Raw genomic sequence first — 543,683 nt, 5'->3', positions numbered from 1 at the left:
ACTTGTGACTCACGAAATACACACACCATCACACCGATACAAATACTCTGACACTTAACGCAGTTTTGAAGTCGCTGGGCAACAGGCAGCTCACTAGCCACCTCTTTCAGCAAAGTAGAGGGCCCCCGCTGGGCCACTAGAGCATGCTGGGAGATTAAGCTGGCTCTCCAGAAGAGTCAGAGCAGAAAATGGCCACCACCCACCCATTGCTATAAGGGGCCATTCAAACTTTTTCTTTGTTTTTTTTTCAAACTTTCACAGAGTGCAGTAACACAAAAGATAGAAGTGGTTGACTCAACCACACGACACACTGATATTCTGTTAAACACGTTTCAGTTGATGCTGTGTAACAGTCTGTATGACTGTTCTGTGCAAATTCTTTCCTGTGAGGAGTACTATTGTTAATGCAGCAAAGTCTTACAGCATTTACAGCAGTCAAGTAGTGAATATCTTTCTCCTGGATAACAGTTTTAATTATACAAAGACGCATCTAAAATATTTGTATGTGTGCTTGGAGCAGAAATAAGACACCCTCTTAAAAGTACCTGGACATAATGCATTATATTTTTATCTTTCAAGTGCATGCAATGGAAGCTCATTTAACCTGTTGTTTCTTGTGCATTTTTGTTGAAACAATCTGAAGTATTGCAAGGAAAAACTGTCTGTTTTACAGATAAGCAGCTTGCAACAAAGCCAGATTCTCAACAAAGATGACAATGACTGAGAGTATTCTTTTAGTGCATTTGTTAAATGAGAGGCTCATTTGAGGGTGTTTTAACCATTTTCATAGTTCATTGAAACAACTAAATAAAACTAAAATGTTGAAGCAAGAACTCTTTTCAAGGCAGCACTTTTCCTTCTTTACATCATACAAGTGGACACACTGGCAGTGATCTACTGCTGTGAAGTCACATTTTTTCACACACAACCATGTATCCCTGCACTCTTGTTTCTTCACGATCATGGTGGTCCCTGTGAAGCCTTGACTCGTCTGGAATGATTCACTTGTGCGACACAGTGGGGTTCACTGGTCCATTTTCCAGCTCACAAAGCAGGTGTGGCAGAGCAGCAAGCACATCTGCTCGCTTTACAGCTACAGTGTGTTACTATGTGACACTACATTTTATGGGCCCAATAAAATAAAAATTATAAGCAATAAAGAGGCCCATCATCTTATAAAATCTGCCAAGAATTCAGGAAAACATGTTGCATGAGGGCTTGTAAACATGAAAACGCAGAATGCTCATTCATATTTACCAGCATTGGGTCACGTGCTCACTTATTTCGGATTTTTGTGTATTTATTGTCAGTTCCTCCACTTCCTTTTTTTTGGGTTTTGCACTGACATCTCAAACCTCGGCACTCCTCCCTCCTGCTCCTCTCTTCTCCTATTCTAGCAACCCCCAACCCTCTAGATATAGGGACTATGGCTAATGACAGATAGAGGTAATCAATGCACTGCACGGCTCCTGCTAAGCCGCCCTATCCTATTCTCATGCATTACTGGCCTGTCTCCTTCATTACCTATTCAACCTCTCCAGTTCGCTGCATGGCTAATCCTTTCTTTAGCTTTCCATCCCTCTCTCCCTCTGTCCACAACTCACTTTATCTCACTATCCATTCCCCAACTCCACTTCACCCCGCCTCTTTCTTACTGTAATACCCCTCTTCAGTTACTGCTCTTTGCAGAGTATCTCCCACTGCACAGTTGCCCTGCAACCTCAAGCTACCTGTCTTTTCTTTTAAATTACAAACAGGACACATTAAGGGCATTTTTAATGCCAAAGCTTTCCTAATTGCTGGAGAAAATGAAATATATAGCTCTAAAATTTGGTGTGCTTGCACTGTAAATGCAAAGAGGCGCTGATGCAGTAATGGATCCATGAAGGGAAGTTCACCCTTGGTATCTGTTCAAGGCTGAATCTGTATATCTTATCTCCTAAATAGTAGTCTAATGAAGTCCTGCACAAGGCTGGAGAAAGCAAAGATGCATAATCATTTTGTCTTACTGTGCCTCATTAGATCCTTGTCTCAATGTCATGCCTGTCATCTGTGTGTGCACACGTGTCTCTGTGTGTATGGTATATAAACCTATGCATGGCCATACACTGTATACTGTGTGGGTATTTTATGAGCTTATTATGCAATATGTAATGTTATATTCTCTAATGATAATAATGTGATATTATCCCCACAGGAGTGGTGAGTCATTGTGTTTTATTATGCACTTCACTCCAAACCATTACAACAATTGATATAGTAATTGGATTGCATTCATTTTCATTTGCAGTTTTTATGACTACTCTATGATTTTATTACCATTTTATTCAAGTGATCATTATCATTGTCATCATCATCAGTTCCTTCTGGGACATTCTACAGCTGTTGAGACAAACATTGGTAAGCAGTGTTTATTTTAGTTTGTTTTTATCAAGGTCAGCTTATTGCTAATTCTGTCCGCTCATGTCTGCACCTCTCTCTCTCTCTCTCTCTCTCTCTCTCTCTCTCTCTCTCTCTCTCTCTTTCTCTTTCTCTCTCTCTGTCTCTCTCTTTGGGACACACACAGGTTAGCAGAAACACTGGTACAGCGTCAGAGCCTATGATAATGACAGCTTTCCCTTCTGCTGTGCCATCACCATCTGGTATATCTTGAGAGGGAACTATGACAAATACACACACACAGTAAAAAAACACCCACCTTGCGACATTGGTCTCTGCAGGTTCAAGGCAAGCATGCTGTTCATCAGTGTTCACAATCTGTTTGCTGGTTTAGGCCTCCTACCCAACTGTTACCCAACAGTAAGCAAACAGCCCACACGCAAGGACCACAGACCTGAGGAAATATGCAACCAAAGCACATGCATCAAACCAAGATGTTTGGATAGGAGTCAAGCCAGCAGAACCACAAAGCATCACACCGTAATGAACACATCCTTCATGCAGGAAAAAAGGAAACTCGTCACGACGCAGATTTCTCCAGTTATAATCTAAATAAAGATTCCCCCAACTTTCTTTTTCTTTGTTTACAATATTTAGCCATTATGAAAGCTCAGTATAATTCTGTACATATTTTCTATAGTAAACACTAAAGAGAAAAGATTTAAGACAACCTTCTTAATGTATAATTACAAATTGGATGCTCAACTTGGCTCATGTCATGTCTTAATTTTCAAGCAGACAGAACTGCTAAGGCAGACAAAACTTTCTTAAAGCCGAAGCTCTGTATCTCCATCTCTCCAGCTGCTAAACCCACTACCTTCTGGACTGGGGCTAATTGTGTAAGTCTGCATGCTGAAAGAGATAGGGACGAATTCAGGGAATGAGGGGTAGAGGAGAGAAGGGCACACAACTGTCAAATTGAAGTGGTTTTAATTATTCCGTCCGGGAAAGGATTGCCTAAGACAATGTTGTTAAATTTCAATATATATTTTTACAGATTTATTTTATTTGCCTCATGTTGCCTTAATTAAGAGTAGACACTGGGCTATTGAGAAAGCTGTGTGTCCCAGGATCAGGAGTCAATTTAATGCATGAGTAGATTAAATCCTGTTTGCAATAAATTGCGCTCATGGCTTTCATTCTTGTCTGAGAGATTTGTGCTGATTTAAACCTCAGCCATAAAAATGAGAGCTTTGCAAATCGGTGAGGATAAATTTACATCTCTCTATGATGCTCACATGCTCACATTTAGATGCACTGGCTTGGAAAGCACAACAAAATAAACATGGCAAGAAGATTATCCAAAACATGGACCTTTGTGGAGGGGACACAGATAAACTATTGTTCAATCTGTAGCTGTCTTTTGATGGAGTAATCGAAACATTGCAGCATGAATTACCATCAGTAGCAAGGTACTGGGAAATTGAGAACATCGACAGCATTATGTATCCCACCAATTCAACAACACTAACCTCGACAGTACATTGTAAAACGGTGAACTGTTCTTGAACATTGAACATAGAAGTTTCAAATTTTTTAACAAGAATGTGAGATGTGTGTCTAAATCATGAGCTAAAATAAAGCATGTCATCATACATTTTACACCTCACTCCTATATTGAAGATCAATGCGCATAAGGTACTCTGTAAATAGTTGCAGTATGGAAATAGTTTTACAATTAGTACAAAAGTACAAAAATAACTGCACAAAGCATTAACATGAGATTATTTAGCTGTTGCTTTAGTTTTCCACAAGTGTATTTAATGCAGAAATGGGCTTGTAATGTTCAATATCATAGCATGAAATAAACATCAACTTAACAATTCAGCAAGGAAAATGCCAACTTTCTGTAGTCCCTCGTGTTGGCTGTTCTTGTTGTTGACAAAGGCCAATGTGAATATTTAGCTCAACAAAGCTAAACTCAAGAAGACAATTCTAACAGCTATTAAACTTCTGGCGCACAGGTTTGTCACCCCTCCCTCCTAAGTCTAGTCAGACAGTGTTACGATCGTCTAAAATGAGTTTCAAGCAGCACTTGCCAGCTTGTATTTTATTTTATAAATTTTTTTGCATTATATTACATTGCACTGGTGGACTTCCATAAGTGAGGGGTGGGACTCAACCATAGACTGTATAAAATATGGACGTAGTATCCGTGACGTCACCCATCTGTTTCTGAATGCTGTTTTGAAGCCAATCGGCAGCAGCAGCCATATTGCTTCTGTCGAGCCAGTGTGACGTAAAGAGGCGGGCTTTGAGCCTCCTAGCCAACAGCTGCAGTGTTCCTGCAGGCAGCTGTGCCTCTCATTGGAAGACTAGTAATCTCAATATCTTCAAAATTGCCACGTTAGAAAAAAATTCACCCCCCTCACAGTGAGAGGACATAGAGAAATTAGCTATTCAGACTACACTCGTCTTTTGTACCAGGCTGTAAACATGTTTATTTCTGCTGCAAAGATCGTCTTTTTCCCATTCATGTGTATGTGACTTCCGGTACTTCCGGAGCCAGCCTCAAGTGGATCCTCGATGAATTGCAGTTTTTAACACTTCCGCATTGACTCATATTTTAAGACCGGAGGTTGCTGCTTGGACTCAACCTCCCATAGCTGTTCAGAAGTTGGTACTTCCTGACATATATTATAAGAACATATTGTTAAACATAAAATAAATATTATTGAAAACAAACAATATAACAGAGTCCAATATTCTAATGGGATTTATTCCTGTCCCTCATAAAAAAATTTTTTTTAAATGATGCTCTGATAACGGCTCAAGGGCGACCTCATCAGTGATATATGATATGGATAAAAACAACTCTGCTTCGGCTTACAGTCTATGTCGAAGAGGATGCCAAAACAACAACGTCATAATGCCTCATTAACGAGTGCTGAGCATTGAGTCATCTGTAGTAGTCTGTTTTGACATTACTGTTTTGACAGATAACCCACTCCTTCTATAATGTAATTTTATAAAACGTTCTGCCATAGCTTATTAAAGACTTTGGACACAGAGTTTAGTTTTTTTTAAATGACAGCTTCAACACAAGAACATGAAGGTGTCTCAGGTATAACAAATTTAAGCAGGTATGAAACAAGCAGTCAAATGTTGGCTCTCATCTTTTTGGGCAGCACTAGCCAAAACTGCATAAATCCAGCACATCTCATGGACTGATTTTGGGAATCAGACACTGATGATGCAGCTTTGTATTTTATCTACTCACAGGCCACCCAGCACACTGCAGTTTCACTTACCATAAACCAAATGCAAAACCAAGATCTATATAAAAAAAACCCAAAAAACAGGTCTTATATACTGCCACACCGCTCAGGCATGGTCAGACTCTGCCTCTAAATGTCAACATTTATCACACATTTGATCACTGAAGATGGAATAAAGAATATTAACAAGCTAATATTTCTGGTTGATATATGCCCCATGTCCTAAAACAGCAATGAAGACAGTGCTGTATTTATCACCATTAAATATAAAGCAGTGTATGGTAGACATGCCACCCTTAATGAAGACTCACTAAGATAGATGTGCTATTGCTGTCTTTATGAATCCATGTGATTGAATGTTTGTGTGTGTGTGTGTGTGTGTGTGTGTGTGTGTGTGTGTGTGTGTGTGTGTGTGTGTGTGTGTGCGTGCGTGCGTTTATGTGTGTAGGTGTGTGTGTGTGTGTGTGTGTGTGTGTGTGCCATATTAACCATTGTCACATAAAGAGTGGCATACTTACTAGATAACAGGGATTATGGCGGGTATTTATAAATAATTTAACAAACATGGCTGGAGACATTCCCTTTATGTTAGAAGAATGAAAATTTTTTAGTTTTGATTTATACTAAATGAACTATATTTATTTGATGCTTTCTGAACACTAAAAGCACTTTTACAGCATTTCACATTCATCCATCCACATCATATTCACAGCACCAGGGGCAGTTTAGGGTTAAGTGTCTTGCCCAAGGACCGTTCAGCATGTGGACAGCAGGACCTAGGATTGAACTCCTGACCTTTTGATAGACAAACGACTCCACCACTGAGATTTGATTTGTTAATGGTAACCATACGTACAAAGAGAAGAAAATGCATAAAACAGTATGATATAAACATTATTAGTGAAAAGTTATGAGATGAGATACAAAGCACTGATACTTAAGGTAATAGACACATATGATAAGAACATACTGATAATTTGGTTTCTCTTGCCGAACATATATTGTGTCTGAAATAAATACAGAATTTAGGCCCCACACAAAAAATACAGTTCATTTACAGCAAGTGTTATGATGTAATAGCAGTGTACTGACAACTGTGACAGGATGTGGGTGCATGCTTCACAGTGTTAGGATGATATACCGAAGCTGACATGAGGCATGGTGTCACATCTTGTCTTTATTAGTCTGCAGAATTATGAGGTGACAGACCTGCTCTAATCATGTAACACAGTTTAGGGACACTCAGATAAATGCTCTCATAACTCATTCAGGAATGTCAAAAATGCTGAAGGTAAAAGCACAGACACTTAGGCAGCTTGTTTACTTAAGAGCTTAAATTAATTAAAATGTTAAATAGTGTCGCTTGGTGAGTGAAAGGAGTTTTCTTTTGCACATGCAATTTTTTTAGTCAATGCAGTTGATGTAAGTGATTGCTGTTGAAGACTCAGATAACAGTCTGTATTTCAAGGTGAAAGAATCCATGGATGCTAAACCGCACGGTATTTACTAGCTTCATGCATTTCTGGAACTGAAAAACAAACTCCTGTCACTGTGACCATGAACTGAAAAATGTGGGGAAATGAATAACTGAATGAATCAAAATGTTGTTTGGTATACTCAGGCTGTTGGCACAATTTACCATGTAACGCATTCAAAATATCAGTATATGCAAGGTTTCCCTGGATCTTTTTGTCTGCCTTGTTATTTTGAACTGCGATCCACAATAAAACAACTATAAGAAGAGAAGATTATTTGACATACCTGAATACAACTTTTTAAATCACACATGTTCTCATAGAGGAACTATCCAATCCTGGCTTATCGATTTACTCAACTGACCGACAAAAGTAGGACACAGCTTTAATACAAACCAGCAGAGCAAAGAGAGGACAAGAGCAGGAAATGAGTGGGCAGAGTTGAACAAGTACCCCAGTAGAATATCAGTGACTTCAAAGCTGTAGAGGAACAAATATACTAAAATGAACTGACCATTACCATTACATTATGTCTGTCTGTCTGTCTGTCTGTCTGTCTGTCTGTCTCCTCCATGCACAAACAGACACACAAACACACACCAAAACTGCTGTCTCAGAAAGAGATCTTTTGAGTCTCAATTACATCTCTGCCCATACATTCAATGGAAGCTCTTGTCTGCTTTACCATTGTGCTCCCAGCCAATCAATGGTTTTGAAAAGTCTGCATTGTGTTAGCAAGACCTATATGTGTCTGTTGTGTGGGCAGTTTAACAGCCAGTTTCCTTTTCTATTGGTGTGTGTATATGGTACTTAAATGCAGCATCCATCACACTCACAGAGCAGCTTTCCAGCTCTACTTATTTGTCCTTTGACCTCAATTTGAAACTACAACAATGTCCAACAGCAAAATCAATAATGATGAAAGATTTGATCATCACATATTTGCCCTTTGGTGACCATATTATTATCTCCCTCCATTATTTATTTTCCGTTTCCAGTTTTCTTATTTACCTCCCCCCCCCCTCATGTTCTCCTTCAGTCAACCACCATGGAGCAGGCTACGGAAATGCTTCCTCTACCAGGCCATAATATATATATATATATATATATATATATATATATATATATATATATATATATATATACACTACCGTTCAAACGTTTGGGGTCACCGAGACAGTTTTGTGTTTTCCATGAAAACTCACACTTTATTTTATCAAATGAGTTGCAAAATGAATAGAAAATAGAGTCAAGACATTGACAATGCTAGAAATAATGATTTTTATTTGAAATAATAATTTTGTCCTTCAAACTTTGCTTTCATCAAAGAATGATCCCTTTGCATCAATTACATCATTGCAGACCTTTGGCATTCTAGCTGTTAATTTGTTGAGGGAATCTGAAGAAATTTCATCCCACGCTTCCTGAAGCACCTCCCACAAGTTGGATTGGGTTGATGGGCACTTCTTGCATACCATATGGTCAAGCTGCTCCCACAACAGTTCAATGGGGTTGAGATCTGGTGACTACGCTGGCCACCCAATTACAGACAGAATACCAGCTGCCTGCCTCTTCCCTAAGTAGTTCTTGCATAATTTGGAAGTGTGCTTTGGGTCATTGTCCTGTTGTAGGAGGAAATTGGCTCCAATCAAGCGCTGTCCACAGGGTATGGCATGGCATTGCAAAATTGAGTGATAGCCTTCCTTATTCAAAATCCCTTTTATCTTGTACAAATCTGCCACTTTACCTGCACCAAAGCAGCCCCAGACCGTCACATTACCTCTACCATGCTTGACAGATGGCGTCAGGAACTCTTCCAGCATCTTTTCACTTGTTCTGTATCTCACTAATCTTCTTCTGTGTGATCCAAACACCTCAAACTTTGATTCGTCCATCCATAACACTGTTTTCCAATCTTCCTCTGACCAATGTCTGTTCTTTTGCCCATATTAATCTTTTCCTTTCATTGGCCAGATATGGCTTTTTCTTTGCCACTCTGCCTAGAAGGCCAGCATCCCATAGTCACCTCTTCACTGTAGACGTTGACACTGGCGTTTTGCTGGTACCATTTAATGAAGCTGCCAGTTCAGGACCTATGTGGCGTCTATTTCTCAAACTAGAGACTCTACTGTACTTGTCTTCTTGCTCAGTTGTGCACCGGGGTCTCCCACTTCTCTTTCTACTCTGGTTAGAGCCTGTTTGTGGTGTTCTCTGAAAGGAGTAGTACACATCGTTGCAGGAAATGTTCAGTTTCTTGGCAATTTCTTGAATGGAATAGCCTTCATTTCTAAGAACAAGAATAGACTGTCGAGTTTCATATGAAAGTTCTCTTTTTCTGGCCATTTTAAGAGTATAATCAAACCCACACGTGATGCTCCAGATACTCAACTAGCTTAAAGAAAGTTTTATAGCTTCTCTAACCAGCAAAACCATTATCAGCTGTGCTAACGTAATTGCACAAGGGTTTTCAAGGTGTTTCTAATCATCCATTAGCTTTCTAACGCGATAAGCAAACACAATGTACCATTAGAACACTGGAGTGATGGTTGCTGGAAATGGGCCTCTATACACCTATGTAGATATTCCATTAAAAAACAGACGTTTGCAGCTAGAATAGTCATTTACCACATTAACAATGTATGGAGTGTATTTCTGATTAGTTTAATGTTATCTTCATTGAAAAAAACAGTGCTTTTCTTTCAAAAATAAGGACATTTCTAAGTGACCCCAAACTTTTGAACGGTAGTGTATATATTTTTTTTATTTTATTTTATTATTGTTAATTTAAAAAAAAAAAAAATTAATCTATATGAACACAAACAAGGGCAATCCAAAACCCTACTTGCAATACTTACCTCTGTGTATTTATATAGCTGAAACTTTTTTATATTTTCTGAATTTTTGCTGCTATTGTATTTCAATCTTTATTACTGCTTCCTTTCTAACAATTTATGTTCACTAATTGTGTTGATTATAATTTGACTTTAATTATATTTTGGTATATTTAATGTTTTATATTTAATATTGACCCTTTCAAATATAGAAGAACCACAACAGGTCTTTCACATCACTGTAGCAAGATTTGGAGTGACATTATAACTTGTTGAATCTCGAGTCTCCAATCATGTTTTATTTTTCCAGTCTCTCCTATTTTTTTATACCTCTCAATAAAACACAAAAACCAAAGTACTGGTGGTGTTTGGATGCTGAAGATACCTTTAGTTTTTCAGTCTGTTTTCTTGTTATCCTCCTACTTATTGATCAGACTCTTGCTGATTATTTTTCTACTTTTTTTTTGACTGTAGTATTTTCTAAAGTGATCATCAACTCTGATTGGCCAGGCCCAGAGTGGCCAATCCAGAGAACCAGGAAAATTCCTAGTGGGCCTGCAAGGGCTGGTTTACAGTGACAGTAAATAGATCATACCAGCTGCATTCGCTAGGGAGAAGTTGTGGTTTTCATTATTGGGTAACACAAGCTTAGCCATGGCTCTGTAATTATGTTTGTTCCTTGACATGGATTGATCCCTCCACCCCAAGGAAGTTCAGAGGCAATGTGATGGATAGGCCAAATAAAAAGAGCAAAGGTGGCGTTACAAAAGCCAGATTGATACAGAAAGAAAAGCTTCAGAAGCTGATGTTGCCAAATGTGCCAAAGTTAATGAGTTTTTTATTAAAACAAGCAGCTTGCTGCCAGATGGAGATGACACTGGTCAGCTAGCAGTGCGAAAACACAATGCCAGATTTGCAGCAAAAAACAAGACATATAACTTGCAAACTACAGTACAGTGTAAGTCTATGTATCAAGCCAATGAATTGTATGGTTTTATATAGACTAATGTATTCAATACAGATACATTATTTGCCAATAGTATGTTACAACAGGAACTGTATGTGAAACCCTGCCATGTAGCCCCTGAGCAGCAGAAGCAGCCCTTAACCAATTTGCTGCTGACAGTGAGAGTCAAGAAGAGCCACCACTACCAAGCACAAAACCATGAGCCTAAAGGCTGATTTATACTTCTGCGTTGAATCAACAGCGTAGCTTACCCCGGGGGTCCGCGTAGCTCCCGTACCTACACCGAGGCCTACGCACGTAGCTGACGTGCACCTCCTCCAAAATGTAACTCCCCGTAGAGCCGACGCGGACCGCAAGCTCTGTGATTGGTCCGCTCGGCGGCTTTGTCTTTCCCGCATTTACAGCACTTCCGGGATCCCGGACATCGGCTGCACATCAGCCGTGTATTTCATCTCCTTCTCTCTATTCTTCATGTAATCATGTCTGTATGATAAACAGCAACATGTATCATCTGTACATTAACATAACATGCTCTAGATCGCTGTGGAAAAGTAAACAGAGATCGTAGCGGGACCAGAAGCAGGCGGCCGGCTATCAGAGAGACCGCACTGCCCTCAGGCGTTTCGGCGGAGAATTGCTGCGCGACACGGACATATCGACGCACAAGTATGTGGTGCTCATGTCTGCGTCAGCCCCTGCTGCGTAGGGGAGACGCAGAAGTATAAATCAGCCTTAAAACTCATGTGTGGGCAGGTAGGATTCAGTCAATGTTAATATTCCAATTAGGACAGAGCCCAACAGGGTAAAAATTGGTACAGTTTTAGAGAGGTACAATTTATTAAGAATGGAGTACAATTCAATTTTGTGTGTGTTTGTTCAGTGTTTCTTTACCCTCAGCCCTTTTATTTCAGGGGATGCTAAAACCATCTTACACAGATTGTCTTTTATATAGCAGATTTCCCCTGTGTGTTTGGATGTTAGAGTCAAAGCCTGTAGCCAAAATGTTCAACGCATGCTACATTGGGATTTTCTTGGCTTTTAAACTTTATATCTGTCTATGATTTCAAAGCAGAGTGTAGATATTCATTTAGTTTAAGAAATGTTATTGATTTAGGGCTGAGAAATAATGTCTTTAATATTTCATGCCATTTCTTGGACCATGAACTTAGTTCAGAATTAAAAACAATAAACTAACTAAGCGAACTAGCTCATTTCAGTCTGTGTGAACTGACCTTTAAGGTAGCTCATGTTTAGTTTGAACTTGCACAGCACTGGTTGGAATGACATTGTCATGGCATGTCTTGACGCTGAAATTCCTTCCACATATTTGTAATCAGTAGTTGCCAAAGGATTGATTCACAAAATTTGACTTCATTTTAGATTACTTTGTTCTCTTTGAATACTGTTCCATCTCCATCGATACTGTTATCAGAGACATTTTTAGCTTCTGTTTGGAGCCAGAGCAGTTGGATTTGACTTGGATATGGTTGTATGTTAAAAACACCCTATTTGAACAACATTACAACATCTACTGTTATTCAATCCCAAAACTTAAAGGTTGTTACCTGATAACTTTAAACTTGTATCAATCTGTATAGAACATATATTTTTGAAAAAGGGGTCTTACGTTCCAAACCCTTGTGTCTCAAGTTGAAAATTGGACTGTAAAAAAATTACCAGTGCATGGAGGAGGAAGCCCTGGCATAAATACCGTTTATCACTTAATGCAGTATCTCATTGCTACACTGTAAGTTGTGAAAACTATCCCCATAAGCTGTATTATTATCAGACAATCTAATTGGTTATGGGATTGTTAATTGTGAAGCAACCGACAAAACACTAACTGCAGTATGGTAGAATATAACTGAAGCTTGTAATAAATAAAGACAAAGTACCAAGACAAAAAGTAAAATACAAGAACCCAGGTAATTCCCTCCAACCCTCTAGAGTAGGTTTAGCATAAAGTAATGAAGAATTGAAACACAATGTGCTTTCAATTTTGGTGTTGTAGACTGAGAGAGAGTAACCCTGTTGTACTTGAGCACATACATAAAGCATGGCACAATGTTCTAGAGAATTATCTGTCCAGGTAGATATGTTTATCTTCTCAATTTTAGTGTAGTTATCTTTTTATGCATCTTTCTCACACACTGTCACCTCTGACTTGATGCAGAAGGATGATTGACAAATTGCTATCCTTACAAAACACAACCCACAGAACCCTATAATGCAGACATAACATGGTTTTGTTTTGTGTTGCCCCTTGGGTGAGAAATACTGCTGTTTACTATTTGTGCTCTGAGTGTATACAACATGGAAACATTATATAGTATATAAGGTATTGTTTGTGTCTTTAGGGCTCTGGAAATGTATATGTCCTTTCTTCGTAATAATTCTTTTAAGTCTCTACATCTCCTTTTTGCCCACATTCAGGAACAACATGGCTATGCAGTTTTATGTTCATCCCCATGGCCACAACACAGAGCGCTCCTTTCTCTTCAAAGCTCAAAAATTATATTGCATAATATCCCTGCCTGCTTCGCTTCTCCTCATGAAACACAGCAGAAGTCCAGTATACAGTCTCATGGAAATCCCTATAGGGATGCAATAACACAGTCTGTACCTCCACTCCATCAGCCTAATGTCATATTATTATTGACCATCTGAGAGATGATTGCTGCTGGATAATTATCTGCATGTATCACAAGCATGACTATTGCACAAGCCAGGAGACAGCTCATAAAACTATCCCATATAATGAACCACCAAATGATCTACCAACAAAGGCATTTAATGACGCCACAAATGTAAAGGCAATTCTGAGGCACAAGGGATACACTCAATATGTCCTCCTTCGAGAGATTACGAAGGAAGGGGATGGTAGTTCGAAGCAGCAGATGGATAGATCATGTGAATGAGTCACATTGGCCAGAGAACTGCATATTGCATGCATTATTGGGGTAGGTAATTGATGGCAAAGGCAAGAGAATTGCTTTGTACTGCTTCAGCTTCTGACAGGCATAAATACTGAGACACAAAATAACACAGGGGCAACTGAAAGACAAACTGACTCACAATAAAACAGATAGATAGGCCGACAGAAAACACTGTCCACTATAGCAGGCAAGTGAACATGTCAGCCGGACAGGCAGAGAGAGAATCATCTCAGGGACGGAGCAAGATGGACAAACAAAACGCATCATGGGCAGTAAAACAGCGTTTGTTGTCATGTCTATAACTCAGCTTCCCCTGAGTTTTTCCTCTGAAATGAAAATCGGACATTGTAGTTCCTCTGCTTAGGTGTCAGGGGGTAAAAAATCCATCCCTCTTGCCGCCTCTTCTCAGATCCCTCTCTAAATCTCATCTGGTTTCATCATAAAAAACGACAGGCTGTCTTGGTAAAGCATAGGGCTTATATCAGTATGGGGTCTGGATTGGGCAAAGACAAAGGCAGGACAAACAGGGCCAGCATGGAGCTTTCCAATCTTGCATTTTGCTAGTGAAGTAAACAGAAATTCCTCACAAAGTCAAAACTGTAGGTAAAAAGTAGGTTGGACAATTCGTTGCATGAATTTGAATTTGAAATAAGACCCAAGGCAGTGAGATTTAAAACACGATAGAATAAAAAAAAAGGCTGTGCTGTGGAGGCTATACTCTTTGGAAGAGAAGGTTTCATTACTTAAGTCTTTTGGGTTTTGACAATAGGTATATAGCAAATCATTGGCAAGTCCCCTGGTAGATAGCTTGGTATCAGCTTGTTCTACTATTCATGCAAGACATATTTACTTTTGTTTTGAGTCCAGTTAATCTCTATTTACAAGATCAAAATAAGAAAGTAGAATCTGTTCTCATGGGTCTTGGATCTTTCAGCATTGGAAGTGTTCTGGTTTCCATTTGTATTAGGGTTGTAGCCAAGTAATCCAAAGCAGCCTTTGGTGTATTTATGAAAACCATCCATGTGGAGAGCAAAAGCAGGTGGAACATATGCCTTTGTGATGACATTCTAGTCCCCATCAGTGGTCATCTGGTGAAGATTTATTTATCCATGAAAACAAATACCTGCATCCAAGTGTTACAAACAATCTGGTCTCTGTCAAAATTCCAACTTAAGCAATAGATCTGCTAAACAGTGTGTTGCAAAAGCCAATAGGCTGTTAGATTTCCCAACTACCTGGAATGCATCAGAAATAATCAATCCAACCTCCATACCTCAAACAATCTTATGAAGATGTTTCTTCTACTCTTGAGGATAGGCATCATCACACGAGTATTTGTTTCTTAGAGTGAAGCCTGAAACAAATGTACAGGCACTACTCCGGGAATGTAATGGACCAAATGGAAAAGCAAGTCTTGGCTGGTAGTCGTTGAACGCTAACTGAATGCTACACCAGAATTATTTAAAAGTTGGCATCCATTCTCAGATGATTACATCACATAGCGTAGGCAGATCATGATATGTGACTGGATGGGTTCTGAGATTGGGACCAATCAAACAATCATATGCAGGAACTGTGAAATGAATACAATGGATTGAAAGGGTTCTGTGCAGCCTGTTTACTATTATTATTATTATTATTATTATTATTATTATTATTATTATTATTATTTTATATTATATTGGGGTATTTCACTACATTTCCAAAGCTTGATTGAGTGGCTACCTCCAATGCCCCCAATACTTCTTGGTATTAAGTACATTGCAATGTGACATGCAGCTCCCTGATTGAGTGGGTATAGTCCCTAAGCATGCTAGGTGATCAGTGTCCTGCCTACTAGGCTTAGTAGCACTGAGTAGGTGGTGATTTGTCTGTAAGTGGTTTATTAATGGACGCCTCATACCGACATGGTGTTCCAAATGAACAATTGAATCTGTCAATTACTCTAAAGGAATGTGGTTGCATTATCACAAAGTCACCCTGGTTTAATGAGCCATAAAGCTCATTGTTGCCATGGTGCACACAGAGCAATAGTTACTGCCATTTAAGGTTGGTGCATAATCACACTGCAATCAACAAGTCCATGGTTATTATTTCAAATAATAAGTTGTAGCCAAAAGGCTTTACCAATCTTCTTTATGTATTGCTTAGTCCTCTCCACACCACTGTTGGGTTTTAATAGAGACTCCATTGAGAGATGCATCACAATGTAATGGGCCTTAATTTACAACCACATGATCTTGCACTAATGACTTACCATAAAAATCCAGTTTTCTGCCTTCCCCTTTGGGAGACTAATTACACAATTAGATACTGAAAAACAATCCAAAACCAACTGGGCCATAGATGCACACACAAAAAACATTGGACCGCTGTAATTACCTTTGACACAACACCAAAAGCTATCTCAACATGTTCACACTCTGAATTGTCCATTACCAAAACTAGACACAAAGTATCCTTTCCTCTCAATGAGACAAGGCTGGTCTGTTGCATTGCAATGGCAGGAAGTGGTTGCTTTTTTCATGCTAACACACGGCCAATGGTGAAAACTCCTAAACTTAGGTTTAAGCCAAAAAAACAACATAGTCAGGGTCAGGAAAAATATACAAGGACATTGGAATGATAATGCAACATCGGACTTGCATCCCAGTGTCTTTGGTGAAGGTCTTGGGTTGTGTGGGCCATCCATGGCCTCTCAAAAGAAGCACATGTGGACTTTCTCAGTGTGTTTAATACATCATTAAAAAATAAATATTTCTTTATTGCGCTTTTTCAACCTATTCTTTTGTCAAGGAACTGTTGATTTATGTTATTTTGTAATAATCTTACTTTTTACCTTTCCCCCACAAACTATCAAACTAAGGCTGTAAGGCTGTCACAATATCAGAATGCCATTATCTTGGCCAATACTTTGAACAAAAGCATAGGGAGGTGAAGAGAGAGTTTATAACCATAATTGTACAAAGAACAAGTGTACCATATACTTTTTTTTTACATGAAAAGGTGGATGTATAGTTTTTGTACTTTGTTTTAAATGCTCTCTCTGTCTTGTCACTGCTCTACTGACTATCTTGTACTTACTTCGCCTCTCTGTCTTCGTCTTATAGTTCTCACCTTCTCTCTTTCCCATTTCCTTATCTCCCCAGCAACCTTTTTGACTTCTGTTTTCAAACAGTGGTGACGGCAGTCTGAGACTGGCTGGCAGGACTATGGCTTTTGATCTCCTTCTACTTTGCATTTTAAACCAAGAACAGTGAGGAAGGAACTGTACAAAGATGTTTCTTGTTTGTGATTGTATGTGAGTGTGTGTGAGTGTGTGTGTGTGTGTGTATGTGTGTGTGTGTGTGTGTGTGTGCGTGTGTGTGTGTGTGTGTGTGTGTGTGTGTTTGTGTGTGTGTGTGTGTGTGTGTGTGTCAGACAGAAAAGAAAATGACAGAGATTTACCCTTGACCTCTATGACCAGACATAGAGTATTTACTAATCCCCTTCTCCAGTTGCCAAGGAAACATAGACAATCCATAAAATCTGAACAAATGACAGTTTCCTCCAGTGGTTAGCTACGCGCACTGCGTGCCACACAGGTTTTCTCAACACACACTCACTTGACAAAAACACAACTGTCAGTACTGTAAATGTGCTGAGGTACATTGTATGTTAAGGCTGTACCATTACCTTCCTGCCTCTGATGCCAATTCCATGTTTCCTGCTCCATATGATTTAATTCAATGGGTGTGTACTGGTGTTCAATATAAATACAGCATCCACCTCATAGTCAATTTGATTATCCTCTATAATATGTAGTTTCCTTAACAGAAATGTGACCAAAGTAACTGTGTTTGTATCATTATGTTCACTTTTGGTCAGACCTAAAAGACAAGCCTTTAAAATATTTCATGTTGAAAGTCCTAGACAGGTCAGTGCCAAGTTAGCATGACCCATTAGGCCAAATTGAAACAGAATATCCCTCAATCATCAATATAGAAAATAGGGAAATTTAAGTATTCGGTTCTTCAAACAGAAACATTACATAAAGACACAAATTCAGTCTTTAATGAACTCTATAGTCAGCATAGTGAGAACTAAACAGGAAGAACCACTTAGCTTCAGTCTTTCTTGGCTAGGAAGAAGCCAGTTTAAGAGGCAACATTTAATATAACAGGAACTGGGTTGAAGTATGATAAATGTATCCAAAATCAGGTTGGTGGGATTGTTCTGATAAGCACACATTGGATGGCTCCACTTCACTATTTAAACAATGGACAGGACGTATAAAAAGCCACCTTAGCGGTTGGTGACTTAGCTCGCTTAAATGGGTTATGTCCATACTTGTTCCTCACAACCACTTATGTTCCTTTCATTCATGTGACATGCATCTTTACATATACAATTGTGCTCATAACTTTACATACCCTGGCAGAATTTGTGATTGTTTTGGCCATTTTTCAGAGAATATGAAAGATAAGAGAGAAACTTTTTTTTCACTTATGGTTAGTGGTTGGGTGAAGCAAAAATTGTATCAAACAACTGCGTTTACTCTTTTTATATCATAAAGACAACAGAAACTACCCACGAAACCATAAATTCTGCCAGGGTATGTAAGCTTATGAGCACAACTGTACGTAGTATACATTTGAAAAGCCTTTTAACTGGTTTAAGATTATTAATAGAATTTACTCTTTTATTATTGTGACAGAAAATATGTTTTGGCTCAACACTTGCTTCCTTGTTAAAGGAAGTGTGAGGAGTTTTTAAATGATATAAAATAGTGTCATTTCACAGGATATGATATGATATGATATATGATATGATATGATATGATATATGATGTGATATGATATGATATGATATATGATATATGATATGGTATGATATGATATGATATGATATGATATGATATGATATGATATGATACGATACGATACGATACGATACGATACGATTCAATATGGTACAGTTCATAGTATGGTATGAAATAGTGTGGTACAACACAGTACATTAGGACATGATACAATACGATACAAAACAAATAATACGATACAATATATTATGCGACACGATGGTGCGATGCAAAGCAACATGACGCAATACAATACGATACACTTTATTGTTCCCCTGGGGAAGTTTGTCTTGGACTCAAATGCTGTACGTGCACAACTGCCTCCACCACAGTACCAATAAATAAAACAAATCAATAAAACTAAAATAAAAACAAGAAGCTCCATGCAAACATAAAAACACATACAAAGGAAACCACAAACAACATATATTGTACAATACTCATATTGCACAAGAAAACAGCATAATGAGATAAATCTAAAAAAGAACATCATGATGCTATTGCACAAGCCACACAGCCTCAAATAATAGTATTTAACATTTTGATTGAGGTGGGCAGAAATGAGCTTTTAAAGTAGTTCAGTTTACTTTGGGGAACTCTGTATCCTCTGCTGAAGGTACAAGAGAGTGAAGATGGGTCAAGAAACACTCTCTGAGCTTGCCTAAGAACAGAATGCTCATTTATTGACTGAAGGGAGAGGTTTTCAGTCCTCCCCATAACCTTTATGGGAGTCTGAATTATAAACATGTAAGTTTACACTTTAACTTTGCAAAGAGGTTGCCATGCCATGCTGACATTCAATCCCTGATTTTGCTCTCCAACAGAGCCTGATTAAATAAAAACATGATCCTGCCATGAGGTGTCACTGATATACTATAGTAGACCCACATAGTATAATAAGATTATCGGCAACAAGAATTGTAATTTCTTTCTACTGAACTTTTGTGCCTATTTTTAAGATTGAGGAAAAAACCCAGTTGGTTTCCAGCACTGTGGCTATGTTTGGAACTCTGCTGGCAAACTTATATATTCATGTTATTCTGACATGTATTAGGACACTTGAGTTCACATTGTGACACCAGGTCTGTGACAGATATCATTAAAGTGCTATGTCTGGTCACCATTAGTGACCATTACTTACTAATGGTAGTAATCAAAGTTGACAAAGTTGTCTTCTTGTTAGGTTACATACATTATCTGATCACCCTGCATCCTGCTAAAAGTTGTCTTTAACAAAGAAAAGTAGTGTTAAAAAAGGTCTGTATTTCATTTATTTATTTCCACAACAAATGCATGCTTTGGCAAGAGATGCATGTGTACTAGAGAGGGTGATGGTTCTCATGGGAAAAGCAGTCTTCATACTGGGAAAAGCACTACCTATTTCATCCAAAGGTGTAACCAGAACCAACACAATATAAAAACTCATTACAGTGCTTTTTAAAAAACTAACAAAATAATCTGTCAGTTTTTTCTAAATGAAACGAAAGGAACAAACTATCAGTACTACAATTAAACAACCATTACAGTAAGTCTTTGTCAGCGCACCAAAACATTTAACGATTGTGAACAGACATTTCATTGCACAAAGGTGTGCTTGATTCTTCTTAATAATACCAGAGAAAATGGGATTCATTCGTAACTTCTCTCGTTTGCATAATTTACTCAACAACATAATAACTGGAAACTACTGAAAAGTAAGGTTTAAGTTCTCATTTTGAAAACAAGGGCTACAAAACAAAGATGACAGCAGTGTTGCTTATTAGAGAACTTTATGCCACAGAAACTTTTCATCCATTGCTGAGGATAGATTGTTTATGGCACAGTGAGCTGTCTGCCCCCTGTGGAAAGGCAAATTGACATAAAAGTTCAGTGCTTTGGACAAGTGTTCAGCTTTGGTCAACCCGGGAGACTTAGCAAACAGTGGAGACACTAAAGAATTGGTTTGGTGCATGTGTGTAAGTACATGTATTTGGGTGTCAGTTGCTGTGACTGTACACCTGTCTGTTCACTAAATCCTGTTAAACATCATCACACACATTTAGAATCACAAAGCAACTACACACGTTAATTTATGAACTCTTATCTTGATTATTCCATATCAAACCAAGGCTTGGACTATGGATCAGTTCTACACACACTCTCACGCACACACATAGCAGGCTTCTGCTCATCATGGCAGCCTCATCTAGCTTCTCAGTATTTCTTATTATTTGGTCTGTGGGTCACAGACCCTGCAGATTTCACGGGTCTCTGCTCCTTATCAAGATCAATTCCATTCAACTTCATAGGAGCTAAGGCCTCTTATTACATAATTGAATTTGGGTTGATAATGAGAGCGGAGCAGAGTCCCAGCACCTGTGATCTGTTGAGATGAAGGGCGGCCCACCTGCTGCTGCTGCTACCATTTGACATATAGTAGTACAGATTTACTCCCTCATAAACTTCAGTCACGAGGACTCAAAAAAGAGCACCTGGGTAAAAACTGAATGCAGCTCTACATAATCTTAACTAAAAACAAGCTAGTTAAAATCCTTTATTTTGAAACTCATCATATTCACATGAGACCTACAGGTAATTTTATCAGTGTAATAATTTGGTGTTAAAGCAGCTAAAGTTTCCTATATTGCAGAGAAAATCAAGTTGAAAATACAAAGCATTGCACTGGGTTTCCCACCACTGGGAAATGGCTTTGAGTTGGTTTCTTCAAAAGATTCTAGCTGTGCAAGAGTGCGGTGTGAGTGCATAGAGAGTTAACATATTGAAATAGTTATAATATTGAAAACAGGATATGCTCTTGGGGCAGTCTTCAGAAAGAGCTGAGATTTTAAATGCCTTATATTTACAAGCAGAATGTCATCAACAGGGGTTCAGAGCGGAACTTTCATTATGCAGATTGATGATCTGTCTACTGTTGAAAAGGCAACTATCAAAGCGAGGGGACTTTATACATATGTTTTCTCTCCGCCAAGTGCTGCCCTTAGCTGACACCACAGTCATGCTGTTAATACAAATGAGCTGCCAGTGCATTCTTCTGTGTGGATGAACTTCATGCCCCCACTTATGAACCAACCTGCTTCACACTAATTAAAAAAAATAAAATAAACATACAAGTTGGAGCAAACGTTGTAACAGGTTTTTCAAAGCACAATATAATAATTATCTTTATTTAGACTTGAAAATAATGCAGCCACCAATGCAGATGCTTGTTTAATTTTAAAGAAACATTGAAGATATCTTTCGTATCATCAAACGTTTTATTGTTGCAGATGACTGTGACAGCTGAGGGCAAGTCATGTTTGGCTCAGTGACTCAACCACAAGATGGTAGTGAAATCATTCCAGTAATTCAAAAGAAAACTTGAGCAGACTCTGATTTATCTTAAACCTTGAAAGTGATGAAATCATCTGTATGCAGTGTGAGACTGCTCAAGTTACAGCTAGTTGAACCAAACACCTCACAAGAAATCCTTTGAAATAATTTTGTTCATCCTTTAAGCCTGATTTCTCATTCTGTCATTTGCTAACTCTCTTTCCATCTTACTAACCTTTGAATTCCTTCTCCGTTTTCATCACCTCTCACTCTCACTCCTTTTGGAGTACTTACTGGACCTTGACTGTGCACCACTTGTTTGACATTTTGGTTCCCTCACTGCAGGTGGCCTGGCTTTCTTCTACATGAACTGGGTCAGGATGTTGCTTTGGGCTCGTGTGCTTTCAAGTGAAAGGTAACACATCACAGGTGAGAAAAAGTTCATCCTGCCAAATACTCCCATGTGGGTGCAGCAGCGCTGTTTAACAGCAGAAAATGCATTTCTCACTTGCACTCATTGTCTGTCTCTGCATCCACACACATCATCATCATCAACTTTCCTCTGGTGGGTGAGATGCCCACAGGTACTCTATTATTCAGAGGATACACTTTATGAACCTTTCTCTGTGCGTGGTAAAAGAGACACCTAGACATGGAAATGAGATGTCTTAAGTCTCTAAGCACTGAATGTGGCTGAATGTGGATAGTAAAGGTTTGCATATTTGAAAGCAAATACTCACATAATTTTACTTGTGAATGGCAATGTGTAGTGTGAGAAATGCACAAAGTGCTCTCACAGTAGAATAAGCACTTTGTTTTGATCAGGATGATATAGACAGAAAGTAGAAAGCATGTTAGACAGTATGTCCTCACAAATGTTCTTGGAAAAACAAACTGTGCAATAAATTAGTTAAAGTAGTAGTTTCTTACCAAGCGGCAACCTCCAGTCTTAAAATATGTACCCCATGCGTAAGTGCTAAAAACGGCAGTTCATGGAGCGTCCACTTGAGGCTGGCTGTAGAAACACCGGAAACCACATACACACCCATTCAATTAAGACAATCTTTGCAGCAATGATTAAAATATTTACAGCCTGGTTCAAAACATGGTTTAGGTCTGAGTAGCTAATTTATCCATCAGCACACACTGTGTGGGGATTAATTTTTTTATAACTCGTTATTTTCGAAGATATTAAACTTACAAGTTTTGCCCAAATAAGGACATGGCTAACTTGATTGACAGACAGGCACCCTGTAGCTGTTAATGAAAAGGCTAAAGGCCCGCCTCTTTACCTCACACTAGCTCTGATGAAGTTAGGTTGTGTTCAGCATTTCCCATGTTGCACCCACTTACGATTGGCTTCAAAACACGCAGGAACAGATGGGTGACATCACAGAAACTACCTCCATTTTTTAAGATAAGATAAGATACTCCTTTGTCGTATCTTAACAGTCCGTGATGTGCAGATGCAGAATTAACCTCGTGGCACTGGCCAGCTTGGATAGTAATTAGATTTATTACAATCAAACAGCACAAATATCAAACAAGCAACGCGACTGCTAGGAGGACAACCGAGCCAGATGAAGTTGCCTCTCCTCTATCTCCATGTTCTGACTTAAATTCCATGAAGGTGCTCTCAAAATAGAATGAGGGTGTCCTCAAAACATACACATGGACTCTTCAACACAAGTTTAACGTTAGCTGCTATTTGACTCCATTTCTGAAAACCTTGGTTTGAACATGTCAGAGATGTCAGCTGTCACTGTCAATCACATTTATTGTCTAGGTTAAAGGTGATCTTCTTTTAGACCTTCCTAGAGACTTCTGGAGCCATTCTACAATAACACATTATTTTGGGCTATAATAGGTTAAACATGATACTTCACCTTTATTCATCAACTGGGACATTCACAATGCACACTTTTTAAAAGAGTGACAACACAGGGGATTTTCTCTTAACTTAAAATATTATATTTAGCAGGATGAGGAAGCGATTTGAACTGGGAAAAAAAGAAAGAAAACACAGAATTGCTATTTTCAAAGGATTCACTTTGCTATATTTCCTGCCAAGCTTTTCTAACTATGCTAAATAGCAGAACCCATGGCTCAAAATTATAAACAACAAAATGTTATCCTGCCAAAACCAATCCTAATGCGATACAATGTTGATGCTGGGAAGAATGATTGAACTCAGGATGACAGTCTTGTTTTTATTTTCTCAAAGGCAGAAAAGAAAATTATATTATAATAACACAATAATTTAACAGCTTTCCAACCTATTTTTTTTCCAATCTTGACAAACATTATCTTGTCCCTACAATCCCACCACCTATACAGATGGCTGGAGCAGAGAGGTTGCAAGGTAGGGGCACAAAAATTCAGCAGCAATTTAGTGCAATTCAACACAGATGCTTTTCAATTCAGATTTTTGATTTGTTACTCTACAACAACTTGTGCTAAAGCAATGCTGTTGGATAAAAAATGTCAGAACAGACAACATTTTTGTGTTTAAATTCTAAGAGATTTTTTTTTCAAAAAAGAGAGCAACTGGAGAGATTTAAAATGTCAGATGCATACTGGACAACAATGTAGTAGGAGGATGATGCTGTCGGTTAGGCAAAGAACATTTGTGTTGAAAAGATCCAGGATAGAATTACAGATAATGGATAATGTAACTTCCGTTCAGCAAATTAAAGTATGCCATCTCTTATGCTCCAGAGCAAAGTATTAAGGTTGGTTTGATCGCTCCAAACTACTGTTTGTATCTGTGTGTATGCATTTGCATTTAATGTATACATCTATTTGAGCTCTCGTGTTCATTTTTGAGTGGCATGCACAGCAAAAGCAGAGAAATCTGTGAAGGCTATATGGAGAATGGAAGACAGCATGAAGACAATTTTCCTCTAAGAAAACACACAGATTGAAAAAGAATTCAATATGAAGAAAGGTCCACAGACGGAGTTCATGTCTAAGTAATTTCTACGGCCTTGTTGAAACACCAAGACATGCTGCTCTGTATGGAAAGAAGCAAGGATACATAATGCAAAGTCTACATTTTCAACAGTTCAACATTATGGAAAGGTCTGTATGTGTGTGAGTGCAGTTAGTGTGTCTCTTGCAGTAGCTCTTAACATCCTGGGGTTTATGAAGCAGTGGAAATCACAGCTTAAGTATGTATGGTTCCTCCTGTGGGAGCCCCTGTTTAATTTTGCATGCCTGCAGAGAGTGTCATAACAAATTCACATCACACAGCTCAACAAGCTCGCAGGGTCACACTGGAGAAGAAAAGTGTTTCTGTGTGTGCATTTGCGGATTCAGTTACACTTGCTCTACACAGATGCATGATTATGTGGACAGTATATGATTGCACGCGTACAACACATGTTTACCTACTTGTTCATATGCATGATTATTTATGTTTATTCATGTGCAAACACTCGGGCATCTCCTTGTTAAGCCTGCAGTTATGTTGGCTGACATAATTTGTACTGTAGTGCAAGGCTGAGCAGACTACTTAACCTTAATTAACAGCTCATCTATACATGGTGTCTATGATAATAGAGTAAGTAAATGAGACCCGAAACATTTAAAGGTCCAATCCATAGTCTAAAGGCCAATCAAAGGTCAACCCCACTGATAGGAGAAGAAATATGGAGTTGACAAGCCTTTTTTTCTTTAAAATTTATAGGCCAATTGATATGAGAACTTATTAGGTCCCTAAATGTTAAGGCTTATTGATTTATTGTGAATCTGCTAAATGTGTGCATAAATTGCAGCATGTGAGTAATTATTGGAGCCAATAAGATCCTTAGTTTGACTTTTTATGTCATGGCCCAGGCCTAGGCTGCAAGTTTGCCCCTTTTTCCTGCACACCACCCCATGTTTCTTGTTGTCTCTCTCTTTTTGTCTCTGAGCATGAACCTCCTCAGGCATGATTTTTCACCTGCTCCCCTAACTACATCTCCTGATTACATCAGCCTACTCACCTATAGTCATCAGATTATCAGCCTACAGTGCATTTCCTGGTTCCTCAGTCAACTGTCGTTTGATCTCTCAGTCTGCCAAAGCGGTTCAACATCAAGGTGTTGCCATCCTGCTAACCTAATTCTTCTGTGCTTCAGGGTCCACCTCAGTGACCTGCAGGTGTGGCTCATACGTCGGGAGCAATGGACATTTCCCGGTGGGGTCTATTTGGCCTGCTGTAATTTGTCAGAATGAAGAGGACAAGTGAGTTAATAGACCTATCTGAATGCATGCATCATCATCATACAAGTGCAGTTCTTGCAGTTGATTTCTTATGCTCAGCCAGATGCTGTAGTGTCCCAGCCACCGTCTGCAAAATATAATGTCACAGTGTCCCATGCAACACGTCTAGAAACCTTCTTATTGTCTCAATTGACATAAGACAAAATTACCATCAGTTGATATGGAAAAGTGGAGCAGAGAGAATAAGAAAGAGGACGGACATTACGGCAGATGCAGCAAAATGCAACACAATAAGTGACATGTTCGCTAGTAAGGGACCAGATTAGTCTACACATACCCAGCATGGCTAGCTAAGTAGCTGTGTTGATAACAGTGTGACAGAATGACTGCTATGCTACACAGTGAGTATGTCTCCCTGTGGAGCAATTAAATCTTAGCAATAATGAGCGCAACAGAGCGATGGTATAACACTGTGTTTCAACTAGTCAAAAATAGTTATCAAATGCATACATACTTAAGAAGTAGGGAAACAGGTAGCCTCGGATACAGGAAACGACTTGGTTTTTGACAAGGGTGAAACCCATGCAAAAGTTTTGTATACTGTGGCGAACACATTGTGTTTTTATTTATTTATTTATTAATGCCACATTTATTATTGCTGGTTATAAAACAAGTTTAAATATGAAAGTATTCAAAAGTTGAATAGAAAATCAAGTAGGCCTATGTTTTTGTTTCTTTTCATGCCAGAAGACAGTTCAGCCAATGGTTTTGTTTGTTTACGACTCTTAGATGTAAAACATAAAACCCTACCGCTGTCACATTATTGACCCAGTAAGGTTTGAAGGGCTATTCATTTTGAAAGAACCACTCTACGTCACTGTACTGCTTTTCTTCTTACTGCTTTTGTAGTGTCTTTTAAATTTACAGTGGTCCACAGTGGGTGAATGGATAATGAACAGAGCCTACCGGAGGCATGCAGATCATGTCTGTGTCCACACCACTGTATGTCAAGCTGTTCAGCAAAGATAAAGATAAGATAGCCTTCCTCCATGCAGAGGAGAGCTGCTCGCACACACAAGAACACACGTTCGAAGTTACAAAAGTACACACATACAAAGAGAGAAGACACGGAGCGGTAAAATGCACACTCCAAGCACTTAACACATCACCAATACACTCCCACAGAAGCCCTGTTTAATTTAGTATCTGTTCGTGCAACATGACCATCTCCTCACCGTCACACACACATACACACACGCGCAGTCAGACGCATTCACACATATATAGCACGTACATGCATTTTCACATACAAGCTGAGGACAGAATGAGGCCAGTCTGCACTAAAGGACTGTCAGGGGATGATTAACATGTCCCATTTTGTTCTTCTTATATCTGACTGGTCTATGGTCCTAGCGTCATCTACAGTAGACAGACTGATATGGGAAATTATCCCATCTTTTGTCAGTTCCCTATTTTCTTTTATTTACTTACTGTCCACTCTCTGGTCCTCTCATGTTAGGAATTGTGTTTGTGTCATCTTGTGTGACACCACAGGCCTGTTCTCCAGTTGGCTGTAGAAAGTCCACGGGGGGCTTATTTAAGGTCTTGTTCTTATTTTCTGTCTCCAGCTCAATTGCCTCCTGATATTCCCCACTCCCACACAATGACAAGGTTAAGACCTGTGTTAGTCTGGCCCTGAATACCACAGCAATACACACGTGTGGAAACAAGAGCACACGACATACACATGCGCAAACAGCAAATACTCACTTATAAACACTTTTCCACTGTGGATGTTCACCCCAAAGAAAATAACTAATTTACTCCTGCACAGGGTTCAGAGGGTGTCACTGTGTGTTTATGTTTTAGTTCACAGGTTTGGGCGCTTCTGTTTGAGAGAGAGAGAGAGTGTGTGTGTGTGTGTGTGTGTGTGTGTGTGTGTGTGTGTGTGTGTGTGTGTGTGTGTGTGTGTGTGTGTGTGTGTCCTTGCATGTATGTGAGTGAAAGTGACAATACATAGATACTTGTGAAAACAGCAAAAAGGTGGTGCAACCTTGGGATGTCACAGCTTTATTTTGAGGATGGGCAGTTTTATTATTTTATCAACAACCTTCTTCAGTTTTTTTCCCCACACCTCCTCCTCTCATTCTCATTCTATGCTTTGTCCTGCTGACTGAGTGTCTGGCGTTAGAAATACATTCCTATGTGTCAGTCAGCAAAAGGAAAATAGATTAGTCTGAGCATGGCTTTGGCCCCAAACACACATACTGTAACCACAAGGCAGAGGGAAAATTTAATTAATTTAGATAAATAGACCAGCATGGTCTTCTTGGTTCCGGTGAGGGGAATACAGACAGGCTAAGGTGAGTATAAGCCGATAAAATTCAAAGTGAGGGCAATTGGTCAGTTAGAAGCAGCCAATAGCAATGAGCATTACCTCCACAGGTTTAGCAAAGGTGTTATTGATCTTCTGTGTTGTTAAAGATGGCTGTAAAGCAGCAAATTCATCCTGAAGTATGGCAGCCAGACTCAGACAAAAGGGCCCTTATCTCTGTAATAACTTCTTGAAGACCCTAAGATGTTGAATACTTAATTCTAAGTGATTTTCAGCTTGACACAAGGTCAATAGCCCAATCCTGCCACCTGTAAGGCCATTTGGATTAGCAGCCAAATTGATTATCTCTTTCAAATCTTTTCCTCATCCTCAAATCCCTCCCTCAAACTAAATATGTTAAGAAAAGGGTGCTTGAGACATGGGATGAGTAGCATCTGCCCCTCCTGTTTACCAAGAAGGCCACTGACCCTGACACAGAAGGGATGAAGTGATATCTCTTTAATCACGGCTATCATGTTGTATCAGGTCAGAGGCATCTCATAGAAGACAAGAAGGCTCTTAAATGAAGAGTGCTCACAAGGGAAGGAATTAAATGTGACACAAGCTATGGCTGTGGCTGACATGTGCCGTCGCAATGATTTACTCATAAGCTGAATCCATTAGGGGATGTCACATCTTTTTCTCACAATACGTAAACACTAACACACTAACACTGAATATGAACCCGTCCCTCAGATGTTACTGTATGATTCAGAGCAGAGAGGTTAAAGAATTTAGCACACATGCAGAAACAGAGAAAGTACTATTTGTACTTGTTCCTGTGGGAATGCCTGAACTGTAAATGAACAAAGCATCTGAAATCCAATCGAACCTCATAAGCGTGTATCACACTGTCACAGATGTATTATTTTTACAGCATGCATTATCAGAAACAACACAGAGACCCACATACCAACACGTTCATCTTCAAAGTGTTCCTCGCAATCTTCCAGGTCAGGGCGGATTATTTACAATCACTTTGTTTCTTGTCATGGTTTAAGATATGTCACATCAGCATGACCTGAATGTTTCACAAGTGTGAGGTTTGCACTTCATCAACAAAAACACACACAGTCAGGCAGGAGAAAATATCTCAGAGGCACAAAGGCCCGTTATTAAATTAGATGGAGAAACATGCGCCCAGTGCCTCTAAGACAAGAGCCTTTCTCTTTTCACCTAATCCCAACAAAGGGATGCTTACTGCTTTGTTCTACGCTCTCTCTCGTCTCCGTCCGGACAACGAATGAGGGATTCAGGGAAGGGAGGAGTGCTTGCCAAGTCCAGGCGGAGAAGAAAAATCTTTCCCTTTCTTTGTTTGTTTGGTTTGCTGTGGAGTTAATCTCAGCACTGCTGATTAGCGGGTGGTACAGTACCCGGTCGTCTTCTCTGAGAGGAAAGGAACGAGAAAGGGAGAAAACAGAAGAAGAAAATAAAAACAAACAACTTCTTCCATCTCCAACCATCTCAGGAGAGATAGGCTTTTGCCACACGTAAGAACACTTTTGTACAAACACAGTTTTTCAGCGCCAGAGAGAATAGATAAAAGAAACAAATTTGACAACAAGAATATGTTCAAACAAACTCCGGCACCCCAAGACTGCCTCTCACCTCACTACAACAGATAGATACTATGAATCTTTTTTTATGGGTCAACACTGTGATAAAGTGTTAGTCACAAAACCAGCATGGAACACTGTCCAAAGTAAGGGACAGCCCCAAATATATAGATGAACCACTGGACTTTGCAACAACAAAAAAGGTGCTCAAGAGACAACACTACAAGAGGTAGAGGGGAGAGGAGAGATAAATTGGGTATTTTGAAGAATTAATGAAGGCTGGTAATAAACATTGGTAAGGACATGTGGGAAAACAAATTGCCAGAATTCAGGGGGAGAGACAACTCCTCTCCCAGAGCTAATCAATATTCATAAATCAGTTGCAGAAATGACCAATTTAAATGGGACATGCTGTATTTATCTTAATTAAGCTGAGATGTTCTAGCTTTGACCTTGTCATCCAAAGGACCCAATCAACCATCATTCAGGATGACATACCTGACGTATTGGAAGGTTGACAGTGCTAGAATAAATAATCACTAGATGCCCATGGAGCGCTTGGCCATTGATCAGAGCTCAATAAAGATTATTGGCATTTGTAAGACTCATTAACCAGAGCCTGGGATGGCTGTGTTTATTACATCAGATTGTGCTTTACTCTCTGCTCATTAAAGTACAGGTGGGTAAGGTTAAACTTGAAGATTTTGAAGTTCAAACTGAGCGTGTCTGTGAAGGTTCTTAGTCATCCAGGTCATGGTAATTCGAAGCTGATCTGAAAAGGCATCTGGACCTGGTAAAAATTCTTGAAGACGTGTCACTTCTCCTTCGTAAGTCAGCTACAGTTCAGTTATGTTTAACCCAAGCAGCAACCTTTGGTGTTGATAGACTAAAATTAATGTGGAGGTGTATAAAACTGCAGTTCTTTCAGCATCCACTTGAGGCTGGCTCCAAAACCCATGGAGAGCCCATGAAAAGCCATATCGAAAAAATAATATTGACAGCAAAGATAAATATGTGTACAACCTGTACAAACAATTGCTGTGGTATCCATACTCCATTTTTCAACCATGACAAGAGTGGATGTATGTTTTGGTTGGAGTCAGCATTTCTAACATGGTGAGTGAGATCAGTGTGATGTTTGGGCCTCTGAAAGATTCTTCTCACACAATGATTTCACTGAAACTAAGTCCATGTGTAAAGGGATAGTGTAGTTATTTTTTAAGTGGGGTTGTGTGAGGTACTTGTCAATAGCAAGAGTATTACCTATAAGAGAGCCTGGTCAGTTCGACCACAATGTTGTAAAACTGGGCATAGAACCGTAACGGTAACTATGCCATCAACCGCTACAGATGGTCAGCTCTACCACAAATTTTAGCTAATTTTAAGAAACTATAACCCAAACATCAATGCCAATGTAAGTGTATGCTCAACTTATAATTTATTCACTGCTCTGCCACCAGAAAGTACACTTATTTGTTCGGTACTTCAAAAAAGAAAATAGTAAAACCAAACTACATTACATTAAGTTTACAGAGTAGGAATTAGACTTAACTTACCATAAAGAGAGAGGGGAAAAGTGTCCGTGCCAACTGGAGAGCAGGACTGTTACCTTGTGGTGCAGTTGTGTAAACTGTGAGCCAGTGCCCAGGAACTGAGAGAGCTCCTGCTACCACGAATGAGACTTTTTAACAACCAGAGGATACCAGGGATATACAGTTGTGCTCATAAGTTTACATACCCTGGCAGAATTTATGGTTTCTTAGGTTGTTTCTGTTGTCATTATAATATAAAAAGAGTAAACGCAGTTTTTTGATAAAAAATTTGCTTCACCCAACCACTAAGCTTGAGTGATTTTTTTTTTCTCTTATCATTCATATTCTCTGAAAATGGCCAAAAAAATCACAAATTCTGCCAGGGTATGTAAACTTATGAGCACAACTGTACATACCTTTGCAGTCTTCACAATTCACCAACCAGAGTTCCCTGCTTTACTGAATGCTATTGTTTAACTGACTTCTTTGCTTTTCAGAAGTTTATTCAGAAAACCAGCAAGTGGAACCAAAAGTGCATCTTCATCTAGCCAATTTACGTTTTGGTACTGCATCCGTTTTCCCAACAAATTGGCGGAGCTGGCCAGCATTCCTTGAAGGTAATACACTTACGATTGACAAGAACCTCCCACAACTACTTAAAACAAACAAATACAATATATAACTTCAATAAAGTATTTGGTTTAACCTTGAAACTTAAGATTAAAAAAGGTACTTTTATTTCCTTTGGACACAAAGCAGGCAAAGACTTGCCTGAGGGTAAAAGTGATCATGCACACTCTAAATCACTTTATGCAAACAAGCTTAAGGTAAGGTAAGGTAATACGCTTAAGTTTCTTTTTTGACACGTTTTGCAAGAGCTGAAAATTCTGTGCCTTAGGAAGAAATGGAATGCATAGATTAAAGGGAGTATATCTCATACAGCACAGTCATGTTCCTGAAACTCCTCCTGTCAGCTGGTTACCTCACAGCCATGTCAAGACTTTACAACTACTGTATATGAGCACAGATTGCAAGAAGTAAGATATGCAAATTGGTGTGTTGTTGTGTTGATTGTGTACAAATTATGTAACCTTTGGATTGAAATATGCTTGCAATTCCATATTCTCTAAACTGAGCTAGCCAGGAACCTGCTTAAGCCTCATTTGTCACATTAAATTAGTTAATTATTAGTTATATCAATCTCTAATGAAGGTTGACAAAAACAGAAAAAGAAGTTTACTGTTTTGCTCAAAATCCCATCATTAAATCCAGTTACCACAGGTCCATTGGCACAATATGCTTTAATCAAACCGAGATTGAAATAATGACATAAAAAGAAATACTCACTTGTTCCTAGTTTGCTTCTTTAACATTCATATTGTTTTCTTTAGTTATCAGTTTCTTGTCAGATGAGTTTTTAGCTCTGTTCTTCCTCTCATTTTTCTATCGGGACTGTTGATTATTTCTTTCACAGCTGACAAATGCTGCTAATTGCCATTCATCCAAAATTGACCCATGCCCTATTGTGTCTGCAACTGAGCTCAACTCATTTTTCACTCAAGTATTTTGGACTGTACCTTGTGTTTCCCATCTAGCACAGCAGGTACAGTGCACATGCTTGTGAATCTTCAGGGCTGCAGCCTTGAACAGGAGTAGATAAAGTCAATCATGTGGGGAAATACTATCAGTCTCTGTTACCTATCTCCTTGTAAAGAACATCTGGTGTGTGTCTATGTGCATGTGCCTGTATGTGGCCAATCATGGCACACTCTAGAGTCTGCCAAGGTTGCTGCTACATGGCCCTTTTCTCTGTCTGATAGAATCAAACCTCTCAGGGGGAGCAGGCATGGCTTTTCCTGATTGGTTAGGGGCACCAGAGGGTTGGGACTCAGGGGGAAACCACTTCAGACCAAATCTCACACATCCCATCCCTATGGTGAGTGGTATCTCGGAGATCAAGAGTGTGAAGAGGGCTCTCGCTTCGTGCACACTTGTCCCTTTTTTTATCTCTTGAGCAGACATCTGGCAAGGGAGCTGACGTCACAGCGGTAAAAGCCTCAGCAACAAAGTCTCTGAGTTTGCAGAGTAGTGCAGTTTGAGGACAATGCACTGCCTTTATATAATGGCCTCCTTAACCCTAGAACACTATCACTTAAATTAGTAACACCATCAATAATGCCGGGTGTTTTTTACCCGATATAATATACCCAATAAAAAGTACTTATCATCAATATATGACAAATTAGAGTAGTGTTCTTTTATTTTCAACTGTGCCATGTTTAACAAAATGAAAAAAATGTATCATTGGGGGACACTATAAAATGCTTGAAAATTAATGAAAAATTTGGAAATAAAAAAAAAAAAAGAAGATGAAACTGGAAAGTTTGTGGTCGGTCCACCCATTCTTGGGACATTTCTCAGTCTCTTTGACACACAAACAGCAGCAGGATAGAGAAACAAAAAATCAATATTGCTGGGTGAAAATCACCTGAACACGGGCCTGTAGGAAAAAGCTGGTTTTGGAGTAGGGAAACACCCACGCCTTCAAAGACGTCAAAGATGATGCTGAAGCTACCCAGGGACCCATGATACTCAGACAAATGCAACATAATGAAAATCAAGTAAATGTGTTTGCTTGAGTGAAAATCACCAGGCGATAGTGTTAATCTGTCTTTTACACTGCATTGAAAGGTTGGTAAGTACAGTGCAGCATGCCAGTATTGATCAATACATTTTCCCATTTCCCATTTCCTCAAACATGCCTTAGTGTAGTACGATATAATGCACAAACCAGAGCCTTGACCTTGCTAATACTAGAACTAGTCTTTTAGAATAGAAGTGTAGCATGGATAACCAGCTTCCTGTTCTTACAGCATTTAAGGTAATACATACATTTGAATGACATTCCCATAACAAACATGTGATTAACTTTGAATAAAAACTCTAAATGTTATCTTCACCTTTAGGCATGCTCTCCAGAAATGGATTCCCTTTGTAAAAGCAGAAATTCAAATTCCAACCATCCAAGTATAGTCCGAAGGTAAAGCAGCACTATATAAAAACATTCAAATTTGCTTGCATTATTTATTAAACATGGCTATAAAGAAGGGTCACTGAGTCTGAGGTCAAACTGGTTTGCTGAGTTTTGCCAAGGTTAGCAGAGCTAGCACCAGAGCCTACAGTCCCCCTTGTAAGTTAGCATCCACATGCCTTTGCTGGTTTCACATTGCTCCAATCAAGCGGTTACATGTCAGTTTAACCAGATATTTTATTGTCTTATTTTATTCACTGTGTTTTTAATCTCTCTGTAAAGTGTCCTTGAGTGCAGAGAAAGGTGCTTTTAAATAAAACGTATTATTATTATTGTATTAAATGTGGACTAAATGAAACAACTCCACTTTCCACTTGGGCTTTTTTAAGTGAAGGAAATGTATACATCTAACTACAACAACAGTTTCTTAGCTTTAATTAGATGTATGTTACAGAGGTTAGACTGAAATAAGCCACAGTCTCAGTGAATGAGGCTAGCGTGGAGGGGCAGTAGAATATGACTGCAGCTGCAGGGCCTCAGGTGGTGCATGCTGCGTTAATGAAGCACCTTTTCCAATTCAGATTCAGGCCCCTCCACTCACCTTTATCCCCATTTAAGACTGTATATCAAAATATGACTTACCTGTCTTAGCTTGTTTGCATTCAGTTAGAGCAGCTTTATAACATTTTATAGCTTGTTAAAGGTACTAGTAAATCTGGTGTTGACTAGAAACAGAGATATTTACTTGTTGTAGCAGACAAGACGCTAACAACTCATTCCACATCTACAGTATTTCTCATGTCCACTTCTAGTAGCCAATAAAAACTTTTCATCTTTTCAGTTCTTTCATATCCACAAAATATAGGAAGGTTAGCAGAATAGCAGCTTCAGCTAAAATATGAGTTTAAATGTTTAGATTCATTGCTTTTACCCAAAGATAAGGAGCTTCATGAAAGGAAGACATATACAATAATATAGGATTACCCATTAAGGGATCACAATGGCAACATCCATGGGGATGCTGTGTAAACAGAATACAGGAGCAAACCTTGCTTTGTTGTAGCTGTTTCTGTTATTCAAGGACACATTTATCATGGGGGGCTTAGCTACTCTGTGAGGGAGAACAGACTAAGTCACCTGACGCTTCTTTGATCCCTTTTGTCATGGGAGGAAGATCAGATGGACAACTGTTATCCTTTCTTTAAAGCTGCTCCTTTGGGGAATAATGCTCAGTCACACGCACGCTAACACACAGACCTTCACCCCTTGCCGCACACACGACACACACACACACACACACACACAAACACACACACACTATCAAAAGCATTAGCAGAAAAGGATGCAATTATGTAGTGATTCAGACACAAACTTCACACACAAACACACAGAGCAGAGCGTTAGGGCCTGCAGTCAGTTACACTTCAAAGGCCCAATGCTTGATTGGGCCACCTGAGGTTTGGGGGTAAAGACAGGACAAAGCTTCTCCACAGAGGAAAGATCTGCTCACTGTTCTGCCTCACTCATTATAGTCACCATGTTTAGGAAACCAAGCTTTAGGAAAAATAACAAAAATAATATGTGAATTTTAAAAAGCTATGAGTGTAAACATTGTTGTTTATCTCCAAATTTTAGTACATGAACCTTAAACGCTTGGCTGAAATTCCCAACTTTCTTATTACGTCAACATGTTTTTCTATTAATTTCTGGAAGGCAAACATGTCTTACTATTTTAATAACTTGAGAAATATACAAAGATTTAAATATTTCCAACACTGCTGTCCAAACACTGTCAGTTCAAAACAGTTTGAGTCATTCTGATCATCACTGTCATCATGAATTTGTTAAGAGCTTCTCCAAATGTCTCGTGTGTAGGCACAAACATGCATATATGTTTATGTGTGCCATACAGGTAGACTGAATAATTGATCATGTGAAGCTGAATCTTTGACAAGGCGAGTCAAAGAAAAAAAATGTGCAATAGGTCAATAATACTCTGCTGCTTCTCAAGTACTTTGTTATTCACAGAAGCAGCAAACATTGGAACTGAAGCTCTTCACTAACCTTGTTTCTGTACAGTTTTTGTTCTTGTGCTATTGATTACCATTCAGCCATAGTTTCCAGTGCCAAGTCCATTAAATAACTTCTGTCAAAACCATTTTGGGTTATATTTGATCTATTCCGTCAAAGACATTGCAAGACATATCTTGGCACCAGAATAGTGTCTCTAAAACATTGTTTCGTTTTGATTGGGAACTTAGTTTGGTAATTGCTTTAGCTGGTCAGTAGGCTTGGACACTCGACTCAGGGTGAAAATGATTTCACATGCTCAGTTAAATTGGTGAAAAAAGAGGCAATGCCAACAGCTGACTGCAATTCACTTATTTTTCTTTTTTTTTAAAGCTTCATCCACAATATGTCAATTTACAGTTACTGGGTATTTTTACTAAATCATGCAAAAAGCTTATAAGTAAGATATTCTTAGTATCATTTGTATTATATTTTCAAGTGTTATTCAAAAACACTCAACAAAGACTTCAACTGAACAAGCTCTGATCTTTGGGATAGGAAGGAAGAAGTTAGTTGGTAAGAGAAACTGCTTGAAGTTGTTTTTGGAAGCTAGCTATTGTCAGGTGCTGATTAGGCTGAGCACGTTAGTTTCACTCTCGTTACAACAACAATAGGAGAGGCAGCTGACGCGTGTCGCACCCTCTATTGTTTGCTACAGTGATAACAACTGGGGCGGAGTTTCACTGAAATCTTGGCTTGTCGTTACAACAACAATAGGAGAGGCAGCTGACGCGTGCACACCCTCTATTGATTGCTACAGTGATAACAACTGGGGCGGAGTTTCACTGAAATCTTGGCTTTAAGAGAGCTTGATACGAATATGCCAGCAGAACAAGCTCTGATCTGCGAGTCTACCTGTGCGAGTCCACTGAACAAGGCCACTGTCTCACCAGCAGTGTCACCTTTTCAAACGCATCATGTGCTATGAACATATCAAAGTCCTAAATCAGAGCAGAAAAAAACGCTACAATGGCAGAAAACACAACCCTCAAAATCTATCCTCTCTACAGTTTGCTTCCTTTCCGCAACCTTGCGTCACAGTTGGCCTCTGGAACTGCCAGTCTGCAGTTAACAAAGCAGAATTCATTAACTCTCTGATTAACTGTCCGACATTCAGGTACTAGCCCTGACAGAAACTTGGATCCGCCCAGAAAACACTGTAACACCAACTGCCCTTTCAGTCGATGCAATCTTCTCTCATACACCTCACTCTACGGGCCGAGGAGGTGGTACAGGCATTATCCTACCTGATGACTGGAACTTCAACCAGCTTAAACCAATGAGCAATAACACATCCCTTGAGTACCATGCAATAAAGGTCACTGCACCTATAAAGGCTTACATGGTTGTGGTGTACCGCCCACCAGGGGGACACTTGGACAGCTTCATTGTGGAACTGGACATGCTACTCTCAGACATACCTGATGATGGCTCACCACTGGTAGTTATGGGAGACTTGAACATCCACATGGATAAAGCACAGGCAACTGATTTCATCTCTCTATTATCCTCCTTTGGCTTAAAACAGATTGCAACGCCTCCAACACACAAAGCTGGCAATACACTGGATCTGATACTGATACGTAACTGCTCCACAGCTGATCTGAGTGTGACTCCTCTTCACCTCTCTGACCTTTACTTTATTCAGTTTTCGCTTGGATTACCAGAATCTCAACAATCCACTACTCATTTCATATCATACCGCAGAAACATTCGGTCACTTGACCCAACTAAGCTGTCTGATGAGGTATCAGCGGCTATGGCTTCATGTAACGAGTCCTTCACACTCTCTACTAATGAGGCTACAGACACATTCTGCTCCTTACTGAACTCCTCTCTGGACAAACTCTGCCCACTGGTGTCCAAGCCTGCCCGAAACACTCCACCCTGTCCCTGGCTCACGGAGGTGATCAGAGAGCAAAGGGCAGGGCTAAGAGCGGCTGAGAGAAAGTGGCGTAAATCCAAACAACCCACTGACTTGACAGACTATCAGCAAAAACCCGCCTCATTCACCTCTGCTTTAAAATCTGCTAAGAAGGCGTTTTATCATGCAAAAATCTGTGGTGCCACCGATGCACGCAAACTCTTCTCCGCTTTTACTTCTCTGCTTTCTCCCTCAAACCCACAACCCTCCACTATGTTGACCCCGGACATGTTTGCCTTGTACTTTACTGACAAGGTTGCTACCATCAGTAATAAATTATCTGAGCCTGACCAACTCAGCTCTCGGCCACCAGCTAGTGATTCCTCACTCAGCTCATTCTCTCCACTGAGTGAGAGCAAAGTCACCAGGCTTCTGCTTGCCGCTAAACCCACAACCTGTCCGCTTGATCCGTTACCCTCACATCTCCTGCAGGCGATTGAGCCCACAATCAGCCCGGCAATAACAAACATCATTAACTCCTCTCTGTCCACTGGTGTTTTCCCTACTATATTCAAGCAAGCGAGGGTCAGACCATTGCTCAAAAAACCCACTCTCAACCCAGCCCAGGTTGAAAATTACAGGCCGGTCTCACTTCTTCCATTCCTTTCAAAAATACTGGAGCGCACAGTCTTCAACCAGCTCTCAGAATACTTACAGAACCGTGATCTACTTGATCAGTATCAGTCTGGCTTTAGGCAGGGCCACTCTACTGAAACTGCACTGTTGACGGTAACAGAATCGTTGCGTATGGCTAAAGCAGCGGGTCAGTCCTCAGTTCTCTTGCTGCTGGATCTGTTTGCTGCTTTTGACACAGTAAACCACCAAATCCTCCTCTCTACACTCTCCTCACTTGGTATCTCAGGGTCTGCCCTCCAGTGGTTCAAGTCCTACCTCACAGGGAGATCTTTTAGAGTATCATGGAGAGGAGAAGTGTCCAATATGCATGGCTTATCAACAGGGGTACCTCAAGGGTCAGTGCTTGGTCCCCTCCTGTTCTCAATTTACACCACATCACTTGGTGCAGTGATCCGCTCCCATGGCTTTTCCTATCACTGCTATGCAGATGATACACAGCTTTTCCTATCTTTCCCACCTGACGACACAACTGTCTCAGCCCGGATCTCATCCTGCCTTGTTGACATTTCTAAATGGATGAGGGAACTTCACCTACAACTCAACCTGTCCAAGACTGAGCTTATTATCATTCCAGCCAGTCCCACTATGGACCCACAGATCAATATACAGTTTGGATCACAAAACCTCATGCCCACTAAGTCTGCCCGAAATCTGGGTGTCATTAACGATGACCAGCTAACCTTCAAGGTTCTTGTTGCCTCGATTGCTCGGTCCTGCCGTTTTTCCCTCTATAACATCAAGAGGATCAGACCCTACCTGACTGAACACGCAACACAGCTCCTGGTTCAAGCTCTTGTAATGTCACGCATTGACTACTGCAACTCTCTACTGGCAGGCCTCCCTGCATGCACAGTTAAACCTCTGCAAATGATCCAGAACGCAGCAGCACGTCTGGTCTTCAACCAGCCTAAGACAGCTCATGTCACTCCCCTGCTCATCTCACTACACTGGCTTCCAGTTGCAGCTTGCATCAGATACAAAACTCTTATCATGACTTACAAAGCAGTAACCAAAACCACTCCAGTTTACCTGGAACCCCTCATCCAGGTCTACTGCCCTTCTCGCCCGCTACGCTCAGCCTCTGAAAAGCGCCTAGTGCTTCCAGCACACAAGGCCTCAAAATCACTAGCTCGACTCTTCTCTTCTGTTGCCCCTAAATGGTGGAATGAATTGGCCAACTCCATTCGATCTGCAGAGTCCCTCTCTACTTTCAAAAGACAGCTAAAGACCAAGCTCTTTAGGAAGCACTATGCACTTATCTAGACTGTTCTCCACTGTTGTCCCCAGTGGCAGATCATGTCTTCCAGCTACAATTGACTCGCACTGTCCTGCTCTACTCTGGGAATCTGTGTTCAGGTCTGGAGTGACCCAGCACTTGGTACTTTGGTCATTATTGTGGTGATGTTAATTGTTGATGATGATAATGGAAGGTCTTAAATTGGTTGGTTGCTTCATTGTAGATGTTCCTTATTTTGAAAAAATAATAATAATAATAATAATTCCTTATTTACTTTTGTGCATTGCCTTTACACTGCTTGGCAGTACCTGCACCCAAATTGACTTGAAGCACTTTGTTACTCTTACTGATCTTGTTTCCTCTTGTCTAGATCTTTGCTTGTGTTGTTCTTGTTCTCGTATGTACGTCGCTTTGGGTAAAAGCGTCTGCTAAATGACATTGTAACATTGTAACATTGTAACTGGGGATTGTTTCTCAACGCTTATATATGGCATGAAATAAACTATTTTCAACTGGATTATACCCGGCTACAGTTTTGCCAGTTCAGGAAAACACATTCTAAAATGAGGACCCAAAGGTTGTGAAAACAAATGGTCTCATGGGATTGTAGGGAGTCAATGGCCTTGGGTGGCCGATGAAAGGTAAAGAGTTGAATGAATGTGCAAATCCCTCATATTTCTCAGGGCATGTGTCTTACTGAAATGCAAATGATGGTTGGGTTTCAATGCAAATGGTGTATTGCAGAATCATCCAAGACACAACTGTTAATAATGCAGGATTGTAATGAAATAACAGCAAATGGATAAAAGGATAAAATTGTGAAGATATTTCATCAGCCTGTTCAGACATTAGTGGGTCGCACTTATTCTCACACGTCCTATGCATATACGTATGTGAACAGAATACATAAAACAATGATAACGTAACCTTTCAACTGTGGGCATATGGCTTAATAAGCAGTGTTGGGAGTAACATGTTACAATGTATTAAGTTATTGTAAATCCACTTGTATTGGTAGTGTATCTAGTACTTTTCAAATTCAGTAAGCCACATAAAGTTCTTGGTAATAACCCTCTACAGTTTTTCTGGTTGTGCATAATGAGGTGGTACCTATATATCCAGCAACAGCTGTCTTCCTTATTTGACTGAAATAACCAACAGAGCCAGACAGTTAGGTTATAGCCTATCTCTTCGATCTCTTCCCTCTAAGGTCACAACAACTACGGTTACTCTACACTGTCACAGCTATACCTGTCATACAAACATAAATAGTACTTCAAGTGCTGCGATTGTAAGTGGTTACAATTGTAAACTTAATCTACAACCCAGAAATGATACAGTGGAATTATTCCTGCTCAAATATATCAAAACCAACACAGTGTACTTTACATCTTTATGAGCAACATAAATAGGCATAATAAACTCAAGTGATAGACTCTGTGCAGTTATTAGGGCTACAAAATGATTACAAAGCTGTTTTGAGTCGTTTCTTTGTCACTTGCCGTTGTTCTTTTTCTTAGAAGGAAAAGAGGAATCAATTAAAATTGTGAATTAAGTTAGATGTGGAACAAATCTGAGATTTCATTGTTAAGCCATATTGCCCAGCCCTACACAGTGACTTTCTTCAGAAGGTCTTTCAATAATGCTAGAACTACAATTGGAAATACATGTCATTAATGGCTTCAATCAACACACTAGACTTTTACACATTGTAATAGTCTAACATGTTACAAAATACAAGCATAAAACTCTTTACTGGAGAAGATTGAAGGATTTCCTCTGATTTCCTGATTTTAGGAATATCTTAAAAAACAGGTAGAATCAGCTCCAGTGTGAATGTATTGCAGCACTGCTACCCATTAACTGTTCTGGGTCATAGGTCACTACAAGGCTCACCAGATTACAATGACAATCCAACAGCTGAGCAGGGAATTAAATACAGATTAGAGCACTTTGTCTTTTTAATGGAACACTTTCATTTACCTACCTCATCTGTTTTACGCCCCCTCCTTTCCTTCCGCCTTCCTTACCTCCCCCTTAATCTTTGTCTGACAGAGAAATCACTTGTGTAACATGTCTAAGCTTGTATGTGTGTTTGTGTGTTTGTGTGTTTGTGTGTATGCAGCACAAAGAGTCAATATTCCTTATACAGAACTTGAAGCACTACAACATGTCTGCATTAAGGGAGCAAACGATCGAATGGGAAATTACAGAAAATTACAGGGAGTGTTCAAAAATCAATGCGTTTGAGGCCAAATGGGAAAAAAATGTACACAGGAAAAACACAACCTATACAATAGCTCAGACATAAAGGGAATCTGCAGGAGAAAACTTTAGTCTGACAGCATAAAGAGTTGTATCTATAATGATAAGTGGAATTATCTTCAGAAGGTTTTCACCGTTGTTTGCTCACAGCAAAGTCAGTGACGTTTACTCACTCTTTACATCTGAAAGAAAATGAGCAGTCAGTGTATTTTCCCTGATTTTTTTTTGTAGGATGAGATTGTCTATTCATTGATTTATTTCATTCCACAAAGAAAATTAAGAAACGTGAGTAAGAATCACAAAAATCAGAATCTCTCTCTCTCTCTTTTAAAATCCAATATCAACTTCAAGGCATTGTGCAAGTCTTTGTTTATTGTGTGTGCATGTACATGTGGAAGTGTGTTGGGACCTTCTTAAACATTTTCCAAATGAGTCTTTGGTCCTTTGTGGCTTTTATGCAATCTCAAAAGGCACCATTCCTTTGCAACATTTATGATTAAGTATCCACTTTACTGCCCAATGCAGCTGCAGAAATGACCACTCTGTATCTAACTTACACAGTTTTCTATATACTCTGTGTCCCCCACAGGGAAAATGTTTATGCACTGTGATATATGACCCTTTAGAGACCTATGGAGTCATTGCAGCCATAAGTCAGCCAGTGTTCATTTCCAGGGTGTTATTTGCCAATGTTATAAGTCCTCAGGAATTGTTCTAAATGACTTTTAAAGCTGATGTATCCACACTGCTATGTATGCATTTAAGCCACTGTCCAACTAAATGCAAAAAGTGTCCTTGCATTAGTGTGTGTGAGTGTGTGTTTTCTGCCTTTCTGTCTACTTGGGTTGTGAAGTTTTTAATGGGTCCAATATCTGCCTGCATGTTAATTGGCAAATTATGAAAAATGGCTGGACTATAACTCACCCAAAGCCACCCCTACACAGTCACAGTCTGGCCAAGCCACAGTTGCATACAAATGCGTCAGTTCTATTTTCTAGTTAAAAAGTAGAGAAAAATAATAATGCTCAGACTACACAAAACAATTTAAATTCAGCCCAAACTACTGTAGACCCCAAACAATTTCTTGCTTCTTCTTCTTTTTTTTTTTTTTTTTTTGTACTTTATACTAGTTTCCTTCTCTACTTTTCTTTCTCTCTCTTACAATCAGTCTCTCCAATTTACACTGCGACAGTCTGCAGGGTTGAAGCAGCCGAGCTGTCACAATGAATTTGTGTGGCCTAAACAAGATTAACTACTGCTATTTGTATCCCCATATCTCTGAAAGGGTAATCAAGCCAGGCGGTTTGGCTTGCTAATTTTCACCATGGTAACCACTTACAAAAGCCCATCACAACAAATAGGTTGGTCTCACCAGCAAAGTACTGTATGTGTGTCTTAAGCACACATAACAGTGCTCTCCAGGCAGGGCTCAGATTGCAAGTTATTCTGGATGATTTACCCCAGATTTGCTTCTCATGAGAACCATGGGGAAAATCCCAAGCTTATACTGATACTCAGCACAGAATATCTGGTGATACAAGCACTTCAGAAATATTTTCACTTCTTAAATTGCCTTCAGACATGATAAGGAATGGGGATAGCTGTGATTGCTATTTGCAAGAACTTACCAACAGACATACAAAACAAGCATGTAATTTCTCTGTTGGTTTCCACATCCATTGTACACCCACAGGGAACAATAACAAACCAGTTAAGCATGAAAAGGAGCAATTATAAAACTCTGAATCCACGCAAACGCTTGCACATGTGATCTTCTAAACAGAGATATGAATAATTAGAATATTATATAAAGAAGAATTTGTTAAAAAAAAATACATATTTTCTGCATTTGCGGCACATTAGCTTAATATCATGCAGCGTGATGGTATGTATATTTATTTTGCATTTACTGTTCATAAGCAGACAACCTGTGACATTTCATTGTGACTATGTGAGGCAACCCTGGGCCAATCTTTTAAGACTTAAAGACTTGAAATTGGGTAGCATCAGCATAGTAAGTTACTTTGAGTGGTTGGAATATTATCAAAGTTCCATAAAAAAGCAGTCCATTTACCATTAAAAAACATTAAACAGGAATGTAAGTCCAGTATATCTGCCTTTCCAACAAGCAGGCTGGTACAGTATGGTACATTAAGGTAACACAATCGTTAGCGTTTTCACTATTGGTGCATTTTCAGCTTGTGGTTTATTTTGGTACCTTTCCAAAAATGAAAATCAAGCTGTCCCGGTGCCGTCAGGTATCCAAAATGCTTCCTATGTGAAGCACCCAAGGGGATAGTTGGCTGGGGACACACAAGGGAAATCAGGGATGTATCAAACAGTACCAAACTGAACCAAACTGTAGTAATTGGTGGAACAATAACAATAAAGCGAATTGATAAAATTAACACATAATGAAAAGTTACAGCCCATGTAGAGAGGAGCACCTGAGAGATAGACAGTGCTATAAAAGTGCACAGTGTCTAACTCTTAAATTATTTTAAATTGTCAAGTATGTGTGAGTATGAGATTAGGTACACATGACCATGAACCTTTGTTAGACCTACACCTGCACACGCAAATTAGCGCTCGTTATTTGGGATCTTAGTAGATCAGGCCCTTAGTGGGCATGAGGCTTGTGATTCATTGTGCGTTACACACAATCCTGAAAAACAGGCAGTAAAACAGACTTCTTTTAAGACATAAACATGTCAGTCATTTGGGCTGTTCTTTGGCTGGAACTTGCTGCTTTAGTTTGGCTGCTCCTCAACATGCCAAACCAAGACCGCATGGTCACAGATGATGTGATGTTTTTGCTTGTATAAACCCGTCACTCTGCTCTCACCATTAAATAAGGTCATGTACAATTAGTCCTGTCTGGTACATTAGAGTTTACTTTGGTGTCTGCAAGACTGCTGCCACAGTGTTTTGATAGCACACTGAAATTATTGTGAAAGATGGCATGAAACATTAAATTTACATGGTACAGTTGCCAAATATGGACCTCGAGAAAGGCTACTTTGGAAGAGTCAGTGAGCAGTGAGTTTTCATGATTCTTTGAGCATAATGTTATGTGACAAAGAAAGATAGAGAAGATGAAGTTGCTTTGATTTGGCCACACCAAAAGTCCTAATGTGTGTGTGCTCCTCATACTGTGTTTTCATCTTTATCTTTTGTTTTGTAACTACTTTTATTTTCAGTCAGCAGGATGGGGGCATTTTAGAGACATGTTAGATAGAGCAAATCCAAACAGAAGTGGAAAAGAGCTGGCAGCTATGGTGGACCCAGATATCTTTCTTTTACCTTGGTTTGATCACTCTGTTGAATTGCACAGCTTTGATAATAGTAAGAGGTGTAGAGGTAAAACAAAAAAATTGTGAAACGGAGATAAAGCCAGGCCTGACCCTGTTAGGCATAACACTTTGTAAGGCTTGTTACAGGAATCCATCCATTGCCATCCAGCTGGGCTTTTTTGGGGGGAGAGACTGTTGACTGATTACCTGATGAGAGACAGAGTGAAGTGCCACTGAAAACTCCAGTCAGTGACACAGCCAGTCGACTTTCAGAAGTCCAATGATTTCCATGCTAGTTGCTCGTTGCTGATTAGATGTTCAGTGTAAAATATGACAGATTTTCTATGTGATAAAAATATCCTGTTTAACAGGTGTGAGCTCAGCTAATTATACAGAGGACAGAACATGGGCTCTGCTAAAAGGAAGTGATACATAGTCTCCCTGTGCTAATGTACACTTTACACAGAGAAGTACAAAAGTTTTGGCATCCAATTCTATGGTTAGGTGGGAAATTAAAGAATCTATACTTTGTTCTCCAGGGGCAGAGTGGAGTGGACTTAAGTAGTGCGTCTTCTGAAAGCCCAGAGCTCTTACATGCCACATATCACATACAGCCATTAACACACTGATAGCAGAGGATGCTAAGTGAAGTACCCATCGGTATTATCAAATCCCATTCATATGCATTCATACACTGCTGGTTATGCAACTCATGAGCAATTTGGCATCCAGTGTCTTGCCAAAATAACACTTCAATATGTGGACCGCAGAAGCTGGGCTCACACCATTTGATTGACATATGACTAAGTCTACCACTGAGTCACAGCCGATTGTTTTACATTAGTTGTTTTATCTCTCCAGGACACCACCTTAATTAAAGAACCAACATAATTTTTTTTATATCACTCATTTGATCATTTTCATATTTATTGACAAGACATTTAAAGGAAGAAGGTAAATATTAAAAGGAGAGAGAGAGTGGGAGATGCATTTTTAAATTAAAGCTGCAATAAGCATTTAACGTGCCCTTGCACTTTCTCACACATTGGGGTGTGACGCCTTTCGGGGTGTGACTGACCAGCTGTTTGTGATGTACATCTCTCACTCACACTAAAGAGCAGAAGGGTTTGAGGTGGGTTACATGATTGCTTGTTTTATGAATTACAGGGCACATCTGTGCTGACACATTCTCCTGTTAAAACTGACTGACAGCTGATCTATCAGTGATCAGCGAACACTCTCATCACCTTCATCAGATATTCACATGACGCAAACAGGAAAAAATTGTATCCCTTCTCTCCCTCTTTTCATTTACTTCAACCTCCTCATTCGTCTCTGGGGTAGAGGATAATATGGAGGTGAAGACACGATTGAAAGAAGCATAGATGCAACTGAAGAGACATATGATGTACCCAGTTTAAATAATTTTTCATCCTCCTAAATTATGTAAACTAAGGCTTCTAGCTTTTCATAAACTGGTGGGACTTTAAAAACTGTGCAGAAATTGGCATAAAGATGTTTTTAGGAAGGTATTCTAATCTTACATGTAAAGTTTGATGCAATTTGGACCGTAGAATGTTCAACTCGCAATAACTTCCTGTTAAATGGAATGACATTCAGATGTCAAACTTTGACAAAAGAGAAGAGATGCTAAGTATCTTTGTTCGCAATTTGGCCACCCCCACCAACCAAGCCAACATAAAATGTATTACTGCTCCACTGGGATCCTGTGTACATCATTTGGTGACTCTACAAATATGTTAAGCCCTTCAAAAAACAACTCTTTTTTTGATGGCGAACAAAAATTTGCGATGCCAACAGTGTTTGACATAGGCTTATGTGCTTCACAAGAGGATGTGGGGAAAGTCTTGGGATGTACCCAAAACTTTTTTGAGGGGATTTTGGCCAACCATGTAGGATTTGACATTAGTTATGTGGAAGTAGTAACTTCCTGTGACCAGTTGGTGGCGCTATTGATTATGAAAAAATGTTCAAAGATGGGTGGGCTCAGGCTGGGTTCTAGCATTAGTCAGTGCTCGGGCCCTAAGAACACACTGAAAGGTTACACAAGCCAAACCAATCACATCAGGGCTTTCCTGAATGTGTTCCACTTCCCCATGTCATTGTAGTATGAGTGCTTTTAATACCTAAAACGTATCTAAGTATGATTTCCAATGCTGGACATTTGCTTTATAATAAGTATTTAACATTGGTTATTGGTGCTTGTACTCAAGAAAATCATCTAAATATGTCTTGCACCAGTTTAAGGACTCCAATCAGAATACTCAAATTTGATAAGCCTACTCATAAGAGCGTGTGCCTAAGGCAAGTTTGAACAACTTAATTAATCTGCTGGGACAGGACCATGAATTAAAAAATGTAACTTGACCTCTTTCACTGGTGTCCATGGCATCAATCAAAGTGTGGCACTTAATTTCCATTAAGGTGCACATTTCATCAGTTGTTGAAAATATATAATATAATATTTCAATACACTTCATGTTGGTGTTTCTTTTCAAGACGGACAGGACAGCATGTATGAGGTTTGTTGACCACTCTGTCCAAGTTTAGGGAATGGCACATAATTGGAGATGAAGCTGTACCTCTCAACAAATGCACTGAGGTAATCAAAAATATTGGACAATTCTAAGATCAAGGAATGAGTTGAACTGAGAACAGTTTCCTTACAACAACAGCTAAATTCCCTCAAACCTCTGACCTTGACTTCAATCTTTCCCGCAATGTCTGCCTGTGTATCCTGATGATTTGGCCTGTGATTTCCCGCTCTGATTAAAGCTTGTCAGGAGTGGCCACCACAAATTAACTTGCACTCCTTCATTTATTCCTCCTTTCATCAGTTGCATAGAGAGAGAAAGCAAAGGGCCTTGGGGACGTTGGAAAGGGTTAGTGAAAGAGGCATGTAAGAGCAGAGTGGGAACGAGGGGTGTAAGAAGCAAACAGAGCAAAGCAGAGAGCTCCCAGTGGCCTTAAGGGAAACAGAAGATGGGGCTGTGGTTGGAGGAGGTGTGAAAAGAAGATGCTGGCATGAGGAACAGGGAAAGATGATAAGAGCCCATGGGGCAAAGAGAATTGAGGCATAAGAGAGCTTGGAGGGGCGGAGGGGGGACTTTTGTTTGAAGCAAACTTCATATCCACTTGATCCACTTCAGAATTTTGATCAGAACTTGTTAGATGTCTGCAACTGCCTCCCTTCCCTTTTTTCTTGTTTGGCTCTACTCTCCTTTTCTCCTTGTCATTTCTTCTCCCATGCTCCTTTGTTTCTCCTGCGACACAATAGGACTTTTCTGAGACAGAATGAAAGAGAAAGAATGGGACAAAGAAACATAAAAGGAGATGCTTAAATTTGAAGCACGGCTCAAACGAAAAAAGTATAATTCAACTTACCTCAGAATACCTGGGTGAATATTAGCCAGTTACTGCACTAACTTTGTTTTCTCTTGTTTTTAAATAATGTATGTATCTCTATATTAAGAAATCAAAGACACACGTTATTTTCCCATGTTAAACATGACAAATCAAGTATCCTGTTTTTTAACTGATTGTTTACGATTTCAAAGACTTTAAAATTAATAGACAATATAGACAATATAATATATCAAAATGTAATGTGTTATTAACCATCAACAGAAATATGAGTGAAAACAAACACCCATAACTATGAAATAACAGTTCAAAAACTGCTTTTCGACCCCAAATCTAAAGACAAAAAAACTCCTGCATCTGAAAATTATTCATTTCAATTGGTCTCTTAGTGCAGAATTACAAAATACTTATATCATTTATAACTTTTATTAATATGTAGTCGTCACGTTCAGGGCATCAGGAACATGGGATGCTCGGAGCAGTTGAGGCTGAACTACAGGAAAGCAGGGCACAGCTCTGGGTGCCAGGCCAAATCATTTGGCTGAACTCTAAGCTGTTTGGGGATAGTTAGTTAACTGGTCCTGGGGAAATGAGCATATGCGGGACTGCTTCAGGTACTGGACTGCGGCTCATCAAAACCGCGACCCGCTGCTTCTTCAAATCCCCCGCAGTTGCAAAATAGAAGAATGACAAGCTGCCTGGTGGATGTAGCCAGCCAGGGCCACACAGACATACTGGGTGCAAAGAGCAGGGAGACAGGTATACAGACATGTTACAGGCAGTGCAGGATTAGCAAACAAGCTAACAGCAAAGGCAACAAAGAGAGAAGTTTGGAGACACACTAAAGGCTGATTTATACTTCTGCGTCGCCCCTACGCAGCAGGGGCTGACTCGGACATGAGCCCCACACACTTGTGCGTCGATGTGTCCGTGTCGCGCAGCAATTCTCCTCCGAAACGCCTGAGGGCAGTGTGGTCTCTCTGATAGCCGGTCGCCTGCTTCCGGTCCTGCTACGATCTCTGTTTACTTTTCCACAGCGATTCAGAGCGTGTCATGTTAATCTACAGCTGATACATGTTGCTGTTTATCATACAGACATGATTACATGAAGAATAGAGAGGAGGAGATGAAATACACGGCCGATGTGTGGCCGATGTCCGGGATCCCGGAAGTGCTGTGAATGCGGGAAAGACAAAGCCGTCGAGCGGACCAATCACAGAGCTTGTCGATTCGACGCAGAAGTATAAATCAGCCTTAAGCAGGAGCAGTTTTGTTGAACATGTGTGGATGTGACTTAGTGTTTCATTTATAATTGGTGAGATATTTATTTTGTCATAAACTTTCAAGTAAACCCAGCCCACTTCTGTCAGAACGCTATCAAAAACTTGACTGATATTTCAAAAATGGAATAAAGTTCAGTAATAGTATGTATATATGACTATAAATATTATTGCTAGAAAGTTTTTGTAGATTAGGGTTACCAGAGGCTTTACAATTATGACAACGTTTTCACGTTTATATAAAGGACAAGATATGAACATCAATCAATGTCTGCTTTAGGGGCAGAAGTTAGGGTATCAACTGCTGGAGATGGGGTTGGCTCTACCACATTATTTAGCTAATTTGAAGAAACTCTGGTCAAAACACTTGTGTTGATGAATGCCAATCCTCCATTTGGACATGTTTCAGTACTTAACTTCAGAAAGCCTGTTTGTTCTTCGCACTATTCTCAGATGTGACATATACAAGTTCTTCCCCTTGGGTCGGGTCTATGATGTACAAGTCAACTTGACTTCAGCCCAGTAAAATAATATATTGTTAACCTTACCGTAACACTTTTATTAATGCATTGGGAAATCACATATCTGCAACAGTAAGTTACTTTAAAGACCTTGCTGATAGACAAAGAGGAGATACAGTGGGCACAAGTCCAGTAGCCTTTGAGTGAACACGTGGCTCCTCAGACACCAGACCCATTGTTTTTTTTAGTGCTAAGAGACTGACTCATGAATCACATCAAAAGAGGTGAAAATTTAAAATCAACTTTCAGCAAAACGCACTACATGTGCCACTTCACAATACATGCAAGTGTTCTTGCCCTGACCCTAGTGGCATGTCAACTTCTTGAAACATGAAATAGAGTGTATCAATAAACAGACATGTTTTTTGTGGTACTTGTCAATATAATACAAGTGACGGTTTTGATCTCTTCTTTGAGACAACAAGGACATTTCCAAACCCAACACTAACAAGTCACTACATTTTTTCTGAAGAGACGTACGCAACTGGCTTTCATTGTGTGTCCTTCAAGTATTTTGCCTTCCGTGTTTAGAAGTTATTGAAAAGTTAGTTTGGAAAGAGATAGTGGAAGCTGAAAGTCTTCCCCTCTTCGTTTCTTTCTCTCTTTTCTACTTTCATACATTAAGAATCAAGGACATCCTGGAGTCGAGAAATGAATGGCAAATAAAGCTCAGATAGTTACGTGATTAGTCTTCCATGCCAGAAGAGTTTACGTTTGACTAAAGCCACTCTTCTTTCTTTCTTTCTTTCTTTCTTTCTCTTCTGGCTCCTTCACTCCTGCTTTTCATTTCTCTCCCCCCATCATACTTAACAACTTGGCTGTCCCCTGTCTGAACCACTTCTGTTTAATATGAATGAATGTATGTGTGTGTGAGCGTGTGTGCACATGCTAAGCCATCAATCGATTCTCAGAGTGTAACTCAGGCTACTGCTTTAGCTCAGCGGTATTAGAAAGTTGCTTTACTTCAAACATCACACACTCACTGACTGAGAAATGCCAGTATTTTGCAGGGGTTTCTTAATGTATTTTCTTGGGATGGTCAGAGAGACACCTTGACAGTGAGGAATGGTGAAAAAGATTATTCTGTCTGTTGAATGTAAAACAAGCCAAACCCACTTTTAAGCAAATACATATTCTTTAGCCTTGACTTAAAATGTGCATACCTCTAAATATGAAGAATGCTGCCCAAGCTATTTGGCTGTTAGTTTGAAATATGTGTAAAGGTCTTACAACCTTTTTCTGCTATTGCAACAAAAAAGTGATTCAAAGTCTTACCAGATGATGGCTGCTATCACGTTCATGTAGCATATAGGTACAGTCGCATTACTTGGCACATACCACTAATCCCCACCTGCAAATTATTGTGGAACACCACCAACATAGACAATAGAGCAGAGTGGAGTTAAGCTAGCTACAACTTAAGATCCTAACTGATCTTAAAACCATTGGAGGCCACTGATTTTTTTACCGCACAATTCTCTGAACACAGACTAGATGATACTTTAAATCCGCTAGATTACACATTCATCATTTGTGGTAATAACTGCACGGACATGAGATCTCACAGAAGCTGGTGATCAAATGCAACTTGAGAAGATAAAAAAACACAAAGGGCGATTGGCGTCATCAGCCGTCCGTCCTGGGGTGTGTTCTATCATGCAACAACAAAAACGAGGAAAATAATATAGGTAAATAAAGTCACTAACTGGTCTTCTGTTTCGATATCCCCTTAGCTTGGGTAATACTTGTGTTTACGTTTACTGCCAGTCTGATCTTCAATTGTAAATATTAAGTATGTTTGATATTAACAATTGCAGATTGTAAAATAGTCATATTGACCTGATGATTATGTGGGCCTGATGATTATGTGGGCAAATATTGGGCTACGATAAGCAACAAATCAGGTAACGCTCTCTCCCACTTGCTAAATCTGGCTTAAAAATATCTAGTATGTGGCTTGCCATAGATAGGGAGAGAAAGCCTATGAGCCCTTTTCCTAAATCATGTGCAAAGCTGCTATTGTCAGTGCTGCATGCTAATGCTTTTTTTCTGTCCTGAGTCCTCTTGCACCAATTAGTGCAGGTATGGGTGGTTTAATCTCGAAATCAGTTGGGATGGTGTGCATTGGAGGGGTATCACTTTCTACATGTACCAACGTTAATATGGTGCACTATCTTACACCAAAGGCAAAACAGAGCACAGTTGAGCCCATTGTTATTTTCATCATTTTTGAATCTTTTTTTTTTTCAAGCCAGAGCAGTTTAAATTTTCATGCCCTGCGCCCATGATGTTTTAGTAGCAAAAATTATTTGCCCATCTGTGTGCCAGGGCAACTTATTACTAAAATGGCCCATGTTCAGATGCATTGGTCGGACACTGCTGCTTTGGGACACGGAGAAGGCCACTGCAACACTATCAAATGAAAATGGTCTAGAATCAATCGTGCAGTATTTCCCAGCTTTACAAGGGCACTATATTTGGATGGTGAGATGTGGCTTCCAGGCAGATTCACAGCACACTTACACTCCACTTGTTACACGCAGAGGGACATTCAGCAAGGGCAGTTTATGGGACATGCCTGGCTCCTAAAGGGAAGGGGAAATGACGATCTGATTGTTTTGATTCATAGTCTGCCAAAAACACACTTATGTATAATCAAGAGAGTAATACTACCTCTTTGCACCATGCACTCTTCTTGCTGCCCAGATTGTGGGTCTTTTAACAAGCACCATGTGGTTTCTAAATGAGCTGGGGTCATGCACTTTAAACAGCTGCAATCAGATTTTTTTCACTCTTTTGCTATTTGTTTATTTATTTTTTTATGCTCAATTCTTTTTTACATGCTGACATGGTATTACCTAATGTCTGGGTCTGGAGTTGTCCTTATCACTCATCACCAGAATCAGAATCAGAAATACTTTATTTATCCTAAGAGGAAAATTCGATCATTACAGAGCTCTTACAAACAGTATGTAAAAAAGTCAAAATATTAATAGAAGAAGGAATACAATAAGATATAAATATGAATACAATAAAATGAAGATCAAATAAAACAGAATAGTTTCATTAGCTTCACCATTTCCTCCTATTAACATTTGAATATTGACTCCATGGGGAGGTTTAATCTCATTGCTGCACATAGACTACTAACAAGACCTTTTTTCATAAAGAATATAATTATCACTTTTAATTGAATGACATCATCATTCATCATCATCATCGTCATATTTTAAATTGCTAATGTTTTGTTTTAAATAAAAATGATGTAGTATTGCATGTAATATAAGAAAGCATGCCAGAGAAACATTTTGCAAATACAATGGAAACATTGATTCTGATGTCCACATTGTTAAGCTACAATTTAACCACTAAACAACTTAAGACAGGTGAATTAACAACAATGTTGTAAGATGAGCAGATGTATTTTAAGGCACTGCACCTGCAACAATGGTCCGGATTATAAGCTAGTTATAACAATCATAATAGTGTGTGATCTAGTGATAATAATGATGTCAAACTAGGTCACATTAAGAACTGACACTATTTCTACTAAGTATTTTTTTTCATTATGTAATTAAGTTTAATTAAAATACACACAACCTTGGTCTTCATTTGGCCTAATATTCTTTGGTGTAAGTCCTGTTGCCTTTTCCACATATCTGTAAATAAGACTTTGTTTTTATTAAGAACTTCAATTACATAATGATTAAGTTTAATTGGAACTGCAAATATGTCCTGTGAGCTTAATAATTAATGTGTGTCTCAGACATTCTTAATCTCAGTGGAAATAACTTATCTAGAATTTAAAAAAAGAGCACACACACTCACAGATGCCACTTTGTTTGTGGCGGAACAATACTTTATATTGCTATCTCAGATGACTGGCCTAATTTAGCCAATTTGTCTACCAATACACCTACAAATGAAAAAAGAAAAGACCTTTGTGAGTCAGAGAGAGAGAGAGAAATTGTGTAATGTGGCTACAGTGCTGGCTATAGTGTTCTGAGTGACATGTAGTCTATATCTTACAGCAGGGAAACTGGAATCAATGTGTTCTTATTCATAATTAAAGAGTTCAGGCACGTACACTCAGTACAGTGCATGTGCCAAAACCCTTGAGTATAATGTAGAATGCAATGTTGCATCCCTGTCAATATGCATTTATGTGTTTCTTGATTCTATTGGATATAATTTGCTACATTATTAGAAACATAAAATATTGATAACTTCATGGCTAGCCTCAGGGACTTTCAGTAGTTTAGACCAAATTACTTTTTCAATGGTATAATGTGTCTTTTTTATGGATTCAATAAATTCTAACATTTCAGTGATTGATATTAAACTGTTTTATGTCCCAAAGGAGTTGATTGGTTTGAATTGTTTCCCCCAGACTCCTGGAGGACAGTACATCTCATTTAAAACAGGCCATGTGATGCACCTGATTTATTTTGTCTGTTTCTAATAATTGTGCCTTGTCCTGAAAAAAACTGTTATCTCTTTTTATGCCACTTTTTAGGTTTATTCACTCTGCCCTGCTCTGAGTCTGCAATTTAATTATATTAAGTCTCATGCACATGGATACAATGTCACAAGGTCTACAAAAGCAACAGAAAATAGTCTAGAAAAGTTTTTTAACAAATAACATGCAGCATGACTACTTTGTTTTCTACTTTCAGTCTGTACGTGGTGATCCAACATGTTCTTTCTCATGATAAGAGAACTTTGAAGCCTGATCTGAAAAATCCTTTCGCTCATAAGTTTAGAGCCCCAAGATCTTGTCTCGTAGACATCAACTGCAATTGTGTGTAATAAGGCTGGATTGTTTGTAGGCAGTGTGTTGGCATGTGAGTGTGACTTTGTGGCTGTACATTGTTGAAAATGTCAGGATGCAGTTTGTTTTTTGAAAATACCCCAATCCATCATGGATAACACTTTTCTCGTTTGGAAGTCTCTTCAGGTAAGAATTCTGACAGCTAAGATGAATATCTATCCTAAACTGTTGATGTCCTTTCAGCCACTCTTGACATCAAAAAATGTGTAACTTGAATTTATATGAGATAATCATTTGAAACTCTCAGATTCCTAACATTTCTTAAATGTTGACATCACAAAAATAACTTATGGGAAAAACTTTACGGACTCAAATTAGTCAGGCATTTATCAGTTAAATCAAAGAAGAATGGTGAGCAGAACTAGTTCTTTGTGCTCAAAGTTTTACCCATCTACTTAATAATTTGACATGACATGCGATAGGACACCTCTTATCTTTTCAACTTAGTTTTCTCTTGGTGTATCAGACATTGCGTGACAGTGATGGATTGTGTTTGTTTAAGGATCTAACTTACAGGGATAGCTACAGTTTTATTTGTGTGTGCTTAAGATCTGTCTAGCTTGAAAAGCTTTTAATATCCCTAGAGTTTTCTCAGAACCCAGTTGTAGGACTGAGTTTAACCTTTATAAGAGTGTTATATCACCTTTGTGTCAGCTACAGGTCACCTATCATGCCCTCAAACATATTTCCCTTTGGTACTACATCTAAGCTATTCTCAATAACAGGCCATGAAAAACCAACTCTGAGTCATGCTCAGATATCCAGTTTCATAAGGTACCTTTTAACATCAGTTTTCTGCCTCTTTCTGAAAGAAAGCCTTTCTAGCATGAGCAACATTGTGAAACAGTCACAGTTTGGTTGGGGTGAGGCACCAATACTATTTAATAAGGTTTAGAAAGATATAATTTACCTAAGAGTACAAGTTTGAATTTTACTTACAGTTTAATATAATTTGGTTTATCTGTATCTCAACAACAACTCAGGATTAAGAACAGTTAATGAGTTAAAGTCAACAGTACAATAAGACATAATGTCCCAATAACAGGTAAGAGATCAGCACTTTTTGTGCCTTACACTCCTGACCACAGCATAGATGAATGGGGAAACACTGCAGTCCCTTTTAAAAGGAACCCCTTTTGGCCTCAAAGGCTATCATCAACACCATCAATAAAAGAATACCAATATGAGTGACCAGAACTAAACCAACTCAAATCAGAGGGACAACATGACAAAACTCTTAACTGGAACCAGGAGCTATGGTCGTCATCAAAACTGTTTGAGCCAGAAGAAGATGCTAAAGGCAAAGTTACAGGGAAGAGGGTCTTATATAGATGCTGCTATATTAAAAAAAAACCTGCGGTAAAAAGGTATTGGCTTCATCAGGAATTAAAGTGTTGAGCTAGGATTTAAGTTTTCTGTAACTACAACGGATTTCCATCAATTTCATAATAAAAATGTATATGCTATAGGCCTATTAGCCTAACAAGCTAGCAGCAGCTTAATTTTTTGTTATGTTTCCTAACTGAGTAGTCAGGTTGACTCCTACCCACTTTAAAGATTCATAGTAATTGTGCAAAATACAATAAATTATGATATATCTTCATGTACAGCAAAACATTTAGCAGGAACAGCCTCAACTTTTCTCACTTTGTTCAACTTCTGTTTTTTTAATTATAGTTTATTTTCATTAAACTCCCCTCTGTCTCTCCGATCTTTCTGGTATCACAGCATTTATCTTCCAGTAAAGGTATCCTGTCTGCCATCTTATGATGGTGTAACGTCCAAGCAGATTTCCAACAATGAGTAAACAGGTGTTGAGGCACTTGCATTTTCAAGGACTGGCATTCCACATCTTGAATAACCCTGTCATGCCAACTTTGCCTCCACACGCCCAGACTGTCTCACTCCTTGTACCATGGCTCCTGATTTCGCACGTCAGATGATGTAGCTCAGAGGGTCTCGTATTGTTACCATTCGATTTACATTGGAGTAGGTTGAGTTTCATACAGATGCCTGCATGAGGGATGTGACCAGACATCAGTTCTGGCAAACAGTTTATTTAAGATTTTCATTATGTATTTTAGCAATATGTATCTGTTATATAGAAGTATGTAAACAGTTGTTAAGTGGGATATGCCATTATTTATTTAGTAAATTTCCCAAGTTTTGCTGTGCAAACATAATTTGTAATGTGTGTTTTAAATCTTTTAAATCTAGCAACCTCCCCTTAAGTTGTTCCCGCCTGCCCCTGTATAAAACAGAAAAATTATAAAATGTTCTCAGGTATAAAAAAAAGTAATCGCATTCACCTGTTTCACTTACAGAGGATGAAGAACAAAATGGAACGACAGAAGAGCACATTTTCAGGTACACAGCACTGTGTATTATGAATAAGCTGTTTCATTGGGGAGCACAGTGAAATCCATCAGACTGTAGAAGATTAGATTATGAATATACCTGCATGCAAAAGGACAGGGAACTAGAGTCCTAACACACACACACACACATATAAACACACAAAGGGACACCTCACACCAACTGCACACAAGCACTTACACAGGGAAATGTTCCCTCTTAAACTGTCTCCGGTTAAATGCCTTTCACACACACATATACACAGCCAGATGGGTTTTTAGGTCATGGCAAGCCCTGCAGCAGAGCGAGGGAATGATGTCACCCCAACCTGTTGAGATGTTGTCTCCCGGCATTCCCTTAAAAACCTGTTGACCGACCTGTTTTCTGAATGTCCTCTGAAGTTTACAGAAAGGATGACCGTCAACTGATTTAAAAGGGAGATGCGTGTCAGCACTTCATAATTCTAGACATAGAAGATTAGACTATTTAAAAATGAATCCAAACATTCTCACATTTCTGACTTTCTTACAGTTACTGTGTCTGTGAAATATTACAAGATTAATTAATTGCAAAACAATTAAATTGGTATGATCATCCGTATTAGACTGCTTGACCAGCCACAGCAATAACTGAATATTTTGTGGGAGCTGAAGTCAAGTCATGCCACAATCCCTGACAACAAAGTCATGGGGTGCCTCCAATGGGGACAAAAAAGTAGTATTCTATCTCAGTGTTTATTAGAAGTATGACATGACATGATTCACAGGAACACTTTGCATTATTGTCTGTAGCGCTTTCATACTATTGTGGTTTTTATTGACATCAACCTTGACAAAGTAAATGATTGCTTTGTCAGAGCCAATTTCCTTTACACAGTGGGATATTACTCACTATTGTGCTAAATGCTCAATGGTCCACTCAGACAGAAAATACTGTAACGGCCATGGGGGCCTGTGTGAGGTATTCTGTCATGTTTAGGAGCTTGCAGTTTAAGCGCTTCTGATTGGTTACTGGGTTTATGTTAGAGTGCTGGGGAGCAAGGGCTGCTGGGAAAGTGTTGTGTTGCACCATGACTCAGAGTGTGAGTGTCTCTATGCTTCCCATGACTTCTGTCTGTTGAGTTGACGTTAATAAACAGTACCACCTGGAGGCGAGCGGTGTATGGGTCACAGGTGTAATTTAAATCTGCAATTACTGTCTCACTGCCTCTTACTTTGGTGAAGCTCGCCACATTGGTGTCAGAAGTGGGATTTGTAAAGCTACTGATAAAGAGTAATGGAGAGAGACATTGCAGACCTGGAGAGAGCCATTGAGCAAACAACCCGAGAAATGGACCAGCTTGGAGTGAAGCTTTTTCGGGATGACAGAGTGGCTACTCGCCCAGATGGTGCCAGTGCAGCGCGACCCTATCGCCCCCTGGAGGAGGAAGGTGGATCTGCGAGAGAGGAGCAGAGGGCTGCTGAACCTGATCTCTCCTCATTTATCTTCAGAGGTCACAATGCTGGTGAGCCATTTCTACCCTACGCTGCTGTTGTGGGTGGCGCACCAGCAACACAGACTTCTACACCTGGGTTGGTGCGACCTGCTGCTGGTCCTAAAACCCCAGCCAAGTTGCCAAAGTACAACGGGATGATACCGCTGGAGCCATACCTCTCCCAAGTTCAGCTAGCAGCATGGCACAGTGGCTGGAACAATGAAGAAACTGCTGTCCACTTGGCTCTGGCCCTGGAGGGTGCTGCGCTACAGGTGCTCCTCGACCTGACCCCAGCGGAGCAACGGGACTTCAGCAACCTGACCACGGCACTGGAACGGCGGTTTGGACAGCGACTCTTCACACAGCAGAGCAGGGAGCGCCTGGCTGGCCGTTACCGCAGAGAGGGAGAGAGCTTGGGAACCTTCGCCGCTGATGTTAAACTGCACGCCCAGCATGGTTACCCAAGGTTCGACACCGACGCCCAGGAGGAGCTGGCTCTCCACGCCTTCCTGCAGGGACTTACACCTGAGCAGCTGCGCCAGCATGTCCGCCTTGCCATGCCACAGACTCTTCGTGCGGCTCTCGAGGAGGCTGAGAGGGCTGAGGTAGTGCTCTCATCTCGGCCCGCACAGCAGAAAGCCCTTGCCTCACGACAACCTGTCCGGCTGGCTGCCTTTCAAGAGGAGGGGGAAGTGGAGGAGGTCTGCCAGCTTCGGCCCCCACCACCCAAGCGACAACCACCCCGGCGACACGACCGCTGCTACCGATGTGATGAACCGGGACACTTTGCTCGAGACTGCCCAGCCCCAACCCCGAAAGCCAGGGTCCCCCGGCCGGGGGGAAACGACGACGGGGTGGTGTAGCGAGGGGCCCATCACTCCAGCCTCCTGTTCCCCTCGAAGATCAGCATTGCAAAGTTGGCCGTGTAGGCCGCACCACTGGACTGTACCTGAACTGCCAACTCGACGGCCAGCCCTGCCGAGCCCTGATAGATTCTGGGTCCACAATTTCCCTGGTGCGTCCTGGGGTCCTCCCCGGCACGACTGGCCCCCTTTCCGGAGCATGGGTGCAAACTTCAACTCAGATGACTACAGTGACAGGACAAAGAGCTGACATGAGAGCGACTAAGACATTGTGTGTCCGGGTTGGAGCCCAGGATTCGACACAGGTGTTCTGGCTTGCTGATATCCAGGACCCCTGCATCATTGGCCTGGACCTGCTGACCTGCTGGGGAGCCGTAGTCAACGTGCCAAAGAGAACCATCACGGTTGGTGGGGAGGTCCTGTCACTAGAGCCTGACCAGAGGAAGGGTCCCAGGCCTAAATACCAGCGAGCCAGCTGCCAGGCTGCCCCTGCTACACACGCACCTGGACTCGCCGCCAAACCCCAGCAGCCCAAGCCAAGCTGTCAGACCAAGTTACCGGTCAGCATGGCCACCAACACCTGCAACGCAGAGGCTGGCAGCCCGCCCAAGCCAGTGCAAGTCACGATGCCTCAACCTGTCGCTCCTCCATCCAACGAAACAGCTGAAGCTATAGAGGACTTATGGCAACGCAGCAGTGATGGCCTTGACTCCCACCAACAGCAGCAGCTGAAAAACATCCTCAGCGACTTTGCCGACATCTTTGCTGCCAGGGATAAAGATTGCACGCAGACTGGACTGGTACAGCATTCAATCGAGACCGGTTCAGCACAACCCATCCGGCTGCGTCCCCATCGGATGGCACTCTCGAAGCGGCAGGCAGCGGAGGAACTAATCCGGGAGATGGCTGCTGCCGGTGTGATCGAGCCCTCCAACAGCCCGTGGGCAGCACCGGCGGTCTTGGTGAGGAGGAAGGATAGTCGCTGGCGCTTCTGTGTGGATTATCGTCGCCTTAATGCTGTCACCAAAAAGGACTCCTACCCGCTCCCTCGCATTGACGACGCCCTGGACTACATCGCAGGATCCTGCTGGTTCAGTTCTCTCGATCTGCGCAGTGGCTACTGGCAGGTAGAACTGGCACCTGAAGCAAGACCAAAGACCGCCTTCACAATCGGGCAGGGGCTGTGGCAGTTCCGCGTCATGCCATTTGGGCTCTGCAATGCACCAGCCACCTTTGAAAGGTTGATGGAGAGGGTTCTGGCAGACGTACCCCGAAGTCGCTGTGTTGTGTACCTCGACGACCTTCTGGTGCACGCTGACGATTTCAGCAGAGCCCTAAACAACCTGGTCGAAGTCTTCACTGCCATACGCCAAGCTGGACTGAGACTAAACCCTACCAAGTGTCGTCTGTTGTCCAGGGAGACTACATTTCTGGGCCATGTGGTCAGTGCTGACGGTGTGGCTACTGACCCAGCGAAGGTGGTTTCTGTCAGAGACTGGCCAACACCTGCAAACGTCAGGGAGCTGCGCAGCTTTCTTGGCCTGGCCTCGTACTATCGTCGCTTCGTCCGCAACTTTGCCACCATCGCCAGCCCACTTCACCGTCTGACCAACAAGGGCCAACCTTTCCACTGGGACGACACCTGTGCCGCAGCCTTTTCCGAGCTCCAAGCAATCCTCACCATGGCCCCGGTGTTGGCTTACCCCGATCCCCAGCAGGCCTTCATCGTGGACACCGATGCCAGTAACGTTGGGGTCGGGGCCGTCCTCTCACAGAAGGGAGAAGAGGGTGAGCGGGCTGTGGCCTACTTCAGTCGTGCCCTGAACCGAGCAGAAAAGAACTACTGTGTCACTCGACGTGAACTGCTGGCTGTGGTTCTGGCACTGCGGCACTTCCGGCCGTACCTGCTTGGCAGCCACTTCCTGATCCGCACTGATCATGCTTCCCTTGCCTGGCTCCTGAACTTTAAGAACCCAGAAGGACAAGTCGCACGGTGGCTGGAGGCCCTTCAAGGATACGACTTTGACATCGAGCACCGTGCGGGGCGGCAACACAGCAACGCTGACGCGCTTTCCAGGCGCCCATGTGCAGCAATGGAGTGTCGTTACTGCCGTCGACAGGAGGAGCGGGAGACAGGGACACTGATGGTAGCCGCAGCCCAGTTGAACAGTCAAACAAAGGAGCTGCTTCCACTGACCGGCCAGCAGCTTCAGCAGCAGCAGGAGGCCGACACAACGCTCGCACTGGTGAGGAGCTGGCTGGAGGCGGGCCAGCGCCCGGAGTGGACAGTCGTGTCATCATTGGGGCCTGAGGTAAAGGCCTATTACTCACAGTGGGGCAACTTCGAGCTCTGTGATGGACTGGCCTATCGGAGATGGCAGGCTCCCAACCGGGGGCACAACATCCTGCAACTCTTGGTTCCCAGGGCGCTCCGTCCCCAAGTTCTGCAGAGTGTCCATGGCTTGGTGGGGGCGGGACACTATGGGAATGCAAAGACACTCCACCGTCTCAGGGGTCGGTTCTACTGGCCTGGCTGTCGACAAGATGTGGAGTTGCATGTGCATTGTTGCGACACCTGCACAGCCCAGAAGGGGCCTACTCGTCGCTCACGAGCCCCACTGCAGCAGTACCTGGTGGGAGCCCCGATGGAACGCATTGGGGTGGACATCCTGGGACCTTTTCCTGTCACTGACTCTGGTAACCGCTATGTCCTTGTGGCTATGGATTATTTCACTAAGTGGCCCGAGGCATATGCGGTGCCTGACCAGAGTGCCATTACGACGGCGGAGCGGTTGGTGGAAGAGATGTTTGCCCGCTTCGGGGTCCCAGCTGAGTTACACAGCGACCAGGGCCGTAACTTCGAGTCCCAGGTCTTCGCAGAGGTGTGTCGGCGATTGGGAGTTAGCAAGACCAGGACCACTCCACTCCACCCTCAGAGCGACGGACTGGTGGAGCGCTTCAACCGCACCCTTGCCACCCAGCTTGCTATTCTCACCAGCCAGCATCAGCGGGACTGGGACCGCCATCTGCCCCTTGTTCTATGGTCCTACCGCACGGCTGTCCAGGAGTCCAGCCACTGCACGCCTGCTGCTCTCATGTTTGGGCGGGAGCTACGGACACCAGTTGACTTGGTGTTTGGGGCCCCGCCTGAGCCTGAGGTTGCCGGGAGGAGCGAGGTTGATTACTTCTGTAAGCTGAAGGAGCGTCTTCGAGTGGTCCACGACTACACCCGCCAGGCACAAGTCGACTCCGGAGTGCGACAGAAGAGGGCCTACGACACTCGGTGCCGGGGGCAGCCTTTCGTGCCTGGGGACAAGGTCTGGGTCTACTGTCCTAGTCGAAAAAGAGGGGTTTGTCCCAAGCTCTGCAGCCACTGGAAAGGGCCTGGTGAGGTTCTGGACAAGCTGTCTGATGTGGTCTACCAGGTGCGGATGCCAGACAAAGGACGTCAGGTGGTTCTGCATCGTGACCGGCTGGCGCCATACCGCCCCAATGCCCCTGGGGCCTCTCAAGAGGAGGATGACACCGGTGCGCCGCCTACCAGCCAGAATGACTCTCCCCCTGTTGCCTCTCCTGTGGACCTGAGGCGGCCTGTTCGCAGGCGGCGTCAGCCAGGTCACCTGCGGGACTATTTGTTGGGAGATGGGGTTGTCGGGGACGACTGACCCCTCCGGTGGGAGCTATGTAACGGCCATGGGGGCCTGTGTGAGGTATTCTGTCATGCTTAGGAGCTTGCAGTTTAAGCGCTTCTGATTGGTTACTGGGTTCATGTTAGAGTGCTGGGGAGCAAGGGCTGCTGGGAAAGTGTTGTGTTGCACCATGACTCAGAGTGTGAGTGTCTCTATGCTTCCCATGACTTCTGTCTGTTGAGTTGACGTTAATAAACAGTACCACCTGGAGGCGAGCGGTGTATGGGTCACAGGTGTAATTTAAATCTGCAATTACTGTCTCACTGCCTCTTACTTTGGTGAAGCTCGCCACAATACTGTGTGAAAACTTTCAACTGTTGTAAAGTTGTCAAGGCTGGTTTTGGATTTTAAAAGAAGCCATTGAAAACTAAACACTGCAAGCCTCAGAGAGGAGAGGAAAGAAATCTCAAAGAATATTTTCACTTCATTATTTTTAGTTTACCTTCATAAAAGTCCCACATGGTCATTTTTACAGTGAAAGGGTTACAGGTCTCCCCAGTTATTTATAGCGTTCAGATGGACAGTAAATAAATCACTTCAATCCAATGTAAGAGATGGGGACAACATCTACAGTCCTCCTTCTCTGTTAGGCTGCAGGGAGACTGATAAATAAGGTATATTCCAAAGTTCTTGTGCTTCCCTGTTTGTGCTTTCACAAAGTGTATTTGCTTGCTGAGTCATGCCAGAGGGATTTCTCACTAAAAAAAAGTGCACTGACTAAGGAGGACAGTGTTAGGACTGTAAAAGTCTGATCTATTCTGGGGTAATCTTTTGCATACAAGATGTATTTTACACGACTATGATCAAATTATATATGAGTGTATTTGTGACAGGTATGGACATGGAACCCTTCCATAAGGAATCTATGGAATCTGTTACGCCTGTACTATAACCTTTAATCTTCTTGCCTTGACTGACCTTCTCTAACTTGTTAATCTTCTCATGTTGGCATGGTAACAGGCTCCGTTGGTGAGGCAGACACTTTTTTTGTGATCAATCTTTGACTGGGAAGGAACAATAGTAATTACAGTCAATGCATTACGTCAAATGGAATCTGAACACATTAAATACTAATAAAAACTTCAGATGAAATTAAATCCCAAAATAATGAGTCATTGGAAAAGAAAATGGCTTGATTTTCCCTTTAACAATATATTCTAGAGGTGATTAAAATAAAAAATTAAATAAAGTATTTCTGATTCTGATCAAGTAAAAAACGCTTCTGTTACTTGTTTGAGGCATTTATCCTCAACACCTCTATTTTACCATTGTATGACTTCGACGCTCTACATAAATGAAGTTTATGACCCCCTTCCCTTCAGTTGATGAGAAGCTATAACTTAAGCACTGAGTTGTCAGCCTGAACTGTAGCACAGTGAGCTGGAGGTGAACTGGCATGACTCACTCAGGCTGTACCTGCTGACCCTGAGATGGAGAGAATGAGCCTACAGGCAGTGACCTTTGAGCTTTCATTGATTCCATCACATGTCACTTGGAACACATTGATTGCTCACAAATTGCATTTCTGCCACTTCCACGATGGATGGATAGAGATTGAAGAGCTTTCAGAGATGTGGGATAACTGACAGTCTTGACTGCAAACACTATGAAGAGAAATAACACACAGTTAATAGGGTTTTACATCACAAATCAAGGACACAGCTTGCTGGGAGGAACAATCTGTTTATTTTCACACTATTTGTAAGAGGTTATGGATTTTGAAAGGACATAAAGACACAAGGTACACCACTCAAAAGAGGAGAGCATTTTTGAAACATATGTTCTGATTACTTCAAGCTGCATTTTGAATCATGTAACAATCAACCCTGAACAATCACCAATCACAGTATCAAAATGTCTGATGTGATGTTTGCCGCCTTAAGTTCGAAGATGTTTCTTTTGTATTTCTTATTTAAAATATACTATTTATTTTAGCACAAAAAAATACAATTTTATTCTAATAAAGAGAGAAAGGGAGCTGATAAAGAAACATGGCCAACCCCCAAACACCTACACACACACGCACATACAAACTCACAGTCATCAAACATGCAGACATCTCCCACTAGTGTCCCCTGAGTTCAATTTTGTTCAGAGGTTTCATGGACACTGGCTATGCTGTGGGTGGCACTAAAAGAGGAGTAGGGAGGAGGTGTATGCACAGGAAAAGGGAGATCAGAAAAGTGAATTTGACAAAGAGACTGATGCACATAAAATGGAGGAGGAACATGGGAAGGTTGACAGAGGAGGTGGTGGAGGAGGAGGAGATGATGACAAAGGGTGCTGAATGTGAGGCCCAGTCCTGGTGAGGTGAAGAGCAGGACAGCAGCAGTGAAGGAGATGGGAAAGTGAGATAGAGAAAGAGGGGGAGTGAGGGAGGGATGTGGAGGAGCAAGAAAGGTTGAGATGATTTTTGCAGCGTCTGCATTGCAGAGCCAAGGTCAGAAATATATAATGAAGTAGGTGAACAAAAGGAGGAAATAAATGAATTAAGTGATAAATAAAGGATTCAGGGAGGTTAAGATTACCTGCAGAATCTGCATTATTGTTCTTCAGCAGGAATAAGAAATAGCTACCAAACATGACCAAATTGTAGAAATCCACTTAAACATTCAATTTTTTTTCTTACTTTAGTAATGACTTAAGGCTGGTTAATTTAGAGATGCAATTTGTTTTTCTGCTGAAGACAGATTCTCAAAAAATGTTCAACAACAAATGTAATCAAAATCTTCTGCACTCCTGTTGGGACTGTGAGAAGTTTAAATGTAGTGGTTGACAGTTGTTCATTCCTGTGTCTTGTTCTTTAAGTTTGCTCATCCAATTTGGTAATTACATTTTATTATTGTGTTTCAGCAGCACCTTGTGCATGTATACTGTTGCACTGATTCGTAATCAAAGCACAATGATCAAAACCTTGTAACCTTAACTTTGAACTTGATCAACTTTAAACATTCAAATCTTGAAATTTTAACACTAATCTGACTGGCACTTTTTTAAATGAAATACCAGACTCATCAATATATTACATTTTTAATTTCAGACATGGTTCTGTATTTTATACCTTCAGCTTACTGGTGTACAAGGTTTCACCATAATGATGGCTGCGTAAGCTCTCAAATTGCAATGGGATCAAGACACATTAATCATGTGCTATTGCAGAATACTTTTAAAATCTTAATTATCAATATTAAATCAATCAAAACCAAATGAATTCTAGCAGTTAATACATATCCTTTCTCAATTTAATTATAATTATCATCATTGTTAAACGTTAAAGTCTGAACAGTAATACATCCTTCATGCCATTCAACATCTTTACATTTTTTTTTGCAGTCCTTTGTCAAGGACGAACTGTTTTCATACTTTCTCAGTGGAAGTGAAGCAGCTACTCTCTTTTTAATGGCCAATAAACACACAGGTCCCTACTTTGACAGTCTAAAGTACATGGTCCAAATCACATGGTGTGAAGTGACTAAGGGGATGTCACTTCTTTTTGTTGGGCTCAGTCTGGATGCTAAGTGAGGCGCCAGGCAACAGGAGGATAGATTTAGTCCTTTGGTTATTCCCAGGTGTGTTTTTGGTGTAACATGAATCAAACCAACCAGAAAGTTTTCAATCATTCATTTTAAGAGTCAGGTGCATACAAGCAGGCAGACTGATATTTACACCTTGAATTTCCACATTTCTGTTTAAATGGAATTGGCTTTAACTGGTACATTTAACTTCTCATCTTCCATTGTGTCCATAAAAAGCAGAAAACTTAATGTCCGTGTATAAATTAAGACAGTGCGTGGATTTGCACATCAACTGAAACAATCCCTCTGAACAGTGGAAACAAAAGTGAATTTCTTAATTTCGAGAGGCATGTACTGTATGTTCTACAGACACATCAACAGCACTGGACAAGATCCATTGATAATTACTGTCCTGTGTGCTTGACATCATGGAAAGTTTTTTAGTGGGCTCTTGAAAGTGTGTTTTAAATTCAGTGGGCATGATAATCAATGGCCATGCTGGTCAGTGGCACTGGCCGTATGAGGATTATAAAAATAACACCCCTTAGTTGTGTCTGAGCATGTGTGTGTGTAAGAGTGTGTGTCCGTTTTTGCACGAGTACGCTAATGATGGAGAGCTTGGCAATGGTCTTGGGCTGGAGTTTTGACCTGACCAGGATTGAGATAATACAGGCTTGTGAAACAGCGATGGAGCTGTCCTTGTCTTCTGACATTCTTGTATCAGGCTCATACCAAGGGCAGTACAATCATATAAGAAGAATCATGGAGTAATTCAATTTAACATTCTCAGGAAATACACTGATTTTCCATTTTGAGTAGGTATGCATCTCTGTATGCGTGTGTCATAAGCAGAAGAACAGGGGTTGTGAACAAACCATGCCTGCTGTTTCTCTCGTGTGCCAAACAGCAGGAAAATAACGCAATAAGAACTTTTAACTGAAGACCAGGTTTTTGTCAGTTGTCACACATGCTTTGCCCTTTGGGTGTGCCTTGAAGCCCACAGTCATCACAAGGTTTACTTAGACTATGAACAGCAGCACTGGTGTTTAACAGGGTGACCTTGAATCCTCATTTACTCTTCTGGACTTTGTAGCCCAATAACAGTGTCTGTTAGAGGTTGAGGTTTTATAAATTCTCTTTAAACTCTGCAAATATTTTGCAGAGAGTCAGAGCAGATGCTGAGCTAATAGAAGCCTTTAACTGCAGCTGTCCATGGTGCTGAAATGGTTGATTAAAGAACTGATTTGACTTGTCTTCAAGCCATGTCCCTGCGGAAAATAAATGACATCAATGAAAAAATAGACAAACATGGATTTTTTACTTACTACAGTTTTTGGTGATGGATTGAACGCTATTCTGAATTAATCATGTATATCTCTGTCAATATGAATTTATTCATAAATCTTCACATCACATATAATGAATTGCATGTATTGTATATATCATACTTTAGAGACTCTATGGACATAGAGAAATAGACATGGAAGTCTATTTCAGTGTTTTATTCAAATTCATTTTACAACATGTAAGATTTTTGTTCAATGTTACTATAGGTGCTTTTCAACCAGAAGTTCCAGGAACTAAAAGTTCCTGTGCCCCATTGTTGTCTGGGTTTCCACCAAAGCCTGAAGTGGTGGATTATGCAAATCAGACCAGTGACATATGGAGAAAAACAAAACAAATTGCTCTACACCGCCAGATCAGTAGAGGGCAGTAAGACTAAGACGGAGGCCGTTCATCTAAGATGACACCATATAAGAAGCTAGGCATGTCATGTGTGACACAGCAGTTAGTCTGTTTGCATGGAGGACATTCAGCTTGTGCTGTTTTTCATTGTGCTTTATTTTATTGCAAATTGATTCACTGAACACTTGGAAGGAGACAAGTGTGAGTATCAAAGCTGTTTAACAGGGCTTCAGAATTTCTTTAAATTGAGCTTGACCTAAAACAATTCTAAAAGCCACAGCAGAGATTGACCGGTGTTTTGGTTTTAAGAGCAACCCTGTTAACTGGCGACTTCCAGCCGGATGCATCCCTCACAAACCACCTGAGATTATTATTAAATACTTATCTGATGAGAATATTTTCACATTTTAATAAAAAGCTAAACTAGGATGTATTACCAAGGACTCCTTTCCTGTTTCAACAGCTGTTGTAAACTCGAGAATCACTGAAATGTTCAGCTGAAGGTCGCCAGTTTACAGGGTCACTCTTAGTACTGTAACACCGGGAGCTGACAATGATGCATTTGTGGCAGGCTCAGAGAAAACAACTGTTAAACTGCTGTTAAACCAAAGTGAGTCGCAGTTGTGTGTACTGTTATTGGGGACAGCGGATTAAATAAAAATGCTGCCGTTACTCTACCAATCAGAAACGTGCAGCATTGCAGGCCCTGCCCCCCATAGTTCCTGGACCTTTGGAAAGTGCTACCCCCGAAGCAGGGGCTTTTCAGGCGGAGATTAAGGACCCCCATTAACTCAATTAAGACACTGGTTCCTGCTGTTGAAATGTGCATAGTTTCTCAAAAGGTCCCTAGTTCCTGGGGAAAGTTCCTGCAGCCGAAATGCACCTTGAGTTGCCATACTAATTGGATTAAGACCAGCAGTGTCACAATATTCTATGTGCTTTACCAAAAAGGCCTAATAACTGGTAGCTTCTTTAGCTGCTTAAGCTCAATGTCAAGTGTCAGTATAATGGTCAAGAGTCTAAAATGACCAGGAGGATAAAGCAATTGGAAAATAAAATGTACAGATTCAATAATATTGAAAAATAGGTATCTACTGTCTCATTTTGGAAGCTAAGTGGCTTTAAATCAACAATGCTATACTATATTGATTTATCAAAGTTTCTTTTTAACTGGCTGGCTCTCAATACAACAGCAGCTTTCATTCTAGTGCAGAGACAATGGAGTTCAAATAAGGCAATACTATTGTTTTGTGATTTCAAAGGTTACATGTTTTAAATGCATGTCAACAGAGTTATACAGAACAGACTAGGTTATTCAAGGCTTGTTGTGCTTTTTTAAAATTTTCCCAAAAGGATTAAGTTTCTTCTTGAGTGAACTGAGCTGAGAAGCTTCAAGCAGTTTCTTGATCATTCATGGTGTTGGTTTGAAACAAAAAAAAATTTGAACACAAATGCAATCACACGAGTGTTCTTAAACAGGGAATCACAAGGGTAAACAGGATTGGGCTGTATTTTGAATTAAATATGATATCAAAATAATGAGGTGGATGTGCAGTGAATTCTAAAATATCTAAAGCTTCACTTAAATTAACTTTGTCTGTGTGTCACTCCCACTTTATGGTTTTTATTTTTCACCCCGAATATAATTAACATAAGTTTTCTTGGAATCAAATGGGGATTTTAGGAATTTTGCATACAATTCTATAGCCAGAAAAATATTACCATGTAATATGACATGGAGATATACTCGATGAAAGCACCAACTTTTACCATTACGAACCTCTCCAAAGATATCCTAAAACCAAACACCCCCAACCAAATGTTAATCAGGTATATAAATAAATCAGTTTCAATTCACAAACTAACAATGGAACCAAGTTTTTAAAAACCAAATGTTCAGCGACCATATCTTTATTTGACACTATTGCATTATGTTAAGGCACACTTTAAATGTAAACACTTATTTGAATTGTGTATTCACAGTGTGCCTTTTGGTGTTCAAAAATACCTTTCCTTTTGCAAGTAAGGGGTAGACATGCATAAAAGGGTTGTGATCAGGAGTCAAACCAGCGACTGATGCACCCAGGACTATGGCCTCCATATTTATGGAACCTGCTCCACCAACTGAGCTGTACTACATGTGTTCATCTCTAGTTATAGCTGATCATTGTTTATGCTTGTTTACTACTAGGAGATTGCCGTTAAAGCATCAAACTCAGACATACCCACTTACAATCCTTTCCTTTTCACTCTACTTTTTTGACGCCTGAAAGGAACACCTATCTATTATTCAACAGGAATTGAACCTTCAGCAAAGCAAGTGATACCAAACAACAACCTCTGCTATTTTGCAGTCTAACTAGCAACCTAAATAAAAAGCCAGGGTCATCGACAAAAAATGGTACCTATACTGATATTTAAACACAAATACTGCAGTACAAACATCATTAAAACTTTCAAAGCCTGGTACAGGTGAATGGGAGATGGTAACCAATGACAGAAATCACTTTAGAATGCACACAACAGACAGCCCACTTCAGAGCACATTCATGAATGCAGTGAATCAGGCTCTTGGCAAAGCCTTTCATGGTGTTTACTACATTCTTAAAAACAAAGAGCCCTGTTCAGCCTTTCCTCAATTACTGCATCTGTAGATACAACAGCTCAGCAGGAGGTTTTCATTCAGTCTACTGTAATTACTCCACCAATGCCTTACCTTGCAAATGCACAATCTGTTTGCCTGTCACTGTTTATTTTGTGTAATTAGAGAAGCTTAGCTGCTAGTTTAAACTCATATCCATTTAAATAGAAGGCATTATTTCACATGAATTAACTATGGGGTATACCATGAATACCCTCGGAACTAACAAAATCATTACAACCATTAATTACCTTCAGTGACCACACATGGCTGGAGTAGAAAACGTAGTTACCAGACTTCTGTTAAAGCTTTGAAGAATTCACCTGCTTTGATATCTGGCTATTGAATGTATTCAAATTTCAGGGGGGAAGAGCACAGACCTTTATCCTGACTCTGCTTTTCTCACGTGTCACTTCACCTTTCTATTAGCATAGCACCAGTGCCACCTTCTGTTGCCCCTTACTTTCCATTTTTGGCATCCTGTTCATCTTTCTCACAGACAAGTATGCAGAAACAAGCATGTTAGTGAGATGTTGTGTGTCATTGATGTTATTTGTCTTTCTGTTCCTGCTATTCCAACATGCATCTTTGTCACGTCATGCACCCAAACACCTGTTCTCCTAAACACTTTTCCCTCCTGTGGAGACCTTTAAAATACTTTTTCACTAACCATCTCAGCTACGAATAAGGAATTAGGGTTCAAGAAAATAATAGCTTTGCCTTTTTGTTCTTTCGATTATTTGTTTGTTTTTTTATTTTTAGTTTAGATTTTTGGGGTCATTTTTGACTATATTCATTGATAGAACAGCATGGGATGGAACCACTGACTGCTGCAGCAAGGACTATTACCTCTGAATATGAGGAAAGTGCCTTAACCACTAGGCTAAATCAGTGGCCTGCCTGTGCAGCTCTTTATGGCAATCATTTGTGATGGCTCAAAGTTTCTCTGTTCAAACAGCCTTAGAATTTATTTCAGAGGAAAAAGAGGCCTGACAGTGAGTTTAAAGCAGAGGATTAGATTGACCATCTCCTAACTCCAAAAACAAGCCAGTTAGTGGCAAGCCACAGGCCCAACCCCTAAGTGTCTAACGACAGAACCAGCCTATTAGCAGCCAGCCAGTTGCACAACAGTGGCCAGCTACAGGCCCTGCACCCCTCAGAGTCCAGCAAGAGGACCATCCTGTCACAAAACTTGGCAGTAGCCAGCAAGGGGAGAAATATGTCCGACAAAGATGAAATACAATTATTCTTGACACCCTGCAATAAGCCACCATAGATGGCAACCAACGTGAAAAAGATGCAACCAAGGCCAACATGGATGGCGGTTACTCGTTTGTAAGATATTAAGTCTGCTTTTAACTTTCTTCCTTAAAGCCGTTCAGAAAATCATTGTGGTCTGAACTTATTGAGAGGAAAGGGGTTTTTTTGGAGAGAGGTGACAATTTTGGTACAAACTTTGGGGTTCTCCTCCTTGCTCGAGTTTCCAGGTCTGTCGGTTACAAGAACTGAGAGAAAACTTTTTTCCATGCTGCAGTTACTTTTGAAACATCCACGTTATGTCTCGGTTGAACTGCTTTGAGAAATAAATTGATAGGAAAACTGCATTAAAGACAACCTAGCTGCAACCAGAACCCCTACCCATCCCCAATATTATTTTTCCACAGCCCCTTGGCCTAATGTCAACGTTGATGAGACCAATTGGGCTTCTACTGTGTAGACTGACTAAAATGTGTTCAATTTGTAAAAAGTGCTTGGTTAGAAAAAAACATTCAAAATAAACATGTATTTTTACACCCATGTCTGTTTTTTCACACTTTATCTCAAAACAAGCAGCACTTTTATTCATTCTAAGTAAATAGCTTCTTTTTTGTTTACCATGTTGTCTATATTGCGTGTAATTTAGATAAACTAAACATCCCCAAAGTATTTTCTCATACATTTTTATGATTGTGCTATTTTACAAACCCAATAATGTGGCTGTTCAGAATGGGCTGTGCAGTATGTATACTTCAAGTGTAGCCTGAAACTGCAGTGCTACAGCAGTGAAACTCAATCTAATCACTATGTCCTCTTTTTTTTTTACATAAAAAACAGACGGATATTTGATCCTGGTGTAATATAAATACAAATAAATAGGCTAATGTAAACAAAGAGGAGTCACCTTACAAAGGAAAAAGCCAAGTAATACATTGGAGAAAAGAGGATGTGATGACCAATCAAACATAAATAGGCACAAGAGGTATGGAGAGGTCAAATGGTTGGCAGTAGCGGTACATTAAATGAATGGAAACTGATATAAAAGATGTGAGGGAAGTGAATAGAGGTTCATGTTAGGCCTCTGGGGATGCAGAAGATATCTTTTCTCCATAATGAATATGTCCACATGAGAGCACACACACACACACACACTCACACACACACACACACACACACACACACACACACACACACACACACACACACACACACACACACACACACACACACACAGAATTGGATTTTAGAAAGATGGCAGCTAAATGAAGCTGTGGAGTGTACTGCGGATGGAGAATGGCTTCAGACACAAGGTAATTATTTCCTGGCTGGTGAAAGGGAAAGAGCAAGGACTCCTTCATTAACTGGATGTTCATTACTGATGGAAAGAGGGGATGAGCACACAAACACTTGCAAACATGCAGTTGTCCACATGACCATTGCACAAACAATGTTATGCAAATGTCTAAAAAAAATGTATTCACCACTATTTAATCAGTCTTGTATTTTTGTCTAAAATGAGTATTGAGTCTAGAATGTGATTAGCTGTTGTGGACATGAAAACAATGAGGAATGCGTTCTACAACTGACATAGATGGAAATATTTCAAGGACTTCCAAACATAAATTATACTTTCAATTAGGTGCAAGTAAGGTAAGGATTAATTTCAGCATTTACTGAAGCAGCTTTTTTTATTTCAAGGGAACATGTTGGTAAATATTATTTGCTAAATGCCGATGGTTGCCAAGAGGAAGCATAAAGCATGGCCAAACAGCTGGGTAAATTGGAAAAGCATTAGGACTGGAAAGTGGGGGAAACAGCAAGCCTTATTATGTCCAAAGGAAATGTCTGCTGTTTTTTAAAAATGATGGTTGTCAGATTTCTCTACACAGAGCTTTTTAAAGTGTTCAGTCTTGTGCTGTGCTAGGTTTGACAAATGCTGAGGTGTTAGCAGTTTTCTTCTGAAATCCTCTCCAAAAAAATTAAATATGCATGATTCCCCCAAATTTAGACTAATTTTATGTACACATTCACAAATACAATTCTCCCTTACTTCTAGACCTGTCTATTAGTTGTGTCAAATACCAATAACATAATTTAAGATCAGTAAGGATACTCAACCACCAATAAGAAATACTGTGTAGGGAGATGGTCATTAAGTGAAATTGGATCCTGCACAAGGTCACCTTGACAGGGTCCTATTTTCCATAACGAGCCACTCTCTGTACATTATCCAGATAATTACCAGTCTATCAACTAAAGATACAAACAAGTTGACAAAAAAGTTTCACCTATAATGCGTTTTTAAAAAGTCCTTCAGATTTGATGATTGGTAGCGCTGCCATGGAAATAGTTTTTGTATGAGACTGCCAAGACTGCCAGCACCACAGCAAGGTCCTCTTCCTTGTAACTTTTGTGTTGGCATTGCCCTTTCTCTCAGCCAGTCCCATCCCTTGCTAGTCTTTGCACTTTTACTCATCTCGTCTTCTTTTCTCTGATGACTGATCAGCCAACGTTATGTCCTCTCCAGATGAATTGAGAGTAATATTGAAAACATCTTCAGTTTTGTTCATAGATGCTATCCAAAATATTTTGCCACATGGTCAACAGGAAGATGTGATATCATACACTGTATTAAAGTGTCAAAGTATTTTCTGCAGATTGATTTGCTGTGGAGAGTGTGATCAGGTTGACCCCAGTGTCGCTCTTACTACTTAGAGATGCTTTCCAATGTTATGGGGTTTTGACCAACCAGAATTAAGCATTTAACACAGCAAGGGATTAGAAAGCAGGGTAATAGAATGATTTAAATGTCTACATATAATCACATCAAGTGCAGGTGTTAGAGTGGTAACACCAAAAACAAGGTAAGAGTGTTATCTGAATGGTTTGAAGTATGAGTCATACAGATAAGCAGGTACTTAGAAAAGAGTAACATTCAGTTCATCAGTTAAAAAGGAGATCTGAAGCCTTATGCTGAAAGGATGGAGGGAGAGTCGAGGGCTGGGGTGTTGGGGTTGTGGGGGAGGCAAAGCAGCCTTGTTTATTCCTCTCATAAAGGGCTTGTCAGCTCTGTCAGCCTAGAGGAGAGAAACCAATTTGCAAGCTGACACCTTGTGACGTGTTCATGTGCGGGTGTGTGCATGACAATGCACAACCAGGCTCCCCACTCCACTCTCACCTGTTGGCACTTGACAAACCATACACCAAAGACACATTATATGTGAACATACACAGCTGAGGAAACATGCATGCCATATACATTGTCCAATGCACAAGACATTGAAACAGAAGCTGCTCAAGCATTCACACAGGTACACAAGCACACTTAGACAAACAGGTTATGAATTTGAATGCAGATGAGTGTCTGTATGGAAGTTGCTGCAGGCTGTCCATTCTGCAGAGTCTTCACCCCCGTTTCCATCTATGACACCTGGGGATAGCAGTCACTTTTCATCTATCTAAGTCACCTGAGGACTGGAAAACGAGACAGGGTGTGTGTGAGTGTGGAGGAGGATTCAGATAAAAAGTTTTCTATTATGCCTTAGCATACATTCACATTATGAATGTACATTTAACACTTTCTTTATGTTTTCTTTTTCATTTCAGCAGTTGCTTTGACAGGAAACTGTGGAAACATGATAGGGGGTATTATATTTAAATGTTATCAGTTTGAAGGTTAATCTCATTACTATGCATAATGGGATTAGTTATTCATTTGTGTAAATTTCTTGGGAAGTTGATTTGGATTCTTAATAATAGTATGTGTCCAATATCACAGCTCAATTTTTGGTTCTATGCCATCAAGTTTGACTTGTACTTCCTCTTTTCCTTTCTTATCTGTAATACTTTTGAATTTATATTCATACCAGAAGAACAAAATAGGGTTTTGTGTTTATGTATATTTGCAATGTAGTTTTAGTTCCAGTTTACATTTTCAAATGTAATGACCAACACAACACACAGTGAATTAAAGTTAAGAATTTGCTCCATCCAAAAGGCTCCTACTTCTTTTATTCTGTTTATTTTTGTATTTCCCTAGTTTTGTGGCTTTAGTAATTCCTGTTTTATTTTGTTGATCATGCCTTATGTTGTCTTAGTCATTGTCACTATACTTTCATGTTTTGTATTCTTTTGTTTCTTAGTTCAGTCTCCTGTGTTTCCTTATATCGTTTTGGATTATTTGTTCTTTGTGTGTCTGGTTCAGTCTTACTTCCTGCCCGTGTGTGGTTCCCTCCTGTTTGATTACTCCAATAAGTTACACCTGCATATTTTACCACACTTGTGTTGATTACCCTGGTGTGTATTAAGTTAGTCTTCCAGTGTTCCCTGTACTCTCTAATTTTTCTTGTGGATTTTGTTGTAAGTACGTTTGTGAATACTTCCATTTTCCCCTTCATCTTTGTTTTTAACACCATATGACACCTCATTTGATATCAAACATCCTATACAACATAAACTTTTGCAGAACGATAGCAGTTTATCTATTTTATAGACACATTCAAAGTCCCTTCTATAAGTACAACATTGAAGTAAGTGAACATTCCTCCAGCATCTAAGCTGTAAACTGATAGATAACTCATTTAATGAAAAACTGAAACAGATCAGGTAATAGATCAGGGTTTGGTGTGGGTAGCTGGAAATCAAGAGATGTTTTTGAAACACAAAAGAGATTTTTTTTCAGTAAGAGCTATAAAATGTGAGTGTAAATGAGCTCTGACTCTGAGATCATGATCACTCCATCAATGGGGGCGCAGGAGGTCAGAGCATAAGATGTAAACAGCAGTGTAGGCTGAGAATCGTGGTTTGAAGGCACATTGATGCTGCATCCTCATGAAGAGGATTTTATTAATGTCAAGAGTTGGAGAGCAGCAGTATCTGTAACAGAAAGACGGACAGAAAGTTTGTGTCCGAGAATCTGGACATATTAAAGATAAACTGTTAAAGCTTACATAATGAGGTGTTGCTCCAAAAAGGCAAAGTGTAGGAAAGAAAGCCTGCAGGAAGTTGTAAAGGATAGTTTTCATTTGAGCCTGGATCTGATCTGATGGATGTTAAAATTAATTGAGCACAGTCTGTCAGTGACTTTTAGAGCATGAAAGGAGAAAGTCTTGCAGGTTACAACTCAGCTTTCGGCAGATTGGGCAGGTGTTCCATGGATGTGCTCAGGCTTGTTGGAGGAAAAGATGCTGAGGAGCAGCTGTGCCTTGCCTCATTCAGGTAAGGTGTGATATATTTTGCTTCACCCTGTGAGGGTCAAAGGAGGAGACAGTGAGGTACAATTTGGGAGGCATTATAAGGAGCCAGTGGAGGTTTTGTGAGACGAAATAGAAAGGGCCTTAAATCCAAACGACCAAAGAGGGGAGTGCTGCCGTTAAGCTGTCGTTAGTCATGTTTGACTCCACTCTTCCATGTGTGTGAACATATTAAACAGGGTCAAGGGGTTTAAACTGTCAAAAGACTATAATTTGACCTCTGCTGTGCAGCTGACTGAATGCCACCTGCCGATAAACTATGACCATGAATGCTCAGAAAGAAGAGGTGGCAGACAGCTAAGCAACAGAAATCGTCCTATTTTAATTTAAACTATCTTGAATCATGTATTTTCACAAGCCTTGAGGAAGAAAAAAAGGATAGAACTGTTGTTTAAAAAGGATAAAGATGAGATTTCCATATAACATGGCTTGTGTGAGACCACAGAGGCATTAAGTGTTTTCAGTTTATGAAGAATACATAAGATTTGGAGGAGCACAGAAAACAAAATTTGACTCAGATCCCTTCTTTTGACTTTTGAGCTTCTTGATTTGCATTTTTTGGCTGCGTCCACCCACTAAAGCCTGGCCCACGTTGAAAGGTTTTTAAGATCTGAAGAGATTTTGAAAATGTGTGAGACCCCACACTTGTAGATATATAATGATTTCACAGGTTTGTTCTTATAGTGTGTGGAGTGCAACAAGAAGGCCAACACAGCACATCACACACTAACAACCAAATTCCCCACACAAAACTGTGAATCTTGCAAAACGTCTCACAGATAAACATGAGTTTAAAGTAAACAAAAAGGGCAGAGGACAGGTTGTGAAATGGTCAAGCTTAACACTTCCTGGTATGTTTATTAGGATGGCAGTTTTAATTAAATTCCTCTCTTTGTCTTATTTAGGGCCTTCCCCCAACGATCAGGGGAATATCAAACAAGTTTAATAATTACGATTCCAGGTTGGACTGCCTTTGACGGAATACCCTCAATAACCAACGAACGGATCAAAATGGGGAGCATTATCAACTTCATAAGAAAATCAAAAGAAAAGGAAGAAACTCTATTAAAGGATAGATTTAAAAATGAGTTTGGCCAAAAACAAAATTTAAATGCGAGTCATTTATCAGGAGAAAAGAAAATCATCAATACATTTCATTCAATCATTCATCCATGCATCCAAACTCATTAATTAATTAATTCATGCATCCAAACTCATTCATCCATCCATGCATCCAAACTCATTCATCCATTCATTTATTCATGAATCCAAACTCATTCATTCCCTTGTTCATGCATCCATCCATTCATCCAAATTCATTCATTCATCCAAATTCATTCATTCATCCAAACTCATTAATCCATGCCTCCATACGCATTCATTTATCCAATCATTCATGCATTCAAACTCATTAATCAATGCATCCAACCTCATTCATTCATCAAAGGAAGCCCTCTTGTGAGAAAAACCAACTGAACAAAGAGATCCAGCCTCCTTATAAGGCCTCTCTCAGCTGATTGACACAAGCTAAGGGAGATCCCAATAACGACTGATTAGAGAGGCAACCAGTGGATCAGATATTTTCTTTGTCAAGTCTCAATAACCAATACACTGTATTTAGAAAGGAAACTTTAGAAATGGCGGCCCACAGTCATGGAAAGGCCACATGTAGATCAAAGGCTTCTATGATCTGTTATTGTCTCTGTGGATCAAGTAGATTGACAGATAATGCATATCTACAAACAGCCCTCAAGGCATCAGCACACACTTATCATTCTTTCTCAGGTGTTTCTTAATGTCTCTCAAAAAATACACACACACTTACACATGCATTTGATTTCCCCTCCAGGCTTCAGAGAAAGACCAAGAGTGACGAGGAAGCCAGGGTTTAATCTGAGAAAGCATCATAAAGATGTGTTATCCACCCAGATTACCACTCATGCTGCTCCAGGGGCAAAGGGATGAGACTTTCTGTGTTCATATATGAGAGAGCTTTCAGGTAAATATTCCTATGTGTGTCAGAGTAGGTGGAAGTACAGATTTCTGCGTTGAAAGCTATGGAGCAAACCCAGTGATCTAGGACAGAGCTGCGACAAATGTTGAAAGTAAACAAAGCAACATGGAAAGTAAAAAGCTGTAACAAACTTATTTTTTGCCAAGGAAAGTTTGATAGAGTCGGATAATTTTAAAAAGTCATGAAAAAAAACTTTTGATTCAAGGTGGAGGAAGTAGAGAACTTCAATAGCAGTGACAGAGCCTGTGTTTCCAGTTTGAGAGATGGAGAGGTGTTATGTAAAAACAGGATAGGTTGAAGTATTCTGATCTTTATAAAAAAGTGGAAACATGAGTCAGTGCAGCACAGCAGGCAGCTTAGCTTATAGGTGTTTCAATATATTGGGTATCAATGCAAAAATAATATCATACGTTAATTGAGTGGTTACAGATAAAGAAGCCACACATTCACAATTACGTAACATGAAGGATTGAAAAAGCAATTAATTTTAGTGAGGGATTTAAGGTAGAGGATGTGTGTGCATGTGTGTGTGTGTTTGTAAGTATAATTTGACTTTGCTTTGTCTTTTTAAAGATGATACAATACACGCCTGTTGTCACATCATAATGATCAAATCCTTCACACACAAATCTTGTCTTTCAGAGCTGTTGATTCTGACCACATGGGAATGTTTAATGAGCAGTAAATGTACTGTGTGTGTATTCATTTAATACTAATAATGGATGGAGACAATTAAACATCCTTGTCTGAAAGAGAGAGAGATCAATGATAGACATGTGAATGATGATGAGAACAATGACACGGAACCTAATTAATATGATGGATGATGGGGAGGATGATTTTGACAAATAACACCAGATAAAGAATGAGGTGAGGGATGGAGGGGGAAAAACAGGGTTATGAAAGCGGAGGTGTTGGCAGGATGGAGGGATGAATGAATATTAAGGTCAGAGATAGACCTAGAGTGATTGTGAGGTTAAAGACAAAGACAAGCTCAAACTTTGACAGACGTCTGTTAAGGATGCACCAAGAAAAGTACGTTATTTGCTCTATCATTTCATTGATAAGCATAGACTCAGGACATGCCAACAGGATCTACCAGAATCTGCTGTCAGTAGAAGAAAGGTGTTTCATAAACATTGGAAATCTCCCACACATACAGTCTAGGTTTATACAGTTAACATGTGAATATGAGAGAAACATAAATTCTCAGGTAAAAGGTACTTGACTCAGAATCTTTGCTAGCGACTTGGACTCGACTAAGAACACTGGGAACTCAAGACTCGACTAAAACTATAGGTTTGGTGACTCAACTACGACACTGAAAACATACTTGAAGGAAGTGAGGAAGTGTCTGACACTTGTAGCTCAGACTGACAGTATGTTTTATATTTTCAAGCAGATAATGCTAAGTTGGCAAACATCTTGTTTCTCCACTCATGTTGGAAACTGAAACTTAAACTGAAACTATGTACTTTCTTATAGGCAGCAACGACAGATGCCTCCACTTCCACAAACAGTAATCACAGAATGTTCCCTTATTTCTGTCTTTTGTTGAAATCAGAGCAACAAAAGATTCTGCAATGCTGTGTCACTGGAAAACTGAGGAGGGGAATAGACTTCTATTAAAGCAGGCACTGTTTGTAGGCTGTTCAAAAACTCAGCTGTTGTTCTTTTATTGTTCCCTGTTCCTTACTTTGTTTTCAGGGATGATATTTTACCAATCCTACTGTTGTGATCTGCATGGCTCAACAGTACAATACATTAAACAGTGAAAACTATCTCTCTGCTATGAAAGTCAGGTCCCTCCAATTTTGCTAATATATTTTGTTTTCTGTTACACAAAGTATTTAGGGAATATGATCCTTCCAGTTGAGCTTATGAAACACGTAGAAACTCATTGGGTAAACTGAAAAATGTTACATGGAGGGATGACAAAAATACAAAGTTATTTGAAGCAATCAGTAACTTAAAATGTACTCACCAGCTCTCCTGCCATTGACTAGATTGCAGGTCCCAGTTTGATATACAATGTTAAAATATCCATGTCGTTTAGCCCACCAATTTTGCATGCTAACGTAGACTTACATTTCTGCCACAGTGTTTACCAATTTGATGCAAATGTAAACTTATATTTTTGCCACAGTGTCAACAAGCACAGGTGGAATATGGCGGAACTCCTTTCTGCGGATGGATTTGATATGATGTGTGTAATGTAGTTGTCCTTGGATTAGCTTGTTCTATTCAGAATGTTGTTGTTATGGGGTTTGTAAAAATAAAAAAAAATGTATCACTCAATCAATCAATTTTATTTGTATAGCGCATAATCCCAACAAACGTTATCTCAAGACACTTTTAAAAACATAGCAGGTCTAGACTATACTCTATGTTAAATTATTAACAAAGACCCAAAGTCAAGACAGGATAAGATCCAGTCCCCTTTTACTGACGGGACTCGATCTTATCTCATCTTAATCCACCATCAGCATTGCACCTCGCAGTATTAAGCTAGTTACAGTGGCAAGGACAAACTTCGTTTTAACAGGCAGAAACCTCGGGCAGAACCAGACTCATGTTAGACAGCTGTCTGCCTCGACTGAGTTGGGGTTGAAAAGAGGGATAGAGGAGATTAAGAGAGAGAGAGAGAGAGAGAGAGAGAGAGAGAGAGAGAGAGAGAGAGAGTTGTTAGCTGGGTCTTTGGGATCATGCTAGGGTTCAGTGTGCTGATCAATGATACATCAATACATTGTTAACTGCAGGAGCCAAGTATCAAAACCCTGGGCTTATGACTGTGGATGACACACTCTAAGAAACAGCACCTCAAAAGAGAACATCCATAACTCTTTATTTTACTACTTTGTTCTTTTTTTTTCCTTTCTAAAGGGCCAGTGATGAAATATGTGACATGTATTTGTGCCCTTTTATCATTTGAATCTGTGTTGTGCTATTTTGTTTGAGCCTTTAATAAATATCATGGTTCCAGGAGTCCTGTACTTGATGATACTGAACACTAAAAAGGACTTGCGACCCAAACATTTTAATAGGGTCAACATTTCTGAGGACCAAAAGATGCATTCTCTAAATCAAAATATTGTTTATTGAGAGTAGGCCAATACCTATTTTCCTAATACAGGTTAGTCAATGTGGTTTGTGTGTGTGTGTGTGTGTGGGGGGGGGGGGGGGGGGGGGGTAATTTGCTGGCTGACTCAAGCTATGTTCTAGCAGAGGAAAAAGAACCAGTGGTATTGAAACTTCTTCAAGCACTCAGCCTTTACAGAGCAGAGTCAAGTGGTTCTCAGAGCTTCATTCGTTATTAAGGGCCGCTCACACATCCCTTTTTAATGTGCAATGCTTTATTGATCCGTGTACGATTTGTTTCTTACACTACACACTCTACGTTTCACTTAAAACATGGCCTGTATGTTGCTTAAGAACGCTTCTGTGGCTGACTGAACTTAAACCCAGAGTCGTCACCAGACCACTCTGCCACTTCTAATGATAAAACTCCCCCACTCCTCTGCTTTGTGTATGATGACTCACAGCAAGAATCCAGCACTGGTGCTGAGAAAACAGAAGCTGGAGTTAAAGCAAGGCCAGCAATAAGTGTTCTCATATCTCAGCTTCCTGTCCCAAGATGCCCTCTGTCTGCTTCACTCCCTTATTTTATTTTTCAGAGGCAGTCATATCTCTCTGCCTTCTCAGCGCCCTTTTCTGTTTAACTCATTTTGTGATGAGCACCAGAGCCCTACAGTGAGACAAACAATGTGTGTATGCCTGCTCGTACCGTGTGTGGGATGCTCTGAGTGTCTACGCTTTCTAACCCAGGCTTGAGCAATTCTTCATATTATTGCAACGTGTGCTGAAGTCGCTGCATCTGTGCAATCACGAGTGCAAAGTAATCAGTCAGAATAAAGCAGACTCAGTGAATGCTCCCCTTAACAACATGTCATCTTTATTTTATCTACTTTTTGCTTTAATATTCACAACTGAATCATTACATCCATGTGTCCTTGTTGAGTGAATGAGATTTGTTTGTGCCTGGTGAGTGGCTCAGTGATTCATCCACTCAAGTGTGCTGAGAATGAGAACATTATATGCCACACTGTGGAGATCTTATTTTTCATTTGGATCTCTTCCTTTCTACGTGTTTTACAAAGTTCAAACAAGGTAACATGAGGGGGAGAATAGTGCCTTGTGTCGTGGGAAATGTAATGTAATGATAAGCAGGGAGGATGTTTTGACACCAAAGAATAACATAAATGGATTAATGGGAAGTGTCCGTGTGGACAGTGGCTCGTTTCCATCCTTTCATCTGCTATTCTCAGAGTTTCTCCTGCTTTCCCCTGTTTTCTATCACAGCTCTCACTATCTCCCTTCCTAGCCTAAAATTGTGTCTCTCCCCCTCTGGATAGTGTTCATTAGTATGATAAATCTCTCGGGCCTTCCTAAATATTCTGCTCAGTTTCTAATGAGACACATACCCGCACACACACAAACACAAACACAAACACACAAAAATACCAAAACAAATCTTGCGGCAATGCTGCAAAGATCAAACCTTGTTTGGAATCGGGTAGAAAATGCATTCTTTCAGAGTTACCACAAGGCAGGCCCCAAAGATTTTGTACACAAAACCTAATCTGCTCACATGCTGTGAATGCAACAAGACCAATGTCAAAACTGCACAGGAACAAGATCAGCAGAAATTTCCTGCATCATCACACAGGGATTCATGTTCTCTTTAGTGCACTGCTTCAGCTGAGTGCAACATCCACTTCCTCTCCAAGTCTCAAAAACTTCATAAATGTTTCTGGTCTGAGTTGCATTTGCGCTGATTGCCTGCCACCCTTCATAGTCTTGAGATGCTTTTCACACAGTCTAAAGTTAACCTATCCCTTGTGTTTCCCTTCAACAGATTAGCTGATGTCAGAACACATGTTTCCATAAAAAAGTCTCCCGGAGCAACCACACTGCTAAAAGCTGAAGCCCCAGAGTCATGTAGACTTTGTCGTTCTGTCAAAATCAACTCCCCTTTGTGATGTACAATACCTTCTGTGACCCTGTTACATTGCAGCGAATCTAACTTGCATGCAAACTTTGTGACAGCTAAGGGCCTGGGCGGATGGGGCATTATGAAAGCTGGGAAAGCAAGGCCCAGGTATGGGGTCTTACATAAAGGGAACTAGCCTGCCTGTCTGTCTACTTACTCTTTTTAAAACAAAATCAGCATCAAATGAATAAAGTTGTTCGACTGGTTTCATTTGATAAAAAGAGCACTGGATCTTTGACCTTGCCTGTTGTGAGAAAATCGTAAGTCGAGGTAGTTAGTGATTGTAGGTGTGTGCAAAGTTTCCTCCTTATTGTCACCAGCGCTGCAGTCTTTGGAGAGGCGCTTCTTCAGGGTCACCTCCTTATAAATGACTGAGCAGAATATTAGTTTCTGTATCTCTTCCCCTCACTTCTTCCCTCTTGCCATTCACTAATACTGCAACTGCAGAAGGAGCATGACCCCTTAGCTGCCACACACGCTCACACAAATCTTATAGGCACTCACTCTGTCCTGCACACAGGCTGCACCATTCCTCCTGACTTACCCTGGGCTGTCCAGGGACAGATTAGCTGTGACACAGTGCTGCCCTGCCACCTCTGACCTTCTAGAAAGTTCTGAGAGCGCGGACCCCTGGCCTACCACTGAAATCCAATTACCCAACCAAGCAGGGAGGCAAGAGGGGGAAAAGAGGGCGTGGTAGCAGGGGATGGTGGGCAGAGAGGACAAAATGAGACAAAGTTTGCCATACTGTATGCTCATCAAACTTGCTCCATTGTGATCCAGGTTTACCTTGTTGTTACCTTGATTACTGCCATTTGTTGTGCTGCTTTGTGCCTTATACTATCATATACATCACATATCACACGGTTATGCTATTTTTCGAAATCGCTGTTTCATGAGGCCTACATGAAAAGAAAGGGAGAAAAGTAGAGGCAGCATAGCTAGATACAGTGAGTGCAACAGAACAAGAGGATCAGCTAAATATTATTAGATTCAAGCCACAGATAGTTTCAAGGTAATCGGAGATTGCTAATGGATTGCACCAAACAAGAGGGGGATGAAACACTACTCAACTTTGCATAAGCTTTAAAAAACTTTCTGTTCGATTTACATATTCATGAGTATCTTCTGCAATCTCTAAGATCAGTGTTCTGAAGGTTATAAAAATATTTTATTTATCTTATCTTTCCTTGTATCGATCATTGAATCAGAGTTCAGGTAGCTTTTCTCAAAGGTGTGCAGTGGGCCTTTGATATAAGACTTGATGCAAGGGCCGAAAATATTTCCCAAAGGCTGCAGAGAAGCCTGATAACAGGATTATCTGCAGTAAGATCTGTTTGCCTGGGATACAATATCACCTCTTATCCTGGTAATGCTGATGAGGGATCCACTGGTTCTACTTTTAAATTCATACAAGGCAGCTCACAGCAGGTGAACAGATCCAGATATGAAGCAGGCAGCAAATGAATGGGCCACAGGGTGTACAGTGATTCTGAACATGTGGGTATGCAAACTGTAGTAGGTTTGATACCTGAGGCTAAAAAAGGCACGGTTGGGAGGATGAGAAGGAGGGAAGAAAACAGAATATACACTTTTTTAACCTTCAGTCTCCTCCAACAAGAAGTATTGAGTGTTTGAAACTGTCTTTTAGAGCCCCTATTATATAATATTATTATGATTCTTAAGTCAAGGTACCATATTATTTCAATTATTAACATCTTGAGATAAACTGAGGATTGCAATAACAATTATTGCTTCATGTCATAACTTGTGACCTTAGTACACATTTCATCCACACTGAAAAACTTGACAAAATATTTTTCATCTGATAAGAAAAAGTCTGTCTCTTTATCTGACTTCAGTCATTTTAGTTTCCACACAATGGGTGTCAAGCAGTCTGTACAAGCAGAACATTGTAGTCCAACCTAACTGAACGCAAACATGTATAGATGATTGCACTATTACAGGAATAGTTAATAGCCCTGATGTGATAATAATACAGCTGCCAGTCATTTGTCACATAATGGACTGTTGGAGTCAAGTTAGGATCAAGTCAAGGATAAGTGCAACTCTTTGCACAACAAGTAGATGACAGATTGTGTCTTTTTTCTTGCTCTGAATAGGGAGGTAAGTTTTAACACGCTCATTTGGTCCAGTGTTTGCTGGTTCTCCAGCAGAGCTAATAAAGCAGTAGCTTTGCCCTCATTGGCCAATGCTATCTGGATGGTGTCAAGTAAGGTGAAACCTTGTGTCCCTCAGTATACTATTTCCATGCAGGTTAAAAACAAAATTCTAACTAAGTCCACTTGTTTGAATTAAAAATGAATAGTGCTTCCTTATATCTTTGCTGTACTGTAGACTTTGCAATTAATTTATTTAAAAAATAATTAATTTATTAAAAAAATAATTAATTTATTTAAAAAATCAATATGGACTTCATACAATATTGCCATGAATCCAACAGGTTACTTTATTGTACTGTTTTCGTCCCCAACCCCTAATGTCTGTCTGTCTGTCTGTCTATAATCATCTATCTGTCCTTCAACCCTATAGACTGTATACTTAATGGATGCCATATGAGCAGCACTGTTGCTTTGAGGCCAAAATATTGATATCCCCTTGCTGACTGGCGGCAGTAAAGATCATAACATCTGCCTTCGTAATGTGAAAAGAGGGAAAAGAGGTCAAACTACAAAATTAAGATACTTGTCAAATATGGTTTCTGTCTTTATACTGAGTTGTTATTATGCTGATTTATGTCTAAGTGTGCATTTTTCTGACAATAGTTTCAATTGGTTATTCAATTTAAAAAAGAGTGACATCATGATTGACAGCTCTGTTGACAAATGCTATCCTGCAGCATTCTGGATTAGCAGAGTGGAGAAGGAATGGCGAGAGAAAACGTAGTTAACACTAACACAAGAGTCTTGAACTTTCCAAAGCCATAAGTGTCTGCTTCAGATCAACCCATTAACCTGTTGCTGCAGACCATAGCTTCTTGAGGCTGATGTTTTATTGGTAAGTTCAATGTGTGTTTTGGTTAGCATTAGCGGGTGTGACGTAAATCTATTGATGTTCACTTATTATTATGCCTTGGTTGCACTAACGAAATATGTCAGCGATATATTAACAGGGGATAAAAAACCAACAACTAATCACTCTGTTTCTGAGGGAGTGAGGTTATACATAAATGAATAACTACATAAATAAAGCAATAAATGAATACAGACTATTCAATAAATCTTTTTCTCTTTGTTCAAATACTACCCAAGGTAAAATGCTAGTTCTTCATTTAAAAAAGCGCAACCTTGCCGACATTTATAACATCATTAATTCTTTACAAAAATTAGCAACAGTAATGAGATAAACATGCCAGGCAGAGCTCTCGAGCGCTCCTTATACTTACATCTTCAGCTTACTTTCAGAAAACCATTGTTACCAAAACATCCTCAGTTGAAGATATAGGTGTATTTAAGGCTCCACTTATTCTAACCCACAATTAAATATCTAAATTACAGTATTTTAAGACAGACACTATTCTTTTTTCAAATTCTCTTTTTTCGCTCTTCTAATATTCTATTAGACAACTTATTTTTCTTTTGAATCTTGTCCATAGTTCTTCTGGTGTGCATGCTCCTTGCACATGCACATACTATGCAGACACAGGTCACTGAACCTGGACAGCTTTTTCATCCTAAATTCATAATCTGACTTTCATTTCAATCACTTGCATGGCTTGCTAAATGAAGTGCTTCCCTTCAGGACAATCATCACTCTCTCTCTCTCTCTCTCACACACACACACACACACACACACACACACACACACACACACACACACACACACACACACACACACACACACACACACACACACACACACACACACACACACACACACACACACACACAGCCCTTAAGTTTGGAGTGCTTTCCCCATTCCCCTTTCCATATGTCATTATTATGTGCTTTAACAACATGTTCCCCAATTATCTTGTGCCATTGTTCCATTGTAACTCAAATCGGTTTCTCATTCTTTTTTTATAAATGTACTTTTGTCCTGAGGTTTGCTGGTCAACTGAAACACTTTAGCTTAAATTTCTTTAGCTACCTTTGATGTTTAGCATAAATGTGTCATACTGATAGTTACTGAAAAATGAAATCAAATGGCAGAAGGACAGTTGCAGCTTTGAATTACAAAAGTTAGACCAGGTTTATGATATCAGACTTAGAATATGATTATCACTCATCAAAAGAGTAAAGAACAAAGATTGTATTTTCAAGATAATTAATCGGGGCATCTCGTCAAAGACAATGACAGGGATGAAGAGAGATGAAAGCAGAATAGAAGAAAGTTTCAATGTGCGGATCATATCCATGAAAAGACTCAATATAAATCAAAGCACTAAGAGGATTAAAGATGCATATGGAGAAGTATCGCGAGTGCCTGTGAAGCTGAATTTGTTGTGTAATTGCAGAAAATATCAACATATGTCATAAATACAAAACCACTCTCAAACAGCTGGCACACAGGACTGTGTTTTTTTTTAATGAGATAATACTCTTATGATAATTTGAATAATATAGTAAAAGTGGAACAAAGCCAGTCCCATTTGATCATGTATATAATTAGAGACTTGGGAGTCACACCCAGGGAGGGATGTTTCCCTCTCTTTCACTGTGGAGGTTGAGTGATGAGATTGAGATGTGAGGTGTGGGATTGCTTGTGACACCTCCTAGAAACAACACCTGCTACCTCGCTAACACGTTTAGCATAAAGTAATCAAACTTTTCTCATTATCTCAGCAATGCAAGCCAATTAGACATGATACATCAACAACTCTGCAATTATCTACAATTACAACTCATTAAGCTCTGATTTACTTATGTTTTAATTAGCTGGCGCCGCACTTTGTGTCGCAGACAATGTCCTTGCGCTGGTGTTGGTGGTTGTTGCCGCCGCCGTTGCAGCTGATGGTGTTTGTTGGATTGTTGCACTTGGCTGAGCATGGTGTACTCAAGAGGCCATCATTCCCCTCTTCATTGCCTCACTGTTGACTCTCAATTCTTCAATACACGCACTCTAACTGTAGCCAGGCTTTTGAATGGCTGGGCATGTTAAGTATCTGTTAGTAAGCTTTAATTAATGGTACTTTGTCTGAAGTAAATATCTCAAAGCTCTCTTGCTTTTGAATTATGGCAGCACACACAGCAGAGGTGACTAAAGGGTCAGTAAATAAATGTGTGCTGGAAGAATCACGTTTTTTATTCATCCCACCCAGGTTCACTGACATCTATTTCTGAGAATGAAAAATAAACCCACAAAGGGAAATATATCTTATTTTAAAGTACATGCTGTGTCCAATGCAGTAAATAGAGCAGAGCATATCCCGGTGGTCAACGTGTCTTGGAGGCAAACCTATTATGTGGTGGCTTTCCCTTTTCTGGGCCTTTAGAATCTTTGCATGAATAAAGAGGTGACAGAAAGAGTTGAAGGCAGAGAGAAGGGGGGAGAGGGATGGATTTAGAAAAGCTCTATAATTGTCAGAGGGAGGGAAGGGACTGCAGGAAGAGGCAAGAAAAGGGAATGGGATTGACGCCACAGATTTTCCATTTCCCGTTCCCCCATTCTGGTCTGTGAACAAGTAATTTAGCTATTTCACTTAAAGCTCCTTTCATTTCTCCCTGGCAACATTTTAACCATTTTTAGTATCAATTGTCCCTCGCCTTCATGACAGAAACAAACCAAACCAATTTGCGCCCTCTTGTTTTTTGAAGAGGCAATCAGCAAAGTGTCCTTGGTTTGATTAGATTCCAAGCGGCTGTCTTACTTACATCCATTTACACACTTTCTTTCTTTTGTTGTCTTTTTTTTCCTTTCTGAAAAAAAGGCTTCAATAAGGTTTCTTCTTAAACTCCATGGAGATTACATGAAGTTGAGAATCCTCAATAAATGCTTGACCCAAATAGCATACTCTATCCCTCAATCTAATATCCTTCCACTTATCTGTTGTCTACCTTCCACCCTCACTCTTTCAGAAATCAAATTACAATCAAGTGACCGCCTCTCCCTATGTGGCCACTTCCAAGTGGCTGCAGTAGTTATTTGAGAGCTGAATCCTGTTGCTGCACAGTCTCTCTTCTGATTTGGCAATGATATTTCTTGTTCTTTCAACCACAAGTGTGCATTTTTAAACCATTTCAAAGTCCAATTCTGGACTGTGTTTTTTCATTTTTGTCTATTTTCCTTGGACGCTACGAAAAAATTGAAAGAGAGAAAAGGCAGTCTACACTCAATAAAGGTACTTTGGTGAAATACAAGAACATGTCAAATCATTTTCTCTATTGCAGCCCTGGAGCAATATTTCCTTTCAATATAGAACATGTGTTTGAATCTGCCAAGACACATTTTGAAGGATCCTGTCTCTCACTGATGTCAATCTAAAAGAAAAACTTTATATTACTTTTTTTCTTCTGTAAATAGTTATATTTTAATATAACTGGGAGGAAAGGAAATAGACTAGGATACTGAAGAACAAACAGGTGCTTGTTGCAAGACAGGGGTGTGATTTCACATTTTCAGGAACCCTACAATAACCTAAGAGGGGATAAGATTATATCCACACATGCACACATGGTTTAGTCATTTATGTATAGTTACTTTTGATTGATAGCTCAAGTTCCTGTTTGATCCTGTTTGATCAAAAACAAAAACAAAACTATAAGGCTATCAAGTTTGAAAAGGTAAAGATGAGAAAGTGTCCAGCAACCATAATTAAACTCACTTACAGAATTAAGGTTCACATGAAAAACAAAAACCCTCATATGAGTTATATATATATATACATACTGTAAATGTGGGTGTGTCATCTGGCTGTCAAAGAGCAGTCTTGGTCATATACATTCAAAACAGCTGTTGTATGTCCTGTTTGAACTGATATGGAACCTAAATGTTTAGTTGACTTGTCCATTTATGCAATCTCTGTAAGTAAACCGTCTGACTTCCTTTGCTCTACAGTAAGGCTGTTAGGGGGCATTTGGTGAAACAACAACAATTTAATAACAGTAACATCCACTATGCTATGTGCATTACTAACTAATAAGCATGGTTGATTTAGCTTGTAACATGTTAAAAATGTAATTTACCTGAATAAATGAAATTAAAAAAAGATATTGGGCTATGCAATAGATTGCAGGACATGGCCAATATACACAGTATGTCAGAAGCAATACTAAACTGCACTAACACTGTAACAGTAACTGTTTTAGATGTAATACGCTGTCATTTGGGATGGGAAAAACATTTTAGCATTTAGGGAGAAGTTGACATTGTTTGACAGCAGCCTGACAAGGTTTCTTGTACTTTCAGCAAACTTTATGTGTTAATTTTTTAAAAACTGTCTTTTGAGAGTAGGTATCGGCCGATGCCTATTATTTACAAATGCCCTTAATCGGCCCTATTATTCTGCCTGACCAATCAATAGAAAACCCAGGCTGCTACGAGTCAGAGTTGATATTGACACCAATATTGCAATGTGCCATGGAGAAGAGCTGTGGTTAAGAAACTATTGTGACCTTTTACATATTTATTTCTGTTTGATGCATTTGTGAATACACGTGATTTGAGTGATTGGTGGGAAGGTGAAAAAGGCAACTTGTCAGTCAGCTCCATCTCTGTATGTCTCAAGGTTAATCTCATTAACTGTCATAGGATGAGAGCACTGATTGCAGAGAATCATCAAGCAAAATTACGAAGAGAGAGCCTGATTGGAGAGAGAGCGTGTGAGAGGCAGAGAGAGGGAGAGAAGGGGAAAAGCATGAACTGCTTAATTACAGCACCCTCATTACTGTATTATTGTCCTATTCTTATCTGCCTCACCTTGGTCTTTTTTCTTTCCGTCTTCTCGTCCTTTTATTTGCTCTCATCCCTTTCTCCTGCAAATGAGACAAAGCAGTCAAAGTGATGCGAGGGACAGAGAGAAAGGGATAAACCAAGGATACAGGAAAACTACAAAGCTAGAGTTGACAGGCAGATGCACAACAGTTTTTCAGTGAAGGAGACAAAAGCATTGAGAATAGAAGAGAAGCCGGCAAAAGGTAATACGACTCCAAAGACAGAAACTTGAAGGGAAGGAGAGAGTTGATTATCTAAATTAATTGGCAGCGGTACCCCTGCGGATGTTCTAAAATTGCAAAAAATAAGATTATCCTCAATTTATTCTGACAAAGGCAGAAAAACTGTCGAACATCTCATCAGTCTGAACAGTGGGGGAGTGTTGAATGGCACAATGGAAAAATTACATCTTATTAGGTATTAATAAAGCAGAGGAGAGCTGAAGATGACAGTGAGTGACCCTGGACTAACCTGGTTTAAGCAATTACTGAAACACTATACTCACACCAGAGGGATAGGCTCAAATATCAACTCTGTGTGCTTTTTCAAGTGAGCGTCGATTTTAAGTGTAAAAGTTTCCTCATCTGGATTAGGGATGAATTAGTTGATGTGTGCTGATGTAAACTCACTTAAATTTACAGTTAACACTTTCCATGTATTTAAGCTTCTGTTTTTCTTCCCATGATTGACACAAATCTAAAATTGGCAGAAGAATATACGCAGTATGAATTAATTAGGTGTGGAGGCGCAAGCATCCTTAAGTGAATTATCAGTGGGAAGGATGAATAGAGGAATGGGATTGACAAGTGAGTACAGCCAACAATCGACATCAGAAAGAGCAAAGACAAAGCTTGATTGGACCTACGCTTGATGGATTTAACTCATACTAATCGACTCAACAGAAAATTGCTTCATTAAAAAAACATCATATACTGCAAAGGCACGTTTCTGATTGTTTTTGCAGAGACTCCCCATGTCTGCTTCTGTTTAAAAGTTACTTATTTTCTGCAGGGAAAGGTTTTTCTCCAATGTCAAACTTTGTCCGATTTCTTTGGTTCCTTATGAATAAGTCATTGTTTCCATTTTTCTGTCTTCAAATGGAGTTTTTATAGCATAAAAGTGAAAAGTAGTGAAAGGTCCTTCAGTTTCAGGAGTCCAGTTCCCAGAGAGTTCTAAGAAAGTGTGAATAAGTTTTGTTTTCTGATGGTCAAACTGTATACATTACGAAGTCCAAATTAGTGTTATTAAACTGAAATAGATCCCTAACAGCGCTGCAGCATTAAAGGTTGTTACTAATGATGGATGTCCTGTCAGGGTGAGTTACAGCCATAGACAGCTTCACATGCAGTACAATGTGCCTGGATGATGGCCCAGTGTGGGAGGAAAGATAGAGACGTGGTGTAGACATTGAAGGAGAGAAGATGATGGGTTGGAGGAGGGGCAGAAAAAGCTAGGGGTAAGGTTAAAATATACTTTTGAAAAGGAAGGGTTGAGGAGAAAAAAAACACAATGGAATAAGTAGAAAGATGACAAAAAAAAACAGTTTGTGCTCTCAACTCAAACTTTGCAAGTACAACTGAAATCCACAGAAAACAATAGGCTTCTGATCAAGTCAACAGACTGTGCATAAAAAAGATAATTGAGTTATCTTATAAAATTATAAGTCAAGTATAATCATAACAATCCTTTATATAATTTCTGAGAGATTGGAATTGTTGGTACAGTATGTTCATGACCACTTCTGATTCCCTTGTTTTTGCTTCAGACATAATGAATGGGGGTGCAACGATACACAAAATTCTCGGTTCAGTTCGGTTCAATACGTTTTTGTCATGGTTTGATACTTTTTTGATACAAAAAAGAAGACATTTCCATGCCTTTTTTTACTTGTAGTTTTGAAATTACCAGCATTTGTTTCAACTCAAAAGTACAGTTTTTAAAAGAAATTAAATGTATCAGGTGCAGCTATATCTGACACATGTTCTGCTGTGCGTACTTACTGCATACTGCGGTCACTGCTGTCTCTAACTGGACTTTTGTCTTGTTGTACAAAGCAGGATCCGCAGTATCGGTTTAGGGTTTAGTTTTATTTCCAATGTGGCTGCTGCCATGGATTGGCTTCAAAACAGCGCTCAGGAACAGATTGGTGACGTCACGGATACTACGGCCATTATTTATACAGTCTATGGTTTATACCTGTACTGTCATTTTAAGAGATCCCTGCTTTCATGACGTTAATAATGCACGTCTCTCAATTTGCGCTAGGCTCACTGAGAGGAGATAAGGAAAGTTTTCTGTGTTCATTGTTAGCATTTATACTGTATCTAAAGCACTGAAAAATGCAGCAACAAGCAGTTAAATTGTCTGTGACACTGTGAACATGCAGCAGAGTTTTGTTGGTTGTATGTTCCCTTTGGAAATGTATTTTAAGAAGTTGATAAGTAGACACATGCCACAGAGAGCTACAGGGTTTCCATGTGTCTGTTAACAGGGGACTGTAGAACCGCGAATGTGAGAGACTGTATGTTACAGAGACTGCATGTTACAGAGACCGTTTTCTTTTGCCTTGTACAGGAAGTCACATCCAAATTAAAGAAGCATCAGCCGCAGTCGCAGTCTGTGTCCTTCCTTCCATCAGCGCAACCCCAGACCACAACGCAGAGAACTGTAGTAGCGGATGTGCACACAGCAAGGTTTAGAACCCCAGCAGTACAGGCACACTTGTTTCATATACTACAGAGTTATGTCTGTTTTTAATACAGAGCTGCCAGGCGACCTGACTATCTTGGCCATCTAGTCATTTTCCTTCTTAACAGATATGGCCTGATTCTCTGAATCTTAAATTATGTACTGTAGATGATGAAATGTTTGAATTGATGTGGTGTTGTTATATCCCATTATGGCAGAAGAGACACAGCCGTGTGGGCCGAAAGTGAAATAAAGTATCTGAGGTCCCTTGGCAGGTCACAATTCCTTTGGCATTACTGATAAGAGCTCCTGCTCTTTTGTTCCTCCTTTTTGATGGATTCATATCAACTGTTTGACAGGTTGATCCACAGTATGCTTTCATCTTAGTACATAACTTTTGCCAAGTTGAAATTGTGCTGACTGTTTGTGTTAGAGTATCTTTTTGGGGCCTGCACTTTGCTACAAACATTATTTGATTTGGTATTTGCAGGGGCTGTCAAACTTCTGATGTGTCAGTGAGCAAACCTGCAACTTCAGATCTATTTAATGATATTCCTACTGGATGGAGAATCTTTCAAGGAAATAAAGTAAACAGGACACTCAAAGAGAAACAGTACACTGGATATAAGTGTTCCAAAAGAAATTACGACTGCTGGCACTGAAGCAGTTATGATGATAGCCCAAATGACAAAATCAACCTCAGTGCAGCATCCAGACCGCCTCTGTAGATTTATTTAATCCTTAGAACAGGTGTTGTGCTTTTAAGGCTCTCACGTTTACCTATGAAGGCTTTACTACTTAAAAGTCCATTAGCCTCACAGTCTTGCAGCCTCTACTAATAACAAGATTGTGTCTGTTTCCATTTCTGAAATATCAACACTAATTACTTATGTCTCTCAGACTTTTAATCTTTAAAAGGCTTATTGAATTGACACACAAAGTATCACTTTGAGCTTAATATAGTGCATAATATCTTAGTTTTGTGATGCATAAATTTAATTAGCAGGGTAAGCTTGGTCTTTTATCCTTCAAGCTCATCTGCAGTCGAGGCTGAATATATATAATGAGTAAGCCAGTGACAACATGTTTAAATACTAATTATCATATTCAGAAACTTTGAATACACAGTTGTAACTGATCATTTACCTACATCATATACCATTTTTAACGAGTTAAATCTGTGATCTCTGAGGTAATTTATGTGTACATAAATGTGCCAGGATGGAGATCATGGATCACGCATCAGTTAATAGTGGTTTGGTTGGATGAGACGATTTTCAGGTCATATGCTTCTTTCAACTACATGAATGGACTTGTGAAAAATGTGGAATAAACACAACAGAGAGAAGCTGATTTAAGCTGCACATTAAGACACTGGGTCATTGATCATGCTTCTGCCTGTGTAAGTGACCAAATGTGTTTGCAAGTAAAACCTTTAGGAGGCATGATCCAGTCTGGTGGAGCATTCTTAAATAGCTGTAGATATAAAAGGACAAGCTTCAGGAAGCTGAAAACTAATGGTGGCATTAATATTTTCCTTTTTTCAGTTAGAAGAAAAAGTGTACATCATCTTGTGTGTATGGGGTTAATAAACCCAACACTGCCTAAATACACACTATGGGACTTTATGCCCTTCTTCAGCACTTCTTTCAAAAATGTAAAAGGCTCTTTTCATAAGCTCTGTTTGGCATTGATGAGCCTCCTGGATTTAGGGATCTCAAGACATGGAAGATAGCTATAATATTTTATGGTGTGTGTATATTTGTGTGTGTGTGTGTGTGTGTGTGTGTGTGTGTGTGTGAGAGAGAGAGAGAGAGAGAGAGAGAGAGAGAGGAAGAGAGAGAGGAAGAGAGAGAGAAAGTGTGTGTCTGATGGGCTCAGCAGTTGTTGATTCAGCTAAATGTTTGATCTGAAGAACTCTCACTTCAGACTCAATCATTAATGAGGAACATACACGCGCAAACGCACGCATGCATGCACGCACGCACACACACACACAGACACACACACACACACACACACACACACACACACACACACACACAAAGGCCCATGTGATGTGCTGTGAAATCAGATGCTGAATTGCACCCTGCTTCCCCGCCTGTCAATCACACCATGGAAACAGTTACACCATCTTTTACAGCCCAATCTGCTCGGTTACTTTCAGCCAGTTGTGTACACGCACGTACACACACATTCACACCCATCACACCCTTCTCTCAAGAAAGCTTCTTACAGTATCAAATAAAAGGTCAGGGCTATCAGAGTTCAACAGACAGCCGTCTTGTTTCTAACAGGACCTTGTTAGCCCCTTGCCACTTGACTCACCTCACAGCCAGTGTATCAGTGGAAGCAGTCCACTGCAGCTCACTTTCTACTGCTCCGTCAGCTCGATACATAAGTGCAGAAGAAGTATGTGGTGGGAAGCTGAAGTTGGCCTTGATACAAAGTAGTATTTATTCATTCTCACTTCTAAGTAATGTATATTGATTTATGGCCAAGGTTTCATAACCAACATTTGAAAAAGTAGTGTAATTTTGGAAATGTTTTTTAAATAAAAAAAAGTTGAACTCTAATCCATTTATGGATTGAAACAATCCCTCTGTAAAGCATAACTTTCCAAATGAACAAACATGTACATAAAGTGTAGTGATGTGCAGATGTAGAAGGAACCTCATGACACTGGCTTGCTTAACATGCTGACCATATTGGAAAGAATCTAATACCTTTATGGGGCGAGGAACCATATTTGGTAACTTCCGCACACACCCAAAATGGCAGACTTTTGCCGGAGCATCTGCCACGAGCACGTCCACGTCTATTGTGACCCCTCTTACGGGGAAGGAAGACCGGCTCGCGGCGGCGTAACTCCTCCCGTACAGATGCCAGGAAAGGAGGTAGGCAAGAGAAATGCCCTCAGCACTCTTCATAGGATAACTTTCCAACAAAGTTCCAGATATCATGAAGTGCCTGGCGCTCGTAATTAAAAACAACGGAGACAAGGCAGAAACAGGGACAGAGAGACGGTGTGCCGTGACGGTCGGCGCCATATTGCTCCTTCGCGAAAACAAATAAATTATTCATTACCAGAAGAAAACTTTTCTGCTAATACTTGATCACATGGCCATACTCTGTGTTGAGTACATAAGGCATGCTGGTGGCACTGATACTTATGTTTGAGGGTTGAAAATCCCTATGAGAGTGTGTGTTTGTTTTTGCATGTATTCAAGAGTGTTTATGATGGACCGGGGACTAGAGTTTTTGGCCTGTGAAGAGATGATGTAAGGCATCCCGTGAATGGCCCCATGCCGAAAGCAGTACAGTATCTATACCTATATCTGATGTTAACAGTTACATGTTGATAGCTTTTGTATATTTGGTCTTAAAAGAATGTTGTTGTTTTTCTTTGATATCAATAACATAGGTCAGAAGTATATTCAGTGACAAAAAACTAAAGAGCTATATGTTTGTATGTCATTGCATAATATCAATTTTAACATCGGACTAACTTAGAAGTTTCCCAGAGGGAGCTTGTATGATTTAAAGACCATAGTGCCCAGACCATTTAGAACAGCATATTTGATATAAAATAACCAACAGGTAAGAGATTCCCGAGTTTGACATGATAAGAATCAACAAGCTCCAATTCCCAGTTTCACACTATATAGTTTATCCAGATGCACAAGGAACTGTTTAGTTTCTGCATTCTGACCATTCTGCCAGAACTCCTTCATAAAAAATTGATAACCTAAACCCAGCACAGTCAAGTTAGGATGAGGCTTCAAAACTGGTCAAGTTGAAGAAAATATCATGTTTTTGGGTGCATTACAAAGAACAAGCTGACTTTTTTCCCCACTAGACATTGCATCCCTAGCTACACAGATGTATATCTCTTGACACTGCTTTAGCTGACATCAAACATAGTGGATTTGCACCAAAGCACATAACAGGTGCTGAGAAGAACTTAAACTACTGTCCCTCTCCTTATTTTGTGATCCCAAGTGAATAGCCATGAACACATTTTTATCAAATAAACCATAGTTCCCTGCTGCTGTTGCAGCATTAGTGGTGAAATATTGAGGTTTTCTTTAAACATTTGAAGACATTAGAATGATAATTAGAATTATCACATTTTTTTCATAAGTTTGTGCCATGGTTTCTGTGAAAATGCAATCAACTGTAGAAACTAATTTTCAAAGTTCCACACAGTTTGATTAGGCATGGGTGAGATCATTTAGAGTTTCAATTTTGATACATTGTAAAGTGGCAATCAATTAGATAGCAATATATTCATGTGCATTACTTTGTTAATTCATAAATAACCAAGTGCTAACAATGGTTTATATTCTCTTTGGAGAGTAGAGAGAGGACAATTTGTGAGTTAATGGGAAGATAGAAATGAACCGAATAAATAAGAAGAGTACAATAAAGCGTATGTCAGCTGGAAGAACTGTCTAATTGAAGAATTTCATTCCATATCCACCAGTTCTCAAATGTGTCACCTACTCTGACAATGAAATTGCAAAACATAAATCTCCAAACAAATTACCTATTAATTCACTTTATTATGCATAACTCTTGAAGAGCATGGAGGCTGATTAGCTATGTGGATCCTTTTTGTCACAGGAAACTAAGTTTTAAGGAGTCTAAGAATCAAGAATGTTTCATTTATGAACATTTTGTTCATTGATTTTAACTGCTCATGTATATATGTTAGTCACAATATAGCTGTGGTCACCAGAACTTAAAACTTGGGTCTTGTTCTCTTGTTTGCATACATTAGGCTCTTAGTTTAGCTTATGGGGATATCTTAGTCTCCAAGCAATGTCAGAAGGCTTTGGGGGATTTTCCCTTCAATAATGAAGGCCTCTTGCAAGATTGCTGGGATATATTGGGTTAAGTTAAGATACAACCTCAACTAAATTATCAGCTTATTGGGCAGTCTAAAGCAGTTTTGACTTAGCCAAAAAACTGACCTGAATGTAAGCATTTGACTGGAGTGAAATAGTGTCTCTAAATTCATGGTGGAGCACCGGTTTGGCCTTATGGTTAACATTGTGAACCTCATGTTCAGAGACTGATGTCCTTGAAGTGGCCCAGGTTTGATTCCAACCTGCTCCCCTTTGCTGCTTGTCTTCCCAATTTATCTCCACTGTCTTATCCTATCGAATAAAGGCTTGCATATTGTAAACAAAATGTTGTTATGGGTGGAAGGAATAAAATTATGTCCTATCCACATCGCTTTTGATCTCATCTCTGTAACAGCTCTTTGATTTCCTATGCCTGCTAGGATTAAGTGAGTTCTTGTTTATCCTGTGTGTTTTAACTTCCATGCATAGCCATGTTTTTACCCCTTGTGAAAATGCACCTGTCATGTAGCAGTCAGCTAAACTGTACACACTGTGATTTTGGATTGCTTCAAGTACGTAGGTCCCAGTTATCCCAAAAAATGTACTTGCAAGTTTCTGTTCATTGTAACTATCAAATTCTTGTACTGTCATAATATAAATAAAACGCATTAAACCCCCATTTTTTAAAAGGTAAAACCAACCCTGAGTAAAAGTATAGATGAGGTCACATTCAAATAAATCTGTCCAACCAGTCAAACACCAAAAGGGGGGCAATCTCAGCATGTAATATTTGATATGAGGGTTATATTGCTTCAAAGGATACTTATCCCAAGATACTTCAACTCCCTCACTTGGGAGTATGGACTCACTTCCCTCCCAGAGAGAGCAATCCATAGTTTGTCAGCATAGAACCATGGCCTCAGACCAAAGGGTGCTGATCCTCATCCCAGCTGCTTCACACTTGGATGCAAACTACCCCAGTACCGCTGGAGGTCCAAGCCATAGCAAGCCAACAGAGCTACATCATGCACAAAAAGCAAAGATGACATTCTGAGGCCCTCAAATCTGAAACCCTCCTCCCTGTCGCTGCCCCCTGGGATCCTGTCCATGAAGATCACAAACAGAATCAGTGACATGGGGCAACCCTGGCAAAGGCCAGGCCAAAGCTCTCATTTTTATCAAACAAGAAGTGAATGGCTCGTACCAATGGCCTCAAAACCGAATATTACTGTAGAACTCCCCAGAAGACTCCCCAAGGGATACACTTGTCAGACTACTGCATTTCCACTAAAAAACATGTAGAATGGATTAGCAACTCCCAAGTTTGCTCCAGAAGCTCTGCAAGGGTAAAAAGCTGGTTCATGTCCAAAGACCATTTTCAAATGTTTAATAATTGGTTAGGTTTCTTTTCAAGCATTCTGATATTTTTTTCACTGGAGTAAAAGTAAGTTGGAGAAAAAGAAAGGTCAATAACGCCCAGAGCTTTCAGCAACCAAGAGCAGTTCTAGATGAGATACCTGGCACCTTGCCACTTAACTACTTCCATAATAGATATAGGCAAGTCTTCCTCTGCCTCCTTCTCAAAGGTCCTGCTGACTGGCATCAGGAGTTCCTAAAAGTGTTGCCCTCACTGCCCAACAATATCCAAAAACAACTCAAGTTTTATATCAGGCAGGCCGTTCTTCCCAATAATCCCACTCCAGATTCCTCACTATTGCTTGTGTTAGCATTTAAGTCCTCCGGTAGACCTACGGAGTCCCTAGATGGAACCCCACCCAGAGACTTTTAAGAAGGCTGCAGGTCAGGTAGGTCAGGTGAGTTAGCTGGCAATTTAGACACAGTAGAATCACAGTCAAACCATGTGAGTAGTTTTGGCACTGTTGGCAGGTGCTTAATCCTTCTGGAGAAGGAATTCAACATCTCCATACAGCTTATCAGCAGATGGAGGCATGACATGCTCTAAAATCCCCTGGTAAACAGCTGCATTAACTTTGGACTTGATCTAACATAGTGGACCAACATCAGAAGATGACATAGTACCCCAAATCTTCACAGACTACAGAAACTTCACACTGGACTTCAAACACCTTGGGTGGCTCCAGAAAAGGTGAGATAATATACCTACAGTACTTATCCACCTTTGGCTTTGACAACCAACAGTGGACACGGGACCAATGTGTTCGTGTGAGCAGAACCAACAAGACGGTTCTACCGAGATAAACCGGGGTGGACAAGACCAGCTTGATTTCATCGTCATCTCTGCATCCTGTGACCGGCAACAGTACTGATCTCATCAGGTGAAGATCCATACAGATGAGCATCCTAACTAAGACGGAGTGAGTTTGCTGGACCCAATGGAGACCCTCTGACTGCAACAAAGTAGGGTTAAAATCCCCTCACTGCTGTGGTCAAAAGTCTGTTATATGATCATGTTAAAACCTATTACATATCATTTTACTATAAATAAAGGTTTGTATTTATTCAAAAGTTGTTGTCTGTATATAATTTTCAGAGCAGAACAGGTCAATGTGTTTACATCTTACCCCAAAGCTAAAGAGCCTAATTTTAATTATTCCTGTAATTGTATTTGACTACTTTTCTTTTAATTGGAGGTGGTGGCCCTTTCAATGAGTGCAAATCACTTCTCATAAGCAGCGATCGCTATACGGATCTGCCAAAAACACAAGAATATCCTGTAATGATCTACCTTGCAAGCAAAGTTCAAGTTAAAATGTTCCATACAAGTTTTTCATCATCAAATATGATTTAAGGCTCTGCAAGGGCTGTGCTAACTTTTTATACTTTTCTGCATAATATGCCTCTACAGAGACTTTTTGCAGCAGTGCGTGGGTTCCTTTTGTCCTCTGATATGAATATGAGCTCATAACATTCTGTCAAAGTCATCTCTTCACACACACTCCTGCTCATAGTCACTCTATAGTCTATATCAAAGAACTAATGGGATTACATAAGGACAGTGGAAAGCCAACATTCCATTTAAGAGAGATAGGGAAACCATTCTCCATTCAAAGATTATTCATTATTTCTTGTGTGCCATTCAGTCTCTAGTCTGCAAGAAAAGAATACATTCAAAAAGAACCAGAAAGTACTCAGTCGGATAAGGCTAATAAAAAAGAAAAAGAAGAGTACAAAGACTGATTTCTGTGCCAGAGGTTTTTAAAGTTCAAAATAATTGTCAGTCCAATGGCACTCAAGGAGAAAATAAATGTTATTGTCGTTTGTATCCTGTTATTTTCAGGAAGGTCTCAACTTACTTTATTCTGAACAACTTGCATATCCTCAAACTGTATTATCTCCCTCTTCACAACAATACAATGCTACCTTCACATCTTAATCTTTCTCAGTTTGTCTTTTATTCATAGTACTCATACAGATTGCCTTGAGAGATACGATCAGATTTCATATGATGTGTTTGTGTGCTTTTGAGTGTCTGATTTCAATATTAGAATTTTGACATCCCAGTCAGAATTTGAGGTTGTAAGTCAGAAATTTGAGGGTAACGTAACAATTAACTCACAAAAGTGAAATTACTCAAACCTTAATCAAGAATTTCAAAACTATGACACTAATGTTATCATTTTGTTATTAGGGTTATAATTGGAAGATCATTGAGTTTCAATCCATGCAGTGATCTATTATTTTAGAAATCAAATATTATATTGATTCTGGCAAATAATTAAGTAATCAAATAAGTATTAATGAGAGTTTTGCAATTTTTTTATTGAATCACTTCTGCTTCATTTCAGAGAAATAGTTGCATACAAAAGAGAAAATGAGACAGGTGTGTGTAATGAACAATCACTTGTCTCAATCGTTTTGAAAACAGTAATATTATTGTCTGCAGCAGAGTGCACTGAAACAGTTACAACAAATAAAATTATTCCTATTAAGCTGAAAAAACAGGTCTAAAATTAACTTTCCAGATTCCTTAAGATTCCATATCTAATCGTATTACTAGGCCAGTGTTTTTAGACTGCCAAATGTATGTTTATTCATAGTTATGGAACAAATCACAGTTTGTTTGGCAAGAAACAGGATATTTACAACTCTTCTACTCCTCACTTAGCCATGGCCCTGAATTTGCATTTCAAGGCACAGCAAATCAAAATACATCTCTGTGCATCTCAATAACAGGACTTTCAACATTATTCAACAAAAGTCTTAAAAGGCTTTCTTCAACAAAGATAAGGACATTGGATGAGGACTATTTCAATATTGATTTTACATTAAATTATTTAAAGCCTGTGCAGTAACCCAAATAGATAAAAAAAAAAAACCACATTGTGCATTGAAATGAACATCACCTGTATAAAAGGGAATTACGAGAGAGAGCTTGGGTTGAGTCACTTTGCTTCTGCTAAATCAGAAGTCTTCCTCATGATAGTAGTTGTGTGTATTGAACTAGAATGAGAGATGCATATATATTCTATACTGTTTGAATAGTGATGTATTCAAACTTTAAATGAAGTATTGCAAATTTTAAGACATACTTTTTATTTTTTAAAGCTGAAGGCCATAATTATCCAAAATAAAATAGAAAATGCCTCAAACATTTAAATGTATGTGTATTAATATCACATTTTCAATTTCTTAAACAAATTACAGACTTGTTTAACTGTTAACAATATTCTTATTTTTGAGTTGCATAGTAACATATAATTTATCTGAAATTGTAATTTGCTGTCCTACTGTGATTTTTTTTTCTCCTTTGTTTTTATTATTCTGATCAAGAAAAGAAAACTAAAAAGGAAAGTGACCTAGGAATTACAGAGCTTAACATGGTTGACACCAGTTGGATTAAGAAATGAAATGTCCCATTTGTATGTTTGGACTGTTCTGTTTCTTTATGTTTCTAGGCATATACCCTGCTATAGTACCCTTGAACACTGTTTGTGATGAGCACTAACCATGGGTGGGAATGATTGGCATGTACCCCTAGACACTGACAGCCTGCAGGAGAGATAAGCTAAATGGCAGGGGTCCATGAAGTGTAACACACACTGTATGGTAATTACCATCAACATTAGAATGGGATTACTGTTTCATCACAATTTCATTGCCGTCTTCATGCTTCTTAATCTATATTTATCTTCACCTTTATCATCATCAGCATAATCAGCTGATGTCATCGTTAATACTGGAGCCAACTCCATCACCATGGTAACTTCTAGTTGCCAAGATGCAGAGGCGCATGGTGTCAGACATCATGAGGTGATTTTCAAACACCTTATTATGTCTCTATCACACAGCATGAGTCATTTTCTCAACCTAACCTTTCCTTGTTATAGCCCACATACAATGGAACAACGTGATCACAAAAGTTATGTACCCAGTGTGATTTGGTTATTAAAGGGGACATATCATGCTTGTTTCATCAATATATATTGGTCTAAGAGGTCCCCAAAACATGTCTTTAAAGTTTATGCTCAAAGAAACACTTTGAAATCAGATTTTGGCATGCCTGAAAAGTCCTCTTCTTCATTCCTCATCAGAACACTCTGTTTTCCCTCTGACCACGCCCCCTCCGGAAGTGGATGTGCCTCGGCTCTCCAGCACGTTGATCTAATGTTTACATGTTGGCTGAATATACACGGCTGCTCAAAGATCACGTTACTTCAACCCTCTGAATCTGATCCTGACGGAGAGGCGCCTGTAGCAGGACCTTTCTGAACGATTGGTCATAGATTTAGTGTTTCTTGTTGTTTTATTTATCAGTATGTAGACGTGTGTCTTGGTACACAGCTACAAACATGTAGCTATGTGGCTATGCTAACTAGCGCTAGCACTTATCCATGATAAATAAAAATCATCCACTAGATCTCCAAATCTGCAGACATGGGGAGTAAAACCGACCTCTGCCAGAAAGGCAGCAGGACCTTTTATGAAGGATTGGTCACAGATTTAGTGTTTCTTGTTTTATTTGTCAGTATGTCGACGTGTGTCTTGGTACACAGCTACAGCTACAGCTATGAACATGTAGCTATGTGGCTATGCTAATTAGCGCTAGCACTTATCCATGATAAATAAAAATCATCCACTAGATCTTCAAATCTGCAGACGTGGGGAGTAAAACCGACCTTTGTGTTTATTAAGACAGCCTACAACTAGCATGCCTCCCTCCTAAGCTCCTTGTTAGCACACATTTGTGCAGGTAATGAAAAACGGGGGAGGGATTCAGTATTATTTTATACAGTCTATGGGCTGAACAAGCTCCGAGCTCTGACTCCGTGACAGACCGGATATTGTTGTTACGTAACAAAAACACGGAAGTCTGAAACGGCTCGTTTCACACACATTTACAGAAAGGTGTAGAAATCAAAACAGGGGCAGAATGGATTTTTTTCATTCTCGGGGGGTTTGTAGACATGCCAGGGACACATATTTCAGGTAAAGAACCATTAAAAAGTCAATTTTGCATGATATGTCACCTTTAAAAATTACACTTTGATACCAGGTATGAACTTTTTTCACCGAGTACTGAAAAGAAATGAGAATGGATCATGTCTTACCCATGTTGGTTTATGTTCTCCCCTATTATGTGAGATGTTTTTTTTGTCATTAAATGTCATGTACTTGCTTGATGTTTTTTAATAAACCCTCTAATCCCAGTTTAAAAAAAACTCAAATTGTATATCTGTAGGCCATACTCATGTGCAAAGTTAATAATATAAAATTGAATGTTTGTTTGTTTGTTTGTCGGTAGATGTATGTGTCCATCGTAGCCAATAGCTTCCTCAGCTGTCAGGGAAGGAAGCAGTCGGCTAAAAACCATGACAAACTCTCAACAGGAGTTTCTGCAGCAGAGCAATCAATACTGCTGGTTCAAACTGCTGAAGTATGACAGTGATATGTTTGTGTATGTGTGTGCACACGGTGAGACACAACTGACTCTGGATTTGTCATTGTTATTGACTCAGTTCACTGCATAACAGCAAGAAACTGAGTGGTGGAATCATTATTTTGACAGTTACAAACTATCTCCACGCAAGTTCACAATCACACACACACATTCTTGCACAACACACACATTCTTGCACAGACACGGATACGTAGACAAAATCACATACTTCAGTATAACAGGTCTTGTGGTTTCCTAACAGCCAAGTTGACACCAGATGAGTTTGTTCCAGTGTAATATACAGTATGCACATGCAACACACCCTCACAAATGAGTGCACACCCACACAATCAACAGTTGAGTTCATCACACACACACTCCCCCAGAGGCCAGAGTTCTTAACCTCGTCACAGTCTGCTAGAGCAACACATCGATCACTGTCCCCTATAAAGACAATGAGGTTGGGAAGGAAAGAAGAGCACAATATGAAAGGGAGGACAGGAGAGGTTTACAAACTACCATGGAAACGCTATGTGTCTGACCTCCTGCATAATCAGACAGCAGTTTGACAGAGACTTTTAAGGTGGCTGAGAAGGGCAGACGATCTACAATAGCCTGAACAGTGTTCATGAGAGAATCATACAGCAAATGCAGAAACAATGCGAATCCAAAAACAAATAGGTGTGCATAAGATTAAAACAAATGTGACTGCTGAAACACACTGTATATTAAAACAATGTGCTGCAATAAGCCGAAGCAACTGCATTACCAGCACTTGTGCTGCAAATCCACAACAAATCCACACTAAACCAGAAAAACAGCTGCAAGAAAGCGCTCCAAATCAAGACTTTTTAACAGAAGTGTTGCAGGCCTGCAGGGGCGCTAAATGACAGAGCTTTATTCTAATTGATGAGATTCTTAGATTTATTATACAACCTCTGGGTATCTTGGAAATGTACCACATGCTACTGTGCGAATAAAGAAATAAGTAGAGAAAATAGAGCTGTTGCGATATACCAGTATTAAAGATAACCATCCTTAAAAAGGATAGAAAAGGTTACATTGCGCCAAAAAAGCAGCGTAAAGTAGTACTGTGTAACAAACATTGGGGTGGTGGTGGTTCTTCACATTAGTCGCCGCCTGCAAAATACAAAGGGAAGACAAAGAAGCGCAGCAGCAGCAGAAGACTCAGTTACCAGCTAGCTAGCTTTTCTTTACCACGGTGTGTTGCTTCTACTGCAGTGCAAATCATGTTAGAGAAGATGACTCTACCTGGACCAAAATAAGTTTCCTCACCAGCTTGGCAGTTTTTTGGATTTCATAAAAATGGCCTGGTGTTTTAGGACACTGTTTAATGCGGATTCACTCGCTGAATAAGATAGCAAGTCATTGTCTAATTAGAAGTTTCTGTCGCAGGGCTGGTGACGCGGATGAAGCATAACTTTGATCATCATTGAAAAAGGATAAATCAACCAATCAATATTTATTTATATAGCAACAATTCATTACAAATGTTATTTCAAGACACTTTACAAAAATGGCATGTGAGATATTCAATCACATTTATTAGTTAAGTTAATGAATGATATGTCAGTCTTGTCTTGTCTTTCCTTAATTTGACTGCATGACTTTTCCATGCATATCTCAATAATATCATTCTTATTTTATTCTGGCCACTGTAAATGTGAGGAGAAGATCTGACATCTTGACAGCCCTAATTACAAACATTGACTACAGAAACTAAAAAAATATTGCTCTGAATTTCTTTATGTAGAAGGACAAATTATATTTCAAGACCGATTGAAATTGTGATTTAGTAAACCCTACTGTGGCATTGACCTAAATTTCACATTTATCCTCTTCCTTTCAGTCACCAGGGCATGACTGAGCATTTTGTCATAAATATATAGTGGTGTGGCGGGTAAAGAGATCAACTTTAGAGTGATCACATTATGTTACAAAATGAAGACGAGTATAGAAAAGGATAGCAATGTTATCATGAGTAAATGGCAAAAGAGTAAAACAGCAAGAACAAAAGATAAATAAAGGAAAAGTTGAGCCACAAAAGTACTAAAAAAAAAATCAGCTGGTTTCTCAGGGTCTGGAACTGGAGTATTTAAGCTCAGGGCAAGAGGGGAAAAAAACAGAGTGCAGGTAAAAGCACATGGTCCTTCAATAAGTAGGTGTTCCCAAACTTAGAATTTTTGGGTCAAAAGAGCTGCCACCTGAATAAATGGTGTTCGAACACTTCCTTGCTGCCACCCTTTGCTCATTCTCTGACTAAGAATGTACTAAAAGACCTATTTGCTAAAGTTCTGTAACACAGAAATTGGACTTTGAAGTGGTCAGTAGGTAGTGAGAAAATGTAAGTCAGAGGTTTTGTGGAGAATGGAGGGTTAAAGAAGTAGAGTGAAAATCGTGGTAGAGAGAGTGGAGTGACGAAAAGAAATCAGGTGGGTCCACAGGGTTCACAGGGTTCATTGGCCAACTGTTGGAGAACAGAATGAGAGTGCACGGAAACGAGGAGAATGAATCAAATGTTGAAAGAGAACAGATTGGTCGTGAATGCAGAGAAGAAAACTAGATGAAGAAAAGTCCAGTTGGGTGCTTTAAAAGAGAATGAAGTATAAGAAGAAACAACATGGGAAACACGTGCACATGTATAGAGCAGCAGTTTAAAATGCAACAACATGGCTAGGGCAAAAGGAGAGGAAAAAATAAAAGAATATGTCCCTGCAGTCACAAGTGAACGCAACATCAAATTAGATTATGATTATCACACTCATTAAACTCTCATTATTAGTCTCACAAACACAGATGCCACTTTATTTGTCTCACTCATGTTCTCTCTGTATTACATTGTCTCCTGATGATGTTGTTTATGTAAGGGACCCAATCAGATGACCTCCCAGATACATTTATCCAAGAACTCTGAAACAATTAAAGGAGAACTGTCTACTTGGAAACTCTCCAAGACAATAAAGTGGCTTTAGCATAAAATGAGGACTGGTAAATAACCAGTTCAAAACTTCTAATTGTAGAACAGTTTCCTGTTAGTGTTGAACTGATAAGAAAACTACTATGACAACATTGTTTCGAAATTTAAACAGAAGATATGTTTGCTATATTGGAAATTTGATGTCTTGGGGGGCATTGGTTATGGTTCAGTGGGCATATCACACATCCCATATACAGAGGCTATAGCCCTCAAAGAGGGCAGCCCAGGTTCACTTCCAATCAGCGACCCTTTGCTGCATTTCTTCCTCCACTCTCTCTTCCCAGTATCCTACTCTATCCAATGTCCTGTCTTCTCAGTAAAGGCACAAAAAGCCCAAAACTATTCTTTAGGAAAATGACTGTCTTGTAACCATTTTGACTAAAGAGCCAAATAGCTGGACTGTAGGGCAAATTTACAATCATTTAGTTGCGTGAGTAATGCAAATAAAAACAATCAGTGATTTAGGATATGATCCATGCGTGACTGCTTTTCATATCCTGAGCAAACAACAAGTGGGCTTTATCGAGCAACAAATTAAAGTGGCATACAATGGAATTTAAGCAGGTTTACAAGCTCTGGCTACACTAGAAGATGTCCGTCTATCCAGTACAAGAAGTGAACTGGAAGACATTAGACAGAGGAAAACAATCAGGGACTCCATCTGTCAGTGTGCACATCTTCTCCACCTCCCTCTTTCCAGCTCCACTTACAGTCCTCGAACACTAGCAAACATACTAAGTGATCGTGACAGCACTTATGCCCAGCAGGAATATGCTTTCTCGCTCCACTGCTTTGGCTATATTGTAGATGATGAGCTTGAGTCACTTCAGATTTTTAGGAAGGAGCCCAGGGGGAGCGGCAGTGTAAAACGATCTCTCTCCCCACCGGCAGTGGAAGATTAGTTCCTACCCCCTGCCTGAGCGATGGGCCCAGGTTTAGCTCACTCTGCTTTTCTAAATCAATTATACTACCTGCTAAATCAGGCTCTTACGCAAATGCATACAGGTTCCTTTGCCTCTCTTGTTCTTTCCTGCTTATTCCTGCCCCTTATACCATCTCTTGCGTGTCAGTTTCTCCATCACTTGGCTTCAACACTTGATTCTCCTCTGTTTGCCCCCACTTTCACTCTGGTTAAATAGTGAAAGGCAAAGGTGTAGAGGTGTGGTTCTAGTGCCATCTTTTGACTAAACAGAGGCTGTGATGGAGTCAGAGTGGCACCCTTCTGCCCATACCCAGAGGGGACATAAGAGGAACTTCATATCAGAGGTTGCCTGCATGTGTGTTGTCCTTACATTTATTTATTTTCCTTTGAGTTAGACTAATCTCTAGCGTAACGGTGGCAAACTTTTCACCCTGGTTTCTCTATCAAGAACCACAAGGATTAGACTCAATAGGATGGGTGCCCATTCTCTTTCTTTGTGTCTATTCTCCCTCTCTTTGACTCCCTTCCTATTTTTACTTTCCCTCACATCCATTTTTTTTCTGATTCCTTCTAGGTGTCTTGTTTGCTCTGATGAAGAAAATCTTGCCATCCTTTGTTTTGATGTGACATTGAATTTCTCCTTAGAACATTTAGTGGTCTGCTCAGCTGCACTTTAAGGGAGACTAGATACTTTAAAAAAAATAATTTACCCACCAAGCAGAAATCATTGTAAGTCAACCCTGATGCAAGAAAAAAAAGGAATTTCCCCCAAACTTAAAAAGCATAAGCCTTGGCACAGAAGCAGATGCATGCACATACACACCTTCGCTAGAGAAGCGGTGGTGGTGATGGCAATGCTAATAGTGCATTAAAAATGTTTGCATAAATTCTGTGTTCATATTATGCCCACTGGTGCAGGTAATTGAGATTGTGTTGCGATGTATGAGAAGAAATAGAACCACTGTTGTCCCTGTTTAGTTTTGTGATCTATATTCAGAGAAAATGCTGAGATAACACTCATTTGCTTTAACAAATGCAAACTAGAAAGCACGCTCTCACACACACACAAACACTCTTACACAAACCCAAATTTGTTTTACTTTGCTTACCAGGGTTTTCCACCCATGTAAAGTTGCTCTCAAACCTCAAGCTTAAGATAAAAAAGAATATTAAAACTGAAACAGTGTAACTCTCAATACATAAATCAATCATGTGACACATGCACACAAACCATATTTAATTTTAATACGTCCTTCACAGTCTATCCAGTGTGTTGGCAGGAAGCCTGACACAGAAGACAGCAGCTCATTACAGTGACAAAAATAAGAGAACTCATGGGTAGATTCAAGAATAGTTATTAACTGTTAGTGCAGGTACACAACCACACACACAAATGCATCATAATATGAAATGTGATCTTGCCTCTCGAAGTATTCCATATGAGAATTATGAATGAAAAAAAACTGAGAAGGATTAAGATATGAAGGTGTTGTATTTTTGTAAAGAGATAATACCATTTGAGGTGATACCAGTTTCTCCAATTAAAGTGAATATGAAAAGAGATGAGACCCACTGGCTACAGTGTTGCCAGATTGGGCGGTTTTCTGCCCAATTGTGCAGTTTTGAATTTGGATTGTGTGGGTTAAAATGGGCTTGGGCGGGTTAACATAATTTGGGCTGGGTTTCCATGAGTTGGGAGGGTTTCTAATTGTGTTAAATACACTTAAGTATCTTAAAGATAAGTGTAAAAAACATTTATTGAACTAAATAATGTCACATCTAGTCACTAAGCACAACATTCAGGTGGGAGGAGATACTAATATTATTATGACGCAAACTCAACAGCAGCGTACATCAGTGTTGTAAAGAAACACACAATCTTTTTTGCAACATCGTCATCTCGCAGCGCCTTCACTGGACGAAGTTGCAGCGTTGAAAAAGCGATAGTTCTCTGCTGTTATTTTGTCAGCTCTGTCAGACTTGCTGCTTGTTAAGGAATGGAGATGTGCAGCAGATTTTGGTAAAGCTACTTGATGACTCTAGATTAATATGTGGAGGGTAACATTTAGTCCAGGAGGTGACTGTAACGGACCGTAAATTTGTTTGCAGCTATTGCTGTAAGCAGCTGTTTGTTATTAAAGAGTTATTTTATGTTTGATTTGGATGTCAGTACGAATTTATGTTGTATTTTATGGCAGTTAAAATAGCATAACATAATGTAATATTGAATATATATTTTGGGCATTTTTTTTGTGCACTTCAACGGTTTTTGGACAACTTTTGGGCTGGAAACTGTCAGCTCTATCTTGCAACCCTGACTGGCTTAGTCACTTAAGTTTTCTAACATTAACAGTAATGTAATCAACAGTCCAAGTAACCATATTTTTCTTACTTTTCTGGGTGCATCTCATACAGACATCTGTTAAAGTTTGAGCTTTCCCAGAGGTTCTTATACAAAGCAAACATGTGGCACTGCTTTTCTTAGCATCTTCTGTAAAATCTTTGAAAGCAAAACCCATGACTCAACACCTCCTGAGGCATCCTGACTGGAGCTGAAACTGACCAAGACTGCTTGTGAACATGCAGGTGAACACACATGCCAGCTCCGGCTCAAAACTGAAAAATGATTAGGGGTCTTAGACCCCAACAAAAACTTTACAAGTGTCATGAGTTGATCTTTAGTTTTTTTTCCTTTGTGTTTCCTCCCTGTCTGTTGTCTGTATTATATGTTAGACTTTGTCTTCCTTGTGTTTAGTGATCCACATCTTCTGTTGTAGTCCTCTGTGTATTTTTTTGTGTTTTAGTCTGGTTTATTTTGTTTCCTGTTTCTATTTTGTAGTTTTTTATCACTGTGTGTCCAGTTTAGTGTTACTTCCTGCCCTTGTGTGTTTCCCTCCTTTTTTGATCAACCTGATTAGTTTCACCTGTGTCCTGTGTTCCACACCTGTGTTGATTACTGTGTATTTAGTTCCTCTGTTTCCCCTGTCCCGTGATGGATCATTGTACGTCTTCCTTGTGTCCCCTGTGTTTCTTTATCCCCAGTGTTTCCAGTGTTTTCGTTTTGGATTTAGTTATTAGATATTTTAGTAAGTTTTGTTTGTATCTTTTTGTTATCTTATTATTAAAAATCTTATTTTTCTGCACATGGGTCCTCCCTCCATTGTTCTCATCTTGAAAAAAAGTCTTTATCAATAAGCCAGTGTCCTTCTTTCAATCTCCCAAGTCCTAATGCAGTAGATGTTTGAGTGCAAGTACAACTCTGTGTATTTGAGTCCAAGTAGAATCACAAGTACTAAAAATCACTGTTTTAGTATATTTTTATAGAGAAATATTTCAGTATGAAGTCAGTGGAACTCTAAAGTAGTGATGGGAAGTTCAGCTCTTTTCAGAGAGCCGGCTCTTTTGACTCGGCTCCCAAAGAAGAACTTTTTTATTGTACAAATAACCAAAAAACTGCAAACATATCCACAGAACAGAACTAGGGGTTGTGATTAGGGTTAAGGTTAGGATTAGGGTTAGGGTTTAGATTGGGGTTAGGGTTAGGATTAGGGTTAGGGTTTGGATTAGGGTAAGGGTTTGGATAAGGGTTAGGATTAGGGTTGGGATTAGGGTTAGGATTAGGGTTAGGGTTAGTGTTTGGATTAGGGTAAGGGTTATGATTAGGGTTATGATTAGGGTTAGGGTTAGGATTAGAGATAGGATTAGGGTTAGGGTTTGGATTAGGGTTACGGTTAGGGTTTGGATTAGGGTAAGGGTTTGGATAAGGGTTAGGATTTGGATTAGGGTTGGGATTAGGGTTAGGGTTGGGTTTGGATTAGGGTTGGGATTAGGGTTAGGGTTTGGATTAGGGTTGGGATTAGGGTTGGGTTTGGATTAGGGTTAGGATTAGGGTTACGAGGGTTAGGGGTTAGGGTTAGTGTTTGGATTAGGGTTTGGGTTAGGGTTAGGGTTAGTGTTTGGATTAGGGTTTGGGTTAGTGTTTGGATTAGGGTTAGGGTTATGATTAGGGTTAGGGTTATGATTAGGGTTAGGGTTTGGGTTAGTGTTAGGATTAGGGTTAGGATTACGGTTTGGATTAGGTTTACGGTAAGGGTATAGATTAGGGTTAGGATTAGGGTTAGTGTTGGGATTAGGGTTAGGGTTTGGATTAGGGTTAGGGTTAGAGTTGGAACCAGAGCTAAATTTAAGCACACAGAACCAGAACGAAACTCAAGCAAACAAATCCAGAACCAAATTCAAGCAAACAGAAACAGAACTGAACCAGAACCAAACCGAACCAGAACCAAACCGGACCAGAACCAGAACCGATCCAGAATGGAACTCAAGCAAACAGAACCAGAACCAAACCCAAGCAAACAGAACCAAAACCAAATTCAGGCAAACAGAAACAGAACCGAACCAGAACCAGAACCAGAACCGGAACCAAACCGGACCAGAACCAGAACCGAACCAGAACCAGAACCGAACCAGAACCAAACTCTAGCTAACAGAACAAGAAGCAAATTCAAGCAAACAGAACCAGAACCAAACCAGAACCAAACCAGAACCGAACCAGAAACGAACAAGAACCAAACTCAAGCAAACAGAACCAGAACCAAATTCAAGCAAACAGTACCAGAACCGAAACAAAACCAGAACCTGACCAGAACCGAACCCAAGCAAACAGAACAAGAACCAAACTCAAGCAAACAGAACCAGAACCAGACTCAAGCAAACAGGACCAGAACCAAACTCAAGCAAACAGAACCTGTTTAGGGTTAGGGTTAGGGTTAGGGTTACAATTAGGGTTAGGGTTATGATTAGGGTTAGGGTTATGATTAGGGTTTTGATTAGGGTCAGGGTTTGGGTTTGGATTAGGGTTAAGATTAGGGTTAGGGTTTGGGTTAGGATTAGGATAAGCGTTACGGTTAGGGTTTGGATTAGGGTTAGGATTAGAGTTAGGGTTAGGATTAGGGTTAGGACTAGGGTTGGGATTAAGGTTAGGGTTTGGATTAGGGTTACGGTTAGGTTTTGGATTAGGGTTAGGATTAGGGTTTAGGGTTAGGATTAGGGTTAGGATTAGGGTTAGGGTTTGGATTAGGGTTAGGGTTAGGGTTTGGATTATGATTAGGGTTAGGGTTAGGATTAGGGTTAGGGTTTGGATTAGGGTTAGGATTAGGGTTAGGGTTATGATTAGGGTTAGGGTTAGGGTTAAGGTTTGGATTAGGGTTACGGTTAGGGTTTGCATTAGGGTTAGGTTTATGATTAGAAACTCAAGCAAACAGAACCAGAACCAAACTCTAGCAAACGGAACCAGAACCAAACTCAAGCAAACAGAACCAGAACCAAACTCAAGCAAACAGAACCAGAACCAAACACAAGCAGATGCCTCAGCTTGGATGGGCTGATCCGATTTCTCCTCTCTGTGAGAATTTGCCCTGTCTTTGAGAAGAACCCTTACCCTCTCAGAAGGAACAGATGAAGCACCAATACACAGCCTCCCCTCCACCACCTGTATCCTATATCCTCACATGTGATTGGCCGCATGGCCGCCATGCTGACCAATCAAAACAAAGTTCTGCTGTGAGCAGAGCTGGGGCTGAGCACTGTGGGAGCTAAGCAGCGAAAGGAAATAACTGGGTGCCAGCTCTCTCCCGATGGGAGCCGGCTCCTCTGATTCACTATAAAGCATCGGCTCTCAGAGACGCAGCTTTTGATCATGACACATCACTACACTAAAGTGAATAAATCTTGCAGGCAATGTAAATGTCCCTTACTCGACATGGAAATCCATCCTGTAAACAAACCATCGGTTTAGTTTGAATCTCAAGGTTTTGGGGTTCATGGAAAATTTGGCTGCTGTATTAAAATTACCTGAGCCAGTTTAGCTAATTGCACACACCTCCATGCATAAGGACGTGCCCATTATGCAACATTAAGGATACAAGCACAACCACTCAGGCTACTATGTTCGCACTTTGTACAGTTTTAGCCAGATGTACATGCCCATGCCCATGTACTCCCAACTTGAGCACATGGGCATGTGTTTAGCATATTTCTCCTGCTGGCATTGATCATCAATATCTTTAGATTGCCCCATTATAATGCATATAATACCTCTCTACATGCTGAGAAAGACTAAATCAGGAGACTGTCACATCACTTCATCATTGTTTATAAATGCAAAGGGGAGGATGTTTCATAACTGAAATTTGTGTCTTCATAAAACTGAGTTGAGTATGCACCACAGTTATTGTATTTCACAGATGACCAACAGAGTTAAAGATGCTCATCAGATCTCATAATCAAACAAAGTTTTTTATCACTTTAGTTCTTAATGACACACTCCTCACTGATACTCTTTCATGTGATGCAAGCAGTCTGTCTGATGGTTTGTTGTCCTCCTTTGATACTTTTTAATGGCTAATGGAGGTGTATTGGCCTGTTGGTTAATTTGCACGTGAAGGAAGGAAGTAAGATATGATCGCATGTGGTCACCAAAGATGCATTAGGAGAAGCATGAACTGGTCAGGTGTGAAGAAATGTGACATCATCCATTAGGTGGTTAAGTGAAGCCCCTGACCTTTCACCCAAAGGCTACCTACTACACAAACCGTTGACTGAAAACAACTGATTTGTTGTATCTCTTTAAAAAAGTAAAGATCGACAGAGGAAATTAAGGTTTCTGCATTTTTTATGACGGTTTTCAGAATTGAAGAAGTTGAGCATCTTTGTTTTTTACTCTATACCCCACCAAAAACACTGGGGCAATTTATTGGCTGTGATAACAAACTTCTGAAAGTTGTTATCAGCTTATCTGCAGAAAGGATGATTAGGAAGTACTGCAGCTTGTATGCTTCCTTTACTGCCTCCAGTAAAGGAAACATACAAGCTGCTATGCATCTATAAAGTTTAAAGCCAATGTACTTGTCGCAGTACAACATTGCGGATAGTACCCCTCTGGCTAGCAGCATGTTGTTAAATGTTCTAATGCATCCATTGTCTCTGACTCTTTTGTCATAGATATGTCCTCCAGGATGCCTTCAAAATAATTATTGCTGCTATTTATGTAAAACATTCACTGTCCAGTTTGTCCTTGAACAACAGTTGGTCAAGAAACAGATGAGAAGAAACCACTTCTCCTTGATGAAAATCTGATGACACATCAGTCCAAGAGCCATATGAGCCTTTCTCTTCTCTGTATGATAAAGCTAGCTGTGCAGCCAGTCAGTCAGCTGAGGGCACAGTTCACTATCCAGGATATGCTGCATTAATTTAACATCATCTATCGGAAGCCTTGGACATGTCAGATGAATAAAACATCACCAGTGTCGACTTGATTCAGTGTTACTAAGACAGGTGTGGATTGCTATGGTCAATGTGGATGTCCTGCTTTAAAAAGGCAAACAGATTTTTTTAAACTCTGAGTGATGGTACAGTGAACGACCCAGTCTGTTGACTTTACTTCATGAACCAAGATATAAAACTTTTGGTCAGTGGACAATATTTTCTGTTTTCACACCGTCCAACGGTATGCTGTTTATTAGATGTCTCAAGAGCGATCCCATCTCCATTCACCCACATTGCTGTGACTACTACCCACTAAACTCGCCCAAAAAACACAGACTTTTTCACAAAGCAAACACAAAGGTTTAAATGCATCACAAATTGCGCTGCAGAGGAAATTAAATCACTGTGTGCTGGTGTTGTTTGCATCCACTCCAATTTGCCATTATGCATTCATTGGTGTAAAATAGGCCCCTTTCAATGACAAACACTGAAGCCCACACCCACAAACAGTCAGAGTGAAGTTTCTATAGTCTGTTGAAAGTTGCTAACTATGCTGCAGCATTTACAAGCCTTGTCACACTCAAACTTTTCAGTAATTGAGTCAACAATTCCAACTCTTGGTGACTGTGATGGCTGGAGCCACACAGTGAGTTACCTTGCTGTGGGAGCATGGCACTTCCTGGAATGAACAAAAGGCGTGGCCAAGGGTGAAACAGACTTTTATGCTGAAGCCAGCTGAGTGGAGCAAACCATCGGCTCTGATGTCACGGGGGGGTTTGGGCTTAGTTAGTATTACATTGAATTCAGTTTGATTAAGCGTCCATTTTGTTTACCCCTAAGAAGAAGAAGGTGATTAGGTCTGTTTGTTTAGCTCACACTTCACCTTTTGTTGTGTTAAATTGAGTTATGTTAAGTTGACCTCTTTTATAGGCCTAGTTCTTACAATTTTGGTTTGCCTAACTTTTGGGTGAAATAAAAATCCACTTCTCTTTAAAACTTACACCTGTGTCTTGTGCTTTACTGCTTGGCCCCTAACAGTGACCTAAAAATAATTAACCTGTACATTTAGTCAATTATTATTACTCTGACATTACAGTTTTATAATGATAAGGAGATACATCAGATTGGGACTATAAGGGGCTAAACACCCACACAAAATGACTGTGTAATTACACATGATGGAGTATTTATTTATTTATTTATTTTCTTATTTATTTATGTATTTATTTTGAGCAGATTTTTGCCAGCTAGCCTCAATAAACTAGATAGAAACTGGGAAATTAGTGTCACATAAGACATTGATCAACTCAACAATAATCTCTATGTGGAGAGAATTGAGTGCTGTAAGGATGACATCACACAGTGTAACTCTATATAGTAAAAGGTGGAGATGCCGACAGCTCATCTCCAAAATCAGATGCAAAACAAGAGCAAATAACACAAAGCTGCAAAACTTTGTGAGTCTTGTAACAGATCAATATCACTAGTTCAAAAGGCTTTGTGAATTACACCTTGAGACAGAGCAGATAGCTGGGGCAAATGCTGCACAATACTTGGTTTGACAACAATTCACCCTTAGAGAATTCCCCACTCAGTATTCCAAATGAAAGTTTGTTTTATTTTTGATTGATATAATGACAGAAAACAAGTTGCTGATGGGGAACTAACAAGTAAGCAATCGTGTGTGGGTTTTTTTTTCCCCCTTCACAATCAACAATCATTGGAGTATGTGAGATTCTGGCCAAAATAGAACTGTCCTTATCAGTCTCAAATGCATAAATAAATTACATAAATTATAAATGTTTTTTAAGGCCAATCTGATAAGTCATCAAATCTTTATAACATGTGAAAGTCAGCCTGGTGAGAAACAGAACGGAATGAAATATATAGCATGTGGGGGTTTTTCTTTTTTTTTTATTAAAAAAGGCTTCTGCAGTTATTTTGCCATGCCAAGTGATTGAGTTGGTTTCTTAATGGGAGGTCTGACCCTGAAAGCATGCAAACACAAACACAAACACAACCACACACTTCACACCACACAAACAAAAGCAGAGACTAAGCCCGTGTGTCAAGAGAGAAGCAATCGATCTTTCAACTCAGCAGCACTTCCCCATTTAGATCCACTTCACCCTCGGGGTCAGCGAAGGCAATGAACAGGCTACCGACACATGCTGTCACACACATACGTAAACATGTGCAACTTAACTATGTAAACACCTGCAGGAACACAAACAGGGGAATACACACACCCACTCAAACACTTCGTTAGACTAACATGACGGGGCCATTACAGGTTTCCTGGTGACAATTGGATTCCTGGGAAGGTTGTGGGTGGACTAATCAATTACACCTTAGTGAGATGTCAGAGTTGGGGCAACTGATTACACTTTGGTTGATTGAAAAAAGAACAGATGGGAGTTTTAAAAAAGCACCATGTGGTGTACACATGTGCATCTGTGTGCATCAATGGAAAAAAACATCAGTGTTACTTTGTTCTTATTTGCACCCTTTCCACTACTGTAGACATACTGTACTTTTTTCATGCATTTAATGAATCTACGGACATTAGCTGAGTTTATAACCCGGCTGTGGTTTGCCTGTTAAAAAATAAAGAGTGGCAAATGACACTCATTAAAAGAACTCAAACTATGCTCTAAAAGCTAACAGGGTGCTTCACTCTCTGCTCATTCAGTCCCCGGCTGGTGACAACATTGGTCAGCTTGACAGAAATGGGCAGCAGGCATCACTGAAGTCCTGTTTCTCCTTGGTCGGCAGCTGAGATTGTGAAGGTATTTCATGATGTGTCCTTCCCAAAAATGTCTAGTAGCGCGGCCCTGGAGGATGTTTGTTCAAAGTTGTCTTGGTCAAGAGCTGTTTGAGGAATCTTCTATTACAGTTAAATGGACCCTCAGAAGAGATCCCTTTTGCGATGCCATTTCAAGCTGGATGTAAGTCGTGACTTTTCAACTTGAGGTTTGATAGCTGTGTGTCTGTGCTTTCAGGTGTACCTTTAAAAAGAAAATGGGCCTTTATGAAGTCTTCTGAAAGTGTCAGTTTCCCAGTTTCATATGTGCAGTGAAAGCATTTTCAAACTTCTGATTTTCTTTGAAAATAAAGGTTGAAGTATACCTTTATGATTTGAAAAAAAAATTCAATTTCTTTAACCAAGCAGATAAGACTTTTTGCACACTGTATATTTACAATATAGCATCTTCACAGGGTTGAACTAAAAGAAGGTAAAGTTTCTGTTGACTTCCTCCTTCACTGATCATTGCAATTGCAACTTTTATCACAATGACTTCAGTTTATAGTCAGTTCCATTAGTGATCATCCCTTTCTTATCTGCCTCTCCACTGTTACATCACTACTTTTGTGTTCATCGTAACATCATGTTGTGGTTTTACATAACCACCATGACTAACTGTGTGCCCGTATCTCTGTCTGTATCTTCAGATTTCTCTCTTAAACTTTTGCCTCTGTCGATAAATGATGTTTTTCCAGGAACAAGACATGTGTTTCTGACAGCAGACATGTTCCAGACTGAGGCTAAATCTGGCAACATCACTACAGATTGTAGCCTTTTTTTCTTTTTAAATCTGTTTCGTTTGTTATGCAACCAAAGAACTCCTTTGAAACCACTACAGTGAAATAAAAAATCCTACAAGGATTTCAGTTTCCTGCAACAAAACAGCAACTAGCCAGTTTATGTTGTTACATGCAAAAAAGGCCTCAGTTTGACCCACATCTGAGGATGCTTTGGGAGCCTGATTATGTGTGCAGAGGAGTGTTTGGAGAATGGAACTTTAATGCAGTGGTGCAGTCTGCGGCTATTGATCAACATAGAAATGTAATCAAGAGTATACTTCCTAACAGGTAGTGTGTGGGGTATTTTGACAGAAAAGTGAACAATCTCTCAAAGGGATACTTTTTTTTTATTTTGGAGTATGGTTGAATGAGGTACTTGTCAATAATAAATGGGTATCCTGGTCACCTTGACCTCACTGTAAAGAAACCGGGCAGAGATCTGACACGAAAACTTGATGATCAACTGCAGACGAGGTCAAATTTATCACAAAATGTAGGAAGTTTCAAGAAATTCTGACCTAAACATCAAAGTCGTTGTAAAAATACACTATATTTATATTTACACTTTGATTCATAGAGGTCCTGTCGTACTATCGTTACCAAATCTAACTTGTGACAACAGTAGCTCTCTGAATTTGTGAGCTTGCGCTGAAAGTTGACTTGTCTGCACTGTTAACTTGGGTTGTCTCCTGCTCCTCAAATAGCACATTAGTTTATCCCCTCTTATTTGTTATTCTAGTCTTGTCCTTCCGCTATAGACTCTAATTAATAAAGGTGCCCCCTTGAATTGGCACGCATCATCGCCATCATAACTTAGTTGCAATTTTTCAGTTTCTTAGTTTGGTTTTATTTCTTGTCTCATTCCAAGTCAGCTAACAAAAACAACTGATTTGTTCTCTAGCGGTGTAATTAGCTTACTGGTAATTACATGGTAAATTTGACCCCACCTCTAGCAGTTGATAGCCTAGCTTCACTGGTTGGTTTGTCAGTAATGAGGCTGAGTTAACTGAGATCCCCTGTGGGTAATACACTAACAACTGAAAAGTACCTCAAAGTCCACTTCTAAAAATCTGACCTATCCCTTCAGAGTAACAAATGAGTGGAGACACATGTTTGTGCAGGTTAAGCGATATAAATAAGAGGTCTAGTTTCACTGCTGTCGGGCTGAAACCTTATATATATCCAAAACCACAGCTATTCAGGGAAGAAAAAGAAATAAATAAATAAAAGATATACATATATATATATATATATATATATATATATATATATATATATATATATATATATATGTATGTATATAGGTTTTTCAGATTGTTAAACACTGAACCGGATTCAGTCACAAGCATTTTTTAATGCTTTTCATTGGGAAAAATGTTGTAATACCCTCTCAAAGGCACTAAGGGTGACCACAAACATCAATATTTGGAAAAATACATGAATAATGAAATGTGGAGATACAGGGTTTCTGTCTGACAGCAGCACTGTAGATCAATGCACAAATGAGTGGTGTGTGAACAAGAAATACAATGAAGGTCAAAGATGAGGATCGTTGCCATCACACAGTGGGCACGACATTATTTAAGTTGTATGATTGCACAACTTTTTTCTTTTTTCTTGTTTTATTTTGTTATTTTCTATCTTTGTTTGGACAATCTTTACCTATTTGAGTCAAAAGGGGGCCTATGTTAGAGATGGCACTCACATTTTTCTTCATTGTCAATTGTTGGCCATTAACTTGCTGTTGTATGGATTCTCAGCCTTACTTCGAAGACTTATTGCTGCTGTTTCTTTGTTGTCCTCCTTCACACTGTCTCTGGTGTCATCCATCCATTTGGAAATGTATGGCTCTCTGTCTCTCCTCTGTCTCTCCTCTCTTTCACAGACATCCACACACACGCACTGATAAGCAAACTGGGAACATAGAATTGGAACAGTTCCGGAGGGGGCAAAGTTCCCCCTGTCTAAGTGCCGGGAAAACAAAAACAACACAGACCCTGAGAAAACAGAACAAGGCGCGTTAACATGAAAATAGTACTTCAACAGAGAAATGGATCATCAGGACATGTTGCTGAAGAAACACCCCTGCAGACTGAGAGCTTCAGGATCTAGTAACCATGGATAAACCGCTTAATTGAGGAGAAGAAATATACATCCCATTTGGCGCTTTTTTCTTCCTCTTTGTCTGCACCTCTCTATCAGTCATTATCTCCCTGACCTGTGGGGGTGTATATGTACAGATGCAGATGCATTACTTGTCTGCTTTCTGTCCATTCTGTGTTTTTCTTCCTCTCCTGAACTCTCATGCACAGTTAAAGCTCACAATTCCCTTATTACACATTTATTTTTTTTTACTCTTCCCTCTCTAAAAGTCATGAACCGTCGGAGAGTTCTTTGTTCTTGAGAAGAAGATCATGTAACACCTTCTCTAACAGCCTGTTAGCTCAGGTGCAACTGAGGCACAGCAGGCCCAATTCATCAGCTCCTATCATGTCTGCACATGAAGGTAAACAATGAAGGAGGTTGAATAAGATCAAAAAATAGTTCAAGAGAAATTGAGTTTGTTGTAAAGCACAGACGGAAAAAAAAGCGTGAGAGAAAAAAAAAAGATGAAACTGAAAAAATAGTGTATTTATCTGTTTCAGTGTCTCGTTTATTGACTTGAATTTTCCAGCCTCTTCCTCATTCACTGTCAGTCCCGAGGCTCAACAATGAGTGATGTGCCCTTCCCACTCTCTATCTCCACACACACACATAGACACACAAGTGACTGCGTTATTCCATTAGTGCTCTTGGACCTCAGTCATTGTCCCTTCCCTGTCCTCTGAGGCAGCAGCCAGAACCGCTGGAGGGGAGCAGCCGCCCGCACAACATGTCTCAGACAGATTGTTAATCAGGCGGTGCTGCATGATATTCTGTAGCCGGTTACATTTCGCTCCCTCTGCGAGTAATCACCTAACAGTGTTATGCTGATGTTAGACAGGGTCAGATGGAAGGAGAGCTGTTTGTCGATGTAAAAAAAGACAGAGAGTGAGAGACGGAGAGTGCAAAGTGAAGGAGAGAAGAGACGAGGAAGCTGGGGAGGGAAGGAGTTCAAACGAGAAGAGAGGAGACGAACATAAGAGAGATGTACTATGTTTTTTAATAGGACTTGATCACGTATAATGCTTCTTATTTAGTATTATTATGCTGCTAAATCACACTGTTTTTGCTTGCATACACACACTGCCACATTACATATTGACATGCTCCGGTGCTTTTAGTGCATCAGGGCTTGAGAGACGAGGCGGCAGCAATTAACACCTCTCTGACATTTGCTTCTCCAGCTGTGGCGGAGGGAATAAGGGAAATGAGAGGAAAAGAAATGAATGCAATCCTTTCACAACAAACTCACTTCTGCCGAGTATTTATCTCTCTTTCTGTGTGTCTTAATTTTCTATGAGCTCTAAATGACCCTCATGTTTTGTGTGTGTCACAGCGCTTAGAAGTAGGGATTTATAGTTCATCTATTTTTTTTACAAAGTGTGCATCTTCTCCCTCTTTCTATTTGCCTTTGTCTGACACATTCACACATACGCAAGACCCACTGCAAATAAAGATGTCCCTTCTGAATTGCATTTTCTAATTCCATCCTAATGACTATTGTCGTGTTGAATTTGGACAGTCAATATGGTGCTTCTTTGTGGGCGAGCAAAGAGGCCAAGCCAGGCTGCCCAGGCATCTGCTGTTGTGTCTGTGCTGCAGCCTTCTGCATCCTGTAAATAACACTTGAGACACACATACACAAACAGACGTTTCCTCATACAGTCCACTGAAGGCTGCTCAGCAGTGTGACAGCCCTCATTCGGCCACTTCAGCTCTGGTGTCCACTGACTCTGCCTCTTCAGCAGCCAGATTTATTTTTCTTTGTTTTTGATTTTCCTTTGCTTTGGTGAAAGAGGAATTCAAAGTTCATAATTGCTTTGTAAGTTGAAATGAATTTAAGGCTTCTGTATCTTAAGATAACACTTTTTTTTCTGCCCATCTGGCTGTGAAACCAACAAAACAAGACAAAACAAAATATGTATATGGACAGATTCAATCAGCACCAAACAGACAAATAAATCAGCGCTGATTTGTTTAAGATGCATAACTGTGCTACAACACGCCTCGAGGGACAGGATTGCTTTTTAAAAGAACTGTGTGAAGAATGTTTAAATGATGCAGGCATAAGTTTGTAAAAATCATAATTAGCATAATATTCCCAAGTCAATAAAATACATTTATGGTAACTTGAGATGGAATCAATACATTTTCAGAGAATTGTAACATAGATGTTGCATCTATAATTATTCTCTGAGTCAAATAACAGATTACATTCTTCATTGGTTGCGCACATCTGTCAAAGAAAGGTTGACGTGCCTCCATTAGACACAGGGAGTTAAGTCTACACATACATAAAGGAGGATACGTTTATGTTGAGGGTTTTTCCAACAGTCCAATACCTCAGGTCTTTTTGCTTTATGCATGTCAAATGATGTTGTTTTCACTGACTTATAATGTGTAGAGACATTATCAATGCAAAGGTTCTAAAGGGCTGTGTGGAGGGGTCAGGGTGGAGTGACAGGTCAAACAAACACAGAACTTAACCCTTTGATGCATATCACGTAAGACAAGACTTACATAATGCAAATGAAACATAAAACGTCAGCTGTCTTTCCTATGGGGAAATTTCTGTTTGTGTTGATTATGGTGCCCCCTGTTGACAAAGTGGTACCTCTTATCTCTTTGCTGAAACGTGTAAGTCTCTAAAGGCTGATTTATAATCCTGCGTACCCTACGCCGGAGGTCCGCGTAGCTCCCGTACCTACGCCGAGGCATACGCACGTAGCTGACGTGCACCTCCTCCAAAATGTAACTACCCGTAGAGCCGACGCGGACCACAAGCCCTGTTATTGGTCCGCTTGGCAGCATTGTATTTCCCGCATTTACAGCACTTCCGGGATCCTGGACATCGGCCACACATCAGCCGTGTATTTCATCTCCTCCTCTCTATTCTTCATGTAATCATGTCTGTATGATAATCAGCAACATGTATCAGCTGTAGATTAACATAACACGCTCTGAATTGCTGTGGAAAAGTAAACAGAGATCGTGGCGGGGCCGGAAGCAGGCGACCGGCTATCAGAAAGACCGCACTGCCCTCAAGCGTTTCGGCGGAGAATTGCTGCGCGACACGGACACATCAACGCAGAAGTATGTGGTGCTCATGTCCGCGTCAGCCCCTGCTGTGTAGGGGAGACGCTGAGGTATAAATCAGCCTTTAATCTCCCAAAATTCTCCACCTGCAATATTTAAACTTGAAATGTATCACTTATCACAAATCTCTGCCATGAAACATCTAAAATAAGCTGTTTGAGTAGCATACAGTTTTTAACTCTGCAGACACCTACATCCACCAGGGATTTTAGATTACAGATAACTATACAGGAGCAATTATTCTAGTTGCTGGTGGTCTTGTTTTGCTTTTTTAGATCATAAAGAAGCATTCAATATTAATTTAAGTCTGATTAATAAGCAGAAAAAAACTCCTCATTGCAGCTTTAAACTAAAAATAAAGTTTGGGTGCACAAACTTAACCAAATGTGGACCAATTATCCTTGTTCACTAAGAGTTTACAACTACGCAGGAGCTGAACCAGTACCCCAAAAGTTGACACTTGTACCAGAATGTGAAAGGTCACATAATAGTTGGTATTATGGAGACTATGGCCACCTAACAGAAGTTACTCAACTTTCTCTTTACATCCAAAACCCATAAAATGCAATACCATCAGAAAACTTGAGATATACTTGAAATCTCTCTTTAACTGACCCACAAAGATCCTAAAATATCCAGACATGACATGCAGAATGTCCCAGCAAAAGAAGTACACTTGGGATATATTTTTGCAGACCAAACTGAGAATAGGAGGATACATCTCTGGCTTAATGGACTGGATTATGATTAATTAATTATTATTTCCTCAGAGGGAGAGAAGAAAATAAAAAATAGAGAAGAACAAACAGATACAGACGAAATGATGGGTAATACTGGCGGACTTTATGTGGGAGAGAGAGAGGGAGAAAAAGAGCGAGATGAAACTGATAGTTAACTCTGCTACTGCACCTCTCTCTCCGTGTCACCTTCACTCAGTGTCATGGCCTTCTACATCTGACGAGATTCTAATGCACATGTCACCAGATAGACGTTTCCACCCTGACCGTCCCGAGCATCCACTCTCAGCACTGCTCTCTCTGTCATTTCCATCTTTCTGTCACCACGTCCCCGATCACTCTCTCTTCCCTTCTCTAGCTGATTCCTACACGCTCATCTGTTCATCGCTGTAATCTAACTGCATCACCCTGCCACTCACCATCCCCCAAGAGTCTCTCTCTCTCCTCTCTCCCTGTCTGTCCTTTCAGCTTGTTAAGTTGAACTGAGCCTCTGGTCAGTTTATTTCTCCTTTAATGGGTCTCAAACACAAACACCAACCCCATAGTGTGTGTGGTCACCACTAGATTGAGGAAAACTAAAAGAAATCCGAGTTGAAAATGGCTGTAACGCTTTAACTTATTCATTTCTTTAAAACCTAATGCACTCACTCTCAGGGAGTGCATTCAGAGGTCATCCACATAAACTGGAAATGAGAAGTGCACATCGCCAAGATTATGTCTGTAGGCTAAAGTTTGTAAGCCCAAAGTTTTGCAATATGGCATATGACATGTTGGAATTAGGAGAGCCAGAGATGATCCTGTTTGGACAAGAATTGGGAGTAACCAGAGGTTGGTGAGCACAAAGTTATCAGAGCAATAACATCACATTTTATGACCAATCCTAATGCATTAGATGGCTATGGCTAGTTAAACAAGGTGCATTTGAAAGTCTGACTTTCTTTTTATGGTGGTTGCTGACAAGAGTTATCACTGATCTTCTTATCACAGCTGCCCACAGTCTTCTCTATGGGGAAAACCAGCCTACAACAACATGACTCCCATGCACTGGTGGCCGCTATAAACCAGCGTACGGTATGGTGAGTGTAGGCACTGACATCTGCCTACAAGTGCCAACACATACGATACTACTTATCATTCACTCAACATAAATACTGGAGTATAAGCTTTCAGGTCAGCTGTCTGAGCAATAACTCATATAACAAGCCATATGTCTGTTTTAGCATGTCATAAATCCCCAAAAGAAATCAACAACAAAAACAAGGTCAAGTCAGGGAATTGGAACTATCCTCAGTGACACCAGAACAGTAAGCAGAACCAACAGCTCACTCACCCTGCAATTTATATGCATGACTTTAAAGGCACAGTAGGAAGTTTTCATGTTGTGTTAATTCAGGTGACCACTTTGTATTGCTGGGATTAAGACTACATTTTCCTTGAGCATCACCACCACCCACTCTCACGGAGATGTGGATCTTGCCAAAGGGTTCATTTGTTGTAGAAACAAAATGAATGAAGAACATATCTTCTTTTTAATGCTACGTTTCTTTGTTCCAGAGAACTTTTGTAGGATGCAGAGTGATGGCATAATCAATTGATTTGAAGCTTCATAGATTTATTTCCTGAAACCTCACAACGACAAAACTTAGTAAATTCTGATATTTTACCGATAGCTAGCTTAAAAAAAGGTGATCAGATGTAGCCAGCTCAATGTTGCCATGTCATGGCGCAATACATATCTAAATAACATAAATATGCACAATGCAAAACATGTGAGAAGAAAATGATCTAAAGAGAAACAACTCTTTCTTCTTGCTATCTTACTTCTCACAACCAAACTTTACCTGTGGAGTTCTAAACATAGACACTTCAGAGAGACAGTGCTGAATATGGACTCAGCTTGTTACAAAGAAAATCCAACCTAAACACAGAGAATATAATTCATCGTAAAGAAAAAACTACTTTGTTTCTGATAATCTAATTTCATTGTGAAGGTCATGAAAAGACATCAGTATAAGAATGACACTATTTCAGAATCAGTTAAAAACTCTTCACAGTGCCTTTATAGCTTTGTTACTGTAAAAATGTAATGTAATACTGTAAATTATATTTTTTTAAAAATCATCCACAGTGTTACAATGAATGGAAAAATGAGCTGGAGTGACTATAACTGTATATTTAAATGAGGCTTAATGAGGTCAGACTCACTGTTGGAGCCGGCCTCAAGTGGCCTTTTCAGGAACTACACTTTTTGGCGTCCCATGTTGGCTTTGATTTTAAGCAGTGGTTTGTGCTTGGTAATATATATTCTGTGTCAATAAAGAATGCTCATATACCGAAGTACACTATAGAATCCATATATCTGACTCACCTCGAACAGACATTAGCTGTTGGCACATACCACCCATCTGAGTTGCCATCTGAGGCACTGACATACCACCCATCTGAGTTGCCATCTGAGGCACTGACATACCACCCATCTGAGTTGCCATCTGAGGCACTGAGAGGTACCATATACCGACATTTGCTGTTTCCACCGTCATGCTGCTGATATTCATATAGCATTTCATAAGCACCACCTCTGCCTCAGCATCCACCTGTGTGGTCCTCTTCTACCGTTACCCCTGGGGAAAGTTATTATCATCACTCCCTCCTCCCCGCTGTGGTGAGCTTGATGCTTCCTCGTGGGGAGTGATGAGGTCAGAGCCCAGACACTCAACCTCAAAGCTGTACACATTCTACATTCACAAAATAATCCATTCTGGGAGAGCCAACGGGCTGAATTAATATTGTTTTTTTAACCGTGACCATATCCTTAACCCCAGTTTAATTTGCTGTGCATACATTTTGGGAATAAAGAAAGAAAGTAGGCACTGAATGTTTAACAGTGTTGTCATTGAACAAGATCCAGTGTTAGGCCAAACTGTCCAGACTTGACATATTGTCTCATGATAGAAGATTTTCATTTACACACACATATGCAATCAATTTGCATGCCAAATTTGTATAAATGACCTTTAGACAGAGAAGTTAGAAGTTACACAATGACTGCCATAGCTGCCTTAAACACTGCACCCACCCACTGCTCCTCAGATCAGACCACTGCCATAGAACAAGGGGGACCTCTAGAGGCCCTGTGAAGAACTGATCCTCCCCCCCAAGCACTGACTTCAGATTGAAAGCTGCACGCTTAAAGGCATTCCACTCAGTCACTGTCACAGCCTCTGTCTGTCATTCAGGCAGGCACTCACTGTTATGCGTCCTCCTGCACGCATCGGCATGCATACACCGTCACACACCTCTCATTTATAAACACAAACACAATACAAATACCAATAAGTCTCCGCATATAGATGCATGAGAGGGTATGGGGTCAGATGCTAGTTCCTACATTAAATATCAAAGGTCTGACTGAGCAGAGAAGGGAAATCAATCAAAGATTGTTGTGTTTATACATTTTAGTGAGATTTGTTTGTTGCATCCACACTCAATCAATGGCCTATTAGTCTGAAACAGAACAGACATACTTCCACGCTACAGTCAAAGTGTTTGAAAAGTCCCCGCCGGGCCACATGATGATCAATACCACTTATGTCGATATTAGGGAACTTGTTTTTGGTTGTTATTGTTTTTTTTTTTCTCTCACAGTAATAGATTCAGTGGAAAAAAACAGGGCCTTTTCATCTGTCTCCATTTGACAACTGCATGTGTTTTCAGTTCTGTAAAGCTCACAACCTGAGGGTTGGGATGCTCGCAGAGGTTGTGAAATGAATTTGAAGGGTGGTAAAATGATTAATGGAACAGAGAGAAGAAAAACATATTTCCCCTTCATAGAATCATGTTTATTTTTCAGGCTTCTTTACTGGGTAATTTGTCTCTTCAGGCCTTTAAATAATATTCAAATGAAACAATCTCAGAGAGAAAATTACTCTTTGGTTGAGCTGCTCACAGCTGAGGTGTCATCGGGAAGACAGGTTGAAAACCAGTGCCATTACTGATGCTGTTAGCATGTACTTAAACTCAGCTGGCTTTGACGAATTATATTGAAGATAAAGAGAGTATATTTATGATTCTACAGAAGAAGATGAGTCCCTGAGATAGTGCTGTGTTTCTACACTTTAAACTGAAAAATGTGATGAATGAATGTTTCTTTGCCATTGTTGTTAGAGTGCTTAGGTGCAGATGTACAATAAAAAGCCCAATTTCAGTTTGTTGTGTTTGCTATTGTGAGGTTTGATGAAATCTTCCCCAATACTGGTTCTGTGTTGTTGGGAAAGTTTGCAGGTGTGCTTCAACTTTTAAGAGGAGTTGTTTTTTTTTTACTTCTAACAAGTCTTTCATTAGTCTGAGCTGGAATAAAAGGACAGTAAAAGGGCATGATTGTGTTTTTGTTTTTTTAACATGAAGCGCTCACTTTGATGTTAGAAGCGTATGTTGATATAATTAAAGCATGGTATTTGGACATCTTTGTGGATTTTATTACTCCCCTTCTCTGGTTTGAGCTGATTTTGCCTGACTGTGTCTGACATTTGCCTTCATGGTTCGCCCTCTTCTGTTTTGATCCTTTCACCTCATAAAAATAGATCTTAATTAGAGCTTTTACTAAACAGAAAACATGCACAGTCTGACTTCATGCTTCAGAGTTTGCTGCTGTGCATCAGAACTTTGAATGCTATCTTACTTCACTTTGTGTGAACCCATCTTTTTTGTGTAAATACAAAAAAATCTATCCTCAAATTTGGAATAAAAAAGATGGGTTCATGGCTAACGTTTTTACTAGTTTCAGTGTATTTTCTTTAATTATCAACATCTGAAAGTGCAGGGGGTTTTATTGGACGGAATAGGCAAAAAAGGCACTTTTTAAAATACCTTTTATGCCAACTTCTGAGCTGGTATATTCCCAAAATGTTCCTCTGAAAAATGTAAGCTAAATTATCATTACTAAAAGTGAGGTGAACAGACAGGCTTTTAAATGATACTCAGTGTTATGAAGTAGGGATGTAATGCTTTAGAGTAGTTACCTTTCCTTTTTAAAGGAGGCACACAGACAGATAGAGGCATACAGGTGTTAAATGAGCTTCAAACCCTATTGACCCAAACCACATTTCCCAACAAAGTGATCTAGAACATCAAGAGGGCAGGTCTGCTGACACACAGGCCTGAACGTCGAGAAACACATTGTTTGTGATCAATTATTATTGGCCATTGCATAGAATTGGGGCAGGCCTGATTGTCAAAGTCCTGTGGCGGTGTCGTTGTGGTGTGTTGCTGTAAGGTGCATCGAGCTGATATCGACATGTGTCACTGGTCCGTGCGGAGCTGCAGAGTTTTGTAGACACCCCCTGCTGTGATCTTTAAACTTGATGTTTTGCCGACTGTTTGGACATAAATAAATAATTTAGGAGTGTTTGTGTGCAGATTTCTATACATGTGTGTGTGTGTGTGTGTGTGTGTGTGTGTGTGTATGTTCGTGTGTGTGTTCGTGTGTGTGACCACATTACACAGCCTTGCATCAGTTTATGCCTTTGCAGCACTACAAAACAGACCACTTGAATTTAACTCTCACTTTTATATTTTACTGCCTTCAAAAATATCTCTTTTAGCTTGTGTAGCCCTTTACTGCTCTCAGTCTAAAGCACTTTCTCCTACTCTTTTATTCCCCATCTCCCAAAATCCCATCCGTCTCTGCTTTAGTCCTTTCAAAAAATTGCTTGTTCTTGCATTTCTAGTTTGATAAAAACAAAATTTAACATGATAATGCCTGAATACAGCTAAGTTATGATGTTAAAAACTTAAATATTATAGAAGCAAGTTCATGTGAGTAAAATAAAAAAAAATAAAAAAAATAAAAACCACAACTTAATTGACATAATTAATCATCTGCTTAGGTGATTCAAAATGATGATAACAAGATATTTCTAGATCTTTCTATCTAGATATTTAAAATGTGTAATAAACAATGCTAGTTCTGTTTAATTGAAATAATGATGTGTCATCCAGAGTGTGTCCCATTTTACAACAGAATAAGAGATGTACATACAAAATGTTGGACAAAAACACACAGCAATGTCAACATCCATGTTAACCATACATGTTTGCAAGATACAGTATGGGCATTACATGCATAAATGCATCTGTCAAAAGGAGCCAAGCTAAAGTGACAGCAGCCTGCATTTACATGCAATAGTGGAAAACCCCAAACCAAAAGAAGACCCATTGGTTTAGCTATTCAGAAGCAAATGTTAGCAATTTCTCTGAACTTAAATTTAAAGATGAGAGGTCAAGAGTAGGAGAACACCTCAGCTGTGTATATATTGGTTCACAATACAATAAAGAATCCAAATCCAACGACCTATGCATTTTGTTGCATTAATTAAGTTCAAAATATGAATCAAGAATCGAGAATGCTTTATTGCCAAGTGAGCTCACACACAAAAAGAATTTGATGCGATAGTTAGAGCCCCAGCACTTAACAAGACAGTAGGGACAATAAATATAGAAAACTAAATATAAAAATTCTAAGTAAAAATACTTTCTGTACAAAGAAGATATAAGTACTATTCAAAGACATAAATAAATCAATTTGCCTAAGCCAGAGTGCACATTTTAGCATATGAATATAATAATAAATCACATGGTTATTGAGGTATTGCAACAGTATAATGTGGTTGCAATCATGAAACAACCAATTGCAGCAGCAATCTCCATATATGGACTGTGATGTCCTGTACACACAAGAAACATTTTGTTGAAGACTGAACCCTGTTAACTGATACAAGGAAGAGCATCTTGTTTACGCCCTCTCCTTGTGCTCTTCACACTGACACAATGATGAGCTCTCAGGCCTCACTGACCCCACGGACTGATTACTGGCTTATCCATCATCAGAGGTCTGTGGGTGTCATGTAAGAGGATATCAGAGCAGGCATGGAAGCCCAGAAGGCAGCTATCAGATACCACAGTGCTCAGCAGTCCACTTCATTAGAGACCATGCAGACGCATTTGTCAATATAGAAACAGGTTTTAGAGTGGTTCCACTGTACGGTACGCATTAAAACAGACTGCTCAAAGGATAATGTACAAGTGCAGCCCAAAACAATTACAGTGTCATGAAGTTATGGTTATAATTTAACTTAATGTTAAGTCAAATTTAATATACTCTATATTTATATCATGTACAGTGAAATATTTCAAGCCAGTTTTTGTTATAGCCATTTTGATGTTTATGCCAATAGTTCATGAAAATCAGGAATCCAGTATTGTAATATTTCCTTATATCAAAAAAAAAAAAAAAAGTTTTTAAAGTACAGAAATGTTCAACTTCTGAAAAATATGTTCATTTATGTGCTCAATACTTGGTTTGGGCTCATTCAACATGCATCAATTGAGTGGCATGAAGGCAATCAGCAAGTGGCACTGCTGAGGTGTTGCTGAAGCCCAGGTTAGAGTCAGTACCATGGTCAGCAAATCATTTGGAAGTAGTTTTGGCACTGTGGGCAGGTGCTAAGTGCTTCTGGGAAAGTAAATCAGCATATCTATAAAGCTTGTCAGCAGATGGAAGCACGCAGTGCTTTAAAATGTCTTTGTACATGGTTATGTTCACTTTGGACTAAGAAGACATGGCACCTCAAATCATCACAGACTACGCAAAATTCACACATCAAACACCTTGGATTCTTTGCCTCTTTGCTCTTCCTCCAGACTCTATGATTTTGATTTTCAAAGGAAAACTGAAATTCTCTTTCATATGAAAAGAAGACTTTTGACCATGGAGCAAGAATTAACTCCTTCTCCTCCTGAGCCCAGGTTAGACATGTCTGACATTATATCTGGTACAGGAGTGGCTTGATATAAGAAACGTGACAGTTGAAGCTTCTTTCTCTAGGAAATATGTGTGTGGTGGATCTTGATGCACTGACACCAGCCTCACCTCACTTGTTGTGAAGCTCTCCACCAGTTCTTCACAGTCCTCTAAAAGCTGCAGTCGTGCCTTTTGCTTGTGCACCTTTTCTAACCACACTTTTCTCTTCTAGTCAACTTTCCATGAATATGCTTTGATACAGCACTCTGTGTACAGCCAGTCTTTTCAACAATGACCTGTATTGTGGCTTACCCTCCTTATGGCCGTAGTCCACAATCATTAAAATTAGAATATAAGAGTGCCTGGAACATTTTAGATGATATGTAATGAGTTCAGAATAAATTATATTTTCAATTTCTTAAAAAGATGACGGAATTTTGTTTTATTTTTTTCACAGTATATTGATTTTTAGAGCTGCACCTACTCTTGGCCCTGATCGGGTAAATTAAAAACAGGGTTTAATGCACATTTCCAAGCATTATATTATCCTTATAATAGCTGTGTCAGTAGCTTTACTTGATAAAGAACTAAAAAAAAGGATCTCAGATTGGTGACTTATAAAACCCTCATTTCGGGATCTATCTGAAATGCTTTATTTTTGCAACTGTCACTTTAAGACACAATGAAGCACTCTAGAAACCTCCTCCACTGTTTCCATTCTACAAAGTTGTTGTCATTGAGTGTTTCACTATTTAGAATAACAAAGTATATGTCATGAGTTGATGTTTAGTTTAGTTTTTTTCTTCATGTTTGATTCCCTTGGTTGTGTTCCACACCTGTGTTGATTGTTCTGTGTATGTAGTTGATATGTTTCCCCTGTCCTGGTTGGATCATTGAACATCTCTCCTGTGGTCTGTGTGTTTCTTTTATCCTAGTGTTTTCTTTTGAATTTAGTTTCTTAGATATTGTAGTAAGTCTTGGTCCTCCCTCCATTTTCCCCTTTGTGACACTATGAAACAACGCAATATGTGTTAGACCCCAAACCTGTACAGTGAAAGCTGATTATACTTCTGCGTCTCCCCTAAGCAGCAGGGGCTGACGCGGACATGAGCACCACATACTTGTGTGTTGATGTACAGTATTTGTGTCGCGCAACAATTCTCAGCCGAAAAGCTTGAGGGCAGTGTGGTCTCTCTGGTAGCAGGTCGCCTCCTTCCAGCCTTGCTACGATCTCTGTTTACTTTTCCACAGCGATTCAGAGCGTGTTATGTTAATCTATAGCTGATACATGTTGCTGTTGATCATACAGACATGATTACAGAATAGAGGAAGAATAGAGAGGAGGAGATGAAATACACGGCCAATGTGTGGGGATCCCAGAAGTGATATAAATGCGGGAAATACAAGCCGCTGAGCGGACCAATCACAGGGCTTGTGGTCCGCGTCGATTCTACACGTAGTTACATTTTGGAGGAGGTGCACGTCAGCTACGTGAGTAGGCCTCTGCGTAGGTACTGGAGCTACACGGACCCCCGGCGTAGGGTACACCGTCAATTCGACGTAGAAGTATAAATCAGCCTTGACTGGAAAGAGAAAAAAACTAAATCATCAGCAACAAAGAAAAGCAATGTATTTATTATGTCCTCTAAAGGAAAGTCAAAAGTGGCAATGACACAATTTGAGCAAATATCATGTGCCTTTTGTTTAGTCCTTGAGTTGCTTCTTGAACAAGCTGTTCAGAACACTCTGCATTCTCAGCCTGGGATTACTCCAACACACGATTACGACACAATTTGAAACATTGCCCACGTTGAGTGTTTTTTTATATATATATAATTTTATTTTATTGAGTGTGCAAGTCTAAATACATCAGTACATCCTGTGATTCAAATAATTAGTCATCTTAATTCCAAAGAATAAAAAATAAAAAAAGAATAAAAACACAATAAACAAGCGAAAAACAAAACAAAACAAAACAAGGAAATCAAATTTCATTTCATAGATCATGTGTTGTTCATTCACATTACAGTTACGTTAAATTGATCTCACAGGTAGTGGGTATCCCTTACACCCACTCTGACATGTTTACACTTGTCCACCATACACCTTCACCGACATATAGACTCACACACACACACTCTCACTTACAAATACTCACATACACTTACACACACTTGCGTTAATACAACATGTTTAAGGGGTGTTCCTTGGAGTTTATGGTAATCAGGTGATTTTGTGGCTTCTCTGTCTACAGAGCTTCATACATCTTGCTCCATACGGTCAAATAGTTTTTCTTTGTTGCTGTCCTCCGATATTGTCCTTTCAATACTCAGATAATATTTCATTAGTGTTTTCCACATGAGAAGCGTAGGTGCTTCCTTATTTTTCCAATTTTTCAAAATAAGTTTCTTAAAATAAATGATGAAAACAGAATGTGACATCCAGACGGGTGTCTTATTTTGCCACAGTTTTGGAAAAGACAAATCACGGGTGAAAACTCAACTTTATAATCACATATTTTAGACATCCATATTTCAATATCATCCCACGTTGTCCTAATTTTGGCACAATACCAAAAGGCATGTATGAGGGAGTCGCTGTGGGAGTTACAATTTAAACATCTATCTGAGCAGCTGGGGTCAAATTTATGAATTTTGTCTCTACTATAGTACATTCTTGTCATTAGTTTATACCGGATTAGGCGCAGATTTTCATTAGTGCTTATGTTATATGTTAGTTTTAAACAATCCTTCCATTTTGTTTTTGCATCTACAGTATCAAGATCCTCATTCCATGCCTACGTTTAGTATTGGCATCCGACACTAACATTTGTTTGTGAAATATAAAAAAACAGCATCATACTTCCTCTTATTGCATCTAAGTGGGTGTTCAAAACTCATTCAGAGGAGTCAGACGTTATTTTTTTCATTCAGCAGAGATCAGCAGAGATAGCAAGGTTAGATTACACTGAAGTGTTTTGTTGCCTAAGCCAAACCACAAATCAAACCTTCTACTCTTCTTCCTTGACCACAGGAGCTCTCTTGACAATGAAGTCTTCAGTGCAGAACATAACATTTGGCTGAAATGTATTCATACTACCCCAAGTGGAGAGAAGTTTGAATCTTTCATGCTTCCCTGAGACTAACCTTGAAGAATAAAATAATACAAACAAACTGACTGAGAACACTGAGAAAGATGTGTCACATTGAGGAAGCAAAACTTCAATACATGGAAACTTTTCTGTATAGGCACTAGAGTGTGAAGAGGATTTTCTCTGAATTTGTAAAAAGTATATGAAAGTGGATATGCCTTTGCAGTAAAGTAATTGTGGATAAATTCACTACAAAGCTCAGTTCCCTTTCTTCAGTAGTCCCATGTCAGCAGCAGCACTTTTATAACCCTTCAATCATTCAATACTTCTCCTCTTTTATGCATTCCCATCAAAATGTTCCCCTTTAACTCAATTTTGTGTGATCAGGTATGTCCTCATTCAGCATTTGAGATTGTAGATGCAAAACAGGAGAATCAAGGAAGCAGGGGGGTTGCCAATTCTATCGTCATCCCTCTTTCAGGGGGAATCCAACAGCATGCATTATAGATCAATACACAGTTCGGCACGACTCACAACCCAGTTAGGAAGTACTGCGCCGTTACAGCTGTAATCTGTGACCAAGGAGGCTCCATGTTCAGACTTTAAACAACAAGTTTAATGTGATGAAATGGTTATCTTATCAACAAGGGGTTCAGTTTGCTCTAGTTGGTAATAGGCTGCTTAATTTATGGACAAAAAATACTTTAAGTAATTAGAAAAATAAATTAATTATGCACTTTTCTCAGTATAACTGTGGATTTGCAGTGAACATGTGTCAATTTGTCCAGTAAGCCACTGGGTTAATTAAAGTCAGCTATGTCTACCTGTTTTTATAATTTCCTCCGTGATTTGTTTCATAAGCTCACAGGGTCTGCAGCTCAAAATTGAAATTCTCAAACTGAAGATATAAACCCATACACTTCAACTATTTCACTTGATATTAAAAAGCTCAGCGGACAAAAATAAAATGAACCTCATATTTGTTCAATATGCTCCAAATGGCCACATTTTCATAAAAAGCACCCACAGAAACTTGTGCAAACAGTCTAAGAACTGAAAGTTCTTATAATAAAATGGCACCAGTCAAACATCTTCACTATTTGCCTTTTTTATCCTCCTTTCCTCCTTTTCTGCAAGTCATCTCACTAGCTTTCTTGTCTTGTGAATGCTCCAGAGCTTTGTGTTTGACTTTCCACTCCATCTTCCATAAGCTTGCTCAAGAGGTCACCTTAAATTTTACCACTTTTCCAAAGCTGCTAACCTCTACCTTTTGTGTTCTAACAAAGTCAAACTCGTGGTTTGTCCCTCCCCTAAATGATCCACGGCTCTCGCAGACTTCCTCAATTGCTATCAGGATGCTTTCTGATGCCGCTCTGATCTTGTTGCTGTCCTCTTTCCAGGCAGCTTCAAGCAGAGTCGTTTATCTCCTTCTGAGCAAGAACAGTTTCCCAAAGGGAGGCAATTTCCTTTTATTTATTTCGATTTATCTCCTCTTTCTACCTGTGTATGATGTTAAATTAGTCTCGTTGCATATTTAAGTCCTCAAAGCCATTTCTAAGTTTTTGACACAGAGGACTTTTATTTTCAGTTTCTTTTATTCATGCTCCCAGTGGAATACTTTGCTTATTTCCTCTCTCTGGGCTCCATTTCTTTCGTGCAACTTCTTGTTTCGGGGTATTTAGTTTATTTAAGTCCTTGTGTGACTGAGCTAGTTGCTTTCTGGTGCTTCTGATCTGCACTTGATCTGACCAAATATTTGAAGATGGCCATAGGTTTTGGAGCCCCATCATAACAAAGATTAGTCAAGGTATTTTTTTTACATCTGCTTTCAGAGAAAGAACACCACTGAACATTGAGTTACATTCTTTTTACAGCCATTGACTACACTTCATACCTGTTACAAAAACCAGGAGGTCTGGCTTAAAAGAGAGGGATGCTGAAAGAGAACCAGAGAGAAAGTGGGATCAATACTTCACCTGGAGGCTGAACAGAAGGCTAGCCTGTTTCTCTTCTAAGTGAACAGCACAGCTCATGATGTTACACACACCTCAAAACGTCAAGGACAGTTTTGAGCTGGTGTGTATGTGTGTGTAAGTGTGTGTGATACTGTGTAATGCTCCTGGTGGTTGGACCAGGTGGCTATCCAGGTGTGTGGGAGGAAGTAAGCCTTGGCAGACAGATACGCTGGGCACAGCTTTCAAAGCGGACACACAGACACACAAACACACTAACATGCACACACATCACAGCCTATTGCTGATGAGGAGGTTAACTTTACAACTCCAACCGCTGTCGGAGGATGAAAGAGAACATTGCCTTAAAGACCAAAATATCTGTAGGCTTACAAACATCCCTCCACGGTAAACTACTCGTGGCTCTGTTGGTGTGTTTCCATTTGCTTGTGGTTTATTTTGTGAGCAAAGTAATCTGATTTCTGATCTTTTAGAGTTACTGGTCCAAGTTTATACAGCTCATTTAGTTACCTGAGCAAGACTATGCACTCATGAGTGAATGTGGTATAATTATCTGTATTTCACAGTACCAGTACTGAAATACAGAACAGTAACAGTCCACAGTACTGTTTTTTGCTTGTGCATGCCCTCTAAAGCAGACTTAGGTCACAGGGGCTGAGTGCATCAGCTAGATCTATAACTAGGTGTAACCTTACATCTAACTCAGAGCTGAAAGACACAGCCAGCTTAAGTTGGGCCCTATGCATCAATTAGTCTTAGGCTGGCCACACACTAGACGATATGAGGGCACAATTTGCCACCCCCAAAGATCAGGGGTGTGGCCTGATGCTAGGCTCGTCATAATCGTAGACTGTATAAAAACTGTCAGCGGTGCCATATTGGAAATAATGAACACAACCTAACTCTGTCTGAGCTAGTGTGAGGTAAAGAGGCGGGCCTTTAGCCTTTTCGCTAATTGCTAGAGGGTGCCTGCCTGTCAATCAATGTTATTTTGGCATAACTCATAAGTTTAATATCTCAGAAAATACTGAGTTCTAAAAAAATTCACCCCCCGTACTGAGTGTGCCGATAGATAAATTAGCCGTTTTTTGAACCACGCTGTAAACATGTTGAGTAATGCTGCACCCATTTTATCGAATGGGTGTGTATGTGCTTTCCGGTGTTTCTGCAGTCAGCCTCAAGCGGACACCCCATGAACTACAGTTTTTAGCACTTCTGCATGGGCTACATATTTTAAGACCGGAGGTTGCCGCTTGGTCAGAACCAATTATTTGTCCAAACAATCCTCAAGTGCATGGTGTCAATGCAACTGTTTTACTTCTCCCTATGGAGTTGGAGCATCCCTGACCTGGGATCGTAAATATCAAACATGTTAATACGGAGTGATTACACGTGATAAGCAGACTGGGAAGCATCACTGACTGGATGTTGAGTACTGTACAGCTTGCAAACATGGCTTTGAATGTAAAGACAACTGTCTGCCAAGTGGAAAATTGAAAAAAAATAGACCAGCTCGTTGAATTATTCACCCATATATTTTCTCTTTCAAATGGAACACATGTTGGGATATCCAGCTAACAATGTCAATCGTCCTCCATGTTTGTTTATCTTCTAAAATTATGCAAGTTTCTGTGGAATCATCTCTTTGAAATTGTTTGCCACAAACTTTAAGAGTGTGTCCTAGCAGCTTTGTGGAATTGTAGCTTGTACTCAGGCTTTGGCCCCATTTGTGTTACACCTGGGTCTTACTTTTACAGCCAGGGCAGAGCAGGCCTAGGTGTATTTGTTGGTGTATTTAAATTAATAAAAACAAAAATAGTTATGACTGCAAAGTTTATAAAAATCTTATGGCGTTGATCTTTTTCAGGCTGATTAATGACAGAGCTTAATGACAAGAGAGAGTCATCCATGGTCAGACTCTTCTCAGACAGTGAGTTTATTTTAAGGTTCCATTTTGGAAAGAAAGCCTGGTTTAAATTAATTAAAAAGCTCTCCCTTCAACTACAGCTTGTGTCGGACAAGAAACCGTGTGTCGTCCCTCCCCCTGATTGCTCTCAGGTTTGATGCAAATGAGGCTGTCAGCTCTGAGCTGTTAATGCCATCCAATCCTGTGAAAGTGGGGGAATTCTCTCCTAATATGTCAATGGTTATGTAAGAGATAATGTAAAGTTAGCCGCTGGTTATGCCACTTAGAATCCTGACAGGGTGGAACAAGACCCCCACCTGAGGCAAAGGGGTCTTAACTCACTCTGAAGAATGTTCTGTGGACATGATGTGTGTGATCTATTTGTCTCTGGTGGGGGATCGACCAATCAGGATCAAGCATTTTACATAGCTGGATGATTAGTTAGTTAGATAATGACGTGACAGGATATGGAAATTGATATTGATCCAGAAAATAATTTAGTTAGCCAAATCAGCAATAACTGCTATTACTAAACAGATGATCACTATAACAAGACGATGCAGTTAGAGCATATATCAACCATCCACTTCAACTGTAGAAGCCTTTATGCCAACTTCCACAACATAAAACAATATTTAAGTCAATTTAAGAAACCATTTAATATAGTAGCAATATCTGAGAGATGGATATGAAATTACTTATAAATATGAAAAACAAGAAAGGGGGGGGGGTATGGCCTTGTTTGTGGACAAAAACATAGATTTAAAAGTAGTGGAAAGCATGACAACAGCTATTGATGTATGGATTGAATGTATTACTATATACACATATATTTGAAAATGGTTAAAAATATCATAGTAAGTTATATAGAATTTCAAGAGGGCATCCACGCATAGCACTTTGAGATTTGTTTCATAATGTAAAGTGCGTAATAAATACAAATATTTCAGCAGCTTTCAGCAATTTTTAGGACATGTTTTGGCAATGTCAGCAGTGTTTTTCTGATTTCAGTTTTCAGCTTCAGCATTTGAATGCATTTGCTGCAAGGGAATACACATTTTCTTGTTAATTCTGACTTACAAGGGCAAAACCAGAGTGAACATGGTCACTAATGTCTTACCAAATCAATCCATAGAACAGAAATCTGCTATGTTTTACCTCTGCTTGTTGGTACTAAGACAAAAACATTAGTTTCCGCTAGCATGTCAATATTGTAACCTATGAGAACAGAAATGTCAACATTAAAGAAGTTCATGTTGTCTAACTGAACTATGCTTGGAAACGTGCAGTTTAGTGTGACTTACAACAAATAAGCAGGCTATTGTTCGACTGTGACTTTAGCGTGAATTGAAATGTTCAGTTAGCATTAAATCCAACTGGTAGTTAAGAATCTGTTGCCATTGAAGCGTCAGGGACTATTTTTAGAGCTTTACATATATGTAATTTTAAGAAAAATAGAATAATCTTTTAATCAAGATGTTGAGCCAACTTGTTTTTATTTAGTCAGTAGCTGGGTAATAAGCACAATAATGTAAAGTTAGCAGGTGTTTATGCCTAGTAGAATCCCTTCAGGCTGGACAAGACCCTGATGCAAAGCACATAATGTGCATCTGTTAACTTATAAAGTGACGTGCATATGTAAAAAGAAACTGAGTAAAAAGGAAGTCAAATAAAATAAAACAAAAATGTATACTTTCATAAACTTGACTTGAACAAGCACAATCAGTCAACTAACAGTGCATGTAATTATTCCAGACAGAGACTCACACATATACCCACACAGCACAGTAGGATCATACAACGTACACAGAGCAAAGATAGTACACAGACACTTCCCTTCCTTCTGTTTCTCTTGCTGTCACACTTTGCACTGAAAATATCTTCAGGGCTTCCTCTTTCACTATCAAACAGTTGTTTGTTCTCATTATCGTAGCTCATTAATCCTGATCAGACGCAATCCCAATACGTTTTTCACTGTCTCCTTCTCCCTCTTTTTGTCTTCCTCGCTCTCTCTCTCTCTGACACTAACACACTTAACACACACACGCACTTAGTTACACGTACATTTGTTGCCCCTATTTATAATTCATAGGAATTGATCAGACAGAATGTTTGATAAGGTTTACAGTCAGGGCTTGCCCAGGCAGAGAGAGAGAGTGGGACAAAGCAGAAACACAGCTATTCTCACCGGATGATGTAGGAGGCTATGTAAATGTAGCTAGAGAGTAGAAGAGTGAGATGTAGCTTTAAAGGCCTTGGGAGTGGCAATTTGGATGGATTTTAAAAAAGTTAAAGCACTTAAAAGCAATGGAAAAATAAGTTAGCGTTGACTTAAAGTATACCTTAATAGTTAATGATTGGCCTAAATAACATAATGTATGGCAAACAATTGTTTGAAATATACTGGATGCTGCAACTTATTATCAGTTTCAATCTGCTCTCTGAATTTTTTCAACAATCAACAAAAGTATACTTTCTGGAAAAAACGTATCTAATTGCATTCAGTACAGTACTTACTGTGTTACACATAAATACTTGATGGGTGACTATTATATGTTGTTGCTGAATGAAGCATTAAATAGTACAAAACCTGTCAGGAGAGATGAAAAAAGAAAGAATTCACAATGGAATATTTCTATTTCAGTCTCTTACACCTTCACACTGTGACACAAACACACTTTGAAGGGGTCAGAAGTAGCATTTACCACCATGTTTTAGCAGAACTGGCTGGGAACATTTGAGCTAATAAGAACATAAACATTGGACTCTGAGACGCAGAGCCACAGAGAGTGAGAATATAAGTGACGGAAGGAGCAAGACAGAGATTGATAGGAAAAGTAAATCCATCTCAAAAATAAAGGCTAATCCAAATTGAGTCTGATGGATAAGTTGGTAAATTGAGTAAACAAACTCATCCCTCCCCTCATTATAAGGTGCCGAGAAATATCTTGTCATGCTAATGGAATTCAAAACAAGTTGGTTTGGTTCAGATGGGGATAATGTTGGATAAATATGAGCTACAGAGAGAAGGAGCAGGGGGGGGGGGGGGGGGGGGGGGGGGTACGACAAGAGATCTGCCCGGTAAATTATGATCGCAAGTCGATTTGACAGACTTGTAGACATGGTGGCAACAACAACAACAAACCTGAATTGTTAAATTCACAGCAGATAATGTGTTTGAGGGAGAGGTAAAGAGATTGAAATGAGTTAAGGATGGAGGAGGAGAGGCAATAAAAATGGGCAGACAGAGGTCTAGTGAGTGGGAAATCAGGCAAGAAACAATATTTGCTGTTTGATTGTTATCACAAATCTTTACATGTTGCTGAAGAAGACATTGGCAGGTCAAAAAACAGGACACCTTGGAAAGGACTGGAGATTGACAGGCCGTCTTTCACTGTGAATTTCAACTTGTCGTTGTTGTTATGCACATTTTTATCTTTACAAACAATATTGTAAAACGTTTGACAAAAGAGCTCAAAAACAAACACTCAAATATCTGGATTGAGTTAAAACATCAGATCAGTGAAGAGGGTTGAGACTCTGATGCTCCACTAAATAATCAATACATCTAGCAAAACTGTCATTGTGTTGGAACTTTCATTAAGTTTGACAGGCACTGTTACAATGAAGTCATCTTGATGCCCGCTCTTCTTCTTCTTCTTCTTCTTCTTCTTCTTCTTCTTCTTCTTCTTCTTCTTCTTCTTCTTCTTCGTTCAGTGGTACCTGATTATTATAATTACATTTAGCTGTTTTTTAACACAGAGGTGCTGGTGATTTTACAACTGGGTATTCACCTTCTTAACCATAAAGGTAGAAGGTATACTCTCACCATCAGGCTTGTAGGAAAACTCAGTGTTCAGTGTGTGATATAATTTACATAGTATCACAACTCTGCCCCAAGGGGCTCTGTTACAAATAGAGCCTACAACAGGCTCTATCTTTAAACCCTCACTTGAAATAAACAACCCACACCCTTCCCCCAAATAAAATAATACAGAAACAAAAATGGAGGAAAACTCTGGAGGAGCAAAAGGGGAGAAGTGGTAGTTTTCAATAGGCCACAAGCAGCATTTAAGAGGGGGTATGCTGTCTCATACTTCAAACATTAAGTAACAATGATGGAAGTCCATGCAAAATGTGTGCAGGTTTTCAAATCGCTAGGTGTGCATATGTTGTCGTAATCCCTCAGTTTGTGTGTAAACTGCCAAAAACGGTCCGTTCGTAAAATACCGTGGTGTCTTCATGAGATCTTTATGAGACTTACTGAAATTATGAGGTCACAACATAGGAATCTCCTTACTAGCAGAGTCGTAGAAATATGACCATTTCCTTCCATATGGAAAGAAATGGTCTTCTCCCAAAAGGCCTCCGGAGGGCTGGCAAATCAGAGGACAAAGGAAAGGGGGTTTGTGGAGTGGAGGTTCTTAAAGAGACAGCAGCTAAAGTGAAGCGTTTCAGACACAGGCGGAAATAAGGATTTTCTAAAACATCAATGTGAGTTAAATAGGGATTTTGTTTAGCTGTAAATCATGTAATATTACAACAGAGGTACCAGAGGGACAGTATAAAGCCTGAAAAATGCGTAATACCCCCTATTTAAGGTCCAACATCTTCACTGACTTCCATTTTTGCTGCCTTGACCTTGCAGAGCTATTATAGTATAGAGAAGACTAGTTACTGGAATTGTTGATTCAACATTTTTTTTCTTTCTGTCTCAAGGCAAATATTGTATTGTTCCCAGCAGACAGATAACGCCTGTGAGATCATTAAAATACATTTGAAATGTAATCCACTGCTGCACATGATACCTTTTTTCCCTCTGTGATATTACCTCACAGGTTTGTGTAGAAATGCAATGTGACCCCATCATAGAGTATTGTAAAGAGTAATGTGGTCACAGATGGGACTAGTAGTAGAACAAATCTGGTGATACAGTGGATGTTTTATATATGAATGCATATTCTCTGTGCTGTAAAAAGGACTATCAGCTGTCTGACTTTGGAGACTGAAATGTGTTCACTATCTATTACTTAGTACATTTACATGATTTTGATGTTGCCTTAGTCTTACTAAAAGTGACTTTTAAAATACATGTGAAGATGTCCGCCTGTCTGAGGTCGTGTTTCTGGAAGTCGGCCTAACATACTTAAATAATGCAGTTGGGGATTCATTTTCTCTTGCATGTACACCCTTCAGTCAAGCCCAACTAGCCTAAGCCTTCTGCACATGCTCCACAGTTCACACATTTTGCTTTGACCTGAGAGTGAAACTGCAAACAATGCTTGAAAGAAGGCTGGGTAGTAGGGATGACCACAATTAATCGATTATCGATTAATTGATTGTTAAGAAATTACTCGAAACACACATTTTTGTTATCAATTTTCCGTCACGTGGAACAAACATCATGTGGTCTCATATTACACTCATCTATCAGGGAGGTGTTTTAAGTTTAAAGCATGTTTCGATGTGAATCAGCTGGTAAAGGTGTTGCACACAGCGGAGACGCTCAGCTGGCGGCTGCGGCTGTGCGTCAGGTCTCCACGTGCGCTTTTTAAAAGAGGATCAATACAAAACTGCTGCCAACAACAACTCGGACACAAAGGTTGACAGCTTTAAACAGGATATTTCCCAACTTTGGATACGAAGGCAACAGACTGGTGGGAAATTCTGGTACGCTATGTTTGCAAATCAGCAACATCAGAGCCGTCTGGGCTTTTCTCCAGCGGGACTCATTATGACCCGGTTAGGCTCCTGGCTGACACCTGACCGAATACACGTTTATTTTTCTCAATAAGAACGAGTAAACAGAAAACTGGACACTGTGAGTCTGAAGTACTTTTCTGTTAGTATTATGAGCCTTCACTTTATAAGACTATGTCCGCGGAGAATATTTTAATGAGCCTGATCGTTGATATTCTGCGTGTCAAACGTGTGCCCGTATTCAATCCCGTCAGTTATATGCATTTTGTTGCTGTAGAAAATACAATCTAGGGGGAAAACAACCTATTTGGCCTTGTTTTTGACGTAAGAATAATAATGTTTTTTTTTATCAATTAATCGATAATTGATCGTTAACATTTCCAAAAATCGATCACGGAAAATACTTAAAATGTACGTCCCTACTGGGTAGTAACGAAGGGGAAGTTAACAAGACGAAGCTATCGTATCGTTCATAAGAAAGGTACAGAGCTGTAAAATGGGGGTCATGCTGCTGGCTCCGCTGCAGGAGAGAGAGGGAGGGACTGGTTTGTACAAGCAGTGTCAGGGCTAAGTGGCACAGGTGTTACTTCTTAACTGATTGCTCTCTTCTCACCTGCAGTAGCATGCTGGACCTGGGTCACACAGACACAGACAGCTGGAGGAGCAAGGCTGTACTCTTCAGCAGCCTGCTGCACCAGCTGTGCGTAAACTCAAACGTAGCCTAGTTTGAACGTAATTTCTCATTTAGGATGAAGTTTACACTCTTCTAACGTTTTGGGGGTTGCACTAGCTGAGATTGTTACAACGTAAGCCTAAGTAGAAGGTGTAAGTCCTCCGTAGAGTATATCGGCTGCCATGGCCCATCGTTTTGAAAGGTGGGATGGTTTGGAGGATGAAGAGATACAGAGGATTCTCCCAGCTAGATTATGTCTGCGACACGATATCCAAGAGAGAGATTACATCCTTTGGAAAAATATGATGACCAAGATTTTCGCTCCTGAGTATTAACGTATGTTGTTAGTATAAACACTGCAGATTAAGATTTTAGGCTATAGTTATCATTTTACTTTAGTTTGATTCAGCTGTAGGTCAGTTCCGAGAAGATTAGGCATGAAAAATAACACATAATCCCTGCATCAAAATTGGTGCTTTCCTCTGATTGGCTGCTGGAAGTGTTAACGTCATATCTGCGATAATGTTTTGGTTAGTTTGGACATTACGGTCTACTAGTTAAGATGAACCTTTAGGTCTCTGTGGTGCAACCAAACAATGACACAACTTACAAACGACCTAGTTCAAACGTATGGTTTAGTGATGACTTTACACTCTAATTTAGGACACAACTTGCGCACTGCTGGTGCAACAGGCTGCAGGAGAACATTTGTTGGACATACAAGAAGAATTCATTTCGGGAAAACTTTACCGAGCAGAAAATCCTCCAAGAGAAGAGTATTTATGTTGATGAGTTTGTGTGAGAAATTAAAGTGTTTAGAATACTGAGGTTCATGTTACAGGGATGTAACGCCACATAGCGTAGCGGAGGCAGACATACCTTTGTCAATAAATTGATTCTCACTCAGTGCTTGGTTACAGGGACAAGGACAGCAGTCCAGTTAAATAGACTAATTGAGCTGTAGCTTGACTTAACTGTGCATGCACACATACTGACTTAAAGGCTGATGTAGGTAGGTGATGTGTGATAAAATGTAGCTATTTCACACCTGCTAAAATACTCAAAAATGCATCTCCATCAGACGACAAACAGACAAAAGAAAGAGAGGACAAGTAATAAGGAACAGGGCAAAGTATTTTATGAGTTCATTTTTATTTCCGTACAATGAAAATGATTTTTCTTTACTGTTACCCTTGAACCAGTATGCAAACATTTCAACAGTAAAGTTGAATCTCCTAGAAAAGGAAAAGAACAGTGATGTATGCCAAAGATCACGTGACATATGGAGATTCCTTTCATGTGAAATATATGAGGCATGAAGCAATTTCAAATGTGAACAGAGTGCTTTTATTGTGAAGGGAAAAAATGGTGATGTGTCTTATTATTTAATTATTTGTGCCAAAACTGTTCTTTTCCCAACTGTGCTGGCTTTTGAACACAGAAACACATTAGCAGCAGAAAGCTCCCTCATTTATGCTGGGTCCCTTTTAGGAAAAGCTGAAAGAGAAGGGGACATGTGGCTGTGGCAGAAAAGAACATATGGCATCTGCTCTAGTGTAAAACTTAATATGGGGTAGAGTATTGGCACCCGTCGTCTCACTAGCATTAACATGCTGTCAGAGTTGTTCTGGCAGAACTCTTAAGTGGAGCACACTTGTCCAGCATGGTTCCCAAGAGTGCTGCAGAGTGTCCCTTTCCACTTCCCATCCACCCTGGACCATGTTACTGGTGCTGATGTAGAGAAGCAAGAATAGAAACATGCTGGAGAATCTGTGTTTGTCACATCACCAGCCAAACATTCAAAGAGGAGCATTGATTCTGTTAACTTTACACAGGCATAAAAATAGAAAGCAGGAGGAAATGAAAACAACTGTAAAAAACTAAAGTTGGCAATTCAGCACTGTCAATTGAGGAAATACTGACATTTCAACGATGTGAAAGTTTATGTAAAATCCATAGACTGTATAAATAATTGACATAGTATTCGTGACGTCACTCACTCTGTTTCTGAAGTTCTGTTTTGAAGCCAATCGTCGGCAGGTGTCATTTTAAAATGCTGAACTCAACCTAACTTCTGTCGAGCTAGTGTGAGGTAAAGAGGCGGGCATTAAGCCTCTTAGCCAACAGCTACAGGGTTGCCACTTGTCAATCAAGTCAGCTGTGCCTCTCATAATGGAAAATTCGTAATCTTAGTATCTTCGAAACTGCTGTGTTCTGAAAAAACTGTTCAGACGACACTCATTTTTTACATCAGATTGTAAATGTGTTTATTTCTGCTGTGAAGATCAGCTTTTTTGAATTTGTGTGTAAGTGGTTTATTAGCCAGCCTCAAGCGGACACTTGGGAAACTGCAGTTTTAAACACTTCCGCATTGGCTTAAATTCTCACAGCCGGACGTTGCCTCTTGGTAAAATCACAACCAGATATTTTATATAATTACTTTAATTCGATTTTTCCTTAAAAATAATACTTTCATACCATAATGCCAGGACATAACTATTTTCTGTAACTACAATATGGTATACAAAAACTGAGTGTCATCTTTAAGTGGAATTTTGTGTAAAAGTAGAGAAATTTGTTTAGCCTCTCCAGGAGGCTCCGATCTACCTGTGTCTGTCTCTCTGTTTCTAACCTTATCATAACTATAACGCTGCTGTCATATACTGTCTGAAGACTGCAGGTGTAACTTTTAAACACTGGGGATACAACAAGCACTCGAGAATGACAAGAGCAAGCAGCTCACTTTGTGAGAAAAAAGGCATAAAATGAAAAGATGGATGTGGAACAATAAGAGCTGGTAGGAGGCCTATTCAGTGAAGTTTTGCACTGCGGTGAAATGTGATGAGGCGTTTTACAGAATGTTAAAATGCAGAAGACAAATGAAGGTTACACTGCTGCTCTTTGCCTATCTTTGCTTCTCATTATGCATTTCCAGGGTTGCAGACATCCTGCAACCTTGTGACTCCGAGAACAGAGCACTTTTTTAATTACTGCTTGACCTAAGATGACATATTGTGAGTGTGTGTAGTGCGTGCGTGCGTGCGTGCGTGCGTGCGTGCGTGCGTGCGTGTGTGTGTGTGTGTGTGTGTGTGTTTAAACCTCACTGTGTAGTTATTACTGGTACTCCTCTCAGCATTTATTCTTGTAAAGAACTAACGAGAGATGAAGTCAAACATCTGTGTCAACATACTTAGCTAATAGAGCTAGTCCTAATCCTGGACTTGATTTGACAATGTGCTTTCATTAATGTTTACTGAGACAGTACACACAACTTCTTGAAATAGCAATCAAAGTTACACAATCACATTTACCAAAAATGTATCATTATCAGGATGATTAAGCCTCGAACTTCAGCATTCACATAACGCCTCCCTAGACTTTTTTTTATGTGTTCCAATCAAATCATCCAGCCGTCCCTTGGCTCCTTGGTCCAATGTACAGTATCTCCTTCCTTTGGGAAACATATTTTTCTTATTCTCTTGTCCAGTGATTAATGATGCTCGGGCCATAACTCAGTTGTGGTCCAGAAAGAAGGCCAGCTTTCACAATTTATGTTTCAGTGTGTTAAATAAGAATCCAGTCTCAGGCATTGATCAGTGTTGTGTGATTAGATGATTAAGACAGCCTACACTTTAGATTTCCAATTTGGCCATTTCCTTCATAGTTTTGGAAACAGAAGCTGGTGTTTCCTGAGTTAGTGTTGTCGATTTTCCCGATGGTTAATCAACTTATTATTTAAATAACACGAAGACAGGATCAACTTGCAGCCTTTGCGGGTTTATTGAAGATACAGCATACAGCTCACATCTCTGATCATCCTGGACAGACAGACAGACCCAAACCCAAGAATCGCCCAACGAAATCTTTTCCTCTGCTTTTATGGCCTCCCAGCGACGTCACTGTTCTACGTTTATCCTACTAGTTACTATGGCAACATGGAGGTCTTGCTTAATACTTGGCTCCCTTCTCGCCTTCCATCAACATATTGTGCAACTGGGATATGTACGACATCTCAGATCATGTTGACCTGAGTATCTGTGGGTTTTTGGGAAATCACATAACACCCCGTGTAGTGTCAACTTTCCCCTCATATCATGTTGACCTGAGTACTTACTTGTGCGAAAGTGAACTACTGAACCCGTTTTTCAGGACAAATACCGGGAACATCTATTTTCTTGGAAACCACATAACACCACATATAGTGCCAATTTCCCTCTCAGTACTTGTTTTTGAGAATGTGAACCAATGAACCCCTTTAAGGCCAAATAGAGGGAACATCTGGTTCTCTGGAAACCACGTTCTCCCGCACATTTCTGGGATTCTCGATCATAGTTCGCCACGACATATTCCCCCCTTAATCCCGTTTATGGGATAACCATAGAGTAACGTTTTTTTATGCTATTACTACCAAATTAAGTTGAACATCCCTAGTGACGCCGATGCGAGACCACTAGCCAGTTCGAATGACCACCTGTTCTGTCCTGCATTAGCTGAAAATATACTAACCATACGTGGATTATGTTCATGTTATATTTGTTACACTGGACACCAATTTATATGCAACATGAATATTAATATTCCTGATAGCAGGCAATACTAATGACAGCATTAGTTAAAAGTTTCAATCCATCAGTGGATCTCAAACTTTTTCCTCAGGTTCAACAACTCACTCCTTAGCGATGAATTGGGATTCATCACAAAACTACGTGACTAGCCCTCTTGCTGCCCCCTGCTGGCTGGTGGTGTATCATGCAGTTTGGGCACAAAGTAGCTCCTTTCTCTTGAATTGAAGAGAAACGAATGCATGTGAGCAACTTATAACAAGAGTCAGAGAAGGCCTGAGGGCAAAATACATGACTGATCAGTAAATTTAGACACATAGAACATATTTATTCTACTTTTTTTGTTCATTTTACTTACTAGCTACAAAATATTTGACATGATCAAGCATATTTTCTCAAATCGTATTCAGTTATAGTCTGCCATTCTCCTTGCTGAAGTGATGAAGCTCCATCTGCCATGATGTTGTTATTTAATAGTTTGAAAAATGACAATAGCCTTGGACACAACAGAGTATGCTGCAGAACTTTGGGAGGTTTTAGTGGACATTTCCGTAGGTATTGAAAATACTTTTTCACAGTCTGGATTCACCATTTGAATTCAGTGCTGCAGCTCTGAATCCAAGCTGACTATTACTGTCATTCTATGCAAAGCAGCAATCTGTTTTTAGAGTTATGGAGTTTTGATGGAGTAGTCCTTTGAGGAAAGCCAGATTCTAACAGCATGAATGACACGAATAATAGTATAAATGGCAGCCAGGTGAAAATAGAGGAGTAAAGCGTGGCAGAGACATCCAATAGCAGAGATTAGTGCTATTGCTTGAGTCTAAAAATCCATGGTGATGTCAGCGTGAGTGGCTGTAAATATAAAACGCTTTAACAGTTTGCTGATGCTGCTTTGCTGTGGACCTTTTAACCCCCCACAATGGCTGAATGATGCAGCTCCCTAGGAAACAAATTTCATCTCTGCTTGTCATTATCACATTAACTCTGCATCAGCTGTCAACAAAGGGCCACAGTACACACAAACACACACATACATACACATACTCACATCGCCTTTCTTCTCCTTGACTAATCTCCAAACAAAGCTGTGAATGTTAGCCGCTAAAATCCTTTCACTTTGAATTTTGTTGAAAAAAAATCCCTGGAGGAGAATAAAGAAGGACGATGCAGGCAAAGAAAGAGATGAAGAGACGAGCACTGGCCAACTCCTGCGGAGACCTCTTTGATAGATTCAGAGTTCTTCCAAGAGGGAGTTTGCTTCATTTGCAAATCTCTGTGCATGGGCTGTGGGCACTGTTTTTGTTTGTCTATATGTATGTTGCTGTACATGCATGACTCATCGTGTGTACTGTATGCATACAGTAAACGCAAACATCAGGCCTTTTTCAGGGCTTTGTATCCTGGGTGCATCCTCTTAACAAATAACGGCTTTCCTGCTTTGTTGTCTTTCCTCTACTTGCTTATTTCTGGATAAAGTCCTCATTATCTGAACGCTGGAGTTCTCATTGAAATCTTTCTTGTATTCTTAAAAAGAGCCGTTACATTACCTTGATGTATTACAATACAGCAAATCAGGCTTACTGGAATCCCACCACTAATAAGATTAAATTCTACTTTTTTTCTTCTGTTCAAAATAGTGCAGAAAGTGGGAGTGTGTTCTGCTCTTTTGCTAAACTGACAAAAGCTGGGGAGTCCTGGTTTTACTCTTTCTGCATGAGAGAGAATTTAAGTCATTAGATCGCTGTACTTTGGGGAGAGACTTAAAAGAATAAAGCACAAACAGGCTGAGCTGCATATTTGATTACAGCCTCTATAGCCTGCTCTACCAAGCATCACAGAGGAGAGGAGGAAATAGAAGAAAAGAAAACCAACACTGTTAATTAGAGAAAAAAACACAGACATAAGAGCAGTTATGGAATAAGGGTGGGAAGAGGTTTGGAAGAATGAAAGAGCCCTAAAAGGGTTTTGCAGGGTTATGATAGGCCAGCTATTGCTTCAATCTAACTTTAATTGCACATTTTCCGTAACTTCATTGCTTTGACCGAGACCACCTGAGCCTAAGCGGACTAATAAGGCTCTAAATGCTCAAAGAGCAACCCAAAATGCTGAACATACACAAAGAAGATCATCACTATATATCATTGCATTGCATGGACTTACTATATCACTTTTTAACTGTGCTGTGCCAACAAACAAAACTGAAAGTGATGTGCTAACATCAGATGACAGATACTTAAACATACAAACATTATGAACTGCCTGAGATATGATGTAACACGTCAAGTTTCTTTTTGAATTACCCTTTAGCCACAACAAATCCTGCTTGTTTAACAAGGTTTATAAATCTGTCACCATCAGAAAGTCACAAGTTTTATAAGCCTTGTGATGGGCCGGCACAGAACACAGACCTAATATGAATGAACAGAAAGGATTATCTCAGCTTACTGTTGAAGACACAGGCTAAAGAAGAGACAGATAGTGAGTGTGACAGTAGTGGCGGCCCAGGTCTTATCACACTGGTGTCAGACACTAAATAAAGCTGACGCCGCACAAGCTAGCAAAGACACAGCAGAACATGTATGAATGATGCAAAGAGGAATGATCTGTTTTCACAACTACAGTTACTGAACTGATGTTGTATGTAAACAGCTAACAAGCCATCATCTGATGATTTTAGCATTAGCCAGCTTCAAGCACATGGCGGCTACTTTTGCTTCCCCAATGTGCGTCTATAGCGCACTGAGTTCAAGGAATAAAGTTTTTGGTAGGATTAACTGAGATGCAAGCCATATATGTGGCTAAATACCATGTGAGCATGGCATCAGAGGGACAAAACTTAAAAAGTCACCTTGTTATCTAGCTAGTTCATAGGGTGGAAAAACAACACATAAATTAGCATCTATTAGCAAAAAGTACTATAGGAAATCAAGACATGCTAATAGACTACTTCACCTTCATGAAGAACAGGGGGATCCTTCTTCCAAATGAGCAGCCAAACCGCCCCCCCCCCCCCCCCCCCCCCCCCCCCCCCCCCCCCATCCACAACCTCTTTTTCGGTCTCTTTTAACTCGCTCTGAGGCTTAACTGAAGTATCGGGTAAATTTATTGAGAATGTTTGCCTTTGATTTAGCTCTCTCTCTCTCTGTGTGTGTGTGTGTGTGTGTGTGTGTGTGTGTGTGTGTGTGTGTGTGTGTGTTTGTGTGTGTTATTATCAGGCCTCAGAAGTTGCCGCAGTGGCAATGGACGCCATAGACACAGGCAGAATAAGCAGCATAAAGGGGTTCAGATGGGGAGCCTGAGGAGATATTGATGTGTTACTTCACCCAAAGGCCTCTCACCCAGGTAGGAAGGTGGCACTCCAAGCTCAGCAGTTAACCGCTGTTTGAACTCAGGGAGAGACAAAGTCGATAAATCAGCAGTGGCATATCCTGTGAAGGAGACTGGCAGCTGTACTTCTCTTCACCTTGACAGATAAATGACATGGCTTGTTGTTATCCCATTGAACAACTATTTCTTTTATCATTTCTTTACCTCTGTGTTCATCACTCTTACCTCAGTTCTTGTTTGTCTTTATTTCTGTCTCTTGCTGTGAATCTCACTTGGACTCCTTATCTCTAATGAATGTTTTCCTCTTTTCGTCTTTAAACTCCCTGCGTTATATTCCTCTTCAGTCTTGCTTCTTGTCTCGGTTTTAGTCCTCTTATTCTTTGGTTATTTGAGGACATGGTACAGCTTCATGTCTCAGGCCACTAGAGGACTTTTAGAAGTCGATAATAGAGAAACTGACATGGATTCCTGGGTTCCTACACACACAGATCCATTCACACACACCAGTGTTAAGCTCTCAAATTCCCCACAAAGAGCTTCACTCCCACAAGGCAAGACGCCACAGAGTTAAAAACAAAGAGATGGAATGTTTTCTCTCCATCCTCCCCTTTCCTTCCCCTCCTCTCCTCTCCACCGCCCGCTGTAGTCTTCAGTAGCTCTCTGCAGTGCAGTACAAACATGCAGAGTGATCAAAGAGACTGGGGTCTCAGAAGCCGGGGACAAGACGGACGTGTGTGGAAGACAAGATGAGAGAGAGCGGCAGGAAGAGAGAGCTGTCAATCAAACATTCAATCACACTCAGCTTGTACCCAGTGGCATGACAGGGGACTTCTGAGCTTACCTGGAGGACCATCAGTGGGCCATCATACCTCCTGCTTGGTTGACATCCTCTTTCTCTTGCAAATACATATCTTTGGGCTGTCTTTATTTGGACAATCAAGAAAAATGTTGATAAAACAGATGTGTCACTGAAAAACTGTTTGAAAAACTTACCAGATCAAATTACACCACAATTCACCAACCCTCTCCTTTTTACAAGTTTTTTATATTTTACTTAATAAGCTTAGAAACGTGTGTGCAGACATTTTTTCTATGTTTTAATGTTGAATGATGAGGGTTTTATTTCAAAGTACTGCTTTGTGAATCATGGAGTCACAGCATCCTCTTCTGGATCCAGAGGGAAGTACATTTACACAATTACAAAATCTGCTTTAAATGCTGCTTTAAGAGGGTTTTTATGCATGAGGAAGTAAATACCTAGATCTACAAAGAATTGACAGTACCATCTCCTTTTTTATTTTACTGAAGATAATCTTTATTTTGTGACTTCAAACAAGAAGGAAAGATTTGTTCATGATTAAAATGTGTATTCTGTGTTACCCAACTTAAAAATCTTCTAGAAAAGGTATTAATTTGTCTGTGAATAAGGACAGTCTATTTTTGGTGATTTTTCTTCCTCAGTATTGCTTCATATTTTCCTCTCCTTAAGCCACTGAGAATAAGTCTGTCTGTGTCAGCATTGAAGTCCCAATTTCTGTCCTACTACTTATCTGAACTGATTCAAGGTGTCAGTATCTACTCCTGTTTATCTGTATGGATGAATGTCTGTGTGGATTTGAATTTCATGTTTACACATGTGGACCTTAGGGACAGTAGCTGCTACCTTGGTAGTGGCAACTACTTGGTAATAGTTTTTTTGTCCTTTGTGAATTGCTTGTGATCACAAACCACTATTATAACAGTAAAAGAGTGACAACGTTTGTTTTTTGCAGAGGATTAAAATTAAATGAACACATCCAACACTGCAAATTTTTTTTACAAAAAGTCCCTTGAATTTGCTGCAAGTCACAGAAGAGCACAGAAGTGTGTCGTGACTCACTTTACATACTTCTCATACTTACTGTGTCCCAGATCAGATGCAGTATTGGCTTAAGTTGTCCAAGGTTGGTCCTTGAATGGAGATGAAGGCTAGGCTGAGCTTTCTTATCTTCTCTAAACTAAACAGTCTAGCCTCAAAGACCAAAACCAAAATCCCAGTGTTTCTCTTTGAACTTGTTAAGAGCCAACAATCTCTAATTAAAGCCCTGATGAGCAAGGGAAGGGTTTTGATGTTTGGTATTATAAAGTTGTCACATTTCACGAGGACATGCTGAGGACAGGCAATTAATGTAAACAGGATTTTTTTTGTTAAAAAATAGAGTAAAAGGTTAGTATTAAATGTATCTGCATGGTTTGGGTGAATACTTGATGCTGATTGGATCAGGTGTATATTGGCTCCTAGAATTTGCAAATAATTTTAAGTCTATTTTGGATCATAGACAGAGCAAAGTGTGTGCAAAGACAGCATATCAAATGTCAACACTGAAAAATTGTGATTGGTTTATTAAATGATCATTTTAAATTTGATGTCAGCAACATGCTTCAAAACATTTGGGACAGGGAGAGATTCATCCCTCTGAGAGACTGTGTGAGCAAATTGTTCAGTGTTTCTGGAATAATGTTCCACGGCGTAAAATTGCAAATACTTTGGGGATTTATCATCTGCAGTTTCATTAAACGTTTGAGAGCGATGCTTTATAGTGAATAAGAATAACCCTGATCCTAATCACAACCCTAACTCTTATTGCAATCCTAACCCTAACCCTAATCACAACCCTAATCCTAATCACAACCTTAACCCTAACCCTAATCACAGCCCTAACCCTAACCCTAATCATAAGCCTAAAGGCTGAGTTATACTTCTGCGTCTCCCCTACGCAGCAGGGGCTGACACTAGCAGGAGCACCACATACTTCTGCGTCGATGTGTCCGTGTCGTGCAGCAATTCTCCTCCGAAATGCTTGAGGGCAGTGCGGTCTCTCTGATAGCCGGTCGCCTGCTTCCGGTCCGCCTACGATCTCTGTTTACTTTTCAACAGCGATTCAGAGCGTGTTATGTTAATCTACAGCTGATACATGTTGCTGATTATCATACAGACATTATATCAGGGAAGAATAGAGAGGAGGAGATGAAATACATGGCCGATGTGCGGCCGATGTCTGGGATCCCGGAAGTGCTGTAAATGCGGGAAAGACAAAGCCGCCGAGTGTTTGCTCGCGTTTGGTTCTGGTTCTATTTGTTTGAGTTTGGTTCTGGTTCTGTTTGCTTAAGTTTAGTTCTGGTTCTAACTGTAACCGTAACCGTAACCCTAATCCTAATCCTAACCCTAATCCTAGCCCTAACCCTAATGCTAACCCTAACCCTAATCACAACCCTAACCCTTATCGCAACCCTACCCCTTATCACACCCCTATCCCTAATCACAACCCTAACCCTAACCCTAATCACAAGCCTAACCCTAACCCTAATCCTAACCCTAACCCTAATCAAAACCCTAACCCTAACCCTAATCACAAGCCTAACCCTAATCCTAATCCTAACCCTAATCACAACCCTAACCCTAATCATAACCCTAACCCTAATCACAACCTTAACCCTAACCCTTATCACAACCCTAACCCTAATCACAACCCTAACTCTAATCATAACCCTAACCTTAATCACAACCCTAACCCTTATCACAACCCTAACTCTAATCATAACCCTAACCTTAATCACAACCCTAACCCTAATCACAACCCTAACCCTAATCATAACCCTAACCCTAATCACAACCTTAAACCTAACCCTGATCACAACCCTAACCCTAATCCTAACCCTAACCCTTATCACAACCCTAACCCTAATCACAACCCTAACTCTAATCATAACCCTAACCTTAATCATAACCCTAACCCTAACCCTAAGTTAATAAAAAAAAAAAAAAAAAAATGTTTTTATGAACATTTTGCAAAGAGAATCAACTCAATTGTCAAATTGTGGTTGTATATTAAACTTGTCAACTTAAATAACTGGGACACAACTGAAGTAAGGAAATCAGGAGGTGAAGAAAGTACAGCTCGTTTTATTTACAACTCTGGTTGTAGCCCTTCAGTACCTCTGCACACCACAGGATGGTGCCTGAAACAACCAAAAAGTACACTGCCCTCCTGAACTTACTGATACTGTCAATCATGCTATCATCTCACAGCCCATTAGCTGTTCCACTCTCTACTTCAGGCTGCGGCCTGCAGTCAACATGACCTTCCATTTGATTGGTCAAAACCTTGATTTGAAAACAATGACATGGCTGGCTATGGCTTAAAAGTGTTATTGTTTGTCATACTGTCATAATAATTCAACAACACATGATGCTTAATTTGAAATCTTGCTGATATACCTGCAGAGTAGAAACATGTTGAGTGTCTCGTTTTAAAACATGATCATGTTGTGTGGGGTAACGCCCACCAGGTATTTATAATCAGGATTTTTGAGAACCATCTGACGCCCAGAACCATCCTGATAATGGACACCTAATGTCACCTTTGGACACCTTTACACCGTGTGCATTGTCAATAATACAGCTCCATTTTGAACATTCAAAACTCAACCATAAATACCTTCTGGTCCCAGTTTTTAAGAGTTTGCAAACTATCTCATATTGTTATAAAAAACACTCATTAAGTTCATCAGTAAGTTAAATTCAGCCTTTAATAAACAGATCACTGATTCATGGTCATTCAAACTCCTCAGCCCAAGGCCCTAGCTGATAGGGACTGTTTGATTGACTTGTTTGTTGTGGTCTGAATATTATAGGAAAACCTTGGCACACACATAATTATGTGTGTATTAATAAATGAGAGTCTGGAGATAGACACTGAACCTTGTGTTATTGATTAACTTCATCTTAATTGCAATGTCATTATAAAAGTTTGAGTGTGTCAAGGAGGTTATCACAACACAACTGTTGGTTGTCAGGTGGTTATACTGGCTCATAGCTGATATCAGCTATAACTGGATTGAAAAGTCAGTTAATTAAGATGATATAAATATATTTTTCCATATAAGCTTGGACAATAAAATCCTGTCTACTAAAAATCACATTCTACTGATAAGTTCCAGTCCTATAATCAATCTTAAGATTTGATATATTGACAATTACTATACCCTTTAAACTTTCAACAAAAACATAACAATCAACATATAGTTTACTTTCTATAAGAACTTTATTTTGCATGTATCTTTTTAAAGTTACGATTAGCTAAAGACTTCCACCCAACTATAACTGAGACCCTATGAGTCTATTACCTCTAACAGACTTCTTACCTCAGATTCCCCTTAAAATCAGCAACAGTCAGTACAACAGTGATTCACTCCTGTACTGCTGCCTAGCAACAATGTGGACCTCTGTACAGCAGCAGTTCCTCGCTCTGTTGAAAGACAGGGGAGAGAGAGAGGGGGGGGAATGGAACAATTCTTGTGTTATTTTATTGATTTGTCTTACTTAAATAAGAGTAAGCTGTGGAATGTTTAAGTTTAGAACTTCTTTCACAGTTGCATTTTGGGGCTCTGTAAACAAAAGTGTATAATCAATCAATATTGACTGCTGAGTACTTAGAAGTATAATAAGATTTCACACTTAGAACAATATGCACTGCCCAGGGCTGCTTTTGTAGAGCTTGAGAGCAGGCAAAGCTCTTCACACTGAGTGGAGAAGTTCAGCACCATGGTGAGCAACAAACTGCCAGAATGCTTTTAAAAGCAAGAGGAGCGTCATTTTCCAACCAGGATGAAATAAACACATCACCATGAAGTGCAGCCTTTAAAGTTCCCAAAATGTGGATTTAACTGAAATTCTGTATGAGCCTTGTGTTTCTTTGTGGATGGGTTAATTGCTGCAACTGATTTTCCTGTTTAACTCTTTTTTTCTCAAAAACTCTATCCTCAAACCAAGCAGCAACCTCCGGTCTTAGAATATGGAGCACATGTGGAAGTGCTGAAAACTGCAGTTCATTGAGCTTCTGCTTCAGGCTGGCTGCAGAAACACTGGAAATCACATACACACCCATTGAAAAAAGACAACCTTTGCAGCAATAATAAACATGTTTACAGCCTGGTTCAAAAACAGTTTAGGTCTGAGTAGCTCATTTGTCTATCGGAACAAATTGTACAGGGGGTGATATTTTTTATAACTCAGTATTTTCTGAGATATTAAACTTAGAAATTTTGCTGAAGTAAGGACATGGCTGACTTGATTGACAGGTGGGCAACCTGTAGCTGTTAGTGAAAAGGTTAAAGGCCCACCTCCCTACCTCACACTAGCTTGGACAGAGTCAGGTTGGCTGTTTTCGAATCGCCTATTATACTAGCAGTACGTACTGATTTGGCCAAAATTCAGTATGTAGTGACAGTATGTGAAAAAGAGCTAAATCTGCAGTGTGCCAAAACTCCCCGGTGTCATACTGATTCAGCAAATTTTCACAGTATGGATCAGACCAGTCTCCCTCGCATACTGTTTCACATATTGCACAGCCCTCGTTCGGCTTTTTCTTTTTTCTTCTTTTTTGACGGGGGGAACTCCGTTTTTAGGTGCTTTGAAAACTATTAAATTACATATAAACCACTTCCTAACTTTTTAAATCATAAGTGAATGCTAAAAAAGCAGTTTGTCTATCAGCTCGGTCATTGTTTACTTCCGCATTCCGAAACCAGAAATCCAGTGATGTCTGGCCCAGACTACTGCAACACTGATCGAACAGAACAGTCATACTACACACTAAATTCAAATGCAGTATTCGTAGGTAGCATTTAGCAGGCCATTGTGTTCAGCATTTCCATTATGGCACCTGCTGATGATTGGCTTCATAACAGCATTTGGGAACAGTTGGGTGCCATCAAAGATACTACGTCCATTTTTTATACAATCTATGCCTTGAACCTACTTACTTGCTTTACTACAACGACTATACTGGCAGGAGTCCCTGAAGAGCTCAATAATAAACTGCTATAAGAACAATCTTTTGTGACAAAAAGAAAAAAAAAGAAAATGTCTGAAACAAAGAGGGAATATGGTGTCGATAAAACATATAAAAAGTGATGCAGTTGCCTGAGACTTTCATTGTAATGAATAGAAATGAAGTGGGGGTTTCTTCCCACTCGTTTTCTGTTTTGCATTGGTTTTAGATTTTTACACATTTCTTTCTTTTTTTTTCATTTTCATCTTTCTGAAGTTGATATATGTTTATCATTGGGCCATTACAGCTCATTGAAATCAGTAAGCCATTTTAAAGCCTGTAATGAAAATTACTGACTTAGCCTTGAAGCTAGGCTACCGCTGCAGACGAGGTCAGCTCAATCATATAATCCAGCTCATTTAAAGAAACACTAACTCAAACACATGTCTGTGTGAGGATACACTCTATTTAGAATTTTTTCGAATGTGTACACTTCACGAAAACTGCAGTTAATATGTTGCTCTTTTGTGCATTATTACACAAAAAACAATCCACAATTAAGTTTAAAGTGACATACTTGAGTCTAAAGATGCACACTGCATGGGAACTGAAGCTAAATATGTATTAACATTTGATTTATTGAGAAGAATGAGAAAGTATGCATTTGAATTTGTGTGTATGTGTTTCAGTCTCTTTTAGTAATATATTAAAGCAATGATAGCTGAACACCCCTCCTTAATCGTAAGTCAAACAAACAACACACACACACACACACACACACACACATACACACACACACACACACACACACACACACACACACACACACACACACACACACACAGGCACAGGTTGTTTTACTTGTTTAAACACAGCTGCAGAATTAAAAGGCCAGCTGGTTGTAAGCCAATAAACAAAGGGACAAAGATTTCATAAACCCAATGCAACACACACACACACACACACACACACACATACACATACACACACACACACTAACACACAGTGAGTGTGTGTGTGTGTTTGGCTGAGTTCCTGGCCTGATGCTTAGTTTTTGCCTCAGCAGAATGATCCATAAATCATAACAGTGAAAAACATCAGCACCACTGGGCAGACGGCATACTGTTCCTTTAAGTATGAAATAACTTAACACATTGTAAATGCTGTTGAGAATTCAGCTTAATTTTGCAGTAATGGGGAGGTTATCGTGTTAAGTGAAACAACTATATTAGATACTGTAAATGGTACAATGGGATATCACCTTAGATTTTCAGATTGTCATATAAAGACGTAGCTGTGTCATACACAGTGTGTAAGCAAATGGGACAAATGTGTCCACCTTTTAGGCAAATACAGATTATTCCTGTGTGACCAAAAGTATAGTCCTCACAGATAAAATAATCATAATGATTGAACATAAATGGATGTAAAGCCTCTATAATGCTTTGACAATGAAAATGTTCTGTTATTTTGCTGTAGTCATCATAAATGCAGTCCACACAAATGCAGCCGGCCCACATCTGTCTCCTCTCCTCTCCTAATGGCTTGATGTTTTCAGACCACTCACTCAGTCCCTCTTGCCTCTCCACTTCCACCTCTTCCTGTATTGGTTAAAGAGCATCCTCCCTCTCTCACCCCTCCATTCTCTAATGCTCCTTCCTCACTTGACATCACTGCTTGTTGTGGAAGCTGAGCTGATCATTCTGCAGAGTAATTTAGGCCTCATGTATGCCTCGACGCAGAACCCTCACTCCCTTTAACCTCTCTCTTCGCCTGCTCCTCATGACCAAGCTTAAGTGGCCGTGGTTTGTGAGCTTGCTCAATCTGTGCCTCCATAAAAAAAAACAAATACAGTTAAACAGGCTAATAGTATGACTTCCAGTAAGTGTTGTTGCCTCAGATATTCCCAGTATCCCCTTCCTCTTCTGCCTCCCACCCAGGAAGGATAGATGGAGGAAGGGATTCAAGAAGGGAGGTTGGGGTAGTCTCTTCTTAATTTTTTGTTTGTCTGCACGGCAGCCTGGTTTCTCCCAATCAAGCCTCAGCATTCCTTTGATCCCTGAATTGCATTATTTTACTTATGTGTATATGTTTGCTCCTGTTTTCAGCAGACAGACAAAGCATTGCTGTTCTCACATAATATACATCTTCTTGAATGGGATCTAAGATGACATTTAGATGAACAAATGAATGACAAGCATAGAACAGCTTCAGTGCAATTTGACACCAATATTTTATGTCTCTGAAGTACTCAACATTAATGGGAGATATTTTATCCAGGCTTTTATTTCTAATCTCATTAATGGTTTTATATTATACTTTTAAACCTCCAAGGACGTGTTAAGTTTAGCTCAAACCCAAATGTATGAGCTGATAGTACAGCTGTATTTTTCATAAATGCATCATTCATCACCACTTATAGCCTGTGCCCACTATTTGTATTTGCTAGATTTAATGTTGTATTGTTTGTCAGCATTTCCACATTTGCTGTGTGTGAAAATCCTAGCATATCAGTTGTATGGTGCGCTTAGAATAAAGTTGTAGTTCTATTCACCTCAACTCAATTTTTTAGGCCAATATAGCACTTTTCATACGTGCAAGCATGCAGCCCAAAGTGCTTTACATAGGAACAGACAGACAGAAACATATGTATAATGAATGTTTTGTATTGTTTAAAACAGCAGCGGCCTCTGCAACAACATTGATTAACATATGTACAAACAAATCAGTGTTCCAAGGGTTGGGATTGTTATTGTTTTGGTATTTCAACAAGTTAAAGACAGGACAGAGATTGTTCAAAACTAGGACATATTAGAGTCCTAAAACTATCTGATGGGACAAGAAACATATTGCTTCCCAGTATGGTAACCCTAGTTTAGATGTAATTCCATATAGAGTTATACTGAGGGCTATGTTGCCAGTTTTTTAACTCTGAATATTGTTATCTGTGCATAGGGGCGCAGTGCAAAATGTATTGCCTTGTATGCCTCCATTCTCATGGGCCCCTCCTGTCTTCTATAGCTTTTCAGTAGGCTATATTATATTTGAGGGCCTTTTTTAACATGAGGGCCCTGCGCTCATCCTCCCTTTTCCACATAAATGCTAGCTGCAAAGAAAAAAGGAATTGTATATTCTGTTTCACATTGTTGCTCATTAGCCTGTGCCTCTCCTTGTCGTTTTATATTTTTACCTTAATTGCAGACCTTTATTGCATCCACATTGTATTACTAAGGAGACGTCGTCCATTGTATCTTACTATAGGCTACTTCCCTTACCGCCCGCCCAGCTCCATGCACACAACCCGATAACCATAAGATCAACCGTCATAGGGCTACAGACACTGCCAGCCATGTCCTGCCTCTAAAACAAAAACACTGTTTTTAGCATTTAAACGTACCCTGAGAGATCACATTTACTCTTTTTAGAAGTATTATTTTTTTAAGAGATAACAGCGTCGTTTTTCTAAAGCACAAGAAGAAGAGAAGATGTGTTCCCACGAGCAGAAGATGAGCTGTGGCGTTCAGCTGATGAGCGCGGCGCTGCTCGTGCTGCTGCTCTCGCTCTCCGGTAAGACGCAAAACAGCCAAACCGATCGATGCTATTGTACATTGATACACGAAAGCACTTCGATTATTGTGACCACACACTGCCCCATCTTCCTGCACGTTTTTCTTACATCCAGCTGTGTGTGCGCGTCAGAGAGAGGAAGATACCCATGCGTAATATGAGATAATGTCGAGTAATTGTTACTCCATCATTTCCCCTGTTGGCAAAACCGTCCATTAAAACAGAATGCTGTGTGTTTTCTCATCGCTCTAAGCCACACTGTTTTTATATATATATATATATATATATATATATATATATATATATATATATGTGTAAGTTCTCTGAGGACTAATTTCACCCTGTCGTATCCACCTCTGTTTACAGCTGAATTAGTGCTCCAGTGTGTCACAGCCTTTAAATAGGATAATGATGCACTATGTAAAAATAATTATTAACTTGATCTTCATGCAGGAGGATAGTTTACATTACAGTGGGTCTCTGTGAGTCAGTGCTGGGAATAATGGATCAAAATAAAGGCCTATGGTAAGGTGCTAACAATGTGCTGGTTACATTCATAGGCCTTGTATTCCTTGCCACACAAACAACCCTCCATATGGGGGTCGTCTGAAGAAGAGGTTGTATAAAACTGCACGCAACAGGTAGCAGACATGAAATCCAGGTTGTTTTATGTTAATCACAGAGAAAAAGGTAGATGCAACATCAAAGCAGGCCTCCAGAAGGTGTGACCCACATCTGATCAAACCAAGGCATCATTACCTCAACTGAATGTGAGCAACAAAACAGAAGGTCCCCCCCCAACAGATTAACAAACAAAAGCCATCCTGTGTTATGTAACAGACAGTATTCACTAGCTGCTGGGTACTTCAGCTGTACTGAAGCCAAAATTACTTAACTTCTTGTCAGTGAAAAAAGATTAATAATGAGCATGAGTAGGGCTACACTGAGAGCAAGAATATATGACATCTTCATGCTTAACCAGTAGAAAGGAGTATCACTTTCTCTGTAATGCAGAAAGAACCTTGGAGCAAGATTTCAAGAAAGTGTTTTTTTTTTTCAAACACTTCTAAAGATCTTCAGAAGTCCAGCGAGGGTCAAGCTGAATGTAAGTTGTGAATGTGAGTTTTTGTGTAATAGAATCCTGACAGACTGTCTCAAGCAGCTCTCTTGCTAAACATAACTAATAACCATTTTTATGAAGTTTTGACCATAGGGAAAGGGAACAGAGTATTCATATTGCTAAAAAAAAGGGTTGTACATCTAAACTGATCCCAAGGACTAGATTGTGTTTTAAGTGAGAGAGTGAGAGCTAAGAGGAGGATTGATCTGGAATTTGTATTCAAATTGACTTTTCGACTTCATGTCTCATCAATTACTGCAGTTCAGTGGTCTGGAACTTGCATGGGGATCTCACATCAATGTATTTTTAGATGTGTCAGCACCCTTTGCTTTTCACCTGTGCTGACTGAAAATAGATACTCAGAGGTGTATTGTTGTCGGGGGCTACACTGCAGTCTTCCTTTTTTTGTTTGTTTGTTTGTTGTTGTTTTTTTGAGGGGGGGGGTTGCAAACTATTGTTAATTGATAAATGGACGCTGGCCTGTTACATTGACACACCACTGATGATAATAATAATAATAATAATAATAATAATAATAATAATAATAATAATGATAATAATAATAATAATAATAATAATAATAATATCACAAAACATTTTGGACTCATTGTCTGACGCCAGGATTTTCAGTAGTATACCTCTCAAATTTAGCTCAAAGGGCAGTTTCCCATCAATGTTCTGCTCAACAATCAACGTTTTGGGTTTACTCAGCAGTCACAGCTACAGTAACAGCAGACAAACACTAGAGGCCAGCATCACCCTGGAAAAATATATATTACGTTTACTGTGTACCCAGTGGTGAGGCCTTCAAACAGGCTCAACATAAATCCTTAATAATTAGGCATTTATTATGAGATGCTTATCATTAAACAGACTTTGAGTTGCAGAAAAACAACATTTATAATTTTCCCTAAATGAAAACAGCTAGAAACTTGTGATTTGAAGAATCAGTATTAAAAAAAAAAACCAATGCAGTAAGTAAACATTTGATCTACCTGCTGGTCACTTGAGAGGAGTATCTTCATTTTACAGCGAGATGCTTATATTTGCTTTTTACCATACTCATTTGTTGGACAGTTACCTTAGAAATAACAACGTTCTTACATTTTACAGTACTGACCAATTAAGGTGAACTGAATCCTCCTTTAATATAATATTTTATAACATGGTTTATTTCTTAAGCTCCATAAACTGTTTAGATACTCAGTTTCTATGAGTTAAAATGTTAATTTTAAAACAGCTGAAAGCTCATAAAGCATTTTCTTTTAGGATTTTGATTTGTATTAATGTCATAATTCCAATATGTGATTTCATCCTTGGAAGATTGACTGTTATCCAATTGACAGAAATCACCTCTAAGTAACAATACGAATAAACAGACGTACTGTGTTGACAGGACAAAGCATGAGTGTTTGTAAAAGTTACAGATATCTCATAGCGTTTTTCCATGATTTGTTTTCTTTTTTTTGTGTTAATCTATATGTACATATGGGATATATTTAATTCATACCCTGTGAGTGACTTTTGAAAGCTTCAGTTTTATCTATTTTAAAGCAATCAGACTTTGTGACTCTATTGTGAAAGAGACACAGCTGTCAATAATACATAAGTAGGAAAGAGTGAAGGTGATGGCAGCATAGCAAGTACTGGAAGTACAATTTGACTCTTACTCAGTCCTGTCAATATTTTCCTTGTAGTGTGGTTTAAATGTGATGGTAAAAGAGGATCTACTGCAGTTATTATAATTAGACCAGAGCAGTGAAATTAGTTCAGTGCTCTAGATGACGCATCCTTCCTCTCTGTGCTAAGTGATTTATTTGTCTCATATACATAGCAGTGTTTACATATTACTCTAGTACAGTAACCTATCACACAATATGCTGCAGGCTGACAAAGCACAGGTCCTGTTAATTTCTTTAGAGGCTTCATAGACTGATAGCAATCTCGCCATGACCTAATCAGACAAAAGCTTTTCCAGCCAGCTCAATTCCTGGAACTGGTCTGAAAAAACAGACATATGTTGTGCTTCTGTTGTCAGCTGCATTGTATTGAGTAGCTAGGCACAGAGTGCTGCAGTGTGCAGGATGTAATGCGACACTCCTCACAGCAGGGGGCACTAGAGCTAGGCCAGCAGCAGCAGCAGCACATACCACAACTGAATCACAATTCAACAATACCAGAGCTCTATCAGTTCAAGGCAATGTGCCAGAGCCAATGTGTTATCCATAAAAGTCTGTAGACTTTACAGGATGTGTAAAATACTCCTATGAGGAAAAAGATTACATATTTTTCAAAATAAAATTTAAAAAAGAACTGCATCTCTGTCTTTTTCTGACTCACTGACCAAAAGCCGACTGCCCTACTCACCAGCTCACCCTCAAATTAGCATAAAATCATCTGAGACGCAACTGCAACTTGTCCGTATTAACACTTGTCTAACACAATCAAGAATTTAGATTCCAAGCATAGGGGTGGAAGTTGAGCACATCCCAAATGTATCCTCTAGTGAAAGTAGCTTGGTATCTAAGTATGTTTTTCACCAGAAAACAACCTGGCATCAGACGTGATGTAACTGACAACGGACTAACTCTTCACGATGCATCATCATTAAGACAGATGTTGCCCTGGGGATGTATCATGAATTTACAATCATTCCTGGTGAAAGTAGTGCAGAGGATCCAACCTTTGCACTGATGTGCAGGACGGATTTTCATATTGTTAGCTCTCTGGAGAGTTTGTTCCTTGAAGTACTTTCAGGGAGAGTCCCTAAGTCTTAATGCTTAAGTGTTGACACACTCAAAACCAGCATTAACCCCATTAAACCACTTAAGAACAGCACCTCTTTCACTCTACATGCAGTCCAAATTATCTTCACCCTAAAATAAGTCAAGGGTGATACCTTTTTTAAGACAGCACAGCTTAGGTCTAGCAAATGATTGTCATAAAAATAGAGCCCTAAGTCTTCTATTTTTTGAAACATCCTCCAAATACACAGCCAAAGACTTCTGTGCCCTTAAAGCAGCTTTGAATCTCCTTTAGAAGGGACCTTCAAAAGGATGCCGTTTGCAGATTTGTCAAACTGTGTCTTTAGTGGATTGGAGCTCTAAAACTCTTATCCATGCCACTCCAAAGACACCTAATTGAATTGAGATCCATAGGCAGGGGAGTTATTATTAAACGTGTATCCTAAATGATACAAGGATTTTAAACTTTTTTTTTTTTTTTTGCTCTACCTCATTAACAGTGTTGCTCAGAAGTTTTCTGTCACTTTGATCTTTTCGGTCACTTCGAATACAAGTTGACACACGTAAAGGTTCTCAGTATGTACTGGAATGAAAATGTGTAAACTTAGCGTTCTTTAAAAGGTTTGATTCCACAGAGATGTAAGAAATATCCAAAATTATCTCTTGGCCTGTATCTTCTTTCTTTACCCTTCACTAAGCCAGGCAGACAGAACTCAATTATTAACATAGCCTCCCTTTCATTAAATCATACTGTTACTGATGTGCATCTCTGTTTTGACTTGGATCATGTGCGTAAACCTAAAAAAGGTGGTCACGTACTGTAGAGTCGGATAAGAGGAATGGGGAGGGCACAGGAGTGATGATGTAACATGCCTACCTACGTTTTACCTTTTTTTTCTGCATTGACCTTGTGAAGGTAAACAGAACAATGGAGGGAGAGAGAAGGGAGGGAGAGACAGAACTGCTTGGAGTTTTTGGAAGTGGGAATGGGGGGATGGAAGGGAGAACTGTAATTTTAAGGCTAGCAGAGGGGGTTGAAGAGAAGAGGTACTCAGAAAAAGGCATGAGAGGAGGCAAGAGAGGTGAATAGAAATGGGAGAGGAAAAGAGGGAGGGGCAGAGGGAGGGAGGAGTCGCATGAGGCGGCTTCACTGCAGTATTTCATCTGTTAGCAGTTCTCTGTCTCTCTGCGAGTCGGCATCTGCCTCTCTTTCTCACTATCCACGGGGCTGCTGAGTCAGCAGGAGCCGGAATCAAACAGTTTCTCACACTGTATGTCTTTACGGGTCATAATCACAAAGGCATATATGTGTATGAAGTGCCTACGTGTGTATCAGTTGTGTGCAAGAGATGGCAATGTTTGCTTGAATGTGCTTGTATGAGCTGTGCGTACAGATAGGTCAGTATGCAGGGATGACATTGACATAGCACAGCTAGCATGCTTAGCTCACTGCTGACAATGCACACCTTTGGGGGGTTATGCGTGTGTGTGTTTAAAGAGAGAAGCAGGTGCCGCGTTGCATCACAAGCCACCTGACTGTGGTGAACTGAGCGCAGGGGAAAATTGGGTGTGCTTATATGTGTGAATTATACATATGGACGATGGGAGGAGATGTAAAAAGTGCATGGGTGAGTATGTGGGTGTATGTGTGTGTATGGTGCAGAGAGGCAGGCCTGTGGAGTGGTGCAGCAGCAGTGGGAAGGGAGCCAGAAACACCCGACTGCAGAGGAGAGAATGGTGCAGAGTCCCATCACACACACGCAACAAACACACGCACACAGACACATGCAGAGAGGGAGAGAGAGAAAGAGAGAGAGGCACAGATTCTGTCTGGGGAGTGTAAGCCCGTGCTGAGACATAATGTTAGAATGCAGGGGGAAACTTGAGAAAATAAATTATACTAACATCGTTTGAGTCACTTTATATCCAGTTACATGCTTCAATTCGCTTATGTTAAACTACTAATGCTTCCTAAAGTGTCTGAGTGGAGCAGTCTACGCAGCTATCTTCTAGCTTTCACAGTACATTTGAGATTGTGATCTCAAGATCTATAACGAAAAAGGCTTGCGTTCTCTTTAAGTGTTCCACAATAAAGAATGTATCATCCTGTCACTTCCCCTCATTTAACTACAAGGATTTCAATTATACTACCCATCCCTGATACAATTAAATAACAAATAAATATATCTAATAAATCTGCAAAAAAGATACCCGTTTTCTATCAGTGATATTGACTATGCCAGATTAAAGTGCCAAAATGACCATCCCGAGTTTAATCAAACTGTCTAACTAGTGATAACTTTGGTTCTACAAAGACCCAAGTGGTTCTACAAAGTTTGGCGATCAGCAGCGGCTCGAATGATCGGCACCGGGAGTAATATTTTCAATGTTTCTGCAAGTGTAAAGTCCAAGGCAAATGCAACAGTGGAAAGAAAGAAACTTTCTGCAAATAGCTGAAATAACTGCATACAGCAGAACAGCAAACGCTCCAAATACACAAATGATGCAAAGCAAAAAAAACTATAAAATCAGGAAACATCTGCACTAGTAAAACGTGCAGCAGACTTTTAAAAGGAAGTGCTCCAGGTCCTTAGAGGCACCAAGTGACACAGCTTTATTTTTGACAGGACAGAGAAAATACCAGACATTTAAGTTGTTTGGCCCAGGCAGATGGCTGTATAGCATGAGTCTGGTTCTGCACAAGGTTTCTGCCTGTTGTTCCTTGATGCTGTAATTTGCTAAATGCTGCAAAGCGCTCTACTCATGGTGAATTAAGATGAGATAAGACAGAGTCCTGCTTATAAAATGAGATCCCATCTTATCCTGTCTTGATGTTGAGTTTTTGTTAATAATATAACGTAAAATGTTGTCTCGACATGCTCTGTTTGTACAGCGTCTTGAGAAAAAAATTGTAATTTGGCTAGCTGTGCAGCTAACTGGAGCTTCGTAGACAACATGCCCGAGTTCCAAGAGGCTGACACCGGGCAGAGTTGGCTAATTGTATAGCTAGCTGGGCGGCTAACTTGGGTCCAACTCCAATTCAAGTGGAATTTTTGCTGGGTTCAGCTCAAAGCATCTTGAGCTGCTTTCTCTCAAACGTCTCAGGTTTGCAGAGATGGAGAGATCGTTGTGCCAGACATCCCTATACTTCTCTTCCACTCCCACAGTGCATTGGTTATCTCTAGTGTCTGAGTCCACAATGGAACATCATGTTGGACTGGTTATAGAAACTGTTATATTTCCCAAGGAACAAATCATGCCCAGGGCCATCAGTTCAATTCCCTGGCAGTTTGAAGTCCCAAACATTAGCATCACACAACACACTTGCATGGGTATTCCAGGACCAACTGGCCAAAGAGGTCGCATCAGTCCAGATCTCTTGTACACCTGCTCACTCTCTCCCTCTACCTGACACAACTTTATTTAGATAGGCGTGAAGTGGATAGGGGAAGTGCCTGTTTGACAACAAAACACTGTATACAACTTAAGCACACAAACAACCTTTATAGCTTAATCCCTAACAACCTGTTTTAATGTAAGTTACTGTAGTTCAGAACAAAATGGCGTCTAATAATGTCTTGCTGAGGGTATAACTGTGTTGGTGCCTGGTGCCATATCTTATAACAGTTTTTGAGAAAATATCCCTACCCAGCTAAAACCATTCAGTCTCAGATGCTCAGTGCCTGTTTTTAGCTAGTGTGTGAGCTAAAGCTTACGTACTAAAGCTACATGAGCTAAAGCTAACGTACTACGCCAATGATGGTGCAAGCTAAAGCTAGTATATTTGTTCAAGCATACACTCATAACAGTAGCCAGGGAGTTTGATTATTTAGATAATGCTAATGTTAGCCAAATTAAACTATTATTGTAGCTCTACAGTGGTGAGTGCTGTGTTTTATTGTCAGATGGCTGTTTCTTGAAATAGTATTTCTAAAAACGAAGACAAGGCGCTGTACAAGAGATGTGATTTCATTGTTTGTTTAGTGACTGATCCGTTGGTACCCATTGACTGTATTTTTTTTTTATTTTTAGAAAAATTCAAATAACAGGACATCATTTAAAAAAGATTATGCTGGAATTTTTACAAATGTATCTGTCTGTACGACATACAAGAAGAAGCTCTTTTGCCTTTTTCTGACTTTCAGTACTGTATTGACTCTACATATATCAGGAAAACACAACACAAAAAAGCAGTTGTCATTGGGTGGATCTGATACATGGTGGATGGAAGTACATTTCTTTCCAGTCCCAACTGCTACTGAAAATAAAATAGTGGCTCACAGATTCATCTGGCTTTCAGTCAAGGGAAACCATGTTCAAGGCAAATAAAACAAATCCATTGCTACCACTTATCAAGCTTCAATTCTAAGTTTTGATTTAGACTTTTAAAGCTCTTGTTTCCACATGGATGTAACCCTCTCTATTACATCCAACAAAAGGATTCGTACCACTCAAAAATAAATGAGTACAATAAATAACTGAAGGATTTCAAATGCCTCTTGTACAATATGCTGTATATGCTTCTGCTGATTGAACAAAGATAATATGAAACACCATTTTCTATGTGCTGGCTGTGTTTTAAACAAATGCTCTTAGACTGTTGGGTTAATTGCTGGTATATTGCTTGATCCACATCCCTTTTGTTGGATTGATCACTTTTAAATCTGTTCCCTGAGTTTCGACATTTACATCAAATGACTGTCAGCCTGGAAGGCAGCATTCTCAAACAAAGTGCAGAGGACGGAGTCAGCAGTAACGTTGAAACCCACATCCTCACTACACACTGAAACAGCTGACATACTGCACTTTTAAGTCAGTCGGTGTTCTGTGAAATTTCTGTTTGATTTGCAGTATGTTAGGTTAAACATGGAGACCCTACATTTACCGGCTTGCAGAATTTGCAATTCATAAAGATGTGAGATCATATTTGAGTTATATAAATTCCTGTACCAAAATGTGTGAATGATTTTTTTGATAATAGACATTTACATATCTTTTAGTCTATCTGTTCATGTCTCCATTTGTTAAAAATACAAATACAAAAATGAAGAGTCAATCTGTTTCCATATTTACAGCTCTGATATTCTATTGTTTTGGTCTGAACTTGGCTAACACTGATGTTATTTTCATTCACAGGTTGCTCAAGCATGGATGTGCTGGTGTCCAGTAAAATCAATGCTCTCAATGGAACAACTGTCAAAATCCCCTGCACTTTCACGTCCTGCTATAAGATAGATGCTACAAAGTTTTCCATGAACTGGACCTACCAAAAAACAATTAATGACACAGAAGAAATGGTAGGATGACTTATTATTATTCTCAGCAGCTAGCGTTAAAATCTGAACCCTCATAAACTCTGTCTCTCTTTCATTCTTTCTCTCTCTCTCTTCATTCATAGTTTATAAAATATGATAAGAAAAAAGGAATGGTGCCTCTGCGCTCAGACTTCTTCGGAGACAGGGTCAAGTTTGCTGGGCTCCTGGAGAAGAATGATCTGTCAATCACCCTGTCAGATGTCCAGCTGGAGGATGAGGGGTTTTACACCTGCTATGTGATAAACCCTCCAGACCGCATCCACGGACGTGGTGTCATAGAACTTATAGTTGTTACAGAACGTAAGAAATTAACCTTAATGTCAAGAAATACAATCAACTGTTTGTTCATGAAGCCCAAACCCTTCACTTTAAGTTGCACTGACTTTTTTATAGCTCAAGTTAGCATATACTAAAATCTCTGACACTGTAATATAAGGATAAATGTTGTACAATCAAATACAGCTTTCTGTTTGTTTGACTGTGTGTGAGCTTCCTGGAGTGTGAGCATCTACTGGTGATGAGTCAGCTTTTCAATTAATAATGACCAACAAGAGCTTGAACTTAGTTCTCAGCATCATTTTTGCACTGGCATGCACACAAACTCCCGTATGAGGCTAACTCAGCAGCACTTTCTTTCTTTCCACTCTGTTTAATCATCCCAGCAGAGCTTTTAGCCGGCGTTGCGTTTGTCTCCATCTTTTGGTTACAAACTATTTAACCCTATCCTCTCCTGTCCTCAGTTCCCCCTCCCAGAGATTCAACCATCGCAGTTGCAATTGGAGCATCAGTGGGCGGAGCGTTAGCTCTGCTGATCCTTTCCATGGTAGTAGTGAAATGTCTCCGTCGACACCAGAAGCCAGAACTGATTTCAGAGGAGAAGATGGAGGAGGAGGGAAAGCTGGACGCTGAAGGTGTTGCAGAGGAGGGAACCAAGTAAGAAATCTCACCGTAGCATCCTCAAGCTGAACCTGTCACTAGCAGGAAGATCAAAATGTGGCTAATGTGTTGCCACTCATTTTTTAATGGAACAAGCTGATTTTTATGGCTGTGTTCTAGCTGTGTTTCAGCTCAAGCAGAATCTACTCCCCCAGCATAAACTGATGTTTTTTTAAATTGTAATGCTGGATAGGATATGTCATCACTGGGTGCCAGTTGTAAACAGACATGCGCCACTGTTTCCCTCAGATGTTATGTCACTGTTGACCCATTTTCTCATACTAAATAAGTGGATTAAAAAGACCAGTTAGCCATAACATTATGACTACTGACAGGAACACTGACTATCTCTTTACAGTGCCGTTTGTCAGTGAGTGAGATATGTTTAACAGCAGGTTAATATTTTTTTTCTTGAACTTGTTCTTGACGGAGTGTCGGAACGAGTGTAAGGATACGAGTGACTTTGACAAGGGCCAAATTGTGATGGCTAGACAACTGGGTCAGAGCATCTCCAAAGCTGCAGCTCTTGGGGTGTTCCTGGTCAGCATGGGTCAGTAGCTTATAAAAGTGGTCCAAGGAAACAAAACTGATGAACCAGCAACAACGTTAGGGACGGCAAAAGCTCACTGATGTGTGTCTCTATGTGTGTATGTGCTCAAAATGCTGAAAAATTGAATGCTGGTTTTGATAGAAAGGTGTCAGACTTCTGCAGACCGCTCAGGGTGCCTATGCTGACACCTATCCACCTTGGAAGCACCTTCATGACATAAACATGTGATTCTCTAAACTGGATCATGTGAGCAAGAAAGTGGCCTGGAGGAACACAACAAATTCAAGGTGTTAACTTGGTCTCCGAATCCTCAAGATCTCAAACCAATTTAGCATCTGTGCTACAATCAAGTCTGATCCTTGGAGATTGAAGGATCTGCTGCTAATGTCTTGGTGCAAGATACCATATCACACCTTCAGGTCTAGTGGAGTCCATGTCTTATCAGGTCAGGACTGCTATGGCCCTGAATTGAGGAGAGAAGAGACACAGTATAAGGCGGTGGTCATGATGTTATGGCTGATAGGTGTATGGCTCAAGCTAGTAGAGCAGCAGCAACAATCTATGAGTAATAGTAGGCATACCACTTTAAAAGTGGTATATAGTGTGATTTGATTTTTAACCCTTGAAGCCCATATTAGCCCATATACAGTTACAACAACAATACTAGTCCTCAGAACATCAGTTCTAAAGCCTTGACCACCAGCCACAGGGCTTAAGTTCATACTTTTGTAACTGTGTTTCAGTGCCTATTTCAAGATCTTAACATGCAAATAGCATGTGTTCTCAGTCCAAAACACATCCTTTCATTACTACCACTAAATGCTTGGATACTATGAAACTAAACAAGATCTGTTCATGTGTAACATATGCCTCAAGTGTATTTTGATAGTTGAAATATGGGTTTGTTCAAAGATTTGATCCCCTTTAAATCCTGGACAGTTTCTATTCAAAACACTAACTGTAATAAAAACAACACAACACACACCACCATTCTAAAATTGGATTACTAACCTCAAACCTTCTCTATTTATTGACCAAAAGCTACCTTCCTGTTGTGTTATCGGACATTTCTTCTTTTATATTTATAGACAACCATAGCTGGGTCATGTGATTGTGGAGCCCTCACCCAAACACCTCACCTGGTATGTGCATGCTCACTCTAACTGTCGGGTGTTGTAAAGATAACTGAGCAAAACGTGTGTGTGCAAAAGTGTAAATTTTATTATGTGCTGTGCCAACTTTAATGTTTGTCATTTTGTCTTTCTTTCTTTTCTTCCAGACATGCCCACCCCCTTCCTGGAGATCTATCGTAACCACAGCTTGAATCAACACGCACCGAAACTTCCATCCATTCTGCATGTGCGTGTGAGTGTGTCAGTGTACCGAATGTTTCTATGTATGTGTGGGTGTTTCTATATGTCTGTATGAGGTGTGTTGTTTTTTTCTTGAAATAAGCCAGGGAACCTTGTTCTGCAACCCAACCATTAAATACATTATGTATTGAAAACTGAAATAACAATGAAAATTTTATTAAATTATTTCTTATGGTGAAAATGGCATTGTCATAGCAAACTAGGGCTGGGCAATATGACCCCAAATTTCTATAACACTATAGTTTGATCATGGAAGAAACCTGAATAAATACAGAATTTAATAATAAATATTAAATCTTCAGCTGCATATAGTTTCTTTTTTTAATGAAGTCACTAATAATAAAGTTAACGGTAACTATGAGGGCAAATTTTCAAACTAACATTCTGTTAGGCAGAAGCTTATTTCACACTATATATAACACTCTGTCTGAACACCTTTTTTATGACCTTCAATTGTGCTGATTCCTCCTGTGTTGTACATTTATTGCAGTCTACTTATGGGGTTTCGTTAAAATTGCTATTGTCAGTTGTCATTGGCAACATACTGTATGATAGCAGGTCCCTCCGAGATTGTGGACAGCTTTCTGCTAGGACCTCTCTATAGAACCAAGTCGAGCATTAACGCAATAGCACATCGCTTTGGTCACATATGAGCTGTATTGCATGGCTAATTTTAGAAAAACATTGAGAGTGAACCACTGTAGGCAAAGTGTAATGTATGTTGGAAGCTAATTAGCTGCATGTCAGGTTTTACATCAAATCTAACCTAACATTTTGCGGAGCACAGTAAAGATCTGAAAACTGGAACATATAATGATTATCCGGCAGGCTATGATGCTTAAGTGTGTCTTCAGTCAATGAGAGAAGCACCTCACTACTAACTTCAAAAGCCAGGGACTGTCAGGTACAATGCACTATTCTTTTTGACAATGATGTCATGTCATACTTTCATAGTTTCCTTTACAAAGGCCTATTTCCACTGCAAACACAATTTTTCAGACGTAACCAAGCTATTTTGGTGCCTAGACCCAACAAAATGGCGACCATTTCATCCCATTAACTAATTATATTTATTATTATTATTAATAAGATGAAGATGGGACTCTCCAACTGTCACAGTTTGTATGTTACTAACTGTTGGGGATTGCATCATCTGGCCCACTGGCCTGGTTGGCTTTTGGGTTCAACTGCTCAACCAGCAGTTTAATGGAATGATGAGTGTTTATTTTACAACATTGCCTTAAATCCATGTCTTTCAGCTTCCCGCATGGGCACCATGTCTTAACATAAGTTGATGCACTAAAAGTGCATATGTAATGTACTTCCACCACTGGCTTTTCTTATCTGAAAGGACAGTAATTGTCAGTGACTTAACCAAATCATGTCTCAATGTTGCCTACTCGTGTTCAAGCATCGTAAACATTCCTCAAACTTATTTGAGGACTTTCTTCCCAGCTTACATTTTACTTGTAATAATATGAAGGGCACAGATTTTGTCAATCATTAAAAAACAGTTCTTTCAAGTGTCGCCAAGCCATGACAGTGGCTGTGTCCAATCCATAGATTTTACAATATTGCCCTCCAGAAAGACTTTTTTCAAGAGAGAAACAGTAAAATATTTAACGTGTTCTGTACATGGCATGGATTTAACAAGAGAACCAACAACAATGAAGATTGATAGGAATAACCAACAATAAGCTAAGAAAATGTCACACATAGCCACTGAGACAGTAAGCCAGTGCTGACGATACGAGGACCCTAAAACTGTAGCAGCTTAATGAAAGTTATAATTTCAATCATCATTCAAATCAGTGCTTCTCCTAAAACAAGTCAACATGTTTTCATCTGCCTTTACTCCTTTATTCACTTCTTATGTTGTCAGCAATGTGTCTTTTTTAATGTAAAGAGAGAGTGGTAGACTCTGTTTTTTATTGGTCAGTAAGTGATGTATTTTCAATTGCTCTGGTAAAGATGCAGGGAGTTGTATTTTTTTTCTAACCACCTGAGCTGACTTTAAAGCCGAAAATTAACTCTGTCAAAACCCTGTATTTTTTCCCCTGAATACAGGGGTATGTTAGATAGAATTAAGTAAACAAAGGAAAGTGGCTAGTGTTGGTGTTGAGATTTCTTATCAGAGTTCTATATCTCTATAAAACCAAAAAGCTAACACGTGATCAGAACTATATGATAATGAATAAAGCAAAGGTAGTTTTTGTTGAGTAAATGGCTGTCAGACTCAATCAAAAACAACCAGGAGTGACACATGAGCTGCACCCAAAATCACAAAGTCCCAGCTGGTGTCACCAGAAAATTAAAAATGCCCACACTGAAGACTTAATTTTAACTAACAGTTGTCACTAGCAGGTAGATTTTTTTCTTCGTTGGCCAATGAAGCATGTTCACTGTATTATGGTGCCATGAATGCATGTCAAATGGTACAGTAGCATATCAGAAATAAAGAAAGTAACTTATTTTCATTTATTTCACCACAAAAACTTGAGTCAAAGTATGCTTACGTTTTTACTATATTAAGGTACTGGGTTGCACCATTTTTCAGGAATTATTATAATTGGATATCAGTTGATATATGCATGTATGTTTATCGCTTGCATCACTCTGAGGGGTATGTGGACTCACTTTGAAAAGTGTTGTCTTTCCTCTATAAAATTGAAGATATATAATTTTAAAAAAGCCTTCAAAACACTTTTCTAAAAGTATTTTTACTCAAACTTGAAAAGTTCTGTATCAAGATTTTAAATATAATGAGGCAGTGAACCTCATTGCACAAAGATTCTTAGTGTGTATTTTAAAACAGACAGAATATATATATATATAAATATATATATGTAGAAGAAAGTTATTAGCTCTTAAAAGTTACACCATAGATCTGGGTCCAAAGTTATGCCTTTACCTCAACAGTTGCGTTTAAAACTGTACATACTGTTTTGCACATTGACACATTTATACCAATTGTGGTTTGATCATAGTGGAGAGCATGTGAACGTAATGGAACTGTGGAAAACATAAAGCTCACTTTATTACAATGGTATATTAGAATGTTGGGTTGTTGTAATAGAAACATGGCATGGTGATTGTATGGTGAAATGGAAAATGTATCTGTGGTGCATTCTTTTTGTATTTTCTTTTCTTCTTTTTCAATAAAGCACCCTAAACGTAAGGAACAGAACTCTTTATAGAATACCTAATCACTGTTTTATTATCATTTTACAGGTTTCAGCATGTGAGCATTGTTAATTTCAGAATGTTCTATGTTATTTTACCCATGTTGGTGTAGCTGTGTCAAAAACTGGTGTCTCTATGGTACTTGTAATGCATCAGTCCGGTAAACTGTGTTATTCATTTCCAAGAGTGCGCTTAGTGCTTCCGAATCTGGTAGCTTGGTCAATCCTGGTTTCTGACATTGCTAAACAAACCAACAGTATACAAATAATTTGTTTTCTATCATTGTGGGTTAATAACTGAGTGATTTCCTTAACTATCAAAAGCACAGCTTTGCTATCAGAGTAATATTATGTATACAATTGTGTGTTTCTATGTGATTATCAAGACACCAGATAGTCTGTCATAGTGTGGAGAACAATGTGACAGTGATTAAATGGTTGATGGTTGAGATTCTAGTTCTGTCACAGTTCCTTGTTCTTTGTGTGACCATATATGTTAAAGATTATGAGTTTGGGTGCTTCACAAATAAGGTGATGCTACAGGTCAACATTTGGGCAAAAGTTAAATGCAGTTTTTTACCAAGATGGTTTTGCTGGCAATATGAAGTCACATACATTCCATTTTTTATAGATCTTATATCTCAATCAGGAATAATCAAACACATAGACTATGATGCTAAAACAAGTAACTGACAATATCATTGTCAATATCATCCATCTCTGGCTATGAGTTTGCCCTGAATAGTTGCTCTTGTTTCACTTTAAATGTTAGTGACACCAAACTAATGCTTGCACTGTGCTGCCTCTTAACAAGCAGCTGTCATTACAATATGTTTTTTGAATAAAGATTATTTAGGAACATGTCACAGTTCGCTGTACTGTCTTTTCTATACATTCGTTTATGTATCGGGTTTGCTGCATATTCCGTTAAAGGATGCCTGGGGCTAGAGCAAGCGGCAACCTCCGGTCTCAAAATATGAAGCCCATGCGGAAGTGTTCTGAACTGCAGTTCATTGAGCGTCCACTTGAGGCTGGCTGCAGAAACACTGGAAACCACATATACACCCATTCAAAAAAAGACAATCTTTGCAGCATTAATAAACATGTTTACAGCCTGGTTCAAAAAACAGCTTTGGTCTGAATTGCTAATTTCTCTTTCGGCACACACTGTACAGGGGGGAATTTTTTTTATAACTCAACAGTTCAGAAGCTATTAAGATTATGAGTTTTGCCCATTTAAGGACATGACTGAGTTGATTGACAGGCTGGAACACTGTAGCTGTTGGCGAGGAGGCTCAAAGCCTGCCTCTTTACCTCACACTAGCTCGACAGAAGTTAGGCAGCATTTCCAATATGGCCTCCACCTACAATTTGCTTCATTATACAGTCTATGGGCTGGAGCCAGTCCATCACAGGGCTTACACCTGTAGACAGACAACCATTTACAACTGCAAGATAACTGTATTATCTTTTAACAGTGAAGCTGAAAAAAGTAGAGTTAACTACATGCCACAGCACTTGAAGACCAGTACAATGGTGGCTGTTTGATTAACACTATACTTTCTGCAAGGGATACTTCCTATATTATAATGACAAAGTGGCACAGAAGGACACGCAATCTGCAGTGGCCATACGAATGAAGGATCTCCATTAGGAGAAAGATGCTGCAAATGCTCAAATAAGTCAATTTCAGAAACACATCCATAAGTTTGAAATGAGCACAACGAAACCATGCTGAACATAAAAAATTAATCTGCAAAAAGCTAAAACAACTGCATAAAAAGCAAACACACTACAAATACACAAACAATGCAAATCGAACACACACAAGATCAAAGAACAACTGCAAATGAAAAGTGCTATACAACTAAACAGCAGTGGTGCTCCAGGCCTATAAGGGTGCTCTGTAAAACAGCTTGTTATTGATGGGACAGAGACAAAAGCAGACACTGAATTCATTGATTATGTGCAATCTCTACTGTGTAAAAACACTATTTGATATGCACTTTAACAAGACACTCACAACTTTAATTGAGAAATAGTTTCTGATGAGCAGAGAGCCTTGCTAAAAAGCCTGGTTTATGGTTTATGGTTTATGGTTTATGCTTCTGCATCAAATTGCCGCCATAGCCTACACTGTAGGTCCGTGTATCCATGTTCCTACACTGAGGCATAGGTGAGTAGCCTGCTCTGCTTTTCCTTGAATACATATCTACGAGTCCAACCGTAATTGGTCCAATAGAAAGCAAAGTATTTCCTACATTAACAACATTTCCGGAATCACTGTACAACAACAATTCAGCAAGTTGTAATCTTTGTAACAATTGTTGTATGATCAATAGCAACATTTATCACATCCAACTTAACATGATACGCCCAGAGTTGTCATAGATCTCTGTGCACAAACAAGCAGAAAACTCGGCCAGACCGGGAAGTGGCGATCTGACCAGTATGGAAATCACACTGCTTACAAGCATGTATTGCAGAGCAACACGGACACTTCAATGACAAGAGCATAGGGCTCACAATGGCATTGGCATAGAGTCAACTCAGAGGTATAAACCAGGCTTTAGTTTGTTACTGTTCTTAGTTAGCCATGAAGCTAGCAGTACTATTACATGGATACCCAATGTCAGGCTCTGAGTCCAAGGGTGTGTTGGTGATAACTTTTCTTAGCCCCTGGTATATAGCATTGGAAATGAAAGGGGCATAGTTTAACAGCAGAGGGTAATGTTACAGTTACTGTATATCCAAGAGATTTACAGCAAATGGTTTTGAACTCTGACAGCTGGGATGACTAAGGCACTGTGGAGATGGGAGAGAAGGTCTCTGGGGTCTAATGGGAACAGCCCTGTTATGTCTGAAGCCAAACTTGGCAATAACTCCACTGAGCTGCTGAGTGCAGCTTCCTCCAGCGATGGACCTCAGTTAGTTGCTCAGCTGGCAGTACAACTAGCCTTAAATCAAAGAGTAGCTTTAATTTGGCTATGAAGCTCTATTGGCTGCGCAGTTGGCGCTCGCTATAAGTATCATGCAGCAGTCCAACAGCTAAATTCCGCCAGATCCATGTTCTGGCGGAAAACCGTTGATTCAGTAATTACTGCAGGGAATCCGCTGTCTCGTGACTCTGGCTGTCCTACTCCTTGCTGCATTCTGAAAACACTGTCAGTGGGTGCTGATGGATGAGAGAGCACAAAGTCAAAGTGAAGCAGGAGCAGAGATGGACTGGACACAGATCTGTTGGAAGTCCTGGGTCACAGACTTCTCACTCCTCTACAATCTGCACCATGTCTTCGCAATTACCAATGTCAGAACCAGGGTTAGATTATTTTGGCAACAGCACATTAAAGCTTTTCCCTGATATCTAGCTATGCCAACTTCTCATTGAAACAAGTCTGCTTGTGTCTGTCCCATCAATAACAATGCTGTGTCAATGAACGCCCCCACAAGCATGGAGCACTTCCGTTGTGGAGTCTGGATTTGCAGAGTTCGTCCATTGCAGGTGTTTTCTCTTCTGTAGTTTTGACTTTGCATTGTTTGTGTATTTGCAGCGAGTTTGTTGTTAATGCAGTTTGTCATGTTATTGCAGTGCGTTCCTTTCTCAGTTGCAGTGACTGACTATGCTTTTTTTATTTCCCGATGGTGATTGTTCAGGCCGGTGTTCACTGTCAGCCATTGTTCGCCAGTGAACCCCTTTGGAGAATGTGTCATGACAGTGTCACCTACACAGAGCAGTCATTCTAGTTGCTTATTTCTGTTTGTTTTGAGCCACAATTACTTAAGAAGCTTTAGCTGCTGTGCATTTTTTTATGGTTTAATGAACATTTTCCAATTCAACTTTCTGAGCACAGGATTTTTAATAAAATAGTTGCAACTGTGGTGAGCGCTCTTTGCTATCTTACAAAAAATCTCTGGATTACTGAAGTTCCTACTAAGCATTGGAACTCAATTGGGAACTCATGAAAGCACTCCAAGTTGCTTAGCTCCTAAACAGTCAAGCGATCGAGCACAGAAATTATAAAAGGTAAGTTACACATGTTACTTTGGCTGCTGCTCTAACGTCACAACACTGTTCAAAAGCTGCTAAAGACTAATGGATACTGTCCAGGGTCAATATACTAAATTTCCTCCAGATGAAGATCAATCATTTCTATCTGATCTTATATAGTTTTGCTAACCGCAAATGTTTATTAAATGCATTGCAGGTAAGTCTGTTGATAGAAATGTTGACTTTCAGCTAGCTAACATTGTGTTAACCTTGTTTGGTTTGCAGATGATCCTTAAGTCACTTTGCTCAGCTCCAACTTTGCACCTCCACTGCATCAGCTCAGTGAAATGTAAAGATTCTGAACATGGCCTGAGACACATTTAACCTAAAATGATTCTTGCAAACTGAAAATTTGTGAAGATTTAAGGCACAGAGTGAAACAAATGCTCTCCACTGCCTGTCCTAAAATATGCGACCAAAATGGATATTCATATTTACACCAACAACGTAAACTTACACATATCCAACCCCTTTTTGTATTTAGCTTTAAACATTACCACCTCAAGTTTTCACACATCTGTGTCTCATACAAGATCCAACAAAATCACATGCTACCCTTGTGCCATCCGACAGCAAACCATGAGACCATGTAAAGCCTGGATAAAACTGAGTTCTTTTAAACACAAAGTCCCCACCAGTAGGCTGGCCGCATGTTCTGCACAGGTTTTACTACATGTCTGCACTGAAGTCCTGATCAAACAATTCTAACTTTAAAAGCCGTGTGTGATTCTGTGCATGTGTGAGATCTGCATGTACCGCAGACCTGCTCTTAACTTTAAACAGGACTCACCTTCTGATGGTCTGCTTGATCCCCCACAGATGGATGCATGGATGGTTAGACAACTGGAGCACAGGACTGCGGGGAGAAGACAGACGACAAAAAAGAGAAAATGGAAGACAAGAACGGAGAGTCACAGGCATGCATGGTTTGAAGGCAGGTAAAAAGAAAGTAAAAAAAGAGAACTTGTGTTGAAGAAAACAGATTGACCTGCTCAGCTGAAAAAGAGGAAGGGGAGATGAAAACCAAAGGTAGAGAGAGGCCCAGCCAACTTGTCCTCCTCCATTCGGGACGATTTCTGAAGTGTGCTCACTCAACGGCTGGTGCAAAGACAGAGGCAGAGAGAGAGAGAGAGGGAGGGAAAGAGAGAGATGGAGGGGGGGGGGGGGGGGGGGGGTAGAACAGGTCGCAGTATAGGGTGAGTAGAAGGTTAATGAGAGTGGGAGGTGGGAGAAAATGAAGGTATGAAGAGAGAGAAAGGAGAGCTCAGAGTCTCTCAGAAGCTGTGTTTGGACCGGCTCAGCTATGTGACTTCACTGCAGCATTTCACTGCTTTGGCCGTCCCAGAAACAGATCCTCCACTCCCTCCCTCCCTTCTTCCCTCCCTCCCTCCCTCCCTCCCTCTGCATCTCATCTCACCTCCCCTCTTTGCCTCCTGTCATCTCTCTCCTCTCACTCCCCTTGTCCCCCATATTCCCCCTTGTACCCATCCTCTCTGTCCTCTCCTCTAACCCTCCTGATTCCTCACATCCTCCTCTCCTCTCCACTCATCAGCGTAATGTTCTCTTTAGCTCCGCCTTCCTTCATCACCCGGCATCCAAGGTCACCCTGTCCAGTGGCAGGTGTGTGTGCGTGTGTGACCACATGTGACTATAGATGGTGTAAATATGCAAAGATGGAGGCGTGCATATATCACTACATGTTTTCTTTTTACTCTACACTCCATAAATGGCAATTATGTTTTTGTCTCAAACATTTAGGCTGCTGCATCTCACTATTCATCATCCATCACACACACATACACACACTTGAACTTCGAAGTGACATCAAATGCCGTGAGATTGATCACCTGACAAATGTGCATGCATGTGTGTACGTGTGAGAGTTGGTGAGGTCATACATCTATCATGTCAGTATGGATAGTTCGGGATATACAGGGGGATAAAAAACCCAACAGGAAATGAGGATGGGGGAGCAGATTATATTTCCAACTATAGATTATTTCAGAAATCAATTCTGTTCATCTATTTTTAAGTTCTGAATTAAACTATAGCACAGATTTGGACTAAAGAAAAGGAAGACTCATTGAAACATAAACATAAACATAATACTTCAAGAGTATTTTAGAACCCCTTATCATGCTTTCTTGCATTATGTACAACTAATGATTGAAATTCTTTTTCAGAGAGGTAGCATCAGACAACAACAGAAACAAAAACTCTGAGAGGAATAAATATATGCACAGATCAGCCGTGTAGATGTTCTGATCTTTTCCAATAACTTCTCCTTCAAATGACTCATCCTTTAACTCTCTCTTCCCCTCGTTAGTGCTATGTTTGGAAAGAAGTTGCTACGAGAAAAGGCATACAAAGCTCTGTACAGATGTAAAATCCACCGATCCACTCTTTTTTCATTAACACATCCGGACATCTCATGGCTCTGTGCCTGCTGCCAGACAAGCAGGACAAAGTGGCAGTGTGGTGGGAGTGCTAAGTGACTTCCTGTTAGACTGCTCTGATGCATGAATCATTTTCAGTGAAATGTGGATGAACAAAGGTGTTAGGTTCAATTATGTTTCACATTACCGTGGGTGGTTGGGGGTGGTTATACATGAAGTGCTGGTGATATGCAGAAAGTGAAATTCAACTGTTAAGCACTGCAAGGCAAGACTTCTGGTGGTCAAAAGTCAAGGTGTCTGAACATTTTTAGTAGCAACCCCTTTAGAAGTTGAACAGAGAGTGTGCTTGTGTTAAGCATTACATGTAGTGAATGATGAAATCTAGGCTCCAGATGTGGCCCTCTGTTGTGTTCGAGTTGACATGTCTCTTGATGGGTGAGGGAGCCATGAATCTTGTGATTGAGGTCAGACTGAACATTCAAGTTGTGGACTCCTGTTATTCCTCACTGCCACTGAGAGGTGTTGAAGGCTGAGCTGAGATTGATGGAAGGAAGGTATGTGGCGGATGTGCAGTGTCCTGTGTGGCTCCGTGTTTTGTAATAAAGTGTTGTGGTCAATATGACTCATTTTGTGTACCTTGCAGGCACGTTGTTGGGCATGTAAACCAAGACAGTTTCTTAAGGTAGTTGACAAACTGAATTAAATCCACCGAATACCTGCTTTGAGTAGATGGGGGTGGTTTCATAAGAAGAGAAAAAGTAGCCAGTTTTACTGATAGAAAAGATGATTTGAACAGATGATAGAGGACAGGGTGTCTCTATGTCTCAACTGGGATTCTGGAAGGGGTTGTGCTTGCAAATAGAATTCAGTGCACAATGCAGAAATAGAGCTTTAAAGTACTTGATTTGGGTTAAAAAAAAAACTGTTAATTCCCACTGGAATCAGTGGTTAGTTTAAGGGATCAGGTAACAAGTCGAAGCTGGCAAGTTGGGCTACGCCTTCAATATGATGTACGTTTATATAAGGTCAAAAACAGCTAACATTTTAAAAAGCAACACAATGAGAAAAGACATAATTATCCATTTATCCATCCATTATCTGTCCTGCTAATCCTATTTGGGGTTGTCTGGAGCCAATCCAGGCCATCATTGGGCGAGAGGAGGGGGAGCACACCCTGGACAAATTTCCTATCAGTTAAATGGCTGAGACAAAGTGAAAAATAGACATACTAACATCTACCAACATTTTAGAGTGACCATGCAAGCTAATGAGCACGTCCTTGGAAGGAATTAATATACCTAGAGGGAACCTACACGTGGAGAAGGAAACTCTGAACAAAAAGGTTCCTGCAAAGAGTCCAACAGGGAACCTCCTTGCTGTTAGGCCACAGGGATTGCACCGAAAAACAAAACTGAGTCATCATAAACATTTTGCAGTCTTGCAATGCAATGATTGCAAAAGCATTTAAAAAAACCCACAGATACGGACACACTATAGATCTACACCTTCAATGAGCTTTGTATGCTTTGATAAGCCCTTCCAAAAATGTAGCTCTGCCACAGCACTGACAAGAGTGAGAGCTGAATCATTTGATAGAGAACTTGCTGGTGGACAACACTGGATCGTGCCAATATTTCTGCCTGCCAAAGAGACTGAGCTTGGCTTTGGTATTTGCATGAAATGGGAGACACATGAAAGTGGAGACAGGCATAGAGGATGCAGTAAAGTCTGGGGTGTGCGGTATAGGTAAAGCATCCAGTCTGATTGCGACTCTTAGACCCTCTTGAGTAAGGCTGACTCAGCCGTACTGTGCTGGGTGCATATGTGTGTGTGCGTGCATGTGGCAGCAGCTATCACTCAATCCCCCCCTTCATTCTACCCCCTCCCTCCCTCCCTCTTTCTTTCTCTTTCTCTCTCTCTCTCTCGCTCTCTCTCTCTCTCTCTCTCTCTTCACCTCTACCTCTGCAGTACCTCTCTTGCTCATTCCTCCCTGTGCCGGCTGGGGAGACACGCGCTTTCTGCTTTTTCTGCCTTGGCTTCTGGCTTTGCTCCAGCATCCCTCCGTGCCTCTCGCGTGCCCTCCTCCCCTTTTCCAGCCTATGTCTCCCTCTATAGGGTTTGTTGGCCAGCCTGCATCCCTGGCTGTTGCTGCTGCTGCTACTGGAGCGGTGGAACTGTCCTTCGCCGCGCTGCTACACCACTACCACTCTGCCTCCTCACTGCCTTCTGCCTCACGCTCTCTTTTGCTGGATAATCACCACTGAGTCTGCAAGAGACGGTGGCAGAGGACAGGAAGGGAGGGAGAGAGACGGAGAGCCTGCACTCCTCATTTAACTGCTGCATTTTTCAGTTTGTCTCTCCTGCTGCTTCCCCGTGCCGCTGGAGTGCAGCGTAGGGAACAACTGGTCGGGGAGAGAGTACCCCGAAGGGATTTATACTCCTCTTTTTGAGCTTCCTCCCTCTGTTCATTTCTGGGACAGAGTGCAGAGGAGGAGAGAAGAGGGAGGGACTGAGAGCAGGACTTCAGACTCAGCTACACAGCTCAGTGTCCCGCCTTGCTCCAGAGACACATAAGACAAACACACACACACACACACACACACACACGCACACACACACATATTTGCATAGATAGGACTCAGGCTGACCAGACTGGCAGAAGGGGAGAGACTGACAAACATTTTCTACACACACAGAGACAGACAACAACACAGACAGATAGACTTGGTGTCATGGCGTCAGTGGACAGCACCGGTTCAAATGTCTTTGGTCGGTTGAGATCAGGGGATCTACTTCATACTGGTCTGGTACTTGCTTTACTGCTTGGTGAGTTATACTTCTATCTATATCTTTACCTGCCCTGTCATTCCTCACTTCTACATGTTATATATACATAACACAAACATACTTCTCTGAAATGCGTCCACGGCAGCTTGTATTGCGTCAATCCTTGTAATTGTCCTCACATTGGAACATGTTTCTATGGGCCTCTGCACCTTCTTCTCCTGCTTGTCTTGCATCCTTCCTTTGAGTATTGTCAGTACAAGACTGGTTGGGTGATTGCCCCAATAAATCAATCAATGGTTTTAGGTTAATTACACCATACCCACATCTGGTGTCCTTTGCTTTCTGCTTCAACTATCCTTTCTCATCATTCTCTTTCCTCAACTTGAGGCTAAAATGGGCTGAATGTGATATCACAACTGATGGGTACTTGTTGCATTTGTAAGGGCATTGAGGTCAACAACCTTCAACTCTTGGGTTGATATGAGTCTTCATGTACTTATTAAGCTGTCATTTACAAGGGAAAATAAAAGACAAAGTGGAAAAATAAAGAGTACACGTAGAAATAGTCAGAAACAATACAGAACACTTTAAAATGTTCTTATAGTTACAGTTCAAATCTGTATGTATGTGTGTGTGTGTGTGTGTGTTTATTATATCAGTGGTACTGACGTAGTGGTGCAGTGGTGATCTCTGCTTTTACTCAAACACTCCCTAGTTCTGTTGTTGCGCCCAGTAGTGCCCCCACATCCCACCATTTCTCCCAGCTCTCAGTCCTTCAAACTCAGCACTGTTGAGCTCTGAGGCAGAAACATGATAAAGAGGGAATGTGAAGAACTACATATCAGTCTTACCATAAAATCAAATAATCGTAAAATAATGGTGAGATATAACAGTCTCTAAACCCATTTTACATCTTCACATCCAACACAGAATGATGATATGAAAATAAAAATTAATTGACAATGGTTTTGCTTTTAAAATTGGTACACCCGTAGTAATTTTAGGAATTATTCAAGTAAATTCTCCTATTTTTTCCTGTAAACTGGTAGAACTTCAAAGTGTAATATTGACAGTAAGGGAGAAAAAGGTGATTAGTGGAAGATAATACCTCCATATCAAATGACAAATTTTCCACAACAGTGACTTGTATCAAAATGACATTTTTTAGGAAAAGAAATATTATCTCAGCAGAACCAATCGAGCAATCAGCTTATCACACACTGATTTTTGTTTATGGCTGCCACAAGACAAACAGCAAGAGTTAAACATTACTGAGTACATACAATTACAGTAATTCTTATTGATAGACAAAAAATGGCCACCACTAAACTCGCAGCCACCAAGCCTTATCACCAGGGATGTATCCAGACCAAGCGGCAACCTCCGGTCTCAAACGATGAAGCCCATGCGGAAGTGTTAAACTGCAATACATCGAGAATCCGCTTGAGGCTGGCTGCAGAATCACCGGAAACCACATAGACACCAATGGGAAAAAGACGATCTTTGCAGCATTAATAAACATGTTTACAGCCTGGTTAAAAAAAACGGCTTGGCTCTACAAAGCTAATCTCTCTAATGGCACACACTGTACGGGGGGTGAATTTGTTTCTAACATGACGGTTTAGAAGATATTAAGATTTCGAGTTTTTGCCCAAATAAGGACATGACTGACGTGGCTCCCGGTCAGGAAGACATAGCTGTTGGCTAAGAGGCTCAAACTACGTCACACTCTGCCTGGTTGAGTTCCGCATTTTCAATATGGCCGCTGCCGTCGATTGGCTTCAAAACAGCTCTCAGGAACAGATGGGTGACGTCAAGGATACTACGTCCATATTTTATACAGTCTATGATCCAGACCGAGCAGCAACCCCCGGTCTTGAAATATGAAGCCAGTGCATAAGTGCTAAAAACTGCAGTTCCTCAAATGTCCACTTGAGGCTGACTCCAGAAGCACTGAAAACTACATATACATCCATTAGAGGCCTATTTTTCCAGCAAAAAATAATATTTTTACATCCTGGAATACAAAATGGTTTGGTTTGTATAGCTAATCTTTCCTTCAACACACACCATATTGTGTGTACATTTCTTTATAACTCATTATTTTGGAAGAAATTGAACATACTAGTTTTGCATAATTAAGGGAACAGTTAGCTTGACTGACAGGCGGACTGTAGCTGTTAGTGAGAAGGCTCAAGAGCCACCTCACTTCCTCTGCTTTGCCTCATACCAGATTGACCAAAAGGTCTATTGAGTCAGCATGCTTTTCATCTGTGTGCTTGTACACAAATACTTCATGCCACCTCTCTATATGTCAGTGCCTCAGTTGGAAGATCACAGTCAACAAAATCTGGGCACACCCCATGCCTGTTGGCTCCCTGTTGTCTTGAACTTAGGTGTCTTTTCAATCAAAACAGCTTCTCACAAGGCCGTTTCCCTCAACAGCATACGTTGTCTTATGAATGGTTTTGGCATTACGAGAGGGAAAAGCTGTTAGTAGGTGGTTTGTATCTAAAGGTATCCAAGTATGCTATGAGCAGTAAAACAGCTGCTAGCTATACACAATAAATGGAAATTGACTCACCTGTAAGTTCACTGTGAATGTTCACACACTGTTAATGTTAGGCACTTTACTTTTATACTTGTGACATAAAACATATTTTAGGATGATTCAGACTGTTATTAGCTGGTGTTAGTTGCATTTTTCTTGAAATGTTGGTTGATAAAATTTGAAACATATTTAACATTACAGGCTTTATTTTATTTTTGTTTGGATAGCATTACTTGACCAATAAGACAAGGAGAAAGCCTTCAGTTGGCCACAGTGTGGGATCGGCTGAGGAACATGTATGTTTAGGTACTTTTGAGAACGAATGACCACTTTGAAAACACCATTTTGCTATCTGTATTCAGATTTGATCTTTAAAAAATGGTCAAAAGAGAATGCTAGTAGCCAGTGATGACTACACACAATTACCGGGATCAATGAAACAACCCTGGAGAGCTGTCTCTGTTTATCTGTACTGTCAACGTATCATCCCCTAAACTCTACGATGTTCTGCATTCTCTTACCAAACTTATGGTTATTTCTCTTAATATGCACATAATGCGGATAACTGTTGAAATCCCATGCCTTCATTGACACAAACATCTGTTTCTTATCAAATTTTTCTCCTTAATTCCAGTTATATCTCCCACAACATCCTGGCAATCTCTCTGTAGACACTTTGATTCCAGGAAATTAAGCAAGAGAAACAACAAACGGGACAAAGCTCTATTCAAAAACCTATACGGCATGAAGGAGTAATAAGAGGCAGTGTAAATACTTAACATTAACAAATATTGACTGTTTGTATTTTAATCATTTTGACTTACGATACCACACACATTTGATGTGTCCCATTAAGACCAAGACGTGTCTGGAGAATCTTACATTGGGATACCCTTTTTTATAAACACAAACACACACACACAGTTCCCAAGTGTATTCTGTGGTGCCAAATATTATGTCAAGGGACTATGCAAAAGCTTCTTAGCAGAAAATACACAAACTTCAGAAATGTTGGGGTACAACCAGCATTCATGCTAACAATGCAGAGTAGCCGTGGTTGTAAAGACCACTAAATGATTTACCAGGCATGTAAATGTGATAATTGTACCGCATGTTGTCACTTGTGTGCATGACTATCATCTTACATGTGTTTGTATCTGTACATATAAACGTGAACCGGCCTTGGCCTCTGTTGACTGAGTTACTTAGCTGCTGCTGTAATTTTCTCCTCTGCTGTCACTCACTCACCTTGTACAGGACATCTCACTCCCTGTCCCTCTCCATCCCTTGTGACCCTTTCCATCACTTCCAATACACTCTACCTCCTCCATTACCCCTGCTCCCCCATTTAATCTCCCTTTTCCCCTTACCCTACACATCACTTCTCTCTCTCTTTTACTGTCTGTATCTCTCTCTCACTCGAGGTAATGGTGTCCTCGGTCAGTTCTCTATGGGTTCACTCGGAAATACATTAACCCTCCAATCTCTGGCCTACTTAAAATTAGAAAGAAAGAAAAAACATATCACCTTGACTGTCAGCCAAGGGCACACTCACACACGCACGCACGCACGCACGCACGCACGCACGCACGCACGCACGCACGCACACACACACACACACACACACACGCACAAAGTTAGTTACTTTTCTTCCCATCGGTGCGGTAGATATTGATGTTTCCCAACTGGAACAAAAAGATATTTGATAGTGGAGCTAAAAATATCAGCATTCCAGCCTGATACTCATGTACGCACACATGCAAACCACACATACACATCATAGCGTAGTACATTACTAAAGTATGTGAGTCAAACTGTACAGAAGAACAGAGAAGAGGAAGGGTGAGGATAAAAAAGGCCGGTAGAGAGCAGAGGTGTGAAATGAGGGAGGAGAGAAATCTATTTCTAGACATGGGGGGGACTCACCTCTCAGATTTGTAAAGCATCAGTGTGTTTGCTGTCTGGATAAAGACACACAACGTAAGCCTTTTAGAGGGGAGACTCCCTTGTATCTAATTTGGTTTACCTTTGCATTATAACTCCTTCTGGATCACTTTCTGAGTTGCTGAGTGGTACTGGTCGGTAATTATTGATAGTCTACTGAACAGAGTTTTTAAGCCATTGTGATGAAACAGACCATCAGGCAGATACTGTTTAACATTCAAAACCTTACAATTACCATTGTGTATGTTTGTATCTTTTTTAGCAGTACTAAAAAATGACACAAGCTCACAAAGACAAGCTTCCAAAATTGTTCCTTTTCTTCTCTGTAGTTACAGCATCCCTGAGGAAGACAGAAAGACAGAGCAATGAAAAGTACAACATATAAGAGGATACAGTGCCCAATTCTGCAAGCAGGAAAAATAAGAGCCTGTTAAAAAAAAGCTAAATCAGAAACTGAAAACAACAAGGAATAGCCAAATGGTCAGAGTTGTTGCTGAAAGCAGAAGAGACAAGCTACAATGACTGAAGAGGAGAGATAAAAATATTGAATGTTAGATGACAAGATGAAAGGGCTCAGCCTGAGATGACTAAAGCCCAAATTGAAATACTGAACAAAAGAAGAAAATAGGAGGCTTGGAAAAAACTGAAAACAAATTATGACCAGTATACTTTATTTGTTTGTGAAAAACAGATTTTTATAAACATATATGATCTGATCAAGCTGTCCTTGTTAATGAGAGAGACCAGGAAATTAATCAGTAAACATTTGACATTTTTATTTACTGTAACGTAACTGTAAACTGGTAATGCTGTTATGTCAAGAAGAAAAAATAACTACAGTGGAAGTATTCAATAAAGCACTTTAGGCTGAGAAATGTCTCTTCGCCAGACATGGGATGTTGGCCGGTTATTGTCATCCTCTATCAAGACTGTTTCATTGCTAAGTCCTAAGAAAAAAATACAACCAAACTACAGATTGAAGAACAAGGTGTGCTTTAAGAGCAACATCCAGACATTTAATATCCACTTTATCCCCTTACTTACAACTAGGATTACATAAAACATCAATGTCACTGTTGTTATGTTTGAAAATTCTGAAAACAGCTGTGTTGGATTTATTTTAGGCCTACTGGGGGAATCACATGCAAAAGAAAAGAAGGAGAGCCATAGAGAAAAAGTTTAATTGTATGCTTATACTAATGATATATCTTTATATAAAAATATGTGTCTTTGTTAAGATAAAATAATGTCCTTTTTTGCAACTAAAAATGTTTTTAGCGATATCCTGTCATTATTTCTTTCCGTTTTGAACAATTGAGCAACTGCAAAATGTTCTACAGTAGAATGTCAGTGCCAACAAAAAAAAGGAGGCAATTCATCTCAACTTCAAAGTGAGCAACCCCAACCAATTGCTGAGTGTCCAAAAAGGCTTTTGGTGATTTCATGCATAAGACTCACTGTTAAACTAGATTCTAGTCTCATATTGTTTTTTTTATTCTAAACTGCAAAGCTACAGTGGTAAATTCTCATAAAGATTAAGTCCTTGAAATACAAATGAACAACATGGACAAGTATGTACCCTCACACTGCTTGCATCATGTCCAAGTGCAATGTGATCCTGAGCAGGTCAGCGTGGAGAAGAGTGTTTATAAATAGGCCCCGAGTGTGTGAGAGACACTAGATTCTCAGAATCAAAGCAGCTGTCCCTGCAAAACCAACAGATCCCACCCAGCCAGATCCCAACCATGTTGTGGATTAATAGAGTCACCACATGCTTTGTCTTTTGTTAACTAAGTAACAGGGAACCAAACACCTTGTATTAAAAAACACTGATGTGTTGGTCTGATTTTAGTATTTCTGCATTTTTATCTCTTATTTTGGCAACAACAAATGACATTTATAGCAATTTTCAAAAACGCACAAATTTCCAAAGTCAGAATAAAAACTTGAGAGTTTTGCTAAAGCTGAACCTCAACCCAAACTGATATGATGCAGTCTTCTTCACAAATTGTCACAAACTAACATAACAAACATTACAAGAAGGTAAAATAAAATGTGGTTTCCATGGAAAAGATGGAGAAACTGGTGGAGATGTCGAGGGAGCAAGAATGCCTCTTTGTCATTTCCTCTAATTTTTACCACAATAGAGTGGAGCTAGCTTACTCGCTAACCACTGTCCTGGATGTTGCTTTGCTGATATATTGTCTTTCGATGAGAGTGGGTGTCCGATGTCCGTCTTTATCTACTCAAGTGTTTTCAAAGTCTTCTAATGTATGAAAGGCATTGATTTGTTGATTGGTGAGTAATTTAGCTGAACCTTACAAACATTGGGAATTCTGGGATAATTTAAGATTAACAGATACACTAATGAGACTGAAAATAACACAATTTCATGACTTAAGACTTGAATAAAAAATAAACAAATCTTTGCCAGTCACTACTGATTTAGTCAGAACTTTTTACTCTACTTTTTAAGTGCAACTGAATTGCTTTGAATAGGGGTGCTATGATTTAGTTTTGGTCAATGGGTCAGATTAGTATGTATCTAAATGTGTTCAATGGCTTAGCCTCTGATGCTTAATGTGTTGAAATTAAAAGCAGGATTAATTCAAATTGAGACCATGAAAGCAAAACCCATGAAAGCAAAGATCTGGAGAATCCTTTTACCCAAGACCGTAATCTGTATGCATGAGATAAAAATACGAAACTACTCATGCATTAACCATCAGAGGACAACTACTCATTCAGGCCTTGGCGTTATACTCCTCAAATTCCCCACAAACCCTTGTGATACTTTGACCTCAGAAACTTTTTTCCAAATTTCCCTTCTGCTTGACCCTCATGCAAGGCACAAGTACAACTGTACATAGAGAGACAGTGGGAGGGGCAGACTGATCTGATAGAAACTGTTGTTTGGCTCTGAAAAAAAGAGGCTGCATTTACAGGAAACACATTTTTAGGATGAGGCTTCTCTCTTTTCCACAGAGCCTGCATTGTGACTTTAACACTCTGAAGACTTGATAGTCTCCCAAAGTCTTAGAAAAGGGGGTGGGGGGGCGGACATGTTCCAGAAGCATCAGAGCCTGAGCATGCTAACAACATGAGCTGAATCTGATGATAAAGTGGACATTTTCAATGCAACAGCTGTCATTTGTGATAAAATATCTTACATCTATCTCTCTGGTGCTTTATTTGATCGTGTTAGAAACCTCATTCAGTTAATGTTCACTCACACTGCAGCTTGGTGGTTCTGGGAAAAAAAAAAGTTGTAAATGTTACTTCAATTCCTTCAGCATTCATGGTATAGACGAGATAGGAGCTTAGATTACCATTGATGATTTCTCAGCATTATTAAACTGATAGATACGTACGTATGTGTCATCCTAGAAAAAAAATTAAAGATGCATTTGTTTATTCTGCATTTCTTGAAACTCTAATTCTGCAATCGAACTCTTAACATGCTCTGACATAAATTGATGCTAATAATAATTTGGGGTCAATGTGTGTGGCAGTGTGAGAACCTCAAACATTAGATGGCATTGGGATTGGACACTTGTGTCTGCTATGACTAACAACTAGAATCATTATCTTTAAAGCGCACTTATTTGTTTCATACTAAAGAATAACCTTGAATAGCCAGAAAAACACTATTTTTCATTATTTTATCATTTCCTTAGCATTTTAAAATAGAGAGAGTATCAGAAACCTTTTACAATAGTGTAAGATCAACCATCAGTGAGTTGCAAAAAAGTATTAACTTACCTTACATTATCCCTCATTTAGTTGATAATATAAATCTGAATATTTTACTACTTGGAAAAAGTAGCACTCATCATTTACAGTAATCCTTCACCAACCCTGCATGCCATCACAACATTATTTTACACTTTGTCATTGTTGCCCTAAAATTTTTGACACAAAGCAACCCGTATACTCAAACTCAGGGATTCCCAAAGTGGGGGTCGCAAGACACTAGTGGGGGGTTGCAAGATGTCTTCCAGAATTTTATTTTTTTTGTAAGTAGTCTAAAATGACATATTTAACCAATTATTGTAAAAAATATTTTGAAAAATAGTAGTTCAATTTGAGATAAAACCTTGCTAATACTATTTTTTTAAATTAAATTTCTGCCTTTCTTTGTTGCCAAATGACTCTTTAGATTAGGGTCAGAATTAAGGTTAGTTACAGTAAATTTACAAAAGCATCAGTAGCAGCAGGTGAATTCTCAGTGGCACAGGAAACACAGCCACATAGACCAGCTAAATGAAGTATGAAGCAACATTTAATCACTTTGAGGGACAGTGGGGATTGCGAGTCTTTGGCATCATGAAACGTTTTGGGAGGCTTTCATGTGTTGGTTTTGGTGTGTACTGCACTAATGTAGTACAGTTTAAAATTTCTGTTTATGTTTGTTCAATTTCTATTAAAATTATGTTCTGTAATTGTCTTGTTTTCTCTTTTTTTTTGTCCTCCTTCAGGCGTATGGAGTGTTGGTGGACTGGAAGTCTCGACAGGTAAAGTGTCTACACTTGAAGCTATGAATGGCTCCACAGTCTTGCTGCCCTGCACCTACTCCTCCTGTATTGGCATCAAAAACCTCTACTTTAACTGGCAGTATAATGACAACGGAACCATGTACAAGGTACAGCGTACACTTAAACAAAAACACAGAAAAGCTTGGGCTATATAAACAAATTTTGAAAACAAATACTTAATTATTGACCGTTTTTTTATTTAATGCTTCGTATTCATTCTATGTGAACAAAACTATGTTTCAAAGGGCTTCCATGCAAACATCTACTTTTCTGTGTAACTAACTACAAACGTGTGTGTGTGTGTGTGTGTGTGTGTGTGTGTGTGTGAACAGTTATGTGAAGGCATGATTGCCACTGAGGGTGTGGAGCCCAGAGTCCAAGTGGAACATGAGCGTGTGGAGTTTGTTGGCACCTCGAAGGGCAACAACATTTCCATCCTGCTCTATAACATTACCTTCGAAGATGAGGGAGAGTACGTCTGTTTCGCCAGGAATCCAAAAGAGAAGAACCGCAACCACAGTGCCATCTACTATCTAAAAGTGGTGGACCAAAGTATGTAACACTCCCTAACATACACCTAACTATGTTTGTTTACTCTTGTATCTTGAAAAAAGCAAAAACTGAGTACTAGTGCAAGAGCTGTATCTCTATCTCCCTTGCAATCTCTTTCTCTCTCTTCCTCTTTTCAGTGAAGGAGATTGATAACACTTTGACAACCATCATCGTCTCAGTGGTGGGTGGAGTCATTGGATTAGTTATCCTTGTCATGGTGATAAAGGCCCTGGTTGTTCACTTCCTGCTGAAGGATGATGAGAAGAAGTGAGTGGACTGCTTAGTACCGAAATAGCACAAGACATCAAAACATTAAAAATCAAATGCATATTTTGTCAATGATAGCCAGTAATTAGCATGTAATCAAATATATCGCTGCAATATTTGCTACTTGACTGTCAAAATTAAAAGCTTGATTTCTTTTTGACATTTGAAGCTTAGGAGATGGTTTGAGCTCTGCATTTCTGTCAAAACCACTCACATACTTAAAGACAGCATTAATACCCTACATATTTCTTAAGGGCATTTCCCAGATAACTAGTTTGATAACCCCATCCATGGTTTTCACAAGAGCCCCGGCAATCTGAGACTATCACGAAGTGACTTCCATATGTTTACGTAATCAATAACAAAGTCTATTGTTGAGCTGATATTTTTTATAAACCAGCACTGCATCATCAAGCAGGGCAATTGCTGTCTGTGAAGCCATACTCTCTGAAAAAAGTAAAACAAATGAGTCACTTTGAGTCAATTAAAGAGTATGCAGGATAATAACAAGGCCAAAAATAAATAGTCTTAATGGGTCATTTGCATCCATTTATCATTGAGTGTGACAGCACATGTAGCTCCCAGAGGAGCAGGTGTGTATAAAATCAAAATTTCCTTTTTCAGAGTGATCAAGTTCTCCAGCTCTGAATTAGTCATTTTGTTCATATGTGTTTCAGGAAAAGTTTCTTCACCTTCTTTCAATTTGTGTTCCATACAGGATTATTATTAGGGAATATGAGGGTTAGGCTGTTTAAAAATCCTTGCAGTATCAATATAAAAGCAGGCCTTATCATTCTTGTGTTCTTTACTCTGCAGGTGTAGCTACATCTTAACCTTTGCTTTCTCTGTCTCCTGCAGTAAAGAGTGCCTGGTGAGCTCCTCAGGGAATGACAACACAGAAAATGGACTTACAGGAGCCAAAGCTGACAACAAAGGGACACCAAAGGCATGAGCAGAATGCAAAGTATGTCTGTATGTTTGTATATATGTTAGACAACTACACGCTCAGAGGAGATGCTGTTATTAATGGACTGTTTTATCTTACTAGTGGCTAAGTAATACATGTAAATGTCTATTTTAAATCATGCTTGAGATTTGGGAGGTGTGAAATGTACATAAGCCTGGATCACTCTCATCTACATGTCAGCCTATTTGTTACACAACATAAAGCCGCTGTTTTCAAATTCTGCTCTTCATAATGAACCAAACTCTATATACAGAGTCTTGGGTAAACCGTCTCTGTTTATACATAGTTTCTTTGTTCTTTTCATAGCCTCTTTGACAGTTTCTTATTCAGGTTACATATTTTCCTTATTTTGAAGTTTCTATTATCAAGTGCTTCAACTAATAACTATTACATCATTTTCAAAAAGTACTTTGTACAAGGCAGGCCCTCAATTGTTTTCAGTTCAATTTCAATCATCAGCTGTCACTTCTGAAGAACAGTTCAGAGTCTCAAAAGACAAGACACAGATCTGTTTAATGCTTAGTTTGAATTCCCAATGATCCACTTTCATCTACAAGTCTATGTCAAACTTGGACCTCAGCAAACTTGACCTATGGGAACACTCTCTTTGATGCCATAATAAACTGCCAAGATGTCTGCTGAAGAACAGCACAAAACACCTAAAATGCTTCTGCTTACCGTACCAAATCCATCTGTCTAACTCCAACTGCTGGATGAGCGTTTTCTACAAGGACTTAACATTTTTCATATTTAATCACTAGGGATTTGGTCTGATTGAAACCAAGTGACAGGTAACTTTTTCTGATTAGTTATAAGTAGGGATGTCCCAATCACAATCTCAACTATTGGATTGGAGCCGACCTGGACGTTTTTTAATTGATCGGTGATCAGCATTTTAGCCGATCATTTCATCCAATCATTTAAGTACGCTGTTGAGCATTCCAAGTTTGCTTAACTGTGTATTCATAATGAGAAAATAATAAATGGGACTTTGATGTAGACCTCAAGCCATGATTTAAATTGTATTGTAGATCTCACATTTGCACTGCCAGACACATTAAAGAAAAAGCATATGCTTTACGCACCCTACGATAACTCTCCAGGGGCATATGGTTCAAAAAGGTGAAAACATACACCAAACACAGGAAGGTCTACTACATTAGCATTAGCAACCTTGTGGCTAGCAGCAGCTGCCGTTCTCTTTGCCAGCATTTTGCTCCTAAACTAGCGGCAGGTGCCGTTCTCTATTGGCCTGTTGCTCCGTAGCTAGCAGAATGCAACCAGGCATGTTTCGATCTCGTTGTCACTCCCAATATTTACGTGCTGCCATTGTGAATCACGCACTGTCTTGAGAGAGTTGTGTTCAGAGCAGCCTCAGATTTAAGCGTGCTGTAATGCATGCACACCAGTTTCGTGGGTCTCATAGAACAGAGCTTGTAAAACAGGTTTGGAGTTTTACAACAATGCTAGCTGGATTACATTAAATGGAATAAACATTAGACATGTTTAGTTCTTCTTTTAATTACTTATTTTTGAAACAGTGTGCGACTCAACTCTTATCTCTTGTGCAACTGTTATGTAAGCAAACAAAAGTATCGGATCGGGACTCGGTACCGCCAAATATTCAATATTAAAAAATCAGATCTGGATCGGGGGCCAAAAAAGCTGATCGGGACATCCCTAGTACGTTATTCTTCCTTTGTTACTCCTGATCTAAACACCAACTTAACTACTGCCATTCCAGCCAGAGCTTTACATGTTTACTACTAGGTCCAAGTTTGACACACAGTAGTAGTATTTGGCTCATTAATGCAGACAGCAGGATTTGATCCACAGATGGTTAGCTAAGGTTAACAACTGGGCTTTCTCGGTCAGGGATCCAGTTCTGCTCTCTCCACTGGTGGGAGGATAAAACACAAGAAATGTATAAAAACAACCAACCCTACCCCCCCCCCCAAAGACAATCCCCAGACCATCCAGCTCCCCATAGAAAGGAATGAACTTAATCATGCTGCTTCTGACAAATAACCAATGCATTTTTCGCATGTGCACATTTTGTATAACTTCATATAAGTACATGTTGTCTAGCATCACAGTATCAAACATTTCAGTGTGTCGCTGTATGGTACCATTTAACCCTTCACATCAACCTTTTAACACTGCTACAGCTTTTCTTACCCCTTTTATCCAGGTCAGGGTGGCTGAAAGGTGACTCGTCTTTCAGAGAAAATGCTTGCAGAAGGGGGTGACAGAAATTCAACACTTATTCCAAAGTAAGGACACTTAGTCTCTCTAAAATGTCCTCCTTTAATTGGAGAAAAGTTGGCACTTTGCTCCATGGCATGTTTGCAAGACGTATACTGTAAGCGGGGATAACAAAATATAAAAAATATCCAGATACTTATTCAGATTTTAACTGGCTCCATTCAAATCCAACCCTTATGGCATGACATGTCCGTGGCTCAGTTATACAGGAAGCACATCACTGGGACGGATCACTGCAAAAGAATGTAAGAAACACTGTCAGGGAATAGATATCAAATATTGTCCAAAAATATTTTTTAATTAAATTTAAAACTATATTGTGTATGTTAATGTTACTATCAAATGAATGTGTAAATATCCCAATAGGCCAGTGTTCACTTTTCTTTGCCATTTGTCTTATAAAGTGTGACCCAACCATTAGCTGATACTTCCTGTTCAACGTTAGAATTAGCCAAAAAATGACTTGCAGTGACTGGATCTGAATATGTTGGGCATTGAAGATAGTTAGAAGTTTGAGTAGGGTTTCTAAGTATAATGGTGTCTTAGCATGAAATATGTTGTTTCTCTTTAAAGTATACAAATTATCATATAGTCAAGAGTTTGGAGGGAGCTTGAAGAGTGATTAACAATCAAATAGTAAACCATTCATTGATTTCACAGCTTCTAATTTTAAAAGAGAGTACCTAAAAATAAATAAGAAAATCTAAAAATCAACATATGTTTATCTTCCCACATCAATGTGGGTAGACTCAGTGCTAAGATGCCTATTGGAAACTAGAGCCTGTACTCTATATGACTTTCAGTACAAGAGTTCTCTACTTGTAAAGCTTCCTGGCATGACCTGCCACACCCTTGCACATAGCTTCAATAGCTATGACAGCTGAAAGCTACACACACAGATACATGACTGCAAGTGTACACACATACTAACAGCCACTTTAATGCAAGAGAGTTGTACACTGACCTTGAATACAAACAATGCAGCACTTTACCACAGTTAAGAGTGGGTGAACAAACAGGAAATCATGGAAGTCACTTTGATTTGATGTTCTTTTTAAACATTTCCAGAGTTAACAAAAACATAGTTTTGTGTATGTCAAGTTAAGAAGGGTGTCAAAATGGTATTAGCATTGGCCAACTACATTATGTCTAACTGGAATAGAGCTCTATGGAAAGATTTTATCTTATTTTTCTAAGTGTTTTCACTTTTGTCAGCCTGCTGCTCTCTCATACTGGAGTGCATTTCCCTTTTTGCTTTCAGTGGAAGCAATAAGACAGACATCAGATTATGCAATAACCTGTTATAAGGCACTTTATACATGTGTCTGGACTGGCTGTGATGGCAACTCTGTTTGTCAAGACACTGTTTGTTGAACTGATATATGTATCTACACTGTACTAATGTATTAACATTAGGTTCATATATCTGCATTTATCTGCTTTGGAAAACTGTTATAGCTGCCAACATTGTAACTCTGCAGTGTAGGTGATACAGTATCCTTGCCGTGTTGAACAAATGTGAATGTCATGGATATAAGGAAGCACTATTCACACAAAACAAACACATACACACACTTGCTTCCATGTCTAGCCAGTCGTGTATAGATCCCTCTGTAAAGAGGATACATTATGTACATCCAAAGTCTTCCGGTAGGGAAAAGCAATATTGTGGAGTTGATCTGTCTGTTAATGTACTTTTCTTAATGTAACCCTGATATAGAATAACACATACTGTAGGTGGTTTCATGTAGGGATTGTGATGCATTACTTGTATATTTGTGGCCACAGTTTCCATCAATTTACATTCTTTCTGTGATCCCTAGTGGGAGTTTTTAATTTTTCAGAGTGAATCCCATAAACCCACCCTTACTGTTTGAAGATAATCTTATATTTTGAGATATTACTGGCAAAATAACAATAATAATAAACATAATTTTAAAAATAATTAAAAAGTAAAATAATGATATTTATAATAATAATAATAATAATAATAACTTTCATGTATTTGTAGATGGTGTATGAGGGATATTGCATTCAAGGTATATGTAAAAAATATTCAACATATACTATGTGGTGTAACAGATGCCGTCAGGATCAAGTTGCAGGAACTTAGCTTTCATCATCCCATAGAATTGAACTGGATTATGAGTAACCACAAGCATCAGCTCTTTTACCTGTAAGAGGAGGATTTTTGATTCCTCTCACATCCCCTTTCTACATTCTGAACTGCCAGGACTAAAAAAAATCTCCTTTTGGACCTTACGTGAATCTTGAAGTCAGCCACTTGCTTGCAGAGATTGCTGCAGTGCTGAGTAAGGCTGGTACAGTGGGCCTCAGCCTTGGTGCAGTACAGCACAGTAAATATAGTATGACTGCCACCCTGTGGTAAGTGCCAACACATCTAACGATCTGCCCTCTAGTGGACACTGATGAGACATACAATTTCAGCATTCACTTAATGTGTTTTAAATCAAAGCACTGCATCATGAAAAGACAGTGTCAACTTGAAGCAAAAAATAGAGTTGAAATTGTTGCTACACAAACTGCTTAGCTTAATGCTGCAAGTTAGTTTGTTACACATGAAGATCATTTTAATCTCTGTGCACATTGGTTATTTTAACTACACTTAATAGGGATGAGGTGTATGTGTAAGTTTACAATTAAATGTCTTAAGAAAAGGATACATGCAACAATTTATACACACACAAATCCTCAATGAATTTTCTCTCACAGTGAGCATTGAAAAATTACAGACAGTCACATTGTTCACTAAAATAAAGTGCTGGGAGCACTGACTGATCACTATAATTCCTTAGAGTTAGTATTGCTCTTACTGCCAGAGCAGCTGAAACTCATACTGCCAATCCAAGAGTCTCACGTCTGCTGTTGTTATAACACTCTTACAATGACACACAAACTCACTTCGTACACTTACTAAAACATTACGTTTTACTGTCTACCACTTTTGATGGCATTTCAGTACAAAATTGTGGAGGATATCACTCTGTACTACTTCTGTATTTCTAGCAGCTGCAACTCACACTGCCAAGCCAAGAGTCTGACGTCTGCTTTCCACATTCCAGAGGGATCAAACGATCAAACCACTGTTCTAATGTCGGTGTAGTTCAGCAGAAAAGTTAACTTTACTAAAATCCTGATCTAGGAGGATGATACATACAATGAGACAGAATAGGAGCAATGTGTTCTTATTTTGGTGATTTACACAGCCAATTGTGTGCATACTGTGACCTATTATGTGTCATTATTTGTCATACTCCTAGCAAACTGCCTCTTATGACTCTCTCAAAAGAGATAACTTTTAATGACCAAGGCTAGCAGGTTAGTGATTTGAATTTCAGTACAAGCACAGACTGACACCGACCTCTCCACATTTTCTCTCTGCAGTTCTGCATTTTAAATAACTTCAGTGACGTTTTTTTATTGTAAAGGTAACACAGCTGTAAATGTAACTCTATCTTAATCAAAATAATAAATTCATACCATTTTATCTGAAGCTATCTAAGGCCACACACATTATACAAATGTCAGTATTTTATAGTGAGCTGAAACTCTGCATCAAACTCCTACATTCTGCTTGCAACACAGTCCATTGAACATTCACATACACACACATACACACACATACACACACATATACACACACATACGTACACTCACACACACACACACATGCACGCACTAAATGTGGTATCACTTAGTTGATTCTTCTATCAACGGTCCTCTGAATGTTCAGCTGTTTGTCCGTGTTTGTGATCATGTTGCTCATGCTCCCTTCATGACTATGCACCTCAAACTTTTGACTTGTTAAAAAATACATACTGGGAATAAAATGTTGATTGAATACCCACTGAAGTGTCTGAGTTTATTTTGTATTTTTCCAACTTTCAAGATTGCTTCATCTAGTCGATAGCTGATTTTGTGAGCCGAGTTTGAGTGCTCAATGTGTTGGAGAGGATCTGATTTTCTTGGCTTGTGTATTTAAATTATACTGTGCTGGTAAGTAAACCACTGTAAGCAAAAAACTATAGAAAAGAAAAAGCAGCTATATATCCTTATTGGAATAGATTACGAAACATTTTATTGAAACATTATGCCACACATACCTTTTAGGAAGTTACACTGGAGATATCTGAAACATTTTTGTGGAAGGCAATGATTCAGTGTTTACAAAATCCTGGAAAAACAACAAGAAAAAAGTGTAAGTACGTATCAAAACTGATAGCCTTAATCTCTTGTTCTAACATCCTTTTCACTTGTACCGAACAACAAGTAAGTTCGGTCCAGTTATTTCCAGTTGCAATTGCCAAATCTGTTCTTTTGGAGAACACAGTCAGTGATAAACAAGCCCAGTGTTCAATAAGTTCTCCATTGTCTTAAAGCATCTTAATTTAACTCTAGAGCAGAAAATGTAACAACAACATAACATAAACAGTTTTAATGGGTGGTCATTGCTAGGTTGTGCTGATAAACACAACCAAGTATGTAACCAAGGATTTTAAGTGAGTTGACATTGCAAGCAATATAGCAGTTTTGTTGTTTCTATGATTAAACATTAAGATGATAACTATACTTAAATTATCAACATGTGATTCTGTCACTTGTCTGGCAAAACACAAAATAATAAATGAGAGGTGAGTCTAAAAGGCATCTAACATTTCTCTTTGTTATGAAGTTTCCACTTTATATACCTCCTATCAATTTTACACACATGACAGAAAGGAATATACCGTTGTGCTCCTAAGCTTACATACCCTGGCAGAAATTAGGATTTCCTGGGTAGTTTCTGTTGCCTTTATGATATAAAAAGAGTAAACACAGTTGTTTGATAAAAATGTTGCTTCCCCCAACCACTAACCATAAGTGAAAAAAAGTGTTTCTCTTATCATTCAAATTGTCTGAAAAATAGCCAAAAAAAACAGAAATTCTGCCAGGGCATGTAAACTTATGAGCACAACTGTATGTGGTAAATCAAGTAGCCATACTTAAAGCTTTCCTTACAAAACCAGCCTTGGAACTACATGTGATTTTCTGTTTAACAGTATTCCATTATGTAATTAATATCTAAAAATAAAAATATTTAGAAATATTATTACATAATATGTAGCCATTAAATCAGGGATATTGTCACTTAATGTGGTCATGTCCATTGATATTATAATTCTGGTCTTCTGTCCAGACAGAGATTGAGAAATGTCTTGGCATCAAATCAGAAATGGATCCAAAGCTATGTGTTCTTGGTGTTATCTCCTAATCTGGTCAAAAGGCTAAATTGCTCAGTATCATGCTGCACGCCTTTCAATCCTGCAATTCTGGCTTGATGTACATCCACCTTTTGTCAGTATAGTATGGCAAATGATTATCTATTGTTCCTTATGAGAGGTTATCCAGTGTATAGCCAGGAACATTAGATGACTTTATCGAAAAGTGGTCCCCCCTTAGTGTGTATTTTGGCACTGAGTGGTTATCAATACCTGCATTGAAATAGACTGAGATTTTATTTATTTTTCTTTAAATTAATTACAATATTTAATACTACAATATCTCCCCCTTTTAGTGTGTCTTTTGTTTTTGTCTATTTTTATTTTTTTAATTTTGTGAATTGTCTTAATTGTCCATATTTCTATATGTGCTTATGAAGGTAAAGCAGTGTAAGAAGGGGGAAAATAATATAAATCATATTAACTTTGATATATGTATGTCCCAATAAAAAAATATTACAAAAAAATCAAGGCTATCCATCAAAGATTCCTAGTTAAAATCTGCTTTATACTGCCATCTTGTGGACGTTTTGTAAATGAGCGCCATGTTGAATTTTGCCCTTGCAGTTTGCTGATTGAGGACTGCAGTGCAGACAATGATTTCGATTTGAAAATGACACAATATATCTAGGCTATGTGAGGCATTTGTGTTGCAGCACATAGCCCACGGTGCCGTATGCAAAATTAAATCCATATTTTTGAATAGACGTTCCAGAGACAAAGACAGTCCCCTGCCTTTTAAAATGCCTACGAGCCCGATTGCTCATGATTATATATTTCGAGATGTGAACTTTACTCAAATAAATATTGTCAAGTATTTACTGTACTACTGTATCGTTTCAATTTGAATGCATAAAACGTTGCTTTTGCGCCAAAAGGAAACGTGTGTCACTGTAATTGAAGGCAAGCACGGGTAGAAATGTGTCGTTCCCCTCAGTATCCAAACTATAGTGTATAACTGTATAAAACACGCACAAAGCAAGTCAAAAGCAACACGCGTTTCAAATGAGCAGTGTCGACGGTGTGGTGTAGGCTATTCAACCTAATACACAGTTATACAACTTCTGTGTAATATTAATGGGCTAAGTGCTTTCACAGTGGGAAACCCTCTGCTTGCCGTGCTTCGAAGAGGTGACGTGAAGCACACACCATAATAAAGAGGCAGCTGTTAACTGCTTTGGCTTTCAAGGTAAGGGAACGCTGACTCAGGGACGTAACATTAATTTACTGTATATATATCAAAGATAAGTTAACAATAAAAACACGGAACAACAATTAAAAATAAAGCTATCTGTCTATTCCTGGCCAACTTTCAACACGGTATCAGTCCAAGTATGCCGAAAACAGGTCATATGAAGCTATTGTGCAAGTTGACGCAGCCTTTGTCTTTGGCAACTTCGACTTCTTTTAGTATCGTTTTGACTTATTAAACGGTTTATTTGACAAAGGTTACAGTATGCCTACATAACAACAATGGAATAGGCCTAGTAGGCCGCCTATAGAAACCAGGCAAATGACACAGCAGCACGAGCATACGATTTGAAAGCTGCAGGTTAAAACTTTTTTTTCCCCTAAGTGTCACACAAACTTAAAAGTTAAACTCTGTGGACTCTGAGGATATTACAAAAGCACACAACTAAATGTTCCTCAAAAACCCGACTCAGCCAATTAAATGTGTAGCACGTGTTTCAGAAGGCTATGTTTGCAATGTACCAAATCTTCATTCCTGCTAGGCGACTTTAGGTACAATTGGAAATATTATGTCTCTCCTTTCTTTGTGCTAGAAGGGCTGCACAAGAGGCTGTATTGTCAAGCGGTATCCCTCCGGCATTCACTGTCTTAAACTAAGGTAAGTGTTAATTCTCAAAGTAGCTTACTTTAGCCTACAGGCCTATAGGCCCTGCGTCTGCACTTTTAGCAATAATTAGCTATGAGTAGGCCAACATGTAGCCCAAAGGCCTCAATCTGCAGGTCTGAATGGTCTACTTGGACAATCAATTATTATTTTCATCGTTTTATTGGTTACAAATATCGTACAAGGAGGAGGGATCTGGAAGAAGTATTTAAGTAATTTGTGGTGCATGCCACCACTGGAAAAGACAACACATGACCAAAAAATATTAAATTAATGTTAAACAAAACTTTGATACAACTTTGTAAAAAAGAAAAAAAAAGTTATATGAAATTGTATAATACACCTGCAAGCTCTCACTGAACCAGCTACTAATTATGCTATGTGTGTTGATTAAAGGAACTGTGAGGAGATTTTCACCAGCTGAGAAACAGACTGAAACCAACACTGATGCCTCTTTATGACCTTCAAAAGCAAACAAAACCATAAACAACAACACTGATACCTTCTCTGTTGTTATTTTTAATGCCTTAAACCACTCAGAGGGGGTAGGTGTCAGACCACATGATTGACATTTGGCTTTAAAAACACAATTTTTTGGCTGTTTTTATGGCAAATAATCACATTGAGTAATACATCTGGCTGCTAAAAGACAGCAGGGTGAGGTTTTTGTTGAAAACGCTACTTTTGCATGTACAGAACAAGAGATAAGAGGTATCACTTTGTCCACTATGGGGCGCCAAAATTGATATAAATCAAAAGTTCCTCACAGCAGCTTTAAGTGCTCAGCACAGTAAAAGTTAAGTTTTACAAAGTTATTATTTTTTTATATTTCGCAGCCTATTTTGAGTGTAGTCCTATTTTATCACACCCTCAGAGTAAACATCTTATCTTGTCTATTATTTTGACTTTGCTGCAAAATGTGTAGTGTTTTAGCCTGCAGTAAACATATGCACCTGTGTATTACAATCAGCTTATCAAATAGTGGGGAGTGCACATAGGTGTTGCTAATAACATTAACAAGTTTATTTCATGCAAGTGATTAAAGCTGCTGTTGGTAGTCGTGATATAAACATCAGTGCGGAAAGAGATTTTGAATGTCAACACTACCCCTCCCCTCTCTGCTGTTGTAACCCTGCCCACAAAAGATTGTTGTGCGCGTTCTCTGAGGAAGTTGTGGCTTCCGAGCTAATCAGGGCGACTTAGTGGGGCCGTCACTTGACCAATCAGGACGGAGGATTGGAGATTAGCTTTGATTGGTCCGTCATAACGGGAACGAGGGGAATAATAACATTGATTTATACATAGGCATGGCATTGGAAAACACAGAGTGTTCACAATAGTCTCAAATTACTTCACTTACACTTACATGAGTACTGATAGGTATTATGACCTTTTCTCCAAACCCAGCAGAACAAAAGTAACATTTTTGACACCATTCATACCAACAGCAGCTTTAAGTGCTGTGTTAGGGAATTCCACTAAAGGTTGAGAATACTGCAAGTGAACTGGTTTTCAATAACTTGATGCTGTTATCATGAGCAAGAATCAATTTGGCACTCAGATTTAGCATATGTGAGTATTTCAACTACACTACTTTCATACATTTTTGCTACTGCTATCTTGACCTATGCCTATTAATATGTGATTTACAGAATCTACTGAGACAATGGTGCTCTCTATTGATTCCCTACATGTTGACAGATATTTTCAAACCAACAATTAAATGTTTCAATGTGATGTCTGAAACAGTCAGACTTTTTAAAAAATGACAGAGCTTTCAGATACTTTTCACTTTAGAGGAGGGTGCTAAAGGTTTCCGTGGGGTTATTTTTTATTAAACTCAAGCCTTTGGATGTTTTTTTGATTATATAATAATAATAATAATAATAATAATAATAATAATAATCTTTATGAATAGAACACTTTTAAAAATACATATCACAATGCGCTTTGCAAGGCAGCAAAAATACAAGTGTAAAATCAATCACGTGTCAGATTAAATAAAATCAGGAAAGTCTCTTATAAACGTATGTTTTAAGGAGTGAATTAAAAGAGAGCATTGAATCAGCAAACCTAATTTCCTTAGGCAGAATATTCCAGAGTTGTCCCCCCATTGCTTTCAGCTGAGTGTTTCGAACTGCCTAAAGATCTTTGCCTGAAGATCCCTAAGTGCACACCAGTGTGTATAGGGTATTTAAAGGTCAGAGACCTATTAAGTGCTTTAAAAGTAATCAGTGAAATATTAAAATCAATCTGAAAACAAACTGGCAGCCAGTTTAAAGATCTAAAATAGGCATAGTATGGTCACATTTCTTGGTCGTGGATTAAAGCCTGGCAGCTGAGCTTCCACTAACTGAAGTCTGCCAAGGGATTTTTGATTAAGACAGGCAAAGAGGCTGTTGCAATAAGCCAGCTCTGGTGAAATTAGAGCAAGTAATATAAACTCTGTGTCTTTAAAAGTTAAAAAAGATTGTATCTTTGAAATATTTCTAAGATAATAAAACCATGACTTTATACGTTTTGTGATGTGTTGTTCGAAATGATGATTGATGTCAAACTAGATGCCAGGGTTCCTTGCAACAGGCTTGGTGTGATTCACTGGGATCCCAGCAGATGGCACAGTATGTTTGACCATCTTGCTGAGGACCCAATTTCAAGGATTTCAGTTGTGATGGAATTCAGCTCAAGGAATTTTTTTGACATCCAGTTTGTAACATCATATACAGTCATGTAGTGCACTCAAAATCCCAGGGTCAGTGGCTTTACAGGTACAGTTGCGTATCATCAGCATAAAAATAGTGTGAAACACCATGTCTTTGTATTATGTGCCTGAGGGAAAGCATGTATACATCATCGGTCCCAAAAGTGAACCCTGGGGGACGCCATATTTAACAGGAGAATATGAAGACAGGTGGATGTTCACATCAACACAAAACCCTCTGATTGTTAGGTCAGATAAAAAACAATCTATCTAATCTTCAACAGTGTGGCTGCTTGGTGGTTTAAAATAATCAGAAACACAGCCAGCAGCCAGGGAGGGAGATAAAACCATTATATCCTTGCTTTTGGTAGGACGGTGTCAGCAAGATGTTGTACTTTCAGTTTCAAATTGGGTTCTCCCAGAAACATGCAGGTGGTGCAGAAATATCAACAGAGAGGAATATGTAGTTACTCAGAGCAGGGGTGTGTCCAGAGTGGTGGCCATCTGATTGGTCTGGTTGGCCACCCCAAAATCCTAAGATATGATTGCCTATTGACTAGTGGTGCAACGGATCATCGTTGATCCATACGGATGCCTCTCCACGGTTCGGCACGGACGTGGTCCGCGGATAGGTTGATGAAAAAAGTTGCGCGTGTTCACGTGATGACCGCACGTTCAATCCACACTCACTCGTCAAGTGCAGCGGTAGTCATGGCAAGTGAAGCAGCAGAGGAACTTGAAAAACCACCTGCATCTTTTAAGTCACATGTATGGGAGCAGTTTGGTTGCCCTGTGTAATACAGTGAATGCTGAATGTGCTTGAGCCACACTATGAAATTCTGTTGCGCACCCACTAGACCAGAGGCTGTCTGACCTCTTTGTGGTCCCTGAACTGTTATTCCTTTACTCTGTGTTTTGGTCGGGTCAACGTGTGTTACTGGGTCTCTTAGGCTGTTTCCGAAACGGCCTGCTACATACTACTTACTAATGTAGTAGGCAGTAGGTATTGCCTACTACATACTGCGTTTGAATTTAGTATGCAGTATGACTGTTCTGTCCGATCTGTCATGCAGCATGCTGAGCCAGACTTCGCTGGATTTCCGGTTTCGGAAAGCGGAAGTAAACAACGGCGAAGCCGATAAATAAAATGCTTATTTAGCATCAATTTATGATTTAAAAAGTTAGGAAGTGGTTTATATGTAATTTGATAACTTTCACAGCACCCAAAAACAGATTTCCTCCCGTCAAAAAATGAGGAAAAAGAAAAAGCAGAACGAGTGCTGTGCATTATGGGAAACAGTACGCGAGGCAGACTGGTCCGATGCACACTGAGATATTTTCCCGAATCAGTAGACATCCGGGGAGTTTTGGCTTACTGCAGATTTTGCTCTTGTTCACATACTACATACTACATACTGAATTTTGGACATATCAGTACGTACTGCTAGTATAGTAGGCGATTTCGGAAACAGCCTTAGAGTCCAATGCTGCGGGAGCAATTTTTGATTTGATTTGATTTGATGACTTTATTTCGAACATGTAAAAGTAAAAAAAATACAATTTAAAAAAAAAAGCAGAAAAGAAGAAAGAGTTATACATACATAAAATAAAAAGAAACAGTTTTACAAAAGAAACAAAATCAATATTAGCAAGCAGTGAAACAATTTACTCTACATGTACGAAAAGGAGTAGGAAGAAGTTTAAAACTTATCTAATCCTACCCCTTTTAACTTTCACTTTCATTTATGGAGCAGTTCGCATATTGGCACTTTGCCAGCTGTAGGACCCTAGAATGCACGAAAACGGTGTGTTCCAAGTTTGCAGCTCAAAGAAAAGTGGACGGTGAAAATCAGCGATTGAAAGAAGAATGGAATGAAACTTCTGAAGTTCCTCTGCTCCTTCACTTGCCATGCCATGACATGCAGTGAATGAGGCAGGACTGGGCCCACAGATGGGGTGCTTTGCACAAGCAGTACATTTTGAGTTGAATCTTGTTTTTATTTAATGGGCAAAAGTTTACAGGTGTTTTACAAAATAAATGGAGGTCAAAGTTATATTTGTCTTGTCTTGTTTTTTTGTTTGTTTTTTTGGGTTTTGTTTTTTTTGCGTATCCGAAAAATGATCCCATCCGTGACTCAAAACCGTGATCCAATCCGAACCGTGAGTTTTTTGATCCATTGCACCCCTACTATTGACAGAGGCAGTACTTGCACTATTGTGCTGTTAGTAGCTTTCTTTACATCAGAATGTCTTATCTTTAATAGGTCTATAGGGTATAAGCATCAGTGTCTCTCAAAACAAATTTTCTTGTTCCTTCTCCCCTTCGCTTTATTTCCTTGCCTTTCTCCATTGCCTTAGATGACTTGCCCCACTCAAAAAAGTCCAGACATGGCCCTGGCTCTGAAGACTGTGTTGGCAGGTATAAATGACTTAGCATCTTGCGCACTGTTTAAATATATTATTGAAAGATTGTTTTGGGAGGATTTGACCATTATTAGATCTTAACATTTGAGAAACTTAAACTAGCCAATCATCCTACTCTGCTTTAACATCATTCAAACAAAACTTTATTATGTCTGGTTTGAGTTCAAAAGCAGTGTGTTGAAGCAGTGAACTGCAGATACAGTCAGTATTGAGCCATCTTATCTCTGCGTCCAAAGCATTACATCCATTCGTATCTTCTCTTTATTGCCTCACAACCGGGAACCTGACAAGGATTCCACTGTCTGCTGTTACTGGAAAAGGAGATAAATAAACCCTGATTGGCTGTCCCATTGATTACCTGTCACATTCCTCTGTTGACAGGACTGATGCAAGAGGAACATCAGTTAAGCTGATGGGGATGAGTTTGTTTCTAGAGATGTGTGGGTGTGTAGGGAGGGCCCTCATCAAGTAGCCCTAAGAGATAAATGTGTCCATGGCCAACACCAGCCCTATCAATACTACTTCAGCAAATTGTCTCAGGAGCGCATCGTAATCTGTCTGCCATGGTGGGTACTGGGTCCAGAAGTGGCTGTTAAAATGCACTTTACCTCAGTACAAGTCAGACTGGGTCATTAATCCTTAAGTCACTTGATCAACTATTAGTTTCACAGATGTTTCCTTTCACAATGATGACATTTGGGGTTGTACAGTTCAGCTGCACGATTTCAATAATTCATAATGTTTGCTAAAACAGACAAACTCATCTGTGGACACAGCTCAAACACTACGTATGAGTATCCACTAGATGGCGGTACAGTGTAATGTATATCCAACAACTAGGTCGTCTAGCCACACTGATTCAGCCTCGTGCAGTGAGTTGGAGCACAGACACTTCTCAGTGTCAGTTATGCGTTTCTAAGATATCGTTCCAACGTATTCTATTTTGGAACCTGTATTTAGTTAGAATGCAATTTTTTTATTTTATTTTGACTTTTCGGTCATAAATAGCTGGCATATGTCTGATTCGGCAATTAATCAAACATAAGACATAATTGATAGTTTTGGGTCTTGGCTCGATCAGGTTTTCTTCAGAAGTAGCAACACTTTTTATGCGTCTATATATTGACAAAGACTTGTCCCCTAAACATTTAACATTGATAATAGTACAAGTCGCTTTTTCATTCTTTTTAAATGTATTTCCAGGACACCCACCTTCACAATGACCATGCATTAAATAAATGATCTATTCATTACAAATCAAAATAAGTTACCCGAGCTTTGATTCATCTACTGCCAAAGATGCGCACACATAATGTGTAAAAGCGGGTTTGAATCAATTGTGTTGGAAACAACTGCTCTTTTCTTTCGTTTTTTTCAAGGGGGTAATATTAAGTCTTTGCCCAATAAGGACCGATTATTTTATCCGGCATAGTGTTATTTTATTACATTAGGCTACTTGTTCATTGGAAGCTTTCACTGTGTTTGATTGGGTCGATAATTCTCCTCACGGGACAGCAGGCACAAGGCCAAATAAAGCTTTGCTTTCACTGTAAAAGCGAGAAGAGCCGGGACTTTCTCCACTGTTAGGCCTGTGTTTTTTAGATGTGTGTAAAAAAAGATGATCATTGAAAACCCCAACAGAACACATGTTCTTGATATCTGTCGATCATTCAGAAGCCTAACTATGTGAATGATGGCAACACAATAATGGATAAGTTAAAGTGTGGGCCTGCGGTGTTGAAGTTTTGCGGTTTCCTCCTGATTAAAAAGTATTTTAGCTCGTTCTCTTTTTCATATCTAGAAATGATTTAAAAATAACCCTTTATTCTAAAAAATGAGAATAAAGTCATTTTTATAATGTACCTTAAAAATACAGGGAATGAAATGATGAAATGTACCTATTACATTCTCCGCTGTTTTAATATGATTGGATTAATAAGTCACAATCTCAGAGCATCAATATCCTGCGCTCCAGATCTTTTATTTAGGTTGCAGACACAGGTTTGGTCGGACAAAGCAGTGATAAATATCCCTGTTGATCACTTGATTGATTACCTTCCTCAAAGGTCACGCGGGCGCTGGTAATTTCCTTGTGCCGCGGGCTCCCTTTTCACTTTTAGTCTGCCTCCACACATCCATACAGATCGTGTTATTTTTAACCCCTTATAAGCTAAATGGACCCATACTGTAAAACGCTAAAATCAACCAAAAATTAACCAAAACTATTTTCTGCTTCAGAATCATCCGTTTAATAATATTTAATGAAGCTGGTTCGTGAACTGCTTATTTGTATGTGATTGCGTAGAGTGGAAGAAGTGAGACGAGCTTTTAGTACATACTTAAAACTGTGGGGGTCTCGAACCCAATTAATTTCTAATAATTACAATCCATGGGGCTATGGGGATCTGTGCGCCGCTCCGCCCTGCAACCAGGTTCACAGTATCATAATAAAATAAAATATGAGAAGAGAGAATGCAGAGAAGGAGAGGAGACGAGGGAAGAGGAGAGAGAGAGAGTTATTGCGGTGAATGAAAACTGTTTCCATTTAGTCTAATTGAGCGCGCCGCCTCTCTTTCTCCCCCCCCCCCCCCCCCCCCCCCCCCCCCCCGTTTGTGCGTACGCGCAGCGCGCCACCTTCCCAGCCGTTGCGTAAAGGCGCAACCCACTTAATAGCACCATTTATGTCATTACAGTGGAGGTAGAGTGAGGTAGAACCACAATAAAGTCCCAGTATTAACTTAACCTTCGTAGCTCGGTATTTAAATGAGGATCCATGTTTCAGAGATGTCTCACTTTAGTTTCAGTTATGTTGACATCTCTTAACGTTTATATTTTTGATGAGAAAATATCGTTGTGTATAAGTCCCTGAAAGGTTTTGTTGTTAAGTTTGCCAAATGTTGCACATGTGCTGTATGTACCACGTTACCATGCGACTGGTCAGCTCCTTGTTTTGACATGATGTCACGACTTTAATCAGTTTCAACACACTTTGGAATCGATAGCTCGAGTTCACGACCCATTAAAGAGTTCATCTGCCAGGTCAGCATGATCTCATGCGGATCTAATTAATAGCCAATTACTTTAATTATACGTTGTCTCTATTTGGAGACATGTGCGGCTGCACCTTTTGATATAAATGCATGGACTGATATGTGAATGCAGTTTGACTGGATTTTATATTTTTATAAACTCGAGCATTGGAAAACAAAAGATGGTAACAAATCATGAATAGCTTCTTTGTATTTGGCCTGTACTGTATTTTGCTGATATATGACTCAGTATCTAAATATGCCTCTATAAAATGTTTATGTGATAACAGCAGACATGCAGGGATTTTATTGACTTTCAGTGCCTGGATGCCATGCATTTATGAGTGTGGCCTTTTTCTTGAAATTCAAAGCAAGAAAGAAAATGTTTTCCGCCCACTGAGATGAAGGTTCGCATTTTTGTTCTATACCTTGATGTGATCGTTCTCTTTACAAGTCAAACCAAGTGATGAAATTTACGCACTGCAACAGACACGTCTCAAATAGGCATTAATACTGCGCACTTAACATATTGTTAATTGTCAGCACAAAGAGAGAGAAAAGCTGGGCACTCTTATATTAGAGCTGTCAGTCGACTGCTCAAGCGGGAGAGGGAGGGGGAAGTTTTTCATTCATTTCTAGTGCTCGGTATGATCGAAAAACGCAATTAAAATCTATGAAATCTTGAATGACTATATGCAGGAATCGTAATTTAAGCGAACATTGATGAATGTGAGTTCATTTAAAGAGAAAGGGTGCGCAGTATGGTTTGAGAATAAGGATCGTTATAATTAATGTCCGGGGCATGCCGTGATCCGGGGTGCAAACTGCACTGCAAAAAATATCCGTCTCAAGAGCGCATTCTGTTAGTTCCCAAAAACCGTGTTCATTTTTTCAGAAACATTGAGACTGGACATCCTTACTGCATCAGGGATTTTAACTTTAAAAAAATATATTTATAAAGCCTGTCGATGTAATCTTTATTATAACCTTTAACAATATGTTTTGCTTTTTCCTGTCATATCTAAAGACACATTTTATTATTTTGATCTAAAAAGAAATCAGATCTGCCATGGGCGCATCTCTGTAACAAACTTCCCACACGCGTTAAATAAACAACACAACTTGCTCTGTGGCTTCAGCAACGTTAGATATTTTTTACAGCGTGTCCTACTTTCTCGCTCAGTGATCGCTGGAAACTGTGACACCAGTGGAGATGTCCACGATTCACGCGTCTTGACCAGATCAGGTTGATATCAAAGTGATAAATCGTCCCAAACTTTTTCTGGCACTTGCTGCCGGCAGATTTCGGGCTCTGCGCATGTGCGAAGGTGTCCAGACTGACAATGCTGGAGAGATAGCGCGTTTGGATTGAGAGAAACCCAGAGAAAAAGGACAGAGAAAAAACAAAAAGGAGGAAAAAAGATCCCAGAAAAAATCCAAACAAACCCACGCCGAGAGACTGGCACCATGAGGTCCAAAGGCAGGGCACGGAAACTAGCCACGAGTAGGTGCAACATCCCTTTCTTTTTCCTTTGCAAACATGCCATCTTCTTTACCTAGAGACTGTCGCTGTTATGACCGCGTTTATCAAGAGTTTCTGTTACGGTTTAATTTCCTCCAGAAGACGATAATCCTCACTTCCTTCAGTTAAGAGGGACGACACGATGATTTTGTCGCGGAGGAAAAACTAAGAAACACTGTCACGAGAGTAGAGTAAACTTTAAAGTTTGATGAGCGATGGAGGAACTTTGTGCAGGGCGTCCGCTCTAGCTTTGGACTTTCTGGTTGCATGTAGTGGGCGCTGTAGTTTACTGTAGTGGATTCTAGTCCTCTGCATCGGCAGTCGTGCTGCAGTCGCTCCACGCTGCGGCTGTGGGCTACCGGTCACTTCAGTGCGCGGGGAGAACTTGGAAAAAGGCAGGTTGATGAAGAGAAAAGTGGAGGATGTAGAAAGGCATGTTTCGGGGAAGAGGAGCTTTGTATGTTTGTGACTTTTTGTGTCTGTGAGTCATGCAGTTCATTCTGAGCTCTTTTTCGTGCGTCATGATGGTTGATTGTGAATTTATATGTAACCCTAAAAATTGTAATTCAGACCTTGAGGTTTTATTTCTTCCGATGTAAGAGCGTTGTATTTACAGACTGTAAAACAAACTTAAATGCAGGAGATACTTCAAACTGTGTCAATAAAGGGCATTTGGGATAAAATAATACTTTAAAACAGTCAATGTTTTCAGTAGATTACTTATAATATCAAAACACTCGTCATTAAATCGATTTAATTACTTGGAAAGCATCAGCTTGAATAATTTATGTAGGGAGATGATTGATAAGGCTGTTTAGGAATTGATTTTCTCCAATAAATGATTAGACTTTTTTTTCCAAAGCTGCTTCATTAATGTTTTTCTTATGAGTCAAGCTTTTTGCATCTAACTATTATTTTGATTGTTGGGATTGTGACCATTAAGAGCACAACATTTATCTAAAGTTATACCTCACATTGTTTGGCAGAAATGAGAAAAGGTAGGTGAAACTAGAATGTGATGGGCCTGTAAAATGCATGAAAGTTTTTTTTTTAAGGACTCATTATTATTGTCATGACAGTCAGAGTTTCACTTTGGTGACCCTGCTTTCACCCAGTTTAGCTGTCATGTGTCTGCATTATGCACTCATAGAACTAATTTAAGTAAATAAAAAACGTGTTTTAAAAGCTGCAACACTGGTGTATATTTATTGAACAATCAGCAGGCTGAGGAGTTGATTCATGTGGTCGCTTAAAGTCAGTTTATTCGTTTTCAGGAGGACCCTAGAGGCCATCATAATTTTATCAAATGCATTTTTATCAGGCCATTTAGTTTCTATGTTATGAACATAAAAATATTATAAATCTCAAAATGTGTTCACACTTGGAAAAGGAAAGACATTCAGACAAGCACACGCACGCGCACTGTCCTCAGCATCAACAGGAAAGCAAACACTTAATTTTCTTTGTCGCGGCCTTCCAGGTCTCTTGCCTGTAACGCACAACTTCGTCCCAGTGCAGTTTGTTCAGACGCGCACACAAAGAGAACAAACAGCAACCGCACCAACTTTTCTACAGACTCCCAACCATTAAAGCCGTGCTGTTTTAAACGAGGGATCATTCCCCATATTTAACGACCGTTATTTTCGAGATGGGAGACGAAAGTTTCTGCACTTTAAGTCAGACCAGGGGAATGTTCAGGGGTCCCCGGAGGAGCGGGCCCGCTCTGGCCCCCGGCCAGGTCTGCACAGTGTCAACAGTGAATATTTAAATTCCCAGACCCCTCATAAGAGCTCGGCTGGTAAATGCGTTCAGTGTGTGCCTCCCGCCTGTCCAGAGCAGTCGTGTTAAAACGGGCATGTACGGGGGCCTCCTTGCAGAGCCGTGTGATAAAAAAGGGGGTGGATGCAATAGAGGAGGTGATGGAGAGGTGGTAAACGTGAGAGTGATTGATGGAGGTTGACTGATTAGTCCGCACGTCCAGATGTAATGCGGTGCGCCACAAAAACGCACTTCTGCTTCCCAACTAAGTATAGCCAAGGCGTGCAGGCCGCACCCCGCGGTGAGCTGTGGGCTACAGAGAGTTGGAGGAGAGGGGCTTTGATGATCCAAACTAGTTTAGTGTAGGCCCAATTAAAGATCCGTATTTGTGTCACTAAAAAAAAACTTAATAATAACATGTTCAGTGGAGTTAATTGGTTGAATATCCTAGAAGCTACATTGACGATCAGTATAAATTAAACTTGCAGTGATTTTGAGATTTACAGACCTGGAGTATGTTAATCTTATTTAAAACGTTTCTAAGACGGTTAAAATAATATGAACCTAAAGGATGTTCCATTAAAATTATTTGGAAGCTTAACAAGAACCAATGGAGCATTTAAATCTTTTAAATAGTGTCCCAAGGCACACACTACAATTTGATAATCATTTTTCACTCTGACCACACTATTTTGTCAGCCATCACTCACTGGTTAGCCTGGTCTCCAAAAAGGAGGCTCGTTTTACTTAGTGGATTAATATCTTAAAAAACTGACACCCCTTATTGGAACGTGAGAAGTTGTGCGTGCGTGCGCGTGCGTGCGTGCGTGCGTGCGGGTAATAGAACGAAGAGGGGAGAAGAGAGAGGCCTCGCGCTCCTCGGTGTCACGCTGTCTGTCAGCGCCTCTCCTCTCCGCAGCTGAGAAGCGCGTCGTCCTCCTCACATTGTGCAATGGGCCATGCATCTCGCGTTTGTCTGGCGGAGCTCATTAAAACGGTTAATAGATCGGCCCATTTAAAAGGTGAGAGGGAGCGGGCCGGCGCGAGGAAAGTGAAATAGAGACCCCATTAAACAGCCCTTGTTGTCCCGGAGCGGTGCTCTTTGCCTGCGCTCTGCTTGGTGCCAAAGATCCGTATACAAATGTCCCATATCTCCTTCCGTAAGAGAAAGGGTCAAGAATCATAGAGGCCCATGGTCGAGGTTACCTCCATCCCCTCTGTGATTTATTTATCTTAATTGTTTTAAAGTTACTTATAGTGCTAATAGACATATGGCTTTTTTAAAATCAAGTTATAATTTCTTGGCCAATAATCTGAGAAAAATGTGACTGAATATTTTATCACTTCAGCCAGACCTTTTTTTAAAAAAAAAAAGATTCCCATTTATTTCCGCGCAAAGACTTGCTTCTGAGTTTTTCAATCATTAATTTGTTTACTTAAGATGATGAGCATAACACGCTCTTGAGTTGTATGATAAGGGTCCCTAAGCTATTTTAGAAAGGTCACATGTACTTTTTACAAAGTCAAGGATGTGTAATAAAATGATGAACACACACTCATGAACAAGTAGCACTGCTGCTGCTTGTCAAACACATCAAACCCTCACACACCTGCACAGCGTTTATGGACGTGTTAGTTATGTTCTGATAAACCAGTATGTTTGTGTTGCTGGATTTGGGGTGGTGGGGTCGAATGTGACCCAGGCCCTCTCATCTATCAACGCCCCCATCTGTCTGACAAGTAGTCCACTTTCCTCCTCCTTATGACGGGACTAGGGTCCACCCCCCCTTTAGCTTCAGAAAATGGCTCTGTTGGAGGGTCTCTGATGTTAATGAGTGGACCAGGACTCGCTCTCAGCGCTGTAAACAGAGCTGATGAGGTTAGTGGTTTGTTTATGCGCTGTTGTCACCTGCTTGAAGGATGGCCCCTGTCCCAAGTAACAAGGGGGCTTCCAGGCCTCATCAGGGTCCTGTCTCGGGCCCTGACATAGCAACCCCCTCTACACTACAGTCTCCTTTACCTCAGTTCATGATCTGAGTGAGGATTTGTATCATTCATAACAGCACACAGAACACGTTTTGACTCTTGGCATGCAAAAAAAGAGAGAGTGTGAAGTAGTTGTATCATCATGTGTTACACTAATCGGTGAGGCAGTAGTGTTTTTATGTTGATGCTGATGTGTGTGTTGTTGTTGGGGGGGGGTTGCTGTGTTGTGGTGCAGCGGCCCAGACAGGGCAGTGTGGGAACACCAAGGGTGGATGGAGGGAGGGGAGGGTGGGAGGTGGGTGTGCAGCAACATGTCAAGCCTGGGAACTGCTGTGTGTTTACCACAGGGAAACGGTACCAACACAGAACAATGAGTGTGCCTTACCCCTTCTAAATAAAAAAAAGGCATTTCAGCTTTCTTCTCCCCCCTAAAGGTCATGGAGTTAGAGATAGGGAGTCCACACAAAGCCTCCAGTCTGTCGGCAGTCCCGTCTGGCCCAGTACGGTGCCAAGGCTGAGGTCATTATCAACAGCGCAGTCCCAAGCTAAGCATATTTTTATAGATTCTGTGTGTGTGTGACGGGGAGGTTTGCATGTGTGTATTAGCTCAGAGTGTATTTGTGAGTAGCAGAGCATACGCAGAAAACAAAGGCGCTCTGCAAAGCATAAAGTGTCGTAGTCAAATGTGTGACGTGCCGCCATTTTCTCATCTCAAATTGCTCTTAGATAAATGACATTTTGCTGAGTTGAAAAGTTTACTCAGACATCAAACTGATTTGTGTGTCGTTATGATGTCTGAGGAGGTATAATGTCAACAGATTGCTGATGGTGCGGTCTGTCTGGGCTATTAATGAGGCGCTGTGAAGTTAGCACTCCTTGGCATGCTCTGAGAAGAGATGTCTGTTAGCTAATTAAAGAAAGTCAATCATTTTATACTCCAATCAATTACCTGAAGCAGGTGGTAGAAACAGGGCCCGACACTCTGGCCTCATGTCTCACAACAGCTAACTACCCAAAGTCACTTTACTACATTGTTGAGAGCTTTTATGAGGCGGGAGGATAAACAAAAGCTATGATATGAATTTACTCTTGCTGCCAATCATTGTGTGATGCACTCAATTCCAGAGTGTGGGCATGATGTTTAGTTTGCATGTCACTTCACTGTTCACTGAGTGATCATATTCTCTGTTTGTTTCTTCAGTTACCCATATTTGAATAACATGTTTTCCAATAATGATATCTCTCTTCAGTTCTGGTGTGCTGAAGTGACATGTTTTTGCTCACTCTGTTCTACTTTCAGTCACTGAGAGTTGACATAAAGAATATTGTTTTGCTTTGTTCCGACCTTACACACTAAAGGGAGCACTTAGCTATAAACAGGAATCACCCAACAATCGCCTTGTGAATGTGGTGATAACAGCGTGTTCCAGCTCTGCTTGGGGATCTCCCTGGGTGGAACAGGCTGGCCTGAGAGATGGCAGGGGTGAGGGAGGGGAGGAAGGGGACAGGGAGAAGAAAAAGACATTCCAGGGGTGAAACAGGCCATCAGGTCATGCCCATCTGTGGCTGATCAGTGGCAGAGGGGACAGAGCAGTCAGGTGCGTGCGTTTATGTGTTTGTGTGCTGTGTGCAAGTGATTCCTGTAGACCTTTCATCTCAGCCACAACTCCCTCTCCCCCCTCAAAACTCTCCACCCTGAAGCTCATTAAGCAGTGACCTCTCACCCTCACCGTGTGGGAGAGATGAGGGAAGATGTGGTGATCAAAGCTTTGGTCTTCCTGATGAAGTTTGTGCTCCAGCACATTCACCTGATAGGATGTGATAGCAGCTGTCCTGTCCTGAAACAGTGATGCTTACAGTGAGAGACACAAAGTGTCACAAAGTTACAGCAAGCTGTGAATCCATTAGTAAAGCCACTGAGGGATACTAGGGTTAGTACACTGTAAAAATCAAATACATACTGTATGTCTTGCATAACTTTCTGGTGGAAGCTGTGTCAGCTTTTGTGTTGTATTTGTATCAGATCAAGATCTTTTTAATTACATTTGTAGATTTTTTTTAATGTATCTTATTGCCTCTCAAAATTCTTAATTTCAAGAGGTGGGACATCATTGAAGAAGCTCCCTACGACCAGTTTTTAGAGGTCCAGCTTCTATCCTCTGCACCATCTCACTCTCAGCAGTCCTCTCACTGTTCCACTCCTAATCCCATGTAGGAGGAAAGGAAACACCATGTCCCTGTCTTCTGAGATCTGTGTTGATGACTTCCTTTCTGTGCATGTGTGTGTTTGTATCAACCATGCACCTTCCGTGTGTCTGTGCAGCCGTGTTGTTGGTCAGTCAGGGTCGCAGCGGAGGAAAGAATGCGGCCGTGGAAAGGAATGCAGGGCTGATTAGCGCTGCTTACCTGTAAGTGAACTGGACGTGCCGGCGTGTGATGAGACCGAGGAAACAAGGGAACAATAGGACAGTAGAGATTCCTTTCCACAGTGCATTCCAGCGATCCTGCAGCCGGGGCCCCCTGCTCGGAGCTTTGATGAACCCTTCTTGCAGCTTCCTGGGATTGTCGCTCCTCCACAAACACAAAAACATGAAGCGGTCGGTGAGCGGGGCCAGGGAAGAGAGAGCACGGCCCTCCTCAGGATGTCCTGTTTTGATTAGCGTTAGCATCCTAAATGCACCATAGAAATATTATTCTAACACGGAGAAGAGCTTAGCAGTGACACATCCACTTCTTTCCACTGTTTGTGACCCCCAGGGTCAGATACACTACAATGAGCCAGGAATCAAAGAGGTGCTGCTCACCCAGTGATCCAGCTGAGGAAATCATGTGAGGAAAACAAGGTGATAAAATGATAAGGAGAGGATTCAGGGTCTGCAGGTGGAAGTGAGAGAGGCCAAGCTTTTCAAAAGTTTCTAAGAAACATCTGACCATTTCTGGAGTTATTATAACAAGATCACAATGATGGCCTTTCTAAGATCACTGGGGCTTTTTCATTTGACTGACAGGAAGTGATAAGTTGAGGAAGTGATTTTTCCTCATGATGGAAAGAGCAGATATTCCACCTTGAGTTAAAAGATTATGCCAGACTAAATGATTATTGAATATAAATAAAATACATTAATATCAATGTGTTAAAAAAAAGATTTATTTATTAGTAAGTATTGGAAATAAATCTCTTCTCTCTACTAAAAGATGAATTCAGTAGAAGCTTGATGACTTATAGTGAGCTGCATAAGCCAACAGTTGACATTTTTTTTAACTTCTTGTTTTACAAGACAGAGATTTAAGTTTCAAAAACAGCCGCATATAAAGACCACAGTGGCTTTAATTTCGAAGATATGAGCTGATATCAGTTGGAGGACACCCTGAATGAACTATAGATGTTGTCCTTTCAGTGAGTACTTAGTTGAGTATTTTCAGCACTTGTTCACAGTGTCCTCTTTCAGCAGCCCGCACTACATCTTTTCCGTCTCCTGTGGAATCAGAGAGCAGCGAAGCATTGCAGCATGGTTTGTTGTTTTGCTGGTGCTTTAGGGCTTTACTTTGACAGGAGGGCACCACTTTGTTCACCTCAGTGTCCAGAAGGGACCTCTAGGGGCCTCTGGGCCTGGACGTCTCTGTCAGGGCTGTAGCAGGGCTGGGGCAACGGGGGGCCCCGCTGCTTACTGGGTCAGTGGACAAGCTAATCGATTTTATCTCCGTTTCACACACCACGCCAAACCCCTACTGGCCTGATATTCACATGTTCACTGTTCAGAGGATTACAGTCCTTCCATCTCTTCTCTCTCTCTCTCTCTCTCTCTCTCTCTCTCTCTCTCTCCTCTCTCTCTCTCTCTCTCTCTCTCTCTCTCTCTCTCTCTCTCTCTCTCTCTCTCACTTTCTCAAGTTTCTGCTCTTGTTCTCCCACCACATTTTTTTGCTTTTATTGTTTGTTTTTATTCTTTTGTGTTTTGTCCACATCCCTTTCACTCTTTATCGCTCTCTCCATCCCTCGCTCTGTCTCTTTCTACCCTATCGAAGAGACATTTTAAATATAGCCTTCATGCCTGATCTCACGTTGGCGCTCCCCTTAAGGGAGGCTGGTGGGCAGGAGGAGGCGCCCTTCTTTTTTTTTCTCAGCAATTCCTTTGGATGAAGCGTTGGAACAAGGGAACGAAAGCTTTGGGAAAGGTCTGGAAACTTCCCATTCATCAGTGTAAGGAGATACTGCGCTGACAGTTAGCAGACGGCCAGCCAAGTACAACACGGGACAGCCGCGTGGGCCCGCTGCACTCGGCTCAACAGACAGACAGACAGAGCGAGAGCAGACCAAACACCCCACTCATCTCTGTTCGAGGACAGAACATGTGTTAGCGTTTAAGGCATTATTCTCTCCCTCTCTCATGGAGTGTGAACAGTAGAATAAGTGAATGATTATGGGTGCAATCATAACTAATATGGTAATAAAGAAGAGCAGGGGGCAACAGAGTTTAGCACTGCAGACAAATAATGATTAGATGGTGCTGTGGAAGGAGTGGAGCAAAGTGAGGTTAGATCCGTTATATATAGATTTGGCAAAATTGACAGCTCTTTTCACATCTTAAGGTCCTGAGAGTGAACTGTGTGCTCTGTATTTGTTTATAAGTGACACAAAATTTGATCAGGCTTTGGGATGAGATTCTACATTCATTTACGCACACGCACAAGGCACACGTTTTGTTACTTCTGGCAGAGCTGCATGCAGACTAGACTTCCCTGAAGACTTTGAAACGAACTTCACCAGACTATTGATAAATTCTGACTGACTACCATAATAACATGCTGAAAAATATATAAATAATCCCGAAACTGACTAAATTAAGGCCAACAACAACTATCAGATGGAGGATCAATAATCACATCATCGTGGTATATCTAGCTCTGTAGTCTTGGTGCCTAAAGCTTATCAAACTGCGATGGTTTTATGCAGTTATGTGATGTGGTCACACCTTGGTTAGGTTTAGGAAATTATCATAGTGTTGACTTAAATAAAATCCCAATTTTGTAGGGTGGTTTCAAGGGGAGCACAATGGTCTTCTGGGTGAAAGAGAATGAGCTGTGCTGTGATGGTGAAGGGGCTCACTGAAGTAAAGGTGCTATTTCCTCCATAACCATGCCAATCCAGGCCAAATATGAGAGTCCCGTCTACCTAAACCCTCCTCTCAGCCTTTACAGCTGAGTAGAATCCCTGCATGCCCTCAGGGGTAGTAATACATGCATGAAAGTAAAGATTTATGTGCACCTATAGTGCACCTACACATGCTTGAATATTTATCCATCCTTAAAGGAAATTTGGACCCAACACAGTCACATACATACTAAACATGCACCTGTGTAGGCTAAACTGGGACGGGACGGCCTATTGTGACGGCAGAGCAGGGTGGACATTGCAGGTGCAGGTCTGTGTCTCCCTGCCCAACCATCAATCGCTGCCATCTGACAGTTCAATCTACGAGGGGCCGAGCAGAGCAGCCGGCTGGCTACCAGGGCAGGTCATTACTGAGCACGGAGGCAGCCAATCGCATCAGCGATCAATGACAAAGGCTGGAGAAGGGAGAGAGTGCAAAAAGTGAAGGAGAAGTGGAGGGAGGCAGTGTTGAGAAAGATAGAGGGAGAGAGAGGCATGTAGAGGCAGAGATGTAGGGATGAAGGGAGGGGTTCAGCAGGATAAAGGTAGTTATGCTGAAGGTCAGTTCTGAGTTGTGGAGTGGGTGACAAACAGGCTGTCAGCTGCAAAGAAATTGAGATATTCATCTGATGCTGCACGACAAAAAATATGGCCCCTTGCATGTGCACGCACATAAATGCACACAGACACAGTCATTGCCTTAGCAGCTTGATGGAGAATGCAGCAGGGGAATTTAGTGTGAGCTATTGTTTTATGAATTCCATATACAAGGTGTTGGCAGTCTGCGCCGCCCTTTTAGTGGTCAGTTCGGGCTGCGCTGCAGTAAAAGTAATGACTGGCTGTGAATAAAAAAAATCAGTTCATGAAAACGCCACAACTCCCCTGTGGCTCCGCCTCTACTGCCCACCGCGTTACCATGGGAACAGCTGCCGTGGCGAGGTCTGTCCGGTGGTGTTTACCCAGCCCCAAGAAGTCAAACACAGAGGGAATTCCATACGCTTTACAACATGAAGTATATTTCATAACCCAGCGGATGTCGTTTTCACTTTCTAACCCATGTTTTTCCTCTAACTTTCTTTTTTTTTTCTGGAATATTGAAGAGGGGATAAATTGATGTTGTGGGAGACAGTATTTGGCCAGGGCTCTGATAGAAAAACAAAGATCTCTTTTTTTCTCCCCAGAGGCCTAGAATAGCAGAACTGGTCGTTTATTCTCCGCTATCTCTCAGCAGATCCACTGGCCTTCTCTCCCAGAAACACACACTCCCTCTCTTTCTTACACACACACACAACATCCCAGCATGGACACCACTGAGTGATGATGAGTCATTACAGAGAGTGTGCCCTTCGACCTCTTCCAGTCTTTATGGATCACTCTCTGGCAAAACCATATTCCCTAATGCCAAGTTCCTGTCCATCTGCCTGCCTGTCTGTCAGACAGTCAGGCCCCTTAGTGTCTCTCTCTCTTTTCTCTCCCTCTCATACTCTCCCACTTTCTATCTTTCCCCCTGAGTTTTCACACACCAGTTCATCCCAGACATCTCTGTCTGTGTTTATTTTAATAACATACAGGGAAAATATCTTCCTTTCCCATTACCAAATGTTTGAATTTGATAGTTTTCATGTATTCCACAGTGAGAATAATGGACATAAGTGTGGATCTGTTTAAAGATCATTTTTAGATGAACTTGAGTGAGGCTGAAAGCTGTCTAAGGGCGTGGTAGTTTACAAGACAGATTACATCTATTCATCCTTACCTACCTTTACTTTATTGCTGAGATTGGCATGCAGAAACAATGTACTCAAACTCACAGTAATCTAATACATCTCTTTGCATGTAAATGTTTTCCCTCCATGTATTTCCTGACTAATATAATCATACATACAATCCTGATAATTCCTGCACAGCGGAGTAGAGCAACAAGGGAAAGCAAAGAGAAGGAGTCAGATTGTATTTCTACACATCCTCTTCTTCTTTTCTATGTTCCTTTGTTAATTCAATACTACCACTATGTCAAGGGTATTCTGTGTAGATCAGGCTGCTATTAGGTTTTTTTGTGGGTGCTAGCATTTGATCCTTCTCCCCACAAATGCAATTTGTTCAGCCTGATTTGATCAGTTGCAGCAGCATAGTTGCTTGCACGCAGAAGGAGATAAACCTTCAATACAATAGGAGTTAAAATGTTGTTGCATTTTACGAGGAAACTCTATTACAGGTGTGCTGGACCACGGGGCCCGCTGCCTCTGATAAAATGCTCTTTGGGTGTTAATGCAATTCAGATTTTGCCAGGCCCGGAGACTAGCAGCCTCTGGGATTTCGAAACTGGCTCTGAAAGGAAGAAAACAAAGTCAGGATCGAAACCGTACAATTACAATGGTGGAAACTTTTAAGGGCACTTCCTGATGTAACATAGTAATCTCTCATGGGACACCAGAGAGAGGTGCTGTATAATTTTGGTGATGTTTTTGTGGAATATGAATTGTTGTTGTATGCTAGCACAGTGCATGTATCTTGTAAGTTGGCATTCCTGCACAGTATATTCTTTTGACAGGGAGCATATATAACAGTATACCAGGTGGGAAAAAGGCATCTGAAACATGACAGCTGATAAAAACAAGTAACACATCTCTGTTTGACTGAGGAATGAGGCTGTTAAGAGAAGAGCAGAGTAATCCATAAGGCCAGCACAGTTCAGTTTCTTTGTGACAAGAACATGTCTGACATGTGTTGACAACTTGCTGAAATCGTTGCAGTGCATGATGCCAAAATCCACAACTGACAAAGCTAGGCTTTTATCCCACAGCTTGCAACAGATGTGCGGTCTGTAGCACCAGAAACAGTGGGAAACCAATGCAATGATTATTTCTAAGGTAAAATGTGGCTGAATATCTGCAATCTACAGCCATATAATCACACCTGTGAGTTTTTTCAGATTTAATTTGACTTTTTTTTTCTCCTATTTTTCAAAAATGTTTATGCTGTGACTATTTAAGACCACTTGGAGAATTTACCACAGTTGTCTCAAGATTTACACACCACTGAAAATAAATCTGGCCCCCAAAACAACTGACCCATTTCTTCCCCCTCAGGGTTCAGAGTCATAGAGTGCATGCTAGCTGTCACACCATCAGCCAGCTTAGAGCCCCACAGATCAAATACAGGTATGATTTATGTCCGCTGTCTCAGCCTTCACACTGCATGTTCTCCTGCATCCGAGCTTTTGGCCAAATCCAACCACAGCAGTAATTTGTCTCCTTACATGTGTAGGAGGTAGAGGGTGAAGGTCAGCGAAATGAAAATGACCAGACCTGACTTAATTGTTGTATCTATTTGTGGTTGGAGACAGGATGTCTGTCCGCATGTCTATCTGTCTATTGGTCCATCTGTCTCGCTTCTGTCTCGGTGCCATGTTTTGTGTCACTGAGCTGAGACCCTCTGGCTGCAGTCAGCCATCAGAGGCCCTGATCTGATCCAGCATAGTGCAGGGTTCACTGAAGAGATCTGTCTAGGCTAGATGGTATCATTATCACAACACACCGCCTGATGGAAAAGTTTGGAAGAGTTGTTCCCATCTTTGTCCAGATTCATCAAGCTCATAAGAGTCCAAAACACTGCAGCATTGATAAGTGTGACTTTATTGTCAATTCTATGCTGTAAAGTTGAACAAATACACAAAAAGTTTTGGGTACATTGCTCAGACACCCTTCTCTTCCCACTTTAATGCCAGCTTAGCACACTGACAAGGTTAAGCCTGCAAATTATGGAGGGAAATGCTTCCTGTGAGCGATTACATTTATCATGTATAATTAGGAAGTTCTGCTATGTCTACACATGATGACCTCTGACCCTGAGTGTGGCAGTCGCAGGCTGGTGTTGCCAGACACCCAAATGTGCTGTTAAAGTAGCGTTAACCCACAAAGTCTGGTTTCCACTGCATGATTGAATCTCTTCGAATTCCTTCTTTTTCTAAACCTTTGATTTAGAAACTTCTCTGGGATTCTTTTACTAAGAAAATCTGTAATTAAGTCCACAACTTCAGATGAATTGGAAATACTGAAACTGTATTGCGTTCAGATGCCTAATTTGTTCTTAAAATCGATAAAAAGAGCAATTTTTCACATAATGTTGTGGAAACATGATGGAGTGTAATCATGAGTGGAACACAGATTTTTCATTGCATGCTATTAACATAGGAGGTTGCACTGATCCTTTTACATTGAAAACTAACATTTTGGATGGTCATTTTTTAAACAAATGTTTAATGAAGCAGCATTCAGTGACATTGGGAAATGATAGATATATGATACGATACGATTAGAAAGGATATGATACAATACGGTGCGTTACAATACCAAATAATACAACACGTTACATTACGATACGATACGTAATAATATGATACGATACGTTACGATACGTCACGATACAATACGATACAATACAATTCGTATAACAGTAACCAAAAGATATAATACAATACAAAATAATACGATACTATGCGTACTATACGATACGAAAGAATGCGATACAAAAAGATACCTTACTATATGATACTATACGATACGAAAGGATACTATACAATACGATAAAAAACTATACAATACGATACATCACGATGCATCACGATACAAAAGAATACGATAAGTTACGATACGAAATGATACAATACGATACAATACGATACATTATGATAAAATGTGATATATTCCTCACCACTTATATTGTCTTTTGAATTAGAAATGACCATTTTGCATTGTAATTTTTAGCTTTTTTTAGCATTCAGTGCAATTAAGAATTGATCGACTTTATTATACGATATAATACTTTAATTTACTTCTGTCACCATTTATATTGTCCTTGTAGAAACATCTGTGGAGTCTGGAAGAATCTGTGCATCAGAAAAATCCTAAGTGCGTATTTGACTTGTGTCCACAACTATCATGTTGCTTTTTCCATTGAATAACGATGAACCACAGTGACTTAAACTTACCCTTTAGTGAGTCAAGAGTGAAATCATTTTTAACCTTTCTCATCCTGGCATTCTGAAGAAAAGTGAATATCTCAAACTTCATGTCTCTGGCTTCTCTGTCCTACATATTTTTCTACGTATTCAAACCATCTCTTAATCTTCATCTTTCTTTTTTTCCCCTTTGTTTCATTTTTTTTATCTTTTTCTCCTGCTGCCCACCGCTCTGTCATTTGTTCCTCTTTTTCCTCTACGCTTAAACCTTTTTTTGTGTGTGTTATAATTCCCACCTATTATTTCTTTCCCGGGCCCTCATTAGTCATGTCCCTGTCAGCCGCCAGCTGCAGACACACACACACACAGACACATACACACCCCGTATACACATATACACAACCATACATATTCCTGCACATGCACAGGTATGGAAGTCATCAAGGCAAGGTCAAAGGTCTGCCTCATTACCCAGCACCAGTGAAAACTTTTGGTGTGCATTATGCGCTGGTATCAGAAAGCAGGGGGGGAGGGAAATTAGGACGGGAAGAGAAGGGATCAGAAGAGTGAAAAAGGGAGGTATTGAAAAAGTGATGTGATTTTAAGAGGAAATAAGAGAAGAGAGCATGAGTGATAGAGAATGAGAGGTGTGGAAGGGCAAGACAGAAAGACCTCTGCTCCACTCTTTACCTCTGAAGCTGAGCCGAGTGACTCAGTCAAAAAGAAAGAAAGAAAAAGGAAACTGTGGTTTGGTAGAGGATTATTTTCTGGGTTTGAACTGAGCTCAGAGGATGAGGTCCTAAAGTCTCTCAGTTCCCTCACCACGGATCTTATTGGGGACATACATGACCGGTGTTTCCTGATGTTAAGCACAACATCTCTGAATAAAGTCATTAGGAGCAGTCCAACAGAAGTCCATTCATTCATTCACCCTCTCCTACTCACTCACACTCTCTGTCTTTCTCTCTGTGCTCAACACTCATACACACACACACACACACACACACACACACACACACACACACACACACACACACACACACACATAGTGAAAAGACTGCGTGCCAGCATGATACGCTGACATGTGACAGAAAGCAAAGCAGGAGTGTGCATGCATGCTTCAAGTTCAGCCTTGGAGGTCAGAGGTGTGTGTATGTGTGTGTGTGCGTGAGGGCGTCAGCTGGGAGCAGTCAAGGGGACACTGGTGATGCAGACTGACATGGGACATAAACACTTAGTGGTGTAGTGAAGGGGCCTATTGTCTCAATCGCCGCCATGTCAGCCTCTCTGTGTAATGGAACGATTCGCCTCTGTGTGTTTGCCTAATTGCCCAATCTGTCTCTCTGTCCGTCTGTCCTCAGATAGGTCTATCTCACTTTCTGACTGTGTCTTTCTTTCCCTCTTTCACATAACTTCTCTCCCTTTACGGTGTATTTACATTCTCATTTCACAGAAGCAGAACTTCTTATCCCACGTCTACTGGACGAGCTGCCAATTCCAGTAGGGCTGAGTCTGTTTCTTGAGCGCCTGTGCTGTTAACATTAGATTTTTGGATCTCCTTGTCAAGTTGGATTATAATTTATGATGCACACTTGCACACCAGGTGCCTAACTTCACCTTAAGTCATAAAAAAGTATACCATTAATGAAATCACATCAATTAATTTCAGCAAAAAATACAGCTTCTTGTTTGCATTGTAGCAAACTTTGAGGGTATATTCTCTTCTATAGCAGTTATATAAAACTATGGTTTGTATATGCATATTTTGTATATGCAGGAGATAAAAGCAATACAAATAGATTAGTTGACATAACTAACAGAAATATAACACAGGCCTGAATCAGAACCCTGGGTGTACAACCCCCAGCCTTGTTAGTTAGCTGCAGGTGGGATTGTTAACAAGTCCAGTGGCTCAGAACACGCACAGGAGTTATTAGTTGTGAGATTTCAGAGCCTCTGCAGAGCCCAGAGAGGAGGTAAAGGTGTGTGGAGGATATGAGATCTTTGAGGTCAAGGTGGCGGGACTGTGATGAGGTGTGTGAGATTAATGGAAGAAAAAAAGACGTAAGAGAGGGGAGAGAAGTAAGGCTGAGGTGCTGAGGACATACCAGATGGCTGTTGAGGATTTCTGTCTGTGTTTGTGAAAGTTTTCTTTGCAGAAACTGTCTCTGTGCCGACTGTGAGACATTCATAGTTTAGAGTTTTGGTGATGTTCTCAACTGAGGTCAAGCTAGACATCCTTTAGCTATGAAACCCAAATTCTACTGAGCAATCTGAAAAATGTATAGGTGTCAAATGCATACTGAGCTGTTTAATGCTTCGTTCATTCAGCAGCAGAAACTAAAGAAGGACAGGATTTCAGAATTGAGGGGTTTAAAGGTGACAATTCATTCATGTCTCTGGATTGTTTTATGTGCTTGTTGCCCTTCCCCGCCTTTACACATGCACCGCCTTTCATGAAACAGGCTATCTCAGAAATCAGCAATCATTGCCTATATATCTTTTTCTGACAGCACTATTCTGTAGATGCCTCTGGGGACCAACTTTTCAGTTATTCATAGTGTTCAAAGACTTCCAGCCAAGACCTCCTTCTCCGTGCAGTGTTTAGAACCCCATCATTTTCAGTCTGTTAAATCCAAGCGGCAACCTCCGATCGTGAGAATTGAAGCCAATGCAGAATTGTTAAAAACTGCAGTTGCTTGAGTGTCCGCTTGAGGCTGGCTCCGCAAGTACCGGAAACCACATACACACCAATTCAAAAACATTTGCAGCCTGGTACAAAAAACGAGTGTAGTCTAGATAGCTGATTTCTCGATTGGCACACACTTAAGAGGGGGTTAATATTTTGAAGGTATTAAGATTACGAGTTTTCCATTATTAGAGGCACAGCTGACTTGATTGACAGGCAGGGACACTGTAGCTGTTGGTGAGGAGGCTCAAGGCCCGCCTCTTTACCTCACACTAGCTCAACAGAAGTTAGGTTGAGTTTGGCCTTTCCAATATGGCTCTCGCTGACGATCGTCTTCAAAACAGCGCTTCAGAAACTGATGGTTGACGTCACAGATACTACGTTCATTATTTATACAGTCTATGGTTACATCCATTGAAGTAGCGCTCGTTCTTCTGTTTCAAGAAGCCTTAATTCAACAGAGACAGTTCTTACTTCACTGTTATGGAGCCTGAAAAAGAAAGCACATTTCTTGTCATTTACTCACAATTCAAGGGTCTCAAGTTTGGCAAATTAGCATCAGAATAAAGATGTTGAAAAATAAAAATGAAAGTTACAATTTCAGTAGCTGCTCTTGAATATAGATATCTATTTATAGAGATGAAAAGAAGCTAGGATGTGATTGAGGCGGTATGCATTCTGCCTGTAGAAACGAGAGACTATGAAACAGGTCATTTTACATTCATTCATATATAGATTCAAGTTTTAAACTTTAACATAAATGTGGCTTTGATTTACATTCTATGAAATAATCAAAGTCACCATATCACCTACAAAAATGCACAACACTGTTGATGTTTCATTTACATTGGCGATACTTCCAAGCACTATTCAACTGCTCATACATTTGTACTATAAGACTCATTTTTCTTTTCCCTTTAATATCCTCTCTCCATACATTTACCCGCTAGAGTTACTGGCACTGCCATGTTTAAAACCAGAGGGGCACACAGAGGCCTAAACTGTAGTAATAATCCAATTAGAGTAATAAGCAGGCCAGTGATTGACACTTCAGTCAAATACTGAAGGGCTTTTATGGCCATGTCTCATGAAGGACACGTTTCCGTATGTTGGCCTCCACACACACACACACACACACACACACACACACACACACACACACACACACACACACACACACACACACACACACACACACACACACAGTAATGTCTATTTGAATAGCTTAAGCTCAGCTCAGTGGTACACAGTGTCTGTTTATTGTAGATGAGGTGTAGATGTTTATACTGTCCACAGAGCAAAACAAACTAGTCTAAGTGTGAGGTGATTCTAAAATAATCCTCCTACCTCTTTGGCAAATTGACACTGTCTAGTCCCCACTTGTTGTATTTATTTATGTTGGCTCTGAATGTGTACTTACTTCTTCACGTCCTTGGGTGGATCATCTTTTACAGAAAAGCAAAGACAAGTAATACATATTTCTTTACACAAGGATGATAATATTAGAGCATGATAATTAAATACACTTTTTTGGCTTACCAAAAGAATAATAAAAAGTAACTTCATCATCCCCACATCCACAGAGAAACAAGTTCCCTCCTACACAACTTTATGAAATGTTCAAATTGGATATCTAATGATTTGAAAAGGCAAATTCTGGTCCAGAAGGTCGCACAGGTTGCTCGATATCATCAAATCAAAACACATGATTTTATTTGGATCTCTTTTCACACCCTCGAGCTTCATTTTCCCCCAGTTCCCCTAGCATTAGCGTTTGTATAAATACATCATAGAAACACACAATGGCTGAGGAGGGATGGATGTCAGTGGTCAGAGCAGATAAGAATAACAAAGCTCTACACTAAGCCACGTCACCACCAGGCTTCTCACCTGCCTGTCCGTCACACAGACGCACTCAACCATCACCGGCTGATTGTTTGTGCCCATGAATGTGTGCGTGTGCGTGTGTGATTGATGCGCTTTGCCTTCCGTCAACTTTACCCCCCCCCCACTCCCCCTCCTCCTCCTCCTCCGCCTCGCTCCCTCTTGTCCCACCTCAGTCTGGACTGTCAAGGAAACACGAGGCCTCAGGAGATAGCCGCGCGCTCTGCCGGCCAGCCCTCTGCCTGCTCTGTCTCTTTCTCTCTTCCTTGTGCCAGTCACCTACTGCTGTGGGAAAAGCAGAGGAGATGAGGCCTTAAAAAACAGATCATTGTCCGCCTCCTAGATTAAAGCCAGAGAATGTGAGCATTGTCCACTGAATGGCTAAACCTTCCTGCTGTCACTCAAATGCTGCTCTGAGCGCTACTTCATGTCTAAGAGGCTTATCTGCACTGAAAGGCCCCTAGCTGCTCTGGGGAGAGAGGACGTAATGAAGCGTGTTTTTTTTTTTTCCTCTGTAGGGAGAAACCTGCTGCTTGGGGGCGGTGGTGGTGTTGGATGGTTTGGGGATTCAGGGGGTGGACGTGGCCAGTGGGACAGCTGCAGCATCAGGCCCCTCTACCCCGCCCCTCGCTCCCACTCCTTCTAACTGCCGCTCACCCAAGAATTGTCATTTATCTAGTCTCACATGAGAGGGAGCGCCGAATATGCAGCATACAGGCTTGAATTCAGTCCTAGTGTGATCGGGGGACACTGGGACATTATACGGGGACTCGTCCAGGGACCTGCCTGTTGTCTGCGTTCAACCGTCTGTGGGGATGATCAGCAGGCCACTGATGTGGTCCTCTCTTTGTGCTCTGCTCTTTCAAAAGGGGAAAGTTTAAGTGCTGCACACATTCAGGGCTGAGGGCCGGCCAGGCTGGGAGGGTTAGCTAAGCCCTGTGGCCTGTTTGTGTGTGTGAGAGAGTGAGAGTGTGTGTGCTTACATTATCATGGTCTGTTTGAGAGAAACTGTTGGTTACTTGGTCCGTATCAGGGAAGTGATCTATACAGTTGTATAGACGATGTGTTATTATTCAAGCAACATCACACTGAGAGTTCGACTGAAATTTGATAATAAGATAATCTCAGTTGTGCTGATATTCAGTATAACAGCACAACGTTGAGTGAAGTATTGCTTTTTGGCAACATGTAGCCTTTGCCATCACTGCCCCAACTCTCTGGAACTCTCTCCCTCCAAACATCCACAACTCTGACTCTCTTCAATCATTTAAAAAACAGCTCAAGACCTTCCTGTTCAAAAAGGCATACAACACATAACCTCTACTCCCGCCCCACCTCTGTCTTTGTTCTGTGTTATTTATTTGCTTTATTTTTTGCACTTTCTGTAATGTGACTTTCAGTACCCAGAGCAGTGCTATACAAATCCTATCAATTACTATTATTATTATATAGAAGAAAAAACAGACGTGTATTTTGTGTTCATTATGTTTGTTAGCCCCACTTACTCATCTCTTTACAATTTACCTAGAACAGCAGTGTTACCACGCAACACACTGACACTTTACCTTTCACTTGCTACTCTGTGTATGTTTTTACATTACATTTTAAAGTTTAATGTAAGTCTTACTTTAGGAAATATGCCACCCTAAAAGTCTCAGATGAGTTGTACAACAAAACTGTGCGATACTAAATTTAAACCAGACAATAATCCATTTGTTTTATTTTTTTGGTCGAATCTTTTTATTCAAATTTTAGAAAAATAACAATTAGTGTGCATAGTTATCATTCACAGTAGCAAGTAGGTACAATGGCTAAGCAGCCCTAAATTTAAGTTTGGAGATTCATACACAAATGTACACACTTCTAAAATAGAATAAAATAAATACATAAATAAATGAAATAAAATAAATAGTGTAAAAGAAAAATAAATAAAAACCCACCCCAGAACAAACTGAAGCCACCAGCTGCATCAGACCAAGACACAGATCCTAAGAGAGGCTAGATCTGTTCTTTCAGTTTTTCAGCAAAAGAAGCTCACATTTGAATATTACACTCCTTAACTGTGATCATCTGATCAGTGGAAAGCTCTCAGTAAACTATGTCTAGGAAAGTGAGGATCTAGCTCTTGACCATCAGCCTATCAGGGTGTTTCCACCTCATCGCAACCAACTTCTTGGCTGCAGTAAGACTGGCAAAAAAAATGTATTTTCTGCTGCCTAACAACAGGAAACAAGGATAGATCATTCGAGAGTAACACTAAGGCCGAAACAGGTATTGACATGGAGAATATTGTAGATAACAGAGAGGAGACGCCATTCCAAAAACAAGTGACTGGCAGCACACCTAAAACATATGAATACATGTGCCCAGAGCCCCCCAAGGGCACAGGTTACATCTGGAGTCAGGACTATAGTCAGCTTTACCACCATCCTCCACTTGTTGAATTATGAAACCTGCCATCATGGCACGCGCATGTTTTCCCCAGTGGGTCCTCATATTCATTTCTGGATCATGTACAGATGCCCTCACACCCTCAGCCCTACTGTCCCATTATTTCTGCCCTCTGCAGCTCTGCTCGTCTGTCTCTGTGTCAAGACGGACACACCTGCATCCTCAGCCGTGCCCTATCACCCATGAGCGCTGTCCACTTCCTGTCTGCAGTAGCACTGCTTCATTGACACAGACCCTCTTACATAAAAACACACACAGACGAAAAAACAGCTGGGCTGCTGGAATTTGCAGTAAAGAGGTGTGTTTGAATTAAATGATCAGAATATTATTCATGCAATAGTCTGCATCTAAAGTCTTCTTCTGAGACAAGGCTGTTTCTCCTTTTCTTTTTTTTATTCATCTCTCCAAATACGGCTCTTCTAAAGTTTTTTTTGCCCCCCCATAGGCTTGCATTTTTATTATTGCTGTCTGTGTTGCTAAGGGAATGTTTAATACATGAAACAATGATTCACTTTATGAGCACAGCACTGGTGTTTGCTCTTCCTTCTCCCTGTCAGACCACGAGCCATGCATGCACTCTCCTATTGTGATCTCTGACCTAGGTATCTTGCGGGGTTAGTGCTGCCAGCGCTTATTCTGCACTGTGTCAGGAGGTCGAGTGGGTTAAGAGCCCTGGAGAGGACTAGAGGACTTGTCGGCTGGAAGGGGACGGGAGGGGGATGTTAAGTGGTGTGGCCCAGCTGTGATGGGTGGCCCAGTAGTCCATTTAGAGCTTCAACCCCACGCTGAGAGATGGTACATCCCAACAAGCTGAAGGGACCCATAACCCGGTACCAGCATACTCCTGGCTCCATCAAAAAGTCAAAATATGTCAAATTACAGGAACATCTCTTCTGCAGCATGTTAAACTGAAGCTCCAGGTGTCCTGTGGTGTTTATCATTTGATGTGGCTTAAAGAGCCTCAGAGAACCATCTAAGGATGAGGCCGAACATCTAAGTAGTAAGAGTTTCAGTTGAAAGAGTAGTAATTGTTGACTATGCTGCTGATGTTCCCGAGTGTTTCCATCCAGTCTGTAGTCTTACAAAGAATCACTATTTATATAATGTCCTTTATTTAACTAAATGTTTTGTCTATCTCAAGAGGATGAAAATCGGATTCCTGAGAATTTGAATGTTAAATAGAAAATGATTCATGGGAATGATCGCTTCATATCAATGATTCACACAATACAATGCGCCCATGCACCCAAGAGTGATAGGTGCCACATTGTTCAGGAGACGGAGAGTGGATTTGAAGGTTCTTTTTCAGTAAACATTTAAAAGAGTGGAGGAGTGAACAAAAGCGTTAAGAAGGAGCTGTTTTGTTGCCCCTTTTTTACCCTAAATAGGCGGTCTGTCCGACCGAGGCCTTGGCTTCAAAGTATTATCCCACACATGCAATTACCATTTCTATCAACTGGGGAGAAAGATTATGCTTTTTGGGTGTTCTTCTGCGTTTCTTCCAGTGGATTCACTTGGTGAATGTGACACGTTTTGTGTCTCCCACCCCCTATTGAATTTAAAAGTTCTCTATTCTCTGAGTGAGCTGAGGAGAGTCCTACACGCGGGCTGAATAGACACTAAATCTTTCAAGGTTAGGACTTAACCTTCTCCCACTCTAATTCATCTTCAAACTTTAGTCTGAAACCAATCAATATCAGATGATTGGTAAACAATGTGCAGTATCTGATAGGCAGGTACCAAGGGCCCTCAATGGGATTGCAAATGCTTTGTGCGTCTTAAGTCGCTTTTGCTCTAAAGCACTGTCACAAAAAGTGAAATTACCATTCGCTTGGAATGATGCCATTCATCTTTGTCAGAGCGCCAAGCTCAGCACGCAAGCTGCTCCCCTCAAATTAATTCCTTGTTTTGCATCAGCTGAATTTGCCCAAATCCAGGAGGATGGCTCCAGCTACACCTCGCCTGCATTCTTTAATGTGGCAATTCCAGCTGATTTCACTCTGCACAGGGCCCCATGGCTTTATTTACTGCCTAATTCACAAAGAAAAGGAAATAGATATGAAAATAAGATGGGGGAAAATAGGATAAATCTGGTTGGGAAATTTCCGAGGCCCCGCATGTCCCAAACCAGGGGAGTCAGAGTAGCATACAAACATCGCTGGCTCCTGAGAGTATTGTCAATTTGTCATTTCATGTTGCAGGAGCTCTTGTACAAAGGTAATGTCTTCCCAGAGGCTCTTACCCATGTAATATAGAAGGAAAGCAGTGTCGAATGAATGTCTGGCGGATTCATTTGTCACCCTGCATGAGATATTCCAGAAAATGTCAGGACAGTTAAAGTATAATTTGGAGAGAGATATTGTAAACAAAAAAAACATTTATTTTCCTGTTTTAGCAACTTTTTGATGTGCAATCCTGAAATAAATTATGCATATTTGCAAATCCGTACAAAGACTGACTTAAAAGACTCAAGAAAACACTTCAAAATGCATGAACAGAAAATTCTTTACAAATCAGTACAAATCTTTCTCCTTCTGAATATTCAAGAACTAGAACTACTTGAAGTATTCCCACTAGAGGGCTGCGACTGGTTCTTTCCTTCCCTCTGCTGATCCTGCCTTCACAGTCCATCCCATCCAGCATTTTAGTGGTCACATCCTTTGTTGTTCTCTCTCTTCAGCTCATGTAGATGTTATCCCTGTGTCGTTTCATGGTGCAGAGCCCGCAGTGACAGCAGTGATGAGGTTTTAAAGAGCGGGTTGTCCTCTCCTTTCACTGTCTTCTCCATGTCCGACTTAAATGCTATAAATGGTTCCGAGGCTAATTTATGGTTTTGGTGACCGTGACCACTGATTTGTGAGCCCCTATGTTTGTGTTTATGGAACATGGCTTATTTTCTTCATCTTATCTGCCGGCAGATGGACAACATGGTTTGACAGGGTTTATTTAGATGTTTGCTTTTTCCGGCACAAAGTATGATGGAGTGCAATTACCAGGAATGTAGAATGAAGCCCTGGGGTCAAAGGCCTTTTCCTGTCTCCATCCTTGGCATGGGTAGACCAAGGTCCCTTTGCCCAAGTCCATGGTTAGGCTAGAGACACATTTGTGGCATTTTTAAGTATAGCCAAGTGAGGTGTATGCTATATATTTTAAGAACCTGAAGGAACTCTTGTTTGGAGGAATGTGACCGGGGATGGTAACAGTGAAAGAGAGGAAAAAAGAAACGAAGAGAGGAGAGATGCTGCTGGAGATAAGTGGGTCTGTTCTGAGGGACTGTTCTTCACCTCAGACACCTGCACCTCTCCACAGATCCCTCATCAAGGACTCACTTTGTCCCTGAGCTGCTCCATTGTCTTCTGAAGGGCCCTCCAGACTTTGCTCTGAATGCTTCCCTGTGCTACTCCAAGGGGACTAGGCCCAGCTCTCCCCAAGAGACGGACAAAAAAGTGGATTCCAAAGCACCGGCCCCTTGGCATTCCCCTGCCTTTGGGAGATAAAGAGGGGAACTTCGGCCTGATTCACTCCTCCACTCTTCATCCCTCTCCAAAGTCCGACCAAAAAAACGAGAGATGAGGAGGAGGTGGAGGAAAAGAGGAGACTTGCAAAGGGGTAGAGGAGGGGTGGTCTCAGGGTCACAGAGTGATTAGTGAGGAGCACAGTGGCGCTCCTCTTCCCCTTTGGTCCTCCTCCTCTGTGGTCACTGAGAAATGACTTCCACTGGGCTTACTGGAGAGTGTGGGTGGGGAGGGAAGTGGAGGAATTATTCCCTTCTGTCTGTCCGTCTGGACTATATTTAACCTGCCTGACAAGATGAATGTTTCCAAGGGAGTTCTCCCCTCAGCATAAATGAAGCCGTTATACTCTCCTCTCTTGTCCTCTGCTTTTCTTTTCATCACAAACTGAGCGCTTATGATAAGATGTCAGGAGGACGGAGTCACCTTAAAATAAAACCTACGCACTAACACAGATATCTCATGTCACAGCAGCTTTTAGGATCAACAGATGTAAATACTGCAACTGTTTTTCTAAGTTGAAATGGGACAAATGTAGCTCTGCATGCTCTCTCTCACACACACACACTAGACCAAGTAGTCTTTTTTAAATAGTCGAACAAATGCAACAAGTAATGCTCGGCTCACACATTGGCACACATACACATTGTTCTGGTGTGGCCAGCAGGAGTTGGAAGTGATTAGGGAGAAATATGCCTGTCTCCCTGTAATGTCAGTAATAGGCAGCAGCACATCAAAGTCCAGGCTTGTCAGAATGATCCGGATCAAACCGGCCCCCATCTGGAAGCCATAACTGACTTTTCACTCATTTAAACACTCTTAAAACACACTGAACAGACATGGAGCTCCCGTCTCTGCGCACCACTCACCACCACTCATATCAGCACCCTCTGCCCTTTGCATCTGTGCGTGTTACTCTCCCGTTCCCTGCGTATTGTCCGTCTCTGAACGTGTTCTCACATGCAGTGCTAAAACCATGTGTTTCACATTTGCGTATTAGGCTGCTAATTTTTGATGATAAATGTTTTCAGTCACACTTTCAGCCTCCTTTTTTCCTCCAGATTTCTTTTGGAATAACATCTGTGGTCTGTTTTTTTTTAACAGTTAAGTGGTTTCTCTACATTGACGTATTTTTAAATCACCTTTTAGACAATGCCCATCAATGTAATCAAAGATAATATTTGTCTTTCTTGAGGGCATAGATACTGTAGTGAAGTGCTGGTCTGTTTTTCTACTTTAACACAGAGTCAGAGATAAGTATCTTGTCTGTGCGATAATGACGCGCTGCATTCTGAGACAATGATGCAGAGTGCTTCCTTCTTGCCGGCTCGCTCTCACCGCGTTGACTGGACTCCTGGACATATATTATCTTTCCAAACACAAGTGGGACACAGCTCTAAGTGTATTTTAATTGGCTTTGAGCCGCCTTCCTAAAGCAAACACATGGTGGTGTAGCTGGTGGTGTGGTGTGCTTGGTTACTTGACGGGTGGCCGGCAGCAGGGTGGGGTGGAGTCCGATTGCCTGTCTGTCCACTCGACCGACAATCAGACCAATACAGGCCTCCATTGTGTCAGTGTGTACGCGCAAATGTGTCTGTTGAATCTAACACCATGTGGGTGAATGTGCTCACTTTACTGTCCTGGTAGGTGAGTTCTGAAGTGAATATGTTTGTGTCACTGCAGGGTGTTTCATATTTTAGCCGCACTCTCTCGCTACTGTAAAATATCTTAACAGCTGGCAGATAGCATCTTGAGTGTAAGTGTAAGTGATTTAATACTAACAATTAAAGTAGGCATGTCAGCGGGCAGCCCAGGCTCCTGCTGCGGCCGGACAGGGAGTGGGCCTTCTCTCATATCTCCACCAGACAGGGAGACAGGGGGCCTCTGGCTCCACAAACCACTGATGCTGCTAACGCACGCTACTTTTCATTCCCAACTTTCAGTAACACTCCTCATTCATTCTTTCCTTTCTTTTTTCTTTTTTAAGGTTTCTTAAAATATAGAGGTTCTTCTGTTTTCTATTCTTTAATCACATTGCATTCAGTTGTATCCTTCCTGCTGACAAAAGATTGACATAAGGCACCCACTAGCCACTGTTGTTAGACAATTATGTCTACTATTGAAGCTAGCTGTAGATGTAAAACCAAGCTTCTGTTGGTATATGAGCAGAGAGGGTTCAAAAATGCAGTGACGTGGTTTTGAGGAAGGGAAAAAGGGATGGCAAACTGAAGAAAAGAGTATTCAGCCTGAGCTCCGCACATGGAGCAAAGCCTTAAATACGATTCATTTTACAAGAAGCAAGGATCTCACTCTTAACATGGCCAACTCCACTCTCATAAAATCTATAGACATCCATTGTAAAACACCCCGGCTCTTACGAGTTGCTTTGCCCAAACCCAGCAACAGGGCCGTCTGCCTCCAAATCCCCTCTGGAAGTGTTTGAAAAACAAAGCGAGGCTTCACTTCAACCTCATTAACTAGTTATAATAAACAAAACAATGTGTTTTTAATGGATGCTGGGTCCCGTCTCCCCCCTTTTCCTCCCAGCCCTGGTCCAGAGCGACCGGGCAGTGGTGGGTTTCCCATGACTGTAGCTTGTGGTGTCACGATGATGGATGGGCAAGGTTGGTGGGGGCTGTCTCTTGCCCTTCTCCTTTGGGACGTCCCATGGACTGACAGGCACATTGTGGCGCTCGACCTGTGCTGACGTACCACTCTGCCCACTGGCACGGCCAAAGAGGGCCCCAGAAAGTGCCTGCTTTTCCACTTTTACATTTTACAAGACGGAGAAATGCATGCAGCGTGTATAAATGTGGTGCTCATATAAAAACTGCAGCACTACAATTTAAGTCACTAAATCCTACATTCCTTACATTACCTGGAGCTGCTTTACTCACACATTGATCTAAAAAGTTCTTATAGTTCTTGTCACATTTAAAGCTGACATGCAGTCCAATCACCAGGAGCTCTGCTGACCCTCATCAGAAAGGACATTAACATCCAGATGAATAAACACCAACAGAAGCTCTGTAGCCACAACACAAACTCCTAAAGCTGTTCTAATAGCTTAAGCCCTCCACACATATATACACAGACTATGTTACTCAGTCAAACACTCTCACCACAGAGAGCTCCTCTGGAATCAAATTCTCCCAGCTAGTGTAAAACAATCCAATAACAGCCAGCACCTCTCAAAATAAAACAATAGCTCCGCTCATGCTGGTGTTGTAAAACAGCTCAGCCCATTACATGCACGTACGTGTTACTCTACTGTAAATTTGCCCTTTAGGTAATAGCACATTTTTCCTTCATTGGGTGATCTGGGGATTATAGTAAAAGCAAGATCTGAGTATGTAAGCTCATGTGTGTGTGTGTGCAAAGCTTTTTCTTACATCATGTTTTGTGTACGTACATGCTCCTGGTTCAGGATGTTGCAGCATAACTCACCGTGGGAGATGCAGTTTTTTCCTATGGAAACCATGTTTAATGTTGTTTTAGTTCAAAGGTTGTTTAAATAGAAGGATGAGATAGTAGATACAGACAGACAGACAGAGTGTGCGGGTGTGAGCAGCCATGACCTCTGCGACACTGTTCATCATGTTTGTAAACAGGACGTCATTAACACTGGGAACGGGTCAGGCTTACAATGACTTTTGTCTTCTTAAGAGTGTGTGTGTGTGTTTTGAGAAAGGGTTGGAGTAAGGGTTGGGGCCAGAGAGAGAGAGAGAGAGAGGATGGGAGGAGGGGGGGGGTGAGGTTGGTAAAATATCAAATAAAACACTTCACATACTTCCACTGATAAATCAGCACCCTCACAGTTTTCTCAGAACTGCCCGAGTACTTTTCTGTTCAAACAACAACCAGGTTAACTTTGTCACATCAGATAAGAACTGACTAATGTGATGAAATTTATGGCTTGGCGTGGCTGCTGTACTAATACAGCGGTGGATTGTGTGAAGCTGTACTAAGTGCACTCAACTGTCAGCTCTTATTGTGGTGTCAGTCCTTCCTTCTAATTAGTGTCCTCAGCAGGCAGGAAGTGGGCCTGGGCTGGACTAATCTGTCAGTGAGGCCAGACCATCCTCGCCCCAGCGACTGTTTCCTTAGATAAACCCAGAGCCCTTTATCGGAGAGAGTCGCTCCACTCAGGGGGTCTGGGAAGCCCCCTAGTGATTCTGTTATTACTTCTCGTGTCGACATAATATACGTATAAACCAAACATGGAATTTTTACGCAAACACTCTTTTGACTGTTTTGAGATTTCTGCAAGTTAGGTGTGAGATTGCCAAAGCTTCTTCAGGCGGTGCGTTCACATCGCGTTACTGATTGCCGTGGTGACAGGTGTTGATTGAGCATGAGAAGGAGGAAGCATAGTGAAGGACACTTCCTGGCAGACAGTTTTATCAGCGAGGGAGCAGAGAGGTCAGAGAGAGGGTGGATGAGGTTATCACACTTTGGTAGTCATGTATATACGACTTGTGCACCAACAGTCTCTGGAGACCTGGCAGCAGCTCAGAGTTGCTGACCAAGGAAACTGTCTCTTTCATATAAACATTGTGTGAGTTATAGCCACATGTTAGGACTATCAAGATACAGAAGCTTTTTTTTTTCTGCTGGCTTTAAACTATTATGCAGTGGTTCAAAAGGCCGTGAAATAGGTTGAAGGGCTTTCTCCAGAATGTCCAAAAGAGACCTGAGGTTCTTCGTGTATTGTCTGAGGGCACCGACACATCCTGGAGGGATATCTCATACTTGTAAAGGCTGCCAGGCTGTCTTTGGGTGACTAATGTGTGAAGCAAACAGCCAGGCTGGGAAGCAAGATGGAAAGTTTGAAGACTTTCTCAGCACATCTTCACAAAAGACACAAAACAAAGTCAAGTAACAGGCAGAAAAAGAGAAAGTGAGTGAAGAAGAAGAGAAAGAGAATGATGGGGCTGCTTCTCCTTCTCAGCACCTTCCCTCCCTCCATCCTTCACTCCCTCGTTCCCTCCCTTCCTTCTCTCACCACCAGCGGGGTCCAATTCCTCCACTTGAGTGCTCAGGGCCAGCAGTGGGCTGATTAGACCCGCACCCCCAGCCGCGCTTCACCGAGGACTCTGCAGCAGGACGACTTCAAATGCACCTCGCTCCTGCCACCCCAAATAAAACCTGACTGCTCCTAATGGACACGTTTTAATCTCCCTGGGTTATTTGAAGATTTCTGCAGCCCGCTGCTGGCCACAGCAGAAACAAATTCCTCTGGCTTTGTTGATTAAACTGCTGCCTCTCCACCGTTGCTTATCATCCAGCAACGAGCCGCGCTTTTTAATTAAAAGTGAGACACCACAAGTGTGCAATTAACAGCTGGTAATTATAGAGCTCTTCAGAAGTGCTACACTCCACCTTCATTTCAATTATATAATGGACAAGTGGCTTTTTGATCTCCAAATTAGTGAACTCTTGTAATATTTGTTTTGTGGCAGATTTGGAGGGTTAATAGTGGCCTATGGTGGCCTCCCTCTTCCATGATTGATGTAAGAGCAGAAAAAGGGATATTAAAAACTGGAACGGTCCATCAGGAAATGCAAATCGTACCTTCATGTTAATGAGCAGGCATCAGGCCGGGCTGGCCAGCCGTGGCGTTTCATGTGGGAAAAACAAGCGCCCACTCTGCTGCAAACTGATTAGTACATTTGAATTCGAAAGTTTAATTAAAAGCTTCTAATACAGATCGTTTTGGAGAGTGACACATAACATTAAATAGCTTGATACTTAATTTGGCTGCCTTTTGATTGCAAAGCAAGCACAAGTAAATTTGCAAGGCAAGTGTGGAAGGAATGAGTGCTATCCCAAAGGAGGCAGAGGCAATGGACTTCATTTGAAAGCTTTAACTGATAACTGATGAAAATGTGTTTAATGACCAATGCACTCTTTGAGTGTATAAAGCGGAACACTTGTTCACTTTTAATTACAATTGATTTCCATCTATGTACATGGCTGTGGCATTGTTAGTTTAGAGTTAGCATTCTTTCACTGCACACAGTCCATCAATATGAAAAAAGTGGACCTTGATTGATTTTTGGCTGCACGAGTGCATGCAGCAGGTTCAAATGAGGCGATTATTAATTGGCTCCAACACTTTAATGTCTTTAGGGGATGCTTTTCATTCCAGCCCTCTTCTACTGGATTGTCAATGAATCAAGATGTTCAAAGGAAATTTAATCTGTGGGCTGTTGTGATTTGTAATTGCTTTATTTCCCAAGTCAATATAGTTCTTTAAAAAATGTTTCCTGTTTCGATGCAGCTATAGGAGCGCCTGCACTTCACTTCACAAAGCCTTTATTACCTCTCTGCGTATTTGATGCTATATTATAAAGTGTAAACAAAGTGAAACCTTCCATATTTTCACAGTAACTTTAAATGAACTCTATTCTTCACTCACATCTTATGAGATGTTAGATAGAACCAATTAGCCGTATATGATAACAGGCTTTGATCAATTAAAGTTACATGGTCAGCACCGGCTTCAAATGTAAAGAAACACAGTTTGACAAATAAGAGCCTTGAAATGCAGAATACCAAGTAATAATAAAAGCCACTTGTAGGAATAATGCCATCTTACATGCATCTTATCCATCTAAGATCTCTTGATAATCTGTTTTATTTGATGTTTGTCTGTCATTAATTTCACAGCCATGCCCGTCCAAATCTGTACAAAACAGGAAAACCAAAGAGAGAGAAAAAGCATGAAGTCAACAGTCTTAAGTCACTTAAGCGCATTGGAATTTTTCATTGGTGAATATTGGCAGCTCATTGTGAAATAAACACCAAGTATTTAAATTCAAACCAGGTCATTATGGACGGTTCTTAAACAAAATGTCAGTCATTAAGGGAGGCCATGTGGCACTGCTTAGAGTCCCTGTTTGTTTGAATTAGGAAGAAGAAATGGGGGATTTCTGTGATCCTTCTCATCTGTCTGAATGACACACTGAGGACTTGTTACAGGAACGCGTTTTACCTCCTCCCCCCCTCTGGTGATGTGATTTGGATCCCCTGTGTATATGTGTGTGTGATAACAGTCTAATCTGAGTTGTTGTTACTGTCATGTTTCTCTCCTACCCTGGGTGTCCCTCTGCTTTCCACCTCAATCTCACTGTCATTTGGCACCTGTCACTCTCAATTTTTGTCCACTTGCAACCCTCCTGCACACACACACACACACACACACACACACACACACACACACACACACACACACACACACACACACACACACACACACACACACACACTCACACACACACACACACACACACATTCCTTTTTTCTTACAGGCAATGCATTGGGAAGTTTTGATGCCATGCACATCCACAGGTAATATAGTATAGAGAAATACATGTAACCAGAGTTTATACAATTTTTTTTTTTCTTATATCTTGAGTATTTTTATAACTCATTAAACTGAGGCAATAAAAGAGAAGGTAACATTTAGTGTAAAGCTTTAAAGTGGCAGGTGTTTGCAGTCAATCTGTCTGCCCCTCTAACTCTTGACAATGACCCTCACTGTTTATGTCCAGACTCCCATGCAGAGCTGTGTAGTTTATTACACAAGCAGACAATAATCCCCATACAAGAGCACAATCCTACTGTTCCTCCCAGTTAAATCACCTCCTAAATAAAGGGAAATTGACATCCATAACAAATAACATAAACAGCCTCAGTGCTCCGAGGGGGATTTTGTTGCTCGGCTGAATGCTAGCCCTCCAACAATCATTAAACAAACATCCTCTCCAGGACCTTTCCATGCCCGGGTCTCCTCCACATGTCGCACTGTGGTTTGGAAAGTCTCTGCAGCCACGGACGTTATTGTATGTAACAAGTTCTGTAACAAAGTTAAGGAAAAATTGGCTTGCTGCTGTGGTAGAGCTGGAGGCAAGCAGACCCTGAGAGTGGAAAAGCAACCCTCAGACAAAGTCTATTCATGTCCACAAATATTAAATGGACAATGTCAGGTTGGTAGTAGGTGGTCAGGTTGTCACATTAAAAATGTTCCTGCTTTCCAATAGTTGTGTGTTCTTTCTTTACCATACCCAGAGCATGCTCTGATTGAACACAGCTTTTTAAAGGGATATGAGCCCAACTGAGTCAAATCTATATCAGACATTTCTTTTCACTTCACACGCTCATGCTTCTGAATTGTGGTAGAGGGGATTTACGTCTTGATTCATGGTGGCCATTGTGCATGTAAAACAATACCATATTGATAACCTCTGGCCTGCTGCAGTTATGTCATAAGGTCAATTTTAGGGGCTCTTTTTTAAGGTTGTTAATGTCAACAAAGGGAAGGAAACGTTTTCACTTAAAGACGCTGAGCAAATACATACAAGGTTTTAAAGAAAAAGGATGAGGTATGCAATTCCATTAAGACACCCTTGCTACACACTGTTAATATTTAAAGGACAGAGTCATAGATTCCATATACACATCTTTCTTTTGCTCCACAGTCTCTCTCTGTGTGTGCATAATTGTGTTGGTGGGTTGTGTGTCTAAGGTGTCCAAGTGATGAGTTTGAGTTTGTCAGATGCCTCAGCCCCCAGTTGAGAGCCATTTGTCATTGGTGGGATTCATTATTCGTGTCCCTATCCCCCCCCATCTGGGCAGTGTGATCACCACTGACCCCCTGTGACAACAACAGCACCTTCATTATGTCACCACGGCCACCCTGTCACTACAGCAACTCTCTAACTGTCTGGGTGACACCCCCGGGTGGGACTCCAATCTCTCATCTGGAGGCCTGCCTGTCTCTGAGCTTGTCACTGTATGTGTGTGTGTGTGTGTGTGTGTGTGTGTGTGTGTGCGTGTGTGTGCGTGTGTGTGTGTGTGTGTGTGTGTGTGTGTGTGTGCGCGTGTGTGTGTGGGGATGGTATTATTTCTCCATAAATCAGTCTTTACTTTTCAAACTCTTTGATGGCTCTGCCGCTCAGTTCAGTTTAGTTTCCTGTTGCTAACAGATTGTCTGGCTGAATTATTCTAATGTATTCATCCATCTGGTTCCCTTAACAGGTACAAACCACACTTCTCTATTCCAGTATTCCAGCTTTTGCACAATTTTATGTTTCATCCCTTAACAGTAATTCCAGGAGTATAAGCTGACCTCTAAATTGATGAAATAATTTCCCAGAAGGTGTAGCTGCAGCAGAGATATGTAAATGTTTTGTTGCTTATTCCTGTGCTGTGTTATCATATTCTCCTTCCCAATGGGATCATTTAAGATAACACACTGGACAATGTTATACTATTACCTCTCCCCCGATTTTCTAATCAGCAATTATTCAATTATGTCCCATTAGTTGGAGGGTGTTGCCAATGTCGCCGCCCTGGGCGTTTAGCCCCTGCTCTCTGTCAAGGGGAGACCCAGAGGGCCCCGCAGAACGCCTGTGATTAGTGTTGCGTCTGCAGAGAGGTGACAGAATCCCTCTTCAAATATTTTGTCTTCATTTTACGGCTCTGAGATGCAATTATGGAGCAGCAGTTCATTACGGCAGCACGCGGCGCTTCATGTTTTATGCATGCTGCCTCATTTAGGGCCTTTATTAACGAGCCAGGTCTGACCAGGCTGCTCGAGACTATACTGCAGGCTGCGCTGTGGCCACCACTGCTTGTGTTTATGCAGGTTTCTCTTTGTGTGTGGGTGTGTGTGTTTGTGAGCCAGCAATATGAGTAAGCAAGAGTGAGGAAGTGAGTAAAAGAAATAGACTGAGTGAGGCATGAAGGCTAGATGAGAAATAAAAAAAAGGAAAGAAAAATGTGATTGAGAGAAAACTGAATGAAGCAGAGTGTGTGTGGTCAGTGTAGTGGTCACTTCACCGCTGTGCCCTCTTTATCCCAGCAGCCGTCCTCATAACGTGGCTCTATAGTGTGGAGGCTGGCGCTGGCTTTAAGGCAGTAGATTGAAGGGGTGGGGGCAGCAGGGGTGACTAACTGCACCTCCCTCAGCAGAAGAAACTCCATCTGCATCCAACATTGAGACAGATGAGGCCAATTTGGCTCCTTAAATTTCTGGGCTGTGATGGATGTGGGGTGGCTGTGCACACCGAGAGGTTGGTAGAAGGGTGTGAAGGGGACAGGGGGGGAGAGAAGGGAGACAGGTGAGAGAAGGGAGAGGGAGGGAGACGTCCAGGATATGAGAGGGAAGAGGAGAGAAGGGTGAAGGAAATTCATTTCTGAGCATAAGCAGTTGATTGTATTTTTGAAATTGACTGTTATTAAAGAATCTGTTGAGCAGATATGGAGTGTTGTAAAGGAGAGAGAGTCAGATGGTTGAAGTTTTTCTAACACTAGACATTATGTAGATTACATGTGGATTTTTCCCACATATTGTTGAATTATCCGAACTTCAGAGAGGACAAATTGAGCTACACTGTTAAGAAGACAAAGCAGTATGCAGTTTTTCTGAGGCGAATATACCACATTATTTTTGCACTGGCTTTTCAGATCTTAATCGTAAGCTTATTTACTAAAGCAAAAAATCAGTGTAGCCCAAAGAGGTCTGAATCAGATTTTATTTCTGCTAGGAGCCGTGCCAAAGGGATAGTGAGCTGAATGCCTACCAAGTGTATTGTTTTTTGCAGCATTGCATTTTTTCTGCATTCAGTGTTTGTATTGCACACAATGAAAACATATGGGGGCAAGGTTACAGTATGGCTTCATGCATCTGATTTCAATCAGGTGCGCCAGATTATTCATGTCAAATACTGGAATGTACTCAAGAGTAGTTGCACGACTTAGAAAATGCAATTTTATGTAACAAATACAATTTTCAAGTAGTCAGGTTGTATTTGCCCACTGTTTTTCCCTGCTTTAACTGACTGATTGACCCGCTCACTGCAGACCAGAGCTCCCATCTGTGCTGCAGATCCGCCCCCTTTGATAAGAACTACCATCCTCAGGCCTATATAAATATTTTATCAAGTATAATGGAAATTGTCAAATCCATCTAATTGTGTAATGCATTATGAAGACATCAAACTTAAACAAAGCACATATGCTATCATTTCTTTTAATGACCGGGACAGGCTGGGCCGGGCTGAGCTGGCGGTTTGGTACCCAGGGGGCCTTCCACATGGCTGGGGGGGCTGGCAGCAACCACTCTGGATATACGTCTCTCTCTGCTCTGCCCAGACCTGCACGCTCACATTTCATCAAAGGAATCAATTTCTCAAATGTGCACAACTGTGAGCCATAATTATATTAGGGCCCAATGGCAGTTAGCCATGACATGAAAGCAAAAGAAGGAGGGAGAGGAGAAAGGGAGAAAGAGAGTGTGTACATCTATGCATGTTTGCATTGACATGTTTTATGCTATTGATTATATAAACATTCAGTATAATACTCCTAGCTTTCCACACTGTGTTTTTTTTTGATGACTTTTATAACACCTTTGTTGTGGATCTTGGGGTTTCTCTCTGGTGTGGGAGATTTAGTGGTTGTTGCTGTCTTAAAAGATAGGGGGATTAGGGTGGAGGAACGAAAGGTAGATGAAAGTAAAGGTACAGGGGACCAGAACAGACAAATCACAGCCTTAGTATGTGTGACATGTCTTGGGGGTGCTGGTTTAGGACTAAATCGCAGGTAAAGGCAGAGGGGATGATGGTGTTAATGGCCTGTGACAACACATCCTCTGTATGTGTCACTTCAAAGAGTAAACAGCCAAGTCAATATTAAGAAATGTGTTTGTATGCAGATGATTCACACTTGAACGTGATCGGCTCATATGTAAAATTAACGTAACTCTTAAGTTTGCAGAATAAAACAAGGTAAAAGTTTTCTTGTATTTATTTGGCTTTAACCTCCTTGTTTCCTTTTCTCCCACTCGTTCCTCTCATCTTCTCAATCCAAGGGTCAGCACTGAATCAGAGTCACCCCCCCCCTCTACAACCCTGCACTGATGAATGGCTTATGGAAACAATGTGTGCGCCGGGTTGTTATTCTGTTTGCTTTACATTGGACAGGCTTGAGTTAGCGTCCGACTGGGATCCTATCTCATTAGACCAAATGCAGCATTAAGACAATCATAAAAATCATTTGGCAACTGGCATCCCACTTAGCAACACCTGTCAACATAAAGGCTGCAGATAAACTCTGCAAATTACAGTAAGGACTGAGATTGAAGAGAGAGAGAGAGAGAGAGAGAGAGAGAGAGAGAGAGACCCATATGCTCCGTGTTGTTGCAGAGTTAATGATATGAAGTGGTTGGGCTGATGTGGAGGCTTCATTCTTGATGATATTGATTGTGGTTTTAGGGGATAAAGTGTGTGTGTGTGCGTGCGTGTGTTTGTGTGGGTATTGCACATCCATCTGTGTTCATCAAGACTTCATTCATTTGCATTTCATTAAGAATAAATGTGCTTTGTTAATCCTTCATATTGATTAGCCCAAACAACCACAGATTTAGCAGCATGCGCAGCGTTTTGTTGATACAAATGAATCTCAAACCGACACCTTTTTCACAGGAACATCTCATGTCTGTACTCTCATGTCACTCAGTAGCTAACTGTTATGATTTTGTGAAAGTCTCCCCTCTCTCTCACATACTCTATTTATTCTTTCTTTAGGCAAACACCCACCCACAGCTCCTCTCTCTTACTCACACACCTCCTTTTTTCCCCCTCCGATGTATCTTCCCCTCCTCACCCTGTCCAAACATACATCTTTATCAAGCGGCTGTTGTCAGACAACATTAGATAATTAATAGGCCATTTGTCAGGCCGGTGAGAAACATGTTAAAATCCCCGAGCAGCTCCCCTGATAAATCCTGCCGCGCACACAGACGCCTTTGTTGTGTCAGGCTGCCATTGGAGCTGCAGATTTACCATTAAAGGACCCTCATTATTAATCACAACTAATGCTAATTAATTAGGTGTCTGTGTGTGTGTGCACAGAGGGACCAGCTCTAAGTTTCAGTTTGTTGTGTGCAATGTTAATTGGTAACTCGGCCCAGGGCCCTTAATAGAGTGCTTTCCATTTGGAAGCGAGAGCAGTTGACTAAGGGGTGAAAAAACACAGACAATGCTCTCATTAATTAAGACTGTGTAAAGAGCTCTGCTCCTGTTACTCTTTGGATAGTGTGTCTGTGTGTGTGTGTGTGTGTGCTTAAACAGTTTGCACAATATGAGTACCTGATGGTGATTTGAGTGTGGCAGTTGAGGATGTTCCATTGATAGCAGTTCGTTTTAAAGAGTCTGTTTTTATGAATCTTTTCAATGTTCTAGGGCGAGATTATATCGTTAAAAATATATGTTATACTTTTTTTTATTTCTCAAATTTATGGAGCTTGTTTTCTTTTGTTTTTTAATCCCTCTATTTTGTTTTTCATTTACAAAAAAGAATAGAAAGACCCAAATGCCCTTTATATGCTCTAGAGTTTAATTCTAAGAGTCTATTTCAGAATTAAATATTTGGAGACAAATTATGACAATGAACCAAAACTGTTTCTACGGCTACCTCTGGCTCTGATTGTTTTTTGGTTTGTATCACTCCGTACCACAGACACCCCATTGGACCTGTAGACCAAAAGACTCCCCAAATGCAGCGCTCAGGCCTCCATTAAGCACAAAGACAGAGTTAATTAGGAAGCTTATTGCCTCTCCCGAGGGCACGGGGCTCCAAACACTCTCCTATACACCCTGCTGAGGGAATCTCGGCACAAACTGATGCACTGTAATTAACAGTGCTTAGCAAATCAACAGCAGCCATTTTGTGTCAGCCAGTAGCTGCGAGAGCGTTGGAATTAGCTGAATGAAAGATAATTATATTTGTTTTCTTTTGAATTCAGTTACGGTGAGTTGTGTCTCCCAGATGTCCGTGCTTGCATCTCCCTCAGGGTATCCTAATTTTTCCGGCAAATTAGTCATTATACATTAACAGTAATTATACCACAGCCCCCCTCTACCCATGCTGCATTTGGAGTTTTTATCACACTAAGCTGCTATGCTGTGTCTGATTCCCTGATTTTCCTGGTAGACGCATTGGAAGGCAGAGAAATGATGAAGGGTTCAGATGCAGAATGTGGATGTGATGACTAATGGAGGGGATCATGTGTGATTATGTTTGACCTGCGGTACAAGGGTAAGCCCAGAGTCCTATCTGTCTGTGCTCATGAGAAACAAATGATGTGTACCAATAAGACTAAAGGCCTGTCTTCTTAAAGGGAAGTGAGAAGTTTATTTCCATCTTACAGGATTTAAGGCCCCATCGGTTCACTTTCAAACCCTCTTTATCTGCGTAGATTAAGTTAACTGTGGATTGGTTTTGGGCTCAGTACATGAGTAATGTTCCTCTCTGACACCTTCTATAGTGTCATATCATGTTTAGAATCATACACAATGGACAGCGTTACTGTGCAAAGATAACAAAGTAAAATTGGACATTAAGTTATCGTCTGCAAAATAGTTACACATAATATCTGGAGTACTTTTCATGCATGGTAAACATAAAAATGTGGGAACGGTTATGTAAAAAGATTAAAAAATGCAATATTTTTTAGTTAATCTTCATGTTTTCATTATTCACTGTTAAATATTTGATCACAACACTGCATAATACTCAAATTATTCTATTAATGTAGGATAGAGGCATAGAATTTAGCTGATAAATGCATGCAATATCAAAAAATATATATGGGTAATTTTCAAAAGATGAAAAATTCAGTAAAAGACCATCACAAGGAAGACAGCAGTACAGAAAGGGGGGGGGGGGGGTGTTAACTGTGTCCACAGGTAGGTTATTTCTCTCTGTAAACATATGTATCCATTTGTCCCGTGGGTGCGTCCCCTTGCCGTCCCGTTGGCAGTGGCTGGGTCACACCTCCATTAGGGGCTTTGTCACAGTGATTAATAGCTCCTTCTATCATCTTTAATTCACTCCCTGATGATGGCGGCCCTGTTCGCTGCTCGGGGTAATCGTGTGATGTATGAGTCCCCCTAACACCTCGTGGCAGAGGTGAAAATCATTCCACCCATGCAGATAGCAGACCCTAGAACAAATGTTTTCCCTTTTAATAAAAATTAATGAATTAAACGCCAAGTGCGAACATTTAAATAAATAGAATTTGTGCATGTGTGTCTGTGTTTTCGCAGAGTGCTGTGATGTATGTTCTTCTCGTCCTGAGTGATCGTGATAAGCCGATAATATTGTTTTCCTCATTATTTTTCACTTTATCACTTTTGTTGTTTTTGAAATACATCACCATCCAAGTTCTTGCTTTTTTTTTACTCTTGCTGTCTCGTCCTATCATGATGTGCCATCTCTGTTAATAATACTGCTGAAGTCATGATTCTGCTCCCAGCTGGAGTTCCCCTTCTTTACCCAGAATTCCTTTGGTGCTCCTTCTTTGATGAAGGGCGTCAGCTTGCACTGATGAAGTAATGTCCATTATTGAAAAAACAAACAGGGCTATTTGCTTGAAGCAGGAAGACACACACACACACACACACACACACACACACACACACACCCACACACCAACCCACACACACACTCCATCCGATCATCTGTGTTCAGTATCTGTGCCGCCCCACACGTCTAAGCAGAGCTACGGTCTTTGACTTATCAATCATCTGCACATGAAACCACAATTTTCAGAACTCTGAACATAGCATATTTGCTTTCAGCTAACGTTTACCTTACAGAAACATATATGTTTATGAGCCGACATGCGCTTGTTGAGTCCACTGGACGGGGGGAATTTCTGGTCTAAATCAAATATAAACTTGCAGACCAGTGTGAGGGGGGAAATGTCAAAGGAGAAACAGCGATGGAGGGATACAGTTACCTTTAAAAGCTCTTGTCCCTCCACCATATGGCAAACCTCACATTCAGGCCTATAACCACGTTACTCAGTCTCCGTGCTGAAAATCATTATGTTGACTCCCAGAGCCACATTGGGTTTCATACCCGGCCCAGCTCAGCACAGCCTTTAAAAGACATTCCCCTCAAACACAGTGGGCCCACACAGTGTGTGTGTCAAACACAATAGTTTCACAGACACTGAGATCAGGTATTGCTGCAGGGCTCTGAGAAATACTATAGTTCTGGATCGGGTTCAGCAAATACGGACACATACTGCTTAACATAGAGAATACAGCCAAATATGTGCAATAGACAGCTGATTCAGCACAATGTGTCCATGCTTAGATTTTTATCTGCACAGCAAACACACGTCCTGACAGCATAATGATTCTTTACTGGCAGAGGAAAGCCTGTGTTCTCGTTATGCAGCAGTTGTGCATTCTTGCAAAAGTGGAAGTGTCACATAATTTAAGGATGTTTCTTTATGATGCACTTTCAAACTTGCCTGTGTTCAGACGCACGGTTAATCTCTCAGGTTGGTTTTCTAACCACCTGTGGCCAATCACAGTGACCCATCCAGTCAATCAGAAGCGTGGTTACTTCATGGCCAGTGAACAAGACGTCTGTGTGTGTATCTATGTGGATCAAAGGTTCCATGGCTGACAGCGCAGCGGTACAGTGTCACACAGTCAGCCCTTCAGGAATGTTCCTCAGCGCAGGGATGGGTTGTGGAGCCTCATTAGCAGAGCCCCCTCTCCCCGCGCCCTGTCAGCCCACATTAGGTACAGCCCTCCTCAGATGCACGCTGGGGAAGCAGCAGCTTCCTATGAATCATTTCCTGTTTGGAGCGTCTCTCTGTCTCTCTGTGTGACACCTGGCTGGCAGCGTGTCATCATCAATGACTTCTCCATTCGCTCACTTATCCAAGAACATACCTCTGTGTTAGCTGTTTGGTGACCTGCCATGTCTTTTTGCCAAAAGCTTCTGCAAATGTGTCTGTTTTTCTGATTCCTGCACTCCTAAATTCTGGGACAGACCTGCTTCGCTTCACCTGCAAACTGTGTAAACACTTTGAGTGATGGAATCTCTTCCCAGCATCAAGCTCCATTAGACACGTGTGCCATTCTGAAGAAGCCCAGTGTGGGTTCAAGGGTTGCACTTCTATGTCCTGCCTCACTCTATTCACAATTAACCCCAGTACGCTTCCCTGTGTTTTCACTGTACAGTGCAGAAAGAGTTCAGGAAGAGGAAATATAAAACATTCAGAGTAGTACAATGCTGAGCAGACCCTGCCTGCCCACCTTGGCATCAGCTCAAAAACATGCCATGTTGCTGCTTTGGGGTTTTCTTCAACTCAAAAACATTTTTTTTATACAGTTTAAGTCTTATTTTGATTTACTTTTAGGGATTTTCCTAAGCCAGTATGGTATTAAATGAGACACGGAATTAAAAGCAAGAAAAAACATTGAGAAACAACAAGTGTGGCTCAAACCTGCAGAGCCTTCTCTCTTTATTTGGCCTGATCAAGTTTACTCATGCTGCTTTGTATCTGTTATAACAGATCAATGGATACATAAAAGATGTCTCTCAGGCTTTAAAACCTGTCTTTCACAATCACAAAGAGCATCACTCTCACATGTACTCTTCTTCTCTCACAGATGATGGCGAGGATGACTTTCCACTTTACCCGCCCGACTACCTTGATGATGTCTGTGGCTCCGATGGTGATCCTGCACCGTCTTTAGCCCTGGCAGAGGACCCAGCGTCCCCCCCGCTGTCCGACGATGAGGCTTCACTCCAGGACCCCTTGGCATTTCAACACCCAGGCATCTTTTTATCCGAGCAGGAAGATCTGAACATTCCCTTGGACTTTGAACTGCGCGAGTCAGCAGTTCTGGGCGGAGGACTGGGCATCTGGAGCAACAGGAGGGTAAACGTCGGGGAGCGCTTCGGACCATACAGGGGAGAGCGCAGGCCATATCTCCGAGACCCCACGCAAGGCTGGGAGGTAGGAACCGGATGAATGAAGAAGAGTTCATGCACTTGTACTTTATGTGATTCAGAATGCTTGCTTTGCAAAGTGGGCTAACATAAACTAACTAAAATACAGCTGTTGAGTACCAAGAATTCAGAAAACAGGCTATTTTTTAAGAGCTAAATATTTTTCCACTGGATTTGGCTTGATGACTTGAAAAAATAGTGGGGACTTTTTCTCTGCTTGTAACAGAGCAGCTCAAACTCTGCCTTATGTTTACACTTGACAATTTTCTGCAAAGGCAGTAGCACACTTTTTGACAAGGGGGGTTTCCCCTGGCTAATATACACTTTAGCATTCACATCAGTCCTCTTTTTATTTCCTCCCATGGCGTCATGCACACATTTAGCCCAGTGACCACAGGGCTGTTGTTGCCGTTTGTTGCCCAGTGATGTAATGTTAGCTCAGAGCCATCGGAGGAAAGGCAGTGGAGGTTGTGCTCTTAACTCAATTAAAATGAAAAGCCATAAATCCCCTTTTTCATCCTGGTTAGGGACCCACTGCGGCCATTGGCAAATCACATATTGGTCAGCCGGCACAAGAAATCGAAGGCAGGGTCACGGGACAAGGTCAAAGGTTAGATGTGGTCTCAGTCAGTGTCAGGCTAGTTTGGTTTTATGGAGCAGGAATAAAAGGTTGGCAGAGGATCGGCCTCATTTATTCCCCCCAAAATAGATCCTCCAATTTGGACGTGAGGGTTAAGACCTTTATATCCAAGTCTTTGGCTCTTTGTCGGACAGAACCAAGCTCATTAAGAACCACTGACCATGCAGTCTTGAAGTGAAAGTCACAGGTCTGAATAAAACTTGGACTAATCCTAGGATTCTTTATCTTACTCAAGTTTTCCTACCCCATGGAGTCCATTTCAAGCAGCAAGCTTATGGAGAACGTGTTGGTAGGGTGTCAACATTCGGCTCATATAAATAGTTTTGGATTTGGACCGCGGCTCGATGGGTTTGGATCATAGCGGATTACTCCAGCCCATCAGCTCTGACTCAGTGGTTTTGGCTCGGACCAAACCAAAATAAATGTCTTATTTCACTCTGGACTACGTTTCTTCAGGATACGACTTCTCCCACATTATCAACTGCTGGGTGAGACCCAATATATAAATGTCTCCTTAATTGAAGTGAGGAAAAAATCTTCATTTTTGCCCATTCTCATAACACAATATCTTAATAAAACGGCTCTTTCCCTCCTGAAGAGATTTACAGCCGGTTGAACAATCTCTCTCAGTTATTCTTTTTCCCAGGGAAGGAAATAAAGGAAAAAGAGGTTTCATGAATTTTAATCTGGCGGTAATTTATGGGGGGCTTGAATAATAATATGTATTTAAAAAGCTGAGGAGCTCAGATGTGAGTGTGCATGTGTGTGTGTCTGGGGGCAGGAGGGTGGGGGGATCGAGGGGAAAGATGGGATCCCAGCGAGGCAGCACTGTATCACAATGTTTAATTACCAAGCTGACAGCGAGCCATAACTCTTTCCATTAAGTAAATAACTTGTAAAGAATTTATGATGAAATGCCACATTATTCAGAATGGATATTCAGTGATGGCATCCCTCTGCATTAAATATGGTAAACGCCATTAAGCCCTCCTGACCCCCCCTCTTCTCCCTTGCCCACCCATTTACCATCCCTCACCCCCCTCTCCCGCCTGCAAACCGTCAATATGCCAATAAGCCTGCGCAGGGTCTGTAAAAATAAAATTGATTTGGTAAATGTGAGTTAAGATAGATATGTTTGCTTTCATCATCAATTCTGCGCGGCACAGCGAGGTGATGTCACCGACTGGGGAATGCTAAAGTGGCGCTCCCATCTGGAGCGTTTGATGGAGGGCCCTGAGCGGCCCAGGCCAGTGGTGACAGACTGGGGGAAGTTTGTCACCAGGGAGGCCACCGCTCCTCAGCACCATCACCATAAATTTGGAGGCTTTATTCATAAAGGGGGAGAGTGAGTTATGGCACTCATGATGCTTTATGAATACAGGAATGGTGACTTATGGGAAAGATAGCTTCAGTAAATAAGAGGTAGAGAGGCAGCGGTGAGGGCTCTGTCAGGCTGAGACGCTCACCTACACTGTCGTATGCAGAGCTACGGTCCTGACTGTTCCAAGACTCTGCTCACTGGTGTGTGTCCATGTGAGTGTACCTGCATGTATTTGTGTTTGTGGGACAAATTGAGTATTAAGTGCTTTTTGTGATTTAATGATTTTGATTTAAATTGAAAGTTTTATCTCAGTTAAGAATGAAGGATTGTTTGATAAGAGATATGGTGAAAAAAAGTTTTGCATATGGGTGTTAAATCATTTCAATTACACTCATACATATTTTTTATGTTTTATATTTTTTGTCCTTCAGACATTTTAATATCGGATCAATGATTGTAGGTGATTGATTTATTATGGGAAAATAAAAATCAAATCTAAAAAAAACCCCCAAAAAACGTGTGAAATAAACCTGAAAAGTTTTGGATATCTAAATTAAATTAAATTAAATTACAATTTATTTCAAATATTAAAGCTTAAGGTACTTAATTTTGTTCATCAAAAAAAAATACCTTTAAATTATAATTTAAGTTACATCATAAGCAGTATATATTGCATTCTGTCTTCAGGTGCAGAATAAGCATGAGGTAGCCTGCACAGCATTTGCATTTATTTCTCCATGCTTCCTGGAAAACACTCTTTAACGCCTGGATGCCCACTAGTCCATATTCTGCTGTCTCTCTCTCTGAGTCGTTAGGCACATTGAAATTCAAACTCCATTTGTGTCTGTCCTCTTCTCAGCAGCAGCAACAATAAGACAGAGGGCTGGAGTCCGGGACAGAGTTATCCAGCACTCAATGAGCCTTTCGGCTCTCCCAAACTCGCAGCCCCACGGGATTATGGGTCCTTGGCTTAGAAAGCTGGGTGCCTCCTGCTGTAGGAGCGATGGGCGGAGCAGGTTAGGGGTGCGAGAAGGGTTTGGATGGCGAGTGGGGCGGGACAGGGGCGCTTAGGGCCTTTGTGCACCTCTTGAGTGAGAGGCGGAGGTGGAGGTGGAGGCGATAGTGTTGGTGGCAATGTCGGTGGTGGGGAGATGGTTGAGGAGATTAGCAGTGATGGTGAATGGGAGGAGAGGATTAGGTGGCTGGGCAGGGCCTGTCTCCTGAACCCCCTGGTCCAGAGAGGATGGGAGGATGGAGGGAGGAAAGGCAGATGCCTGGCTAAGAGAAGATTCATCATGTATACTGTTGTTAGCTGAAAACCTTGAAGTGCTTATGAAGTACAGATAAAAAAGCACTGTTTGCTTTACTAAGTGTTTGATCAGCCATTTTCATGTGAAAATCTTAACTTTCATGATGAGACTAAATCCAGTAGAGCTGGTGGTTGTGGAACTTAAAGATGATTCCTAATAATTAAAATTTTTTAAATCACCAAAAATCCAAAATGTGCAATTTTTTGGACATAAACTTTGTTTCCTGCTTTTGCCATTTTGTCTAATATCTAGTGACAGTGTGAACTCTTGAAGAGGTCAGTCCCAGAATCAAGGTTTTGTGTGTTAGTGTGTTGCATTCGCATTCATACACACTCTAGTGTGTGCATGCGTACATGTGTGTGTAAGAAATAGTGTGAGAGTGTGGATGGAGGGCGTTTCGAGAGGGCGTGCTTTTTGTGCGCGGATAAGCCGCTGTCCTGAATGAATGCAGATGTCTCTGGCTGGCTGTCCGCCTGTCCCCCTGTGCGCTGACGGCCCGTCACCTCTCTCTGTCACCAGGAGAAAGAGCCACTCTCAGTCCTGGCTAAAAGCCTCTTAATCCCCGAGCCCCTGCCACATCCCATCTACTGTCAGAGGAGATGGCCCTGCCCACAGCAGCGCTTAGAAAGGCAGGCGCTAGGGATGAACCTCGCTGTCACTCACGCACCTCTCAATGGACACACATCTTCTCATTTTCTCACGCACACTTACACACACATATCGTTTTTTTTTAATTCAAAGTGAAAAATCCTCTATCTGAAAGGCGATGTGAATGGCGGTTGTCAATGCATTGTGCTGCATGAACACAACGGTCGCACTGACATCATTGTGAGACCTGTTTTCTCTCATGAGAGGAGCACTAACCGGCTGCTAAGACAGTGTGTAATAATGAAGGAGCCCTTCACTAAATGCACTTGGGTGTCATTGGTTCCTAATGAATTGTAAGCAGGATGCAAACACCATAACAACTGGTTAGATCAGGTTTTTTGTGGAGTTCTATGAGGTACCTGTCCATACAGTACATAACAGTGAGCACAGGCCTGTTTTGGAGAAGCCAATTGTTGCTACACAGAAGCTAAACTATGGACCATGGTGGACGGGGCCATGAGAAACACAAACAACTTTAGGAAAATATGTTGCAACAGAAATAATGAAAAGCTTCTTTTGGTGGAGACATATAACACTTTATTAACCAGAGAACACAAAGTTCTACAGATCAGAGTGACCTAACAGAGATACAGAGGACAACGTCTGTGGTTGTTCAATTAGTTGTTTCATTCATTTATTCAGTGCTATTTTTACTAATGGCTGGAAACAGAAGTATTTTACTGAGAGTCTAGCTCAGATTACATATTGTTCTTTATATAAACCCCCAAAAAATGACCACTGTCTGAGACTATTATCACCCAATAAAACGTGGTATATTCATGGGGATGGGGACCAGAACATTCTTAATATAGCAAGTAAGCACCAACATCTTCAGAAATATGAAGCTTGGTTCCAGTCTGTGCTGGCCCGACACTTGCTGACTCAATCAGCTGAATCATGGCACATGGCATTGCTATGCATGCATGAGCATACATGCTGCTGCATTGATATAAACACTGTGCGGAAGGTATTGGCTGTCAGAAGCCGGCTTGATCCATTTGAAGTCAAGAAATCTTGGGTATCCCTAAAACATCTTCACTGCTTTTAGTTATCTTTATCACAACCGTAAAAGTCTAAAACTTGGTGAGCTGTCTCAGTTAAATACTTATTTTGTATGCCAGTGACGCTAAACTTATCAGCCGTCATAAACAACAGTTTATAATCCTTTTTCTGATGAAAAAATTGAATTGAGTTGTCCGAAGTCCTGGAGAGTTAGTATCAATTGTGGTAACCTGCTGAGCTCCAGAACCTACCCAGGCCTCTAACTTCCTCCACATGGTGCAGAGTGTGAATCCTCCCTTCTGTTAAAACAGCCTCATAAGGCCTTCAGCCATGTGTGTGTGTCTGCTTTTGTCTCTCCTGGTGTCTGTGAGAGAGATGAGCTTACCATTCAGTATAACTGGAGCTTGATTATCTGTGACAGGAATGATGTCCATTCAAATTTTCAGAGACAAAACAGGCTGGGGGTCCATCTCCCTCCCTCTCAGTTGATTGGTAATCCCTTGAGTTAATCTGTTGTTTGCTGTGCTTGTAGAGGGTAGTGTGTCTCTGTTTGTGTGCGAAAGTGTGTGTATGTTTGGAAGGGTCGTAGTGAGGTCCTAATCTCGTGAGATGAGTGAAAGTTGTGGAAACACACAGATAAGGAGAGGTTGCAAGATTAAGTTTGATGGGATGTCGCTATATAAGTGCACTGTCAGTCAAATCCTCTGCTAAGTTATTTCAATTTTCTGAGTCCCCCTTCATTCTTAAGCATCAACCCTGCCCCCACCTTCACCACCTTCTCCTCCTCACACCCTCCTCCTCATCCTCCTCCCTCCCTCTCTCTGTCTGAGTTCCCAGCAGGGAGAGGAAGCTAGGTTAACTAACTGAACAAAGTCAGAGTGAATTGTAGGAGGACAAAAGCGGGCGTGAGTGGGGGCCATGCCCGTTGGAAGGTGCAGCCAGCAGCACAATACCAGGTGAAGTAGGCTCTCTTCGGGGGTCCATCCCAAGCAGGTCAAAGGTCACGGGCCTTATTAGATCTGAAGTGAATGAAAGGACTTGTTTGATTGAGACAGGAGGTTGAGAAACAAGAAGATGAAGACGGAGGTGTTCACCTGTTTGAAAAGCTCAGGAGGGGTGTCCATGGAAGGGGGTGTTTCTCGCCCCAGTATGTCTGACCCGCAAACAAAAATCTGACTAGCTGTTAACTCATGGTGGGACTCACAACCCATGCATAATACTCCCTGAGCTGATCTGATCGGTAACACATGCAGGGCAAACTCAATGACACAATGACACACGTCTAGACAGCCAGAGATATACTAGAGTTTATACGCAGGTGCATTGACTCATTGGCGGGATGTAAATGCTGCTGCCTTGTAACACATATTTACATCTTCGATCCTCAGCTATTATAGCACACTGAACACTCTGAGAAAGATCAACATTGAAAGGCTTGCAGGAATTAAACATTTTGTGTTATTAAAGGGTTTATAGAGGAAAGTAAAACAGAGAGAAAAGGGGGGTATGTATCAAAGTTTACCAGCCTTCATAAATTTCCACATTAGAATTTATGTTTCATGTTGCCTACCAAAGAGCCTTAAAGGTTTGTTTTTTTTTGTTGAGTGTTCAGAATGTTTAAGTGATCCTTTGTGTATGAAAGTGCAACACCCTCCTATTAATTTACAGCGTATTACCCAATAAAAGTAGTGGAAGTACTGAGGTAATATTAGGAAAGGAGTAAGAGGAATGTGCATGTACTACTCACTCCACCCAGGTTAGGAGCACTCAAATCAAACGCACCTTGTCGGCTGTCTGCAGAGCTCCCCTGAGCAAAAAAAAAAACTACAGAAAAATATAACTCAGACAAAGCTGCAATGCATGCTCAACAGTTACCCACAAATATACACCAACCTGGCAACCACCCTCCCCCAACTTTATGCACACACATGCCTACACACAAAATGTGCCCCCTGCACTCTGCACAGATAGGAGTGAAAACGAGGGGACCCCTAAAAAGCATACAGGAAACATAGGTGATGAATTCCGTGTGCGGGGCCACAGAGCCAGGCTCATAGATACCTTATCTAGGGGGATTGATAGAGGAAGGGCCCTCCTCTTAAACACACTACTGATTGTTTCCAAATGTCTTCTCAATGGGGAGGGTTAGAGGGAAGCAGAGACGGCGACTCAGGGGCAGGAATTGCAGTCTTTTTATTGGTCCTGTCCTGGGGAACAGAGAGGGAATGGCAATCCATGTCGTGGCTTTCCTGCCCCAAGTTGCAGCTAGCGCTTAACTACCCGTCAGATTGCATTACTGAGGCAGTAAATCTAAGTACCGGTTAACGCAAATAATCAAGAGCTAATACTGCTCTACGAAACCTCTTTCTATGTGTTTGTGGTTAGACCTACGCTAACAGGCACAAAGCCATGGCTCTCTGTCCTCTTAGCCTCTGCCAGACTCTGGCTTGTGCTCTCACGGCTATTATAACCTACACACACTCACAATCTCCATATACTTATTGTCGATACGTCCTGTATGGTGTGTGCTGCTCCTTTTCTGCAGCTTGTGTGAATAAATCTCTCCTCTGCCTGTGCGCTGTGGTTCAAAGGCTAATGTAAAGGTGCGGTCTGCTTTGAGAGCTTATTACTGGGTTAAGCGCTAAAAAATGCAGCCCAGGATGGTAACACCGTCGCCCTCTTCCAATTACTCCATATTGCCGCTCCAATTAGAGTGGAGCAGGTCCAAAACCAGAACTGAGAGCTGCCAGGTTTGAGAGAAGAGAGAGAGAAAGCAGAGGCCCCGGGTGGCAGTAATGAGGTCTTAACCCCGACTTTGCTCTATTATGTCATAATGCTTTAATTCGAGCCATATGATAGGCTGCTGTGCGCTCTCATGTTATTGGAAAGTCAATATTTGTGAGCTAACCCTGTCTGTTCTCCTCAGATGTGGCCTCAGAGTGAATGCAAAAAGACAAAGATGTCAGGGGAATGAATGATGGACCACAGCAGGTCTCTCAGGTTTTACATTTGAGATGATGGCATCCTGCCTCCTGACACAACTGTTAAATGATAAGATAAACAAGAATATAATACATCTACCCCAACTGACAGGTTCATTAACCCATAGAGCCCCACTCATTTAAAGTATGATTATGGTCATTCCTGCATTCTTCAATGTTTCTTGTTCGACAAGACGTTCTGTTTCCCTTGTAATATTTTTCTAAATGACATAAAGTGTGTTTCAGATAAGTGCTCCCTCCAAACCACCTTTGGTTTTTCAAAGTATGAGGTATTGCCGTAGTGAAACAAAAAAGGAGAGGGTACATTAGCTCCTACTAATATACTTTACAAACCTGCTTATAGATTAATGTATTAGTTCACAAAATTTAATAATAAAATATATACAGATGTAATGCTTTAATTATACTGACATATATTTCCTTAATTTGATTTTTAATCAACATTATTTTTATCTTTAGGGTTGTCAAATTATCAGCATTTATAATCACGATTAATGGCTTGATTTTGAAAGCTGCATTTTAAATGCATGCTTAATTTCCATAGGTTTACATGTCAAAACATTTCCTTACTCCATATTAACAACAGAAAGAAAATCGTATACGTATCTTTATTCGGGACTCAAGATACTTGAACACAATGGAATGTACTTTATAATCATGACTTTAAAATATTTATTCAAAGAGATGTGACACTGTGGTGATTCAAACATTCCAAAACAGTACTCGTCTGGCTTTCGTGATGCAGTTACATGCTGACGTCAGTCCGGCTAGCTGCACCATATGCTTAGCTCAGATGTGGTAGCTCAAACTCAAAGTATCTCTATGAAAGTTCATATTGTTTTTGACTTGTCAGCTAAGCCAATTTTTTCAGTGAAAGTGAAAAGTCCAATTCAAAAGGTGTCTGTATTTTCCATCACGGCTGCATCAGGAGGCAGGAAGACTCTGCAGTGGTCTTACTACAGTGACCTGAAAGGAATGAAATAGCATGTAATATAAAAAAGTGTTAGATCTTAATCGCTGACAGCCCGTATTCGTTTTTTACCTGGTGGTACCACTTTACAGTCATTAGATCTAAAAATGTGCTGCAACGTCACAGTATACACAAAACTGCGCTTCTGGGAGTAACCACTCACAGAATGCATCACTTTGCAGTTAAAAACACTTTTTGGCCTATACTGTTACACAGAGTTCCAATTAACCAACAGGGTATTTGTTAATAATTTGTACAGTGTTTGAAGGTCACATTTTAAATGAGTGTGACTCCTTGTATTTAATGAGGTTAATTACCATGGTAATAACCCAGGATCACATCCTGGTCAGTAATTGTTTTGTAATTGCTTTCAGGTTGCATAATAATGATACAGTCCATCAATTTCTGTCATTGCATAATTACAGCATGGGATGGTTTGTTATAATCAGGACAAACATGCTATTTACTCTCAAACAGAGAACTAACTGGACCTCGTTTTGAAGAAGAGGGGAGGAAATGCATGCACCTGCTAGTACATGTAGAGTGTAACAACATGAACTTCTTTTTGAGAACTTGTAGAGTAAATTAAAGACTGATGAAACCTCATCACTGCATAGCACAATAACTTCTCTCCTCTCCTAAAAGCACAAGCACAGTGAACTTGCTGCTGCACTGTATGCTACACATGCTACAGATCAGACTACATTTGTGTTCTGCAGAGTTACATTTCTTGTTTACACTCAAATTGACTCCAGGAATGTTATTCTTACTACATTACAGCAGCCTTTGCAGGGTATCTTTTTCATACCCAGCTTTGTTCATTGTTTGAAGACGTAAATTGAGCAATAAAAAGGGAATGCATGGGGGATATATTGGATTAGACATCTTGCATACTGTATGCTCATATGCTTTGTGTTATCTTATTCTAAACTTAAGCATGGGGTAGAAAATTGAGCTTTAAACATGGCAGTCACCCTTAAACCCACAGATAAATGTGGCTCACTCATCCGAAGATGCTGGGGGATAGATAGTGTTTCTCCTCCTTTGGGAGAGTGGAGGAGAAAGGGAGAGTGGGATGAAAAAAAGACACTTAAAACATACTTTTGCATAGTGACTGTGAGAGAGCAGTCTGTGAGAAGATGGTATAGGCAAAAGTAGACAACTAGACAGGCTGAAAACAAGAGTGATAGATGAGGCAGAGGCGAGACAAAGACGGATAAATGGGAGAGAAGAGGACAAGAGAGAAAGACTAAATCAGTCAGAGTGAATGAAAGAGAGGCAGAATGAGCCGAGGAGGTGGCGAGAAAACTCGATGTCCTGTCTCTGGTACGTGCCGAGGGAGACAGATTTCCCGGCGGACCGTTCCCAAGTGTCCCCCTGCAGTCTGTAATAGGATTTTCCAGGCTACAGCAGGTAGTCTGTGAGGGAACTTTGTTCAACGATGCTCACAGATAAGGGTTAATGCAGCCCAAAGGTTCCTCCACTATACAGGGCGCTCTGGGAGACTGTCGCTCCCTTCTCGTCGGCCTGCTCTGTCAGCACCAATCCGTCACAAAGGATTTCTTCCTGCAAAACTCAGCAGCCATTTCTGACATCTCCAACAAACTAATTGTTGTCTCCAGACCTGGCAAGCCCTGTGAAGTCCTAACGAGTTAGCGTCTTCTGCACGGATGAGAAAAAAAAAAGGCAGAATCAATTTCTCAGCCGAATTAGGCTTTGCCGTCAGCCCAGAATGAGTGAGAAGAAGAGAGGAGAGGAGAGGGGACGAGAGGATGCCAAGACAGACCAAACCAGAGTCTCTAAGAATAGGGTTGGTGTCATTTGTGTTCTCTCATCCAATTGTTCTCTCTCTCCAAGCTGTTTTATGGCCGCTTCCCTTCCCTCAAAGCCACTTTATGACAAGCATTGTAATGTCTTCAGAGTTCTGGGCAGCCTCTGATTGGGCCATGCAGGGCTTCTCTCTGGCTCTGACTGACAGCGGGACCAGGTCCAACCACCAACCAGGACACAGAGCCATAAATCATCCTGCTGGCACCGGGCTCCACTTCCTGAACAGCTACCAGTTCCTACAGGGGACAAAAAGGCCTTTGTAGACTCTGAGCAGGCAGAGCTACTTCTTCTCCTCTGCAAGGATTTGGAGGTTCAGGAGGGATTCTTAGAAATATTGTAGAGAAAGAAGAAGAGAGTTTACATAAAAACGCTTCCTCTCTTTCTTAGATTAAGGCTGTGACGTATCTAAAGCTAATAGCTACTGAACTGGAGCACCTGTTGAGCAGCAGTTCTTGATCAGATCAGCCACTGTTTGTTTACAGACATCACCATGGAAACCTCTCATTGACGTTACTTCACCAAGATAAAGTCATCAGCCTCCAGAGTCTGCAGGAGTCCAACTTGGCGATTTCATCACTGTGTAGTGATGTGTGAAGGCTCAGACTGCCAGAGCTGCGGCGGCCCTCGCCAAAGGTGGCCTCCCTCCATCTCTACCTCCCGCCTTTTACATTCCTCATTTCCACCAGTCTCCGTCCTACCCGTGTGTTTGGATGGCTCCACCTCACTGTCAGGCTGTGAGGGACGGCTGTTTTCCTTTCAGGCCAGATCAAGACAGCAGATTGGCCCCGGGGGGCCCGAGGATGTGAAGCTTCTGACACGTCCCGTAAATCTAGGGTGTCCCATCTCCACTGCTCGATCTGCGCGCAGCAATGAGAACACCAATGAGGCGTGAGGATGAACATTCCTCAGGCCGTTCTCACACAAAGACCCCCGGGTTTTTGCTTGGAGAATAATACTTAGCCGCCCGACTTTTTTGACTGCTGAGCTGTCCACCTCAGCAAAAAGTCTGTCTCTCAACTCCTGCTGAAATAAGTCCCCAAACCCCAACCTTTTCTCCATAAAAGCTTTCACAGGAAGGCTGCTTGCTTAGTGTGCGTGCTTGTATTTGTGTTAAATGATGAATATGAGATGGTGTGTTATTCTAGTGTCTGTGAGAAGTAGTTACAAACTGACATACTCAGTTCCCTCATGTCTTTGCTTGGCTGTCTCAAGCTGATATAATGGAGCCTGAGCAGACAACCTCATCAACACACTCACAAACACACCCTTGCACTGTATCCTTGTAAGAAAACATTGAAGTCCCACTTAAGGGGTTATTTGTGGCGATTTGGAGCCTTTGAACTTTTGTCAATCTATTGATGCACGTATACTTTTTAAAAAGAATCATCATCTACTCCTGATGTCACCAAGTGCCCCAAAAGGTTACAATTATTTACAAAGTATGAGATGTGAAGTTATGAGGTAGCTTTGAACCATCTCTTCACCTGTGTTTGGGAAAACCTGCAGAAAGACTGAAAGCAGATCACTTGCACTCACAAATCAGAGGACAGAAAATCGAGGCCAAAAGACGGATTGAAAAGCAGAGTGACCAACCAACAGCAGACAAACTGGGCTCTGGCCAGCCCATGTGGCCCCTCTCCTTTTCACCCACCCAGCCGCTTTAGCCACGTTAGCCAGATTTTTCACCCAAATGGAAATGCAGCCTGTCATTTCAACGCAGCCTCCAACCGCTCCGTCTGTCCAATCCGTCACAGCGCGCCGCCGGCCGCGTAAATAGGCCTGCCACTCTCACTGTCATCTGAGTAACGGATGTCCCATCGTTACCACAGGGTGGGACCAGGCAGCACTCAGGTCCACTTTTGCTCCTCCTCGTTTTTTCCTCCACCCTGCTCCCTCCTTCACCTCTCACCACCTCATCCCAGTGATGAGCCTTTTGTACCTCACTTTAAGGTGAATGTGTATTTCTGAGAATACAGGCATGCATTTTTTTGTTCCTGTGTGCGATGAATGCTCCCCCCAATCTCCCATCAAGAGTCTAAAGCAGGAGTATAATAGGAGCAAGGGTGGGTGGAAATAAATTGTGTCCTGGACTGGTAACCTAACAGCCATCATAAATAATGTAGACCTATTTGAAGGGGAAGATGGGGCATTAGAAGCTATTTACACTGCAGGAGCTCTACTATCGATCAGCACGGGGCGTCCTATAGATAAGAATGGGATGATGTCATGGTTATTTATGGTGATTCCCAATGGTAAGGCCACAAAAGGGATTTGGGGGCGACAGCATCATCAGTTTTTTGGGGCGCAGGGGTTTGATGCATACTGTCATCAATGGAACAATCAGCAGAGTGGTTGAGGGAGGTGAGCTGCAGACATACACGCAACAACATACACACACATCCAGACACATGGGCCCAAGCTTGTAGACATGGACATAGAAAGCCCAACCTGCACATACAAACTCATGCATCCAATACACACACACTCACACATAATATAAGATAAATGTCAGTTGCATGATTAGGTTCATTGAAAAGTAGAGGGGTGAGATGGCTCAGAGGAGATACAGTACATCTCTGTCTCTGTGCTCCTCATACAGCCCAGTGCATAAAAGAGAAGTGCAATAAAACACTGCTTCTCCTCTGGTGTGCTGTGAAGGGAGCCAACGGCTAAATTCAATACATGTCTGAGGCAGAATTACCAGTCAGGGATTGCTGGTCAGGTCACACGAGTACATGAACCTCAGTTGTGTTAGATGAAAATTTAGGAACTGTGAGATATTGAGACTAGCTGAGGTGTGCCTTGGGATTTCACTTCATGGTGCACATTCTGTATAGAGGATAAATAAAGAGAAAACAACCCTACATAATTTAATTAGTTTGGCTATTTGTCACGTATTCCAGTAGTCTGACGGACAGCACTGTGATTTGTGAATGATACAAATCATCGCCTTGATCTGCTGACCTGTCAAGCATGAAATTCGTTTTTCTATAAAAGACACTGTCCTCTCATATTTAGAGTAAAAATAAAAGATAGTTTGAACACTGATATGCAAAGCTGATTCATGAAACTGCATGCCATTGCTTTGGTTTGATCGTATGCCGAAGTAAAGGAGAAGTGTCACACGTAGACTATATATTTAACTATTATTCTACTAAATTTATCAAAAAGTATCCCTCATCTAAAAAACTGTTACCTCCTTTGTAACTTACCAAATTGTTAGTTGAAAATAAGTGATGGCTAACACAATTGGACGAGAAATTGTGTTTAGCTATAGGCTTTAAATTGTGCACTAAATATTCATATATTGTATGTCAACAAAGACACGTGTTAACTCTGCCATAAAAGTGAAAATGTTGAAAGGGTAGAGAAAAGAGAGAGTCCCAGAGCTGAAGGGGGTTTGGTGGAGCGATGGAAAGAAGAGAGCAGGAGAGGAGAGGAAAAGCTGGCACGACTCCACAGTGTTTTCTGACGCTGGCCCCTCAGAGTAAGAACATTATTGTGAATATTAGTTCAGAACTTCTGGCACACATCCAGATGCCGGCCTCTGCCTGTGCGGTGGGGGGGGTTAGCAGCAGGGTTCATGCCCCATCATACACACACACACACACACACACCAATACTGCCATTAACCAACACCACCCCCCATCTCTTCAGCACACTCACGACTAGAAAGGCTCCACAACAACAAGATATGTGGAGCCTAAAGTCCTGCCCAGCCCTGATAACAAGTCCCAGCTTTTTAAAAAATAAGCAAACACATGTGGCTGTTTGATGTCGCCTTATCTCTGCTAACTTTAAATTCTCTGAGAGTTTCTCCAGTGAGATCAAATTCAGTAATTAATCTCCTCGCTTTTTATGAATTATTATTGAGCAAAAGTTTTGCTCAAACTCAAAAGCTCACAGCTGTGAACGTGCGCCAGTGGAGTTTCCAACGGACTTCTTTCATGCTGCTAATGAGAAAGTAGCAGAGGAGCCTGGAAAAGTCTGCAGGGACTTTTTTTTTTTTGCTTAGAAAGACTCCAACTGTGTAGTTATTCTTGGAGGAGCAGTGAGGAAGTATACTTATTTGTGATTTACATGTTTTGTCATAATGTAGCACAGCAATTTTTTTATAGATCTGTTTGCCTTTTGGCCTTCAGGTCAGATCCCAAATTTTGTCCAAAAAAGGAAGTGTAAGAGGTTGCTCATCATTGTTTGATTTAACTCTTCTGTTTTTAAAGACATCAACTCAAATGACCGACACCAAGAGGCACAACTACAATCCTGTCAGCGCTTCAGGAGTCAGCAGAGCATCCATGCCAGTGAACAGGCAGATTTCAGCCTGGCACAAAGTTGAAAATAACACACAATGCACACAAAGAGACCAAAGCAGAAGAGTTGAGAACTGCAGAAAGGGCACCTCCCTTACAGGGTAGGAGGAGGGTGTAGCGTCTATTCATGAGGAACAAGGAGACACAATACAACAAGGGTCAATGCTGGGTCAGCAAAGTCCATGAACTGCAGGGTACAAGTGGTGGCAGGCAGCAGTGAGCTTGCACAAGATAGACAGGTGAGCTGTTTGCATTGTAATACCACAGGAATCTAAGGGAGGAAGATATAGTCCTGCTCAGTTAAAGGAGCAGATGTTTAGGTCTATCTGCAACACACGGTAGAATAATAGCTGCATTAAATACTTCCTGGTTGTAGTTGTGTAGAGTAAGCGTTTGAAGAAAACACATCTAAGGGGTTTGTTAAGGCAAAGGTCATGTATCTATAAGTATCTCTTTGACCTGTCACCCATGACCCCACCGCCAGCCAACACAACAAGGACCTTAGCTTTGGTTACCATGGAAACAGGGTGGGTCAATAAGGGGGCAGATGTGTCTTACACAGTAGTAATATGTAAGGACAGAATTATTGTTACGTAATCTTCTTGAAATATATCTATCATATATGTGCTCTTGAGTTAAGTTTGTGCATTTCTTACCAAAGGGTGTGAATACCTGCATCTTATCGTCAAACTCAGTAGTGCACCCATTATAAGAGGGCACACCAGGGCCTCTATTGCACTTTTACTTCATAAAACGAAACAACTCCCCTCCTCCACCCAAGCCTGATGAGGATGAGTCGTTGGGCTCCCAGGTCTCTATCCCAGCCTGCCTTAGGGAGGGAGGGAAGTCAGGGTTTTGTCTCTCGCCCGCCTTTTGTTAGAGTACCCCCCGTAATAAATCTGGATCTGGTAAATAGCCCATGAATAAAGGGAGATTTTATCCTCGGTGGCACAGGGAAGATTTAGTGGGCAGAGGCAGCGTCGCCTCTCTTCTGAACAACTACAAAGTGGTCACTCAGCGAGCCTTAAGAGGCATAAAAAGCCTGCGGTAGTTCATTAAATCTCCAGCATGAAGATGGGACCACTGCGGCGGTGATTTACGGCAGTCAGGTGCATATAGTGGCAGTGGCACTCAGCCCCACCTCTCATTCTCTGTCCGTCCCAATGAGGAAATAACTATAGCATGCTGCGCTATTTATTGATAGCATTGTTGAGAGACACACAGAGAGACACAGGGGCACTGTGAGGAGAGAGAAAGGGCTGGGATCAGACAAAGGAAGAGTGACCAGGGCGGTATTTTTTAAACGCTTGTTCCTTTTTGTCGCACACTGAGTAACAGGGACTGTACCTGGGACCGTCTTTGATTGTGGGCGGTTTTCATTTGTGGTTCCAGGTGGACATGTTTGACATTCAGAGTCAGTCAAAGTGGAACAGAGAACCAAAAGTGAACTTAGACTCTAAACTGGTTGATCAAACGTAGGCTGGTTCAAACAGCATTTTCTTCTTGACTTATCACCTTCACAATATTATCTTCAGATCAGATCCTCCCTTCCCTCTCAGCTTTGATCTGAACTTGCTGTGATCATGTCCGCTCTCTTAGATTGAGTCTCTTAAGATGGGGAACATTAAATATTTGTTTCCAGAGTCATTCAGTGAATGAATAGATCTTCACTTACTCTGCATTGTGCTTGTCTTGTGCAAATATTCACATAAAACAGACTAGAGCAGGAAAGTCAGAAAGTGCAGCATGTCATCCTAATCTCAACCACAAAAGACTGGTGATAACATTGTCACTGAAATGACTCATATTATTATTTGTTCTCAGAGGGTCAGAGCAGGTGCCCGTGAGGAGTAACAAGGTGTTCCCACACACACTGCCTGTACATAGAATAGACAACGTCACTTAATTTCCACCCATTGTAAGCTTTGAAACCCAAAGACTGCCTCTATGGGCGCTGATTTGCTGCACTAGTGCATGCACAGAAATGACCTGGCTGGTAGCACTGCAGAACTAACTTCACACCAATGTCACTAACCAAAACACGGGTTAAACTTACTGATCCCTTAGGTCAGTATCGGACCACTGCAGAACAGATATGTGTGTTGATTTTGAAGCTGACACTCATTGCTATGGAAATTTCAGTGTCTCTTGTGTTAGTGTTGGTTATTTTTTTCTCTGGCCAATCTTCGTCCTCTTTGCTAATCCAGTAAAGAACACTACAGGAGCCTGCATTCGTCAACAGAGCTGTCAATCATGATGTCACATCCCCTCTTTTTAAAAATTAAACAAAATAAAACTGATCTTATAAGAACAATGAGCACATGGACATCAGTCAGCATGAGATGAAATAACTACTGACAGAAACCATGTTTGAGAAAAAATTATTTGACATGTATTTAATTTTATGGTGTGGCCTCTGTTCCATCTGTGAATATGAAGGAGGCAGTGTTTATGATCTATGCTGCAGCCAGTCAGCAGAGGGAGCTCTGAATATTTTGGCTTCACGGTCAGTGAACATGATGTCCATGTTAATCATGTTAATATGCAGTCTATGCTCAAGAACATTCACTATTGCAGCTTAAAATAAAAAAAAGCTTAAACTTAAAATAGGTGTTTCCAGTCTGACTTTCTCTCAAGCACTGAGGTTCACAGAAAAATGTTATTACACTAGCGAAAAATCCCTTTCCACATAGTTTCCCTTACAGCATATTTACTTCTCTGCAAGTTAGTTTAAAAAATGACCAAATCTGTACTGTTTATACTCTTTGTTTTTCATTCCTCCTCCATTGCAGAAGGTCACATAAAGCAAATCTGTTCACTTCTACGCTGAAGGACAGCATAAGGGCAGATAAATGGCATTTACCATGGGAGTACTGGACTATGACTCTCCAAATAGGATGATTTAGACTTGTATTAATCAAATTCAGAAATGTCAAGTTTCCCCTGCTTTATAGAGTTCCTCTCTTCCTCCCTGTTTCTCCCCTCTCCCCCTCTCTGTCATCCCTCCTCTCCTCTCCTCTCTACCCTTCATCCACCTCTCTTCCTCTCTCTGATGTCAGTATAAAGATGTAGGGCCTGATCAGTGGGAGCTGATGTCCTAATAGAGAAGTAATGAGAATAGATCTGCTGGCTGCCCGGCTGTCTGCGTGTCCCGGCGTGCCGCTGTGTTCAACCACTTATGAAAGACACGAGCTGGGAGAGAGCGATGTGCTCTGGCCCTTAGCACAAAGATAATATTCACTGTTTTATCCACCTCTGCCTGACAAATGACTGTCATTAATCAGCAGCCACAAAGTCCGCCTTGTGCTTGTGTGAGAGTGTGTGTGTGAGTGGGTCTGAGTGGGAAAAAATAGAGGATAGAGGTGAATTCAGAGTATGTGCCTTTCTGGGTATTTGTGCAAGGAAGAAATGCAAACACAGAAACACACACCTTACAGATCTTGCTTGATAAGATGATTAGTTCATTGGCCAGCAGGGTTGTGTCTCAGTATAACCAGGCCCTTTCCAAGCTGTGTGGGTTTTACTGTGCTTAACAAAATGGGACTAAATAGAATAGAATCTGAGAAGTGCAAGGGTTTAAAAGAAGTATCCAGAGAAAATGTGAGGGACAAGTGGGAGGGTAAATAAATGTGGAGGTTAACAGGCACAAAGGACCGGTGTGAGGGCCGGTTGTTGGCCCTCTCAGTGGATGAGGTGGCAGAGAGAGAGAGGGCCCGAGGAGGGCCTTTGTGTGAATGAATGCGTCTCAGCCTCCAATGTTATCATGATGGCGAGTCATTAATCACAATCCTGACAAAATACACAGTGACCAAGAATCACACACTTGGCAGCCAAGCGTACATGAGAACACACACACACGCATTACATACAAGGACACACAAGCGTCCTGCGCCATGCACACAAAATGTGTGTGTTTGCGTGTTTGTATTGCAATTTAATTCACCTGCTCAACTCAGAGACATACTTCTCATCCCCTCTGGGTCTCAGCAGTGATTGCTGGATAAAAAGTAGGACAACAACAAGGCAGAGTGAATCACAAAGAGCAGCTGGAAAAGACCCAAACTGGAGCTTTAAAGAAATGTGCTCTCTGATTTATTTTCAATTTTTTTGTTCTAAGATAGCAAAGTATTCTTTATGCTTCTGCTTTGCAACACCTCTCCTAAACCGAGTAACAAGCTACATAAAATTCTTCTCTAAATCAAATTGCTGTAAGGGAGGTCTAAGTAGTCGTCTGTGATCGGACTTGGCAGCCAAGAGCTGAGAGCTGTTGGCCTACAGAGCGGGTATCCTACACAGAGGCTCCACTCTCTGAGTTGGCTCTTGGCCTCGGCCCTTCCCTCTGGCCTCAGTCTGGCCTCGGTCTGGGCCTAGTTGTCCCCAGCCCTGCCAAACCTCCACCACATCCCCGAGGAGCATCACTGCATCTCTGATCTGCGCCTTGCTGCTGCGCTCTGCCAAGTACACACTCCAACTGCCCAACCAAATCCAGGCATGACCTGACAGGCACACTGCCCCGACTGTGAGCAGAGGCTCACCCCAAACACAACCTACCTCCTCCTGTGACCTCCTCAGTTTTGACATCTTAAAGCTCTTTTTTTTAATCTCCATCTGTTGGTGTTTCTGACACAGTTTCACACACTCACGTAGTCCAAGTCATTGACACTGGCAGCCCTTTCATATGCACTCATACCAATAACAGAACAAATGACTTGGTGTTTTGTTGCATGTTGTCATAGTGAACTCTTTTACACTTCTCATTTGCAACTCTCTCATGCTCTTTTTCCCTCACTACCCAATAAGTGAAGAGAACTCATTCATTTGCTTGAGTCCCATTTGGGGCAGAGGTCCTCTCTTCCCCATATTTACTTTTTCCTCTTTTCTACTTTCCAAAAACAAAATTATAACTCAGTTAGTGGTGCAAAATATATTGTTACATTATCATTTCTATTATATATTTTTGCCTTTTTGTGTAATTTTTCAACATTTTGTGCATAGGACAGTCTTAACTTTTACTCTACTTTCTTGGTGAGGTTGTCGAGAGATGCAATCCTTTTCTAGGTAGCATTTTTAAGCGCCTTCCTTGTCTCTCTCCCTCTTACTATTCTCTGGTACAATAAAAACACAAAACAGTTATGAGCCCAGAGTGGGAAAGCCCCAACTGGGATGTGCCCACCAGGGAGCAGCCTGCTGCTGGTACAGTGCTGCAACCATGAGGCTGCTCGGCTTCAGGAGAGCCCCCTGTTAACTTTGTTCACCCACAGGAGGGATCACAAGTTTTGCTCAGGGTCAGCAAACCAGTCAGAAAGAGAGAAGAAGAATGAGAAAGGAAAAGAGACGAATGAAATTGGAAGATTTTTGGTGTCGACCATTCATGCGGTTCTCCAGTGACCTGCTGCTGTACATGTTTTGCCTCTTTATGCTTCCTCCTCATGCCCTTATGTCCCCTCACCGTTTTTTTATCTGTGCCAGTGTCTGTGTCCGTCTGTCAGACAGTGTCCTGAGAAGAATGCGCGGCCTCCACATATGAGAGTGTTTAACAAGGCTGTAGCCGTCGTGTTTAATAGTTCTGGTGATGATAATTGTGGGCTGCGTGACGGCTGCCTCGTTAAAGCCGCTGCAGTAACAGTGGATTTCAGGGCTGTAATTGCAGCTCGTTAGAATAATGCCAATCAGGAGCTTTGGCCCGGCTTGGTGCCCATGTGTACTCACTGTGGCCCTTCATGCAGGCCCTCTGGAGAACAACAGCATTCCACACCAAACATAACATGCGCTAGACATATTTTAAACAGCGTAATGTTTTGATTTATTCTATCATGTGGCACTCGTCAGAGCCAACTTTCTTGGTGTTTGTCATACTGCAGTATAATCAGTTTTTATTATCCATATTGTTTAGCCAATTCTTAGACTTTATTGACCAGCTTAGCAAAATACCTCAATCTTTTATTATCTTTTGGAATTACAGACAAGATTCATTATGTTTATCTGATTCAAAAGTAAAAAAAAATAATAATAATAATACATATTACTAGGCTAACACACGGTCATAGACCAAGCTCTTTGATGGGGTTTAATATCTCCGGCTCTACTTTTTGATTAAAATTGCTCCTTCATTATTCTCCATGAAATTAGCATCTGGCCACATTGTTTTAAGCACTGTGTCATGTTTAAGAGTGTGAGTCAGAGCCAGGTTTAAGCAGGCCTGGAAGTAGTATCTCTGATGTGGCCTCTGTCCCTGCGTGGGGGTGCCCATGGCTAGTGTATAATTTAAGATTTCTGGTGAGCTAAATAGCACTCTAGCTCAATAGCCATCAATATGGCCGCTTGTAAAATGTGTCTGGGACCAGTTGGTGGCTGGCTGGCTTGTTAGGTGCTGGGAATATTTGAGGCAGGTGGTGGAGGGCCGAGGCCAAGGTCCATATGGATCTGATCACAGAACAGTAGTGGCAGCTTATGAGCTTTTGTTGCTTTTTTCCAGCACATGGTGTCCCTCTAGTTCCTTCAGTAAAGAGCTCTGGTGCTGTGCAAGTCTGGATATGTCTTTTTGTCTCACCGTGTGCACACAGCCACATAATGTTCTTATAACACAATTCCTGGTACTTACTTTTCCTTTAGGTTTATTTTCCATTTAATAACAATAAAAAAAGTCATATTGTCAATTTCATTTGTGTGAGAACTTTAATAAGCTGCTCGAATAGCGCTAAACATTCCTAAGAACATCTGCAGCTTCATGGAGGAGCAAAGACTAAAACCTCCTTGCTTTCCAGACCGCCTGACTTTTAATCACAATGTCATGTTTTCAAACGAGCTAAATGAATCCCTTCTCCCCTCTTTGTCTCTAACCTCAAATATTTACTGTTGGCGTTGTCTGTTGGCGGCTGGTGAGGGAGGGTTGGAGGAGCACACAACTCTGCAGTGTGCCTTGGCCAGAGAGGCAGAATGTGGGCCCAGCTCAGCCCAGCCCCGAGGGCCCGAGTGTGTAGCTGAGCTTCTTAATTGAGATCTCAACGTGACATTGAGCGCTTGTAAATTGCAATGTGCTCGCCAGACAAGGAGCCTTCATCTGAGCTGCGGCCCCACAAACATATGGTATGTGTGTTTGTATCTGTGAGTGTGTTTCCACTTGTCTGAGTGAGGCTATACTTTTACTTTTATACAAGCTCTATGAATCTTTAGTATATTCACCATTATTATTTGATAAAAAAAGAATGTGCCAGCTTGAGCTATGCAGTCCTCACATTTCCCCCCTCTCATGTAAACCACCAATCCAGTCTTCTCAGTTAAACATGCCTCAGCTACGTCATCAAACTCCCTCATTTGCTTCTCACTGCTCCTCCCTCTTTCACTCCTTTGTTAACACCCACCAGTTGATTTAAAAAGCAGCATGACTGTGAAACTTAATCATTAAAAAAACTCTCTGTAATGATGTATGAAGCATAAAACTTCTGGGTTCCTGGCGATGAGCAGCTGCACATTTTGTCATCTTTATGCAACATGTTGATATGATTTCAGGCAAGCCATAACCTATAAATCCCTGCATTAAAAAATGGAATAAGAAGACAGGAACATACCAAGTTATTGAAAGAAGAGAGCATGACTAAATAAGCAGAGATTAATTAAAGCAATCAGGCAGGAAGAGACCAATCATATAGACCAGTCTTACACTGCACCTCACCCCAGTGATACACACATACATGTACATGCACTTTGTCATACAGAATACACACTTACATCCTCACACTTTCACACACTAATCAGGTTACAGAAGAACCACAAACACACACGCACACATGCATGTATACAGACTTGTCAGTCAAGCAGCGGGACTGTTTATATTTAGAAGTTGTAATGAGTGTGATGTCATTTCTCCACGCTCCTGAGAACAATCTGGCAATCTGGATCCTGTCAATCACTCTGTGCCTGCAGGCCTCAGCAGGCCGAGGTGGCTGCTCGTGGTGTGTACGTGTGTGTGCGTGTGTGTAGAAGGAGGAAGGGGGTAAGTTTGGAGAGTGTGTGTGCATGTGTTAGTTTAGTCCGAGGTTATGATGAGCAACTCTTTAACAAAGACCCAACATATGAGCTGCACATGGTGGCTAACTTGAGGAATGGGCTTCATCATTCTCACCTCATCATTGGAGCTGCTGGACCCTTACACACACCTCGGCATGCACATGTACCCACTCTCAAACACACACCCTCACACGTCCACACTGACCACTCCACACATATAGGTCCACCCTGTCATTCATACACACAGCTGCCACACGGTAACAACACACACATTTAGTTACCCACAAACACCCGCAGTGCCCCTTTCCCTCTGCGACCACTGGAAAAGATGGAAATTTGTTTACTTTGTACATTTTTCTCATGCTGCAGCAGACAGAGAATGTGTGAAGGAGTTTCTTAAGGGTCACTGATGACACTGACCCACTCTGTGTGAAAATGTTCTAAGTTTCCACTTTGTTTAAGGAATTTTTAAGGAACTCACCACAGTTTATAGAGGAAAAGGAGACACTTTTCTTTGGCAGCTACAACTTTACACATGTGCTTATGTTGTTTGAAATACTCTCAAAGTAAAGCGTCTCATGCAGTGCAAGCCAAAAGACATGCACATTAGCATAATTTAACGATAATTGCTGATGACTTTCCTAGAAGTTGCTTTGCAGAGCTGAGGGCAGGACAGGAGGAGGAGGGTTGTTGGCGGGGAGGGCAAAGCGGGCAAGACAAGCGGGAGACTACAAAGTGACCAGCCAAGCGACCGCCACTGTGTCTATGTCCTTGCTCTTTTTGTCAAGTGCATGTTAATGTATTAATGAAATGCAAAAGAGGAGGAAGGGGGGGTGGGCATCCATATAAACGGCTAATTAAAATAATGAGGAAGGAAAAAGCATGTAGTGCAGTGTCACTATTGATTAATTCATTCATAAAGAATGGGCGGGCACAGCGGGCGTGGCCCCCCTGACAGCCCCTCCACTTCACAGTGTTCCCACAACTGCTCAAAGAAAGGGAGGCTGGCGGGAAACAGAGGCAGACAGACAGGTACATTGTACCGTCTTTCACTGCCTCACACTGCTGTTTCACCTGCACTGTGAGGCCAAGACACTCACAATGGACTGCTGATAGGTCAAGATGTTAGGGGTAAAGATACCCATGAGTCTGAGGTCATATGTAAATAAGTGTCAACCAGCTCCAGCTTTGATAGACATAATTGTACCCACAAACCTTAAATGGAGTCAGGATCCACATTGTGCATTTTAAATGAATATTATTTGACTTGGAAAAATTACCCTGAGTTTCAAACAGCTGATTTAAGAAGCTGACTTTCACAATTTGGACATTCTCACACACTGCCTGGTGTGTTCATGCATGTGGTGTGACCCACTGTTATTTAACACTCATGCCTTTCTATAACACCCTCCTCTTAAGGTGACTTTGAAAGCTGAATGTCTGTTTGAGTGTGTTGTATCAGGTCATTTGTATGTATCCTCGCTCTTTGGGTTTCTCTCGCAGACAGATTAGATTCTGATTGCTTTCACGGTGTTATGCGCCCCGCATCACGTCCCTGCTCTGAACAATGTCACACCTTACTTCCTTGTTTAGTTCTCTAACATGTGAAAAAACGCTTCTGTTTTCTGCCCGTATCGGTTCACTTTGTTCTTATTTGATGCCTTTTCTCATGCTTCTCCAATTACAGTGTTTGTTGTTGTGATTGTGGTGTAAATTGGTGTGCAATCTATGAAAGAGGTATTTACCAGAGGAGAGGACACATTCAAAATTAGCATCATACTCTGTGTTACCGTTATAAAGCTTTGTGAAGATGAATCAAACAGGCCTTTAGTTAGAAATGCTATCCAATTACTAACTTATGTCCAACCAGGTCTACGTTTTTATGATTTCCTGGAAGTCTGAAATGTTTCATATTTCCATTTCCTCCTCCGAACGTCTCACTCCCAGAGTCTCTCTCTCTCTCTCTCTCTCTCTCTGTGAGTGTGTATGCAGGCAGCAGCAGGGCAGCCCGAGTGCAGACAGGCGTTCTCTGCTCCCTGCAGAATCAAGGCCCATCAATCATGTTAACATGTTAATTAGTGGGATTTATTTTATTCAGCAGAAATAACAGTGAGGATCCTATTACAGAGACTGGCCTTAGGGCAAAACATGTGTGTGTGTGTGTGTGTGTGTGTGTGTGGATGTGTGAGTGTGGAGTGTGTAAATGTATGAGCAGGGGGAGGTCCTCTGGGGAAGACCCCCTTCCCTTCTTGTGTAACACCCAATCTCTCCCTCCATGGCACGCTGTGAGAAATAACGACAAAGCTATAATCAATCAAAATATTCAAGTCAATCAATTTCTGAGAAAATCAAACATCATGTATTATGATTTGTGTGGCCATTGCACAGCACACTACAGCACATTCCCAATATGTCAAACCTGATTCACTTAATAAAAGCGGAAATGCAAATTGCCGGCTCTTTTTTATCGAGCGCAGTTAAGTGTACGAGCCGCAACATTCTCCTCTGTGAAGTGGAGGTCTGCCCAGATACAACTCAAAGATTTACACTCCAACGCTCACTTTCAGAGTGTAAATACTATTAGCACATAATACCAGGCGTTCGAGTTACTCCACCTGACAGTCTATGATAGGTTTCGTGTTGCGTGAATAGCACAGGCAGGGACTGTGTAAAAGCCCTGACTGAGATACAGGAGCAGGGTGTGCGTGTTCAATGTGCTTGTTCTCGGTGTGTGTTCAGAGGTGAGGGTGATAACAATAAATGTCATATTAAGTTGATATAAGGATAAGTACCTGTAGACATAGACATGGGATGTGTGTGTGAAGAGACATGTGAGTATGCGCATAGAAAATCAAGTGGGAGAGCTCATCATCATCTTGTCTTCGCCTAGCACTGTTTTTCCCGCTTGATTTAACAGAATCAAGAAATTATTCAAGACACTGAGTGAATCAAGCTAAATAGATTGAATTGTCTTTAATTTGATTTAAATAGAATATGAAAAAGCTGATTGCTACCCTCCTTTTTATATTTTACAAAAATCGGTTATGGGATTGTATTTTTGCCCTGAAGCAAATGTAGTTATTTTCATTTCTGGGTCATTTCTGGGTCACAAATAATGCAAATAGTCAATCATTTAATCTGCTGTTCTTTTCTATGAGCGCTTCTTGACCTTTCCAAAGCCCATATGTGTTAACGGTTAATCGTTAAGTGAGTGTGCATATTCACCTTTTCTCATTACCAAGGAGTAAATCAAATTTCTGATCCATTTCCGCTTCTGTTGAAATCAGATCACATCAGCAGGTAATATCAGTGCAAGAGGATCGCCATGATGTGTTAAAGCCTGTGTCACAGCTGTTAATACCCCTTAGGATCCCTTTTTTCTCTTCTTTTAGATATATGACTTTGCACTTTTTCAATCAGTGCTCCATCACACAGGCAGGGCGTGTGCCGCTGACACATAAAAAGGAAGCAGAGAGGCAGCAGAGGGAAACAGGAGCTGGGAATCCGATCCACCTTGTCTTTATCTTGCCTAGTAAAACAACACCACGCTCCATAGCAATTCAGCCTGCTGCAGACGTGCATGCATGTGTGTGTGTGTGTTTCCCTAGTAGTGAGTGTGACTTTGTGTGCATGTGTTTTCCCACCTATGTATTTCCATACATGCCTGTATGCATTTACGGGTATGAAAGTGTGCCTATGTAAACATTTCTGCTTGTTGCCTTTTTTTGTTTTCCTGCCTAAGTATTTTTCGTGTGTGTGTGTGTGTGTGTGTGTGTGTGTGTGTGTGTGTGTGTGTGTGTGTGTGTGTGTGTGTGTGTGTGTGTGTGTGTGTGAGGGATAGGAGTGTGAGGCTGTTTGATTGTTTCACCACCTGTGCTCGCCATGTCCACAGATTAGTGCCTCCCACCCTGACACTCAAATCAAACATGGCTCAAGTTTCTCAGCTGTCTTTTGTGTCGAGCGTGTTAAGCGATTTTTAAAGTGGCCCTATCCGGTTTCTCCTTTGGGCTGGGGGGGCCACTCTCACTGCCTTGCTCTGTCTCTAACTTTCTTTCACTTTTTTTGGTCAATAAAAGCCCAGTCTCTTGCCTTTTTCTTAAAGTATGAGGAGTTAGGATGAGGAAAAAGTTTGGAGAATAAGATGTAGGATGGTGAAACACTGACAAATGGCTTTCCACATATGAGGACGCTATTTTCAAATTAGAAGTTGAGCTATTTAAGTTATTTAAATGCTCTGTCGTCCGTCCAGCCCACTCCACAGATGAGTGAAAAGCTCATATCTCACTCCTCATTCAGCATCTAACTGGCAACCTATTTGCATATCTGAGCACAGACGAAGGGGGGACAGCGAGATGTGTATGTGGTCGCTAACGAAGTGGCCAAGAGAGTGCACCGATGGATGGTTGCCAAGTGGCCCCCTCCTTGCACCCACACTTACTCCCAGTCACCACTGCCTCCCCTCCACTCCCACCTCCAGCACATCGATGAGTGTACCCACTCTAAAAGCTCACAAATTCTGCTCCCTGTGACAATGGTTAGGTCAGCCTAGATAAAGCACGTCCATTAGAGGCAATCGAGCGGGGGGACAGAGAGACAGAGACATACAGGAGGGCAGAGCAGGGGGGAGGAGGGGACGGCAATAACTCTGCTTGTCTTCTTGGAAAAATTTAACATTTTTCTTTCTTAGAGCTTGATAAGTGTCTCTGAATCAAATGGGTTTTAATTTGCAGTTGCTAAGTGGTGACGGTCATTAGGAAGCTCATTAGCATATTGTCCGGGTGTTTGGCTGTTTGGATGGTGATGCTGCCTTGAGCTAGCTCTGTCATCCCTGTCTTTTTTCATCTTCCTGCTGGCGGTGTGTATGAATCTGTAAAAAGGCAGAAATGGTGATGCTAAAGGAGGTCCAAAAAAAGGGCGGGATGAAGACACAAGTGCAAGGAGAGGAAAACTTCAAACTACATTGCACTATTTCTACACAGTTTTTTCGTTTTCCATCCTCCTTGTAGGTTCACTTCCAATCCTGTTGCCGCTTTCTTTCTTCTGCCTCTTCCCTTCGTCTCTCCTCCCAGTTTTCTTTGCTCTCTTGCTCTCGGTGGTTAGATTGTGGTTGTGTGGCGGTGGAATCTGATGGCTGGCGGTCGGTGGTAGTTCTGTAGGAGCTTTGGAGGAATCCATCTGTGACCGCGTGGTTGTGGTTTGGTCAGACATCTCAGAGCGGTAGTCAAGATAAAAATGGGGAACCGGTCATCATAAGATACATTTTTATTGTATCAATTTAGACAGAAAATCATTGCAGATTACTCATTGTGTCAATGATGAGAGTATGCAATGACTGACCTTATAAGTTTAAATGCGTCCGAAAAAATTGATGAAAAACTGATTCATTGATTCAGATACAAAGTGTCAGACTTACATTTATGATTCCACTGCTGTTCTGTTAATGTTTCCATTGATAAATGTTAAAGATCAAGTATTGATTAGTAATACATTACAATGTGTAAAACTGGAACTACTTACATAAGCCTTTCTTGGTTGCAATTTAGCTTCCAAGTATTGACATAGTTTCTTGTGGTCCCCTTGTGATCATGGTTTCATTGAATGAACTCCGAGGCCAATGACCTCGCCTTGACAAAAGCTTTGACCTCATTCTCAGACTATTGGCCGATAGTATTGACAGGTGTATCAGCAGCTGTCAATACGTTTAACAGAAACATTACAGTTTGGACATAAATATGTACAACAACACTGAGAGGAAACTCCACATTCAAATGCAAGTACACAAACACACATACACATTTACGTTGTGGACACTGCACACAACATGAAGGCTTGCTCGAATGCACCTGCCTTCCCCTCTATCTTACACACACACACACACACATTCATAAGATAAGTAGTGCCTAAGGAATGTATTTGTTGTGATTTAAATTGCTTATGTGAGTACCGTGAGAGATCAATAGCTGTATATAGAATGGCGGGAGATGTCAATGCCTTGGCGACAAGGACTGACTAATGAGCACGGGGTCTAATGGCAAAAAAGGAGGGAGGCAGTGTGTTTCCCTTCCCATCACCTAGATCTTGTTCTACAACTCCTTCTTTTCCTCCATGAATCTGTCTTTAAAGTGTAATCACTCACCGCTTTTCATCCATCTTCAACAGCATTTCTTCCCTTCTATCCTGCCCTTCCTCCTTAATGTCCTCCCTTCCCAGTGTCTTCTTTCTTCTCCTTAACTCTTTGCTATCCCTGTCTCCATACTGACGTCACTCTCTCTCGCTGTGTGGTAATGTGTAATGTTATAAAGTCGTCCCGGTCCATGGCAGACTGCTGCCGATACAGAGTGATTAGCTATAAATCTGGCTGCAGTGACCAGTTACCTCATAGGGGTCAGACGAACAGAGAGACACACATCAGAGGAGATTAAATGAGCGGGCTTGTTTGTGTTAGCCTACATGTTGATATTGCAGAGGTATCCACGCTCTATCTGGCTTACAAGCGATGACTGATAACACTCACTTTGAATCCAGCTCACTCCCAGTTTAAATATTAAGCCATAACCCAAAGCCAGGGTGGTGACCTGAGCTTTTCTAAGGGATCTGCTCTCAGGCCTGTTTGAATGGGAAACACTTGATGAAATGCTCACAGACTTCTAACTAATCCCTCAGGAATGTTTGTGTGTGTCTATGTGTGCAAGTGAGTGTGTGTGTGTGTGTGTTCCCCTTCGTCTTTTCTCCTTCATCACCTGCTGTCACTGGGTAAGATTTGTTAACATCATTAATTCAATCATATCGTTTTTAAGTCCAACCCAGTGTTAACATACATATCAACACTTCTGATTCAGAAGATAGTGCAGTGATTTGCAACACCTAATCTGACTGTTATATTTACCCTACCATGTTGTGAGGTTCACACTTTGGTTCAGCATTGTCACTAACTCTTCCTGAATCATTAGTATTTGTATGTTAACTACATAAAATTACCCGTGTTAGGTTAGTTCAAGCAATACAGTCATAGATTCCACTAGATGGACTCAAAATGAGGTGATGAGATGTTGAGATGCTGATGAAGCATCAGATAATCAACAAAAGAATATGCTTTTCTCTTATTATTAAAATGAAATAGTCTAAAGCGCCTAAGCATTTAAAACATAATTTAAATGTGACTAACCGACCAGTCTTAAGGTAAGAAAATACTCAGAAAACAGTCAAAATCAAGCATAAGTTATTCAACACGGTAAAACACGGAACCACTGAGTGTGCAGGTTAACAGTGTGAGATTGTTCAGATTGGTTTGTTGAATGCTAATGTTAGCATTGCTATCACCAGCAGCCTTTGGTCTTTCTTGTAGGTTAACGCCCTAATTATTGTGATGTTTACGCGTTACTCAGGTAGAGTAGTTATATGCCAGTTTAACCAAAATACTACCAAACCACACCACGCTTCTGTTGTGCATCTGTCATCTGTGCTGGTTTACATCCAGGTAGTCTAGCATTATAGCATTATGACAGTAGCTTATAACTGGAGCAATAATGGCAGTTAGTGGAGGAGGGCAGCACACAAGTTTAAACTATAGACTGTATAAAATATGGACGTAGTTTCCGTGACATCACCCATCTGTTCCTGAGTGCTGTTTTGAAGCCAATCGACGGCGGTAGCCATATTGGAAATGCTGAACTCAACCAGGCATAGTGTGACGTAAAGGGCTGGAGTTTGAGCCTCTTAGCCAACAGCTATGTGTTCCTGACTGGGAGTGAAATCAGTCATGTGCTTATTTGGGAAAAAACTCGTAATCTTAATATCTCCTGAACCGTTGCGTTAAAAATTCACCCCCCGTACAGTGTGTGCCGATAGAGAGATTAGCTACATAGGGCCAAGCCGTTTTTTGAACCAGGCTGTAACATGTTTATTAATGCTGTAAAGATCGTCTTTTTCCCATTCATATCTATGTGGTTTCGGGTGTTTCTGCAGCAGATTCTCGATGAATTGCAGTTTATAACACTTCCGCATGGGCTTTATAGTTTGAGACCGGAGGTTGCCGCAGTGTTTAAACACAATATATGATAGGTAATTTCAGCCTAAGATAATATAAATATCCATATTTTGCAAAAACAACCAGCAATTCTGTTGTTGGCTAGAGAGGATGACAACTTTTAAATTGTTAGTCGACAAAACAAGCTACTCCCTAGTTTTACTTGCCGAGGCTCATGTGTACCAAGTTTGGTGACTCCACGTGTAATTTAAGCCCCCTAAAACAACTTCCTGTTTCATGGTGAATAATACATTGCCATGTCAACACCATGGCTTTTGGGGGGCATAGGGCAAAGGTCTTAAGAGACACCTGATGGAATTTGAGTAAAATTTGGCAAACCAGATTTTGGAAGGGATTGTATGAAAACAGTGACTCTCTGTTGTCAGATGGCGACATTGTGACTAGTGTTAATAAATGTAATATGAGTGTGTTTAGGCCAACACTCTTCATAAGCAGACAAAGTTAACTCAGCAACAATGATATACGTACATGCAGCTGAGTTAACCACTCACTTGAAGAAATACTCACAGATATCGGTACACATGAAGATCAACATCTCAAACTTTTCCCAAGCAAATTTGATCCAGATAGATTCAACGGTCTTGGATCTTCAGCTCAGAGTGGCAACATTATGTTTCAAGTTACCACAAGGAGGCGCTGTGATTAAATATTACCATATGAATGTGTTCAGGCGTGGACCCTTCGCACTTTTATGTGAAGTGTGGGTCAGATTTGAGCATGCACAACTGAGAAAAAGCTACTTCCTGTTTAATGGTGATAAACCCAACTTTGAGGGCCTGCCACAGCCACAACCTTTGAGTTTTACACAGGGAGCGAATAACTTTTCATTGTTCAGGTCTCTTTTTGCTGTAAATCAAGTTTGAAATGTATTAGCTGAACCCTCTCGGAGTAGTTAATGCTAGAGTGACCCCTGGAAACAATTTTAACCATATTTTTTAAAATATGCAGACTTCCTGTTCACATTTTACCACAATATATAGAGACTAGATTTTGAAGTCTCAGGGAATGTGTGCCAAATCTCATGTCCACTAGGTGACATGACCTGCAGGGGCTGAATATTTTAAAACTGCTGTAGTGCTAGGTTATTTGCAGACCTGATGCATGTGCCAAGCTTTGTGAGTTTTTGAGCATGTTTTGACACTGAAAATTGAGGCCAAAGTTATAACATTATAAATCCATTAAATGTTGACAGAAGGGAGGTCAAGACGCGAGGTATGAACAGACAGTTTGACCTCGGTGCGCTGACTCTGTGCTGTGCTCCGGTGAATCCAGAGAATGGCCTGAAGCTGCTCCCACAGAGTGTTCACCACATGTCAAAGACAGCCCAGGAATCTGCTTTAATCTGCACTATAATCAGGTCTTCATGTATAATAGTGCATTATACTGTTTATTCTGCTTATATCTGGTGTGCGTGTATTTCTGTGTTTCATCTTGCATTACTCAATCCACTCACAAAGACATTTTTTGAGTGATTATGCAAGGATTATGTGCAAGGTCATGCTTGGAGGCTTTGAGAACAACTGCATATGATAGAAGAGAGGTCAGAACTTTTGCTTCATTATTTGAGTGCGAGTGTTCACAATCAGACCAAATCCCAGTTCTCCCCTGTGAGACTTTTCTTGCTCTTGACCCTTTTTTAAACTTTTCAAGGTTACCCACCTTTAAATTAGAATGCATCAGACACCAAGTTTTTAAAAAGGAATGAGCAATAAGAAATATAAACTGCTCAGTTTTCAAAAAACATCAGGCAAACCATTTACGTCCAGTAAAATAATAACTTTAACAGTAAATAAAATGCAATAACCAAGAACAGAGGTGAGTTGAGGTTGGCCTGCAATAACTACCAAAGATGGTATTTCAGTACACAGTGAATTAAATGCAACTGTAATACAGCACACATGCATAATCCTGGTGTGAGTATGAATAACAGCTTGAAACCTTCCTGTAAAGTGACAGTGTTTGAATAGCAGAGCGCAGATTTGCACAAGTCTTGTGGGTTGGAAGCACGTCTGCACTGTGAGAGCCTGCTGTTCCTTTCAGCACAGATGATCCTGGTTTCACCCAGTGCGCCTCCATGTCTGTTTCTTTTTCAAATTGCATTAATATTAACACATGATAATGAAGGTCCAGACACAGACAGAGGCCTTTTTCTCCCTCTCACTCACACTCACTCGTTCCCTCTGTGTGTCTCTGTCTCTCTCTTCCTGTGACAATCTAAACCAGATGCCACGGGTCAGGGAGCTAAGGAAAAGGGTGATGGTGGTAGTGATGTGTGTATGTGCGTTTAAGTGTGTCAGTGTCCAGATATGTGTGTCTGTGCATGTGTGATTTGAAGGGGATCAAAAGTCAGGACAAGACGGTAGAAGAGGGAAAAAGAGAGGAGGGGAGGGGAGGAAGGGGAGGAAGGGGAGGGACGTGCCAAGCCAGGAGTCAATCGTCAGGGGTTGGGGTTTGAGGGTGGAGAGAGGGGGGCACGGGTCATTAATTTGCTGTCCTTTGTTTTGTCAGTTTGTTTTCATGAGGCCCTGGTCGGACCGAAAGTAAAAGCAGTCAGCCTGAAAATTGTCTGCCTGCTCTGCAGCATGTTCTCCCCTCAGGGCTGACCAAGCCACCCTTGGGATGAAGGGGTGTTGGGAGGGGGTTGCTGAGACAAGGAAGGAGGTGGAGGGGAGAGTTGGACGAGGGGGGCACAGGGGTCGACCCTACTTCCCTCTCACACCAGCCACTTCGGCCAAGATTGATCACAGATTACAGATAGCGATCCTGCTCAGTCCAGCGACTCCCCTCTCCTCTGTCTCTCACTCTGTCGTTGGTGTTTGTTACACTGCCTTCAGACAGGAGATCAGTCTGAGATAAGACCTCACCCCACCAATTAATATCAGGAAATGAGTGCAAGCAGTGAAGCACTCATCAATGCACACTCATGAACACACTAAGTTACTCTATTGCTCGTTCAGCCCAGGAAACAGGCGCTTTATGGAGTCCTCATGTTTTCCAACCTCTCACTTCCTCAGTATTTTAGGATCTGTTGTTCAAATAAAGCACATGTCTGGTAAGATAATGATGAAATGCAATCTCTCTTATTATAGAATTTACTTGAGTCACTTAGGAAGAATCTGAGTCAAGTCCCCATGATTAATATTATTATCTATTATAATGAGTAGCTGTGATTTACTCAAAGCTGTTCACTGTATGAAGCTCGACTGACTGTGTGGGACCTTTTTAGGTGTGCAGAAAAAAACATTTCATTTATCAGCATTAGATTCTGACTGACATTGTCTGGAGATTAAGATTATCAATGAAGTTACAGCACTGTGTGTCTTGTGTAAAAGTGCACTGCACCTCTGTAAATGAGGAGGCATGCTCATCGTTTCTCATGCGGTGGGATCAATGTTGGTGTCTGATAGAATTTAAAAACCCTGAAGCCCACCTGTTATTAATCAGAATTGTAACAAACCAAACATCTTGGACCCAGGGGTTAAAGCACTTTAGTTGCTAATGTTACTGTTTGCTTGCTCAACTAATCAACAGTCCGAGAAGGCTGACTCGAGCATCTCGCTTACCTCTCTGGGTGCAGAGAAACAGATGTCTGTTGAAGTTTGAAGATGTCTCAGTCTTCCCCTTGATGCTTCTTTTACATTCCCCACATGTTGCATGCTCTTGCTTGCATTTGCAGCGAAACTCACAATTTCTGGCACCCCTGGCAGTAACTGTTGCACAAGACAGCACATGAACATGCATACAGGTAAGCACACTGACCTGCCCTGGATCAAGCCTTTTAATAAAAAAATGAACACAAACAAGCTCTATAGCACTGCATAGATATACTGTATGTGAAATAGAGTTCATGTCACCTACAAGTCGTTCATGGCAGCACAAAACCAGAGGAAAGACAAGCCATTTTTACTATTTGGTATTTTACAAGTGCAGGTTTTGCAAATCCAAAATAAATAAGCATGTAATTTATTTGTTACAATAAGTGATTCTGCAATCTGACTGTGTTCAGGTGTGAGAGCCGTTGCTCGTGTGTTTGGGCAGTGAGGGGGATGACTGGCCCACTGCACGCTGAACCAATAAAAGTGAAAATCTGCGGAGTAAAACACTTTCCTTCTCTGGTTTCACCCCCCACGGTTTTCTGCTGCCTGCTGGAATTCCCACCTCTGCACCGCAGGGTCCACCTGGGTTCCCCGTAATGCATCGCTCATGGAGCCCAATCCCCTAACACTCTTGTTGGGTTGAAATGACAGAGAAAAGGACAGAGGAAAGAAGAAACGCAGTCAGGAGTACAAAGATAGAGAAGAAGAGCAGAAGCAGAGGATGAGATGAAGGTGAAGGAGATTTAGAAGTTGTTGGAACATGAACACAATTAAAAAGAATCCCCCAAAACTACATTGGCTTTAGAGAGAGTCAGCAAAGCCTACAGAACTATGAAGTGTAAGCATGTAAAAAAGCTGCATTTGTGTATGTGTGTGGTAAGTGTGTGTTTCAAACAATTCAGGACTCATGGTTGTTTAATGCAGCATCATGGCTACAGAAGCCCGGTGAGTGTGTGTGTGTGTGTGTGTGTGTGTGTGTGTGTGTGTGTGTGTGTGTGTGTGTGTGTGTGTGTGTGTGTGTGTGTGTGTGTGTCTTTTAAGGAGGGGGTTACCAGACTGTGGATGGAGGATATTAAGAGAAGGAGGGGAGGGTGCAGAGGGGCATATTTCACAGAGGCACCCCTGCTGAGTGCTGTGTACCCACATTGTTATGAGTGCACAGATCTTTAGGCCTGTAAAAATACCAGTGCTCCACTCAGCAGCGGCGTACAAAGGAGAGCCCTCGCGCTTTGTTACTCTCCCTCAAAAAAACGCCAAGTGACATCAGCCTCCCTTCCTTCTCTCTTCAGTTTCCCCCTCCTCACACTTCTCCTTCCCTCTCCTGCCCTCTCTTCTTTCTCCCTCTCTGTCTCTTTTAAAGTGTGTGTAATGGTGTTGTAATTTCTCTGTCTGTCTGTGCTCCAGGAGGCCCAGTGCAGCCAGATGACTGTGAGCTGACTAAAGTTTCACAACATGTAATTAGGGCCTAAGTAGCGAGGTCAGCGTGTCCTGGCCTGCTCGCCCCTCCTGCCCTGCCTTGCCCCTGCTGCTGCTATCTCTCCCTCTCAATCTTCCCTTTTCATTCACTTTTTAATTACATCTCTTTTTCTTCCCTTCTTTCTTTGCTCCTTCCATGCTTCTTTCTATCTTTTTCTCCTCCTCTTCTCCCTCCCTCCCTTGGTTTTACCACTTAAATGAGGCACCCTGCTCCAGCTGTTTCACATATCCACACCATCTCATTTAGATAAAGCCTGCCATCTTCCAAAAAAGAATGGAAATGATGTGACGGCCTCTTTATAGAAACTTTTAATTTAATTGCAGTTTCTCCTTTATAAATGGTTAATTGAAATGCCGGAGGGTAGCCTGGCTTGAAAGTCAATAAAAAAGTCCCCAGAATAGAAGTTTATAGGGGTTGTCTATGTACATAATTAAACCCTTCAGGCGCTTGAGGAAAAAAAAAGAGATCTGTAAAATAAATGGTTATGCAAGAGTGGCCCGCTGAGAGGAGAGATCCAGAGAGACAGAGGAGACAGATAAAGAGAGAACAAGAGACAGAGGCTATTAGGACAGTGGAACTCACAAATCAGTGGCCTTTCTGACACCTCAGGGATGCCTTCACGGTGGCTGACAAGAGCAATACTCCGCAGCACTCTGCTTCCATGAAAAAACAACACAGAAGGAAAGTGAAAGCGCCCATTGATATTTTTCAGGCAATGAGGGGCTTTCTCTTCAGACTCATCTTTGGAATGTAAGACACTATGAAGATGCACAGTAAAAGCAAAATAAGATCTCTGTTCTTAAAGCATGCAGCATTCTCTCCGTCTGCAAGGTTAATTGGTTGAAAAGGTGTGCGGCGTATAGCTCAGTTGGTATGCATGGACTGGTTTAGGGTTACACACTCACACTTACACATCCAAAAACAAAACTTATACTTTTATGGTTACAGCATACTTCAGGGAGCGGGGGAAACTGTAAAGACACTTTGGGGATGGTGGGCCAACTCAGGGAGGTCCTGACGATCAAATCTTTGTTTGCATGTGCTCATGAGCCTATATTTCATTCCACATGGGTTTTACAGCTTTTTTTGTGTCTCTTTTTAAAGACATGCATAGATCCACCACATGTATTTTGTTCTTCTGTTTGTTTTTTGTGCTACTGTCAGCCTTTTTTTTAATGCAAAGACAACACTGAGTGGTTTTTGGATGTGCACGGGTGTATGGGGGGTATGTTTTTGCCTTGTCTTGCACATCTGTGTGTTCTCCTTATACAGCTGCTAGTGTGTGCACATGTGTGTGTGTCTTTCTGTGTGGACTGCATTGAGCAAATAGGTGGCCCTGCTCCTCCTGACTGATGATAAATGACAGCGCCAGGAGCAGATAACCCTCCAGGAGTTTTTCGCTCTGGAGAACAGCGGTGGAGAACATTCTGGAACTCCCTGCTGACCTGACACACACTGCAGCCTCTGTCCTGTTTGTTTTCTCTGCCCAGCTCTCTCACTCACCTTCTCTCTCTCTCTTTCTAACATCCCTGCGATTGCTCCCTCTCCCCCCTCTCTCCCTCTCTCTCTCCCTCTGCTCTGGTCAGTGATAGAGGAAGGGCCCAGTGCGACCTGCTCGCTGTGGGCAGCACACCGTTCTTGGCGCCAGCCAGTCGCAGGAGCCCCCCTTGCTTCTGATTTGGGAGTGGGGGGTGGAGGGGGCTTCTGCTGCTTCTCTTTCGCCGCTGTCCTGCACAGAGGAAAGAGGAAAAACTCCATAAAGAGGGGTTGATCCTTTATCAGGTAGCTGTGGCGTGGGTCGTGCCAGAGCTTCTGTCGCCTAACTGTACATTGGGGTCTTTGTTCAGAGAGTGTGCCAATGTGTGCGTGGGTACAGTACATGAGTGTTTTTATTTGAAGTTGATGTATGCAAAGTAGCCTGAAGCTGGAGACTAAAAAACAATCCCGCTGCTTGTTAAATCAAATGCTTAAATAAATCTATTGGCAAATGAAGGGAAGTGTGGAAGGCTGCAGGCCGGATTTTTTGAAAGAGGGTTGTTGAGAGGAGGAGGAGGAGGAGGAGGAGGAGGAAGAGGAGGAAGAAGAGGAGGGGAGGTGGGCTGCTTTTACAGGCAGGCAGCAGCAGCAGGCTCTGTTTAATATGAAGTAAAGAACAGATCCAACTGCGTCATTAACTCTCAATTACAGCCATGAGGCTAGCAGGCCGGGCTGAGCTGAGCTGAGCTGGGCACTGTGTAATCTGTGCATGTACGTGTGTGTGTGTCTGTGTGCAGGGACACAGAGACACACACAAGTGCATTGTGATTGAGAACATACTGCCTGGCTTGGTGTTAAATCGAGTCTGAATACACTCAAGACATAGCAGGCATATTAAATTCTGCTTTACAGTGTTTGTGCACAGTAAATATGGGCCGTTTTTTGTGTGCTTCACCTCATGTAAATCTTTAAGAAGTACGATTCAATATCTTTTCACGTTCTTTTAATGCCACATACATTTGTGGTCAGTCATATAAATTATCAAGCATTATAAAATATTCTGCACATCGTTAAAATCTAATTTTTTTTCACTTTTAACTTCTTCCCCTACTGAGATGAATTGGGGAATGAGGTTTTCACATCACTTTTCAGAGTCTGCGATATATATTTTCCTCGGGTTTTACTCCTCAGTAAATCTAACCAGTTGAATGAAAGTTACCATTCAGAGTTTTAACATTGCCGTTGAGCTTGGCAACTGTCACAAGAGCTACTGGCAGAGGACAGAAGTCATAGGAAGTGCTGAGCGTATGAGGAGACAATTGTAAAATCTATAAATCTGAGCCAGCCTGAATAAAGTGGAAATGGATTTCCCACACGCAATAAAGCCAATTGCGAGAGAGGGAAACACAGCTGTAACCTGTTAGGATCATTTTGCTTAATTAAATGTTTCTATTAAAACAAAAAGCAGATTATGTTTCCAGGGTGCTAAAGCAGAAACACTGACACTTACACTCTCTCTCTCTCTCTTAGTCTCCTCTGTCTTTTTCGAGGTGTCTTACCCTTCTGTCTTTGCTCCTTTCTTGGTGATGAGTAAATGTTATAAAACTGGCTGATCCAGATGAGGTCCGTTGCCCACATGTGACTGAGCTATGTGTGTGTGTGCGGTTTTATATAGAGACTTTTCCACTTTGCAATAAACTCAATGACAGCATGTCCAGAGCAGTAACAAACAGCAACCAGTGAGAGTTAGTTTCTCATTTATTGGAGTAGCACTGAAGGGTTACAGTAGCTTTTGATGATATGAATTTACTTTATTGTTTTGTGGAGCCATGTGACAACAGACAGGTACGCAGGCAAACAGCTGGCGAGAGACACTTGAATAGGCATAATGACTGGAGAGACATCTACAGTGCAGATAAACAAGATAAATATACAGACAGACCAAACTTGTTGGGGTTTGAGTGTATTTTTGGATTATCTTTGCATGCACTATAAACCATCTAATTCAGTAGATGTATACACTACAAAGTGGATTTTAAAAGGCCTTCCTGATCTGTCTGGTCTCCGGGATGCCACAATGACAGTCTTGTTTTATTGGTTTTCTTTGAGGACATTCACATTGGGACTGGCTCCCTGTCAGTGTTTTGGGTTACATGGAGTTCTTCTTGGCACCCAAAAGGGAGGTTGGACCTGACTCACATTATGCTCTCCTCTGGCGTGCCAGTAAGGGTTACAACGCGGGCAGTTTCTGGCTTGGCACAGTGCAGCTTGGCTTGGCACAGCTCAGACTGGCGTTTCCATCAATACTGCATTTTAATGAATGGCAGCGACATGAGCAGTGCTCATCAGGAGACTACAGTGGTTATGATCTGGATCCTCCAAAGCAAAACTATAGTCATAGTTTGATGTGCATTTAAAGACACAGAGGAATAAAGAAGCTAATGCACACATTACATTATATCTGATGCATACGGAACTGCATCCTCTAAACCCAGTGAACTTAAATACAGCAGCTGCCATGACCATTATCAGTCTGTGACAACGGACGCTCTCTCACCACAATGATGGAAGAATCCAGTGTCTCATGTTTTCTCATTTTCACACTGTCCTTCAGAGCTTCCCTCTGTTCCCTCTATTGTAGCACTCCCTGTCCCATCCTCTCATCCTCCCACTGTGTTTGTATGAAGAAGCTTGTCTCCCTGCTGGGCTGGGTGCATGGATGCCAGGCTGAAAAGCCCCAGGGGAGAACGCTTTTTGAACCTCTCTTGTCCCCCTGGTTTGATGCAGTGCATCTCTCTGTTGTTGGGTGTCTTTGTCAGGCACCCCAGGAGGCCCATTACTTCAGACCCCTCCGAACAACAAAGTTTTAGTCTCCCTCCCTCCTTAAATTCCCTCATCCTCTAAGTACTGCTATCCTGTCCTCCTGGGCAAAGCAACAAGGACACTGCAAGTTCCCTAGTATCCTGTGTTTGAGATCAGAGACAACTGTCATGCAATCTTACATTGTGCCATGTTAAAGAGGACACCAAAAATACTGGTGGTGTAGTTCAAGATTCCAGTCACTGCAAAAGAATAGTTAGAGGGGTTGTCCTATTTTGAAAGACTGAGTCACTGATAGACTAATACATTTTGTTAGTTTCATTCTTACAGGCATCATGATACCGTAAATGCACATTTTACTATTCAAGACCCTCAAACAAAAAGAACTGACAGAAAAATATATGATAGGAATCACTTTGTGGACTGATCCCACATCAATTCAAACAGGCCCTGTTTGTAGGTGTGCTACAATGTGTAGAGGTTTCAGAGGTAACATGCAGGCCTAAGAATTGGTAGAGTGGTGTGCTGTGCAGACCCTCACTGGGGTTTTTTACTGGGGGATCTGACTGTTTGGATTGGTGATTTAGGATGTTCACCGGGTCAGAGGGCACAATTACACACAGAGGCCAGGGTCAGCTATGGATTGCCTTTCTGCCAGCTCTTCTCAATTTACCCATGACGCCAGGCCCCCACCTCAACCTCTGACTCACACCACCCACATCAGCGACAGAGAGCACCATTGACCTTAGTAATCATTTGATTTTCTAAATGTTGTTGATGAATGCAAAATTAAGAATTGAGTCCCTTTTCATAAACCTTACATACAAATACATTGATTAAGATGCACAGTTTTTTTTAGATACACTCAGGTTTGTAAATTTGCCCACAATTAAACATATTCTTAACAAATGTAATATAGGTTACTTTATAAGCTTTAGTAATCTGCCTTTAAAATGTAAGACAATGAAAAGGAACATCTCACACACTAAATATATACCGACACTGAACGTAAGACGACCTCAAAGAAGCACTCATGTTAGAGGTACTTACCATTTATACCATAAAAATGAAAATACCTTGAGTTTTTTTAGCTGTAAGGCCATCAGTCTCAGTTAAAGAACAACCACATGTAACCTCTATGATGATCTCTATAACTTACGGCTGGATGACGGCTCTGATATTATGGCATACCACCAATCTCTTTTTCAGTAGCATACTCATACACTCTTCCATCAGCCTGTCGGAAGTGTTAAGTTTGAAGAATAGTCATATTTTCTCTGACTGTTAGTCTTTTTGAGCTCACCATCTTTGAAGACTACGCTCTGTGACACCAAATGTCTTGGCTGCTTGACTGTTAAAACCATTATCTTAAAATCAGCATCACTTCTCCCAGTTGTTGGATAACTTGGCCTACCTTTGAGCTACTTTGTACTGGACGATCACTGTGTCTCTCCATCTTTCATCCCTTTGGTGCTGTAGTTGTGAGTGATGGCTGGATTCTTACTTGATTTACAGACAAGTGGAGCTGTGCACTGTTGTGAATTAGAACTGGCAATCAGAAGTGGAGACACCAAATATAAGACAGTCCCACTTTTCCAGGACAATAAATAATGTTTTATATTTTGGTATAAGGGCGGTAAAAAGTAAAGTCGCAGTGCAAGTGAGTGATGGAGGATCAAGATTTTAACAGCCTTGAAGTCCTGCCAACTGTCCCAATCATCTGCACTGATGTTAGGATAAAATTAAGTTTGTTCAATCTTTTCAATTAAACTCTGTTTAGCATCTTGATTGTCATTATTTCTCTGCAAGATTATTTAAAATGATAACTTGGTAACATGGAATTCTATTGAACTTCCTGTTCTTTCAGTTGATTTAATGTAAGTTGAAAATTGTATCACAACAGCAAAGACTGCAGAAAAACTGTACCACCCATCTGCCTCTAAATTTCAGTAATGTAGCAAGGCTCTTTTTTCAGGCCATTCCTCAGAAGTCGTGGGTCTTCCCCTGCCTGACCACTGACAGGCCTTTACGGTAAAGAGCTGAAGAAACTGAAAGGACGTGTGTGTGCGAGAACACCCTGACTCCCCTGCCCTCCTCGTGTGAATACATTAATTCATTTACCACTTCGAGGGTCGCCAAAACCAAATATTTGCCTGCGCACATATTTAATATTTATGATGACGAAAGCAAATATTGCCTCCTGGATTGAGTGACACAGAGAGGTCAAGCTCTGGGCTTGGCCAGGGGGGGCAAGAGAATATGTTACTAGTGTGTGCGTGGGGGTGTGAATGTGTGTGTGTGCTCTCCTGAGAGAGCCATGTCCACATCTTAGGAGCGGTGCACGCTGCTGTGTTTGCCCTGAAACACACATGCAAATATGACACGGTTCAGCAAACAATTTACATGAATTTGTGTATTATGGATTCATGAGCTTAAATCTCAACTTGTCTTTTGAGAGGGACAGCTGTGTTGATGAAAGGGTGTTAAAGTGTGCATGTGGGATTAGACGAAGGGGGAGTGTAGTGGCCTACACTAAGGTATACATTTGTTTGAATTGTGAGTGTGTATGAGCCTTCATCTCTGTGAGCATGATTGTACATAGAGCAAGTGTACGTAGTCCACTGAGGTGATCCATTAGGGGGACAGTTTTACGATCTGGTCTCAGATCGGGATCAGCTCAGATGAGATCCTGTTTCCTTTGGACTGATCTCCCTCACCACTGATTCCGGCTCGAGAGCTGCATGACTAAATGGTGCATACCTAATCTCTTTTGAACTGCAACCCGACAGAAGCAGCTTTAAATTGTAATATCAAGTTTGCTGACAAGCTCTACTTTCAGATTAAGTTGCATGTAGCCTTTCTTAATTTACAGCCCATTGATTTAGAGTGACACTGGGTATTGAGCAAGATGGTAAGAACTTCAGGTGGCTGTCACACATTTGATTATGATCAGTGCCTGAGCACACATGCGCACTGAAAAGTGTAAAAGTGTGTGGTGTTGAGTCGACATTAACATGTATCCACCCAACATTCAAGCAACCTCACCATGACCTCTTAGCCTGAATGCAAACTCAGGAGTTCTCTTCACACAGATCACCTCTTTACCACCCTGCCCCTATCTCCCCACATTTCTGCCTTTTATCCTTTCTTTCATACGAGCTATCTTTCTTTTTGCCCTTCCTCCTTTCTCCACTGATAAGTTATTGTGCAGTGTTTGTGGAATGTACACAGGCCGAGGATCTCGATGAAGTGTCATTGTTCGGTTTGCTGAAAGGCACTCAGCCCTCTTTCTTCTTCTCCTTCGGATATGAGCAAAGGAAGAAAAGGCCTTCATGGCAGCATGATAAAGAGTCGCTTGCTGAAAGAGACACAAAAAGATGAGGAAGAAAGGCAGAAAATCTTGAGACAATATTTGACGGTGATTCACCTACAGTTGACACCACTAAAGAGAGATATGGACACACTGACCTCACTTGTGAGCAATTTGGTAGCAAATATATCAGACTCATGACAGAAGCAGAGGATTGAAATAGAAACAGGGCCATGCTTTCCAAATGCATGGACAGAAAGGGAATCACAGGAAGAAAAAATCCTCCCAACCGGCAAATTAGAGTCTTTTTTCAGCCCAGTGTGACAACCCAGGGGACCAATAGCTAAGAGTGATAGAGAAAGAGACAAAAGATGACGGAGTGACTGTGACTCTAAGGACTCATCATATTAAAACCCTCATTTTGTTGGGATGGATGGATGGATGGATGGATGGATGGATGGATGGATGGATGGATGGATGGATGGATGGATGGATGGATGGATGGATGGATGGATGGATGGATGGATGGATGGATGGATGGATGGATGGATAAATGGATGGATAAATGGATAAATGGATGGATGGATAGACAGATAGACAGATAGATAGATAGATAGATAGATAGATAGATAGATAGATAGATAGATAGATAGATAGATAGATAGATAGATAGATAGATAGATAGATAGATAGATAGATAGATTGATTGATTGATTGATTGATTGATTGATACGAAATATACTACACACACATATTCACACATCGTTGACAGATACAGGAAAAATCTGACAACTTCTACATTTGCCCAGAATTTTTTTTTTTTCTTTTTTTACTTTTTTCAGTTGAATTTGCACAAACAAAAGTGTAACATAACAAATTAAATTTGATTGGTGGACAGAAAAGAAATGCACATTTTCATCAATGAAAGCCTATAATCAGGCCAATTCCTCATCTTCTCCAAGTTTTAAAAAATGTACCACAACATTGGTGTCATAAGTCAAATATGCCTTTGACGGCGACGAGTAATGATCACAACTTTTATGAGAAAAATCAGGGGACCTATGATTGATCCCTGTGGAACTCCAAAAGAGATTTTTTGTGGCCAGAGGAAATATTTTTCCATTCCACAAACACTTCTCTCATTTCAGGCCTTAAAGTCAGAGTACCACAGAGACCAAAAAGAGAAATCCTCTTTAATAACAGATTATTCTCATAAAAGCCACAGTGAGGAGTTTTCATGTTGTGTTGAATCTGGTGACCCCTTTTGATGAAATCAGTAGTTTTTTTTTCCATAAGCACCATTATCGTTTGCTGCAAAGATATGGCCCTTACACTTGTTATGAAAGCAGATGAACGGACCTACAGACCTTCTTTTTAATAGTACTTTTATTTGTTCAAGACAACTTTTCGCAGGAGGCAAAATGACAAGGTCATCTATTGATTTTTAGCTTCAAGAAATAAATAACTGTAACATAACAATGATAAAACTTTGTTAACTCTGATTTATTACCTTTAGATAGCCTACAAAAGGGTACCTGACATATGAGTTTGAAGCCACACAACATAGCACCAGTATCATGAGTGCTCTGGTGTCTCAATACATTTCCAAATAATATCGTAAATGTGCTTTAGGTTTGGAATCCTCAAGGAGCAGTGAAGCCTTCACATGCCAGTGTAAACATTAAATCCTATTTGAAGTCATTTTACAGAGCCCTGGTTGTAGAGTTTCTCCATCTGAAACTATGTATTTTTGCTAATCCTGCTCTATTCTCAGTCATGTGTGCAAGACATTATGTAAAAAGAAAATTATCTAAAGAGAAACAAAATCCTTCTGACTGCTAACTTCCCACTACCAAACTTAACCAGTGGAGGTCTATACATAGAAACATCTGGATGGCTGCCAAATATTAGATCAGTATCAGATTTTTTCATGCAGATCCTATCTGTGCACATAGGGATTAACATTAATTATTAAAATAACCAGACTTGTCCCTGTTAATATAATTTTACTGTGTATTTTACAAGAAATAATCACAACTCCTTAGTTGTAATTTTGGTTCTTGGGGTATTTCCAATCAGTAAATAACTAAAAGTAGAAGGCACAATGGCAGAACACTATAAGTTCCATTTAAAAGTATACTAATTTAGTCACTCAGGCAAAAGTCAAATAAAACAGAAATAAAGTTTTATATAAAAGTATTTCCTGAAATTAAACATATGTATATAAGACTTAAAAATGCATCATTTGAGAATGAGGAATTCATTTAAATGTGTTGTGGTTGATAGAAATGGTTTACTAGTCATTTTTGAGAGCACAAACAGAAACACAGGGCCATGTCTTGGTGGGTATCATGAGAACAAGTCCAGTTTCATGAAAGACAGTCTCACTTAGCCACCAGCTCCGTTGCATTGATTCTTGCTTTAGTCATTTATATACAAAATTCAACACACTGGTTCTGACACTGAACAGACAGCTGTTTTGGTGGAAACAAGACATGCTTGCTGTTCCTCAATGAACATTCAAAAGGCGCCAATCCACAGCTCTTCAAGGGATAACGGGTGATGAAATGCATGTCTATGGCTGTCTATTGGGTAATTGAAAAACTACAAGTGGAGTTACTTTTTATAAATTAGTTGAATAAAGTGATTGTTGCGAAGAGGATGAGGTCAAGGCCATGTTCATGGTAGTGGCGTGAAAGCGAGAGCCTGTGTGGGAATGACCTCACTGGGGCAGCTGGCAGCACTCCCTCTCTTCTTTTGTCAACTCCAACCATTTGATGCCATTGAAACAGAGCAAGGCAGAGAGATTGAGAGAGCAAAGGCGAGTGCTGGTGTGAAGGTGCAGAGCAGCGTGATGCAATGTGAGATAGCAGCTGAGTGAGCGCTCTCTGTGTGTAAGATTGTGTGTGTACTTGTGCATGCATGAGAGTGTGGAGAAATGACTTAATTCCATCTATTATAACTCTCTCTCTCTCTCTCCATTATTAGCTCTCACTCATCCCATACCCTCCTCCTCCTCTTCATCTGTCCATCCTTTAAGCCCATTCTTTCATTTCTCCAGAAAGCAGAGGAGGAGGTGGCATTGGCAGCGTCGGTGGTGGTGGTGGTGGTGGTGGTTGTGACGTTGGGCGGGGAACTAAAACTGATGTTTTGAAGGCTTTGAGAGTTCCACACCTGTGGGTATAAGGACAGTTTGTAACCTTATCTCCAGCGCTTTGTGTGTCTCCCTTTTCTTTGGCGCTGGATGTGAACAAATTGAGCATTGTGTTTAGGCAGGGGCCAGGAGGATTTTGAAGGAAGGAAGCCAGCGAATCCAGGCTCTGCACAGCAGTAGTCTGAGACGAGAGAGATCAGGAGTGATTCCATGTGTGAGATTCCTTCCTTCTCACGGACAGTGCTAATGAAGTGTGTGCACCCTTTGTTAAACAGGCTCCTCACGCAGGGACAAGCACTCTTTCAGACACTCACACAGACATATTCTCAGAAGTATCTATCCTTTTTTAAAGGTCTTTAGGGTAATGACAAGCAGTTACTGCTCTGAGAGAGAACTTTTTTTTTTTAAACATTTGCTTTCAAAGGTGCTAAGATAAGCCTTGTCCTAGGCTTGCGGTTCTTGTTTATAACATTCTTTAACATCTTATTGATAGGGGTCGCTCAAAGACACATCAAAACAGACATAAGGAATGAACCACAGCCCCAAATCACATATGCTTCTTGTTTATTTTACAAATTATCTGGAGTTTTTTTAATCCTAGAAACAATCAGTTGACTCAGGATGATGATTTGATGATGATTTGATAGACTACTAAGTACTTTGCCCACATTAATGTAATATGCCATACATTGCAAGATAATCATATAAAGAAACATTGTCGAATTCATGACTCTAAAAGCAAAATGAAAAAAAATATTTAAAAAAAATGAATGCATAGTTTAGTGTCTCAGCAACCATAACCAACATACGTTTCAATGCTTTCAAGCAGAAACCTTTTATCTCCAAAATCTCAGCCAATGATAAACACTCAAAAGATCTTGTGACTGAATCCTGTTTAGTGTTTGTTATTTTTTGTTGGTTTCACTAATTACATACAGCAACACAACACTGACTAGAAAACAAGAAAGGGAGAAACAAAAAACTAAAAACAAACATGATAACCTGCAACAGAGCAGGACTTGAGGCAAGGATTGGAGCATTGCTGAGTGCAATGTGTACACTCATGTTCATTCAAAATTGACAGGATTTAAAACTGAAATACCCATAGAAGTCTATCAGAACTGAACTGTATTCAGGTTGATAGACAACTTAGATATTTAGAATAAACATCAAGGCCTTTTATCTAGTGCTGACAAGATACAACTCAAAGAGCCTCTGTGGCCACCTTCCAGATCTAAAAGTGCTGATGCTGCTTGCTCCATAGATATCAGTTCCAAATAATCAAGCCAATAATTAAGCCAGCTATCTATTTCAAAACATTTTGGTTTCCTTACCTTCCAATTCATTAAGATTGTGAGTATTGTGTTATTTAAAAACCCTTAAAAATCATGAAAAGCTGTAGTTTTGGAGATATGAGATTTCAGGCCAACAGCAGCGGTATGTAAACATGTTCACACCCAGCCAACTCATTTTCAGTCAGCTTGTATTCCTCTGTAGCCTTTAGAAAAAGGTCTGCCTGAAGAACACCTGGGGCCTCATGTACAAAGGGTGCATACGCACAAAAACGTGGTGTATGCTCTTTTTCACTACAAAGTTCAGATGTATCAAGAGTGAAATGACCGGGGAAATGTGTGATGCCTCACGGCAACTTCATGGCTGGTGTACGCACATTTCTGCAGCTGTTGATCGTTGCGCACAGATTCATACATCTGGATATTTTTGTGCGTACAACGTTTGCTGAATTTGAGCGTACGCCATGTTTCAGTAGGAAATCCATGCAAGTCTTTGTACATGAGGCCCCAGATGAAGTCTTGTGCATCATGTTAGTTTGCTGCACATAAGAATGCATTTCTCACTCATTGTCAATAACTATCACAAAGTACTCCATGGCCTGTGAAGTCAACCATATAGTGCAGGAAAATCTGTCTGCAGAGTCAAGTTTATCCTCCACCTCCCTCCTCCTCTCAGCATAGACAGCTTTTTCTCTCTTTCTTCTTTCTATCTTAAAAGCAACTTGCACATCTCTTTGCCACTTTTCACCACTGTCTTCTTCAGGTATTCTGCAGCTTTCAACATCTAGTTTGGCAAATGAACTACTGTTCTCCTGGGTGTATCAATAACTTTATCACCCAGGCCAGGACAACAATACATTGTCATACCAATACTTTGTTCCACCCCTACTGTTTACCTCTATAACTACAAGTTACCTCTACAACTGCGAGTCTTCTACAAACAGTTTTTGATGTAGCATTGTGTGTGCATGTGACAGGCATGTCTGCATATGCTAGGAGTCCATTCCCCCTTTCACGCTCTCTTGTCTCTGCTCTGTTGAATGCAGATGAGGGGGCAAATTAGCTGGTGAGAGAATATCAGAAGAGACAGATACCAGTGTCACCATGCATCTTAATAGAAAGACCTCTGTTTCCAATTATACCCCCGCTGTAATGATAATACGATGTGAGAGGCAAGACAATACTACGTCTGTGTGTCTACTAAGCACTGAGGTGAGAAAGAGCAGGACAGAGAGGAGGGTAGAGAGAAGGTGTAGAGTTAAAAAGTGTAAGAGGATGCAAACAGAGCGCCAGACTGAACCTCAGGAGTAGAGGAGAAAATGATGACAGTGAGCAAGAGGGAAGGAACATTTTGGATATTTTTAGCCTCATCTTTGGTCCAAGAATATTCGCACACTGTCATGTGGGAAGTATAGGGGTGCAAACCAAGACAAAATAAACACGAGTCCAAATGATAGCTTGAAGTATTTATAATGTACTGTTGCTGTATCTTCAAGACAGACCTTGGAAGGACCTTGTCGATAAATTAAGCACTCCAGCTGGTGCGTTTTGTTTTCTTATTTCAACTGGACTCCGTTAACCTCTACTTCTATTATTACCCTTGCCAAAGTCCTCGTCCGAGTGCTCCTCGGGACTGGAGAAGCTACAGAGAAACTCCCAAGACTACAACTTGAGCTCCCTCAACCTATTTTACTCCCGCTCCACACTCTATCTGTCTTTGCTCACCCTTGCGTGACCCAAACATGCGGCCAGTGAATCCAATGTGTTTTCTATGGACATACAGGGAAGGTATGGAGGCTCCAAACCAAACCTCAGCCATGCCAGGCCTATGAGGGAAGGAGGGGCCCCTTCTTGAGGAAGTCATCACAGAGTCCAAATAACAGGGCCGTCCCCGCCTGGGGCCCGCTGTCAGGCCAATGATCGATGGTCTCAGTCTCAGATGCCTGCCCCGACTGGTCAGTGGTGAACAAAGAGGGGCAAATTTAGAGACAGAGAAGGGGTCATCCCTGCCATGGCGGGAATGACAGTCAGCCAGAGAGAAGGATGAAGGGAGGAGGAGGATAGCAAAAGATGGAGGGAGGTAGTGTAAACCCCAGCATGTTGATTGCTAGTCTCTTCTTTGATTCGAAAAACAGACATGTCGTGCTGTTTTATTTCGTTTGTAACATGTCCAGAAATTGCCGGCATTGAGACAGCGCTACATTTTAGTGATTGCAGCTCCCGCAGCTGTGGCCACAGGAATGCAGCCTGCCTTCCTCGCCTCCTTCCTCTCCTCTTCGTCTCCCCGTCTATCTCTCATTCAAGTCTTCTCTCGTTTCCTCACCTCTGTGCCTACCCTTCATCCCCTCGCTCTCCCTGCCCTGTGGCGATGACTCCGGCTCTTCTGGGAAATCTCTGATTAACACTGAGGCCTTTTCTTACCAAAGGCGGCTGTCTCCTTTCCCTCCTTTTCCTCTGCTCTCTTTTTTTCGAGTATTCAACATGCTCCTGTGGTTTAGAAAGCATCAGTCAGACCTCTGCTTGGCTGACGACTGAGGTACGAGACAGACTCTCTGTTGTGCTAAAATGGGTGGTGATGACACACATTATCCACCTTCGGCAGGCCTTATGCATATCAAATGTACATGTCTGCCACAACATTATACTCTAAAGGCAGTCAGAGGATACAACAATTTCATTACAGAAGCAAATTTATGAGAGTGTCAGGTTAGAGGTTGTAATATTATACAAAAATTATACAGCGCTTGGATTTAAGTTGGGATTCATTGTTAAATGATGATTTTACATCCGTGGGGCTGTTAGTGTTTTTACCAGAGAGTTCTCTGTAACCCTTTTTCTAACGAACCAACCTCAATGACCAGCTTCCTTTTAAACACCACACATGAACCTGTGAATGAAAGTAAACACAACCCTGGCTATGAATCAGCTTTGTATCCTGAGCAGAGAGCTTATTTTTTAGATCTTTCACAACAGGCATTTCCCCACAACCATGCCAAATACGACCTCCAAGAACCCAGACTGACTGTGCTTGTTTCTAATTGGAGGTAGACTTTGCTTTTTGGCTCTTTGAATATTATGACTAGCTTATAAATTGTTCCTGTATAAGTGAGCAAATTCTGGAGCTTGTCTGTGAAAGGTAGTTTAGAGAGTAACTGAGGTGATGTTAGTAAGTGATCTCAGGGCAGGCCCAGCTTGGCCCTGAAGCGGGAAGAAGGCCATTGTGATTGCAGAAGAGCTTTGCTGCCTTCAAGGCCCTGACACACAAGCACTTATTGTTGTCTCCCCTCTCCATATAAGTCAAACTAAGCTGACTGAATGTACTTGACCCTTCACCCACTCCCTCTTTTCTCTCACACTCCTCCACTCTTCCTTTCCTCCACTCCTCTCCTCGTCTGCGTGTGGTCTTGTTTTAACCACCTGTCTCCCTTACTGTTGGATTGTCCTGTATCCAGACTCGCGCATAATTGAATGGGGTTTCACATACTTGAACCAACACACACAAGTGTGTTGCTCTCCCAAAGACCTCAGAATTAATGTTTCTATTATTTAGGCCTGTCTCCTTGAGATTCCTCTGCTGAGACAACCCCCAAACTCCTGGGCTTTTACTCCACTGGACAAGGTGCTCATCATTGTATAGATGTAGGTTAGGGTGTGAAGAACAGGAAGTTTGCGATGATGAAAGTTAAAATGAAAACATATCTTAAACTTCCTGTAGTGCCTGTTGCAGATGTGTTATACATCTTTATATGGACTTTCAACCAGAGTGAAAATTGCAGAGGATGCCATTTAATCTAATCAATTTGAATCATTGAAACCGGTTCTATTTTCTACAGGGGCCTAAAATGAATGATCTCAATTAGAAGAGATATGCTGCAAATGCTGAAATGATGCAAATTCAAAATCAAATGCAAAAGTAAGTAAAGTAAAAAACAAATGCAACAGCAGCACAATGCTAAATTACGTGCTGAGAAATGCTGAAACAGAAGAATACTCTAGTCAATGTTATCAATTATCAGTAGGGATGTCATTCAGCTTATTTGTCCTCCAATCCCAACCAATTTTTATTCTTACGTTGAGTATCTGCTGATATCGACTCCTGATCCAACACTTGTATTTGCTATGATGATAGAGCTGCATATGTTTTTGGTGTTTGTTTACAAAAATAACTTAAGTACCCAAAATATTGAGTAGATGTGTTCAGCTTTTTCCATTGAACTCCAGCTAGCACTGATGTAAAATTCATGTACGTATAATCTGTTCTCCATGTTATGTTGTATGACACCAATGAAACTGATGTGCATGCTCGATCAAAACTTGAGGCAATGCTGCTTTGAACGGTAACGTGGTGTCTGGCATGTAGTATCAAGCCGGCAGGAAACCGAAAGACAGCAAACCTCCATTCTCTACCACAGAGATGGGCTGGTTATATTTCAACCACCTTCTCTGTAATCTTTTCTGCTCTCTTGAGGGTATTTGTCTTTCCTTTTAAAGTCTGGTTTGTTGCTTCAGCAACAAAGTCTGGTTTGTTGTTCTTTTTGTGAACTCCATTGCATGTTAAGTTTTCAAATGTTGTATCAAATTGGTAGTATTGAACTGCTGAAACAATCGTACTGCAACTACTGTCCTGTGTTTGATTTATGTTTTCACCTTTTTGAGCGACGTGTCCCTGGAGAGTTACTAAAGGCTGCCGTAAAGTGGTTGTTGTCTAATACTAGAAATAGTATTAGTTGAGCTTCAGAATGCTGAGAGACAGAAATTGCAGGCCTGGGGTGTAATGCACTATTTGGGAAAGTAGCGTAGTCTAACAACAAGTATTTCAGGATATTTTCTCCCAATCCCCGGAAACCTTAGCAGGGGTTTCGTAGTAGCAGCTCTGGATGCTTGGAGCCGAATCCCCTGTGCTAGTGAATGCAGCATCCTCCAGCTATTGGTCTCAGTTTGCCACACAGCTAGAAGCACAATTATCTGACTTGGAACACAGGCATGTTGGCAACAAAACTCTGTGAGCCGTGCAGTTGGCATCGTGAAGCAGCTTCACAGAACCCCTGCACAGGTCTCCCAAGATGAGGAAAAAATGACGCGATGCCTGACATCCCTCTCATCCTCTCCCGTCCCCACCGTGTCTATACCATTATGCATGCATGAGTCCAATATCAAAGCTACAGTAATTCTAACATTAGTCCCCGATATCATACTGCTACTTCTCTCCGTCCAGTTAATAATGAAGCTGCTTCACTTTAGCATCCCCACAGGCATGGAGCATTTCTACTGTGAAATCTGGGGTTGCAGTGTTTGTCTTTTGCATTCATTTTCTGGTTTTGTTTGTTTTCCACTTTGTGTTGTTGTGCAGCACTGTCAATGCAGTTGTTCTAGCTTATTGCATCACTTTTTTTATTTGCAACACGTCTGCACTGTTGTGTAGTTTTGAATTTGCATCATCTAAGCATTTGCAGCTATTTCTCTTAAAGAGGATAATTTGCAGTTGCAGATTGTCTGTCTTTATTGGCCACTATACTTTTCTCCTAAAATGAATCCAGCCAATCCCAGCACAGCTATTTTTTTTAATTGAGTTCTGCCAGATTGAAAACATGCACTAGGCATGCTATAAAAACAATACTCATGCAGCCAAGCATCAAAGAACATCATTTAATAAACCTGAGAGATCAGCAGAAAAACTAATAAATCAGTGTTAAGTACTTAATGATAAATAGATCCATCATTGGTCATTCAAATTCCTCAGTTTAGACAATGTGAAGTGGCACCTTAAGGACTTCAGCTTTAATTGTCCTCTAGGGGGGTTGACAGGGCAGCTGCTCCTCTCACCAAGAGCCTGACAAAGATTTCAATCAGCTGTGCCCTGCTGCTGCCAAAAATCATGCAGGCTGTTTTCACTACACCCCTCACCTTGTTTAACTTGCTATATTTGTGTATTGTTGAGTCAGGCTGCTGTGCAAGTACTACTCAAATACAGCTTATCTGTCATTTCACCAGGAGCCTTTGATCCTGAGAACCTCAGCATACACAGAAGCATTGCCGAGAATGCTTTGGAATCATTTATTGGCTATGTTTTTTGGCACTTGTAGATCATTCTCCAAAGATGTGTCGTGGTGTCTTTATGTGGAGTATCACTTTATCTTGGAGTGCTGTCTTCTCTTCCTCAGAATGCCAGACAGAGCCAATTAGCAGGCAGGAAATGAGTCAAGTCCATGCTGCAGTGAGGTTGATGTTTAGAGGAAATGACCAGTTGAAGAGGAGCGATGACTGAATCTTGGGAAAGTGTGCATGTGTACGTGTTTGTGATGCGATTGCTAACCATGTATGGTCAAATGGAAAATTGGGCTCCTCAGAAATACAGTATAATTTCATGCAACAATGTGCTTTGACTCATTTCAGTGTAAAGTTCAGACTTAGTCATGAAATCCTTCAGAGGACTAGGGATGCCCAGAAGAACTTCAGGACATCTGAGAAAAATAGAGTTATGTGGCTGTGGGGGTTCATAGAGCTGACCTGCATCTTTAGAACTGCACCAGTCGGACTGCACATTTGTACAAGAAGACAAGCTGTTACTTTATTTCAAATGTGGAAATTTGATTGAATTATTGTTGGATCTAGTTCACAAGATTGGACAAACCATATGCTGCAAGATGAGTATTGTACTCTGTAGCATGTTTAAGTTCTCTGAAGCTCTGCACACATTGTAGAACTTTTGCTGAAACCTTTACGTACTGCATTTTTTAAAATAAGCTATGAAGCATTTTCGACTCCAAGGTACACAGTTGTTTTTACCCCTGTTGTTTCCTGCATCCTCCCCTGCCAACTCCTTACACTGTGTCCACCAGCAGCTATGCAGATGGGCAGCATTAAAGAGCTGGAGAATGAATGCTGATCTGCTGAGATATGATTGTAGGTCTGTGCATGCATCAGTGTTTGAGCGTGTGTTTGCTTGGGTTATTCCTAATGTGCAGCAGATCATTTGGTCCGCTGCTTTAAAACAAAAGAGCTCTGGTGGAGTTTACTCCTGTGGGGAGGCTACCTTTGGCCGGGAGAGAGAGAAAGAGCAAAAGAGAGGGAGTGAAAGCGTATAGCTTGTTGGGCTCTCGAACGCTCACTCCTCCACAGCTTTATGTGAGGGTCAAGGTAGTTAACTAGTGGCAGGCGTTCAGATGGGTTTGCTCTGACTTCAAACAGAGCACATTATGGCCGTGCGCACTCACAGGATATTGCACTGTAAGGCCACTGAACACAGTCGGGTTAGAGAGAGGAGGCTTTGTATCGAGCCCATTAGAGCCCTAAACCAATACTAATGAAGCTGTTTCCTGTACAAACGAAGCGGCTCAGGGGAAACAGGCTCTAGCCTTTAATAAGGCCCTCTCCAATCCCAGTTAAGATCCTAGGATCTTTTATCTGGGCACTGAGTGGGTTACCACTGGTTCCACGCAGAACCTCCGCTTGGAAAAGTTAATTACGCATGATTAATGGAGCGTTTTCCCTCCAATGATATCTGTGACAGCACAAAGCTGTCGTAAGGCTTGTCAGGCCCAATTCGAGCTGAATAAGTATTTATGTGATCGCATGTGATGGGCCTCCTCTCACCAGCACCAGCCCTCATCAATCAAGCCCTACTGCTCGCAGTAGTGGGAAATTGGTCTATCAGTGCGGCTGCCTCCACCCCCCCACTGCCACCACCGCCACTGCCACCTCCCTCCCTCCCCATTCAATCAGGCCCGAGGCTACAATGCTTCTTTAGCTCTTACTTCTGACCAACGCAGGGGTCACGGGGGGGAAAGTGGGAGCCAGAGCCGAGCCCATCCATTACAGCTCTTGTTTCTCTCAGTGGCAGCCGGACGACGGGATTCTATTAAGAGCTCCGTCTATTCAGCACTGAGATTACACCAGGGCCCTCTCTCTGAGCACACCTCACCACCAACCCCCAAGCCCTCACCAAAACCCTATACCCACCCTGGGGGCCTTATAACCCCCACACCACCACCACCACCACCACCACTGCCGCCAGCTCACCGCAGCTCGGTTCTGCTTCCCCTCCCTTCCTTTTTCCTTTTTTCTTTACACTTCCCACCGGCCGTGTTGTTTTTTTTCAGGAGACAGAATGACAATAATCACTGAGAGAACGACAGAAAGAGAGAATGAGACAGAAAGACAGGAGGAAAGGCTGAGGGCAGAATGAGAGCAGACACTTTAACCTGAAACCTTTTTCCAGGTTGGATGTGGACACGGTAACTGTCTGCCTGTCTGGACAGCATTTGGCCTACAAGCACTGCCACACACTGGGTTACACACACAAACACACTGTCCAAAGCCATAAGCTTACACCCTCTCTCTCTCAAACAGAGGATGTAGAGCTTCAGCACCTGGCTCAGAGACTTGAGGCCATCTCCACCACTGTATAAACACACTTAAATGGGTAACATCACAAACTGTACCACAGCCATCGTAAACACCAGCCAACATCAAATCATACCCCCACTTCTCCAAAGTATAAGACGCTCATTTGTCTCCTGCCAGCCTGAAAAGACTCTTCATTTACTTAATATGTGTTAGCACTTGAGAGAGAGAAAGAGAGAGGAGTGCTGCTGGGGTCGCTGCCCCTGACAAGATGGATGGGGATCTTCCCGTAAAGGGGGAGGAGAGAGACAGCACTCCTGTCAAACAAACAGGAATTTAATACGCTGACTTCTGTCGGGATGACACAGTGTGTACATACTCTCAAGAGCTTCATTATGAATGAAGACCTTCTATCTTATAAACAAGTGGAGTGAAGGTGCTCACCAGGGATAGAGAAGTAAGGGTGCGAAGATGGTGGAAACTTTTCTCCACCAACTAGAGCTTTCTGAGGGTGCGATGAAGGAGAGGGAAAAAAAACAAGGTGGTTGAGATTTTAGAAGAAGATATAGGCAGCAAGAGAGAGAGGAAAGAGGAGACAAGAAAAGAGGAAAGGAAGAAAGGGCAGATGCTTGTCCTGGGCAGGCAGAGGGCACCCAGGGTGGAGCTGAGTGAGGTTTACTCTACAAGTGTTTTGCTGCATGGTTTGGATTTGGCAGCCAGCGTGCGGGTTAACAGGATCGGAATGCTTCTTCAGGGGGCAGCCCAATCAGCACCAACTTCCTCTGATTCAGAAGGCGCGGGCCTCGTTCTCTGCCTCTTTTGTTTTCAGCCGGACTACGCTGACAGCGGAGAGGAAGCAGCCGTCTGACAGGCAAGCAAGATGTTGAATGTGTATAAACAGGAGGGAGAGAATGAAACTGACAAACTTCAGTGCGACTAATGTGTCTGTGCGTTGATGTACGCTCCTGCCATCTGTGCGCACAGATGCACACACTTGTTTGTGTGCCTTGGTGGTGTTTTGCGCCCACAACGCCGGCCTCTCCCAGTGGAGAACACGCAAAGAGGTTGTCTGCAGGGTACTCTGCACACTAGCTCAGCACTCTGTCAGGCAAGTCATCTCTCGCTTTTGTCTTTGTTAAATGTTGTGTGACAATGAGATTTTCCAAAGTGCCATCTAGATAAAGAAGTGAACTGAGAGAGCAGGAGGAGGAGAAGGAGGAGGAGGAGGGGGTGATTCTGATAAGGGTCGAGATGGTCTGGTCATAGTCCAGCGGCCCTTCATCACCACCACAGCCCCAGATATATCTCCTCTCTGTCTCTGGCGCACTCACACACACATACACACCTTCATCATCACTTTGTCTTTCTCTCTCGCTCCCACAAACTCATACACACCCACTACTCACACAAACACACCTCTATTCCATCACCACAGCTCTAGATCCTCAATCGATCCTCACAGGCCCCCCTCCCCAGCAGACACCTGCAGGTGATTGATCCCCAAATCAGTCCCTCACAAACCCAGTGCCGTAAAAACCATAACAACCCATCATAAAAGCTGATTTATCTTCACCTAGCTCAGGGCTTCACAGTTGGAATATTAACCCAAAAGTGTATGACACCAGAATGATTGGTTTGGAATTGAATAAACCTTGGGAGTATTGACGCTCATGTCTGATGGTTCATATCAAGTCTGACTGTTGAAATGTGCCATGTGAGATTGCAGTGTCTCAGTGTAGAGCCCTCTGCAGACCTCACACTCACACCCACAAAGAACTTTAGGTGAAGTGCTTGATCTGTATGCAGCATAGCTCAATATGACTGTTTACTAACTTTCAGCATGTCAACATGTAATTTAGGGAGATTAAATATCATGGTTAAGCTCTCCTTAAAGTGTAGTATCAAGTTTTGGTTTTCTATATATGAGAGGAGTTACTGCTTGATACCACAACAAGCATGTGCATCATGTTCAGTGTGTGCCACTCACTACTTAGCTGACCCGTGCCAGCTCAATGTTCGTAGCACAGCATGTGGCACGACGTGTCTCGGATCTGTATCAAAAGCATCTCTCCCGTCTGCTCCACTAAAGATACTAGACATGTGCTGGATCTAGGTCCAGTATTTGTTAGGATAAACAGAGTACTTTTACCCAGACTGAAAGTCAGACAGGAGAACACATCCAGACAATTTCAACACAAACACAATGCAAAGACTCCCAACTATCAGATTTATTAAAAAAGAAACAATAACAGCTGATGCAATTACTGACAACTACAGACTAAAACAAAAGCAAACACAACAAAGTAAGACATAATTACGAACATTAAACACATTTTAAAAACCACCCCAAAAAAATCTTAAATTTCTCCCACATGGTAGAAGCACTAACAAACAGAATAATAACCATGTGAACAGCAGATCAAGCTCAGGAACACATGGTAACCTGTTGTCAGTATGTTGTTATCTCTAAACATTGTTGTTATCAGGTGATCTCAGCACCTCTGTGGGATCTTAAGGAGTTCTCATATGATTTTGTGATCCCACAAGTCCAGCTGAATTGAGCTGCTCTACTGCTTCAGAAACAGTTCCATTGAGTAATGGCACGCACCGTCAGTGTGGACTGTGCTGTTGGAACCCCCCCCTTCATTATGCATTGTAATTGTGTGCTTCCCTGTGCAAAGCATTCTGGGATAGGGACGCGAGGCAAGCTTGCAGCCACCCTGTTTCAGAACTTTTCTATCAGCATGTCAAAATTATCCGTACATAAAAAACAGTGATACACTGTGATGGTGTTGGTTTGTTTGCAAAGAGTCCTACATTCAAGACAACAAAAGTGAAGCAGCAGAGGAGGAAGGCGCTTCTCTAGATGTAATTGTCACATATCAGTGGGTATCAGTCGGCATAAAAGTGGTGTAGAAGGAACAGAGTGCATGCTTGCTGTTGAATCAAGCAGGAAGCCTTTGTGCAATGCAATACTGCACATTTGACTGTTACTCATTTAATTTCGTAAACATTTGTTTTGTGATATTGTCTGGGATTTTTTTTGCATTTGTCATATTGTTTTACAATTTACATCAAAAGTGGGAAATGTGACATCTGGAATTGCTCTTATCACACTTTCAATATATCACATAGTTATAGCATTCAGAACTGCTAAAGTAAAATTAATTTTAAAAAGGTGAATAAATATCATTAAGAGTTTAAAACACCACCCAATAAGTCGTATACAATATGACCATGTTCCTTTAAAAAAAGTCTCCATGGTAATATTGTTTTTGTTTTGTTGTTTTGTGTTATTTGTTGTCGTGTGTCCGTGCATGTGTGTGTTCCTGAAGGAAACAGGGCCCAAACCACATTTTAATGAGAGCGTTGGTCTGAAAGCCAGAAGCACAGCGCACTGGCAGCAGCATCAGCATGTGCCCTGTACTCAGCGGAGCAACACGCTCCTGGGTTAAATATAATCCCAGCCTAACTCAGGGGCCTCTTTGATGCTACTGAAAGCCAGTGAAGCCTTTAATGGGAGCCACTCCATGTCTCTGTGTTATGTGTGAGCCGCTCGCCTCTGCTTCGTTTTAGGGTTGTTGCAACTGATTTGTTGTTTTGCGAGTTAATTTTGACTTTAATCATGCCCACAAAGACTGAGCTGACCTGTGCTGCAGAACACACTCCAGCGTGTTCGTGTGTCAGATTGTGTGTGAGTGTGATTGGTTGGGGTTTTCCTTTCAACACAATGGACAGAGTAAACACACTTTCTTAATCTGCTTACACTTTGCACTTACTCAAGAACATTTATCACTGTCTCACATTACAGATTTAACTTCTTGTAAATTTAAAAAAAAGAAATCAACATGAGTTCTTCTTGTCAAGTTTGTCCATGGTGATTTTCCTGGGTACCAAAGTTCTAGTGTTCAAATATTTTGATATCTGCAAAGATTAACGCCTTTTTAATTTTGGAAAAACAGGAAAATACTTCCTAAAATTAAATTTGCAAAAGAGCCATCAACCCTTTCCAAGAAAAACATATACTGGTTTAAATTGTACCATGTTCAAAATGGTAAATCAACATTATTACAGAGAGTTATGTTTTCTTAATGTCACTTTACCTGAACTATTACTCTTGTGTGTCCCCATCCTTTTATATTATTATATCAGTTACCATTCAAGCTTCTGTTTCTTTCTACGCTGGCTTTAGAATATATATTTACCTGACATGGCAACATCTCGCTGAACAAGTACTGCGTCTGTCTGATATCCCCAACATTAAAATATTAGCCTACCAATTGGACACGCTCTGTAAAAAGCAGACTGGCGTATAGTGCTGTAGCGGAGCCCTGACTTTAAACGTGAGAGGAGAGCTCAATAAAGGTAATGAATGTGTGATACTTGAACATCTGAAGTGTCGTGTTCACTTCCACTGCGCTTTACCTCCTGTACATAAAAAGCTCTTTTAAAGATGATATCTATGAGTATTTAAGAGCCGATTTGTTCGCCCTGCGGCCACCGGCAACATGCTCTAATTACCCCCCCCCCCTCCTCTTCTTTCTGGGCGGAGTGGAGAGTGGAGGTGTGTGTGTGGTGGGGGGTTGAGGGTTGTTTAAGTTTCCAGCCTGTCCCATGCGTACATGAGTTGTGTGCCTGCTGAATTTATGCTTGGAAAACGTGACCTTTGACCTCTGTGCAGCTTTATCGCACCCTGTAGCCCACATACAGTGTGGCGAGGCTCTGCGGAGGAAGTGTCTGCAATTACTACAGCCTGTAGTACTTTCTGTACATCACTGCCACCCCCCATGTTCACCTCTCCTCCCCTCCATCACCCTCTCAAAGACCCGGTACTCACTACGACCGCATTCCAGGCCCTTCTTCTGTAAACAGTGTATGAAACTGCTTAACACCAATTATCTCATATTCATTTAGCCCAATCCTCCTCTCACTTTCACTTGCCATCACCCAATGATTAAATGTTTATTTGAAATGGACCCAATTTCACAGGAAAATCAAGTCAGCAGACTGCTCCCAATGCCTGACCACTTTATATACATCAGTACAAAAAACAGTATGTCACCCACACTTTCAATGTATTAAATATTACTACATCAACTCATATTAAAGATCCAAAAATGCTCATATTAATGTACTAATTGGTTCTATTTTTGCATTTATAATAACTTTTTTCAGCCAGGTTTATGCAGCATAATTTAGGGATTGTTATTTGTAACATTTGAATAATTTAAGTGAAATTTGTATGCTCTATATTGGTCTGCCACTTATGTAAAAATGCTTTCAAATAGTGCAAAAATGAAATGGCATCCCTTTACAAATTCAACTCATACCCTCCTCTGAAGAGGGGCTCATTTATGTCTTGTCATGCCAGGCCCTTTTCAAATATTGACACTTGTGTCTATAAAATGGATAAAACATTGGTGCCTGTCTTCCCTGAAATAAAATAATGTCTTCCCATTAGAGGGACTTTGTAAAATAAAGTTGTTATTGGTAGGTTTTATATCAAATGAGGGATTTGTTAATAAAGCCAAGTCTGCAGAGCTGTTACCTGTCAGAGCAACAAGCTGTCAAAGAAAATCACAGTCAGGGCTCAGACAAAATGAGCTGCTGCTAATTCAGCAAACACACCGGGCCTGTGAGGCCGCAGCATTTGTCAAGAAATCATCCCTCTCTCTTTCTCTCTCCGTCGGAATGCCTGGCTGACCCCCGGCAAATGAAAATAATCCAAAGTAATTAGAAGTGAGCTGCTCAGGTCCTGAGAGCCCCCGGGCGGCCGGGTAAACATGGCGGAGGGGCCGGGAGGGGCCAGTTGAGAGAGAGGAGGTGGATGTGGAGGGAGGGGTGGGGGGTGGCGCTGACCTTGTCCACATAAAGCAGTGATTTATGAAGTGCAGGGCACAGCAGCAGGGCTTCTGTCTTCTCCCGCACAACCAAATTACTGAGGTGGAGATTAACACGCCGCTCACAACGGGTCTACTTCCAGAGCCAGGGAAATTTTCTATTTACATTTTCCCCTTTCATTTCCGCTGCTCTGTTTTAATGCTAATTGGTCTATGGACAACAAGTCTATGCTTTAATATAGTGACTTAAAGCTGCACACAGGCAATGAATTGTGCTCTTATCGTTGCTGATAGATGTCTTAATTTAAGTTAAAAAAAATGTTGCAGAGTGCTGTGCAAACTGCAGGCTAACCGTTCGTTTGAGCCCTAAATGAGGTTTTACCACTTCATTGAATCGGCCCACATTTAAGCAAAATAAAATGCGCAGGGGGGCAGTGTGTATACAGAGGCATGATGGAGACTTAATGCAGCTTTTCGCCAGTGTCAATGGGAGGTCTCGCCGTGAAAGGTGGAACTATTTCATGTGGATTTGGCTGCGATATTTTCTTTCTCTCCTCTCTCCGTTTTTTTTCGTGCTTTCCGCTCTCCTGGAGGATGTGCTGGAATGCAGCACACAGGCCTACACAGTGTTTCCATGTGGCCCCTCGGCTGCTGCAGCAGAGAGGCTCTGACTCTGCAGCGCGCGCGAGGCTGCTGGAGTCAGTTTGCAACCCACGCGGGAACCCCCCCTTCTCCAGCTTGTCCCATCTGACTTCACGTAGCTGTAGATGGAGCTTCAAAATCCTAATCACTTTTTAACACCAGAATATTATCACTGAGAAGTTATTCAAAGGAATAAAAAAAAATGAGCGGGCCACTGTTACACCCGTGAAACTGAACCTCAGATCAAGTAGAATATGAAGCTTTTTGATCATAAAAAATATCTACATTCATTTGTGAATTGCTTTTTGCGTGACTCCAGTCCTAAAGCAAACCAGAAAGCCGCAAGCAAAATAAGCACGGGCCAATTTAAGCAATTTAACCTCCTTTCAAGAATTTCACAGCGCTTTAAAGCCCCGGCACTTCACATTACGCGCATGCTGTATGTTTTAAGAGCCCCTTAAATAAGTATGAAATGTTGTGTGCCATAGTCGTACTAACATACCCTGAAGCCTGCGCCTGTTTGGTTTGTAATTTGTTGATAAACAGCTTTTCCACACCGCTATTTAGCAGCTATGTCCAAATCATTCTGACAAAGGCATGGCATAATTCAGATAAAACATATCTATTTCATCTCAGCACATCACAATATGTTTACGGCGGATTGGGGAAATAAATAAAAATTAGATCCGTGCCTTGCAAATCACTCTTGTGGCTTATTAACAAATGAACAAGTGTTTTAAATTCACCCCATCGGTCTTTGCAGTGTAGATTCAATGGCTTTATGTGCGCTCGTTCAGGTGATTATATATTCAAACCCACACAGCTGAATCTTTCATGTCTCCATCTCGCAATTTGACGCTTTAATGTAGATGTTTTGTGCGGCAATTCACACAGACGAGAAAGAAATGACCCCCATCCTACAATAAGTCAAGAAGCTGGCTGATGGAGTAGACTGTTACTAAGTGAGGTATAAGCTGCAGGAATAAAGGAATAACGGCCCGCACGTGATCCATGCACACTGAAAAGTTAGATAGATTTTTTTTTCTTTCTTTCTTTTTTGGCTGAGCGAATCACTTTTCTCACCCTTGTGCCAAAATGTCAGACCCCTTTAGCACTAACACAACGGCTCACCTTGATGTCATGTGAGGAGATGAAGTGCGGAGTTGATATTTGATCGAGGTGCCAAATTGTATTTCACACACGCGCACACTCATGAAATGAGTTTGAATATATCATGCAGTAGGCCTGTTTGATGATTTTAAAAGAAGCTCACTTTAAAAAAGACAAAAATGCCCATAATGAAGTTGAACTGTCATTTTCTCATCAGAAATGTTCAGACATGTTTCAAAGTTCCGTTCAGTTGAGCGCGCCCTCTTCTGACAGGGGAAAGAACTACAAAGTCTCCTCGCTCTGCCAGGCTTAGAGGGTCCTGTTACTGTTAACCCAATTTACCCCCAGTGATACCACAAGCCCCTGCGTGTTTATCCTCCTCTTTTCAGACATTTCCTCCTTTTCAGAAAAGAGCTCAGAGCCCTCTCTATCAGGATCCTCGATCAGAGCCGGAGAGGCCGTGAAGCAATCACTTTCCCAGATTACTTGTATTTAATACACAATGCATCATAAAACAAATCCCTCATCCTGACAGGAAGAAAATAGAACAGCTCATTCGACTTGAGCTTTCCCAATTTATGGCTAAATTAAAAAGGCTTCCAACAATGGACAAGTCGAGGGGAGGCAGGAAATCAATGACCGGGCGGACCGGGGTCCCTCCTCGGTTCTCAAGGAGCGCGAGACGATGGGAATCGGTGGCGGGGTCCTGCCTTATTTACACATGATTTTTCCTGTCCTTCCTGAACATTGGCTCCGCGATTTCGTCAAACAATAGGCATTATCTGGGATGGAAGGTCAATGTCACAGCGCGAGGCGTTATCCATCATCATCTGCTCTCATCAGCCAAAGCCCTGTCCTCTGCAGCTTTATGAGCTGCCTAATAAACTGCTGTCCGACCACCAGGACGTTTCTTTATTATTCTATACCCGTGTCCGTTTATTCACTGCATTGGGTTCAGCTTTAAACTCTAAAGAAACAAAACGAATCAACTTTTTTCTCTCTCTCTCTCTCTCTCTCTCTCTCTCTCTCTCTCTCTCTCTCTCTCTCTCTCTCTCTCTCTCTCTCTCTCTCTCTCTCTCTCTCTCTCTCTCTCTCATGTTTTGAGCCCTCTGTGAAGCAGGTGCACAGAGGCCAGAGCAAAGTACACACTTAAGACTTTAAACGTGAGTTTCACGTTTCCAGATTAAGTATAGAAAAACGAGCTCTTGTTTTCCCTTGATATAAGTTCATATAATTATCAATTATTAGCTGATATTTTGCACGCGCGTGAGTAGAGGAGAGAAGGGGCAGGCGAGCGCGCAACCTGACAACGTGCAGTGTTTTTTTTTTTCAAGTCCGAAGAAAGCAGGTGATTAGGTCAGTGTTTTCCAAATTGTGGCACAGGGCCTTCAATGGTCCTTATGGAGTTTCCTGGAGGTCCCCATGAGAAACACTTAACTGTTACGTTGCTCCACAACGCTGGCACCGTTGGAGAACAAGGTGTTTTGTATTTAAGTTCTCATTTTTGTTTTTGGCATCCTCTCAAAAAATGCTATTTAAATACTAAACATGAACTACGAGGTGCATGAGACAAAAATGAAACCTTAAACATCATAAAATATTCTGCTAACTGGCGCGGCGTGTTGTGGAAAAGTTAAGGAACACGTGGATAATAACACGCGCTTTGATGCTTATGTTGGTTCATTAAAGTGCGCTGCCTCTGAGTGTGTGAGTGCAGTTCATCCCTTTAGAAGCCCCATCCCGACCTCTCCCTGACCCCGCTCACCCTCTCCAACCCCGGGCCCCTGTCACTTTAAAATTTACTGCGGAGAGGAGTCGCTTTCGACCGGGGACAGGGGCACAGACAGTCCCGTGCTTTGGGAGTCAGGGATGGACGCGTTGGATCCTTCAGTATGAGACAATGCGTAAAAATGAGAAACATGCCCGGGACGCGTTTCAAGAAATAGGGGGCGATGCTTGAAGCCAGCCCCCCCTCTGAATCTCTCTGCTATCATCTAGACGACACATCCCGAGTGGCTGAGGAGGGGGGGAGAGGAAGAGAGAAATGAAAAGTTGAATGGCTACTACAGGACACCTGGGTGCGTCAGGACAGGAGGGGTGACAAGAGAGGAGCGGACGAGCACAGCGAAGCGCACACACTGAAAAGTTGAGAGAGAGTTGATGTTCCGGAGGTGATTTAGAAACGAGCAGCGATGTCTGAGAGACAGTGAGAGGAAACCTACGGAGTCAGCGGTGTCTGCGAGACAATACAGAGAGAGGATTTCGTTTTTTTTAAACGAGCGCGCGGCGTCTGACGGAGAGTCGCATTGGGGAGAAGTCGACTCGTCCTGCGGCTTGGAGACTTGAGGAGACACCGGCACCGTAAACCCGAGAACAAGGGTTCATTTTTACTGCTAGAAATCTGGAAGGTGTTCAATGGGCATTTTTTAGTTTGTTGTTTGTTTTTAAGTAGGCGAGTTCCAGTCGATCGTAGACTTTTTTAAAACCCCAGTTTTCATCACTTTCTAGTGAGAAAAACGCACGTCTTATCCCAGGAGGTTAATCCACCGCACGCCGGTGTTTCAACGGTAAGAGAGACAAACTTTACGAGTAAACATGTTTTTTTATTAAACGGTTTGCACGGGGCGCAAAATTATGTCCATTCTTCAATTCGTTGTAAACTAAGTTTGAAACCTAAAACGTTCAAAGCCCGCAGAGCATTTTTTGCAGAGTGAATGGGTAGATCCAGTGTGTGTGTCCAGACAAAGGGCTTTATACAAGCTAAATATTTATTCAGTGGTCGCTTATACAAAGGCAGAAAGACAACATTTGTGACCCCGAGCGAGAGAGCGCTTTGCATCGCAACAATCGAGTCCGGCTTTATAATTTCTATCACTCGTGGTTTCCTGCAATTGATTTGTTTCCCAGTAAAGTTTAAAGCTGCAGCATAATACATATTAACACGTTAAAACAGTGTTACAGTGCTTACTGATCATAGAGGGATAGACTGTTTAAAATGTGATCGGTGAACTAAACAAGTTCAAAGATTTTTATTTGCATACTGATTCACTTGACGGAGCTTTGTTGTGATTTATTTTTTAGCTTAATTTTTACAGACTGCAGAGTATTAATGATATTTAGGGATATAAAACAATTGTTCGTTTCGTTTCGTTTTTTGCTGTTGTTTTTATGATCAAGATTCTTTTGTTTTCGTTTTTAAAATATTATTTTTAAAAGCTGTTTTGAATACAAACCAAAAAATTATAAGAGTTTTCCTCATTTATACGGTTAACTTACATGTTCCTCAAATCGAATTAAACTTCAGCTTAACTCGATTTCCATCCAGAATAATTCCACATTGTTTAAAAATTCGTTATTTTGATAAGGGTTTTACTCTCTGAATTTGTTTATTTAAAAGTATTGATTGCTTTAATTTTTCATCTAATAATCACATTGTATTTATTCAAGAAATTATGCATTTTCAGTGACACTGATTTATTGTGGCTGGAAAGATATTTTAAAACAATTATTTTTGTTTTTGTGTTGCAATAAAATCTAACAAATAGTCGAAAGCTCACAAGAAAATTAAAAAAACCTACAGATATTTAATATTTTCATTTTTGGTATATTCATTGGTTTTTCTGTGGTTATAATAAAGTTACAGGAATGATCTGCAAATGTCTGTTAAAGTAATAACACAACAAAATGCACACACAAGTTTTTATATCAGAAGAGGAATTTTTAAAAGACAAATGTTGCTTGTACAAAACCAAATATTATTTCTGTGTGTGTGTGTGTGTGTGTGTGTGTGTGTGTGTGTGTGTGTGTGTGTGTGTGTGTGTGTCTGTCTCTTGCACCACAGACCAGCTCCTGACATGTGGGAGGTATGTGGTTAGTCAGTGTTTGGACACAGTAACCTGGACTGATACTGATCAAAGTCTGATCCCTCTCTCCCCCTCTCTCTCCTTCTCTCTCTTCTTCTCTCTCCCTCTCTCTCTCTCTCTCCCTCTCCTTCTTGCAGATCTTGGATGGGTCAGGCCATGTAAAATTCTGCGTGGATGCCAGCAAGCCTGATATCAGGAGCTGGCTGAAGCACATCCAGTTTGCCCCTGCGGACAAGCAGCACAACCTGACAGCGTGCCAGATAGATGATCAGGTACGTGGAGACACTCTCAGGCCGCCTGGCAGGGCTACCATCACAAAATACGAGAGGAGTGTGATCACAAGTCAAGAAAACAAAAATCAGAGAGAGAAAAACATGTGGATGACTTGACTTTGAACTCCCACATGATGATGTATCTGAATCTGGCCGTCTGGCTGGATGAATCAAGTGTAACTGAGAGTCATTCAGATCTGTGAAGCAGCTTTTTTTAACGCCAGAAGGCTTCCCTGTATTTTCCGACATCTGTCCTGTCTGCGTGCTGCTGTGTTAAAAGGTGTTATTGTGATCCAAGTCAGATAGTCCCATAAGCGGCTGGCCCACCCTGCCTTTACTTCACACACACACACACACACACACACACACACACACACACACACACACATCCCCCACGCTGCACCGCCGAGCCTCCTCACTATCTGTGTGTGTTTTCTTTCTATAATTGTGCTCTGGCTTCTGCCGTGCGAGGACCACAGGGAAGGATCAGAGGCGGCCTGCCGAGATGATAGTTCCGCACTCTTCCCGGTCACGCTTGCGATATAAACTCTTAGATATGCCAGGAATGTCACAGTCCTTTTGCTTCTCACCTGGCTGTGCAGAGAGGTGCGTGCTGCACACATGGGGGCTCGTTCACCTTGGTAATCTCATGCCCCGCTCACACAGAAACACACAGAGAGGTAGGGAGACAAGAGGCTCAACTTTATTTGACATGTGTATGGAGAATACCGTGGCTTGACCCGAATAAAAAACATAATCCAGCCTGCACGTTTGTCATCACTTCACTGGTGGTCCATCCAGATTACCTGTTGAGTGTCTCCCACTGAAAGCACAGCAAAAGCTACATATATGTATTAACTATATTCAAATACAGTAGCAGAAGATCATTTTCATGCAGATGAAAGCTGAATTGAGTCAGACTGAACCTGAGCTCATTTGGGAATCTTGGACATTAAAACCTGAGAGATTCTCAAGAACAAATCTTCCCCTCTTACTTAACATGTTTCTCACACTCTCAAGCCAAAGACAACACAGCTTCTGGAGCAGATAGCCTGTAGTTTTCTCATGAATAAAGAAGAAGTAAGTGCCTCTTCCTCACTCTCTTTAAAAAAGACACAGAGAGACAAACAAGCCGAGAGAGCTTTCCCGAGCGGCCCTCTTCACGAGGTGTGACTCGCTGTCAACACTGCGGTTCTGCTCGGGTGGCTGTGTAAGGCTCCGACAGGTCACGGACATGGCTATGATGAGGCGATTGTTAAGTATTACACACTGTCACAACAGAGCACAATGTGCCGTCTTTAAGCCTTCCGGCCAACATTGGTGTTTTTGAAAACACACTGTTGCGTCTCACAATGCCTGTCTGTATTTGGAAAATGAATGGACTAAAGAGGGTGGTCTTGTAAAGCTGCTGTCAGTTTCTGGTAGTGTGTGTTTTTGTGTGTGTGTGTGTGTGTGTGTGTGTGTGTGTGTGTGTGTGTGTGTGTGTGTGTGTGTGTGTGTGTGTGTGTGTGTGTGTGTGTGTGTGTGTGTGTGTGTGTGCCTATGAGGGCTATTTTTATCTCCATGTGTGCACACACTAATTGGTGCATTGAATTATGTGAGTGTGTGAAGTGTTTCATTGTGTCTTTTGAGTGTGTGCACACCTGTAACTGTTTCTACATGTATGCATGTGTGGGCTTTAGTGTGTCCGTCTGTCTCAGTGTGCACGCTCTGCAGGACTGTGAATTGTTCATTGCGGTTCAGATGGCTCCCCACGCTCCTCATTGCGAGCTGGAAATGTTAAAACACACAGTACCTGGTTCCAGCAGGTTTTTACAGCCACAGAGAAGTGCTGAGTCTAAACCCAGCCTCAAACCACATATTACGCACAATGAGTAGCATCACCAGGTTTCCACAGAGGAGCCTGACCGAGCTGCCCAGAACCATATTCCTACAGATCCCCTCAGACATGACTGGTTATATGATGCGTTTGAAGACAATGTCATATGACAGCAATTTCCAGGTGTGTCGGTCGTTATTCGGTCCTGCTTCTTCTCAAGCACCAATTTACCCCTGCCAGTGTGAGAGTGAAACTGGCCCCTGTCCTCTTATTTCTGACCCAGTTCTGTTTATCATAAAACTTTATGAGCAATCTCTGGAGGGTGAGGGAGTTTAGAGAGGAATGAATGAGTGAGAAAAGAGAGCGAGGAGAAAGCCTGTTTTGTCTTACTGATGGAATTAATCCCACTTCTCCCTTTCCTCTCTCATTCTCTCGCCCTGCATTTGTTTCTGGTCAGCCCTTCTTCTTTGGCATGACGGATAATTTATGTGAAAACATCTGTGCACAACAAAATCAAACAGAATCAAGTCAAGAAAATTAAACCTTGTTTGTTGAATTTTTTCATAGTGTTTCAAGTCAAATTCATAATGACTGAGAATGTTGGAATCAATCCTCCATGTTCCGGTATTCCTGACGTTTAACTGCAGAGATTTTCCTTTCAAATGAAATAATGTAATGTAAAGAAATATGTTTGGAAAGCGACTTAAGTGCCTCTAAAACATTGTGTCACTTTAGATGTGCGGCTGTTTAAATTTAATGAGACTAAAGTCATACCAGAATTAGCTGCACATGCTGTATTTAAACTAAACCAAACAAGAGCAGCCTTTATTTTTATGACCTTTCAGTTTTTTACTGCTTTATATATTTGACACTGCAGAGTGCAATGCAACAGGAAGGAACAGAGAGGAAGGAGATGGCAGGTGTGCAGTTTGTGAGTCACACTCAAGTCTAAAGCTTGTAGATTTTAATTCAGTCTTCAATAATAAAAGCAGCCTTCAGAAGATGTAAAAAAAAAATGTGTTTCTTATTTGCTAAATAAATAATCCCATATGAGTTATCAAAAAAATTGTAAAAGCCCACAAATCTTATCTACACCAGTAATTGTTTCATCAACGGGACTTGTGGTGTGTTCAGGCTTCGTGCACTGAGCATCCCAGCGCTACTCTCGTAGATCCTTCCATGATCAGCATGTTTTGTCGCTCAGATAATGAGGGCAATTAGCGCCTGAAAACCCTCCACTGCACTCCTCACTCTACTGATTCAACCGAAAGAGAAATGGATTAAACGTGTAATTAACATCATCCAACAAGGCCCAGAAGAGCTTTTCATAAGACAGTGCAGACGGATATGAGCGTTAATCTCATTCGCTCTATTGATTCTCACTCAGTATTGAGTGGGATGAAGTGGCCGAGGGGCATATTAGCAAAACACTGACAGTCATTCATTGTGTTAATACACTGGGGGTGAGAACATGAAGGGATTGTAACTCACTGAGATAACAGATGGAGGGTTATTCGGTCAGGGAAACTGTTTAAAATGAATTTTAAAAAGAGATCAGACTTGAATAAAAATAATCCAGACACAGAACACAGCTCACTAAAACGTTACAAAAATAAAGCTGCTGTTTATACTTTAATCAGCTGACTCAGCCTAACATGAAAATAGCAATGTTTGTCTCCTCAGATGCATTTCCATCTTGTTTGCTGGATCCAGCTGCTCATTGCGCGCTCACGCTCTTTAATGCTATCTCAGTCACGACATGGTTTTGTTTGGAAGCCAAGCTTTGGAGACTGCCAAGCGTGTTGCAGGACCTCGTTGCACATGTGGACTCTCATGCTACTGCTGAGTGTTAAAAATGTAGCGTGCCTTTTTTCTTAAACTTGATGCTACTCTGTGATTCTTTTTCTGTAATATCTGTTTATGTTGCAGTGTAAGCTTTACTTGTGTGTATTTTCCTTTTCCGTAGTTTTAAGGCGTTGAAGTGGTTTGAGATTTAAAATCTTTGCTTGCAAAGCAGCGCCCAGACTGAGAGTACACTTTAGCCAAGAGAGAGTGTCAGCAAATGGCATACCTGTCCAATGAGCTCTGTGTGAGCGAGGAGTCGGCCAACAGGGTGTGACGGGGGAAAATGTGACTGTGTTTACTCTGCTAACGACTAATGGTGTCAAGGTAACAAAGTTGCCCGATTATAGCCTCTTATCCTCTTGTGGCTGTGACCTTCGACAGAGAGGGAGAGAAAAAGAGGTCAATAGGGACTCCATAAATTAATATAGAGACATGCATTAAATATCAATAAGAGAACGGTTAATTAGCAAAGCCTGGACTCTTACACTAAGATTCCCTGGCTTCTGCTGCATCCTGTGCAGAGCAGACTGAAGTATTGAGTACAAGCTGGACTCAGGTGGAGCTCATGTGTTTGTCTAAAAGAGAAACAGCTTTGTTTGCAGTTCAGTGCGAGAAACGTCGTCTGGTTTTCTCAGTGTGAACTCAGACACTGCAGCTATCTTATCAACATACTGACCTGTTATTTTAGGCCACTGTTAGACTGGGGGGGGGGGGGGCGGTCAGTGTGTGTTTGTTAAAGTGTCCATGTCATGCTTAGGCTGACCAATCAAACTGTGTGTCTGCTGTTCAGGAGGGAGTCTTTGCTTTATTGTTTGTGTGTGTTTTCTCTGTTTATCTGCTGTTGGGGGAAGAGGTGGAGCTGTTGGGGGAATTCCCCTCTTATTGGTAAGAACCCTCCTGTGCCTGCCCCTGTGTGCACTTATGATAACACCTCACCCTCAAAACACCTCTACTGGTGCAGTAATTACAGAGAAACAGGGCTACAGAAATGTTTATCGATCCCTAAAAGAGTGGGATCAAAGGTCAGGCGTGGAGCCTCTTGTTGTGAAGACTTACCTGGCTTTCACTCCTTCCTCGCTATGTTTTCCTTGATATTTTCTGTTAGCAGTAAAATACTGAAATTACAGACACACAGTTGCACTTCACAGTGAACTTTGTAGTCCTGTATTTATGGACAAAGTGGTTTCGACAGTGTCCATTAACTTTTATGTTCCGAGGCCTTCGTCCGCGCCCTGGTAGCTTTCCAAAGAGCCTCCCTCCTCAGCCTAGGTATCAGTCTCTCCGAGCGGAATCCCTGCAGACTCACATGTCTGTTTGAGCTGCTGTCTGATTGTTTCTAAATCACAATATTTTTGTGGCCTTACAGAGGTGACAGACACAGGAAAGAGTGTGCCTGCCTGTGTATGTGTGCATGTATGCTCCATGCAGTTCAGTGCACATGTGTGTTTATGGTGCAGACAGAGGTTACAGTAGGGCATGTCAGGGATTAAAGCTCCTGTTGGGACCCTCACAGTTTAGATCCCTTTGTTCTTTCATAAAAACAATGGGGTGCTGCACTGCTAATGCTGATGGAGGCTGAAATTTTCTTCAAGGAGAGAATGAAATTGTGAAGAAGTTGGCAGACCCTCTTCAGACCTCAGTGGGTTATGAATGCAAATATGAAGATTCGGAGCTTTAATAGTTATTTTTTTTATTCTTATTTTAGTTCCATCTGTGCTGGCTTCTCAGTACAGGAACTTCCTGTGTTTCATTGAATCCCAGTGGCACAAAATGAGCTGTACTGTCATTCTCCCTATTATAAAATTTCCCAGAAATGTGAACAATGACACAACAATTGAATCATAGAACACATCATGATCTCTTTCTGTGACAAAGATAGTCATCATAAGTCTCTGTGGAGCCTCATCCTGCTCACCAGGAACTCCATCCATCAGCGGTGTACCTGTAACCCTTTCCTTCCCAGAAGCCCCCGCCACTGCTCCCTATTGCATTTCTAATAAATCCCCCCATCGTCATTGTCATGTCGAAGCAGCAGAGGAAGGTAATATGTAGAAACTCCAAAGCATGCCAAAAATAACGCCATGTGTGATTGTTTCACAGAGAAAGACTATTGTGTGTCCGTGGGAAGAAGCGGAGTCCTAGGGTCTCTCAGCTGATTCTTTAAAATGACCGAACCCAACAAACACACATTTAGCAGGGACAAGCATTTTTGTCTTATGTGTAGATGAAGTCATTTAAATGAAATCACCACAGTTATTTTTACACATTTAAAGCTCCTGTGAAGAACTTTTGGTTTATGTTGATTTTGATGCCCCCTGTGGACAGATCAGTCTTTGGTGATATCTGACCGTCTTTTAACCATCAAACGTATCACTCATCAAGAAAATTTGCTGTGAAGCGTGTGAAAAAAGGCTGTATCAGCAGCATATATTTACTGACTTTGTTTGACACCTACCCCTGCCATTTGTTTCAGACATAAAAAATAACCATATAAAATTAGTTAATCTTCTTGCTAATGTTCTTGTTTGTTGTTTCATGTCACAAAGACACATCATCATCAATTTCAGCCTGTTTCACAACCAGCTGAAAACTCCTCACAGGAGTTTTAATTTTAAACAAACATGTGAATGTAGGTAAAATGTTGCTCATCGATGAATACTGAGATGGTGTGTTGCTCAAAATTATACTGTTAGAAACTTCCATTCATCATTTAAATACTCAATAAACACAATGCATTTCATAGCTAATATGACACTTTGAAATATTATTAGTGGGGGTGTATGTGAGTACAAAATCTTACTATAACACTAGATTTTTACAGAATAGACACTATTGCTGTAATGTTTTCAACTAGTGATGATGATTTGTTAAAAATGTATTTGTCTGTGTTTTCATGCCTATTTCTCCCACATATGGTGGTGGCAAATATTTGACAAGTACATGTTTGACTGATGAGAGTGTATGTGAATGTGTGTGTATCAAGTGACATCTGCTGGTTTCAAAGTGTGGTATTGGACAATATGAGGAAATAATGCTAAAACAGCTGCTGCATCTACGATAGGGAAGCAAAATGCACTTATCAACAAAGTCTTGTTCGAATGTTTTAATGAAATGTGATCCTCCTTTGTGTCTTGCAGATCTTCTACAAAGTCACCAGAGAGATTTTACCCGGTGAGGAGCTGCTACTTTTCATGAAGGCTGAAGAGTATTCATGTGATACCATGGCTCCTGATATTCATGGTTAGTACATCACTTACACATATGTTGTCTTTAACAAAGATATAACAAACATTTACATGAATTAAATGCATAAAATGCTCATGTATCTTCCTTTCCACCTAACAGAGGAGAGGCAGTACCGCTGTGAGGACTGTGACCAGCACTTTGAGTCCCGCAACCAGTTGCTAGACCACCAGAAGCAGCCATGTGGGATGCACCCCTCCTCCTTCCTTAACCCAGGTTGGTCTTTTATTTTACATAGATGAGCTATTTAATGTCATTGATAATAGTTAGGACTGGAGAGTGACAAGAAGGCTGTGTAGCTGCACTTGGATAATATAACACATAAATTCATTTTTTGTCTTTCTGTGAAGAAGAGTTGAAAAAAATGCATCAGCTCATTGTCCTCAAACTTGGAGTAAAAAAGATGATCATGTGTAAATACCAAAATCCAGATCATGGTGCCAATATGACCACTGCTCCTCAGTTAATGCAGTGAAAGCAGTAGTCATTCCACAGTGTTTGTCCAAGACTTCAGAAAGTGTATGTATCACCACGAGATTCAGTCTGATTTGTGTAAGACTGGACCACAGACACAGTAATTGACCAGAGCCCTTGGCAATGCAAGTCATTATATTTCCCCCATACGATATGTGTAATGGAATAGATGGCTTTCGAAGACCGCACATATCTCAACTCTCCAACTACTGTTACACCCAAACACGTCATTACATATGACTTGAATTTAAAGTTAGCTTGCAGTCCTTGTAGGCAGCATTAAAATGTGTAATTATGAAATATATTCTGATGTACAAATGGCAGATAAACCCAGAATCCATGACTTCTTTTCTCTCTTTTTTTTGCAGCCCCTAAGTTCACGTTACATTTAAAGCCTTCTTGCTGTACTTTGTTATTTATTTATTTGTTTATTTTGTAGGGGGTGACGTTGACCTTAAAGCCCAGGAACCACAAGACTTAAGACCCCTTCTCATGTCCCATGGTCCACACGAGTGTAAGGAGTGCGACCAGGTCTTTCCTGATGTCCAGAGGTGAATATTTGAAAGCTTAAACACTCCAGCTCATTAAATTTTAGACTGATTTTTCCATCAATTCACATCAAGAGCTGAAGCTGTCAGCCATATGATACAAGACACATCTCCTATGTAAGGCTAATTCATGTTTTATGTTCTATGTTTCCTGCAGTCTGGAGGCCCACACTCTGTCCCATTCTGAGGAGAGGGAGTACAAGTGTGACCAGTGCCCCAAGGCTTTCAACTGGAAATCAAACTTGATCCGACATCAGATGTCGCACGACAGTGGCAAGCACTATGAATGTGAAAACTGCTCAAAGGTAAAGTGATGACATTTGAAGGGGGGAAGATTGATCAATGTGTCTTTGGCAGAATGAATATTGCCCTTGTAGAACCAGATAGTAACTCCCCCGTGTATCTGTTTGCTTGCTTCCCCAGCAGGTGTTCACAGACCCCAGTAACCTGCAGAGGCACATCCGTTCGCAGCATGTCGGGGCGCGGGCCCACGCTTGCTCTGACTGCGGCAAGACGTTTGCTACGTCTTCGGGCCTCAAGCAGCATAAGCACATCCACAGCAGTGTCAAGCCCTTCATGTGTAAGTCACTAAGACCCTACCTATGTAAGTCTCCTCAGTACGTTATAATAATAATAAGAACATAATGCCTGTGACTTGCCTTTACAAAAAAACTGCTATGTTATTGCAAAAATATTGATTTATCCTTCCTCAGCTCCTTCTCAAGAGTCAGTCACGTAATGTTATACAAGAGTTACACAGGGGATCATATCGTAGCTGTGTGTAGAGTGGCAGAACTATTTCTTTTAGACAGTATTTTACCCGCGTCAGCACTTTCACACAGTGCTGATATGGTGATAACAGCATTTAAACTAGCATGTGATTTGACTCAATCCCACTTGGTCTAACCTTGCTGTTGCCTCTCACAGTGATCCAGCATCACCTACTGTTGACACTACAGCTAACAACCTTTTTTTCTCACTCTCAGCTGCTTTCTCTCATGAACACACACTTTCCCCCCCACCCCTGCTCTTCAGTAAACCTTAACCCTTGTGAGACCCAAACACATTGTGACCTTTGGCAGCTTTGCCACCTCACACCACTGATCCCATCTCCTTCCCCTTAAGCATAATGACCTCTACCCTTCGCCCCATCTCTCCTTCCCTGACCCTGCACGGCAAACACCCACACACATTCAAATACACACTCCTTCTCAAGCAAATACACATTCATACATAATATTCATAGGCTAGATTGACTTCATCTCAACTGCAGACCTCTTGACTCCCCTCTCTCCTCCACTCTCCCTCCACCTCATGCTGCACCATTCCTAACAAATAGCAACCACATGTAGAACCCTCTTCCTTGTACAGCTCCTTCTGGATAGGAGTCCATTTGCTGTAATCAGCAGAAAATATGCAGGTTAAAAACAACTAATGGCTGTGTAAAAAAAAGACAGAGCTGCCCTGAAACATGACGGCTGCAGAGGAGAGACTGTGTGTGTGTGTGTGTGTGTGTGTGTGTGTGTGTGTGTGTGTGTGTGTGTGTGTGTGTGTGTGTGTGTGTGTGTGTGTGTGTGTGTGTGTGTGTGTGTGTGCTACATGTTTGTTTGTGTGAATTATCTTGTAGAGTATCTACATGTTTCAGACAGTATTGTACCATATGCACACATGAATCAGTTTGTGTTTAGTGCACGCCATGTGTCAGGGATGTTAGTGTAAGTGTCTCAGAGCTGTGAAGCACTCAGGCCTGCTGGGTTATTCATTTAGACACTCAGCCAGCCAACACTTAGCCACTGCTCTCCTCTCAGGAATGTGTTTATAATATTTTTTGTCAGTTTATTAAGAGCTGATGAATACTGTGTGTAGTGAATAAGATCTCACACTCAGGGTGTCACGCGTGTGCACTGTTAGTCTGTAAATGTCAGTACTACATGATTTATGGTGTGGGGCCTTTTTTTATTCTTCTGTGGCTTTCCTTGTAAAATCACACACCCTCGAAGATAGAGCTACAGTAGCAGCTTTCCCCTATACACACTGACTGGAGGGATTTAAGAACTACTTACTACTTTATATCTGATGATTCAATCAATGTATACACTTTCCAGACTATATTTTTAACTCAACATTCTACCAAACGACAACCCAGCAGGCTCAAACTGATTCCTCCAAACTAGTTAAAAGTATTCAGATACAGTTTCCAAATTTCTCAATGTGAAATAATGTTGCAATACACATGCACATCTATTTGAGAGGAAACATCATGTTCAAAATCAAAGGTACCAGGCTGTCCTCCCATTTCCCCAGATGTTTAAAACATGTTTACAACTACCTTTCAGTCCTAATTGTGTCAGCCAAATCCAAACCACAAAACTCTTTATTCAAATTAAGTTTTCTGCATCTGTTCATTAAAGTAGACTTTTTTTAACATAAGATTACATTCACTCTTGGCTTCATAATTCCCATTTGGCGTGCTTTTCGGATGTTTATTCAAATCTGTTTCCACAGTACTTTTTTCCCGCTCTTCCTCTCAATCCCTTTAAATTGCCTCTTGTGCACCTTGTGGCTGGAAGGCATCCAAAGTATGCAGAAGTGTAATCACAGTGCGAGCCTAACCACTTCCTTATCCTCATTTTGAAAATCAAATAACAATGTGAGCGGAATCAATCATCCAGAGCAGCCGCTAACTGCTTTTTGATATAGTTGGATGATCAAAGTATCATAAAAAAAAATCAGCTGCAGTATAGTTGATCTGCAAAATGTCTAATTGTGTGAGAGGGGGCTGATGGAAAAGAACATCTTCCCCCATTCGCAAAGTGCATTCTTGACTTTTATAAGAAATGCATGTAAGAGGAGCATGGGAAAACAATAAGCTCTCTGCTACCACCCCCTTTAAGAGTCAACAAATCATCCACTGGTAGTTGATAATGTTGACAGACTAAAAATGGCAATAGATAATGTCAGTGGCTGAGGTTTTGTCTCAGGGTCCGGGTGTTGCCACTGTACATCTCCCAGGGTCAGACAGAGAGACAGACAGGCAAACTGGAGTCAGCTGTGGGAAGGTCACTTAGCGCAGGATGACAGGGACCCAACTATAGGGACAAGGTGAGGGGGCTAAGGGGCTGACAGGAGAGGCCCGGAGGGGGAAGAGGGAAGAGGGGCAGCAGAGGACGTGAGACCTGTCCCTGGGAACCGGACTGCAGGATAGGATTCATTCAACTCCGCTTCCTTCACAAACTTAAAATAGAGCCATTGTACTACATGTGGCTGAGAATGTGTGTTTGTGTGTATCTGTATGTCTGCCTGCTTGTGTGTGTCTGTGTGTATTATTCCGTTTCTCTGTGTTATGTGAATATTTAAGAATGTGCCTGCATGTCTGTGAGTGTGTGTTTGTGTGTGTGATTGTTTATGGACTCCCTGGGAGCGTCCCTGGGAGGACAATAGGGCTGGAGATGCCTGGGAATTTGGTTTGATGTGCAGGTGATGAGTGGCAGCAAATGACTCACACCGTCAAGCAAACAGATCTCCTTACAATGCCAGGATCTGAACACGCCTCTCCTCCTTATTTTTGCTGGAAAACTGTTGTCAGGGTATTGATGGGAACATGACAGTACCATCTGTACTGCATTTCCTATGTTTTGGACTCAGACAGTCTGAAATATGATAACAAGAGCTGTCATGTTATGTCATGCTATGTTGTGTTTGTGTTTGTATGTGTCTGTGTGGATTGCTTACTGATTCGGTCCATATCTATGTCTGTGTCCATGCAGGCGAAGTATGCCACAAATCCTACACCCAGTTCTCTAACCTGTGCCGCCACAAACGCATGCACGCTGACTGCCGCACGCAGATCAAGTGCAAGGACTGCGGGCAGATGTTCAGCACTACATCCTCCCTCAACAAGCACCGGCGCTTCTGTGAAGGGAAAAACCATTTCGCAGCAGGGGGATTGTTTGCCCAGGGTTTGCCACTCCCTGGCGCCCCTGGCTTGGACAAATCAGCTCTGGCGATGGGCCACGGCAGTGCTGGGCTGGCTGATTACTTTGGGACCAGTCGCCACCATGGTGGGCTTACCTTCCCTGCTGCCCCAGCTTTTCCCTTCAGCTTCCCTGGCCTCTTCCCTTCTGGACTCTATCACCGGCCTCAACTCATTCCTGCCTCTTCACCTGTCAGACAAGCATCGCATGCACCTATGGGGCCTGGTGGAGAGCTGGGTAAGAGTCCATTGCTGCCCCCAAGTCCTGGAATTCAGGAGTCGAGAGAGCTCCTCAAGGCACTTCGTAAAGATGGTGGTTTACCTGGTAACCAGATGCCAGGCTCAGAGCACCATGCCCATAGCTCCTCATCTACTACAAAGCAGCGAAACAAGCAGAGTGATCAGTCCGAGAGCAGCGACCTGGATGATGTCAGCACACCCAGTGGCAGTGATCTTGAGAGCACATCAGGCTCTGAGCTGGAGAGTGATATGGACAGTGAGAGGGAAAGGGGTGCAAGAGAAAATGGCAAAGGCCCAAAGAGAAAGGCCAGTGAAGGAGGCCCCCAGAGCCCCAGCCTGACTGGAGGCAGTGCTGCTAAAGACTTCCCGGGCCCTGCCCTCATCCCATCCTCGCTGGACGAGCACACAGCCGTTACAGGGGCTGTAAATGACTCTATTAAGGCCATTGCCTCCATAGCTGAGAAGTACTTTGGCTCAACAGGGCTGGCAGGCCTGCAAGACAAGAAGGTCAGCTCTCTGCCCTACCCCTCCATGTTCCCACTGCCTTTCTTCCCAGCTTTCTCTCCTCCAGTTTACCCTTTTCCAGACAGGGACCTCAGACCTCCAGGCCTAAAGGGCGAGCCACAGTCTCCAGCAGATGACTGCAAGAAGGCTCAAGGCAAATCTTCATCCGAGTCACATGCATTTGACCTCACTACTAAGCGGAAGGAGGAGAAGTCCACCACATTTTCAGCCTCCAAACCAGAGGCCTCCAATACCAGTGGTGAGGATCAACCACTGGACCTCAGCATTGGGTCAAGAGGCCGTGGACGCAATCCAAGAGAAGAGGAGACGAAGAATAACCTGGGGTATGAGGAGGAGAAAGCAGTGGTGGAAATCCCAAAAGCTGACACCTCCTTACAGCACGCCAGACCTACGCCTTTCTTCATGGACCCCATTTACAGGTATTGTTATTCCCAGTAGCTCACTCAACCATCATATCAAATTATTATATATGCAGAAACATATTTACTGCCATGTATTGCTCACATTGTTTTTTCTAATACTAAATATAAATGTACCGATATTTGCTGCCTTACCTGTGTTACGAGCTAACAGAAATCTACTATTAGCAGGGTTGAGAAGAGGAGAATGAGCGATCCGTTTGAGACTCTGAAAGACAAGTACATGCGACCAGCCCCAGGCTTCCTCTTCCATCCACAGGTAAGAGCTGTCAGTGGCATTAGTAAACTGTGAGACATCTTGGAACTGGAGAACAAAAAATGGCTCATACCTTTTATTTGCACCAGTGCAACTGTAGCTTTATTTTCCTTTCCAATTTTTGTATTTTAATGTGGTTTGTCTGAAATGTCCTATGAATGATTTAATGGACAGCATTCGCCTTATGTGGACTAACTCTTAATCAACCTAACCCTATCATCTTAACTTTGAAACGTCAGTGTTACAAGTCTAGTGTTAGTTTTGTAAATCTAAAGATGTAACAGGAGCATGTCTTTAAAGTATTCTAGACATCTTATGACTCTTTCCATGAGGAGATTTGATTCAGAATGGTTGTTCTAGGCTAAGCAAACTGGATTAACAAGGATTAGTAAGTGGCTCCAGCTCCATCCGAGCTACTGCCTGTTAAGCCAGTTGCTAGCCATCAGATCAGAAACAGATGTGGTAAAAGGGCACACTCTGACACGTCTTCCCATAACATATCTTTGATTACAATATAAAAAATGATATGCTTTAAAAGCAATGATTTCTACCCCTGGGTTCAGTATTTGTAGTGTGAGACCCTATACTTGTGTGTGCGCATGCACATGGACTTATGTGTCTATGACGTGTCACGTTGACGTTCATTTGTTCAATCTTCCCCCGCGGGTGAGAACGGTCCGACGGAAAGTGAAAACACCACTTTCTCAGGCATATGATTTTTTTCTCCTCTTTTCTGGCCGTTTCAGGTCTGGTTTTTACAGGCTGTTTCATTTGTCTGATTTATGTCCCCTGTCCAGACTGCTGCTTGGGCCCAGCCTGCAGCAGCCACATGGCCGTCCCACATGTCTTAATGAGGTGTCCTATCAGTAGAAACACTAACAGAGTGCTTAGGCCATCTTTATGACTTTATGATGTCTGGACACACAAATCATTCCCAGAAACACCAGACCCGGGTGGGTCTAAGCCAGACCAAGCGAGGGGCCCTTCTGTATACTTTTGAGGGGGTTTGTTTTCAGTCACCTGACTCACTCTTGAGACATATATCCGAAAAAATGTTGCAAAGCTGAGGGGATTGGAACTTTTTTCAGCCTTCAGTGATTCAGCTTTTTATTTCCTGGCAGGAAACTTTACTGCTAAGCAATGAAGGCTAAGATTACATGACTGGAATAGTATTTGAAGCCTGCTATAATGAGCTTATTGAATACCAGGAAGTGTTGGGAACTATTAGAGCATTCTATAATTCTGGCGCTATAACTCTGCCAATAGGCAACTCGCTCATCATTCAAAGTTAGTCACACTGAGACTCATCGTTCCCTCTGTACCCAAATGTGTCCAATAAAAAGCTGTTGATTCATACATCACTTCTTGGTTTCTGACCACTGTCTTTTCCTTCTATTCCGCCCCTCAGTTTCGTTTGCCAGATCAGAGAACTTGGGTAAGTTCCTCTACCTGTATCAACCCCTCATTTATGCATGGGCTGCATAACAGTTAACAACTGACATCACCCTGCATTCACATGGCTGTAGCCAATCACCATCACACATGATTGAACTGGTGTCCATTTCTGGCTGGAGCACTATTTTTATTTGCTAAAACAAAGATCTAAGTGTTCTTAATAAAAATCATATTGCATTATATCATTGATTCACCTTGAGTATTGAGCCTGGGTGTTAGATTTGTTTACATCTTTACATCTCAACATATCCCCTCTCTGATTCACATGAAAGGGTTGAAGTGGGGATTTCCAGCTGAGCTACACCCTGTCCATCCAACAGCTCTGAATATATGTTTGCTTATTTGGAGAATGAAGTAGGGTTTTTTCAAATGGGCATGGGGAGGGGGGGTGAGTGGAAGGTGGGGTAAAGGGTGGTCTTTAGGGGGGCTGCTTTACATCAGTGCAAGGGTAACAGTCTCTTTGGGACGCTGGTGAGGGGAGTGGGGGGTTAGTTCCTCCCTCCAAACATCTGGTTCCCGATAAAGATCAACAATTGAGAATGCATCTTGCTAATTAAGGCCCTCACAGCATCACTGACATCTGAAGATAGCCAATCAACTGCTGGTCCCAGAGCGACGCTACAGCAACAAGCAAGTTCACAGACACACACATACTGCCCGCAGGGAAGACAGGGGGTTTTTAGACTTATGTGTATGTGTTGGGGGAGTTCTCCTATACAAAGAAGTAGGGGGGTTATAAAACCTTTGAAAAATCACTTTAGAGCAAAATGTGGAGCCGTTTATCCTCTTGTCCTTTTAGTCGAACATTTCACCGACACCGCATTGTCAAACAGTGGCCTAATGAACCTGGTTCACCATCCATAAAAACGGCTTATAGGCTGCAGGTTCTAAAGTGTAATCTGTGGCAGACCGATGGGTACATGTTTCAATCAGTAATTAATCTAATCTAGTGGAGTTACGTTAATTATTTAACGCTTAACTGGAAACAGAGAATTTGAAAGGTCTAGAAAAACTGTACAACAATGGCTTCGAGATTGGTTCAACCAAGGAGAACACTAGTTCCTAGCATTCAATAACAATATCATTCTATTTTTCAAACATCAATTGGGCCTCACATTTTGAGGAAGCAATAGCCATGGTGGACCACAGGTTTGAACTCCTAATAGAGTGCAGCAGTGTTAGTGGATTGAGGTGGGATTGGTATTCTTAGATATGGAGTCAGGATCAAGCAGTTTCAGCCCTGAAAAGTGTCTTATCGGACAGGCTCGATACTGCCGACAGCTTTAGGAGGCCTAATGTTCCAAAGAGTTGAGTCCTTGTTGAGCAAAGCAGACAGACTGAGCCTTCACTCCAGAGCCCGAAGAGCCCGATGAAATACTCCGTCCCCATTCAAAAGAAATATGAAAGCATTTTAACCTCCTCCTTCCCCACAACTCCTCGCCTATCTTTCAATCTATCGCCTTTCTTCTCCCTCTTGTTCGTGCTTTCTCTCCTGCTCTGTCTCTCCTTTGCCTTTGATTCACGGCATGCAGCATTGGCATATTCATAATCAAGCAGACCTGACACTCCACATCCTCCCTCAGTGGGAACGTCGACGGCTGCGGCAGGAACTTTACACTCGGCCGTCACTCCTAATCAGCCGCTTCCAACAGCAGGCTACACCGCCATCCATCAGCCCTTCTCTCTCCGGGCTCAGTTCACTCTCTCTTTCTGCTTTCTTTGCTTGCTCCTCCCTTTCTTACTTTCTTTCTTTTTGTCCTATTTCATTTATTTCCTTCTAATTTATTTCTTTATATCTTTATTCTTTCCTCTCCCTTTTCCTGTCTTCTCCCCTATCGTCTAGTCCGTCATCATGTTTCTTCCTTGATTCTTGTCCTCTGTTTCTCTCCCCTTGGTCTCCTCTGTCTTGGCGTAAAGCCTGGGAGTGACAGGGGGTGAAAGCAGGAGATGAAATGTCAGAGTCGGAGCAGGGCTCTGGTGGAGGACCCGAATCACCATTGATTTGTTGCCTTATTGAAATAAGAATAAGGAACAGGCTGAAAATTCAATACACGCAAAATAATGCAAATTTGTGTGGCCGCTAACAAAAAACCAAGGAAAAAAGAAATCCTGTGTGTGTGTGTGAGATGGGCTGACAGGCCCTGCGGCCTACTGGGACCCCCTCAACCCACTCCTTCCACTCCTCCTCCCCCTAGTTCTCCCTTCACTCCCCTGTGCAGCCCCCGCTCCTCCCCCATCCCGCCCCTCTCAGCACAGCGATATCATTATTACCCGTGTCTGGCCCTTGATCAGTAATGTCAACATCTTTCATATTGACGAATGTGCTGTCTGCCCGCATTGTGCACAGAATAGTTTACAGCCCAGCAGTGGACATGAATCACTCCTCTGCCACACACACACACACACACACACACACACACACACACACACACACACACACACACACACACACACAGAAATGCACACACAGGGACATGTATCTGACAGCACACAGACATATACTAAGCATGAACAATCAGGCTACACATATGCACACATGCCTGTGAGTGCATATTCTGCATACATACACACACACACACACACACGCACACACATATACAAATACATTACAAATACATTCTTCTCTCTCACACATACATATTTTCTCTTTCACACACTTTGATGGCAATTAATCAACTGCGGCCACCATGCAGCACATAGTTTCTCATTCATATCCATACATGCACACACATACGCATGTGTACACACCACACAGGCAAACTGACTAGTACACATATCTCCTTTGAGAGTATCTGATGAGAGTAAATGTTCAGCTTCATTAGTAAATTGGCTGCGGCGCTTGATCCTCTCTGCGTGTGTTTGTGTGTATCTATGTATGTACACCACACACAACTATGTGAATTTGAAAGAGGAAATAGAGTTGGCTGTATTTTAAATTCAAAGTTTTACACCTGCTCTTCACTGTCAGTGTATTGCCCGACTACAAAGATTTGAATCAGTATGAAATGTACTTTTCATGCACATATGGTGGGGATTTGACCTTGTGATTAATGAATCATTGATGAACATCATAATAAAATTTCATTCGATACTGGTTACACTTGTTTTCACATGCTGCACAGATTCCTGTAAACAGCTGAGGCCTGCACAGAGAGCATGATTTTATATATTTGGTCGAAGCAATTCACTGTAAATAATAATCATATAAACAAATATTATCCAAAGACAAGAAAAAGTGTTGTTGTTTAAAATATATGGTTGCTTAAGCATCTACTATTACATTTGTCTTGATTTGCAGTGCATTCACCCTCTGTTTATGCACACATTTCTACATTAAAATACAAAAGGTATCAGTCACACTCTACAACATAATAGCATGTTGTTCACACGTTGCTAAAAAAAATCATTTATTGTTTCTGTATTGAATTTAACATCCTTCCTGTGTTGAGTTCACTTATAATGCTAAATGACTAATCTACATGGGTTTAAAAAACTAGGCTAACCCGTCTCCATCCTTCCTTCCTTCTGTCTCCTCAGATGTCGGCCATCGAGAACATGGCAGAGAAGCTGGAGACGTTTGGCTCCTTGAAGCCGGACTCCGGTGACCTGCTGCGCTCCGTCCCTTCCATGTTTGACTTCAGAGCCCCGCCGTCTGCACTCCCAGAGACGCTGCTGCGCAAGGGCAAGGAGCGCTACACATGCAGGTAACTAGGGCAACTGGTTATGGCATGTATTTTTTAATATAAGAGTCTTGCGTTGGTCACATTCCTTTCCTTAAGTCAACTTTTTTTTCACAGAGTGGTAAAAAATCGTGCTTGTGTTTGTACTTTAACATGGCTATGTGTTACTGTAGTACCAGTTATTTTTCTGTGTATTTTGCACATTAGAACAATATATATATTTTTTATAATTATTGGATGTATTTAACCAAACTTCCATGATGTTTTTTCAATTTCATCTAGGTATTGTGGAAAAATATTCCCTCGCTCTGCCAACCTGACTCGCCACCTCAGGACTCATACAGGAGAGCAACCATACAGGTAAGACTATTTCAAGGAGTCTTCATAACACAAATGTTGTGTGTACCCGTGTGTGTGTTTGAGTGTGTGTGTTTATGTTGAAAAGGGTGTTTTGTTTCAGTCTGAGCCATAAGAGGGGAAGAGACAATCCAACAGTTATATATTACATGTATATCATTGTCCCCCTTCACCTTCTGCGACCTCTCCCCATCTATCCTCTTCTCTCTGAGTACTCACAATTAAAAACTTTATAAGCAAATAATGTCTAGTAAGGAATCAGATTTGCACAACAGTATGCTTAAACCCCAAAGGCAAATTACTTTTCTCACCCCACAAACACAAGTGAAAGCAGGAGATGAACTTTCACACAGTATACTATGTTCTCAGACAGACAGAGAGATGCAGCTCATTTCTTAAAAACACATGAACACTTTCCCCGAGAGATCTCATCAACAGAGAACAAAGTTAACTTGTGTTTTCTTATGCCGTAAAATAAACCCTCTGCTGATTATCTTACAGCTAAATAATAAGGCTGATGAGGAATGGCGTCCGTCGCCAGGGTGACAGGAATAAAGGGGGGTTATTCTTAAGCGGGCCGGTAAAAGAGCAAAGAGGAGAGGAAGGGAGGAAGTTTGGTGAAAAATTGGGGTGATGAGGAGCGCGGGCAGATGTCCAGGCCCGGCAGCTGTGATCATTTCTCTCATGCATACAAGGCCAGACTCCCAGTGTTCTGCATGCCTACAGGCTACTTGCTGCATCAAGTGATGCTTTCCTGCCAACTAAAGAAGGTTATCATAAGATTAAGTTGTTTTTTTGCTGGAATCAGAGTCAAATGTCGTTAGCAAATACAGTAAAAAAAAAAAAAGCACAGTTTGTAACATTTATTTGCAACATTTTGTGTCATGGGAAAAATTGCTGTAAAAGTCTCTCTGCTGCCTGACGTCAACACCGAGGAGCCTTCCAGGTGCTGTTGAGGTAGAGGCAACAATGCAGCAGCACTTCAGTACACATGTAAAAATGAATCTTGCACATTTACTACATTTGGATAATGAGTAAGCTCTGGCTAGCACTGTTCTTCTTTGTAGTTACTAAGGTAGTGGAATGTTGGCCCAAAGCTTGCAGGAGGCCTGCTGACCACAGGGGATAGAGAGAGACAGACACAGGCTTCTACTGCCCCAGCCTGATAGCCTGCACTCTACACGCTGGCATGCCATTAAAGATCACCGCTGTTTATTGTAATTTTTTTGTGGAGATAACCAGGGGGTTTCCTGAGGGACAGCCAATCGAGCAAGCTAATTCCAGCAGAAGAAAAGATGTAATCTTCTCGTATAATTTTGCATGAAGAAACTTGGCAAGGGGCTCTAATTTTGCAGGGCTAGAACCAAATCTGTTGCGTGCTTATTTTGTGGGAGAAGAATGCAATTTTATTGCGCTGGCTGGAGATAAGAGGCAGAGCTGTTTCACCTTAAACAAGCTCCTCCATCATGTCTGGAACTGTGGGACTGCTGGGACTGTCTGTATGCATGTGTATGTGTGTCTGCGTGTGTGTGTTTCACATTATGTTTCCCACAGAACAACCATTTACAGTTTTACCTACAACTTGTATTTGTATGTTTTTGCCTGGTTTTCATCACCCAAGTGAAAGGCCTCTTCTTCTCCTACAGGTGTAAATACTGCGACCGCTCCTTCAGCATCTCCTCCAACCTGCAACGTCACATCCGCAACATCCACAACAAGGAAAAGCCCTTTAAGTGCCACTTGTGTGACCGTTGCTTTGGTCAGCAGACCAACCTTGACCGTCACCTCAAGAAGCACGAGAATGGCAACCTGTCAGGTGAGAAGTCTTGAAACTAAGAGGGTGGAAAGTAATGAGTGAAAAAAAAAACTGGCATTGCATTTGCTGTTTCCAGCCTCTTTTCCCCGTGTTTTACTGGGAAAAGTTGAAAGCTACTTTGCTGATTTGAGATATAGCATTACTCATGATTGGAAACAGTTTTAGAAGCTGAAAAATTAAACTTCATAAATCTGTCATCTGTCTCTGCAACAGCATACAATATTTTTTTTGAAATGAGCTGCTTTCATCAGCAGCTCAGCTTATGGGTTTGAAAGATTGCAAAGCTCAGACTCCGAATCAGCAGAATAAGCAGTGACACCTGGCCAGCAGCTAAGAGCAACAGTCCTCAGAGGAGGTTTTCACTTAATCAGACGTGATGTTTACTCAGTCAAATGCAAAATCAATTATCTACCAAGGTTTCCTTTTGCAGCATCAATCAATATATCCACAACCCACAGCACAGCTATGCTAAACTGATTATTGATGAGTAGAAAGCTGCTCCCTAAAGTCAGACACTTTGTCATGTCCTTTATTACTAATGCATTATGTGTGGCCAGGCACTGTCCAAAGTCACAACTTCATTTTTTAAAGGAAAGGGACGATTTCAGTGTTTCCAGAACCACAAATACTTGGTAGAAAACTCAATGGAAAAGTGCACAACATGGTGTTGAATCAAGCTTTTCCTCTGATGCAATGGCTTAACTATTGCAAAGACAGGAAAATATTACATTCAAATGTCACATTTTAATGTAATTATATTAAAACAGAGGAGTCAGTAGATAAAGACTATGTCACACTGTCATAAAGAGACATATAAGAAGCTACTTATAGGGACTTTTTGAGAACAAACAAAATCAGCTCCAGTGTCCAACTCAGTGTTTTAAGCCCTCAGTATTCCAGTATTAAAGTCCCAGTTGCCAAAAATGAATCGGACTGGAGTTGGTGTTGAGTCCAAGTCCAAGCCTCTCTGAATAGGGACTCAAAAATACCTCAAATCTATCTACCAGAAATGTGCATTTTAAATTCATTTCATGAAAGGACGCACACATCATTTATCAATTTTCAAATATGTAATTGTGCAAACTCTCAGGTACTTGGGTTATTGTTGTTGATGATGAAGCATTAAAATAAATGTTTTACTTTCTCTGTGCAGGCACTGCAATGTCATCCCCCCAGTCTGAGCTGGACAGTAGCAGCGCCATATTGGATGACAAAGAAGACTCTTATTTCAATGAAATACGGAATTTCATCAGCAACGCAGGACAAAACCAGACATCACCGGATCCCTCTGAAGAAGGGTAAGAGCAGTTTGATCAGATCTTCATCTACAGAGCTTAAGCAAATGTTTAAAGATACATCTGAGTGAGTACTTAGCTCATCCAGATATCTTGCACACCACATCTCTTCAGCGAGTACAAAAGAGGCTTTAAGCCACCTGACAAAAACTGAAATACAGGACAACATGATCTGTCAGTTATCTCAAGCCTCACCTGCTAGCCTGACCCACATGACTGCATGTTGAACTCTCACAATAATTATGCCTTTATTACGACTGTTAGGCCCACAAAGACTACAAAGGCTTGAATAAGTATGAATAATGGGTCAGCTGCTATCAGCCCATTCAAGACCTGCATTCTTAAACCACCCAGCTAGCCTTGTTAATTATCACATCATGCTCAGAGATCTGGAGAATGGAGCAATTTTTTACAATGACATTTATGTTAATCACTGCAGGTTTGGAAACGTTGTATCTGTTTCCTTTCGGCCTCATATATGAACAGATATCTTTGTGCATGCAACCACGTCTGAGCATTATGCAAATAAATTCTTGGAGCTGTGATCAGGTCAGATAGCAGTTGAGAGGTCTGCTCAGGTCTCTGAGTTTGTTTTCTCGTGCCTCACGTTGGTGCGATCCACAGGCCAGATTACAGGCTCAGATAGAGATCTGCAGACTGCTGTGTGATTGTGCAGAAGGCCTGTGAGAGCAGGACCCGGCGGTAGAGCGTCAGAGGGTCGGGGAGAGAAGCAGGAGTGGGGAGTGCAGAAGTTAGCCCACCACATCTGGAACCAACATGTCTGCCTACAGGAAGAGGGTAGAGGGGGTGGGGTCAAAGGGTCGGCCCGTGTTTCCTTTCAAAGTGCTGTGCTCCTGACTACTTTTGATAGATACTTTATCCCCTGCAAATTACCACGTTTGAAAGCGTAATTAGCGAATCTGTTTTCTTAATCACAGAGCTCTTTTTGGGAGCTAGTCCCTTTTCTCAGCTTCATTCCAGCTCAACACTGCAGGAATAGCACCTCTGCAGCCTCCAACTCTCAATCCCAGCATTAGCTCCATCCAAAACTCAATATTATGAGCCGCTGACAGAAGAGAGAAGATGGTGGGGATCCTGCATGCTGAAATATAATTTTAGATAATTCTTACTTGTGGGCCCCTTCTTTCCAAGCACTGCTCAGTCCAAAGCATCAATTTTAACACCCAGTGCAGGTATCCTGTGTATGAGCATCCTATAATTATGTGCTTGTGTGCTTGACATGTTTTGTTTATCCTATCTACTTCTTCTTATACATCCTATTCCCGGTCCTCTTCTCTGAATCCTTTGTGCCAGAAGTGGCATTTTTTCGGGCTGACGAAAGACATCCCAGAGTGTAATTAGTGAATCAGTCTTAATGTGGTTCCAGATGATTTACCAAATAGCGGTTTCCTGTGGCGCTGAGACAGAGGGACAGATTAAGACTCAGGCAGTTTGGATAGCTCACCCTTCTCTCCCTGCACAGGGATAAACGAACAGGCCGGTTGGCAACACACTCATAACTCTCCCACCAAATGGGGCTGTCAGCTAAATATTTTGCCTATTAGATGAATACAAGATAGTAGAGAAAATAAACAAGGAGAGAGGCAAAGCACTCCAGCTAAGTGCTGCAATGATCAGCCCAGTGCTGCTGTGCCCAAAGGGGCCCCAGAGCCTCGATGACAAACGAGATTCCGGCTCTCTCCATCCCAGCTGCCATGTCTTGCCTCAGATCTACCTCTGGTCTTTTCCCAAACTCTCTTTTGTTTATGTTTATATAGAGAAAGGAATCTCACCAGCATTGAACAGCCAATGAACACAATTTTTTTTCTTTATAAAATGTATATAAAAGTCACTGCCATCAACTTTGTCCATCAGTAGAGATGTAATCCACACCTTTGGTCTGCAGGTTAAACGGTGGTCCATTTGTAGATGAGAAGCCGCTGATGGCCAGTCAAGGGTCACATGACCTGGAAGACGAGGAAGTGGAGGATCTTGGTGCTGATGAAGAAGAAGGGGAGGAGCCTAGTGACACTCTTGGGAAACCAGAGGGTGAGGTGCATCCTAGCAGCCTAAGTGATGACGTCACAACAGATGAAATGGACTTAAGCGGGCCCGACAACTTAAACCTCAACTGTAACACCTCTCCCAGGAGGTAAATACATTACAGAGCTAGATTACTTGATGGTTTTTTGTCAAAGTAAAATGAATGACCTGATTTAACTGTCTTCTCAATCTTTAGGTACAAGGAAGAGGAGGAGCAGAGTGGCTACTCAGCCTTGGATCATATTCGCCACTTTTCAGATATGCGCAAGCTGGAGGAGAGTGAGCTGAGTGATGGGGACGGCGATGAGGATGATGGATCATTTGGCTCCCCCTCTCTGACTGAAGCAGTAAAACAGCCACTTTTCAGAAAATCCAAGTCTCAGGTAGAATAAATATTCACTGTTTCAATATCTGTACCTATACTAACCATTGCACATAAAGGATTGCATTTAAGCATGAAAGCAAAGTGTAATTCTCTGTTTCTCCCTCAGGCATACGCCATGATGCTGTCCCTGGCTGAAAAGGACTCTCTCCATCCAGCCTCCCACAACCCGGCCACCATGTGGCACAGTCTGGCACGGGCTGCTGCTGAATCCAGTGCCATCCAATCCCTCAGCCATGTATGATGACACCCACCCCTGTGCTTTCCCTTTCATCTTTCAACCCCTTCAACCTGACCTATGGCACTGGGAGCCCATTGTCGGGCCTATGTGCGGTGGCCCCTGATCGTCCACAGAGTGACTGCTGAGCAGAACCACAGCCCATCCGACTGCTGAGCGGAGCGCCACACACACACAGAGCAGGGTCACTGTTCCTTCAGAGCCCCTAAACCCCCCCTGAAGACAGAGAACATTAAGTCCCTCTGAGACCTTAAAATTGATTTCTTAACTCCAACCTGATGATAGCATATTGAGGATTGTGGTGAAAATAATAATGCTAAAGTAATAATAGCTGTATTTATTCTGCTGAATTTCTATGTTTTGCACAGCAAAGGCAGCTGGTGGACATGGAAGAAGGATGTGCTGGTGTATTATTGCTCGACTGCAAGTAATGCAGAGCACATACAAAACAAAGAGAACACTTAATGATAAAAAGGTAATATTGGTTGTGTCTCTAAGACTGTTTCAGCTCAGTTTTACTGTGCGTAAACAAAAGAAGCCTGACTCATCTGACTAAATTATGTAATTTCCAGTAACCCCCAGAGATCCACAGGTGTTTCTCATAAATATATGTACTTGATGATAAAATGAAGGGTGGGGTTAGCAACCTCAGTGCAAATAAACACACTTCATGCAAGGACAGCGTTAGCAGCGCTTTAATATCACTGAAGTCATTGAAGAACATAAAAAAGTAATTGTTGAACTGAAATCAGGCCAGTTTCCCATCTGCGTTGTCATGGCTGCGTGTGTCTGCACAATCATAGCACTGTACACAAGTGTCTACCAACTGTTCTCCACTGCACTCCATCCTGCCCGCCTGCTCTATCTGTGAAAGGATATAAATAGATTGTCTTTTTAGTGGAAGAGAAGAAAACACATTTTTTTTACTGTTTGTTTTTTTACTGAGATAAGTAGCCAGTGCTGAAGTTAATTGTTGTTCTGTAAAGGGCCTATGTCTTTTTCAAAACCCTTGAATCCATCCTAGTCAGCCAACAATACCACTAAATAGCCTGAATGCTAGTCGTTAGCTACTCCATGCTTGTGTGTCTTTCATTTTTAGACAATCATGATTTTTGTTTCCATTTTTTTGTTGGTGTTGTTGATGTTATTTGCTGTTGTATGTTGAGAACTGTATTTATTTCTTGGCAAACTGTAGTTTGTTTACTGAATAGCACTGCTCTTAGCCCGGGTGACGAGGCGATTCCTCACCGGGGCCTATCCCAGAGTTCAATGGGGTTTGTAGATTGCATTTGAGTGCCGGATAGTATTAAACATACACTTCACTCCTTATTCTTCTAATGAAACCGGTCGATGAATAGATATTACGTAGTTTTTTTTTTTCTATGACGATTAAATGATTCAATTGTAAAAAAAAAGAAAAACAATATAAAGAATGAGTACTAAAAAAAAGCCAGGTATAATTTCTTCATAAACGCATGATTGGTCTGGTAAGATCTGTATCTGACATTTTCTACGGTTGTCTGCAAGCTTGTGTGACGTTCGGTTCATGTTAATCCCTTGTGCCAAATTTATGATAAATAACAGATTACTTTCATTTATTCTCCCGTTTTGAGGGACCAGATTTTTGTTTGTTTTTGTTGTTGTTTTGTTTATAATCGATTTTAAAAAGTAATCAAGCAAGTTGAGGTACTTTGTTTTAATGCTTTCTACAATGTAACTGTTATGCATTTCAATTCAATACTGTGGGAGGAACAACTAAGAAATAAAGGACTACAATGTGGAATGACACGTCTTCCTTTCTCTCCTTATTTCTCCTCAGACATTTTACACCCTCTTTGTCTCCCTTCTCCCTCACACCTCCCCACTTCATAAAGTACTTCTGGCTGCCCATCATTTTGGCCCAAACAGGGATCTATACTAAGAGATGTGAGTCAGAAAACCACCTGGCGCTTTCTTCTGGCGCTCCCATGGCCTCCAAGAGCGAGGGAGAGTCTGAACTCTGGTCCTCTTTTTCTCCAGGCTTTGGCTCACATAGAGAGAGGGAAGCAGGAGAGAAAAGGCTGCAGAGGGCCTGAATGTGGTAGTGGGAGCGGAGGCAGGAATGTGTCCTCTTTATTTGTGTCCGTTTGTGGGGCATGATGGATGAGTTTGGTAGATGTGATGACCTGGCTCATCGCTCAAACGCTCAATAAGAGTCCCATCCTGCAGCAGGCCTCCCCATCCGGCACCCCCCTCTGTCACTACTGCCAGCCGGCGTGGGCGGACATTATGGCTGCGAGGGTTGGAGGTTCAGCGGCTCCATTGTCCACGGGCCTGCTCGGGTGGGGGGGTTGGAGAATTGGGCATGACAGTGAAGATGGCTGGCGCTGACACCCCACATTTACAGTGCTCCTGGCACCCTAATGGATGGGGTGTTTTCTGAGGGCCTGTCGTCAGCCCTCAGGGCTCCATGGGGCGTCCAGCTTTGATGAGGTCACAGGGGGTCATGTGGTGTTGATGAGGTCAGCATGGGTCGTCCAGCTTTGATGAGGTCAGCTGCAATGGTGGTAGTGATGGCGTAGGCCTGGGCAATAATGGAGTGGATGTGATAATGGTTTGGCCACCTGTACTATTGTGGACTAATTTTAGCTGATATGATCGTTTGAATGTTTCAGTCGTCCTGCAACAGCATAACTTCTCTGCCTGCTTTCTTTTAGGGTAGCAGCTACAGTAATTAGCTAAAATGCAATTCAAGATTTTGGGTGCAAAGGACAAGGAAACAAGTAGTACACACAAAACTGACTTACCACTTTTTAATTTGATGTTTTGCACATTAGCATGCAGGTGCACTGAGCTAGCAGAGATAACATAAGTTTATATTGATGCCCTGTGTCTTCCTTCTGCATGAAACAAATGTTATCTATCTCATGATTGTAAAGTGTGTCTCTGGTTTGGTTTCTGACCACTAATGGAGATATCATGCTCATTAGCTGCCAAATGTTATGCTATGCTAACTAGCCTGTCCTTAACTTTGCTTTCGTTCATTGCTCAGCCACAGTGAACAATAAGTTGAGCTTTTAATGTAGCTTGCAGCTGCTTGCTGTGGTCAACAGTGATACCATGAGAGCCAAGTGAGAGTGAAACAAAGTAAAAGAGCTACAAGCTGGAAACTCAAAACAGGGACCTGATCTAGGTTATACTACCCAGGGCTGAACAAAACTACATTGTCAGGTGGATTTATCTCTTCAAGGAACATCATCCCCATTGCACCCAAACAATTGAGCCACTGCTGTGATAAAAGGCGCTTCTGCTTTTCTGTTGCATGTCTCATGCTTGTTATTACTGATAATTTTGCTACATAACATGAAAAGCCTTGTCTTAGGATACATTTTCCTGTGAAGAGTTGAGTTTTTCCACCTTGAACTGACACAGAGAGATTATCCAAAGGGAAACCTTTCATCCAAATGAAGGCCCAATTCAAACAATGTACAAACAACATTTTACAAGCTTTAAACAAACAAGAATTACACCTTGACTGCATCTGGAAGCTCACTTGGCAGCAGGATTTTGCCACCACCCCCTACGGCCCGCCTCCTCTGCGGTTCAAATTGCCCTTGTAATTACATCACCTACAGAAAGAACTTCCCCCAGACAAAAGTCCAAAGACATTGCCACTTGAAAGAGCACCAAAATATCATGAATAGACAGCAGTGTGTATGACGTCTTTGTGTGAGGGCAGTGGAGTGGTGTGAGGAGGGCACATGGGTGAGTTTGGCAGCTTCACATTTAGCTGATGTGTGTGTGCTGGTTTGATCAGTGTTGATTAGCAGATGCCAGTGTCGCCCGTGTATCCTCTCACACTTAATCAACACGCTGGGACGAGTTATTGCAGTCATTAACCCACAGCTTTTCATAAAGGGCTCAGTGTGTATTGAAGTGTGGCTGGCATGAGTGTGTGTGTGTTGAAGGAGCTGAGGAAGTCAGACAGAAGAGTGTGCATTAGTCAGTGCAATCTGTTTTAGGTAAATGTGAAGTGCGTGTGTCAAGGGGTTGGATCTCCAAGCTGCTGTGTCCTGACTGTGTGTGTGTGTGTGTGTGTGTGTGTGTGTGTGTGTGTGTGTGTGTGTGTGTGTGTGTGTGTGTGTGTGGGTGGGTGGGTGGGTGGGTGTGTGTGGGTGTAGACGGGTGGGCACACTGTGGGCACCGCTCGTAGAGGCTTGGAGCCACTCAGCTAATGGGGCAGCTGGCACGGCCTCAGAATCCATCAGGCCTCGTTATAGCTCCTGTTCTGCCACTGTCCTCTTTTTTTCTTTCCTCCCCTCCTTCTTTCCTCTCCTCTTCTCACCATCACCTCCCTTCCTTTCCTCTGCCAGCCCTGTGTGGCATGTAACTGCCCCGCTCCCCTCGCTGGAACATACATCACACCCCCAGAGAGGGAGACGGCCATCACAGCTGGCAGCTCTCACGCTGATTGACTTGGCACCCGTGCTGACTCAGACGCCAGGGGAAACATTTTCGGAGAGGCAGGCACGGATGGGTGAAAAAGTGTAGCCTGTAAGGAGGTAGGAGGGGGTGACAGGTCTTGTATGGATTGGTACTGGCTAACACTTGGCACATTTAGGATGCATGTTTGGGTGGGGAGACTCCACAAATCATCATATCAAGTTTTTGTTGTGTTTACAATCCTGGTAGGCAGCACCTCCTCTTACACTGTCTGCCCTTTGGGAGCGTGTGTGTCAGTGTTTGTGTTGCCCTGCTCTTTCTTCTCTGCTTATCTTCATGTCCTTTCCCCACCCTGGTCCTCTCCCTCTTGGAGAGCAGCAGGGCTTTAGGTTGTGGTTTCATTACATTGTTTATTTTTCTCCCTGGAGGCTGCGGGTCATTAGCGTTATTGATGGACACTCAGCACAGTCCCGGGAACAGATCAGGACAGAGCGGTGCAGTCGTGCACGTGGTTTTAATATGACGAGTCTAATCAGTACAGGCGTGGTGGCAGAACCACTTGGAGCCTGCTGCAGAAATCATCTCATTCTTTGCTCATGGAGAAGATTAGAAAGGAGCTCATCAAGAGAAAGATTGGGGTTTTGGAACTGCTGAAGCAATAAAACATAAAATGCATGACTCAGTATCAGGCAATTTGAATGTATAAACTTTATTATGTTAATTATATTTTACCTAAGGCCTTTGAATCATAGGTACATTAGTAGCTCCATTTGTTTCACACTGAGCGCCATCCAGTGGTGAGTATTCCAAAATGCATCTACGTCCATGCAGTTGGATTTTAACATTTAACCTATTTGATGGTCAAATAAATTACTTCTTATATACTTTTATTTTAAGATAAGTTGCTCAACTGCATACACAAATTCTGGCACATCAAAACTATAAATACTTTCACTCTCAGACTGTGGGAGAGTTCCACGATATGCATCTTTTTGCAGCCTTCACATTTATTTTTCCAAGCAACAACTGAACAAATGGTGCAGGACTTGTTGAAATGATTTCCCCTCTTTCAGTCTTTTTTATCTGATCCGACAGCTTCATCTGCAGGAGTTCAAAAAAGCATGGCCTTCTGGGAGAGGGGGTTCATTGCAGAAGGCCAGAAATTATCTCTGGGACATGAAGCTGAGGCAATAAAGTGATAGAATCTGTTTTGCAAAGAGTGGCGTACAGTTAATTATGGTGAAAAAGTACCCATGATGCGATCTTACCTTTTACGGGCTATTTCATTGCCAGTTTCCTGCAACCCTCTCTCTCTAGCTTAATCCTGATAAGCCAGCATGCACACACCAGTAGGCTATTTTTTTCCCTGCAAACGCCTTGAAACACACAGAGCATCTTTGTTTCTACACTTGTAATAAAATATAAGCAGCTTTCAAAGTGCTGAGGTCATTTAAAGTCAAGCAAATTATGTCTGAATCAGCTCCTTTCCCTTTAACACGTCTGCATACTGTATCTATTAAGTAAAAGCTCTTTTAGCATGCATGTTCTTCATATGTGGCACCCTGTTCTGCCGGTGCACCCAGTGTTATGTGTGGACACTGGTACAGAGGTGCAGTGGCCACCCAGAGCTCCATGGATGAATGGCCTCTCTGGGCCTATTTGACTGGAAACAGGTGTGTGTCATCTGAAGATGAAGGCTCGCCCGATAAACATTATTGGAGAACATCTGCTGCTTGTCACAACACAGGGCGAGCAGGAGTAGCCCCCAATCCATCAGCCACACCAGGGAGTGGTGCATGTGTGTGTGAGGGGGGCTCCGTCCTCTGCTGCAGGGCCCTTTCTCCCATCACTCACCCCGGGGATGCTGGATGTGGGGGGTGCATGTTCGGTACAGGCACCTGCCTGCCTCTGCCAGACCAGAGCCGCCTTTGGCCGATAGAGGAGAAAATGCTCCAGCGCATTTGAAAAATGCCTCAGGGACACTGACATCTCTCTCTCTCTCTCTCTCTTACACACACACACACCTACAAAGCAAGTGTACTTTTCTCAGGTGCCTCCATCTCCCCCCACACCCATTTTAGACTACTGTCAGGGAGGCAGGCGTGGCCTTAATGCTTGACCCTCTCTGGATGATGGGAGATGACTGGTTGTAGCCTCACACACTAACGTATCCACACGCAGGATCCCATAGGTCTCCATGACAGCTGAAACCCCCCTCTAACCTCCCACCTGACCAAGCAACACAGCATTTAAAAAAAAGGTCTCCACACATTTTTTGGTTAGTGTTTATTTGGTTCATGGCTCTTTTTCTAGTCATTAAGTCAAATATGATGAAGAAAGTTCAGCAATTTCAGGCAGACCAGATGTGTCTAAATAGCACCACTGACACTGGGATGTCAGGAAATGAGCACTGACCTGAGATAGAATAAAAAATACAGTTTAAAAAAAAACAAAACAGAAACAGAAAAACAGAATGCCAAACAAAATCAAATGTACATGTACGGTAATGATTGTACCTCTATTATTGAAACTATAATCATATCCTCCAGCAGAAAAAGTGTTAACATCAATTCCATCATTTTCTATAACGCCCTCAAAGTCTGTATCAGCTGCTGACTCAGTGAACACACATCTGACAGAAGTGCAATGTGTGCAAGTTTCCTCTGCTGTATTTCATGACCAGCACAGCCATGATCAATGCCAATAAAAAGAGAGTGTTTGGAATTCTTATAAATTAAGCTCCCCTGTGTTATATTCAGATTCCACCGGCCATGTTAAAATACAAATATAGACAGACAATAATTTGATGGACATTTGTGTATTGTAGGTGTGTGGGTGATAAAATAAGTTAGAGTGAGTCCATTCTTATAAAACAGTCCCATAGCAGGAAAAAAAAAAGTCTGAAGTGATGTCAAATAATGTGTCCAGAGGATATGAGGCAAACGTGACATCAAAACAAAATCATTTATTAACAAACATATTCCAAGAAAAGAAGACACACATGGCTCAATATTGAAAGTAAGGTGATTGTGTCTGTAGATGACAGACTATGGAGACTGATGAATCAGTCAGGGACTATGAATTGGTATGTACTTACCATGTACTCAATTTAAACCTTAATTTTTGACAATGTTTAAGGACTCAAAATGTAAAGAAAAGTTATGATAGAACTATATCTTGTTTCATCAATTACATCGAAGATCTCCAGGTGGATTGCATTTTCTTTCTTGTTGTGCAGATGACTATTACTTTCACCTTGCATGACTAAGTTTGTACAGAGTTAAACACTTGATGTCATTTGATGATCATGTATTGTAAGGAAGAAGTTTTTCTCTGCTTGAAATAAAAAACAGAGTTTATATAATGCAGATACAGTATAAGCAAGATTTTTGGAGATTTTCTTCACTAGTGTCATGGTTAGTTTGTAAGCAAATTGACGACCAGTATGCAACAAACTGTCTGCGAGAGGAGTAAGACTCTAGTATACACACACATCCAGGGTTCAGAGTCTAAAAGGTCTAAACTTAACATCTTTGAATATTGATGATTCTGGATTTCTGGATAAAGATGAAAATGTTAAAAGCTAATCTTATAATCAAACAACACCTACTTGTGATGCTGTTCCCTTAAAATCTGTGTGGATGATATTGTGATTTTTTGCCTTCTTTAAGGAAAACATAATTTAAAAATACATTTCTGAATCTGTTTTAAAGTAATTTTATTTCAGCAGAAATATTTGTGGCTCTGAGTATTGCTAAACATAATATATTTTTTAAGACACGTGGAAAGAAGTTTAAAAGGCTTTCTAATGACAAAATAATGACGGATTTAATCACAAAATTCCAGTAAAATAAAAAACTATGTATAATCTCATAAGCATATCAAACTGGAGGTAAATTGTTCTCCAGATATGCAATATTCACATATGTGTTGCAGGTATTTGAGTGTCTTGCTAAGAAGTCTCTGTATCCATAGAGATGCAGGATTTTACGGTCCTTTGAGGCCCCTCACATGTCATGTCCACTGTGTGACAATACTGAGCTCCATGCTCAGTGATGTAGCACCAGTTTTTCACTGCTGAGTTCCACTTTCACAAAGCACCATTTGACAAATATCATCTTCACCAAGATGATCTGAGTACACTTTGACAGAGCCAAACCCCTGCTTTTCAACATCCAGTCAGGAGTTTACACCTCTGCTTGGGTTATGTGGTTTTGCTGCCTGCTCTTCTCTTTCTCTGGGACGCGGAGGAGTTCAGTGAGCCTGCTGTTTGGTGTAGAGCAGCTGAAAAGGAGAAGAAAAAAGTAAGAAGACATCAGCACTATTTGAAAATCAAAAGCAAATGTTCTGGGGTTTTTGGAAGAGAAGAAACTGGTATGAAGTCTCCCGTGTGCTTGGCTTTGAGGAGGTAAGACGAAGACAGCCTGAAGGCCGGCTCCATGCTGGGTGCAGATTAAAATAACTGTCAGGAGACAGGAGCAGCAATTGAGGGAGACAGGGTGACACACGGAGTGATGGGGCTCAGCCTCGCACACTTCATGACACAGTATTTCACTAAAGCTGCTTCAGCTTTACAGCCTGTGACCTTCTGTGTGTGTCTGTGTGTGTATGTGTCCATTTTGCTTTAGCATAACAATTTTAGTGTGTTGAAGTGAGTTTGTGTGTGTGTGTGTGTGTGTGTGTGTGTGTGTGTGTGTGTGTGTGTGTGTGTGTGTGTGTGTGTTCATGTGTGTGTGTTCGTGTGTGTATGTTTGGATATAGAATCTTAGGTTTACCTTCACTGCAGGTGGGGCCCAGCCAAGTAAGCGGGCATAAGCATCGCCCATTCAGCCCATTACAGCTCGCCCTGTTGGAGCACTGACACGGCAGAGAGCAGTCAGGACCAAACCGGTTTCCTCCACAGTCTGAGACAGAAAATAAATGAAAGGGCATAAGGGCATTCAAAATAAAGGAGTTGTTTCTGCATGATAGACTCCCTTTAAGTCATTTTTTAACATACTTTGCAGTCTTTTTAATCCTGTTAATAAAGTGTGGTTCCTAATGTGACATCTACCTTTTTCACATCTCGGTCCTGTCCTTCCTGGAGGACACAGGCACCGTCCAGATGTTGGGTCACACGTGGCATCACCAACACAGTCACATGACTTTTCACAGCCTGATCCAAACTTACCAGCATTACAGCCTGCGTAAGGAAAAAACAAACAAACAAATATAATTTTATCACTCCAATTATGAGTGACTTAATCATTGTTGTTTATATCATATTATCCTAGTTACGTAATGGAACAAGTCAACATCAGCTGAGACAATAAAAAAGTGTGACGTAAGGGCAAGGTTGACAAAATGTACAATAAGCTAGTTGATTAAATTATTATTATGTAGGTCTTGTTTGTTTTATAATGTTTCTATTTATTGAGAATACTGCAAAGGCAGTTGAGCATATGCAGCCAAGAGAAATACCAATCCCCCCAAGAGGACATTGAAGTGTAACATATCATATTGTATAGTGTTCAGTTGTATCTGTGAGGGGCACTCAGTTTTGCAACTCTCTGAGTTTGGTGAGCTAATCATGACAGTGCAGGGTCAGGTGTGTGTGCATGATTGCCCCTGATCTGGAGCAGGTGTGGGAAGCTTATATATACTCCTGGGCTCCAGTTCTCTGTGCTAACTCATTAGCTCACCTTCAGAGTTAATGAGAGGAGCTCCTCTGTGATCTCTGCATGGTATAGTTTTCCTAAGCACCATAAATCCCTGCTAGTATTGCCCTCTCTGTTTAGATCTATAGGAAAATAGTTTAATTTAAGTTGGGTGGGTCTTCACCCCAGACTTTTGGTTGTCTTTGAAGGCATCTCTAGCAGCCCTTTTGGTTTTGTTAAAGGGTTTTCCTGGGTTTCCGTCATACCTTGGTTCCAGTCAGTTGCTCTGCAGCGGGGGGTTTAGTTTCTCATCATATTAACGCCTTGTTTAGGTTTTGGAGTCTCTTGGTTTCAGCCTTCTTTATTTTGGCTTTCCCCTCTCCCTATGATCACTTGTGATTTTTGTGGTTATTCCTTTTTGGATTAACTTCAAGAAACCCTGTGGTCCGCACTTGCGTCCTACACCCCCTCATCCTGACAGTATTGTATTGTATTGTTTCGTATTATATAGCATCGTATTGTATGGTATCGTACTGTATCAGGTCATGTCCTTTTGTATTGTATTGTACCAGATTGTATTCTATGGTCTTCTCATCATATGTATCATATTGTATGTGAAAATGCAAGACCACACAAAAAAATGCAATTAAATTAGCATTTAAATTAATTAAGGCAGATGCTAGAGAGCAAATCTGATAATATTTAATCGGAGGAGCAGAAGAGTACATTACAAGAATTTGGTGGGGAGTACCAAAAACAGACACAGTAGACAGGAACGCCATGGGTGGTTGAAGTATATGAACTTTTTGTCATCCCCAGCAATTTAATACAAGGAGGAACGTTGGATATCTCTCATAGAAGAAGGAACAACAGGAGATCCAAACCCCAAAAAGATAATAATTTTGGTTGAGGATACACAGACTTTCTCAACAAGACATACGGCACAAATCTTTTTGTATCTACAACAGAAATAAATGAATGATTCAATGTTTGGGGATTTTCCATGTTTTTTCAATCTGTGTTATATGAGCATATACATAATATTTTTTTTTATAATTTTCTGTATTGTATTTTATTTTAATCTATTGTTTGTTTCTTTGGAAATTCTTAATCACTGTAATTAATTGTTGTGATGTTTGTTTTGTTCCACCGTTTCCTTTTTTCGTGCCATCCGAGTGGTTTGTCTGTCTGCTGTCTACACGCAGCGGGAATAGAGCAAATAGAGTGCTGTGCGTCTGTGAAGCCCTACAGCTGCTCTGCTATGCTCGCTCATATCTCCTGCTGGGACTGAAGTGGCCATTTAGGCACTCACACTGCGGCTCAGAGCCCCGCGAGCAGGCAGGGGGGCATGAGGATGTAACAGGAATGCATTAAGCAGTCAGGAAACACCTGTCTCTCATCATATAACCAGCCTGCTTTCCTGCCCACCTACCTGCTAGCTTGTCTGTCTGCCTGCTTGCCTACCACAGCACACTCACACTCACTTCTGCATTCAGGTTTTCTCATGTCTGCCTGTATCCTGCTGCAGCTGTGCTCCCAGGTGTCCATTTATTGATGTTCACAAATGTATGACAATGTGTGCTTGTGTACATTATGCCCCCTCTGTAAACTTGCTAATGTTCAGGCATTCATAAATACTCACGTCTTTGGCACTGAAAGCCATGGTACCCTGCTGGACACACACACAGGCCTGTCTCATGGTCACATGACTGTCCCATATTACAGTCACATGTATGGGCACAATTCACTCCAAAGAACCCATATGGGCAACCTAAGAAAGACACACAACAAAATGAAACAATCTTTATTTCTTCATGGTTAGAGATGAAATAAAATCCTCTGGCAGGGAATGCTATGAACATTTTCATGGCATTGTATGTAGTATAAGTGATTTTTTGCATACTATGTTGACAGGAATGGCCGTAGTATCCAGCAGTACAGCTGCAGGCACCACTGAACCGGTCACAGGTCCCATTGTTGAGGCAGAGACAGTCATGTGCACAGCCAGGCCCATATTTCCCCTGTGAACAGACTGCACATGCAGAAACACTGTTAAGCATTTTCTCTAAAAGTTCAGGTGTATACATAAAAAATGTATGACAGGAAGTACAACTTGACAGAAAACGTATTAAAAGGATAGTTTGGGAGTTTAAAGAGGGTTGTAAGAAGTACTTTGGGGCATTACCCACAGGGGTTGCTGGTCAGCTCAGCCCCTGTGTTGAGAAACTGGATGGAGGTCAGATATGGAAGCTAGGCTATTAACTGCTAACTTTGTCACATGATGTAGCTAATTTAAGAGTCCATCCCATACACTGATGTCTGCCTAAGTGTACACTCTATTTAGACAATGTTCAGTGATTTACTTTGCTGTTAGAAAGCCAATTTGCTTAAGCAATATATTCAAACACAACATCTGTGTTCATCCACCCGCAGTATACTGATCAGCAGTTTAGGAACCTGTGCCCATGAACTGACAGCAGCTCACAAACAGCTCTGTAGTCTGCAACACTCACCATTCAGATGCCACTGTTTTACAAACTTTGGTCATTTTTCAGAAGTTTAATCAGAAAACCAGCGAAGCCAAAGACAGTTTTTGGCTCTTTCTAGTAATTTTTTTCTGTAATGACACAAGCCATGGTCTGCATGATGTGCTTACCTCATTAAAATGCACTGTGTTAGCTGTTGAAGAGCTGAAATAACAAACTCTACAGCCAATACTGTGTCAGCTAGATAATGCACAGCACTTGTTGATTAAAATGATCTCAACCTAATATCTAAAGGCAAAGTAAAGCACTGAAACTGTCTAAATAGAGGCCCAATCTCAATGTCCACCCTCATGCACTCACTGACTTTGAGGCGCGTTCCCGCTAAGTCCATGAGGGCTTAGGGCTGTCCCACTGTCAACTCATCAAGTGTGTGAGGGATCTCTCACTGACTTTTTCAGCCCTTCATGCCCCCTTTCCGTGAGTGGGCATATCGTGAGGGAATTACCCATAGTTCGTAGCTTTGTGACGTGAAACACGGGATTCCCAGGGGAAGCCCGCAAGCATGGAAAGGTAAACGAGAGCCGTAACAGGAAATACAAAAAAAGTGTGACAGTAAAAAAGATGCATGAAAGTTGCAATGAAATTTACAGGCAAAACAGTTTGCATGTAAGTATAAATATAGAAAACAGCCTTAATCAGTTATATTCACACATATGTGTATACGGTATAATTTATATATTTATACTTATATAGCCTATTTTTATATGTATAGTTATATAGCCTATTTATATATTTTGTATGGCTAGAGTCTGGATCACATGACAATCAGTCGTCTCTTAAGGTCCTTGAATTTGAGGAAAGTAACAATTGTGCAATAAAACTTCCTAATATCGCTAAGGTGAGCTTCATGACGTCATGCAGGTCACGTGCAAAGTCTCAAAGTGCTGCCCCATTACCAGTTCTACAGTTTGAGCCCTTACAGCCTCCTGCCCTCAATCACTTTACAGTTGATGTCAATTAAGTCAAGAAGGGCTCAGGGCTCAGGACTTAGGGAGGACATTGAGATTGGGCCAGAGTGTACACTGACATTAGTGTTTGGGTCATAGGTGCTTGAAATTAGCTAAATTATGTGACAGAGGTGACCCTGTCTGCAGCAGGTGATAGCCTAGCTTCAGTTGCCGTTCTCTGCCCAGTTTCTCAACATAGGGGCCGAGCCAACAAGATCCCCTGTGGGTAAAACTCTTACTAATGTACCTCACACAACCCCACCTCAAAGTATAAATTGAAAGAACTTGTTTGTTTCCTGTTTTTGAAGTATCGAGTTTCCTATGAACAGGGAAGCAGTGTGTTTCATTCAGGTTATTTGATCTTGTGTTGATCTGTTGTACCTGTCTGACAGTGAGGTCCCGTCCAGCCCAGTCCACACTTGCAGGACCCGTCCACAGGGCTGCACAGACCTCCGTTCTGACAGCTGCACGTGTGTCTGCAGTGCAGGCCGTAGCGCCCCCTAGGACACACTGGAGACACATTCAGAGCAAATCAGGACAAAAAGCCTCTTCTGTCCCAACAAATGCAAAACACAGACGACACCCAGTGCCAGTGTGTGCTCTGTCTTTTTGATTCTTTCAAGCACAAACACATATACAAGATTACGCCAACCACATTCTTGTTTATTTAAGCAACAGCTCATTACAGAGATGGCAGAGTAGTCTCATTTGGCACCGATATAGAAGGACAATCATGTTTCTCTGGGTAATTTACATTGAGAAAACAATGAGCAAGTTATCTTCGATTTCCTTGTTTGTTTATTTGCTTCCTTGCCAAATCCAGCGACACGGAACACAGAGAACGAGCTACTTATAGGTCTCTGTAAACATTCAACAAGAGGAACTTAAGAGGTACTAAATCCCAAGAACATGCAAAGAGGACAAAGAGGAGAACGTTTAGCACAAGCAGTGGTGGAAATCCCCAATTGCATTGTAGCAGAGCTGCTGATAATGGGTGAGATAAAGAAATCCTGCTCTGCCTCTGTTTTTATGTCCCGGGGAAAATAGCCCTGTGATCATCAGAGGCCTCACACTGAGGAAATGGAGAATTTGTTACAAAAATATACAGAGAAAAATGTTGCAAAATGCGCCCTCATTTTAGTGACTGTTTTTCACTCTGCCCATGTATTTCTGAAGAGTGTCATGAGTTGATCTTTAGTTTTGTTTTTTCCTTGTGTTTCATGTCTTGGTTCCTCCACTTGTGTACTCTGATATAAGTTATCCTGTCCTCCTTGTGTTTAGTGATCCATGTCTTGTGTTAGTCCTTTGTGTTTCTTAGTTTAGTCTTGTTCACCATTTTGTTTTGTAGTTTCTGATCCCTGTGGCTGTTTCCGAAACGGCCTGCTACATACTACTTACTAATGTAGTAGGCAGTAGGTATTGCCTACTACATACTGCGTTTGAATTTAGTATGTAGTATGACTGTTCTGTTCGATCTGTCATGCAGCATGCTGAGCCAGACTTCGCTGGATTTCCGGTTTCGGAAAGCGGAAGTAAACAACGGCGAAGCCGATAAATAAAATGCTTATTTAGCATCAATTTATGATTTAAAAAGTTAGGAAGAGGTTTATATGTAATTTGATAACTTTCACAGCACCCAGAAACGGATTTCCTCCCGTCAAAAAATGAGGAAAAAGAAAAAGCAGAACGAGCGCTGTGCATTTTGGGAAACAGTACGCGAGGCAGACTGGTCTGATGCATACTGAGAAATTTTCCCGAATCAGTAGACATCCAGAGAGTTTTGGCAAACTGCAGATTTTGCTCTTGTTCACATACTACTTACTACACACTGAATTTTGGAGATATCAGTACGTACTGCTAGTATAGTAGGCGATTTCGGAAACAGCCTGTGTTTCCAGTTTAGTTTCACTTCCTGCCCTTGTGTGTTACCTTCCCTTTTTGATGAACCTGATTACTATCACCTGTGTGCTGTGTTCCACACCTGTGTTGATTACTTTGTATTTAGTTGCTCTTTCCCCTGTCCTGTGTTGGCTCTTTGAATGTCTTTCCTGTGTTCTCTGTGTGTCAGTCCTCCTTGTGTTCCCTCTGTTATTTTGGACTTTCTGGGTTTAGTTTTTTTAGACATTTCATAAGTTGTGTTTATTAAAACCTTTTCATTTTAAAATCTGCACTTGGGTCCTCCTTCAGTCTTTCCACCAACGTGACATCGAGCTCATTAGGTACTGTTTTTCAATTTAACAAATCAGATTTAACAGTGACTCTGTAACTCAAAAGAAGGGTAGAAGGTAATAGAGAGAGTAAAAATCCAATTTGTTATGTGTGAAACTATTCTAAGTTGAACAATGAATAGTGTTATTGTGATAGATCTCCTTTTCTTTCTTCCTTGTTGCCTTAAAATATATATCATTTTAAATGTGTCACATGGCAATAACCTTACATTTGATACTTTAAATTTGAATACTTTGAACATAAGTCCTTAATTTTCATATTGGTGTTTTTTGTTTTACTTTTTGCCTTACATCGCATTACTTTACTACTACACGGCTTCATTACTGCCAGTGTATTTTGGCAATATATTAAAAAACAAGTGCAATGTGTTCAATCATTCAGGCATAAAGTGCACCAATTAAGCTATTAAATGTTGCTTGTAATTAATCAGGAATTGGTGAGTAAGGGTTTCTCACGATGAGTTATTAATCAAAACAACCAATCAAACACATCACCTTGTTGGCAGGACTGTCCCGTCCTACCAGGGGTGCAGATACACTTTCCAGTTGCTTTGTGGCATTGCCCTCCTTCACCACAGGAGCACAGCTTAGCACAGTCCTTCCCATAGCACCCACTCGGACAACCTTTATAGATGAAACACATCTTCATTTACACACACTGCACAGATTTTCATGAAGATACAAAAAGGAAAAACTGAGAAAGTGTATTTTGTCTTATTTCTAGTTAAAAAAAAAGTCTTGATATAAGCCATAATCGCCTGACAAGCCAATAATAAGGCTTGAACTGCTTGTAATGAGTAAAAACTACCAATGGAAAAAGAGAACAGTTTCTTGAGATAAGAGGTGTGTTTATTGAAATAAGAATCTTAATTCAATAAATGTATTTTTTTAAATAAATCATTTCATTTAACGCAATTCAGGCCTTGTTTTCCAAGATCTTCAAATTAGACGTTTATCTGAGCTTGTCAGGTAAATCAGTCTTATATCAAGTCTAATAAGACATGTTTTCACTAGATATAAGACAATAACACTTGCTTAGTTTGGAGTAGTATCATCATTTCATAGACCCACAGGTCTGCCTTAGATTGTTCCCTAATGTGGTGAATTATAACTCAGGGATACAGAAAGGTAAATCTCCTTTACAATCTCAGTACAAACAGGTTCTGGTTTCCTAACTAACTTAAGCTGCAGTCAGCTCCAATAAAGCCAGGAGGGCAGTAGCAAGTCCCAGTCCTGAAGTCACAGCGACCACCATTGATGCAGCTGCACCTGGACTTGCAATGCGACCCAAAAGTTCCTGTTCGACATCCTGGCAAGACAAACGAAGGCAGAGACAAAAGACCATTGTTGTTATGCTATTTAAGATTGTCTTTATCATTTTACGTGCAAGAAATAACACAGAGATAATAATGAATGTAAAATATGACCTTTTACAGTCAAGTTTCATTATTAGTGCCAGCAGAATAGCAACATAATACTTACTCAGCTCACAGCGAGCACCGTAGTAACCAGGTAAGCAGCTACATTTCCCAGTGACAGGATGGCACTGCTCTTGTTCTCCTGAACATTGACACGGTTGGCTGCAGTTCAGCCCGAACATGCCAGCAGGACAGGCTAAGATGAAATATAAAGAAATATATCACATACACATAACATATGGTGGATTTGTTTAGATACAGAAAGTATTTTCAGGGGAAATTTCTTGAACGCTTTGATGCATAGATCCTTAAAAAGCACACGAAAAGGACCTCTGGTATGAAGATTGATTTTTTTTACAGCATGTTATTCTTATTCAGTATTTGAAATGCTCAGCTAAATTATTATTTTTGTCATTTTTGATTATTATGTTATCAAATAATTGGACCTGGTGATATAACTCTTTCAGACCTTGCTTAAGCATGAGGTAAACAGACTTCCCACATCTGCAGCAATCATTTATCAAACTATGAGACATTTTAGTGAAATACTTCATATGTGAAATGTAGAAATACAAATTTTTTTCACAGAGATACAAAAAACCCCCCAGCAGAGTATTTTTTTTTCATCCACACAGGGTTTGTAGTTTAACTTGTTAAGCATTCTGTGAAGTAGCTTACACGGTTGTTTTTAGCCTAGCAATAAACACAAAAGCATTTTATTGTTCAGCTATAAGACATTTTTTTTAAATTAAGACAACCGATAGATGCAAGCATTCAGATACTTGAGGGACATTTTTCCTTTCATCCCTTCAGATTTCTCTGTAGACATACCGAGACATTCAGCGCTGACCAACAAAACCAAAACTCCCAACAACTTTCCCTGGTGCCCAAACCCAGATGGACCCAGAAGGACATTCTTTCACACACCCTCTCTGCATACATTCACATATGCTCATCAAAATAATGAATGGAGTCCTCGGAAAATCAGTCATAGCGAACAAGATGAATCTGTGAACCGAACATGTTTTGGGGTGAGACCGCAGCCCTTGGATACTTAGTCAGGCAGCAGCAGGCGGTGTGGGGGGACAGATAAGAAAGAACTCCAGACTAAAGAGGCAATTACGCTGCTGTCATTATGCATGTCTGCTTTCCAAAAGCCCTTATCCGCCGCCGAGGAGACAAAAACAATGCCTTCTGTTTTACTTGGCAACTGGTGTGTAACGTTTATCAGATGTCTGGGGAGTGTATGAGGAGAGGTAAGGAGCTGAGGGTATAGAAGGAGTGATGAAGGGCTGAGTAGTGAAGCTGCTTGTACAGTCCTAAACGGTACAGTCTACATAATGAAACATTAGCATAAAGTCCAGTGACAGTGAGGGTTTAGTGCCGCTGTAGAGTGCATTTCCTGGAATGGAATATATGCTAATCTTTCCCATGAGAATGAGAGGGAAGAAAATTTAATCAGAGCTAAGAGAATGATTCTTGGTGATCACTTTACTCCCATGATGCCTTGCCTGACATTGTGTCTATCTTCTACGCACACACAGCATGTCACTAAAATAGTTTTAGATACATGACAGTGAAATTAACTAAGTGTCAAGACTCTCAAAGTAAAGAATTATTCCCTAGAAACATTAGCGAGACACTACATTTCTGAACATGTGAAGTATTTAGTTTGACTTGTTCAAATGAGATAAATAGAACACAACCAATCACTCACTTTGATAATTAAAAACCTCACAAGATGCTTCATATTTGCGGCTTCGTTTTCATTTCTGTTTCATTCTTACCTGTTTCGCAACCAGCCCCTGTGAGCCCAGCTGGGCATCCGCAACTCCCTGTCTCATGGTGACAGGACACCCCAGCCTGGCAGTCACACCGTTGGGCACAGGAAGCTCCGTAGGACCCCGGAGAGCAGGCTGAGGGTTCGACATACGCACACAAGAACAAAAACATCAGTTAATCCAAAAGCTCAAAGCTTCTCTATTTCCAGTGTTATTCCGTTTGCAATTTCCTTGCTACTATACACACTTACGTTTGTCACAGCCGGCTCCTCTCCAGCCTGGCTCGCACTCACAGCGGCCCGTCACAGGGTGGCAACTCAAACTATGGACACAGTCACACCGCTGCTCACAGCCCTCGCCAAAGAATCCCTCAGAACAGGCTTCAGACGAAACACACAATAGTTTGTGTTCAGTCTAAAAAGGAAACTTTTTAAAGGTTTTGTGCCTATGTAGCTGAGGCTAACTGAACAAATTGTTCTGCAACAGCAAGTTTTTTAAGTTAGCAGCAATAAGAAATATATAGATAACTGAGATAAAGGGAAAATGCTTTATGGAAAGTTGGATGTTAATCAATACATGGCAATGGGACTTGTAAAGATAGATAACAGATGACACTCTATGGGATTCAGCTAGCAGAAGCAAAAATGTTAAATGAGTAATCATTTTCTGTCATGCAACACGCCAATGTGAAGTTAAGGACATCACCTGTCTCACAGAGCTCTCCATTCCAACCAGGCAGACACACGCATTTTCCTGTCACTGTGTCACACCGTCCTCCGTTCACACAGCTGCAGGCCTGCGTGCAGTTCTCCCCATCCCCACACTCTAGGAGAGAAAAAACAAAAGCCTAAGATGGATAATAGTTCCCACTATTAAATATCTTTGATGTTTTAGGAAAATAACAACAAATAACCTGTAACCTAATGACGTTTTCTCACCTGACTCGCAGGCTGCCCCTGTCCAGCCGGACGGGCAGGAGCACTGGCCTGTCACGCTGTCACAAGAGCCCCCGTTTTGGCACACACATTGTCCAGAACAATTTTCCCCATATTGTTCTGAAGGACAGGCTGCATTCACACATAATAACACATTAAAAGTCAATGACATGAGTGGGTTTAGAGGTTAGATCAAATAAGGACAATTAATCAAAAGGTAAATACACTAAGACTACATGTATCAGTGTGACATAGATTATAAATTGAAGTAAAATGTTGATCTCAGTACCCTCTATTTATCACTCATTATTAATCTAGAGGATTAGGGCACAGTTTTGTTCACATGAATCCTCTAAGAACAGATGCATACAAGACAACTAAAAGTCAACTATAGTGGAACTTTAAAAGAACAAAGGTTTATATTTGAGATTTTCATTATGACAAAAATGAAAATAATCCTACATCTCGGATTAACACTATTTTTCTTTTTTTACCCTGTGAATGTGCATTGTTGCAAGTTTTGTGCATGTTTATACCCGTGCAAGAAGCCAGGAGGGCACATCTACCAATTTCAAACATCTGACATTTTTAATGGTGCTTTTAAAGGACAAGTGCCTTCAAAATGAACCTTTAGTTGTGAACCTTCAAAATATCACTTCAAAGTTTGTGTTCATTGTCCTATAATACAGGCTTAAACAAGAAGTTATTATACGCAATTTATCTCTATTCCATGCTGATGAGACTCCTTGAACGTGCTCAAGCAAACTACAAAAGCAAGTCTGCAAGTCTGTGATGGCTAACTTCATGTTTCAATACCTGCTATTTTCAAATCATAATGCTTAATGATGAATGAAAACTGCTGGATGTGTTAAACAGCAGGCATTCCAAAACAAGACACTAGAATATATAGATGAATGTGATGTCTGTTTAAAACTGATAGTTGTGAAGTCAGGTTAAATCACTGTAATTTGCAGTGTATGAGTCGAAGTATGCTAACTCACTGGTGCTTTCTTTGAATCTGAAGTAAAGAAACATAACAGGAAACGTTTGATGGAACTTGTCATGCTGAGTGATGAGATACTCACGCAGTTGGCAGCTGACCCCTGTCCAGCCCTCCGTGCAGCTGCATCGCCCGCTGATGTGGTCACACCTGGCTCCATTCTGACACCCACAGGTCTGCCTGCACTGCTCCCCAAAGTGACCCTGTGGACACTCTACACAACGCAAACCACACAAACACATCACAACACATTACATTCACACATCTAACACACCTTCAGTATAAATGTATAATTCAACTGCAGCCACAATTGCTGCACTTGATCCTGAACTTCTTCTACATGATCAAAGTCCAGGATGACATTTAGGGTCTAAGTAAGAGGAAAATGCACTAATGATAGAGACGCATCATTAAGCCATGCAAGTGGCTTTCTGCTGACTCTGGTTCGGGTAGTTAGGACCACAAAATGGTTGTGGCAAGAGGAAAGTCTTGAATAAGACTGCAGAATGACAGAGTAAGAGTTTTAGTGGGCATTTCACTGGATTCATTAAAACAACTGCATGAAGAAAGTTTAGCATGAGAACACTCATCGGTTCACAACTAAAGAGTCTTTGAGTTACTTTCTCCCTCTCCTAATGTTGATCACCATAAACACGTGGGTGCATTTATCCAGAATAGACCTCAATTAAACCGTGTATGCCTGAAGGCGCTCTTATCCTCCCTCCTCTCTCCACCCGTACCATCCCTAAAAAAGGCAGAGTCTCGTTATAGAGATAATTGTTAACAAACACATCGTAGTTGTGTTTGAGGAGAGGATGTCGTGATGGGCTGCAAGCGAGGGCCTCCCTCACACCCCGTTTTAATGATGTGGCTTCCATTACCCAGAATGCAGTGTGGTCCTGCCCAGCCGGCGGTGCATAGGCAGGCTCCTGTGATGTGGTGGCAGCGGGCACCGTTCCTGCACTCGCACATCTGGCCACAGTCAAGACCGTAAAAGCCGTCCGGGCACACTGTGGGCCGAGATAAAACATCCGACTGGTTAGAACTGGCAGCTTCATAAAAAAGGAGAGGAAAAGGCTTAGATGCCAGCTACTTTCTTTTTTTTATTCTTTCTCTTCACCATCTTTTCTCTCCTACTCTCCCTCTCTGTCCTACCACCTACTGAAAATACCAATATCAAATTGCGGCACCACGCTGCGGCTGTTCATTTGCAGAGGGTCTGCGTCCGTTAAGTGAGCTCATGTCCCACATGTGTGGTGGATCTGGGCCACATCAAAGTCCACGGCAGCTCTGAGCCTGGTCTCTTTTTCTGGGTGTTGAGGGGGCACGGAGAGCTGGTAATTAGAGCACCTGCTGTGTCCACAGGCCTCACCAATACACTGCAAAACAAAGCCAGGTTACTCTGCCACCCTAAAACACTCGTGCACTCATACCTACAGTTAGGCTGTTTATGCATGGGGACGCAAGTGCAGTGGCCTGTTTCTCATTCCTAAAGACAGCGTGAGAGGTTGTTTAAGTGTGTTTGGAAACAAATTACACTTGGAGAAATTGGTAAATATGTGCCTTCAATAAGCAAGAACCAAGCTCAAATTTGATGATTGATTCCCACCACTGGGATATAAATACGTCTCTAGGCACAACTTCTCCAGAGAAGGAAACCGTTCTCTCTCTGTTAGGTTCACTCAATCTGTCACAGAAACACATCCAAACTAAAGCTTTACATTTTTTATGTGTGTGTCTTTATTTACAAGAATATTGTTGAAGTTTGAGAGTGATTTATTAACTTTGCACAAGCATTCATTTCTCTCTCCTGTTTCCTTTTGCAGTAAAAATGAGAGAATCTGAGACTGATAAGGCTTTGAATCCCAATTACTGCAGCAGCTTGCATTTCATTTACTCACCACATCTTCTATCTTTAGGGACAGCAGTGGAGCATGTTACCATAGGAAGCCACAAATTGGGACGGCAGCAGAAATGTGTAACTTGGTGGTTTTGTGTTTTCTAAATGCTGCGGTACTCCGGGTGTTCCGCCAAGGTTTATGCATCATCCCTGACTTCTCCTGCTCAAATTGATGATGCTGTCCACTCCTCCTGTTATTTTTTGCCTCAAGGCCTCAAATTGGGAAAGTATCCTTCCTGCTCAGCAGTTTCTGGCATGGCTGTCTCTGTGTTCCCACGCTGACAGCATGACGTCTTCGCCTGCCTCTGTAGTGGTTAAGGCTGCGATGTTATTAAAGCCAACCCACTGAGGATGCTGTCATTTTAATCCAGCTGTACATTAGGCCTGTGGTAGCGCTGTGGCTAAATTGCTGCTTAATTATTTGTTGTTTGTTATTAGGATAGGAATCATGACACCATGGCAACATCTTTCAGTCCTGCTGGAATAATGTTTCAAGAATCGTATACATTATGTCGAATGGTAAAAAGATGTTCAGGCAGTATTCACAGTTGGACACCTTTACTGCGACACACACTCTCTAAGTCTTCAGGTGTTATCATTACACACGTTTGTAAAGTTTATGATTTATTTATGCCAGCAGGGGGTGACTCGTTTCTATTTTAACAATAGGGCAGCAATCTGTCATCTGTTATTAGCACAGAGTCTTCAAGTGTTTGTGAGTGAAGACTCTTTTCTCTCTTTGTTTATAGGTAGGCACAGAGTGATTCAGTCCACCTCACACGCACACACACACACTCACTCACTGTGCCATCATTGAAAGACTCCATCTCTACACTAAATGAGCTCTTTAAGACAGGAGGATTATTTCCAGATCCCTGGTTGTGTAAGAGCCGCTGCTGTCAGCCCATAAAGCAGGTCCAGAGACCACACAGCTGGGGAGGGCAGGCCACAGAAATAGAGCGGATAGAGAGAACACAGAATAGAACTTCCTGGTGCTATTCAGGGTCTATACACTGAAAGAGGTCAACACAACAACAACAAAACAACTCTGTTCCTTCGACAATAACGCGGATGTTCAATGCCAGCTGAACCAGAGTTCTTTTTCACTGCAACCGAATGAGCTATTTTGATGCAAACATCAAAGCTGCAGACTAGATGCAGCACAATCCACGTTAATTGAAGAAGTGGTCCAATGTGCAGGACCCATGTCCGCCCAATGGCTCGTTTCCTCTGACAAAGCTTGACAGAAATGTTTAGCATCAACCTCAATGCCACAAGAATGCTCCATGAAACTATGCATTCTGCCATAGTAACAACCTTCCTGCGTCTTGCAGATCCAGTCATTTCCACGAATAACGTTACAAAAAACGGCCAGTGTAAGAATATCGCCCACGTAGAATCTCACACGCTAAAGTGGAAAGTCATCTCTTTCCATTTTAATTCTGTGAAACAGATGCACCGGAGAGAGATCTGGTCCTTCTCACAGCACAGGCCTCTTCCTGACGTCTCCTGAAGGAAGAGGCCCAGCACAAGACGGAGAAACTGGACACCTCTGTTTGAGGAGAACTGGCCCTCAGAAAACAGAATCTGGTCAGAACGATAGCCTTCTTTCCACAGTGACATCCAATCAGAGCGACGTCTGTGTCTGAGGCCATTAGACTGTTATGACTGGGGATGTGAAGCTCCGTTGTAGTGTGACATGGCTGTGATTTACGATGCCCCGCATGCTACGGAGGTGGTATGAATTTCTGGCCCTGGTAGTACTCCCACACTAAATCTTATGCTTTGCAATAACATGAGGCCATTTCAAGTCAAAAGACTATAATCAAGAACAAATCTATTACATTGTTAAGACTCTTGGACTGCTTGTACATCTTGCAGTTCTGTAAAAATATCCCAGTGATGTGAAAAATATTAGTTACATGAAGGGTTTGCTATGGCAAGATGCATAAAAAGACTGTGCAGCATATGAAATACAGTCAATGTGCCCCAGAATGACTCATACAAATTATATCCTGGGATTTGTGTGGTTTCAAAATGGTTTTGCTTATGACATTACACGGACAATCTGATGATTCATTGAATCTGTGCGGTGGTTCACTGAGACTGAGGAACAGATGAGAAAATCAGAAAAGTGTCCTGCAGTGCCCTCTGGTGTATCAAGAATTAAAGACTGCTGTTTTAATGTCACTCTTGCCAGCAAGAAGCTGCCTCCTGTAGAGATTAAATAATATCCAACATCACATCAAATTACTTCCCATGTCTGACCAACAGCCACATATTTTTGTTAGTGTACCTTAAGACAAAGAGAAGTAAATCCTTACAATTAAGAGGCTTGAATATGTCTTTGTGCGTAAAGAGCAGACCATGTGTTGGAAGTAGAATATAGATGGGGCTCCATGCTGGAGAGAGATCACTTTTATCCTGAGCTTTCAAAAAGAGTCAATTATTCCTAAATCATTATTTTTGTAGAAGTAAATCAAGACTAGATATTTTTTAGTAAAAGATGAGTAGAATTTACAAAGTTATTTACACTCAAAGTAACTTTTTTTGTCATGAATTCAGTAAATAGTACCAAGCATGTCATGAGTTGATCTATAGTTTTGTTCTTTCCTTGTATTTCATGCCTTATTTCCTCCCTGTGTGTTTTCTGTTAAGTTATCCTTTGTGTCCCTGGAATTTAGTGATCCATGTCTTGTGTTGTGGTCCATTGTGTTTTCTTCTGTTTCTTAGTTTAGTCTTGTTTCCTGTTTTATTTTGTAGTTAATTTCCCCTGTGAGTCCAGTTTAGTTTTACTTCCTGCCCTTGTGTGTTTACCTCCCTTTTTGATTAACCTGATTAGTTTGACCTGTGTCCTGTGTTCCACACGTGGGTAATTACTCTTTGTGTTTAGTTGCACTGGCGGTATTCAAAACCACCTACTATACTGGCAATATGTACTGATATGGCCAAAATTCAGTATGTAGTAGTGGACAAGAGAAAAATCTGCAGTATGCCAAAACTACCCAGATGTCGTACTGATTCGGGAAAGTTTTACAGTATGCATCGGATCAGTCTCCCTCGCAGTTTCCCAAAATGCAAAGCGCTCGTTCCGCTTTTTCTTTTCCTTTTCTTTCTTTTTTGACGGGGGCCACTCAGTGTTCAGGTGATGTGAAAATTATTAAATTACATATAAACCACTTCTTAACTTTTAAAAGCATGAGTGATGCTAAAGAAGCAGTTTCTCTATGAGCTTGGCCGTTGTTTACTTCTGCTTCCTGAAACCGGAAATCCAGTGACGTCTGGCTCAGCATACTGCATGACAGATCGAACAGAACAGTCATACTACATACTAAATTCAAACGCAGCATGTAGTTGGCAGTTTCATACTGCCTACTACATTTGTAGGTAGTATGTAGCAGGCCATTTCGAAAACAGCCTCCGTTTCCCCTGTCCTGGGTTGGATCTTTGGCTGTTTTCAAAACGGCCTGCTACATACTACCTATGAATGTAGTTTGCAGTGCGTACTGCATGCTGCGTTTGAATTTAGTATGTAGTATGACTGTTCTGTTGGATCTCTTATGTCGTATGCTGAGCCAGACGTCACTGAATTTCTAGTTTCAGAAAGCGGAAGTGAACAACAGCCAAGCTGGTAGCGAAACTGCTTCTTTAGCATCACTTATGATTTAAAAAGTTAAAATTGTTTTATATGGAATTTAGTAATTTTCAAAGCACCTAAAAACTGAGTTCCCCCTGTCAAAAAAGAAGAGAAAAGAGACAGAGGAATGAGCCCTGTGCATTATGGAAAACAGTACGCGAGGGAGACTGGTCCGATGCATACTGAGAAATATTCAAGAATCAGTACAACATCTGGGTAGTTTTGGCGTACTGCAGATTTTGCGCTTCTTCACTTACTACATCCTGAATTTTGGCCAAATCAGTACATACTGCTAGTATAGTAGGAGGTTCCAAAACAGCCTTTGTATTTCATCCCTGTGTTCTCTGTGGCTGTTTTCAAAACCACCTGCTACATACTACCTATGAATGAAGTTTGCAGTGTGTACTGCGTTTCAATTTAGTATGTAGTATGGCTGTTCAGTTGGATCTGTTTTGTTGTATGCTGGGCCAGTCGTCGCCGGATTTCCGGTTTTGGAAAAGCGGAAGTAAACAGTTGCCAACATGATAGCGAAGCTGCTTCTTTGGCATCTACGTATGATTTAAAAAGTTAAAATTGGTTTACATGGAATGTCATATCTTCACATCCCCTAAAAAAAACGAGTGCACCCCATCATAAACGTAAAACAGAAGAAGCGTAACGTTAGCATTGTGCATTGTCAGAAACAATATGCAAGGGAGACTGATCCGCTGCATACTGAGAAATTTTCCCGAATCAGACATCTGGGTTTTGACATACTGCAGATTTTGCTCTTGTTCACATACTACATACTGAATTTTGGCCAAATCAGTACGTACTGCTAGTATAGTAGGCAGTTTCGAAATAAGCCTGTGTGTCAGTCTTCCTTGTGTTCCCTGTGTTATTTTGGACTTTTTGGATTTAGTTTTTTTTAGACATTTAACAACATTTTGACAAAAGTGTAAATTAATCCAGTCAACAAGTGGAACACCTCTTTTGTCACAGAGGTACAAGTATCAGAAATAAAACAGAAGCATGTCATAAGAACAAATTTCATTCTTACTTTTTTCACAGGAAGTGCCCGCATATCCTGGTGAACATGTGCAGGCTCCGCTCATATGGTCACAGACAGCTCTGTTCTGACACTGGCACTGCTGGGTGCATCCCTGTCCATAGCTTCCGTTCACACACTCTAAGGGTGAAGACATGAAGGAGCCAGGTCGAGAGTTATTAAGTTAAACTATATCCTAAGTTTGGACTTCTATCTGAGATTACAAAAAACTGAAAAAGTTAGTCTCATATGCAGGAATACTGTTTTATGTCATGATTATGCCATGTTTGGTCCAAAATATAGTTCCCAGAGCTGCATCTCTTTAGTGAAGAAGCCCAGTGTAGAATATTTGAACTAAGTAATAACTCATTAAGTCTCAGGAGAAAAAAAAAAGTAATTAACATGTTATAACAAAATTAAAAAAGTATCCATAAATAAAACTTTATAAATGAGCTCAAAAGATGTTATGAGTTATGACCTCCACTAGATGGCAGTGTTATTTAAGAAGTTCACTCACTCTTCTCACACTGATCTCCAGTGAATCCAGCTTCACACACACACTGACCGCTGACTGGATGACATCCCAGAGATGTCTCTTTGCACTGGCATGGACTTAGACAGCCTGTTCCCCAGTAACCTGATTCACATGCTGTGAGGGTCAATAAATGAGTTAAACAGAGTTTCCCTTTTTTTGTTGTTGTAAATATGTCACGTAGCTCTGCCACAACATTTCCTAAAACCTAATAAAAAGTTGAAAACAAGTGTTATATCAGCAATTGTGCACGTCTCTTACATGTTGCACAGTCATAGCCTGTTTTGCCAGGAGGGCAGACGCAGTGTCCGGTCTGTGGGTCACAGGTGGCATCAGAGTGGCATGAACATCTCACTGAACAGCCTGGTCCATGGAAACCTGCAGGACACTCTGCATATGCATACAGCAAGAACATGCTTAAAAAAAAACATTCCCAAATAGATTGTGTATAATGCAAATTATAGCAACTGTAAAAGCTGCATTTCAATACTACTGAACTGTCCTTGAATGTATATATTTATCTGAGACACAGATATCTACAGACATGGTCACAATAGTCCTTAAAAGGCAAAAAAGTGTTCTCTATGAAGTTAAAACTCACCATTCTGGCAGAGTTTCCCTGTGAAGCCTGGTTTGCATCCACACACACCAGTCTGCTTATTGCAGGAGCTTCCCTTCTCACAGCTAGGACAAGATGACTGACACCTCAACCCCCAGAATCCATCAGGGCAGTCTGGGAAGCATCAAGTGTATTTCAGATTAAGTGAGCAGTAAGCCTCTTATGTTAGTTATTTCTCTGTAAAGCTCTAAAGCCACTTTATTTGAATCATTTGGAGGAGAGATGTATTAAATAGTCAGTAAGCTGCACAGCAGAGGACAAGTTTTAAACTGCTCTAAGTCTAAGGAGGCACTAAAAAACACAAACACATCCTGGGGGTTCAGTGGAATAAGGATAAAACTGCAGGCTCATAGTGTCATGGAGTTCATTCAGGTCCTCAGTCTTAGCCATGTTTCCTAAAGCCTACCAGAACACAATCACAGTAGTGTGTGCTAAAACTACTACATAATGATTTGCAACGGCAGAGGAGAAACACAGAAAAAAGGTACCTTCCTGACAGGACTGTCCGGTCTTCCCAGCAGGACAGATGCACCATCCAGTTACATGATCACATGGAGCTCCTCCACAGTCACAGGTTAGATGACAGTTCTCACCATATCTCAGTGATGGGCAAGCTAGTAACACAAACAAACACACACGCACACACAAACAAAGGGAGAGATATTACGCAACACTAACAGTTTAATATATACGCCCCTAACAAAACACAAGAAATGAATGTGCTACATTGCGTAAAATGGTTTGAAAAAGAGAACTGCAGAAGTGAAATTGTAGAATTACTCAATCATTTTCGTTTATTTATGCAGCTTGTGCCAATAACCTCCACAGTAGTAACAGAAGTATATCAGCCCTGTCTTGAGCCGCCCTGCAACCGACTGTAACAAACCCAGCCAGCCAAGGCCTGGACTGTTTTGTAGTGCTGACATACTGTAACTCTGCTCCATTATCTGACTCCACTCCACAGAGACACACCGTCATGTTTTTACTAGAGGCTCCTGAGTGATACTCAGTATCATTTCAGATCACAACACAGAGGGCTGACCTCTCCATCAACCTGCAGAGTAAACACCCCGCTATGGAAAAACACTCTTATTTTAAGTTGCACAGCTTTGCAATAAAAAGCACACCTGCACTGACCAGGTGAATTCAAGACACAGACCCACTAAATCCACTCAATCCATCAAAAGTGGCAGACAATACAAAGTGAAAGAACAGAGTGAAGATTTATAGGTGAACTGAAAAGGTTTCAATGATGGCAGGACTAAGAGAAAACATTTAATGTTGACATAGTTTATCAGAGAGGGCTCAAATTCACACGCGCATAAAGTATGCAAACAATAACAGAACATGCAGTGACATGTATACAAGCCCACGCACTTCACGTAGTCACACGTATGCTTACAGTGAGTGTATCTACTGCACATGCATCTTTCATTTTTAAAGATATGACCACATGAGGGCGCTGTGGAGTGAAGTTTTGACTGGAGATCATTCGGTTCAAAGTGTTTAAAGGCAAAAAAAATCTCTCATGAGTGTTGTTAAGATGTCTTGGAAGTCACACTGAAAGCAAACTTGACTGTGTCTTCTCCAGTTATTGTTCTTGTTGTATTATTTGTATAATTATGTAACCTAACACATTCAGATCTTGTTGCTATGTTAATTCATGAAAGCAGCCTTTTGTGTCTCACCCAGCTGACATTTTTCTCCATGAAGGCCTGCAGGACATCGCTGGCCGCACACTCCAGTCCTGGGGTCACATGACCCTCCACCTGGACAGTCACATGGCTGCTCACAGCCTGTGCCAAAGAAGCCCAGCTCACATTCTGCATTGGGAATATACAGATATAAAGCAAGGAGTGAAGACCAAGAGTGTCGCAATCAACATTTCCAGATATTTTGTTACACTATGTAGGAAAGTTACTCCAAACACACAGATTGCATACTTTAACCTATGAACACTGTAGGCTGCAGATATCTATAACTTGAGACTGCATTGCAAGAGCACAGCATGGCTCCAAGTGCATTCCCCATCAGTGACTGACTTTACTTCAACTATAACCCTACAGCTGCACCAGGAAAGATGACCAGATTTGCTAAACGAATGCCAGGCTAAGAGAGTAGGTAAAGCAGTTGACCTGTAACTGTTAATAATTTGTAAAAATGCACTGGTCCATCTTTCAGTTCAAGGATCCCACATGCTGAATGAGTGGTCATTTCTGGACGTGCTAATACCTTTCTCACACTGTGGCCCCTGGTATGCAGCCTTACAGAAACAGCTCCCAGTCTTGGGGTCACAGCCAGTGGAATGTTCTCGAACACAGTCACATTCTTTGGAACAACCAGCACCGTGCGTCCACCTGGGACACGCTGAGGGAAGGACGAGACCGATTTGAAAACAGACAAAAAGCATGAGTTACGTTGAGGATGAATGGTTTCAGAATGTTCTCATGTTTGTGTGATGCTGTGCAAAAAATATGCATGAATTAAACTTACATACGTACGACTAGAAAGATGCACAACCCACAGAATTACTTCACTTGAGCAACTCCAGATAAGTTTATTTTAAAGGTCAAGAAATTAAAACAAATTAGCAGTGCACTTGTTGTTTCTGAAAACATAGGTGGTCGTACTTAGTTAGGAGAAAAATGTGGGAATGAAACATTCTTTGCTCTCAGCTTACTTTTTAAGACGAGCAAACAGACACACCCAACCACCACATTATCACATTGTCAGACCTCTGCAAGTTAAAGTCATGTGACCATCACTTCACTAGATGAACTGAACCACAAAAAGCTATGTTGCATCATCTATCATCACTACTGTATAATAATGAAGATTATTTGCGAACCACCTGGCTATTCAGGAAAGCAATTTCCTGCAGAGTTGAATATATTGGCACTGGTCTCTGCACACTTGATCACATTAACTAAAGCATATACAGGCCATGTGATTGGAAGAGTTTAAAAACTGAAGCACAGCCACATCCTCACTTCAAGTTCAGAACAATTAATCTGCATGTTTTTTAGCCAAGTCTGTCTCTGCTCAGCAACAAAAAAACTCAACTCCACTCCACCCTGTCCCTCTCCACATTGGCTTTATGTTAGGTGCAGCTGCAGGCTCTGGTTACACCCTCTCCACCCTCTTAATGTCCCGCTGCAGGATGGAGCAGACAGCTGTGAGAATCTGATAATATTGCTTGTGGACATTCTTCCATCATTCTGTTTGGTGTTAGAAGAGCGAGCAGCTTCTTTACTGAGAAATTAAGAGGAGTAAATTCATCGACATGTCCATCCGGAGGCTCAGAAGCAACCCTAAAACACTGGGAGATGTTAACATGGTGACAGAGGAGCTGAAGAATCTTTACAATAAGAGGCTGCTTCCTATTGAGAAATACTATTCCTTCCATCACTTCCATTCACCCAGCTATGAGGAAGCAGACTTTAACAACAAACCAATGGTTTTGGTGATGGGTCAGTACTCAACTGGAAAGACAACTTTTATCAGGTAAGAAAAAGACTCCCACTCTCCATCTTTAATTCAAGATGAGTGCATGTGTGTCACAGAGTTGGGGATACTAATAATGGCAATGGATTGTCTTCACTTTAGGTATCTAGTGGAGCAAGATTTTCCTGGTAGTAGAGTGGGACCGGAGCCAACCACTGACTGCTTCACTGCCCTCATGCATGGACAGACAGAAGGGATCATCCCTGGCAATGCTCTCACTGTGGATCCAAAAAAGCCCTTTCGCAACCTGGACCCTTTTGGAAACGCTTTTCTCAACAGGTGATAGGAGTCAAGAGATAAGAAAGAGAAGTGGAGGAAGAGTTAAGAAATGAAAAAGGGAAAAAATAATGAATGTTTAGAGATGATCTATCTTTATTTCTGTTGATACTTCTCTTCTTGTAAATATATTCGACAATGATTTGCCTTGGAGGTACAGAAACATACTTTGTAATATGAAGCCATGTTGATTTCTGTTCTATAATGAAGATTTTGGGCAGTAATATTATTATTATCATTATTTTGGCTTTAAGTTAATTCATGTTTTTTTTAACAGATTTCAGTGCGCTCAGATGCCGAATAAAGTCCTTGAGAGCATCAGCATCATCGACTCACCGGGCATCCTAACAGCTGCTAAAAGAAAGCTGAGTCGAGGTGAGAACAAATACCTTCTAATTTCTTTTCTAATGACTGGAGGGATTGTACTTTCAGTTTTTACCTTATCTGTTTTTAAGAGTTAAATGTGGAATGCTGCTGCCGTCAGTGGGATTTAAATTCCTGCTTCAGGAAGAGCAGGAGTGATAAAAAAGGAAAACTTTAGCCCAACATATTTCAAACTATTTAAGACAGAAGCCCAGCAGCTGAAAGTAATATCACAGCAATCAGGGAGGAGACAGACAGTTAGCAACTCAGTCTCTCCTTTGTTTTAGGGACACATTAATCGATGGGTGTAACTCAAATGGCTCTAAATCCAGGGAGGACCACTGGGGTATTATATGTTCTCTCACTCGTCAGGCAGATAGGCTTGCCCCATTTCATACAGTGTTAATGAAAACCCTATGTTTTTCTTCCTTATCCCCAGGCTATGACTTTCCAGCAGTGCTACGCTGGTTCGCAGAGCGTGTGGACCGGATCATCCTGCTGTTTGATGCACATAAACTGGAGTTCTCTGATGAGCTCACTCGGGCCTTTGGGGCTCTCCTGGGCTACGAGGACAAGTTACGTGTGGTTCTCAACAAGGCTGACAGGGTCGACTCCCAGCAGCTGATGAGAGTGTACGGCGCCCTCATGTGGTCGCTTGGGAAAGTGTTTCGAACCCCTGAGATCTTGAGGGTTTACATCGGATCTTTCTGGTCTGAGCCGAGGCAGGTGTGCGACCACTACCAGTTGATCGAGCTGGAGGAGGAGGATTTGCTGACCGACATCAGGAACCTGCCTCGCAATGCTGCAGTGCGAAAGCTGAACGACCTCGTAAAGAGGGCACGCTTAGTAAGGGTAAGAGATCTCAATTCTCAACCCATATGTGAGGTTAATATTTTTAAGATGCAATAAAGATGATTCCCTGGTTTATTTGTCTCCTCCAGGCTCATGCCCACATCATCAGCTATCTGAAACAGGAGATGCCAACCATCTTTTGCAAAGAGAGCAAAAAGCACAACTTGATTTACCAGCTTCCTGTTATTTTCACCAAGATCCAGCAACAGCAGCGAGTTCCCGCTGGAGACTTCCCCGACTGCACCAAGATGCAGGTGAGACGTCACTCCTGAAGTACTACATTTAGAAGCCAACAAATCAAATGTGATCTGTGAGCCTTACTTGTGATTGCTTTCTTTCAGGAGAAGCTTCTGGGTCAAGATTTCTCAAAGTTCAAGGCCTTGAAACCAAGTCTCATGGCTTCCTTGGATAAACTTCTGTCCACTGACATTGCAAACCTGGTGCCTCTGCTCCAGCAGCAAGAACTGAGGAAGAAATCCCTCCATGGTGTTTTGGATGGGGAATTTTTAGGCACATTCAGGCGTGAGCATTCCAAGAGAGATCCTTTCAAGGAACTCTGGGATGACGAGAGCAGTGAGGCAGACTTCGACGAATGGGCGGTGGAGAAATACAAGCCCAAATACGATGAGATTTTCTTCAACCTCAGTCCAAATGATGGCAAACTGAGCGGCACTAAAGTCAAAGAGTGGATGACGAGCACGCTGCTGCCTAACTCTGTGCTGGCTCACATCTGGAGGCTGTCAGATGTTGATGGTGATGGCATGCTGGACAATGAGGAGTTTGCTTTGGCAGTCCATCTTATTGAGGGAAAACTGGAGGGTTACTGGCTCCCCCGAGAGCTACCATCTCATCTGGTGCCTCCTTCCAAAAGGCGCAATTCAGCCAGTGAAAAAGAGTGATGAAGAAAGCTGGGGCTTTCTTTACATAAATTGTACATAACTGCTAAATATGAATGAATCTGATATGCACTCCACTATTTTTAACAACTGAGATGCATCTATTATGGCACGGCAATGTAAACCTTAAAACAAACTTTGACTTGCTCAGTAATTGAATAGGAGTGTTTTTTTCCCCCTTTTTTTAAATGTCTAATTGTATCCCTATCTAAACAGCAAATCAAGCTAACAACTGCTCTGATCTTTAAATTTCATTTGTGCTTCGTCGTCTCTTAAACTAACAAAGTGTACAGACAGTGTTATCCATTTGTATGATACAAAATTTCTTAAGTTTAATAATCATCACTTTACATTTTTCACCTCATATTTTCATTTCATAGCTCATTTGTTTCATTAATTGAAATATTGATTTAAATAAGAAAATGACAGCAGGTCTAGGTTGTATCAAGAGTTACTCATATTTCATACTTTGTAATTATAATGTATTATATATTGATGGTATTAAACTTGTAACTTAAAATTGATTGTTTGTAACAGTATGACCATGTACATAATAATCATAATGTGAGAGTTGTTAGGCTTATAGGTCAGGTACTCACGCAGGTGGCAGAAGCGGCCATATAGTCCTGGGGAGCACAAGCAGCCTCCGTACAGACGATGGCAATGTCCGTTATTGGGACAGTTACACTTTTTTCTGCAAAACCTCCCGAAATAACCTCTTGGACAACCTGCCAACATAGATGTATCCACTTTAAGATTGGTTTCCCATTCAAATTCAGTGTTCTGAGTGTTAAATTATTCAAACAAATCATAGTTGAAATCAGAAATGTCCATCTGAAAGTCATGCTAGTGTTAGGACACATTCACCACTGTGGATCAGGACCCACATAAATGGTTTCTAGATGTGGGGCATACAATAGTAGTCAAGAAAAAGGATGAAAACATGATTTATCACACATTTCTATCAAATTTCAGATGTTTTTTTGAGAAATTTCCACTGTTCTCTCAAATACTGGAGTCCATTTCCGAAAACTATTCAAAATGTATTTTCCCTCTGATATACTGCTTCATATTAGTGGTTCATAAACACACACAAAAAAATGTTTTGGAGCGTGGTCTTTACATTCCCACCAGAGTGTTTGACTAAAGTGTGTCTACAGGAAATGAGTGAACAAACCATCCTCGCAGAGCAGGCCCTGCACCCCAGGGGGGCACAAACACTTCCCAGTCACAGGGTCACACGAGCCTCCATTCTGACAGCGACACAGGCTGTTACAGGCATGCCCATAGGTGCCCTGTGGACAAGCTGGAGATGGGAAAAAGAGGGAGTCATGAGTATAGAGTATTGAGAGCATAAAAGTTGCTAATTAATAAAAATGTGGGGAATTTCACACTTGTGCAGCCAGAGATAGGGTTATGCTTGACAGCTAAGACGTCAACACTTCCACATTCCATCCCCTCCCTCCTCACAGTGTGCACCCTCCTGACACTTTTGATCTCCATGGTCTTGTGAGCAATTACAACATGAACTAGTACTGAAAAACAGCCTGTCTTTATATTTGACAATTGGAAGAAAGCAAGATGAGATACTTTGTGAGGAAAAAACACCTTGGGATGTACAGGACAAAACTTGAAACACAATAGGATGTATATTTTTGTCCATAGTGGGCGCCACACTAGATTCAAACTAAATGTTTCTCACAGTAGCTTCAAATTCCACGGCACGCTTTTTTCCACAGAGGCCTTATGTTGCTCTATGGAAAAAATAACCAAGTCTAAAATACCCTCTTAAGGTCAAAAAATGTCAACATACAAACATGGAGTGGAGATATCAATTGAAACAAAGAAATGTGTGCCTTTCAAGAAGTGCATTGATGAAGGTTGCTTTGAATGTGTTTATTGGAAGTTGGTTGTGTTCAAAATTCTTGGATCGATACTGGGGAGTTACTATGGGCTTGTTGAAGCATGTTCAGACAACCTGCAGAACACACACAAAGCAGGTTCACTGGCACATATAAAATGTTGAAAAAGCACCTGTTTGACATTATACTCGGGTAGATGATTCTGTGTTTGGCCAGAATTAAATAATTCACCAGTGTTTAGTTGGGTCCGAAAGTTTCCATACAAGTTATAAATGATAGAGTTCAGAAAACAAAGTATTTGCATCATCTAGGTACAATGACTGAAACAAATCAGGTTAACACAGACATTTCTTAATTGTGTTTCTGTCTTTGTTATAATCCAGGTTACAAGGAGTGATATAATGTGGAAAAAAAGTTAAGGTTCAACTTCCTTAAATTAAATTGTGGTGTGTCACCCAATAACTAAAGTAAAACTACGTTAAGTTGAGAGATATTTCACTTCTCTAATGGCTTGGATCAATGTACCTTTTCCCCTTATGTACAGCTCTTTTCGGCCTCCTTAAATAACTCTTATAAATGTTCTCCAGGTAGTAATTTGGCTCGTCTTCTCCAGCTAAAAAATGCAGCCCATGTCAAGACCATCACCTCCAGGGTGTGTATCTGAAAGCTGCTACCTCAGGAGCATGTTTCTGCCGGTGACAGATTGCTCCTAATGGACTTGTCCCACGTGGCTCTCCTCTTATGATTACCAGCCTGACTCAGGTTCAGACCAAAGACAGCCATTAATCATGGAGCAGGATGGGAACAATGAAGTCTTGCTTCCTAACCCAGTAGTGGACATCCTTGGCCTGAGGCTGCGCGCTTGCTGTGGGCCTTGGCCTCGCTCCAGCAGCAGACAGATTGATTCCCTCCGGTGCTCCTGTGTTCTGGAGACCGTAAACAAGCCAGCCTCCCACGCAGAGCGGCAGACAGGTTTTGATACATGGCCTTAGATCGATGCACACTTGGAGCTATCTCTTTGCTCTCTCTTAAACTAGACCGTATTGCAAAAGGTAGACAAAACAGACCTAGAGGAGAATGTCCATCTTGGGAAAAACTAGGTTGCCTGTAAAGCATGACACACCAGAGACTCATTTATCATCTTTACTATAGACATAGCAAGGCCCACTGTAAAAGTCTTTATACTTAACTGAGCTAACTAGCTGCTAAATGTGGTTTCAAATTTACAAGACTGGCATGGAAGTGGTTACTATCTATCTTTTCATGTTAGTGTCTGCAGGAAAATGAGCAAGTGTTTCAAATACTGTCAAAATGAACCTTTGAATTGTGACAGGGTATCCTCTGAGAAATTATATTTGAAGTATTCAGGGATTTTTTTGTGTTTAAGGTACGGCTAGCTCTCTGTACCACTTAAGAATGAGTGTTGACAAGCAAAGATGGTCACACAATGTACAGATGTAACTACAGTGTCTTGATCACCACACTTACTCTCATTGCAGATGATCCCAGTCCATCCAGGAGAACATTCACATCTGTCTCTGTTTTCACTACACTCTCCATTGATACAGTCTTCACAGCTCACAATGCAGTCATCACCAAACGTGCCATCGAAACACACTGTGAAATAAATAATCACATAAATGTTAGACATTTTAGTATAAATAACTGGTCTAAAGACTTCTTAGGGAAACAATAAAATATAATATCCTCATGATTTCAACCCAGCAATACATCTTAGTGTCATCACTACGATTTTTTACTGTACCTATGTGGCTGTCTGCTCTCAGCTCTCCTCGGCGCTCCCTCTGGGTCTCTAATTCTTTATCCCTGTCAACACCTTTACTGCCATCATCATCATCAGTGTCATCACGGTAGTGCAAGGCTGCTGTGTACTGCAGGAGCTGAGGGGAATTGCGGAACAGCAGGTCTGGTAATCTGTGGACCCCCAGCTGCTCATCGTCTTCCTCTTCCTCCTCCTCTTCTTCTTCTACTTCCAGTTCTCTGCCATACAGAGCTGAACACAAAGCACAGTTCAAGAGTTGCTAAATGTGTGTGTTTTACCTTTGATTATGGCACAACTCTGATACAGATGTCACTCACAGCTGCAGGAGTGCTGGTCCTGATCCAAGCGGAAGCCCATTCGACAAAAACACTCGTATGTTCCCAGAGTGTTGTCGCAGTAGTGTTCACAGCCTGAGGTCTCTGCTAGGCACTCATCAATGTCTAACCGGAGACAAAACACACAGCTAAGAGAATGGACAAGTGTAAAGCTTCTGGGATTAGTCTTAAGTTCTTTTTTTCACAAACAGACATAACTTTAGTTTCATCTTACTTCTTTGATTTAACATCTTCTTTAAACTGAACAAAGTTGCCTCCAAATCAGGGACAATGTTTTTCTTTTCTGCACTGAAATGGCCTTCAAAACCTTCATTTCTGATAAATCGGCTGATACATGTGTATTGAGAATTGGCGTGCACAACTGTCCCACAACAAAGAACACTTTTTAAAGCCTCAAATGAAGGAACAAACCAGAACTCTTACCATCACAGCCACAGCCGTCTGGGTTTAGTCTGAAACCAGCTCTGCAGCTGCACTCATAGCCACCCGGGTAGTTTTTACAGAAGTGACTGCAGCAGGACTCCCCGCTGATACACTCATCACTATCTGAGAAAGGCATTGAGTGGAGGAGAGTTGGTTGAAAACGAAATAAAAGGAATAAAGACTAAAAAACGGACAACATGTCACAGAGAAACAGACTTACCCACACAGGTCTTCCTGTTCCGACTCAGCTGGTAGCCGTGGTTGCAGGAGCAGAGCGGGCCGTTGGTGGTGTGCTCACAGTGATGAGAGCACCCTCCATTGTTCTTCTCACAGCTGTTGACAATCTCCATCTCGATGCCTGGAGGAGAGAGGACCCAAACCACAATCAAAGTGCAAAACCAAAGCTGAAACATAAGGACAATGTTATGGGGTTTCATCAGGACTATTTTGGTTTGTTCCAGTTGTATAATTACAAGTTACAGATGATGAGTGGAAAACATCCAAACTTCACCACAGATACAGTTTACAGTACAATGGAATTGGAAAGCTCAGACCATGTGTATTCACAAACATAGCTGCAATGATATTAGAATGGACATTCTCTATTTATTTTATGACATGTATCATCCCTAAGCTTCCTCAAATCACCTGTTGTTTAGAAGGAAAGGAACATTCTTGCACTGCAAACATGCATCAAACTGTAAGGGCAGCTTGCTCTACAACTTTATCTCTGTTTCTTCTGCAGGAATAAAGTAAATGATCATTCAAGATTTGAAAAAAAAAATTGGATCTGCTAGCCCAGAAACAAGACCTTTCTGCACCCTTGTTTTATACGCTCTGACAGGTCCAGAAGCTCCAATCCCAATTACAAATTGTCATATTATTTAGCATTAGTTTACATACCATGGAGGCATTTTTGTAAACAACCAAGATGGCTGCCACTAATATCGAACTTTTAAAATCTGCTAATGTGTCAGTGTTAGTTGGATGGTAGTTTATGTTCCACGCAAATGCTAAATATTGGCAACTGAATCAAGCCATCTGCATTATGAATTTGACGTAAGGACTAGCTACCTGGCCTAACAGCCAACTACTTCTGATTGGTTGTAGCATCAAGTGGCGTCATAGTCTGCACCTGTTGACAACTCCCTTTGGAAATCAAGACTTGACTTGCTTGCACTTTATTAAAATGGTGCCAGGCAATGAATGGGCTCCATCCAGTTCTATCTAGATGAAACAAAATCCTGTACATTGGACACATCGAAACTGAAGTACAGCAATGACTAGACTGACACTGACGTTTTGCATAAAATTGGGTGTAAGGAATCTATCAAGTGAAGCTGTCGTGTGCAACAGGTTACTTGACAAAAAATATTAAATAGCAGCTGTTCTATAAAATGGCACGATTAGTTTTGTGCTTAATTATCCTTTTTTTTTTAATGGGGTGCATCCAAAGACCTGTGTATGCTTTCTTCTATAAGTTCCGTTGTCACAAATTAAACACAATTTAGGATAATGTGTTTAAAGTCATTCTCACAAAGAACACTGTCCGATATTTGCTTGAGTTTGTAACTGGTTGACTTGTTTTACTTTACTTACGGTAGCACTGTTTGCCATCAGCACCCAGTTCAAAACCTGGATGACACACACAGCTGAAGGAGCCCAGCATGTTGACACACCCATGAGAACACTTGCCACGGCCTGAACTGCATTCATCAATGTCTAGACAGATGATAAAGACACGTGAAAAAGATGGTTAAAAATGTAATTATGTAAAACAAGTGGTATCTACAATTTTTCTTTTTTGCATACTTTTTAAAAAATCAAGAATAAATCTGTCTGTCTTTCTGAGACATAGTCAGGACCGAGTTGGTATTTGTTTTAATTGTGTCATTTTTATTAGAATACAGTCACCCGACATTCTTAAGGTTCTTAAGGCTCTTGGAGGTCAGAGAGGGACTGGGATAGAGACAGACTTAAACAAAGCCTTTGTTTGGAGCTGGGTTTCTGCCACTAGAGGTTAATGAACCAGACAGTCGCTTTGTTACCTGAGCATTACAAAACTAACTTCCCACATGGTCTAAAAAAAACTTCATGTGTACAGAGTTCAAACAGAATGAAGCAAATACTTCCTCCTGTGGGAAGACTTTGTCAGGTGTCAGATTTCCCTGGCTTCTCTTCTCCTTCAGTTTGAGCAGGACAAATGTTGCAGAGTTAGTTTGTGTGAAAACTTTCCAACATTGTCCTCTTGAATCGATACAGGTCTTTTGGGGGAGCAGTTATGCTTCCAGTAAAAGGTAAAGTGGCTGTAACTCATGGAAAATGAATAAGTCTTTTAAGGCCCTTAACAGGCATATCCACATTTAAGTGTTTTTTGTGTGTATCTGCAGAATGTGTGCTTAATGCCTTGCCTTCACAATTCTTGCCATCCCCAGCCAGTGTAAAACCAGGTCTGCAGCTGCAGTGAGCCCGGCCTTCTTCTGGGAGGCACAGCTGGGCGCAGCCTCCATTCCTCTCCTCACAGGGGTCCCTTACTGACGCACACAGACACAGAGACAGGATGACACACAAACACAATTACACATAAACAAAAATGAAGCCAGGTCAACCCAAAGGGACCTTTCCTAGTTAATTCAAGAGCACATGCTTCATTTAAAACTCCATATTGACTTCTAAGGTTGACTTATGCATGTGCAGCCTCTAGAAATATTAAAATTCTTGCTCTTTACTCTGCTGTCAGTGTTTCCAAAAGTGCTTCTCAAGTCAATTTCCTCTCTGGTGTACATTTTTCCTTCCCTGAACTCAAGCAGTAGCCACAAATATTTTCATTTTTGCATAAATTTGGCCTGACTTGCAACAGAATCAGCACATTATTCATATCAAAAAGATAACCCACTCCAGCAATTCTTGATGTATTTCTGCATAAATGACTTACATTCACAGTGTCTCCCATCTCTCTTCAGCTGGTAGTTCTTCCGACAGTCACATTTGTAGTGATTGTTCCCCAAGTCCACACACTTATGCTCACATCCACCGTTAAGTACCGAGCAAGAGTTCACAGCTTACGAACAAATGAGACACAGACGTTTAGAAGATAAATAAGCATGGGAACACCCAATATTATCAGAATTAATAGAGTCTCAAACTAAATCCACACAGGAGGACAGATATAATTGAATTTGTTGGCCATGTAATATGGCTTTCACACCTCAGAACTATGCAGCCATGTAATTATAGAAAACACTGGGGTAAAGGCTGGAAACTAAAGAATGATATTCAAGCTGGGTACCCCTGGTTACTTTCTAATGATCTTTCCATCCCATTACTCCTGTGATTTAATGATGTGCCAAATATGAATATCAGCCGTGTGCCTTCTGGGTGCTCTAAACACAGACATGATGACACAGGCGGGCCGCAAAACTGAAGGAATGACTGGCGTTATACACTGATGACTTTAACAGACACAATTAGCAATCCCTCTGCCTCCATTCTTACCCTGAACCACTAAGCTGCGGTCAAAACATTGGAGCGTTATGAATGAAAAGTAAGACCATAAGCAACAGAGGGGGACTGATTTTCAGCAAGTCACAAATTCTCTCATTACCTTTGGATTTTATGGTGCTTAAATAAGACAAAGTACTTTACCATCTTACATTACTCCTCGCAAATCACCTTAGAATTTCCCCTTGACACTGGGATTAATCACGGCAGCTCAACACTTCTATTTCAAGTGTTATAGTAATAATTTAAACAAAAAATATTAAGATTGTCTTCTGTGTTGGACATTAGTTGCCCTTAGAATTTATAATTGTGGATCTAATACTTCAATGTTGTGTAATAATTGTATCTGAATATATTTCAATAAGTAAATATCAAAATTTTAAAAACACTGCCAAGTAACAAAGTACAACCTAATTCAGCAACAGAGCTGTTTTTTGTTTGTTTTGTTAATGGGAGGAACTTAGTTTGGTTGCCATGATAATAGTTAAAACATATGTTTATGACTCACCAATGCAGGTACGACCATCTGAATGCATGCGGAAGCCTTCGCTGCACTCACAGTGGTAAGAGCCCAGTGTGTCGACACATGTTTGTTGGCATCCTCCATTGAGCTCCTCACACTCATTGACATCTAAACACACATATATCACACATATTATACAAACATCAACACAGACTTTAACATTATATGACAGCACATGTACATTCTCAAGGAGATCACGACCTGACATGTCACAGAATATTGCCAAAGAATCACTTGAGCAGACATTAAATTATTAGAGTTGATGGAAATGTAAGTCTGCATTAACAAGCATGCTGGTCAAAAGTATGGCCCAATTAGAGGCTCATATAAACAAGGTTTTAAAATTGGAGCTTTGTGGAACAATGATAGAATTTAGAGCTTTGGTCAGCTGCAGGAAAATAATGCGTAAATGAAGGGGAGCTTAAAGTGAGCTGCTTAATAAAAGCAAGACATTTATTGCATCCCTTATAAAATCTGACGTCCAACTTTTAGGTGGTCTAATTAAACATTCCATTTGCAGTGAGCCAAAAAGGGAAAATGAAAAGCACATTTTTGGTATCACTGATTTCTAACTTAAGTATTTTGACTTCACCATTTCACAATTTAGTAATGTATTAAAAAAAGGCAAACATTTAATTTTAATGATTGATATGTTTCTTTCTTTCTCCTTTGCAAACTACTCAAAAACTGGCTGCATCAGCTGCTCTGTATCACACTGATCCTAAGAAAACATATGTGTAAAGTTGTACTTCTCCCAGGTGAGTGATGGATGGTTTATCACGCTGCTTGTGCAGTAGCATGCATGCAATCCATTTGCTTCCTGCACAAGAGAGAACCACTTATGGCCGCATGTGTGTCAGACTGAAGCTCATGTTCCTCAGAGACACAAGCAACAACATACCTGAACGCTCAACTCAAGGGCAACCAAGCTCTACTACACATCTGGACAACACATCTACCCCTCCTTCACCTCCTCCTGGTTGTCATCTCTGGCTTGCGAGGGCTATTTTAGCTTTAAATGTAGATGTGTGCATGGAGGGGACACTGATGCTGCTATTTTACTTATTTGTAGGCCAGCAAAATAATCTTATTCACACCCTGACAGCAGAGTGATCTGTTTAAGGGATTCATAAGTGTTTGCAAAACCTCTTTAGAAATCTGCACAAGTGCTGAAACAAATTATCAGTACACAAATGCCTGTGAATAATCCCATATTCATGAACCTCCTCATTATTCTGCACGCCTTTGTGTTTTAACACATTGGCAGCTATTGTGAAGGAAGCCAAACACACTAAACAATGCCCGCACAGGGAGGTTTGCCAAGGTTAATATACTTATTGGTCTCCTCATGTGAGAGGATTTCAATGGGAGACACACAATGGCTGCTTTTCACCAGTTAGCGCGGTGGTGTGTGTGGCAGCAGCAGTGGTGCTGGTGTCAGAGGTCGAGGGGCATGAGGTCTGAATGGTATCGTGTGACACCGTCTGGCTCAAAGCGGAGTTGCTGAGCTGGCATATAGCTGCAGACAATGTAGAGAAGTGGAGGCGCTGCTTTGGTGGCAGAAGGAAACAAACAGGTGGTCTTCAGAATGAGCACCACGGGGAGTCAATTTAGTCCAACAAAAGAGGAACTCTGGTGTGAGAGCAAGTATTTGTGTTTTATCTGATAAAATAGGATTTATCATTTGTGTTTGCTTAAGTGATTAATATGAGTTATAACGGTAGGTTTTCCAAATGTATCCATACATATATCTGTATAAAAGCTAGAGCAAAGAGAAAACTCAAAAAAATGAGCTGCTGTAGGCATCCTCCCACTGTAGACGTCCCAGACTCCAGCTGATACGGATGTGCTGGACTCCAGCAGCAACAGCTACTACTCTTCTCATCGCTATCACGGCTCCCTCTCTCTCTTATTCTCCTCTATCCCTCTTTCCAGAACCAACTCAGTCGAGGCATGATGGCTGTCTAACATGAGTCTGGTTCTGCTCAAGGTTTCTGCCTGTTAAAAGGAAGTTTTTCCCCGCCGCTGTGACTAGCTAAATACTGCGAGGTGCAATGCTCATGGAGTATTATGGTGGGGTCAGACAGAGTCTTACCCGGTCTTGGTGCTGGGTCTCTGTTCATAATTTAACATAGTGTGGTCTAGACCTGCTATGTTTGTAAAAGAGTCTTGAGATAACGTTTGCTGTGATTTGGCGCTATACAAATAAAGATTGATTGATTGAAATGAGCCCACTCATCTCTACAGAATGGCAAATTAACTTTGAAATTCAAACAACTATTCAGAAAGATACACAAACATCTACTTCATGGCTTTATTTTCAGACGACTCCAAGTCTCCGTATCTCCCTGTTAACATGACCACACATACGCTTCACACCAAACCTTGTAAAGAAGACCTCCACAGCTGCTGTAGCTGTATAACAGCTCTCTCAGACTTTCAATGATTGGTGAGTGACAAAATCTTGTCTCAGAGGTCAAAGGTCAGGGGCATTTGTTCACACCTGTAACTGTTTAGAACAAATGGGCCTCAGTGCCAAATATTTTCCCGGTAATGTCTGATGAGTCGGCTGAACTTCGAGAGCATGCTGTCTGAGAGGAAAAGGTTATTAGAGAGTAATGCTGTCTGGATGTGTGGTCTGTTCCAGCCAGAAGTCCAGACAGTTAAATATGTCTGAAGAGGGTGAAACTATCCCCTCAAACCCACAAATGAGTCTGCATACTGTGAGGGACTGAGAGTAGACTCAAATGGATTAATTTATTTTTCAACTACTCATTTATTTCATGCATCAAACTTTTTACATGACCAACACATCTTTGTTATAACTACATTAACCAAAAATAGTTCCTTAATGGATCTGCTACTTGATTTGGGTGTGGGGCTGATTTTGAAGTGATTTTTAAAAATGAGTGAGTTGTCGATGAAGGACTCATCTTGAGCTGCTTTGTCCTTTAATGTGAGGGTCACTTGACCGATAGAGACAGCAGGAGGCGTCAGTTGGTCACTTTTCAGTATCTTTACAAGTGATTCTACTCTTGTCCTTGGAACATTTGTTTCAAACCCCATAAGGCAGAGGAATAAATCAGTACATCTTATTAATCAAATACAAAATAAAACATAACTTTTGCACTACAACTCCGCCAATATATTTACCCAACACACATTGGAAGATAAATTGACTTCAGATGTGCCAGAGTATATTTAACTGCAAGTACAATGATTAACATTAAAATTTGTTTGTATTAAAAATACATGCATATTTAACACTAGGTAAATTAATTTTCATTCTAAAATTAATCAGATAAAGTCTTAAAATAGTACAGGAAGCCACAGCCGAGTAGGTACTCCAAAACAGTGTGCCTGTTTTTGTTCTTACTGGCGACATCCAGATGTCCATCTTACCTTGACATGCTTTGCCATCTGGCCCCAGTTTACTGCCTTCAGGACACTTGCAGTAGTAGCTTCCAATAGTGTTGCAGCAGAACCCCTCACAGCCGCCGTTATCGGTTTCACATTCATTGTCATCTGAAAGAAAAAGATTAGAAAGCTGTTTTACTGACACAAAGCACAGCCAACACAAGTTTTCAAGTCTCCTTCAGCTTTCTTTTGAATTCCTTTGTGTTATTATTATATTGTTTCCTTTTTACCAGGAAGGAAAACAACTTAACTATATCAAGTTTTATTTTCACTTCATTTTGTGCATAACAGGAATGCTTTAATGTCAGTGACCTCCTTCTCCTACCTTATCACTCCATAAAACACGTGTCAGTACTTACACTGTGTCATTCGTAAGAATCCAAAATCAGCCATTTTAAGGAAAAAAAAATGTGAGGACTCATATTACACCATAAAAATCTCCATAATCTTCTATGTTTTTTCACCTTTTTATTTCTCTCACAGGATAAAATAGGTTCTAGTATCTGTCCTTGTTTATCCTTCAGGCTCTTTGTTCATATTCGATGATTTCTATCAACTGTGTATCACCAGAAGAATGTCTTCAGACTGGAGATAGACCGATTAATCAGTCTGACGTTTAATTGGTCTGATTAATGGCATTTTGAAACAATCTGCATCGGCTAATATCAGATCCTGTCCTGCAATCCAGGCAATGGCAGCTGAGCTGGTTAGTGTTGCTTTCTGATCGCTTGTTTGTGTAATTTATGACGATCAAAAAACTCAAGTACAGTCTATTTTTCCTTTCCTCTTTTCATTTTCCTTAAACTTTATTGAAATCACTGATATTAAAACTGTTTAGTGTTGGCTGCAATTCTAGCAAACTTTTGTACACAAAATATGATTGAGTGTATACGGACAAATCCCCAATCTCTCTTTGTCACTAGAAATGATTTGCTTCTGTGAATTGTAAAATGTTTTTGGATCTATATGAACTTTTACCCCATGCTTGTAAAAACAGATTAAGCTACTGCTATTGCCACTGTAGTACTAGTCCATGTCCCGGAAACACAGCCAAACTTTTCCGCAGATGACACAGTGTTTTATGCTTGCTTTAGAAAACGGAGATGGCGACAGAGAAATGCATTGCACTTGGACGTACACCCCCTGTCAGAGAGTGAGAGCAAAGAGACAGAAAGGAAAGGAAAAGTTATTTAGTATTCTGTCCATCTGTTAAAGGACTTAATGGGACCTCTTAGATTTGCATTGAGCAATAGTTTATTTATCTCTGAATAACAGGAAATTTCAGAAGTAAAACTTGGAGAAATTATTTGGAAGGAAAAGACAGTGAGAGGTGAAGAGCAAGCCTTACAGTGATTTTTTTTTTATCAAAAGCACATGACAAATAGATGTCTGCTTTGTAATCAGGGGGTTTAACTAAAGACAGATTTTCAGCACAGCTCTTCTTTAATTAACACGAATGTGCACCTGATCATTAACGAGCTTGTAATTAACAATTGTTTAGGCTTTAAATCTCCTGGTGTTTGAGTATTTATGTAAAGGTTAATCTAAAACATATATAGTTAAACAGTTGCCAAAAAGCAAACAGCAACAAAGATGCGTTCCAAATGCCCCTCTGGTAAAAACCTGAAAACAATTTCTGTTTCAAGCTTCAGCATGCCAAACGAGTAAACTTATCGCCAGTATTCTCCTAGTTCATTTAGGGTCTTTGGTCTTTGTGGTATTTCATCTGTTTCTGTAGTCAAGAAGACACCCATGGAGCATGGACTGCTTGGCCGGTATTATATACAGACAACAGGGTATGATTAACAGCCCGTACTGCTCAGATAAAATGTCCCTTCAACCATCTGTGCACATAAATAAATATGTTAGAAAAATACAATGATAAAAGAAGGATATGAAAAAAAATACGGAAAGAGATACCGCCTGAATATGACACAAAACCACAGCAGGGTATCTGGACGTAACTGTCTCCAGCTGAACATTTGAGTTGCATTACAAAAATACAATCCGATTATTTTAATCTATGTGATGCAAAGCACAGCACTTTGGACAAGTGGTGCTAAATCACAACAGCCACATATTTTCCATATATCGTCCCTGCAGAGAACAAGAGATATGAAAAGATTTAAAACAGAGCTGAAGATCAGCAGCTAAGAAGAACCATCTCACAGAAGAAAAGTTTATCTTCTACAATACTTATTAAGAGTCATCAAAGCTGTGTTCTTGATCTACAATTTAGAAAGACATCTATCGGCAAGTTTGGCCAAGTTTGAAACATGTCCTTGGCAGGGGTTAGAAAAAAAAAATGTTTCAAATCACTTTCAAATAGAAGCTTTATGGTTAGATGTAACCTGACGAGTTCTGCACGACCTCAGAAACTAAGGATGGGTCGCCATATTTGTTTTTCAGGCCACACCCACACTTGGTTTCTAAGGGCGGACAGTGTTAACTGAGTCATCCGGAGAGGAAAACATAATTTGGGGAATTACTATAAAAGATGATTGGTTGAGCAGTACAATTTCACAGGTTGAGGCTTGGCTGTTATTTATTGTCCAGTCTTCGTTTTCTTTTTTATTTACTCTTGTAATAATCGTCCCGTTAGGATTATTTGCATGTAGAATTTGGAGTGTGTTATCTTCTTCGAGTGTAATGTCCTGTCTTGGCTTTTTGCAAACCTTCACTCAGTAATCAGCACATTGCTCTTCACCATTGGGAGGAGATTTTTAAAACCTGTATCCTGAAAAATGAATGCTTACACACACACACAAACACAAACACACACACACACATACACACACACACACACACACACACACACACACACACACACTTGCACACAGAGAAACAACCCAGCGTTGTACTTTTCATTTACTCATGAGGGTAAAGACGGACATGTAACAGCAGGACTCTGCCCTCCCACACATCTCCACTTTGATCCTTCAGCTCCTGGGTGCCTTAATGAGCGCTCCATACCGGCTCAGGGTCATTTGCAACCGTCAACAAGAAGCCGAGTACAGAGTGCAGCTAAATAGAACAAACTTACATTCAACCCGTCGAGGAGAGTTTTGAGTGATATGATCTTTGCAGCAATCCAGATTTAACATGACGGGTAACAAAAACAATTCCCACGATTTGGACACTACAGCCAGAATTCCTCACCATCTTAAATACACCTCTAGTTTTGCCTTTTGTACCCCCAAAGAAAGAAATTACCAAAATGGAATGTAGCTTGAAATATTGTCCAAAGTCAACACAGTTTCATGATCCAGATTTATGAATGTTGCTATGGTTGGCTTGTGGCTCAGCCACAGATCACTGATAGGTAATGTATCCCTGGCCTTACCTGCAGACAACAGATGATTCCATGGTAATACGAGATCCAAAGTGTTTATACAAGAACAAGAATCCATGTCTTGTTAGCACAATGACTCTTTGACCAAGCATCTAAGAAAATATTTAACTATAGAATGTATCATCTTCTGGGAGACTTCAGGGACTGAGCTATAAAGATGACATGTGAGGAGAGCTACTCCACATAATTCTGCTGTGCATGCAGCCAAAAAATACCCCAGTGCTTTGTAAAACTATCAGTCTCAGGTTGGTGAATAAAAAAACTGATTAATAGCATTAGATAAATCAATAGTAAGGCAATTACTTTTCCCTGTGAATAAAAATATACAAGAAAATGAAATTTAGTGAAAAACTCACCAAGATATGCAGAAATATAAATGAGTGTTGTGAGGAATCTACCTGATAGATTTTCTCTGGAGACTGAGCCAGGAAGGATCCACTTTGTTTCCTTTTTCGGCACATTTAACAACATTCAAGACAAATAATATGTCCCTGAATCAAAAAGAAAAAGTACAGCAAAAGGAATTTCCTTTTGTTGCTTGAGTCATATTAAAAAAGGAAAACAACTATTTTTCTGGGCTTGGTTATACACGTGGATCCTGGCCAAACAAACATGAGGTAATAAAACAAAAAATAAAGCAGTGTTGTTGGATGTAAAATAGAATAGATGGAGACTGGAAGTACTTTTATTCAATGTTGCACATGGACTAGAACACAAAAGCAGGAGAGCCTTCATAAAAAGTAATGAGGCACCATGTGAAACTATCCCTTCTCATCATAACATCACGTTTCAGATCCTGTCTGTAAAGCATCTCCTTGAGTGGTTTATTGCTTGATTAACCAAGTTTATCTCATTACACATGTATCTGTAAACATCCCTTTTTTGTCTCAATCAGATTAACAGACCCAAACATAGTTAAGAGATTCTATTTGAGACACTGTCCTGTAGTCTTTGAATCTATACTGTTGTTAGTCTAGGTACATGGCTTGGTTCAACTGTTGCACATTCGGATGTTTCTCAGACCACCCACATGCAATGAGCAATTGTGGATGGACAGATGCATACAATACAACTTCCCAATGTCTCCAGAGGACCTTTTTTCCTCAAAGATACAGATACTAAAGATAATTAAAAGATTTAAAACAGCAATAAAAAAATAATATAGTCTAATTGCCATGCATTTAACACATCAGCGACCATCAATCCTTTACCAAAACTGTGTGCATTGCTAACTTTTGTGAATATCTAAGCTAATCAACACAATCGATGGACTCTTTCTGTCAAACACAAACCTCCCAGGACAGCTGATCATAATAAACAGTAAATGCAGTCAATGCAAAAATGTGGTTTATGTCTAACACACCCTTGATAAATTCATGAAGTGCTTTCACTTCCTCATGACCTAGCTTTCTGACTACCTTTAGCTCCAAATCCCTTGATACATGAACACCTGCAGCCTTTTCCTGGATATTCCACAGTCCTGACTCCCTCATGTGGCCTATAAGCCTTGAATCTGAAAACCTGGATCATCAATCTTGATCAAAGTGAAGGACTGACAGTTTAGATGACACATCACTTACCTCAACACAGAATCACTTGCTGATACATTTTGAAAGCACAAACATATGTCTCCAGCTTGAGATACCATTGCTCCACTCTTTATCCCTTTTAAACTACAGGTGCATCTCTGAATCACACAAAGGGTAAAAGTCTCACATTTATCTCCAATAAAATATTTTATCTTGTAGTACAGGATTTACATTCTTGACCATGACAATAACTTAAATGTCTGGAAAAAAAATAGAGGTCTACAGGGTCCCATCTTTAAATGCACATCCACAATTAAATGTAGTATCCCCCAAGGCTCAACTTTAGTGTTTAGCTTCTATGCTGATGACATGCAGTTATCATGTCAGGTTACGTAACAACCATTTAACTATTGGAATGTTATCAAATACAGGATAGCTAAGAAATCCCTTCAACCTTGATGAGCACAGACCTAAATAAATCATGTTTGTCCATCTTAGCTCTGTAGCATATGGATGTAGATATACTTGTGTTCATGTACACAACCAGCTGCATCATAATGGTTAATTTAGTCAGGACCACTCTCATCAGAAGAATCAATTATTTGCATGCAATAAGCTAAATTTGGCAGTCTGGCTCTTTTCATGGAGCTCCCTGCTCTTCCATGTGCCTACATGGAATGCCAAAGCCTGAGGTGGGGAGAGCACACCCTCCCTTTCTTTAATGTGCATCCATGAAAAGCCAAGGCAGGGAGAGCAGCAGCAGCAGCAGCAGCAAAGACCCCAAGGAGTACAGAACAGTACAGGCATCAGTGACAATACATATGACACTAGAACAATCAGACAAAGTAGAAAAGGAGGTGCTGGAGGTGAAGCAGCAAGAGAAGGCAGCTTGTGTTCTGGGGACCAAGCTTTACATTGTAGCCTTCCTGATCTAATGCTATGCTCAATTTCTTTCACATACCTCGCCATGAGTGGAGGATACCTCTAGAGGGCAAACCAAACAGTTCAGACAGTCCACATGTGGTGGATGTCAGCAACACACATGGGAACACCTCAGGAGGTTGCTTATATGTTATTGCTAGGTCTCAGTTGCATGATGACTGACGCTAGCTGTTTTGATGGGCATGTTTGTCACTGTGCACTGGCAATGACACATCGTGCACACAGATTATTCAAGACTGGGTACATCATCTTGTCTTCAAAACTTTCTTCAATAGTTTTTCTTGCTGCAGTCTTGACTCTGTCTAATCCCAACACTCAATCTCATGCAAAAGCTCAGTAAAAAGCAAGTATATCTCAGGCCTTCAAAATACTCCGTCTGCAAATTTGCAAATCAGGGCAAAAATCTTGGTTCAATTTTAAGACCCACTTAAGACAGGAATGTTAAGCCTCTGTTGTGCCTTGTAATCAATGTAAATACCACAGAGAGCAACGTTGGAGGTAACACAATTCATAGGGTTGACCAATCCCACTCTTTCACCATTCCAAGTGTTGGAAAATACAGCTGTTCACTTATAACTGGAGCTAAGAGGAGACAACAAATCACATCTGCTCTGGCAGGTTTGCATTTGTTACCAGTGAAATGCAGAACTGATTATAATTGTCTGCTATTTGTTTTTAAGCTTGAAATGATTGAAATGGAGCTTCACTATAAATATCACTGCTCTGCTGGTTTCAAACTCTGTCCCCTGACATCAACAACTGTCAGACTCTAAAGTCCAATGGTGACTGGATATTGAGTCTCTGCTTTCAAACTCTGGAAAGTTTCTCCCATTGATGAATTTAAATCACATTTAAAGACCCAACTGCTTCCTCGCCCTCCATTCGGTTCCTCTTGCTTGCTTGCTTATTTATCTATTTTCCATTCTTCATATCTTATCAATTTTGTTCCTGATTTAATAGTAACGGATGTTTTCAACAGTGTTACTGTTGTATTGCTTGATGTGTAATTGCTTTTATTGCATCACTCCTTTAATAATACACCCCTTCTCTGAGGTAGGTTATAAATTGCATAAATTGAAGCAACTCCTGTTGTTTTTAAATTTGATGTATAAATACAGCGACTGGTTTTGACCTGACGATTTTAATTTGAAAACATCACTTGTTGAGATAATTTATTGTTCAGAAGCAAGTGGAAAGTGTTGGTCTCCCATAGGTTTATGAATGGGGATGATAATACTTTCCCATCATGTAACTGAGGGAACCAACAGCTGCTTGAATGTTCTTGTGTTCTCTGCAGACAAACATTAGCTACTGAGTCTCAATCCCTGCCTTTCTCATTATGTGTTTTTGACATTACTTGTCCTCTACAGTACGGTGACCCCCTTTTTCAAAACCTCTCGAAGGACCAACACTCTTCCTCTCTAACAAAAAAAACCCCTATTTGAAGTACTTTGACATTCCATAAATCAATAAACCTGCAACCATCTGTCTTTTACCTTCCTGTTAAAGACATTACACACAGAGTGAAGATCAATAACTGAATCAGCAGGCCTCAGTTGGATTGCTGGTCTCTTAACATTGTTCGATGAATGTGGAAGGCTTCGATGTCAGACCTCAGTGGTCGGAACTGATACTCAAAACCAATGTGATTTAAGAAGTTTCTTCCCTATGAGTTGGAAGTTGAGCAACTGGCAGGAATTCCTACATTTTTTAAGTCTTTATTCCCCTTAACTCTACTGTAAAAAGAGGACACGGAAAAGAATGCAGCTCATCAAATAACTTATCTTGACTGAAATCATTGTTTTTCTAAGCTTACTCTCAGCAAATGTTTCAGAAAGATTTTTTATGAAACAATGGCACACCAAAATAAATTACATTGAAAGTCCAGCTCTTCAGATACACCAATGGGGAATAGATAAGAACTTTCCTAACAGGAAACTATTGTACTTCCCTTTTAAACCCCAGACAGACTTTTGAAGGAGAAGCCAGCTAATTAAGTGTGAAATCACAGCAGTTTGGCCAAGCCAGGAATTTGTTTAAATCCTGACATTTTCCACCTGACGATTCACTTGACTCACACCGTCCTCCCACTTCCTGTGCTCCACCATTTATTTGAACTCTTTTGACCTTTCCGCAGACATTGATGCATCCTTTACTCTATTGAATCTGAAACTTTTGAGGGTACTGCTGCTTTCATGCTTGCTTATTACTTGTTTCTATGTTTTTGCACTTGCCTTGGGAAAGTTTGATGTCGAGTGTGTTTGGCTTTGATCTAATTATCTCATCAGCCACTCCACTCAGTGAACTGATGTTTTGAATTTAGGTCAAATTAGGGGTGATCTTGTCAGCCTGTCTGGTGGTTAATCACATTTGATCAGACAAAATTTCTCAACAACTTTTCCAAAAGTGTACATTTTCCTCAGGGGGAACCTGAACCCTGCAGGCTTTGGTTGTACCCTGTCTACTCTCTCTCTCTCTCTCTGGTGCCATTAGCAGGTTGGTGTTTTAAACTTTTAGTTAATATATCTAAACAGTCCTTGGGATAGATTGCTATCCAGTTTGAACTAGGTATTTGTGGTGCCTTGAGGATGCACCCTATTGACTTTGATGATGAATGATGTCCTCTAAAGCCACCCTGAAGCTGATGTTCAAGATTTTAAGATGTCGTGAACTACTAGGTTGCGATAAAAAGTGGTACAAACACGTCTCCTTTGATTAATTGGAATATCTTCAGAGCTCCATCATGAGGTTGACGATAACATTTTTCCAGTTTCACCTGCAAAAGTAACACTCCCATCATCAAAAGCATTAATTAGCAGTAAGTTTTGTGCTATTGATAAATGATAAACAGTTAAAAGGATAAAAGTCAGCCTTTCAACTCAATGGACTAAGATATTTCACATATTAGCACTTTCTTGAAAGCATATTCATGACATTCTTGTCAATGTGAGCATGCAACTTTACCATTTAACTTAAAGCCTTTTCAGCAAAGTAACAGCCTCAACAAACGCTAGCACTGCTGTAAGCTCTTTTATTTTGAAAAGCCCACTCAGCCTTTTATGTTTTGCTGTTTTTCAAAGTACAAACCACGTGAATCTTTTTTCTTGACTGTTTATAGCATTGCACTTTTTACAATACAAAGTCATTCCAAGACTAAAATCATCACTGTTATAGCACTCTCCTGGAAAGATTCAAAGTGGCTAACATGACAGAACATCAGTCTCACGTTTTGGTTACTTGAAAGAGTACTCAAGCCCAGGAAACAGAGGTCAACCAAGTGCTGTTCGGAAAAACTCTAGATCCTGTGAACTAGTGAAAAGGTCAAAGGTCATCAATAGACACTTGAGGTGCTTAAAGGAACCTGTCACAGACAGGAAAGTAAGCTTTAACAAAAAGCTCAGCAGCAAATAAAGACGAGACAAAAGTGGGATTGTTTTCAAGATGTTGCACTGAATGAAATGAACAATTGGCTTGAGAAAGGAATACCATCAATCACAGTCTTCAGTGATGGGATGGTTTTTATTTGGGTCTCATTCAACCACATAATAACAGAGTGAAGGCACAAAAACCTTGTGTTTGATGGTTTAAGTGTTTTATTATCAGATTGTCTCGTAAATAGGATGTAGAGGGTTTGTAGCACAACCAAAATATCAAACTACTGGGAGAATTGGGAAGTGTGTGGACAGAGTGTGCAAAAGACAGTACAGGTGATGTCAGTTGAAGCAGAAAAACAGGTCAGTGGAACTGGGTGAGGAGCCCAACCTACGGGGTGAGCTCTAGCCCAAACAGACCTCTGACTCTGCCTTCCCTGTTCTCTTTCATCCTACAGACTCTTCTTATGGTCGTGTTTTGGGTTGTGAGGAACATAAGGAACCACGTGGTTGGCTATCCATAACTTACCAATATAGAATATTGGTATACAGTGGGATGACAGGGTGGGATTCTTCAATGAGTGCTTATCCTTTTAACAAGAATACAAGTACCTTGTGTTTAATTCAAATGTTTTCTGGGTTAATATGACTTATTTAGGTGAGAGATGTCATGAAAAACTAAAGGCTTGATTCACAAAAGGATGGTGCTGCAGCTTTTGCACCTGATAAACCTGTGCAAACCAGCCAACTAGTCTAATTCACAGAGCACACACAAAGGTTTAAATGCTTGACAAACTGCACTGCCAAGCAAGCTGTTTTGTTCCACAGTGTGATTCTTGGGGTGAATGCACCCTAAGATAGCATGCTATCCAATAAACCAGTGTGTGCAAGAGTGTCTTTTCACACAGTCATGAGAAGCCTTTTCGTGAGTCGATACTACCTTACTAACTTATGAATGAAAAATTATTCTGAAACATCCACAACTAATGTTAAACATCTCTGTCCTACATCTTCATAAAAACATCTGTCAAACTCTACCTTCTACATCTGGAGAAGCCATCCTGTTTGTTGAACCCATAGATAGGGCTGAAAATATTTTCCACAGAATGGATGACACCTGGACATAAATTTATAGGCTTACGTTCAGAATATTTGGCATCTCACAGCTAATGTAAAAAAAATAACCTAAGGGCTGATTGTGATGACAAAGATGAACCATAATTTGTTGAAAGATTGTTCTTTAGAAATGTTACCATTGAAAATTGATTTTATTCCTGACCTAGATGTTATCCATGTTAATAGTTTATCATGAAGCAACATCTTAATTAACTTTTAGTTTCTTTTGTTTCTAAGAAACACTGATAGTCATTTGTTTTTAGTTATATGGTTTCAATACTGTTTGCCATATTCATAAATTGTATTATTAACCAATCCCCGGCTGCAGAACTGCATATCCTAAACCAGGAACTGTCATCCCTACTCGCTTGTCCTCTATCCAAACAGTTGCTCTGGGTCTAATAGTTGGATCTGGTGTTCTGACTGATGAAGGTTAAAACAAGTTAATTTTGTTTTTGGCTGCCCTTCCAACTACAAAAGATTGACTGGTTTAGCTTATTTCATCAAGGTTTGAAAGACTGATATAAGTAATCTTACAGGATTACAGACACCTTTTAAGATCCCAAAGTATTTAAGTTTCCAGAACTCATAGAAATACCAACATCCACAGTTGAAGGATCTCTATCAGTTAACTTCCCTTTCTCAAGCTTATTTTCCTCATATGTACCCTTCATAGGCAGAGCCAAGCCAAGTTGTCTGAGGATGAAGTCCTTTAATCTGACAGAGCTCCTCTGCTACTGTTGGAATCTCACAGCGAGCCTCGGGAGCACATGGTCAATCACACAGACCATTAGCTACGACCCGCTCACCATTAACCTGGTAAACAACAGAGCTGAAGTGCATTTGGAGAGACGAGGGTGTGCTTGTTTAGTGTGTGAGAACTTCCCTGCCATATGGCAGCCATTAGTGCTCTAATGAGCTTCTTCCCCTGATAGCTATGCTGACCAAGAAGCACTAGCGTTGCCCACCTCCTGACATGAAAGCTACCTCCAAGCCTGTGACTCCACATACCATTCATATATCCACAGAGTTAATGACTGAGGAATGAAACCAGGAAGGGGAGGATCACAGGACACAGAGAGCGATATTAACAAGTGACAAATTAATAATGTCATCTTAATCTGTGTTTATCTGGGCAGATGCATGGAAGAATATCACAAGACATGGAAAAACAACATTTTAGACCAACTACTTTGTCTTCATGATGATGGACCTTCTTTTTCCCATCACAGACCTCCTCATTCTTACCATGTGGTGGATTCATTTATATCATATCTGCTTCCTGGCAGTAATAAAAAAATGCATACTAAGTAGAACAGCTGTGTCCGACTTTGCATGTGAAAATAAGTTATTAAACTCTATCACAGCAGCTTTGATGGAAACAATAAGCCACCTGGCCTTTCAAGTCTTCCCGGAGGAAAGTTTGTTAAGACCTCTGTTTACCTTTTTAGTGTGGCAGAAAATATTCCTTTCATTTGAAGAAAACATATGATTGCATTTGTGGACCTTTGGTGAGAATCGACTTTTCTTACACTAGTTTCTGAACTGAACACTCAAATGGGAGCTCTATGATGGAGAAACGCTTCTCCTCCATTACTGGAAACTCTGATGCAATCTACCAGAAGCTGCAATAGATTTTAAATCTTTTTTCCACAGCTGTTCATTTCCTTAAATAATTGCCTTCAGAAATATCTTTAAGTAAAAAATGTATTTTTGGTACAGTTCGAAAGTCCAGAAAAGAATGTCAAGGGTGAAAAGTAGCAATTATTCAGTGATTAAGCTCGTATGACACCCAGCCAGCCAACTTTAAAAGCTTACATTGTCAAAATAGTCTTTGGTCAACCTTCTCTGTAACCCCTGATAAACAGAACGAGAGAGCTGCAAGCCAAAGCTAAGACCAACCTGTCAGAGGGAATCATGAGGTCCATTTGCACTTCTTTATGAAAAAAATAACTGTTATAACATCCACACATCAAAAACTTCAGCACCACAGCGAGCAAAGTTTGGTTAGAGACATCTTGGACATGAGACCAAAACACGCAAAAACCTTACTGCCATTACAACCATATGGTCCCCATCATCATGTAATCTAAACCAGAGTCTGCTGCACATGTCTGACACAACTCATGTCCTTCAGTCTGGTTAGTGGGATTAGGGCTCAGTGTCCAGTATGCAGGAATAATGAGGAACAAAAATAATAATAATGATGATGATGATGATAAAAACAAGCAAGTTTGTTGGACAATGTTTTTGCAGACCAGTTTTCAAATCATATATTGACATTGATAAAGACCCGACCCCTTCCCAAAAAAAGGGTCCCCTTTTATCTTACTGCCAGAGAAACACCGAGAAAATAGATGCTTGATAGGCTAATGTTACTTGGAAGTCAAAACAAAATGCTTATCATTAGCCTGAGCCTGGAGCTCTGCAGTGGTCCTATCTGCATGGTACGAATCAGAGCAGGAACTCAATGCCTGGTATGGTAGTTAACTCAATGTGAAGGGATCTTTCCAGGCCTGTTATAGACATCACTGTTCTCTTAGGTTGTGAGAACAAACACATAAGTTACTGAAACATCATCTTTCGCAGCCTGTTTTTCAAAGGTTATTCGGGTTTAAAAACACAAGTCAAACTTCAAGTTTTTTTTGTTATAACCAAAACTCGAAATTCTTACTTGACTGTATTTTTTAGCATCCATAAATCTGAAACTCATAGCCTACTTTCATTTGGAAGATCAACTGTCACATACTCTCTAAGTTTCGGTGCAAGGGCAGCCATACCAGTAAAAGTTCCTCTGTCCAACAGAGACTCACATGTAGGTATGTATGATTCCTAAAAAATGCAACAGCAGTGGAAGAGAAGTGGTCAAACACTGACCTAGAAATCATTAAAGATATTCACAATTTACAATTCCACCTGAGAACATTACCAGATCATTTTCCAAAGCTTACGCCAAGCTGCAAATATTTCCAATTCACATACAAAAGCACAGCTCATAAATTACTTTACTTTTTCACTGGACATTTTACAAACAGCAATTCCCTGTCATCATCAAGTATTAACCTGTTAGCTTTAGAAGAAGGGGGGGGGGGGGGGGGATGGTGCACCAGAGCTGTGCAAATGAAGCATGAGGAGAAAGGTTGTATCAGCAATTCCTCTGAGACTTTTAAGGTTGACGCACAAACAAACAACACCTGTCCAGAGCATGTTCCTTTCAGGAAAAGGAACTCAGACCTAATGCCCAGAGGAGTTTTTAAAAAAGAGGTCTGAGTCAGCATATTTTTCCTCTTGGCTTTACTTCCTTCTTCCTCTAAATGGTAACGAGGCTTTTTAAGGAGTCGTCCACCCTACATGTGGCCACTTCTGAGTCATGTGGCAGTCTACTATAAGCATGTCCAAAATACTCCCTGTCCTTTAAATCATGGCATGCAAAATTTAATTAACTGTCAATATGGTCAAGCAAAGATTCCCTTCCTGTATATTGCATTTAGTTATTATCAAGAACACAACAAGTTATTTTAAGAGGTTTACATACATGGACATACAAGGTCACACTCAGGTGTGTTTAATTTAAAAGAGAGAGAACCGGGTCCTATCCAGACATGAGCTCAGTGATAGAGGTGAGATCTGAGCCTGTAGGAGACAGTACAAGGTCCTGGGGATTAAACACTCAAGTTCATATGAAGACAGACATTTCCCATGTGTTAGATTAGGATTTAGACTACAACTGAAACAAATGGGAAGCCTTCTGTGGAGTCCTCCAGAGGGAATGCTTTGGGAAACTGTCCTCAACACTTTCATTACTGAAAATAAACTATTTTCTCCATAAACAAAAGATTGCTGTTATGTAGTAAGTGTAAGTGTAAAATTTAAATATGTACTGTATGCATATGATCTAATATCTTCAATGCTGCTAGCCATGGCTGTGTCCAGACTTTTTTTAAATGGAGGGCTCCAACTGTGACATTAATTCATGCAGGGATGGCGGTAAGTATATAGGCGCAAACACATATGCAAAGATGAATCCAATTAGTTATAACCATTTCTGTTTCCACAAATCTTAACTACTCACATCAAAGTATTATATGGATAAAAAAAGAATGCTGTGTAATTGCTTTTACTTTTCTAAGCTTAATTCTTCAAGAACTCAAAAAGGAGGTGTTTGTCCAAAGTCATGATTTGAAAAAAATGCAAGCAAACTTGGCAACATAACAAAACATTGCCATTTATTTCTTTTACACAGTGAGACAGTGTGCAGGAGTTTGCTTTCAACATTTGATAGGTGGATTCCTTTCCCATACATGCTAGCTTAGGAAATAGCTGTGCAAAGTTTTTTTCTATGATTTAAAGTATCAACAAAAAAACCTGACTTTTGCAACCTGTTTCATTACAGTCCAAATAGCTGATTTTAACACCAGTCCGACTCTTGAAAAGACAAATAACCAATCATAGTTAAGGATTCTGTGGTGGCACCTGGGGTGGCCTATCAGTTTCCAAGGGGGCCGATGCCACCCCTGACCATCTCTCCAGACACATCCCTGCTGCCTAAGCAAAGATCTTTGTCCTCTTATGTAGTGTTTCTTCATTTTTCAAGGTCTGCAGCACTTGTTTTAAAGCAGGTAATGTATACACAACCTCTCCATGCCTCCAGCTTTTCATGCATATAGACAGCTGATAAATAACCCATGGACTTCTCTCTTTTAATACTTTAATCTTACATTTTAAAAATGGCTTATACAGCTGAGGTTGTAAGCTGTCTCGTTATATCTTTAAACCCCCAGAACAACAAGACACAGGTCATAGGCTCTGTCCGTTATAACTTCTGTATAAAGTGCTCTGAAAACAGCCAGGCGTCTTTAGTGAGGACCAGATGGTTTCTGTCCTCACACTGTTATGTGCCTGTGCTCTTTTAATCCCATACACACCCATGCACCAATTTGACCAAAGCAGTGCCTTCACCAAGCCGTAATAGAGTGAGACAGACTGGCATTCACAAGCAGAGGTAAATACAACTATTACTAAGCAGGCTCCAGTGTCTCAGCACATGCTTGGTCTGTATCCAAGCTGTTTATTACCTCACACTGTCAACACCACGGCCTTGGTGTCAGTGGCTAACACACATTTTTCTGGACGGTGCCTTCTGTCTCATATCAGAGATTGGAAGCAGGTGGTCGGTCTGCCCCCACAACACAGTGGGCTCTACCACCACTACTTGGCAACGATACCAAAGGGAGAGAGAGACGTTCAAGAGACCAATTCATGAGGAGTGCTGAAAAGAGGAGGGAGGGAGCAGAGCACGGATTCCCACTTGAAATTTACCAGAGCCATGCTGTTTTTTAACTCTGCTCTCAATGTACACTCTTCTTCTGCTCTAGTGTAGCTGGAGTGAACTGTGCTGAACGTTATATTGTTTCTACAGGAATCCCTCACATCCTTTCTTGTGATGAATTATCTTACGTTTATTCAATACGATTCAATTGCCAATGGTATCATCTTCTCAGTGATGATGTAATTTTATTTTGCAACATGTACTAATTATTTCTCGAGAAAAGTTTTTAGGTCACTTTGGGGCACCCAAATAAAGCTGTAAACAAACAGTGGTGTAATATTTCAAGTTTTCATGATGAATTTTTTGGCACACAGTTGATGTCTTGTTCAAATCCAGACAATAAGCAGGAAATTGATTACTAATATGGAGTATTGTTAAAGGAAAATCCACCAATTCATCCATTTTCTATATTGCTTGTCCTGTTAAGGGTCATGGGGGAGTAGGCGCCATCTCAAGCTCTTATGGAACGAGAAGCAGAGTTACCATTGTAGCCTGTCAATCACAGGGATGACACATAAAGACAGATAACCATTCATGCTTATGGGCAATTTAGAGTCACCAGTTAACCCATCAATTATGTCTTTGGACTGTGGGAGGAAGTTGGAGAGAGCCTTAAGCATGGGGAAGAACATGCAAACTTCAGACAAAAAGGCCCTCAACTACTGGGGACTAAAACCTTTGCATCCTCCTTGCTAAGCAACCTTTTCCTCAACCTCATGCAAAAATGCTGGTGCTTTGTGAATATTGCAGAGTTCTGTGCGAAGAGAACAGTATCAGTATGAAGCAGCAGAATTGTGGACCAGAAATTCAAACAATCAGTCCTTCAAAACCAAACCTCCAAAATATGCTAAAACAAAATTCCATTGAATTGATTCAAATACAATTCGGATATTATTTCAAGGAACTTTAAAGAACTGACTTATCATTGTCATGAAACTGCTGCTCCCAATCTCTGCCTCAGGCTGCAATGAAAGCACAGTATTCAAAATGAAAGACCGCTTGATCTGCAGATGGACCAACACCCAGACAATCAATCAGCCAGGGGAAAAAAAGACAGACAGAGATGCTAACACACTACACTACAACAGACACTACATACAGTAGTATTAAAAACATGTGGGAGAGGAGAGCAACATGCATGAAACACCAGATAGTAAATCTAAGGAAGCCGTGTGAAACATCTTCATGACCAAACATCAGGTTCAGTTTTCTTTAACGTGATACTCCAGGATAAATCAACAACATTCCTTCCTCTCTTTACTCTATCTGCCTTTTCTCCATCATGCATGAATCACATATAGGACAGTAATAAGTCTGTCACTGTGGAATGTTAAAACTCCCAACACAAATTGAATTATGAACAGTTTCTCCTTGTGGGACTCTGTATGGTCAGAGTGCACATACAGTACAGTACAGTACAGGTATGATTCAGGCTCTGAGGATGAGCTACAGCTATCTCCCCTGGTGATGTAATGTAATGCTGGACTAAGATATACATGCATTGTATCCACAGATCACAGACAGCAAGGTTCCTGCAGTTGCTGATATTACCTTTGCAAACAATGGGATTAATTTTATGGTTCTTTGGAATGAAAGAAGAGAACAGAGGCACACTTGAGATAAGTTCTTTACATAGTTTGAGCCCAAATTTTGAATTGTAATCGGCTTGTTCCACTACAGTCCAGTTGGTGGCAGTAATGTGCCTCTAAGCCTGTTTTCAAATACTAAGAAACACCAATAGAAGGGAAAGAAACACTCTTTTTGTCTACAGTGTGAACTAGAAAGTCAAAAGACACGGACTGGTTTGGGAAAGATGAGCTTACATTTAAAACACAGCAAACAAGAATGGAACAAAAGCAATTATTAGTATAAATATGAATCCCTTCCTTCATGGCGATGTTATTCCCAAAACTAGTTGCTGGTTACTCTGTGCATCAATACATTTCTTTCAACATGCTTCATTTGTACAAAGTCAATATCAGCCATTACTATTGCTATTGTGCTTGTTTTATTCTGCTGTTGTAGTTTTATTGTGGAATCCTATTCACCATGAAAAAACACACATTCTTCTGCCTTTGAATGGTTCAGACATTTTTATGGTGACAAAACATGTCACTCATGGCTGCCTTCTGCTATAAAACACAAGATTAAAAATATGTGTTATTGCCTATCATATTTAAAGCTTATTTTACTAAATACCGGGCTGTCAATCCAATCTATATTTATATGATATGCCCCCTTACGTAACTGCTAAGGTAATACTCTTTTTTGTCCAATAATTACTCATCACAGTGTGTAAAAGAGACGCCACGAAGGGTTACTTTCACATCTTTTCTTTCATCATTTATTGGAAGCATTTCCTTGAGGCTGTTTTTTTTCTGCAAATGACTTAGCATGAAAGGAAACAGCCTTTACTGTTCATCAAGTGCTGACTCATCATTGAATGTAATTTTATTAAGGTAAAGCCTTATATATAACATTTTGCACAGGTGTTGTCTCATGCATATAATATGTTTTTTCTATTTTGTATGACAATGAATCATTGACTTCAAAAATAAACCAACTTTTTGTTGTTGGGAAATTGAATAATATTTATAATGCTCTAAAACATCTTAATGCTTCAAACCTGTACAACACAGAGTTATGGTGCTAATGCATCTGCAAAGAGCACAGGTTCAGTGAAGGCACCTGGCTGAACTCAGAACCTGGCAGACTCTCTCCTTTCATAATGATTCTGGCAGATGAATGAGGAAATATCTGTCTCAAGAGATGCAAGGAGGAAAAACACTTTGCAAGGAGAGAGGAGCAAGAGAAGATCTCACGAGGAGATCTCACTGAGGAGGATCAATGGACAGGATGTGCATGAGAGAAAGAGAAACCAGGAAGAATTGTGGATTAGATCTCATATCTCTATCTGTTCCCAATCTGCTACTCAGATGTGTGAAAACCAAAGAGCCCATGTCAAAACAAACGCATGGGAGAGGTATCTCTAACAAACAACGACACGTTCCTGTGAAATGTCTAGGCAAGTGAAGGGACTGTTTAAAACCCCTGGCAGACAGGCCCTCCCTCCCAGGAAAGCCAAGGAATCAAACGGGACATCCTCTGCAGCATGTGTGTTTGTGTGTTTGTGAGCATGCAGGGGGTGGAAACTAAGTATCCTCTGTTCTCCTCTCTGTCTCAGCAGGACTTTTCCAAAATACTAACAACCATCCTCCTGTTTGCATGTTTACGCAGACCGCAGGGATCTGACAGTAGAAAGAACAGACGCTGGCTGTAACATGACAAAGCACAGGGACAAAGAGGACATTGAGCTTTTGTACCAGCTTACTGTAAATGTTTCCCATTTACTGATGATAGATCTCTTGTTCAATATCTGAGGGTCCAGACTGCTTAGTTACTGTACCAGGACAGAGCTTAATGATCACAGGGCATTTGATCTTGGATACTTAGATGTCCTAAAGTCCTTAAATACAGACTTCTTGTTATTTTTCGCTCTGGTTATGAAGCTCTCAGTAATATTACAGTAGGCCTAATACACTTCAGAAAATAAAAACAACCATTCAGACACTTCTTGAAGGATTGCCTGGATATTTTGCATTGTAGCAAGGAGTTGGATTAGAACATTCATACCAACTCGTCAACTGAACAGTACTGTGATTACAAGGCTACGAACAGCAGCTAGTTAGCTTAGCTCAAAGACTGGAAACAGAAGATATGGCTTTATCATAATGTAACAAAATATATCTACTGGCACTTCTTAAGCCCTCTTACTACATACCTACTATATATATGTATATATATTTTATTTCTCCAAGCGGTTGCCAGGTATTGTCGCCAGGGAAGTTATTGCTCATAGCCAACAAAAAAAAATAGTCCCTATTATTTCAACAGATGAGATTTTTCTGTTTTAATGAGTGAATTTAAGACATCCAGAAGATGGATTTTCATACATTTCAACAGAGCTAGGCTAGCTGTCACTCTGTTTCCAGTCTTTATGTTAATCTAGGCTAACTGGATGCGAGCTTTAGCTTTATAATTAACTGCCTACAGGCCAACTGATCTCCCAATTTCAAAAATGACTTTTCTTTAGGTTTGATGTCACAACAAAGTGTAGTGCCATCTAATGTTCTTTGTTCCCAAAAGTGAAATACAGTCATACGTGACAGCCTTGTTCTAAGCTTTAGTTTGTTAAGCACATTAGAGAGGAACTGCCTACGTACACACTCATGAACATACACATTTTTATAGAATGAAGGCTCAGCTTGATTGGCCACAGCACTCCCGGCTGTAGCCTTCAAAGGAAACCATTCCTCCAAGTGAGCACTTCTTCTACCTTTAACTACCCAGAGACCCCCACAGAAAAGACCCATCCAATCACAGCCACACTATAGGCACAGTCTGCTTTAGCAAAGTGAAAGCATAAGGTCTGAACTGGGCCTATTAAATCTTAACAACATATTGGCCTCTGAAGATGTATCCTGACTGACTTACCAAGTTGCTTTAAGCTTGCAGCTGTATAATATATATGCAATGCAATGAATCAAGTACACAAAACAAATTCTTTACAACTCACCATACTGGCACCGCGTCCCTTTGAAGCCCAGCGGACACTGACAAATCTGCTCTCCAGTCTCTGCACATCGGCCTCCATTGAAACATGTATTGGCACCACACACTCCTGCAAAAAAAAAACATATCACACACCATATTATGGCTGACGCATATATTTTTCCAGCATGGATAATAGAGATATCCCACTAGACTTACACCTGTAAAAATTCATGCCTTGTATTATTGACATTAACTGTCAGCTAGCGTACTGTACTATAGTTCCAAACTGATAAAACAGCATCACAGCTAAATCAAATAACCCATATGTGATATATATGTAATATGTCATTACTTACTATGCAGACAGCCCACCTCTTCACCCTTCTGAGTCCAGCCAGGGCAGCACTTGTAGACTGTTTGCAAATCCATGCTGTAAGCCTGCCTATACACAGTGTAGTAAGCTGTCCTGGGAAGGAGAAATGTGTTATTTTTTCAATCAGTTATTAAAAATATGGATCCTCAATATCTCCATCATTCATGCATTAAATAACTCAAGTCTAACACTTCATTTAAATTCAGACTGTGAATTAGATGTCTTCATGCAATGGTCAGTGATAAAGTGTGCATTGTCAACGTCTTTTTGCTCTCACCTTCTCTCATAGCCCATACACCAACTGTGGCTGCTGCAGCCTTGCCTCCATACTTTAACCATACGGGTAAAAGCCTGGACACAAGGTTGACGGCTCCCCAACATTGACATCTCCTGGTCAGCACAAACATTTGGCCTTTGCATGACAAACACACAAATGGGACAAAGGCAATCAGAAGCCATCATAATTGTTATTTGAGCTTCAGCAATAAATTCAACTATTGCTTTTAAGAAAACCAAAATACTTTTCTCCTTTATCTTAATATAATGTATGGTATAGTATAGTAAAGTATAGTGAGGTTTCTGTGTTGAGAAGCTGGCTATAATGATTCTACTGGTGGTCTAACCTCCTGCAGAGCATATGTGTTTCCAACAGACATACACATGCTCATCAAACACCCAGTCAAACCATTACAATGCTGCCTGATTGTTGCAATATGTCTGAATATGTTTTTAGTCACCCCCTTTGGCATGCAATAAACAACCAATGATTTTTTAAAGGAAGCGTTGTTTTACCATTAATGTTTGCATGGTCTTGTATTGGCATTTGCACTTATGTGAACATTTTAATTTAAAAGCAATCGGTGATGTCATTTCAGGTATCCCTAATTAGAGGTGCACTGCAACATAAACCATCTGGCTTCAATACAGAGCAGCAGAGGTTAATTAGAGGAAGTATTGGGCTTCTCTGGTGATGAAAACGATTCCCTCACTCATGTCCAGCACGGGCTATTTGAATTCAGAAACCTCTGGCAAAGTACTAAAGCCACAAAACAAATAACATTCTACTGAAAGCTATTATGCAGAAGCAAATTATGGCAGTGCCATAAAACCCCCATCTATCCTCACTAGGGACCCGAAAGAGCGACTCCTAGTGGATATTTAGCAGAGTGAATTTTAAACAATTTTGCAGACAAAAACGTTTAATTATTTGCAAACGTTGGGCTGTGATAATATCTGTCTTATAAATAGGCTAGTAGTCTGTAAGGCACGTTGCTTAATTCTGTCTTCTTAGGAACGTAGACTGCTAAATTTCTAATACATGGGATTATTTACAAAAACTAATGAGACAATTCAAACATGGAAAACGGATTAAATTAAAACACGTCACTTACATGCCAAGCTGCAGCTGCAAAGATGATACCATGTGCAAAGTGCTGAAAAATATCACATACACAATATCGGGAAACATAATTTCAGCCAGTTACAGACGCAGGGAGAAGTATTCATTCGGCGATGCCTTTGTGTCCATCAAATAAAAAGCATCTTGATATGTATGGAAGTCCGCCTTAAGACATGACCCTGGAGTTGTTGTTTTCCTTACATTAGTATTTCCCGAGATCTTGACGTTATTTACCGTGCACTAGTGAGGCGGAGTGAGGACTTACATCAATCGAAGTCGAGTGACTGCGGGTTAACGCACCACCCACAGTCACTGAGGGGCCACCTCTTGAAGCCAAGGCTTTGAGGACTGTGCATACACTTTCTGTTTTTCACGAACAGCCATCATTTTATTGGAGATTTATTTTTAAATGTCATAAATTGCTTTGTAAAGATGGATAGATAGAAATATGGATAATGACGCATAATATTCCATTATACTTTATTCTATTCTATTCTATTTTATTCTATTCTATTCTATGATGTATAATCTCTGTACACGTTTATATTATAGGTATGGCTTACTTCGTGATATAATTAACATTAAATATTAAATAGTTCCACAATGCACTTCAATACTTCCAATGAGGGAAACTGACATGTCTCAGCAGCAAATTAAAATACAAAAATATTTGGTTGTATAAAGATGTCAAAATGAAAAAGTAACAGTGTAAACGCATTTATTATGAACATGCTAAACTAAAACGTTGCACGATAAATCAATTGTTAATAACAAAACATAGAACAATGTAGGGAATCAAATCTTAAGGATCAATTTGGCAAAAAAAAGACAGCATCAGAGATCTTAACTGCACGTAGAGCCCAAAGATAATAAAGTAAACCAGAAAAATAAACTTCAAACTCATGTTCGTGCTTTTAATTTCAGCGCTCGCTTTCAGCAACGTCACTTCCTAGCGTTGTCACCTCATTTCCGGAAAGTACAGACAGGAAGAGAGGAGTTTCGCCTCTCATATCAACACAACAAGGAGATGCCTGACAGCTACATCACCTGTAATACCTACACCTGTTTATAAAGTCTGAAGGAAACCTGGACGTTTCTGTGTTCTACGAGATTTGAAAAGTAAATTCTTGTTGGATAAGGAGCTATAACAAAACATTAGGTAAGATACCGAAACTAGCGCGCTAACGTTAGCTGGAAATGGCGCTAATGCGTTGTTGAGCTGTCTACAACCCAAACTAACCTTAAAGCTTCTGGGTTTTATTTAGATCCTATAAAGGTTACTTAACTGGATAACAGATCCCTGCAAATAATGATCATTGTCATTGAAGAATAAGGAATTAAATAACTGCTGTAACCAGGTAACCCTGTTAGCTTGACTGATATTACTTCACTGCATCATCGTAGATACATACAGCATGTGTAAAAAAAACAAGTCCTATTATGCTAGTAGCAGCCTTAGTAGTTCTTATTTGAAACAATAAAATAAATGCAGTTGATATTGATTTTGATTTTGATTTTATTTTATCGGGGAGGATCCACTGATCCTTTACCTGGAGTGACCCTGAAGCAAAACTGTTAAAACAACAAAACAGACACATAAACTCAGTAAAAAGTACATTTCTTTGTGTATGCCAGACAAGTCAGGAGGCACAAATGTGTCATCATATGATAGTGTCACGAGAATCTTCCCATCTTCAACTGAAGCCCAAAGCTCACTTGATGATCTAATACTTTCAAAGGATGATCCTTGTTTTGTAGGTATTTGTTTGTGGTAGTTGGTATGCTGTGTAACATGTTCAACTGGACTGAAAATGAAAATGAAATCAGAACGCAGGGATTTCTCATGTTGGCATGTTTCTGACCTTCGTGACCTCTTTGTGGCTGACAATTAGCTTTGTGTTGCTGAACAAATCCTTCCACACAGCCAAATGAACGGAGCAGCATTCCCCTCCCCCACGGCAGAGATGGCGGAGATGAACCGAATCCAGTATGAGCTTGACTACACCGAAGGGATCAGCCAAAGGATGCGCATCCCTGAGATGCTCAAAGTTGCTCCTCAATCACATGAGGATCATGATTATGGATCTCAGGAGGTCCCACGCAGTGTCGTCATGCAGGTCCCAGAGAGGATTGTGATTTCAGGTCAGAATTCTGTTCAATATTTCTTCAAAGTAGAGGCAGTGTTTACTTATCATTAATTGCTGTCAGCGGTTTTTGCCATTGCATGACTTTTTTCTGACCATCGACAGATACTATTTATGCTGCTATCAGTGGCTCCGGACTTTGTCCAACTGTTCCATGATTAACCTTTGTGTTCTGTCAATTATGCCAGGAGGAGTTTTATTAAGCCTAAAAGCCAGACATAAAATGTACATGCATATCTGATATGAGTAGAGCTAGAAGATAATTGTCATTGTTGTATTTCATTTACTTTACTTGTGATTTGATTTTATAGTTCAGAATGTTTGAGTGGAGATGAAATGTTTAGAACTCTCAATTAAAATTTGTATTCATCCTTTGTTTATCAGGAGACAATAGTGACTCCCAGTTCCCCAGACCTAGAGACCTGGACCTCATCCAGTCAACACCTCTAGAGAGCCTGTCACTCAAGACTCCACCAAGAGTCCTCACCCTCAGTGACCGGCCCCTGGATTTCATGGAGGAGGAGCAGCGCTTGGCTCAGGACAGTGAGGAGGGGGTGAGTGATAGAGATATAATTGTCAATCAATCATTAAGGACACTGCATTAAAATCTGCTCACTGACTACCTGCAAACTATAACCTGAATAACTCAGTCCTTCCTTTTTTTGTAGTTGCGGCCCCAAGGAAGATTACGACGGGAGCGCTCAGCCAGTGAGAATACTACTCGTCAAAACAATCAACTGATACGCAATGATTCAGCGTGAGTAATGGCTTTGATATGCCATCCTAAGCTTGGAATAAGCTCCTTCTTGCCTCCTATATGCATGTGCTTGCATGTTGCACGTTGCATGTGTCTTTTGCTTTTTTATTTTCTTTCATACCTTTGTCTTTATGGAGCTGCTCATGGTTTGTTCTCTGTGGTACAGTGAGCTTGCAGGAAACTAAGCTGCTTTCAGTGTTACTGCAGAAATCAGCTGTTCTTTACAGCTGATATTAGCACTATGATTCTAAAATGTTGATGCACTAATCATCTGGTGAGATCATCATTATTTAATGAGTTTGGGATTTCTGTAAAATGATTGTTAATCATTTTTAAGCTCTCAAAGGTCACACTCCTTGACCTTGGAGGACTAAAAATAAAACACAAAACCAATCAAGGGAAATAGCAAGCTATACATTTTTTATGCAAAGCAAAAGATGTCAAACATACATGGATTAGCTTTACTGATTTTAATGTTCAGCTGCTTTATAATATAAGTTTGCTCTGTTGCTTTATTTCTATAGCTATAAAACTGGGTCAGCATATGCTTTTATAGATCATGGCCAATAAAACGATGTCCTGTCCTGATAACTTTCCTCAGTATAGCTGCATGTGATGTCACGGTAAAATTAATGAGGTCACCACCTATTTCCTTGTTCCACTGTGAACTAACCTGATATTGCTCACATATCTGTCCTGAGTAATCTAATCCAGATTGGAATCATTTGCTTGTCAGTGCCTTTAGTTCACATCTTCTTTCTTTTTTTTTTGTTCGGTGTATTTCATGTTAGTACAGCATTGTTCGTGGCTGGCAGGTTACACCATTTGCTGTCATTACAGCTTTAGTTTTGTGTTCACTGAGTTGCATCTTCAAACAAAAATCAGCAAAGTTGAGGACAGTTCCTTTTCCTTATTTCTCTCCCTCTCCCTCATCCATCTTTCTTTCCTCTTTTTCTTCCTTTGTACCTTCCCTTCCTTCCCGATTTGGCTGCTCTTAATGGTGGGCACTGAGCAGTGCAACTCCATCCCCCCCAGCCACTGGCCACCCTTGCCCCCCTCTCACTGTGACTGAAGAAGAACACAACCTGTACAGCGCTAGTGGTGTTCTATCTTTCATCCAGTCCACTACACGTCGAGCCTACCAGCAGGTCCTGGAGGTCTTGGATGAGAACCCTCGCAGGTGACCTTCCAATTGCTCGGCGATTGTTTTGCTTTGAAAAAAAAAAGGATCTTTAGCGTAGAAGATTTTGATCAGAGATGCTGAAGTGAAATTAAAATCAACACCTTTTTTTCCTTTTTTGGAAAGGGACTACTGGTCTTTCTAAAATGTTTGGAGTTTGTTAAACTGAGTGTTTGCATGGTGTGCTCTGGCAATACTAAGCCACTTTCTAACAGACTCTTTGTAACATTCAATAACAATATTAATACAGCATCTCTTAATAAAACTGCAAAATGTTACCGTTTGGCCGTGCTACCTCTCCAGTCTGTGGCAGGTCATTTCTGCTACTGCTATCTAGCTAGGGCAACAAAGAAGTATGCAAAAACATGCGATGTGTGTGCATGTATGCAACACTGTACCATATTTGTTTCTCTCTTTTTCTTATTTTTCCCTTGTTCCCAAACCCCGTCTTTCCCCACCTCTGTAGCAAACCATCACTGCGAGGGGGGTCGGCTTCGAGCTCCAACCCCCTGCATGAATCCAGGTAACCTCACCTGGCTATCTTCATTCTGATCCTTTGTCCTCTTCCTCCTCCTTTCCTTCCTTCCATTCTCACTTTAGGTCAAGACTTGAAGTCATGCTTGGAAAATAATGTGCTAAAGTGATGTTTTTGTTTTTAACCTGTGTGATAAAGTATTAAAATAATACACTCTGAAGTGAAGATTTTTTTGTGTTGTTCTCACTGTAACACTCCTCTATTTTAGGGTTGCATTGACAACATATGAAGCTTCACTGGACGGGGGGCCTGATGACATGACAGTGGTTGATGCAACAACACTTCGGCGTCAGGTGAAATCTTAATAAATACTCAATCTTCTGACGTGACAGTGAATCAAAGACTCTCTTAGAAATAAACATATTATCTTGCTTTCTACAGCTCATCAAGTTAAACCGAAGACTCCACCACTTGGAAGAGGAGAACAAGGAGCGAGCAAAGCGCGAGGTGATCCTGTATTCCGTCACTGTAGCTTTCTGGCTCGTCAACACCTGGGTGTGGTTGCGACGTTAAAGCCTGTATCTCTTCCATCGCTATGACAGAAGAACGTACTATTCCCTTGTTTTATGTGTCAAACGTTAGCTTTGCGGTGCACTCAGCCCCTGTGTGACGAAGACCTCAACACACATGCACTAGTCTGTTGCGCACACAGGCTGATTCTTTGATTTTGTTTTTATTTAAAACATGTACAGTTTTATTTTTTTACACTTATTTCATCCTGTCTTATGTTTTCATGTTTGTTTTTTTTTGCTTTTAGTAGAAATCTTCTTGCTCTATGCTAAGCATGACTTGTTGTAAATATTTGTTCATTAAACTCCAGAGATTCAGAAAAGCATAGTTTAAGAGGAAAGGAGAATGGAAGAATGTGGAAATGTAATATGTTGAATATTTATTACAGAGAGTGATATGTGACTTGAACTGGGACATGTAATATTTAGTAAAGTTATACATATTACACGTTGTCTTGTGTTTTTATTAACTTTAATGAAACACTTACATCACTATCATTTACATTTGCCAATTATATTCTTTGTTTGCACCCAAAATTAAAGTGAGTGAAGATTTGCAACATATGGAGTCCTGGTGACCTAGTAGTCTAAGCACCCCACATACAGAGGCTGTAGTCCTCGTTACAGAGGTTGCCAGTTCGACTCCCATCCGAGACCATTTGCTGCATGTCTTCCCCCACTCTCTACTCCCCGTATTTCCTGTCTCTCTACAGCTGTCCTATCAAAAAAAAATGCCAAAAAACATAACTTAAAAAAACATAAAGCAATGTATAGTCACTAAGATCTGTGCCATTAAAATGAATCTTAAATTTTAATGATTGACATAAACGGAAAACAAAAGCAAATCGATCAGGATCGTGTGCAATTTTTAAAACTTATATTAACAATCAAGACTTTTTTTAAAAAAGTCTAACCTTTCAACATTTTTAACAGTTTAATGTTCATTTTGTTATTAAAGCTGCACCCTGACTAAGCATTTCTTGGTCTGACACAGTACATGTATTGCTCATTAGCATTAATTGTATTCAGTTATACCTGTGGAACCAAAGTTCATCACTTTAATTAGTGAGAAAATGCTTCCATCTTTCAGTGTTTCAGTCCAGCTCTTCTATCAGACGGCTTGGTGGAGGAGAGGTTCCATCTACTTTGGGCTGCTCTGCTGGTCCACACATCAGCGGCTCAAAGGCATACTCATCCTCTGGATACACCAGTGATGAAGAGCTGTGACACACCTCTGTTGATCTGTCCCGTCCACTCGTTAAAAACAGGCTTTCATACTCCCCAAATGCGCAGATGCTCTCACTCTGGTTCCCAGTTGGTTCATCCTCCTCATCCTCGCCTCCTGTTATGACCTCTATTATTGGTTTGAATTCTTGCTGTGAAAAAACTACCTCTGTGAAGTCTTCGGTGTCCACATCTTCCAGATCAGGCAGGTCATCAATACACAGTGAGCGATGCAAGGTAAGGTGAATGGTTTCAAGCTGCTCTGGGTCTTCCAGCTCTGTAGTCAGAGGTCCAGGACTACACAGCGGTGCAACATCATCTGGTTTAGGAGGAGCTACTCTAACAAGAGAGGGCTGTTTCTTTTCAAACTGCTGTGTCATGTTTGCTGCCTCTCTTGCCTCTTCATTTCTCTCAAACAGGATTCCACATGACTGTTTTTGTTGTTTGTCATCTTCCTCATCTTTGTCTAACACCTTTTCAGAGATTCTCTCCTGCTCTTCTTCTGAATGCTCTGGGTTCACCTCTTCTGCGGTTTCTTCCACAGGCTGCATTACAGTTGTTTTATCATGGCCGTCTTCCTCTGACTTCTCCTGAAACACTTGACCTGATGGCTCTACTTCTGTATTCTCACTGCCCGGCTGATTTTCAAAGGACCCCTCTCTTGATTGATTCTGCAAGAACTCTTCATGGGCGTCCAGGCTGTCCTGCACAAAGGCTTCAATCTTCTCTTCTCGTGAAGTCACATTCTGGGTTTCCATCCCCTCACATGGAGTCTCCAGATTGGTAGAAGTATCAGTTGCCCCTAAATTGAGACAGACGTTTGTAGTGTTCAGAACTACATATCCACATGTTCATTGTTTGTGCACTTGGTCTTATAAATGTTGAAAAGTACTTACCTTTTTCCAGTAGCTCTCTGAGGCGTTGTCTCCTCCGGGCATCCTTTCGCATCTTTGCCATGCTGTCCAAGCTGTCCTGAACTTTCCTCCTCTCTCGTGTTTCCCATTGCTCCCTCTCTTTACGCTCCCCATCCAGCCCTCCAGCTTCCCATGCCTCTGCACATGCCCTGTCTTTGGGAAACACTGGACGATCATCAAGGAAGGTGAGCTGCTTGAGGCGCACTATCATGGTCTTCCTGTAGTTTGGGATTTTTTTCAGCACCTCATTTCCCATCAGATTAAGCACTCGCAGATCTGGCATTGCTTCAAGTACGAGAAGGATCTCAGGGTCATGTAACAAATTGTGAGACAAGTCCAGCACACTAATAGCGTGACAGTCCCTCAGATGCTCTATGTCCCCCACACACTCCAGCTTGTTGTGGGCAATGTGTAGAGTGCTTAGGTCAGGCAGGCAGGAGATGTTTTCTATGACATGTATGTAGTTGTTGGAGACATTCAGGGTGCAGAGCTTTTTCAAGGGTTCAAGGTTCTCCAGCTTGCGTATGAGGTTCTGCTGCAGGAACAAGCAGCGCAGATCACTCTGGGTGTCCAGGTTCTCAACACGACCAAGTCCATTGCTTTCCAGCCAGAGACACTTTAATCCTGTGTACTCCTCTAAGTTCTCAATGATGGAGAAACCTTTGAAATGCAGGTACAGTGTGTCATTCAAGCAAGGTGTTAAGTAAAGTTTGCACTGCTTACAATGGTTTCTCAGAAATGCCTTTGTCATCCGTGGACCTAAATGTGTTTGTAGGTTTTTGTCATTTTCATTGATTTCTTCAGCTGCATCCCTCTTCATGGCATCAACAACCTCTATGGTGGGAAAAGTTTTTTCGGCATCCCCATTTTCCATCTGGGGTGTCTTCAGCTTTTGATCTTCCGTCGGTTCCTTGGCTTCAACAAAAGACATCGCAAAATAAAACAGATCAGTTCTTCTTTTCTCTGTATATGAAAGTAGTTCTTGTTTTCTCTGTATATTAAAGTAGTTTGTCCCGAAAATTTCGCTCAGAAGTCTGTTGCGTTGACTAACGTTTGTGGACGTTTGCATTCGTCACCATGGAAACGCTCGCCCGTTCCTCATGTTAGGACCAGACTGGCCGGCCGGAAGTTGTTACTTGTTCCGCGTCGGACAGGTTTTGCCGTTGCACTCCGCCGTCAGATGTCAACATGGCGTCGGGGTACATATTAAATCGTGGAGTACTTACATTAGGCATTCACAGTCAGCGTGTTTGCAGGAACATAGCACTAACACAGGTTAGAGAGAAGAAACGATGGATGAAAGCTTACACATACCTCATGGCAAAGAAGCTAAAGCTCGAAGGACCTCCAGCTCCGACGCCACGGTGAGGCTAATGTCAGTTAGCTTAGCACGAGAATTCACCTGAGAGCATCTCAAGGCCATTTATATTTTGAATAAATATTACAGTTTTATTCTTAACTATTCATTTGTGCTTTATTTTAAAATTTGTACTGATGCATTATTCACAGTATGTGTGCGGACTTAGACTGTACTTACTATTTCTTAAGTTGTCAAAGTTAGCCAGCAACCATGGCTCATTTGCACAGGTAGAGCAACGTTTGTCACTCTGTTTCCACGATGTGTGCAGGGTTCCCAAGCGTCCTTGAAAACCTGGAAAACCTGGAAAATAGTCGACCAGTTTTCCAGTATTGGAAAACACCTGAAAAATAGGATAAAACGTAAAATGTCCTGGAAAAGCACAGATTGTCCTGGAAAATTATTCCAACATGACTGCGTGCGACCTGACAAAGTAAAAAAAAAACACATCCCCATTCAACATTTGTGGGCATTTTTGTTATTTACTTCTATTTAGGTCAATTTATGCACTGATCCTCTGATTATTATTATTATTATTTATTTATTTTAGTAAGGCAGCTTCCAGATTGCTTTGCAGGCTCTTTTGTTTTTTACTTGGCTAATTTTATATTTTTTGAGAAAAGAGAAAGCTGAGATGAGAGTTGGCCATCATTGTTACTTGGTTGCACTAATAAAGTGTTTTACATCTGTTGTTGCATTATTCTATCATAAATTTGCTATCATTGTTAAGCATGTAAGAGATGATTTCATGGATAGCCATAGACTTTCAATGTTGACTTCCACTGAGAGGAACATATTAGATTATTTAGGAACTAAATTAGGAACTAAATTTAGACCGTCATAGCTTGATCGTCACTGAAAATGTCCTGGAAAATTATCTCTGGAAAAGAGTGGGAACCCTGTGTGTGCCTCATTTGATATATATTTTTCATAGGTTATAATTTTATATTTGATAGTATTTAGAGCATGAATTTGTGTCAGTAATCCCTCAGTCACTTTTCTCCTGTCGTATAAGTAGTACGACAGGAGTAGTATAAGTATAAGTATGAACCCGCGTATACAGTAAGTAAGCATGCCTAGATTAATTTAAGGCTTCAGATTTCATTCTGTGCTTGTCTTTGTTTCAGGTCCCAACAGCCCAACTGGGATTATCATGCTGAGATTCAGGCTTTCAGTAACCGCCTCCACGAGAACTTCTCCCTTGAGCTCCTGAAAACAGCCTTTATCAACCCCTGTTACCTGCAGGCGGAGCAAGTGAGGAGGCAGGAGTTAGGCGTGGGCTCTGAAACCATTGCTCTTGTTTTGAAAGACAACATACAGCTGAGTAAAAAGGGAGTAGATTTCACCAAAAGATTCCTGACTGACTGGTGCAGGGCCAGCTTCCCCAGCCTGCCAAATGAGGGAGTGGATGGTGTTGTAGGGCACCTCACCAGTTCAGCGGTCATCGTCTATGTAACGAGAAATCTTGGCATAGAGGACCTAACAATGAGTGGGGAGTGCCCTGTCTCTGATGATGTGCTGTACTCTACATTCATGGCGGTTATTGGAGCTCTACAGGAGAGCAGTGGTGAAGAGCGAACAGGATTTTTCCTCAGGGTAAGAGTCTTTGGGCAGATCATTCTGTAATGAACTATCATGTGTCCAAATAATGACTGATCATTAGCTATTTTCGTTTGTACAAAGGTGTGACAATTTTCTTTCTGTTCTTCCTGCACTGTAGGATTTCTTGACCACTCAGCTGATAGGGAAGGACCTATTTGATATGTGGACAGTCGTCAACCCAATGGGACAACTGGTGGAGGAGCTCGCTAAGAGGAGTATTCCTCTGCCTGAGCCTCGCCTCATCAGGTCTGCTGGAGCCAGCACCGTTTTGCCATTATACTTTGTTGGCCTGTACAGGTTTGTGTATTCTGTTTGGATTATGAGTGAGACGAAGACAATTCAAAACAGATTTAGTTGTTAAAAGTGTAAAATCTGCTTGGTTTTTATTTTCTGTTTTGTGCATTTTTATCTATTTCAGCGACAAAAAGCTTCTGGCTCAGGGTCCAGGAGAGACACTCATGGCAGCTGAGGATGAAGCAGCGCGCGTTGCCCTCCGAAAACTCTACGGCTATACAGACAACCGTACACCTTGTGACTTCTCTCCACCGCAGCAGCATCAGAAGCCCTTAATTCAATCAGTCCTTAGCAATTAATAAAGAAACAATGCTTTTGCTCACTTTCCCGGAGTGTTTCTGTTGGGTATTGAAATGCCACCTCGTACATCAAGCAAATGAAAGCCTTATAGGCCACATAAAAGATAATAATTATGATACCATATTTAAGAGTAAACTGGTCTTACAGCTTACCTGGGTGTTAACAGGAAAGTCTCGAGGCCCGTGGAGCTGTTATGTTTTTTCCTTGTAAATAACTCATCTGCTCAAGTCTCAGCATTCTGTTATGTTTTTAGTGTGTATTAAAATTTTTGGAATATACCTTTTCTCATGATTGTTTTAAAAGAGGACTGTTTTCTTCTTGCTATTATATACTGTATGTTCCTATAACAGATATGTTTATATGAATTTGATACCTAGAATTTTCTTAAATTATGTGTTTCATTGTATATGTGGGCCGAGCAGTTGTGTGGTGATTAGCACTGTTGCCTCAGTAAGAAGTTTCTTAGTCCGACTCCCCCAACCACTATTCCACATGCCAGTGGGGAGCCCTATGTGTGTAGTTTGCATGTTCTCCCTGGACATGTGTAAATTCTGGCTTCCTCCCATATGTTAGGTGAGTTAATATTTTTTTTAAATGTATTAATGTTCTGTGATTGACCCACAAACTGCCCAGAGTGTATAAGGGGATAGATAAAATATGGCAGTGGTGATGTGAATCCGCACGGGGGCGCTGATGTATCAAAGAGAGAACTGTCACAATTACAAAGAACACTTTCAATGGACAAGATAGTTCTTGTCATTTTAACATCTGAGGTCCTGAGAGTTCGATTGGAAATTAATCTCGCGTGCTTTCATTCATTGTAGTTTTCGCAAGCAATTTCACAGCCTGGCAACTACATAATATTTGGTATATAGACACCAGTATATAAATAAATGTTCATCTACGCCTTTCAAACTGCGTACTCGCTTAGCATTCACAGCATAAGCGCAGTGTGTTAAAACCCACAAGTAATGTTGTTACTCAAGATACAACTGCATTAATGAAACAGACGAAATATATGGAGCTATTATTGTAGCAAAAGTATTTGTAAATGTGTATTATGATCCACAAATGCGTACAAAGATCCACAAATGCTTGAACTGATTCACAAATGTATACACACATCTACAAATATGTAAACGTATTCACAAATTGCCATACAAGTTGCCATATTTTTTTTTTTTTTAATTTAATTTTATTATATTATATTTTACCCTTGTCATTGCTATTATTATTGTTATTATATTTTTTAACTATGTTAGTATTCCCCTGTCCTGTGTTGTAAGCTGTTGTAACAAAAGAATTTCCCCCAACGGGAGAAAAATAAAGTATATCTTATCTTATCTCTTAAATGTGTACATGAATCCACAAACCTGCACACCGATTAGTACATGTATAAGTTACAAATGCATACTAGTGATGAATCTCAATCTGTGTACACATTTGTGGATCATAATACACATTTACATATAATTTTGCTACAATAATAGCTCCATAGAAATATATATTTAAAAAAAAAGTTGTAAGGAATATAAAATATAAGTATTTTGCCCTGGCCCAAAATCAGGCGGTGTGTTCTGCGCATAGAGGTTCTGCGTAACGGGCTTTAAACGAAAGCGGATGTACATGACAGGCTGCATCTTGTTCCGTTAGAAGCCGTGCACGAACTCCTTGTTTGAGGAGACGCGAGGCCCCCTGACAACAGAGCTACTTATTCCCTCCCTGTCTTTAGCACGGACCGGCAATCGTTTCAAAAGCACAGACCTTTGTTTTAGTTGTAGCAGACCCTTCGGTCTTCCCTTGGTTTATCTAATCCCGTTGCGTATCCCTCACCATGGCGGCGAGTGCGAAACGAAAACAAGAGGAGAAGCACCTGAAGATGCTGAGAGAAATGACGAGTTTGCCTCCCAACAGAAAGTGCTTTGACTGCGACCAGCGCGGCCCAACCTATGCCAATATGACTGTGGGCTCCTTCGTATGTACCTCCTGCTCTGGCATCCTGTAAGTTTGGAGTTACTGAATGACCTTAGCTTAGACATGGCGCACACTATATAACGTTTTGGGTCTCTCTGAGGCACATGTTAGCCTTCTACCGCGAGCTAACGGTGACAGTCATCCAGTTGTGCCAATGTGAGTTTAGCTGTTCTGACATTGTCTTGCTGTGCTGCGTTGGGCGGGGTGCATAGAGGTGTCAGTGTTTAGCAGAGCAGGCCACATTACACCAGCTAACTTTAGCTTTTAAAGCCAGGCAGTGCATATATATATCAGCGTCTTGCTTGCTGGTTTTGCAGGTTACTCAGTAGCCAGCTGCCACTAGCTACCAGTTGCTGTACCTTATGACGAAGCTAACAGTGTGGTTACCCCCCATGTACAAAGACACATGCACACATGTATAGATTAGCAAATGATCGAGATATTAAGTTATATATATGAATTAGTGTGATTTGTTATATCGCAGGTACATTTAATGCCATTAATATAAATGTGCAATATCAAATGATGCCGGTGCTTTCTGGGCGTGGGATAGCCTCATCATTTTGAGATGCGACAGATAATGCAATATCGACACGAGTTATTATTATGTGTCCAGTTATAACATATTTATAAGTATTACTCGAGACATTCTGGAACATGTGCACCAGCATGAACATGATTCCCTAAAATGATACCAAAACGTGTGTCCTTTATGCATCTATAACATCAGTGCAATAAACCCAGAGCAGTGATTGTTGTGGTTTGGCTCGATGATGCGACTTTAGATAGCGTTAGCCGGGCTGATTTAAAGCTTTGCTGTGCAGTTGTGTAACCCAGCATCTGCAGCTTGTGTGATTTGGGATTAGCAAAGCATTCCATTTCTTCTTATTCAGCTTAAGATATCCCACCTCAATTCAGCTGTCAAATGCTGCATGCTAAAGAGATTTTTGGTGACGTGTGCCATAATTTGACAGAAATCCAAAGTGGCCTAGTGAGAAATCATTGCAGGATCCTTGTTTGTGATTTGATGGTCCTTGTTTGTTAACAATCCTTGATTGTTATCAGTTGCAAATTAAAAACCTGACTGGCTTAAAGTTGTGTTATTGATATTGCAGTGCTCTCTGATGGCAGTGTTTTTTTTATTTTTATTTTTATTTTTATGTTTTTATTGAACTTTTCCAATATAGACACATAATAAAGCAAACAATCAGAAATGATCAAAAGGGAAGCTTATGCACATATAAAATAGATCATATCTTTAGTGGATGAGGCCGTTTTACACTTCCTTATAGTGACAGCATTGAAAACATAAAAATACACTGAGTAATACAAGCAGTACAAAGACAACCTAACCAAACTCACAAAAAGAACAAGAACAAAGAAAGGGTGAAAAAGTATGTGAGGGATGCACAGCTCACATCCAAGTATAGCAATCCTGCACAGTACATCATCAACACTCATGCCAGGGTACTTCTTGAAGCTCCTACACACTCTGATGGCAGTGTTTTGACATCTGGCTCACATGAAATGTACATTACTTTTGAAACCTTAGACATAAAGGTACAGTGTGTAGAATTTAGCAGTGTTTAGCAGAACAGACAGACATAGAAGATAATATTCATAAATGTTTCAATTAGGGAATGGGATGCACAATATTGGATTTTTTTTGCAGATATCCGATATGCTGATATTTTACAACTCATTTAGCCGGTTACCTGTTGTTTCTCCTTTTCCTTGTTTGCTGTCAGAAACTCGTCTTAACAGTCGGGGTGACAGGTCTTGAGATGGTTAATTAGGTTTGTAGTGTTGAAAGACTTTGCCTTGGCTCCTCCTCGCATCAGGGTCATTTAATCAAGTATGCAGCAGCCCATTATTTATCGGTTAATTATATCAGCAAATATCTACGTGTTGGCCGATGGATCCTTTTTAAGCCAATATCGGCCGATACCGATAACGTGCCGATATTATCGTACATCCCTAGTTTCAATGAGTGCATAAACACCTTATTTAAAAATGATTTTGCACTTGTTAACTTAGCCTTTTATATAACAGAAGGAGAGGGACCCCTTCCATGGAGGCCCCCATCTTGCTACAGAATGAACAAACTATACACCATGCAAGTTTTTTTAATGAAGATTACTTGGTAAAGGAAGGATCATACATAATGCATCACAGGAGCAATACTGTCATATACTCCCCTGTGTACACACTGTACCTTTAAGTAGACCTCCTGCATAGTGATTTAAGAAGGATTATTGATGAACATTTCTTGGACTTGTTATCAAACCTACGATTTTTCCTCATATATATTTGATTGCAAACTTACTGTCCCACCAAGATCTATCTATATTCAAAAATAGTTTCTCTTTTCCACAAATATAAAGTGCATTACCTATCACAAGCCTTTGTGAATTAAATCAGTTTGCTGTTAGCAGGATACTCAATAAGCTGTTCATTCTTCCATCCTGTTCTGCTCAGTCAGACCTTACGCAGCCTACAAAGGTCCTTCTTCCTAATGCTTTATTCAAATAAAATTTCCGTTTGATTAACGAGTATTCCTGTAATGTTGCAGGGGGGAAAGGGAAAGCATTTGTTGCTTAGTAACTTTCCAATCTAACATTTTATGTTGACAGTGGAACAGATGTAAACGTGGCTGCACTCCTCCACCCTTCCTCACACTCTGCCTCACACAGACCTTGTTTGACTCTGTTTGTGACCTTAAGCTGCACAAACTGCTTGAAACGTGGAGGTTATTTACTGTAGCATTGGAAGAATGAGATTAATGGTGTGTTTGCTGATGGGCAGAGTTTGTCCTCTATTTCACCTCAACAGTGGGTCTGCTGGGACTCCACTGTGAATTTCCCATCTGCTCACCCAATGGTATTAAAGCCTGTTATGTGAGTTAATTGGCTTCTTGTATAGTTTCAGATTGCATGTCACAATTCCTCCTTCATCTCCCCGTGCTGTTACTCTCACTTACACTTTATAAAGACACATCCTGTTGTTGTTGGATTGTCGTTTGCAAACTTGTTTCCAGCAGAGGAGTGAGGGTCTGAAAGGACTGATGTATACAGGAAGCCTGGTGTGACTGTAGACTCAGGAAGTGGTTTGGCCCCACTGCGCTGCTACATCAGCAGCATGCGCCGAAACATGTGCCAAAGGAAGTGGCATAGAGGTCAGTCACTGTCTGCCTCTCTCTTTTTCATGGTAGTTCAAGAAAGGCAAAGGTGTAGGGATTGTGAGAGCTCATCTTGAAGATTCAAGCTCAGGCATGATGAGCTGTTGTGGTTACTGCCTTGGGTCTACCTGTTATGGTTCTTTTATAAATACAGAAGAGGGCTTGCATAATTCTGTCCTTTGAAAGCAAAACGCTCTTTGCATTTTCCACTAAAGGTTACCTCACTGTTTTTTACTTTGCCTATTTTAAGTTCCAAACAGTACATGATGAGTACATATCCTGCAAAGACAACTATGCACCCTTCTCCTCTCATTAACAGTGTTTAGTTTTGCAGGAGTGACAGCAAAGACCATCTCTCACAAACCCCCCCCCCGCATAGTTGTGGCTGTTTAAAGGGTGGAGCTGGAATCTCCAATGTAAATACATTCCTTCTGAAGGTGGAGGCGTTCCCAGGAGGAACACCGCTCACAATGTGTCTTTCTAGAGAATTGCTCGGAGCAGGAAGTAACCCCACTTGGCCCGTGTGTCCCTGAGTAAGCATGGCTCGAGCAGAGACTAGAGCAGAACAGAAAGGTCGGGAGGTGTCAGTGGCACTAACTGTCCAGGAGAATATTAATCATCAGCCTGGGAACAGAAATGACTTGAACTGTGAAACTGAGCATGTTTGGTTGTCCTCTTGCCCCTGACATATGAGTTGCTGCGAATGTGAAGCACAGAGAGCCACTGAAACAAAGCTCTGGCAATCTCTGTGCTAAATGCTCGAGACCCCCACTGTCCCTCGAAGTGATTTAATGTGGCTTCATTTAGCTGGTCTGCAGAAATTTAGCCTACCTATATGAGCATGTGGCTGTGTTTCATGTGCTGTTATGATTTAACCTACTGATGCTTTTGATAATTAACTGTTCACTAACCCTAAACTTAGGAGTCATCTGGCAAAAAGAAATGCAGAAAACTCATTACTCATTTTATATTGTCAAGGTTTTATTTCAAGTTAAGTTACTATTTCTGTCGATATTTTTTACTATGAATGGATAAAATTTACTATTTTTAGATAACTTTTGTCATTCAACTTTTTTTCTTGCATTTTTTTCAGTATTTTTGTTCACCACAAGTTTACAAATGATATATTTAAGTAATATAAAAACAACAAAGAGAAGAAAAAAATAAGAAATAAATAATGATAATAATAAACAAATAATAATTAACAGTACAAACTAAAAGGAAGATTAGTAGAAGAAAAAAAGGTTAAATAATAATAATAATAATAATAATAATAATAATAATAATAGTAATAATAATAATAATAATAATAACAATAATACATATTTTTAGATAACTTAAAAAAAAACATTCTGGAAGACATCTCACGACCCCACCATTTGTGTCTTGTGACACCCCTAGGGTGTCCCGACCCACACTTTGGGAACCCCTGCTTTAAAGAACACTGTTAAAGAGTCAAATGAAGCCTCTTCATACGCACTTAAAGGAGCATGTTGAAGGATAGGCGCATTGGCTTTCCTCTCATTTGAGACTTATCATTCATTGCCAGTTTCTCTCACCCTGGAGCTGTTACAGTTTGCAAATGAGCTGATACACAGTAGTGACTAGGTCATAATTATTTTATTGTGCAATATGTGAAGCTGTTCTCTGACACTCTCTTCTACCCAGCAGACATGATGCAAAAATAGGTGAGCCAAGGTTTGAGGAAACCACTTGTGATATAATACCATGTAAGAAGCTATTTGTTAGTACTTTATTTTACATAACTGATGTAGCTGCTGTCTTCATGCTCTCACTGTGATATGGCCTCTCTATTCTGCAGACATTTTGGGGGGGACTGGAGGGCTGTAATGATAACTAGGTGGGAGTGGTACAACCATGGAGTCCAAACACAGGGATCACCTGAAAGTCGTATTGTTCAGTGCAATGGCTGGATGTAAAATGAGACGGATTCTAACATGATTCCCTCTTATTACACCTGTTAGTGTACGACTACTGTAAGATGAAAGATGAATTGATTGTCACAAGGTTGACATATGGTATATTTAACACATGACACAAGCAAATGAAAAAAAGAAGAACAATAGATCAAACTGAGTTTATCAGAATTGAACAACTGTGTAAGGATCCCGCCTTGGTTTGAGACCTTCAGGGCTTGGAGGCTGTCTCACTGTATCTGACCTAGTTTATTCTTCTTGAGAGTACTGTGGGATCATATCACTCACCTACCGCAGGGCTCTGTGAAATACACACACACACTCCGGCTTCTATTTTCCGACAGACACATTTGGTGGAAAACTTTAGCTAGGGATCCATCTCATAAAGATTGATGTAGATTGATTCATTATCACTCAGTTATTTGAGCCAGTGTGTGATTAGGCAGTGTTTGATTTCTGAGGTAGATCCTGTCAACAGTGAGGTATATCGTTGAGGTGTGTCTGCCTTTCTGTTGCTTTAAAATATCTTCTTAGAAGATGTGACCAAGATGACAAACTAGCCTCATGTTGACAAAGTGTTACAGTTAACAACAGCCCAGTAGAGCCTATGGATCCAGGTTCAATGGGGTTCTTGTTATTGTGAGTCAGTGTTTTAATGATGACTCAAATGTACAGCTATTTAAATGTGTTTACATACAGACTGTTGAATGATGCATGGCTTCTTTATTGCTTGACAGACCAGACTGTTGAAGATGGATCTATAGTTTGTAATACTTTGCAGAGCAGCTGGCTGATTGGTGAATGAGTAAGGAACAGGTGGAGATAAGAACAAGTTGTGTTAGGGGTAACAGTAGTAAATAATTGAGCAGTCTTGTCTAGTATTTCACGGCCTTTAGGATCTGACTCCTATGTGTATGACATTGTGTTTGCAATTGTGACACTGAGGATCTAATTTCCCAGAGGGGTGGATCTGCAGCACCCAGAGGTGCCTTGAGGACGGAGACTTACTTAAGCATGTCACAACAGGAAAAACACACACATCTGGCCCTGATGTTTTTTAAGTTCAACTTTGAAAATAGAGTGACTGTTAGTGGAGCAATGGAAATATTTCACACAAAAACAGAAGTAGTGGTAAAGTGAAGCCTTTTGTTCTATGTGTCTTTATGGAGGAACGCTGCCTGTTGTAACATCAGCAGAATTTACAGGAAAATGAATAAGTTGATGAATTTGCAGTTTCAACCATATCCCTGAGCTAAAACAGGGAAACGCCAGTTCAGCTGCACAGCCACTGTGAGCTAAAAGATATTTAAATACGTAAAAGACACAGCTGCCCGATCAAAGTGCTTGGCGAAACGTGCCAAATAGTTTAAGAATAGCTTTGAAAGTTTTGAGAAACTGAGGCTATTCCCCTGCTAGCAGAAAGTTCGTGTTGAAGACGATCCTAAATACCAACCACACGCTTACTTCATGGAGGAAGGAGAGAATATTAGACACCTACTTCAACATGTTTGGGCATATTCATTTGTTTAGGTTCAATGTGCTAGAACCATGAGCTTGACAGATAAATCAGTCTGGCCTATATACAGCTGATACCAGCTTATGGTGATTTGTATTATGCTATCTGTTAACATGTTAGCTAATGAGCAACATTTACTGCAGTACAGTGATGATCAGCTGGGGTGCGGTCATTTCAAAAGGGGTCAAAATTAAATGTGCAACAAATCAAAGTGCACTGTGTCAGGATAAATAGGTGAGTTATGTGTTAATGGATCAAATTGTAGCATTGGTGAACATGTATGCAATTATGTCTCCATCATAGGCTGTAAAAAAAATGGATGTAGTATCCGTGACGTCGGCCATCTGTTCCTGAAGCGCTGTTTTGAAGCCAAAACTCAGTGGCTGCCATATTGGAAATGCTGAACACGACCAAACTTAGTCCGAGCTAGTGTTAGATAAAGAGGCAGGCCTTAAGCCTTGTCGCTAACAGCTACCGGGTGGCCACTAAGCTGTGAAGGACACTCGTGGAAGAATGCAGATGCTGACGTATATTTGCTACAAGGCAGGTTTGGACACTGAGTAAAGAGGCATTAAAGGTCACATTTGATGCAGAGAGAATCTTAATGATATTTGACTGATGACCCTCATTTGAATCAGTTGTCTGACTTTCTCCTCAGTGGGTGATGAATATGAAATAACTTAAAGTGTATGTTGGTTTGTTGAAGTCTGATGGTTACATTTATGAATTTGGCAAGTTAATGGATATAAAGACTAACTGGAATACTTGTGGATTAATGTTTTACATGACAGGCTACAGTTTCATATCAGATTTTACAGTAATCACTTATCTCTCCTTCTTCTGATAGCTGTGTTGCTCAGCAGTCGCACTCTGAGCACAGTTGAAATAATCTGCCTCTATGCTGGATGCTGATTGGTCACATTCACAGACAAAACATGTGGCGACCTTGAAGCCAGCACTGCACTTTCACTTACAAGCAAGCCCCCAGAGCTTAATATAAAAGCCTAATGCTGGCTCTCTTTTCACTATTCTAGCTACCAGGCGTGTTTAATGTGGGCTGTTGTGGCATGAGCTGTGACCTTCTGAGGAATATGAGCAAGGCTTGTGTGGCCTAATGGGTGTTACTCTGTAATGGAAGTTTCTATATTAAGGGAGATCACTCTTTCTGTTACTGTGCTGACAGCCTCAGTGCAGTGAGCAGCAATTAGGAGAGAGCTTCACCCACCTCCTTTGTTCTGTTCGCTCCCTGTCTCTCTCTGTCAGTGTTTGTGGTTTGTGTCTGTATTTCAGTCACAGCAGCCCGTCAGCTTGTTGCTAATTAAAAGGCGCCGTCCTGAGAGGTGGGATCAGGACTTTGTCCGCACGAGGCTGTCGTGAAAAGTGTCACTGAATTAAACTGATCCCTGTTTCCATTTCTTCACGCACAGACGAGGACTGAATCCGCCCCACAGAGTTAAGTCCATCTCCATGACAACCTTCACGCAACAGGAAATCGAGTTCCTACAGAAACATGGAAATGAGGTGAGCACAGTCCACTCTGTCACAGCAGTTAAAGTTGAGGTCAGGTCTCCCAACGCCTCGACATTGTGCTTTACAGACTGTACATCATCATTGAACCACAACTATTTTTAGTAAAATATGTGAAAATCATATTTAAAGATAGTGATAGTGACATTTCATAACTATGGGCATAGAGAGTTCCTCACACAAGAAAAACTGTAGATCAGAACCTTAACCCAGGAGCAAAAATCAAGAGAAAGGGTTTCATATTGTAGAGTTAGTTTGAAACAGGATTAACATTAATATATATTATTATAACTATATTAAAACAGAATATTGCTGCATAGTTTTTGTCAAATGAGGGTCTTAAGTGGAGGGCACTAATGCAACAAAATGTGCATCAGAATCAAGCAGCAACCTCCCGGCCGTGAGAATTGAAGCTAATGTGGAAGTGTTGGCTAGAGGCTGTCTCTGGAATTACCGGAAATCACATAGGAAGAAATTCAAAATCGCCAATCTTTACAGCAGAAATAAAGATGTTTACAGCCTGGTACGAAAAATTAGTCTTGACAGCTCATTTCTCAATTGGAACACACTGTACGGGGGGTGAATTTTTTTCATAATGCGGCAGTTTCGAAAGTATTAAGATTACGAGTTTTCTATTATGAGAGGCACAGCTGACTTGATTGACAGGCGGGAACACTGTAGCTGTAGACTAGGAGGCTCAAAGCCCGCCTCTTTACCTTCAAAACAGCGTTCAGGAATAGATGGGTGACGTCATGGATACTAAGTCCATTAATTATACAGTCTATGATCAGAATTTGTCATTAACTGCTTCATTAAAATAAATAGTTCTCAAATAACGGCTATGACTCAGTGTGTAGAGTCGGTCGTCTCTCAAACAGAAGGTTTGCGGTTCGATCCCAGCTCCTTCAGTCACATGCCGAAATGTCCTGGGGCAAGTCACTGAATCTCAAATTGCTCTCTGCGACATGGTCAGCAGTGTGTGAACGTGCATGAATAAGATTAGCAGCAACCTCCAGCCCCGAGAATTGAAGCCAATGTGTTAAAAACAGGCTGGCTCGGGAAGAACCCGGAATCACATACACCAATTTAAAAAATAACACATTTACAGCCTGGCACAAAAAAATTGTTTAGTCTGAATTGCTCAATCTGAGCGGCACACACTGTACGGGGGGTGAATTTTTTTCTTTACGCAGCAGCATCCATTTTTCCATTAGAAGAGGCCCAACTGACTTGATTGACAGGCGGGAAAACTGTAGCTGTTGGCTAGGAGGCTCAAAGCCCGCCTCTTTACCTCAAACTAGCTCCACAGAAGTTAGGCTTCAAAGATTGGCTTCAAAACAGCACTTCAGAAACAGATGGGTGACAATGTCCATAGTTGGCATTTATTTTGGTTTCATGTTATCTGTGGTGAGCGAAATAGGAAATAATTGTGATTATTTGAGGCCAATATGGTATGAAGGCATTTTTCTGTATTTGAAAAATGTGACAGATGTTACATGGTAAGGGAAGAACATTTTTTTTAACCATATTGAAAAGAATGAATAGTTATTGTTACAAAAATGTCAAATTATACTTTGAGGTGATAAATAATGTGAAATGTCTGTCATTTAAATTATGCTGCTGCAACAAATTTGTGCAGTGCAAATAAGCCAAAGTGCCTGATCACCAAGAGCCAGTTCTCGTAAACAGCGTTTGAAATGGAGCAATGCCACCTGGGATCACAGCCTATTAAAATCTGTAGCGGAGTGTCAGGGCAGGCAGACATTAAGGAGACTCAAAGGGTAGAGAGATGATGCTCAAGGCGGATGTAAAAATACTGCTTCCATCTAGTTTGATTTCTTTCCTGAGAGAGCACTTCAAGCTGAAAAACCTTGCTGAAACACATAATACATGCTATGCCATTGTGCAATTACAGGTTCACAACCCAGAGTGTCACAAATAAGAAAGAGCTTTCATACTATTGAATAATGTGTCACTGCACATAATGAAATAACAATGAAGCAGAGTAGTTAGTTCAAACATGCATGAAGCCTATAAATCTCTTTACAAGACTCTACAGTGTCAGAGCCAAGGCCAGATGCAGGTGAGGCTCAGACTGATAAAGGAACAATTCAAATAGGTAAACCTCACTAAAACATTAGTGAATACTCTCTTGACCTTCACCTGCGCTCCATGGCCTTAGCAAAGGGATTAACTATATCACCACTGTGTTTACCCATAGCTTTACCTTCAATTTGCTTGTGCTTTTAACCACTATTTCACTTTGGCTAAACAACTTATTTGCTTATTATGAAGCTTGAATAGCCTTGCACTCATTTGATACTGTTCCTGCTTCAGTAATCTGTCTACAACAAACACTGCTGCTCTATCTTTTCCAGGTGTGTAAGCCGATGTGGCTCGGCCTTTATGACGACAGGACCTCCTCAGTGCCAGACTTCAGGGAACCGCAGAAAGTCAAGGAGTTTCTTCAAGAAAAATACGAGAAGAAAAGATGGTTAGTCGGTTTTATGGACACTTATCAGGCTGTGTGCACTGCGCAGACATGTGGCTTTCCTTGCTTTGTGTTTTCCCTCTCTCTCTCTGGCTTGGAATGTCTCTCAGGCAGCCCGTAGCAGTTAGCCCCCAGATATCCGTCTTTAAACGCGAAGAATGTAGGTCATGACAGTAGAGCTGCTTTAGGTGCTAAAGGAAGTTGTTCCAAGAAGTAAGGGGTTAAATAAGTTCAACTATGAATGCCATTCAGCACTCAAATGAAAGTGACATGACTTTGAAATTAATGATAAAAGTATAACTAATGGTAGACGTATACAGAAAACTGCCTGTCCTATACACATTTTTTCAGTAAGGACTGCTCATCAGGTTATTTTATGCAGCCTTAACAGAAATCTAGTTTTTAAATCAATAATAACACCTGGAAGTCCATGCTGTACTGCCTCTATCATTTCCTAGTTTTCCTAGTGTTAATGAGAGAAATGAACAGTACATGTCTGAACCTGCCAAGTGCTGCTGCACACAGGCACTTTCACTCACATAAGCACCACCTGTACTCTGCATTGTGTTTTTTCAGGATACTTATTTCTGTCTTTTGTGGTTTTGCTTGGTGATGTGTTTTTTTTTTTTAGTTTTTTTTTAAAGCTGCTAACGCAATATTGAAACTGTTTGCTAGGTACGTACCCCAGGAGCAAGCCAAAGCAGTGGCATCCGTCCATGCTTCCATCTCTGGCTCCTCAAACAGCAGCACCAGCAGCACTCCTGAGGTCAGACCACTTAAGTCCCTGCTGGGGGACTCAGCCCCCTCCCTACACCTCAACAAGAACACCCCACCTAACCAGGTAAGGTTTATTCAGTGTGTGCAGGTATTATACATATTGAATTTGCAATCTAAGCCACATGGTTTAAAAATCAGTTGCATAAAGACCTTTGAGGACCAGTATTATCATCACAGAATATACCTTCACTCCAACTTATACAGCCCTGTCAACACACTATCAAAGGGTATGAGTTTTCCTACCCTTTGACTTTTCAGAATAAATCTTCAGTTTCTTCCCAATTTTTTTCTTCTGTAAATAAAGAAAGCGGCTAGTCCGAGTCAGTGTTTTGCTTTGACTCACAAAAACCCACAGAGATTGATCAATCTGCCGGATGAAGAGGAAAGCTAGCTTTTAAAATTGTATTAAGTTAATTTTAGACAGAGACATTGCGTTTCTTTATTTGCAAAACTGCCAATCTGTGTCGATCAGGGATTTTTTAAAACTTGTTGAATTCTTCCAAACAAACAAGATGATGTATTTTTGTGCATGTTCAAGATCACACACCTGCAGTTTTAAGGACATCATTGTCTTGCCTTCACCAGTCTCCAGTGGTGAGCCGTGGACAAACCCACCAGCAGCAGTTCCACGACAAGAGGTTTGACCTCCTCAGTGACTTGGGTGGAGACATCTTTGCTGCCCCGCCCAACATGAATGCTGGCGCCAGCTCCAGTTTTGCTAACTTTGCACATTTCAACAGCCACACAAGTAAGAAACACACACATGAATGACTTAGCAATGTATCTAATGCAGGACTGTTGACACTGGGATCTGGGATTTTAACAGCTGAGTATGAAAAGAAAAAGTATCTTTACTTGGCCAGCAGAACACAAGGTAGTGGCTACCCGAGACAATGGGTAGTAAGGTTATTCAGGAAATGAGCAATAACTGCAGTGATGGGGGTAAGGTCTTTTAAATGTGGAAAGTAACTTGCAACCGGCTGCATACTTTTCCTCATTAGTATCTTTGTATTGACCACTTGTAGCAGGCACCAATAAAATAGCTGCAATTTAGGCAAAACGTACATCGGCATGTGTACCTCTTTTTGTTAAAAAACAGTATGCAAATGCTGGTGCACTTCATGTCACGTAATGTTAGAGTCATTTAAAATGCTTGAGGTGTTCTAAAGAGAAAGCTGCATTGCTGATTAATGTTGCATACTAAATACCATCTACTCAGACAGACAGTGGCAGAAGTTCAAGATCAGGCAGAATCTCTTAAATGTCAGCTATGCACTCCTATGATTGGGAAACACGGCCTTACATTATGGAGTAGTACTGTGGATGCTACAGACAGACACATCTCCATGGTTACTAATGCCTGTAACATAGGGCTATTAGTGTTTGCTTTCCAAGGAGGATAATGTCTTCTCATTTCCTCTCAAAGAGCCATCAAGACTCACTCTTATAGCAGTGACTAACATGACATCCTCTCATTGTAAAAATAAGCACAGATTTACACCCCTGAGATCAATGTTGTGTGTGTGTTTAGAGCTTTGCACGCACACATTCACAATACCATGCTCAACAAGGGGTCCTGACTGTATCTCTTGGGAGAGGGTGAACAATAGACCAACAAGTTTGCCTTTTAATCCACCATGCACTCTCTTACATTGCATCACTCTATGATTATCTCTCATATTTAGCACATAGTCCATCGTATTTGTTTTGTAGTCCATGATTTCTTTTCATTATATGTATGATCCATGCTATTTTTATCTCATCCAGTGTTTTCCTCTCATTGTGCTTTTTTTTTTTGTTCATCTGTCTGTCTGAACCTGGTCATGACACCACCTCCAGCGACACAGAATGCCAATGCAAATGCAGACTTTGCTAATTTTGATGCATTCGGGAGTACGTCTGGGTCGTCAGGTGGTTTCCCCTCCGCACCCCAACAACCCCCCTTCAATCCCTCAAACACAGGTAGACCAAGTTCTCTTCATCGGACCACTGATACACTTGCAAAGATTTGATCACATCTGTACAATGGGATGTTTCTCACACTCTTGGCTCCTAAAGCTTGCATTTAAATGTGGTGGGTTGTACTCTTAAAACAAAATAATTGAGGGATACAGTTGTCCTCATCTTACCTGTGTGCACACTGCCCTCCCTTATCCCTTCATGTCATTTTTTATTTTTTAAAACATGCATAAAATGTGTTTTTTTTTAATTATCCTTCATTACATGGTTGGCATTTTACATCAGCATCTTTCCTCTTCTCTCACATACTCGTACAAAAAACAGTGACTGGATTACCAAACACACAATTAGACTCCCCCTCCCCTTCAGAAACATGTTCTGCACCATAGCGCCCTCTGCTGGATAAAGCTATCATTGTGTAGTGCAGCACAGTGATCTCCTTAGTATGCGTACTGCTTGATGAATAAAGCTCCTTTCTCTCTTGTGGCTTTGTAAGATAATCCTTTTCCCACAAACACTGACTGCACTATCTGGCATTAGCTGTGTTTTCTGCCTCACATGTATATCATCCTTTTGCTTCAGCAGCATTTGCTCTGCTTTGACTTCACCCTTTTTTATAATTTGACCTCTGGTTTTAGTTTGCGTGTGTTCTTTTGTTTCTCCGCCCTGTCTTACATTGCTCCTCCCCCTATTTCTTTCCTCCCTTCTTTAATTTTGGGCTGCCAGCGTTCACTGTGCTCTCATCCAGCTGCAGTGTGGGTGAGTTTGCCACTGCGCTGCCTCTCCAGGGTGCACACAGTAAGTCTCTCTCTGGGCTTGTCCTCTTAACAGCTTTCACTCCCTTCTTGCCAATGTCTCTAATATGTAGTCACTCTGATCCTTGTCTCTTTGGATGTGCTGTGTGGCTCAGCATGGAGCTCTTTTTTTGTTTATTACTCTGGCTGACTATAGACAATCTTAATGGTTGAAAATAATGATTTAAGGTTTGCTTGTTGCTGGCATTAATTAGGATCACTATAGAGGATATCCCAAATTCAAGAACATGAAAAAGCATGCAAAAAAAGGAATAAATAAAAAAGGGAAATAAAATGAAAAACATGTTAGAATCAGACAGTCACAGTACTAAATCACATGTCTATTCCCTTCCTTCTCAGAACATATTACACCTCAAGTCTGTTAGAACCATAGACTGTAAAAGGTTAGAACCAAGAGGCAATCTCCGGTCTAAAAATATGAGTCCAATGCGGAAGTGCTAAAAACTAGTACCGGAAACCACATACACACCAATTCAAAAAAGACGATTTTTACAGCAGAAATAAACATGTTTACAGCCTGGTACAAAAGACGAGTGTAGTCTGGAGAGCTCATTTCTCTATCTGCATACACTGTACGGGGGTGAATTTATTCATAACGTGGCAATTTCAAAGTTATTTAGATTATGAGTTCTTCCAATGAGAGGCACAGCTGACTTGATTGACAGGCGGGAGCACTGTAGCTGTTGGCGAGGAGGCTCAAATCCCGCCTCTGTATGTCACATTGCTCGACAGCAGCAATATGGCTCCTGCCGACGATTGGCCTCAAAACAGTGCTTCAGAAACAGATGGGGACGTCACGGATACTACGTCCATACTTTATACAGTCTATGGTAAAAACTCAAGAACACTGAACCCTTAAAGTGTACTACATCATTAATATACCATAGTGAATTTCAAGTTATAAAGCCTGATGCGTTAGAAATAATATCAAGGTCATGCAAGGTGTTAGGCTTAAACATACCAGATGTGCCATGAAGAGCTGGACTGATTGGATTCCCAGACTGATATCATTACTGATTTTAGATTGAGGAAAAAAAACACTTTTCAGTGTTGATTTTTCACAATGTGAACACATATAAGCACTTTAAAAGTGTCCTACTCAGACTTCATCCAAGAAAGTGAAACAGTATTGTAGATTGTGACTGGTGTGTACCACCATCTGCTGCGCCACATGCACTGCAGACAGTGCTGACAATATTGCACACAGAGTGCAATCTGCAAGAACAAGCAATTGATGACAAAGTTGCTAAATGATCCTGAGAACTGATTTCTTACGCTTTCTGACACCGCATATAGGAAAAATGATGCCATTACAATAAAACGGAGGCTGAATGATGTATCGATCAGTTTGAAAGAAGGTTGATAAATGCCTCCTTTATTTCTTCGTTACCTACTGCTATTTGGGCATCTTAAATCCTCCTCTGACACAGTACGTCAGCCATGGCATGCAAGATTGTTTCTGAGCCTGTGCCCTTGACAGGTGAACAGTTTGCCTTTTCCCTCTCTAAACACTTTTTTATTCTAACACTTCTCCATGAAATGCAATTCAACCAGACTGGTTTGAATGGAACTCTTGTGCTGGTTTCACTGACAATGCTAAAATGACTGTCTCTTCCCTTTCGGGTCATAAAGTCTTTGCTGTGTCTGAGTGTATGAGATAGCCTCTGTTGTGCTGAGTTAAGCATTAATATTGTGATGTAGATAGTCCTTTATTGTATTCCAAAATAATCCACTCTCTTTAGCTTAGGTCTTGGTTTGCTTTTGATGTCTTGACCAACATTGATAGCGATGTCTCTTCTAAAAAAGAGAAAAGTCTAGAATAGTTATTATTGAACTAGCTTTCTTCTTGTAGTCTCTTTAAAAAAGCCATGAACAGTACTAGCTGTGTGCTTCCTTAGCTCAATTTAGATCTGATTGACAATAAGAGCGCTGTGATGCCTTAGACTACGATTTTTCTGTTGAAGTAATATGTTGAAGTGAATGATCAAATTGTTTTGGTGTATTCATAAAACATAGCCGTTGCTTTTGGCTGTTACTCTTGGTCACAGTTAGAGTGCTTAACTCAGATATATAACCATGACAGCCAAGGAAAGCACATCTCTGCTATTATTTGTTCAGGATTCCAAGGCAAACAGTGGACCATCATAGCGCATTGTTGTAGAAGATGTGTTTTTAGTAGTGTAGCTAACTATCCCATAGGAAATGAAGGTATCCCAGCCCCTCCATCCAACTTTACTCTCTGTGCAGCTTTGTATCCCCCTCTCATCCTCTTATTAATGCTGTTTTCTCAGAACCAACCAATCAGGTCCCCCCTTATGACTTTTTAATTTTTCTCTTTCATACAGGTAGCGCCACAGGGGGACAATTGGCAAATGCCAATTTTGCAAATTTTGACAACTTCCCCAATCGTGTAGTGCTGACTTTGGATCCTTCAGTCCCTCCTCCCAGAGTAACTCCACAGGAGCTGGCACAGATGTGTACAGAGTTCTAGCATCCATGCCGATAAATACGCAGCCCTGGCTGACCTGGATAACGTGTTTAGCTCTGCAAATACAGAGCAAGGTAAACTTCTCCTGCCAAGCCTGTTTCGTAGATCTGAGCATTTAGGGAAAGAGGTTTACCAAAAGAAGTAGTATCAGCTGAAACGTTATGGTATCAGGTCTTTAGAATTCAATCCCTCTGAGTCTTCCCCCCTTTCCATGGAAAGCATTGCTCTCTTTTAAAACAGAACTTTCCCTTTTTTAAGTGAACATCCAATTTCATATCTTGTTCTTCACCCAGTCAAGGCTTTGCTGCTCTTTTAGATGTCCTACCATTTTTATTGTCCAGAAAATCTCAGTCCACTGGATATGATGGAAGTACCTCCTTGCTCTAAAGAATCCTTTTTCATCAGAAATTTTTAAGTCACATGGTCTGAATTCTGACACTGGCACATATGGGCTAGTGCTTATTTCTTTTCTTCACATTACAAACTGTATTTCACTGATAGAAAATGCATATTTCCTAATGATTGAACATTCATTCCTCCTTATTTCAGTAGGTTGATATGGCAGCTATCTGGTGACCTTTTTGTCTGTCTTTTGAAGCTAGAATTTTCCTCCAACACTAGATAAGTCCTAATAAGATGTAACCTGGTTTCCCTGTAATGTGCTCTATTCTAGGAGGTGGTATTCCTGGCGGGGTGAGTGCAGCCTTATCGGCAGGAGTAGGCAGTGTGCCCCAGAGGCAGGCAACAGGAGGGGGACCGCTATGCTGCTCTAGCTGAGCTTGACACAGTATTTGGCGCTCCAGTCCCTGCAACCGGGGTTTACAACACAACCAGCGCACCCCAAGGTGAGACATTTTTCTCATCATATTAAAGCTCCTGTTTTAGTGTGCTCAAGAAGTCCAAATGTATAACTAAATTCTTTGCCAAACAACTTGACCTACATATATACTGTAGCAATACATTTATCACACAGATGTTTGGTGGCCTCTGGTCTTTTTTATTTTCCCATTGTTATTATTTTGCCAGATATTCTGATAACCACATGTGTTGACTCTGTTTCACAGGGTCGTTTTTGGCCAAGAGACTGGGGTGTCAGCAGCACAAGCACAACAAAGCATGCCAGGCATGGCTCAAGGTTATGGAGGTGAGCAAATGTGCAGGCAGTTTTGTTATGGTTGGATGCTACTTGGGACACTGAGGCTTAATAAGGCTTGATGTATCTTGAAGAACTATTCTGGTTAAGAGCAGTTGGCAGATCTGCGTGCCAATCATACAACCCCAATTCCAGAAAAATGTGGATGTTGTGTAAAATGTTTCTAAAAACAGATTTTGATGGTTTGCCAATTATTTACACTCAATATTTAACTAAAAGCAGTCCAAAAAGTTGGGACAGGGCATGTTTACCATTGTGTTGCATCACTTCTTCTCTTAAACAACACTCTGTTAACGTACGGTAATCCCTGTGGCGCAGTCTACATGATTTCTGAATGGAATATCTAATTTTGTTTCATCAGACCACAGGACAGTTTTACACTTGGCCTTAGTCCACCTTATATGGGCTCAGGGCCCAGAGAAGTTGCTGGTGTTTCTGAATCATGTTTAAACATGGCTTCCTCTTAGCATGTTTTAACCTGCATTTCTGGATGCAGAGACAAAACCGTGTTCATAGACAAAGGTTTTTGGAGGTGACTTTGAGCCAATGCCATGATTTCAACTACAGAGTCATGTTTGTTTTGAATTCAGTACCACCATGATGGCCCACAGATCTCGGCGTTCCAGTATTAGTGTACAGTCTTTCTCCGGATTCTCTGAAAAAATGGATATGCTCTACTCTTTGCTCTGGTTATTTTTTAAAGTTAATGTTAGCCAAGCTACCTTGCTAGTTATTTTATTACTGAAATATGAGGTTGTATGGAAAGTGTGCAGCCTATACGCTTTAAATAACAGCAGACAAGTTGATCTAATTGGATAAGTCTTTGTAAATCTTAAATAGTCAGCAGGTAACTTGTACTCTCGATGTGTTTAGTTGGACAAATGGCCATTATTCATAACTCAATATTATTGTACATGTCCACTCTTCATTCTTTCATACTTTGTAGTCTTGTTTGTTGACTTTATCTCTTTTCAACAGGTCAGTCAACTAATCCGTTCGTAGTTGCTGGAGTTGCCCCTGCAGCAGCAACCACCAACCCATTCCAGAGCAACGGTGGAACAGCAAATATGGCAGCAGCGGCAGCTGCAGCAGCAGCGGCAGCAGGTATGTCTTGTTTATGTCCTGTGAATGTATAGTACTTATACTACACCAACCATTCAAACTCTCTATGGGACATTAAGGTGTGTAATACAGTGTGAACACCTAAATTGGTGACCTTTGCCTCAGCTGCCTCTGCAGTGGTTAAGCCTCAGGCACCACTGCCAATCAAAGTGGCAAACAATCAGGAAAGAGATAACTGGAATACACAGGTAATAAGCAGTGCTGACAGCACATGTTGTTCAATGTGGGAAAAGTACCACGGCTTCCTCACCATTACGCTGTGTGCTCAAAAGAGATGAAAGCTGCGGTAAGGTTCTAAAATTGAGATCAAGTATTCTGTCTGATTGCTCTCGCCATGCTGGACAGGCTTGATGAGGGCTCTTCATGGCAGGGTTACCCTCCAGCCTTTGGTAGGTTCACATTGTGCTATCTGCTTCCCTTTGGCTCTGCCTGTGCCTTCTCATGAAGTAATACTAACAGGAAAATGTTGTAGAGGCAAAAGTTATAAAACAGTCTGAGTGTGGAATGAATATCAATTCATTGAAAACCTTAAAGCAAAATCATTCATTAAGCAACATTGGCTGTTTCTGTATTCATACGGAGAGGAAGGTGGGGGGACAGTTCATTTTATTACGAATGAACATAAAAATAAATGAAGGTATCCTTTAAAAAATGAAATATTGAAAAAAAAGTGGAGTGTCCTCTTTGGTTCCTGTAAATCCACTGATAATGACTTCCTCAACATTTTCCATTCATGTTGGAAAATGTTGGCCATAAGCATAAACTATTCTGCCTTATTGAATTAATTCTACTTGTTAAAAGTTATAATGTACTAAAATAATAATGTAATCATGGCTGGGTTAGATGTTGCAAAAAAAAAAATGCTTCCTTCAATGAATAAACCTGCACATTTGAATTTGTTAGGTTGTATTTTCCTTTAGAAATGTCTTCGACCTTCAGTCATGCACTCTGTAAAAGATATTTCATTGAATGTAGCATTTGGACAAAGATTGGATCACTCAATTGTCAGCTGGTTGTTACACTCACCACAGTCACTGTGGGGCTGTTACTGTTCTTCACCAATGACCATCATGACATTGGCACACACATGAATGATCACAGAGTTCCGTCCAGTTATTAACTTGCAAATTGTGATCATTGATGTAATGTGTGTGCGTGCGTTTTCCTCTGAATGCTCTGTTATCCCTATGCGCTAACCCATTTCAGTTTACTTCTGTATGCTTTCTAACCAACTGCAGATATAAATAACCTCTTAGTATTTGTTTTCAGCTGATATATGCCAGCCCCTGTTAAGCAGCATCTCAATGGCGTGTGTGTGTGCGTGATTGTTTTTAGAATAGAAGAGACCTTTTTTTCATATTGTGTTGTAATTCCCATGGAAGGGTTTTGTGTTGGCTTCTTTAACCAACTGCTCTCCTGCTGTCTTGCAGCATCATTTGGCACAGGCTCCATGAGTATGCCGGCTGGATTTGGGAACCCTTCAGCCTACAACCTCCCCACCAGCTTTAGTGGAACCTTCCAGCAACCCTTTCCTGGCCAGGCTCCCTTCCCTCAGCCCCCTGCTTATCCTCAGCAACCTAACGGTGTGTGTTTGGAGTCAGGCTTTTGTTTTGTGCAGGATTGGGTTCACCCACTTTAAACATGAATGAAGACAATAATTGTTTTGTTTGGGGATGTTATAATAATGCTGCATATCTCCTCAATGACAAAAAAAATGTTCTTTTTAGGTGGAGGGTATCCAGTCTATGGCCAGGCAAAGCCTGTTGTGACTCCTTTTGGACAGACCATGGCTGGACCTATGGTCTCCAGCAACCCCTTTCCTGGTTAGTAAAAGGGCTTCATGGCATGATTTTCAACAAAAGAATGAAGGGGAAACAGCCTAATTAAATCATGGATAATGAAATTATTCATATTTAGTATTGTTTCAGCTGTGATGGAAAATGTGGTGGAATTAAAGATAAACATGATCTTTTTTAGGGGTGAGCTCGACTAAGGATTGCTTAGGTCGAATCTAATTCATCAGATTTGCCCATAGTCGACGAACAGGTCGAATGTTTGTGTTTTTTCCTTATTGACCCCAAAGTCTGCATGATGGTGACCGCATGACAATATTACGCATAACCCTTTACAATTAAGAGACTCGTAGCTTAAAGTAAAGGGACAACAGAGAATTATAAGTATAAAACTTAGATTTTTTAAATCTATATTGCAAAACAACGAGGTGATGATGGAGAGAAAACTCAAATAAGGCCACCATCCGTTAAAAATGGAAACAACGCGCCGTTATAGAATAGGAATCAGGAGATATTTAAACAGTGTTCACACAGCGGAGAGCAGCGCTGCGGAGAGTAGTTGTCCAACTTAAGGCTAAACATTTGTATAATGTTCAAAATCAAACCTGAAGCAGCTAAAGGGTTTTTAAATACCTTAACAGTACCTTTTAAAACTGTCTTTCATCGCGTCTTAAATAAGTTTATATTTATATAAAAATAGGATATATGAGACACTATTTTTACGGGGAAACAGGAAAATAATGTAAAATTAGACATTGAGCACCCCCATGGTTTGAATGGAATGATCCACATTCATATGCAAATATTCGACTATGAGATTGGCAGTCGAATAAGGATTGTTGGAACGAATAGTCGAATATTCGACTATTTGGGGCCACCCCTAATCTTTTAATCTATTTTATTCTCTAATCAGCGCTAAGAGATACTACTTTTCCTGATTATCTGTCCCTCTTTCTCTCCAGGGTGCTGGTCCATCCGCACAATATCCAGCAGGAGGCTCCTCAACAAATCCCTTCTTATAGCAATCCATCCAATCAGCACCACTACAGGGTCAACAACTGGCGCGCTTGCACCTATTGCACTGTTTTGTTTCACAAGTAGCTTTAAAAACACAATGTTTGTAAGGATTTGTATTTTCTATCGCAGTTTGTCACAGATTGAACAATATGACAGACGGTCCTGCTGACACCGTCGATGGCTACATGACAAAGTGATGGTGTGTGCAGAGGGAGAGGTTGATCCCCTCTTCTCTATTTAACCTGTGAACTGGCCTGGCCTCTACTGAACCATAATGTATAATCAAACTGGCTGAAAACTAAGTTATTGCATACAGTGTATCCCATTCATTATGCTGCAATTCTGTACATATGTTTCTTTAAGGAAATGAGCTCTTTGTGACTATCAGTATTTGTTTATGTACTACACAAGATTGCTAAGACAGAACTATTGCTTGGAAAAGCTAATGGGTACTGCACTTACGTATTTGTGAAGAACCAAACTGTTTATTTGTGCAGGATACTTTTAAGCAGATTTATCTCACTTAAGAAAAAAAAGGCCTGTTCTGCTTCAAGAGATACAAGAGAGACTGACTACTGCGTAAGGGGACTGTTCTCTACTCACCCCCCCCGCCCTGTTGACAGAGTCCCAGATACAATGTCTTCTGAAATCAGTCACCCACGTCCAGGATGGCTCATGAACTGAAACCACTTACATTGGGTATTAGCGAATTTTAAGTTACTATGTAAATATATACAGTAAAATATATATATTTAAACTGAACTTTTACGTAAGAAGAATTGAGCATACCATTCATTTATATGGATTTATAAACATCTTGTACAATTTGTTTTGTATAAAAAAAAGGAAAGAGAGATATATTTATGTTGCAGTCAGTCATTTGAAGCTTTTTCTGCTTTTTAAACCAGCATGTGGAGGCTTTGGGACCAAAAGCACAAGTGACTATCACCGCTTCAAAGTATCAATCCTTGCCATTAGAACCTGTGTTCGTCACAGCCTGGAGGTTCATATTGACTGGAGGGGTGGAGTCTTTGCTGCTTCTCTGTGTTTCTCATTATGGTGAAGAGTCCTCGAAGTGCAAATACGACGCAATGAGGGAGAAGTAGACGGAATATACGATGAACTGCAAAACAGCACACATGAAAAACATTACATAAGTGTTGGATGGACATATAAACATCTTCTGCTGAAGACCTGATGTTTTCTCATCAGATTGGCTCACCTGAGGAATGATGCCTCAGCCCAGGCCCGACTGTCAACCACAATAGAAGTGATGATCGTCTGCAGAGCCCAGTGCTCCAAAGTTGTTCGCGCCAAACACCAGTGCGTATCTCTCCATTGACAGATCAGCTGCAATCTGGTACCTAAGAGAAGTCATGTTTTATTTCTTGCTCTGCCTTCTTCAATAAAATAAGGTCTCTATGAGGTTTAGAAAGCTCTGTTTCATGGTTAATTAAAGCTCTTACATGGCTATTGTTATCAGCAGCATGTACAGGCACTTGAAAATGACGTAACAGACGTAGCAGACCCAGATGTTGTCCATGAAGGTCATGACAAAGAGTGCTACTGCCCCAAGTCCAGAGAAACCACCCAGGGCCAGCTCTCCCCACTGCTCCCATCTCACCTCAGTAAAGCCTATACTGTAGGCTGTGGCTGCCCCTGTAATACACAGACTTTGGATTATCATAGTTTAGATGATACACATGGGTTGGATGTCTTTCAACAAATTTGACAATTCACCTCCTTGTTTTAGTCAATTATATTATATTTCTGGAATACACCTTTGTGTGTGGTAAAATTCAATCTAACACAACAACAGGACATGTGTTTTTTTCTCCTTTAATTGTCCATATTCTTGATTAAATCATTTCAATGTTTGCTTACCTAACAGGTTGGACACTGCCTCCACTCCCCCATTGTAGACGCTGAAGTTCTGAGAAGGCTGCACATGCTCCCACAGCACCTGCAGGGAACATTGTAGTGATCAGTTTAGCTGAAGGTACTCCAACATTTGTCTATGTCATCTTCTTTACTGACCTGCACATAGTTTGCAGTCTGGTTATAGCCGCAGGTGGCCATCGCCCACCACACTGACCAGTAGAGCAGCTGTCTGGAGGAATAGCACAGACGGAAGTCCCTCCACAGCTGGAGGAGGACTTCGCTGCAGCGCTCAGAACCAACAGACTCCTCAAGTTCCTCAGCTTTGGAGTCTTTCTCATCCTCTGTTTCTCCTTCCAGAGGTACCTTTGACTTGTTCATACCCTCATTTGCATCCTCAATCCCTTCCTCATGCCTCTTTGTACTCACTGTTTTCTGTCTACGATGAAAGAACATGCTTTGCTGAGGCATTGGCAAGAAGCACGAAAACAGGAGAGCAATGGCAGTGAGAACTAGAGTAAACACTAAGATGTTGTTGTAGGACATGAGTTTAAAACTGATGAGCAGCTGGCCCAGAACAGAGCCAACAGTGTACCCCAGGAGCTGAATGCTGCGGCAGTAAGAGGTGGCCTTCCGGTACCTCTTCAGATCTATCACACTGTAACAAACAACATATTCAAAATATCATGCCTGTTCCAAAAGCACTGAATGAAAAATCCTGACACCTTGCTTGCACTGGTGCCCTTTAAGCTACCGCACATGACCTGTAGATGTAGGAGAAATAGGCCACCTCACTGGCTGTCACGACCCCGTAGAAGAACTGCATGGCCTGCAGAGCTGGTACGGTTTTTGTCCAGAGTATCATCGCTGTGGTGATGAAGAGGGCAACGCACTGGATCACCACCACAGGCTTGTAACGTAGCCAGTCAGTCAGCAGGAACACCGGCACCAGGACAGATAGGTAGGAATATGTCCATACTGGAAAAATTTGGTTGTTAACCTGATGAGGAAAGACCGGAAGATGAATAAATTGCATGTGGGATGGAAAGTTTATTGCTTCATGATAATAAATCAAAGGTTTTATAACCCTCAATGGATGTTTTTACCTCTCAGTCTATAAAGATTGTATAGTGGTTCACCAGCTTGGCTTGCTTTTTCACAATATAATATGAGAATGTAATTCAAGCAAGTACAGGAAAGTCGATCTGAGTAGGTATTAAAGGCATAAGGTGTATCAAATGTTCATACAAAGCAATGGTTGTCCTTCTGTCTGAGTTATATTATCATACATTTCCCATTTCAGATTTGTTAAGCCTTTAATCTCAAGTTCTTGTTTGTACCTGTTCTGCTGTCAGATTCTTGTCCGGTCCTGTAAAGTATGGGATGAGGAAAGGTTCCAGTGGTTTCACGGTGCTGAAGAATCCGTACATGCACAGCAGAGTAGTGGGATACCTCCAGTCCGCCCTCCACCTCCTCACTGCCTCCATCTTTTACTGTTCTTACACCTAAGTCAGGTATGTGTATACGTTCCTCGTCGTGATACTTCTTTCCTCTTGCCTCCTTGTGAAAGAACACCTGCGGTTGTCTGAATGTTGAGCTTGGTTTGTCAATCAACAACCCGGTCAAAGAGCAGCACAGCCTGAAGGTGACGTTACACCTCAGGTCATGCGTCACAAATTAAACCAGACAAATCTCTAGACTTTATCAAACTTATACCTCGTTAGTCAGTGATAAAAGCTGGTTTATTGTGCTGTGTGACCTGCCAACTTGATTATTATACAGATTAATTGCAGCATTAAAATTGATATCACCTATAGGGCCAGTCAGCAATTTAAGACAGTTGTAGCCTCACTGGGGCACTATTAGGAGGCCTTAAGATGGTGAGCTGTACACCTCACAGAGGACACTAAAGTTGATGAGTGAGTATTTTATTCTCCTTAGACAAATGGAACAATCACTTGCTAATTTTGATACCAGTCCTTCAGTATTTCAAAAACTGTTGACCTTGTTCAGAGACGTTCAGCAGAGGTCACCTCCACACCGCTGGACTCTTGCTCCTTGGTTTTGGTGCGCTCAGGATTGCAGTGATTTACACAAGCTGTGTAGGTCCCTCGAATCAGAAAGAGCACTGAGATGGCAGCATAGTAACTGCCGTAGATGGTGAACTGCAGAGAAAGCCCTCAGTCATCCACGACATCAAAACTAAAATCATATATGGCTCAACTGATATTCAACGTCTGTAGATAACCACCAGGTGTCACCCTCTCCTCATGTTGTAGTGTAGGTTATTACACAGAGTTGATTCAAAGTAAGCTACTGAAGAGTGCACTCAGTCTTTTAAAACATTTTTTCAATCAAATACATATAGATACTTGCATGATGCTAAAAAGCTGTGTACAACATACCTGTGTCACAATATCCAGTCCCAGCGCAGCTTCATCAACAAATATTCCAGTGATGATGGTCTGCAGGCACAGGGCTACAAAGGTGTTGATCCCAAATGTCAAAGCGTAGCACTCCATGGAGAGGTTGGAAGCAATCTGAAATCTGAAATTGAATTATACATTGAAGTTGCGTAGGAAACATGTTTAATACCTCAAAGCATGAAAAAAGCTCTGCAAAAAGCTGCTCCTTGGTTCTTCAGTGAGTTGTTTTAAATACATATCATTGCCACTTCAATATCTTGGGATTTCTAACGTTTGTTGGAAGCATGCTTTTTTACAGATACATTGTTTGTGCCCTCCATTACAAAAATCCTGACTGTTGCAGTTAAGAGTGAATATTGTAGTTAGAGTTTAAGGAGAAATTACGTTGTGATGGTGATGAGAAGCATGTAGCAGGACTTGAAAATAACATAACCAGCATAGCATGCCCAGATGCTGCTGGTGAACGCCATTAGAAACACAGCACATGTCCCCACAGCTGAGAACAACCCTAATGCCAGCTCTCCCCACACGTCCCACTTTACTTTGATGTGTCCCACGGAGAAGGCTGCTGTTGCCCCTGGATCATGGGGGAGAGAGATAGGACAGCAACTTCAATACACACTCTTGTTGTTAGTTGTTAATTGAACCTATGAACATCGTTTTTAAATTGAATGATAGTAATTACATGTCAGGTAGCTTTTTGCAAACACATGCCTTTTATGATGAATTGCTTCCACCTGTTACAGACTGCACCAAGTAGAGGTATGGATTAAAAATAATAGATACAGCCCTAACATGAAGAGTGAAACATAGTAAAAGAGTGGAAAGAAGGGACTGGTTCTCATTCAAGGGAGTAGGCTGGGTCAGCTCACCTGCACACAGTGGTGGACAGCAGCAGAGTAAATTTACTTGAGTACTGTACTTAAGTACATATTTTGAGTATCTGTACTTTACTGGAGTATTATTTTTTTAGGAAACTTATTACTTTTACTCCACTACATTCAGAAGACAATTATTGTACTTTTTTTTAAAGTTCATTTAGAGGTGGTAATGATGGCTATAATTCTCCACCTGAGCACCCACGGCCATATCTTCAGCCCGTGTTAGAGGTTTTTGACATGAAAAATGATACATATTGTTTGAAATGTTCACCCTGTTTCCCACTCTGCCCTAACATACAAAAATTCACTGTCCAACCTGAGAAAGCACTTTGAGCAACATTTGTTTCATTCCAGATGAACATTTCAAAGTTGTCTGTGCTTGGAGTAACTTAGATTCTGTTTTATTCCATAGTATAGTTTTTTTTAGAGATTTCAAGTAATGGTTTCTAAATGAACATAATGTAACTGAATGTACTCCTATGTATTCCTGACTGCACTCATGCTTTGTGAAAATATGTTTTGAGATTTTTTAAAAAGTACTTTGAATACTTATGTATTTTTAAAAGCAAGTTCTCCAGTACTTCAGCTCAAGTAATAATCTGACTGAACAACTTTCACTTGTGTTGGAGTAATGTTTGACCAGGAGGATCTGTACTCTGACTTAAGTAATGAAGCTGTGTACTTTGTCCACCACTGCCTGCACGAGGGTCTGCTGGAGTATACTGGATGGCATGGCGGTGAGTGGTGAGCCCAAGCTTCTTCAGTGAGTTCAAGTTTTATTTTTGTTTGGTTGGGTTAAGGTTAAAAGCTGTGCTGGTTCTCCAAAAGTGCATGGGGGCCACTGTGGTTGAATTTTTCATGGTTATTTGTCGGCGTCCTCCTTCATCCTCACATCCCAGCGGCGGCTGATCCATAGGGCTGATCACATCAATCGGATGACGTCATATAAAGTTGACCAAGCACCTTCTTTGGTCGCACTCTGGTCGCACTATGGTCGCACTTCAGGCAAAGGGTGCGTTTAACAGTGTCGGACAGACCAGTGACAACTGAACCCACTCCCAATGTCCCATATGAGAACAAGTCAAAGTAAATAATAAAGAAAGGAAAAGAGGAGGCATAAAGTACCCATTAATCCTAACACACCCAACTCTTGGAATCAACCTACAGCAATAATCACAGAATCCATTACCATCTAACTCTATCTGCTTAATTGAAGCAATTACTCTTCTTATACTCGTGCTGAGCCAGTTTGAGTGTAAGCCAATAGGACCATAGTGATGCTATTCCCTTTCTAGATCTATACATATTTCCATCTAATAAGATATTCCATTAAACAAATATTGGCATGGTCGTTTTATAGGTCTATCTGAATATCAGACAGCTTTTAATAACATGTTGAAATTTATTTTGCACTTTATAGTGGGATTGTGCAGAAAACTTTTGCCCCTCCTTTGTTTCAATTCAACTCTTCATTCCAAGTCAACATGAGGTGAAAATCTGTGATCTCCTGTTATTCTGTGAGATTATACTGTGCTTTAACAACTTCGTTAAAGGCATTTTTGTGCACATTTTTCTCTTTTTTATTGTCCTATCATATTTAAAAAAAGTTCTTGGAAGACATAATATATGCAAAGAATTAAGCTATATTCTATATTTGTGAAATTGTCGACAAACCCCTCAAAGAAATGAAAGTCATCATTACCATAGTACTACTTTTTCCAATACTTTCTGACTTCCTAAGCTACATCTGTTTTAAATACATAGTTTAATTTTCCTTTTGATTTTCTATGTTGCAGACATGAACACAGACATAGCTAGAACCAGTCTTACCCACAAGTGAGCATGCAGCCTCTACACCTCCGTTGTAGATGGATGATGTAGCAGATGGTTCTATATGATCCCACATCAGCTGGATGTAGTTGAAAACCTGCACGTAGCCAGCTGTGGCCAGAGCCCACCACAAGGACCAGCAGATTAGAAGCCTGTATGGTGGTAAAAAAATAGATCATAATTATGAATACAACTTAAGGGTTTATCATTCTAGCTGCAAACTGTTAGAGAAAACAGCACAATGAATTATCATCTAATTCTTCATTTGTGCAGTTTATAAATGGAACTGTGGGACAAGACACAAAAAGACAATGCCTGGAAGAATAGGACTCCCTGAAGCTCTGCCAAAGTAGACGGCCAGCAGTGGCTACATTTTCCCTGCTGCACCAGCCAGCACTGCCATTATGCTCAATCTTCTCTATCCCCGAGCCAACTTCATCCACATCTGTCACTGGTTCCTCAGGCCTGTCTGCCCCCAGCGGCGCCTCCCTCTGGGACTGTGAGCCCACAGCTGCAGCCCTTTTCCCTTTGAAGAACAGGCTCCTCTGCGGCATAGGCAACCAGAAGGAGATGAGAAAAGCAACGCTTACAATCCCAAGTGTGATGGCATTGATGTAGAAATAGTCCACCCCTGATGATCAGAGTTTGCACAATTCAGTTATTTCATCAGTTGCTTTGAAGTTTATTTTACTTTCTACGCACATTTTGTAGATTTTTTGTATTGAGGGTTAATGATTAACTGTGTCAGAGTATATTTTATCTTAAATTTGAGGATATATTCAGAAATATATCCCATTATTCCATTCTCACTATTATTTTATTTATAATTCAGTACCATAAAACTTACCTGCCAGGGAGATGAGCATTTGGCCTAGGCTGGCACCAATTGTGTATCCAGCAAGCATGGCACTGCGAAGATAGCCAGTGGCTCTTTGATAGTTCTCAAATGGAATCACACTGTAAATGTAAGAGAAGTAGGCCACCTCTGTGGAAGTCACTACAGCATAGTTGACCTATTGATGGGACAAATAAGATTTTGAAAAGAGACCTGTTGTGCAACTTGTAATAGTTATGCATAACATAATGCAATATGTGTTTAAAGTCAATTTTAACTGTAGTAATCTGTAGTGAAAATGTGCTATTTTGATTTAGAGGACCTGAAGAAATGTCATTGCAGGTAGACCCGGGGCAAAGCACAGCAGCACATAATTGGTGACCAGAAAGAAGCCCTGCACCATGATGAGGGGTTTATACCGCAGAAAGTCAGTCAAGAGGAAGACAGGGAAAAGGATGGCAAGGTAGGAGTATGTCCAGATAGGGAACAGATAGTTTGTGACCTGTGGGAAACAACAAGCATCAAAGGACAAGAATGCTTATTCAGGAACACTGTTCTCATACCTAAAAAACAATTATTTACAGGCTCTTAAGTATGTGTTTGAATTTAATCACGCATCTTACCACTTCTTCAGATATGTTCTTGTTTGGTCCAATCAGATATGGAGTAAGGAAGGGCTCGGCTACTCTGCAGTTTGCAAAAAACCCGTAGAGTGACAGGATGGCAGTGGGATAAGCCCAGCCAGAGGACTTCAGCTTGGCCAAATAGCCCATGTTTACCTTACCAGAATTCCCCAGAGATCCTCTTTCCTTCTAATTTCCAGGAGCTCCACCTGAACACATTGGTTGTAGTTTAAAATTAGACTATCCTGACAACTTGATCTTCAATAGGAGTGTCGGTCTTCACCAGTAGGTAAAATATATAATATGATCTAATCTTTATGACCCACACGTGCCTTTTTCACAGGTCATAAGCCATAGACTTTGACCTGTTATGAGGAAAAAATGGATAGCTGAGAGCAAGGGCTTTATAGACCCTAAATATCATCCAGGCATATCACATTCATTCATTGGCTCATTTTGCCCACCTCTGTCCAGCAGTCATAAGTTTTATAGCACTCTCTGGAAAACTTTCTAATCTTCTTTGATTTACCTGTTGAAATCTTGAGCTGACAGCACAACCCAAAGAAGGTCTTTGATCCTCTCAGCCAGGGATGATTTTAGGATCAGACTTTATATGGTGCACAACCCAGAGAGAGATTGTGATATGGATACTTACTTGAAGTGATAGAACCTACTACTAAACAACGTATTCACTGAACAACATATATCCTTCTGAATATTAGATTTATACTCAAAACAATACGTTTTTGTAAAGATATCAAATTCATTCAAGGACTATTGCAATCATTTATTTATTTACTATTTATTTATTTTTCATTTAAAAGGACCATGCATATTAGTTAACACTTCTGCAAATATACCAGAATTAGCCAAAGGCTAGTTTACATCCTCAGTCCCTTGCTAGATGTTAAAAGACTCCCTAAAAAGATCAAAATAAAAAATAAAAATAAAAATAAAATAAAGTAAATAAAATCAAAATGAGAAGGGAGAGGAGAAACCAAAACACAAACAAAAAAGAAAAGAAGAAAAAAAAGAAAAGAAAAGTACAAATAGCACCATATGATTAAAATGACTAAAAGCATGTGTGTGGTTGTTACTTTTACTGGTAAGGGGAGGTTGGGGAGAAAACACATAAAAAAATGAATTCACACATTTAATGCATCAGCTATTGTGATACAGTAATTAACAGATCTCCAATCATGACATTTTGATTAAACCAACTGTAGAGAGAGGGGGGAGAGTGCATTTTTCCTATACTGTACGAACTGGGTAGAAGAAAATGTTTAATTTAGAATATCATTAATTTACCACACTTGAATCGAATCAAAATCTAGATTATAAAATGAAATGTTTACAAAATAACTGCTGAATTAAAAAATATGGTTGGGCAAATGCCCCTGTAGTTTTTTGTATAAGGATTGCTAGGACCAAATTTAGGGGGGCTTCAGAACTCCTTAACAGTCTCTACATAGTCTCTGAAAACTATCCCAGTGCAAAATTATTTCGCTATACACATCCGGAATATAAGTTTTAAGGGTTTGAACTGACTTTGTTATCAAAATGTTATGGGAGAAGAACTTAGTAGTAGGCCACCTCTGTGGAAGTCACTACAGCATAGTTGACCTGTTGATGGGACAAATAAGATTTTAAAAAGAGACCTGTTGTGCAACTTGTAATAGTTATGCATAACATAATGCAATATGTGTTTAAAGTCAATTTAACTGTAGTAATCTGTAGTGAAAATGTGCTATTTTGATTTTCAGAGTACCTGAAGAAATGTCATTGCAGGTAAACCTGGGGCAAAGCACAGCAGCACATACGTAATTGGTGACCAGAAAGAAGCCCTGCAGAAAGTCAGTCAAGAGGAAGACAGGGAAAAGGATGGCAAGGTAGGAGTACATCCAGATAGGGAACAGATAGTTTGTGACCTGTGGGAAACAACAAGCATCAAAGGACAAGAATGCTTATTCAGGAACACTGTTCTCATACCTAAAAAACAATTATTTACAGGCTCTTAAGTATGTGTTTGAATTTAATCACACATCTTACCACTTCTTCAGATATGTTCTTGTTTGGTCCAATATGGGAAAAGGACTTTCATGTATGAAAAAAAATGCAAACTCGTTTTGCCTTGTGTTTAGTCGTATAACGCATGCGCACTAAAAGTGCACCGCGGACGTGCCCTATGCTTGTGACACAAGAAGTCGGTGCCACAGCAACGGTTGTTGATAAGCGACGAAGTGGCCTGGAGACAAAATGAAACTTACAACGCTTTTATCTCAGATATTATCCACCTGGTAATACAAACTAATGTCTCGTCTCAGTGTAAACGTTAGTTATGTCGCTACTGAAGAGCAGCCTTTTCATGCGCTAACTTATTTTGAATGTCACCTTGTTGTTAGCTGAAGTTGATGCTAATGTTTGTGACTGTTGCGCTCTGTTAGCCGTCGCCAGAACCTTCCTTTTTAAACTCTTGTTTTCTTCTCTCAGGTATAACCTTGGAATATGTGAAGAGAGGATGCTTGAGGTCAAAATCGATTGACCTTTTCGATTTAACTCCAGAGTAAGTTACTTGTATCCTGTAACCGGCTCCTTTATAACTGTTTTATTGTTTTTTTTGTTTTTCCATAAACAGAGGAGAATTAAATCAGATCGTACATCTTGTCTTCAACAACATTACACATTTAAAGTAAAACATTGAGAGTGGATATATAAATACATTTACATTAGAAAGAGAAGAGAAGGAAGAAGAGAAAAATACAAGAAATAAAATAAATACATAATAAACACAAAATAACATACTGCCGCCATATCATACCGTACATTCCAAATAAGGAAAACCCTGCTGCCAGACCACTCCCCCCACAGGTTGATATCATGCATATTGCCATAGTAATATGATTTCAATACATGATAATAAAAAAAAAAAAAAAAGGCAAAGACAGCTAAGCTACACCGACATTAGAAAAAAAGAAAAAGAAAGCAGGACGCTTATTGATTAGCTCTCTGCAGGTTGGCCACTTTATGTCATTTTGTCCCCTCATCAGAGTTGGGTCAGCTCTTCAGGTAATATACTGAACACAGGAGAGACCACATGTCAATGAAGTGCCTCTCATTGCCCCTCAGAACTGCACTGATCCTTTCATGAGGGAGAACCCTGAATAACTCTTGATACCACAGCGTAACAGTTGGCGGTTTATCTTTAATCCAGTTTATCAAAATACATTTTCCAGCTAATAACAACAGTTTGTCACACAGTTTGAAATGTGGTTGTGTTAATGAAACCGATTTTGAGGGGAGGCTGAGAATGAATAGGCCCGAGTCCCTCTGGATGGAGGTCTGGAAAATGCCACTCAGTTCTTTTGAAATTGATCCCCAGAATCTTTTAATCAGTTTGCACTGACTGTACAATAACTGTTTTATATTATGATTAATCTCAGTTTGAATGCTGATGCTTTTATGCCTCACACTGTTTCTTTTTTGAAAAATTTGATTAGGTTTATTTTGGTCTGCGTCAGCAACCAACACGTCCCTCCACAACATAGGAGCCATGTAAAAATGACAAATAAAAGCGAAAAACAAAACAATCACTGAGGGATTCATAAAAAAAAAAAATATATATATATATATATATACAGTATATATATATATAGAGTCCAGCATATACATACACACACACATATCTATCACATGCATACGTACACATACACATGCATACATATATCATGTTTACCCCTCTAACCGATACTTGTTCAGCGTGCTCTGTTAGTAAGTGATCCTAGACTCGATTAGAGATCCATGCATGGGTTTACCTAACTACCCTTTAAAGTTGTACTGTTGTTTTGAATGTGATTTTGTTACATTTACAGCTTCCCAAACTTTCTTAGCATTGAACCCCATGGCATAAATAATTAAATTATTGTGTTTCCACTAATTAGATTTTTGTTCTTGATGCTTGGAATTTGGAATAATTGAAAAGGTTTTGATTTGTATTTTTATATCTTGATACTGTTGTTTAAAACTATGAGCAATAATTTGGTTCAACTCAGCTCAGCTCAGCTCATCATACCACTCATTATATAAGAATCCATTTGTGCTAGTAAGAGGTGTGTTTCCAAGCATATTTGAAGTTTAAGAAAGTGTGGATATATAACATGTTAGTCTGTTTTTCATCTAATGTATCTGTCATTTTTAATTTGAACTCATGAACTAACTAAAATAAGTTGTTTTATTTGCATGTATTTTTTGTCCATATTGTAATTTTCATAAGTTCGCATATTTATTAGAAATTTCCTCTGCATAGAACAAATCCAGATGAGTTGGTGGCTGTAATCAGGCAATCAGAGCCTCTGATCACAGAGCCCCGGGTGGATGAGGTCAAGCAGCTGATCCTTCGACTTCAGCAGAAACAAGGGCAGAAGAACCACGGGTTCTGTTTCTTTAAGGTAAAACACAACTACTTGGTTAGCCAATAAATACAGCCAAATAATAGCATTGTGAAATAGTGGCATTGGCCGATGCCAGCACTCATAAATAAACAAATGTCTGCACACTGCAAGCAGCTTTCTTAGTGTGGCTGCTGAAAAGCAATGTTAGCTCTCCCCCCTTGTGTCCATTTTGCAATTCTGCATTGTACATTCCTTAACACCATTGTCCTTTCTGAATGACAACATTTCAACATGCTAATGACAGCAGTACATTAGCTGCATAATTATTGCTCTGTAAAACTACTGTGTGTGCAGAGTTAGAAAATGGCTAGTTCTACAAAGAGGCACTAGAGAGCAGTAGTGGTTAGGTTACCTAGACTCAGAATAAGAAACCAAATGGAAAGCTTGCCAACAATGTCATATTTTGATAACAATGTAAATGTCTCAGTGTGTTAATAGTAGGTTATATTACCAGAGGTTAGGTATTTTTAACTGGCAAAAGACTGTTCTGTCGTTTGCAAGGAGAAAAAGAAAAATGTTCAACCCCTTGCAAGCTAGGAATGAAGTAGCCATATTTTTGTTGAGGTTAAGCTTTATTGTTATTTTTTTGTTGGTCTTTTAGGAGCTGAATACACATGTCCTTCCACTGACAAATGTTGCCTTTGACAAATCAGGTTCAAGGTGGGTAACCAAAGACACAAAAGTCTGCCAATTTAGATTTTAGGAAAAGTTCTGTATTTATGCTTGTTATATTCTTCTTTACTGTCCTTGTTTACACTCTGCAGGTTTATAACTGGAAGCTATGACAGGACATGTCGAGTTTGGGACAAAGTCTCAGGCACAGAGCTGCACCGGCTAGAGGGTCACAGAAATGTGGTGTATGCAGTTGCATTCAACAACCCCTACGGGTAATGAGCTGGTTCAGTAAAAGTTTAATTGCATCTAAAAAGGTTGCATCATTTGACAATCAGATTTGCATTTTCTTTGCTGTACTGGATCCATATTTAGAGACAAGATTGCCACCGGCTCTTTTGATAAGACCTGCAAACTGTGGTCTGCTGAGACAGGCTTATGTTTCCACACCTTTCGCGGACATGTGGCTGAAATAGTAAGTATGATAAGCCAGGTGAAGTTAATTTAGTTGCTGTTCATATTTGGTAAATTATTACATATTCAACATGTTCATTACTGTGAATTGACATTATTAATGCACATATTTTCCTGTTCTCTGTACCTTTAGTTGAGCGAAGGGCTGATTGAGAATTTAAATTGATTAATTTACCATATTTGCTTTGGTAATATCATCAGTGCTTAGATATAACTACATTTTATGAAATTCTTTTTGATTTGTTTTAGATTTGAGCTTTAGAGATTGTTAAAAGAACTTTTGTATTGTGTAGGTGTGTCTGGCATTCAACCCCCAGAGTACACTGGTGGCCACAGGCAGCATGGATTGTACTGCCAAGCTGTGGGACATCGAGACTGGAGAGGAAGTGGCAGCTCTGAATGTGAGTTATTTTTTCTTGACTGACTATAATCCAATACTTCTCTGACATAATCTTTATGTCATAACAGCTCATGTCTTCTCATTTTATGAAGCATTGATTCACTTTTTTATTTGACTCTAAAAGTGATTATCTCTTAGTTGAGGACTGATAGTCAGTGCCTTCCTGCTCAGCAAAGCACGGATTTCCCATTCTAAGGGGAGTGGTGAGCTCTGTTTGATGTGCAGACTGAAAGTGTGTCTGTGATGTGACAGGTTGGTTCCCTGGCTGAGTTTTTGATGTGTATTTCATCACACAGGATCATAAAGAGAGAGAGATGGAGAGGGAGTTTAAAGGAGAAATGAACTGAGATACTGAGGTATAATTCTCTCTTTTTGGTTTTATCAGGGTCACACTGGAGAGGTCATCTCGCTTTGCTTTAACACAGAGGGAAGTCAGCTTGCCACCGGCTCCTTTGACCACACAGTATCTGTATGGGAGGTGGCTTCAGGAGAGTAAGACATCATTATTGTTCTTTCAATGTGTCCATGTCCTTCATTCTTAATATTGTACAATGTGTAACAAATGTCAATTTTGAATACAAAAGTGCTCAACTGGGTCTTAATACTTCTGTCTGTTCTTCTCAGACGTGTCCACACTCTGTTTGGTCACATGGGGGGAAATCAGCAACGTCCAGTTTAACTGGGATTGCTCCCTCATAGTCACAGCCTCTATGGACAAAACCTGCAAGGTGAACTATATTAACTCAAAGCCTTAAAACTTTCAGTTCTTCGGCGTGAGCTTCAAATGCAGACATTCTCCCCATCATCTATTTTCAGAATGGACTTCCTTTTTCTTCCCCAATGCAAATTGTCTTTGATTAGCCTATTAAATGATTGCCATGGCGTTTGTCACTCATATTCTCCATCCTCCATTTCCCCACTCTTCATTGCTCCCCACTGCCTGTCTCTAAGGTCTCCATCATTTCAAGTAGAAAAATTAATTCCTCAGTCCTTAATTATGACAAGATGAGTCATGCTCACAAGTAAGAATTAATGTCCTCACTGCATTCTTCATGGGGAGATGTTTGAAGCCACATAAGACAGATATCAGCCTTGAACAAGCATCCCTCATGAGACTGATTATGTTTGTTTACATATATGTGTGTCCTGTTTATGCCTTTTTTTATACAGCCTGATTAAGTCTATTGATGTCAGTGACTGTTTTGTGTTACATGCATTTATTCCCAGTTGTGGGAGGTGGTCAGTGGAAAGTGTATTGCCACTCTGGGTGAACACAAAGAAGAAGTTCTGGATGCGTGTTTTGATTTACGTGGCCAACTCATTGCTACTGCCTCTGCTGATGGTAGGACTACTTTCTAATACTATCAATAATTGTGAATCAATTGAGTATGCATGCTGCTGCTAGTATCCATAGTACACCACTAACAGCTCTGCCTGTCCCTGTTTTTGACAGGTACAGCATGTGTGTTCAGTGCAACAACACATCAATTACTTGTGACCCTAGAGGGCCATGATGGAGAGATATCAAAAGTAAGTCATGAGACTATAAAATGCTTTTCTGCCATAGTCTGAGAGATTCTAAGGTGTGTAAATTTAAAATGAAAATATTTAAAAGAAAACTTTATTCAGTGTTAATATTTTAATCATAGTTGAATGAATCCAGAACACTGATTTGGAACAAGGGTCAAACTCAGTGTGTCAGCGCCTATCAAGGTGGTATTTTGGCTTCACATCTGCACAGTGCGTGGAAACAAAGGCACGTTGTCCAGTCTATACATCTGTTGACATCAAGCGGCAACCTCCAGTCTCAAACTATAAAGCCCATGCGGAAGTGTTATAAACTGCAATTCATTGAGAATCCGCTTGAGGCTGGCTGCAGAAACACCAGAAACCACATAGACACAAATTCAAAAAAGACGATCTTTGCAGCATTAATAAACACGTTTACAGCCTTGTTCAAAAAACGTCTTGGCTCTACGTCGCTAATTGCTCTATCGGCCCACACTTTACAGGGGTGAATTTTTTTCTAACGCGACGGTTCAGAAGATATTTAGATTAAGAGTTTTTGCCGAATAAGGACATGACTGACTTGAATCCCGGACAGGAACACATAGTTATTGGCTAGGAGGCTCAAACTCTGCCTCTTTACGTCACACTATGCCTGGTTGAGTTCCGCATTTCCCAATTCCATAATTGAATCAATACACTGAGAGAATCTCTTCATCATATGCCTCTAGTTATTTCTATGTCACCATAGAGAGCAAAGCCCAACCAGATATGTGAGCTAGCCTTTGTTTTAGCTTGGTGTTTAGTCCAATTCTTCCCTCAGTCTTCTGCTCGAGCTACAGTTCTCCTTTCCAGCTCCAGAAGTAGGTTATTGCTCCTCTACTTTGCCTGTTTACAAGAGATAAACCAGATTCAGAGGAGGAGGGACAGGATTGAGGCTTCAGGCTGTTTGTGCTCACCGCATCACATAGTAAAGCTCAGCAAGTAAGACAAAACAACCTGCAGTGATGCCTCTGCTGATCTGATTAATTGAATCTCAAGGTCCCAAACCAGAAAGCCAGCGCTCTGACCTGAAGCAAGCTCGGTCTGAACCTTTGCTATGAGCCTTTAAACCAAGAGAACTAAATGTTGCACAAACATGCCTTCACATGTGAATACACTTCACTCGGTGTGACATTGCCTGTCTTGATTCACCCTGCATTCAACATTTTATTTTAGTCAGAATCATCTTTCCTTTTCACCGTGCTCCAGGTATCTGGTTCTTCATAATCTATGTGTCGGGTACTCAGGTCTGTGTAGTGACCTCTGCTTTCTGAAACTAGGCAGTCTGTAACAATAGGCTGTGAAGTAGCAGCTTTCTTGATTCAGTTTGAAAATGTCACTTGGCTAGTCGGAGCTGCTCTTTAGTCCTGACGCTTGTCCACCGTCATTCATAAAAAATAATCGGTTCTACTCACAGCTCGCAGTTCATTCTCAGTTTAATCCATGAGTCGAAACTTCAAACCGTCCTTTAGATTTCCATATTCTTTCACAAAAACGCCTCAAAACAGGCTTAAATTAGGTCAGGGTCAAGAAACACTCATCATGACGGTCCAACTAACCCAACTAACAAGTTTACACACACCTGTGCCTCCTGCCCCATATAATTGCTGGCACCACCCATAACCAAAATTCAGAGGGTAAAAAATCTCAACTTAAAGCTGCTGTTGGTAGGAATGGTGTAAAAAAAAACGTTGCTTTTTCTGCTGGGTTTGGAGAAAAAGTCATAATACCCATCTGTACTCATGGGTAAGTGGAGTAATTTGAGACTATTGCGAAATCTCTGCGTTTTCCAATGCCTTTGTATCAAGCAATTTATTATTCACCTCTGTTATTAGTCCTCTGTCCTGATTGGTTAAGGGGCGGCCCCTACTACATCCTCCGATTGGTTATGAGTCCGGCACTATCATGACTGCACATGCCGATCTGTGTTGGGGGGCAGGAAATCTGGTTGGGAGGGGTAGTGTTGCCATTCAAAGTCCCTCTCTCTGAACAGATGTTTACTCTGTGACCACCAACAGCAGCTTAAGTTAAAATGGCTTCTACAGGATGGATGATAACTCTAGAGGATTATTGCACTAATCTCTCTCTAACACGTCTCTTCTTCTTCCATTATGCTTCTTAACAACAACTTTATTTTTTTTTAAAAACACTGATTTCTGCTCTGTATCCTTCAAACTTCATTTTCTGGTGACTCTCTTGGTAAAAGTTTACATCTGGCCAGAGAATTGTTACCTGAAAGCTAATCCCAGCAGCTATCCAAACAGTTTGGCATACCATAAGACATTGAATAACCTGGTAATCATATGATGGAGAAGAGACTGAAGTAACCTCACTCCTTAATTTAATGGCCATGTTTTTGCTTTGTCCACCCATCCGTTTCTTATACTCTAACAAAACTGAAAATTAATTTTAAGCAAGTCAGCAATTTGTGATTATTGACATGCAAAGTCTTTACTTTGGAAATAATACAAATTTTATTTTTATATAATTATTATTTTCCCTTTTTCATTACAATCTTTTACTCTATTGTTTTTACCAGTAATTGCATTCACTGCCATTTACCCCCTATGGTCTCTACTATGAGCATCTCAGTCACTCTCCATTTCTGTCCAGTACGGACCCTTGGTGCTACGTTTAGAGTTTTAATAAAAACATACTTACCTTAATGGCCATCTAGTGCCAGCTTCATCTAATCATCTCTTCCTTTACTTCACTTTGGGGATACAAAACCATTCACGGAATGATAAACTGGAGATCACACAAAATCAGATTCAGCTATGATTTTCATACTTCCCTGGAAAAAGCTCTTCACTTAGTGGTTCCACCGGTGCTTTTATCCTCCTTAAGCACTGGGTTGAATGACCCCTGTGGAATAATGCTGCTGATTTGGTGAAATTGTTCTAAACTCACTCATTTTCTCCTCCTAGCATAATTTCAACCATTTTTGGTATAATCTCTTATTCAGCACTCTCTACTCCATTACTCCGGGAACACACACGCACACGCACACGCACACGCACACGCACACACACACACACACACACACACACCACACACACACACACACACACACACTACACACACACACACACACACACACACATACACACACACACAAAACACACACACACACACACACACCACACACCACACACACACCACACACCACACTTGAGCAAAACCACATCTTTGACTTAGACCATCTCTCTCCTGACTCTGCCTCTCTTGGTAGATCTGTTTCAGCCCGCAGGGCAGCAGAATCCTGACTGCCAGCTCAGACAAGACAGCTCGTCTGTGGGATGTTCAGTCTGGGAGCTGCCTACAAGTTCTGGATGGGCACAGGGATGAGGTCTTCTCCTGTTCTTCAACTACGAGGGTGATACTATCATTACAGGTATACAATGCCACCCCTGACACCCACTCAAAATATCTGACAACCACACATGTTAAAATGTAGCCTTAAGCAGCAATTAATTTGCTCCTCTCTAGCCATCACAAATTCTTAATTGCACATTTGAGATGAAAAGCATGCAGCTGTGTCCTTCTGTGCAGCCAACTGTTCTTGTTTGTGCTCTCCTGCAGGAAGCAAGGATAACACATGCCGGATCTGGTACTGATCCTTCCCATGACCATTTAGAAGCAGGCGGCAAATACCTGGACACGGTATTCGATGATGAGAATGATGGATGATGGCTGTTGTACTACGCTCTAACTGCATCTGTTATGTTCTTTGGAGAAAAAATAGAAAACAGTGTAAAACAAATGTGTAAAGGTGTCCAATGTAACAGTGTTATGAGTATTCAAGACCACTTGTATTTCACATCACAGAGATTTATTTATGTCAAAAGATAAATACATTCAGTTCTACCGTGTAACAGAGTTTACAGCTGAATTGTGTGCTTTTTATCCCCCTCAATGCTGATGTAACACTAGAGTACCACTAAGTAGAGAAATAAACAGACAAAATTCACATACAAATTCAACATTACAAACCTTACTCTGTCTTCCTGACGCAGTAAAAGCTAAAGAGAGCAGTCCACTACTCCAAGGTGCAGCAGTTCCAAATCTACAGTATATACAGTACAGCTATCCAAAATAATCAGTTCTCAAGTAACAGTAACAAGATAACACACTTACTTATTACCCAATTCATGGTCACAACAGAGGTGGGATGTTTGGCCAATGAATACAACAAAGATATGGACATTTTGCTACTTTCAGCAATGTGCACTTCTAAGTGGCTATCATAAGAGTTTAAAAGAGCTTACATATCTTCTCCTAGCTTCTTATACAATGTAGTTTTGATAGAAAAGGTTCAAGCATGTTGAGTTGTTTTGAGAATTTCACCTGATTTTTCTATATCTATTCGTACTTTGCTTCATGTGTGTTCAATAGGAGTAAATAAATAAATAAACATATTTGGTAGTGTGAATCTGTAAATATATAGTTATTTATTCATATATTATCTGGAGCAGTTAAAACCTGCTGACTATAATCTCTTGAAGGCTAGCTCATTCCATACCAGGAATGTCCAACCAGAACACCTACAGTTTGCTCTGCGTCGTGTGTCACAAGAGGAGTGAATCTGAAAACAAAAACATGCTTTTATTAAAGGGAGACTTGTCCATTTATGGCGGGTGATCAGAAACTAGACACAACTTCCATGGACATATTATGGTGTATGGGTATCTCAAGTATGCTGATTGAGTCTGGCTTCCAGCTTGCTGTCAGAGATGCTTCGTGTAAGAGACGGGACATGGCTAACAGTGAGGAACACATTAATAGAGTGAGTGAGTGAGCATGTGTGTTTGCAGTATGCAGAAGCTAGTCCACACTACAGGGTCTCCAAAAGCCAGTCGAACAGGCTGGACAGAGACTGGCCCTCCTCTTCCTCTTTCTTGTATAGTTTACAGAACTGAACCACAGCGCCAAACAAGTCCGCAATCCTCCATGACTTCTGAGACATCAGATGGACCACTCTCTGGAACTGGGAGGACACACAGGTAATGAATCAAACAATGAATACATGATCAATGACTTCAGCTATTTGCTGAGTGAAGAAATTCTCACCTTTGCAACCCTCTTTTCTCTGGACTTTCTGAAGTAGAGTGCAGGAAGGCCCAGCTCAGAGGCTGCAATCCACTGCAAAGCCACTCTCAGCTCTGAGTCCACACACTCAGACTCCAGGTCACAGTTTACCACCAAAAGGACCCTGAGGTTCCCACTGCTGCCTACTGTCCTCGCTGGACTGCTCTCTGAGAAATCAGAAGTAACAGGACATGTTGGAGTAGGAGGTCAGTACACACTTTTATAGATACTGTGTTCACATTAACAAAGAGCAGCATGTCCTAGTCTCCGTTTTGCTTTGGGATAATCTTTGATGGAGCTCAAACAAACATGAACGTTGTGTTGAGGCACTTCAGGAACTATGGGCCCCTTTTAATTATTGATGAACATCCGTATTCCTGAGACAAGGAATGCCTTCAGTCAAGTGAATCCATTTGTGGGATTCATGGTACATACATCACGCACATGCTGGCCACTAAAGAGCTCTGGGTGAGAAGAGAGGTATTGAAGCTGACCAAGAAGATAAATAATTCAGATGTTGAATACAGGCAATGTTGAAATTACAATACATTCCTACACTTACCAAAGGCATTCTCCCTGTTTCCTGCCAGATGGCCCTTCTCAGTCTCCTCACTGTTTGAGAAAAAGATTACAATAAAGTTACAGTAACTCTTAAAGGAACAGTTCAGACATTTTGAAAACATACTTTGTTACATGCCAAGAGTAAGATGCAAAAAATGAAATCACTTTCATGCCTAAATAATAATGTGTACTAACAGAAGCTGGTTAGCTTAACCCAGCATAAAAAATACAAACAAGCTATGCTTTGCCTCATCTGAGGGTGATAAAGGTGCCAATCAGAAGCTCCAAATCTTACTCAGATTAATGTGCATGTCTTTTTCTTCTTACTTACAGCAAGAAGGAAACAAGAACAACATATTATACTTTATTTAGAATATTGTTCTGTCAATTTTAATCCATAATCTATGAGTATATTTTACACACTGAATATCGAGATGTTTTTGCAACCTATAAGTTGAGGTAGATATTGTATTCAAGATATAATAACTCCAGAATACTAGAAAGGCTTTTATTTCTATTCAATGTAACCTAATTATACAAGCCATAATGACTACAGAATATATTGTAATGAGCTTTAACCACCATGTGCATGATTATTAGTCCAGCAGTCTCTCCCATTCACCTGATATCTATGCTCTGGTTAAGAAATTAGAAAAAGCAATATTCTCTCTGCAGACTTCTGTGGGATAGAAAATTGCCATCATGGGTTTCAGAGTGACACATTAATGAGAAAAATTTCAGCCAGGCCTTTGACTTTGACAGCTACCTGATTACTGTGCTCTGAGTGGGCACGTCAGAAAAAGCATCCAGGTCCGCCAAACCTAGGCTGGACGCGCTGCTGGTTCCATTTCTGTTAACCAACAACAAAACAAGAGACAGCGTCATCCGCATGTTGTCACAAGACACTCAATATGATCACTAACGTGTGACGGAAACAATGACCAGAGGCAGCAATGCAGGTCATGTCGTTCATTAGCAGGTGATTAACATATAAATAGCAGCTGCAGGGGAATCAGACGCTCAAGGTGAGGGAAGGCTAAGGATCTTTGTCCAGCAGCAAGCCTGTCTGAGGATGAGGATGAGCAGAATTAGAGGTAGTTTAGGCGGGTAGGGTGGACAGGCAGGGCTGGCAGCCGTGCCCATGTGTCACAATATGGATCAAGGGAATGAGGTGAGGTTAAGTGAGCAGCTAGATGGAGAGGTTGCAAAGAGCAGCGAGTGTTATGTTGTGTTGATGCATATAACTATCCTTGCAGTAATTGAACAACTAAATCTTGAATAATTACAAAAATGGAACTCACAGAGCCTTCCAGCTTTCACTGTTATCTCTAAGTCAACATAATAGGCTTTACACATAAATGCATTAAGTTTACAATCCTTAATTTGGTGTTATACAATTTGGTTTATTAAGTATATGTGGATAAGATATTTTAAAGCAGAGTCACAACAAGACCATTCTGCTGTGCGCTCCTTACAACTCAAAGCACAGATTAGTGACTTGAGACTAGTTAGGATCTTTACAAAGGTTAGAGTGGTTGGCTGAAAGTAACTGTGTGACAAATGTCCTGATCTCGAGGCTTCTATGACTAAAGGTTGCAGGTAGTTGTGTGTCATGTGGTGCAGGCATGGTGTGGTCCTGTATGCAAGCTATGGAGAGGGCTTTGAAGACAGAGCACTCTGCCATTAACCACCTTAGCAGGTGTAGACTTTGTAGCTGCAGGGGGGGAAATTGGCATTGGCACTGGAGAGCACAAGTGTCAGCAGCAATGGGCCAATGAGAGTGGGGGTGAGGGTGGGAGTAGCAGCGTTGCAGCAGTATCAAGGAGCAATGGTTACTGACCCCTCGCTCAGCTGGATAAAACTACTGGTCTCCTCATGGGGGTCATCCTCGGGGGTTATATGGGACCAGCTCCCCATGCTCTCTTCACTGCTAGCACTCATAGAACGCTTGTCCCTCTTCGCTACTGCAGCCACCGCCACAGCTGGCTTGTCCCTCTCACTGCTGGGGAGAGCAAACCGCAAGATGGTGGGAATGACCATCGGCTAGTTCTGCACAGTGTCTGCTGATATGTGTGGTCACTTTGACCATTTCCCCAGTCCCATGTTCCTCTGTTCATTATTCATGAAAACACAAGGTTTAAATGCAATTTTAATAAGGCAGAATCGGGACACTTTACTCTCAAAAGACTGTGGCTCGACAGCACCATACAATGAAGGCCAATGAAACTTAAAATAACTATGCACCAGAGTCATAGAAGGTGAATTCATTTCAGTGTCTTTTTGCATCAGCAAATTGCATTCCCGAGGAGACACAGTTGGTTCCCAGTGTCTTTTAGAGAATGGATTAAATGAAGTCATAATCAGATGATGGAGGCCTGCCATCCTTGACAAGTCCAGAGGGAAATCAGGTTTTATTGACTCTGCATGTGAATGAGTTCCACTCTAACACAGGGGGCTCACAGATACACTTCACTTGTTCCTGGATTATATGTATTGTCGAGTGAAAGGGAGTGTGTCTTGTGAATCTCCTGTGGCCTGGAAGCCATTCAGCTGTTTGCTCTCATTTACTTTTGAACAACTCTTATTTTGAGAATCTTTCTTTAAACCACTCAGTCAAACATAATGAGACTGATTACCCACAGCCAGATTATATTTTCTATATTTCAATTATGTAGCTCTCTTACACAATGGAAGAGCTTTCCACTTTAGGATTTTAAGTTGGCCTATTTGACTCAACACTGCGTCACACTATGAAGTGCCTTTGTCTTCATCACACTCAGAATATCCACTTAAGTTCTTGTTTTGATAAAATGTCAGTCCTTATTGGGTAAAACATGTACCACCATCTCCCACAACCTGTGTATGATACAAATCTAGCTGAACTCTTTGCCTTGGTGTTACTACTCTATCCTTCTTCATTGAATTTTCCTTATAATGGCCATCAATAGTGCAATTTTTGATTCTATTCTTTGCAACTTTCAGTCAAAACGATTTTCATTGTTATTTCAACCTCCATTTACACTGCATACAAATTCAGAATCTGTGGGCAGAATACACAATTTGGGGTAACAGAAGCTTTCTGTTTTCTGTTTTCAGTTTGCAGACCTAGCATGATTATCCGCTAGCGTTCCAGAGGCATTTCCTATATGCTGAAAAAAAGTCAACATGGAGAGCAGTTCAGGTAGCATGCATTGGCAGTAATGCAATCCACCATACCATCAGAGGTGGTTTAACAAAATCTTAGCTTTTTATCAAACACTTAAGACAAAATCTGTATGCAAGCGCTGCTGTAATCTCACTCAGCTATTGCCTCTCAACTCTAATTCCATTATCACTTCCTCGGTTGCTGGTTGTAGAGAAAACAACTGCAGTGTGCAGAAACAAAGTCTTGACTGGAAATCCCTTTTTGCTCAGCTTGCTGTTGGGGAATTCTAGAAAAATAGGTTGCCAATTCCAAAGGCTATGTTGTGGTCAGATATTAGCCAATGGGTTCCAACTGTGGCTTAGTGGCTCACAAGGTGAGTTGAACATCTTCATTCAATAAAACAGAGCCGCTCAAAGCTTCATCACCTGGACAATGTGAGTCAAAGCTTATCCAAACATTTTCAAACCTTACACTCGGCAAAGTAGATTTGTTCTCAGAGTGAGCAGGTCCTCTGTGCACCTACGTTTTTTTAATCCAACATCTAGAAAGCTTTGGTATGCTTGAAAAATTGCAGTGCCTGGATTTCATTTGTTTCAATGTTAATATTTTCCTTCACATATACATTATGGTGATTATTTTCTTGGTCTGTAAAAACATATGCCGAAAAGAGGAGTCACTAAATAAACATGATGTAACAGAATGTACTCCTATATATTCTTGACTTCAGTATTTTTAAAAGCAAGTAGGCCTACTTCAGTACTAGAAGGATGGTGATTAGTGTCATACCTGCTGCCATTGGCTGTAGCTCTCTCTGTGCGCTTGATAGATGGCATGTCTTGGGTTGTTTCCTGCAGTCCTACTCCTGTCCTTTCAGAGTGTAAAAGCGCATCTTCATCCTTCTGATCTGCCTCGATGTGGATCAATGGCACGTCTCTAGGTCCCCTTAGGCGTGGTACAATGCTATCACTGTTCCCAGACCCTGCCCCAATACCACTTTTCTCCTGACTGGACCTACTTCGACCACAACCCAGATGGGATTGTTTGAACCCCCTTCTTCTTTCGCCAACAGGCACGTGTGGCTGTGGGAGCGCCCCACATGTACCCCCAGCTGAATCTTGTTGGCCCCCTAGTGCAGACCTGCCAATATCTACAATGTCTGCTGCGAGGCGATTGGCAAACTGCTGTACGTGGGCTGCAAGTCTCCTGCAGCCTCCAACTCAATACTGTCCTCTGGATCAGCAATGATCTTGTTCTTTCTCATCAAGGACTCAATAGAGCTTGACCAGGTCTCATGAATAAGCATGTCAGTAATCTGGTCAGACTTACCCCTTTGATAGAGGAAAGAATCGGACTTACATAGTCCTGAGGCCGAAACCGAGATTTGAGGGAAGATATTCAGTGTGTCTCCATGCACCATTGCGAGCAAATCCATCAAATGAATTAGCTTTAATAGGTGAGTTGACAGTCAGTCTGGAGTCTGAGGAGCGCCGGTCTGGGACAGAGGACTGTCTTATACAGAAGGGTGTTCTAGCAGAAGGGGGGAACAGGCTGTTGCTCCACTCTTTAGTCTTGGCAATCCCATACTCCCTGTTTTCCTTATCCATGTCCCGAAGCATAAACCTGTAGAACTCCTCTGTAATGCTCTCTGTGCTGGACTGTTTGGAGAGGCAGGATGAGGTCCTAACATTAAGGTGACCATTTTTCTTTGAGGCAGCCTGTTGCACAGCTGCAGTCAGAATGCTGCTGGCATTTTTTCCAGCGTAGTAGTCCAGCAGAAGGTCAAAGCCCCTGCCCTCAGTCTCCATCTGGTTAACCATGAACCGTGAGAACTCATCCGTGATGCTCTCACAGCTCGACTGCTTCGAGATTGAGCTATCTCGGCTCAAGTTGTGACCCAACCTAGTGCCAAGGCCCAGGGTGTTGGATGTGCCTGAGGGGTCTGCGTCCTCTTCTGGAATGCTCTCATAACTAGCTGCCTTTCCTCTGCTCCATCTCTCACACTGCAACCTGCTGCGTGGCTGGCCTGTTTTGGAGGTATCTATCACATTAAGCTCGGGGCAATTCATGATCCTGGCGGTGACTTCAGAGGCAAAAAGTGCAAATGGATCCTGTAGTTCCTCTGGGTTGACTGATTCATCCACCACCCTGTTCACCAGCCGCTCCATCAGCTCGGGTTGCTCCTCAGTTTTCCTCTTGATCTCACTGAGGCGTGGTGCCCGATGTTTCTTGGAAGAAGCACTGCCACTATGACCCTCTTTTCTTCTGAGCACCGAACGGCACGCAGGTATCAAGTAGGCTTCTGGCCCTTCACCAGATGTCCCTTTGAGTGCACAGAACCAGGGTTGTTACCAGTCGAGTTCTCCAGGCAGATGGCTGCTAGCTCTGTAGCCATAGACACCACGGTAGCTGCCAGATCATCAGCATAGCAAGTAATAGGAGTTCTGGACTCTGAGTCCATTCTCAAACACAGCAGAGAACTGTAGGAGTTGAGGGAGGACTGAGGTGTGAGGGAGGACTGCCTGCTGTCACTGCTTGTCCCAAGTCTTCCTCTCTTCTCTGTGCTATGAGCTGGGACTTCACCCCATGGCTCTTTGTTGACACCATAGCTCTGCTGGATCTGATGGTGGTCAGAGAAGTCCCTGCTAGGCAAGGAGGCTGATTTGAAAATACTTTGTCTGCATGTTGACTGAATCTGTTGATCTTTGCTGTGTGTTGTAGAAGAAGTCCCCATGAGATCACCGTCCTCAAGCACATGTTTCTCCTGCCGCCCAGGAACCATGTTGAGCTTATCTGTGCAGTGAAGGATGCTGCTCTGGCTCTCTCTATTGGCAGACTCGCTGTGGCCAACTAGGCACTGTAACTGAGTCAATAGATCCCTGCTTTCTTTAGCAGTTGCAAACTCCCTCGCACAAGAATCACTCTCTTGTGTCTCAAAGGACCCTTGGTCACATCTAATGTGACTTATTTTTTTCTGTGTCAGGCAAAGGATATCAAACAGCAGATTATTTACACTGTCCTGCAGAAATACTTGAAGGTTTGGTGCATCTTTTCCAGTTCCCTCAAGCTCTTTTTTCTTTTTAGCCTTCTCTAAAGCATGCTTGAAAAGGCTGTCTGCCACCTCATTTATCAAATCATCCACCTCCCTCTCATCCATGTAGGACTTTTTTGGACAAGTAATGCCATCTACTATCTTGTTATGCGTGGCCTCAAGCAGTTGGGCAACACTCCTGTAGCCTTGTGGCTGAGTCAGCACCTCAGCCGCTTCCCTGTGGAGGACTTCGGCAATGTTGGCACGAAACGCTTCAACACTGGTCCCCTCTGCCACACTGCAGTGCAGGGTGATGGCTGTTGAGGCCTCAGCAGCAGATATCAGACCCTGTGATGCTGTAAATGCTTCAGCAGAATCAGCGTCAGAATCACAGACCTCCCTTGACTCCTCCGTCAGCTCCACAGCTGCTACAGCACCAGCAACCTGAGCCATGCTACACATTGCCGAGGAGAAGGAGTAGTCAGTTCTCTCCTCCGGTTCCTGCAGGTCTTCCTGTGCGTCCTCCTCTGATGCTGATTCCATGGCTAGCTGTTCAGTCAGCTTGGGGTTGGTTATTGTACCAATGACATTGGCCGCACAAGCCAAAGCCACCTCAACATGTTTTGATGAATGGTCTCCATTGTGGTGTGGAGTATGGGCCTGTGTCTCATTCTCTGGAACCTGCCTGGCATTGGCAGTGATTTCCTGATCAGGCACATGAGACACCTGGTTGTCTTGCCATTCTACAGCCCCGTCAGAACTATCTGGGCTTTGAACTATAACAATCTTGGGGAGTTCAAAAGAGCAGGTGCGCTGTTGGGAAGGCTGTTTGGTCTTAGAGAGACCTGTGGTGTTGGAAGGGCGACTGGAGAGGGACACGCTGACAGCAGCTTCCGAGACAAAAGAGGTTTCATCTTGAGAGAGACGTATGAAGGCATCTTGCAAGACCGATTCAGCCAGATTGGTAGCATAATGACCGGCGGATTCCTTAGAATGAAGGCTTGCCTGCTGATAGCCTTCTCTTTTCATCTCAGCATCTTCCCTGTTCTGATGATGGGTCATCTGTCCCCTTTGACATGCAAGTCTGACACAGTGTTTCTGTGCAGCCTCGACCAAGCTCTCAGTCAGATCACCACTTTCTGGTTCTGTGAAGAGACAGGAGAATACAGAGAAACACAGGGAATGAAAAAATGTCATCACAGATTAGGAAGTTGCTCCGTCAGTTTAGAAGTGTCACAGCAAGAGTAGAATATTACCATCATCTACCCTTCACTGAACGACAGAGCTTGTTTGTGTGTTGTGTGATCCATTCAATTTCCCATTGGAAGGAATTCAAGAGATTTGATTCCATAACCTTTCATTTATCATCAGGGAACACCATTGCAATTATTATATATTCCTCCCCTGTGTCATACATCTCCGTCACTATAGAAATAATTCTGTGATTTGCAATGCGACGCTTTGATAGTGTTGCTGCAAACCCGAGAAGACAGACAGACATTAACATAATTTATTCACTTTGCCTATATCTGCTTATTAAACAACTAATTGAGAACAAAAAAAATTGACGATAATAAACTGAGTCATTATCTCTGTCTCTCTTCATCTCCCTCTATTCATCTTCCCAACCCAACATGGTCGAGACTGATGGCTGTCTAGCATGAGTCTGTTTATGCTTGAGGTTTCTGCTAGTTAAAAGAATGTTTTTTCTTGCTGCTGTAATTTGCTAAATTCCGAAAGTGCTCTAGTCATGGTGGATTAAAATGAGATTGGACAGAGTCTTACATTTAAGATGGGACTGGATCTTATACTGTCTTGATGTTGAGTCTTTGTTGATAATATAACATATATGGTCTAGACCTGCTCTGTCTGCAAAAAATCTTGGGATAAGATTTGTTGTGAACCCATCAATGTGGCTTTGTATCTTATTTGCACTGAGGGTTATTTTTATGTTTGATATTTAATAGTGTTTCTGCGAGTTAAGCTATCACTTCCATTGTCTTCATCATTTGATGGGCTAAAACCTGACAATGACCCACTTTATGCCTCAATACTGTAACCATTGCTGCACCACCCACATGCAGACATGACACTGAGCCGGGGTAGATTTGGCAGGGTTGCATCCTATTTTTAAATATGTGCCTTATGGATTAATAAGGAATTGAACATAAACAACAAACATCTGTGGTACAAGTAAATGCGATTCACCATTTCTAAAGCCGTCATCCTCACTGTCATCACCAAGGTGTCTGAAGCTGTCTGGAAGTCTTCTTCTATGGACGAGATGGAGCGATTGGTATCGTCATCGACTCGCTGCAGAGGTGCTCGGCTCTGCTGAAGCTGTCGCTCCTTTGCCCACTGCAGACCAATCAGAAACTTGTTGATATCAAAGATGATGCTTCTGGGTTGGTTGGAGTGTTTCGGCCCAGAACACTGGACCAGGCACACACCTGCGCTTCTCTGCTGCCCGACCTGAAGGGAACATGTACATATACCTGTTATGCATTCACACAAAGAGGCACGTAAATGCAGACTCATCATGTATGTACAAATTTCTTCATGCATTTCCTGATACTGAAAAAACACAACCATAATGCAGCAATGCAGAGGACAACATATAAGTCACCAGAATATTAGAAACAACTAATCGTCACTGCGGGATTCTTGTGCTGTGTATTGATAAGAACAATGGTCTTATACAAAGATGTTATTTGTAAGTATCAAAACTTTACTGTGGTTGATGTCTGTGGTGGGAAGTTGAGCTTTATTGGTCATTCAATATGCCCTCATTGTCTTCCCCTCACCACTTGCCCTTTGGGAAATATTGTAATGCTCCAGATCAATCACTGTGCATCAGATTTACTCATCATTTTTCCTATGATGTCAACCGGCTGATAATTCCCTGAATGTTGAGATCATTATTGGCATTACAAATTATGTGTGAGCCAACAATACACAGTGTAGTGACATCTTTAGGTTGCTTTTGGGGGCATTTTTGGCACCCTATCTTGTCAAAATTCAAATTTCATCAGGCTTTGAAATTTGCTTTATGTAATTCTTCCTCTGACCATTACAGCACTCTGTAATTTGTTTGCAGACGGTATACATCGCCTGTAGAAATAGCTCCATGACAAGCCTCAGTAGTCATTTTAAAGTTCCTTTAAAGGAACAGTAAAACACTGGACACATAATTTGGTGACGATAAGGGCCTGTCTGCTTACTATGAGGGTAAGGGCACTGCATTTCTAATACCGTGCCCACAACCTCCCTGCTCTTTGAATGGACTTGCCAGTATACACAGTAACATAATGACATGGGTTTGAAGACTATTTGAACTACCAATAAGTTGTGGTTTATGTAGCCTACTTTGTTTAGTAGTACAACCATGTTTATTTACCTAAGAAGACAAAACATATTCAAAGTGAGCCAGGGGAGAACTGCTGGATAAAATGAATGCATTTCCTCCAGTGGATTTTTTCCTAGCACAAAACTCAAAGTCTAATCACACAAAACTGTCATACAAAAGAACAGCTTGTACTACTGCCTCAAACTCCAGCCCTGTAATTCAAAGGCTGAAAAGCCTCGCAAGGTTTTGAGGACATCACTGCAAACTCACCTGAGGGGGGGAGTGTGGGTGTGTTTGGCAAGAGTCTGAGGCATCTAGGCCACCGAGCAGTAGGATCTCATTTTCTTTCGGCTGGTGGACAGTCAGTAATTCAACAAGCTTTGGCAGGTCTGGAGACACCGATGCCAATTCTGCAGGAGACATGCCAAGCACAGAGACACAATGCTGATGATTAGAAAAAGATTTTCTTCGGGCAACCTCAAAACTGAACATGTGTTCTCTGTTGTTCCAATTCAGAGGGACATAATTATGAAAATCCTTCCTGTGAGAAGGCTTGAGCCACACTGACTGCTTTTCACCGTTAATCACTGCCACCGCTGACAGCTAAATCTACATTTTAACAGAACAAAATCAACCTCTAATTCTACTTAATCATTCTGAATCCATGGAAACTGAGCTAATATTTGTACATGAAATGTGAGGAACATAGTTTTCTGGGAGAATAGTGGGTGTAAAAGAAGGAAAGCTCACAAAGTTAGAGAGGAATGAGGTTGGATGAAGGTTCTGCTCACCTTGATGCTCTTTTCGTCACGATAGTCTGTTTTCTGAGGGTCAAGGTTTACAAAACAGATCTGAGAGGAGACATAAAAAAGAAGAGAAAGCATTAGTTTAGAATGCTTTAAGATTGTAATCACATAAGCGAAGCAGGAGTAGAGCTACAAGTCACAGAGGGTGAGTGTGAATTGTGTAGGTGCTGCATTGCCATTTCTTGTCACCATTTCTCCACACACATACAGAAGACAGCATCCCTCTTACTGACTCACCATTCAGAGCTTCAGCGGCTGTCTGCTGTGTCTGAATAACTGCTGTATGACAGTATCTCATTGCTAAGGCCTTTCTAAAAAGACTGTCTTTCTCTCAGGGGTTGCTGGCAGCAGGTGTAAATCAGCAATGATTTTCTTTCCATCCCTGCCACTCTTTTTCAGCTTTTCTCCTCCTCTGTTTCCACTCCTTCTCTCAGCTTCTGTCACACTCTCTGCCTCTTCCTCTTCCCATCTCACCCACCTTCGCCTCTGGCTGCAGGTTTAATGGACTGTGATGGAGTCTACATGTCAGTGCAGGGAGTCTGGGACAGTCCGCCGGCTGCTGTTTGATTCTACAGCACACAGCCTCAGAATCTGAGGTGGCATAGCTGGATTAGTCCTGTGTGGCTAAATGGATAAAGCATGACACAAACAGCATTTGGGGGATGGGGGGTTGATAGGCCCCCTCTTTAGCATACTCAGACTGTGCATGTGCATGGGTACTGTGAGTTTCTTTGAGGAAGTGATATATTTCCATCCCAGCTATGAATACGTACATTTCTATAGAATTGTGAAATCCTACCATGCTTGTCATTGCTAATCAAACTTGTAGTAATATGAGTCACTGAGGTAGTCTTGATCTTTGCAATTCAAAACATGCACAGGTGGGTTCCTGCTGGCTTCCTTTTATATCCATATCCGCTCTGCCTGCTGCTATCTTCCCTCTTCTCTCCTCTCTAGACATGCCAAAAAATATATATATCATTTCAAATGATCACATCTTGTCACAAAATAGTGTTTGAAATCAGTTCCCTTCAATAGCCTCGGCACGTGAGTATGAATTTTCAACTGTTTTCATCTGTTTTGTCATTTTTTCTGTGTTTGTACTCCACAAGATTTATTCCCATCATGTCAAGCCAGCAACAAGGTCTATTTATATACTTTTTCTTTAAGCTTTTAAAATCATGTCTCGTTCTCTGTTTGTGCTCCTGCTTCTGACAAGAAAGGGAAAGAAATAGGCCAGTGCAATGATGAATGTACTTATATTTTCTAAATAAAACTGTGATTATGCCACACTTTGCTTACTTTCCTTCCATTTGAAAACAGTCAAATGAGCCCAAATGTCCTTCAGCTGAAGCGATAATGCAGCACGATCACAACAGCTCAATTTCCTCTCCCCTCCAATTTGGTTTCTTCCAGTCAAACTTGAATTTTCCAAACTATTACATCTAATGTGGAGAAATTACCTTCAGAAAATGGAAGTCAGTCAGGTATAAAACAAGCAACGTCAGTGACAGCTGACAATGTCAGAATATTTAAAGAATTTTCATTCATTACACCAAGTCTGTGTGTGTGTATTTGTGTGTGTTCTTCTTCCGCATGTGTAACCTATAGTGTTTATCTGGATACCACAAGAATGGCTCTCTGTTACCTTTCCCTCAGAGGGAATACAAACAGTTTGCTGATTCGCCTGTCTGTTGTTCACATTGGTAAAGTGATGAGGACCTATTTGTTGGAGAGGCTGTTAAATGTCAACCACATACTCACAGTGAGCTGATATTATCTTGTGCCATTTAGTCAAAACAAAGACAATAACTCTATTGTGCAGCTTGATGACCTCTTGTTTGATACAAACAAATATTACCTTTAAAATGTGCTTTTAGAAATTATGCAGGGCATGAGGGGACTTTGTTTCTTTTCTGACAGCATGCATGGACTGTTGATTTGATTTTGCTTAAGTTTTGTACCCAGCTGCAGTTATGCTCATGGCAACAACATGCAGAGTTTCTAATTTCGTTACTAACTGAATTTCATCCATCCATATGACATCATGTTAATAAAGGACTTTATATTCTGCAGTATTCAGCATACCCAGATGCCGGAAATCATCTCAGAGAAGCAGCAACACCCACCACCCCCTGCCTGATAACACATCGCCTACAGATTAGAACACATTGAGCGAGGCAAGTGATCCATAATTTTGACTTTGAGAAGGGTTCAAGCAATTTAACCCCATCAGACGGCAAAAGCCAAGAGGCATTTGTTCTAAATTTGGGATGCAGAGAAGCGTTGAGTCATATCTATGTGTCACTGTGTGATACGAGCCGGGGACATGCTCCGATTCCATCAGTTTTTCACAGACATACCGGACTACATGTGCTTGCGTCATATTCTCTCTGAAGGACTGACCACGTAAACAACAGCTGAGGAATACAGGGGAGAAGAAATACAGATACATAGAGGGTGAATGTAAGGTTTTATGTGAGGAGGCAAAGAGACCGAAACTTGATAAAAGATGAGAGCAACAATCTTAAGACTGCCAGGACATCTGTTATGTATTAGTAAACATAACTCTCCCTATATATTTTTAAAGTTTAGACTGTATGATTAAACCAGTGAGAACTGATTTCATGGCAGCCGCAGCCATGAAAATACTGTTAACACTACACAGGAACCACCCACGTTTGATCCCCTTTTTCAAGGTTTTTTATTATTTTGCATTTCCTTCATTGACACAAAAGCTAAGAGAAGCAGCAGTTATTGGCAAGAGAGAAAGGGTAACTGGTAGAGACTTGTGAGGGTTGGAATTTGAAGGTCTGCTGTGATGACTTGGCCTCTGTACATGGAATGCATGCTTTGCCAAAGTGGCCCCATTTTTTTCCACACTTAAGTAAATAATCTAAACTTCTTAGCAAGCAGACACCAGACACAGCTAAGTAGCACATGAAAATATTCACATTAATTAAGAATCATGTCTTTTTTACCTAATAAATAAGATCTTGCATGTTTGGGCTCCTATAACTCCTGCTATCAAGAAAAGGTTATGGTTTTCAGTTATATTCCTCCCCTCCGGTCGGTGTTACAGAGCTCTGTACGCAAAAACATCCAGACACAGGAACAGTTTCTTAACCCACGCCGTCACACCGATGAACACTTAACACTGTGTCATAAACTAGCTATCTCATGGACAGAGCCACCTTCATCTTTGCACTATTGCACGTTATGTTTGTTTATTGTTCTTTTATTGCACTCGTGCCTTTTGTACTTGTATATATATTTTTTATTAGTACTTGATTTTTAGTGTCTGTCTATTTATGTTTGTACAGGGCGTACGCAAAAATACCAGAGTCAAATTCTTTGTATTCTTGAGATACATTGTGAATAAAGTTCTTTCTGAATAAAGTTCTTTCTGATATTCTTAGTAGCTAACTCGCTGGTAGCATGTGGCTTTTTTCAGAGCTTTCCAGGTCAAAAAACTGCCTGCTACTTCAGCTATACACAATAATTCATAGCTGTTAAGATTAACCAAATCAAGTGAAGTTACATAAAAGAAAAAAAAAACAGAGTGTGCCAAGAGTCTTTCAAACATGAAGTAAAAGTAGTCATCTCTTTCACATTAAAGCTCCTATGAGGAGTTTTTCTGTGGTTATGAGCTGATGCATCTTTACACGTTACAAAGACAAACAGAACTATAAGATTGACCATCATATCTAAATCGTTATTCTTAATGCACAAACTGGGCTGCCACGGGGTAGGTGTCTAATTAAATTACTTTTAGCATGCCACTGTCTGCCTTTAAAAAAAAACAATTATACCGTAAAGATTCAAGGTCAGTGATAGACAGCAGGTTGAGATTCTTTGTCTAAAAATTCTACTTAAGCACAAGATCAGTAAAGAGATAATGTACCACTATATCAGCAATGGAGGTGCCAAGATCAAAACAAATCTAAAGTTCCTTACAGGAGCTTTAATGATATGATCAAGTGACTGGGGGGTTAAGCTGCTTATACACAAATACCAATGACATCCTATCAGCCAAACATTCTCACTATGACTCATTGCAGCAGCACAAGATCAGACTTCCAGCTCTTCAGATTGCAAACACGTACTATCTTAAACTCCCTGAACAAACAGCCTTTGTGATTATTCGAGTAATGACATATCTAGGTTGTGTCAGAACTCAGGCTGCAGCAGAGATTTGGGTGTCTCACTGCATCTCTCGCTTCACTAGGTGCTCAACCCATGTACATCTACAGCTGGGTACTTTGGCTCAGCCAACCAGAATGAAACTCAGGGTGACTCTGACCACCTGTGTAGATGGACTGAACAGTAATAATCCCACAAGAAGGAAATATGGAAGCAGCCTCAGGGGGCGCTAGCGGTGGTGAGATAGAGCATGTTTTAGTTTGACCTTCAGGAAAATGTTAATGATTGTATCTTTGAGTCAGCAGGCATGACCTTGTTTTACTCTGTACCTCAGCATTTTTGTACCTTTAACAATAGAATAAAGAGGTCACATGCTGCCCTTTTGTCCCCTCAGAGTTAGTTGTTTTCTGGATTAACCTTGGAGAGAAGTTCCTGACCTTATGAAACAGAAGCTATACTTAACAGGTCCAACTAAAGGTCCACACTCTGACTTTCTCCATAATTGTTTGTATTCAACCGTTCAATTTAAGACTTTACCCCCCTTTGTATTGAGCTGCCAGGGGCAAGGGCGCCATTTGGGTGAAAAATTAAGGCCCATGACTGACAGGTCCTAAAATATGTTGAAAACCTTCGCAGTAATGACGTGGATGGCCAAATGTGATATATTTCCATGTGACCCAAAATCCCTAGGGGTTTGATCCACAGACTCAACAACCAAAAGGATTTAATTGTCCTAACTTATTTATCCATAAAATCCCATTTAGTCTGAAACATTCAAAACTGTCAGGCAGGCAGATTTCATTCTTCCCACCACTACAATTACTATACAAACACACCTACTCATAGTGCTGTTGACAGTAAGCACAACTCAGTGCATTATGTGCACAGAGGTGGTCAATACGGCAAACCATTACAAACATTTTCTTTCCCTTTGTCCATCAAAGCTTGCTTCCTCCCTCCTCAGCAGAACCTCCATCTCTGCTCACTACTCTGATCCACCCACACACAGCTGCTGCTCTACGTCCTTCTGTCTCCTTTTCTTTTTTAAACTGTTATGCTTTTCCTTTTTTTTCTCTCTTTTCTTGGCCTTCAAAAAGAAATATCATGTTTATACTGCATATTTAGTCCTTCATACTTTGGATCCCTGCTGTTTGTTGTCTCTCTTCTCAAGAGAAAAAAAGGGCTTCTTTAAAGTTTGGAAAACACATTTTTGGTAATTGAAAATCCCTCTCCCCTTGTGAAGCTGTAGTGGTGCCTTATGGGAAATATTACACATGATCCCACTTACCTATTTCCAAAGGTTTTTTTTTAAACTTCATTGACTTCTATAATCCTTTTCAAGTTTAATTTAATTTAATTGCAGTTTGAGGGGTACACAACAATGAGCATATGAGACTTTGCCATTTTATTTTTTAACACAACTCCCAAGACACACATTGTTGATGTCGAGACCAGACAGGCAAGTTGATCTCACATACTGATGACTAAAAACAGCCTTAGTTTGCATTCATACAAATAACTACACTGAACATATGCAAAACATTAGCTGTTCAAGAAGCAAATCAGGAAGTACGAGAATAAAAGATCAGAGTCCATGTTGCTTGAGTAGGATGAAAGGCCACATGATGACCAACATTTTGCCCCCTAAACTGCCTTCTATTCATCAGGAATGGTAACACAACTATTTTCCCACTAAAAGTACAAGATGAAAAGATGGACTTGATCAATAGTTTTGCTTTTTTTTTTTTTTTTTTTTTTACTGCGGAAGGAAACAGAATGTATATGGTGTTATGAGGAGTTTTATCAAAGCTCAAAAACACATACACACGCACATACATAGATGAAAATTAGGCCTTGGCTAAGAGTTGCTCAGTTTGGTGCCCCGGGCTACAGAGAATATCAAGAAGCTGATGCTGTCCTGGTTTTTCTCAGAACATGCTAACATTAGTATGTGATGGAAAACGTGGGTAGTATAGATGCATACAGTCTCTCACTGGTATGTCTATAATCCTGTGAGTGAAATGACATCCATTTACCAACGGCTCATAATTTGATTAAGAAAATGAAACTGAAAAATGTTAAAAAGGTTCTTGCAAGGTTCTTTCTGATGAAAATTACAAACAGCAGTTTCTGCTTCTTTGGAATTCATAAATTGTAATGTGTTGTTTTCACACTTAGAGAAGTGCTAAGATGTGTTTTCATCACAGTGGTTTTAATGCCAAGTGTTGTCATCGGAACATTTTTTTGTTTAGTTCTGAGAAGAGTGTGCATATGAAATAAGTTGTGCTTGTTCAAAGAAAAACTTAACACTAAACGAACTCTAATGAAAAATACATTACACGCACACTTACTTGATCATATTCTATGATACTGATTACATTTAATAGAAACAGTGCCACTTTTCCTCCACAGAAACGTTTGTGCACTTCTTCCCCTCCAAACCAGAAATCATGCTAACCACCCGCACTAGACTGTCCATCATATTCAGAAACACAATACCAATCATTACAGCAGGTTAGACTGTTTCAGTTGCAACCAAAATATAGGAACATTCGGTACAGTACAACTATGCTGTTATTTGAATAGATTTTTAATCACATATAAAATGTATTACCTATATTTTTATGCTGTTTGTTGCTGGCAGGTGAGCTATTGAAGAGCTGCAATACATTTGGTTCTGTCGAGTATGATTTGTGAGCTCCTGTCTCTTACTTGAAAAAGAATCTAAGAACCAGGCCAATCTAGTATATTGGCATATCTCCACATAAACAGAACAGCATACTATGAATTCTGAACAGTGGCGTGGTCGCTGTTTGAGGTGCAGGGGCGAAAACAAAAAAAGGGCATCTCCTTTCAAACCTTTGGTACTCACTATTTAGGGTTTATTTAAATGTGTTAAGGCTGAGGTAGCAAGAATGTTTTTTTAGGGGATCCTCCCCCAGAAATTTTGAGCATTTTACAGTTAATTCCCTGCATCGTGGTGAATATTTTTGTGACCATTTGTGGTAGAGATTGATTTATGTAAAGGAGGATACTGAATTATTGATATATTTCTATATTATTGATGTATGGCATGGTTAAAATAACATAATTAACTATAAGGGCATTCAGAGGACACTTTCACATTATTTACTCAAAAGGTCACCCAGAGGGCACTTTTTTTAAACATTTAATTCACTGGAGGGGAAACCAAAGGGCACTTTGGGCAATCAATACAATGGCTAGGAACCCAGAGGGCACATTTTTACGTTTTATACTTTGGAGGGACATCTACAAGAACAACCTTTATGTATTTTCCACTAAAAGGGCACCAGAGAAGGCAATTTGTAATGTTTTATCTACTACAGCCTAATCCAGGAGGTATTCTGAATGTTCTGCATACTAAATTAGACACTATGCTCAGCATGAATAATAAGGTAGTATGGGGTTTCGAATACAGCCAGTATCCCTGGTTCAGCACCACGCGATCAAGCCAAACAAAAAAGAGGTTTCTTCATATTAGATAATTTTATATCTAAAATTCACATTTGTTCAATTACTTTTATAAATATTTAGAGTCTTTCAAACTGTTGTATGGTTTGTTCCCATTCAAGCAAATGGGTCAATAGTTTGCACAAAATACTGCAATTTCTCAATATTTCAAGTGAACAGTTTTAAGTTAAAGGCAAAAAGGAGAATGTGACATTTTTAAATAAAATTAAGTTCATCCTCTTGCTCACATCCTGCTGTTTCCGTCATAGCTCCTGCTACAACTGACTGCATTTCTACTCTGTTCCTTCTTGCTCCAGGCTGTAAAAGGGGAGAGCTCAGGACACTACACACTGCCTCAGTGTGAAGTCTTTCAAATCCAGTGGAGAATGGATCACTCTCCTCTGGGGTCTGCCAGTTCAAAGCAGAAAGAATGAACAGTGGGTTTAATCCAAGTTTTATTCTAGAGTTTGGGTTTTACTCTTTCATATCTTTAAGAAACTTTTGTCATTATGGTTTATATAAAAGTTTATACTCTGATAAACTAACCAATCAGTGGAAAAGGAAACACAAAATCTAAATCAGATGCACAATAAACATTTGCCTTCCAAAAGTTACCGCCTTCCTCTTCAAAACGCTCACCCTGTCAAATCTCTGAGTGTGACTATCAGAGCAACATGACACTTCAGTGTGGCTTCATGCATTCAAACATGAGTGAGTGATCAAAGGTGACATCATGATGCAGCCAGAGGTGCTCAACAGAGCCAGACACAGCAAATCTAAAGCTTTATTTTTATTTGGGTCACTAATGTATTCTATTTTCACTCACCATTTCAAAAGCTGATCCTGTTCATCAAGTCTGAACTTTTCAACTTGTAATTAAACACTTTTCAGAATACCAGACATTAAAGACTTCATTTGTAAATCTGAATTTTGAGGGTAACAGACTTCTTAATAATTCAGTTCCAGCAAAGTGAAAGTAGGCTGTTTTGTACTTTGAATACTTTGTTGTTTTTAACATTAGGGGACAAAATTAGACAAAAACAAACTACTTTGAATTATTTATCATCACTCTGTCATTTGATGTCCATAAATATAACTCTCCTGTGAGTAATTTCTCATGGACATTGCAAATTCTGTTCGGATCAGCATTCTCTGTCTAAGCCTCTTTTCTCTTACTTTTTTTCCCCCGTTCTTCACACTCTGCTTTCTTTCTGCCTCTCTGTACAGTTCAGACCAGGACAGAAGAATTTATTTCTCACCAAGTGTCATTAATCGTAAGCAAAAGTTTGATTGATTGATTGGCCACGGAGAGCCGTGGAAGAGCCAAGCAGAGAATTGGGTGTCAGATGAGCAATCTCTCATGTCAGAACCCAAGAGCGATGCTAGAAGGTGACAGGAGAGGGTTGCATCTGTTTGCTCTCACATTTATGTCCTCTTTTGATTCATACAAAATAGACACAAAGTGGAGAAAACAAACAGCCAGTGTCTCATTTAAACAAAACAGAAAAGATGAAGAAGCTCTGCCTTCTATTCACAAGAGAACAATGAAGATAAAACTGTTTACATAATCCCAGAGTAGGAGCTGGAGAAGCCGTATTTTGAAGAAAGAGACAATGAAGAAACAGGTGACTTTGTTTTCTACCTGGCAGCCATCTTCAACATAGGTGAAAAGTGTGAACACATAATGGTGAAACGCATAAACCTGGAACTATAATCAGGACACATTGAGCTTATCTACAGGCCATTTGACCCAAAAAATCCATTACAGGCCAGAACGAGCATTTTATCTGAAACAATTCTAAAAGATCTCTGATATAACAGTCTGAATCCTGTGTGCATCTTGTTCAACATTACACAGCTGGTGTCTGGGGGTTTCAGGAACATTCAATTCAGCGTCTGCTCTCACTTGCAAAGTGTGACATGAGTGTGTGAGAAGGCTGCTCTATGCTAAATTACTGCTATTCCTGTTACCCTGGCAATGATTACCAAACACTTGAGGCATGTTTCAGGAAGAGGAACGGAGAAATAAATGTCAAAATACTTACTGGTGCTACACTTACTGCGCATAAGATGGGCCAGCTAAAGCCAATGATGAAGGAGTTTTATAAAATAAAAAATAAAATAAAAACTTACTCGATGTTTTTTGGAAGACCAAACTGCTTAAAGATTGTATTGCATTCTCTGGATAGGGTTCAAAATCACTCTTTCATTATTTATAGTGTTAATGTGCTCCTTAAGAAACATTAACTGTGCAAAGAAGTGTGAGAAAACAAGCTTTTTGACACTCCACCGCCATTAAGCTGCTTTGTGAGATGGTAATGGTCCTATGTGTGGTAACAGGGTAAGGGTTGGTAAAAGCCATCTCTGCAGTTCAAATAACAAAGTATTGAAGGCAAATATAGGTTTTAAATGTAGTTTATATGATAACAATATTGTCATCCAACTGTGAAGGTAATGTCCAAAGTTATTAAAATGGGTTTAACTAGGTTTCCAGGAGTGACTGCAACATATCAACCAATGAAAAGATTTACTGGACATTGGACATGAGGTTAAACAATTGGGAATCTAAATATAAAGCCACCATGAAAGGTTCCATCTGTGTCGTACTAAGAGGTATTGAGATGAAACATAGGACCCAGGGAACATACTTCCATGCCTTAAGCTGTAAGGACATATTAGCACATTAAGCTGAATGTTAATATAAGCAAGCTAGTCCCACTATTAGCCTGCCATTGGTCCCTTATATTAAATTGAATTCTTATCAATGGCACTTGCAAGTAGTGTTTTCCAAATCCTCATATGAATAAACAAACTTTGAGCTAGCCACTGGCGTGCTGATGGTGTCAAGTTTTGACAAAGATTCAAATTCTATAAGCCAGGCGTTTTGATCTTCTACCCATAAATCATATCTCTATTTTAAGAAAACAGGGTTTATGGCATTAAGATGTTTTAATACCAATGTTAATCTCACCACATGCAGAGTGTTTCTCCTAAATGTGCAAGGGCACCGTCATGGCATACTTGGCAGACTTGCTCTACATGTAAACTTTTTTTAATGACCTAATGTTACATCTATAAATTTTAATGATTCATTTGAGTTTTTTTTGTTATTAATATGTTGTTATTTGGTAATAAACAAAGTTTTGGACCAAATAAATTATTGAATAGTTACTCAAATTCACCCAGAGGAGACAGAAAACTTGGTTGCCAAGTTCCAGTAGTTGTTCAGTGATTGTCATGTCAATAGCCACATCGCTAGCACAGCTTCTAGCCCCATCCCTAACATGGCTTATAGACATATCGCTAACATGGAGAGAAACAGATTATTACAACTTGCCTTTCCCTGGGAGAATCCACTCACAAAAGAAACTGATCCATTTCTCTGAGCCTGATCCCACTGCCCTTGAAATGGAAGATCTTACAGTTGGGAGGTGTAGGTCATGTGTGGGTCATGGCTCAGAGACAGTGCTGCTTAAATCTACAGTACAGATAAAGAGGGAAGCATAGACATTCTGCTCCAGATTTTCATACAGTGTTGAAGCTATTTAAAGAATTCAATGCCTGGAGTAAAATAGAATTAATACACTTTAAGAATCAAATGGCTGTTTTCCTCCCAACCAAATCCTGCCTTTAAGCCACTGACAGATGTAAATCCTGAATGCAATTCATGCTCAACTTGCAATTTCAGCTGAATGAGCGATCAAAGGTGAAAAGTCAGAAATGGGTAGCAGCAGGGATTAACTGTATGAGTCCTTTGCCGTTAAAAGCCTTTCTCTTTTTTTAATTTTCTCTTCATGTGTTTTTTTAATTGGTTTGCTTAAACCATCAACAATGTGTTTAATAAGTCAAACACATTCTGTTTCCAGAACATCCTCATTAAACATCAAATCCTTCAGAAAATGTTTCTCAGAATTAAAGATGAGACTTTTTTTTTTTTTTAGTTAGTGCTCATTTTTGTTTTTGGTATGTCTTGTTTTTAAAAAGCCACATATCCACAAGATATGTGGATCCATATGACCAACCAACATGTAAAGGACAAGAACTCAAGAACTGATATGTCAAATAATGCTGCAAGCTCAAAGAATTTTGGCAAGTTGTGCTAATTATATTTTCATAAATTCCAAAGACTTGAAATGCATGATTGGCATGCAATATTAAATAATTACATTTTGAGAAAACAGTAAGCTTTGTTATAAACCTTTGTGGTTAGAAACATAAAAGAAAGTCTGACTCATCTCTTACACTCTGATATTTTTTTCTTACTTTAAGTATATTGTGTGATACAATCAATGCAAGAGGGATATTTAATCCACAAAACCATTGTCCTCAAACACATTTTCCTCTGAGTTTTGGAAAATGAGAAAGGTTCACAATGAAAACAGAGCTTTTAATCAAAATTGGGCAAACTTATTACCACTGGCAGTTCAAAGCAGGCTGCAGATATTATATCAAGTATTGAAAATGACTACGTCAAACACCACTATAACTCAAGCACACATCCAATTTTGAACTAGGGGTAGGATTGATAAGGGTCAAAGTTCAGCCCCAACAGCCTCAATGTACAGAATAATGTAGCATCTGTACATAAGTGTACAAATTTAAAATGTTTTCATCATTTGGTATTTTGGGTGACTTTAATAATAATAATAATACCTAAGTTTTATATAGCGCTTTTCAATAACTCAAAGACGCTTTACAAGAGAGACAATAAATAAATACGATAAAGACATATAAGACAAGCAGACGACAAGGGAAGAGGTGGAATAATTAATGTGTGGGGAATGACTGTTTGAAAAGGTAAGTTTTTAACTGTTTCTTAAATGAATGAAGTGAGTCAGAAGCACGGATGTGTGGGGGGAGAGAGTTCCAGAGGGTGAGGGACTTTAGGGGAGGTCTTCAAATGTAAGGGCATCTTTACTTCTGACAAATGTCAGAGCAGGTCAAATTTGACCTGATCAGATTGTAAGGGTTGAAAAATATCCATGAAAGGACAAAAGAGAACAAAATCTTGCAGTTGCACTGAATAGTAATGCCTTTGTTCTAGTAGCCCAAATCATGTAATTTTAATCAGCACTGGATGTAACACTTCAAACCTAAAGAACAGAATCTGCTTACAACAAAGCACCAAGTGAGCATCCACAACCTGCTGCGAAAACACTTTTTCCACCATCTCGAAGCCCACAGGCACCACAGAGGAAGCAGACTAAAGAGAGTACAGTTCACCTCTTTCTGCCTCAACATTCAAAGCATTAACTCGCTGTCATTTCAAGCCACCAAACTGCTTTCTACACCCTCAAAACTGCACAATACAGAAGACTCAGCCCGGCCTTGTAGTGTTTCATCATCCACAGTGTGCTACTCACCATGGTGCAGCTAGCCTCTGCATCGTCGTCCAGCAAGCCCAGTCTGCTCAAAGCTTTCTCGTTCCTCAGCCAGTACTCGGATGAATCCAGCACACTGTTGCTGCACAGCACCTGCAGTACACAGATAAATCTGCTAGGTACGGCAGGGTCGAAATCACACAACACAGAGACATAGGACTACACACACACACAGTCACACAGTCACACATTTGCTTTCATCCCCCCACCTCTGTGGTTCCCCCTCTGGTTGCTTGGATCAATTGACCTTTTCTCCAGAACCTTCATTTCAGGATAAGTGTCCATGACACGGAATCAATAATCTGTCAGCTGAGTGGACACAGCACAGTATTCATATGACAGTTATTGTCTTTCCCCTGGAGGGACGTTTTAATGACCTACAGTTACAGAGCTGTCTTTGTCCCACCAACTGGTGTACTCATTTGTTTTTAACTATTGACTTTGCTGTTTCAGTAACTGTCAACTTATAATGCCAATTAATAAATAAGTAAGGAGTTAAAGATTTCCTTAATTATAACACTAATCACGGTGCTAGAGTTTGACAAAACATTATGTGTAAGATGTATATTTTATGAGTTTACTCACTTAAGAAGCAAAAAACCTGTTTGCAATATGTAATTCCCCGTTTTCACTTCCAAAGTAGGACAGATAAACGATTGAAACAACATGCTATAAATAAAATATTTTGTCTCCAATTTTTTCTGAGCCAAGACAGATATTACGTGTGTTCTCACTGTGTATTTTTAGTGACAAATCATGCCCCCCTCATGTCTGCACCCCCCAGGAAAAGGCCATCTGTGCAAGTGCTTCAGCCAGGTAAAGGTGACGTAGACTCAGCTGATCCAAGCAAAGGCCGCAGGCACGGGTCAGCAGAGCACGGAGCCCATAAATAACAAAGACATCACCTTATAAGACACAGGAGGGGAAGTCAGTAAAGAACATGAGCGGTAGGCTAATTAGAAGCAAACAACAGTGTCCAATCACACACACACACACACACACACACACACACACACACACACACACACACACACACACACACACACACACACACACACACACACACACACACACACACACACACACACACACACACACAGTAAGAGATACACAAACACACCAACACACACTTTGAAGGCAAATTCAATCTAAGCTCCAGCTCAGCCCACTGATCTGTGCGATTTCCCCTCCTGTCTCTCTGGCGCTGGAAGATGATAAATCTACTGGGCTGACCCGAGGGCCCGGCTGTTCCTCTTATTAAACCACCCCTGGGTGTGCGGGCACCCCGAAGGAGGAAATGAAAATCACTCCACCGCACTGCTGGAATCACACAAACAGATAACAGGGGGAGGGACAGATATGATGGACAGGTACACAGGATGAGAGAAAAAGACTTAAAGAAGAGGTGGTAGGTAAGAGGTCATTCAGCACACAGACAGAAGGACACACAGGTGGGAGGATGTGCTCCACAGCTGATTTTTTTTTACCTTCTTGCAGGCACTGATGGACGAGGCCACCGTGCTCTCTGTGCTGCCTCCCTCCACCTCCAGAGACTCTGAGCCTTCAAACATGGCAGATGACTGGAAGTTACTGCAGGGCAAAAGGGCACAGAGTTGACTCTGTCAGAGCAAGTTCTTGTCAAGTGCACAACACTTCCTTTCATACAAAAAAATACATTTGAGTGTTTTCATCTCTGCTTCGACTTGAAAAGGCCTTCACTTGTCAACTTTGTTCAAACCACACAACTGCTGCAGACTGAATGAATCAGACAGCTTTACCAGAAAGAATACTCATTTCAGTACCCTGAACTGTCCAGAGTGTTTATCCCTTCAAGTTGATCGTACCATGCTCAGAACAGCTTTTAATGCCACAGTTTGCAATTAAAAAAATGTATTGGCCAGTTTATGGCCAGCCAAAGGACATTCTCAGCATTAATTGGACTGTGTAAAACATTCAAAGTGTTGATCTTCTAATGTCCAGAACTTTTGATCACATTATTATTCATGAGATAGCATGGTAGTAAAAGCTTCTTTAAATAATTTTATGAAGTCTAAACTAATGGCAAAAACTGTCCTCGTTGGGCCCATTAAAGAGTTGTAGCTCTGCATGTACCCTTAAACCCTTCAAGGAGTTTTCAGCTTGTTACAAAACAGACTGAAATGAAAAGTGAAGCCTTTTTATAACCTACCAAGCAAATGAGACTATTGGCAACAAGATTGGCGACTTCTATGTTGTAATTTTTAATTTATGAAAGTGCTGCCAATGGCAGTGGTGTTAAATCAGACGATTGACTGCATGCCAAAGAAACAGCCTATATTACTTTTTCAGCAGCAAATATTCACATAGAGTGATACATTGTTAAAAGAGGGCAGGGCGAGATTGGTCATGAGAAAACATGACTTACAGGAGAAGATCAGTAAGGAGAAAAGAGGTACTGCTTTGTCCACAGGGGGCACAAAAACGGATACAAACAGAAAGTAACCTCAAAGGAGCTTTAAGCTATTTTATTTTATCAGATTTTTTTTAAATATGCAGAGGAGAGAAACAAAACCCACAGGACATTTCAGAGGACATCCCCCATTCAAAGGAAGATAGAATGAAAATGACTACTTCTCAAAGAATCATTCATTTCTGTAAAAGAAACTGTCACACACGTAGGCCTATATGCAACTGAGCATGATTAATCAAAAAAATCTTCTTTCAAAATCATGAAATTAGACTTTGGCAGCAAAGTAAATAGAGATAAACTACATGTAACCCTTGATGTCCACACTCACCAAAACTAATCTACAATCTGAAGTGAAAGTCGGTAAGACTGCAAAATACAGCAAACTCAAAAATCCAAGAAAGGTGTTATGATCTGGCGTGCATGCTTTCAGTGAGATAAGCCAAATTGAAGTTTATCTGGAATGGCATTAATGAGGATCAATTTGCAAAATAAAGAGGCTGGGGATGCATATTTAAATAAGAGCAGCTGCTTTATTTTCCTGTAATCCACATATTTCAAAGCAAATTGAAAGCGTTTCCTATTGAGAGCCCCCCAGGGATCACACTACTGGATCTATTCACAGTTAATGGACATGCCTGATGTAAATAATGATGTCAGGAACACTTAGTTTGTAGTGAGGATGCTGGAAAATGGTGTACTGGTGATAAGTTGATATGATGTGCTTTAAATAGGCTGCTGCTGTCTGCAGGCACACATCAAAACATCCATCCAACGCATGGACACACACACACACACACACACACACACACACACACACACACACACACACACACACACACACACACACACACACACACACACACATTCTGCAGTGAATATGTTGGATCCATGCAGAAAATTGGAATCGAACGACACTGTAAAAAATGGGGGTGTAAAAGAAAAAGGGACATCATAGACTGGTGTGTGTCTGTGGTCCTCATGCAAATGAGTGATTTTATCAGGAAATTGGAAAAGACCGGCGGGATAGATTTGTCACGCACGACCTCCTTTTTAATCTTTGCCATCGTGACACGCGGATGATTGACAGATTGGTGCGCTCTCTTGCTCCAGGGCGCCAGGTATCCAGCAGGCATCCCACACATGTGAGGACACAATAAACCCCTGAAATGTCTGGCTTTCAAGGACAGCCCACGGTCCGCAGTTGTAATTATCTGTTACAGATTGAGTGGTTAAGGTTTTCACCAGACCTCAGGCCAGTTAAACAGAGAAAAAACAGACAACTTCTGGCGGCAGCATTAGGAATTTATTACTTTGGAAAGCGTTCAGCTGCGCAAAATAATCATCTGGCAAGTTTAGGTTCTGGAGACTGCAGATACCGTCAATTACAGCTCTGGTTTGTCAGTTCCCCGGGTGGAAAATGTTTTCAGGATTTATGCTTGATAAGAAAAATACCAAAGGGTAATAAGGGACATCAAAATTTAAATGGAGACTGTTTTAAACGGTCTTTAATGCCACTCTATCAGACATGAGACATCTTGTTTATTGCACGAGCGCGGACAGTCAACTGTGAGGGTCTTACTGCACCACTCTGCGTGGATGTTTGTGCGCTTTTTTCCAATGCTTAAGCAACCACTGACACACTTTGCACAGCAAAACAACTAAAGCTTTGATTCCAAACATCTTTCTTTTTAAAAAAAAAAAAACGATCATGCAATTGCTCTTAACTCATCTTATACCGGTGCCTATGAAGAGAAACCGGGAATACAGTTTTAAAACAAATACAACAGCAAACACGTGTGAAAGGTTGCAGGAAAAGATTAGAGAGGAAGTACACGTACACCAAAAATGTATAAAACAAGGTGCTCACGACTGAAAAACACATAGTGCCCGTGGAGACAGTCTGTTGTGGTTTGGGAATGTGCGCCTTTGCTCATCGATTGTATTTTCTTTTATAACCCGGAGTAATCAGCAAGAAGAGGCTCTTACCTCGGCGTTTTCAGAAGGCACTTTGCGCCTGCCATTCCGTCAAAAATAGATAAACTATCCTCAACCGGTGGGATTATTTCCTGTGTGGGGGCAGGGGGAAACGGAGAGGTACAGCGCAGCGCCTCGACGCGTAAATGTCCCCGGGACACTCTCCAGTCCAGATGCGCATCCCCGACCGAGCACTGAAGGAATCCAGAGATGTTTCACCGCGACTGAAAGAGGACTGTGATGATCTGAGCCCTGCAGAACCACCACTAGCAGCGGTGAAGACCTCTGTGTGCCCTGCGCGTCCGTACGCCAAGTGCCGAGTGCAGGCGCAGGAGCCCCGCGTGGATCAAACGTAATGAGCTGCACGACGTAGGCAAGGGCATGGATACAGACCGTGCGCGCCCATGTCGACGCACAGGCATGTGTACAAACAGACTCACGCGCACTGTGGTGTTTTACTTTCAATGCACAATGTGAGTACAAGTCAACACATTAAAGTATGTACGAGTGTTTAAGAAGACGTGTGAACATATTGAAATCGATTTACGACACTGCATGTGGGGGTGAAATAGAAAATGTGTAGGATGTGTAGAGAGGTAGAGGCACTAAAAGGATGGTAGCAACACAAAAGATATGAACAGTTTTGTATATGAATTTGTATACATATTCTAAGTAAATAAAACTCAATGAAAAAAAGCACCTAACTTTAAGCTGTATGTTAACTTTACATATGTGCTTCTCCTCTACATTTGACCTCTTCTTACAACACAAGAAATCTAGCAACCGAATGACCTTCCTCTTTCCCACACACTCATGAACCCACTTGAAGTGCTTTTTGTCCATCAAAGTGAATGCAGGTTTGACAAAGAGTGGTCCCCAATTACTGTTACTATTTATGTGACCATGCAGGCCATGGGGGCTAGGACACTTAAAAGTCACCTTCTCTGTGGAATTATCAAAGTCCTCTGTCTCTTTACTGAGGTAATTGGAGTGAGGGGTTCGAATTTTCAGACCTTTTGTCTGGTGATAACTGTCTAAGGAGTGACAATAATTGGAACAAGGTCATAGAGAGCCTGACAGACAGTATACACTTCAGATAGAAAGACTAAAAGATAATGACATATATGCCAGTATTTCATTTTTCGAACATATAATGTTACTATTTTAAACAAAGATACTTTAAACTTGAGAGAATCTTGTGGCTTGAGACATCTGTGAGTTTGTTCTCATTAGCTGTTAGCATGTTAAAAAGCTATTTAATGAACTATTGCTGTGTATTATACTGTACAGATAGTGTGCAGTGTGTGAGTTTTCTTTTTGCTGCCTTCTGCTTTTAGACATGAGGTGAATTTGAGCCTCAGGGTGAACCAAAATACAACTCAGAGTTAAAGTATTCATTGTTTGTGCTATCCCTCTGTGGGTTTATCAGTGAGTAATAACTTAAAACCACATAAAGATACCTTGGCTACTTTATTTTCTTTTGAAATCTTTGAAATCATGAAAGAAAGCACATAAATCATTTTAGTTGGGCCATTGTGAGCTTTGATGACCATTGTCAAATATAAAGCATTCCTCACACACACACTCAGTCCATCTTCCCAATTGCCACTTGAGACTCATCATCTCCATCACCTCAGCAGCTATAACAGAGCCTTTGAAGTAATATCTACTTTCTCTGTATCTGATGGTTAGTCTAAAATTCCTCTCTATGGACCATTAGGGAGGTCAGCATATAATCAGAAGGGGTAAAAGGAGCTGTGACCCTCGATTCTGTATCATCCCACCAAGACTGTGTCGGAGGATGAAGTGGTGGGAAGAGAAAGAAGAAAATTGTGGATATTTAGGGGAAGTAGTAGTCCTGATGAGATGATTTGTGTGTGCGTGAGAGAGAGAGAGAGAGAGAGAGAGAGAGAGAGAGAGAGAGAGGAAGGGAGAGAGAAAAAAGAGAGAGGAAATATAGAGTTTGATTATACTTGTGTGGGTCTGTAAAGTTGCCAAAGTGAACGTCTTCACTCAGCTGAAAGGATAATTTCAGCAAGAAAGGAATGCTTATTTTCATCATGTCCTCTACCACAAAGAATACAGATTTTCATTACCAGCTATAATGTTATTTTTCTCTCCCACTAGATAAAATTTGAGTTTTTCAACTATTCAACAATACCAAAACCGAGTTTCGGTGAGGTATGCTGCAACCAACTGTGAACACACACACATATTTTTTTTTTTTTTAAAAGCCTCGTCTGATGAAATTTTAACCATTTAATGGTCCCTTATAATAAAAAACATATTTTTTTCCATGCTTATACCGATAAACTTAAATCGTCCTCCAGTCTAGCAACTTTAAGAATATGGAAGCAAAAAAGTCTGCTGCCAATCCCTGACTGATTACGAATCCTGCTACATTACTGTACTGTAGTTTTGCTTTGGCGTTGCAGAGGTGAGCACAAAGCTGAGTTTGCTTCATGAATGACCCGCAAATAGGAGCTTTACTAACCGTTTGTTACCCAACAATAGCAACAATGCCATTGGTTAAGTGTTGCCACTCCGTGACAATATTTACAGTTTATTGCAAGAAACATTTGGCTTGGTACGTATGGGTTCTTCTGGACCACTTCCCATTTTTGTTTTGGTGTTTTTCTGCCTCTGCATTCTACTGAACCACTCTCCCTCCTCAGACAACATTCAGGCGGCCAATAAGTGCAGTGCCTCATTATCATAGCATTCCAGCCTACTCAGTTCACTTCATGAGTAATGAGGTCAGAAACTGAGGCTGATATTTTTTGATACTGAATTCAAACCCTTGTTTAAAATAACTATATGTTGTAAGAAGATAAAAAAATACCATTATATGGGACATTTAAAAGTAATCTAAATACCTTTCGCATTAATATACATGAACTTTGGTATTTCAAATTAATAAACACGTTCACAAAGTCCTCATTGAAACTTGTCAAGCTCAGTCTGTGTCGACACAATGTGATATAAAAAGCACTATTCCTGCAACAGACCGCTCTTTCTCCAGCTTTGCTCTGTGGTTATGTGCTGCACCACCTAATTTCATGCTTCTATGCTGAAGAAAATAGTTTTTCCAGCTCAATATTTTCAAGAATAATGATTACAACGAGGTACTAAAGAAGAAAAATGTATCCTTGCACTAGTTTTGATGCCCTGAATGGTAAGTAAAAAAGTGTGATACCCTTATAGCTACAAGCAACAAACAAAAAAGACATATACCAGCAAGAGGGGAAAAATGCAGACAGACTAATTACGTAAGCACGAGTGTAAACAGTAAACACGGTATGTAATACACTGAATCATCCACATTTTCGATTTCTCAGAAGGTGCTGTAAGTGTGAGAACTCTTCAGGCAAGATGAATAGAAAGCTGTCTCCTTCAATTCCCCTCCTGTACTCTGTGTGTGAGAATAAACACTAAATCCACTTTAAAGATGAGAACATTGATGATGTTAGAGATGTTTTAGCCAGTAAACAACCTTGAGCAAACTCAAAAATAAGTACAAGTATCTTATATCAGGTCAAAACTAATGTGATGTAGATACAGTGAGGAATGAACAAATGTTGATAGCTTTATCAGGTATTCTTACTGGCTATGTTGGACCTTTTTTTATTCTCTTTAAAGATAAAACATAATGTTGACATCATTTTTTCAGATGTTAAAAGTAATCTGAAAGGAAGGTTAAATCTAGGATCTGATTTGAGGGAATATGTTGCTATACTAGCTGAAGCATTGATGAGGTATCTACAGGAGAATAATGCCTCAGATAGGATACAGTATGAAAACTGGAGCAGTATGTTGGTTTTGGCAGAAAAGAAACTCCCACATCATCTTTCAGATTTTGCTGCTTAGTGACCTCAAAAGGTGACCCAAGTATAATATCAGCACAATCCCCCTTCTATCAACTCCTCTGACTAAATATAGATGCAGGATCACAATAAAGAGCTGGAAGAAAACCAGCATTTGCACTAAGCCAGAGAATTGTATGGGAAGATGTGCTGAGTGTTATATGCTGTTTCACATGTTGTCATTTTGCTTCATACACTAAGACTGAACACATTTAATTTCCAAAAATACTGAATAAGATGTGCAATATATTAATTGAACAGTTATCCAAGTTATATTTGAGATTGATATTAGATATTTCTGGATGATTCATTATTTTAGATGGAGAATGCTCACTATTAGGTGTCCTACAGTGGAATTTATGGGACATAGCATAAGATATCTGACTGGGCTAAATTGCAACAGATCTCATCTGGCAGAATGCAATTACTGTATATTACTATGTGTCATATCATGATTCGCAGATTAATATATAAAAGGCCACATCATTCATGTGTAATATCTTGACAAGTTACTGAACCATTACCGACAGCTTTGCACATAATGTTTAAGTTTTGGACGGCAGGTGAAATAAAAATACTGTTGGTATTCTACCAAGCAGAAACATTCAGCATAGCAGGTCCTGCCTCGGAAAGGGACTTTTCAATGGGTAGATCAACTGCCCCAAACTAAATTTAGACCCTCGTTCCTGCTATCAAAACCTGCAGAGTTCCTTAAAATGTCTCTATTCTCTGTGGCTGCAATGGTTAAAGACTTACTGGAATGAAGAATGTGCACTTATGTGACTTTTTGTTTATTTACTTACTTATTCATTTATTTATGTATTCATTGTTTTTATTTTATTTTATTTAACTCAACCTACTGAACACAGAGGAGACTAGGGTATTACATACTGTACTACTGTATATACCTTAAGTAACAATGTAGAAGATCTTGCTGGGATAAGAGGGAGGGAGTTGTCGCCATTTGTGGGGGATTTTTCTAGAGTGGCGTTTAAAGAGAAATGCTTACAACCTGTTGTACTACTGCCTTTGAAATATGTCATGCCCTTCTCTTTTTGAATTAAAATACAATTGATCGCAAAAAGAAAAAACTTCTCTATTTCCTAAGAAGAGTTCCTGCTGTCAAAAAGCACATTTAGTGTCCTGGTATTGACAACACAAAAATGCTTAGTGGTTTTCCTTTTAGAAAGGTTATTTTGCTGAAGATTGTACAGTCTTCATCACAATCATGCTTGATTTATGCAAAAATCCAAAATCGAGTGTGAAAAATTCCCTTAGCTTTTGTCATTGTGCCCAGAGTGTCAATTACTTTTGTTCTGGTGGATGCAAACAAAGCCACAGATTGGATACTGTTGAATCATCTGGCAGCATTTAAAGCACCCTTTGTAAAGGAATGATCAAATAATCGGGCTTTCACCTATTTTTCTCCCTGTTTAAAAAAATGTGCCCACCTACATACTGCAGAGATTTGTTTATTAAGCTGTGTGAAAGTATGCAAGGTTGAAAAATCTGTGCAGTTATCCTCTTTTTACACTTTAGTGTTTCTCTCCGGTCACTATGATATGAGTCTTCAGCTCCATCCTTGGATCATAGCTTTCAGAGAAAGGATCACATCCACTGTCTTTGGAGTAGGTTGGACAACAGTAGTCTCCTTTTGATTCTCCACTATGTGATCTTTATCTGATGCATTATCCAAGTACTGCCATTCGATACACCAGCTTCTATGTTTACCTGGCATTAAAGTTTAATTATCAAGATAATGTATTCAGGAACTGACAGCATCTTAATGACAGGTGTTAATAGGTTCATTATGTAATTTTAAAAGGTATTAATAGCCCCAAATAGTTCACGAAGGAGTCTGGCAGGCCAGCTACTTTTCTAGCCTTTATTTCTATCTGTAAAATAAAAGCCTGCAGACAGCTCGGTGTGATACGCATGCATTTAGCATCAGGCTCAGCATGCAAGTGTGCTGATGGTTCTGAAGATTTCTAAATCAAATCAAGTGAAACATCGCAGGGCTTTGAACTGGTCAGAAAATGTATCAAAGAGTTGCATAGCAACAGCGAGTCAGTTTTTATGATTTTCAAAGCAGCCAACAAACGGATAATAACGAGGCAAGTAACAGTCAAGCAAAACGAAACACAACACAAACTGTTGCACACCAATCTGCATAAATGTTGAATACTAAACACTAACAGGAGTCCCACTCCCCTGATGTTTATTCTGATGCACACAAACACACACACTAATAAACATTATGCTCTATTTTCCTCCCTCAACTTTTTCTGTGTTTTTCCTTCTTCTACTCTTCCCCTATAACTTCATATTACTTTCTGCTCTTCTTAATCTTCTCTTTCTCTCCCTCCCTGTTCTAGTAATTTCCTCCCTTTTGCCTCCTCTTTCTTTTTCATCATCTTTTTTGTTGCCCTCCACACATCTAAATCCCCAAAAAATTCAGAGAGGGGGGGCAGTGGGGGTGGTGAGTACTAATCCATTGCACACGGTCTTAAAATAAAAGATGGAAGGACAACTAAAGTGGAGATAAAAGCGCAGACTGCTCTCATCAGCGCAGAGGAGACATCTGAGAGTGCTGGAAGAAAAAAAAAGGCTTATGAAGAGAGAATCAGCTGGAGTATTGGCTCTTTCACTGTCAGAAATTGTGTCTCATTGGAGCTATTTATAATCTAGTAGTGACTACACAGCTGAAATGTTTTGCATAAGATGAGGAAAGAGATAGAGAAGATATGATGATCAGTCACTGTGGCTGTGGTGTGAAATGTTAATTATATAACTTCAAAAGGGCAAATAGCTTAGCCTTATCCTTTGGGTCAGTCAGTTCACAGGAAAGATTTAGTCAGTACATAAGTAAACGGGTTTGGAAGAAAAATAAGTTAGGAAGCTTACAGGTGTGTACATCTATAGATTATGTTGAGACTTCTTGTTGCTCTGATAATAAAAGCATCGATACATAGTCATCCCAGTTTAAAAAGATAGACCTGGTTTACATTCTTGGCACGCACTTGAGAGTGAAATGCTGTCTGCTTAATTATTTTACCTAGGCTCAGATGTGTTTACAAGGTAAGGAAAGCTGTCACAGTGTATAGATGGTGTAATAGGTTTAGGTGGAAAAAGCTTTTAATGATGTGTTTTTCTACAGAGCATTGACAAGGCCAGCTTTTAGTGAAGTTTTCCTGCCTTCTTCCATAGTCCAAGTCCATAAAGCTTCTATCTCGATTGCGGCGTTGAGTGTTGATGGATTGTACACCGTTGTTTTCTCTGTGACTAATGTTGCTCACATGAAAGAGAAAAGTTCACAACTTTGGGCATTATATGCAGGATTGAACTTGAGACTCCAGTAAACTAACTCTTCAAAACGATTCATTTTCATCATAAATATCCAATTGATCAGAAAGGCTGTTCATCTTTGATATTATGCAAAGTTTATTTTCACAGCGATTTACATCAGCTGTTGAGCCAATCCTCCCATCTCTGCAAATAAACTGAAAGACCAGTGACTGAGGTCATATTCAACAAATTGATATTCCAAAGAGACTGCAGTCTGAAAGGTTTTGTGCATGAGGATAAAACCAATATTATATTACATTATAGGATGGGAGAGACAATCCTGTCTCCTGGCTGGTATTAAGAGGAGCCGCAGCTGGCTTTATATTAAGCTACAATTTGCCGCAGTCAGGAAGTTCCGAAATGAAGGGAGGACAAGGGCTCAACTCACACACATTTATATAAGACTTTGAATGACAAGTTAAAATGCTTTAAATGTTTCAGTAAAATGAATAAAAATCAAATGCATAACATTTTTGGCCATTTTTCAGGAATAGCCATTCATCACAAGTAGCTCCTGTAATGATCTTTGCATCTTCCTCTGGGGTCAAGCTCAGGGTTGGTAGCACAAAAGGATAGCTTTGATTTAGTTTGAAATTCATACAAACTTTAGACTTGGACTATATTTGATCATTAAGAGCTTTCAAATTATTACCTAATCGTTCTCTTTCTTAGATTCCCAGTTTATTTTGTAAGTTTCCTAAGTCTTCCTTGTGTCTTTTGGTACCTTGTCTTGTGTTGTATTCCTTGTTTGTTTCTACTAGTCTTTTGTGTTTCCTGTTTTTATGTTGTAGTTATTTCTCCCTGTGTTACTGGTTTAGTTTTACTTTACATAAGGGAGGAACCACAGAGACTATATACACATTGGGTGGCGAGAAACAAGACACAGGCGAGGACAATATAGGCATAGGTTAAGGCAATCAAAAGGGAGGGAAAACACAAGAAGTAAAACTAAATCAGAAACACAGGGAGAAATAACTACAACATGAAAACATGAAACAGGAAAGACTAGAAACACACAAGGAATACAACACAAGCAAAGTACCAAAGAACACAAGGGAGACTTAGGAAACTTACAAAATAAACTGGGAATCTAAGAAAGAGAACAATTAGGGAATAATTTGAAAGCTCTTAATGATCAAATATAGTCCAAGTCTAAAGTTTGTATGAATTTCAAACAAACTCAAAGCTATCCTTTTGTGCTACCAACCCTGAGCTTGACCTCAGAGGAAGATGCAAAGATCATTACAGGAGCTACATGTGATGAATCTAAGAAAGGAAACAACAAGGAAAATACAACACAAAAACAAAAGCAACTCATGACAACTTTCAGGTTAACAGAATAGTTTTATCTGTAAGAATGTAGTAGCAGACTTTCAGAAGTCATTTACAGCTTACCTTTATCATGTAACACTATTAACTGGACTTGTCAGCGAGGTATTGGTTGTTGCTAACTTTAGCTATCAATAGCTAGGAAGTAATCAAACTCTGTCGTTTTATTTAGACATACTGCCCAATGTCCTTCTAACCACTGTCTTTTCAGTTGATACACTGAAGGCAGTACAATTTTAAAATTTTGTCAGTATCCCTTCATTCACATGATTAGTACCCCTGAACATAGCAGTATTACATTTTGTTTTTAATCACAAGAAAATAGCCGCCCTGATGTTATGGGGAATTCATGTGCTTGCTGTTTCTAATAGAAAGTTTTCAATTCTAACACCTGTTTTTCTTTTCTTTATCTCTTCGCTGTGTATGAATGATAGATAAATGCAAATGTCATATGATTTCTCTTGAAAGAATGGCAAATTTACAGACATAGTTTGACCGAAACTACAACCTCTTCCAAGTTGATTTTGGTTCTTAGGTGCAACCAAATATCAGCTTAAGTGTGTATCTAGTCTTATTCTTGGCTTCCACTATATTCATACCAATCATATGCCAGCCTACTATTGACGCTTAAACAGATGAAACATTTGCTTCTTTCACACAAAACTCAAACACTTGAGAGACACACAGACACATGCTTACAGGGCAAAGTCCTTGTAAACAGGGCAAACAATATTTACTATCTGACAGTCAGTTCTTGGAAGCAATTAGAGGTAATGGCCTTGTTAATCAGCATAATCACAGCCCCCGCTCACTATTCCAGATTTATTTTTGTTTAACCTTTCCATCTATCTTCCTTTTCACCTGTGCTCTCGTCATAATGGAAACGTCTGATTACCCGACCTGATCATTACAACCTCATGAAAAGGTTAATGATGGATACTCAATGCTTTTGCCTCTCAGTGACAGCACTTGATATTAAAGTTTTGCCTCTCTGTTCATAATAATAAAACAAAGAAGACCAGGGTATTCAAAGGGTTGAAGAGAAACATTTTTCTTTATGTATTCACCTTTGGTTTCTGAGCATGCCTTTCAAATCTGATACACATTCACTTTCATGCTGACATTTTTCTAATCATTTTTGGATCAGCTTAGTTTTCCACCATTTCTTGAGCTACAGAGACAGCTGCTTTAAACCTGCTATCTCTGTAGTGAGACAGAAAACATTTCCACAGGCTGCATAGTCATAATAAATGTCCCAAGAGATATTCCTCAATGTTTAGCTGTGTTTTTTTTTGTTTGTACTGCATATGAATACAGATCAAACCTGTTTCACCGCTATAGGAATTTGGAATTGTATTAAGGTTCATCTTTACGAATCATCTACAGGGGCACCGGTTGGCATAGCGTTTTAAGTGCAGCCCCTATATCGAGGCTAGTGTCCTCATTCCAGCGGTTGCTAGTTCAACTTCTGGCTGTCTAGTCCCCACATGTCCTGCCTTTCTCTAGCTGTCTTAACTTTAAAAGAAAATGTCTACACACATGAACTGCTCTAATGGACTTAGGACATTCCCAAGAGGAGCTGTCTGTGAGAATGCGAATATTGGAATCAGTTGAGCCAGATATAAAAGTGACTTTATCTGCCAGCTCACTTGTTAAAAGTCCATGCAATGTCCAAATGAGCTGATGTCTGAACAGAGTAGGTAATGGTCTGAAACATCAAAGTTGAGCAATGGGGCACATAGATGATCATACTTTTTTTTCCAGCAATATAAATACCTACCTAGGCATACTGTCTTAGTTTTTCTCCTATTGTGGTATTTTCTTTATATTGTGTGTTTTAAACTCCATGTTTAAGTTAAAAAAGCAACCTATGGCATTAAAGGCAGCCTGAAATTTTGAAATACACATTTTTTTACTTTTTAATTGTGAATCAATTTTTTAATAATTCTTCTAAAAACCTTACCCTCCTTTCTGAAAAGGTGAAACATGGAGGACATGACAGATGGGCAGAGGCTATACAGTACATAGTGTTGCAGAGACAAGGTGATGGGATTGGATGGAGGGTTTGAGGACAGGGTGGTGGAGCTGATGCAGTGAAGGTTGTGGGAGAGATTGATGGAGTGTGGTGAGAGATGGAGCATAGCAGTAGAGAGGTGCTGATAGCCACACAGAGCTGTACTGTACTACAGTAGGAGCTGGTGATGGTGACAGATTGTGATTCCGGTCTACTGCTGGGAGGAGGCCAGCAGGTTCGGGTGGGACACAGGCAGGAGCCTTGTTTGAGCCAAGTCAGTGACAGGCATGCTGGGTAATAATGTAATAAGTTGTATTTAAGGCTGATGAGAATATCATATGGAATAACTCTTTTCAGTAACCTTGATGTAACCTTAGTGGAGACAAATAAGTGTAATGGGATATACTACAGGTTGAAGGGTGAAGTGGTGCCTACTTGTGGATTTCAAACAGAGTATTTTACCAATCCAGACTTCACTGTCAGATCACTAAGCTGCACAGCTCATCGAAAACCTGAGCTGCAGGTTGAATTGATTTCCTAAACACTCACTATAATCTCTCTCCCTCTCTACCTGAGTATCTCTCTCTCTTTTTCTCCCCCTATTTTTGCCTCAGCCCCTCTCTACGTCTCTTCTCCTGCATGCTCTGGATGCATCCCTCTCTCCATCCATCACCTCAGGCTCCCTCGGTAGTTGATTAGCGTCTGTCCATCCTAATCTCCACCAAGAAATGGAGAAATGGTCTTCTGAATGCTTTTTTTTTTTTTTATCTTATTGGTAGAAAACAGTTTTTGAGAAGATCAGCTGGCACAATTATTTCCCATTAGTGTTAGACACATATATTTGTTCAATATTGCCAATTTGGGTATAGATAAAATGTTTATTTATAGATCATGCCTCCTAAAAGACCAAAATGATTGCTTCCTCAAATTCAATTACATGATTGTATTTTGCAATACAACTGTTTTAATAACTCCCTCGTGTGCTTCACAGTTGCCATCTGAATGGTTTCTTTATTTATCAATCAGCTATGACGAAAATTGTGCAGTTTAAAGATGACTTGCCATAATGCACACAAGTTGCAACAAGATTAATCTTTACTGAAAAACCAAAACATCAACATGTGTAAAATAATGCCATAGTTATGTACAAGTACTAAACATACTAATTATAAAGGTTTGATGATAATACATTCATTTTGAAATTGCACCCACTTTGATTACCTCAGACAGTCAACAATACTACACCGTGGTGACTCAAAACTAAAAGGCAAAAATTTGCTTGGGCCATGACTCTGTTGTGCATTTTTAATAATACAGAACGAGGTTACCATGAGAGTGCTAATCTGTCAGGCTGATATTTTTCTGCCTTCCCTGTAAGGCAGTAATAGCCTTCATTGGCTGTTCGGGTACAAACAAAAGAGGAAATACTGCTGACATCAAGAGAGAACTTAATTAACATTCACAATTAACATGAGGGACAAATGAACTACCAGGTGCTTTGACTCCGAAATTCAATTATTGTTTCTTGCTGGCAAGAGGCTCAGTGAAGGTCGGAGGTGAGGCAGATTACAATTATGGAGTGCTATGCAGTTTAACAGCAGTGAGCATAATTAAGAGACAAAAGGCTCTCTTTTAAAGGTTAACCATGCTGTCTGGACTAGTGTTTAATAAGCAAAGTAAAGGAAGGCAGCATTCGTCTAATTAAGAGACTGTAAAATGTCAGCTGTTAAACATGAGGGGAATTTGGCACTGATGAAGATAATGACTGTGGAGTACTTGATCTCTCCAAGCTAACAGTGTAGTAAACAACATATTAGTGGTGAGATTAGGTCTACAGTTGCTCTCAGATAATAACCAACATCTTTTTTTAAGAATTGAAAAAATGTATAAATATTAACTATTTGTACAACCCCAATTCAACAAAAAGTAGTGAGGCTTTGTAAAGTAAAGAGAAACAGATTTTTCTCTCATTCAGAGAATTCAGAGAATCATTTAGAGAATTTGGAGATCTCTGTCCAAAAGGGAAAATGCCTAAAACCAATACTGGATGGCCTTGATCTATGGCCCCTTAGGCAGATGGGCATTAAACATAGATATGACTCTGTAGTGGCAATTACTGCATAGGCTCACTTCCAAAAAACATTGTCTGTGAAGACAGTTTGTTGCTGCATCAACAAAAGTTGTTAAATTATAGATCAATTTACTAGAAGGCACTGCGTAAAAATAGCACCAGAAAGCAATGTTGTTTCGCTGTCAATTGGGGAGTTATAGATAAAAGACTTTCCAGCGTGAACTTGAAAAAAATTAAAAATAATGGCAAAAACCCAAACTTGTTACTTGAGCTAAAAATGTCACCAGTCGTAGTCATTTGTCACCATTTCAAGCTCTTTGCTTGGAAGGAGACAAGGGACAACAAATGCTCTTAGCTTTGTTAGAAGAAGTAATTAGCTGGCTGAAATCAAAAACTCAGACCCGATGAAAGAGGTTGGTGGGGTAGAATACAAACATGGAGGGGTAAGTCAGTGCAAATTAAGCGTTAGAACAAAAGAGACAAAGTTTGTGGGTGATGTCAGGTTTCAGAGAGGGCTGGAATGAGAACTTGATCTTGAGTCACAACATCATTATCGTACTGAAAGTAATCCATGGATGTCATGGTTCAGTCTTAAAGGACAAAGCAACAGATTAAACTGGGACCGCTGTGTCTTACTTTTCCACATGCACACACAAAGACGTACAGAGTAGACATGGACACAGTTGTACACCTGAAATCTGACCAACCATTTACAGGCTGGTAATTGACCTCCAGTAGATCAATAACCTAGACCAATACCTTATTTCTAAAGCTCACTCAATTACCTGTCGACTGAGAAAAGGACACAGTACTCCACCTTCAGATAACGGGGGAAACTGATTCATAATTCATCACAACTAATCAAATCTCAGATCAGACCACAGTGAATGTGTGCAGCTAGAATGACTTGTTGCTGCTTCCTTTAGTACAGAACAGTGTGGCCACATGAGTGAATTATGACTGATTCCCATTGTTTTAAAAATTCATGAAGAAATGTAAACGCTATGAACAGTGAGGGAGGGGCAAACACATTGTGATCAATGCTCGCTCTTCGACAGGCTAAATTTAGCCACACCTTACACTTTGTCCCACAAGCCTGTTTTATCAGCATCATTTATCAAAATCTGTGACAGGCCGGACATCTTGGCTGCAATAAAGAAGGGGGTCTTTCTGGCTGCTCAGAAGGCATGAAATCACCTGGTGAGGGTGGGGATAACAGATGAATAAACTCTGAGTGGGATTATTAATCTTAGAGAAACATCTGTCCTTAGAGAGCGAGGGAGCGAAAGCTGCTGCCGCTGACTCATTTTCTCTTTCTGTCGCTTTCCTCACTGGCTCATCACACGTCCATCTTCTCTGCTCAGCTCCATTTGTTTTTGCCCCTTTGGTTGTTTTTCCTATGTTCCCATCTGACACGGCCGGGTAATGTGCTTTCATGTCTCAGTAAACAGTTATTGCATATACAATATTCTCATCCTCAGCCACAGAATTGAGATGAGGGTGAATCTAAGTCGCCTCTTTTTATTATTATGATGATAACATTCAGATTTTTACAGTCATAACTCATCCAGCATCAGACCCTGGATAGTTCTGTGTGTCAGTATTTTGTCTATCCTGTTACCCAGAGTAAATCCTTAAAAACATAGGAACACATAAACCACTGTCTATCACAACAAAACTTTAATTTTGCAAATATTTTTAGTACTCTCTCCATTAGACAAACATTAGCACTATGAAACTGGATTTAAAACTGGAAGTCATTTTTTATAAATTCTTATTGAAACATCAAATCCTCAAGCCCACTGGTACACTTGTTTTTAAATTGATTTCATACATTTTGAGCTGAAGACTTTCATGTCCATCATACCAACATCACAAAATTTCCATGTAGAAATAGATGCAAAGTACATTAAACATCAAGAAGACCGCCCACAATGTATGAGAGTGAATCCTTGAATAATTCAGGAGGAACAAAGTTTAAAGGGTGCCTAGAACCCTCAAGGGATTATGGTAAATGCTTCTGATGTTGCTATAGAATGAGGCTGTATCTTCACATAATCAGTGACTTCGTTTAGAGGTACCAGAGAAGGTTGGGCTTGACTTTGATGTTTTCATGCAGCAGATCACTGAAACAAATTATTTCAATATCAAGCTCGATATGATTCAGCCTTCACATTTTTATAACGTCCTTATTCACAGCGGCAAATGAGTTTAGAAAACAATCATAACCCTGACGAAATACTTCAATTGACATGAGTTTGAAAAGTTCATCTCTAGAGTAGCAATATGTTATGTATCTACAAACCATCAACTAACAACACAATTTATGCTTTTAGTTGACTACCTGATTGAATGTCATCAGTCTTGCTAGTCGGCCCCAGGATTACTAGCTGACTAGACAAATGAATAATGTTATTATTGTAGGCCCAGAACAGTGGCCATATGTTGTTTCCAAGCTGACACAGCCACAGGCCACTGACCATAATGCTTACACTCTGAGGTGTGATGTGGATAAGCACAGATGACAGTTGGAATCTTGTTGCACTGTGTGGTTTAGCATGTATATTGATCATTAACAGAGAGACAAGAAGTTTGTGGGTAATGTCAGGTTTCAGTCAAAGCTGGGGGGCGAAGATGTATGAAGTAGGGTCAAAGCAGAAGTATAAACCAGGCTTAACTTGCAAGGAGGACTGAGGGTTGGTGGTGCTAGCTTCGCTAACGTAAGCCACCCCTCGCAATTTGGCATCTTCTACCCACAGACTCTGTGATCCTGTGTTAGGTCAAGGAAGATGAAGTGTGCTCAATTTTGACTGTTGAGTGTTGTCTTACATTTGACCGTTTGGTGAGTCATAATGTAAATTTCCGTGTCAATGACTGGGAAATTAGTCATCTCAATACATCCCTAGTTCCTTGGTTTTAGCAAACCATGATCTGTGGCCTCAAGCAAATCAGAGAAAACACCATTCTGTGTGGTAACTGAGTGTAGCTTTTGTGGACATGTTTAATCTGTATACTAAATATTTCACCAAGTTGCCCTTCATCACTCACACCAGATGTCTGTATCAAAAAGAAGCAGAAAAAAACTATAATTGAGGAATCATTGAGTCCGAATGGCTTAGTTATATGTACCTGTGGTACATGTGGTCATAACCCATCCCGCATCCTCAGCTGTGTCTTATCCTGACAAATGTGACCTACTAAAACACTTCCAGCTGGCCATAAACCCTTGACACTGAAACTGTCAATGTTTGCTGAAGAAACACTTTAACTGAGTGACTGATGCTTTTCTATCAGCGGTGTGCATGTGTGGTCTGCCCAGTGGAAAGATTGCAAACACTGAATGAAAATACTCACAGTACACAGTTTAGATAGGAGAGCCCTCCCTCCTCTATCCCCCTCTCCCCCTCAGTTACCCCTGTTCTCTTTCTCTCCTGGCTGGAGGCGACTGAGTGCTCCTAATCAGCAATCATTTTGAAGGTCATGAATGAGCCGACTGTGGGAGAGGCTGCGGGCTCTGAGCTAACAGTTTGTCTCAGTCAACTGGTGCACTGAGCTGGCATTTCCTGAGCTGTGTTTAACTAAATCGGCTTGAGAACCCTTCACTGTATAGCTTTTTCTTTTCCTTTGACTTTGTTATGACCATTTTTGAAACTCTTTATTTCATTCAATGGGAAAACTAATGTTGCTTTTCTCTTCTTCAAACAAATCTTTATTTTTTAATTAGCATCCAATGCTTGTTTAACACATTTTGAGACGAGACAAAAGAAAAAGCAGGGATGTAAATGAAAAAAAAATGTATGTCTGGATTGATATGATTCAGCTGCTTATCTCCAGTATTATGATTCCTGTGTGCTTTAATCTAAGTTTTTGATGTTGCAGAAATTATCCACACATGCTCATATTTGGTGTTAATACTGTCTGCTTGAAAGGCTTATTGCTATCTTACAGAAGGATCGGGACTGCTGTCATGCCTGCGTGGCAATAATGAAATTACTAGATTAGCTCAGCACAAAGACTTGAAGTAGAACCAGCACCTCTTAAAGTGATTTATCATTATTTTGTAACTTTTTCAAAAAAGAAAACATTAGTACAAAGCAACTTGAAGGTTTATGTGGGGTTGTGTTACACCATTTCTTAGAGGGGATCAGTGGGTCTCCACCAGGCAACCTCTCAGTCAAGACAACAAACAGTAACAACAAGTTTAATGTGTGATGTCTCAAGTCTCTATGCTAAAATAATAACCTGTATAATAATAATAATAATAATAATAATAAGAAGAAGAAGAAGAAGAATAATAAGAATAATAAGAATAAGAATAATAATAATATTAAAGGTCTAATTAGTACTGTCAAACAGTGATTAATCACTATGACGTCATATGTGTATAAAAGGGGATTTCTGAAGGGAGAGTAAAGTGCTGAAAAAATCCTCAACAGATCATACGCTAAATCAAGACGAGTGCTCGGGTCAGAGTCTCTCCAAATTAACTAAATTAAGTGGCAAACTTTGTACGTGGCAGTTTCTCATAAAGGGGGCTTAGCTTACCTGCATCCATTGTTGTGAGCACATATACTATTGACATGTAACTCATACAACCCCTCTTCAAAAATACTGAAATATCCCTTTAATAAGGAGTTGCATATAATCTATATGCAAACTAATGGCATACAAGCAGTTAGGACCTCATTTATTCCCGAGTTAACTACTCAAATATTGTGTACGTTATTGTTAAGTGCTATTCTTTAATTGCTTCACAGCAACAGTACTAATGTTTCATACAGACCCATGGAATTAAAGTCTGCATCTAACTCTTCATCTCTGGTGAAGTTTTTATTCCTAGATGGCTCAAACTAAACCCTTGAAGCAATTCTCTTACTTTTGTTGACACTGCATTTTTCAGCTTGCTCTACACTTGAGCCATGGCCCTGTGCAGACTGGTCCAAGAGACAGTCAGTGTGCAAAGAGATGCAAGGACAGATGGCCGACACCAGATTTACTCTGGCGTCCTACTGTCTACAAACACAACACTGTCTCCTTCAGTACAGAAACAACAGTGTCCATCTGATCCCTACAACCACACAGCATCTGCTCCAGCATTCTGGTCTGTTTGAGTCTCAATAGGCAGTGTCTCCTCTTATCTGCTTTGTGTTACACGTGCAAGTGCATATCTATACAGTAAATGAGGAATGCCAATATTTATGCATATAAGACCATATGTTACTCTTCTAAAGCGTGCATAGCTCAACATACAGAGGAGCCTGCAGAGATAGAGAGTTATCTGAAGGAGATGCAGGTGAGTGAGAGAAAGGACATGGAATAAGAAAAAGGGAGCTGAAAGTAAGAAAGAAAAAGCTGTAGATAGATAAAACATCTAAAAACAGTCTTTCTGAAATGCACTACAATCACTCAGTGAACCTCATGAACTTACTTTACATAAAAATAGAACAACCTTTCTAAAAATAAACTAAATATTAAAACTACTGGCTCATCCCAGAACACATTGCGCTCTCTGCCCTGCACACACGTTTGTTAGCAAACTCTGCTGGCAGTCCATCAGCCATCGGTCTGTCAGTAATGACCCTCAGTGCTGCCTCTCATTATTCCTGCCTGTCCATGTGGCAAACCTGGCCAGCCCCACTGCTTAGAAAATAGTCCCTCATATGCTACTATGAAAAAAAAACACTGCACAAATAAATAAATTGATTTCTATGCTGATTCTGGTGCAGACATTCATGGTCCTCTCAGGTTGAACTATTACTTTGTTGATCCTCAAGTTTGCATCTAAAATTAGAATTAGGTCTATGTATATAATCTGTCCAGCACTTTGTGTGATCAACTATGATCAAATGCATGGGACTGTCATGCTGTTCCAGTAAGCAGTGACCATGCATTGTATGAGCTCATTGTCAAATATAAGCTTGTTAGCATGATAAACAATAGAGATGGTCATTGACCATGAAACATCAGCATGGTTGCATGTTAGCACATCGATGTGAGCATTGACTACAAAGCCCTGCTGTGCCAAAACAGCACCAATTATTCTATCTAGCACTTTACTTTTTTATTGATGGCTGTGAAATAAGAAGTACGAATAAGTTCTTATTTTGAGTTTGCATACACTATTATGAGTTTGCATGTACTTGACTGACTGATCAAGCAGCTTTGGCCAATTACTTTGCAACAAAAGTTCAGACAGGTTCTTATGTGCATTTTGTGTAATGGCACTCCAAGTGTACTGTTGGATGCTCCAGTTCAATAAAAGGCCATGCAGTTTATATCTGTCTAAATAAGGCCTTAGAGTGCAACCTTATAGAGTGCTAAGCATGGCATGTCTTTTCAGAGGCCTTAATTTTAATGAATGACATTTCAATAAAATAAAAATTTGAATATCAAAGCAAACATCACAGTTTTCCAAAGCATTTCCTGCATTTTTCAACTAAATATAATGGAAATATGTCTAAGAAAGAATAATAGTTATTCATTTTTTGTGTCTAAACATTGGGTAAAATGCTAATGAGACCCTGTTTATAATATAGTTTTTACTATGACACTACCTCTGAGCTGAAGAAACGGAAAATTTAAATAATTCATCCTCTCATCATAGGAAATATATATTATTATGTGTTCAGCAAGTGACATAGACAGGAGTCAAGTCTCACCCTGTCAGGATTCTATTACACTCAACGGCCCTGACACTTATTATGATTAGCAGTGCTTCAATTGCAATGATATTCTAATCAGTCTATTTAGAGGCACAGTTAACATTAAACTGGACTTTTTAAATTACATGAAAGTCTTAACATTAGCCTGCTATACTGTTGTAAATCCCATTTATTTTGACGTTATATTTCACGGTTAAGTCTCAACATTTGTGTTTTTGTGTTGGCATTCTTAACAGATTCAGCACCCGTGTAAGGTCCTCCTCCCTTTACATTTCCAGTTGGCATTTTCTTCTCCCTCAACCAGTCTTGTGACACTACAACAGCTCATACTGTGTTCTGTTTTTGGGGTTGTTTGATGTCTGTTTTCTTCAATGTGGTTGACGTCTCTTTCGCTCTATTCCTTGTGTGTTTTTCTCCTCGTAGTATCTTGACATTCAGAAAGAATGCGTCGTTCTGGATTTCTGACCAATCAGAATGAAGTATTATTCGATGCAGGGTGATTAGTAAAAGAGCCGGGTAATAATCAGTGATACAAACCTGTATATCTGATATCATTAAAATTACAAAGTCTGGTTGCACAGGTTTCTGTGTATCTCAGCGAAACCTATAACCCATCCTGGTTTCACTTTGTCAAACAGCCTCTTGCCAAACAGTCTCAACCTGGTGATCAATGCTTCACTTGTGACAGGCAGTTTGTCACAGAGTGGTAGGTGAGAGAGGATTGTGAAATGTGGGCACTTGAAACAGCCTTTTCACTGTCCTGGCAAGACACTTGGTGACAGTAAATGTAGGACTATTGCAACATTAAACCCATCACCAGCTAGAACGAAAGGGATACCAATTCTGTTTCTATTTTCTCCAGCGAGACACTGAATCACGACTGTATCACAGATTTTTTGCAGACAAACAAATCACACTCAGTGTATTCTGCTTCACATTCCAAACAGTTTCCTTGACCCCGAAGGCAAACTGAGAGGTGTGAGGCTGGCACAGCACCCATAACTGAGCCTTTCTCGCCTCCCACCATGGGCTTGAAAAGTCAAAGTCACTCTTTTTTGTCCGTCTGCTGAAAATCAATTTTTTTTCTGCTTTTCTGAGGAAACATTTTGCAGCATAGAGGGTAGACACAAGTGCTGAAATACACTATGTGAAGCCTAGTGCAAAAGAATACAGCCCACTTCTTACAGAGAAATACAAAATGTCCAGCTGTCATGCATTGACCCTTTTGTGTGATGCTACCTAGCTACCTTACCTTTTATGCATCCACATGTGTCATTAAACCAAGCGGAGAGAAGAGATGCAGCAAAGAGGCTGGATCCCAGAGAGAAGCATGATTGGAAGGCATCAGCCCATTAGCTTTGTTCTGCTTAATGGTGAGTTCAGTCATGCAAAGAAAGAAACGAAGGGAGGCTGAGAAAACACTGGGAAAAAGAGACAGTGTGAGAATAATCGTTGATTTACGCTTGCTGTTAGGACCCTCATCTTCCCTCTGATTAGTGTACTCCAGACATAGCCCCCTGAGTACTGATTATATGCTTACAGCTTCACACACCTGCACACCGAGCAACTGCTATACCCCTGCTTACCATATGTGCATATAGAGCTCTTGATTCAAAATAGTGAAAGACACGCTGTCCTTGTTTTCATTCTGTCCACCATATATTTTTAGGTCTCACTGAACACCAAACCTGTATAAATAATGGACAAGTCTCAGTGATGTCACCAACTATTTTGCCAATGGATGGCAGTCACCATATTGGAAATGTCCCATATTGGCTGATCCAGTCAAACTTTTTTTTTTTTTTTTAAATATGCTGTACACATGTTTAATTTTGCTTTAAAATTGGGCATTTTAACATGGGTGCACAGAGATATCTAGGTGTTTCCAGCCAGCCCCAAGGGGACACTCGAGGGACTGCCATTTTTTTGCATTTCCAACTAGCTCCATATTTCAACCCTGGTGGTTGCTTCTTGACACAACCCAAAACGTCATTTACTCTTTGGCTGTGATCATTACAGAGTACAGCTGACTTAACTGACTTGACCAACATAATTGCCCTTCATGCTTCGTAGCTGCTGAAGGCAGATTGGTTGATCATAGGATACAGGATTTTTCATCTGCTAAGGTACTCTCCATGGTACTGAAAGGTGCACTGATAAAAAACACAATCATATCCTGTGCTCATACATGTGAGTTTGCAGTCAAATTAAAGTGCCCTATTTGAAGGTTTGAAAATATGGTCACCCTACTATAGACATGCCTGTTACTACACATGAGAGTTAGTGTGAACATCACTTCAAGAGAGCAGCTGCAGCAGCTTCAGCACTCCAACTCTTTCTACGTCATAGGATGCATTTAGGCACAGTGTTGGGCGCAGGTCAGACATGTTTTGGTAGCCCTCAAGGCCCTCCACTCTATCACTAACACAAAGTGTGTAAACCCACAGGAAAATGACTGGAAGGGTAAAGATGTGCTTGGGGTTAACTTGATGCTCATACACGGAAGATAAACACAAAATATAAGGAGCATGTGTTGACAGCTGAATTCATCAGAACAGAAACACATCTGTTCCTCCAGGAACATGTCAGAAAGACACGTGACTGTAAAGTCTTCTGAGTGGACACACTTTATGGTTCCTATTTATAACAGATTTACAGTCTCAAAGGATTTCCATCACTTCATTTAAGATAAAGATAAAGACAAAATAACAATGTATTAACTAATCAAGTTAAAAGGTTAGCTACATGGGTCGTAGATAATAATAAAGAAAAGCTCGTGAGGAACTGTAGGTTTGTGTTGTTGTTTTTTTCGCCCCTTGTGGACAAAGTGGTAAGTCTTACCTCTTTGTTGATCACTCGTCCTTTATTTGATGAAAATGTAAGTCTTTTAACAGTCCAACGTATCACCAATTATGAATATTTTTGTTGGAAAATGTGACAAAGGCTGTCTCCTCAAGCACATGGTAAATTAGCTTGTGTCATGTGACAAACACCCAGTTACACACATTAAAAATCGCTATATAAAACTATTCACTCTTGTTGCGGATGTTCTGGTTTGTTTCATATTATGCCATCTGTATTCTTTTGAGTTGGTTTCTCAACCTGCTTTAAACTCCTTACACAAGCTCTAAGAAAGTGTTGTGGGTTGGTCACATGAATAAAACACTAAATTAAAAAAAGCACAGCAATCATGACTGGTTTCCACAAAATGTAATTTCACAGACTAGATTTTCTTTCACACAGGGATTAATCAAGATGGATTTTGTTTGGTTATTGCGGCTCACTGATTACTGCTGTAATGCAGTGTATGTGCCCACACATCTAAAGACCACTGGTGATAAATGAACCATATTCAAGCACCTGTACTCACATACACATCCAACCTGTTCTTCCCCCAAAGTACATTTTGACCTACAATTATCTTCTGCCCTATTTCAGTTGGTCCCAGATGACTCAGCTAAAACAATCTGTTTGCATCTGATGCCCTTCACCATCTATCACCTCTGTCCTGCATAGTGCTCCCTTGATGCTGGATCTGCATATCTGCATGTAGTTGCTGTTCATCTGGCACTCAAACATGATGTCCAACAGAAGGTCACAGAAGGCTATGGATGAGTCAAATGTTGCTTCTCACCAGTATTATCTTCATCTGTGACATTACTTAGAGTCAACATGAGTAATGCACTGCACAAACATGCATCTTAGGTAGAAAAACTTTTCATTGCCTTCTTTTTTAACTGTTGCTCGCTTTTATTGCAGTCTTTTCCTGGATTGTCCTCTCTGACTCTGTGCCCGCATAAATAACACAAGCTGGACGAAAATAAACAATGCCTTACCCTGAAATAGGGAGAACAAATCCCTGACAGCAGCAAAACCCACAGCACATTATTTCAGCCTCAACTATTACAGATGTTAAGATAAGAAAACAAAACATCCGCACCTGCCCGTTAATCTACACAACAACACACAATGGTCCCGTTCTTTTTAACAACTGTCCCATTTGTCATTCTGTCCAGCTCAGGGATTATGTCACTCACTCTGCCGAGACATTGGTGCTATTGCTGATGGTGTGTTGTCTTTCAGGCCTGTGCTCTCTCAGCAGCCTGGCATCCATTAGTGCTTTATGACCAGTTCTGTGCCTCAGCAGTCCCAGAGCATGCACAAGTGTTTGCCTTTTAATTTCCCCCTCTCTCCCTCCCTAACCTGAGCCCCCAGGAGGAACAACGGCTCGGGCCCTGATGATATATTGGGACAATTAAGTGTTGTAATCATCCCCAGACTAGAGACAGAAGTTAATGAGGTGGAGAAACATAGTGTGCCCTCATGTGGTGGGGAGGAAAAATGCTGTAGAGGTGATTCCAGGGATGGCTGTTTTATCATTATGGGTTTAGACATGAAACCTAATGATCCCTATTGATGAAGTTGGTTGTAGAAAAAAGCCATCCAGAGGGAACAATCAATAGAGAAGTGAGTCAACAAAATCAGTGGGACTTTGTAAATATTTGGGTTATTGTTCTGTGAATTTAAACGGCAGAGAATTGTAACTTTCAGCTTATAGACACCTCCCAGTGAGGACATGTTTAGGTAAGTTTCACAGCTTATAATTTGAAGATTTTCATCTCATTAGTCAAACTTTGACAGCACAAAATGCAGAATTATCATTGTCATCTTCATTGACTAAAAATAATGGACGTAGCCACTGCAATGCCACCCCTTTGTTTCTCAACTACGTATGTGAAGCTCTGAGTTTGAAGCAGAATCGCCAAACTTAGAGCCTCCAACAGCTCAGACAACCAACACGGCAGCCAGAGCCACTAGAAGTTGCTATATTTGAAGGGGGAATGGAAAAGACAGCAACACACCAATTCATTAAAGCTTAACATTCATACTCATGGCTAATAAACTGGCTGGTGAATGAGCTAGTTAACCATCCAATTCCCACAGAGTGAGATTGTAGTCTAAAGACTAAAAGCCTCCCACTAAACAAGCTACCACAAGCTAGGTATGGTGCAGTGTACTTGCTACTTATTGCAAAAATATCAATATAATAACACCAGAATTTTACTCTCAAAAGAGCACAAGGCCAAACTTCTTGAAAAACCAGTCAATGCCTCACAGATAGTCATGTATCTTCCAAACTTTGCAAGAATCTAACAAATAACACAAACACATCAGGGAGATGACGGTCAGTGTTCAGATTGGCTGTGCTGACATCTAGCAGACAACTAGCAGTAGCTACCTAAAGGAATATTGTCATAAATCAGATGTGCTAAAACTTGCACCACAAACAGTTGTCATGATCTAAAGAGACTGAAACAGGTGTTTGTACCAGGCTGTCAATGTGTGTTTCTGCTGTTAAATAGGCATGTTTACATTGGGCCTGATAGTATTTATTTATTTATTTCCCATGTTTCACATCAGAAGAATGAATAATGATTATCTCTAGCAACTCTGCAAAGGGCTTGAAAAAAGTAGTTGATACATTTCAAAGCTTTTTTAAATTATAAATTACAAAAAGCACATAAAATAACATGTTTGAAGTGAGTTCTGTGAATTTTTCATCCACAACATGACAGAAAATTAGTTGGTTCTTACAGCTCAGTGAAGCTCCGCAGCACAGTTAGCAGTGATGACAGCATCTTGGATTTTAATGGTGGTCTATGGTCCAAAGCTTGTTAGATAGGGTTCTTTACCTGAAAAACACAAAGAAAGCATCATAGATGAGAGAGTTTTTCTACACGCACGCACGCACGCACGCACACACGCACACACGCACACACACACACACACACACACACACACACACACACACACACACACACACACACAATCAGTGTCAGAAGGTTGGAACAGATGGCCTTCTTCCTCTAAGGTCCAGCAGTTTCTTCTGCATCATCTGGCAAGTGTTCTGGTTGATGTAGGCAATTTAAAGCACAGCAGTTTGTCCTCACCTTTTGCACACACACACAAATAAATGGGATGTACCTGCACAAACACCCCCTCACACAGAAACACAGAGAGGAGGGGGGGGAATAAACAAACACACAAGGCTATTGGAAAGGAATGCATGCATAGGACGCATGTTGTTTTTTTGAAAAGATAACTGAAGTTCCCTGTTTTTCATTTTAGGTTGAATCTGTAGTTCACACAAGAGAGAGAGGCTAAAACATCAATACTGGATATTTTCCATTGGAGAGGTGTATAGCTGCAAAAATTGGGCATACAATGTAAAAGCCTGTGGCAAGAGAGGTCCCTGAACAGCGGGAAAAAGTAAAAACCTGTTGAAGTTTCTTGCTTTGTTATGTAAATTTGTTTCTTCTTGCTGTCTGGAAGCCAACAGAGACGTCTGAAATATCAAAGTCTTTATCTGCAACATTCAACAACCGCACACGGACTGATGCAAGAAATGTGTATTTGTTGCATTGTTTTTTTCTCACTATAGCTCAAGCATTCAGACTAGATATTTTGTGAGTTTAGTTCTTAATACAGCTCCATATTGTGTTTATTGACCATACAATCAATAATAAAATGTATTATCAACAGCACATGGTAAACCAACACAGCACAAGTCTACAATCACTTGAAAATCACCATAGGAAAAAAAAGTTGTATTGGGAAAATAACACTGCTGAGCGAGTCAATAATTACTTAAGTTAACCAAAAGCATTTCGTTTGAACATTTAAGGCATATCAACATTTTTAAACCATAGCACCTTTAACAACGATATTATTGACATTTTTGGATGGCATTATATTTAAACCTAAACCACATTTTTAGGCAAAAAATGACCACAACACAAATTGATTACATTTCAGAACCATGTGAACCCTTTGGCCCAACATAGCCGCCTATTTACCATGCGGAAATGAAACGCTCTGGCTGTTTTCGAAACGGCCTGCTACATACTACCTACGAATGTAGTAGGCAGTAGGTACTTTTTGCTCTTTTTCACACACTACTTTTTGACATACTACTTACTACATACTGAATTTTGGCTATATCAGTATGTACTGCTAGTATAGTAGGCAGTTCCAAAAACAGCCTTTGTTTCCTCATTGAAAACATGAGCGGGCTATGGCGGAGCGCGGATGCAACACACCCTAGCAGGTAGGTGGACCTGTGTAAATGTATGCATAGGATAACAGTAGAGCTTCCAGGTGTGCACCCCTGAGTATTTTACAGAACGAAAAGGGACAGCAGAATACTGGCGTTGTTTACCAGGTGGAAGGAGAAAACGGAGGGGGGGGGAAAGTTTGGTGTGTATGTACGTATGTGTGTGTATCTGTGTTCCTGCAGGCACTGCTCGCAGTCAGTGACGGTGCTGCTCTGTCACATATGGTAACACATCATTAAAGGTAACAGTCCCTGGGAAACCTTAAATAGCACCTTCAAATTATTGCAATGGTCCAAAAGCATTCCCATAAAAACTGTTTAGATATATTGATTCGGGACAGGCACATTGATACTTGTGTTGTTTCTGTTTAATACGTGTAATGCTTTGTTTAACCTCCACCAAGGCTGTTAATGCCTTTATTATTCACACGTTTGTTGGATAGTTTACAGAATTTGGCAAAAAAAAAAAAAAGGTCAACGGTCAATACATTGAATACAAGGAATAGCAGGGGAAGAGATATAGAATGGAACTTGTTGCTTTATATCTCTAACTAACTCATGAACAAGCTACAACAGACCAAAATGACAAAATGTTTTTCTTGCATGTAAAGTTGATTATCAAATAGACCACTATTTTGCAAAATGCTAAAAAACACAACATACCCTACTATACCATATCATAACTGCTATATGTTTTAAATATTCATATTTATTTCTGTGCTTACAGATTTGCATATTATTATGACCTGGTTGGGATTATGTTATAATTCTGCTTTGAACTGGAAACAAATAGGTACAGAAAGTTCTCTGCTTCAGTTCATCAGCATGTTTGCAGATTATACCATCTTGCATGGTTGTCACAGAGCTGTGATGAGGTCACAGTAAATTGTAATGAGGTTGCCATACACATTAATGAAGTTATTGTGGATTTTAATGAGGTCAGAGCATACAGTGATGAAGTCATTAGACTAGTGTTGATGCCTAAACTAATCTCATACACACACGCTTAAACATTAATTTCTTCCTGTAACACGGGAAGGCCACATCCTCCCCATGATTGCTGGAGTTGAATCCAAACTTGATTAATTGTCATTAATGCATTTTATGCAACAGCAAAGTGTATTAGCATAATACACAACATGATCTAAACTCAGTCGAGTGATAAAGTCAGCAGGTGAAAATCTGCTCAGTTGTTTTACAATAAGTGACACAGTAGGAGAGGATTAAACTTTTATGGTTTGTCTTTCACCTGCTGCACATTAATGTCTCTTAAGTGTTTCCTGCAGGCAACTTAATGGTTCATCATAATACGTTGCTGAGCTCAAGTACGTTTAATATTGTAAACATAACAACAAAGGTGCTTTAAACTTAAAGAGGTAGTAATTTGAACGCAGCATAGCCTGAGTGAAGTAGCTCCAGAGATGTTGAGTTAGGGTTACAACTATGTATGACTTCGATATACAAGGGAATACAGGAATGGTGCTTACTGCAGAGGTTAATTTTTTAGATTCAAATTAAGTGATGATGTCTTTGAGCATAACTTGGGTGTAGAGGATCAGTAATAAAATAAATATATAATTGTCTCTGGTTCAGTACCACAAAAAGTGATTTGTCTGCAAGGGGGGTTTTAAGCATCTGTAAGTGCACCATCAAGGTTACCCTGAACCATCTGTTGTTGGCATCCTGTTAACTTATGTCAATATTGCTATCTTGTTAGAAAGAAGAACCTAATCAAAAATCTATTCACAACCATTAACAGATTCATTTAATCAATTACACGAGTCATTTTTCTGGCCACCTCATTGAACTTAGTCCACTTCTCGCTCTCTTTTAGTTCTAGTTTTGGTCTCCACCAACTTCCTATACATCCAGATTTTTCAGAAATAAATAGCATCTTATGGTGTTTGGTGTCATGCAGGTAATTTGCAGTTGTGAGATTACCTATTTAAAATCCCACATATTACTTATAGTGCTTCCATTACAATCGCCATTCAACATGGTCATTTTATTAGTTTTACATGCATCTTCAAAAACATCAGTAATGGCTGCTTTAAAATAATGGTATGTGCATAACATCTAGGTACTGAGCCAAATAAATATACAACCTAGACTACACACTGTAAACAAATGGCAGAGTTGTCCATAGTGTTCGTCCCTGTATTGGAAAAACAGCAGAATCCTCAAGGGCGTGATACACTGTGGACTTGCTGTCACACAACCCTTCAATGGAAAATTACTCTGAAAAATAAATCATTGTATGAACCGTCTACGACTCAGGTTTTTCTTTCCAGTTACATCGTCTACACAACTCTGACAATTCATTGTTTATTTCATAGTAAAAAAAGTCAAGGTGAAGTGTGGTTAATGAGAAGTTTCATTTGAGGTCGTCTCCCACAATATTGGTGAGTGCTGTTATCCACGCCAAGAGTCTGCACACATCACAGCTGTGACACCCCCAGTGTCTCAGGTGTTATATTGCAGTAGCACAGCAGGACATCAGGACCATGCTGAGAAGACAAGGAATTGCCAATAACACTTAGCATATGCTGTAACATGCTTTGAGTACAGAGTGAGCAGGATTTTCCATGTAGGACAGCTAAAGTGAATTTAGAGACAACAGTAAGTGTTAGTTACTGAAAAACTGAACTTTTTATGGCAAACATAGAGACCTGTTTCTCTCAGAGGACTTCAGATGTAAGATTAAATTGAAGTGATCTTTCACTGGGGTCTGAGGAGGGTGAAGCAGAGGGCTCGAGTTAAGTGGTGCCAGGGGGCACTGTGACTTCAGTGAGCTTTACTTGTTCTGTCTTATCACTGGACACTGGGAAATCAGGATGGCAGTTTCGCGATTCCACAGAATCTGCCACCAGCCCTTCCAGGGGTTTTTGTGCTGGTTGGAGTTCAGTATGGCACCAGGTATCCCTACCTGCCAAAAGGAGTCTCCTCTCCTCTCTCCCGAGTGAAAGTGCTTCTTCTTAGTTTAAATATTTCAATATATTCAAGGCCAAGGAAAACAAGGTGAGCATGGGAAAGAAGTGTGTGTGTTAAAGTGGCAGCACCTGACAGCACAGCGCTGAGGCTCCCTGCTTGCTGTATAACCTCTGCTGACTCGACTATTCTATCTTGATTAAGTTTAATAACCCTCATTTCTCAATCTCCCCTTGTTTCCTCCCCTGGCTTACATTCCATATGCACCTCCATCTGTGCGCTGTTTCACCTGTTCATTTCTCTCTTCCTTAATATGCTGCAGATTTTTATGGCCTGACTACACCTCTGCCAATGAGACAACTCCATCTGGGACTAGCTGTAAGTCTGGTACTGTGATATTTTCATTAATATAATAACCTTTTTAACACTTCATGTGCACAAAAGCTGCATAATACATTCAATTTTTCCTCTCAAGTGAATACTGTTACAAACTGCTCCCTTTACATCGTCTCCTCCTGCAACCTTCTTGTAAACACCACTTAGGCCAGAGGTACCTTTTGCCTGGGAGTTTAGGTGCGCCACATGTGGCTAAAACTGAGGCTATAGTCCTTGTTGCAGTGTTTGCTGGTTTTCAAGCCTTTGCTGTAACATCCTCAAACATTTCTTGTCAATATTCAAAATATTACAATATTGCAAAAATGCTCTAAAAACTAACCCCCCAAAAAATAACTCAGCACACACGGCTCAGTAGTTATGTTATTCTACTTAAAACATTCCTAAATTCACTAGCAATGAGGAATGCCTTAATAGTAAGAATGTATGTTCTTTCACCCCTCAAAATCATCATTGTATCAAAATAATGTTATGGAACTAGTTTGGATGTTAAATGAAATCAAAGTGTTTTGTTTCCTCGGTCAACAGGTTGCCTCACTCATCAGCAGATATTGGGAGCACCTGTGATGTTCTCCCTCAGCTGGTGGCAATCAGCTGAGAGGCGCTACATAAGGAGGCTGAGGTTCCTTCTGTGGGGTTTTGCTCACAGGAAGGTCAACACCTTCAAATGGCTTTCCGTGTACACATTTGAATGAGAGTTTGAGTTTTGATGTATGAGTTTTCTTCCCAATTGGCAATCATTGTCTTTACTCCTAATCAATGATCCCATTTCCTTTTTGTTTTGGGCAAGATTCATTTGTTTGTCTATTCTTTGATCAAATCAGTGGGTTTCTGTGGGGAGTAGTACTTCATACAACTTTCTTAAGTGCAGTTTTTGTTAGTATCCAACGCCACCACCCCTGTCCTTCAGGTTTTGCTTTAGGGGGAATGTGATGATAATAAGATATGTTTTCTCAGGGATAATAATTAGATTTTAGCCAGTTGAAGTTTGATATTCACTGCATTTCAAACCTAATATCAATGTTGAAATTGACTTAAATCATTGTAGCCTTTACAGTCTTGTTTTCACATGACTTGGATTGTAAAGATACCCACTGAGATCCTTTATTGTGGCAATGACAACACTGTGTATTGTCAAAGGGCCTTAAAAGATGTACAACTTTTAAGTCTGAGGCGTTCAGACTTAAAAGGCACCAGCTTCTCTTATAGATGTATTCAGACAGCAAACACAGGGCCATACTTAAAGGCATGTTCAGCAGGATAATCAGTGATAACACGCTTAAATCAGCTCTGCATCTTCTCAGGTTGTCAGTTAGTGACAAAGTAGCTTCAGCATGGTGGGACTAAGTGCGGAGGGGAGGAGAGAGGCTGTCAAGCAAATTAGTCATGAAGAGGACTAACCTGCATGGGGAGCTTCGTAGACTGGAATAATATACCAGTGTGTGTGCGGTGTCCGGGTTTGTTGTGCAAATGTGAGTGACAAAGCGAGATGAAGAGCTCCTGCTTGTTCTCTAGAAGGTGTCTTGTTGATGTCCCTCACACTCAGGAGAACTGCCTCACACTGATGTTCTGTTAAAGGCTCATTATTGGCTCTGAGCTGCAGGAGATCTTATTGAAGACAGCAGTGAATGCAGAGACACACTGCATCCACCACTGTTGCTTTCTTTTACTGCTGTATACAAAAGAAAGTAGTGACAAGCAGCTTCTTACTCCTACTAGCAGAGCAATGGTGTGGGAGGCTAGTGGAACTAAGAGGAAATGTTCATTGACAATACACAGATGGCTTCTACAGCTACCTAAAAATGGTGCCTGATCGTATACTGCTGCTTGTTACGAAGCAAAATAAGTCCAAACAAAGGGTGTGACGTGAGGTCAGGGGACGGTGAGTTTTGAACTGCAGTATATGCTGTGTGATTTCATTTTCCACTTCAATACACACCAAAAGCTTTGTGGAAAAGCAAAAGAAAAAAGGAAAGGTGGAGGAAGGATGGTTGAGGGCATAGACAGATGCACTGACATTTTTCACCCATTACCATGGTCCACAGTGTGTACTCCGTGCCCACACACTTCTACTCCTGGTCGGTGTGTCCAACAGTGTGGAACAGAAACAGGATGTTTACAGAGAAACTTAAAATAGAGAGACCAGGGCAAAGTTTGGACTGAGGAGTGTAATAAGTCTTCTAACTGACATATTTGGACTAAAGTCTTTTCATTTTGGGAATTTGTTTTAAAAAGAAATACCTCACTTTTTGTGCCACCCCTAAATCTCAAACTATATTTTGTATTTTTACTTGTTGGAGGCAGGACTGAATATATTTTCAATATATTGCAAAGCTGGCTAAAGCACACAGCATCACAGTGTCATCCTCACACCATTACGTTAATCTCCTTTTCCCACTGTCTAGGTTCACAAATGCCTTAAGTACTTGTCATGCTGGACGCTAAAATGAGTCAAAGGTCAACTTGGAGCAGCGAGGAGGTCAGTACCTTTCTCATGTTAGCCTTTTGCCATTCTTATGCTAACTATCAGTTGTAATCAAAATTACCTAGTAACTGCACTGCAGCTAACTAGTCTAAAACTACTAGTGTGATGGGTCAAGCAGCTGTTTGTTCCATTTGCAGCGTTGATTGTGTTCTCACTGCAAACAAACTGATTCAGGGTTGCATTGAAAGCAAGGTGAGACCAACTCTTCTTGGCAATCTTTGCTGGCTTGTTTTAATCCACATCAGAGTGCGATTACAGTGTTCAAATATTACCAAAGGACCAGGGTCAAGGGTCACCCCCAACGACCACCCTTAGGTTTGAAAGCACTGTAAGAGTCAAAATTACATTGATTGGGAACATTTGGGTATCAAACCATTGAACAATTCTGACTTCATACTAAAATGTTCTTTTAAACTACTTAAATAATTATACATACACGTTTTATATGTTGCTAAGTTAAAAAAAGTACACACATAAATAGCATCTGTGCATAATTGAATGTTAGCAGTCAAATAGTTATGATTGGTGGAGACAGAAGGGGTGAATAAAGGCTTTTCATATGTGTGTGTGTGTGTGTGTGTTTGTTCACAACGTACTTTAAGCCATCCCTGCACAAGTCAATGCCCCAGTTGGGCCACCCCAGTCAAAATGTCTTCATGCGCCCCTACAAACCATTGCTGTGGAGTATTAAACAATCTGAACCAAAAATAATAAACCATGTAACAACAAAAGTGAGAAATTATGATTGTTATCCTGTTGGGATCCCACAACTACATTAATGAATGAGTCATTGAATGCAAAGTCCATACATCTGTAAGTTTCTGTTCTTTACATGACAGTGATGTGACAGCTGAAGACACTTTATTTTTTGTAACAGCATCTTATTTTGTAACAGCATCTGATTGGCATCTGAAGGGTGACATAATTCAAACAACACCCCACTCTTTCTTTTGAAGGTGACAGACAGTCTGTGCATGAATTTCCATCAGAAACTTAGTTCTCTCTTTTCTGTGCTTAATATATAATATTTGCATTATGCTTCTCTGTCCACTATCCTCACTGCAGAGCAGTAAATCTTTCCTCTCTCCCTGATGGTATGTATTCTGCATATTTGATGGTCCAGTGTATGTTTGATTCCACGTGCCCATGCAGCATGTCTGGTACAGTGAATGAACTGTGCTGAGCAAAGAGATTTCTAAATGCGGCGACTGATTTTATGTCAGCATTTGTGTTTATAGTTCTGCTTTTCTGAATGATTAAATATCCCCAGACAGTTGTTTTTTCTCTGATGTTCATTTTGATATTTTCAGCAGCAGAACTCAAGACGATGATGTTCATCTTTGCCTGTGGATGTGTACATTTAGAGAGTAGCTTGTTTTGGGTGCT

General features: G+C 40.8%; 13 protein-coding genes and 2 long non-coding RNA genes across 23 annotated transcripts; 8 read left to right on the top strand and 7 right to left on the bottom strand.

Moving 5' to 3' along the window:
- Positions 1 to 93,530: 93,530 nt before the first annotated feature.
- Positions 93,531 to 120,110, bottom strand: LOC117824968. The gene is made up of 3 exons (XR_004633755.1): positions 120,086 to 120,110; positions 93,830 to 93,885; positions 93,531 to 93,713 (listed from the first exon to the last, which is right to left on the bottom strand). It is a non-coding gene; the product is annotated as an uncharacterized LOC117824968 (long non-coding RNA).
- A 31,156-nt stretch (positions 120,111 to 151,266) lies between these two features.
- Positions 151,267 to 152,178, bottom strand: LOC117825202. Its single transcript, XR_004633802.1, has 2 exons — positions 152,132 to 152,178; positions 151,267 to 151,862 (listed from the first exon to the last, which is right to left on the bottom strand). It is a non-coding gene; the product is annotated as an uncharacterized LOC117825202 (long non-coding RNA).
- Positions 152,179 to 168,129: 15,951 nt separating this feature from the next.
- Positions 168,130 to 184,490, top strand: scn2b (sodium channel, voltage-gated, type II, beta). Of its 2 annotated transcripts, XM_034700898.1 has the most exons (6): positions 168,130 to 168,402; positions 177,403 to 177,563; positions 177,665 to 177,881; positions 178,322 to 178,514; positions 180,156 to 180,209; positions 180,347 to 184,490. In XM_034700898.1, the coding sequence occupies exons 1-5, from the start codon at positions 168,321 to 168,323 to the stop codon at positions 180,163 to 180,165; spliced, it is 663 nt and encodes a 220-aa protein (XP_034556789.1). In that variant the 5' UTR covers positions 168,130 to 168,320; the 3' UTR covers positions 180,166 to 180,209; positions 180,347 to 184,490. The 2 variants fall into 2 exon arrangements, with proteins under 2 accessions (XP_034556789.1, XP_034556788.1); XM_034700897.1 differs by lacking the exon at positions 180,156 to 180,209 and having other exon boundaries at positions 168,161 to 168,402.
- Positions 184,491 to 192,264: 7,774 nt separating this feature from the next.
- scn4ba (sodium channel, voltage-gated, type IV, beta a) lies at positions 192,265 to 209,802 on the top strand. 2 transcript variants are annotated; one of them, XM_034700896.1, is made up of 6 exons: positions 192,265 to 192,892; positions 201,827 to 201,990; positions 202,216 to 202,435; positions 202,573 to 202,702; positions 203,561 to 203,666; positions 205,861 to 209,802. In XM_034700896.1, the coding sequence occupies exons 1-5, from the start codon at positions 192,799 to 192,801 to the stop codon at positions 203,652 to 203,654; spliced, it is 702 nt and encodes a 233-aa protein (XP_034556787.1). In that variant the 5' UTR covers positions 192,265 to 192,798; the 3' UTR covers positions 203,655 to 203,666; positions 205,861 to 209,802. The 2 variants fall into 2 exon arrangements, with proteins under 2 accessions (XP_034556787.1, XP_034556786.1); XM_034700895.1 differs by having other exon boundaries at positions 192,266 to 192,892; positions 205,838 to 209,802.
- Positions 209,803 to 212,109: 2,307 nt separating this feature from the next.
- Positions 212,110 to 359,643, top strand: mecom (MDS1 and EVI1 complex locus). Of its 5 annotated transcripts, XM_034700893.1 has the most exons (19): positions 212,110 to 212,402; positions 212,998 to 213,062; positions 264,620 to 264,969; positions 333,113 to 333,247; positions 340,049 to 340,151; positions 340,257 to 340,370; positions 341,068 to 341,179; positions 341,334 to 341,481; positions 341,600 to 341,756; positions 344,944 to 346,333; positions 346,502 to 346,592; positions 347,998 to 348,024; positions 351,582 to 351,748; positions 352,007 to 352,084; positions 353,728 to 353,897; positions 355,051 to 355,195; positions 357,099 to 357,344; positions 357,432 to 357,618; positions 357,727 to 359,643. In XM_034700893.1, the coding sequence occupies exons 5-19, from the start codon at positions 340,103 to 340,105 to the stop codon at positions 357,859 to 357,861; spliced, it is 3,216 nt and encodes a 1,071-aa protein (XP_034556784.1). In that variant the 5' UTR covers positions 212,110 to 212,402; positions 212,998 to 213,062; positions 264,620 to 264,969; positions 333,113 to 333,247; positions 340,049 to 340,102; the 3' UTR covers positions 357,862 to 359,643. The 5 variants fall into 5 exon arrangements, with proteins under 5 accessions (XP_034556784.1, XP_034556783.1, XP_034556782.1 ...); XM_034700892.1 differs by lacking the exons at positions 212,110 to 212,402; positions 212,998 to 213,062 and adding an exon at positions 234,763 to 234,798 and having other exon boundaries at positions 341,603 to 341,756; positions 346,505 to 346,592; XM_034700891.1 differs by lacking the exons at positions 212,110 to 212,402; positions 212,998 to 213,062; positions 264,620 to 264,969 and adding an exon at positions 300,311 to 300,380 and having other exon boundaries at positions 346,505 to 346,592.
- A 5,579-nt stretch (positions 359,644 to 365,222) lies between these two features.
- zgc:158328 (uncharacterized protein LOC567225 homolog) lies at positions 365,223 to 426,517 on the bottom strand. The gene is made up of 38 exons (XM_034700351.1): positions 426,176 to 426,517; positions 425,062 to 425,196; positions 424,768 to 424,877; positions 424,434 to 424,538; positions 404,204 to 404,326; positions 400,787 to 400,909; positions 399,713 to 399,838; positions 399,189 to 399,311; positions 398,377 to 398,499; positions 396,998 to 397,135; positions 396,778 to 396,900; positions 396,337 to 396,459; positions 396,002 to 396,250; positions 395,725 to 395,853; positions 393,552 to 393,680; positions 392,974 to 393,102; positions 388,716 to 388,850; positions 388,172 to 388,306; positions 386,972 to 387,097; positions 386,466 to 386,597; positions 386,126 to 386,254; positions 385,850 to 385,981; positions 385,345 to 385,473; positions 379,650 to 379,778; positions 378,854 to 378,982; positions 377,772 to 377,900; positions 377,539 to 377,658; positions 377,085 to 377,213; positions 376,840 to 376,968; positions 375,117 to 375,248; positions 374,815 to 374,943; positions 374,130 to 374,258; positions 371,788 to 371,916; positions 369,817 to 369,945; positions 369,556 to 369,684; positions 367,331 to 367,459; positions 367,053 to 367,181; positions 365,223 to 366,561 (listed from the first exon to the last, which is right to left on the bottom strand). The coding sequence occupies exons 1-38, from the start codon at positions 426,250 to 426,252 to the stop codon at positions 366,482 to 366,484; spliced, it is 4,863 nt and encodes a 1,620-aa protein (XP_034556242.1). The 5' UTR covers positions 426,253 to 426,517; the 3' UTR covers positions 365,223 to 366,481.
- Positions 389,767 to 393,452, top strand: LOC117825130 (EH domain-containing protein 2-like). The gene is made up of 6 exons (XM_034700789.1): positions 389,767 to 389,987; positions 390,090 to 390,266; positions 390,541 to 390,638; positions 391,066 to 391,478; positions 391,568 to 391,732; positions 391,820 to 393,452. The coding sequence occupies exons 1-6, from the start codon at positions 389,767 to 389,769 to the stop codon at positions 392,375 to 392,377; spliced, it is 1,632 nt and encodes a 543-aa protein (XP_034556680.1). The 3' UTR covers positions 392,378 to 393,452.
- Positions 426,518 to 427,127: 610 nt separating the features above from the next.
- mffa (mitochondrial fission factor a) lies at positions 427,128 to 431,754 on the top strand. Of its 2 annotated transcripts, XM_034700573.1 has the most exons (8): positions 427,128 to 427,342; positions 428,108 to 428,325; positions 428,712 to 428,881; positions 428,996 to 429,084; positions 430,100 to 430,264; positions 430,731 to 430,787; positions 431,008 to 431,092; positions 431,181 to 431,754. In XM_034700573.1, the coding sequence occupies exons 2-8, from the start codon at positions 428,112 to 428,114 to the stop codon at positions 431,310 to 431,312; spliced, it is 912 nt and encodes a 303-aa protein (XP_034556464.1). In that variant the 5' UTR covers positions 427,128 to 427,342; positions 428,108 to 428,111; the 3' UTR covers positions 431,313 to 431,754. The 2 variants fall into 2 exon arrangements, with proteins under 2 accessions (XP_034556464.1, XP_034556465.1); XM_034700574.1 differs by lacking the exon at positions 430,100 to 430,264 and having other exon boundaries at positions 427,129 to 427,342.
- On the bottom strand, positions 431,755 to 434,537 carry dnaaf1 (dynein axonemal assembly factor 1). Of its 2 annotated transcripts, XR_004633763.1 has the most exons (3): positions 433,429 to 434,537; positions 432,344 to 433,334; positions 431,755 to 432,026 (listed from the first exon to the last, which is right to left on the bottom strand). XR_004633763.1 is itself a non-coding variant. In XM_034700572.1 (2 exons), the coding sequence occupies exons 1-2, from the start codon at positions 434,513 to 434,515 to the stop codon at positions 432,403 to 432,405; spliced, it is 2,019 nt and encodes a 672-aa protein (XP_034556463.1). In that variant the 5' UTR covers positions 434,516 to 434,537; the 3' UTR covers positions 431,755 to 432,402. The 2 variants fall into 2 exon arrangements, 1 of the variants encoding a protein (XP_034556463.1); XM_034700572.1 differs by having other exon boundaries at positions 431,755 to 433,334.
- Positions 434,538 to 434,619: 82 nt separating this feature from the next.
- On the top strand, positions 434,620 to 437,277 carry mrpl44 (mitochondrial ribosomal protein L44). The gene is made up of 4 exons (XM_034700575.1): positions 434,620 to 434,810; positions 435,931 to 436,399; positions 436,524 to 436,702; positions 436,824 to 437,277. The coding sequence occupies exons 1-4, from the start codon at positions 434,635 to 434,637 to the stop codon at positions 436,996 to 436,998; spliced, it is 999 nt and encodes a 332-aa protein (XP_034556466.1). The 5' UTR covers positions 434,620 to 434,634; the 3' UTR covers positions 436,999 to 437,277.
- A 1,353-nt stretch (positions 437,278 to 438,630) lies between these two features.
- Positions 438,631 to 460,859, top strand: agfg1a (ArfGAP with FG repeats 1a). The gene is given in 17 exon segments (XM_034700739.1): positions 438,631 to 439,000; positions 447,032 to 447,125; positions 449,510 to 449,625; positions 450,298 to 450,463; positions 450,985 to 451,147; positions 452,239 to 452,361; positions 453,085 to 453,156; positions 455,519 to 455,575; positions 455,578 to 455,646; positions 455,649 to 455,735; positions 456,335 to 456,407; positions 456,409 to 456,506; positions 456,725 to 456,805; positions 457,793 to 457,918; positions 459,367 to 459,519; positions 459,664 to 459,779; positions 460,692 to 460,859. Coding segments are annotated over 17 exon segments (1,821 nt in total). The 5' UTR covers positions 438,631 to 438,833; the 3' UTR covers positions 460,752 to 460,859.
- Positions 460,860 to 461,534: 675 nt separating this feature from the next.
- On the bottom strand, positions 461,535 to 464,244 carry slc19a3a (solute carrier family 19 member 3a). The gene is given in 10 exon segments (XM_034700740.1): positions 461,535 to 461,836; positions 461,839 to 461,869; positions 461,969 to 461,997; positions 462,000 to 462,036; positions 462,038 to 462,110; positions 462,213 to 462,405; positions 462,631 to 462,709; positions 462,784 to 463,282; positions 463,389 to 463,624; positions 463,965 to 464,244. Coding segments are annotated over 10 exon segments (1,440 nt in total). The 5' UTR covers positions 464,112 to 464,244; the 3' UTR covers positions 461,535 to 461,720.
- A 292-nt stretch (positions 464,245 to 464,536) lies between these two features.
- slc19a3b (solute carrier family 19 member 3b) lies at positions 464,537 to 471,114 on the bottom strand. Its single transcript, XM_034700736.1, has 9 exons — positions 471,040 to 471,114; positions 469,220 to 469,428; positions 468,919 to 469,098; positions 468,609 to 468,774; positions 468,077 to 468,392; positions 467,762 to 467,913; positions 465,435 to 465,627; positions 465,030 to 465,171; positions 464,537 to 464,789 (listed from the first exon to the last, which is right to left on the bottom strand). Exons 2-9 carry the CDS (start codon positions 469,367 to 469,369, stop codon positions 464,634 to 464,636), a joined length of 1,455 nt encoding a protein of 484 aa, XP_034556627.1. The 5' UTR covers positions 469,370 to 469,428; positions 471,040 to 471,114; the 3' UTR covers positions 464,537 to 464,633.
- Positions 471,115 to 471,485: 371 nt separating this feature from the next.
- On the top strand, positions 471,486 to 480,581 carry daw1 (dynein assembly factor with WDR repeat domains 1; the record flags this gene model as incomplete). The annotated part of the gene is given in 15 exon segments (XM_034701571.1): positions 471,486 to 471,516; positions 471,710 to 471,782; positions 473,523 to 473,664; positions 474,269 to 474,327; positions 474,432 to 474,554; positions 474,655 to 474,754; positions 475,047 to 475,154; positions 475,539 to 475,645; positions 475,778 to 475,805; positions 475,807 to 475,881; positions 476,381 to 476,495; positions 476,607 to 476,683; positions 479,934 to 480,060; positions 480,063 to 480,095; positions 480,284 to 480,581. Coding segments are annotated over 15 exon segments (1,233 nt in total), but the record flags the coding sequence as incomplete, so codon positions are not given.
- On the bottom strand, positions 480,517 to 510,519 carry sphkap (SPHK1 interactor, AKAP domain containing). The gene is given in 16 exon segments (XM_034700737.1): positions 480,517 to 481,688; positions 481,772 to 481,956; positions 482,352 to 482,401; positions 483,117 to 483,200; positions 484,191 to 484,352; positions 486,282 to 486,687; positions 486,690 to 486,909; positions 486,911 to 487,842; positions 487,845 to 489,668; positions 490,732 to 490,773; positions 490,776 to 490,995; positions 492,140 to 492,279; positions 492,657 to 492,720; positions 505,653 to 505,763; positions 507,158 to 507,260; positions 510,106 to 510,519. Coding segments are annotated over 16 exon segments (4,731 nt in total). The 5' UTR covers positions 510,141 to 510,519; the 3' UTR covers positions 480,517 to 481,535.
- Between the last annotated feature and the right edge of the window lie 33,164 nt (positions 510,520 to 543,683).

The sequence above is a fragment of the Notolabrus celidotus genome, chromosome 14 (assembly GCF_009762535.1).
Source record: "Notolabrus celidotus isolate fNotCel1 chromosome 14, fNotCel1.pri, whole genome shotgun sequence".
Classification (NCBI taxonomy): Eukaryota; Metazoa; Chordata; class Actinopteri; order Labriformes; family Labridae; genus Notolabrus; species Notolabrus celidotus.
The sequence above is the reverse complement of the archived record's forward strand: the minus strand, read 5'-3'. Positions and strand labels throughout refer to the sequence as shown.

Coding starts and splice junctions, on each gene's coding strand:
- scn2b (XM_034700897.1), top strand. CDS start 168,321: ATGTGTTCCCACGAGCAGAAGATGAGCTGTGGCGTTCAGCTGATGAGC. Junction 168,403..177,402: donor GCTGCTGCTCTCGCTCTCCG/GTAAGACGCAAA, acceptor TTTCATTCACAG/GTTGCTCAAGCATGGATGTG. Junction 178,515..180,346: donor GTTGCAGAGGAGGGAACCAA/GTAAGAAATCTC, acceptor CTTTTCTTCCAG/ACATGCCCACCCCCTTCCTG.
- scn4ba (XM_034700896.1), top strand. CDS start 192,799: ATGGCGTCAGTGGACAGCACCGGTTCAAATGTCTTTGGTCGGTTGAGA. Junction 202,436..202,572: donor TCTAAAAGTGGTGGACCAAA/GTATGTAACACT, acceptor TCCTCTTTTCAG/TGAAGGAGATTGATAACACT. Junction 202,703..203,560: donor CTGAAGGATGATGAGAAGAA/GTGAGTGGACTG, acceptor TGTCTCCTGCAG/TAAAGAGTGCCTGGTGAGCT.
- mecom (XM_034700890.1), top strand. Junction 341,482..341,599: donor AATGTGAAAACTGCTCAAAG/GTAAAGTGATGA, acceptor TTGCTTCCCCAG/CAGGTGTTCACAGACCCCAG. Junction 357,345..357,431: donor TGTAACACCTCTCCCAGGAG/GTAAATACATTA, acceptor CTCAATCTTTAG/GTACAAGGAAGAGGAGGAGC.
- LOC117825130 (XM_034700789.1), top strand. CDS start 389,767: ATGTCCATCCGGAGGCTCAGAAGCAACCCTAAAACACTGGGAGATGTT. Junction 389,988..390,089: donor GGAAAGACAACTTTTATCAG/GTAAGAAAAAGA, acceptor TCTTCACTTTAG/GTATCTAGTGGAGCAAGATT. Junction 390,267..390,540: donor GGAAACGCTTTTCTCAACAG/GTGATAGGAGTC, acceptor TTTTTTTAACAG/ATTTCAGTGCGCTCAGATGC.
- zgc:158328 (XM_034700351.1), bottom strand. CDS start 426,252: ATGTTTCCCGATATTGTGTATGTGATATTTTTCAGCACTTTGCACATG. Junction 399,312..399,712: donor AGATGGGAGACACTGTGAAT/GTAAGTCATTTA, acceptor TGTGTGCGTCAG/TAAGGGACCCCTGTGAGGAG. Junction 386,598..386,971: donor CGGACAGTCCTGTCAGGAAG/GTACCTTTTTTC, acceptor GATGCTTCCCAG/ACTGCCCTGATGGATTCTGG.
- mffa (XM_034700573.1), top strand. CDS start 428,112: ATGAACGGAGCAGCATTCCCCTCCCCCACGGCAGAGATGGCGGAGATG. Junction 428,882..428,995: donor CTCAGGACAGTGAGGAGGGG/GTGAGTGATAGA, acceptor CTTTTTTTGTAG/TTGCGGCCCCAAGGAAGATT. Junction 430,788..431,007: donor AACCCCCTGCATGAATCCAG/GTAACCTCACCT, acceptor CCTCTATTTTAG/GGTTGCATTGACAACATATG.
- dnaaf1 (XM_034700572.1), bottom strand. CDS start 434,515: ATGCAAACGTCCACAAACGTTAGTCAACGCAACAGACTTCTGAGCGAA. Junction 433,335..433,428: donor CAGAGAGCTACTGGAAAAAG/GTAAGTACTTTT, acceptor GTCTCAATTTAG/GGGCAACTGATACTTCTACC.
- mrpl44 (XM_034700575.1), top strand. CDS start 434,635: ATGGCGTCGGGGTACATATTAAATCGTGGAGTACTTACATTAGGCATT. Junction 434,811..435,930: donor CCTCCAGCTCCGACGCCACG/GTGAGGCTAATG, acceptor TCTTTGTTTCAG/GTCCCAACAGCCCAACTGGG. Junction 436,400..436,523: donor GAACAGGATTTTTCCTCAGG/GTAAGAGTCTTT, acceptor CCTGCACTGTAG/GATTTCTTGACCACTCAGCT.
- slc19a3b (XM_034700736.1), bottom strand. CDS start 469,369: ATGGGCTATTTGGCCAAGCTGAAGTCCTCTGGCTGGGCTTATCCCACT. Junction 467,914..468,076: donor AGGGAGTCCTATTCTTCCAG/GCATTGTCTTTT, acceptor ACCACCATACAG/GCTTCTAATCTGCTGGTCCT. Junction 465,628..467,761: donor GGCTGCATGCTCACTTGTGG/GTAAGACTGGTT, acceptor CCCATGATCCAG/GGGCAACAGCAGCCTTCTCC.